Source organism: Apis cerana, linkage group LG8 (genome assembly GCF_029169275.1).
Source record: "Apis cerana isolate GH-2021 linkage group LG8, AcerK_1.0, whole genome shotgun sequence".
Taxonomy (NCBI): Eukaryota; Metazoa; Arthropoda; class Insecta; order Hymenoptera; family Apidae; genus Apis; species Apis cerana.
In genome coordinates this window covers 675,964-1,252,679 of record NC_083859.1, presented here as the reverse complement: position 1 = coordinate 1,252,679, position 576,716 = coordinate 675,964, and the positions used below count along the sequence as shown (strand labels likewise).

The following is a 576,716-nucleotide window of genomic DNA, read 5'->3' as shown; positions in this document are numbered from 1 at the left end:
TGATCGGTCAAAGTTTCTTTTTAATTCGTTTTAACAAATTTCGAGAATTTTTCAATACACGGACAATTCTTTTACCTGTTGGAATTTTAATGGAATTTAATTATTCGATTATTATTTATTTATTTTTGCGTGTACATTTTTAAATTAGTATTAAAAGAGACAAGATTTCACAAGAGTTATAGTTGTAGCATAAATCTTTACGAATATAATAGAGGGGTTGAACATAACTTAAATGGGAAGCTCCTAACCTTTGAATCGAGCCATCCTTTTTATAATAGCCAAGTAACCTTAAGATCCTTCCTCTCGTATTTCTCAAAAAAAAATCAACGTTACAATCAATAATGGAATATTACCCTTAATCTATCTTCCAGACATAAAATCTCCCCTTACATCGTGAAATTGACCAAGAAGAATTTGATAATTTAATTTTCGTATTAATTTATTGATTTGTTAACAAAGGTGGGAAATTTTATATAAGAAAAGAGAAAGAAAAGATCCCCCCTGATGAAATTTTTTCAGTAGGAATAACAATCTCAAAAATAATCTAAAAATAATCGCGGTAGATCGATGAATAACTCTGCGGAGATATTGTATGAATTTTGAATCAGGATGGAATATTCCCAAACAGACATGGTATAGTTGGATGCGTTTGTCCACGAGCAGGGGCATGTTGCGAATGCGTAAAGAGCGATTCGAACTTGCTTCCTAACCGGGTCAAGCAGAAAATGCTGCGACTAACAATAAGTTTCGTTTACCAGCAGACAACAAAGATCCGGTCTTTCGTTTTGAAAAACTTCCTGGATCATCAAGCAGAGCCCCTATACGGTCACGCGACCGACATTTGTCCGGTTTCTTGGCTTGATTTTCGGCAAACTTCTACGCGATTTATTACATCTGTGTATTCTATATAAATATACAACGGAAATTCGATCATCCCGGCTCGATATAAATAGATCTTTTGTTTATAATTGAATTGAAAAAAGAAGAGAAATTATCATGCCTTTAATTTTCCTGATATACGATCCTTCCTCTTTGCGATAAAAACGCGGTTTTCAAGTTGAGATACAATAAATAAATATTATTCGTCGAATTGTTTCTAACCGTTATATTCTAAATTATTGCACACGTGTGTGAAATCAATAATTTCGTATGCAACAACGTAATATTATCTACGTATAAATTAGCCATTTTATCAAACGTTTTCTGTTCAATAATACATAAACGTTAATCGAGGACGAATAAAATATGAATTCTTCGGTCCCCTACGCCGAGAAATTTTTTTTAAAATCTTGTTAATCCCCACAGATTCGTCGCATGTTTTATTAGAAGGAAGCTACATCTCTGGATGATGCAACTTTGATGCCAAAGCTCGTTACTTTCCAACCGGTTTTCTTTTCCATTTTTTCCCCCTTTTTTTTTTTCTTTCTTTCTTTCTTTTTTGTTTGCTTTTTTCCTTTTTCTACACACCACCACTTTTAACTCGAAACGAGAATTAAACAAAGCTCGCGTTCATTTTTTAACTTTAGTCCTTCCGATATAAATAAATTTCATATTTTTTTGTATCGTGTAAACTCGAACTTATGGAAACATACGAGGGGAGGGGGGGGGGGTCAGATGCGTGAAGGATTTTAAACTATTCTTTGTCTCGAGATACTTGGTTGCTCGTTTTTAATGGAAATTTTTCTCTCTCTCTCTCTCTCTCTTTCTCTCTTTTTTCCCTTTTTTATCAAACTTTTTCCTCCAACTTTCGCGAAATAGTTTTCCACGTTCCCTCTTCTCCCGCTGTACTTTTCATTTTTGGCAAATGCCAAGTAAACAATACACGCAGAAGTGAATGAAAAACTCGAACGAAATTTATTTTTTCGCAAATTGAAAGATCCGATATGAAACGTTTTATTTTTCTGTAATTGATGAGTTAATTTCCTCGCCAAATATTTGTCGTCCAAATTTTTTCACTGTCTCGAGGGAGGAAAGGTAACAACTTTTTTTTTTTTTTATCAGTTTTCCTGTTTGTATTTTTGTTTTGTCGAATAAAGAGAGAGAGAGCATTATCTGTAGCTTTTTTTCAGATGAAAAATGTGATTTTTATTTAAATGGATATCTCTGTTTATCACGTTTATCTTGAAGATAAAGAAAAATGATATCAAAATAATTTATTATCATTATCATTATTATTATTATTATTATTTCTTTTGGTCGTGTGTCGTAAATTGGAAAAAAAATTGCATTGATACATGCGAAATAACGTGAAGCTAAGTTTCAATTTTCTAATAACGCATTTTTGATCGTATCGTATTAACATTTCTTAATATTATTTCTAACGATTTTTACTTGTTTTACTTAAACTTATATTATTATAGAGAAACCTTATGAATATTCTAATTATTTTAATATCCTCGTCATAAATCTTGTTAAATTATATACTATGTGTTGCACAATGAAGAGTATAACAAAAAGAGTTGTTTGATTTTATGGAAAAGGAAATTTTATTTTTTTTTTTTTTTTTTGAAAGAAGGAAAAGAGACGCGATCGATTCGGTGTATTAGAAATTAGGATTAATTAAATTTCGAGAAAATTTCATTTGAAAAGTTCGAGTTGAGTACACTCTGTTCCTATTATGCCATTAACGATCAAATATTTACCTTAGAATTTAAATTTAATGTCCCGTCATGTTTGAGATATCTAAAAGTTTGACCTCGTTTTTTATCGCGTTTCGTGCAGTCTGTGAATTGAACTGCTTGAACTTTTATATAAAACCATTTTCTTCGTACTTATTTTAAAGTAGATGAATGTTTTTAATAAGATTTCGTATTTCTAGATTGTATCGTCCTTGTTTCCTTTCTTCCTTTCTTTTTTTTCTTTTCTTTTCTTTTCTTTTTTTTTTTTTTTTTTTTGTTAATTATTCTTAGATTGTACGGAATAATTTGAACTTAACGAACGTTCAATAATTTCATCGATCTCTCTTTAGGGTATAACTAAAATCGCAATTGAAAAACCAATTTGTATTGTAATTCTGTTGCAGCGACAGCTGTTGCACAGGAAATCGTTTCGGGCAATCATAATTCCGTGCATGAAGTAAAACATCATAAATTTAAATTAAAACACGCGACGTTATTCTCGTTTCACATTTGATACAAGCATTTTTTTTTTCTTTCTTTTTTTTTTTTTTTTTTTTTCTCTCTATACTAAAAACTTGTAACCGTGTTTTCCTCGTGTCCCATCGATCTAGAAAATTTCACGAGAAAATTGTGTATCCTTATCGTTAATTATCAGAAAATTGCTACAGTTTGCACGTGATATGATGATTAGATAATTATTAAATTCGAATTATTGAATTTTACGAGGGGGAAAAAAAAAGGGAAGATCGTATCAGAGACGGAGAAGTTTTATTCGTTGCTTTTTAAATGTAATTAAAAAAAAAAAAAAAAAATGGAATACGAAGAATATATTTATTTTGATTTACATATAATAATTAAAACGTAATTATAATCCGTTTTACGATAATAATAAGTTTATTCACTTCTCGAATACATATGTCGAGGAGATTATTTTTAATAAACTGCCTCTATAAATGGCAGATCGCGTGACTCCATAATTGGCAGTTCACTATTTTCACTCGACAAAAAGACAATTGCCTCGGAATCAATTAATCGTGTAATTCAATATTTTTTGTGGGCAGTTTATAAAATAATTTAGAAAAAAATTAAAATTCCTATAATTTTGTTTTTTTTTTTTTTTTTTCTTTAATAAAAATACATCAAATTCGTATAATTTTATCAATAAGAATGGGACCATTTCGTTTCTTCCCATTTTATATTCTTTCGTCATCATCGGGACGAAAGTGTTCGTTAAAACGAAAAATAAATCTTAAAATTATTATAATCGCTTTATTGATTGAAGATAGCAGGTCATTTTTATAAAAATAACAAAAACCGGTCCCGAATTGTTACCACTTATAGAGACATTGCTGTTTTTTTCAATATTTAATCGATATTCTGGATATCGGTAAATACCAATCATTTCCAATATTTACCACCATACATATTGACTTTCACATTCCAATATGTTATCAGATATTCGCAATAATATTTGCAAAATAATAATTGATTAAAATAATAATTCATAATCATCTATATATCTAAGTTTTTTTTTTTTTCTTTTCAAAAAAATTTTATTTCACCATTAAAAGATTCGTCTCTCTCTTATTTCTAAAAAAAGTTGGAAAATATTTCTAAAATTATCTCTTTTCTAAAATAAAAATCCAGAATTTAAATCTCTAAAAATTCCCAATAACGAAGACAGCACGCAACAGCAAAGTGTCAATCGGGCACGCGACAAATCAGCTGCTGTACAGAGCGAAAGATTACGGCCCCGTCGAGTGAATCGAATGCTTTTTCTTCTCTTTCTCTCTCTCCCTCTCTCTCCCACTTCCTCTTTTTTTTCATCACGGTCGGCCCCTCGAGCCCATTATCGATCCCCGAACGAAGGGTTTACAACTATGAGCGGCAATGGGTCCTTTTTTTTTATCGCAGGTCTCTCTATTCCAATCGCCCAGCGGTGGGATCAAACCGAACGTGTACTTATCAATCCGAATCAATTTAATGTTCGTTTATTATTTCTCGAAATCTAGGTGTACTTATAATAATCATAGCGTATCTCGATGGTAAATGGTCTTTCTTTCTTTCTTCCTTTTTTTTTTTATTCTTTTTCATTTCAATAAAAATATCCGCGAAAGTATTTTTTTCGAATAATTTTCTTCTTATTCGTCATATTTCTTTCCTCTTCTTCTTTATTACACTCTGATGTAATATACGTTATACAGGCTGGACTTCGTAATCTGATTATTACGTAGTAGTTTATATTCGTTGTTAGCGAATCGAATAAAATATTTTTTGTTACATAGATGATGCATATCTTTTCATGTATTTTTATAAATTGTTTAATTTTTTTTTTTTTTTTTTTTTTTTTACGCATAATAATGTGTTAATAATTGCATGCGCGTTCGCGTTGGACGAAGCGAGACAGAGAGTGTAGCTCTCTTCGTTGTCACCGTTGCCGCGCTCTGTCTCGCTCCATCCAATATTACGATATTAAATTACTTATAAATAACTTAATAAATAAGCCTCAACCGATATTTTTGTATATCAACTTTCGTATTTATTTCGATCTGTAGAATCGATGATCTAGAATGGATCGATTATCCACGAATATATCGATACTTTGTATATAATATATAAAAAAATATATATATATATATAGAGGCAACTTTTGCCTCCGATGTCGATGTAGTGGAGCTCGAAATCCAGTATAGGAGTGGGGGGAAATGGACGAGATGGTGGGGATTTCAAACCCGATAGAGAGGTCCGACGTAATTACTGCTGGGAATTGGACAAATGGAAAATGCATTCTATTATTGTAGCAACTTCCTGCAAAAGGGGAACAGTTGCCTAGTAGACTTTTAACGTGCACGTGTATGTGTATATATATCGGCATGCAGTGTTTTTTTTATGGTACAGTACCTTGTGCTTTTGCCGCGTTTCGAATATCAACCAACTCCAATAGAGTGAATATAAATTTTCTATTATACTGTACCGTGCGTTCTAAAGGACAGCTTGTTTTTCATTAACCATTCGCGTTTCAAAACTTTTATTATCTTTTTTTCTGTTGAATGTTTACTATGTATTTATATATGATATTGTAATCAATTTTAAGATAATAACCGAAATGGATAATAATAATAATAATTATTATTTTTTATCTCTTAAAAGCAAACGATAAATTTAAATTATGAATTTTAAAAGTCCAAATTTTTTATTATTTTTTTTTTTTTTTTATAATTTCCCCCCTCCCTCCCGTGTTTATTCAGATATTATTTAAAAATATATTTAATATTATATTTAATATTATAAAAGGATCTCGATGAAAGATATGTATATATATATATATATATATAATTTTTATAATCAAATTATTGAAAAGTGCGATTAGCTTGAAATTCATTAAAAATCTTGAAAACATCGTGTTTACGATCTTTGGATTCTTTTTATAAAAGTCCAACAATATTCAATATACAAACGCAATGAAAATTCATGAATATTCATTAGAATAATAAAAACTTACTAATTGGTCATTAAAGAAGAGAAATAAAAAATTCGTGTTTCTCGGATTGCTTATTTATGAATTTCGAAATTCATGACTTCAATTGTTAATACAATTGTACATTTATTACATTTATTTTAAGATTTATTTCATATCGTTTGAAAACCGATAATTGTTTCCTCATTTGTATCCGGTATTCATAGAGCGAATCCATTAGTAAATTGAACAAACGTCCTCGTTCGGAGAAATCCATGAAAATTTGCTAGTGGAATTAATATTAATGAATTGTTAATGATCATCGTTTGTGTCTGTTTTTCTCTTTCTTTTTTTCTCCTCTTTTTTTTTTTTTTTTTTTTTCCATTTGTAACGAAGCTTACTTTCTATCAGATTCACTGTTGCGAGAAAAAATTTTTTTTTTACAATGAGAAAGTTCTAATTAATCCGCATTCTGTTATAATTGTCATTTCTTTACATCTTAATATGCTATCATCGTTTCCTTATATAATAGATTTTCGATGCTCGAAAAATCTTTTCTTTAATTATGCAAAGCTACTCGTGGACACGAATCGAAACAACATCCCTTTGCCTATTTCCATTCCATTAAAATTTAATCAAATCGTATACGATTTTATCGAATATAATTAAATGTATATATATATATTGAGAAGCTCGATATCTCGAATTGAATTAAATATTAAATCAATTGAATTCGAAGAAATGATAATTCATTAAACGATTATTTCCAAAGTGAATCGATTGAAACAAACAAATCTGTGTTCGTTTCTATTTTAACTTCTCTTCTAAATTTTTTACAATTTTTTTTTCTTTTTTATTTTTTACCGTGGGTACAACGTGTGTATCGAGTGTTGTGGTCATTCGTTGTCAAAAAAAAAAGAAAAAAAAAAAATTATCGCCAGATAAATTGCAAAAATAACAATTTGGGTTCTTGCGTTGATAAAATTTAATTTATGCCAGTAAAATTTTATTCCTTTTCCCAGTCAAATGCATTTTTAAATCCAATTTGTCATTGTTCGTCATATTTTCCATCGCGCATCAAGTTTACAATTTTATTACGAGAAAATAATGGAACCGAAAGTTAAGAATTTCAAGACACGGGGCATAATTAACGTGGAGAGATAAAACTATCAATTCGAAACGATCGTATAAGCCTTACGCCTCGAAATAATCACGTAATAAACATGAATTTAAAATCCTAAAATTTTACGCCGTTGAAAAAAAAAAAAATCCAAGAATTTAATACAGTGAAATAAAATAATAACATCTATAATATAATTTCTATCTTTCGTTCGTTAAAGCATTCGTTTATCGGTGAACAGATCGGAGAATTTCTAATTAATCGGACAAACAAGAAAACGTCATGAATAGACGCGTAATAACCATTATTGAAATTTTCTTTTCGGTCGTAGCTTAGCGGAAACCGGTTTCTCGCCAGCCAACGTACACCAACCATATCCAGGTGTCTCGCGATTATGCTAGAGGTCGAGACACACGCTCTATCCAGACACAGACTCTTTAAATAATACTCTTCTCCACATAGTTGATCGTAACGTTGGCCATAGGCAGGTGGATCGTTCCTAATCGATCGCCAACAACGATCAAACCGCGAAGAAAACTTGCGGGTATAAACTCGCCCCGTTAAACCTTGTCCGCGAGATTATTCGAAGATGGGCATATTTATTATTAACGGAACAATAACAGTTCAAAAGTCTTGGATACTCGATGGAACGGTTAATCCGGAATCGGGGACGTGACCGAGTAATTTGCGATTTGTGTGCGATAAACTGAAAATACAATATATATATATATGTATATATAGTCGGCTATTCAATTAACTTTAATCTAGTTTGAATTTAACTTTCGATGGAAAAAAAAAAAAAGAGAAAAAAAGATTTCTCTGGAAATATCCAATTTATATTCAGAACCGCTGTTCGATGTAAAATACTAAAAGTCTTTATTTTTTTTTTTCTTTTACTTGAAAATTAAAATTACTTCAATAGCATTTTTTTTTTTAATTTAATTTTAAAATATTTCACTTATTTCATGATTTTAAATCACGCTTTAAAAACTTAACATTTAAAAGATAATTTGTTTCAGTTTAAAACTCCAAGTTTAAAGTTTTATGAAGTTTTTACTCGTGCGGTATTATAAGTTTAAAATAACAGAAATTGCAGTCGAATCATTTTTCGCGTGTTTTTTTAGAAAAGAAAACGATTATAAATGATGCTATTAAATTATTTATAATTTTTTCCTCAGCGTAGCTCAGCTGAATACAAGATTTAGAATTAATTTGATGATAACACATGGATTTCGAGCTCGTTAAACGTTGTAATTCTTTTTATTTGGTATTGCATTTTATCTTCGATACAAATAAATATTTTGCTTTCTATTTAATCCTTCTATTTCTTGTTTGAATACAAAGATAGGCTATTATTTAAGAACGTAATTTTATTTGATCGTAAATTCTATTTCTACGAGCTCGAGCTTTGGTTCACTTTGGTTCACTGAAATTTTTAGCGTACTACGAAATAACCTATAACTTTTAAATTTAGGTCAACCGCCCCTCTGCAACGGTGTATTCTTGAAAGTTTGAACAAAATGAAAACGAGCACGCCCAAATATTACTTACGTTCAACTTTTAATTACATCTTACCGACCATCGATAATTTATCTTAAGCTGTAACTTTTAGCGCGAAAACTTTCCCAAATCCTATAAGTATAATTTTACGCCCGGATCAATAAAAAGTCACGGTAACTTGTTTTTTAGATTACCAACTTTTTCCAATTTTGAGAGCTGTTGAATATCTCGCTTGTATAATATTCAAGGAAAATTCTTTTTCATCTAAATTTTTGTTGCTTAATAAATGTGGATTATATCACGATCAACTGAAATATCGGTATCAAATCAACTTTTCTAGAAAATATCGCGTAAAATTGTATTAACTATACCACTCTTGATATATTAATATTTTTAGTGAAACATTATTTTTGAGGCTAAAGGTTAAATAACATAATTTATCTTATAATGATGAGTTGTGAATTTCTTATATTTGCAATTAAAATGTTTTTAAATAGAAACTTAATTATATATTTAATTATCTTCATCATATATATTAATTCTAATTATTAGTTATAAAAGATTGCTCAAGTATTATATATATATATATATATACATATATATATATACATATATATATATATATAAGGTCAGAAATTCAATTTCAAATTCAGCTCAATTTAATTATTCATTTAATATAGTTTGCTAAATTTATCGAAAATCATATTAAAGTTATCAAATTTAATGGTGATAAATTATATTATAATTAAATTTCGATCTCTAAAATAATATTATCTTTAAAGGAATTAAATTAAAAATTACGTATTCAAAAATTTTAAACTCGATAAATATATTTTCTAAAAGATAACATCATCCTGTATTTATATTTTACAGAGTTGCGTAACAAAATTACCAGATTACGTAACAAATTACTAGAAACTACTTATTATTATCTTACGAATAATATATCATCGTGCAAATATCAAACGATATTTAATAATAAATTCGAAATTTCTAATTTATATGAATATTTAAAAATATTTAAATATTTTAAATAATTAAATCGATAAATTCTATAAAACAGATTTACGAGACAGATAAATTCTTCAGAAAAATCTGTTGTTTACGCAGCAAAATACTTTTGCTCATCATCCGTATATATATATATATATATATATATATATATATATATATATATCCATAAATCAATATCGAGCTCCAATTTCGAACGAGTTTGTCGTAATAAGTTGTCCGCGCGACTGAAAGCAAAACACGTTTGAGGTTAGGTTTTAGATACATCCGATCAATCTCGATTGAGAGAGTTGTACGGGTTTTTCACATTGGGCAAAAACCCTTCATTGGCGATTCATTTCCACGATAGCGATGATTTACATTCCGCGGGACTGTCGAATTAATTACCGGATCGGAACGAGAATTGCTCGAAACAATCATGCGCATAAACACTATCACATTGCACACCGATGACTTTTCAGTTCGCACGGTCATTCGAATATGCGCGGCCCAACCGAGCAAAATGGGTATTCGTCTCTCTCTCTCTCTCTCTCTCCCCACTCTCCTCGCTCTGCCTCGTCCCCCTCCCTTCTCTTCCCCTCTCCGTTGCGTTTCATTATTTACTTTGCACCGGATCAACTGCTGACACGAGTTATTAGGGACAATCCTGTTCGTTACGTTAGTCAAGTTAGCATAAATTGTATGCTTTGATAGAATCTAGTCGCTTGGAGAAAGTTCAACTCTGCTCGTTGTATTGTCTACCGATGTTGTAAAGATTATCCATTGTGGCGGGATCAAGTTTAATCCGGCTCTATGAGTCTGGATTGTCGTTGAAAAATTTAGAAAACAGATTGGTTAGGAAAAAAATTTCTAATTAAAATATGGAATTCCCAATAATGATATTATATAATATTGTAATATTACGGTCTTACATAATATTTTTTAATTACGATATTAATACGGCAAGGATTTATTAAAAATTACATCTTTACAAATTAAACTTTATGTATTATGCGATAATGTATAAATAACATTTTAAAAGGTAATTTGAGATAGAAGTTTCTTATTTAAATTTTAAATATCCTCTTTCCTTTATGTTAAATATTGATTTTAGAATGTAGGACATACTATTTTTGTAGCGTAAAAATATTTGATACGTAGATAAATTTAAAGATAAATGTTCATTAAATATTCCTCATATATGATATTTCTATTCTCATGTTGCAAATGTCGATTTAATAATTTTATTTATGCTTATGGATTATTAATTATTATTAATGAAACGAGAGAAGAAAAAAATAAATAAAATTAATTTGATTGATGAGAAATCTAAGATCTTAAAAAGTTGGCATTTAACGACTCGATGATTACAGTATTTAATAATTATACTTTTAGAAATATGAGGTATAGAAATTGCAATATCATGTATGACTCACGCTACCTACATATTTTTTTCCTACATAAGAAAAATATTCCACAAATAATACTTTAATTTGAATTATATGTTTTTCTTTTGCACAGTTCATTTAATTACACAATTCTTTCACAATTAAACCAATATTATGAAATATGAATTATTATTGAATTATTCACGAGTTTCGAGTTTATTATTATTCAATTAGCCAAATGTTACAAATTTCATTAATATCGTTGCACAAACACCGTTGTGTATAATAAATTTTACAAGGGAGTAAATGAATTTTTGTAAAAAATTTTACGAATTGAAAAAAACATTAGACTTTCTATTCGTATTTTTTTCCTTTTTCTTTTTCTTTTTTTTTTTTTTTCTTTTTTCATAAAATTATCCTATTTGAAAATTAATATGTCGAGGAAAAATATAAATTCAACGTGTATAAAAAAGTAATAAAATTTAATAATAGAAGTAGTCAGAATTGAATATTATTAAAGAATTAAAACTAAAAATAAAATTTATCGTATACGATTAATATCTGTCCTAGAAAAACTGCCACGCTCAAGTCAATTCACATTCATTTATATATTCTTTTGATTACAATGAATTTAAATGGCTATTAACGCACGAAAAAAAAAAAAAAAAGGAAAGGAAAAAAAAAGGAAAAAAAAAAAGAAACAACGGAACATATTCATTAGAGTTAATCGTTCGTCTATTGACTTTCATTCGATGATTGAAAACATTTCATCGATTCGTCTTTGCTTCCGCAAAAAAAAGGCATATAAAAGCGGATAAATAAGAGGGAATAATAATTTCCAGCCGTAATCATCGTTAAAGATGGAATTCGTTTGTGTGTGTACACATCCGAGTGAATCGAGTTACCAGCGATAACTTATCTCTGCCATATGCTTATGACAGATGTGATTACCTTCGTGCATGTCCACGCTGACACGTATTAAAAGTAATTGCCTTTTTCCAACCGGTGAAATATCGAAATTTATATTGACTGGTTGAAATGGAGGGAAAAAAGAAGGAAAGAGACGCCACAATCTCCATCTCACTTCTTTTTTTTTTGTTTTTTTGTTTCTTTTTTTTTTTTTTTTTTCTTCTTCTTTTTATCTATCCAGCAATTGATTGTGCACCATAGATACGTGGTTGAAGAAGCACGATACAATGGAACGATTGTATATAGGTGAGCGCATACATGAATGCATTTACCTAATCGTTATTTCACTCGTGTTTCAATACATATTCGACGAGATAAATAATTCGATCTGATAAATCGAAGGTAGAGGATTATCTCAGCGAACAGTTTTGATTGATTAATCTTTGCAAGATTTTTTATTAATAAGCCCATTCGTATCGAAAAGATTTAATTAATTTTACGTAGAAGAAAAATTCTTTGAAAGGAGCGAAGAACGAGTATTAACCTTTTTTTCTTTTCTTTTTTTTTTTACAATGGGTCAATTTCAATAGAAAATTTTCCACCTTATACGTGTGCACACGAGGTGGAAACTCGAAGATTAAGATCAGAATTAATTTCAATTTTAATTATTTAATTTCAATTTTTAAATCGTATATCCATTGTTATAAATTAAATTTCGAAATTAAATTTTTTTTTTTTTCTTAATTTTCTTTCTCTTTCTTGGAAAAGTTCCACCGTCGAAGATGCAACATTATTGGATGAAAAATCGTCTCTCTTTGGCAAAATAAGCCGGTGGAAAGAGGGATTCATCCCGAATGCGAGTCGATCGTGTTGTTTCTCCGATTCTTGAGAAAATTAGGTGTGGTACACGTCGCGGCTTTATCGACACTTTTGCCATGAATAAAAGATATCGCGTTATCGGAGGAATTAATAATACTGCATGAAAGATACTGGCTATTTGTTTGGTTTATAGTTTGCTGTCAGGACTATCTATCGACTGCTCGATTGTATTATTTATAGCATATTTCTCTTTTTTTTTTGTTTATAATCTTTTCTTCTTCTATCTAAAATATGTATATATATATATATATATATATATATATATATATCCTCTATTTAAAATGTAAAAATTTTACCAATCACGAATTCTCTGTAAAAAGGAAAAAAATTACATTTGATCTCTCTCTCTCTCTCTCGTAAAAAAAAGTATTCCCATTTGTATAAATATATATCGAATAAATTATACATATATATATATATTATCTGCTCTTCTAATTCACGATCGAGTTAATTGAAAAAAACAACTCTTGAATTTGTTGTTACTCCATCGCGGCGGATGGAATTGAAAGTAAAGCGAACGGCGGGCTCGAATCGATGTCGACGGCAAGCCATAATTTAGCTCTTTTTTTTTTTCTTTCTTTCTTCCTTTTTTTTCTCCCTCGTTCAAATATTTCCTCCCGCTGAGCTTAATACGCATAAATTTCTGTAACGTCAAATTACAGATAACTTTCTGACGAGTACACATAAACAACGATTGTACCACCATTGTGGAGTAAAGTATCGACGCGAAAAATTGCAAGAAGCAAGAGAAAAGAGAGAAGAAGAAGAAGAAGAAGAAAGAAACGGAAGAAAATTCAAACTATCCACAAAAAAAAAAAAATTTCGAAAAACGAGAAAGAAGAATGAAACAAAAAGAGAGAGAATACTAATAAAACGGGAATCTGTGAAAAAGAACAATTTATTCCATTTCAGGCACGGTATCGGTTTTTATTTATCGAAAGAAAAAAAAGAAAGAAAGAAAGAAAAGGGGTAAATAAAAATCTTCGGGGCGCGGAATCGCGATTAATTTCTTGAAACCGCGGTATCTAAAGTTATTACAAAAGCGCTTCGAGGGATTTGTGATTTCGCGCGACTCCCTTCAAACTGTCAGCCGCCCACTTTTTGAGTGTCAGCTTATTTAACAGGCTGTCCCAAGTGTGTACACACGTACACGTGTGCACGCGCATACACGCGCATTCATCTCCGCGTGTATCTCTCTGTTTCACCCACTGTCGCCTCCACGCCCCTCTCCCCTCCACTCCCCCTCCCCACCCTCCCTGTTTTTCCTCCCCCTTTTTCATCCAGTGTTTTCTTGCTCCCGAGGCAGCTTGCTTTTGATGTTTTCGGGGCTGTTGGAAAATCTTTGCCGATGCTTCATCGTCCATAACGTGTACACAACGTGTATTATATTTGTACTATCCGAATACGTAGCACGAATATTCGGTAAATTCGATTTTGTTGCATATTCCGGGGGAATATGCGCGTTCAAAGGGATGATGAATGAAAACTTTTTTCTTTTTTTTCTTTTTTTCCATCGAATTTTCTCCCGCGAGTATTTTATTTTATTTTATTCTTTTTTTTTTTATTTTTTCGATCCACGATCATTCGCTCGTAACGTTGCGCTTGATGGATTTTGCGAACGAAAGTTTAAATCTGTTAATCAATCTATTAATCATTTGTTGAGAATTGTTGTAATAGATTTTGTACATCGCGGATATATATATTGGGAGATATATTGGAAATATATGGATTCTTTTTTAGCAAGAATATTAAAGATTTCTACTTTTCTTTTATGTTAATTTTTCACGTGCTTTTGGAATTTCTCGCATAGATTTCAACCTGTTTATTCGTTTAAGGAACGGGTTGATGCTTCTTTAACGTTAATATCCGTTTTTTCATTGCTAATTATTGCTCGATGAGAGTATTGATTATATTTCTAGTTACACGATTGGATTCGATGAATTATGGTAAAAAAGAAAAATTATTCGCGTTTGGATCAAATACGCCATGACCCGAGAGGTTTTTTTTTTCCTTTGTTATTTTTATTCGTGTTACAATATCTCACTGTATATTTATCAAAAATTTTGAGTCGATTCTCTGCTATTCTCGACAGAATTTTTTTCCATAAATTAATGTCGCGCGAATTCATAGATCGAATTCCAAAGTGCAAGAATTCAAATTATATAAAAAATTAACTGCTTAACTTTGTATAAAGCTTGACAATCTAACTCGATAAAAAGTACAAATTTTAAAAAAAGACACGCAATTAGACACCGCATTCGATCAATCCACGCACGCTTGCAACAAAATCCAGTCGCATTACTTTCACTTGTAAAACTCAGTCTCTCGTCGTGTTTTACGACTGTCCGTTAGCCGTTAATTCGAAAATAGAAAGATCGCGGGCGGAGAGGGCGGGGTTCGAAATTAGGACGAATAATAATAATATTAATAATAATATTAGCGAGCAATACCAGCGGATATAAACGGAATTGTAGCACGCATCTTGCAACGATTACAAATTTAAATACGTCCGATTGCTCTTCGATAAGCATGAAATACGACCAATTAATAATCGGATGCCTGTTTATTTAAGTGCACAAAGAAGTGGATAATTTCGTTAGCCACGAACGTGATTTCAATCAAGTAACGAAGTATAAATGTAATTTTGAGGCGGAACGACTGTGGGAAAATTACTTTGGCCGGCGGAATCGTTGGAGTAGAAAGAGGAGGAGGGAAGTTGTGTGTGTTTCGTCGCGTATAAAACTCGAACGGAAAATCGAACGCGATACGATCTGTTTAAAAATATTCATAGAAATTGATACGTAGTTGATAACAACAACAATTCGTCGGTCGTCCAACGGTCGTTCTGTCTTTTAATAGAAATTTAGTATCGTATTTTCGCGTTGTGTCTTAATGATCTTGATATTTGTGAAACTGAATTGAAATTTTTATTTCAAAATGTGCGTTCAAGCAAACGAATATATTATACATCGGCGGGACGAAAATATATTGCGTGTATTAATAAGTGAAACGCTATATTATATACAATAAGTATTCGTAAAAAAAATCCTTGGCCATGTTATGTACGAGTCCGTCATATAAAATTAGGATTTAATTTGAACCTCGAGGGGGACATTTTCAAGGTTTACGACCGCCTCGAACATTCTCTGGAGCACGAGGAATGAAAAAAAATTCTCAATATCTGAATGCTAGGTAAAAACGCGTTGATTCTTTATTTTTGGATTAGAAGGAATCGAAACGAAGCTTCTGAATTTTTCTCTTCTTCTTCTTCTTCGAAATTAATACATTATCTCTCCGGAGAAGAGAGAACGCGAAGAAAATAGCGTGATTTAAATGAGAAACATACACATTGTAATCCACCGCATTCGACTCGTGCAATTTAAAATGAGCTCACCTGAAGCGCTGTTTAGATAGAAGGTTGGAAATAATGACGAACAGGGTTTTGAAAGAGAGACGAATTGAATGCGATACGTGGGCGGTGGAGAGATGCTGGCCGAGGAGGGGTTGGGGAGGGACGCGAGAGATTAATTTGTGCGTTGTGAGAAAAGAAAGGAAATTAAAAAAAAAGAATAGAAAGAATATATATATATATAATGATAATAGAGAGAGAAAAGAAAAAAAGAAGTAAAGAAAAAGGAAAGGAAAAATATCGTATATGATTGTATAAATTAAGCCCGATAACGGGCGAAAGAGATTGAAATGGTCGGATGAAATCATCGTCGATTGTGAAATAATAGACGACCATTGCCTGCAGGAAGCTGAATTCATGCGATTCGAACAATCTCGCGGGACGGTTCTCGCGTAATTCGTGTACAAAGTAATGCCACGCTATGATTAACGCACCGGTAATCGGTAAATCCGTCGTTTCGGGAGCTGCCTACTTGGAAATATATATTTTTTTTCGAACGAGGAAAAGAATTTTTGCCCGAAAAAGATATTGTTATCGCGGGAGAAAATTTAAAATTAAATCGTGCGTATCTTTATTGAATATACGGCCATGATTAAAAACCTCAATTATCATATTAAAAAATCGTACACGTGGAACGATAAAAATATATATATATATATATATTTTGCGCGCATATATTCGCGGTAAATATGTTGTTAAAGAGAAAAAAGTGAAAAATGAAAAATATGCTTTCAAAGTTGAATTCGTTAAAGCGCCATAAGCAAGTTTTAATTTAGCAATATTAAATTTGCTTCGAGAATTAATTATCAAATGATATTAATGTATGCTTGACGTGGGTAAATGGTTAATTTTGGAGTAATAAACCGTGTTTATACAAAATTTGATCTAGGTGATAAACATTCTCCCATCGATATCGAATTGCATTTCTATATTACACGATTATTGTATTATTACGAAACATGTAAACGCGTATCGAAAGTTTAGTATTTCATAAAGCCAATTAATATAGGTACATATTATTAATTACACAGTATATTTACGTATTGTGCCATATCTTAGAATAAATAAATGTATATTGAAAATATCATGAAATCGTTTAATATACGTGTAATTAATTATAGGATATATATATGTATATATAGAAAAGTTAAGAATGCAATTTATATAAAAAAAAAGAAGAATTGCACGATGTAGAAGAAGTCGTAATTGTCACTGCATATTTTGCAAGTATACATCAAGCTTAAATTCATTTTTTAATTGGAATCACGTATCTTTTAATATCTTTTAATACGTCGATCGATGCAAGGCAGCAACGAAAGCACGAAGAGCTTCGAGTGTCCTTGTATCTTTCGTATAATAATATATCTATAAAAAATTGATCAAATTAATATTTATATTTGAATAAATTAAATTTTTGCTTAATTTTTTTTCTCTCTTTTTTTTAAGAAACGACAATCTGGATTTTTTGACGTACTAAAAAAATATTCCTGACGATCGTGCGTTCATTTATAAAAAGAAAAATTAAAAAATTAACAAAATTATTAAAGATAACACGATGTTCAAATAAACATTCGAATTTCATTCATCGAATTGAAAAAGAAAATAAATTGAAAAAAAAAAAAGAAAGAAAAAGTCAGTATTATACGTGGTTCGAAAAATATTAAAATACTAAAAATAGTTATAAATAAACGAAGCAAATGCATTAAAGTTGCGCGTCACGGAATAACCTAGATTCTTCGAAGCATTCACCGGTTGTATGTATTATATTTCTTTCGTTCGTGATTTAATAATAACTAAATAGAAGGAGAAAGAGAGAGAGAGAGAGAGAGAAAGAATAAGACGATCAGAATTTCAATTTACGTTGGGGAACTGGCCTACGTGGCCTATTGAGAGTTGACAATAATAATGTTACGATTGCAATGTTTCCGATTTGAGAAAAATCGAATCGAATGCGATATTCTTTTTTTTTTTTTTTTACAAAAAAATCACGTAATGAAATTTTTGTTTATTGCTCCTCTTTTTTTCTTTTCTTCTTTTTCTTCTTTTTTTTTTTTTTTGAAGACGTCAAACGTATACAAGAAATATGAGAATATAGGCGGACAGAGAATTCCGATAATTAAGTCCGCACAAAGCTGTAATTAAACGAGTTTAATGACTCGAGTTCTTTGCTTAATCGTAGCCTTTAAATTAACCTTCCGTTTTATAGTTTAACTTTAGTTCTTTATGCGAAATCGATAGTAGAAATAACATATGGAAGAAATACATTGGAATTTTAAATTATCGTCCTTTGTTTTGAGGTATCGTAATTTTTGTTTGCCCATTTCTTTCGAATCGTCGTTGTATATATAAAATTTAACGTAATACAAATATAATCTATTATTTGCGCGTCGTAAATAAACAAGATAAGTTTGTTTACGAAGTTCGATAAAAGGAAGAAAATTATTGACAGATAACGCGTGACGGAATGTGTAATTAAAGGAGAAACGTAATCTGCGCGCTTCCTACGCTCGTTATTTAGCAAAAGTAAATTTAGAAGAATGATCGGTTTAAAAGGAAAGAGGGGAGGGAAGAGAAGAGAGGGAGGGGGGAAGAGAAAAAAGAAAAAAGAAACGGAAAAATATTGCTGATAAGCAAAGTGAATAAATTAAAATCTTACGTTACGAAATAACCTGGATTCTTTCGACCGTTCAGCAATACTATATTTCTTGCGCCAGGATTTAATAATAATGTGATATCGGATCTATAAACGCGAATATACTGTTTGTCGGTGTGTTGGTGCGCATGCGCGGTTGCCTTATTCATATTATATGTATATCCCCCTCCCCCACTCCTCGCAAACCACCGATTGCACGCGATTGAGAAACAGAAACTTGCGTTGCGTTATCTATGCGAAATTGCACGTATAGATATAGAAACAATTTCCACAAAAATTTACGCGTGAATTAATTTTTTCCCCCGCGAAACGAATTTTTTAAATTTAAAATTTAAATTTGGATCGGTGAATTTGAAAAAAAGAAGGAAAAAGGAAGAAAGAAAGAAAAAAAAAGAATCCCTCTCAAACTTTTAATCAACACGAGAACGTGAAAAATTTGAAGATCAAAAAAGTTTTAATTGAATCTTCGATAACATATATTATCTTTACTCTCGATAGTGCAATTGCTTTTATTGAATAACTAGTATGGTATCTCTTATTGTTACACGCACAATGGTAAATGTAATTATCGTTTCATGTTCGTATTTGTAAAGCGTTACGCCGCGGCACGAGTGTTTCTATAGCTCATTATTACTCATACAATTGCATCATTAAGATACTATTTAACCGGCTTCAGCGGTGGAAAGTTTCATTTAAAGAAGGAAAAAAGTGGAACTTGTTCTTGCATTCTTTTACATCGGCACACACCGATTTTCTGCGTTTTGTGCGTTTTGTTGCCCTTTTGAATAATTCATTTCAGAGAGTTTTAAGAGTAACAATAACAGAGAATTACGATTAATTGGAAAAACAGTTTCTAATATCTCGAATCGATACGATCTCGCTAGATCCATCGCTAGATAATCCTTTATCAGGAAATAAGTTGTTATCGAATATATCATTTTCAAAAATAAATTAAATTTTATTCCCGAAGATAAGCCTCGTGACACATATATTATTGCTTTCTTTTATCTCCACCTTTTCGATAAATTATTCGGATGGAATATAAATTGAAATTTTTCGATTACGCTCGATACATACACCCGTACGAATTTTAAAAATTTTAACATTTTGTCCCATTTTTATAAATTGCATTTTCATTTTCTATCCTCGAATTTTTTCGTGTTTTCGCTTCCTCCTCGATCCATTCGTTATCTTCCAATCGCCATTTAATTTCGCCAATTCTTCGCCGGCTATTAATGATAATCGATGATACGACGGGTCGAGAATAGAAATTTATCAAAGTTAGTTTTCAAATTTCTTTCTCTCGAATCTCCTCCTCCTCCTCCCATAACTTCTTGCACAAACGGTTTTTAATAAACAGGCGCAATTTTCTACCCTCGAGCGTCGATTTTCTTTGTTATTTCTATCCACGAGAAGCGAGGGAGGGGGCAAGAAAGAGAGTTTCCATCAACGAATGAAATTTGGATATTAAAACGCCGTGCAACGCCGTGGCGCTAAATGAAAAAATATGAGGCATGAAAAGTCTCTAATTAAAATATAGAACTCTGCTTCCCTCGCAGTTTATAACATTAATAGAAATTACGACAGACATTTTCTACGAGCGAGACATCAAAAAGACTTATTAAAGAGGCGTTTCAATCCGACTGGTAATTTCACGTTTCACAGATTCGAAGTGAAAGAGGAAAATCAAAAAAAAAAGAAAAAAAAGGAAAGAAAGAAAGAAAGAAACGCTCGTTTATTGGATAGAAAAATGAAGCAACGAGTTTTTGTTCGTGTACGAATAATTAACGGAATACAATGAAAGGATAAATGAACAAATAAACGAAGATTAATAGATAAACAATAATAAAAAGTGGAGATAAATTGAATCTCGTAATAAAATCTTTTGACGAGACTTAAATTATTCGAAATTAGTTTTAATCGGTACAGCCGAGATAAACTTTCATAAAGATAGCAACTTACGATCTACAAACTCGCCAGATTATTGTGAGCAGCCTTCTTCGTTACGTTTCCCTCGAAATCTAGTGAAATGTCCTCGTAACTTTGCAAGGAATTAATTATAAATTTGCGTTGTTATAATACTCCGCGAAATTAATAAAAGTATAATAATAATTCCAAAGTTTTGACCGAAGTAGTTTAACAACTTTTTTCGATTCTTTCTTCTTTCCTTCCCCCCTCTCTCTCTAATCTTAAAACTTTTCAAGTTAATAAATTCGAACTGTCTCGAAAAATTTTCCGAAATTTCAATTGATTTTTCGCCCTCGACTCATTGTCGATTCAAATTAAATTCGTCTCCAACTCAAAATTTATTCACGACCATACGAATATCTTTCTAACTCTCTATCCCTAGCTTTATTCACTCGAGACACGCAATTGTATTTAAATATCTCATCTCTCTCCTTTGAATGGATTCCGACGTTTCGATTAATATACCTAATTTGCATATCCGAAAAATTTCTATCCGATAAATATCCACCAAATATTCGGTTTACAATTTCGAAATTGGATTTCGTCCTTCGAAATCTTGATTGGCGAAAAATTAAATATATATGTACCGATATCGATGAAAGGATTAAGCTTAACGAGGGGAAAAACATCGAATGAAATATTCAAACGTTTTATACATCCGCGAGGGATCAATGGAAAAAAATTATTTTTCAATAATTTTATATCACACCGATTCCGATCGAAATAATAAACGCGAGAAAATATTCTCCTCCTCCTGTTTGTACATCACATTATATATACATATATATATAATACGTATTATTCCAATATTTACATATCGGTATTTGTATCGGTATCGTCAAGTAAAATATGCAATGCGAAATATATGTATGAATATATATATCTTTTTACTTGACGATAACGTTGTGTCATCATAGCATCAGCCTTCTCTCTCTCACTTTCTTTCTTCCCTTACCTCAATCTCAGACGTACACAGACATTCATCGTACATCTTGATTGACCATTCATTCCACGTGTTGCGAAATGTCCCCCACAAGCAAAAAAAAAAATTAATAACAAACTGAAATTTTAGATACATCGATCCTTAGATTTAACTCTCTCCTCGGAAAATGGATAGAAATTATTCGGGGGCGAAATTACGCGTGGGGTGTAGCAATTTTTTCGGGGTAAAGAGGTATATAAAAGAAAAGGGAAGAAGAAAAAGTGTTGAATGGGCCAACACCCTGGCCGCGCTAAATGGCGAAATAAACGTTGATTATTCTCAAAGAGGGGCCCAGTCAAAGCGGGACCCAATTATATGAGCCGAGAACCGGTTCCATTTTCGTAGCCATCTCCAAGGTGACTTCTGATCTCTCTCCTCCGTGTGCAGGGAGGTTCTTAGGAGGATCTCGGGCTTTGTCGACAGCTCGAGAATCGGGATGGGCCCGCTCCCGAATATGCACACGTGTATATATCTTTTATTATTTGCACAACTTCCCTCCCTCGCTACGTACGAAATGATAATGAGAACAGGGAAGGGAGAATGATGATAAAACGACCGAACGAAGGAGGGAAGGGTGGTGGGTGAATATTGGAGATGTCACTTTTGCCTCAATGCGGTCGATCCGAACCCAGGATGAAACGTTGAACGTTGGTGTTGTTTCATCGCGTTTATTTCTTTTTTTTTCTTCCTCTCCCGTGAAAACTTTAATCGGTGAAAAATGGCGCGCGACTCCCCTGCTTCTTTCGCAACGATTGATCGATGAAATAATTGGTCAACGAGGTCGATAAAGTTCTTCTGTTTCTTCTGGAAAAAAAAGAAGGAAAAAATTGTTACAAATAAAGAGACGCGTTCGATAAATAGAATGGCAACGAAATGGTTTTCTCTGGGCCGAAAATATTGGGGGTGATAAATTTTTGGAGCAAAAGCTCGACTCGGAAGTCGAAATGGCCGTTATCAAATGTGTGTGAAAATGTTATTAAAAGTAGCGCGCGGCGGCTCGTTCGAAAGGCGATAATTGCCTTCTGTGGAAAAACGCGTTTCATACACGCGTTTCATCGCCCTGTTTATGAATTACTTCCCGGTAACAGTGGATCTCGCGGTGGATCGAGGCAAAAATTTCGTTCCCGCTCGTTTTTTAATTGAAATTGATGACCCTCGAGAAAAATTTAACCCCGCACCTACGCGACGAGAAAACTCGGTAAATAATGCGTACAATTAACAGAGTGATTCGATCGAGAATAACGAGAACTGATTACACTCGTGAACCCATCAAACGGTTATTCCCGTTTAAAAATAAATGACCGCCGCTCAAACGATTTTATATATACGCGAGAGCGTAATTTTTCCTCTTTCGTTTTTGTTTTTTTATTTATTTATTTATTTTTTTTTTTTTCATCAATAAGCGATTTCCTCCTTAAATGCGATACCATAAACTCGATAAACGATTTTGGATTGGAATATTTTTTTAGGCATTGCGCAGAAATGATATTTCATCCCGAAATTCTCGTATTTTTAAACGTTATTTTTGGTATATTTGTATAAATTGTTTGAATACGTTATCCTTGCAAATAATATATCAAATAATACATTGGCATCGGTCAACAAAATATGGCTTTTGAACAAATTGCTGTAACCGTAGAAAATGGTACAACGGTGAATTAAAGTTTAACTTTCAAATTTTATTATAAAATAATATATATATATATATACGCGTAATATACGCGCGTTGTTTGTTCCGCTAACGATATCTTTATTCAAATAATCGACGCGAAATCGAATAATGCAAATATAATCATTAGAAATTAAATACGATTCGATCGACTAAGTACACGCTTAAACGAGTATGCGAAAATATATTATTTTGAGTGCAAATATTTTCTTTTTTTTTTTTTATGGAACAAGTCTGGATATATTTATACAATAATAGATTTTTTTTTTCCTAGCAGTGGGAAAAATCTAGAGAAGTAACTAAATAACTTGAGCAAGGGGATTAGCCCGGATATAAATACCTCGCTTTTACTGAGTAACGGTTCAAAGGGATGTTTAGCTATGAAATATTTCCCCGATAATCAATACAAATTGTTTCGATATGGAATAGGAAAAAAGCAAAGGGGTTAAGTGGTTCCGCAAATGTTGCGTGAAGTGATGCGTTGACGAGTCAAGTGTTCCTAGTTGTTGATTCGTATTACAGAGGAAGGCGTGTGCGTGAAACGTACATACCTGAGTCAAATTCCCCGTATATCGTGAATCGAGCGTGTATACATGTGTCTTTGCCCGTGTGCGTTCCCCTGTGTCGATTCACTCTTGTACACACAGGCGTTACTTTACTGCAGCGTTTGTGAGCCTATGCTAGCGATGGCTTTGAGACGTTTCTAATCAGAGTAAACATCGAGCCGTCAATTTCGCGTTTCACGTTCACCCGCAAAACGTGTCTCTCGTAATATCGAATTCGTGATTTTATTTTTTTATTATTATCGATGTTGATTGTTAAATGTGTGTTAGAAATTAGAAAACATTTCTCGAACCTCGAATCGAAACGTTGTAAACGTTGTTTGAAAGTTTCGAGGAATTTTTTTCTAATTGTTACTGAAAAATACACGATTTGATGAAAATTGTGCGTGGAAACGAAATTGTCGGAAATAATTGAAGCGAAATATGCGTGCCCATCGCTATATCTATATATATACGTGTGCGAGCGTAGTCTAAAGGCTGTCTCACAAACAGCGCTTGACGTGCAATGGGGATCTAAATCCAAGTGAAAATAGGAACATGTGTGTGAACGTTGTGTATCGATTTCAACGTAGGGACGTTGTGAAATAAATTTTGGAGCAGACTGTACGACGAATATATGCGTGTGAGGAATATAAAAGCGAACGATATCTCCTCTGATATCTTTGAGTGTTTCTAATTTAAAGCTTTTATGAGACAAACGTATTTGCTCGAATAAGTTTACAGAGACGAGACGATACAAATTTTCCGTATAATGCATATTTATTAGAATGACTCGACAAGATATTTGAAAAGGTTAAACAATTTTTCGAGTGTTTGGCGCGACTTTATAACAATCGGCGAAATAACATTCTAGATGCACTTTGAGGCCGGTATCGATTGGCTAGGTAGAATAAATCATTCGAGTACCAGGAATATTTACTCGAGAAACTATGTATATCTGTCTATGTAATAAACCTATCAAGAACTTCCGCTAACAGATTGTACTCTACACTCGAAAACGAGGCTAATATTTAAATTTCAACGCGAGTTACAAAGTATATTCGCGATAGATGATTTTTTTTAAAACGTCGCGAACGATTCTCATTTGGAAAAAAAAAAACGTCGACGATCGATTAGAAATTCGTCCCGTCTAATTTTGCGTCAAAAAAGAGAAAACAAAAAAAGAAAAAAAAGAAAACGTTTCTTTAATTAATCGAATGAAATAATATCGATAATATTCGAAAAGGATACACGATTCCCTCTCTATTTACTTTACATCAGTTTCATAACGCCGATTCAATTACCCTCTCTTCCGCTTCCTCTCCTCGCTTGAAAAATAAACGCGGTAAATAACTTTCAAAGGAACAAGAAATATATACATATTCGAATAGAAAGTTTCCCCCTGTCTCGTTATATTCATTCTCGGTATATTTGTTTGTGAATCGCCCCTTAATGTCTTGAGGTGAGTCACTGATTGTGACGGCGGCTTAAAGCGCTTAGTAAAACTCATTCTAGTGGGAGGCCGTTGGTGGGGGAAGCGATGCGCGCGAGAGAGACGGAGCGATGGCTTCTTTTCAAGAGAAGTGTCATTGGGAGGGAGAGAGAGAGAGAAAGGGAAAGAGACGGATAGAGCGTCAGACGGGGATAGGGCGAGCGAGAAGAAGGAAGGGAAAAGAGAGAGAGACGGCACGAGCGAGGTCTGGAGTGCGGGAGGGCTTTTGGACAGCTTGGTATATATGCGATTACACGCGGTGAGTGTATACAATGAGACAAGGGGTAAAGGGAGATGGGGGCATTGCCCTATATATTCTATCTTTTTTTCTTTTTTTTTCCTTCGTTCCCTTCCTTTTTCAATGACAAGCTTGAAACTTGGAAGACTGGTTTCCTAAAAATTTTTCCTCATTACAATTGGAAATTTTCTTATTACAAGGAGTATGTCTAATTGAATCGTAGTACGTTTCATTTTCGAATAATATCGAAATCGAATTCATCGCGTGTCGTTTTCTTTATTAAAATTACCTTTCCTCGATAAAATTGTCCCCTGACATTTTCTCGTATTTCATCCCTCGCTCTTCGATTATTTTAATTCGTCGCAGGGATAATATTAATGTTTCGTAAAAGCAATGTTTCATAAAATTTTTCGATAATAATAATCGAATAAATTGCGAGCGCATTTCCATCTCGTGTTTGTATCGTGAAATCGTCTCGCACACAATTTTATTTTAATATTCAAAGATGTATTAAAATATTGCAAATAATAATTGTAGGATATTACAATACAGTTATAGAGAAATAAATAAATATTGAAATTTCTGGAATAAATATTGAACACACTGTTATGAAATTTTTCATAAAACTAATTTCAACGAAAATAATGGCGACTATCCTCTTGGGAAATTGAGACCCACAGGTTGGAAATTGGATTTAGTGTTTATTTTATAGCTGTGTTATTAAATTGCGAATGGACAGATATCACAATAAGCTAACCTTTTCAATGTTTTTCTCTTCTCCTTTTTTGTCTTTTTCTTTTCCCTCTCTCTCTCTCATTTTTTTTAATATCCAACAATGGAACAAAGATTTACGAAAAATCGAAATCGTTTCGATCTTTAATTAAGAGCACGCTTTCTCTAAGCTCTTGCAGAGTCAAAGGCGAGATTCATTTCGTTTCTTTCTCTCCTCTTGTTTTTAATCTCTTCTCTCTCTCTCTCTCTCTCTGTTTCTTTTTCTCATTCATCGATAAAGAATAAACAAGTTCATTAATTATGTAACAGATCGATTGTTGCAATTAAGTGTTACAGACAATTTCCTTTTCTCTCTGCCTCTCCTATCCCCTCCCCTTTATAGTTGTAAACGAAAATGTTAACATTTTACTTTTTTACGTAAACGAAGTTAAATAAGCATGGAAATTACTTAACGATCTCTCTCTCTTTTTTTATACATTATATATTATATATATATATATTATATTTTATATTATATATATATATATATACGACGAGAAACAAGCTAATTCGTCGTTTTATTGGTGAGCAATTATATAAGCCGTCTCATTGTGTTCATATTAGTAAATGAGAAGCATACCTTTTATTTCTTATAACCGTAGTAATCGTGTAACATTGTAAGAGAGATCCCACTCCGTGTGAGTTATTTATATTAATAGACTTGCTTTCGTTAATATGTATGAGGATGTGAAACTTCCTGTGTTTAGAATCTTCGTTCTCTTTGCTCAATGTATAATCACTGTTTTGTAATATACAATTTTTTTCGGTCGTTATATTTCAAATTCTCGATATAATAAAAATTGTTGCGATGCCACGATTAAAAAAAAAAAAAAAAATAAATAAATATTTATCCTTCTTTCGTTTGCCCGATTTTCTGTCAAAGTGTAGCTATAATTATCTAAGGAAAGGAATTATTTCTATTTTAAACGTTGAGCAATTGAATAGCATTTTTCCCTCTCCGATATAATTAATCGATAAGTAAAGTAAACAATCTATTTTCGCTTATATAGTTTTATCAATCTCCAGTTCAAGGATAATAATCAACCCATATTTTGTCTCATGATTATTAAACGGGTAGAGAAATCAACTTTTTAATTGTGTCTTTTCTCTTTCGTTTCTTAAGTCAATAGCTAAGTTTTATTATTCGCGAGTTATACGGCTTATTAATCATGGAATAAAACAATGCTCGACGCAAGGGGAGTGCAAGAGAGCGCGTGTAACACAGAAAGAGAGAGAGAGAGAGAGATCAGACAAATCGATATCTTCGTCTCTGTGATAGATTAGAATATATATCTGCATTATGATTAACGAAGTTAGAGTATTATATTACAAACATTTATATAAGGAAAGTTATATCAGATTTTTTATTTTTATCCTCCTTCCTCATTTCAACATTTTTCGTCCAATCGTTATATTTTATTTCGTGCTTCCAATTCGAATGCAAAAATTGCCGTGAATTATCGCGATACAACGATAAAACAAACGAGTCTCGGTGTTCGAACGAGATGATTATGATGTTATGATTTCAAATATTTATTCTTTGATATAGTGCAAATTTAACAGTGCATGTTTATTATTCAAAGTTGCAAAGTTGATTTTGTTGAATACGAGATTTTTTTACAATTTCCTTTTTTTCTTTTTTTTTTTTATCTCGTTCGTTAAAACTATAAAAATTATTCCCGTATCAAGGGGATTTTTTTGGGAAAAAAATTTGTATATTCGCAATTTTTATAAATATTTAATTTGTTGTTATTTATCGCTTTGTTGTTTTTATCGTATTTTATCATTGGTTGATAAATTATTCTACAAAGGGGCCCAATGTCTTTCAACAAAGATGACTCACGCAGCAGACCGTCCAATGGTCCCTAATTTCAATTATCTACTTCATTACATAAGTCTCATTCAAACTATTACCACAACGAGAATATCGACTCTATTAATCCATACAAAAAGAAAAAAAAAAAGAAATGGTAAATTTCAATAGATATCTTTTTTAATTATTTATTTATAATGATATTATAAATTATTATTTCTTCGTCGAGATTTTATCGAAAATACACACAGCTTTTCACATTATTACGTGATTTCTCTTAGACGATGCAACAACATATCTTATCTCTTACAAAGATTATCCCTCGAGTCTCAAGATTTGACAAACAGAGGTATGTTTACATTTTGGTTTATCAATTGCGTGGATTACGTTCGATATAATTTATTAAACTCGCGTGAATCATATATTCCAAATCGCACATTTCGTTCCTTTTCGATCCTCCTTTCTTCCCCCAATTTTTTTTTCTTTCTTCTTTTTCTTTTTCTTTTTTTTTCGTCAAGGTCGATGTTTCATTCCACTCGATACAAAGTCCCCGTAAAATGGTAGGTCTATTCCATACCTTCCTTTGTAGTTAATATTTATTCGAAGTGAAAGGAGTTAATTAGCATATGGCTATTTGAAAAGGTCGTTTTCATTATTTTCTATTCTCACGTTGTATCAACCGTGAGTTATAAATTCGTAATTGTCCGCCGGTGAAGGATGAAACACTCGTAATCTTGTATTATGAAAACGTGCTACACATCATATTTCTCTGGCACTGGCCTTAAAACGTTATGCGCAGGACTCTTTTTCGCATTCCTTTTTCGTTCTCGTCTCATCCAGTGTTGCCTCCGGTTTGCCAGAGGAAAACCAGGCAACGGCTATTACATAAAACTCGAAGAGGCACAACAGACTGAACGTTACGGTATTTAGGATAAAAAAAATGAAACCAAAAAAACAAAAAAAAAAAAAAAAACAAAAAAAAGAAAGAAAGAAATGGAAACATGGCCGCTGGCATCATTTATAAAGAAAATGATCGAGCGAAACATTTACCTTTAAAAGACATTAGCGAGATTAATTTTACATTTTTAATTTTTCTTTTTTTCTCACAGTTTACAAAGTCGAATCGGAAATTTCCTCTTCGGTGATTTAATTTTATCGCGAGTTAGAAGAAGAAACTGAAAAAAAAAGGAGGAGAAAATATATAATTACTGTGTACATAGAAAATGTTGTAGAAAAAATTAGAGCGCAAAAGGAACTTTGGACAACGCTTAAATGTTGGAATTAGATCTTACATAAGTGAAATAAGAATTTTCTTTAAAAAAGAAAAAAAAGATAATAATATTTGGTTTCCAAATACGAAGTTTATATATAATTTAGTTTAAAATTCAGTAACTTAAAATTATCAACGTACTTGGAAAAATTGAGATTATGCAATAAAAAAAATAATTTTCATGCAATGCATAATCTTGCTAAAAAACATTTCACATTTTTTTTTCTTTTTCAAAAATCCAAACTCATCACGTGGATTAATTTAATAGTTATTCACAACGTGTCATGGACAACGATATCCAAGTCAATGATATGCATTGCCTACATATCACAATGTTCATTGTATACAATGATGATGCAGTGTAGAAATGGCGACACGCTCTTTTACAATTAGATGTGTTCAACGAGAAAATTAAATTACATTCTCCCCTTCCTCCATCCCCACCCTTCGCCCAAACGATAATTATTCACGGTCAAAGGATTTAACACTTTTCACTTTTACACGAGGTGAAGTAATAGTTGTTCACAGATGCATTCGCTTCTTCGTGCGATTAGCTTTCGTGATGTTGCTCTCTGAAACCAGTTCCCTTTAAGAGCAATTATAGAAATGAGACGATATTCCATTTGTAGTTAGTTACTATTTCTACGCGGAATAATCATTTTGTCTTCCTCGTCGTTCCTTTTCTCCTTCCACCGTCACCACCACCCTCTCTTCCTCCTCCTCCTCCTCCTCTTTCTCCTTCTTCTCGATTCTTTTTCGTACTCGACTTGCGTGACTTCTAAAGATTCTTCTAGCTTTACAGAAGAAGCGGTTCTCAGACTGAAAAGAATGTAGATCGCGGTGTTTCGTTTCCATTTGAAAATACTTGTCAAAGTTTTTGCATTTTCTTCTGGTAGAAATAGAGAAAGAGAGAGAGAGAGAGAGAGAGAGGGATGTTCTTCTGCTCGTTAAGTTCATAAAGTCATTTACTTGACCTATTTTTCGGTCGAAAAACATCGTTACCACCACACCTCGGCGGACAAATCGATTTTTAATCAATTAAGATAAATTATGAACGCTGAAATTTTCAAAGAAAATTTCTCTTTCCCTCTCTCTTTCTCTCTCTTTTTCTCATTATTATCGAATTTAATCTTATATATTAGCTATTCGAATCATCAAGTCACACTGGTATTACAGTTACGTATCGATTAATAATTTATTAACGCCATGTCAGTTTATATTAGATCCAATTAATATTCTGTAATATTCTGGACGAATTAATTAATGGCTAAGAGAAGGTAGAAAGATCCAGGAGAAAATTATTATTTCATGAAAACGGGGATATTATATATCTTTGTGTGGAATCGTGTAAGATGAATAAAAGAAACTTTCATTTGCATCTGGAAAGAAACATAGTAATTTTATATACATATGTGATTCGGAAAATTTGTAGGATTTTATATATATATATTTTTTTCGCAATTAAATAATAATACATTATTGGTAAAATTTTTCAAATTACAAATTAATAATATTAATTTATCTCTATCGAATAAGTTTGGTAAAAATAAATTTGATAATAAACATTTTTATTATTAAATTTTGCAAATTATGATCATCCTGTTTCAAATTATAAGATGTAAAAAGAAAAAGTATATAAACGTATAATTTAATAAATTTCTTACAAATATTTATTCAATCCACTTACAAAAATCTTTACATACAATTTTATCAATATAAAAATAATATCTTATATTTGCAAAAAAGAATTCGACAAAAGCGCATTATCTCTAAATTTCTCCTTAATTTCATTGCAAACTTCCCAAACAGCTCGATAAGAAACATTATCTTTCATTTCAAATATATATATATATATATTTAAAAAAAAAAAAAATTCCCCCTCTCCAAAGTAAATTAAGGAATTGAGCGCCACTGGTCATGACTGACAACGAGCATAAATAATAAACCGATCGTAACGTTCCATGTGTGTACACGGATAAAATGTGCTTGAACGAGGCATCGACAACGTATGCTGAATAATACATGCGCTGTCGTTCTCGATGCCGTGGAGAAATATTTGGTAGGGCCGGTACGCGCGATGGTAATTGGAGTGTGTGTGCGGGTAAATAATGAAGGCAGAAACGCGCCACACGAAAATCCATGCACAGCAACCAAGTGACTACGTGGACACGTCGAAAGGGTGGGGGAGTGGTGATGGTATGAGGGAGAAGTTGGAGGAAGGGGTGGAGGAGAGACAGAGAGAGAGAGAGAAAAAGAGAAAAAGAGAAAAAAAGAGGGAAAAGAGAAAAAAAGAAGGACCGGTAGATGCAATTGCGATATCAATGGCGTTGGGGGTTCGCAGGCGATGCAGCTGTAGCGGAGAAACGAGATTAACGCTATAAATACCATTGGTGGCCGGGCTGTGTCTTGACCGGCGAGAAACTCTTGTCCGCGACTGTACCCTTAAAACATTAGAAATAGTTATGACAGTGGCGCTCATCCAATCGGTACCGTTCTGTGGTTATTGATTCAATTATGTAACTGGCCTTTCATATGTATATCGTATCGAAGCTAAACGTTTTTATTCTCCATAATTGATTAGTTCGAGCAAACTTTTTTTTTTAATTTTCATTCTCTGTTTGCGTTTTTTTTTTTTTTTTTTGTATTTTAATGCAGAGATTAAGGACACAAAAAAAAGATTGTAAATGTATCGTAGATACGAATAAATTGTATCCTTTGTTTCGTTTTTTTTTTATGATGTAAAATTTTTTTTTTTTTTTTTTTTTTTTTTTTTTCTAGCTTTTCATTCAATGAAATTTCAAATTGGTAAAATAGAAATATCATGGAGTGTAAAATACATTTTGTTACGCAAAAAATTGTTTTTTTTTCTTTTTTTTTTTTTTTTTAATGTTTTTCGAGTGTTCAATTTTATTTGCTTGTAATGGTTTTCGAGGTCGCATGTCGATAAATATAGTAAATGGCGTAATGAGCGTCACGATTTTCATACGAGATAATAACTTAATTAATAATGCTATTAATAATTTAATTATTTAACTGGAAATAACATATGAATATATTATTCTTATTCAGTATTCCGTGTGCCCATTATTTGTCATAAGGTATATTTAGTTTGGGAAAATAGTTATATTTCAATTTATCGAAATAAATATTAATTAATAATTATTCGAATAATTATGAATAAATAAATGTTAATAATTAAAATAATCAAATAAAATTAATTTAATTTTTTTTATCATAAATAATGTTATTCGTGTTTAATATTTATTAAAATATAATTATTCGAAAATATAATTATTACATGTTTGACTATATGACTACGTTATATAATATAATCTTTACTTATTATATTATGTAATATATTTGTTATTTTCATTTCAAATGAAAACTGCACGAGTGTGTTTAAGAATAGATTATTATTAGGTTGACTTAGTGAGCAATTAAACCCGATGCAATCGAGGAAGGAAATAGCCATCCTATTTAAGTATTAGAGTTAACGAAGTAATTATGCATTTTTGCACAACAACATGATGCATTCTGAATCGGAATTAAATAACAGAATTAATGTATTATCTATGTTTAGATAATAATTATATATCCTTTTTTTTTTTTTTCATAATATTGAAAAATTTTTCACAAATATATACATTTATACAAACTTCATTAAATATCTCTGCTACAATTTAAATTTTATCAAAATCATTTATTACGAAAGAAAAACTCGAAATAATTTATTTATATTAATAAATTTTGTTTCTAAAAATAAAAAGATTAATATCGAATAATATTTAACGATGGAATCGAAAATTTAACTAAAATATTATATTTACATTCAATTCATTTTATATATGAATTCATATCCTGTATTTTATCTTTATTATTTTAAATATGGAATTCATATTCTCTATATTTTATGAGAAAATAAAATTGTACTTTCCAACAAAACAAAACTCAGATTATTATACACTACAAAACTATGAAATTTTTCTGAATAAAAATTTTTATGAAACTCATCAAAAACAATAGAAATATTTCAGATAATGGAATTTAAACAAAATTTGAAACAAACTTTGTGGAAAGAATGAAAAACAAAAAAAACATACAAGTCTTTGCAAGATTGATTGTGACACGTTAAAACGAAGGAAAAGAAAAACATATTGATATGTGAAAATATGGCTTATTTTTCGAATTACAAGCGGTTTATATTTGCACAAGAAACGCCTGTAAATAGGCAACTGGCCAAGAATCGGTATATAACCTCCAAAGGTATTCCACGTCACATGTTTAGTAACTCTCTAGTATACATAAATCGACAATCCTCCTACACGCACGATGTCGTTTTCACACACCAAAATCCATTCGATTTGAGATCGAGCATGTAAGTAAAGTAAAGGGGAGAAATAGACAAGCTTTTGCTATAAAGTAGACGCGTCTATGGAGTATTCGAGTTAAGCAGAGAGATGGCGCATCGGATTTTTCTTTCTCACTTTTTACCGTATCATTGGGTATTCTGAATCACGATAGCAATCTTTTTCATTGGTGTGAAAGCGGTAGAACATCATATTTGCAATTCGATATACGGCAATATTGAATTCATATTAACAGATCTGTGCAAGGTGGTGTATATTTTTCCTCGTTAAAAGAATTTAACGCGTTTTTAAAAAAGACCTTTTGTTAAATTTTCTCGGCTGATGAGATTATTTATGTTTTTTTAAACAGCTTTTTAAATTATGTCTTAATTTACTTTTTCTTTGCATCCAATGATTCATAATTCATTAAGGAAGGCGAAAACTTTTCATGAACAATTTAATCCCATCTTCATTTTTTATTTAATCCATTCGATTCATTTTTTAACTTTCGAAACTGGAAAAGAAACTTTTACTTGAAGTGGGGGAAAAGACGGGGAAAAATATGTATATACTAGTCAAGAAATATCAAGAAGTTTTCCCAAATTAAATATTTCATTTAGTTTAGTAACGTTTTCTTGCTAGTTATATGGTGCTTCAATTTTCGTAATATCATTTAATTAAATTATGTAGGAATTTAAGCATTTCGTTCACGTATGACGAGAAATAATAGCGCATGAGAGGGAACTTGGTTAATAAAGGTTATAGTTTAAGATGCATTTATAAAATAAGTTTCGAGAAAATTAAATTGCACTTAGCAGTATATCAGATTAGATTAAATATGTTTGCTTTATAATAACTACGATATATATATATATATATATATATATTTCAAAATGTTTCAAGCAAGATATAATATATCCTTTTGCATTAATAATATTTGCATTCTAGATTACATTTGATTGATATCATGATAATATGAAAATTATTTCGATATTGCGAATTTAATCTCATTTCTAGTATTTTAATTAATTTTTTCATGTCTATTTGCGTGTTTTTTTCTTGAACAGAATTCTTGAACGAAGTGAATTAATGTGAGTACATTGTTAAATATGAATATTAGGATATATACATTAATTCTCATTTTTAATATTATGTGCATTAATTTCCATTTTATATTTTTTACATTTATCGAGAATTTTATTAATAAATTTTATTTTAATTTAATATATAACGAGGCATAATTTTATAATTTAATTTTATAGTACTTTGCCTTAGATAATTCAATAAGATTAAAAGGAATTGAAATTAAATTCTATGAGACTGTAAAGAAAATGTAAAAAAAAAAAAAAAATATTAATCTTATTTCATAGAACAGTTAATCGAATATATTCGTACGTTTCATAAAAATTATTATTTCATGTTTTATTAATATTTTACATTTTACATATTTATATCTTAAAGCAGAGACATTTATAACATATATTTATAATAGATAACAGACTATAAATGAAACGATAAACGGGAGATAACACGTATATAATAGATAACAAATTTATAAAATAAAAACATAGAATAAAAATTACAACATCTATTTAGCTTACGAGTTTACTTTACTTTGATATTTCATTTCAAACCTTTTTTATTTCAAACATTTTATTCCAAATATTTTATTGCAAATAACTTCGTTAAATAATTCATCCAACTCGACAAATATATTAACATCCTGTACATTATATAATAACAAAAATTTTTCTTCGTCGAAAGGTATTCAACACAAAGATATCAAACATCTCAAATTCAATGCAAACACACCAGATATCTCATCCACTTATATCTATCTATCCTCTACTGTGTATCTAATAATCTCAGCTTGCAATCTCGTACGTAGGATTATCCAATGTCTACGTATCGGTATCGTTCAAAATCGGCCATCGGACAGATATAACACGTAATCATCGATCAATTTCGGTTCAATTGGTAAGGTAGCGCGAAAAATTCGATTTCGGCTTAATTGATGCGCTTGCTGCGCGCGATGCGCGCGTCTGCATTCGGGGGATTGCGCATGCGCATGTCCCCTCGCGTGCTTCGTTAATCACGCACGTTGACGGTTGAATCTTGGCAAAAAGAAAAGGGGAGAAGGAAACGAAGAAGTGAGCGCATTTGTGAGTGTGAGGGAGGGGAAGGGAAGAGGTAAGGCATAAAAGACATGAATGCGAGTCGTTGCTCGCTTTGCTGTTCGCACAGGAAGCTTCATCGAGAGTTATACGCGGGACTGTACTACGTGCACGCTTCGTTTATCGAATTTCTCTCTCTCTCTCTCTCTTTCTTTCTCCTTTTTCTCATTCTCTCTTCTAGTTACCTTCCATAAAATAATATACGTTACTTTTTCTTTCTTTTTTTTACTTTTGTAATAATAGCGATCTTTTTAAAGGATAAACGAAAATCGTGGATTATTTTGATTTCATTTTTTGTAATCGTGTTTTTTTCAATTGTTTCGAATAATTGGAAAGAAAAAGATTGATAAAAAGATTGATTAATTGATTTTTTTTTTCAGTTGTTTGTAAATTGCAATAATTTTCAAAATATTCATTCGATTCGATAGGAATATTTTGTTTGTAGGTAATATTTATATGTTTATCAGAGAACGTTTGGACGATAATGCTTGAACTTAAAAATAAAATTGTTGTTAAAATTATTGCAAGCAATTTAAAAAAGTTAAGCAGATAAAATTGTAGATATTGCTAATAATAGGTTTGTAATATTTATTTTAAGATATTTCCTAAATCGATAATTTTCCAATATTGTTAATTTCATATTTCTTTGTACGTAAATAAAATAAAATATTAAAAAAGATATGATTTCAGTTTTAAAAATTGAAAAATATTATTATTATTTATAAAATTATATTTTTTAATATTTTACAAATTTTAATCTAAAACTTCATTATTTTTAATTATATATAAACTTTTTCTGATAAACTGTTTGAAATGATATATCTTCTCACAGAAAAAATGAACAATTCCTGATTAAAATCTTGAAAAATATCGTAATCACGTATTCGAGTATTTATAGAAGTGTGAAAAATATATATTTATTGAAATTATTTATTACATTGTAGTTGACCGACATACTTACAATGTTTGCGATTTGTTCGATAAAATAATCTGTTCATTATCTAAGTATGACATTTTTCTTTTAAACGCTCATTTTTAAATGTATAAATAACCGATACGAAGATTGTATCGATAATCTATATTTCTCCAAAACAAAAAACACTAAACTTTATATAAATGTATATAATTAAATTCTTTTTTTTTTCCTTTTTTTTTTTTTTTTTTAGAAAGATTATCTAACAATTTAATTTTACTTCGGAATCGCATATCAATATATATAACACGCATTTTCAACAACCGATATTCACATCACGGATTATACTAGAGACCATTTTCTTCCTTGGAAAATGTATTACTTTACCTTCATTAGTTTGCACGTTATCCAAGTTCAAACACGCTATATAATTTTCCATTTAATCTTATAAATGAGCTCAAGGTTTATTAATGAACGTGCAGCCGATGTGAACTAAAATTTCACAATTATATGAATTATTATTGAAACATTGGAAATTTATTATTAATAAGAAAGATCTTTATCTAAATCTACCGATAATTTATATTATCGAATAGAAATAAATTGGAGTGTTTTATCGAAGAAAAATATTAATTTCTCCATAAATACAATGCTTTATCGGGAAGCAAATGTGTTATTAATTTTAAAAAGCGTTTTTTTAAAGCGATGCAATGATACAAATGAGGGCCACTGGCGTGGGATATGAGTCATCTAACGACTTGTTTTACTTGACGAACATCCATAAAACCGATCTGATGGCTTACAAATAAGCGTACTCGACACAAGCCTATTCCGATATTTCCCTGACTACGAATATTATTTTTACCCATTTGCCTTATCCCTATTTGCCGAGCTTCGTGAAAAAGAAAAATAAATCTATCGATATATCGATTTTTTTTATATTTCAATTTATTTGAATAGCATTTGTTTAACAAGCCTTGTTCCCAAATAAACTTTCGATGAACTAAGAATAAAATACTCGACTAAAGATTAAGAAAAAATTCTGTCTTATATATATATATATTTTTTTACAATATTTAAAAATTAAATAAATAAATTATTTTTTAATGAGTACAATCAACTCTCTTATAACACGGTATTGTAAAAATTTAATAAACTTGACGATTCTCGTACACGAATATTTCCACTGTTTTTGTTGACATACCTCCGATTCCTAGCTTTCGTTTAATACAATTTCCACGAATTAATACGTGTCCTATAGGAGAGTCGACTGTGTGTATACATTTTCGACATTCTGCGCGTGAAAACAAATAACGTTCGCGTGGAGATTACGGAACATTTGTGTTGTATGTAAACAGAAGGACAAGAGTTATAAGAGGAAACGATGTCGATTTCGTTTCAGTTATTGGGCGGTGCTTGCTTCAGCCATGGCCCGTACACGTTCTACAAAGCGGTTAGAATAGGAAATGGTCGTGTACTTCGTCTTGGAAGCTTCTTCCTCACGAAACTGTGGAGTGATGCCGATCTCGTCAGCATCGGGGAGCTTCAGCTGTTGTGGATGGACAGCCGGGGACCGAATCAACCTCTGGCATCGTTGCGGTTGTACTTCTTGCCGGAGAACACCCCGGATGGCCGAAGGGACACGCATGGAGAGGTGAGTGGTTTTTTGCTTTCTTATTCTCTTCCCCTCCCCCCTTTCCTCTTACTTTTCGAGGATGAATTATCGCGTATGTATGTGCGTGTGTATGTAAAGCATCTTTATTAATTTAATTTGACTTGCTCGCTGTCGACAAAATCGCAAGGATTACTCTTTTATAATCGTATTGTTCAATAAATAATTAATAATTAATAATAAACATAATGGAGATTTGCAAAGGTTTATTACGATTTTTTACGATCGTTCGTAGTCTTAAATTAAAATAGAATTATTTTTATAGCGGGAAAAAAATAAATTTAAATTTGATGGATTCGAGATATTTTCGAGCGTTTATCTTCTTTATTGTGAAAGAAATTATCTTATTATAATCTAAGGCTATGAATAAGATATATCGCGTAATGAATATTTGCAATATTTTATTTTTGTAATGGTTATTTATTGATCGAAATAATTATAAATACGTAACGAGCAATTTTGTCCGTCAAATTGTGTACTGAGAAAACTTTAAAAAAACAATCTATTTATATTTCTCATCCTCCGAGATGAATAGATTAGATTTTTTTTTTTAAACTGTTCTTATGGAATCGATATTTTTAGGATCCGTATAATAAGAGTTTCGCGAAAACAAGTTATTTTAGAACATTTCCATAAGATAAATAAAACCATTAGGTATATTAATTTTATTTGACGATATAACATAATATTTATATCGTAATTATATTAGATATAAGATATATCAGTATAATAACAGTTTTGTAGGCAAAAAAAAAAAAAAAAAAAAAATAGATACTTTTTATATACGTACACGTATATTTTTTTTTATTCTTCATACATATCTATTAAATTTCGTTTCTATTCAGTTCGATCGTAGATAGAAAGTAAAGTTTCGAATGTAATGAATCAGACGAATTGCTACATTGCTCTTATTGCGAAAATAATGAATTGGAGAAGCAATCTTGGTTCATAACGACAGCACCGCGTAAATAGCTATATTCTGTAAAATAGAAAGTAATATTTAAACCGGTAAATCAGCTAGGATTGTTTCGTTGTAATCTTATTGTGAAAGTAAGAGAGGAACATTTTCTTATTCCATAAATGAATAAGAATTATCGAGGACTGGGCTAAAGTAATTAAGATTATAAACGTTAGGAGAATCTATGTATCAGATTTTGTTATCTTAAAGATTTTTCATCTTTGAGATGATAAAATAAATAAATGGAATAACGAAAGTGTTGGAGTTTTAAATAAAAATTTTATTCAAAGAATAAAATTACAAAAATTTTTTTTTTTTCAACCACACGCTTCAAAAAGATTTCATTATTGAAATATGCAATAAAATTTGAATAAGAGTCGTTTTATTAAAAACTTTGGACATGGAGATAAAAAAAAGATACGCGTTTTTTTTTTTTTATCTCCAGTCTTGAATTCATCACAAAGTTCAAAGTATAGATCATAAGTGTAGTAAAATAGAAAATCTCGCAGTTAAAAATACGTAGAAAACTTAATCTCGTTTCACGATAGAACGGAGAGAATTACTCGACTGTAATCTTTTATTCGAGTTAATTGCCCCAGATAAGATAATAAGCAATCTTTTTCCTCCAAGTTTCAAATATAAAGTATATTAATTGAACATGTAATCAGAGTGGAGCAATGTTAAAAAAAAACGGTACGGGAAATAATATGGGATTACAATATTTATAATACAAACTAACGGTAAATAATCATAGAAAGTTACGTACACAGTCCTGATTTCGCGTTTTTTTTAAATCGTGATTAATGATTTCGCTTCGAAATTAGAATTAATTATTATTGTTGCGCATAGATTAGAATCGAAATAATATTATGGAAATAATTTAAACGTGGATATATAGTTTTTATTTAAACGAGATCAAAAAATAATCTCGCTAAAAGCATCTCCACCATCGATTTTTATAGGAACTGTAAAAAAAAAAAAAAGGAAAAAAAAGGAAAAAAGAGGGGGAAAAAACAAATTCATAAAATTTCGACGAATTTTGAGAAATAAATTAAAAAATAAATCGATTAATAAAATTTTTATATTAAATACGATAAAAATTTGATTCGAGTGAAATATGAATATACATGGAAGAAACAATTTCTCCATCCATTTATATTTTAATTCTTCAATAGGAATAGAAAATTTTTTCATCATTTTCCCTATTTTTAAAATAACTTATTTTGATTTTTTTTTTTTCATATAAAATCGAATCAATTTAAAAATATATTTGGGGGATATAAAATTTTTTCGAAAAATTGGAAAAATATAAAACGTTCTCGGTATATATATAAATTTCTTAGCTTCAAGAAATTTGGCTTTGGCTCGACTGTCGAAAACTTTCGTTTTTCGAGTAATAAAAATTTTTACGATCCACTAATCACTAATTTCCAATAAAATTTAGTTGCTCTTCCTTTTGAAAATATATAATGGTTATCGATGCGTATCTTCGAGCAACGATTATCTATCCTTTCAGTTGTAATAATTTGAAAGATCGTCGAGCGATTACGAGTGTCGTAATGCCAGAATTTTTCTGAATTCTGTCGGCTAATTTTAGCGATGCAACGCAACCTTGATCTAATTCATTGCTCGACCACGTTACTCGAAACAATTCTACGTTTCATGTCGAACATATATCGTGCGCATATTTTTTTTTTCTTTTTTTTCCTTCAAACGTGATTCTTGCAAGATCATATATTTTTTTTTTTCTATAGTGCGCGAAATAATTGCTTTCCAAAATGGATAAATCATCGAAGCAATCACACATGTGCACACGTGTATAATTACAGTACAGTGTTATTTTGAACGATTAGCCAGCTTTATTATTTACAAAAAATTGTCAGATTTCAAAATTCGACAATTTTTTTTTTTTTTTTAATTACGGTTCCTCCGCTTTCTGCAAATTTAAAAATATCCTGACGGGATCCTGATATTTTTATCATAAATTTTGCGATAAATATTCGTGTATATGATTCAACATTATTAAATATTATTAAATATTTTTATCATGAAATGTAATTTAATAATATCCGTAAAACTTATCATTCTCGTATATTCACTTTATCGATCATCATCATCATCATCATTATCATCATCATCGTCATTATTATCATCATTATCTTTCTTTCTACACAATATTTACATTAATCGAAATAAATAAGTAAAAAAAAAAAAGAACGAGATTGAAATTATAATCAGTCTCAAATTGAAAACAAAACAACGCGCCATCATTCTCCGTCGTCTTATCTAAAATTTGTCCTCCCCCCTCCGCCCCTGAAAAATTGGAAGGCGTATAATTGTAATTTAACCGGTAATCGGTGGCGAACACTCGAACATCTCGTTCCACAACGAGGAAATACTCTTTCGACGTTGTAAACCGGTTTACATTCTGTTTTTTCCACGTTGCTCGAACATTTCATCGGCAAAAATCCTCCCCAAGAGTACGCATTACGCGAAACGATGATTTTTTCCTCCCTCCTCCTCCCCCTCTCCGTCATGACCATTAACCTTTCTCAATTCTGTACTTTCGATATATGCCTGCACAGTCATCCTCGCATCTGTATTATCTCACAAAGAAATTCAATTCGAAATTCTTGGCAAGCATGCGGTGCAGAAACATTTCTCGTTGAATGGAAAATAACTTCGAGTGGGAATTAGTTTTCATTACGAAAATTCGAAGATTTCGAGACAAATTTTTTGTGCGCGATGTATTATTTATTGCGTTGAAAATAAAAGGAGGAAAAATAAATAGGAAAATTGTATATAATAAAAGAAATATCGGTTATTTATTTATAAAGCAATTTAAGTTGGATAGAAAGTAAAATGAAGATAGAATCAATCTTACTCTATCTTTATTTCATCTAACTTAAATTGCTCGTATACAAGTTTCGATCGATATTTTTATATATATATATATTTTATTATTGTTTTGACTTGTGAAATCGATTTTTCAAAGGCGTGCCACGAATATATTAACGCCTTGTATAATTCATTACGTTCAACGCATAACAAACTCGAATAATGTCAATTGAAATCAACAACGTTTATTTATGGAAAAAAAAAAAAGAAAGAAAACGCGTACATTTATATATCCACAAAATTAATCAATAACGATACGCAACGTTTAATTTCTTTGTAACAAAATGTATCGGTATCTCGAGTCGAAAGCCAATTTCCACCCACGCAAGTATCAAAGGTACCAGTTTAACTAAAATTAATCTGTCTTATAATAACGCGATTACCGCGGCCACGATAGTGTTCAGGGCACATTCGTGTACTCGGAATCAAATTCACCTTGTATTATGCTAACGACATGCTAATGGCCCCCTTCTTTAACGACCGTTTCCTTTTGTGAGCTCGCTTTTGATTCCTCGAGTTCTCCTCCTCGACTCGTCCATGGCTTCCCATCTGGCGATATTAATTACGAAAATATTCCTGTCCACCGGGCCGGAGAAACAAAAGGATGGGGGGGAGAAAAGGGGGGGGGGGAAATAAAAATTTAATATTTCGGATATAAATTTTCGCAGCATCGAGCCCCTAAATTGCATTATGCCGTCCCGTGAACTATTCTATAAATATTCAACGAGATATTATCGATCAATTGTGATGTAAATCGACTCGGTCGATAAAATAGTTAATAATCGCAAGTTTATATTTATTAGCGTGAAACGGGGATGCAAACGAAGAGCGATGGGAGGCAAAGAGAAATCAATTGGGTCGAAGAGTAGAATAGAGAGAGAGAGAGAGAGAGAGAGAAAGGAAAAAATGAAACGAATGGCGAAGTTGAAAAATTCATGAAATTCCGAGGCACGATCGCGAAAACACAATATAGATTTATTTCCCTCTGTTAATAGGGGGACGAGAATCGGTGTTATCGAATATTTTTTTTTTTTTCTTTTTCTTTTTTTTAATTTCTTCCCCTACTCGGAGAAATGCAATGAGAGAACTTTATTATTTAATTGAGTTTCGATAATTTAATTTCTTCGAATCTTAATGAAATGATATTCTTTGAGATCACAACCGATTTCTATTTAATATTCGTGGATTTCTGATCGATTGATCGTTCTTGCAACGAGAAGAGACAATTCTTATTTTCGTTTCTTTTTTCTTTCTTTTTTTTTTTTTCTTTCTTATAAAAAAATTCAGTTTGCCAAGTTTTTCGATAAAATTGCACGGGTATAAAATACGATAGCAGGAGAGAAAGAGGGAACGAAATGAAAATATGATTGGAAGCGAGTACGAAAATATTAGAAAAAGATAAATAGTTCTACGAGAAAGACGGAGATAATAAAAAAGATTTATGAGCTCGCTTTATAAAAGATTCCATCGCGGAATTTTTCGAGATTATAGAGAAGTATTACGCTTATATAGTTTACAACGAATGTTTAACGCAATTTTTCATAAGGGAAAAGAAAAGGGAACTGGAGGAAGAAGAAGAAGAAGAAGAAGAAGAGGAGGAGGGGAGGAAAAAAAGGAAGAAGAAGAAAAAAGAAGGCAGTAGATGCAGATCTGTATGTTGTTCTTGCGGCTTTCATATTTTCCGGATTTTATTCAAAACCATATTTGCATTCTCATTATTTTTTTGCCTCCCTTTCGTTGAAGTTTCTCTGAAATTCCGTCGAGCTCCATACTTATATTTTCCATCTTCTCTAAGCATTAAATTCGTTTTCCTTTTTTTTTTCTTTCTCTCTTTTTTCCTTTTCTTCTTCGCTTTGAGGGCGCGAGTGATAAATACATTTATTGTTATTATTATTATTATTTTTTTTTTTTTTTTACGAACGTGGAATAAATGAAACGTCGCAACGTTTAATTTCGAGCAATTTAACAATCGAATCCTGCATTCGATCCTTTTAATTCGATTTTTGTCATTAATTGTTAAATTACAAAAATCGCGTTTACTTTGTTATTATCGATAATCGGTAATGATGATTACAGGTTATAAAGCCTGGTAATGGAAGATTTCTAGGTACTTTTTGTTAATTGTTGGTAATATATATATATATATATATATATACATATATAAAGAATTTAAACGAAATAAATATATACGACCAGTTTGCGAGGCTTGGTCCATGAAAACTCGGTAATGATGTTATTTAAATGCCTAATATTGATTGAGGATGATAGTATAATCGCGTTAATATGCAAATGTATTTATACATTAATTAAATTTATACGCGGATAATGTCGTACGCAAAATATTACCGTAACTGAATGTATGAATTGCGCTTGACGTCATCGATTAATTCATCCGGCAAAAAAAAAAAAAAAGAGAAAAGGAAAATTAAAAAAGAATGTAATGAATACACGTAGTTACACATCGCTAATGATATCGCTCGCGGATATTTACTTGTAGAAAATTGATACATACGAAAATACCGGGAAGATATGGTATAAATTTCATTTAATTTAACTACTTTTACGATAGAGATTTTTCAGAAAAATTGCTCGGAATAAAATAACGATAAATTTCCATCGACTTTATTACACTCTTCTTCCCGCGATCCTTCTTATCTCAAAGATCTACTTTTTAAAAGTCAAGAAATAAAAGTAAAATCTTTTGCCTTCGAGTCTCGATCGAAGGAAAAATGGAGAATTGAAAACAATCACGAGGTTAACACCGCGAAACAAAGTATCAGACCGAAATACAAATCCCTATTTACGTTCCATTCCCTTTTTGCTCGCGCAAATACGTAACCGATTTGCACGAACATCCGCAATCTAATAATGATATCGCGGTGCGGAATTTTCTTTCGAGAGAAAATCTCTCTTCGCCCGGCCTGGCCGAAGTTAGAGAAATTCCAAGTGGAATTAAGCAAGAGATATGCAAAAAAGGGCCAGGATATAAAAGATAGGAGCGGTTAATAGAGGCGAGGGCGTAAAGTGCTGGGTGGCAGATGTAAAAATGGTGCTGAGGGGTTTGCAGGACACGGGGAAAATCCCTCGTCGAATGTTAGGGCGGATTTTGGGGTTGGACTTGGCTCCACTATCGAGACATTGTCAATTAACCGCGCCCCTTCGCTCGTCATTCTCACTGTTTACAGGCTGGCTCGTTTGGAAAGGAGCTCCTGTATACAATAACGTAAATGAGAATTTTGTTTCTCGTTGTGAAATTAAATTTTCATCTTTCGAGATTTTTCAATCTTTGAAATTATATATTTTTCGTTCGGGATGAAGAAATAAGGTAGGAAAAACTTGATATTTTTCGAGTTTGCTCCTCCCCCCAACGCGACAACTTCCATTCGCGTTTACTAATTGGGAGAGCCTGGAACAGTCAAAACTGCATTTAGTTAGTCGAATAATTCAGTTAATTAAATATGCACCGCGCCCGGAAAGTTGTATGACTCGACGCAACTTCTTTCCCTGATAAATAATCCTCCCGTATCGTATTTGCGAATTTTTGGGATGAAAAGGAAAATGGTAATAATTTCTGGGAACATCGTTTCTCCAAACAAGCCCAATGAATTATGCAGATAACCTGGTCGCACGAAGAATAAGGCCTTTGAATAATATATATCGTCCATCATAATTTTAGTTTCTCTAGAAATGTACGTAAAATAGTTTTTATTTTATCGTTTCTATTTCACGTATCGAGCACGTTTCGTCGTTTTAATTTTTTTAAAGTTAAATCCACAATTGTGGCTTCGATCGTCTCCAACGATTATTAATCGTTATTACCAAGTTAGATTATGAATTATCATTTTCTTTGAAATTTGAATTTGATAGATTAATATCGCATGAATCATCGTGAATAATGGTATTCGTGTGATAATCTTATATAAGTTTTAAGTTGAGAAAATTATTGCGATAATTGCTGGAAATAATAAATTTATCATTTAGAGAGAGAGAGAGAGAGAGAGAGAGAGAGAGAGAGAGAGAGAGAGAGAGAGAGAGAGAGAGAGAGAGAGAGAGAGAGAGAGAGAGAGAGAGAGAGAGAATAGATAAATCTTCATTGGATAAATTATTTTAAAGGAAATTTTAAATTAAAAAAAAAAGAGAAAAAGAAAAAAAGGAAATAACAATTCTTATCAATTTGTAACAATGAAACTGTTACATAAAAAAAAAAGAAAAATGGATAAAATGTTATTTTTATCGAATATCTCATATTTCAACAATATACATCGATGATTGGATAATTTTTCAGACAATTATAATATTTGTAGAAAATGATATGAAAAAAAAAAAAAACAAATTACAATTTATTGCATCTTATTAAATATACAGTTGATCGGATAAATATTTTACGTATCTCGTTTTCCAACGTAAAGTCATCGTCAATTAAATGCGTTGCGTTTTATTTTTTTAATTCGAGATATCGGTGAGAAATGAAATAAATAAATATTTATCAAAAGTAGATTTTTTTCTTCCTTTCTCTCTTTCTTTCTATCTTTCTCTAATGACTATATAATTTTATATATAAATATCATCGTCATTTAATTGGATACTATTGTGCATTGTACAAAGATAAGCGGAACGGAATATTCGAGCGAGGAACGAATTACGCATTTGGAAAATTGAGATCCCTATGTATTTTCTATTTCAACAAAATTTCCCTCGCAATATTATAGAAATCGTTTTGTCAGATCTCAAAGCGGTGTTTGTATACACGTGTGTACAAACATAATAGGCGGAGATATAATGGTACACTTTGGTAAATGGAAAAACACATAGCGTTCGTTATTATTTTAAATCGATAAACGTCTGTGCACGCGAGAGAGTGAGAGAGAGAGAGAGAGGGAGGGAGGGAGAGAGAGAGAGAGAAAGAGAGAGAGAGAGAGAGAGCCACTGTTAAATCGAATCACCGTGCTCACAATCACGTCCGTATTATTGCACACGGCATCGAGTAAGAACAATAAATTGGATGCAAAAAAGACCTTGGAAATATTATTTTAAATTACATTTGAAACTGGATATATCTACGGATAAGTACGCTTCGAGCGAAATGATGTTATTTCATATGAATTATTATTCTTAATTTTTCGTTGTTATTACGTGTCAAGGGCCAATTTTCCTCTTTAACGATCATCTAACGAAAGACGCGATGTTTCTCTCCTGCCATGAATTATCTTTTGAGAAAGAATCATTATGTACATATATATATATATGTGTAACAATGATTCGATGAAATTAAAACGAAGATTATTGTTCTATAATCCGTGTCCAAAGTAAGAGCTTTCACGTTTTATTTGTTTTTTTTTTCCCTATGGAAGTGATAAAAGTCACCGTGGCAAGACTCTGGAGAGGAGAAAGAGGATCGCAAAAAATTGGAACTTTTTCTCTTTTTCCCTTCGGAAAACCAGTTTTTACTTGCAATTTATTCGTTCGTTATTTCCGAGTCTGATTGGAAATTCAGGATGTAAGAAATAAAACTGACGAAAAAAGTAAAATACGATCATCGATGAAAGGATCATCATTGTGTTGTTGAGGATCAATTGAAAGTTATTTCCTTTATATTATATTCGAGTTTTTCTTTATTGCATTTATATCGCACGGATAGGTAGTGTGTAGAAATAAGTATCTTCGAGCTCGACAAGGTTACGTTCTAATACTGTCCGCAGAAATGAGGTAATGAATAATGCATTCCCGCGATAAATGTTAGTTTTATGAAACACAACACATATGCATACAATCACATACGGATGAACATTAATTCGTTCTTGATGGTTCCGACGCATATTTTACGCGAATTTATATTTTAACGTGAATTTAATTAATTGAACAAAAAAAAAAATAAATAAAAGAGACAAGTGTAAAAATAATCTAAATCTATTCGTGATATTTTTTTTTTTTATAATCTTTTTACGTTGTAAATTAATTTCTTTTTCTTTTTCTTACATTTCATTCCATTTTTTTCTATCACGTACCAATACAAAAACTTTTTCTGTACTAGGTAAGACACTTAAAATAGATTATGCGAATGTTTGTTTGTTATTAAGACGTTAGAAAGAAAGAAAAAGAAAAGAAATGAAATATATGGAATTGTGAAGGGGAATAATTAATTTGGCGTAAATAGTTTTTTTCTTCTTTTTTCTCCTTCTTTTTTTTTTTTGATATATGAACTTGTCAACTTTGTTTTTTTTGTTAAATGGGACGATATATTCGCGATATATCGCATAGTAGAGCGTTTTAAAAACGCGTACATCGACCTATGGTTCAAGATCAAGGTCACTGAAGGTCAACTGCAAAATAATTTATCAGTAAGGGGCCGAGATATTCAGGTGGCCTGTTTTTCGTGTTTCTGTACACGATAAAAAAAAATTCATTTATAATCATGTACACACATTCCCTCGGTGTTTTTTCTTTTATCGCATTATATATTCATCGCGATAAATCTCTCGATTTCGTTCTTCGATGTTCACTCGTACTTTCCATCGAAAAATTTGAATCGATCTTTACTCTCGAGATGTCGATCAATTGAACGTCAATTGAACTTCGATACGATTAAAAGTGTTCGTTACTCAAATATAATTCTTCCCGTAACGTTTTATCGAGCGTTATTGAAGTTATTATTATTTTCATTTTCCATTATTTTCATTTCCGTGTACTATTAACGTACGAACGAGTCTCTCCCTAATTTTGATTCGAAAAGATGATAAAATTGGAATTGCTATACGTACGCGATTAGCATGAAATTTCGTAAGGAAATATCTAAGAAAGTAAAGTCAAGGCAATAAAATTGTATATTAGCTTTGTCTACACTTTCGAAAGACTATTCGAAAGACAATTCGGAGAACTGGCCAAGAGTCGATTATCTTATAATCCCATCTGTGCTTTGGAATAAATTAGGAGGGGGGAAGTTGGTACAGTTGTCGGGTAAACATTGCTGTTGGATAGTCAAGATGAATGGAGCCTTTTAATTCGATCGTGTTCATCAATCATGTCAATTATATACGTGGCGCAGTCGATTCATGATAAGTCATTGGCATAATATTTTCACACCGTCGAGATTGATCGATTTTAATCGTTTCTGGATTAATTAGAAAAAAAAAAAAAAGAGAGAACGATGGAAAAGGAATGTAATCTTTCTTCGTGGGATAAGGATGAAATACAGGACTTTGTCCTCCTCTTGTTTCAAAATGTTTCCCTCCCTGTTGAGAAGAAAATATCGCGGACAGATGGAATAATAGGAGGAAGATATGATTCGGAGAACGATACTTCGTTACAACCAATCAGAAAACACGTCATCGAAATAGATTTGACGAAATTTCGCACCCTTTCATCCAGCTTTCCACCCTTCCTCTCCCCCTAAATAAATTATTTCATTTCATTTCAGCCATCCAGTTTTGATTCGATTTTCTTACACCAGCCTCTAAATGAGAAAGGCAATTACGAGAATTTCTCCGCTTGTTCGCGTTTAAAGTATTGAAAATGAAGCATGAGGAGAATGGCGTGATAGATGGCGTTGCTTTGTTAGACACACTTTGTCGCATACATTATTTTAATACCAAATATTAAAATGTTTCTTTGCAGCGCGCCATTTCTCATTTTATCCATTTTTTTCTTCTTTTTTTTTTTTTTTTTGTTCGATATATGTTCGGGATGTTATTATTCACTATGCAAAATGTTGGGCGTAGATATTTCCATCAAAACTTCGAAGCTTTTTTTTCTGTTTTTGCAAAAAAAAAAAAAAAATTCTTTCGCCATTTTTTCCTCCCGATTTTATTTTATTTTATTTTATTTTATTTTTTTTTTTTATCTTTCTTCCCTCCTTTTTTTTTTTCTTTTGTTTCTTTTCCATGCGAGTAAATTAAGAGAATATGAACTTTTCTACTCCCATTTCAAAGGTTGGTTTTTATCTTTTTTTCTTCCTTCGTGTAATTCGTAGAAATCCTCGTGAAGTTTTTCCCACTGTAATTCAAGATAAATACGTACATTAATTTTAGTGGCATTATTACATATTTTATTTCATAAATATTATTTTCCCTTTGCATATTTAATTTAATTAAATTCCGTTGACGGTGGATCCGGGACGCGGAACGAACAAATAAATGCGAATATTATTTAAATATATTATAATACGTTATAAAAGTTTATATTATTATTAATATAATACTAATAACACGAGCTGCGCAGATGAATCGATATATATAGAGGTGTGTTCAAGATGGAGCTGCGCTGAATTAATAAGCGTGGGTTTTACTTAATTAACAAAATGTGGACTTTGCGTTATCAGATTTCGTTGTGAAACGAATGTACCTGTTAGAATAGATTACGATCCAACGAGAAATTAATGTTAAATTAAATTGTACAAACGAAATGGGGGAAATGATTGAGATAAAAATACTTGGGAAAGTGATTTCTCGGCTAATTAATCATTTTTCACGATCGAGGGTAAGTTTCAACTTCAATTTCAATTTCATAGAATAGTGGAAGGGTGAGATGTCGTTTGTTTCAAGTTGCAAAAAAATTGTCTCCAATTCCATCCGATTTCGGTCGAATAATAATCCGAAGCGCGCTTTCGAGTCGAACCTTTAATGATGGAGGAACGGATGGGGAGGAAAGGTGTAAAGTAAAGAAGGAGAGACGAAAAAAGGAGGAAGATGGAAACATGGTGGTATTGTTGAACAGCATAAATACGGGCGGGAAAGAGAATAACAAGGGCGAACAAAGTGTTGTTTTGCATGCATTCCATCGCGATCGAACATACACGTTGCGAATATTTCATTGCATTCCGTCAGAAAATATTTTATGCTCGTTTATTTCCTCCTCCTCCTCCTCCTCCTCCTCCTTCTCGTCAGAAAAAGTTTGTTCCGGGAATGATGAAATTTATTTGCACTCGTTCCTTCTTCGTGGTTTAATATTCCTCTCCTTTTTTTTTTTTTTAAATTTTCTTCTTCTTTCTTTTTTAAATTTCCCTCTCTTTTCCACGAGCACACTCTTGGAGAGAAGCTTGACGTCCCATTTCGACGTACCACTCAAAGCCCTTTTTTAAGCAATTCGATTTTAAAATTTCGAGAACGCCGCATCCCCTCGCTTTGAGGAAGAATTTTTGAAATTTATTATTAATTATGCTGATTTACAAACGATCGAGCGCAATTCTCGATTGATTTAATTTCTCACTGAAAATATTCTCCTTTTTCCCCTTTATTTCGAATTATTCGATCTCTCTGATTTCGAAAAAAAAGTTGATATTCCCTCTCGTTTAAGAAAATTATTTTTAAAATTAAAACATCGATCAACGTCCAGTGATTTTCCATAAACTCTTCCAATTTCTCTACAATATATTTCGATCAAACTAAACATTCGAAGATTAAAATTCTCCTGAAGAAATAATTCTTCATTCCTCCGAGTTTTATCGATAAAGTGCAAACGATAGTTGATTCCTTTCCGCTATACTTATTTATGAATTATGCACGATGACTCGTATCTATTTCACACATTTTCCATCATTGTTCCAATCCATCGACTTTGTTAGAATTTTTATTTTTTTCTTTTTTTTCTCGCATGAAATACGTCCCATTAAAATGCATATATATATATATTTCTCTTCTATCTTTGTTATTTTCGTCAAATTCAACTTGCAACGTACATAATGCACACTTCATTTGATACTCGTAGAGAGTCCACTTGGCCTGCATAATTTATTAGAAAATAGCGAACGAGTTTCCTCGTCTCCTCTATCTCCTCTGTCCTCCTTCACCTCCCCCTCCCCTCCCCGCTCCTTTCTATGGATCTTCTCACGCGCATGCATGCAGTCTCTACGTTAGAATAATTCAATGTTCTAAATAAAACTCGTGGAATTCGCGTGCACGCGGTTGTTGTTAGGTCAGTGTTGAGGACGATGGGGGGAATTCACGATCGGGTGAACGTACCCTTAAGCCCTGCGCATACAACGCGATTAACCCGTCTGTATCGTTTTCTTCCATTAGTAAGGGAATCCCGAATCGGGCGGGCGAACTGTTTTTTATTGGCCTTTGTACATTGGAATATTGGTGAACGGGGGCAATAACGAGGCATTGTACGATTCTCGAGAGTGGATACGAGTTTTTAATGAGACTCGTTTAAGTTCGATACATTAACGTTGGCTCCAGTGATTTTTAGTAATAACTCGGGCAAGTTGGTGGCATTCTTTCCACGTAGTTTTCTTAGTCGATCGTCCCGTTACTCTTGTTGTTTTCACTCGGAGAAGCTTTTTTCCGATTGCGAGTTTTAAATTTAAATATCGAGTCAGATTTGTCAATTGCAAATCTGAAAAATTAAGAGGCTCGGTGGAACACGTGTTGCTGAACTACTGAAAGGAAGAAAAGCGAAGGATTTTACGTTTGCGTGTGTTAAGAAAATTAACATTGTATTTTATTGAGATAAAAGTATAATTACATATCTGTTTATTTTCATGATATCACTTTAATTACAATCAATCATTACGTAAAATACGTTATTAATTCATATTAATATTAATTAAAATGTTAATTAACGTTAAATAATATAATTTTATTCAGAAAAACACGATACTATGCTATAATAATAATAATAATAATAATAAACAAACGTAATGGTATGCAAAAATCGGAATTGATGTACGACCGTTTTCTAACTCTAAGATCTTCAATTGCTAGGGATATTTCGATATATTTACTGGAACAGTTGGCGAGACACCGCTATATTCGTCCATTTATCATTCTCCCCCTTTCATCTCACATTTTCCTTCTTCTCCTTAACCTCAAATCATTTTCAATAAAAATAATTCTCCTCGAAATTACGCGTTTTCACATTGATCTCTCTTTTCTTTTTTTTTTTTTTTGTTTAAATTTTTATCCAAAATTTCACGAAAAGAAAAATCTCCGGATTTGTATCGAAGTTCAGTCGTGAATATTGCTCGAAATTAGATTCTTTGCAATAGGAATCGATTAGGGAGGCCAGAACGCCACTTTGGAGAAACATTTTGAAAATAAATCGCGTCCAACACTCGTCGGCTAACTCCGTCCAACGTGACAAATTGTTCCTGATATACTTCGAGTGCCTCCCTTCGGGACTGTTATCGAATTTCGACCGGGATGCCTTGAAAGCGACGGAAGCTGAATCGGGAACTTTGAGAAAAATTTCGGGAACGATATAATTCTGACGAGAAATGGAGAGTGAAGAGCTTCCCGTTTCGAGGAGACTGATCGATCGAGAAAGGAATCACTTGCAAAATCTTCTATTATCGAAATTATATATTCGTGAGATTTTGTTTCAATTTCGAAAAAATTTCTTGCAAAATATAATTACAATTATCACTACGAAATATATTTTGTTAAAAAGAAATACCGTTATAAAGATGCGAAACGTCGTTGAAAAGATAAATGAACGATTTATCTATAGATAAATTTTTTATTTTATCTTTTTGTGAGAAAAACTTGATACTTAGATATTATTTTTAACTATTGTTTTTACGATTAAAATTAGAAAAAATGATTTAACCGAAGTACGTACATATACTTACGTATCAGGTAAATAAAAAATTTATTACATTTTCAAATTAATTCTTCGTTATTTTTATTATATGCATTTTTAACCGTTTGATAAAAAAATTATTTTTCTTTTAGACGGATAAAAATAAATGAAAATTATTTGATATGGAAATTAGAAGTTTCAAATATTTTTTTTATTTTTTTTTTTTTTTCACATTTTAGTTCACTTTAATTTAAAAATGAACAAGAAAACATCTCCAGCTACGTTTCGTTATATTTATAAATGGAAAGAAATATTACTTTCGTAATGGAAATATATGAAATTAACGTTTACCATTTTATAAAAAGGGAATAAAACGGGGAAACGGTCTTCTTCAATTCCTCTCAATTTGAATTTTTTTTATTAAATTAAAAATATTTGCGCGTATAAAACGAGACAATAATTTATATCCGTTAAATCTCAGAAAACAGAGGAAATTTTTTTTCAAAAATTAATAAGATAATAATCAGAATAAAAAAAATATTTAATATTAATAATTCTAATTGACATCATAGAATCTTTAAATTAAATAATAATTAAGTAAGCGATTCCAAACATTTTCATAAAGTATAAAACGTTATACGGAAAAACAAGAAAACGGGCAAAAAATCGCGATTATTTATTTAAATTGGCATTATTTACATACAGAAAACAAGTTTTAAGTTTTTAAATTACTTTAAAAAATCTTTGATCATAAATATATTTATACGTATCTATACGTATATCTATAACGAGAAATAAAAGAAAAATACACGTATATAATTATTGGTTGAATTTAAATACAGATTGATTTATTTTCTTATACATGCCGCGTATCGACGATAAATTATTTCTAAAAAAAAAAAGAAAAAAAAAAAGAAAGAAAGAAAAAAAAGAAAAAAAATAACGAGAAATTGATATACACGAGACGAGTACAACATGGCGGCTACCTAACGCCACTTTGTGTTTCAAGTTGGATATCGCATGTATGTACACGCACAAAATCAATGCAGTGTTTGCAAAGGCTCTTATTCAGAAGCGTGACTTACATAATACATTCCTACAGTGGCAACGTTTCCTACAGAGATATAATTCATAAAATACGGAGACTGACAGAATCGATTTATTTACGTTAATTCATTTCTTTCTTTATCGAATTAATCTTATCTTTTTACATACGTTTTCTTTACATTTCTCATGCATACATACGCTCGTGCAGAGATGCTAATTTTTATATACGTATATTCTAAATTATTTTTCTCTTTTTTCCTTTCCAACCTCGAATCCCTTATTTTGTTATCAAATTTAATTATCGTTACATATATAATAGTAAATTTTATAATATATGCAATTGAATCGTAAATTGAAGTAATTAGCAAAATATTTAATTAAATTGTTACTCTGGCTATTAACCGGAGGAATCGATTAAATGGTCGTATCGCGTTTTATTTGCAATTGTAACGCACGAGCCGTGTATATTAATTAAATTTGATTTTGACCCGTTTCATTGTTACGATTAACAATATGATCCATCTTCTAAATCATCTGTCATCTGATCGATGCGAAACGTTGGAAGAAAAGAAATTGTGATTCTATTAATATAATACGCGGGGATATTCAAGAATAAAAATTCCCAGTCGTTTTTTTTTTTTTCTCTGTATTCAATCAATAGTCGATTTTCCGCAAAATTTCCAACTCGATTTTATGACGAACAAGTACATAGCAATCGTGTATTCCGTGAAACGAATATTCATCGATATTAAATCTATAATAATAATAATTTTTACCATTTATTTAATATTAATTCTTACGAGCATTTAAAGTAAAATTAAAAATTTTGTATCTTTACAATGAATTACATTATTACATAATTTAGTATTTTATGAATTTTCTTTTCGAAGAAAGAAATTCTCATTCCGAAATTTCAATTCAAAAGTTTCTTTCATCGCAACACAATATACAAATTCATTAATTTGATTTTAAGCTGTATTCACATCGATGAAAAAAAATAGACAGAACGGTACATCATCAATCAATCAAGTATCGATCTCGAGTTTTTGACGTGCACGCCATTTCGAAACCAAATCCAAAATTTCCACCTACACGCAGCGACATTATTATTATTATTATTATAGATTTGTCCTAACCCAGACACAGTTAATTAATTAAACTCTCGTGCAACGAGAGACGCTCGGGCGTCTCTTGCCAAGTAAATTCGTCAGATTGTCCAAATAAAACATAAATTCTGCCCGGTCTCAATCGCCATCTACCGAGCATTACGTGTACCACCAGATTTATGCGAATTCGGTCCGGTATGTGCTCTCACCATGGATATATTAGAACGCTGTCACGTAGAAATGGAATCGAGTCGTGGAGTGTTTGTGAACTGGAACTGACCCGAAAGCTTGATTCGATGAATCGAATGTGGACAGAAATGGGACGGGATCGTAATTCTGATCGATTATCGTCGCTCGTACACCCAATCGAAAAATACGATTTTCCGATCGAACATGTGTTTCTCGATGTTTCGTACAGAGGCATAAAAAGAGATTGATTACATTTCGTGCGGGGAAGGAGGGGGGAGGGGGAGGGAAATAATGTTTATTCGTAACATAAATAATTCATCGATGTTTTTTCTCTCTCTCTCTCTCTCTCTCTCTCTCTCCAACATGATTTTTCTACCGATGAAAAAACAGAAGTCGATAAAAGGTTTCGTGATGCTCGTAACGTTTCGAACGTAGCACGTATGGACGCCATTCGAGTCAGGTTTATTCCCATCTCTAGTAATACGGTGTTGGTACGTTGTTGCTGCAGCATGGTTCGCATGGTTGCCGAGGATCTCGGGGTTAGGGAGGAATCGGGGACGACAGGGGTGGACCAGGGGTGCCAAATGGAAGCTATAGCGGAGCATAGAGCTACTCTGTATGGGTAAGTGGAGAGAGCCAGTGTTATTGGTTTTTGTTGCGCATGCCTACTGCCGGCGCCAATCTGGCGAATTATTAGCCAAGTTTAACTGGCCAGAGGTGAGATAGATTATGACAGAAGTTGGTAATTTAATGGCCTCACTCCGCTCTCGCGTATTAATCGATTAATATTTCTCTCTCTCTTTTTTTTTCTCTCCTTTCGATCTAATCAAAATTATTGATTTTAAAAATCAATTCGATTCCTCCTCTTGTGTAATTCATTTCATCTTTTTTTTTTTTTTTGATTTTTAGTCGCCGAAATTTATCGAATATTTTATTAGCACGATCGTTGATCGGTTTTTATTCGAGACACTGGAAAATTATGAGTGTTCTTTTTTCAAAAATAATATGAATAAATGAAATAATATTGAAAATATATGTATTTGAGATCTTTTCAGATAGAATACATTTTATTATAAATTATTGAATTTTTATGAATACGTAATATATAATATAATATATTTGGAAACATAAATTTCTCTGTTTACGTACAGTTTTTTTTTGATTAAATATTTTATTATATTTATTATTTATTATATTTCTCAATGGGAAAATAAATTTTAATATTTACGATACTAATAAATATAATAATATGATATATAGAAAAGAAGTATTTCCTTCGAAGTTTTCAATTACTTTCATTGAATTCTTTTTTTATTTCTCTTCTGAGATATGAGAAAAATTGACGAATAAGTAATCGATCATCGATTCTCCGGGTCTTACATACCATTTTATTGCTTTCTATCTACTCCCTCGATGGCACAAAACGAATTTTGATGTGTAATCACGAGAAACGATTCGAGAGTTCGTAAAAAGGAACATAAGAGATTTATGAACTTAAGATTTCTCTTCTTATTCGGCCGAACTCTTTTATTTAAGAAAAGAAGAAAAACGGAAAAAAAAAAAGAACAATCTTAACAATCTTTTTAACAATCAACACGAAAAAAGAAAAAAAAGAAATTACCTTCCTTGTATTTTTTATCGCGCATGATGTTCCATTCTTTTTTGTTTTCTTTTGAATCGAGCGCCACCCTACTCGAGATCCTGAAAAGCCAATTTCGCCGATAAGCGGACAGCTGCAACTCCCCGCGCGGTGATCCCGCTTAAACGAAATTAGTCCGCGGCCGCGATGTGCATAAGGTTGTAACCGCAACTAAAAAAGTGAACGAACCCATACCTAAAGAATGTGGACGAAAATAAAAGTTTCGATCGTATTTTTTCGCGATACTGAAAGGAATACGAGTGCACGTCTACAGTGTATCGAGCTTGCATTAGTGAAGGGAGATGGCGCTAGTATCGACGGTGATGACGATAATGGCGGGAAAGGAATCGGTCCTTCGAGCGACATTAACCTTTGAATTGCTACAGGTAGTAGTTGAGACGTATGTAACTGTACATGTGGCTAACCGAATGAACTCGACAGGTTGAAATTCGTTTGTATTTGCGCTCATGCCATTTCGTTGGGCGCTTGTATGTGTCCAGCGGCAGATGCTTAAGGCCCGTTCACACGATCGTGATCAATGTATGGGTATTTACCTGCTCACCATCACGACTTTATGGTAGATACGTTCATGTGGGATTTGTGGGTTGTGGGCAGTGCCGCGGCAACGCTTTCGTTCTTAGTTTACTTAGGCGAATACAGAGTGCCCTTATGAACGCTACAATACCAACCGAGTAAAAAGGAGTTACTTTCGTCGAGTTTCCTTTTTATTTCCATCCCGACCAACCTGCCGCGAATCGCTTTTTTCTCGGCCCCTTCTTGTCACGGTTCGTGTGCAATTTGTGCAATTCATGCCACCCTCTTGTTACAAATCAATTAAAATATATATGTATTTTCTTTTTTCTTTTCTTTTCTTTTTTCTTTTTTTTTTTTTTTTTAAGAAAAGGAACAGAATATTTTAAATAAATGAATTAATTGGATGAAATTATTCTTAATAGTGATGAAACTTGTTTGGTAAGAGAACTTAAATAAAACTCATTAGAGGAAAACGTATAAGGTTGAGTTGCATTAAAGAGAATAATTCTTCTTGAAATATTTCTCTTTGGTAAAATGATTTTATATTATGTCAAGTTGCCTATTCAGCTCGTTGGCCAATGTCGAGTAGTTAGAGCCATCTTTCTTCAAGGTTTTCTTCCTTTATGGCCTCGTCCACGTTCATTCGCGTTGCTTTTACATCGCTGGTGCACGGTAATTGAATATTTGACGAGCAGAAAAAAATATCATTTTTGTTTCTGTTCGATATTTTTGTAAATAAAATCAACGCGATTCATTATGTTCAAATAATTATGTATTACTAATAATAATAATAATTATTAATATTTATTATTACAATTATTAATTTATATAATTATTAATTTCATTAGCATTCGTTGTTTATTAAAAATTCTAATTTATAATTCATTCCACAGCCGTATTACGAAATTGATGTATTATACTTATGTGTTATACGAGATTTGTGATTAAAATTTAAATTCATATAAAATTTAAATGTTCGAAAAGAAGAAGATAAAAAGAAGGAAAGATACTGAGGAAAATATAATCCGATAAAAATTACTTTACTTGAAATATTTTTTCAATGTGAAATAGAATAACAAGTTTGATTTCAACTATGATCATTCCTTCTCATTTCTTGGAAAAAAATTGTTTATTTGAATTTTAATTAATTATATTACGAACACGCGAATGGATACGATAGAGGAAAGATAAAGAGGTAAAAGTTTTCACAAGGAAAGTAATTTTGCTCTCTACTGTACATTATGTGTTTTGCTTGTATAGCTTGGATTGGATTGGATAATTCTAAACACAGTCGTACACAGTTGCCTGTATAGTAACCTTTGACCAACTGTGTATGGACTCTCCCTACAGAGAAAGGAAGGGATTCTCCTTTCCCCTATTCTCTTACCTTCTCTGTCTCTTTTTATTTCGTTTACTCTTTCTCCTTCTTCCTCTTACAAAGGCTCTACCCCTCCCCTCTCTCCCTTTCAATCACGGAGACCACGCTCCTCTGCCATCTCTTTTTTAATATCTGTCTTTTTCTCCTCCACTTGTCTGCTTCCTCTCGATTTTTTTTCTTTGTTCATTATTTCACTATTTAAGTCTTTCCTTGTCATTCAATTTCTATTTCGCTATTTTTTACTTGCACACTCTTTCTCTCTCTCTCTCTCTCTTTCTCTCCTCAAATGCTCTGTCCTTATTCATCCTTCACAATTGATCCCATCTTTCTTAATTTCTTTCCTTCTACATCGTCTCTTCTTTTTCTTCCTCCCTTAATAAAATTACTTCTCCTTGCTCACTTTTTTCTTTTCTCTCTCTTTCTTCTCTGTACAAGTTTTAGAGCAATTTAATCATATTGTTTGAACAATTTCCGTTGTTATTTAAAAAACGTAAAAAGAAATTTTCAGATTATTTAGAAAAATTTACAAAATATTTAAAAAGATATTAATTTTATTAAATTTCAAAAAAAAATGGAGAAAAGATAAGAAATAAACATTTTCAGTACAAATTTTGATTTAAAATCCATATCCAGTTCTGAGCAACGATTTCTCCAATTTTAATAGTTTGAGCACCGCTTTTCTATCTCTCCAAACGAAAATATATACGTATATATATTTCTACGAACAGTAGAAAGAGCCTCAGTGAATGGAGAATTCTTAAATTAAATCGTCAATCTTCGCGAGAAGTCGGCCCTTTTCGTCACTCTAACGAGAACCGGGGAAAAATGAACTCCTCTCTGTTCAACACTTGTGAGCTTTCGTTTCGTTTGAGCACCTCCAACTTGTCGAGCCTTTAGAAATTGTTTCACTGACACTCGTCTCGGAAAACGTATTCAATTCTCGTCAGGGGAGTAGCGAGTCTTTTTTTTTCCTTTTTCCAACATTTATATATACCGGTATGTGTTAATATTCCTCTCTCTCTCTCTCTCTGTCTACATATATATATATTTCGTATAATTATATTAGAAATTATTTTGTCTATCTATTTAAAAATATTTATTTTTATGTTTGATACAGTTTCACAATAAAATATCATTTATTTTAATTGAATAATAATTTTTGAAAAATTCATATTTTTTAGATAAATTTTTATGAATGCATATTTATTTATTTAGTTTCTATCTGAAACAGCTTTTAGTTTATTTAAGTTATGAATGGATATGAACCGATTCCATTTGAAATAGGTTTTAGCTGACGGGAAACTCGATTTTATTTACATTTGTATTTCACCTCCGCCAGACGAGATTTCAATTTCCCGAAAACCCGTCATTTTTTGAATTGTGACAGTATTCTTTGCCAATGGATGTTTCAAAAACAGCTACAAATCACTTGCATATTCATGAATTCTCTTTTAATTAAAAATATCTCCATCGTTAAAGACGCAGTGCAGAAAATATTTTTTTTTTATAGTTTTGAATATTTCATCAAAATTCAATGTTTCGATATCAGTAGAGAATTTTGATGATTCTAAAAATAAAAAAAAATAAGAAACAAATATTAAAGATAAAAAAAAAGAAAAATTACATAAAAAGTATGTAAAATAAATAATAAACAATTTTTTCAATTAAGTTATTAAAATTATTAATAATGAAAATGATTTGCATATTCATTTAATATACATATACATAATATTTAGCAGTTTCCGCTTTCCAACGTTGGATTAAATTATTAGGTTAGTGAATATGAAATTTCGTTTCTTCGAATGAAAATTTAATTTCTTGAGAATATGTATATATTTAATCGTAATTTAAATAATATGTAATAATTGAAATAAAAAATTAATTTTCAAAAACTTATTTGAAAATTTTACAATCATTAGAAATCGTCGAATAAAATAAATTATTTTATATTTATTTTATTTTACATAATTTAGCAGATACCTTTAAAATGAGCACAAAAATATTCTGACTGGAATATATAAATAATATCTATTTTGAGAATGTTTAATTTATATCCCCAACGAACTTTCACGATACTTTTTTGAAATTTAAATTCATTAAAAAGTCACATGAATATTTTTATTATTTATAGTGAACAATAAGTAATTTCTAATATTTTTTTTATTACAACTGTTATTTACATAAAAATTTAAATATTTTACGACTAGAAAAAAAAGACACGAAAAAGTAAGCAAGAAACATTATAAATTTATTCTTTCATTATATATTTATATTATTCTTTTTATATTATTCTTATTCAGTGTTTAATTTATATTAAAGTTATATTAAAAATTAAATTCATATACATTAAGAGAGTTAATCTCTCAAAGGTAAGATATTTCTTTTTATCTTTTTAATAATTTCTCTTTCAATTTTCTTTCCAGGAATATAGAAACGAATATAGAAACCATCAGTTATTTTTACTCGATATTCTTACGAATGATATTTTCTTTATGATGAAACGATTGCTTGCAGCGAAGCGTGGGCGATGCGATAACAAAAATTCCAATGTTTTGCGCCGATACAAATGTCGCCCCACTTTTCATCGACATCAAGGCAATTTACTTAACGCATTATCCCTTACTTTACATGCTCATAGACCATTGTAACCATTAGGCTATGAAAAACGTTTACTCACACGCTCCTCGATACAGTTGTATCTCCACTTCATAATAATATATACTTCCAGACATAATACATACAGGCATACCTATGAGGCTTGTGAGCCTTATATAGAGAAGACTTTTAAGAAAGTTGTAGTTGAAACGAATGAATATTAGTGGGATTTATAAAAAACATAATTTATGGATCTCGTATGTTAGGTATAAGGAAAGAATTTACGAGACAGATGGTCGAAAGTCGAATAGATTTGTTGGACTTTTGCTGTTCAAAACACGAATATTCATGGAATTTAATATCAAAGTAGAATAACACAATCGCGAATTAATATTAATATATTTCGCTTATAACGAAATTTATTCGAGCCTCGTTTCCCCATTGAACCGTTCAAACCATATCAAATGTGTTTCAAATTGTGTTTTCGATAATCGTCGAACGAATGAAAAGCACGTTCATTGTATACCTATCTTCCATTCATTTATATCGTATTGTTCGCTAATGAGAAATCCAGCAAATGCAGCGAAATTACAAATGTAAATCGATTGTTTAATGGATCAAGCGAATCGCGGCTCAAAATACTATTTCAACCGTCATTTCTTTTTCCTTTTTTTTTTTTTTTTCAATTCTTTAATATAAATCATTTATCTCTTATTTTAATCATAATTATCTTTTAATCGTAACATGATCAAGAATTGTGGAATATTATAAATTATTTAAAAATTAACCTGGTATATTAAATACCAGAATTTTATTATTTAAATTGAAATTAATAAAGACTATAAAAAAAAGATATTCCTGATATTCATCGATATTCTTTTTGTCAATTTATTTATCTAAAATGGGAGGGGAAAAATGAAATGGGATATTTCTGTCGAAAATTCTATGCGATCGAATAGAATAACACGAATGACAAACGAAATAACATGAATAACATTCGTGTCAAACGCTAAAACGGAGTAGAGAGAATGTATCGATTAATAAACCGCTAAATGTCAGTAACAGAACGTCTCCTCCACCCCTCCCCCACCCTTTCCCCTTCCCTCCATCCTCTCTACTTCCCCCCTCCCTCCCTCTTTCCCTCCTGCTACTCCGCTCGTGCTCCCCCACCCCTCGGCCCTCGTGACTAATAATATTGCCGTTCATACGGCACAACACTATTTTGAAACGCGAAGCAATACAGGAAATACGGTAACGGAGTTCGTGTAATAATGCCATGTTGCATTATTGAATTACATGAGAGAGTTCGACTCGGGAAGATCGATAACAAGCTGAAAGTAACGAACGCCGCCTCCTCAGGCTCATATTTTTATCGTTTACACGGAATGGAACGAGATATATCCGAACGAGCGGTGGGATGGGAGAGGGAGAGGGGGGAGTTTCTGGTGTCACAATTCATGCGGTTCGATGTTAGGTTACCGGGAACAAAGGAATAATCGAACGTCAAGAAAATATATGATGAATTTCATTAAATGAAATAATAGTAATTAAGACGATCTTTTCGTCATCCTTTAAAAATGTATCAAAAACCGGATGTGTATAATTATTGAAACATCATGTTACATTACACGTTTACAACACTGTGTCATGTTATACAATTACGCACCGACTCGAGGACAGGGATCGATAACTCCCTATACGATCCGTGGCACCAGGTTAGAATCCTCGAAATTTTAATTGGAACAATTTTTGAATTAATTATTTTCATAGTTAAATACCGAAATATGACGATATGGTTTTTTATAATATTAAAATACGATAATTTTAAACTTTATAAAACTGTGAGAAATTGAAATATTTTTAAAAAAGTTACAATTTCTTTCTATTAAAAATGTATTTCTCAAATACATTTGTATAATTTTATATAATCAAAATATAAATATCGATTAAACAAATTTAATCTATTTTTATATTTTAATGGAATTTAGATTAAATAAAAAGTATCAAATTACGTTACATTATTTTTTTAATAAATTTTAATAATATTTTATATTGCCATTTTATTTTTCTTTTTTTTTATTTAATTTATATTTGCATGTAACAGACGTATTTCAATTTTGTTCATATATTAGGTTTCCAATAATTGAGATCGAAAGTAACAAAGAGTTTCTTTTATAGTATTCCGGTCGTTGAAGTAGATGGGATATTAGACTCTGAATGGGAGTACAATCGCGGTTTACGCCTATGGGGCTCGCCCTGTCGTCCATTAAAAGTCGTCGGCCCTTGTCTCCCTCCGTGAGGAGCACAAAAACCAGAAAACGTAAAAGGCATGGCACTCGTTCGAAACCAGTTCACGCTCCGGGGGAAGTTCTGCATGCCAAGAAAAATAGATCGTTAACGAATGAAAAAAAAAAAACTTCGCTGAAGGGTGGTTGAGGGTGGAAGCGATCTAATAAAATTAACCTGTCGTGTTAACAATGAACGCGATAATGACGCATGTGTCGCCCTCGGTGGCGAAAATCGCATTACCATGTACCGACACGAATAGATAAATTGGAGAAAATTTTCATTCGAAATCGTAACGAAAAAATCACAGTGTAGGTTCACGCTCCCACATTCGGATCCTAACCTCTGTCTGACGAGTTTTCAATAGAGCATTCTTCGGTTATATTGCTTGTTTTCTTCCCCTGTCGAGTTGCGGGATCGATATATATATATATATATATACATATAGTATATCTACAGTGTACATTCGAATATTATCGAATCCTATAGGTATATTAGCGTGACTGGGAAATGACGAGGAGAGGGACATGTAAATACATATTTGCGGTTGAGTATTGAGGTAACTTCAGTTAACATTATTCACAAAATTATGATTCAATAATTAATTATTTTAGATTTGTTATATTATGTTACATTTTATAAAATAATCTCGATTTTTATTTTAAGAATATTTGAGAAAAAAAAAAAAAGAAAAGTTACCATAAAGTTTCTCGTGAATCTCAACTTCTGTTTTGCGCGATGTTTTCGTTATGAATATAAACGAGTTTCCGCAATAAAAATAAAAAGCAATAGTTTTGCTCGCATAGTCGTGTACTATTCTTTCCAGTTTTTGGTGATTAGTTTTCATGAGTGTTTTAAATTGTATGTTTTTTATAAACTTGTAATTTTTTTTGTTTTTTCTTTTTTTCTTTTTCTTTTTTAATATCAATGTAAATATTCATGCATAATAGATGATCAATAATATATGTTTTTAATTCGCAATGATAATTAAGACATAAAACAGTTTCATAATCTGCTCGAATTACGTAACATAATTATTATTCAAACCCATGCATATATGTATATGTTTCGTAGGAAGACGGGGAGCGAGTTTTCCACGTGATCACTTGGAAACCTGCTTTATTGGAATTCTATTTCTGTTGGCACTACTCTACGCCAATGTGCCCTCCCGGACTCCAGTTCTGTTGAGGAGGGGGGAACATAGTATTTCTAAAGTATCTCTAAGGCCTCATTGACCCATGAATTGTTCATCTTTGCATACTTTGTTCCCGATTTTCGCCTTTGAAATTTAATTAATGTAATCGCTTCTAAATTTATGCGACTAATACGATGAATTATTTTTATTGAATGATTATTATACGTATACATTTATTTATATTTACGATGATGCATACAAGCAATTATCTTGTCTTTTGTTTAGATATACGACAATGTATAGTTTCGTGAAACAATAGTTTTGAAAGTGTTATATCACCTGTCATCATATTTATCGATCGAGGCCAGGATAAAATATGAAATTGAAAATGTTACATTTCTAGATTTTTGTATTTAAATTGTTTTTCAGAATTTATTTTGTTTTAAGGAACAAGATTAAAAGAAATTTTAAAATGATATTTTATAAAATCATATTCCACCGTTATATTATTTTTTGATAATATTTTTTTTAATTTTCAAATTGTTATTACGTTATATGGTCAGTAAATTTAATTTCTCTGGTAACTAAAATGTATTCATTCACATTCTCGTAAATTTCATTTTGAAGCATTACAAAATTGAAATTAATTAAAAACGGAGAATACGTTTTTCATATACGCAAATACCACTAAACTTTTATCAAGCCAGCGAGCATATTTCTAAAGTTATTTCACAAAATATAAAAAAAAATAAAAATAAAAAAAAAATGAAATAAAAGAAAAATAGGATAAGAGGATTGGATATACTATGTATATGTATACACACACACGCATAAAAGACTCGGTATTTTTAACAGAGAATCAATCATTGGAATAGAATATTCTAAAAAAAATCTTCTACTACAGATGAATATATAATCATTAAATATTAATTTTGAAAATTACACAAATTAATTTTTAAAAATACACTGCATTGCGACTAATGCGATTGAAAGAGAGAAATAGAGAGAGAAAGAGATAAAAAGAGGAAATCGACTTACAAATTACGGCTCTTCTCATACGAGTATCTTGTATATGTGCCGTATAATACTATAATGTATGTATCTAATGTAGGTATGTAAACACATATATACCTGTATTCTATCTGAGTTGGTTGGGAGTACGACGCGTTTCCATGGTAACCCATCCCTCCTATCAAATTTTCCCCCACTCTCGCTGCTCTTCTCCGTTCCCCCACTCTGAATTATTCTCTTTCTCTCTCTATCCAGTGCTTCTACTTCCTCTTACCTTCTTGCTCTGTAACTCTGTCACTATCTCACTTGTTTTTCTTTCCTTTTCTTTGTGTTTCTCTTTCGGTTACCCCTTCCATCTATTCGTCGGTCTCTCCATGTGTCTTTATCTCTCTATATTTCTGTTTTCCCCACTACCAAAGTTTCTGTCTCACCCACGTTTACCCATATCCTCTCTCTCTCTTCTTCTCCTTCTCGGTCGAGTATTACGCGCGTCTCTATTCTCCCTTCCTCTTCCTCCTTTCTCGTTCTGTCTTTCTCTTTCCCCTCCCACTGTGCAGTCAGTCTTTTGCTACGGAAGAAAACTATTCATTGTCAATACTCGAGACCCCGACTCTCGACCATGAAACCAACTTTTTTCACAGGGGTGAATTCCCATTACCGGCATATATACGTATCCTTTTTACTTTTTTTTTTCAAGGGACTTCAATAATGACTTCAGGGATGATCTTTTGGGGCTAGAGGCCTTCGTCAGGGGTATATTAATAAAACGATTTGATCTATGCTTGTGATTACATCAGAATACGTTTTGTATTCTAGATAAACAGAAATCGGATTTCTTCTCCCCGATTATAACTGGGCTGTTGGATCTCTTTTTTTTTTCTCGACGATGGAGAAAGGGCGTTCAAAGTGAATTCTTAGTAGCTGTTTAAACGCTTGTGAAATGTGTTTAAGCAATTCAAGATTTTTTCCCACTTGATATAATTGTACCTTCCTTATATTAAGTCAAATATTATCATTATTTTATCAAATATTACCATTTAATCTTTCTCAAAGATAAATTAATATGAATTAATAAAATCTATAAAATTTATCGATATAATTATTAAGTTTGAAAGGATGATCGTGATATTTCAGGTAAAATAAATTATCGTGAACCAATTCATGAAGCGTTATCAATTCTCATAAGAGAATCGAATAAATTGAACACAATTATGGCAACGTGACCGCTGTTAATCGTGATTAATCCGCTCGTGCCGCAATTTCCTGTCGTCGATGAATCATAAATCGTACTGTCAAGAGATTCTACAGATTTTCCAAGTTCATTCGTCTCACATTGCCATGATACGTATACGTATAACTATATTTATATAGTAACAGACTCAATTACAAGTCTCGTATAGTTTAATTTAATATAATATTCATAATATTGAATGTTTTTTTAAAAACATACCAATTCCCCACAATGTGCTTGCTTTTGCAAAATTTTGAAAGATATTCTTGTCAGAATGAAAAAAAAAAAAAATTAAAATAATTATTTAACAAAAAATTTCAAAAAGGAGATTTTTTCCTTTCGTTCCATTTTCTTTTATTCTTATGAAATAGAATAAATTTTAGATTTTACTTGGGAGAAGACTTGACTTATGTTTGAATAACCGAATGTTGAAATTACGTTTTAATACTGCACGGTATAACTAAAGTTTAATTGAATGAATGTTGTAATTTGTGCTGCGAGTTTCTCTTTCGGAAGGAAGTCAGGCAAACAGAATAACTTTGCATGAAATCGATGAAGGAACAGAGTCTAACTTCTCTTCGTATTAAAAATTTCAACGAACTTGTAGAGATGAAATTTACGACGGAATAAGTTTGTGCTCTTAAAAAATACTAGAATGACCTCCAAGAAATACTTGTATATAATAATTTTATCTCAATTTCTTGGCAGAATTTTGAATTTTCTATCCATTACTTGGAAATTAAAAATTGATTACGTATATATAAAATATATAAATATGTAAATATTTCCAGCGGAATAAACAAAGTCAAAATATGGCCAAATATTTATGGATGTTGTATATTTTGCAAAATTTCATTTATTAAACGTTAGAAGAATAAAAAACGAAATTGAAACGCCAGCACGTATATTTAAAAATTGTTTTAATTCATCATCTCGAACCGCAACACAACGCCAATTAAACTACCACTATTTTATATTCGTGTATATCTGATTTTATCGCGGCTGTCAAGTGCACACCGTCATTGTAACGGATTGTGCTGAGACGGAAGAAGGAAGAAAAAGAAAAGTAAGCACTGGGGAGCGCTGAGATATTTATTAACCTTCCAGTTAATTGTAGAAAAACTATTCCGAATAATATAGAAATATACAGATGTTATTTCAACAACAATTTTAATTACAATTTTTAAATTACAATTGTATAATTTTGATTTTCCAATTTTTATAAACAAAATTTATCAACTAGATTTTTAAAAACAATATTTGTAAGTTTTGAAGCAACATTTACATTTATTTATATATTCATTATTCAGTTTTTAATAATTGATAAATAATTTGAATAAATAAAAGAAGGAAATCAAATTATTATTTAGGAAATCATATAGAACGGGTAAATCGTTTAAACAAGATTAGAAATCGCATTAAAAAAAAAAAGAGAGAGAAAAAAGGAGACAAGGGTGTGTACGCGTCCTTGCCACGTCTGGACCACCACAAATTAATTACGAGTCGCGCGAGAGAGTGAGTATCAAGAGAGAACGATAGAGACAGAGATTGGGCCTCAGCGAGGGAGAAAGAAAGAAGCAACGAGAAGGGTGGTGGAGCGATGGAGATAAAGTACGGTCTCGAATTCCATGTACCCACGTAATTCACGTTAATTGGTATTCAGAGGGGTTACCCGTAGCGAGTGTGTCTTTTGAAAACAAGCTGGATCCGTCCAATGGCAAAAGCTCTTAAACCCAGTTCCTTTTCCTTCGGTTACTTGCTACATTTTTCCCTCTTTCATTCTCTCTTTTTCTAACGTAGTCAGAAATCTTTAGACTCGAATTCTCCGACGGACAAGTTTAATTCATCCCGATGATTTAACCTTTTCACTACATAAAGCGAGAAATAATATTGTAATCTTGTGCGAAAGATTTCGAAATGATAATCGATAAACAATTATAAATTGTCCTGGACGAGATGTGGATTGTAAAAAATAACGAAATATAGTTCCAAGTTTTAAGAATATAATATGGTAGATATATGGCGACTATTCAAGACTTATCGTGGCTATATATCTGGAGAGGCATATTTCCATGAATCGGCCGATGTAATTTGACACCTGCTCACTCTAGCGTGCATCCCTCAATGACAAAAATGAGAAACAAAATCTCCATTTTCATAAAAATATCGATAATTCGACTGAAGCATAAAAGAAAAATTTACTTTTTCTGTTTTGATAATTCAATAATAGTTGAATCACGATCGATGCAGATCATAGATAATACTTGCCTCGAGCCAACAGTATTAGGAAATGGTAGGAGTAGTTCATGGCCATTTAAGCGAGTAGATTTGTGGCCATCTATTCGAACAATATCGCACTAATTCTAACCTAGCACGATTTAATATGACGCTTTATGCCGGATGTTATCTTTATATCATTTCTATTCGAATCGATACGCTCGTATTAGAAATTAAATATTTATCGCAATAATATAATGTATTTTATCGAACAAGAAAATTCTATTTGAAATATAATTCTTGTCAGAATATAGACAAAAAAAAAAAAAAAAAAAAGAAAAAGAAAAAATTAATAGAGCAATGAGATTCAACGATTTGTATTACGCAACCAACGAAGGATTACTTTTTGTCGAGGAGAAAAGAACTGGACAACGTTGAGACTCGATGATAGTGACGCCACACATTCTTATTCACGGTACGATTAGTCATAATATTCATCGCTGATTCGGCCCATATTTTTTTTCTTTTTATTACTCCAACAATCTTGATTATCCTTATTTGCCAACGTACTTGTACATTTTATTTCCCTCTTTATTTCTCTTCATCTTGTTCGAAGGTCTTATCGTTCATTCGAAATTTATGCGTTTTTAGTCTACGATTAATTCTCCAAAGTGCGAATTATCTCGGCAATCACTTATGATTTACAAATATGGACGTATTATTGGCTAAGTTTAAAATATCTTTAAAACGTTTCACGATGGTGTTAATTAACAAAGCGTCTTAAAACGTATAACCAACGTATTGACCTAACGGTACAATTAATTTGCGAGCATAGTCGATGATGTTTTTTTTTTTAAAAAGCGCGAGGAATTTTGTTTTCAGGTCAGTCGGCAGTTAACATGTTTAAAAAGTTTAAGGGAATGGATTAAATGATTTGTATTATTGTTATTTTTGTAACCGAGATCATTCGAGTTTCTTTTGATGCATCGTTTTGAAAGGGCTTAAAAGTAAAGGTTGAAAATGGCGGGCAAGGCGGTAGGGTCGGAAGAAGGAGGAGAAAGATGGAAATTCGAGTTAATACGGGGCCCTCGTCGCCGAGGGAAAACAAAAGCAGCGTTATTTGGGAATTCAGCTCCGGGGCCTCGATCGATAATAATCTCGCGCAACCGTACATCCAGCAAAAGTATAACGTAAAGCTTTCTTTCGCTGGTACCTTTTAGAGCGGAAACACTTTTCGAATCGATCCTTCGATTCCTTAAGTTGAAATCCCCCCCCGTATTTGCTGTTTATGAAATAAATTTCGAAAAAAGAAAATTGAGTAGCGAGTTTTAAGAGATATAGAAGGGAAGCAGAGTTGTTCAGAGATGTTAAAAAAAATTAATGGGAGACGTGAAGCGGATATAATGGCGGACTCGTGGATTGGAACAAGCGTGCGTGTTCCATTGACTCCCATGCGGTTTAATGAATGTTAACGTGCCTATTAATAAGAAATTACGTTATTTTTTCCAACTGTCTAGTCAAAAGAATATTCTCGCCGTTCCCACGTTTGTGTTTGTCAGTTTCAATTAATTCACCGTTCGTTAAAATTCGATTCAATTCATTCCTGTTAAATATTTGCATTTCGCCGGAATCACTCGAAATACCATGAGAAATATTCCGGCGAAAATTATTTAATCAAATCCGAATGTGTGCATAATTAATATGTTTCCCAAACATATGAAAATTTGAAATTCATGTATTGTTCGCGACACCCCTCGATGAAATTTTTCACCCCGTCTTTTTTTTCGAAATTACCAAAATTATCCACGGAATAACGAATAATACTTTTCCCTCGAAAATTTACTTATTCTATTATTTTTAATAATCGAATGGAAAGATTCTCTTTTATTTTATTACGTGGATGGAATCTCTTTTCTCGATGGCCTTCGTACTCGCGAAATTCTCAAGGACTTCGATATTATTATAGTAATTTTAAGAAACAAGAAATACTCGAGAAACTAGTTTATCTTTCTTTTTTTTTTTTACACAACACATAACAAGCCAAGGTTTTTTTTTTCTCTCCCTTTCTTTTTCTCTCTCTTTCTCTTCAGAAAATTCATGTTCAAACTGGAGCAGCGTATATTAAATAAAATGCAAAAGATAAAACACGAGAAACGCTTTTTAATTAAATTATATTTCAAACTGTAAAGAAAAAAGGGGGGAGGAGGGGGAGGGAAAAAAAAGGATCAAAGCGTCAGCGTCATAAATTATATTTTGCGTTCAGTAATCACGACTCTTTGATAACTATGAAATTCCATTAAAAGGTTTAATGACTTTAATAAACCTTTTTTTTTTTCTTCTTTTTCGTTTTAAACAACACCAAAGAGACTTGCTTCGAAATCCCTGGGATTAAAGATTTTACGGAGAAACATTTCTCATAGCGAATATAATCTAGTGTTTATTGATCCAATAAAACATGACGTAAGGTGAAAGAATTGCAATTTTTTCCTGCGATAAAATTCTGTTTGCTAAAAGAATTCGATTCTTCTCAGGAAAAAGGAATTGCGGTGGTGGTGGTGGTATAAGAACGTTGTTCGAACGTAATCCTCTCCCATATTTTTTTTTTTTTATCTTTTTATATTTTTATCGAGAAGCTTAATATATTGTAAATGCGGTGAAAAATTACCCTGCAAAAATTCCAATACGCTCTTTTCTATTTCGTATACCCGGCAAACGATCGAGCACTTACGATCGAGATTCAGGTAAAAACAACAGAGCATGTTATTTAACTGAAACATTCATTTAATTTGCTTAATGCCAACTGTTAAAAATTTAATTCTGAAGAAATTAAATTAAAGATACCCCTTGGCGTAATCAGAGAATGCTTTCAGGAGAAAATTTGCCACAATGTTCAGAAGGAAATTAGATAATTATTCGAATAAACGAGAAAAAGTTTTACGTTAATAAGAGATGGAGAACACGAAGAGGCACTAGAGCAAGAGAGAGGGTGGTTCATAAATTTAAATAAAAGTGAGAGGTATGATATTTGTGGGGGGAAAAAATACTTTGGTTTACGGATCGAAATATGAAAATGTCAAGGTAAAATTTTATATCCTGTTTATTCATTTTTTCTTTCAATTTTAAATTATCTTCATAAAAGGGTACAATGTATACATGATTTACCCTTTATAATATGATATAATGTATAAACTCATGTATCCTATATTAGTTTTTTTTTTATATATATATAAAATAAAAAGACAAAATTTGGAATAAAAATTGGAAGAAAATAATAAAATTTTGTCATCTAATAAAATTGGTTAAAATAAAAAAAAATTATTATTACGTAATTAATATTCGTGCTATTAATATCAAATTAACAATAAAATTATATAAAAGAAAATTCGACATATTTATACAAATATAAGAAAAATAATTCGAAATTTTTCACAAGTATTTTAATCTTTACAAAATTATCAAGAGTAAATTAATAATAGAGGAAAAAATTGATTTCATTTCTCGATACGATAAGTTTTTAAAAAACTAGACCATAGATGGCGTTGCGAATTATTGGAAAAGAACCGGGAATAATTCTCGCCAAAGAACCGAATGATGTTATTTAATTTGCGGTCGAAAGGTTGCCGGTCGTGATTCTGGCGCCACTTTCTTCAGATATGAATCTTCCCTCTGGCATTGACTCCATCTCGAAAATCATGGCTAATCACACAGAACCCATTGTCAGAAACTCGTTAACGCGTCATTCGCGAAAGTTTATTTGTCTAGGGCCGATTATTCGTGCTAACTATTAGCTCTCCCTAATTACTTCCTCTCTACGATGGACTTCAAAGAGTATTTCTCGCCCGATAAATTCGTGAAACGTCGTTAACCTTTCGGGTGCATTGTCCTTTTTGAGGCGCTCTTCTCCATTTTTCTCTTATTTCGTTTTTCATCAGACGAGAAAATTAAGTTTGTTGAATTTTTTAAAACCGTAATAACTTTGAACAGGAATTATAAATTCTTGAAGAGTATCTAATTCATCCGATTATCGATTAATTATCAATATTATAATATTAATCTCCATTTGTTTTGTTTCTATGTATGTAAATGTAATAAATTATCTTTCGTTATCGATCGTTGATATTTCGTTGTTCTTACTCAATTAGGTTAAGTTAGATTAGATTATTATTGATTTCAAATTAAATCAAATATTATATTTGAAAATAAATTGTGATTTTTAATTTAAAGCTTTAAAGTATTTCAATTGTTATATTAATATTTTCGAGAAAATTAAAATTTTATTTGTGGATTATGATAATATGATGACGTTGATCATCATAAAATAATCTCATTATTGGACTTTGAAAATCTAATATCTTCCATGGTTAATGTCTTTTAAAAATGTTTCGCAAGATTATTTTTCTTTTGTAAAATTATTTTTTAATAAACATTCTTTTATAACGTCGTAGAAGATATAATTTTTGAATTACGCTTCGTGTTATTATAATAAATAGAAAATAATTAATCACGAAAGAATTTATTATCGGATTTTCAACATGATTGTTAAATTCTTGAATTTTTCCTCGCTCAAAGAAATTTAATAATTCTCGACTTTAATAATTCTAACTCGAGGACAATTTCAGCGACGAATAAAAGTATACCGATAAACGTTTATCAAGCAGCATTAAAATGAGAAACAAAATTTTTTCTCGCATAATACATTAGATTTAAAAAGGGAAAAAGAAGGAGGGGGAGGTAAAAAAAATATATATATAAAAAAGAGAAAGAGAGGGGAAAACGGGGGAATAATGAGAAGAAACGAATAAAATCTCCTTTCAAATAAATTTCTCTTCAAGAGCTCCCGAGAGCTTGATGATCTTCCTTTCTTTGTAAACGAGATTGGAGTCCATAGCGGACGAGAATTTTACGAATAATGAAAGCTGGTCGTTGAAAATAATTCATAAAATAATACTGGCAACTGAATAATAAAAAGATATTTGAAGTTGCTATTTAACGAAGAATTTTAATTAATTCATCTATCTTGAGAAATAAAAGATACACGCATTCGGCCGAATTCGTTTCTTCGAAAATATATTTTTAATGAAATGCACCGTTACTATCGCGCGCTTTGTACTTTTGTTTAAGAAAATATTTATACATTTTTGCAAAACTTACTTGAATAACTTTATCATCGGCGCGTTGAATTAAAACAGGCAACGTCGAGTGTACGAGGCTTTAGTATTCACGTAATATACATAACATATACGTATCGTACATTTCTCTTTATGAGTTCTACATAGTCGTCAACTTAACGATTTTTCTGTGCGAAAAAGATTTCATTTAAAAATTCATATATTTCCATCGACCGAGCTTCTTTTTTTGTATTTTAAATTAAACTACGGCTAACTCTATTATTATATTCACCATTTTTCATTTAAATCTCATTCTTAAATTACAATTTTAAATTTAAAATAACATAACGATCTCTGTCCTATTTCAAAATAGATATAATAATTTTCTTCCATTTATTAACGAAATTAAATATATCAGAATCGTCTATAAATATGATAAAACCCGTGTAATTAAGTTATTCAAACTCGATATTCAATTCAATTTTTTATCAGAATAAATTAAAGGTAAAATAGAATTCCACGATAAGATAAAAATCGTTGAAAATGATTAAATAATCATAATACAGTTACACTTTAATTACATTGTTAACTTATTTCCTATGAAAATCATTCGATCAACCAGATAACGTATTACGTTGACAAACAGAGCGGCGATTAGTGGGACGTTATACGCCAATGGTGATACAGGCGAGCCTGCAGTCTGTTTAAATCCATTGGCGTAGTGAACCGTTGCGTTTCGGTGGCTTTATGTAAATCGTTAAATCGTGTATCCGTACAATTTATGACTTTACGAGTTGACAAATTGCTCCTTGCGACCTATATATGAAATATATCTTGATTTCTTATTTAAATAAAAAACAAAAATATCATTTTCATTGTAAAAAATCTTTTATTGCAATATTTATGCAAACATGTTACGCTCTCAAAATAATTAATTCCTTGATTTTACTCGACTTTGAAGTTTATCAAAAGCGCGAAAACCGAGATCTAAATGAGAACAGTTCCTCTTGAATAATATTATTCTTCAAAGAGAATTATAATTGCTAGAAGATATTTTAGGAAATTTTGTTACAACATTTATTTATATAAGAATAAGTTGAGAATAATGATCGTTAAAAATGATTGAAATTATCGTTGGATAAAATTTATTCCTATGCAATGTTTTCAAATAGGAAATAAAATAAAATATACTTCTTATCTTGTAACCAATAAATCGAGAAACCATTATTCTTTGTTTCAATTGTTCTATTTCCTGTGCATTTTATTGAATTCAGTTATATCATATCGTAAGAGAGAAGAGAAAATATTGTCCCGAAAAATCTTTGGAATTTTTCCAAAGGCTAAGAATTTAAAAAAAGAAATGATCACAGAGGAGGAATTAAATTCAAGATTGTGCAATGTTGCTTTTTCGTCTTTCGATCTTCTTATTCGAAAATCTGTTGCTTTTCTTGTACGATATGGCAGAAACGGAGAAAGGTTTAGAGAATGCAGCCACTGATGCAGCCGCCTATGTACCGTCCTTGGCAGTTTGCCGTACGGTAGAAATATTGTCCCCGAACGTTTGGTCTTGCGCTTCCTTTTGCAGACAATAATTCTCCGGTGTACTCAGAGAGGGTTTCACAATAATAGGAAAAAAGGTGACCCTCGCTATTCAGGCCCAAAGCGGTTATTTCTCACTATAATTTAATAACGGCTTGTATTTTGATAACGTTATTATTTCATGCGATTTCAAAGAGATGAATTTTTTTTTTCAACGAATTTAAAAATATCAAAATAGTATAAACGAAATAATTGTTATAATCATTTCAATATTTTACGCATTAAACGACGATTCATGTGACGATATTCATTTCGAGATACATTTTATTTTTTTTAAATAAAAAAATAATTAAATTTTTAGTCACGACTGAAAAAGGATCAAATTAAAATATTTTATTCGTAATAAATAATTAATAATTTTTTTTTTTAAACAATGCAATCAATTAAATAATTTAATAATGTCAGAGAGAACATAATTAAATAACTTGTTACGCGTATTTTTTTGCGTGTTCGTAAAAAAAGTATAAGTAAATTCATTAAATCAAAGTTAGAAATATGTACACCGGGGAATACGAGCAAAATCATGAACGCGCTGTGTTCATCGTTGCGAGTACGAACTTATTGCACGCTTAATGAATACTTAGTTTGGCCTCCGAGCGTCTTAGTTCGACTACTGCCCATTCGACCTGCACTTTCTCATGAATTTTTGATCGAGCTACTGTGCCTTTCAAGTAATATTAACCTGGAATATTAACAGACTTGGGGAATGACGAATATCGAAACGATATTGTGCCGGGACTGAAATTAGTTAATTTAGTCGAACTTGGTTTATGAGCAATAGAGAAAAACGTTGGAACGTTTTCGACCTTCCAACCATCTCGTCACATGGGTGGTCGTGCGCGCGCGCGCGCTCGTCTTTTCTTGCGACGTGCGTTCGTGTTTACTCGAACGTTATAAATTTAAACTCCAAGCTTGCTGTAAATATTTATGAACCTACAAGTCATAAGCGGTAATAGGATATAAGGTAGAACATGATTAAAGTACAATAATCATTTACAATTATCGTTAACTTAAAATTATATTCTTATATAAGTATTGATAGGTGTTTGATTTTTTTTTTCTTTTTTTTTTTTTTTTAAGTTACATCTATTATAATATATAGGAAGATAATATTTCTTACGATTGATAATTACTTCGCGTAATATAATTTATTATAAAAAATAATGGAAGAAATATTTTTATGCTTAAAAAGTTGTATGATATATTAAAATTGAGAAGAATTTGACTTTTTTAAGCTTAGTAATGGAACTTAAACTTTGACAAAAATATGTATTGAGTTTTATGAAAGAAAGACAGATGACTATTACGTTTTTATGCAGTTGGCATTCCCAATCAATAAATTTTTAGCATTTGTATGAAAATATTTATCAAAGCAGGAAAGGGGCAAAAGTGTTTAGAGGTGGATACACCGGTTTATAACAGACAGCTGTGAAGTGTTCACGCGTTGTTTGCAGATGTAACTGACATTCGCAAATGTTTGATTTTCTACTTTTTGTATTTTTTCTTTTTTTTTTTTTTTTTTTTTTTTTTTTGTTCCTCGTTGAGATAAAATAAGAATATATTATGCAGTAATAATTTTGTCTTATACTCGCTAATATTTATTGCAACCCACTTTTAATTTCAAATCTCATAGATTTATTTTGTTATTAAAAATGAGTAAAGCGAAGGTACGTAAAAAGGAAATTTAAAATAATAAAATTAATTTAAATTATAACGATACTAAAAACAAAATGTGATCGCGAAAGGATTTCAAGATCCTTTAACAATTTTTGAACCTTCAAACTTTATTGAGATGTATATGGAATATTCCATTGTATATTTTATACTATTTGAGTCGCTGTATTCCCATCACTGAGTCATAACATGGTTGGTTGTAAAAAAAATTCAATATTCTGCAGAATGGTGTAGTGGTAAGAAAAAGGAGAACATAAGATTCAAGTTCTAAAATACATTCTGCGTGGGAATAAGAAATGGTGGTTGTATGATACTTCAACGATAATAAATAATTTCGCGATTGCAGCGCAATTTTATTGCGGTTAATATATTTTGAAACTCTTTCGTTATACCATATTGCTCATGCGCTATTATTATCATCATCAGTATTATTAATGTAATTACTCATTAAGTAAATATTATAACGACGGGAGTATTAAATATATTAGTAGATCTAAAAGGCACTATTTTCAACGTAGTTAACATTTGTCGATTATTTATTGAACAATAAATCAATAACGATCTTGTATCATCATCATTGAATCAATATGGTTCCTCCTAATGTCTGATATACAATTTAAAACAATTGAATATTTTATTTCATTAATATTCAGTAATGTCGCAGCCTTCCTTACCTACTAAGTTACTTTTAATACAGACATAATTATATCTAAGAATGACGAAACGACAATGATATGTAGTTGCACGTCATGTAATGTAAGTACTGTATATCATATTTAATATATCCTATTTAATATTCTTTACAAATTCGAGTAAAAAGGGACACGAATAAATGTACGAATAAAGGGGGAAAAAAGATGAGAATTATAAATGAAAGAGAAGTTTTTTAAAAGTGGGAATTATGGGAAAAAATAAAATATGATAATTATTCTTCGTTTATTACGTGGGTGTAGATTCTTTAAATTAATCAGAATTTTATAGATGGCTATTAAAATTTATTTCAACGTGTAACGTACTATAATCTAGGGAGGGGGGAGGGGGGAACGCTTAATTTATAAAGAAACAGGCCAGTAGCCCTTTATTATCCGGAGGAAAATAATTAATTAGCGATGCGCTTTCGTGTCGGTTGTACAGCTGGTGCAATCATTCTTTGGCTGACTCAGCTGCTACGTAGCTGAAAATGTTGCGAAGAAAAACATCAACCGTATTAAAGATAGGAAAAAAAAGACTCCGGGCAAATGGTTATTATTTGAATCTGAAAGAATTTCCTTTTTTAATTTTGTTTCTTATCGCATTTGGAAGTTTCGAGCAGTGTGCCACTTCTTCACAAAATTTTCAAATTTTTTCATTTTCGAAAAGATGTTGTGTGAGTTTTCAAAATTTGAGATTAAATATTCAAGTTTTCAAATCTTTCAATTTTCTGAATTTTCAAATTTTCATATCATCAACTTTGTTAAATTATGATATTTCTACTTTTCAAACGTTTAAATATTTAACGTTAGATAAACGTACTAAGCAAATATGGAACAAGTCACATCGGCATCTCAAGTGTTTAAAGTCATTTAAACTCTAATTCCACTAAACCAATATACGAGAAGCGTTTACTTGAAATTCAGACCGTAGATCTCGAATAATCTCGCGTTGTTTCATACGATATATGACGCATAGAGTTTTAATTAATTAATACATGGCATTCACGCGTGATAAAGTATCATGTGTACACTGATAGATAATCGAAAACGTAAGAAAAAATAAAAGACGAAAGGAAAAATAAGAAAAAATTTAATATATGAAACTATTTTGCATTATATTTACATCTATTTTTTATATTTATATTTACTTAATTCTAATTGGATTTTTCCATCCTTTTACTTAGAATTCTTACATAAATCATGATTCCATATATATTTCGTCCTATGAAATATACGCGAGTAATATACGTAAAATGTGATACTATAATATACGTATAATAATAATATAAGTTTCTCGAACATTGAAAATCATCGTCAACTTTTAGACGATACTGTACTAGAGCTTCTTCGAGTAGAAATATGCGCGCGCGCGCACACCCCACCATATGTGCACGCATACGTATACACTGTCTGTTCCTTAAAGCGGAAAAGATTAACAAGCAAGAACGAGCGGTGAGCGTATTGAATTCAACACATGGAGCTGAGTCCCTGTAAAACTCTACGAACGCATTAATAATCTCAACCAAGCAAACAGGAACAAATAGAGCTATGGATCGAAGAATTTCATTATCTTCCCGAGGTTATCTCGGGTCACCGAATAGCCTATCGTCGTTCATTCAGAGATCCATTTAATTACCAGAATTCCATTCAGCTTATGCTGTCACTTTGCTTGCCGATTTACCGTCGTTGTGTTTCTTATATACATAGTAGTATATATTTGTTTGTGTTCCATGCGCATAAAAACATTGGTGGAAGTAGGGACGGAAGAAGAAGAAGAAAAGAGAAGGATAGAGATAACAGTCGGAGTGGGGAGAAGAGGTGGGGGTTGCCGTGGGATCGGAATTTCTCGAGAACATTATTATCATTTGAAATTACGCGAGTGATTCGATTCGCTGTAATGCAGTCGCATAATTTTCTCTATGTTCGTTGTGTATAATATTTACCCATGACGCGAACTATATTAATAAATAAAGCTACGAAGATTTCTCAAACGAAGTATAACGTAAAGTTTTGAAGGGGGAGCCATATGAATAGACCATGAATAGACAAATCATATAGTACAGGATGTATACGTATCGTATAACGGTAACCAACATTTTTGAACGTCATCAAATAAATCCATTAAACACAATTGAACGCAAACTTTATTAGTTTTTAATTATCTTAATTTTTTTTCATTAAAATATTTCTTATTATATTTCTTTCTTATTTGAAAAAGTCGAGATTTTTTTCCGTTTAATTCGTTTAATTAGAGTCATATGTTTCTTCGAGCATTAATCGATATTTTGAAATACATTTTCAACAAGAGAAACATTTTAAAAATATTATCGCTATAATTTATGCGCTACTAAAAACTAATTAATTTTATATGTCAGCATTTTCTTATAGATTATTTGAAGAGGATACCGTTACGTGATACACTCTGTATATTTTATCAGTATTTATAGTCGGATGTAGATAATCAACTTCAGAAATAATTAATGATCATTTAGATATAATATTGTTAATAGGTAATCATATTTTCACGATAAAAAGAAATTTTTAGAATATATTCAATTATAATAATATATCGTTAGATATTTTTTAAATATTTTATACATTTCATTTATATAATTGATTAAATTGTATAAAATAAAATTGTATTTAAAAATACAGAGCAAATATTTATCAAAAATCATCGCGTTAAATTTTAAATTTGATCAATAATATTTTTTTTAAAGTAAATTTTAAATAATAAATGATAAAAAAAAACATAATTAATATAAAAGTTATAATAATTATATAATAAATGTATAAAGAAACAATCCAAAATTAAAAATATAAATATATTAGAAAAATAAATTAAAATTCTATTGATATCATAAAAATTTATTTTAAAGAAAAATTCATTTTATAAATACGCTTAATCGATAAAATAATTAGAATCAAATCTTTTTTTTTTTTTTTTTTAAATAATTATTTTAATTTTAATTTTTTCATTTCATCCAAATGTACAGATATATTTTCATAAGGAATTCATAATTTGTTGAAGCATGGACTTCATGGACTACGTTGTGTGCAGTTTCAAGTGGATACACATCACGATACTGAAAGTTATTTATAATGCGCGGTTGGTCGTGGCCGAGGCTCAGACGCGAATTGTATATGATGGAATCGTGTGTATGATAGCTACCACTCGGCGAGTACAGTGTCGCACAAAAGTTGCTCGATTGGTTTGTCCTACGATCCTGTATTTCCTTCTTGGCCTCGTTACGCTGCAACTATTATTATTGACGTTACTAATTCCCTCTTCTTTCTCCACTCTTCCTCCGTTCTCTCTTTCTCTCCACTGTCCCCTCTTTCTTACCGACTGTCTATCGTTAACCTCATCGTATTCATCATTTTATTACCATATTCAAGCGCTGTTATTTCATGTCTACTAATTGCACTAATGAGATGTAATCTTGCATTACATCGTTTTTTTTACTTTGACGTTATCGCATTTCATACAATATAAAAGTGCTAGTGTATATCGAATATTTTTTGAAACGTATTTCTTTTTTTTCGAAGGTTTATCAACGTGTCGCGAGAAAATTTTTGATCGATGTGTACGCAGTCGGTAGGTTCGAGTAGCATGTAAAGAAGCATGTAAGCTCCGGTGTAATGTTTTCGAAATCGAGAAGCATGTTAACTGAACAATAACAAAGAGATATATTAAATACCGTGATAAAAAATTTTCATATTTTTTAAATTTAAATATAAAAAAGACACATATTTCATTTTAGCCTTTTATATTTTTCATTAATGGATTTCTCTTTCAATTTTTCCCACTCTTTATGAAATTATAATTCGCGAATGTGCATATATGAAATTTAATCGGACGAAAATATTTTACCTATCGTTATTTCAAATAGTCTCGTAATATTTCATTATCGCTCGTAAAGTATATGTACATATTTCTTCATTTTAAAATACGAATACATATTTAACGTGTAAATAGATTTTATGAGTTCAAGATACACGATAATGCTTCGTTATTCAACATTATATTATATAGTGCTCTTACCTCGAACAATAGTTCGCAACTTATTCATAGATGTCATACTTGTTCGATTAAAATGAAAAATTTCGGACTTTGAAAGCATTGGTGCACACATTCGATAAATAATACGAAATATAATTAATGTTATGCGTAATTAATATTCATATGATATTTCCTACGTGTATAAAATTTTTTTTTAATCAATTTATTCCGATATATTCCAATAATATCAAATTGCTTTTTAAAAGTATTTTATTCACTTTTTCTGAATAACTCGTTAATTTATATAAATTCGAAATTTTAATTTGCGAAAATAAAAACGAGTTACTTGAGCATTTAGTTGATTGTTATATTGATTACGCGTTACTAAGAGCAATGCCAATGAACCAAATGTCGAATCGATGGTCAATTTCTATTATAAAGACTCGAATGTACACATATTATGAATGAGTTGCAACGAATTAAAGGGCAGACGGGTCAAATCGATAAGCCATTTAATCTCTTTCTCCCTTAAAAAAGAGAAGAAAAGAAAAAAAAAAGAGAAGAGAGAAAAAAATATGTATACACATCTGAGCTTTATCTGATAAACCGTACTTAAAATTCCACGGTTCCGTCAGTTACGTTTCGTCTGTTAAATATTTATGGAACTTATAAAGTTTCCTCTTTCCTCTATAAGGAAAGATCGGCATGAGCGCTTTCGACGTGATCTATACAGGGTGTTTCCGAAGTGATGGTATTCAAAGGGAGTGAATTTACATAGAAAAGTAAATCGAAAACGTGGATATTTTTTTTTTTTTTTTTACCATACGAAATTTCATCTTTGAATAAATTAATATTTAATTGAATTATAAATCGAATAAATATTTGGATACATCCGTGATAAAATATAATATTTGAGAAATTAAAATTAAAGGATATATTTTCAGCTGAATAATAAATTTTTTATTTTCATGAAAAATCATATATTAATTTTCAACAAATTGTAAACGCAAAGTTTCGATTTTTACATTTTTGATAATTCAAGTCAGGGAAAGAATTTAATTTACTTGGAAAATATATTTCTCTCTCATTTGTCATCCTTTACTACGTAATGTGATAAATCCAGACAGCAATGCGAATACCGCAGTGATAAAGGCAAGTGATAAAACGTGAGGTTATGTGTATAAGTGTACACGCATTCGAAATTAATTGAAATCTATTTCGAACTCTTTTATACGAAACAATACATTTTTGCATTATTTTTTTCCGTATCGAAGATGTACCTTCGAGATATATGCTATTTTATTTGAAATATACTCCGTAATAACATTTATTTGGAAACAAACTCGATTTAGGAAAGAGAGAGGCAGAGATCGATATAACTAGACAGTTTGATGTTCATATTATTATCTTAATCCTGTATAATGGAACGTTATAGCATCATGATACATTAACATCTTGTGTACATAGGTTTTGGCGAAACGAAAATAACAGACAAGAAAATATGAAAACATTTTATCGTTTATTTAAAAATATTCCCTCCATTTTTGCGATATTTCCTTGATATCGTAAAAGTTACGGTAAGTAAAATGTATTATAAATTTGCAAGGATGGGGGAAAATTTAATATTTTCATCTGTGCGCGGGGAAAGAATAAAACGAGATAAATAAAAGGTAAATTTCAAATATTTCATAAATATAAATTTCATAGATACAAATATATTATGATTTCATAAATACAATATATTTCATAATTATGTATATATATATCCTATATAAATATTTCGTAAATTTCATCGCGTAGCTCGATATTAATTGCAAAAGATGAAATTCTTCGTTTATACAGACGTATATTGATAATTGGAGATGACTTTGAACATCGTGAAGATATTTCGGTATATAAATAAGATCAAAGGTTAATCGTTTAGCTGCATCAGATTAGATTTAACAAAGAAGATTTACGTCCATGCATCTTTATTTGCTCGTCCACCTGCAGGCTTTATTAAATCACTGCATTCTCTTCATCTTTGCTCTCCCTCTCGAACAGAACTGATCGATGAAAGAATAAACGTCTGTAAAGTTTCCAAGCAAACTTTGCTTTATTAAACGCCATAATCTCATTTTGTTATCCGCCACTTATGAAATTGATTCGATGAAAAACCAAAAGAACAATAAATATACGTAGAAACTGAAATGTTATCGAGGAATAAAACTTCAAAAATATAAAATGGGATAAAGGAATTAATTAATGTAATCGAAAATTGAATTATTAAATTACTCCATGATTATTTCGATCAATTATCGAGTCTCTTTTAAATTTAATAAAATTGATTTATACGAAATAACGTCTATTTTAACAATCCCTATCGTATAATTGAATTTCATTCAATTAAATTTGCTGTCTGTCGAGATTAATTTATTCACGAATTTATGAATATATATTTATACAGAGGTACCTTTATAAATTTTTTGTGTATTAAATCCTTTTTTCTTCTCTTTTCTATCCTCTCGATTGGTATAAGCTTTTTTAATAATTATTATTTTTTTTTTATGTTTGTTAACATATTCAATGCAGCATCAAAAATGGAAAGATTTTAGGTGGAGGATATTACAGAAAAATAAATGGAAAAGATACGATATATTTATATAGAAAAGCATATATTCATAGAGAAAGAAATGTAGAATTCTTTTTGATAAATTAGTAAATTGATGTAACAAAATTATACAGATATTTATTCACGTTGAACTAGTTCAGTCGTACACAACGTACACTTGACTTTTGCAAATTACAATCTCATTGGCTTAAAAATACAGCCGAGAGAAGAGTTATTAAACCTTTGATCGATTCATGCAGGTTATATTACGTTGTGCGACAAAAAAAACTGGAAAAAGTATTTAATATCGGGTAAAGCTTACGTTGAGGTTATGTTGGAGAAATTAAATCCGGACTTTGTAATGAATTACCTTGAAGAATTGGATTCTGAATAGGATCGATATACTCCTCGAAACGTTTTTGTGGCGAAGAGCCGCAATAAAATATATTTATTTCCTCGTTTAATGTAATCAAACAAGAATTAGACGAGGAAAGAACGAATAACACTCATAAAGAGACGTAATTGCTGTAGTCGATAAAAAAAAGCGCTTGAAAAGTCCAAGTGGAATAAAATCAAAACGAATTTTTATTTGTTTATTGGTAAATAATAATTTTTTTCTTTTTTTAAAGATTTATTAAGATTTCTAAAATACGATCCCATTGGATGATTTTAAATGTATAGATTTCGAGAAAGGAATTAAAAATCATACGAATTGATGTTTGATTTATTTCTCGTATTTTTATATTTCATTAATAAACAAAATAAACAAAATATACAAAAAGAAAAGTAAAAATTTTATTACAATGTAATAAATATAATGTTAATATATTACAATGCGACAGTACAATATTACAATTTTTATAGTATTATTATTTTACAGAATACTTTTTTCAAAATGTACCGATTTTAAAAAAATTTACCATATTTGAAATTATGTTTAAAATACGGAAAGATCGAAGAAGTATTGAAAATACATTAAAAATTCTTACAAACTTCTCAAATATAAAAATCGAAAATCTATTTATATGGGTGCAAGTTGTTTCGTTCTCTAAAACGGGTTATACGACTTTGCATAAACTTGATAAGTCGAGAAACCTAACTCCCCGTCGCGTAAAATAAAAAAAAAATGAAAAAAAAAAAAGAAAAAAAAAAAGAAAATTTCACTCAACTTTGCGAACAGATAGAATTCACCCTTGGAAATAAGGCCGTGTTCTGGAATAATAATAAATCTGCCTTAATAAAACACTTTCGTGATTCAAGCTGAACTTCGTCGAAAAAGAAACAAAAAGGCGAAATCGAGCTAAAGAACTTGAAAACCTCTTTCTTCTTCGTTCCACCACTTTCATAAAATCTTTTACCCGAGAAATATTAAAGTGAAGAAAGAGGATGTAATTTTATTGCATCCAACAATCTATTAATTAAGTATTATATCGCATTGAGAGACTTCTTCGTAAAGATGACTAGATTTTTAGTCTGTTTTTCATGTAACTTGCGTTCGTTTAACATTAAGGCGTATTCATCGAGCGAATAGTGTTCAGTGGCCAATAACAGCGTTGCTCGTTGTTCACAAAACTATTCATATTGCTTCACCAATATAGTTCACGAAATACTCGCGAACAGCGTTAGTGGAGCCAACCTCACGAGAACAATAACAAGCAATTTGTACCTTCTGTTTATTACCGAACGTTCCACGGAATAATACAATTGAACAAGCGATGAGTCATAAAATTCTGATTCGATTACGCTTTGTGACTTTCTCTTCTGGTAGCTGCTCGCTCGTAACGCTACAATAAAGGATTTATTAAATTGTCATTGGGCTGGATATCGAACGGGCAAAAGGGAGGCGATTTTATGGCTGGCCCCGAAGTTTAACCTTTCAAGAGTATTAAAATCGGATTAGCCTCTCTGGATGATATTCATTGTTCACAGTTGTAACGATATATCTCTCTTCTACCCCTCTAATGTTCACTCGGAAAGTACATACTAGATAAATTTAATGTTTCTCCTCCGTTTCATCATAGACACTCGATATTTTATCCGAAAAATTTTATTTCATCTTTCAATAATTTCATATTTTCGATCGGTTCAATACGTATTTTATCGTTTCGACGTTTCAAAGAGTAATCTTCTTTCGCGAAGATATTCGGGTCGTGGTGAGTAGACTTGTTATTCGCTGCACGTTCAATGGGACACTTAACCCTTTTATATTCAAATTACTTTGCTTGTATGGGTTGAGAATGGTTTTTCTTGTTATACGTTGACATGGTATGTAAAAGAGAATATAAACTTTATTTGTCTTTCACTCTCTGTCTCTCTCTCTTTCTTATATATTTTAATATTTCATTAGAAAAAAGTGTATTTATATCTCTACCATTTCATCAGGTTTTAATTGTGTTTTGTTAAAACCGCGGAGTGGATCGATATAGTTATGAAAATAAGAGACGGTTAATTTTGAGATTATTTTGAATAAAATTTTATATAAAAATGAAGATCTTTTATTATTTTTTGAATCTTCTACAATATTGCGGACATAAATATATCGTATGAAGTTAAAAAACTAAATTTCCTATTACTGAAAATTTTTTAATTTCAGAATAAAAATGTATCATTAATAACTTTACATTCTCAAATACTTTTTGGAATTAATTTTTGTAAAATTTACATATTTATTATTTAATTTATATTTTTTGCATATCTTATATATCTATCGTATTTACTATACATATATTTACTATGTAGCTTTATTAGTTGGAATAACAAAAAACAAGAATAAAAACAAGAAAAAAATATTTCGCATAAAAGTTGAATACTTTCAAAGAGGATATAATATAATGCAATTATTCTTCTCTTTGGAAAACACGTGGAACATATATGAAGATTAACATTGATTTTTTAAATAGAATTTTTTAATGCATAAATAGATGCAATTTTATTATTCTCTACAAAGAATTATTATATATACCACTTATAATGTAAATATTTTCTTAATTAAATAAAGTTAAAATTTTCTAAATTAATAAATGAAAAATCATTAATTTCGTTTATTTATACGTTTCATCATTTATGTCTTTTAATTATTAAGAAAATATTTAACTATTACTATAAATATTTTGTAAATCAATAAACTTTTTAAATTGCATAACAAAATTTTTTTTTATAGAAAATGACGAGATATATCACCATGTACAAAAAACGTGAGAACTCATTTAATTTAAAACAAAATTAACGTGCATAACTTCTTTATATAACTATTTCTAAAAAAGTTATAACATTATAATGGAATCATTTTAAATCAATTCAAGTTACAAAATACATGATACAAATACGAGTTCAGAATTACAATTTTTTCGTTCAATACTGCGAAATGATATCACTTATTAATCTAAGAAGTAAATACATAGAACGTAAGTATATTTAGAATTAAGAAAACTGTTGAAAAAACAAATACAAAAACTAAAAAAATAGTAGCAGCAAAAGGTAAGTAAAAGTAAGTATAAAAGGTAAGTATAAAAGGTAAGTATAAAAGGTAAGTATATAAGATAAGTACATAAAAAATAATAAAAATATATGTTTTAGAAAATATGAAAAACATCTATTGCCAAACCTCTTCATCTATCATATTATCCTATTATCTCTGAAAAGTCGAAATTTTAGCCAGAATTTTAAAATCTTTGAATTTTGCCAAAAATTGCTAGTGCCACCTCTTCAGATATCATGTTCTCCTAATCAAAAGTCGAAATTTTAGCCAGAATTTTAAAATCTTTGAATTTTGCGAAAAATTGCTAATGCCACCTCTTCAGATATCATGTTCTCCTAATGAAAAATCGAAATTTTAGCCAGAATTTTAAAATCTTTGAATTTTGCCAAAAATTGATAGTGCCACCTCTTCGCATATCATGTTCTCCTAATAAAAAGTCGAAATTTTAGCCAGAATTTTAAAATCTTTGAATTTTGCCAAAAATTGCTAGTGCCACCTCTTCAGATATCATGTTCTCCTAATAAAAAGTCGAAATTTTAGCCAGAATTTTAAAATCTTTGAATTTTGCCAAAAATTGCTAGTGCCACCTCTTCGCATATCATGTTCTCCTAATCAAAAGTCGAAATTTTAGCCAGAATTTTAAAATCTTTGAATTTTGCCAAAAATTGCTAGTGCCACCTCTTCAGATATCATGTTCTCCTAATAAAAAGTCGAAATTTTAGCCAGAATTTTAAAATCTTTGAATTTTGCCAAAAATTGCTAGTGCCACCTCTTTGCATATCATGTTCTCCTAATAAAAAGTCGAAATTTTAGCCAGAATTTTAAAATCTTTGAATTTTGCCAAAAATTGCTAGTGCCACCTCTTTGCATATCATGTTCTCCTAATAAAAAGTCGAAATTTTAGCTAGAATTTTAAAATCTTTGAATTTTGCCAAAAATTGATAGTGCCACCTCTTCGCATATCATGTTCTCCTAATAAAAAGTCGAAATTTTAGCCAGAATTTTAAAATCTTTGAATTTTGCCAAAAATTGCTAGTGCCACCTCTTCAGATATCATGTTCTCCTAATCAAAAGTCGAAATTTTAGCCAGAATTTTAAAATCTTTGAATTTTGCCAAAAATTGCTAGTGCCACCTCTTCGCATATCATGTTCTCCTAATGAAAAGTCGAAATTTTAGCCAGAATTTTAAAATCTTTGAATTTTGCCAAAAATTGATAGTGCCACCTCTTCGCATATCATGTTCTCCTAATGAAAAGTCGAAATTTTAGCCAGAATTTTAAAATCTTTGAATTTTGCCAAAAATTGCTAGTGCCACCTCTTTGCATATCATGTTCTCCTAATAAAAAGTCGAAATTTTAGCCAGAATTTTAAAATCTTTGAATTTTGCCAAAAATTGCTAGTGCCACCTCTTTGCATATCATGTTCTCCTAATAAAAAGTCGAAATTTTAGCCAGAATTTTAAAATCTTTGAATTTTGCCGAAAATTGCTAGTGCCACCTCTTCAGATATCATGTTCTCCTAATAAAAAGTCGAAATTTTAGCCAGAATTTTAAAATCTTTGAATTTTGCCAAAAATTGCTAGTGCCACCTCTTCGCATATCATGTTCTCCTAATGAAAAGTCGAAATTTTAGCCAGAATTTTAAAATCTTTGAATTTTGCCAAAAATTGATAGTGCCACCTCTTCGCATATCATGTTCTCCTAATGAAAAGTCGAAATTTTAGCCAGAATTTTAAAATCTTTGAATTTTGCCAAAAATTGCTAGTGCCACCTCTTCGGATATCATGTTCTCCTAATCAAAAGTCGAAATTTTAGCCAGAATTTTAAAATCTTTGAATTTTGCCAAAAATTGCTAGTGCCACCTCTTTGCATATCATGTTCTCCTAATAAAAAGTCGAAATTTTAGCCAGAATTTTAAAATCTTTGAATTTTGCCAAAAATTGCTAGTGCCACCTCTTCGCATATCATGTTCTCCTAATGAAAAGTCGAAATTTTAGCCAGAATTTTAAAATCTTTGAATTTTGCCAAAAATTGCTAGTGCCACCTCTTCAGATATCATGTTCTCCTAATAAAAAGTCGAAATTTTAGCCAGAATTTTAAAATCTTTGAATTTTGCCAAAAATTGCTAGTGCCACCTCTTCAGATATCATGTTCTCCTAATAAAAAGTCGAAATTTTAGCCAGAATTTTAAAATCTTTGAATTTTGCCAAAAATTGATAGTGCCACCTCTTCGCATATCATGTTCTCCTAATAAAAAGTCGAAATTTTAGCCAGAATTTTAAAATCTTTGAATTTTGCCAAAAATTTTTAGTGCCACCTCTTCAGATATCATGTTCTCCTAATAAAAAGTCGAAATTTTAGCCAGAATTTTAAAATTTTTGAATTTTGCCAAAAATTGATAGTGCCACCTCTTCAGATATCATGTTCTCCTAATCAAAAGTCGAAATTTTAGCCAGAATTTTAAAATCTTTGAATTTTGCCAAAAATTGCTAGTGCCACCTCTTCAGATATCATGTTCTCCTAATCAAAAGTCGAAATTTTAGCCAGAATTTTAAAATCTTTGAATTTTGCGAAAAATTGCTAATGCCACCTCTTCAGATATCATGTTCTCCTAATGAAAAATCGAAATTTTAGCCCAATATCTATTCTATTTCAAGTTTTCAGTAAATTTTTGCGTGCTACTTCTCTTAAAATTATATTCTCCTAATACAGTCGCAAAATTGACCAAAAATCATGGCTGGCTATCCGAAAATTTCAAGTCTTTGAATTCTAGAAAAAGTTTCACATACTTTATAATTTTTATATTTAATTTTTTTCTAATACATATATAATCGATTTTTCTAATAATATAATTTTTTCCTTAATACGATTTTGTAATAGGACGATATAATTATGAAAGAAGTAGTATGTGAAATTTTTCCAAGATTTTCATAACTCAAAATTTTGTGCCATTGGCATGTATTTTCGACTGTATTTTACGACTTTATATTAGAAAATTATAATCTAAAGGAATGTAGTAAGCAAAAATTTTATATACTTACCTTTTATACTTACCTGTTTATACTTACCTTTGTTTTGAGGAATTGATGTTCTATTCATTTTTAAACATTTCTCTTAAAACTAATATACTTACTGCATTATATCTCGCCACTATCTCAAACTTCCATTCGCGAACAAAATTAAAATGAATTATTTTTTTTGTAAAGAAAGTCAAAGTATCGAAAAATTTCTGGTGCCACCTCTTCATGTATCATATTTTCCTAATAAAAATTAAAAATAATTTTAAAGATACTGAATTTTTAGAATGTTAATCATCTTTATATATATATATATATATATATATATATATATATATATACTTATTATATACTTACTATACTTACTATATATTGTTTCAATTTTAATAATAGGAATTTTGGAATCAAAGACAAATGTTACAATTATATTTTTTATCTTTTGAAGATAATATTACAATTTTATTTTTTCTTTGCAATTGAAAAAAATATAAGAATTGTTGCAAAATTTTATTACAAAAATTATAAAATAATAAAGTGTATTGAAAATAGTAATGTATTAAGAATTACGAAGTATTTCTTAAAATATAGCCAACAATAAATCTATCATCTTCAATAACATCACGTGTATAAAAATGTTATTGAAGGAACGGTATTAAAGAAGAAATTAATAAATGCATGGTAATAAAATGCCTCGAAAATTTTACGAAAGCCCAACATGAAAGCTTTTTCTGTTGTGTAAAAGTGTTAGTTGTGTTGTTCGCTTCAATTTAATTATCGATCGATACTGCAATAAAACAGGAAATTAACTGTCACGGAAAAGGAGGGTTAGTTGTACACGGGACATAATTTATAGTCGATTGGATTGCATTTTTAGAATTTAAGCGGTTATGAATAATTATAGAAACAATTAACGCATCTGTCTTAGCGCACATTGTTTCATGAACCATTTTACCGTGTAATTTCTTTTTAATATCGGACTATTTTTGTAATAAAAAACATAGTATATTTTATCGTTTAAAATTGGAAAATGTTCGATCTAAAAAAAGAAATTGTAATCATTAAATTTTTCATCAGGAATTTTTTTTATTTTAATTTTAAAAAATTCTTATTTAATTTATCGTCACAAATGGATTCATAACGAAAATAATTCTTATTAATTTTTATTATTTTTCAGAAAAAAATATATCAAAAGAGATATTACATGTTATTGATTATGGAAACAAATATTGGAAAAATATTATTTCCATAATCAGTAACATATCTCTTTTGATATATTTATTTTGTATCGAATTAAATTATATCCGGAACGAATATATTTTACATAAATCTAAAGGAAGATCGAATAAGATAAAAAAAAATGATATAATACACATTTCAATAACTGTTATTTAATTTCGATATTTGATATTATCAAATAATGATTCATAATTAATTTTTTTAATCAACGATTGACAATTAATGATATTTTTAATGATCAGCTTATAAATATCTTTAATTAACGATAAATTTCTTTTAATATCAATCAATAATATTAATCGATAAATCCAATTAAAAATTATAATTAATAAATTTACTAATAATTTCATAAACGTTATTAACGTAAGCAACATTTACAACAATCCATGAAATAATTTGAGCATAATAAAACAGAAATACGATCTCGCGGGATGCATAATAGCATTGATTAGATAATCAAGTATTTATTACAACGATCAAAATAACGCATGATTGGTGATATGCCGGCTTCGATGCAAATGTGCATGTACTATATTTATACATAAGGAAAGATAAATAATTTTAAATTAGAAACGAACAATGATTTATTCGTGCCCACATTTCTGCGATTATCGTCATATGAATAGTATACATTAAGTGTAACACACGCGTGCACCACGTCAACGGCACGTAATGCGTGTTCATTTATACGCACGCGTTCTGAAATGAGGTATAAAGGCAAGCGTAGACAAGATACCTGTTTCCATGACTGTTAATTATGCGAGAGAATTATAGTTTCAGCCAATTTCGAATCGATTAAATCGATGTTGCATAACGGTTGACGAATAGATTCCAAAAATGATGATTCAATATTCGGAGATCAAGTTTTTCTTAAAAGTCATGAAATTGTAATCGATCTAAAAAATTTTTCAATTAAACTCATCTGCAGTAGGTTTTTTCAAATTAACTTGATTTTTTCACTCGAAAATTATTTTAATCAATTATTTCTACTAGTTATTATGAAATTGAATTAGATTGAATACTTCTTCACACATTTGACAAATTTCAAGTGAATCGAGTTGAATGAAAGTTTATTATATCTTTTTTAAACTTTATTTAAACTTGATACCGTGAGATATCCAACTTGCTAATGATCTTTGTTTTATAGCAAATTTATATGCAATCTCGAAATACAATAATGAAAGAAAATGGTTATAACCATTAGTGGATACGTTTGATCTATTTTTTTCCACGATGTCGATCGTTATTTTTATAATTGAATACTTGTCATTGGACTTTGAAATATACATTGTTCCCTGAAAACACCAGTACTCTATGATAGAACTCTATCGAAGAATAGTTCTAGTTAAATAATATGCACTTTGTCACGTATCCTGTGAAATAAAACGAATCGATATCAAATTTGAAGTACATATATGTCGATTCGGTTTTTCGAACAGTAAAATTAGAAAAAAAAATATTTTTAAATGATATCAGTGTCTCGACAGATGAATAAATTACAATTGCGCCACTCCTCGAGAATTTCAGGATTCTTTAATGTCGATCTTCGACGTACACTGAATAAATTTCGATATCAAAATGTCAATATCGAATTCGTTGAGAAAAATTGGTAATTGTTTGCAAAATTAAAAAAGAAAATAAAGAAAAGAAAGAAATTTAGCCTAAATTATTTATAACGAAATGCTAAATTTCATAAAAATATAATACTTTTAAATGTTTTTTAAATTACATTATGAAATATTTGAGCTGTCCGATATTTTCCTCCGTGCATAAAAATATTATAGATGGAATGATTATTTCAATATTTTATAACAAATTAAAAAAAATTTATAGAATGGAAAGACGAGATGATTTATAACAACAAATATGTTACGTATTGATTAAAAATAATTGAAAAGATGAATACTCATTGACGTATAGAATAATATTTAATTATTAAAATAGAATGATGAATTTATTGTACGGTGAAATCGAATTTCGATGTCATGATTTATGATCAATTTAATGGTGTACTATATCCCAGTGATAAAATTTGTGTTGCGATAAGAACGCCACCTGGTAAACTCGTCGAATTCCATTGTTCCTCGATGAATGATGGTAAAGATGATGGAATAAATCTTTTTTCCAGCATCGGGGAAAAAATAGAAAAAAGAGAAAGCGATTAACCGAAACTGCAAAAATCCGCGTTGCATTAATCTGCACGATAGCCGCTTTTATCGCGTGAAAAAAAGATTTACTTCTTTCGTCACCGTTGGACATGGCAAATGAATAAAGAGTGCAAATGTTTCTTGTGAAATTTGTCGAGTAACAAGCGGATCAATCGGTCGGCTTTAGAAATGTGAGTAAATTTCGAATTTTTTAATTTTTTAAATATTCAAAGGATCATTATTGTTGACTAATACAAATTGACTAATTCGACTTGATCATAAACGACAATTTTTTATTTATATTTATTTGAAAATCTCTCTTACCATCAATTATGTGCAATTTCTACTTTTTTTTTCTTTTTTTTTTTTTTACGTATTTATTTATAAAATCTAAAATTAAACTTTGAAATATAATCGAGGATAATATGACCATTCGATAAACGTGATTTAGCGTTAATTCGCATCACACGTCGTATTGTGAAATTATGCGAGGCAAAAAATGAAATGATAACGGCTGAGAAATCTGACATTTGAGAAATGATTACCAACGGGAAAAAAGCATAATGTTTTTTAAATCAACCATCTTATCGCGAAATTGGGAACATTCATTTACTCAGCGAATAAGATCAAGCTAATAAATATCGAGTGAACGTTACACGGAACGGTATAAATACATAATTACTGTTTTATATTATAAGCGATAAAATGAAAATGAATTTTTCTCTGATGCTTAATAACCGTTAAATAAAAAAAATTACAAATAATATGAATAAAAGATGCTGAATATAAATAATTGAGAAATAATTAAAAGAAAGTGAACCAGAGTTACGTATGTACTATGCTATGATAGTTGATCAGTTATACCAACTTAAAACGTATCGCGTAAAATTTAGTAAAATTTGTTACCAACCGCACGCTCGTAATCACACCGATATGAATATGAATATATATGAATTGATCCATTAATTACGAAATAACAATCAATAGGGAATTTATATAAGGGGAAATATTTTTTCGTATTTCATTAAGTAACGAGATATATATATATATCTATCTCTTTCCTGTTATCGACATTCTAATATTAAATTAAAAGTCTTTCTATAGAACAGAGAACGAATAATTACAATGTTGTGTTCGTATAATTGCATTTTAAAGTAAATTTCAATTTGTCACAAATGAATAAATGAACGACTCGGGTCAATTCGTTTGAAACGCGTGTTTTAAATGTAGCTTTTAAATGCATCCACAATATTCGCAATTATACGCAAACACACGTACAGTACGGAGATTAATAATGGCTACGTACCCGTGCGTCCGGCCAATAAAGTTACTCGATAACTATAATCTAACTATTCGAAATAACCGAGCATCCAAACCAAACTATTCCCGCTATTCTAGGTTTGCTGGCGTTCACGTAATTGAAGAAAGAACGTACACGGCAAATAATAACGAGTATTGCGTGTTCCCTTGCGAGGTTGGCCACCATGAAACGACGAATGTTCAAAATAATATCCGACTTTTGGAATTTAATGGTAACGGACAAATCCATAAATTGGACCTCCCATGATGTTGCAAACATGTAATTGTTCATTATTATTAAAAATTGTTTGTTAATTGCAATGTATATATATTTGTGTATATATTATTAAAATATAAAATAAAATGATATGATAATATTATTATTGTGTATGTTATTTATTTTTACCACCTTTACCTAAACTTGCCAAAAAAAAAAGAAAAATGAATTTCACTGACGATTTTAATAAAGTAAAAAAAATTTGTCAGAAATCAATTTTCTAAAATTAAAGTGTTTTCTTGGAAGGAAGGAAAATCTAATTTCTTGCTTTAATTAAATTTTCTTGCTTTCATTAAATTTTCTTGCTTTCGAATAAGGGGAGCGACATAGTTGGTATTCGAGAACTACATCGAATTATAGAATTAATCAAACGGCGTGCATTTTGCGCGTTACACGCAACAATGGAAAAAAAGTTATTTATAAACGGTCCATTAACGGATACAAACCAAACGTTGTTGATCGATCGACGTCCATTTTCTATAAATATATACGCGCATACCGTCGAAATAATAACTGGTAAAATTTTTTATCGTGTCGCTATAATATTATCGTATTTTTTTTTCTTTTTTTTTTTTTTTTTTAAATGAAAAGAAAATAAAATTTCGTACAATCAAGTTGAAGTTTCAAATCGGATAGACCGAGAATTAACAACAAAATATTAGCGATAGCATCTATGCTTTTACGCGCAATGAATAGCACAATTTGCTTGAAAGCGTATATTTTTCAATTACCCTCCTTTTCTTAATGGATTAATTCCTCTGGTTGTTTGAGCCACGCTAATCTCTGCAAGTTACACTTTTTTTTCTCTCCCCCCCTCCCCTTCCCCTCTCGTTTTATTGACGAGTTTTTTAGTTTCACACGCTTCTATACGTTCCCGAGTATTTCACTCGTGCTTCTTTTTTTGCCATCTTTTTTTGACACAGATATATTTCATTGCCGGTAACAGATGGTGTCTTTTTCCCTAGCCATGTTTCCATCTTGCTCGCACAAGCGTTGCTTTTTTTACTTCTCTCTCTCTCTCTCTCTCTCTCTCCTCTCTCTCTGTGCTCCCTTCTCTTTTTATTTTGCCCGCGGTACAACAATACATTCATATATGAATGCATACGCGTACGTCTGGCCCTTTTGTGTCTGCATGCTAATCTTTACGTGTCGTGGATGATACACGAAAATACAGTGTTGGAAAAATACAAAGGATCGCGAATGAAAAAAGAGATTGAGCACCCAAACTGTAGTATTAAAAGCAAGTGTTTAATTACTCTTATAGAATGTTTCAAAATAATATTTTTTTCGACTCGGGCGTATTTTTCGAATGGTCAATTCTTACCATTCGATGAGCGGATCGATTGATTTACCTTTCGATAATTTTCAGTTTTTGACTCGTGTCAAATATTTCAAAAATGAAATTTTTTTTTTCTTTTTTTTCTTTAAACAAAGATTATGAAATTTAATTACGCACTTCTATTCACGTGACATTAAGAAAAAGTACAATTTAAAATTTCCTCTTAAAATAAACACAATGATATTACTTTAGAATACAATACTTGACGTTTACGATGTACGTGAGTGTTTTATAATCCGTTATGCGTATGCCTGCATGCGTATACAGGATGCCTCACATTCCAATGTTATCACTACACTTTCATTAATTTAAGAAAAAGAAGGAAAAAATGTTGAACAAAAGTTAGTCACTTTTTAATTGTCTAATAAAATTTGCAGTCGCGCAAAAATCCCGTGAGAGAAAATATTTTTTCCCGACGAGGAACAATCCACGTATTAAAAATTTATTATCGATCATACGCGGCGGCAAATATTGAAATCAAAAATCAAACGCGTGGATTGGTTTGTCGAACAAATCGTGCCTGATGGGCCGGAATTTGCACCGTCATTAATCAAGCGTAACATAATTTCGCGAGTCATTAGAATTATTCGAGGCTAATTAAAAGATCTCGGTGACTCGCCCATAAACCCCACCCCCGCTCGAATTCACTTTTCGAGGGAGGGGTGGCGGACACGACACGGCCCTCCACGATTTTAATGACCTCTATTCCTCTCCTCCCCCGTCGTATCTCTCGTCGTATTCTCTAAAATCGGGCGATGCAATATGAACGAAAAAATTTGACAAGTCGTGACAAATTGAAGGGGCCTCGAATCCTGTTGCGGGTAGGCACGAATATTGGCGCCAACTTCCCGGCCGAAAGTTTGCCGGCTCCACGGTCCGTTGTAGCACGGTCGTAGAGGGCGCTGCCACCGGGAAATAATTGACCACGGTGATTGGTCAATGTGGAACGATCCGAATTTCACACAACGGGGGCGTGATGAATATAAGCATGTATTGTCGCGGTGAAGTGAAATTAAGCCGGTTTAGCGGTGTCAGTTTGACAAAAATACAGACACGACAAAAGGGTGGACATATGTATGCACGTGTTATTATTACCAGATTTGTTGTTATTTTTTAAATGATCGAATAAAATATGTGAAATATATTGTGCAATGTATATATATATTTATATCGGTTGAGACGAAAAAATCGGGAGGAATTAAAGGGTTGGTTTGAAAACGTGGGATATACACGATCCAGTGTGCTTGGTTGGTTACACCTAAATTAATTACCCATTGGGAACCAATTCAACGTCAAATTCACTCCTCTTTATTTCCCCTTTATCCGCAATTCTAGCATTAGCTTTTATTATTATTTTGCTTTATGTGTTTCAGGTAAGAGCCGTTTATTTCCATTTACCGTTCGCTGTTTCATCTCGCAAATGGGTAAGGTTACTTTATCGTGTTTAAATAGAAAATCGTAAAGCAGATAATTTTAACGCTTGTAAAATCTTTAATTACTTTTGCACGTGCTTTGAGCTTAATAGCATTAACTTTGGATTAAAAGTTGTATCAAACGTTTCAAGCGCGTAAAAACACGTTAAAATATAAGAGTGATAAATAATTGAAAATTATTTTTCCAACCCGGGGAAAAGAATTATCGTAACATTTTCTCTAAACTAATTCAACATCTTAAAAATTTCCCCAAACAAACTTTCCAATTCTCTTATTTACGTTACTCGCGACGATATAACACGTACAATTACACCAATTAAAAGCACGAAATACGTATATAATAGCCGTTATATCCTCCAACACCCGATTCATCCGTCCGCGTTGCGTTACACAATTATAAGTTATTTTTGATTCCCCATAAACCAACTCTATTCACCCGTTGTAAATCTTTGTGCGTGTAAACAACTATCTACAGGCGGCACATCAACGAAATTAGTTTTAACGATTCGTTAGAAGCCCGAGGCCCCCGTATACGTGCACCTTATTGATTGGTTATCGGAATAATGGCCGGCCGGTGTGGGTAATTCGCGTAGCCAGTGTTGGTAATTCGTGGTTGTTGCGTTGGTAATTCGGTGGTATCAACGTATCGGTGCTCCCAGCGACAAGCCGCGCGAGAGAACATGCTCGTGAAAACGTCGTTAATGCCGCATAAATTCCTCGGGACGTTTTTATAACGTCGAAAATCTCAAGCTCGAGGAGCTTCCTGATTTTTCCCCCGCCCCTTCCGCGGGCAAACAAAGATGGGTAAAAAATAACAGCGACAGTAACAAGGACGACAATGTTGTGGGAATGTCGCGAAATAAATTTGTAAATTTTCTCATTTTTACGGCCGGTGTAAATTGAAACGATAGTTTTAAATTTCCGATACTGTTTTCAGACGTATCTCGATCGTGGCACAAATTGAAAAATAATTTATACCAATTATACTCACTGCTTATTTTACGTTAAATTATAGCTTTTCTTTTTTACTTTATATATTTGTAATTGTAAATAATAAACAAAATAAATATTTTGTAATAATAATAATAATCATTTTGATGATATAACGTACGCAGGATCGACAAATATAATAATACGCAATTTACGAATTCCTCGATAAAATCTTGAAAACAGTTGTCAATTATCATTCATCGATCGAGTGAGCGATACATTTAATTGATGGTAAAAGATCTCGTAAATAGAAAGAAACGGGATAATGGAGTTCATAAAGTCGATTTTTTCGTGGGCCTGTACGTGACACATGCACGGGTGTGTAGCATCGATCGTGGATACACACGTGTGGAGAAGTACACGTGCAGGGCCACTAAAATACAAATTTGTTCGCACAGCCGATAAAACAAATAATAATTCGACTCGTGATGCGATATTTCACACCCCGGAAGTGAATAATTATTCTCTTCATATGAATAATTACCATTCACTTACAGGACAGTTAAATCGTATTTCGACTTATAATTTCATCTCTGCCCTTTATTCTCGATTGCGTTCTAACGTTATTTAACAATAATTGTACATATAAGCACGATTATTTTTAAATTATTATCGTCAAATCGTATGGTCAGTTTCATTTTCTCTATTTGTTTGTTGCGTGAATTATACGTTCCTATTTTCGAGCGCAAATGTATGATTACGCGTAATGCAATTTCAAGGTCGCATAATTAAACCCATAAAAATTCGCTTCGTGACGCAAAAGTACCACTGTGAAGGAACAATATGCGAAAAAAGAATCACGAAGAAATATTATTTGACGTCGAATATTAGAAATAATATATATTCATTTATGCAACGAAATATTCTGGTGGTAATTCTAGCTCGGTAATACTACGCTGCCAAAGCTGAGATTTTGATCCGCGTTTCTATGATATGAATTTTAGTTTTTAGATAGATTTAAATATGCTATAGAAGAGAGAATATGTCAAAAAATGTATTTTTTGAATATTATATTTCTTATTTTTATGTAATATTTACATTCATGTTTAAAATTCAATAAATATAGATAGCATTATAATTCTCACGGTGCAAGTAGCAATTTTATTTCAAGAGTATGAACACTCGACGAGGGACTATATCTTTCTTGCTTCCACTCCTTGTGTCTATTCACTGTCTTCGTCAGTAGGTTCGAAACTAAACTCAAGACGCTGACTGGTGAAGCTAGGTCGTTGTAATTTAGATAAAACGGTTCTATAGCGAAGTAACTTGAGTTATATTGCACCTACAACATATGGTATAAATATTAATAAATTAATAAACAATAATTCATAAATAAATATTAGACGTAACAGAATTTCTTTTAATACAATTTATATGTTTATTATTTTTTTCTAAATATGAATCAAAAAAATCAATCTTTATTTGATTAAAGATCGATTGATTAAAGTAACCGGAAGATGTGAAAATTATAAGTTTAAGAAAAATAAATTTTAAATACAATAAATAAATTGTATTGTATTGGTGAAAATTTGAATCAATATGCAAATTATAGGTTTAATGAGAAGAAAATATAAAAGATAGGAAGATCCTTTAATGACAGCTCGAAATCTGGTCGCTCAATGTCCATGAGAGCGACGATAACATTGTCGATATTCCCAATGCTCACAGTAAACTCGATAAACAGGTTTGCGCACGACGATGCAGATCGTTAAGGCACTATTGAAATCTATATCTCATTGTTACTCACCATATACATATCCTTCCTCTGATCTACGTGATCTGAATTCGATCTTGGATGTTATTCAATGAGGTATGTCAACGACGTGCCATAGCACGGAAATTTTTCCTGGAATTATCTTATCTTAAATGAATCGAAATATCCTTCGTTCTTCGATTAAATTACTTACTGTATAAGCAATATTATTTTCTAATCTCTCGATGCGATCTGCATTTGTCTTCAGTTAGAAAATTTTAAATATAATGAGATCGATCCTTAAACGGTCGTCGTAGAAAATGGCTGCCATTATCGTATAATTTATGTTCAATTTTATTTGAAATATTTTACAACACGGTGGATAAATTTTTCATTTTATATACTGGAACTATCGTCGCTTAGTATCTAACTCAATATATTATATATGTAAATGATAATTAACCTTTTATGGAACAAAATTATTAAGGCGATTAAAGATTGAATATTCAAAAAATATTAAACGCGATGGAAAATAGTAAAATAAATTTTAAATTATACGAGAGAATAATTCGTACGTGATTATCGTATTTATACTTGGATTAAAAAACAATAACACGTGTGCGCAATCAATATTATATCCTTCAAAAGATTAAAATAATATAATGAAAATATATCGATGTATAATTACATAATATTGATACAATTGTAATTTTATTTGAATAAAAGTTGACGTTGATTTAAATATTCATATGGATGTATTTAATAATAATTGCAGAAATAAAAAAAAATCTCTGAAAAATTTTCTATCTATTTCGACGATATATCGGGGATTCTAACATTCTAATATCAAAGTTGAAACATTTCGTTGAGTCAAAAGAGATGAGAAATAGAAAACTAAGATTAACTTAAATTTTTGGCTAATTTCTTGACAGGTTGATAAAGTTTCAGAAGTTTGCTATTAGTGTGGAAAATGCAAATAGAGCGCAGCTTGATTCGCGTTTACGATAATTATTTTGCGTTGTATGCATAATAATGACGGTGCGTGCATGCGTACGCTCGAAAAGTTGCCTGAGTGGAACGTACACCAAGTGACATGCTACAACCAAATGCATGATTCATGTGCCAATTATCGTTCACACAGTTAAACGAGTTTAGTACCTCATACACGCGCACCCGCGCTCAATTGCTCCGGATCCCTGTTGCTCTCTCGTTCTTTCATCGTTCATCTTCGTTTTGTCTTCCCTTACTTCTGTTTTCCAACTTCCAATTTCTCCTCTTTGTCAGGATTCGCGTCAATTTCTTTCTCTCTCTTCTTTTTTTCTTTACCGTTTTGATCTCTTTTTAACTCTTTTACTTTTCACGGCATCACTTGCCTTCTCTCTTGTTCCATCATTCGCTCCATCTGTTCCTTTATCCTCTTTTACCTGTTATTTTCTTATCTACTCTTCTCTATTTGCCCACACTGGCTTTCCTCTATTTGTCCTTCTCTGCTCTCTCTCTCTCTCTCTCTCTCTCTCTCTCTCTCTCTCTCTCTATTCTCTTCCGTTAGCCCTTTATTCGTTCGGCGTCTTCTTTTTAATCCCCTTCTCGTTCTATTATCTGTCTCTCTTGCACTTAATGTTTGGCCATGTCCCTCCATTTGTCTATCCGTTTCGCTTACTCTTTAACTCACCGACTCGCGCTATCCCTATCTAGTGCTTACTTTCCGTCCTATTCCATCTAACATAAATGGTATAGCGCGGTCTCTCGCTCGACTAGGATAGCATATGTGTGCAATACACTCGTAACAACAGAACACAAACACTATGATAGCGTATACTCGGTGAACGAGTTGCACAAAAAAAACTGTGTAAACGGCGTTGCGTGCGCAGGAATATTGGAATCTTTTGCTGTCGATGGTATCTCCTTTAAGGTGGCAGCCGCGATGGGGGAAGAGGGTGAATTCGCCAGAGAAAATTACATTGGGATTTCTGTTGATACTCTTGAATTACAGAGGTATGGATTTTATAGGGAGGATAAACTATTATAGAGGATAGCTGGTTTACTGTTTATACAGTAATTGATTCCAGCGATCGTGACTCGTCTTTGTTCATTGTTGCTCACTCTCTATCTTGCGCAAGCGCCAATTTTGTTAATTTCATTTTATCGTCAACATTTAGCTACATGTGTATGTTGAAAATCAATTTTTACGAAATTATGATTGACGTTAAAAATAGTGGTAGCATTTTTATAATTATTAAAAGGAAGATGATGAAAGTATTATTAAATTGAATAATAACTTCGTTTGTTGCGTTTCTTGAAAGTATATTAAATGATGTTATATTACTTTTATATAAAATCCATTTAATTATCAAGGATATTTAAATATTATTTTTTTTAGAAAAAATATTTATTCGTTGATGCTAAAACATTTTTATCACATTCTTTAAAGAGTATACATCACCAAAAATGGACAGACTTATTACTCGATCTACCATTTTGAAGACATTGGAAACGATGTAATTTGAATATCGAAGATCGAAGACGCGACGTTCGATAAATTACGGATGTCCGTGGAACAAGCCGGATTGACAATTTATCGATTTATCGCGCAATAACTTACATGATTCTCATGTTGAAGAAAGAATTATTAAATTATTTATTCAGAGAATATAGATTTTCTTATATAGTAAATTAAAATTAATAAACTTTTAAGAAATGTTTTTTTAAACATATTTTAAAACAAATCATTATGTTAGGTTATTTTTTGCTTCTTTATTCTTATACAATCGATTAATTATCTGCTATCTAATCCTCTGGAAACTTTTGATTTATAGCTGAAATCTATGCGATCGATCGTTCATTTGCTTTCATAAATTATTCACTTCGTTACATGTTCGACGAATGTAATGCATAATTATATATGATATTTAAAAATGTTTTTAAATTTTTTCAATATCTAAATAAAAATATATTCGAATAAAGTTAATTATTATTTTAATATAATATATATGTTTTTTCAAATATTTTTATCGTAATTAAAAAATATTATAAAAATGTAGATTTACCATGATGCAACTTGGAAATATAAAATTAATTATTTATGTATATATATATATATCTATGTCGTGCATATTAGATCAGTTGTGTCATTGAAAAATACAATTCAATAGCAATACAGTCCAATTCAATTGCTTTCATTTCTGTTTATCTCTTTTATATTTAATACTCTGTCGATAACCAATATATCTGACTTACTTTTATACCGACTGTAGATGCAAACTGTAATTTTAGTCGTTGGAAATATAATAACAATAACTAGAAAAATCAATTCTCTGTCTCATACGTTGGTGTATTTAATCCTTTTATTCAAAATATTATTCATATAAATGCAAATAATCGAAAATTAATTTTTCGATTTTGATTTCATTCTTTGCCATTTTATATTCAATAAAATTTATCTATATATTAAAGTTAATTATTGATTTTAATTTGTAATTTCTTTTATTTTTGTGTCGAGAAAAGAAAATGTATTTTCATCGATTGAGAACTGCTGAAACATCTATATAATACAAAATATACATATACATAAGTCGTAAATTTACAAGGAAGCCACACGATCTTAACGGTCTTAAGCTTCTAATTAAAAGCCACGTTACTTGGCTTTAATTTGGCATACTTCCATTTATGGTTTCCTATAAAAATTAACCAAAAATACAATCCATTTATTCCGAAGGCAAGTGTTATTTAATTCAAATGATATTTAAATATCATCGAATGTTGATAATGCATTTTATTTATTGTTGATTTGATTTTAACAAAAAATTCGATTTTATAATTCACAAATTATATTTTTCATCAGATCCTAATTATTAACAAGTTCGAGCTGTTGATTAATTCAAAAATAACTCGAGATATGCGCATTAATTATTGAAATTCCTGCGCTATATGTATTAGTTGGAATAACATTGTGAGTGACATTAAATGCCAGGCAGATCAATATCTGTATTACAGTCTCTACAGAGCGGGTCGTAAAATAAATCTCTGGCTGAAATGTTATTATTACTCACTCGAAGATAGAAATTACACAGTTAATACTAGTAATCCTTGTGCTAACTTTAATCCACCAGCATGTTAATTATAAATAATCATCCTAAATTGAAATACGTTATTAAATCATGAAACACAAATTGTATAGCGTTGTATTCTGAATTTATAATTTATATAATATAATTTATATAATATAAAACTCCATCGATTTGCATTTAGTCACTGTTATTATTTTTACGATACAGTTATCGTTTGTTTTATTTCTGTAAATATATATATATATATATATTGATAAATAATTCAATAAAAATTTCATTGCTACGCCAATGCAGACATTCGAATCAGGACGGCTTTATTTACGAAGGTAACAGCATTACGATATTTTTCAATTCGAATAATATACGAAGTGATTCAGCCTTTGCATGACTAAATTGCTTGAAAACTCGCAACAGAAAGAGAAAACGAGTATCCAACGGTATATACCTATACATATATACTATATAATATATTCTTGTTTCTCCCACAATTGGTCTATCGTTGGCGAGAATGAGAGAGAGGAACGATGGGACGACGACGTGGGGCATCTGTTTTGTATGTGCAGCGTGAATTTGAACACGTGTTTCATTTAAATATTTGTACCTGAAACTCGAACGTTGCCAATTTACACAAAATGTTCTCCACGACAATCACGGTTAAAAATTTCATTTCGTTCAGTTGCTACGTACATAGGAAATGAGATTTTTTTTTTTTAAAGATTTTGTTCTTTTCAAATTTTCAAATATGATTCGTTCATTTTCTCTCTCTTTTTTTTTTATTGTATTAAACGACGTTGTAATAGATATTTAGCGTTTAAAACAATTCTCAAGTCATCTAAAACAGGCCAATATGTTGTATTTGAATTAAAATTTGATATTCGTGAAAATGAGCTAAGAATTGAATGCAAAATTTAATTAAAATTCATAAAAATTCAGCAAGAGAATAGTAGTTGAATCGTAGTCTATTTAATTAAAGTTTTAATTGAGTATGTTAAAAATATCTGACTATTGGGTAATAAAATTTCGAATATAATTTTTACGTTTTGGGAGATCTTTACGCGAGATGAAATAAAAAATAAAATAAAAAAAAAAAAATAAATAAAAATACAAAAAAATTACGCGATGGTAATGGAAAGATTTTAATTTCAAAAATTAATTAGAGAATATTATTTATAATACGTACTTGTGAACGATTTTTTCCGAAACACGGGCTAATGGAAAATTTGTGTATTCAACGCAATATTCTTCATTTAATGTAGTGGTGCATCCGTAATACACTGTAACTTCATTATACAACTCTCTGTTCTCAATTATGCAGCTTTATTATAAATTTACAGATGCTCAGTACATGGACTTGAATTTTAATTGTACATTAAAATCCATTTCCCAGTATCAAAAATAAAATTGTTTCGCCACTAATTGAACTTAATTATATGCGCCGTCATTGTTTATTCAGTTAAATATGGCTTGATTAGAGTATTAAACAGCACTGGTCTTCATTAAACTAGAGACATATTGATTAAAACGCGACGTAGATAAAAACAATCGTGCAATCATACGGAACGGAATAATCTAACCTTTATGTTTAATCAAGTTTAAATTTATAGCGAATCATTGCAATCAATTCATGGATGTTATTTATCTGAAAAGATAACGAAAAAAAAAAAAAATAAATAAATAAAAGAAAAAAAAGAGAAAAATTATTGTGCCATCAATTGTTAAAAGTTTTAAAAACGTACCTAATACCTTGTAACAATCGATTAACCATCTTTCTCTGGAAATGAAACATTGTTACAGATCGTGGCATTTATTTTCAATAAAATTAATTCTACGATGCCTCCCAATATTATTCTGTGACTGATAGATAAGAGTGAATTGGAGTCGCGCCAGCTGCTGAGTTCTGTATTCGTTTCATCGAATAAAATGGGAATGAATGAGTGATGAATTTAAAAAGCGATCAGCCGGTATGAAAAGTGAGAAACTGATAGAAAGAGGGAAATGATTGTGCTTCCACCATTGCTTGCGTATTTGAAACAATTTGCTTGTCATTTCCACGCAGATCAAAGCATGGAAAAACTTATTAATTACTTTTTAGAGAGGAGGAGGAAAAATTATTGAATGTACTTTTTTAATATCGATTCCAAGTTTATACGTTAATTTTATTTTTTATTTTATTTTTCGACATTTAATTTAATAATTTTACGCTTTCTTTTCAATTGCATATGAAAAAGGTTCACTATTTCAATGCGCGCTTTTTAGCTGCTCCTCTTTGAGAAATAGGCCAAGCAAATAACTTTGCATAAAATCGATGAGTAGCGAAACAACCTAACTCCACTTTAGAAGGAAAAATTTCGCGTACCGTTCGTTGCAATTTACAATGGGAAAGAGGTCGTACTTTTAAATAATGGTAGATATTCCTTCCTTTTTGCATATAAAGCGGTGGGCCAGCAATATCGAACGTTGTGAAAATAAACTTTCATTCGAATAATACTTGGACGGTGATTCTTACGGGACGCAGTATATTATTCCATAAATTCAGTATCTGAAACTAATTCACTCTCCGAACAATTTATTCTCCCAATTCGTAATTTGCAGTAAAGTTGGGTTTTATTATTACTTGATTCGCTCTCGTTACTCTTATTATTATAACGGGTCTCGTAAAAAAGTTCGTAAAACGCGATACGAGCTTTCTAGAAATAAGTAATATCACAGAGAACAGTCTGCAAAAAGTGCAATGTACATCGAAAAAATATATAAAAGCGATAATAAACTTGAATCGTGATAAGATAAATTAAAAGTTGTTGAATATGATATCTGTAATACCGTGCAACATTGTTATGTTATGTTAAACCCTAATAGAAATAATCGTATACACGTTATGGATTCGGTACTTTATCAAGTTACACATGACCAACTTCAAGTATCTGGCCAACTCGATCAGACGTTACAAATTCTCTCCCTTCCAACTCGTTATTTTTGTCAATTTATTGTCTCCGTCAGTATGACAACTGCCCCTAAATAATAACTGCCTCGGCTTTTTCGTGTTCGCTGCCCCTCTCATTCGTGCATACTTAGGACTATAAGCATGCAAGCGAGAGAGCACTATCGAGGGGAAGCCAAGAGAAGGACGGATAGATGCGAAAGAGAGGCGGAGCGATAGGTAGATGCGATGGTGCGAGCGAGAGATGGAAAGGAAGAGAGAACGAGATAGAGGACGGTCGAGCGCGCGTATCCGGTCGTTGCCACGTCTAGAGCTCGTTCACTTGTTTTGTCTCTCCCCACTCGCTATACCCACGTGTTAGGATGCATTCACACGGAAAGCCACTAGTCGTAAAACCTGCTTTTCAGTTCTGTTCGCATTTGTCATGGGGTTAATTGATGTTAAGCGTTACGTGCGCGCAGACCTGTGCGTTTCGCAAAATTCACAACGGAACATCGATATTATCGGCGAATCGGAATTGATCGTTCATCAAATTTTGAAATTTTTCGGTGGATATTTTCGAAATATATTTTTTAGTGACGAAACGGCAATCATATTTGTGTGATATATTTGTAACCATTTTGTTTCTATTATATTTTATCGTATTTCGTTGCGTTTATATTATATGCGCATATTGCAAATTAATAATTAATAATTGATCATTAATTATATTATTATTTCATCGCGTATCCATTCGTGCAATCTTATTCAAATAATTGTCACGCCCAATTCACGAGTTTGTTGGAAATTGAATCTACAAAAAAAAAAAAAATATGAATTAATTAAGATAAAGAAAATTTTTATAATCATTCCACTTTATACGATTTTTATTCGTTTTATTTAATATAAAAAATTGTTTTAAAATAATAACGTTCGCATTCAAAGAAAGATATTATCATGGATGTAAGAATTAAGAAAAGAAATGGAAATTATTCCACTGAATATCACGTTGGCGTTTAATATTTTACTCGTCGGTAAGTGGCGAGAATATGCTGTACTCTGCCCGTCATATACTTCCTTTACCAGAGGAGAAACTGAAAATATACATTTCACACGACCTGTGCCTCTTAAAATCAAGATCGTTTCAAATAGGAAGAAAAAGATTTGTCGCCGAACGTGACTAGAATATCCTGCTGTTTGTTCGAACGAAAAATTCTTGTCCCATCAATTTCTAGATGCATGCTTATGTATAGCAAAATGGCCGCTTAGGTTTATGAGATAATGAAACAGATATTAAATGTATGAAAAAAGGCAATATTACACGATGCGGATATGCAATGGAATTCCATTAAAATTTCTTCTCCTTTTTTTTCTTTTTAAATTATTCATTATCAAAATTGGTTTTACATTCTTTCAAAATATATATATTCTCTACTCGTAATTATTTTTTTTTTTTTACTATTTTTATGATATATATATATATATACACATATACATATGTATACAATGGGTATTGATTTAGCTTCCATATACTGTATGTTCGAGAAAAGCTTTTTATACGAAGCGTTAAAATTTTATCTGTGATATTATATATAGTTATTAAAGCAGATTATTAAGATTACGTTAATAAGTTATAATGAAATGATTAAAATATAGAATTTATAATTAACAAAAATATAATTAATCAATTATAAATAATATTTGTGATTTGATAATTTTAATTCCTTAGTTTTAATTTTTAATAAAATTCACTTACTTGTATGTTAGAACTAATTAATATTAATTATTTATTACTGTTCATTATCTTTTAATGAAATGAAATTATACGATAAAACGGAACATACTGTAATTTCTTTTTATAGCATCGTTGAACCATAGATAGTTACATTGCATTTCATAACCTGTAATTATTTCGAAATCGATTTATTTTTGTGAAAAGAAATAACCAGTGGTTTTCATTAAGTTAGAGATTTAATTGTCGTTTTGGTGGTTTGTGATAAACATACAAAACGGTTTAACGTAAAATAACTTGACGAGTCTAATACCGTTGTAAGGCTTAATTTCCGTTTTCAGGATGCCTCGTGTAACGTTGCCTTACGAGTAATTTCACTATTTTCCCTGTGACCCGAGGTTTCCACTTAAATACCTTAGTTTAACGAAACGGTTTAACTATTGTCCGCCGCTCATAGAACGAACGCATTCCGGTCAAGAAATGAATTCACGAAATATGTATTATTAGAGCACATTGTTGTACTTCTATACCGTTTGAATAGATATTAAATTTTCATAAATGAAAATGTAAGTAAGCTTACATAGCATATCGAATATTGAATTCAATTGTAATATTTAAATTTAACGATTGCTATAAATACAAGATAAATTCTATAATTTTTAAAATATAAAAAAAATTGAAAGGAAAAAAATAGAAAATGTACTCACATTTAAATAAATATATTTAAGATTTGTAGTAAGATTTTATACCATTTACGTATTTAGACAAGTTGTATATATTATAACTGTGTAAATATTTCAACTTCTTCTTTCTTCTATTAAACTCTCTGCCTTCCCTCTATTTTTTTTTCTTGCATGTTCTTTTTTACTCTTGTTTCTCACCCTCTTTTTTTACTCACCTCTTGCTTCTCTTCATCCTCCTTCTACTCTTTTCATTCTGTTTTTCTATTTTGCTTCATCCTTCCCTTTTCTTCTCTTCCACCTTTGCTTTTCCCATCTCTTCGTCGCAGTCCCCAGACAATATTTTACCGGCTTCCGCGTTGCTATAGTAACCACTCGCGACTTCCAAGTTCTCGAAAGCCCGTGTGCTTCTCTTTTCATCTACAAACCTATGTATATCCCTTCGCGATTTCTTTTGACCATTATGCAACGATTTGTCCGCTTTCTCCGTTCCTCCTATCTTCGTTCGCTAATTTTGCGGCAAAATTTTTATAACGAAAGCACAAAATTATTGAAATTTTTTTATTTATTTTCTTTTTTCCTTTCTTTTCTCTTATTCGCTTATTCATTTTCTCTTCTTCTTTTTTTTTTTTTTCTAATAAAATATATACATTCGGTCGAGTAACAGAATCGTGATTTTCGTTCTAGATTTCCCCACTAGGAAAAATCAACGATAGATATATGATATATTGAGATATGAATTCTTATATCGTATCTTAAGATATCGGAAATTGAAAGATTTTCTGAAATATGTTTGAAAACGTTGAAGAATCGAAATCGTGACTGGCGTATGTCAGGACATTTTAGTGGCGCTAGTGTTGCAAAAAAAAAGAGGGGGAAAAAAAAAAAAAATATGAGATCAAAATATTATATTCTCCTTTTTTAGCCGAAAGGGAAAAGTCTGTGTCTTGCTTCTTTTTTATTACTTCCTCGAGGTGAATCGGGAATGATGTTTGAATTGAAATATTGTTCTCCAGAAGTTATTCAATACCGTGCAGCCGTCTGTCGGTTTATTCGTGGAATAACTTGTTTGAAAGTCATCGGAAATCAATAAAATTAAAATTCGTACGTTAATGAAATAAATTTTAATTTAGAAGAGAGTAAATTTAAATATCGCGAGTTTTGAATTATTAATTCGATATGTGAAACGTATTTTCCTGAAAGCATTCATTAATTTTAATGTGAAAAATTCTTTGATTTTTAATATCGTTAATTTGATTTCATTACGCATGAAATAACTCGGGTATGCAAAGATTTCGTATTTTCACGAATTTAATACGTCGAGAGACGTATTTGTGGAAAATAGAACGTAAAATAAACTTTAAAGCTGAAAATGTAATCAATGTAAATTACTATCGTTGCTGTATGCCATTTAATTTAGCCAGATTTATTTTCACTTTAACGTCGAGCTTCATGCTTTTTAAATCGCTAACTGATTCATCCTATTTCAAGAGACACGAAATAATCTCATAAATACACACAAATCGCAGAATGCTGAATTCGATGATACCTCAGAGAGGGGCGGGAAAAAGAAAGCAATTTTTAAAATATAAAAAAATTGCGTTCGTAAAGAGAGAATCGTACACTTTTCTATCAAAAATACAAAGCTCCTCTTCTTTTTTTTTTCTTTTCTTTTCGAAATAATTTTTAATTAATGTCGCGACGTTTGAATTTTTTAATTATCTGACTTCATTGAGGAAATCTTTTAATCACGTAATTAAATATACTTTATCGGATTAATAATTACATTTTCAGACGTTCGTTTTCGTTGCTGTGCGAACATAAGCGCTCGAGAAAGAGGATTAATTATCTTAATTAAAATTGCGACAGGGCGGCATTTAATAACCGTTACAGTAAATGTTAATGAATTATCTTAGATGGAACGAATAAAATTAACAAAAGCGTGAATATCTATAATAGGACGACCATCTTCTATTATTGTTCACAGTTTCAGTTTAATTAGATCGAGTAGTAACTCGTTAATGAAGAAATATATCGAAATTAAAATTAGATATGTACGTGTTTACGCATACAGAGGAGGAGGGGATTGTTACAAAATGTGCACTTGTGATTGCGTGTTCGGTGAAATTACTGTGACGGTTATCACGGTGAAAATTTTATAAATTTTATATCGCCCCAAAGCACGTGCCCCATTGCACTTCCTCACAGCCGTGGTTTAATATAAAACTCTTTACGTTAAATATAGTATCGAGTCTAACTTCGCGTGGTCGTTTAAAATGCTGTTACGTAGAAATTTTATTTATAAATTTCTCGAAACGTTTCCCCCACTCCTCGGATAAACGTTTGCAAGTCTCGAACAGATTGAAAATGAACGGATTGATTTATATAATTTATGAATCGAAGAGAAGAAAAATTGCTCGATATCGAATGTCGATAATAATAATAATTTCAAATTAATAATTAATCGTTACTTTATAATGATTGAAATAATTTATTTTTATATTTTGTAGAAAAAGTTCAACGAAAATTTAACAAAAGCTTGTTCGAAGCTATTTCACGTATCGAATTTTTCTCTTTTCTTTTCTGTTTTCTCGTTTATTATGTATAAATATTATTTTTTAAAATAAAAATAAAAAATATCTCCTCTATAAATCTTTTTATTCCATATATATATATGAGATTTTTTCTTTTTTTTTTTTTAAATATTTAATTTCATTCCTTTATTCCGTATTACAGATTGAAACGTAAAAGGACACAGATTAGTCTCGCAGAATGTGATGACCTCTTCTTTTCCCCTTGAGCACGAACGTGCGTGTGACCGCCAACTCCGTTTTACCCTTGATAAATCGGGCCGCGCATGTTTATGCAATAACTGTGCGAGTTCTATTTAGATATACGAAGTAGTATTCTTTAACTTTGTACGCATGAATACACGAAATATTACACGAAAAAATTTTAACGAGCATTAAAAAAAAAAAAAAAAAAAATATGGAAAAAATGTATCAATTGGATATTCGAAGTTTCGTTTTCCATATTCGTTTAATTAATCATTCTCTTAAAAGTTTTATCTTTTATATAATTTGCAAAAATAATTTAAATATTCTTTTTGAATACAACGTTTAAATTTATTTCAAAACGATTCCATTTCGATAGAATTATATTATATTGATATTAAAATCAACGGCTTAAAATTGCATAGATTTTTATCGATTATTGCGAATAAAAGTGACTACGATCGATCTTTGATGTTTTATTTTATTTTTTATTATTGTAGAAAATATATTAAAGGGAGAGGGGAAAAAAAAACAAATTGGAATATTTCGGAAAATATTTTTTACAATTATTACGATATATATATATATATATATTACGGAAAATGTTTGAAAATTTTTGAAACGTTTTAAATATTTGAACGCGACGAATTCAAATCTGCTATTCTGATTTCCCGATAGTGTGTTCCAAGTTGAAATCAATGTTTTCCGTGAATTTTTGTCGCGAAATAAAAAAGGAAAAAAAAAAAAAAAAAGAAAAAAAGATTGCGATTTTCAAAATCAATCAAAGCGAATTGAAAAAGAAAATGGAAATAGAAATAAAAAAAGAAAAAAAGAAAAAAGGATATTAAATCTTCCGTTTTTCTCCCGTGTATATTTGAATTGACTATGACCCGTATAATTCAATTGAAAAAACGATAGAAAATCCCCATGAATCATAGGTGTGGCAGTTACGTCGACGAATAGCGCGCAATTCCCATAATTTTGTCGAATAGTTGAATCGAAGAACATAATAACGGGCAATTGAAATCGAGCGGGTATGGGGGAAAAGAGAAACAGCGTTTCGCATCGATCGATCGAAGCGTTGAGAGGTGGTTAAAATACGTTTGTTCATTGGGCTATTCCGCCTGTCCTCCTCCCTCCCCCTCCTCCTCCATTCAACCGACGGCGAGTGCATTTCGGTATCTTATAGAACAGCGAACAGACGCATTCGGCGAAACCGCAGTGCCCTCTGGCCTTGTTCAACGTTACTTTATACAGCTTGAATCAAATTAAATCAGAGTGTGCTGCCTCGTAACGAGGGACGTTCTGCTAATCCTCTCTCAATCAGATTTGCTATTGTGCGACGAACGGAAAGAACTTTCTCTCTTTTCTTTCTTCATCCATCCTTTTTTCCTTTTTCCCCTTCTTTTCTTGTTCGTCGGTGTCGGGCTAGTAATAAATTTGATTTTCCACAGGGTGATTACCGGTCGATTAATGGCGGCGACGTCTTACTTTTTCGTTCGTGTCAATTTTTTTTCCCCCCCTTCACCTTTCTTTCACCTTTGATTGTTTTTCTTTTTTTTTTCTTTTTCTCCAAACTTTTCCCTCTCTACCCTCTCTCTTTTATTATTGTTGTCGATTAATTAATTCTTCTAAACGACGGAAAGGAAAGCTCGGAAAGCTTTTTCGCTTCAATTTATTTTCGAAAATGAAATATGAATATATATATATATGTATAAAATTTATTATTCAACACGCGAGCGGTATTGATTTTAATATAGGTCTAATAAAATTACGATATAATAACAGATATGGGAGTAATGCACCTGATTCCATACCTGGGTCTGAATTAGAATTGAACAGTTTCGAGTGTATTATGCAAATTGTAATTAACTGATATTTGCTTGTAGTTTGTGGACATTGCGCGGTGTATGCGTCAGGGAACATTTATTACTGCAATTTATGAAATCAAAATTGGACCGTAATCGAATTCAAATATTTAAGTTTTCACTGTTTTTTTTTAAATAAAATTAAAAACATCCTCCTATAAAAACGTCGCTAATTATAATTCAATATTCCGAGAAACGCATGAATCAACGAAGATTATTATCATAATTTTGCGAAAGACCAACCTTACATTTCATTTCAATAAACCGGTTGCAAGAACTTCTTTTCAACCGGTGATTTTATTACGAAAATAAAAATGGAAGGAAATAAATGTTGAAAAAAGTGTCATCGCGATAGAAAAAACATAGTTTCTCTTCAGAATGGAAAAATGAGGAGAGGAAAGAGAGAGAGAGAGGGAAAAAAATAGAAGTTTACAGAAGTATAGTATCCGTGACTCAAAAGCGCTACTCGGAGCGTCAATAAACTTGTATAGGGACGCTCGTAAAATTTTTTTCTGGAAAACGAAGCAACATTCAAGTATGAAAGCCCTTTTGAACTCGTCTTAAGTTTGCCCGTATTTACGAGATTTCAGCTTAGACGTCACGCGGAATGAAAGATTAAGGGGGCAAACAAAGTAAAAGGGAAATACTGGTGGTAAGGGTTAATAGTAATAGTGGGGGAGAAACAGATTCGAGGTGGAATGGGTGGGGAGAATGCGCGCGCACACATACAAATACGCGACAAGAAGGGGGATAGGAGCGTTGAGGGGAAAGAGAGAGAGAGAGGCTCCCTCAAAGTTTTGGTCAATTGATCCTACGTTTAATCGAATTAATGAAGGACGCAAACGAAACTTTGTTGACGAACACCCGATACGATTTGATAAAATGCCTGGTTTCCTGGGAAATATGTTTACTTTGCTTCTCCTAATGTTTAATTCGATTTCCAAAAGAAATCTCACAGCCTCCATATTGGAATTAAATAGAAAATCTTTATATTAGCTTTCTTTGTATTTTCTTTGTGTTTTAACGCACGTTATATAAATATTTTCGCAAATATTTGACGATTTGCTTATTGCCGCAATGTAAATTTTAATTCGCGTATAAAAAATTTAGAAAATAAATATATTCTTTAATTTAAATACGGCCAATATAATTATAAACAGTTGCATAAATGCGAGAAATGGTCAAGGTTTTGATATTCATTTGCTCTCCTCAGTTTTATATATACTCCTTTCTTGTTATTAGGTATAAAAAGTTTGCTCGTGTTATTATTTGAAATTGTGAAACGTGGGACTGGCAGGAGTTAGGTTATAAACGTACAGTTGGTAGCAAAAGTTTTCAGCTAGGATTGGCGAGCACGAAAGTATTCGATTGAAATTTATATCGCGATCAATGCTCCTGTGGATTTTTAGAGGAGTTGAAAACTTGGGGAAAAAGTATAAAAATATATTTGCGAAGAGTTTAATTTAGTTTTGCAATAAAATATACGATTTTATTTTATCCCATAAGGGAATAATATAATATTTAACTGACCTGTATGACGCAAAGCAGTCTGTGAGTCTTGCTTGTGTATTATTTCATTCGATGTAAGAAAAAGTTGGCAATTGAAATAATAAAAACGGGATGGGGGGAGAGGATTCTACTGTGTTACATATATATAAAAAGCCTCCGAGCACCGTTGTTTTTTTGATACAAAGCAGATTAAAATAGAATAAAACGTTCTTTTGCATACATAATATAGGACCGATCAATATTTAAAGACTTTAAAAGTAGGTAAAACCAGCGAATAAAAAGAATAAGAAAAGAGAGAGAGAGAGAGAGAGACAAACAATGATGACTTTTTTTTTAATGTTAATAAATAAATATTGAACGAAATTGTTCCGTTTTTTGCAATATTTATACTTTTGACTTGATACAATTAAATCGTTTTCTGATGTACATTTGATTTAGTATTCGCAGTATTTAATGGGCGAAGGTAAAGGGGAATGATGCATGAATAATTTATTTAGGAAACGGCAAAAACCTTCGACTACACGCAACTTGTTTCAAGATTATTTCATACAAACGGTTAACGAGCGACGTTATATATGTATAAATGTAATATTGCTAGATGTTTTGTATAATCCGTTAATAAATGTTCTTGGTTTATTTGCAACGGATGGAAGAACAGTTTATCCATTATAAAAGTTCGTGACAGAGATAAACATTTCCTTTTATCAAAGAAGAAACGTCTCTTTGAATGTCTCGTTCATGGATTCAGTGCAAGATTATATTGAAAGAGAAGCTGGTAGAAAATTCAAGAAGTTTAACGTTTGTATCTTCAATAATCTTCCACGAATGTATAATTTAATGTTTAACCGCAATATTTAAAATGTTAACGAACTTATTAAGAAATTCTGAAGTGATTGCAAATGAAACTCACTTCAGTGTTCAAACAAATGAAAATTTTAGTTTCAAAGCATAAATCAGTTTAGTTTTTTTAACGTACTTCACTTAAATATTATACTTCGTACACAAAGTACCAAGAGGTTTAAAATATCATCAATCTTTCATAACTGAAAGTAGATAACTGAAAGTAGATAAAAATTTAATGTACCAAATATCTAAAATCTAATCAATATAAATATAAAAAAAATTTTTTTAATTTTAAAAATTTTAATTTAAAGTTGAAATATAAAATGTGAAAAATAAATGAAATGGTACCGTCGTATAAATTTCAGAATTTCAGATTTTCTTTGAAATGTTTAAAAAAAAACGGGACAGAGTTTTTGTTTTTTAAGATCTTTCGTGTTGTTACGGCAGGCACGTGCCAAACGCATTGTTTCTTTTTTACCGAGCGAGAAACAGAAGAGCGGCTTTCCTTCGACGTGTAAACGGGACTTTATGCGCTGGTTATTCATGCCATTCGCGTGTAAGTACGTACGAGCTTTCGCACATTTACGCTGCTCATTCATACAGGGAAAGAGATATAAATACGCGTGCGCGTTGCGAACACGTGCACATACACCCACGATGCGTAACGACCATATAACTTCCCCTACTCTTCTACAATCCCTTCCTCCGTACCATCATTCCCCCACTCTTTCTGCCATTGCTATCTCCTCCTCATCCCCGTTCCCACTCGGAAGCCTTTTATTTATTTATGGAATACATTTCGAGATTCAATTTTGTCTACGTATCCTGCTTGTCCCCCGTTTATTTGTCTATTTGTTTTATATCTTTTCACGTCTTTGCCATTCTCTTCTTTCCTCCTGTTTCTTATTTCTTTGTCTAGTTTTTTATACGTTTGAACGCAAGATACTCCGTCAATGTTCGGATCACGGGGAGCATGTGTACCGTTGGTCGGTAAAAAGTTTTTCTTTTAAACCTGTTGTATAAAGCGGGAACATCATACGCGCGTTCATCTAATTTTAATTATTTGTTTTAATCCCGTTCCCGATACTCTGTTGTTTGATCATGAAGTTGTTTTTCGTATACGTCAGGCAACATTCACGGCATACAACGTTTATTTGCATCCATGGGTATTAAGAGACGAAAGTTTGATTATCTTACTTGGAAACTCGCCACAGAATCGATCACTCGAGTGCTGCGTGTCACTTAAAGTGTTACTAGAGTTCTGGCACTGGGAAGAATGGAATCTTGCGACCACAATTTTCCAAATACAAAGATTAATTTTCAATTTGAAAGGATTGAAGATAACGGTTAATTGTCGATGAAAATAGAAAAACAAAGTATTTTAAAAGATGGAGCGGAAATAATCTTGAACAAAGAAAATGGATTTAAATTATTACGTGAGCATAACAATAATTTACAAATAAATTATTTATAAATAATAATTGCAAAAATCGAGAAATTTACCGAATCTAAATTTTACCTGGAAAAGAGTCTGTCATCGTACACGACGCTGGAAATAGATTCGGTTATTATTAGAAGAAATTGTACACGGATACAACTAATAATGACGTATAATAGTATTTTCGTCTCATGGTGGAAACTAAAGGCTTGGAAATTCGGTGGCAGCATACATAAGCGGTAGCAGCACGATTAAACTTTAAAATGCAATTATCTCAAAATAACTGTGCTCGGCAGTTAGCAAGTCTGTGCTCAGTAGGGCAACGTAACCCTTATAATTGCTCTGAATTAATACATCAAACAGCTATATTATCTAGCATGCACTATGCTATAGTATAGAATAGTACTATCTGTAATTGCGTATTCTGTTTCATTCTTGCAATTACAAAATATATTTATGTTGAATCTCTATTATCTCTAATATTAAATATATATATATATATATATATATATATATATATATATATATATATTATTTTTTTATTTATTTCAACTACTATTGATTAAACAGTTTCCTAATTATTTAATCATATTCCATGTTCGATGTTGCAATATAATTCTGTAATTAATTATTGATCAAAAAGTAAATATTCATGTTAAATTTACAAAATAATTATAAAAACGTTATAGAAAAATATATCTTCGTTGTTAATAATTAATATTGTCAAAAGGATTGGTTTCCAAATAATGGATTATTTTGATCATGTGCCAATAATTGATTACATAATACATGTACATTTATTTCAAAATCTTTTATATCTCGTTTGTAATATTTATCGAAAAGAATTTTAAGTAAAAGCATTCAAAATAATATTACAAATATAGAAGTTTGAAAATTGAAAAAGTATTCATCAGTAAGCGTATATAACGCAGCCGACGTCAAATACAATCTTTTCAACGATGAATTGGATTGGATTAGAAGATTCTTGGTCGAATTTTCATCTTCGTTCCTCTTCCCCTCTCTGTTTCACGTTTCTCTCGCTCGTGGTGCCGTCTATTTCGAGAATTTCGTGTCTTGACACAGCCGCTGAAAAGGTGGAATGAGCAATAGCGAAATGGAAGTCGCTCATCTCGATTTTCGCGACACGACATTCGGATGAGAATAACCATTCTTGATCCACGAACATTTTCTCTTCTTTTCTTCCCTTTCTATCTAAAATTTCTCGACGTTTACAGAATTCAAACGATGTTGCATTGCTTATGAAAATTTAATAATCCTACGATTCTATGAACATATTTTCGTGAATCTGTTATGAAATAATTTCGTTTGTATATTTTATATTTATATTTCTTCCGGAATTATTATGAATGATTAATACCAATTTCCTTCTCTCTATTAAATTTTATCGATCAATATGAATTTAATTTTTTGTCGTGTCATAATTGAGCAATTAAATTTTAACAAGGTGCAAAATTAATCTTTAACTTCCATTCATTTTTATCAATTCTTCCATATTCAAGAGTCATGAAATATATTTCATAACAATTTGTTTGTATTAAATAAGCACTAGAAAAAAAGATTGTCTACGTTATAATGTGTTTTTAATAAAATAATTTACAACACAAAGGAATATATTTTTATACGTTAAAAGTACCGTAGAGATTTTAATAAAAACAGAATCACAGAGACTGGTACAACACAGGACCGCAAAAGGATTAATTCAAGAAAAGAAGAAGAAAAATCGATTCAAGACTCGGTAAGAAGTTCGATGTGAACCAGCAACGTAATTAAAGTCCCTTTTTCCGTGGCTCAAATGTCCTTTAATATGCAAAACGAGTCAATTAGAATATCAAACGTGACCTCGAACGAGAGCACGCACTCCTGTACTAAAATAACGTGGACACACACACACATGCACACACACATGCACACACATACACACCATTTTACTGAGAATTCCACCTTCCGCAATCGTAGCTTCTTTTGCAATCATTTTCGGATTTGTTCGAATTCTCTATCGTGGAACATCGATAAAATTGTTCTTCCTCTGAATAAAGTGTTCAAAGTTACGACTTCGATCGAAATAGTGCAGAAGTTTTACTTGAAAACTGAAAAACAAATTTTTTTTCATTTATCGTTTGCAATTTTATCAACCATTTGGTTATTACATACTCGGCTGTAAAAAAATAAATTTAAATTCAATATTTTTTATTCGAATTTACCTTGTATCGTTATATCCTCTTAATTAATGCAGTTCTTTTATTTTCTGTTTCAGGTATTACTGAACATTTTTTATTTTCTATTTTACGGGGGAACGATAGTAAGGATCTGCCGTTTAGGTAAGATACTTACTTAACGAAATTAGAAAAATAGTTTCAAGTGATATATGCACGAATTGGTAAATAATTATACGAACTTTTGTAATAAATATCTCAATGGATAGGAGTCAAAATACGAAACGAGACGAAGACAGAGTGAAACAGTTCCATCTCTGTCGCATCATCCGCTCTCCTTTCATCTAACGAAAACTTAAATTGCTCATAATTTAATAAACAAGCCTCGATTATCTATATTTTTGTATACCGTTTTTAGCCCCTCCAAAAATATCTCGCGAATATAGATATTAACATTATTATGAACACTGTATTGAGAAGGATATTGCAGAAATAGTTTGTAAAAGTTTGACTAAAATGCGTTCAAAGCGATTCGAAGCTATGGCAGGGCTGATCAAACAAGAATGAGGTTGGTTAAATGCGAAAACGAAGTGCTCTCTGGAAGCTTTACGCCAAGCACGTACACGCGAGCTGCAATTTACATGCTTTTATGCGGTGCGAAGTTTACAACAAGCGCGTACACGTGCCACCGGCGGAAAAGTTTGCTGTTTTTCTTACAAACGCTCGTTCGAGGGGGATATCCGAATGGATAAATTACGTTGTCGCTTGGTTGCCCCGCGACGCGTGCCGCGCGTCTAGGGGAAAAAAAATTCCCCGCTCGAGTGCTCTTTTTTTTTTTTTCTAACCTTGTCATCGATACCAAGTTCGAAGCCAAGTTATCGAATTACTTTCTAGCTAGCGATGAATAAATGAACGAGCAAATAAAGTTTCGTTGAATAAAGTTTCATTCGTGGTCCATAAAGTTTTCTTTGTTTTTGCGATAATTAACGGTAATAATAAAAATTACTAGCCACAATTACTTCGTGAAACTTTCTTCTGATGAGATTCTTGAATGCTTCTATTTATTCCTAAGAATTCCTCGCATACCGACGACTTTGAATGCGAACGTTTGAGAATTTATTTGCGAATAAATAAAAGTAAGCGATAAGTAAGCTTACTTACTCGATGTTAATTTTCTTTCTTTATTTCTTTCTTTTTCAATTACATATTCATACAAATTATTGTATCATACTTTGATCTCTCATATTTCGTGTCAAATGTCGCAAGTCATTATAAATGACTCGTTTGTCTTCGCGTGTTTGATCGAGTTCGCCCGATTGTGCTTTTACTTATACTGTTCGTGCTTGTGAACGGAAATTGTTGAGTTAACCCTTTGAACATGGATATTTTTTGCCCTGGTGAGATTTAAAAAAAGATGTCTGGGATAAAAATCTGTATTATTATTAATATATGTTCACTTTTGTAAGAACGATCTTCAAACTTAAAGGGGAAATAAAAAATATTTTTCATGAATTTGGACATCCAATATTCAAACTATTAACATATATAAACATATAGGCGTATATCACGACTTTAATAAAAATATTATCGATTGATTAACAGCTATCACAATTGATGGTGTTTTATTAATCTCAATTAATAGCAGCCCATTTAAGGGGACAATACAGGGATCCATAACTGTGCTAAATTTGTCCGTGATGAACCTAATTTCTCGTGGCATAAACGTCATTAACGGTATTATGTAATTTTACGTAATTACTCCCTCGTCTCTGGGATGCTAACTTCATAAATCTGCAGATCGTTAATCTCTAAAATTCCAAATCAAATATTTCCCTTTCTTTCGTTCTTTTCTTTTTTCTTTTTTTTTTTTTTAATCAAAAAACCAGACAATGTCCATCATTGGCGGGAACTTTTATTCGGGACGACCTTGTAGAGAATTCCAAGAAGGAATTGGAGAATGAATGAAATGGAAGAACGATCGATCTCAATAGTTTCACAACGTTGACGGAAACAAAAAGGATTCGAAAAGAGGGATTCGAAAAGAAGGGGGCGTGGTTTGTAACAAGCAACGTGGAGGGAGGGGGGGGGGGATGGCGACCGCGTTGGGCGGGGGTGGGCGGAAAAGGGCGACGCAAGGTGGAAAAGAAGTTGCAGCGAAATAAATTATGCAAAATACTTTCCTTCGTTGGAATATGAAATCGTACCGTGGAGTTCTCGTCACACGAGGCGAAAGAATTTACTTTGCGACGGTGAATCGGGATTTGTATAAAAAAAAAATAAATTCGATAGTGTCCCCGTCTGATATTGACAAATCGAGTTATCAACCGGCACGGGAACGTGAAAGATCGGTCGTATATCATGTAGCAGGTACTACTTGTTCGAGGTGTTTTATTTACTTACTACTTCCTGTATATCTTGTATTTTATCCTGTAAATTATATTTAAAAAATTTTATTTCCCGTGTATCGATCGATAAAAGAAATGAGAAATAAAATAAAATCAAGAGGGCAAAAGAGACAAAATGAATAAGAAAATATTAGAGATATTGAAAATTAGAATAAAATTAAAATGTCAGAGAGACGCATTGGTTATTATTCGTTAATTGAATTAGAGAAAGGCTAACTTTCACAAAATATTATATAGTTTGAAACGAGTTCATCGAGGTTTTGTAGTATTCTTTAGCCTGTCAGAACTTTTGAATACCACGGTGTGAGACAGAACTTTTATTTACTTTTGACGGGCGGAGGGTGAAGTTCCAGATTCCATCCCCGCCTCTTTCGATCGGCCGAGAAAATAAAACCTATTCGTCATCATACGTGTCATGATTTCCGTGGAGAGTTTCAATAAATGTTACTAAAGATATATTGTACCTTTTTTTCCTTTTCTTTTCTTTTCTTTTCGTTTCTTTTTTTTTTACGATGCGTGCTTCCATTTAAACTTTATCAGCTTTGTAGAAACTCGGGATTGTAATTAAAACGTAACCTCGTAAAGATGAGAAATGTAACCATTTATAAAGGATAAACCGAGACGTAAAATTATTATCGTTATGATAAATTACTGAAAACAAATAATGAATTATTACAAATTATCGAACGTAAATTAAATCGTTAAAAAATTTAAATGATTCGGATTATTACGATAAAACTTATCTTGTTAAATTCAAATTTGAACAAATTGAAATTATGAATAATACGGACAAAAACTTTCCTATTATTTTCGTCTTGTATGCATATTTCATTCTGTTCTGCAATTAGAAAGGATTGAAATAAAGCAAATACGACATTTATTATTTATGAATAAACTACGTCTAATAAAATGAAAAGAAACGACGTACACAATGGGCGGGAAACATTTCAACGAAGAGTTACGTTCTCGTGTAACAGGGACTGATGGGAGGACGGTCAATCACAGGGAATATAAACGGATTACATGCCTCGAATGCATTTCTTTCACCTATTCTCACACTCCTTTGCCTGGTTCTCTCCACCTGAAATAGGAATAACTGGTCATTTGGGTGGATAATAATTAACACGAAACGATTATTCGCTTTTTGAATAAATCACAATTTTCTCACAATTGTAGAACGAATCTCTGGATATAAAAGATACGATTTACTAATCTTATGTTTCTTTTTTTTTTTACCAAAAATATTGGGAGAAAAACTCTATGTATGTTAATTTTTAAAAGAATAAAAATCTTAAAATAAATTCATCTTTTGATTTTCTAAATTAATAAATTTTGTTTTTTTATATTCTATATTTAAAACGTGAACTAGGGATAATTTTATTCAGAAAATATATCGGAAGCTGTTATTTTTCCGCATTTTTCTTTTTTTAAAAAATTATAAATCTAAGTTACAATAAAAACTTGCTTTATCCATTTGATTATTTTATAATTATAATTTTTTTATTCTTTCTTTTATCTCAATTTTATATATTTTATATAGTTCAATTTCTATCTCTTTATTCGTTCTGACGTGAAACAAATTTTGAAGTCAACCAAACTTTTTTTTTTATCCAGTGAAAAAAACTCTCTCTTTCTATTTCCCAGCATTTTCGTTGATATTTTCCTCTTTCCTTTTATTTTTATTTCCTGCTGATGCAATTTATTTTATTTATTAAAATATTTAAAATACAATCAAATTAATCGCAAAATTCATGGAGAAACAAGCATTTCTACGAGACCGTGGCGTTCTAATATCGATCGTGTCTTTTTATCTAATTCTTGTTTCCGTACTGGCGGTTTCCGTTTCGAAATTCTTTTCAAATTTTCCATCGTTTCGCGAGCAAACAAATTTTCTGACAAAGATGAATTGTTTTACGTGTTTATTACTGCAATTGCAGAAATACAAGCGTGGTCTTCAATCTTGTCCCTCCCCTCCCCATCTTTGTTTCACATTTTACATTATTTCGTTCCATTCGTTTCCGGTTTTATTATTTCTGTATTATACACAGGATGAATAAATGCATCAAAACGCGTTATTGTCATTGCTAATAATTTACGATGCGCTCAATCGAGCGTTACAATAAAATTATTAACGTTACATTAATAATCGTTATCGCGCTCCGCTAGACGTTTCATAAATTTTTTAATTTAATATTTCTATCCATAGCATCGATTATTACTCTTCTATGTTTCTTTTATTCTACATCTCTCCTACATTCTTTTATTTCATGTCATATTTCCGATTCGTGGCATTGATTATTCCTCTTTTTTTATTCCGTCTATAATAATTTTTTAAAAATTGATAAGGGAGAAAAACATCGGGATCGTTAAACGGAGAAGAGAAGAAAAGAAAAGAAAAAAGAAAGAACGAATAAAAAATATCGAATTGATTTATTTCCAAGATTATCGTTGTTAAACAATTAACGGTCCTTCCTCGACTCGGTCGGTACTTTCGTTCGAAAGAAGAAATTGTTCCGAGGATAAAAATACGCTTGACATGGCATCGAGAAAATATTGCGGTATATGAAACGGAGACACTTTATCGCTACGATATATATCATTCTATTCACTTACTCGTGTGTTGCCTTTCAGAATGATAGTAAAGGAGAATATCGTACAGGGAACGAGGAATCCGCACTATGAGATTTTTCGAACGAAATAAAAACCGGCCTGTTTTATAAATGACCGGACACGCGAGCATTCTCAAGGGGCTCGAGCAAAAATGTATAAGCCGAAAAGCATGGGATTTTTACTATACCGATGAAACGGTAGTAATTTTATAGCTTGAAACGTAGCAAGCAATGCGATAAAATGTATATTCTAAAAAACGTTATTCCGTCTTGGAAATTAGACTCTTTGGAAATGCAAATTTAATTTGCGAGCTCGCAATAGAAAGCATTGTGTACAACTTAAACGTTGTTAAACTTTCTCTTTGTACAAAAACTTCTTTGTGTGTGTACGTGTACGCGTAAATTAGTAAAAAGTTGAAAAAGAGTTACGAGGTTGTCGTTTACTCATACTTCTACTCGTTTTTATAAAAATACAACCGGGATTGTAGTAATATTAGCTTTGGAGGTTAATATTACAAGCCATAATTTCAATCTTATCGGTTTCCGATACGCGGCTGGTATGGAAATGTTGAAAAGTACATTGTAGCAAAATCACAGTGCAATATAATGTCCATCGTATCACAAAGTACACAAATACGACCCGGTACACAGGACAAAGTGAAATAATATATGGAATGCAAGTCGGATTACATTTGCATCTGTCATCCGAATATCTCCGTCCTCTCCATATATGTAGATGATGTTGTCACGATTCATCGGAAATTTGCCGTCAATCTGATTACAAATTTCAAACCAGTATTGAATTCCGTTCGATCCTGGTGTCATATTTGTGTGACAGTGCCAAGCAAGCATTGACCATTCGGTCTCTGTAGATTGGTGTATATATACACATGCGGTGTAGCCCTACCCCCACTCCTTGTCATTGCTCTACAGTGTGTTCAACCTCGCCGGAGAAAAATTTCCTCCCTACCTAGTCGGTTGCAACTGAAATTGTTGCTGATGCTTTTTCATGAAGGATAACTCGACGAATGTCTTCACGACGATCGTAAAAATAACTTTATCGCGAATACAAGAGTCTATTTAATGTTGGACGAGTGTAATCCTATTCGTGAAACACCGTCTGTATACGTATCGTTCGTGTGCACATACGAAACTGAATTCTCCGCACGCGCACTTGAATAGTGTATCATATAAATACACGCGCGCGTATAGAAATGGAGTGGGGATAGAAGGGAGGGGACAGAGAGAGAGAGAGAGAGAGAGAGAAGGAGAAAGGAGAGAGAACGTTTACATGAACACGCGTAAACGTATGCACTCGGAGATGCTAGCGTATGCGTGTAGATGTAGCTGCATACGGTACACATTACGAGGAGTATCCATGGAGTGGAGATCGTTCTCCTCGCGTTGCCATTCCCCACTCTTCGGTGTAACCTCTTCCACTGCTTGCTCCCGCCTTATTTATCACAGTAATTCTCAATAAACTACTCGCTTCCCTTGTCTCTTGCTTACTCATGAAGTAATAAAGTGAATTTACTCCAATCTACAACCTCTTTCATCGAATAGTTCTCGTTTTATATCGTTGCATTCGATGTGTTTTTCTCTATTTTTGGTTTCCCTTTTCCTTTGTCAATTTGTTTTTTTTTAAATACTTTTTATCTTTTTTTTTTTTCGTTTTTTTCGTTGTTTATTCGTCGAGCATTGTAAACCGATCGAAATGTTGTTTTGTTTGTAACTTCGATATCCGAAAACTTCAAATTTATTGGAAATTTTACAAGTTTGTTAGTTCCTGAAAAGAATTGTCGAGTTAAATTTTTTTTTTTTTTTTGATATAATTCAGTTTCTTAGATTCGATAATTTATTTCATTATTTCTTTATGAATTTGAAAATTATAAATAGAGAAGAATTGTTAAAGAAAAATTTAACGATTAGTTTTTTTTTTATTTAAACAAAAAAGTTTGAATAATTCATTGCAAAGAATATAAAAAGCAATAAATCGATATTCTAATAATTTTTTTTATTTACTATTATATTATACAGAAATTTATTTTATTTAATTTATTATCTAAATTTATTTTTAAATTATACAATTGTTATTTATGACATTTTCGTGTGCAATAAATATTTTACAAGTAAATTCAAATGACAGAGTTAAATTACTTACCGTGTATAGCTTTCAAAATGTATTATGGGAAATAGGAAAATACATGGTAATTTTTAAGAGACGTATTCAAAGTTTTCAAATAAATCAGAGTTTTTGGAGTATCGAAGTTTCGTTCGAGTATAAGTTTATGAACACTGAATATTGTGAAACTTTTTATATGACTAGGAAGAAGCAAAAATCTTGATTTTTATAAGATAGAAATTGTTTCAGTATTTTCATTTTATTGATATCAATTGTTTCTTTTTTGATATTTTTTCGTTAATAAATATTTCGACAATGAATAATATAAGTTAATTTGATAAGCTGACTTGTTAACGGATATAAACTAATTAGGCAATAAATATAAACTCGGCAATAATGTCAGTCGTAACAGTTTCGCCAAGTAATCTCCGTGAACGTGGTCGTTAATTTTTACGATCGAATATCTCATTGTACAATGTGTACGAACTAATGATATTTATATAAAATTGTTGTGTTTCTTTTATCTTTTGTTTTTATCATAATATGAATAAAACGAATTGAAAATAAAGTTGTATTGAAAAATAGAAAAAAAGAACAAACCTATCCAATAATTCGATGAATTTCGTATTCATTGAAGGAAGAATGAATCATTCACATTGGAAGATTCTTCTGACGTTATTCAGCCTTCGTGACTTTCACTTTTCTAAAAAAAAAAAAAAGAAAGAAAATAAAAATACGAGTGGATATTTTCAATTAGATTAGTTCTAAGTACATCGAATTATAAATGTCAATTATTTGCGTTCGTAGTGTTGTCAGTGGGCTGACATTTCGTTAAGGATTGTCATATACAATCATGTACAAACAGTATGGTTCACGGACGAGGAAATGATCTGTTGCTGGTGAATCATGAATATATCCATAAGGTTAAGTGACGAGGACGAATAAATGACTGAAGTAATAAGAACTTGCACAGGAAACTAAAATCATTACAGGACACTAAAATCAAATAGTTTATTATACATAAGAACAATGAGTTATAGGATAATGAGCTAAGACAAACAAAATTATAATTTAACACAAAATGCACGTACAATATACCAACGCTTCAAGTAGAACGAGTTAAAGAAATTAACCTTCGAGAATGGAATATTGATACATACAATGAGACACAAATAATTATTTTCAATAAAAAAAATTCATTTATGTGGTTAAATACATTTCGAAAATACAATTTTAAACTTAGATTTTAAAACTCTCTTGTATAATGAGTAATCAATAATATTAGTAAATTCACGTATTATGAATTATAGGTTATGAACTTCACTTTTAGAATTTTATGTGGAATAAGATGCTCAGATCACTAGAATTTTATTAATAATATTTCATTTACCTTATTATCAAATACTACACAAGAAAATTTATTAATATCAATCACAATTTAATAATATGCCACAATAATATTCAACATTCATACAAAGCGTCACTGTAAATTTTTTCCGTTACACAGCCTTGTTTTCTTTGAATGGTTTATTCGTTTCTGATTACTTGAAAAATTTGTTCAGATTTTAATTTTAATTTTCATATATCGTAACACACGAATCTATGATATAGAGGGTTAACGATAATCTTCTTCCACGAACGATCTCGGATTATCACAAAGCGATGTGAAGAGGAAAATGAAAGCGTCGAAGGCCCTTTAAATTTTCATTATCGATATTCGATAACGGAGTGTACTGTGATACGTGACTATCCAGATAATTCCATCGTTTAAAATTCTTTCTCTAACGAATAATTAATTACACTATCGGTATTATTATTCGAATTCAAAATAGTAAATAATATTATTTGCGTTTAAATTTGAAATAGCTCGACAAAAATAAATAAAGGTTTTAGCATTTTTATTTGAAAATTATCGAACTTCTGCCATGTTTGAAACGTACAATGTTTTTCTAACTTTTAAAATTATTCTTTCGTGCCGCAACTCTAACATACATATACACATCTGAAGTTTTAAAATTTTTAATATTTTCAACGTATAACAGGTTAAATGGATATCATTTCCGCCCAGTTGAATTTCAATTTAAATCTCTTTGTTATTTTACAGTACCACCTTCTGTTTGTAAAAAACGAAAGTAATATTTCATTACATTTTGTTAATTCAATATTATTTTTCGTGATAAATTTCTATTTGTAAAAAAAAAAAAAAATTAATATTTTATTACATTTTATTAATTCAATATTTTTTTTAATAATAAATGATATAATATAATTTATGGAATTCATCGAATAATTCATCGAATAATGTAAAACATAAAATGTAAATATGACAATGTTAATTTTATGATACTTATGATATTTCGCTTACTATCTAAATTACGTGAACTCTGACAAAGCGTTTTCAGTTAATTGTGATTGTAGAAGTAAGTGGGAAGTTAGAGCAAATTACGTCAGCTAATTCGATAATAATGCATTTTCGTAAATCACAAAGCTAATATGCGTCAGAAGATACATTCATCATTGATGTCGGATGGAATGCGATCATTGGTATTGTTATTAGCTTCACAGATGAACACGTTAACGTGGTTCTAATGCGAAATGAGTCGCGGAGAAACAAATATCGATACGATCTATGATAACACATGACATTTGTAGTTGGATATGCTTGTGCAGTGTGTGCATATTGTAGGCAACTTGGTCGATAACAAACATGCACATCAACCGTCGATAAAGCAGATTTAAATTGTATTTATTTTTTACTGCATTCCTTTTTATCGAATGACTTTTTCAAATAAAATTAAAATAAAGTTGAAATTGCTACAATATTTGAAATTATTCAACGAACGATGGATCTGAAACTCGTAACAATTTAATTAATGTTAATTTATCGTAATGGAAATTATACGAATATAATTTTTATTTTAAATAAAATATTCGATATATGCAGTACTACAAGCAAAGCTACGCGAATTATATGAAAATTATCGTTGCCTCTAACGCGCACAAAGAGAAATGATTTTATGATCGCCAGACGTATTCAGCAGCTCGTTGCTGAAACGTAGCAATAACCGAGAGTGGTGAATTTTCATTTACTCGGTATCGTTACTTCCATTTCTGTATGCAGCGGGAATCATTTTGAATAGAAAGTGAACAAAGCAAGCTCTGTGGTCCGTTTATCGCGTTTTATATGATTTTTAAATTGTTGTCCGAGCACATATGTTTATGTGTAGGATCCAATAACATTTGTATTTTGGGGATAAATATTTCTCTGTGATATATAGAAGTGAAAATATAATGATATTAAATCTCAGCGTGAATTACTTTCTTCGATAAATTGAAACAAATGTCGAATATTTTTCAAGAGCTTAAGGCAAAGCTTAATCGGAACGACCTATAAATAATCGTAGTCGAGTTTTACCATTATTCAGCATATTTTATTAATGTCTCCTTTTCTAAGGCATTTTTAATTAATCACGCGGCGATAAGGCGAACAGTGGCGTTTCGTAATTCAAAGCTAATTTAATTTTGAATCATTATCATTGCTGTACTATGAAAAATATTCATGAACAATTACTATCTTTAATAAAATTTCAATTAATTAAGAAATTATATATGAAGTTAATAATTAATTATATTTTTAATCGAAATGGTATAAAATTTAATTAACGATTTTGATTCTGCTTTAATTTTCGATTATTATCTTTTTGTTATATTGAGAATTTCCATTCATTAACTCGTTCTTTCACTCTATTATTTGAGGAGAAAATATATTCCGGCAATTTATACATTTGTTCTAAAAGATATTCGTTGAAATAATAATTGATACAATAAAGTTATACACGAATATTCCGGATCGGAAACACGATAGTGAGTCAATTTATCAGTCTTCGTTGTTAATTAAATTTTATCATCGTTCGTTATCGGTGCTAATTGAACTCCTCTGTTAGCGTGCAATGGTAATTTTCTAAAATTTAATCTGGTATATGGAATATTCAGGTATTATTTACATAAATCGAGGCTCGCTTCGCGTATTGATTTTTATAAAGTTTGAATGCATTGCTTAATGGAAATCACATTGATAGAACGCCGCCGGTGTAAAAAAATATGATGCAAAAACGTAGCGAGAGGATTTTCGAGAAATTGAACTTCAACTTCGAAATCAAACGGCAATGAAATTAAAGCTTGAAATTAAATCTCGTTGAATTCGAGTATATTTATAAATTAAACGAGTTAAAAAGTATATTCATGGCAAAGTTCATGCGATAAATAAATTAAAATATTATATCAATTATCGAATTAAAATATTATATTCGTTGGCGCAGAGAGCAGGAAGATAATGAAAAGGAGAAAGAAAAAGAAAAATAGATTAAAATCTTCGTTTGCTGGAGTAACAAAGAATTTTATATATTTATATATATATATATATTTTTTCTATTCATCTAACTATCTTAACATTTATTTGCATTCCAATTTCAACGGAGAAATACTTTGTACAAGTTGTAACGTAATGAAGATAATTAAAATACAATGTAAACCCCGACGCGTATCGAATTATGCAAACGTGCAAGAGTGTGCTTATTCAGAAACAAAACACGCCAGCTCGTACAATGCATTATTATTTGGAATTTACGACGGTACTCATGAGAACGATGGAAAAGGATGGAGTCGTATTCCTCTACACTTGTTATCTTATCGTGATCTCTAAAGGGTTCGAGCTCGGATGGTGATCAAACATTGAAACGGGATCGAATTTCATCTAAAAAAATTTATTAAAATTTAATTTTAGTCATATTAGTCATTATCGTTTACTTTTATTTAATATTTTATAATATAATATTTTAAGTATAATTATTAAAAAATAATACTCGTATAAATGAAAAGACAATTTGACAAGATACAGCGATGGAACGAAATGAGAATCACTGACACGAGCAGGTTGACTACCCCCCGCCCACCGCTACTCCTCTTTCCCCCCTGATTTCATGTTGGAGCAAAGCTCATGTTACACGATGCAGACTATCTTCCGGCCAATCGATACGTACTTAATTAATTAACCCTTTCGTATATCACATATTATTACTAATTGTAAATCCAACGAAATATATTTGTTCCAGTTGCTAACGAATCGCGTTAATAAGTATTTTGTAATGGCATCGTTTGCTGAAAATGAGAGAGAAAAAATAGACGCATGTACAGGTGAATATTTTTAATTAAAAGTAATTTACGTTATGAAATTTGTTCCTAGAAGTTGGTAGAATAATATTAAAATTGGCGATGTTGTTAAAAATTACAAAATGTGAATAATGAATAAAATGAAAGAGAGGAATTGTATTAAAATTATTAATGTGAAATATTCAATTTCATTCCTCCCTTTCTATAATAATTTTTTATTCTATTTGATATTAAATAGAATTTATTTGCTTAAAATTAATTCAATTTTTAATTAAATTTTATCTTCTCTATAAATATAATAAATATTTAAAAAAAATATTTCTTTATTTAGAAAGATTTTTTTTTTTCAATTGAAAAACAAATAGATAAGTGCACGAGAGATATTAAATGGAATTCAAGTTAGTGTTCCACATAAGAACGTTCAATTTTTCAAAAGTTCCGATTCACTTTGTTTGAATGAAGCCAACTGAATGCAGGTAAGATTACATTCTTAAAGTAATTTAAAGTTCGTGCCAAGTTTCCGAGGTTCTCGTTGTTAAACAGCATTAACTCGGTATTGGAGTTGATTTTATGTAAAAAAAAAAAAAAAAAAAAAAAAAAAGAAAGAAAGAAAGAAAAAAGATAAAAAAAGAAAAAGAAATACAAAAAAAAAAAGACATGTATCTATAGAATTAAAAGAGCTGAGATTCACTGGTAAATCTTGCTTATGTTTTTTTTTGTTTTTCTGTTTGGGCCAAGAGAACCCCGGTTGGTTGTTTGTTCTCTCTGTTGGAAACCAACCACTTACGAGTCACTTTCTTAATTAACTCTTATCATTACAAATGGTACCTACAACATACATTATATTCTAGAAAACCTATTTCTTATTTATACATATATGTACATATATACATAATGTACATATATATATTATATATATATATATATACATATACTTATTGTACTTGACGTATAATTACGCTAAATTATGACAAAACTATGTTTTCAACAAAACTTCCGATAATAATTTCTATGTAAAATAGTTGGAAGTATTGTAATACGAGTTTATAGAAAGCTTTTATAAAAATGTATGTTATTACCAACTTGCACGCATTAAATTGTCATGAATTATGTGAATTTGTTGAAAGCATTTGAGAAATAAAATTTTTGAAGTATATATACATATATATATATATATATATATATATTATGACATATGAATAATTTACTTGGTTTGTTTCGACCCGACTTCTCTCTATGAATTGAATATAAGAGAAATATCTTGTACTGACATATTTATTTAGGTTATAAAATTTCTAACCTAGAAAGTTGAATTATTTGAAATTATTTGAAAACATGTAGCATGGATTTTAATAAGAAAAAAAAAATCTAATAAAAATGTCTTCTTACTTGATGCATTATCGAGAGAACGAAACTTTTTCCACTGGAGATTGTAATATTTATAATTGGACATTAGACAGATATGGGAATCGTCCGTATACAGTGGCTTGTAAAAGTTCGAATGAGGTCGTGGTTAGTATACATATACTTACTAACGTCCCGTAGAACCTTATTCGGGTCACTTCGTGATGCTTCGTAACCCTTCGTGTGTCACTTGTATTTTGTGGTTATTCGGTGGGTGAGTCGGACTTTCCTAGTAAAATAATAATTAGAATCATATATATTCTTGAAATTTCGTGTATCAAGAATTATCTCGTAAAATTTTGTTTAAATATTTTTTCTTGATTAACTAATTATTTTTCATAAATTATATAATGTTAAAAAAAATAAATACAAAAATAAATACAATGTTATTTACTGTTTTTATAATTCACTTTTCTCAAACAATTTTAAAGTTTATTTCTATTCACTTTTATGTAAATTAATTAAAGTTTTTCTTACTTGATAAATTAAAAAATAATTAAAGGAAAATAATCAATGCTGTAGTTGTCAATTACAGCAAATTACAAAATTCCTTTGTGGTCGTTAAATTATTTTCATAAAATTGGTTACGCAAATGAAATAAGTTGCAACGGAATGAAGAGATTATTAAGTTTAAAATAATTAACGGAACAATGGATGTCAAATTGTTACATAGAGACAAAGTCTGCATTATCTACCATTTTCACTGTTTGCTCTGATGGTAACAAAATAGGAATTGTTTATTCTCCTAGCTTTGAAAATTTAATTAATAATTCATCATCATAGTTTGTTATATTTATTTAAATATAATCAAAATTCGTAAAATTATTTCATTCTTTATAAAAGAAATTTTACTAGAAAAAACTATTAAATTACTTTCAAACAAATGGCACTGTCTTTCGGTGAACTTTTCTTATGTGCATTAAAGACCCTATTTCATTCTGTTGAATTTTAACAAGCTTTGAATAAGTTTTGAGATTATTTAAATGAAATTTCAATGAAGTCGGAGGGGAGGGGAAAATATTGGATTTAAAGATAATTATAAAGAGGAGAACGGAGAGTAAGTTATTGATCCAAGGAGGGAGACGGTGCATTTATGAAATTGCATTTATGAAACAGATAATATTTTATAATTAAGGGCATCAATTTCTAGGCCACACCCACACATAATGCCGTGGCTCAAGTATCATTGTTATTCTCATGAATTTAAATAACTTTTTAATAATTTTATCCGTGATCACGGGAATAAGTGCTGTTCAAACATAAAAGCTTATAACTAGAATTTTCAAAAGTCCTAGAGTCATTGAAAATTATAGGATTGAATCAGAACGAATTTATTTTATTGCTGGAAATTTTGTATCAGCAAAATTGAATTTCAAAGTATTATTGCTTCCATTTAATTTTCTCTCTCTCTCTCTCTATATATATATATATATATATATTTTTTACTTTATTTTATTTTTTAATTCAAAATTTCAAATATGTACATAATTACATCGAATATAATTTTTTTAAATATAATACGGAATAGAATTCGAATAAAAGGCACGAAACTGATTATAGTACGGGCAATATATGTATATTTATCCTGCGATGCTAGAATATTATGAAAGGAGGAGACATCTGGCGGGGAATGAAAGCACACTAATAGAGGGGACGGATACCATTAATAATTACTTTTAATGAATTTAGTTTATGAAACGCGAATGAAAATTTGTATTTTTCAATACGAATAGAATCCAAATAATTATTTAATCGAATCAAAATAAAAATGCAAAATTGAAAAATGATTTAACAACGGGCAAAATTTGAATTTATCATTTGACCAATGCATCCATATTTATATCGGGTACTTTTATCGAGGAACTTACTCGTTCGAGAATACCAGGGAAATTAATTCAATTTAGTTGCCGTACAAAAGAATAATGGACTGCGATTTAAATGGTATTGTAAACCTTGTGCTGGAAAAAAAAATATTGCGCACAAACTTGAATGAGTCATCGTTTTAATAATAGCGAACAATCAGTTCGTATGATGATTTTAAGATAATATTATTTTTTGAACTTATAAATATTTTTTCTTTTTTTTTCGAAAAAAAAATTAAAATCTTCATCGTTTTCGTGTTCATAAATAATTAGACACGAGATAATAAAAATTATGTTTCTTATCAATCGTGTATTACCTATATTTTTACGATAATTATTTTTTCATATCTTTTTAACATGAAAGAAAAAATATTTTTAATGTGTTTTATTTTTAATTTATTATAATCGACAAATATATATTCTCTTATAAAGTTTCTTACGCGTTATTAATTTTTATAAAACGAAATACGATAGATACACGACGATGATGATTTTATAAAACGAATATTATATATTATTGTTAAAAAACGTATTTTCAGAGAAAATTCAATATAGTCCACGAAATATTGCTGGAAATATTTCTCGTCCATTGAAAAGGTATTACTTGTATATCGTGTTAGTTCTTTTTCCACCGTACGAATTACGAGTTCTTGATTTTTCGAGAGAAGTTTTCCTGCAGTATTATTAAGTACTAAAGTGCGGCTTCTATATCGATAAAAGACTTAACTTCACGATACCCATACATAAAACACGGTAGTTTCGCGAAAGATTTCGAAAAAACGAGAAAAGGATGAAAGACTCGCGTTTTGAATATAATCGAGAGGCAAACAAATCTATTGCTATTCTTATTACCTTTTAAATTTGAAATTCGAAAATAAAAAAAAAAAAAAAAAAAGGACGAGAAATATTACGAGAAATATATTTTTTCGAATAAAATCAATCATAGCAATGATAAAACAAACATTGAATTTTTGCTTGTATTCAATACTTAGTAGTAAAAAAAATATGACTTTATCATGAAAATATATAGGGAAACCAATAACGACAGTAATAATTGCGATGTTTAAAAATAAATAACAATAAATAGAAAAAAAAAAAATAACACGTCACTTTTTAAATTGAACGACTCGATTGATTATGGTTATTATACTTTGTATAATAAAACACAATGTTACCGAGCGAGCAAACTGACGTATCAGTTATTAAAAGTTTAATCATTTCTATTTCAAGGTACAGGCCGAGCGACAAGTTGGTAGATATGGAGGAGAGAGTACAGTCAATGGGAAAAGTTTCGCGTTTCGCATACTGGATCAATGCAGTTTCGCCCGAGCTCGTTGGTTTACGTAATATTAAAACTATTTCGGAATTTCGTTTCGCGTAATAACACAGTAACGTTGAGAATAGAATGTACCGATCGGATACTGTTTTCAAATTTACTGTACTTTATTGCGGTTACACGAGAATAAAAGCATTTTTAAAAATATATATCGCAAGAGAAAAGCTCGCGGCTAGATTTTCGTGCGACGATATTTTTGTTTTTTTTTTTTTTTTTTTTGTTTTTTTTTTTGGTTTTTTTCCCCCCATCGCGCTCAGCCTTTCTTTTGTCCTCGGTCGATATTTTAATTAAACAAAATGGAATTAAATAACGTTTCGTATTAAGGAAAATTCTACATCGTTGGATATTTTTATGCGCGACGTAATTAAATTAAATGGAAGGAAATAAATAACGGTAAATAATATGAAATAATAAATGGTAAATGCAATTCCCTTTAATTTGATTAATTCTTTTCGTTTTTCATCAGATCACGCTATTTTTCGAAATATGAAAACAATTTTTAATCCTTTTTTTTGCGCGATATAACCGTAGAAGGGGATATACAAATAGTGAAAGAGGACAATTATATTGTTTTCTCGGATGATTAAAAATGGAAACCGTTGCGATGAAACGATAATTGACCAATTAAGATCAGTTACAACGCACTCGTTTTTACGCATTTTATTTACAGACCGGCGCGATGTATTAACTCTCTATGGTGGTCATAAATCATGAACTATCCACGAGCAACACGGTTCACCTGGTCGCATCATGTTAATTTTAGTGGCTATCGATCAGAAAGCTTACAAGCGTATCAGACTTTTACCTCTATACACGGACTATGTGATTTCTAATTATTACTTACATGCATTCATAATACCGATACGAATTCCACGAAGGTAAAATACATTTCACCGAAATTGATACCGTTAATTAAATTATCGACGTAGCATAAATCGACAACCTTTTAGAAAATTAATTAAATTTAATTTGAAACAAGATTAATTTGCTATAGCTGGATTTGAGTTTCTTAGTACTAGCAGTGTCTTTTTTTAGCATCTTGAAAGCATCTCCAAGTATTTGACTTTTATTGGTCGAAGAAGAAACGTAATCGATAATTAAAAGGATATTTCCAAATCGAAGTAAAACTGAAATGAAAGAAATTTATATAATCACGAATTCTATTTTTCATTGCAACATATAATATATTATACTTACCGTAAAATGAATGCTCCTTCGATTCGATTATTACGTATTATTTCGTTTAGAAAATTTCTAAAAAAAGATAGTGATTAAGAATATGATGAAATCACACAATTTCAATTTCGCGTTGGTTAATATTAACGTTTCCAAGCGCGTGTCGATCCATTCGTCAACGTTTACACGGCCACAATGAGAAGCAATACTTGTTACAAGGCCATCGCTACAAACAGTGGTGTCTCGATTGTTGCAAAAACAAAAATACACAAAATCCCGAGATTAGTCAGCAGGTATATTTGTGTACATTCATTTGCCATATTCGAATCCTTCGACTTCTACGAACGAATAATACGTCGTGTTTGCTATTCCATATTTGTTTTTCTTTCTAATTTATAACGCGCGTGCGTCCTACAATTTTTGTAATTGATAAGATTTATTCACATTTCTAATCGTACAATATCGGTTTATCTTTTCGTCACTAATGATAATTAAAACTCCGTGGAAAGAATAAATGATGATTTAATAAAATTATTCGTTTGAAAATTAAATAATTATTTGTTTAATTCTTACGAATTCTTTTTCGTTGAATTATATATTCAAATCATAAAAAATCAAAAATTATATATCGATTCGTTAAATATAAAAATAAATTTATCCAAGTAATTTTACCACTACTTAAACAACTCAATTAACTCATAATAAATTTACATCGAGTGCAACGAAATCAATATTTCCAACATAATTAACTTATTTTTTTTATTTTATATATAATCAAGTGATCTGATTATCAGATTATAACAGACGTGCACAATGAAAATATTGTACAACTATCATCATTAGCAAACAAGATCCGTTCAATGGTATCGAGCAAGAGTGGTGAAAACAATTATAGTTATTAATAATAATCGCGAACGTAATTATCCCTTTCGAGAGTATAACGTAATAACGTTATTTGTATATATATATATATATATACGAAAATTAATAACGTTCCCATTAAATTTCCTTTATTTGTCTATTTAATTATATAACGAAGTTATATTCGAAGAGAAAATTGAAAGGAAGATTTTATCATTATATCCCCTATATTGTTCCGTCAAAAAGAGATAAATTTTATTCTCTCTTGTCGAAGAATCGTGTTTTTCTCGTACGCCCGTTTAATCAATATATTTGTTTATTCGAGTTGCGCGTACGCAAATGCACAGCATGTTGGTACACACGTTGTATCGATCGTATTAATATAATGCTTTAATTATTAATATTAGATAATAACATGCAAATTCTGGATACGTGTACATACGTATCTGGGTACATGGGTAAACAAATCATTTAAGCTCTGTATCGGTCATGCGCTGTTAAAAAGTTGTTTGATATGCAAACGTGTATTGCTTGTATAACAAATATTCGAAAAAACTGACTGTTCCAGCTTTTTCCATGAGTTTTGACGTGTCGCGCAAAACGCAACTACCTTGGAATTCATATTCATGTTTCAATTCTTTGTCTTCTCGTCTGTTTGATCGTCGAAATGATTTCATTCTTTTTTCTTTCTTTCTTTTTTTTTTTGTGGTCAGCCATTTCACCGTGTTCCACAAATAACGCGTTTATATCAAAATGGTGGATAAAATTATTTCTAACAATATTGAATCGAGGTTAAATTATTACTTCGATAATTAACAATAATATTAATACTACATATACGTTCTAAGGTACCTAAAGTAATTACGGTATCATAATAATTATTAATATTAATAATATCGTTTATTAATATATAATTAATATGTAATAATAATAACTAATTCTAACGAACCTATCGATTCCCCCTCCCTCCTCGTTGATTTTAATGAGGCTGAAATACGTTCATAAAGGACATTTTCAGCAATTTTATCCTTTATTGTAACCGACTGAGTTTTTTCCCTCCTTTTTTTTTAAATTATTAAAATATTTTATGAATCTAACTGCGCGTCTCTTTTAATTGTAAGAAATCCTCCAAGTCCAATTTGTGTATTTCGACCGATGTTAGAAGAGAGGTAAAGGAAATAAAACATTTTATCGAATAATCTCGTAATGACGCAGGAACAACGTGTTTCACAACCGCATGAAGTAGTTGCATGGGTGGCCGGCACAAAAGGCAGAGAAAATAAGCTTGCCGGGTTTACGATCACGGTGTGGGGATTAGGATGGCAACAGATGTCTAGCAAACGTACATCTCGTTTAAACGATAACTTAATTGTCTATTATTTAACGAAAGGAGGGGAGAGAGAGAAAGAGAGAGGGGGGAAAAAAAGCAATCGATAACGTTGATATTGAACGTGTACATTTGGTTAAAGGTAAATGAAACTTTTGTCCAAATCGAACGTGACATTTAATTTTATCTCGTTCCGGAGACAAATAAAATAACTACAACGTGCGCTCATTTGTGCCCGCTCATTTTTCAATGTTTCCAAGATTTAACTTGTTTATTTGCGAGATTTTTTTTTTACCCCATTTGTTCGAATTTAACGAACTTGTATTCTGTCTTCCGCGATGGATAAAGTTAGTATATCGGAAGAAATAAACATGGAAATTGAATTAATTAAATAATTACGATTACGTGTCAACTCGAACGTGTTCAGAGATTCGAACGTCAATCAATTGTATTATACATATAATTCAATATATTCTCTTGAATAAATTTTACGACGATATTCCAGGTTACGTTTCGCTCTCCTGTCGTTAAATTTCAAGTGGAATAATTGAATAAAGGACATGTCAAGTGACAAAACTCGTTTCATTGTGTTAACTGGAGAATCAAACAAGTTTTATGGAAGCGAGGCAAGTCAGTGCAATCAAGTGCCGCTTTGTAAATGGATGTTTAAATGCACGGATAAAAATTGTGATTTTTCCCTCGCTGTTATTAATATAAAAAAAAAAATCTTGTTATTTTATTGGACACTCTTTATAATTTATTCTTAATACAGTTTTTTAACACGGTTCGAAATTAAAATAATTTACATGGAATTTAAATTTCATGGATTTTTAGTTTTTCAGGAGAAATTGAAAGACTCGAGGGAATAAAATATTAATATTAAATTTTAATATAAACGATAAATTTTTTTTAATTTTTGTAAAATGATTATTAAATGATTACGTACCAATTTTCGATCATATTTAATAAATCTAATAAATAATCCAAGACTTTTCAACACAATTTCATGGAAATAGCATTAATCATAATAGACACGTGAAAAATAAAATTTAAGATGAGAATTTACGAGCAAGAAGACGGAAGATTTATAGAAATGTATTATAATAGAGAATATGAGATTATAATTATAATAGAAGATGTCATAAAGAATACATGACAGATGTATCCACTCGTATATACTTTTCATATATATATATATATATATATATATATAGTCCCGTTGTATGAACTGTTTACGAACATTTTGTTCGTGATTTCCACGGAGAGTTACCGTACTATATATAAGTACTTGGAGTATTATTGAAGTTTCTATTCTATAACGAAGTAACACCGTTCCAGAAACTTGTACCTGGGACGAACTTAACTTTTTCGAAGGAGATTAGCAGAAATTTCTCCATTGTATCAATGACAACGAATTCACAGTCCGCTTTTAAAAATAATCGCGATGTATGATATTTATCCATGCATACGGGTTAATAAGAAGTTGGTAATTCATAGGAGCATCGATGATTCATGATGAAGTTGATAGCATTCAATCCCCATAAAGTATACCAACGTGATATTCGAAGTAAATTCATTATCCAACTACTTTGATCGTTAATCAATTACTCGGCAAGCTATTGGGAGACACGTATACGAAGCGAATTTATTGTACTCGAGTATCTCGATGTAATTATCCCCGTGCCATTAGCGCCATCGAATAATCACTATGCATTAACAAGTCTCACAATTATGACACGAATACTTAAGCTCTAAGGACAAATAATTCTGACGCATGATATCGCACAGTTTACGTACGTTTCCCCCTCCCCTTGCGAATACCGGGGGGAACGCCTCGAAGAGAAAGTAATATAAGAGAAGAATTTTATTTTTACGCTGGATATGAAAGAGCTGAAATTATTCCACTCGAACTTTAACGAGTAGAACTCGGCGCGGAAATAATTTCGTTTCATTGTTTCCTGCGAGAATGTGAGCCTCTCCCGTTTATGCAATATCTGACGTATAAAATTTCTATATAGTTAACCTCTCCCTCCCCTCCTTCTCTTCTTCCTTCTCCTCCTCCTTCCCACGTTGCGACCTTTAATTTAACTTCTTCCTCCCCCCTCCTCCTCCTCCTCCTCCTCCACCTCCTTCTCCTCCTCCTCCTCCCCCCTCCTCGTCTCTCTGTTCGTTTTAATATTTTTACAACCTTCGAAGAATCGTGTTTACGGCAATAAAAACATTAGCAACTTATGGGGCGTCGAAGAGTCTTTAAAACCCCTTCTTTTCATTACTAGAACCTCGTGGAAGCTTTTATGCGTCTGCATTTCTGTCATCAATCAACGTCGGGAAAGAATAAACCTGAAAGCGTTTGAAAAATGACGAGAGTGAGAGGGAGGGGGGCAGATATCTGTTTTACCGGCAGATCCTTTCACCGAAGAACACAGGGTTCGAGTGATAATAGGATAGACTTAACGATCAACCGTGTTTTACATAATACAATGTGGGACATTCGTGATCCGTCTAATCGGTATATAGAAACATATCGATCACAGGACTTTACTCTCTAAACCAATTTCAACTTTTCAGCGTTTTATATTTTTAATAACTTGTAAGCCTCTGTGTTGTAAGGTTTTAATAATTACATCGATTTGAAGCCAATAAATTACAAATACTATAGAGAATGTTTGAGAAAAATTCCATTTCGTTGCGATATTTCAGCCTAGTTTGTCAAATATCGTTTGACAAATTACTCGTGGGCGAATATATTCGAACAAATATAATCATACAAGTATATTTGAAGTTTTTCATGCGTGGATTTGAATCAATTTTATTATTATGAATATTATATATATATATATGAGTTCTTTCGTAATATAGCTTTCTATTCGATGAAAAATTCTCAGATATCGGTATAAAATATTTCAAGAATGACAAAATGGAAAATCAATATCTCGACATTTCTAGGTTAACTGGTGAACTAATAATTTTTTAATATTTTTCCCGATAGATGCAAAGTTATTATTGATCAATATATTATACAATGATAATAAAACTGTCGATGCAATGATAATGGCAAAAATAAAAGAAAAATTTATCACGATAAATATTAATATCGTTACACGTTTATATTTTCAACGAAAGAAAATAAATTAATCTAAATTCAAATTAACGTGATCAAAGATATTCCTTTTTATATATTAAAAAAAAAAAAAAAGTTGACTACAACTATAATTTTTATAATGAATTCATTAAATATAGTTATTATCTATAGGATAACCTAGTATGTAAATTTGCATTTGATGGAATTCTGACGAGGAAAACAAAACCGTTCGGTTTTATAGCGTTATATACCACAACGAATGAGAACCCCTGGCAAGCAAGTCATACCGCAGGAATAGCTTCTACGCTAAAGTTGCATGACTCTGTTATGTATGTGGTCTATTATGTTTGCGACTTATAGAATAGCTTTCAGCTTGAGGAACGTAAAGGTTCTGTCACAACTACAGTTCACTTTATCATAAAACTTTCCCCTTTAACATGCACGTTCACTCACTTATCAATCAAATCAAATATTCGTTACCACGAACGTCCAAACTTAATTGGATCAAGTTTTTATTAGAGGGGAAAAAAAAAAAAAAAATATGTAAAGTGAAAATCACGATTCGATAACGAAACGCGATTTACATTTAAACATTATTTATATTTTAATACGAATCGTCGATATCCATTTTAATCTTCCAAATGCAATTCCATTCACTTGAATAATCGTAATCTTTTTTTTTCATCGATTAATTTACTCTTCAGTTTTTTTATTATTCGACTGAAAAAAAAAAAATTAATAAAAATATACATTCACGAAATATGACCACGAAGAATTAATTTTCACCACTTTCGAAATATCTTCCAAGATTATCCGAAATGATTCGAGCGATACGTATTATAACAATATTAACAATATTCCCATGCGCACGGCGGAATTCCTTTCAGTATTCTGATTTTAATTATGTATAAAAAAGAAAAAAAAAAATGAAGATAGACGATTACATCCTGTCCGTTGATCGCAACATCGCGAGTACAATGAACGAGGACTGCACGCGGTCAAGAACAGCGTAACGAACGATCGCAGTAATAATAATGCGCTCTGCCGCGGGGAAGCGCAATGTCAGATTTTGCTTTTGTACCCAAATTGATACGTTGATTTATGCACGTCGCGCTAATTTTACCCAATAACTCGAGCGTTAATCGATCCGTACGAGATTTATTAACGGGAATCGTACGCATTTTGCCAACAGTTGGAATAACATTGGAAACAAAAGGGGGGAAAAAAAGAAGGCATATAATAACGCGTGTTCCCAAACGACTGAATGGACGCGGCGCGCACGTGCACGCACGTTGGAACGGGACGCGTTTTTGAAAACCGAATCAATTAAAATTTATTTGCCAATATCTTCGCGCGGGGATGATAAAATTCACGATGGTATTTGCCGATATAATAGTCGCGGTAAAATTACACGGTATAAATTCAAATTCATTTTCAACGGCTTACGATGAAACGATTTTCGCGGCACGTACTTCAACGGGAATAAACATTTTATCACTGTCATCATTTATCTCTCTCCCCGGGCTGACGGAGTTCCATCATTCTCTCCGCGTTTCTTTCTTATGTGTATCGGCCTGTCCTATAGAATTCCGGACCTTCGTACACCTCTGTGCCTTTATACATACGAGACAGAAAGTTATCGGAAAACTATTCGGGGCGGGAGGAGGGGGCCTGAATATTATGGAATAAAGAGAGGAGGTAAACCCCTCCCGTCGATACTGCTTTTAAAGATGTTCGAGGATAAAAAAAAACTCGCAAGATTTAACGTTACGAGCAAGTACTCGTTGTTCAATTTGGCCAATTTACCGTGAAACGAAGCCCCCCCAACTGTTTGTCCACCGTTATCTATATATTTTATCGAGATATCTGGCCCACGTGAAATGACATATTTAACGGGTCCATCGATGGCCGATCTCGCGACAAACGGGGGAAGGGGAGGGGGGAAGGGAGGTTATCAATTTGTAGTCGGTGGCACGGTTAATAGAACCGTGTTCGGTGATTCGTCAATCGTTTTACGCCGGTTCGCTTGGTTTTGAGCAACCCTTTAGGATGGTTGGCTGGCTGGCTGGCTGACTGGCTGGCTGACTGGCTGGCCGGGATTTGCGCGCCGTCTATTAAAATGCCCTCTCTGTTTCCCGGTAAAAAATGAAACAGCTACTCGGGGACCCGATGAAACCAGTTCTCGATGGCCTCACACAATGTAAGGGATCGTAGAGCAAGATGAATTCCACGCTCGACGAAACTCCTCGCCGACTTTTCTCGTGTATACGTGTATTATTATGCGCGTGCATCGGCGTGTATGTAATACCGGTTTTAACGTGTACGCGTTAGAAGGTTTATCGCGTTGCAGTTTTCGTTGGGAATACATACATTCGTTCCATCCTCTTCCTTTTTTTCTTCTCTCTTCGTCTTTTTTTTTTTTACTTTTTCTCTTTTCTTCCTCTTTCTTTTTTTTGTCCCTCAATGAGGCAGGAATCCCTTTCTTTTGCTTGTTTGCTCGCGTCGCTTTGCTTCTCAGGTGAACGATATTGGAATAATGTTGAACGTTGAGCCTTTGCGGCCATCCTCGGTCAACGATCGTTTTCCTCTCTTTCGATCCTTCCCTATTCGCTCGAATTTCATCCCTTTATTATTCCTTAATCGCAGGGGGAGGGTAATTGTTGAATTGTTTTTTTCTTTTCTTTCTTTCTTTTTTCTCTTGAGACGCTCAGATAATCATTTATATTTGTTGTTTGGACGTACAGATGTTGGAGTCAGATTGCGTTCAATTACTTTCAATAATCGGGTAATTATTCGAGATTCAGACACGGTAATTTAGATTAGTGGAGCTTAATTAACAGAGGCTTTTTCCTGTGGCTATATACGAATGCCAAAGAAGGAACGTAACGGTACGCTAGTTGAGAGTGTACAATTATTATTGGCAGAAATGAAACTCGTTGAACTCGTTGTTGGACGATACGTATTAGAAATTTGAATTATTTTCAGGACACATTGACAATTTTTGCGTACATCCACCGATAATAAATCTATCAACACATAAGATACTTGTAAACTTTTATAAAAATATATATATATATATATATATTTCTGCAATCATTTTCATATTTTCAGCTACTAATAAAATTAATATGATTTTATTTATCACGAACGGGGCAAATTTACGCTCAAGTTTAAGCGATCCGAAGTATCTTGAAGCCATCGCTAAATGCGCCAAGCGCGCAATTCTCTCCTTTCAACCGGCGCATATTGTGCACGAGGACTCTGCATTTATCGTTCCACTCTCGAGAATCGCGATAATAATGTTCTGCGGCAATTGAGCAATGATCGAATGATGCGAAGAGACATTACCAACGTTCGGATAACGAACGTATTTGGTGTACACAAATCCTTGTTGATCCGTGAATGATCTCGATTACTCGACTCCAAGACCGGTTTGGGGGATAATATGGAATTTCTTATGAATATATTATTCACATCTTTTTTACTTTAATTACGTTTGGAACGAAATGGAAACAAGATTCGATCGAACTTTAAATCTTTTTCAATTTTACACGTGATTTTTTTTTTCAATATCCAAAATTGTTTAATAATTACGAAAGATTATTGTTGAATTTGCAATCGTATAATTAAAAGTTTACGCTAAATTCCATCATCAATCATTTTAAAGATCGCACGGGTATCGTTGAAATCGTATCACTGTCGCTCAAGGCTATCGAGGAAGATATTATTATTGATTTAGATTACTTGAATATTACGGGCTATTATCGAAGTCGCGTTATTTGCATAATAATGCATATCGCGAAATATGTAATTCAAAGATAACTATTACATTCGACGCGATGTAACGTTTTGCCAAATATACATACGTTGAGTGACTCGATGTCGTTATAGTTTGAATATTATTAGATGTATTATCTAATCGATAATACCGTGGAAAAATGTATATTCGATATCCTTAGTTTTCTGATAAGAATCTGAGAAAATATATTCCATGACAAACGGTTGTTATCCACTCGCGAAGGAATGCAAACACGAGTGTGTAATAACTTCACTTTTCACCCTATGTTATCTCTACGCTATTTGCATTTACAACATTGCATCCGGGTTTTATTTACGTTATGAATGCATTGCGAATCAACGTTCAATCTTCTCATGTAATTTACTCTTAATGCGTAAGCTCGTTTTTATAATATGCTTTTTTTTTTCTTTTTTTACTAAACATTTTTACGTTATCATATTCATTTCTATATCGTTCCTCTAGAAATAAAATTCACTATTCTACCGGTCTATTGATTAACCTTATCGCTCGAAATAAAATTTTAATCGAATAATCAATACCATCTTTTCTCGTGCTATTTGTTTTGTGCATGCACGGGTATATTTCGTCCCGTTCCGTCTAAAATAATACGAAACAATGAAGTCAATACATTCTCGATGTAACTCAGATTCAACACGAATATCGTTATAACGTTTAATTTGAGATTAAAAATATTTTTCGGGATCGAGAATGAAATTATCACCGGGATCGTTTAATTTATTTATCATAAATTCTATTTCACTCGCTCGTGATAATTATCGATCGACGATAACAAAAATTTCCATTTTATTTGCACTCGTTATTTATCAACCGAACTTTCCAATATTTATTGGGGCCAATGAGAAAAAAAAGATATTTCAATCATTTATACTTCTTCTTTAACATTTTCCCCCGCAACAGTTACGATCTCGCTCGCTCGATACTTTTCTTCTATCTCGTTCCTTATGCGAAATGTAAACGTCACTTTATTATTATTATTATGCTCGTGCCGAGAATGTATGCCGTTATGGGCGTGTATTATATAATATAATGCACCGACGGCCGCAAGGGGCGTACGAAGTGGGGGCGGTTCGGGGTGGTGGAGTGGGGTGAAACTTTTCGGTAAGTCGGTGGTAACGTTCTAGCCTCTCCTCCCTTCCCCGTTCTCCACCCTCGTTGTTTCATTGAATTGCAGAGAAACTGTTCGAGTTTCGGCGCTGTACAAAATAAAATTATTCGCCGACACTTTAATTAGAAATTTACGCTGCCCGTTCCCATACGTTGGTCCAAGACTTTATCAAGGAATTAAGTAAATTAGATTATCAACGAGAGTAAAGTGAAAATTATTATCTACCTCGTATTATCTCGTGTCTTGGATATTTCGGTCTAATGCATAAGTAAACGTGGCGGATACCGTACGTTTGGATGAAATTGTTGACAAAAATTTTACACAGCCGAAAATCACTCTAAACGAACGATCTTTCTCAATTGCTATAAAATTTGTAAACACGAAATAACGCAAATTTTATATTCTTCTTGTTTTTTATTTCGTATATTTTTATATTTTCAAACAGAAACTATTCCGTATACTTTTCTCATTTTCTGAATGAACTCAAAAAAAATTCGTCACGCATGGAATTAATTATATATATTTTCTTTAAAATAAGGGGCTACGTGGAAAAATATTTCTACGTAATGTAACGCGATTCAATTCGATTTATTAATCGCAAAATAATTTCGATGCCGCATTCACGACCCATCCATATGAAATTCGTAAAAGGGAGTCTCGCAATGCTTTTCAACTATTTAACAGAGGCATTCCATGAAAATGAACTCTGCGATTTATTTACCCAATATAGTGACGTATTTTGTTTATCCAATAAATTTATCGTTGCGCAATATAGATACGTTTCCAGAGTTTGAAACATACAAAGAGCGTTGAATTTCATGGAAATGGATTTGATCGATAAAAACCCGCTCTCTGTTTCTTTCTTTTTTCCCCTTTCTCTCTCTCTCTCTCTCTCTCTCTCTACCTCATTCCCTTTATCCTCATTGTTTGTTTCTTTCGTTTACGGAGGGAAAAAAAGGGCTAATAACGGAGCGCACTTTCACACTGGACAAAGTAAAAGTTTTTCTTCTCTCCCGTCCATATTGTTGCGCTATATATCTGCCGCAAGAAGAACGAATATTTAATCACTTTTCTCGATCTTAGCCATACATCAAAGATGAACGCGAGACACACATCTGCTCAAAGAGATATAGATATCCGTGGAGAGGAAGGGAGAGCAGACAATGCGAAATCTGTAATATTCGAGCGCAAGCAGCCACTTTTATTATACGCCATCTTTCCATTCTCGAGTGACGAGACATAATAGAAACGTACAGTTGAAATTTGACGGTTCGTAATCTCGTTTGGGATCCGGGTTGGGAGAATTATTAATCGATCTGCGCGATGGATTAAACGAATCGTTGGCAGATCTTCCGGTTTGAGCAATATTTAATCTTAATGAAATGCGTTTGCCGGCCACTTCAGTTATCCTTTATCGCTCAACTGTTTAGAAACGTCCCGGTGGAAAGACGGTGGCCGCGTTAAAAAGATAAAATTTGCATCGGCGCGTTCAAGAAGCATTGGAATAATGAATAGAAATGAAACATAAAACGTGGCAGGGCGGAAGTTGGCCGAAACTTTTTCTTTGCATGGAATTATAAGTTTTAAGCACGATGTTTAAGTTTCATAAAACTGTTCAAAGATTTCCAGCTAAAAAACTAAAATATTGGAACTCGACGCTACGAAGGGAGGGATGGGAGAGGGGGGAGAAGAGCTACAACTGTGGATAATTCGATGGTTTGCGGTTATTTCGGATCGGGTAAATCTACTTCGAAAAAAACTTTCCCCCTTTCACTCCGTATTTTTATTTATCATCGTAGATTTTTCTTTTTTTTTTTCGACCAAATGAAACGGAACTAAAGCGGACAGAAGTTAATTTATCGAGCTATAATCGAAAAAAACGAATGGTATCAGAGTTTTCTATCATCGGGATCGAACTGATATTATTGTATAAAAATTTATACACCACGTTATAAACGCTCTTGCGCGTAATGAATTTGGCAATAAAACAATTCTTTTGATTAATACGTAATTGAAAGAATTATAAGAGACGCGTATAACCTATAATTTGTCATCTCAATGATATTATTAGTCGGTAAAATGATCGTGTAGAGGGTTATGATACATGTCTACATGAAATTCTATTAAAATTACGTATTCGTATGTAATAACGAAATAATGACACCATTATGACAAGTAGATCGTAATGTTACGACTAACGATATATATATATTAGAAAGAAATCCTTGATTGCTTTTCGTTGATGCAGATGCATTATTTATTATTATCTTCTTACTTTCTTCAATGAAGTTAGTAATGATGTACCATCTTGATTGCATATTTCCGTGCATGGCAAAAAATACAGCTAAAAATACAATCTGAAATATTGAAAAAAAGAAAATATATATTATCGATTCAAGTGGAAAATTTTATGATTCTAAACGTGGAATAAGAGACGAAGAAAATTGTTAAAAAAATATCTAACATTTGAATTTGTACAAATATAATCAAACCGAGAACACGATTCCATTTTATTCCTTTTTAAAAAGTAATTCCCATTCCTCACACATGACCCTTGACGAAACCAGTATGAAGACGTGGAAACATGAACGCACAAAGAGAGAGAAAGAGAAAAAGGAAAGACAGAGAGAGAGTGTGTGTACTAGACAGATAAAGAGCAAAAGGGACTAGGAAGAGAGGAGGAAGCCAAGAGAGGGATAATAGGGGTGGGAGAGAGTGAGAGAAAGACAGTACGAAAGGTAGGGAGAGACAGCGGGTGGCTCGATCGATCCAGAAACACCGTGTGTAAACTACCAAGCATAATCAAATTCCTTTTAGCTTCAATCCTCGCATACCAGTTCAAAGTGGCACTGTTTTCATTCAGACCGACTGAATCGAGCAAAACGTATTTTCTTACATTAAAGGAAATGACTTTAGCCGCCAAGTGGCCTTCAAATTGCGCGCGCTAATTAGCAACCTCGATAATTGCAGTTATTTGCTATTAATTTTTGATTTTCAGAATACGTACGACTTTTGCCAGATATATAATAAAAATCCGTTTGACGATAAGCTTTCGAGCATCGTTAGAGATTTGATCGTTATCACTGGAATTATGAAATTCTAAATTGAATTTTTGCAAATTGCACGAAATTTCGATATTATTACAGTATAGATAAACATATCACGAAGATGTTTATTCGATAGAAATGAAATTTTTTTTGAAAATCAGATGTTTTTGAAAAATTTTTAAAGAAAAATTATATAAAAGCCAATGGCCATAAAAAGTTATCGAAAGGGAGATGAAAATACTCGATCAATTAGCCTAGTTTCATATTGCATTGTTCATGTCGATCTGTATATGACTCAATGAAATATAGATCGGAACTTTTGGGTCACCCTATATTTCCTGAAAGCGCGCCATTGCCCCATCTACTACCGCGTGCTCCAGGGTTTAATCTAACAATGATTTATGCTTCGCAGTGGCTCTCATACTTATTGATTTAAACCTGTCACAAGCGCTAAAATTAATCCTATTCGTATTTCCCTCTCCGACAAGTGTTACGTATTTTTCCCCTTCTTTTTTATTAATATTTTCTCTCATACATATTTTCTCTTATCTTTATTTTTTTTCCTTTTTTTTTTATCTACTACGTACACCAGGAATTCACATTTGTCTATCTTTTGTCGATGTAAATCTTCCCTAACCATAAAACTCGAATGACGTCCCTTTGTTGAATTCTCGGTAGCCGGTTCAAAGCGAAAGAAAAACGAAGAAACAATTCGAGCCGGGCGGAGGTGGAAAGAATTTGATTTGGAAGCACGCTCGAAATCTAAACTTTTCACAGTGAGATTCGTGGTCGGATAACAACGTGACTTCCAAAGTAATGGCCTCCCAGTGCGGTTTACAAGCAAAGATTGAGCGTCACTAAAACCAACACGCTACATATTCCACTCTACGATTGTATTCCTCCCCACCTTCCTGCTCTTTCTCCCTACCACTCTCGTTCATGAATGTATTATGTACGCTCGGCGAATATGTCAACTGCAGCATTGCATATTTATACGGTGGCTCCCAGATTTTTTCTCCCCGTATATAATATTTCGTCTTTAACGTTATTTCATGATTATCGATTCGGTCAAACAACAATTTCACACGTTTCATCTCGTCGTTTCGAGCGATCGATTTTATCGATATACGTGATAATTGTACAAGTTTCGCGTCTTAACGATACACGCCATGTCTGGACACACGGCCATTGTTCGGGACTATTCGGAATCATTCGGGGCCGATCGTTTCCAATGGGTGGGGATGGCCAATGACCATATAAATGGACAAATTCGTGGTCATTTATATGTATATTACTGTACTTCCTTCATCTGATGGCTGGTTTGCTATCATCCGAGGAATATTTTCTGACGTCTATTTTAATTCAACTTACAAAAGACTACTTAAGAAGTTGAGTGAAAGACAAGAGATAAAGGAGGTGGCGGGCAGAAGATGAGATTACCTAGATAGATAGAAAGTTTCGCAGCTACGATAATAATATCGCTAGCATGCTTGGATGCTATACAAGTCGTTTATTACGTTTAATGTAATAAATTTCGTCGGTAAATGGACGTGGGTATGAGTCGCATTACACGACGGAAAAGTATTAAGGGCCTTGTTCGTGTCGTACTGATATCGTTATTAAAACGATGCGCGCGTTTCGATGTGCTCTCGAAATAAACAAATCGAACAACATACATTATTGATCGCGCGCCCGGTTAAAATTAATACGCGCGGTAAAACAATTTCGAGAGTTATTTATTATTTTTTGCCGGTCAAATTAATCAAAACGGGTGGACAATTTCTGCCCCGGCACGGGATGACTTTTGCTGTAAAATTTAATTGAATTCAGAGTTACAAATAATTTATGAATAGTAATGCGAAATTTATGTCGAATCTCGGTGCAATAATTGGACGATGGAGCGATATAAAAATAATTTAACGCTCGCCACGTATAAAATAGATTTCGATAAAAAAGTATAGATATCGGATATAAATTTTGAAACTCGCCTAACACGATTATCTTTGCCCGTAAATGTAAATTACGTAAAAGTAAAACGAAAAAAAAAATATAAAATCGATGGTTATCGATTAAATAACTCGTAAAAGGAGCAATAGGAAGAAAGGAGTTATACCAATTTCAAATAACATTTTCCGATACTAGAAATTCATTAACAATTCCTTGTCGAGCTACAAACATCATTTGGATCTTTGCCATAAAACATTCTTCTCGAATCGTCTACCCTATCTTTTCGCTGATTTAGCAGTTAATTGTGAACCCTTTTCATCCCGTCCCCTATTAGTTGTTAATCCCAGTCAAGAATTGAATTAATCCATCCAGTCTTTTAATAATCGTTCGAAGACACGAAATCGCGAAACAAGACAAAAATCTGTCCGTTTGACGAATATTGCCAAAATATCGTTATAACATGTTTTTAACATCGGCCAATAATAGACGAATTTTTCAGCGTGCCAATTGAAATAGCTCCCAATAAAAACAAAACTTTTGTCAATTCTCATCCTTTCACCAGCAAAGAAGAACAATATTCTACGATCAATTTTCTCTTCAATTTTCCTTTTTATCGTTTCGTAAATCGATAAATGCACGATAAAACAGAAGAATTGGCGCAATAAAAATTTTAATCGAATACATTCATATAACAATTATTCTGTCTGTGAGCATGATATTTGAACTACGATAATATCGGACTATTATTCACGATACGATAAAATTGGAGAAGAAGAATGGATTAATACGATAGAAACATGATCGGATATTACAGTTTGCCAGGTCGTCCGATTTCGCTGAAATTGATGGGTTATCGGTGTGTTTAGGGTGGCAGCGAAATCCCCATAGCAACGTTTGAATACATTTCCACGTGATTCCATGCACACTGTCCGTGTCACGAGTTTAGGGTTAAATCTGTGCCTGTATCTGTGCCAACTATTGCACTATCTTCTGGCACATTGTTGTCCCTGCACATGTGCATCGCTCTCTGTTTCCTTCACCCCATACACTCTCCGTCTCTTTCTCCCCTTTGACCTCTTTAATCCCACCACCGCCTTGTCTCTCCCTAACTCTCACCCTCCAGTAATGGTCGACTCTTCCTGGTTCTCCCTCTTCCAGATACACATCTCGGATGTGTGCAGTCAAGGGGAATGCTTCTAGCTATGGAGTCTCGCCTCATCTTTTAAATGCAAAATGTTAATCAGATTTTAAAGGTGTAAATGTCTTTTAATTATTCCCTTGTCCACAAGCGAAATGGCGTTACTTGTTTTGATCGGTTACTTACCATTCTCTAATATTTTTTTTTAATTTTCCTTCGGTACATAATCTTATTTCGACGACGAATAAACATGAAGGTGTAATAAAGAGTTGTAGGAGGAAAGTCATGGACCCACGGCTGTTTCTCACCAGAAGATATTTTAATATTTCAAGATACTATAAACTCCTCCCAAGGTGTAATTTCCTAGGTATACTCCTTCTTTCGAGGTAAAAGTTTACGCCTCAAACAGTACGGTTCGCTTTGTTAAATTGAATTTTGCAAGTGTGCATATCTCGAGATTAATTTAAAATACACGTACTTGAACATTTCGAAACCAGCCATTGACCTATTAATAATACGTAACTTAATCCTTTTGTCCAGAAATCATTTTGTCCTGCCGCATTTATTTCCATTAAACATTTCAACGGATCATAGGCGAAATTTATAATATTTGTACATGTGAGCTCGAACGGCTATATTTTAACCATTACGCCGGTATCTGAAATTTTTGATAATAAAATTTTAATAAATTGGCTCGAAATAAATATATATATACATAAAACGATCAATAGTATATGAAAATTAAAAAAAAATCTTCCGAATTGAATTGAATTGAATTTTATATTTTAAATCAATTTTCCATCTTGTACCGTTTCGACGGCAGAGAAGAATCGATCAATCGTAATCATTTCATCATCGATTAGCCATCTCGACCATCTCGAAAATCTTTGATCGAGGCTCCCCCTCGTTATCCAAAATTTACACTCGGCTAATTGCATTTCGCGTAAGTGCTCGGTCGGGAAGACGATTGAAAAGTAAGAGATTACCAATTTGGCGAAACTTCGTTTGGGCGGGACAAGTTTAAAACTACATTTAAATATTTAAATAGAATCGAGTTGCGAGTTGAACTCCTGCCATCAGTTTCACTACCAGGTTTAACGTGATTACAAAGTTGCCACGGTTTACTCCGCTCTCCGGGAACAACGAACCACCGAATATAATACGCGAATAATCAGGCGTAATTCCTCGTGTCTTGTAACAAACGATTATAAGCCGGCCCGAAGGAATTGCGGCAAAAACTAAGGAGGGAGGGGGTGGGGAGAATTTAATTAAAACGATATCTCCGTGTTAACGAAATCAATAGGGGGTGAAGAGCAATAAGGGGCAAGTGGGAGTCCGAAAAGTCAATAGAACGTGGAGGGAACCCTGTGGAGGAAATCACGGCAATAAATACATGGAAGAGACGAGTGGGACAAAGGAGGGGGATGGGAAACGTTCATGTCGGAAGATTTTTCTTTGTGCTACGCGTGCTACCTCTCGGTTACACAATTCTTCTTCATCGTTTTTCGCGTGTCCCTGCGATTAAGACGGAAGGTTTGTTTTCAGAGTCGTGCTCGAGGGGTGGAAAACAGGAGAGAGAGAGAGAGAGAGAGAGAGAGAGAGCAATGGGGGAGTATGACGAAAAGAAAAGAGAAAGATTTTCCCTGAAACTGAAAATGGGAGAGCACGTACGTGACTGATAGAGCACAGAGGGAAAGAAAATCCACGGGAAAACGTATTAACAGTGATGGGAACGATATACCTTCTAACTAGGTTTATGGAATTATTGCAAAGACTAAAAAATTCATTTTTACATTCATGAATTTAATGATCAAATATTTGAAACGTTTTTTTTTTGTATTATATGAAAATATTAAGCGACTATTAACGGACTATCAACGCCATCTACATTTGGTCAAATCTTTCGATTGGTAAATTAATTTTGTGTAACGGAGCGAGAAGAGGGAACGAGCTGGTAAGTAAAGTAGCGAAGGAAAGATTGTACAAACAGGGGAGCAAATAAGTGATTAAAGGTGAGGAGTAAAAAAAGAGAAGAGGCAATGAAAGCCAAAAGAAGAAGAGATATAAAGATGGGAAAAGAAAAGATCGAGAATGGGATGTAAACGAGGGACGAGAAAGACGAGCAATAGCAAGAGGGGGGAGGGAAAAAAAAGGGAAAGAAGAGTAAAGGAAGAAGTGAAGTGGCGGGATTGAAGGAGGGCATGGATGAGCACGGAGTTAAAAGATGAAAGTATAACCGGAGCTATAGGATTCCCAAACTAAATAGAATGTTATATCGTGGCATAGATAGATAAATGAATTTTAAATTTTGTTTTCAATCATGATTATTAAATAAAATGAAAAGATTATTTATACAAATAAATAAATTGTAAAATCTATTTCTCCGTATTTAGATAAAAAAGAAAAATATTATCAAATTTAGTTTCATTGAAACGTTCAACATTTTATAGCTAACTCGACTGGCAGTTGAAGTGCAAGGGGTTAAAACCCGGCCATTTTACTTGGCTCAAGGCTCTTTTCGCCGCGGGTTAACGGATTTACTCGCAGAGCCACCGGTTCAAGTGCATCTCACAATTGCCCCTCGTTGAATCTCAATTCTTTCCGGACGATTCGATTTGCCGCTAACGAATCTTGCAGTTATATAAGCTAATTGCGGAGAAACATCGTGGACAAGCGGTTGATGTTAATTAAATAAATATAACAATATATTTCGTATTATATAAATAAATTACGTTTATATTCTGACTGTTTTATATCTCAAATTATTTATACTCGTATTTATTAAATGATCAAGTTTTTATTCGTGTTCCCTCTTTTTTATTGCTCGAGCTTACCTCGTTGTTCAAAGGTCGAGAACCGATGAAAAGAGTGCTAATACTTAGCATACCGTATGTTTACATTTCTTAGTTGATTTATGCACGTTCAACGTCCCAGTAATAAATTTCACATCAATGTTTGGTATGACTCATTACGAGCATTTATTCGATCTTCAAGATAAACGAAATGCGCAAATTGCATTTATTACTGTCCATCGTGTAAAATTGTAATTATGTTTGTATTTCGTTCTATTTCGAATTTGAGAAGTTTTTATTTTTTTTAAATTCATTCTTCTACATTTTAAATTTTAATGGAAAGCAATAACTTACAGTTGAATTAAATTCCACAAATCACCAGGTCCAAAAGTTAGGTCAAACTTTGTGAAAATGACGTCGCCGCTGGCATCAACGGACAATTAAATTATCGCTGAAGCGGAGTAGGTAACGATGCACTCGAGGTACAACATAAACCACGAGTTACGTTGGCTGGATTATGTGTATACATAACGAGCACATAGGTATTTTAGCTTTATACACGACAAGTAGATCTATGTACGTAGAGGATGGGTCAGATTACGAGTTTAAGTAGCGCTGAGACTTGACCGTGTCTCCACCTGTCGATGAAAGGTCGGTAAAATAATATCGAAAATGGAACAGACTGGTAAGAAAGATACCTACTTCCTCCCGAGTCAATAGAAAATCTTCAAAGTTCCATTGAAATTAATTATCTTATCGTTTATTTTTGCTCTTCTCAATATCTTATTTTCAATTTAACCTGTAATTTAATTAACGATGTAAAAATATTATTTTAACATGGCTGGAAATTTTAAAGAAAAATAAAGAATAATTGCATTTTGAGAAAGATAAATCATAATAAAACACGTCGACAACTTTTTATTCTACTTTTAAAAATATAATACACGTACAAAAGTTTTGCGAAGAGATAGATATATACGTATAAAATGTGTAAAATTTTAAAGAAAAGATTTAGTTGTAAGAAAGAAGATTGCTTAAATGATAAGTTAGTGACATAACGCGGATAACAATTCATATTCGATAAAAATTATGTGATTATTTTTATCCATGATAAAAAAAATCATTTCAATTCGAAAAGTCATTTTTTTTATAATTTATCTATTTTAAAAATTATTCTTCGTATTCTTCTTTAAAAAAATTTTTTCGCTTTATTTTTTTATCGGATATGTAAAAAATACGATATATTTGTAAAAAAAAAAAAAACATCGACATAAAAAATAAAACGAAAAATACTTATCTGATTGCAGGACGAAGTGCTGACAATATCTGAAAAGGTTGTGGTGCGTGTTCATGATCTCGTTACGTGGTTATCGCCTGCATTGGAATGGTCATGGGGTCGGGAAGTATCTTACCCACCGACCCCAACGTCGTCTCCGGAGAATAGCCCGTTAAGGTATGAGATACCTCAACCGCAGGTGCTCACCGATCCTGGCATTGATTTTTCGGACGTCGATAAGCAACAGAAGGAGTACGAAAGCAATCACAACACGCGAAAATCGGACTATAGTTCTCAAACGAAAGTGGTGGTGCTCTCGTATCCCAGGTATTGCCGATATCGAGCACTCTTACGTAGGCTCGAAGGCGCCGAACCGTCCTGGCTTTGCTCATCCATAGCAGCCGCACTGGGTGGATTCACCGCCACACCGGGTACAAGGATACTCTTCTGTAGAGATACCTTTGACTATCCGGATCTTGAAACTCACGAGCTCCTCTGCAATCATTTAGGTAGGTTAGGTTACCAACTGAAATTTATTTTCCTTTTTACATCGATGACGAAATAGAAGTAGAAAAATTGACTTGATAAAACAGATTTAATCAAAATATTATCTATTTATGAAAATACTTTTTTTCATCTGTTGCGTAAAATATTTGGTTAATTAATATTATAATAATTAAATTATAAGTATCTTATACGATGTATTAATAATCATTAATTAATTAATTATTAGATATTTTATTATTTACCGACCGAGATTAGCATGTGGTCGCAACAGACAATTACATTGCATAGTCTAGAGAGCCATTTAAAAAACAATAGAACGTATCGGGTAAGGCTAGCGGGAAGAACGTTAGTGTAAGGTTGTGTTTCTTCATTGGAAAAATATTTTGTAACTATAACGATGACAAAGCATATTAACACTTCTATTAGCATATATACATCCGTCTTCAAATATGTACATAATTCGATGTGTCAGGATTTATAAAAATTTTAATAGTGAATGTGATAATAGTGTAATGTGACGTATGAATCGTTTATCGATTCATTTGCTAGTAGATCATTATTTTGATACAAAACACAATGTCCATAATAATGAAAATACAAGAAAATAAAATTGTGTATTTTAAACTAGTTGGTAGGTATTTTTGTGCTTCGTACAAAGGAAAAATTGTTGGTTAACTTTTCGGGCGGGATTTATATTGAAATGTGACACGTGCACGTGGAATAGATTTGGAAACTAAAGTAGAAATGATATATAATTCTATATTAACCTACATTGTACGATAAATATTATGTGATAAGTGTCGAGTAAATTTAAAAAAAATTGTGATGTAAAATCCTAGTGATTAAAAAACAAAAATGTTTTAACTTTTATTATTAGATCGTTAGAGTGTTTGGTATGGTAATTACGACTATAATTTAACTAATTGCTTAATAATAATGTAAAGAACATAAATGTAAATGTATAAATTGTAATTTACGAATAACAATTTTTATATTTCGAAATTAATTTTTATCGTTTAATTATTAAATCATTACATTAATACATGTTATGATTTAAATTATTAATCAATAGAATATAAAATATATATATGTGTACAATTTATCATATTGATTTATTCATTTGAATTTTTTAAAATTTAATATCAGACAATGAAAATGATGATATTTAATGAAAAGTGTTATTTTTTTCGATCGTTACGTAAATTTTCAAAATCCAAATGATTATTATTTACGCCGTAAAAAAACGAATAATAAGATTTTTTTATCCGATTAATGAAAATATCGTTCTATTATATTTATATCGAACAAACATTTCTCGTTTATAGAAATTTAAAGATATATATATATATGTGTGTATTTTTTTTTTATGTTTTATTTTCACTTCAAGATTGAAAGCAAAGCGAAATATTTTTCAGCACCAAAATTGAAAGGAAGGCCGAGGAGGAAACGCAAAAAGCGCAGCGCATCGCCCGGTGAATCGAGTAATGAAAGTGAAGCTTCCGTTGCATCCACGTCGAAAAGTGCCCCAGCGAGTTCGAACGTTATGGTACCGAGCGTTGGTAGGCCACCTTCGTCGGTAGTACGGCGAAGCGAGCGGAAGACCAGCGCGGAGGAAAAGAAATTCATAACGGACGTGCAGAATTTCATGAACTCGCGGGGTACGCCTGTCGGAAAGATGCCACTGCTGGGCTACAGGCAGAGTCAGTATCTGTGTGACGTCTTTTTTTTTTTTTAACAATTGGCGGAAATTTGTAATAATACATCTTTAATTATATTTCGTATTTTCGCATATGTAAATGTCGATCCATATGTAATTAAATCAAAACAGTGATTGGTACTGTTCGAAGCTGATCTACAGCAGTGTTTCCTTTTGACAAATCTTACGATACGTATACGATAAATATTTATCAACAAACAAACAAAATCTATCCAACTAACGAGGTTCCTTTGCTTACAGTCGATCTCTTCCTGTTTTATACGAAAGTGCAAATGCTTGGTGGTTATGATTCCGTCAGCGCTGGCCGACTGTGGAAGAATATCTACGACGATATAGGTGGTAATACAGGATCTACCAGCGCCGCGACTATCACTCGACGGCATTACGAAAGGTAAAGTAATACGGATGAAAAGTCTGTCGTGTCTGTGATTAACGACAAAGTCGGACAATCGTCTATAGAGTCTGTCGTACGAACAGGTTATTGTTACCATATGAGAGGTATCAAAGAGGCGAGGAAGAAAAAATTAGACTGACACACGGAAGACGAAGTAAAAGTAGCAGCGTATCCGAAGAATCCGAGGACATTAAGCAAGAAACGAACGATTCATATCCATCGGATACGCCTCCCCCCGTAGAAACGAGTCTTACCACCACGAGCCCTCCCTTACAATCAATCGTATCGACAGCGGTAAGTATCGTTGAGATCGCTCGATACTTATTCCATGTTTATCGTATCATGTTATTCGTACAACGTAATTGTTACTTGTAGCCGTTCCTGTCGAATGAAAAACCCAAAACAGAGACTGGAAAGACGTCGTCTCTACGTAGCGTAAGAGTGAAGCCGGAACGTCTGAAATCATTAAATACCATGATTGCCAATAGTACACCATCACCCAGCCAGCAAACCAGCCAACTGCCAAGTCCACCACCTTCTTCTAATACATCAATTTCAACGCCGAGTAGTACACCTTCTACCACACCCACGAATGGTACTGGAAGTCAGAGCGTGTTAGAGAGGCAGCTGAACAGCCCTCTCATATCGCAACAAGTTCCACCGTCGTGTTCGCCACCGGGTCTTCCGGTAACCACAGTGGTGACGAATGCCTCTACAGTTGTTACGTTAACGCCTCCGCCCGAGAAGGACATGAAAGAGATCAAATTGGACCCGAAGCAAACAAGCTTGCTGGCGCAGGGCAAGGAGAACATCCCGTTGTTCGGCGAAAAGTCAATTTTTGCGGAGAAGGCTATAGTGCCTCCTAGATCGCCGGAGGTGATCGATCTTGAAACGGAAAGCGACACGAGTAGGGATAAGATAATCATTCCCAGCTTCAAGAAGCGCAAACTTGAAATACTCCGCGAAGGTGGGCTCGAGGTCACTGCCGTCGACTTGGATACGCGACCGAGCGTTATTCAAAACAATTCTCCCGCGCCAGCAACGATGAAATCGGAGGAAAAGCCACCGATATCGTATCCTCTTCCAGTCACGCCCAATTCCATTCCCAAGTTGATTTCCGTCACCGTGACGCCCGACATAGGGCACATGTTGTCGTCCCCCCAAGAACATCAGCAACATCATCATCATCAAGCACGGTTACCAACGCCGACGAAACAACATCCCGCCCATTACAATAACAACAACAACATCGCAATGAACAACAACAATATGGTGAACAGTCGTGTGATAAATCTTGGCACTTCTAATAACGCCGCGTTGCTACAATTGTACGCGAACGCCAACGTCCCACCACCGGCATCGTCGGGGTTGCATCAAGCAAATCATCGTTTCGTGCCGCCAACTGTTCCTAACGGTAGGATATTTCCGCCCAAGGTGACACAGTCGAGGTCGATATTCGCACACAACGAAAAGACGGTTTACGGAGATCCAAAAGAAATTCCTATCCCTCCAAAATATCGTCCCTCGCTGCATCGTTTGCAGCCGCATCCGATGTATAGTAATAACGATCCCGTTTACGGCGGGGTTCTCGACTTGACGCAAAAATCTAACAAGCCGACGTACCCGAGGCCGAGCTTAGAAATAGTGAAAGTACCTGTAGTGCCGAGGCCTAATCCATTGAACTTGGAGATGAGGAACTCGTCCACGCATAAAGAAAAACCAACAGATTGTTCGAAACGAAGTACCTTCCCTGGTTATCAGAGTGTACTCGACAGTCGAACCATGGCTTCGAATAATTTAGAAATTACAATCGTAAATCCTAAGCAAAAGAGTAATCACCTATGTACACCGGCTCCTGTCCGCGTACCGAGTCCATCTAGAAATAATGCAATACCTATGCAAAGAAGACAGCAATTGAACGGCAAGTATATGACAAGGAGTGAACCAATTTCACCTTATACACCTAGGAAACCGAGTCATCCTGTTATACCGAATGTACCTAATCTAAATCATCTAAATAGTGGAAATTATACCAGGATGGCTACGATCCAACAACAAAACACGATCGATAGGAGAAAAAACGTAGAGATAGGCGGTAAGGAGCAGCATCACCATCATCATCAGCATCATCAACACCAGCAGCATCACCTTCATCAACAGCAACATTTGCATCCGCATCCTCATCAACATCAACAGCATCAACAACAACCGCATCAACAACATCAGCACCAACATCACCAACATCAGCAGCAACAGCGTCGGATCAGCGAGGGCGATAAATCGTTAATCGCTCAACAACACCAGCAGCAGCAGCAGCAGCAACAACAACAGCAGCAGCAGCAGCAACAGCAACAACAACAACAACAACAGGAACCAAGGCAAACCGAAGCTGGAAGAAGACACAGTGTTCCGAGTATACCTTCTGGTTTCGTACCTGCAGTGCCGCAAAACAATCCAGCTTACCTTCCGCAACTGCCAAATACGCCCGGCAAGTTCCTACCGATTTTAGACCCCATGTACTATTCCGCATTCTATAATGGTTTATTCCCCCCGCCGATTCCGCCCACGGCTGCAACGTCGTTTTTACCGCCGGAATTTAGTGCATACTATAAAGAATTACTTGCTTCCTCGCAACCAAGACTGGGGATGGCGGGGCAGCACCAGCCGGCTGCTCCAACGTCTAAGTAGGCAAATGGGATCTCATATAGGGTTTCCGATGTGTAGCGAACGTCGGTTTCATTTCTAAGGACAAAGATCCGTCGGATTCCTCGCTTCGAATTCTATTTTCATTGAAATTACTCGGGAGGACTTCCTCGTATGTGTCAATAAATAAAGACATTCAAGCGGAAAAAAAAAAAAAGGAAAATTAATCACTGATAATAGGGGGAAAAAAAAAATGTGTATTTAAGTTATCGTTTTAAGGATTTTTCGATGATCATTTAAATATACTGTATTTGAATACCATTCTAAATATTCTAATGAGGGTAGGTAGGAATGAAGACGGAAGTTTTTTCGTTCGAATTATATAATAAAACGAGAAGAAGTGACTATCAACGTTCGAACGTGGACGAGTAAAAATATATGGATACAGTAAACTAGGTGTGTACTACATGCATATATCATGCAATAAATTAGGTAATAATTTTTATATGTAACAATAATAACGAGATAACTTCATTGTAAATGGAAATCGATGAAACGATGTTTCGGTCTTATTTTAATTTTTATATATATAATAATCGAGAGAATATTCGATATTAATTAAGGGGGAAAAAAAAAACGAGCGTACTAAAACACTGTGATAACGATTAAAAAAAAAAAAAGGAAAAAAAAGAGAAATGCTGAAACTCATATTAGGAACGAATGAATGCAGTTGACTCTTTTTCATACGATAATACGATTTTTTTTCTACGTTTATTCTTCGCAAAGTTTAAGTGTATAACCACTACTACAAGTGTCGAGTGTTAGGAGTAATCTAATAAATCAAGAAGTTCGAGTACTAGTTTTATTTTCTTTTTTCATTATTTTATATATTGTTTTTGTAAAATGTACATTTTTCGAGAGATTAATAATTTGATTGTTCATCATAAGTCCGAATTCCTTTATTTCGAACGTGCGATGTGATAACTAAATAAATATATAAATAATTATAAAGAAATATATATATAAAATATATATATATATATACATATACATATATATATAAATATATATACGTATACACGTACATACGTGTATATGCGAGATCTTTAAACCGACGGATCGTCAAGAATGTATAATTGTTTATTGTATAACGACAAATCTTACGTAGTAACGATCGCGAGAACCCTATTCTACTGTGTAAGTTTAGACAATTTTCATTGTATTGACACATACATACCAATCACCATACACATACACGCAACACTGATCTGTAGTCAACTCTAACAAATAAGTGCACGTAAGCGATGATTATAGCAACGAGATAATGTACATAATGTATATAATCACGTATTCGTTAAGCTAGATAAATTCCCTGCATTATATCTTTCAACATTACGTAAGAGCGTTAAGATTTAGTAAATGTACAGGCTGTCTTATTTGTGTGGCCAACGATAGTCGTATCGCTACATATATACATATGTATGTATATTCTTATTAGGGTGCAACGCAATATTTTACAGAATAATTCTAGAAAATTTCTTGTACATTGAACACATATACGGAAGAAAAAGAAAAAAGAAAGAAATGAATGAAAATAAGCGCGGATAATAAAAAAATCTTTTCATTTTCGTGTACGACGTATATACGTATATACATATATATGCTCGTAAATAACAAACAGAAAGAAATAGAAAAGAGAAAGAATGCGAATCGTACATTGGTTTCAATTAAAATAGCACCATCGTAATAATTGACTGATTAAATAAACGCGATCGCTGCCGAGGAACGATCGAACATCGCGGGCCACCAACGTTTTGAGGAACGGAAGAATAAAAAGAAGTACCGATGGTATATCCATGTTAAATGTAGACATATTGATAGAATTTGTTCGTTTTAGGATACTCTGATAAAGGAAAAAAAAAATAACAAAAAATAAACAATATCAGATTAACGTTAAAAAACATTCGTAACCCTAAAACGTACAATAATGTAAATGGTCCTCACCATGGACTATTCTAGCAAAAAAAAAAAAAAAAATCAGATTTCTATATCGATGTCTTTCAACAATAAGTTGTTCATGTTTGGAAGTTCTTTTACGAAACAAGAGCGAAATGATGAACGTCGTTGCAACTTAGGATCGCGGTTTTTCGAAAGGTCTTCGAGTTAAGCCCGACGTATTGAAAATCATATAAAGCTTTTATTTCTTTTTGTTTCAATCGATAATCATAATAATGCAGAAAGGAGCATGAATTATTTCTTTTTTTTTTTTTTCTCACGATGAATAATTTTGTTTTTATGAGATATGCCTCGAGATGCTTCTCTTGTTCCAATGGTGCTATGTTGCGAAGTATTTCTAAAAAAAAGTCTTAGTTTTTTTTTTTTTTCTTTTTTGAAAATTTATTAAGGAAAAAATATCGTCGGGAACCAACGAGATCGTTGACGTATTGTGAAAGAAATACGATCTAAGACAGACCTTCTTCACGTCCAAGTCTGATAAACCGTATTCGAAGGTAAAAAAGACTTCTGATTTCAATGTGTGAGTGTATATCAAAAATAGATACGTTATTGTTGCGATTCAATATAAATTCCGCGAAATTAATTAAACAATAACTGAAAACAAAGAATGGAAGAAATAAAATATGACGAAGAGGAAAATTTTCTTTTTCTCGTAATGAAGATTAAAATAATAATAAAAAAAAAAAAAAAAAAGAAAAGAGGAAGGGCTTGTACGAGAATACGTGCCATAAAACTGCTTAGATAGTGACTTTCAAAATCGAACGATAACGACGATCGTTTGTATGTGCTTTTAACGAGCCCTTTATCAATTAGAGAGACTATAAGATTGTAGAAGAAAGTTTAAAGGAAAGAGAGGAAGTGCAAAAATTCCATATGGAAGATTTTATGTAATTAATTTCTGTTTTGTTACCGTGGTTGTTTTAATCTCGAATTATAGTGAGCGTGAGCGTTCAAGAAGAAATTGAAAGAATGTGCGTATGTATGTGAAACAAAGAAAAAAAGAAGATAAAGAATGAGAGATATCAAATCCGCGCGATCAGATGTGAATGTATGAATGAGAATACAGAGAGAAAATTAGAGAATGATTAATATTCAGAAAAAAAAAAAAGAAAGTCTATGTTCGTTTTTTTGTTTTTCTTTTTGCGAGTTTTTTTCTTCATTTTGTATACTTAGCAGTGACTTTTTAGCGTAACCCTCGTTTCCCAATTTAATAATAATTATTATTACGATACAAATATTTTTTATTATATGGGCATTTCAGTTCCTAAATTGGAAATAAAATATCTACTACGAATGATTTCAGTTATTGATAAGGCTCAAGTAAGTGAATACGATTCCCTTCAAAAATTATATAACATTTGAAAATTTTAATTTAAAACTTCAAAATTTTTATTTGAATTTATAAAATAAAAGAATTTTAACCTTGAATATTATTATTGAAAGATGCCTGCTTTGATTCAATGCATAAAAAAGCATTGCTCCATTATTTCAACCATAATATCTATAAGTGATAAAAGAAAAAAAAGGTAAGTATTATTAAAAATATCACATTAATTATGTATATTTTAAACGTATGAATTACGTATCTAGAATACATAGAAGGATAAAAAAAAATGTATTAAAAATGTTTCAAAAGTAAAAATACCTTCGATTTATGAACCTCGAACGCATCCTATACATAGTGCTATGAACTCCACGAAACAATCGAAATAAGAAGAAAAAGACACGCGGAATGTACGAGCATGTGCCGCGAAATTTAAAATCTCTTTACGGTGGCTATAAACTGATAACCTGTTTAACCAGTTCGGTAATAGTAAACGTAGAACGTTTCGTCTCACAAAATCTCGCTTCTACTTTATTTTTCCTATTGATTATTTTTACTTGGTATATCTTCTTTCCATCTTCTTATATTTCGCGATAAATTTCAAAGAAATAATCTTTTTCTTTCGATTATATCTTTTTTACTAAAAATAAAATATCACATCTTTTCATTAATGAGATTAAATTTATGCAAAAAAAATTAGAAGAAAGAATTAACGTACATACCTCTTTCAAAAAATATAACGGCAATAGAAACTTTTTCGTTGTGAAACATAAATTTATCGATCATTTTGCTTATTTAATCTGAATATTAATTATCGCACGTCGGCATAAAGGTTAGTCTCACGATCGAAACTCGCAGTAACGCTGCTGGCAACCTTGTTACAAACATACCTAGACGAACACAGATACGTATAGATTGTACACGTAGCGGATAGAACAAGGTATGTAGTAGGATGGAATTGTGTTTACCTCTCCAACCCCCGACGACAATCGGCAAATACACTTCGATGTAGGATTGTCGTGCACCACCGCATACCAAACTATCTTTGTGTACGTAATGTACTAGCATAAATCTGCATTCAGAGACGAAATTCTCGAAAATTCGTATTTGGGCTTCACGAAAATTTAGTATTGTACAACCTAATTCCACTTCGATTCGTTACTCGTTCGCGATGAATTTTATCCTACGATTATCGCAATTTCTTCGATACTCCCGCCAAATGATTCGATTGTAGATGGCGTTGTTGCAACAGTACTTATTGAGTGTTCATAAATTAAGAAAGATCTAATCTAATGACGCTTTTACAATGCAACGGATAGAAAAATTTTTTTAAATTTTATCAAGAGCAATTTATATGTAGATTCTTAATTTAATATATCGTTTAACAATCTTTAAAAAATAAAAGAAGTAAATTTTAATAGATTAAAACAGTAAATTAAATTGAAATACGAATGTTCAATAATGTTCAAATTAATTACGAATCCTGAAATGAAAATATCTCGCGCGTTACTTACTTTTCAGTAAGTAAGTAAATGTCAAATCCTCCTTGAAAACGTATCTTTGATGTCATCCTGAAAGATAATTTTATTTAAATTATATAAATTATATATTTTAATTTTAGAAAATAATTTTCACTATTTTTATTATTGACGAAACGGTATCGATTTTTACAAAATTTCATAAAAAAATACTGTCGATATTGTTTATATAAAAATGAAATATACCATAAAAACGAAATACCCTGGAAAAAATAGAATTATAGAATAAATTGTAGCAGTAATGAACGAATGATGATTATTGCACCTCTCGGTCGGTAATAATGCATAAAGAGATTCGTCGTGTGCACTGGTATCGATCGAGAGAACAGGCGCAAAAGATTATATAGACGTAGATGGAGGTGCGGAGGTTTCTTGGACGCGGTTGAACATCGTTGCGGTGATGAGCATGTCACATCTTCACGTTTCGTGCGAAACAGAGAATGCACGTAACCGGTGCAAAGCTTTCTTCCGCCCGGTTCTCGTGAACACTTCACCTACCAGACAATAGTTTACCGTATCGACCTATTCTCCCTCCTTTTTCCTCGTACGTGGCTTCTCCCTCCGTGACTCGTTCTCATCTACCTCCTCATGCCACCCCGCCCTAACCAACCACGAACTTGCTCTTCTGGCCTTCCCTCCGTGCCTTTCCGTAGATTCAACTTGTTTCTGTGTGCCATGAACTCCAAAGCTTCCGAGTCCACTTAGGAACAGCTGCGAACAATCCACGAGAAGAGTTGCTACCTTTCTAACTTTCCTTTCATATTTTCAAAAGTTTCGCTCGATGTTCCACGTATTTTATCCGATAATTTATCGTTATACATAGAATTAATTTTGTCTCTATTATTGATTTAACTTCACTTAGTAATTTCAATCGAGAAATACGAAGAAGAAGAATTAGAACGAGCCTTAAACTCTTATAACTGTTCGTAAAAAAAATAATAATTTTTATATTTCCTACGTCACACGATGAAACAAAAGAACTAAATTTTCTTTTGACGTACCAATTACTATTAATATTAGTTGCATTAAAAAAAAAAAAAAGGAAAAGAATTTTCTCGCTCATACATTCGCCGTTATGGATAATGACTCGCGAAACTACTTTAATTTGCTCGAGCTCGAGCGCGACTCATAGACTTCCCTTCGCCGAGGTTTCCGAAGGTCGAGATTTGTTCCAAAGTTTGTATGAATGAAACTTATCCTAATATCTCCGTGAACAGCGTGCGGCTTTCTTCGGACAGTTCTCGGCCGAGGAAGGAGTGTCGACCAAAAGTGCAGAAAGTCCACGGGAGAGAGAGCACGTGCGAGCAAGGGTTGGGTTTGTGTTTCAACTCGTCCGAATCGTTTCAGCTAGGGTCAGTGGAACGTGCTTGTGTACGAACTGTCCGCAACTGTCATTCACCTCGTGGCTCGCCACGCGTTCGCGGCAGATATTTCCGCACGGTTTGCGGGAAAAAGTTATCACCGAGACGGGAAAAAAATCGAAATGCCACGTCGGATGAGTTTTCGCGGCTCGAGAGCTTCTCTTTCATTAGTCACACTAGGGGGAGGGATATTGGAATGAAAAAAAGAAGTGTTACATTTATGCGCGCAACCTCTGTACGGATTTTTAAATTTCCTTTTTTTTTTTGTGCGTTTCTAATGAACCAAAGTGTACGAATAAAACCTGAAAGATCGCCCGAAAGAAAGACCGCTACTTATCCTCCCGTTTCACGTTTCAAACTTTCTCGGCGTATCATTCGCAATTTGCATTTGAAAACTTTCGTGCATTTTATCCTAAACACTCGACGAGCGATATATATATATATGGATGTACAACCAACCTACTATATACGAATATCCGTTTTCACGTTATTTCGTTATCGCATAACGATGCGGCCAACATTTATCTCGAAAAGCTCTCTGCATTTGACGCGAGGAGGGAAGAAAGAAAGGAAAGAGGAAAATAAAAAAGAGAAATTGACACTTGTTCGAATAGATCTGCCTCTCTATTCGCGGTCATTCAAGACGCACATTACACGTGTATCGCTCATTGAGCTTTCGCGTGAAAAGATATAGCCTCGTTAACGAAGCGCCGCTGTTCAAAGCTGTTTCCCGTACAGCCGCGTGGTTCTTCGTTCGGCGACACGTCAACTGTTACTGAAGGCGACTTTTCATCGTCCTCGGGATATAAAAGGCGGCCATACTGACCCCGAATCCGCGGGTTATCGAATCGTGCCTTCACCAACAGATAGGCATCGAGATGCGTACTGACGTACAGTGTGCGAGCGTTGTTCGCGTGACAACGAGTCAAGCGTACTCTTACTCCCGTGGTTTTCTCGCCTGACAACCGCGACCTTCGAACGTTTATCGGTCGAAAAACTTTCTTCGTGATTTCGCCTCGCTTTCGAGTGAGAAGTCTCTCTCTAGTCACGCACAGTGAGTGATTTTATTCCTCGAGGAGGTCTCGATGGATCGTGGCAAGAGCCGAGTGGAAATAATGGGCGATGATGGAAGATGGAAAGAATGGAACTGAGCGGTATATTTTTGTCAGGTATGCTTCAAGTTACATAAATAGCGAGATTTCCAATTTTTCCATTCCGATATTACTTTGCGAGTACGTTTAACGCTCGACGCGGTGGTTTTTAAGCGAGTTAACTTCGCAATGATTGCCGATTCGTTTCAACTGTTGGAACGAGGAGGCGAGAAAGAGAAAAAGTGTCAAGGAATGAAAGTATCGGGAGAATTATCCGCCGATAATTATTACAGAGTCGAGACTTCTGCTTTCTCCAAATTCGTACCATTCGATCGTGTTTCCCGTTCGAAGCGAATTCATGTCAGTTGATAATGGCAACAAATAGCTCGAGCCGCGATTCAGCCTCGTAAAATTTTAGAAAGTGCTCCGGTCCGCATAACTTCCGGCCTCGTGAGCTAATCTTCTCCGTTTTCTGGTAGTTGGACGTGGTGGTGAGGTAGGTCGGCATAGTTTCCCGTTGATGCCGCCTTTCTATTCGAACGACTCGCCGGGGAACAAGGAAGCATAACGCGCGCCGGCTGCCGCGACGCCAGACGCGGCTGCATTCACGAAAAGGATGGAAAAATGAACGCGCGTTGCTTAGAGACGTAAATGCAGTTAAGTTCTGCCTGGATGCGCCCGACAGTTCTCAATATTCTCGATGCGAAACACGAGGCTACTTTATACCGCTAACGATACCTTTTATGGAAGACGAGAAGACTTTTTAACTGACTTTTATTTATAGGGAGAGAGAGAGAGAGAGAGAAAATCGAAGAATTTAAAAAAGAAACGAAACGAATTTCGAATCGAAGTATCCTCGTAGCTCGTGTAAAAAAGAAAAAGAAAATTAATAGATAAAGAACGATGAATACGTGAAATCGAGTCGAAAAAGAAAGCCATCTTAAACGTAAACCGCATGAAAGTGGCGGTTTGAAGGTTAGCAGGCCTCCTGGCGTCGCATCACCGCCTAATAGAATGACTGGTCGTCTGACCACCATAACCTCGCCGACCCATCGACCCCAGCTATACGTTCCTGGGATAAACGCAGAGAGTAAGAGGCAGTGGTGGAGGAGGAGGAGGAGGAGGAGGTGGAGAAAGGTGCAGAAGGAGGAAGAGGGTGGGCAGGGTCGAGGGTGAACCCCTTATTGATTTTTAGGGTGACACTGTCAACCGGCGAGTGTTGAGTCCCCCCTCGACGGGAGGGACTTTGAAACGACCGAGGAGCGAGAAAAAAATGTGGCGGCCGCTGCGCCATTGCACGCGCGAAAAACATCCCTCCTCCGATCTTTTCTCCTCCTCCAATTATAACGCGTAAACGATCGCACGATCGACCGAGATTTCGTTGAAACCGCGATTCGTATTATCGTATCCTGATCGTGTATGCTTCCGCTATGTATAGTCGCGGAAACATTTTTTCCCGTGTCGTGTAAAAGTGGCGAGTGCGACGTCGGCGGCGGCGGCGGTGACAGAAAAGAGTAACTGTGGCGAGGCGCAGTCCCGTTGCGGTCGGGGGTTCGCCTCTCGGCGCAGGGCCGTACGCATCCGTGGGCGACACTCCACGTGGAACAGCTGCCTCCTTGCGTCGTCTTGCATGTTTTACACCGTCTCGGCCGACACTCGGATCGCGGTTTAGTTAGTTCCCGTGAAACGATCGACGCGACGGTGGACAAAATCGCGGCCGTTCCACGCACTCTTTTCCTCCCCCCTCCTCTTCGTCAACAATCCGCTCAATTTTATTTATTTCGTTTATTTATCTTTCTCTTCCTTCCCCTCGCCTCCCCTCCCCCCCGCCCCCTCCCCCCTCAATTCGGTATCGGGAGTTAGAGTGAGCCGTCGTCCATGAATGGGAAACGAGTGAAACGCGTGATGTGTTTTCCCGTGATCGTTTTTTCGTGCCCGGCCGTTCCTCGGTATCCGCGTGTGTTCTTTGTGCGCCACGTTTTTCTTGGTTGCCTGTGCCGCCGCGTGTAGAGAAAGTAACGAGTCGTAACTTTCGAGTGTTCGTGAAACGGTGCGCTAATAGGAGGATCACGGCGGAAACACGGCGATGCGTTTCTTTGTCGCGCCTCAGTTTCCAGTTTGCCGCATAAGGGGGAGAGGATTGGATTCGAAAATCGAAGGGAGGAAGTGTGAGAAATAATCGAGAGCGGGAGAGAGAAAGACGGAGAAAGAGAGAGGGAGAGGGAGGGAGAGAGAGGGAGAGGGGGAGAGAGAGAGAGAGAGAGTTGACGCGCGTTGGCCTATGCTCCCGCTTCTGTGTGCGATTCTTTTTTCCCACCTACGTATCTTGTCCGGTTTGCTTCTTCGATGCGAAACAAGCCCGGCTCGTCTCATGCCGTTTACAAATCAACGCGATTGTTGCAACGTAAAACGTAACGTGTACACGGAGCGTTACTCGCATGCAACAGGCGACACCGCGTTGCCAAAGTTTCCTCTTGATTAATCGATCGGAAATTACAACCGATCCGAGTATTTACAAGGATTCGAATTAATCGCGGCCGCGGTAGACGCGGCACGGATATCAAGAGAATCGAAGAAACGAAGCGTAGAGGAGCGTGACGCATTGGCGTAGAGCCGGCAAGGACAGTCGCGTCTAGGGAAAAATCGGGTGAAAAGTTTCGGGTGCACGCGCAAGGAATATCACAGCGGTGTAATTACGCGAAGGTAGCGCGCGGCTTAGAATCAATACGAACGGATTACTTTACGACGACTTCGTTTAACCGAGAGGATCGAGAGAAAGCGTGAAATAGCGTGGAATACACGGAAACGCACGCGTGTTGACCGGCCGAGATATTTTTCGACTGGTACGGTAAACGTACGGGGCAAACGGCGGAGAAAAGAGGAGCACGGAGCTACGTGTGCCTTCATGGGGTGTGCTTTCAGTGTGTTTGGGCGGGGTGTGAGGCAGTCGTTGCTGCCGCGTCGACTCATGCAGCCGGTCTGTTAAAAATGGCAGCGTCGTCCGATTTTCACGTATGGAATAACAATTGTTGGCTACGGCCGAGGAAGAAATCCAGTTGACATCCGGGCGCGGGCAGTTAGGAGTGGATAGTGAGTACCGAACACGTGGTCCGTGAGGGAGCAGCTAATCTAGTTCACTACTAGGTGCGTGTGTCGACTAGCTACACTCCTGGCGCACGTGCGTACGTGTGTTTCTTCGAGTCGTCGCGTACGGTGCACGTGTGAGTGACAAATGCGAGTGAAAGTGTCGGAGACTAGTGACTTTTTTTCTTATCGTCACGCGTTCCTCACAGACTTCTTGTATTTTCATTCGCGAAAGCTGTCTTGACACTTGAAACTTGACGTTTCGAAGCGTCTGTGTCGATACTGTCGCGTTCCTCGAGTGTTTACCATGTAAGCCCGTCGTTTCATTTTCATTGGTAAAAATCGATGGAGTGCTCGTATCTCGTCGGACGAAAGACCGATCCTTTTCTATAATTCGATTCGAAATTATTACGATTCGTTCGATGTGAATTAACGGATGAATTAAAAGCTGGATAAATACAAATTCGAATGCTGTGGCGCCACCTGCGCGCTACGTCCCTGACGAGGGTCGTCTGTTGACTCTAGTGGTGTTTATTCGCGCTTGCCTCTTCTCTCTCTCTTACACTGAGTCATTTGTGTTTGGACGGTCGCGAATTTTTCTGCAATGTGACGGCAAAATGAATGAAGATTAGCGTGATGTCGGACCTGTGCACGCGCCTAAAAGTGGGTGCGCGCCTGGATCTCGACTGGAAAGCTGGTGGAACATCTTGAAACACGTCGAAAATCAGCGTGAAAATGCCGGCAACGCGACCGTACAGGTGCCCATTGTTATCCCTTGCTTTCACGTTTTTCGATAAGACGATGTGTCGACAGACTGCGAATTCAGATTCATGAAAAGTATTGTAATTCGTGCTTTGTGTACTTCAAGTGGCCTCTTCGCGGTGAGATTCGTGAAACGCGTTCTAACGACGACATAGGTTAGGTTACCGGCACATAACCTTAAACATATTCCAATTAATATTGGAATTATTGTATACGTAGGAATTGAAACGTAACGTTCTTGTGACCTCTTTTAATTGAGTATAAAGTGTGTCCACGTGGATTGACAATTTTCACCAAGTGCTGATTCCTACATAGTGGGTGATCGGTGCAATGGAATGAGCTGGGTGATCATAAGACAATGAAGGCCAATGGGACAAACAATGGTGATTTTCTTTTGTTACTTAGTTTCTTTAGAACTTTTTGAACATGATATATCCTATATCACTTTGTATATGAGCATCGATATGCATAGCATTCCATTAAAGTTGTTTACATTATGTTGACACGTTATTTATATATTCATAATCAGTCGTATAGTGTCATTTGAAAGAATTATTATATCAAATGTAGTTAAAATATGAAAGGAATAACGATATTAGTTACTTAGATTATACAGAAATAAGCTTAAAAGTTAAAAAATTGTTGAAAGCTTCGCGCGCTACATAACAAGTAAAGTATTACAAAGATATTAGTCGTGTGAACGTGCACAATATTTGAAATAGAAACTCGAGCATCTGAATAGACTCTAAAATAGCACGAGCTCCCTTGTCACATCACAGTAAATACCGTATCAACATTAATTCCTGTTCCTCTTGGAATCGGAGTACCTTGTTACTCTAAAAACTAATATCTACCGATACGTACATCATTGTCCATCCAATATATAGCGTAGATTCCTCTATTTCCCTAAGATTACATCAACCAATTCAATAAGGAGGACGGATAGCATAAGAGAAAATGTTTACATTTCCAGGCTGTAGCCGCCTAAACACGCCATTGGCAGCCACTACCACACTGGAGGATCCGGGAACACCAGCCTCTTGGAAGGGCCCGCCACCCGGCTCGGAGGCATCGCCCTTTACACCCAACTCCGTTGGCCAGGGTGGTGGCCCTGGCTCCGGTCCTTACAACAATACAGGTGGTCCACCGAGTAATGCGGCCTTCCAAGGCCCAAGCCCTTTCCCCGGTGGTGCTGGTAGTCCAGCGGGGGCGCCTCCTTATCAAGGACCACCCCCTGGTTCCGCGACTCCTCAGTATACTGCCTCACCAGCGCCCAGCGGCTCCTCGACACCCGGCCCTGGACCACCGCCCAACTCCTCGGGCTTCCCACCGCCACCCAATAATTCCGGGCCCCCGTACAATGGGCCCGGGCCGAGTCCATTCGGCTCGCCATCTGGCGGGCCACCGCAATTCGTCGGTCGACCCGGTTCCTCGGGGCCTCCTTTCGTACCTCCGGGAGCGGGGAATCCTCACTTCCCTTCGCACGGTCAACCGTTTGGCGGACCCCAATACGGTATGCCACCAGGAAGCCCGTTTGGACCTGGTCACCCGATGACAGGGCCTATCGGTCCTGGACATCCAGCCATGATGGGACCCGGTGGACCCGTCGACAGGATGGACCAAGGGTGAGTCTCGTCGATCTTCTCTCTCGTCGACGCGTTGCTTATCGATCGAGGCGTAGATAAAATCAAGATGGTTGGTTCGATAACGATGTGATACGGTTTAAAGTAACACGGTTTCTTTGATCGATAAGTAACGTAAGATTTATCATTGAATTTAACGTAAGTGAGTAGTAACGTGCTTCTTATTGAATGTTTGATAATGCATGCTGATCGTTTGTTTGGTAAATGGAACTTTGTTTCCTGGTAAGGAAGAACGTTTTTGTATCGAACAGTTATATATGGGGAGGGTATTGAAAGAAATAGTCTCGAATTTAAAATGCAATTGCTCGAACGCGATAGCATCGATGGACTTTCCAAGGGCTTAGAGTCGTTTCGTTCGTCGAAAAGTCGTCACCCTTAACGTGTAAAACATAAGTCGGGCTTGCTAACATTCCTAGATAACGCGGCCCGCAGGTAGCCGCTATTATTTATCACTCGTCTCCCGGTTAGTCCGCATTCTTCCCGATTCAATCCAGCCTCGGCTGGGCTACGTTCTTACGCCCTTAAAAATTTCCCCGATCGTTCGTTGATCGACGGTCGTTAATCATTGGTCCTTTCGAACTCGTTCTCGAAATCGATGCAAGCCACCGATATTCGATACACACGGCACACGGGGATCGTCCACGTTACGTATCGGCGGTAAAGTTATAAATAGGGAGTAAAAGTAGCAATTATTTTTACGGAGAACAGTTTCATTATTTTTCAATAGAACGCAGGAAACGCTAATCATCGTACGGTTTTCCGTATGAAATTTATAATTAATTTTATAATGCGTGCAAATTTATTATTTTCATCCTTGTTACCATAATAATATTATAAACGAAGTTGAGATTTCATCAACTTCGTGTCATCAAATTCTTCTTATTTGATACACAGATCGAACGATTATATTTATTCTCCATGAATCTCCGTGAATCTCGAAGGAAAAAGAAAAGCTGTCGCGTTTCTGTCGGGCTGAGAAGCACTGAGCTTTCTTAAAAACTCGATTTTATCGAAATGAAATCGGGGATAAATATTTTCCCTGGCGCCGATTGCCAAAATTTTTTCCCGATCGTTGCCAAAAACACTGCGGGAACATATTGTTGTTAAGTATCCTTTTTGCAAAGAGAGTTAAGCCGGATCGTTTCTGCAGACGAAACCTGTAATGAACGGCGCCAGCATCGAGTCCGTTCGGTGCTAAACTTGGCAGCGGTGTCAGTGATTCGCTATCTATGATCTAGATTATCGATACGATGAGAAAAAATACTCTCGTTATCGATACACGCACACGCGCACGCACACTCTCTCTCTTTCTTTCTCGAAAAGAACATTTCTCTCGTTCGTGGAGAGTACGCGCTGGAAAATTACCTCGATAGCATACGCGGTTACTATAATTTATACAAGGGTGATGCGGAGAACGTGCGTAAACCAGTTTTTCGAATAGTTTTCTAACAGACATCTCCAGGGGCGTGACTCGATCGGTCACTAAAATCGAGCGAGGGCGACTGCGAAACGCATTATTCGAATTGCCTTGCACCTTGGATAACTTTGAAACTGGAAAGGAAAAAAAAAAAGAAACGTAAAAACTAGCGTAGTAATAAGTTGTACGACACGAGATATCGAGATGAGTAGTTGGAGGAAATTTTTAACGCGAATCGTCTCACGTCTCTCTCTCTGTGTGTGCTCGAACGTAGCGTGCGTGGGCACGCGTGAATTCCTCACGCGTGTATTTACACGTTCGAGTTTACAAGCGCCTTAAATCTTCGTAAACGTGTCGGACCGCGTAAATGGAGAAAGAGGAGTGAATTACGATATAATCGTTCAAGATTCGAATTCGAAATTGATTCGTTTGGAATATTTTAGAAGGCGGAAGGTTAAATTGTAAACGCATCGATCGAAATCGGTAGCCTCTCACAAAGTTAGAAGAGGCGGTTGATAATTGATATCATTTATTAAGACGTAATAAGGAAGTTCGTTCCAGGTTCTCATCCCAGGACACGCGTGCGTATAAACAACCGGTTTCGCTTAATCGAGGATTTGTAAAACGGGGCAATGATAAGATCGCGGATCGGGATCTCCTAATATGAATTTTAATTTCTGTCAAGGTTTAATTAACCCTCCCCGGCTAGCCCTATAATTTCCTCGACGTTGAATAATTGTCTACCTGTCGCAACTTGTGCTTCGCACTTCTTCTTCTCCCTCTGTTTCAACCCTTCTTTCGCGATCTATAGCAGCGACGAAATTGCAGCAAGATAAATTAACGAGAATGAAGTGGACTTCGCCTCGATCCCTATCCTCCTCGTCTTTTTTCCTCTCTCCCTCTTTTCCTTTTTATTATTGTTCCCGCCTGTCTGGTAACCAGGGGATATGTTGTATCGTGTTCGAGAGATAGAATAGACGTTCTTGGTTGGGATTGTACCGCGGGAGGTGACGCTATACTTTTGTAGGAGGTAGTACGCGACCCACCTCCCCTGTTCTCCCTAAACCCTCCTAGCCACCCCGTGTTACGGAGGGCGGGTGAACCAACGAGTGGAGGTAGTGTGGGGGGAGAGGGGGACATCAGGGTGGTACGAAGGTTCTCATATTTCCTGTATATTAATTTTTCACGATATCTCACCCTAGGCCTCCTGTCTGCAAATTATTTGTTATTTCTCCTTTTTTTTCTCTTTCTTTCTTTCGTTTCCCTATTACATCCACATTGCATTCCTTGCAACGTACCTCGAAAAGATAAAGTCTTTCTCTCTCTCTCTCTCTCCCTCGTTCTCTCTCGAGACTAGAGTCAACGATAAAGTTCGATGCAACTGTTGGATCGATAGAACGTGCGTCTGAGAATCAAGATATCGCAGATTCACGACAATTCGATCGAGTCGAATTAACTCCAGAGAAAAGAAAGAAAAATATTTCACCGATGATTTGAATATTAATTTCGAAAAAAATTTGATCGAAGGAGGGAAAGGAAGAATCAATTTTCCATTTTTTTCTCTCTCTTCGAAAAACTTTGTTTGAGAACCACTCGAGCTCCCTTCCCTCTCCTGCTCTTCCTTGCTCCTCGAGTTTGGGTTGGAAGAGGGATGGGGCTGAGAGGTGCAGGGGGGGAGGGGCAGGGCAGGGGCAGGGGCAGGGGCAGAGTAACGGCGGTCGGGGAGGGGCGGGGAGGGGGTCTATAGGTAGTGTAGGTAGAAAAGCGAGGAGATGGGGTGGCGATCCGACGTGGTCCGGGGCCCGGCAAGCTCCGCTCCTCGCGCGTCCGCGCCGCCACCACCACCACCACCACCACCACCACCACCACCACCACCACCGCCGCCGCCGTTTACACTTTCGCGTGTAAAAGGAATCTTGGGATCGGGATCTCTGGCGTGCGTTTTCGTCTCACCCGTTTGTCTCAGGTCGTGGTCGAATCGCGGTTCCACGCGATGTTCTGCTCCGTGCCGAGCCATTTGTGAAAACGAGCAACGAGAAATTCGTATCGCTTTATACCGGCCGCAACGAGGGTTTGTTTATACCGCCACGAGGCGCATAATTGATCGGCAAAGGGACTTTCTTACGTTTCTTTTGCCATTACCTCCTTTTTCCCCTCCGTGGATACAGAGTGGTGGGACGTGTTTGCATTCTGGAGATTAGGAGGGGAGGAAAAGTTAGTTGTAAAGAAATTATGGAAATGTCGAGGGTTATTCATTGAATCGTAAGGAGTTGTGAAGTCTGGTTTCTAATTTATCCGAGGCAAATTTTAATTTTAATTGGTTGTAATGTAAGGCTCGATTTTCTCTTTTGGTTTCTTGTTTTAGTTTGATACGAATTTGAGTATTTTGCGAATATTTTCAAAGGTATATATCTATCGTTGTGTTACTTGGATCGGAATTTTATATCTCATTTTCGCCTGGATTTGAAAAATAGATGCTAACCGATGTTGTGGTTCACTCGTTGATACATTGGCTACCGGCCATTATCGATGTGTTTATATAAATAATATATATATATATAAATAAATAATAGATCGTCATTTAAATAAAATAATGCGTCGTGATCGAGGAGAGAGCAAGATTTCATCGGATGTTTATTTTGAATGATTAAAACAATGGAATTATCCCGTAACAATATTTCGATGGTTGATTAGTCGGATTTTTCAATGATTCGCGTATCACGTATCATTATAATAACGATATAATAACGATCGTTACACAAGTATGCCGTATGAGTCACGTAGGAGTTAAATCGATCGAGATAACTCGTTCGGTTTCTTAAAAGTTGACCACTAATTATACAGTTTAGATCCTCTTGCGTCGATCCGATACCGGTAACGTTACACGCGAGTAAGATACAAGATATAAATATGTTGTCGTTATTAATAACGTACTATAATAAGCTAATGAAAATGAATTCGACGTGACGAAAAATTCCACTTTTTTTTTTTTCCCCCTCACTTTATATCGATAAATTTACAATTTGTCAATTCAACTAATGTCACGTTAGTCGAATGTGACAAATTATTTTATAATAGAATTTTAATACTTTGTACAGAATTATATTTTTCGATTATCGATACGGATGATTTATTATATTCGGAGTTTGAAATTTGCCAAGAAGGGATTTTCGCGTGATTCTGATATTTTCGAAGTTTTTCAGGGAAATAATATAATAATAATAATAATATTTGTGCGTAATGTTTATCGACGAATTTTAAGGAAATTATCAAGAATTGGCGAAGACTTCGAAATGAACGCAATTAACGCTCGAATTTACGTAGAAGCTACGTCATATTTACGACTAGCTGCATACACAATGCTCATCGAATTCACCACCTGTCGGTTAGAAAATATTATTATTAATTAATTCTCGATCAATTTGCTAATAACAATTGCACGATATTTAATATCGCTGGAAACGAGAGAGAAAGAGAGAAGGAATATAATTAATGAAACGGAAGAACAAATAATAATTTTAAGATCCGAACATTTTTATCTATTTGACGTAACGCAACGTATTTTGATATATTTTCGTATGATATATCCTCCAGATGAAACAAAATTTATATTAATAATTCTCTTTTTGATTCGATATATAATTGAATTAATATATACATATATATATAGAAATTTTTAATTTCAATTAGAAATCGGATAGTTATTAACGATTGATAAGCGTTCTGTGAAATTAATGGGGGCGACACACCACTCTTTTCAAAGATTCATATTCTTTTCGTGCATTATTAGCTACGATGGCGGTGCACCGAGGAAAGAGATAGTATTGATTTTTACCGATATTTAGCCGTGGAATTATCCCCTCTCTCTCTCTCTCTCTCTCTCTCTCTCCATGTCGCTTTTTCTTTCTTTTCCCAGCTCTTTCTCTCCTTACACCCGTCTGCTTCCTTTTGCCTCCACGATCTCCTCCCTTTTTCGTCTCAGCCCTCTCTAACTACCCCTCCTTTCATCTAGTCGCTTCACCCTTGTCCCCCTCAGGGCCACCCTCCCTGTGCGGCACCCTTCGCGAATCCTGGAAGGAAACTAGGTGCCTGGAACAGAAAATCTGAATACCTATGACCCAGAAGAGCGTTTCTATGCTAAATAGATGTTGAATAACCGAATAAGGAGAGACAGAGAGAAATTACCCCTCGATGAAACCAAATCCCCCCGTTATAAATATCATATTCGCAACACCGGGTCGAATTTTCCAATTAGAGTAGCCAGGGGGTGCGATTTCTTCTTCTTTTGTCCTTCGAAACCAAATCCTCGAAACCATATTTTTACCGAGAACTGAAAGTAGCAAAGTATTCTCCTTTAACCTGGACATCAACAAGTTTCTCTCGGAGCGTTATCGACTCTTTCTTCCCTGTTCTTTTAGTCAGGAAGCAAACCTCGTCCTTTTTTCGATACTCCTGGCGACCTCTGTCCGGCCTAAGTCGGAGGCGCGTGTAGCGGCGCGGTATCTTCCGGTACGGCAGCTCGGTACGCGCCACCAGGATTCCCCCTGATCGGCGCTTCGCTCGGTGAGGAAACAGCTCCTCGTGAAGGGAGCCTCGTGTGGCTTGGAGAGGGGGGAGTCTCTAATTTATAAGGGGCAGGGACAGGAGGGGAGGGAGAGGAGATAGAGAGAAAGAGCGGCTCTTACTAAAATTCAAAAGTTTCTCGACCCAAGTTTACGATGCCGTCTAGCCGGCGCGTCGCTGAGATTCTCTCTGTCTCCTCGCCGTGTCGCCCCTCTCTCCTTTCTCCGCTTCTCCTCTCCTGGCATTCGCCTCTTTTCCTTGTTTGTCCGACGTTAACTTGGAATCGGTTTTTCGAAAGCGCCTTCCGATCGTTTTGTCTCGGGGAGAAGAACGTGTTTCGGAGATAACGGGTCTCCCCCGATTCTGAATACTCTTCCGTGTATTTCATTTTTACTCGAAAGAGAATTAATTTGAAACGGAAAGTAAAAAAATGACTCCCCTAATATTCGAGGATAATCCACTCCTCATTTCTCCTATTCTTCTATTATTCCATTGTACTCGAAAGCGCGAAAGATGGGCAGGAATCGTGGAAGAAGAGGCATAATGGCGTCGCGGCCGTGTTACCTGAACACGAGGGCCCGGAATACACCGAGTGTCATAAACTGCCTTGTCCCAGAGGGTGGGCAGGGTGCCTTAACGAGTTTTAATCCGGATAAGAAACGATTGGCACCCCGCAGACCGCGCGTAACGGTACACCGGCGTTAAATGTTGGGTATGGTCAGCGACCCACGGAGCAATCTACCCGGTGTGTTGTTGCTCGTTACATTAGAACGCGTCCAGCCTGCTATTCTTTATCCATCGACCGTGTAGTGTGACGACGATGCGTTTCTTCGTTTTGAATAGGTACGTACATGATCGAATCGCGACTTTTTTGGTTTTTTTCTCTTTTTCTGCCGTTGTTAATTGTGATATCAGTTCCAACTCGATTCAGGGTAGTCGGCAAGTAGCCCTTCGATCTATGGAAATCGAGTGGATCGGTCATGCGTGAATAATATATTGAGATTCGCGTCTCGTTGTATCGAGCTATGTAATTCCAAAGCAACGTTGCTGTATGAATATTTAACGTTGACATTTATTTTCCTGGACGCCCACGATGATCCTGGCGTTTTTTTCTCATCCTGCTCCTCGATTCAATTTATCAGCGCACCTAGGAACCTCTCTTTCTCTCTCGTAGAACAATTCTTAATTCTTCTTATCGTTTGACGGTTTATTCCAAGATTGTATCCTTAGGGTTCGGAAGGGAAACGATTTTTCTTTCTTTCTTTTCTTTTTTTTTTCCCAAGAGAAAATTTCAATTTCACGCTGTTTGGAAAGTATCGCGAAATAAGGGAGAAGTATAATTAGAATTCGAGGTCCCTGGAAAAATATGTAATTAATTAGCGAATAATTCGAAGAGCCAAGTATAAAAATAGAAAAAATAAAATTTGAATTTACCTTTCGTACAATAACGTTGCTCTTAAAATTATAAAATTATATGGAATCCTCTCTTCTGAAATATTCTGCCGACGAAGATTTCGAAAAAGGCGAAATTTTGAAACGATAAGCCAGGACGCAGCACATTCGCGGTGGTGCATCTGCATCGGTCTTCGAACGGTTTCTGCCCCTTACGTACCGGAGAATGAGTCACTCTCGATTCTTGGCACAATCGCACATCTGGTCATAGATTGTCCTCGTTCCTGGGGCTCACGGATGCTGTCGTTTCCGATTGGAATAAACGCGCAGGCGACCAAACTATAGGGGGAAAAAAGGAGAAAAAAAATATTGGTACACAAAGCATATCGCAGTGGATGCTAATGAGATCGTGACGCTAAGAGCTGAATGGTTCGTGTTGGAAAATATCCTTTTATGGCGTACATGGTATATACGGAGCGGAAATTTGATTTACGCGCGTATAAGAATTGCCCGAGCAAAGGTTGAGTGGTAGATGATTCTTTAATGGGGAATATAATATGCGGAATAACGGAGGAGGGTTTCATTCGAAAAGGTTAAATTTAAAGATCTTTAATCAAGTTTCGTCTGTTCTCTTCGATGGTACATTTCGTGCATAAAACACGAAACGGATCCCTTTAAATCGCCACTTGTTAAAGAATTGATAAAAGAATTGGAAATTGTGTGTGTTATTTCGAAACACGGTAGAAATTTTAGCATCAACAATATCGATCCTCTAAAGGGGGAATTCTAAATTTATATCGAAATTTCTTCCAAAAAGTTGCGTGAAATGATACCCTTCTTTCAAATGAAACAATTAATAAAGGAAAACGAGCCGCCCTTCCGCGACAGGAAGTTTCGAGTTTCTCCGGGAAATCATTACTTCGTCCGGGTTTGCACGTTTCCCGCCGTTCTCCATTTCTTCGGCAATTTCCGCTTCTTTCTCGTGCGCCGCGAGCTACTCGATCCTTCTCATCGAAACCCGCCACCCCTTCCCCCAACCGACGAATGCGACGTGAGTCATTAGCGCAGGTCACGCTGTTATTAAAGACAATGAAGCAAACTTTATACGAGCGGGGGTACGGGGCCAATTACTTGGCAATTAGTCGACCGAGCAACAAGTGAGCATCGCCACCTCTCTCTCTCTCGCTTCCACCCACCCTTTCTTCGTCTTCTGTTCGGACCACCTTCTCGTTCGCGTCTTTCCTTCCATTCAGTCAGACCTTGCTCGCCGAGAGATCGAGGTGTTCGATTCTCTGTGAAAGTTTTTCTGCCGAATTTTACCCTTTCTAGAAAAATTTTCACTTACGAAGCGCTCGAAAGGAATCCTCCCTTCCGATTCCCGATCGAAATCGATCCGCTCATTAACGCGTCCGTAATTGGATGTACCGTTTGTACAACTGCCGGATGTTTTAAAAACGTTTTCTGACCCGTTATTAAACTAGAACGTTTTCCAAAATGGATTTCACATTTTCTACTTTCGATCGGTGGTACGCTTTTCCGCGCCTGTAATTAATATTCCATCGATATTCGCATTAAAATATTAATTACACGCGTCTTTGCGAAAAAATATCGTAGCTTGGCTCCCGTATTTTTACGTATTATTTCCGTACAACGAATAATCCCGCCGAATGCAATTTTAAACAAACAACCCCTCCTCCCCATCGCCCCTCCCCTCTCATTATTTATGACCACTAGACGGCTACATTAAAAATAATGATGTTGCGCCACGGACGGACGGACGGAAGCCACGGGACGAAAATCAATGAAGCAATTAAATTGATAAGTTTGCCTTGTTACACATTTCCATCCTTTTGTCGCAGCAATCAAACTATAAAATTATCTCGCTGTCGTGGACACGCGTAAACACGCAGCTCCAACCCCCTCCCCCTTATTCGGCCCGCGCGAAAAACTTGGAATTTTAATTGACATTGTTACTCGTCCAGTTAAAAATACACCCCCGACTCTAATTACGTAGCACTCGCGAATCTCCGATTTTCCAGAAATTTCCCGTGTACGTTCGCTCGTTTAAAATTTTCCTTATTACGCGTTTCCTTGCTTTTTCTTTCCCCCCTCCGTTCGAGCGGGAAGAGACGCGTGCACTTTCGTCCAGGGGCAAAGTTCGTTCTTCTTTCCATTATTCCTCGTTTACAAATTTTTATTCCTAACGAAGGGAAAATATTCGATCCGATCCTCCCTTTGTAAAATTCGAAATGGAAAGCGGAACATCGATTATTGTTCGGACGATCAAGATCATCTCGGCTTAATCGATCCTGAGTATCGATAATCGTTTCCCGAGGACACTTTATACGCGCTATTAGCGGTTGGCAATCTCGTGGCACGCGTTACGAATTCATTAAACTCGGCCGCAAGATATATTATTATCTCGCGCCTACCAGTTTTATCGGATGACGATACGCGCGAGGCTGCAAACCCGCGACAACCACTTAAAATCTTGTTCTTTAATTGCCGGCATTTTAATCGGTGTACGTCATTCCGTTATTGCGGAACAAATTGCCGCGTGATTGGCCGCCATTCCCCTCAAGAGAAATCTAACTAAGTCTAGAATATTCCGGGAATAATGTTTGTAAAAATGTCCGCCGTTTCGCATTTCTCAAGATCGCCCAAGATCTCGTTCAAAGATTTTAAATGGAGCGGGAGGGAGAATAGGCTTTCCCTTTTTTCGTGGCGTAATTGTTCGTTTGGACGAGAAAAGAATATACAGGACTCTTGGAAAGAAATAAATAAATTATTCCAGGGCGGAGTGATGAAAAGAACGGCGCGATGCGATGATATCTTCGATTGGCCGTGACGCGAAAGACTGCGGCTACTTTTGCATCGTCCTGTACCAGCAACCCCCGAAGGGGGGGTGGTGGCGGCGGGGCGAGGGGGATGGGGCTGCGGCGGGCGTTTTTCAAATAATTACATCGAGCTGCGGTGGTGGTGGGTTGCCATGGTAACCGCAGTGCCTTCAGTATCCTACGACTGAAAGCAACCGGGCAACCGTGCGATGCAACCCGGTTCTCTCTCCCTTGGTTCGTACTTTGTGTCGGTTCTGAACGTCGGTTCCCTGGACCATTCGTGTTTCAACGTCCCGATGGAAGGAAGGAACCGGGGGAGCCACGGATTAGGAAGGAATATCCGTGGATAATTTCCACGAGATGTTTTCTTTCTTTCTTTCGCCTGTAAATGATAATTCTCGTGGCTCTCTCGCGTTGTTTAATTACGAAGAATCGAATTACAATAACGAGTTTCCAACTTTTTCCCTTTCTTTCTCTCCGTTCTTAGACGTTGCGCGAATTCGAGCTTGTGCTACTATATCCACTAATGAAAATATCGTCTGATAAAAACTCGAGTGGAACGAAGGGTGGCGTAAATTTCGCTCGACAAGGGAATTATTAATAAGGGAAGATCGGTTAACATCGAGATCAATGTTCCGTGCTCTTCTTATTTCGGTTACATCCGATTCAATAGGTGACGTAGCTTCATTTGAATATGAGTAACCACGAACTCCTCTCCAATTACACTTGTGTCGTTGAGTCGTCCATTTCGAATTGCGTCACTCTAATTTCGACTGATTAGGATAATCCTCGCGGCGGGGGACCGTCGTTACGGGTAATAACGAGCCTATAAAACGATCTACGCATCTCTCCTCCTATCTCGGGGCAAACTGCACAATCCCTTTCTCTCTTCTCGTTTCTTTTTTCCTCTTTTTCCTCACCGAGGGTGTAGAGAACTTCCACTTCGTAAAGTTCCACCTACCGTGACCTTGACTTCCTGTTAAACTTCCAACCAGAGCTTATTTCGCTTAGTTACGTGGCCACTCAGGAAATCTTACGACCGCGCCACGATCGTAAATTCAACGAGTGGAGACGAGGTGTGCAAATGTTACGAGGTGTAACATTGCCCGATACCAGGGCGGCCGAGGTCAATCTCCTCCCAACCCGGATTGATTCTCCACGAATCGTTTATCACTCCTTATTCCCTTTCGAAATTTTAAATTTTCTCTCTCTCTTTCCTTTTATTTCTCTTCCTCAAAGAAGAAAGTCGACTCGTTCGAAAGGTTGATCAATGAGACGAGAAATCGAGGAAGAAATTATTTCGAAGATATTTGAAAATCCGCGGGAACGAGTTCCATCACGCGCGGAAGTAAAAGGTGGGAAAAAGAAGAGAAGATATCGAGGGAGGGGTGACTACCCCGACGGCGCCAAGAAGTGGCTAAAACGTCGGGGTTTACGGCGTGTCTGCGTTGCGAATCGACGTGGCCCCTCGCGAGCCACCCTCCCTCCCTCTTCCACCTCTCGTGCCGACCTACTAGCGACCTACACACCTAACCTGACGTGCAACGGGTCAAGCAAGACCGCGGAGAGCGACAGACAGACAGAGGGAGAGGAGGAGAGAGCGAGAGAGTGGAAAGGAAGTGCACGGTGGAGCGAGAGAGGGAAGCAAGGGGTTGGAGTGGGGTCAGTTCGTGACCCGACCACCTGTGGAAGCAGCCGGTAGCTACTTCTTGTTTGCTGTTTGCGCATATCTACCTACCACTTATACGTACTACTACGTATCACGTAGGCGAACCGCCGCCCGATGACCGCGGTCACGGTTAGAACCGAAATTACGTTGCTCCCGTTCCTCTCTTTTCCTTTTCCTTTTGCACGTCTAAGATTTTCCTCGCGATACGAGATTGCAAAGGGTCGGTTAAATTTAATTATCGTCGTTGCTATTATTATCAAGCGATTTTTCGACGAATGCCCAATTGCGTTATGGCTGGCATTAATAGGACGGTGCGTTCGATTAAGGAATTTATGTTAACGGGGAGATTTTTGAATGTAGAAGAGGGCGTGTATGGGATGTGATAAGAGGAAACAATTCGAGAGAAAGAAAATGAAATGCGATTAAATCGCGGAAAAGCACGGAGGAGTGCCAATTACTTGGCGCCTAAACGATGACGTGGAATGACTGATGACGCGATTAACCGCGGAGGTTAATGTTCCCGATGTTTTTCCTGCTGGATAACATCGCGATTGAATGCACTTTTTCCCCCCTCCCCTTTTTCTTTCCTTCCTCTTTTTCTTTTTCTTTTTTTTTCCATCGTCTTTTCATACCGTTGAGGTAGTTTGCCAGGAACTGTTAGTTCGTTGATGATGATTACGGTGATGCAAAATGATTTCTCGCCAACTCGAGATTGAAAATGCTTTTTCGTGTGCTTCGTATTTCCTACCCAAGATACGATTTGTTTATACCGTTTATTTAATTTTTTTTCTGGGTATCAAAGAAAGTTTTATAGAAATTATAGCATTTAAACGGTTTAGAATCACGACAAACGTTCGTATGTTGGCATCGCTGCCAATAAAACGGCAACAATTTACAGCGGCATTTAGACATAATTATAACTTAATGCGCCCTCCGTCTGTTTACGATTGTAATTGCAGTGGAAACAACATTTAGGTTCGGTCACAATGCTGCCGAATTATTCATCGTGCGTCACGTTTTATAACGTAAATTACTTCCATTGATCGAATTTCCCTTGATCCCAATGTTAAACGACAAGATCGCAATTTGCAGGGATTTTCTTTTAAAAAACGACATCGAAATTTCATCACGTTTGCTCCAAGATCAATCACGTATTATCGATCAAAACTAACTACAATTCTTCGCTATAGCAACAAAGCGACGATATATATGTATACGTTTCGTTGTTGGGGGTTAGATTTTAAAGGGGCGGAGATAGGCTGTTTCATTCACTAATCCGGACGAGGAGAAAGATGCAAAAGAGACGAATAATTTGAAAGAACAAAGTACAAACACGACGTCTCTGTCCTCCGGGTGTGATGTAATAACACGAAATTACACCGTATCGCCTTAGGTATGATATAGAGGCCGTTTAATAGTACTACGGCCATTCACGCCGCGAGTCACCGCCAGCTTAGCGCTCTATTAATCACAGATTATTATTCATGCACCTCCACAGCTAGTCCATGTGGCGCTTTTAGCACCGTTGACTTTTGTCGCCCCATTGCCTTTAAGCTCTTCCTCCTCCTCCTCCTCCTCTCCCTCCTTCTCTCACTGGCGCACGCTTTCGTCGCATCCTCTTCCTCTTCCCCGCCTCGAGCGCCTTCTCTCCACCTGGATTCTTTCCGCTTCCTTTTCGGCCCCGCTTCATTAACCAGCACGTGGTGGAAATGGAATCGGGAAGTTGGGGGCGCCTCGAGAGAGAGAGAGGGAGGGGAGGGTTCTCGTGTATCGTGGCTGCACGGTTAATTGATTTCCGTGGGAATCTTTGTCCAATCGTGTCTCGTTTCGTTTCGTTGGAAGGGAGCCACTCGATCAAGGATTCGGATTTCGTCGTTGTGCGTGATTTTTGAGTCCGTTAAATGGAGCATCTTTTTATCGGCGTGATAGATGGTGTCCTTGACCCATTTCGCGTCTTAGATTTTACTTTGTGAAATTTTTTAATTTCATCCGACCACTCGTTCCGTACACTTTCGTTAACGATGATGTATCGGTCGAAATAAAGTTTGTATTTTTGAAAAACAAAAAGCAAAACGTTCCGCGCAATTAATTTTTCGCCCGATATCGACCGAGATTATAATTGAAACGCAACGAAGCGAAATACAATCTCCCGGATTGACAATCCGACCGATTGCCTCTCGCGCGTAAACTTATTTCATCGTTCTACTGTTATGTAGAACGTCTACTAGTCCTAGGTGTAGAATTTCCTTTCGGAAGGACACGTCGCGAGTCAACGAGAGATGAGGCAAAAAAGAAAGGAAAGAAAGAAAAAAAAGAGGAAGAAGCCTCCTCCATCGCGGTTCAAGCCAGCGGGAAAGGAGGAGAGAGAAAAAAAACGTGTAGCAAGGGAAAAAAAAGTAGTTGTTCTCGAGCTTTTTTTGTCCTCTTATCCATCGAGCACGAGCGAAAAAAGCGGACGCACGATCCGAGTCACGGCTACGTCGGTAATACTTTTTTTTTTCTTCTTCTTCTTCTTCTCACTTCACACGTGCACGTTCTCCATATCCTCCATCTCTCTCCCTCTCGCGCTACCGCTCCTCGCTCCGTCCCTTTTTCCTTTCGCGGTGGCGCTCGCTCCGTGTATCTGGAATACGGGCTACTATTCTTAGGAACGGTTCTTACTTTCTTACCGCGTGTCAATGTTTTCGTTCACGTTCCCGATGTTGGTATTCGCAGCCCGTCCACGTCACGGTTGTCGGTTTTTTGCCGCTGCTTCGGAGACGAATGATTAATTATTGCGGCCGACCTCTCATCCCGTGAGTGTCAGTGATCTCGCCGGTCCGTGCGTAAAAAGGAAGTGGTTGTGCGACAACTTATGCGATCCTTACGAGAACGACTTCATTTGCCGCGAAATTTTTTTCGAATTTCCTTCCCTTTTTTTCTCCCCCTTCTCACCTCCAAATTCAAAATTCTTCGCCTCCTCCGTTTATTTTCCATCCGAAGATAAGATTCGTCAACTTTTTAATCAATTATTCATCACCTCTCGACTCCTTTTAAATTTCGGAATCGAATTCGGCCCGCCCAACGTCTACCTGTCTCCCGATGGGCTCCGATAAAAATTCTGAACGGCGGATCGTACGGCGAATCGTGATTAATTCCGTACGCTCGACCGGTAACGGAAGAAATATTGGCAAGTTGGGAACGCTCGATCGGTAAAGCCTTCTTTCGCTCGCGCGAGATTTCGCGAAAATTAAACCGCGATGTTTGTTAATTTATCTCAAGCGTTCCCCCGTCCAAAGGTCGAGATACCAGCCGTGTTCCTGCGTCGTTACTTTGACAGACGACCGTGCGCCACCGTACGGTGGACGTCCGCCGTTCTACGTGCGCGCTGTGCTACGAGCCGACCGTGCTACTCGGTTAATTGACGCTTAATTGGCCGTAATTAAGTTAACTTTGCGAGCACGTGGCCCCGCTCCACAGAGATATCGGCCACGCGCAAACGACGCGGTTCGAGCAATCGGGCGGAGGAGAGCGATGTGCGAGGCCTCGATTCGCTCGACTTTCTATTTTTTCCCTTTATCGTTACTATTATTATTATTACTTTTTCTTTTCCTCTTTTTTTTTTTTTCTATCCAGATCACCGTGTCGCGTACGCGATTCTATCCGTGGAAAGAGAGATTAATAACGAACCAGCATCGACTCGTTGGCTTGGTAACAGCGTTGCTGATTGAAATGCAAAGGTTGAGACCGGGAGCATAATGGACTTCTTTTTTCTCACGTTCTCCTTGAACACTCTTTCGACATTCCTATAAACATTGTAGATATTCCCTCGTTCTCGAATCTCTTTTTTTTTTTCTTTTCCTCGCCGAGGAGCGCCTTTGTCCAAATATAGTGGCTGATTATATACTCCATTTCCATCTTCTTCTTCTCACCTCACCTGGCATCGAATCTTAGTCGGCGCGCTCGATCGAACCGATCGATAATTTCCACGAGGCGAGAAAAATTCTCGAATACGCGCATCATCGATCAAGGATACACGAAGAAGGATATACGGAGCCGCCAGGGTCGTCCAGGGGAGGTGGCGAGCTAACCTCAAATCCTTAGCCAGGTAATTCACCTCCACCTTGAATTCCGGCGTCTCGTGCGTATATGTAATCACCTGTCGCTGATGGAGGCTGACCTTCTGCACACTTTCGCCCGTTGACTTTACCGTGAAGCGAATACATTTGCATCTCGTTTCCTTCCAATATATTCCTCTCCTTTTCTTCCAATCCACTCGCCGCCTTTTTTCCTTTCCTTCTCTCCCCGGCCGTTCGACAAAAGACGAGATGTTCGACTTCGTCCTTGGAAGCCTCCTCCTCTCTCGCGGCACATAGCAGCATGGAATAATCCCTTGTCCTTGCTCGCTGTGCACGAGTCCGTTTTTAGATCGACTCGTTCGATCGCGCGTTTGCATATTTTTGGAGCCTCAACGGGGCGAGCCGATCGAGATGACCCGCGAAACCGTGGATCGAGAATTTAATCGGCGCATCCCCGAGCTGTCCACTCATGCACGGCTTCTTACTAGGCCCCCCGACAAACAGCAAACCTCCTGGCGACGCGTACGATCGAGATATCTTGCGCAGAATTCTGGATTCCTGGTTATTAGCTCCTCCTCCTCCGCATCTCCGCTCTGATGCTTTCATTATGCGATCACCAACGGCGACGAACTCGAAACACGCGTCCAACCCGGAACAGATTCTCTCTCTCCTCTCTCTTCCGAACTTTTCGAGATCGGATTCCAAACTCGACGCATAAAATTCGAAGGCACTTGCGCGGACACCCATCGATCCGTATCATCCGATTTCCGATGTTACAAATCGACCCCCCGTGCACGTATTTAAACAACGACTCACAACGCGGCGGAACAGGGTTATCGGCGACTCGACTCGACTCCCTGGACCCCGCTCCCCTCTCGATCCTCCCCGTAATTGGCAGGAAAGATGGGTCGTTTTTTCTCCCTTTTCCTTTTTTTCGTTTGTTTTCAGGCCCGCGCCGTCTAGAAGTATAAAAATTCGGCCGGTTTCTCGAGATGTAGATGCGTTCTCGGAAGCGGGTTGGGCCTTGCCCGTACGACCAGGTGAACGTGGGGGGATACCGCATCGGCGGAGGGTGAGAGAGACGAGGGGGAGGGCGAGAGCGATCCCGATGCGAACCCCGGCTCAAGTTTTGTCCGCGCTCGCGGCGATAGCATTGTCCCACGGCGCAAAAGTTCACGTCGCTCCTCGCAGGATAACAATTGTCCTTTGTTGCGCCTCTCCCCTTCTTTTCCCTCTGCTACTGCCGCCGCCGCCGCCGTCGTCGTCGTCGCTTCCAACTCTTCTTTCTCCTCTTCTCCTTCCCTGTATCTTCCTTTTATATTTTTCACTCTCTTTTTCCTTTCCACTCCTCCGCGCCCCGTTCCACCGTGCGTGTGTTCAAGTGTGTATCCTCCTGCGGCGTCTGCTCACGCTTGTTTGTTTCCACGCGCTTTAACGAATTCCGACCTTCGGCCACGTACGTGAAACGTACACGTAACGGCGCGAAACGTTACGTCGAGCGATTATCCGTCGCTATTTCTCGATCGATGGGGGGGTTTCTTCTTCTCCTTTCTGCGCTCCTCGTGGAAAAGTAGGGAGGAGGACTTCCGCGATGCGGGTGATAAGATGAAAGGGAATGACCGTTCGATTCGGCGGAGCCTGCTTTGCCATTCTGATTCCTCCGCCGCGAAAATTATTCCGAATTTTTCGAAACGGCGATCGACTCGATACGAGCTCGTTGTATTTTTAAGCGGCGAATAGATTTTGGGTGGAATTTTGAGTTTAATCTCGGAAGGGAATCGAGAGAAATTTCTCTTCTGGAGCGGTAGATGTGTTCAGGTGATCTCGCGGAGCGGGACGGGATGGAAAAAATTTGGGAAAAGATGGAAGAAACGGCGGGGTTATCGCTTAATTTCGTCCCATTAGACATCGGCGAGAACGAATTCCCCTCCATCGTTTATTAATTCGATCCTAGCCGTTCACGAATCTCATGAAAGATATGATCGTGTGGGTGGAAAATTCGGAGACAACCGTTCTGTGTCGCGGCTGAAAATATGGAAAATCGTTAGAAGGAGGAAGCAAGTTTTCGGGAGAGGCAGCGATGAATTCGTCCGCATTCCCGGGGACCTGTTCTGCCCGGCACAACTATTGTCCTCCTTTCCGGTTTTTCTCTCGTTCGCCGAATATTTTACCGATGGCGCTTTCCCCATTTTCGACGACTGGAAAAAAGGAGAAAAAGGAAATATCAATGTATCCATTGCCATTTTAGATGTCGAGATTTCGAACGATGAGATGGAATATTTATCGTTATTATTCTTATACGAGGATGCCATTTTCTGATCGAATTTCACTAATCAATTCGCGATTGGCTCGATATCGGGAAGAGTCTTACTTCAGTTACTCGATCGACTCGAAAACTTCCTTCACGCGTGATTCGTTGCACCTTTTGAAAGAGGTACGACGATGCCTTGGAAACCCGCCTTTTTTCGCCCGGCTTTTTCCAAAGCTCGGACCGATTCCGGCGTCAATAGGATCGCTGCTCGTTAATACGTCGTCGGACAATAATTTCTCCGCGGCTTTTCGCCGTGCACCACCTCCTCCGCCCCCCTCGTCGGCCACCACCTTCTTCGTTTCCCACCTCTCCCTTTCTCTTGCCTCCTCACCCACACGCGCGCACCGTCCGCGTACGTACGACAGGTACGTGTGTTATATCACATTATGTACGGCCGCGTGTTGGTCCACGTATCTATGGCCTATGTATACATGCGTTATTCCTGGTACGTATACAGGGTGAGTCACGGCGAACAGTGGAACTGAAATATTTTCTGAACCATCGATACCTCCTTGTTTCTCAGCCGTGAAAAACTTTTCCCCTCTCCTTTTCGAAAGAACCGCGATTCGAGTACTTTTCCCGCCCTGTGTATAACCCGCGTACGTGTGGATGATGGCGAAGAACCTATAACGCCCCGTGGTGCCACGAAGAGTTTTCCGTTTTCGATGAAATTTAATTGCACGCTCCGGTCGACGCGTACAATTTGCTTTTCGGGGGAAAAATGAATAGTACGCGCATGTATCATTCTCTCTCTCTCTCTCTCTCCGTCCTTGGAGCGCACCCCCGATGTGCTCCACCTTTCGAGACGAGTGCAGCAGCGTTTTACGACGGCATACATTAATGTTTTACAGGGGAAGAAGGGGAAGTCAGTGCAGCTAAGGCACTTCATTAGCGGAAATATACGTTATTTGTGCAAAATGGAGTTGTTGATGCACGTTCGGAGAATTTATCGATCGCGCGCAATTATATTCCTTCTCTTTCGAAGGCGACTCTTTGCTGGGCGCGTAGGCGTTACTCGGTGGGTACGAGGAGAGAGAGAGAACCCTTACGAACCCTCTCTTTTATTTTCTTTTTAGGCCATCCTGTTTGTATTTACTCCACCACCCCTCGACTTTCCGTGTAATACGTTCGTATACCGTCTCCGAGTTACTGTTATACGGCTATCTAGATGTACAGGCTGTTTCCAATTTCGAACACTCCGTATAATGTATACGCGCTCGATGTAAAGTGATATATCGATGATATATCTAATCCAGCTTTCTCACGATTCGTTTACCTCGTTATTTCATCGGCTCGGTCGGTATCGTTGAAGTAGCCTTCGATACTCGAACTTGACACACATTACTGCGTCTCCCTCTCTCTCTCCGACGTTTCAAAATTCGAGCCAATTATTTTTGAAACACCCTGTACAGAATGGAAGGACGAGCAGCACGAGTGTCGGTGACTCTACGCTCACACGGACGCGGCCCGTGCACGTACAGAGGAGAACACACGTATAGAGGAACGCGCGTGTGGTAAACGTGGCACTCACACACGATCGGCGATGCACTTGTCGTGCAGCGCGACCGCCAGCGGTTCTCATTTGTTCGATATTTATCCGCGTGGAAAGCTCTCTTATCGATCGTGCGAGGGGGGAAAGAAAAGTTGGGGCGAAAATTCTTAATTTCGACCTTCCAACAGATTTTCGCCCCGAGAATCGAAACGTTTGTTGCGCCATCTCGACGTCCAGTGCAGGCCGCCGTAGTAGTAATTACTGTTTGCAAATTGGCGAACTCGCATTTGATACATTTATCGGAGGTGCTTGTACAGCGGCGCGATTTATGAGAAAACGTTCATTGCCAGTGTTATCGGAATGCTTCCCGATAGCGGGCCGAATGGCGAATCGGGCAAGAATGCAACATGGACGTTCTTTGATGTTAAACTCCATCCGGTATATATTTGGCCCTAATAACTTTGCAATCAGTCGAGACAGGGAACGGTTTTGTGCAACACGATTTTTCCTTCGCTATTTCTCCACCTTTCTCTCGCGTTAATAACGCAAGGCGGTCTTTTCCATAAACGCGAATCAAGATTTAAGCGATGTATGCTAATACGAGACTTAGTATGCGCCGCGGTGGCCCCGCATTATGAAGATTTTCAATTTTACGCGGCATCAACGCGAATAAATATTTACACCGGCAATGAGCGGGCCCGTTACAGCTCTATCTCACCGCTGACAGTTTCGCTAATGTCGTTAGCGCCCCTTGGCACGGGCCTCGTTAGCCATTTCCAGGCGCGCCACGGTTTAGGTTCGTCGGCGATTATCGAGAATTCCACGGATCCGAGACGAAAGATCTGTTTTGTTGAGAAAGGGAGAAAGGAATCGGAGAAAGATCTGAATAATAATGATTTTTCTCCGTTTTAATTCCCTTGTTCGAAATCGATGATCAAAGTAATCGAGACGATTAATCGGGCAAAGCATGTGGGTATTTTTAACAAGATCGTAGGAAAGAAGAAAAAAAGAGGGGCTCCCTCGTCACCGACGAAAATTTCCTGTTCTCCTTTCTCCGCTCGTGCAACGTAGTCGCTGACGTGCACTGCTGACACAGTGGATAGTCACGTCAGCAATTGGCAACGTGCCCGAAAAAATATTTCGCCCCTTTGGATCCGTGCTTTGACAGGGATAGAGCGTTCGTTTGGGTCAATATCGCCGCGTAAAATATCTGGGTGACTTGGTTATCGTTTATCTCGGCAAATTACGAATCAAGCTCGGAGAGTTTCCAAGAAAAAAAGGAAAATAAAGAAAGATGTATCGTAACCCATCGCGAAATCACCATAAATACACCGGATTCGGTGTAAAGACAGGTTGCTCCTCTTCCTTTTTTATTTGCTAATCGAACGCCACGCCCACGCGCGGCTTGCATAATTTCAGCGTAAATTATCGCACGGTTATGACAGACTCGATAAATAATCCCGGACTTTCGGGGATTGTCTTTCAAACCTGTTCGTTCCGATATTAATTTTGCCTCCATTCTTTCTCCCCCACCGAGTTCGACTTTCCTTCGTTAAAAATAAAACAAGCAAATATTCTAGCTATTGCGATTCCTTTCGATTCCTTCGCTTTTGCCAAGATTTTCGAAAAGGCCGGGATGCGAGTACCGATCGGTTCTTTATTAGGGGTTGCCAAGTTCACATTATCGCGACCACGAACCGCTAACACGGTTAGTCTTCGCAATTACGCGTGCCATGGGTGAAAAGGACATTGTCGGTGATGTCACTCCTCTTTCGCTCTACGAAATGTATTCGACGTTATTGGGTTAAGTCCGTCTTTGCAAAGTAAATTACGCCCGGCATTTATGATAAACTTGAATGGTTCCTCTTTGTCTCTCTCTCTCTATATATATATATATGTATATGTATACATAGATAGATACTTATTAACATGGAAAATTGATAGGACGAAAATTTTATTACTCGCTACGTGTAATTTGCCGTCTCCACACTTTGTCACTGCGAGAGGCGTATCTTATCAAAGAGACGAGAGAAAAGTGTTTCTCGGTATTTTATGAAAGAATTTTGAGGCTGTCGATAATCGAATCCTTCGAAAAGAAAGGGAGGAAAAGGGATTTTCTCGTAAAGAGAAAAAAAGATAATAGAAAATAGGAAGGAACACAAAGAAAAACGAGGTAGCACCGGCTGAAAAGTTTTCTCACTTATCGTTACGCTCGGTAGCAAGACCAGTTTTAATTAAGAAACGAGGCACGATAATTGACTTCCGCGATGCTCGCTTGATGAATGGGAGCGTTTTTATCCTGTACGAAAGGACTGTTTAAGGAGCGAGCATAAATACCGTGGTAAGTGCTTTGATCCGAACAGTCTTTCTACACGGGCTTCTCTTTCTACGAAGCTAGTGGCCTGTTGCATGCCACCGCCTCGCCGTCCCTCGGGCTATGCACCGAGCAGCGCGTTTCTTAAGGCCGCTGATCGATTTAAGCCGCGTCCACACGTTCCCTCGGACGGCGAAATGTCCACCGCGGTCAACTTTGAAAGCTGTCGGCGCTCGTGTAATAACTAGAATCGGGTGTCCAACAATTTTTCTCTCTCTTTTCTTCTTAGGAGATTGATTCGATCGATTTGAAATTTGGCGCGAAGGAAAAGAGTGCACGTTCGAACGATTGATTTGAATTCTTGAATCGTAGTTGCTTTTCGTTGGATTTATTTTCTCCTAGTTAATTCTCTTTTATTTCGAATCGCGGAATATCGTTTTATCTATTCACGAGGAAGAATTAAAATGTACAAAATGGAAAAAGGAAACGAATCCACTTTTTACACGTTATATTTAGTTTTTTCTTTCTTTTAAATATGATCTTGAAAATAAGAAAGATCCGTGAAAATGTTGATTGATACGAAAGGAAAAAACGAAATGGAATTCTTACTAAGATTTGTGATATTTATAGCATTTATCGAAAATTGTGATAAATGCGAGCTTGCTTTTCAATAGAGGGATACGCGTATCGAATTTCGTTTTATTGATATCCTCTTTATTTATTTATTATATTATATTTATATTTGCCAATTTAAATTTTTTATATTAATTGCAGAATGTTTGCTCTTTTAATGTAAACTTTGTAAAAGCTCCGTTAATGTTCTCGGCAATTTTTCATGCGTTTTTCAAACTTTCAATAAGAAAATCCGACTCGATGTTGGAACAATGCAGTAACGATTTTTTTATCATTTTTTACCAATCGATGAAGCATTATTCGAATTGCTCGCTCAGCTAACCTCGAGCTTTTAAATTAAACATCCGTATATCCATATTCAGTCGCTAAATTTCGATTGATTTTCGCACAATTCGTAATTTCACGCGTAAAATCTCAAATCTCTTCTTAGAGAAACCTATAATTTTTGCGAGGTTATTTTATCTCCTCCGATTCCGATATCCATAACGCGAAAACGATCGAATGTTACACGTGTTTGTCTCCTCCCTTCTTCTCCCTTTTAACTATTCCGATTCAAGAATAAGAGAATAACAGAAAAATTCCATTTCGAAAAGCGTGAAGGCGTAGTTGACAACTGATCGATCTCAATTATCCGAAACGTCTCATAAAATATGCATGCCGCCCGTTCATACTTCTTCCCCTCCCCCAGGAAATATCCTTCCGCAAACTATTCTTCTCCTCGTGGAATGGCTCTAGTTTTGTTAACGATTCGAACGGCGATAGTTTCATGGCGTCATCTCCTCCTTTCCTCCTCGTCTCGTGCACCCCGAGTCGCGTCTGCGGACGAGAGGTGGAATCATGGGGTGGTTCGGATCTCGTTGCGGGAGTAAAAGAGAGCCAGAGAGAGAGAGAAAGGGAGAGGGAGTTCCAGGGGTGGCGGAGGACAATACTATCCCCGCTGACTCAGTTTATGGCTGATCATTCGACCCTGGCTCTCTCTCTCTCTCTCTCTTCTTCGCGTCTTCCCTACATACCTCCTCTCTTTCTATATAGACACGTGCACACGTATAAACGCAACGTATATACAAGTGCAGCGTGTGTGCAGAAATATATAGACATCCTTGGCGCACATATAGCGCGGGTATGTAAGATCGTCTACAGGGTGAAGCGTTTGAAAGCTTCCACGACTGTGGCGATCTTCGATATTTTAATAGGAGATGGAATGAGAAATTAGGATAAACGAGTGGCAGCTTGTGGTTGGATTCTTCTAAAAATTATCATCTCGCCGACTTCTGCTAAGATTATTATTCGATTTGGGAGAGAAAGGATAATCGAGGAGGTTCGTTGGTAGCGCAAACTCTCTGCGCAGTGGGTAGCAATTCCGGTGTTGCACGCACACGTGGCCCGTTGCGCTCGTTGCACAGGTTCTCTGGGCGTTCCATATCAAATCGACGACGCGTCTCCCTTTTGTCGCGATCCGATAGAACTCCCTGTAATCTGCTCGTTAAGCTCTTTACGCGAAATGGATATGGAAGAAGCCTCTCTCTCTATATATATATATATATATACGTATAATCATTTGCGGATGAAATTAAGGAGTTACCCCGCGGGCCCCGCTGTTTAATCAGTTTCTAGCCTCCCTCTCGGCTGTTAATCTTTTCGACGAGACTAGACACACGTTATTACGTGCGAATTAAATCTCTTAAAAATATTGGAAAATAATTTCCACGATCACAATAAACGATAAAATTCTTCTGATCCTCGAGTCTTATACGAGAGAGAGAGAATATGAATCAATTATTCGATCCTCGCGCCGCTAATTAACCAGCGACACGACCGGCTGGAAGGGGTGAATCGGCCTCGATCCCTTTTCATCCGTCTTCTCCTCGACGCGTGCTCGACCGTGAGCCGCCGTGTCAAAATATTCCGGTGGATTAGGAGGGGGGCGCCGATCGAATTATACACAGATTCTCCTTCTTCTCCCTTATGGGTCAGCCTCTTCTTTTATAGCAACCCGTGGCGCTTCGCGAAGCGCTGCTTCGTTACGGCCGGACGCACACGATCCGCCGCTAATCCTCTTGGTCGTTCGGGCGACACCCGTTCGGGGAGTCCCCGTCAATGCGCCGACTCACGTCGGCTACCTTTTCGAGATCTCTTTCATTTTATCTGATCTCTATATTCTCGTTTTTCTTTCTTTCTTTTTTTTCTTTTATATCTCTCTTTTAAGGAGGAACAGCCTTAAAGCGACACCTCGTTTTCGTTTCCCTGAAAATATTCCAAGTCGGTTTCCAGTACGTTTTGATTATTAGTTCGTTCGTTGAAATACCTTGCTCGATTATCCTGCATCGATACGAAATTTCCGCTCGTATGCCAAATGATTTCTGCTTCGAAGGCGGTCACCGAGGAAAAAAAGAAAAGAAAACATTGGCCAAAGTAGCGCCGATTCTTAATCGCAACCCCTGCAGGGCCCTTTCTTCTCTTATACAGCCCGGAGGATTAAACGCGGCCACCCCCGGTGTCGAAGATACGCGAAATTCCCAACCAACCCACACCCCATCCCCCGTTACTTTGCGCCCCCGTTTCCCTCTCCCCGCCTTCGCCGTCTCTCTATTTTTTTCTCCCGCTTGTCCCCCTCCGCCTCCACCCTCCTTGCTCTTGCATTTTTTGCTTCCTACAACCACGTACAACCAGCGCGCACACGGAGAGAGAGAGAGAGAGGGAGGGAGAGAGGGAGGGGGTGCAGAGGTAGATAGGTGGGCAGGGGTGTGGGGCGAGAGAGAGACAATTTCATCGCGCTCGTCTCGTCAGCTCGTCTCCGCCGTGGTGAAGAGTTGCCACGGGCAACCCTCCGCGACCACTGGAGAATTATTGTCCGTGGGGGGAGGAGGGGGATGGGCCACCCTCTCTCCCTCACCCCTCCCTCCTTTTTCTCTTTCTCTGTTAGGAAACAGGGATGAGTGGGCGAGAGTTGGGGTGGGTTCAGGCCGGCGGAGTCGTGCGCACCCTGTGCCAGGAGCTCCACGTCGGGGAAAAATTCAATCCCCCGGTTAAAGGGGATGACGCGCTCTTCAGGGCCGTATAGTGGTAGTCGGCCCGGTAATTTTCACGAGAACCAAAGCTCCCCCTTCTCTCTCTCTCTCTCTCTCTCTTCGAGTTCGACCGCACGTGCCTCCTGACACCACGGACCAAAAACCAGCCCCCTCCGATCTTTCCTCCCGTACGCACCGGTTTAAAAGTCACGGGCGAGCAACTACCTCCCCCTTTATCGAACCCCGATCCAGGTCTCCCTTTAAAGTTTCCTTGTTGTCGGTAGGACGATCTTTGCTCATTTCCAAACTTATTTCCAAACTCTTGTCGGACGCGTCCAGGGGGTTGGTTCATTTGGTTGTTTTGGATGTTCCTTTTTTCAAATTCCTGCGTAAGACGGGTAAGCTGACGTTGATTTCGAAGTTGAGAAATTCGGGAGTGGAGTATGGGAAATCGTAGGTGTCTGTGTTCGGTGGTTTTCTTCCTTTTTCTCTTTTTTATCGGGTTTGATAGGTGTAGCAAAACAAATACGAGGTGAAAAGCATGGTGGGTAAACTTGGTCGATAAATATACAGGGCCTCGTTCTTTCCCTCTTCGAGTTATTCGTTCTCCAGAGCAACGATGATTGTTTGCCAAAGTCTCTTTCGGCTAATTTTATGCCGTGGGAGAGTTGCAAGCTGCTAACACCGGTTGTTTGCACCGAGATCTGCGGAGTCACTATTTTTTCGCACGTTCGGTCTTCGCTGATCCCATCTTTCTTTCTCGCCCCGATATCCAGATTAATTCCAACTTAATAATCGCAATCAAAAATGATGAAATTACGAATGTCGGGGATGGTGGTGATTCGATGGAGATCGCAACAAGAAGGATGGTCTGATTATATAGAGTTTCGAAAAAAGGACGGCTCCGATCGATCAATTGGAGAGTGAGAGAAAGAAAAGACGCTCTTCCTCGAATCGCATGATCCTAATGACGGCCCGAGAGGAAGAATCGGAGAAGCGCGAAGAATCCTAAGAAGGTAGCCTGTTAATGTTTAATCACGATTCTTGGTGTTCGAATGCCGCACGGGATTCCAGGGGCCGGTCCTCTTACGACAGTAAAACGAACGAGCGAGCGAGTTTACGATGCTCGACGGTTTCAGGGTCGGACACTGACGAGCACCTGGGGTAAATCTAGAGGGTGGCTTAAGGGGGTTAATTTCCAACCTCGCTTAATTCACGTGCTTGCCCCGCTGACATCGTTCCGCCGTTGTTCCAACGATCTTCACCGCCCCGACCTTGCTTCTTTGTAAACCGTTTGTATCCGTTTCTTTGAGTTTCACTCCTCTCCTGCGATCATTTCGTAAATTATTTCGTCGTTTTTTCGAATTCTTCCTTTTCGTTTCTTTCTTTCGTTTCTCTCAAAATTTGGGAATCTTTTTTTTCCATCGTGGACGGAACATTCGACTTCTCCTCCGTCGTTTGTTATTAATATTAAACTAAATATTGAGTTTCTAATTTTAACGCAACCTTCTTACGTATCATTAGTATAGTATAGTAAGTCAAGGATTTTCGGAAACGACGATGCGTAATTGATATTTCTTCGTTTTTACCCAACAAATTTTTTCTCGTATTCAACCATTTATTATTCACTGTCACATAACGATACAAAATAATGGCGATTTAATCGTCGCGATGTCTCTCGTGATATTGGATGATATTAGAAAGATCGATAAAAATTCTGTAGAAATTACTTTAAATAAGGATCGACATTTTTATCAAGGATAACGAAAATGATCGAATCAAAGGATCCTTTAACTTTTTTCTTTTTAACCTTATTGTTGGATCGGATACGCTCGATTGATTTGTGCAATTCTTTTTTTTTTTTTTTTTGGCGTCAGTGAGAATGACCACGTGCAACCGTCAAACCGGGGATATCTTATCGCCGATAATTAAGTGTACATTCACCTCCCTCCTCCGCCCACGCGTACGCCTTTTTTTTTTTCTTTTCTCTCCATGTCCCCTCATCAAGGTTATTTTGATAACACTACCTCGATTCGATCAAGCAGCACGCTCAATTCGTTTCACGCTCGCTCGCAACGTTTCTCGAGCGAACCTCGCGCTAATATTCGATTTTCGCAAAGCAATATTTCCTTCTTCCGTCTCGAGATAGATAGATCTTTCTTTTTCATTTCCCCGTTAAAAATCGCAAGTCCATTCTCAGTTTAAATGTTTATCGATTTTCGATAAAAGAAAAAAAAACGAATCGTTGCGAGAAGAAACGAAATTCAAAACGAAACGTGCGCGCACTGACGACATCTTGGAAAAATCCGTGACGTTGCGGTGCGCGTCAACCGTCGTCTGGAATGGGAAATTTCCATGACGCATCCGTCGATCGTTAAGTGTAACGTAGAAATAGGAGAACAGAGACGAGAGACTCGTTTGGATTAGCTGTGGAAATACTATCATCGATTGATTAACAATTTCTCGGCAGTATAGCTACAGTGATCCTCGCCCCGTTAGAATGTTGGCCACCCCCTCGTTTCGATTGTATTCTTCCACTTTTGACAAAAGTTGCATTCCCGAGGGGAACGCCGTCCACGAGTTTCCAATTCCTTCGATATCTGTGGTCGAGCATTACCAGGGAATTCCGTTCGCCAGAAAGCGATCTCTGTTCAATTGAACTTATGCCTGTGCACACGTTTACCCGTCCGCGTTACATCGATCCATCGATCTATTTGCACTCGTTATGCGTACTGCAACTGCCTCGCTACGTGTGTAGAAATTATAATTTCCCCGTGGCGAGCGCGAAATACTCACGGTGCTTCGATATTGACGAGCACAATTTTCTCCCTTTTTTACTCCCTGATTAAAATTAAATCTCGAAAGTTTAACGGAATTCAAAGGCGTAATTTTTCGAAAAAAAAGGAAATGATTCTAATGGCGCTTCCATTAAGTGAAAAATTTTCATCCGACACGTAACCTCGTGCTCGACTACTTTCATCTCCGGTTCATCCTAACCCCCTGTACACAGGCAATTTCGCGTGCGCGAGTTTACATATTAATCGTGTTGTTACACTAACAAGTGTTGACTCGTTCCTTTAACGGGGGCTCTCGACGAATGACGCAACGTTGCTGAGGGAAGAAGAGAGAGAGAGAGAGAGAGAGAGAGGGTGGCAATGATAGGAGGAGAGGAATGAGACGTACAAGAAGTGGGAAAAGGATTCCGCGGTATATAGGCCTACCACCACTTTCCTTCTCTCCCCATTTTCCACGACGTTTCTCCTTTTTCTCCTGCGCGTCTTTCTTTCCACCTTCGTCTTTGTTTTTTCTTCTCTCTCTCTCGAACTCAACCCCGCGGCCCTCTAGCACGCTCCGCTCCCTTCTAGCGCGCCACCTCTCAAACGCACGAGGAATAGAAGAGGGATGGACGGAGAGAGAGGGAGAGAGCGAGTTGTTCCTCCACCTCTTCTGCGTTCTCCGCGCCCATTGGCGCCCAACAAGCGCACCCGCTTAAGAGATACGCGACAAGCTTATCGACACGGTAAACAAGAACACTTTACTACGACAATATTGGCCGAATGTAAAACCTGTTTGAAAGGCGACATAAAAAACGAATATGTCCGAGTGTCTTCGGTCGCTTCGTCCATATGCTTCCCTCTCCCTCTCTCTTTCCTTCCTCCTCTCCGTCCTTCTTCCTTTTTTTTAATTTCTCCGCTCGCTTCCCTCTACTCTCGCCTTTCCGATTCCTCTCTTTTTTCTCTCTCTCTCTTTTTCTTTTTCGTTCCGTTGGATGCGCAAAAAGGTCTTGTCTTAGAAAAGAAGAGAGGCCTTCTTCTCTACCGTGCGCGGGGAACGGAACTGGCGTGGAAACTGGTTTAGAAGTCGTACGCTCGAGAGATTCACGTTTCTCCTTCCCGAGCAAGGAGAAGGAAGCGAGGGATTTGTTTTCTCGCTGATATTTTCGTCGTTTTGTCTCTCTGTCGATGCTACCATCGAACAGGGATATACTATCGAGATTGTCTTTGGAGAGAGAGAGAGAGAGAGAGAGAGATATTAATACATAACGATACCGCGCAAAGGAACGTTCGAATCTCCCGCCGAAAAGCGTCGGAACAAATGCGCGGGAACACGGTCGTCGCGGGGATCATCGTCCTGGTAACGTCTCCTCCTCTCCCTTCGAAACCAACGAACAGAGATGGAGGATAAACAAGGGAGGCGGAGGGGAAAGAAGGAGGAGGAAGAGAGGAATGAGAGAGGAGACACGTTTGCTCGAAGAGACAAAAAGCGCAGCGTCTGAAAGGAAAGGTCGAGGAGATTTCCTCTCTCTCTCTCTCTTTCATTATAGGCAGGATCATCGGCCCAGTTACGTCCTTCTTGCCGGTAACCTTGCATCCTTCGTCGACTTTTCCACCGACTCCTCCTTCGGTGTCATTCCACCTTCTCTCTCTCTCTCTCTCTCGTCCTCTTTTCTTTTCTTTTTTTTTTTTTTCTCCTCTCTCTCTTCCTTTTTCACTCCCGTACTTCGCGAGAACCTACTACTACTGGCTCGCGCTCCCTGCCCCGATAGGCAAAAATTGTAGCAACCTGAAAAAGGAGGGAGGAGAGGAGGAGCGGGGAGAGAAAAGGGGGGGAGGGAGGGGAAAAAGAGAAGTAGGACCTGCAGCGGCGGAGCCCACGCGAGGGGGAACAAGAGCAGGAGGGGAGAGGCAGAAAAAGAAAAAGGGAAAAAAAGGAAGAAAAAAAAACAAGAAAGAAAGAAAGAAAGAAAGAAAGAAAGAAAGAAAAGTCCAACAGACGTGGAACAGAAAAAGCAGAAAGAACGAGCGAAGCTGCGGCGCGGAGCGCAGAGAGCGGGGAAGTAAGAGAGAGAGAGAGAGAGAGGAAACGGTAGAGAGACACACGCTGCAAACAATGGCAGCGCGTGCAGCCAGCAGTTTCTTTCTCTTTTGCCCGCTTCCATCCTCCTCTCTTTCTTCCTCTTCGATCCTCCTCCCTCCCCCCTCGCTCCTTCTCTCTTACGCACACGCACGTGTGCACCGCTCTTCTCTCTCTCTCTCTCTCTCTCTCCCTTCACGTTTCCTCTCCCCTCGTACCATCCTTTCCTCCATCTCTCGCTCCGTCTATTTATCCATCTGTCTTTCTCTCCGCTCGCCTCGTTCCTTCTCCCTTTCTCCCGCGCTCTCTTCGTTCCACGAGCAACAGTAATATCTACAGTTGTAGAGACGTGCGGCAGCAGCCCGACGCTAGAACGGAGAGGACGAGAGAGAGTGAGGGAGAGGGAGGAGGCGAGAGCGAGAGGGAAGGATGTGTTGCGGAGAAGGAAAGAAGGGAGAAAGAGAAGGACGGAGGAAGACAACGACAAGAGAGAGGAAGGGCGGAACAGGTTCCTGCCGTGTTGGGTTGGGTTGCCGGAGGGTGCGGGGATCCGAGCTGGAACGAACGGGGGCCGAGGGGAGGGCGGAGGAGAACTGGAATCCTGAGTAGCAACGGCGTAGCCGCGAACCAACGAACCTGGGCTCAACCTTAAAGCGATGGATCACTTTTGGTCACCGATCTCCGCACCACTTGGTCACCACTCACTCGCTACCCGGAGAACAACGCTATTTTCCTCGTGGAAACGGGCCAATATATATACGCATATGTATAACTTTTAATCGAATAACAACGAATTTAAATAATTCTATAATATATATATATATATATATATATTCGACTCGACATTCTAATGTATTAATTAATTTTCAAATTGGGCAACTTGCTTCCCCAAGCGCGAGTAAGACGCATCGATATTTGAAACGTAAGTCGAGATGACCGAAGACGTTGTATGAATAATGTATACGTACGAGCATAAGGATGCCATAGGGATCGGATCTTTCTCTCGCAATTAGGGCGGACGAAGAACGCGTCCTCCTCCTCTTTCTATTCGATCGAAGCAGGATGATCGCGAGGATGCTTTCGACGATACCTTCGATGACGTAGCTGTTTATAGAAATGGGTGTTTCCTGGGTGAAACGATACCGCGTGAAACTTGGCGATTAGCGTGGAAAGGGGGAAGGACGCGAGGAACAGATTCCAAGGCGTGTCTCGGATTAATCGATCAAAACGTGGCAAGTTCGATTGAAATCCGGTAATTCCTTTCTTGCGCGCCGCTACTTGGGATAAACGGGGAGAGGGGGATCCGAGGGCCGACGAGGATGGTCCGTCAGGGGGAAACCTGTTTGCTAATCTGCAACTAACAACAAACGATCGGTTTTGAAGTTTCTTGAGTTTCTCGATCTATCGGGGCCTCCTTCTCCTCCCCTCCCCCTCCTTCTCTGCTTCATCGATTTTTCGATAGTTGCCCGCTCTTGTTCGCGCTCGTCTAACCGAATTATTCGTCCCGGTATAAACCCCCTTGGATCGCGAATACTTGCGCAAGGTAAGTACGTAACAAGTATTTCAATAACGGAGTGGCGAAGGCGAATCTGCGGGAGACGGTTAGAGATCGTCGACGAGCGATCGACGACGACGACGACGATGCCTGTGAAACCGATGCGGTTGCGAATTCGCGAACAATTCCCTGTGTGGAAGAGGGTAACGAAAGTCCCGCGAAACCAGCTTTTTCTTCGTCGTTTGTTACCGAGAGGATGTTAAAGAGGATCGAAAAAGTTGCGCGGCGACGATAAAATCGTAGAAAATCACGTGTGTAGCACCTATCTGGTGATATACCCCCCAAAGTCCCCAGAAAGAGCGGCATAATCGTTCCACTAGGCGAAACTGTTGATTGACCCCCTCCCTCACCCGCACCGACAAGGAAAAGTTTTACGCGCGATAAAGTCCGGCGGTGATCCGATTAATACGTAATTGGTTAAGTTTCGACACCGTGAGTTTCCATCAGAAATTAGTAATAGCAACTTTTCGGGTCCCATCAAAATTCTGTGCGCGCAAAGCGTCACTCTGTCCCCATATGATCCGATTAAAATCTCTCTCTCTCTCTCTCTTTTTGTCGAAAAGAAAAGAAAAAGAGAGAAACGTCGATAATGAACGCGTGGAATATTCCATCGTTCTCGCGCGCTTTTCACGTGTAATTTCGTGTATTGTTGTTGGTCTCTGTTCGTCGTCGTCGTCGTCGTGTACGATCACCGATAAGGACAGCATAGCATTGAAAAGACGTGACAGATGGCGCGGCGGTCGCAAAATGTCCTCTAATGGCGCGATACTCGGGGCACTGATTAGACGGTTAACTGCGGAGCATTAGTTACGAAGATGATAATAAACGGTGTTATCATTTAACGCACGACCGTGCGGATAACGAAAAGGCCCGCGTATCGCCAAGTGGCGACATCGACGTCACATGGAAAATGAGACGACGTGACTCGATAGTGTAAAGCGTTTAACGTGACATACAGTGAAAAAATATGTCGTCGTTAGGATAATTAACATTACTGGAAATCATGCCTGCTGATTAAAAGTCTAATATTTAACATTCATTATTTATGTGGCTCGGCCATTGTTATGTGTATCACCGACCATGCCATTACGCAGATAGATAATTCTTTCGAGTGTTTTACAAAAGAAAAGAAAAGAAAGAAAACGCGTATCACAAGTTCTTTTTCTTTTCTAAATTATCAATCAATTTTTTCGTAATCCCGAATGGAGGAAGAGAAAAGAGAGAGAGAGAGAGAGGACGTTTAGATATATTTTTCCTTTCTTCCCTTCTTCTTCCCTTTTACCAGTGCAAAAGATAACGCATATACACCGGGGAAACTCGGCGGCGGTGACTTTGAACAAAGGGGTTGACATCAATGGAGTCGTCGGAGATCAAATTTCAAGAAATGCTCAAGGGTGTCTCGACCGTTTCATCCCCCTTTTAATACGTTTCTTAAAGAAACTGGAGGAGCGATGTTCCTCCATCAGGATGAACATCGTCCCCAGGAGGATCCCTTTCATTCCTGACAACCCTATAGCTTACAACTAAATTAGCGCCTAATAGGAAACCACCGAGGATGATCCCTCGCGCGTCTAGCCCTGATTATTCTCCAAATGCCGAACCGACTACCGGACCTTCTCTCCTCCTTCTCTCCTCCAAACAAAACGAGTTTCGCTTCTTCCCCAACCCTCCTCTAAATAACAAACCCATCTCCGCGACGACACCTCAACTCCTCTTCCTTAACGACGCTCACCTTGGTGCCATCCAAATGGTGCCACTCGGATCACCTCCCTTTTTCTTTCCCCTCCCCCCATCCCCGGCTGGCCAACGCGTAGAAAACGTGCGAAACGCGTTCTCGCGATCGCGGTGGTGTCGCAAAACGGTCCCCGGAGGGACATTGTCCTTGCGCGCACGTTTGCACGGGGCAAAGTCCCGTGGGAAAACGCGAGAGATCGGAATGCGGAGGAAAAGGGGGTTCCCTCTCGTAGCGCGCGCACACCCACGTACGTGTGCACCCACCACACCCTGGCGTCGCTCCACGGCCACCCCTTTCGGTTCGGTGGTGCGGCAAATCAGTCGTTCTTACGGGAACACGATGGTCGACGACGTTGAAAGCGGTGGTAGCTGTTAAAGAGGAGGGTCGTAGGGCCGGGGCGCGGGTTCAGGGGGAGGCTGGATCACGGTGGAGAGAGGAGGAGGAGGAGGAGGAGGAGGAGGTGGGGAGGGAGGGCGAAAAGGGCGAGGAGGGTGGCGGCGGCCGTCGTAGCAGCAGCGCGGCGAAGGCGGTGGACTCGTGGGGGTGGGTTTGGTTTGAGGGTGGTTTGATCGTATGGTACCACGATGTATTTAATCTGCAGGCCGCTATATGGTCTTAGTTATTCATGGTGGTCGGGTGATGGGGTTCTGGTGGGGGCATGGTGTACCGTCACGAAGGGTGGTGGTGTGGGGTGGGGGCGAGATATTGATCAAAACCTACCCTGGCACCAACCTCTGCCCCCCTCTTACCCCATCCGACCCCCCGCAGCACCCTTCTCTCTATTTCTCGCTCTCTCCATCCCTCTCCCTCCATCCCCCGCTCGCCTTCTCGCTCTTCCTCTCTCCCAATCCCTTCTCCCCTTTTCTCTTTCTCTTGCTCTCTTGCTCTACCCTCCCTTACCCACACCTTCCTTCCTTCCTCACCCCCTCGCTACACTCGACCGAGCGTAGCGCCAGTGGTTCTCAATCCCGGATTTCGAATGGAAAAAGGGTTCTCTGCTGTGCCATCGTTTGGATGTTGCTCGCAAGGCGTCGAGGGACGCGTCGCAGGGAGGATACGTTCTTTGTGTCGAGATTATGTAACCGATGGCGTACTTTTTAAATTGCGCGTGTATATAAAGGGGGGAAAAAAAAAAAAAAAAAGAAAGAAAGGAAGAAACAGGAAAGAAGAAAAAGTAGGCGCACGCTCAGATACGTGATTTACGTGGTTAATTTATCGATACTTTATCGCTTTTCCGTAGAAATGGCCGTAGATGTATCGGGGTGAAAAAAATCGGGAGTAACTCGAGAGTTACTAATTTCGAATCTTGGTTATTTAATCAACTTATGCGTAATCGAAATATATTGTTTTTAAAAATGGCGGATATCTTATTTTCCAGAAAAATAACGGCCATCTCGTCTTTTCTCGTTTGTCGCTTAATTTACGATTTCTCTTAAAATCGTATACCAGGGGAGAAATACATACATATATATATATATATACGTATACGTATTCATAGATAGACGTTGAATCTATAAATGGTAATTAACTATCGCAAGCATTTAATTTCCAATCTGTTGCGTTTATATTACGATTGAATTTGAGAAGACAATCCTTTTTATATATATAAATAAGCATGGAGATTACTATGCGCTACTCCGATCCGTGTACATCGTAAATAAGATTCGTAACACGGTTGGTCCCTATTACTTTTTACGATTCTCTCTCTCTCTCTCTCTCTTGGAATAATCTCTCAAGAGAGAGAAAGAGAGAGAGAGAGAGAGAGAGGAAAAAAAAAATAACGAAAGTAGGAAACACGAAGATCGAAGATTCTATCGCTGAAAGTTTCTCCTTTGCTTTTCGTTCCACTTATGGTCCCAGAGATTATTCTCGGCCGACTTCGAAAGTGGCTAGAAGTTTTTTTACGAGCCAACCGAGTCATTCACTCCGCGACATTTCTCTCCTTCCCTTATTCCCGTCATTTATGTCGGATGTTTTCTAATTCTACCGGTTGTAAATTGCATTTTGTTGTAATTGATCGATCGAACGACGGTGAAATATCATCGCGATGTTTCGGGATCGTTTCCCCGCCCGTTTCGTCCGCCCGAATCATTTGATTTGTTACGGGGTTATGCGGTGATAAAAAGATGGAGGGATATCGCGTTTTAATGATATCGGGCGAGATTTATGCCCGATGATCGAGCAACAATGTAAACGGCGGCCTCTCTCGTGCCGCGGAATAATTCAAGATACTATCTGCGAAATTTATTTTCATTTTCTGCGTCGCAAAGGAACACAGGGTGGAGTATCGTTAAAACTGAGAGGGGAGGGGATATGTACGTGTATATATATAAGTAACAGTCGAATCAAAATACGATCAATTTTTTGAATTTCGCGTTCGACGAGGTAGTTGGATATTTTTTTTTTTTTTTTTTTATTATTATTTCGAAATCCGCTTATCACGAAGCAATGTTGAATAGCCTATGGTTTTTATAGAGGAGATAAAATTTGTCGAGTGACTTTTACGAGTGAAATTACCGGTAAATTTGCAATTTTATCACGTTTAATTTTCTTCTTCGATGCGAAAGATCCTTCTCGAATTTGATATTTGACGAGCTAATGCCGTCGATGACTCAATTTTATGCTATTGTTAAGTGCGTTAAAGATTAATGGGGATATTAGAATAGTTGGGATATTTGCCGAGATTTTTTTCCCCGTACTTGCGAAAAGGTGTAATAAAATTTGATGGAAGCATTAATTTTGGAAGAAAGGGAAAAATTACATTCGAAATCTCTTTAATCCACGACGGAAATGCGCGTAATGGTCGATGATCGGAGAAATTATTTCGATTAAATGTGTTGTGCTAGAAGGAATCGATTGGAAGGATGCAGAAGAGGAAGAAAAAAAGTGCAATTATCGTTGCATAACCACGCCAAGGTAAGGTAATGGTGGAAAAATATAATTTCACTTCGAACTGCAGTTGGATCGATTCGTTCGACGACTTGCATGATGTTGCGAGATGAGAAGAATTATATTTATATATATATTTTTCGCGATAATTTCCTCTATTCCCCCAATTGCTTCCACCCCGTCCGTCGTTTGCACTCTTTTCTTTCTTTCTTTCTTTCTTTCTTTCTTTCTTTCTTTCAATTCTTTCGAACGAGATAGCGGCACGACGGATTTCCGGTATATTTATGATAAAAAATTCCTCACCTGTGCTCCGTTGAGTGGTCTTCGTCAAGCCCGTCCTTTTAATGATTTCCGAGAAGAAGAGCGCTTCAGAGTATCGTCTCGAGGACCCGACGGTGGCTCGACGGTGTAACATCATCGCGGCATTTAATTATTTCGATTTTTCGCATTCCTCCCCATTTCCCCTCCCCCTTTTGTCATCGTGCAGTTCGTCTCATCGTCGAAGATTCACTTTCGTCGGGAATTCGTCGAACGAGCTCGATAAAAATCAATTATCCCGCGCACACCCCTCCAATGATCTCCGCGTATCTTTGCAATTTATCGCGAGATCACCCGACCGAAGGAAGAAATCATCGCTAAACTAGCACCAGGCAAGGACAAGATCTCCTCTGATTTATATCGATTTCTGTGTCGAGATTAAATTGCCCGTGACGCGAATACGAACGAGCGATATTAATAATTTAATAGGATGTTAACAAGAATTAATTAACTAATTAATTTTATCTAAGTAAACTTTCGATCGGACAACTCGAGAGAGAGAGAGAGAGGGAGGGAGAGAGGAGCCGGACTTCCGTTGTTATTACGCGCGTAACGTAACACGAGCCGGAAGCGACGCGGCACCGTGTTTTCTTTCGGTTACGCGCATCCTCGATGTATCTTTGTTTTTGCCCGAGATCAATCCCGATTTCCAATCTCCCTTATCCGGATTTTCGAGACTCTCCCCTTCCTTCCCCTCCTCCCTCGGAAGGAATAACGTCGTCGAAAGGGAAAGGAGGAGAGGAGACACTCGACTCGAAAAAGCGCCGATCGTCTCTCTTTTTAATTTTTCCTCTCCTCTCTTTCTCTTTCGCGCGAGAAGAGTCTACTCGTCGCGGGGTAGCGCCTGCTAAACCGATATCTTTCGCCGTCACGAATTCTTTGAAGTGTATCGACTCGACGAACCACGGTGTGTCGCTGCGGCTTTTAATTACGCGCCAATTAATTAACACACCGTTCCCGCCGTTTCTCTTTTCATCCACCCCCCTCTCTCTTTCCCTACTTACTCCCTCTCTCTCTCTCTCCGTTTCCCACTTTGCTCCTTTTTTTTCCCTTATTTTGCCGGACGTAGCCACGCGGAGCCATTAGAGGCGACCGCTTGCGCGCCACCCTTTCCCTCGCCACCGAATTATCTCGTTAAGAAATTAACCGCGAATTAACGCCGTTTTACCGCATAATTAGATGACCTTTAAAGATTGTCCCTTAATCCTCCCCCTCGGTGTTTGCTTGTAAACAATCCTCCAACCGTCGATCATCCAACCTCTTGCCGGGCAAAGAGGAGAGGAGGAGGGTCATTCGTGTTAAAGCTTTGTTGGGAGGAAAAAAAAAAAAGAGAGAAAAAGTGTCTGGCGGGAATTGGAAGAATTCGAGGGGCGAGTATCTGGGAGCGAGGCGAGAAAGTTTGATATCCGTTAGATCTTGTCTGTCGCCAAGGAGTTAGCAGATAGCTAGGTGGCGGGTTAGATTGAGGTTGATTGGGTAACCGCTAAGTATATCGAGCTTAGAGCACTTCAGCAACCTTCGATGCTTGTTTGCTCGATGACGGTGGGCTACTAAGGCGTTCAAACGCGGATCCTACAGGTGACCGGCTTCCTCGCTCGTCCCCTTCGTTCCGATCAAATCGAGGGAACGATGATAACGATCGATGACGTCGAGGCGAAGGTGTCGAGGATGAAGGAGAAAAGTATGGGATCGATTATTAGTATGGGAGCAGTCGTAGTCGAGACTCGTCCTCGTTACCAGATACTATCGCTACCACCAAGGGCCAAGGACTGGTTTTCCTGCGCCGGAATCTTACGCCGTGTCGCATTGTGCGAGAGCGGCTTTAGTCGACGCGTGACAAATCCCGGTGAGCACGCGTAATACGCATGTCGAATACACATGAACCGCTCTTAAAGGGCTCGTATCCACGCCTCCAGTGTTCCGGTACAAGATTACTTATCGGCCGCGACAGGATACTCTACTTTAAAGAAGCCACCTCCTCCCTTGCTCAACCCTCGCTCCTATTCCCGATCCGACCGAATAAACCGACTTGGTGTTCGTTCATTTCTTCCCTCGGATTTCGCGCATCTGAAATTCTGTCTGTATCTGTCCTCGCTTTCGAAGAAAAGGGATGTCTCTTTAGACGCGGAACATCTGCGAGAGGACGGTAGTTTTTAATAGTGCGAACATCGTCCAACGTCGATCGAGCGAGTGCGATTAACTCGCGATGAACCTGCGTGTACCTCGGTTGCAGGTCTCCGGGAGTGAGTTCTCAGCCTCCTGAACGTTCCTCGAGCTACCTCTGTCTTCCTATCGTTCCTTCGCGACGACGTCTCTGTTGCTTGCACACGGTCGTATTCCCTCCCTCCCCGTGCTCCTGTGTCTCCGTGTCTCTCTCCCTCCCCGTGGTGGCAACGAAGCGAGTTCGAACCGAGGCGAGTCGAGGAACCCTCTCCGTGGAAGAGGAAGAAGGAGAACGGAGGAGAACGGTGAGCAAACGCTCTCTCCTCCTCGTTCGCCTCCCCCCATTCACCTCTCCAGCCTCCCCTCCCCGGCTCGCTCGGTCTTTTTCCCTCCCTTTTTCAGCTGTCTGCCCCTGCGTTTCTTCGTTTTTTCCGTTCTCTCTCCTCTCTCTCTCTCTCTCTCTCTCTCCCCCCTCCTTCCTGCCTGTCTCCGTCTCTGTCTCTCTCCTCTCTTTCTCGAGGGGTCAACGTACAGGCGCGCGGCGTGACCGAAATCACACACACGCTCGTTGCGAACCCGCTCGACTGTGACTCGCTTCTTCGTCTTTATTTGGCCTCTAATTGTTCCTTCTTGCGCGACGCCCGTCGGTCTCTGCTCGCCTGCCTGCTCGCCTGCCTGCCCGCCTGCCTGCCTGTCGACCCTCTCCGACGAACTTTCGACGAGTCACCTGAGGATTCCTCCTTGGAACCCGCTACCACTTACCTGCCCCATGAAAACTCGCCTTCCTCGCTCGCGCGGCTCACCTTGCCACCTTCACATTGTGAACGAGGAATTTTTCTAGGCTACTGGGTGACTCGAGTACCGCAATTTTTCTCTAATCCGCCGAATTTCTCCTACATTTCGATCGATTTTAAATTTTACCGATTTTTCTTACCTCAAATTCTTCTTGCGATATGTATCCGCTGCGAATTTTTCCACGCTATTGGACGATCACATCTTCGCGTAGAGCTATGAATTTTTCACAATTTTTCGGATATCGAGCGACGTCCAATCCCACGAAGCCTAATTCGATCTCTATCAATTCCCTCTAACTCCCTCGCAATGAATAGAACAAATTCGTTTCTTAAATTGAAATTAGAGAGAGCGAGAGAGAGAACGTCTTGTTCAATGAAACGCGTGCCTTCGAGAATCCACCTCGCTAATAACCCGTTCTTCCTCGCGACAATCGGTGCAGCCCCTCCCCCGGGGGCAATTAGCCCCTCTTAGCGGAGGATCGCGGCCGCTTCCGGTCGTGATAGTGGTTTCTGATCGGTGCAACAACCTGGCTCGTTTCACCCAACGTCTCGGACAATAGGCTGAATGGGTCTGTCCGTGGGCCCGGCTTTACCTGGTCGGAGGGAGGGAGGGAGAGTATGGTTGACGAAAAAAGGAAGGGAGGGAAACGGGGCCTGTGGTGTCGCAGCGAGCAGATTAATGGTCCCGGGGAATTCTTGGTAGTCTGTACGAGAGAGAGACTATCTTCCTCCTCGTTCCCTGTGTGCGTGCGTGCACCCAGTGCCAGAAGGTCGTGCGTAAACCAGAAATAAGCCACCCACGATAGGAAATTTCATTGGAAGGCCGAGCGAAGAATGTCGACCGAGTATACGTGTCCGTAACACGTTCCAAGTTTGGATGGTGGTTTCGTTTCTGGCAGCGGTGGAAAATATATTGTTGGAAATTGATTTGGAGATGCACGGAAATATCGATTGGAAATGTGGAGTCGTTTTCTGATTTGTTTTGCCCTTTATTTTGCCGCGGATACGCGTTGTATCGTTAATGAACGTGTTTGGGAGTATGGAAAGTCGATAGATATTCGAGGATCGTCGTTACCTTTTTTTAAACTTGTAACCTCGCGTAGAGAGGGGATTTTCGAGGAATGTTTCTTTAAATCTTTTTGAAAAAATGGAAACTATCTAATAAGAAGAGGCACGATTGTTAAAAATTCGCGTATCCTCTCCTCTCTCGAATCGTAAAATTTTCTATTTTTCTATCTCCTTCTTTATTTTCCCGCGAGAAGTTAGCGAGAAATCTTCGTCCTTGAAAATTTATGCGTTTCGCTCGTAGCCGAGCTAAACTGTGTACGAACAATGAAATGAAACGGAGACAAAGAGGAGATTCGTCGTTACTCGTTTCTCCCGAAAAATTTTACTATTCGTGAAGGGGAGAGTGGCAGAGTTCAGGTAATATTCTCGATAATGGGTGAAAAGAAACGAAGGGAAACTTTGTTATTTTCCGTTAGATGTGGAGGATACCTGGAATTTCCACCGCTTTGTAAACGGTCGCCTTCGGCGACCTGCCACTCGGACAATGATACCTCTTGTCTCAAACTCTACCTGCGTGGCAAGTACCGAGTTACCTGAGTCTCTGTCCTACTCTCCTTAGGCCGCGGTTAGGGCCTCGTTATTAGCTTAGTACCGTTTTCAGACCTGTTTTCACGCCGACGATATACATCGAGTACAGGCCCCTTCGAAAGAAATTTCCACGTGTTTTAAACACGTGTGTCCAAGGGTGGGTTTGCTTGGCCGAAGAAGAATTTTTTCGTGTCCCTAATTTTGAACGAGTGTTATTCTTCCAGTTTTCATCTATATATGTATACATGAGAGTTGCATTCCAATATAGAATAATATTTTTAGAAAAGTTTTTAGAAATGGTGTTAAATACGATAAAGTTACAAGGAAACAGGAAAGTTAAGAAGAAATTAATATTATCTCATCGTCGAAAGTTTTGCAACTTCTCTTGAAACGAAGAAGAAGAAGAAGAAGAAGCATATACATAGTTTTAGTTAATTAATCAATTTTTAATAATCAGTTTTACGTGTAATAATATTTAAAACGTAAAGTTTAACAATATCCTTGTCGTCGTTTTATTATTAGTATTGTAAGAGAATTGGAAATTATAACATCGTATAATTTTCTTTGCAAAATTCTGATTCTGTAATTTGGGTCATTTTTACCCTCTCCTCGAAACGGTGAAACGAAACTGATGGTGTCCAAGAGAAGATCGAGGGCAACGAAGTCAGGTTTTTTTTCTTGGCCAATATCTTTGCAGAGAGTTGTATATATTTTTTCGTCGAGTTCATCTTCTTCGTCCATTTCGCATCTCGAGAGCATGAAATTTCTTTACTAGTTAAATATCCATTCGATTACTTTTTAATCTTAAATTACTTTCACAGTTTATTACATCGTTACGGTCATTTCGAAATTAGAATTTTTCCCGAACAGGAGAACGATCGTGGAAAGTCGGCGATTCCTTTTCTCCTAGATTTTGGATTCACGATCGAAACAGAGTCCATATAGTAATCCAAATAAGAGAGATCGGAAAATATAACCTGTAAAAGGGAGGTGTGAAAAGGGGGAGGGAAGAAAATAAGGTTCGAACTACAATGCAGTGCACGAGATGTGGTCGTTTTCGCACGCGCCACGCGTCAGGATAGACCATCCTTCTTCATCACGTCGTACAAATGTGTTCAACTTGACCCTGAACACGATAAATTGGACTTTTGGTCTTCTCCGATCTTAGTAGAATAAATCCTGGACTGGTTCCTTGGATCCACTGGTGATTTAGAAGGTTGAACTGCTCTTCAACGGACGATGTTCACCGAGTTGTCCCCAATCATGCCATGAATATTTGCTGGATCGATCGACGTGACTTCGTCTTCGATGTTATCGCTTATTAGAGGATATTATTTCAGAAAACGTAGTTCAATGTATCGTAGTCGAAACGGAATATCGGGAATTTTTTTTTGAAAACAATTTTGAAAATTTGAACATTTCCTCGGGAGAAAAGTTTGACAAATGTTTCGAAAAAATCGGTATGAATTTTTTTTTCCAATCATAAAACATTCTCAAAATCATTGATCCTTTTTTTGTATTTTATATTTTCGCATGAAATTGTTGATATCGATACATCATAAAATTACACATCTTAAAACTTCCGACATTTTATTAAGATTATCATTGTAATAATAATAATAATAATGATTACTCTTCGAACACTTTTCGTTGACCCGTAATACCTTCTGATCTAATTCTTGTTTTATCCTGGAAACGATTCAAACGTTTAACACACGTCGTAAATTCTTGAGAATCTACGATACACACATGCGATCTGTATACTTCCAATTTCCCAATCGAATCCCAAAATCGTGAAAACGCGGCAACAACGGTACATTGGCAAAGAAACGTGAAAGTTGTGGAAAACGTAAAAAGAAGAGGAAGAAGAAGAAGAAGAAGAAGAAAGGGAAGGGGGGACGAAAAAAACAAAAGGGTTCTCGAGAGCGGCAGGGGTGGCAATACGATGCGAGCGAGGCTCGGGCATGGGAAGGCAAGGTAACGCAAGGTAAGGCGAGTCCCACGTCGTGTTGCGTGGACACCGGGCATCGGGCGCTCACGTGGCTCCCCACCTTTCGATTCGTGTGCGTGAGCCTGCTCCCTTCCGACGCTCCTTTCGCCGTGGCTTCGGTTCAGCTTCCCCCACCCGAGATCCTCGCGTGGCTCTCCCCCTCCATCGGTGCCGCTCTGTCCTCGAAAGCTCGAGTGCGATTGCAGCGCCGCCACGCCTGCCGCTCCGCAGTAACGCGATTGCTCTCGTCGAGTGTAAAACCCGTTCGCGGAGAGTGCTTCGCTCGTTACTTCGTGACACGCAACGCGCGTTGTCCCGCGTTCGTGTCTCCTCCCTCTCTCTGTTCCTTCGTTTCCCTCTCTCCTGTGTCTGTTTCTTTCTCCGTCTGTTTCTTTGGTGTCGATCGGCGCGCACTGCGACTTGGAGAGTGTTCAGTGGTCGGTCTCGCGATAGTTCGGTGCTCGGTCGAACCACGTTTTTTCTCTCTCTCTCTCTCTTTCTCTCTCTCTTTCTCTCTCTTTCTCTGTCTGTCCGTCTCTGTCTCTCTCCCTCTCTGTCTCTGTCTCTCTCTCTCGCTCTCTCTCGCTCGCTCGCTCTTTCTTCTTCACCACGATTGAATCAGAATCAGACGAGAGGAGCAATCGCATTCGGTTGAAAAGTTAGGAATCGAGTTTAGTCTTTTTTTTTTTCGGAGTTGTTGTGTGCGAAAGGAGCCGCGCGTCCCTTGTCCGTGACTGTGGGAGCGACACAGCGGTGGACTCGGAGAGTCGAAAGCGTCGTCGTGACACGGACTATGCCGAAACGCGGCCATCCAATTGGGAAGCAGCGTGGTCGCGCTGGCCTGGTGTTTGGGTCGCCTAGCGGCGACTGAGTCCTGTTACGGGATGCTAAAAGTTCCCGCGGGAGTCGGTGGCGAGCGTTGGCTGAAAGAGGAGAAGAGGAAGAAGAAGAAGGCAGGCAGGATGGGCGGGAGACGAGGTGTGCTGGTCCGCGACGTAGGTGCGCATCGCGACGCCGACGACGTGACGGCCACGTGCCCCCGCGGATATCTCGTTGGCTGTTGCCACTAACTGCTCTATGCAACGTACGTAGTCGAGCGAAACGGTGACCGTGTACAGCCGTGTCGTTTTCAACGGCGTGTCGTTATAAAAAAAAAAAAAAAAAAAACAAGATAGTGTGTGATTCTTAGATAGATGGAATATAGAGTGTGACGGTGATATTGGAATATATATATATATATATAATTTTCGCTTCGTATCAAGTGCACAAGTGACTTCGAGAAGGATCTTTCTCTCTTTCTTTCTCTCTTGGTGTTCATCGATATTATTCGCAGGCTCGTGAAAGGAGAATCGTCAAGTTGTTGGATATTTTAGTGGGTGCGAGAACGGGTGTTCTTCCCTGATACAAATAATTCGTCGATAAATAGATAGATAGATAATAGAATCGAATTTGCCGCCGGTGAGGGGAGAAGAGAGGACGAGTTGTCATCACGGGATGTTGATGATTCGTAGTCCCGCGCGAAAAAAAAATATCGTATTGTGGAATATCGACTTGAAACTCGAAACGCTCGAGGTACCTACCGTGTTCCTTCCGTCCGAACCGAAGCTACGTGGTTGCTCCAAGAATTTACACACCGGCACACAAGTCGAGAAGTTACCGTGAAGTGTTGTGATTCTTTGGCCACGGTGAATTCCATTCGCAGTGATTAAACGAGGTTTCGAGTGGGAACCAGTTCGTTGCTACTACTATTACTACTACTATTACTACTACTACTACTACTACTGCTACTACGTTAAACGCGAGGAGGGACTATTTGCCGGTAATCGGAGGCGAAAAATACGACGGAGTCGATAAACTCGACTCGGTGGTGGTGGTGGTGGTGGTGGTTGGTGGTGTTGGTGGTGGTGATCGAAGAAGAAACCGGAGAACAGTGCAACTAAACTAGGCGCCGCGAGGCTGAGGAAGAAGGGAGAGGAAAAAGGAGAACCGAAAAGAAGAAAAAAGAGCAACGCTGGAGAGCAGCATTTCGAATTGAAATCTTTCAAAGAAGAGGAGCGATAGATCGTCGGTTATCGTGGTCGAGAAGGAGGGAACGACGGAAGGAAAGTCTCGGCTCGAGAAATTCCCGCGCTTGTACCCCGATCATCAGGCCGACGGGAGTTCGAGGAGAGGGTGAAGGGCGTCGTGGAGGGGGGAGTGATGCCGGTGAGGGTGGCACAGCGCCCCCCAGGTGGAATACCACTGCACGCCGGCGTGCCGGTAGCGCCCAGCAGCGTAACCGCCTCCGGTCCGTCGGGCCGGTGCCTCGGGGGCCCGGCAGCGCCCCCCGCCGGCTCGCCACCGCTGCCGCCCTCCTTGCAATCGCTCGGCGGCGGTGTGAGCAACGCGAACAGCGCCGCTGGCGCGGCCAGCAACGGGTCCAGCAACGGTAACACCGGGAACACCGGCAGCATAGTTGGGAACAACACTGGTCAGGGGGGGATCGCGACCCAAGCCCTCGGCGGCGTCACAACGACGAGCGGCGTCACCACGAATCCCTTGCAGGCGATGGCGTCGGCGGCGGCCTCGCTAACCCAGCTCAACAACATGGCGAATGGCCCGCTGCCGCCGCTCGCGGCCACTGGGCCCACCGGCCCCCCTAGCTTGCCGCCTCCTCAGCCAGCCACCACGCCGACCCACGGGGGTCCGCCGACACCGCACGCCGGTGTCACAGGTGGGCCCCATCTCAATGGAGCGTCTCCAAGCCCTCACCCCATGCCGCCCCACGGGATGATGAGCGGCTCGCCTCACGCCCCTCACCCGCACATGGGCGGAGGCGGGCCCTCGCCCCATCCTCACCACCCCGGCCCCCACATGGTCGGCTCGCCTCATCACCCCGGTCCGCATCCCATGGGCCCAGCCGCCGGCATGATGGGCCCGGCCGGTATGCAGCCCCAGGCCGCGCCCGGGATGTGCGGACCAGGACCAACCGGCCCGATGGGGCCCCACGCTCATCCTCAGGGACCTGGAGTGCCCGGACAACCGCACATGCACAACGACCCCTTTTACTGCTCTCCCTTTGGATCGCATTACTTCAGGTAAATCACGCAAACACGATCACAAGGTTTACGAATCGGTTCGCGCGCGAGGGTGCAAAGGTCTCTCTTTCTCTCTCTCTGTATCTATCTCCCTCTCTATGTCTTCCGCGCTATCGTTCGTTGCGAATGGATGGAATGTTTGATAAGTCGTCAGGAAGTTTTCTCTCTCTCTCTCTCTCTTGCCGCGATCTTTGATTTTTCTCGTTGATTTGAACTTTGATTGTTTGCGTATACGCGAGGAGTTACACACGTGCAGCCTCTCTTATCTCCGCGCGAATTTCCTATTACCATGCCGCGATTTCCGATAACTCTCGATACGTTTTTTTCTCCACTCTTTTTTTCCTTCCTTTCTTTTTTTAAATCGTCGACCCAAGGAAAACGCACTCGTGAATGAAACGTACGATTCCCCGTTTACACCGAGAAAACGCGATTAGGGAAGGAGAATTGATCTCGCCTCGATTATGGTGTATCGGGTGCGCGATATAAATAAATAATCCGGGGTTGGATCGGCTGTACAACAATTTTTCGTCACGCGAAGCACCGCTCACCTGATCGACTAACAGGTTACTACCGCGGTGCGTTCGCTGCTTTCTTTCGAAAGACGGTCACGCGAACTTCCTGAAAAAGGATGTTGTATCGCGTGGCCCCGAGAAACTTCCTATTCGAAACGATTCGAACGAGCGAGTAAGGCTGCGATCTCGAACCAGCCTATCCCCTTTCAAATCTTTCTTCTCGACTCGAAACTTTCCGACTCGTATCGAGAAAGAAGGAAAGAAAATAAGTTTTTGATCCGAAATAATTAAAGTATCCATCCAGTGTCTGCATTCAAACTTTACGGCTCGATACTTCGTTTCGTGCCAATCGTTCGTTCGCCGGTCTCTCGCTGGCATACGATCTCTCTCTCTCTCTCTCTCTCTCTCGAGCGTAGTAACAGTATACTCGAAGAATCCGTTATCACGGCTAGGCTAGGATCTTCCTGGTGACCGTTGCGCGGTCGAACGTATCACGAAATGTAGCCGCGTGTATAAATAGTCTTTGAGATTGGATAGGTGGTGGTTCGTTGATCGATAACGTTAATGATCGAATGACGAAAATTAACGTTCTGTTTGTTGATAAACGCCTTCTTTCGTCATCATCTTGTTGCGAGAATTTCGTACGATTCGAAATTGTGACACTTTTTACAGATCGGGTCTATAAACTAAACTCTAGTTTCGCCAGAGTCGAAATTTGACTTTATCGATGCCCTTCTTCCACCCAACGTTGCGTCGTTTGCACGTCGTTTCGAAGGCAATGCCCGAATCGATCGGCCAATTATCTTGGACAAACGTCCGCGAGTCAGGTGGGCCTGGAAGTGTCTGGGACGCTGTTCTATCCGTAATTTCAGGTGGCTCGCAGGTGGGAGGTACCCTTTTGCGCAGGTGTACGCGTAGAGGAACGCGACTTCCTTTCTCGTCCGTGGAGAGGGCCAGATAGGTGGAGGGCCTGCCAGGAACCGATAGCCGGTTGCATAGCTTCCACGGTGACGATTATCCGCCTCTTCTCCTTCGACCTTCCTTGTATCCGGTCTGGACGTCTCTATCGGCTCGACATCATCTCCCTGCTCGCTGGCCCTGTCTGGTAATCGCGAGGGTTCATTATCATACGCGTTCCACGCTGCTACATTCGCACTGCTTCGTTCAACAACCTTTTTTTTCTTTCTTTCTCTTTTTCCTTCTTCTTTTTTTATTGCTTCAAGATCGTCTACGTCGATTTCCTTTGTGAATAAATGCGCGTGCATCGTGGGGTTTTCGATCGTCTCGAGCGCCGTATTTGTAACACGATGATATCGATGATCACGATTCGAATGCGTTTGCCGTATTTTCTCCTTTATATATAAAGGATATAAAGTTTCGATCTCGAGGAGAGCTGGAAAATCAACAAGTTACAAAAAGAGATCTTAATGACGACTCGCTTCGTTCGAGAAATTAAATTTTCTTTTTATCTATATTTCGTCCATTATACTTTAATAATTTCGTTTTCGGGCATGGATATTACAAGTGATTAGAAATTCCGTATTCGTACAATTTAACGATGATAATAATTTTTTAAAAGTTTCGAATCGATCGACAGGATCGAAACGTCTCCTTCGTATTGACGTGGTCGTGACAACAATTTTTACACGGATTCCAACGTTAGATCCTTCTTGTGCATCGTTCAAACACTTGGAGTTTACCATTGGACTCCAAAGATTCTCTTGACCGTGTAGTAAAAGTTCGAAATAAAGGAATAGAAATTTACGAAGGATTTCCTCGGGTCATTTTATTCAAGTATGAAATTCTCGGCCCCTCGTGGGTACTAAAGACACAGGTCTACAGTGTTTAAGGTTTTTACGATGTCGTTTACAACGCATCTGGGAGCCGGGATTATTGCAAGAGATTATATTTAATTTTTCTTCTCCTTAATTTTTTCTCCCCCTCTCTCCCCTCATTAAAATAAATCGCGCCAAGGGAGGAGGAGGAGGAGGAAGCATTGAAACGAGGAGAAGGAGGCTTCGAACGAGCGAGGAGAGAAGTTCGAGCTTGATCGGAAGTCGAACGTCGTCGGTGGGCTTATCTTATCGCGGCCTCTCGGTAGGATAAGAAGGACCTTGATCGCTTCGCGACAAACTGAATCAGCACCTTGGTTGGCTAAGAGCCCCTGGTAATTTTGCAAATTTCCAAACGTTATTTCCTCTCCCCTCGTTCGAGAAAGAAAAATTTCATTTCTTGCTCGCTCGGTGAAAAATTTCAAACGATCCAGCGTTACAAAGTTGAGCACAAAAGTTTTTTCTCTCTCTTTAAAATGTATAACTCTCTTCGTTACGATATTACGACGAAATCGATGAAGAGAGACACGGTTTCATTAGAACTAAGCAATTCATACTACGTTCCAACTCTCGGCATTTCCTCCAAGAGTTGAAGAGCCGGTTAAAAGACGGTTTCTCGCCAACGATGAAACCGTGGTCGAGGTTTTCGCGGGCGGATTCGATAAATCGGCGGATGACAAAGAGGAGCAGAGGCGTGGAAAGAGGGAAGGCTCGTTCCACGAGGCGAGGCCGAGTGCATAAAGCCGTGCGCAGGTAGCGTATCAAGGTTCCAGTTTCGCGTGAAACTGTTCGGTTCAAGGCGAGCTTGAAAAGAACGCACATCGTAATCCTTGTTATAATCGCCTCGAAGATTATAGAATCTTTATCTTTCCAAAGTCGATCCAACGTAACAACAGTATAGAGGAATTACACCCGATTATCAAATCCCTCGTTTAAACCGTGGAGAGTTTATCAATTGGAGGAAGGGCCTGAATCCGATTCACGCAGGTGGTGCAGGCAGGTCGGCTATCGAATGCATCAAGCTTTTCCACGCACTCGATTAACCCCGCCGCGCTCAATCATTCACGCGGTAGCGTCTTCCGTCCCTTCCAATTACTTTCAAAGCCGAGGAGCCGGCCCCAGGAAGCAGATAAACCTAATCCCGGTTCAGGTATATACGTGTACACGTATACACGCGCGTCGAGTGTGCGCGTGTGTAAAGAGAATGGAGGAGGAGGTACCGCGAGGAAGGTGGTGGAACAGGAACGTAAGAAGCTGACGAGGTGACAATGAGCAACGGGAAGAGGCCTTCCTGAGTCATGGCTTGGAGCTAGGAATACAGCTAGGATACAGGTGTGTCGAGGGACAGGTGAAATTTGGCAAAATTTTCGCCATTTCTTCTAGCTCAGTGTCTCTCATTCCTTGCTTCTTCGAGCCTTTCGAGTTTTTCGAAGCATTTCGCCCTTCCAATGATCGATTTGAAAGATAATATTATTTCGAATTTTTTCATTTCTCGAAAAATTCTTTTCATCGTCAGTCTCTTCACAAGAATGGAAACTCCTTGGTTTAAGTACGTGTTGTTGACTCTTTGTTGCACATTGTATGTGCAAAATGTGCGTAAATTGATCGTTGTTTCTGACAAAATAAATAAATGTATCGACGTTTCCTCTAACCTTTAACAATCTTCGTGTACGTTAACGAAAGTTGTAAGTATATAAAAACGTTTTTGACGCAACAAATCGACGCGCAACTTCTTATCTCCTCTAGAAAAATACGAGATAATCTAGAATGGAAAGATCGTTGGTTTAGAAAGAAATATTTGCTCTTTCGCGCGATAAATCTTCGCGAATTTAACCACGAATTTATTCCCGAATCGAGTCGATCGAAACGCAGAGAGTGGAGAAAGACGATTTTTCGAGTAATAACGGTCGAAAGTATCTCGTCGACGGGCTGAAATCGATTATCGTGTTCGTGGATCCGAGCGATAACAATTCCATAGCTCGATAAACGGGCAGTGTTATCGCCGCTTGCGCCTCCAAACTGGCTCAGATTCGAAGATAATTGCCCCCCTCCGCTCCGCCCCGTTTCTTCATCCCAAATCATCCGAATTTACCATCGTCACTCGAACGAAACCGTTGTCGCTTATCCACTCGAGAAGCCGCGCGGAACACCTAGGCGTGTTCTTTCGAGGTGTTAACAGCTGGTTTCGCCGATAAGAATCTTCTCTCGTCCGATAAATGACGAGCGATCCGCTCGCTTTATGCCATTCGATATCTCGGCCGATTCGAGTTGGGCTCAATGGAAATTTCAAACAATCGATCATGAAACGCGATAATTCAACGTGTGGGCCGGGAGGGAGGGAGGGACAAACACCGCCAACTCTAAAAACTAAGGAAACGTAATGCCGGCGTTTAGCTCTCGAGCACCTGGTGCTCTTGAAAACAACGATAAAGAGAAACTTAAGCGATTCTCAAATGAAATATCACCTGGTCGCTCGCTACCGCCGATTTGGAGCACCTCCTCTTTTTTGCGGTTGATCCTTGCGTTTCGATACTCGGATTTATTTCACGGATGGAGTTTCTCCACTCGAGTCTGTTTGAGAATAAATTATGAAAAGTTATTAAAGTCGGGTACACGTCTTGGCGGGTATCGTATCGACAGTGATTGTTTAATAGTAAACTTTCCAGAGCAATATTTTTAAGAATGTAAAACTCCATTTGAGATTAGGATTAACCTCTCGAGAATTGCTCTTGAAAATATTTCTCCTCGAGTCGTCGATGATAATTTGAATAACTTTCTAGAGAAAATGGAATTTCATTTTCGACGGTAAACCTGTCGAGCCATCTTTTCCTTCTTTTTTTTTTTTTTTAAACAGGAATATATATTTCCGTGATTACAAATCGAACACTTACGCTCCTCGCAAAGTGTACTCTCCTTGGAAAGTTACCTGCTCTCGTTTCCTACAAAAAAAAAAAATAGGAAATACTTTTCGAAAGAAAATCTCGAAAGTTTGGTCGTTTTATCACGAACGAATTCTCACCTCTGCTCCAGTTGGTCGGGCAAAGCTCTGGCGAGAAACGTTACGGAGGAAAATTTTCGATTTCCACGACCGGACGCGAGGAAAGAGGAATCGAAAGTTTACGATTATTTTAACGCGAGCTGTTGCTTCCTTGTGGATTCGGTGATTTTATTTTTACCACGGCCCGTCTATTTCAGCCGATGCGCCTCGTATCGGAGGAAGATGGAAACGGAGAAGCCACGGATCTAGGATCTTCTCTCTTCCACACCGAGACGAGCCGCTACCGATGCCGTTCACGCGGGGAATAATGGCCGATCGGCAAATCGAAAGCTTCGGCTATAAATAATGAAATTAGCGCTGCCTGTCCAAATGCAGCACGTGACCTCGCGAATCTTGCCAAGTGTCTGTGTATTCCGTAGAGAGTCGTGGGTTCAACCGACCTACCTGCGCCGCGCACACTCACGAGCCAGTGGCTCTCAATCTCTCCCGTCCCTTCCCCGACCTCCGACGAGCCTCGTCTTTTCACCTTTTCTTTCGAGGAATTTTAACATCGAATAGCTGAATATCAATAGGACAGCCTTCTATCCCCTCTTTGCCTCGCGGCATTCATTATATATATATATATCCACTTCATTTTGATCGGTAACTCGCGTTTCCTAATAATTATCCTTGCTCCTTCGATGTAATTCCGAGGTAGCTCGTGTGCACGATGCGTTTGATTGCCAGTTTTGGTAATTGTCCGAGAAAATAATGGTACATTAGGAGCGTAATCGCGAGGGAGGGATATGTGCAAAAATATCTCCTATTCCTATAATGTTATAGTTATGTAAAAAACCGATTTCCAGCCGGTCACGCAACGGTGACTGTATAACAACGTTTCTTTAATTTTGTTTTAATCGAACGTGTAATAAAATGAGCGAGCAAACCGCGCGATCCAAATGTCGGAATCTCTTTTCCTCGCGTGATCGTTCAATTGTCATTGGATTATTCCGGAAATCTCGACGAGTTTCCAAGGTTGTATTCTAAGCACACTCCCCCGCCCCGAATCCAATCGTTGAAATCATCTTGCGAGATTAGGAAAAAAAAAAAGAAAAGAAAAATATTAACGCGGTTCGGTTATCCATTGGATCTTGGAAGGAAGGAAGGAAGGAAGACAAAGACGTTTGTCTCTGGATCTTCATCTTTTGCGTCGTGTTTCTTACGTCACCGTAGTTGCATAATGACTCGCATCTCGAGCGCGTGGTGCGCCGTGCACAACGTCAAATCCTCCCATCCGTGTCCATGGTATCGATCGAAAATAGAAATTTTCGTCACGATCGATCGATCTTCGACTCTCGATCCAACGTACACTGTATATATATATATGTGTGTGTGTGTGTGTATTCCATCGATAGTGCGCTGCGCCTCCAGAGAGCGGCGCTCCTACGTTCGTTTCCTTGCTTCATTAATTCACGGATGAAGAATCGAAGGTTGGAATGAGAACCGCGAGTGATTTGCCAGTGAAGCAGTTCGTTGGCGTTGGAGTTGGCTCGGCTGATCTCTCTTCTCCTTCTCACCTTGCCTACGTTCGTCTTTTTCTCTCTCTCTTCTTCTTTTCCTTCGTCGTCGTCGACGTCGTCGTCGTCGTCGTCGTCGTCATCGTCGTCGTCGCAGTCGTCCTCTTCTTCCTCTTCTTCCTCCTCCTCCTCCTCCTCTTCTTAGCTCACTCTGCTCTCTCCGCGTTCTCAAGGCCGCCTCCTCCAAACCTCTCTCTCTCTCTTTCCTCCTCTTCCTTCTTCTCCTCCCCCCTCCATGCCTTCCTCGCGTCTCTCCTCCCCCACCGCCTCCAACTTTGCTGCCTCTTTCCTGCCACCCTCCTCTCTGCCAGGCCGGCCAAGGCATCTTTACCTCAAGCTCCGACTCCTTCCTCTCTTCTACTCTCCGTGAAACCCCTCCCCCCCTTTCTCCATGATCCCTCCGCCGAGCCAGCGCGCGTCCTCGTCCGCGAGGGGACTCGACGCGCGCGCGCCGCGGATACGCGTCCAACTTTCGAAAGGCGACGCGCGTGCGAGAAGCGTTGATCGAAGTTGCGCCGCGCCAGGAGGAAAGCGGAATCCTGGAGAAATTGGCGGCACCTTGCGAGACGCGGGAAATGTCGCTCGACCAGTTCCACGCGCGCCTCGACCCTCGAACCTGCGCGCGCCTAGCGTTAGAGGTCCGGTTTACGATCCCTTCGACGAATTTTTTCCCTTTCTTTTTTCTCTCTCTCTCTCTCTCTCTCTCCTGTTTTTTGCACCAGGCATTTAGACTTCCTCGGCTTGCGTTCTTTTCTTTTACTCGATCTTGAACCGCGATGGGAAAGGTTATGGTCACCGAGTTGGTTAGCTGTAGGGAAGGGGATCGTTTCTTGCGAAACATTTTCGTTTTTGATCCAGGCTTCGAAAGGGATATCGATGGATTCGATTCCTTTGAAAAATAAAAATTAGGGTTAATTTATCGGAGTGATTTAAATTTAGATGAAACTTAAATTGTTTAAAAATTCAATAAACGGGCGTTCGATCGACGTCTCGTACCTCTTAAGAATACATTAAACGTTTCTTGTGTATACGTCGTAAAGGAAATCTTAAAAAAATGTCTGGTTCGAATCCATAAGGAAGTAGATTTTCGAGAAGGTTACCCGTACACGCTCGCTCGCTCGTGTATTTATATAAACAGTTGATAAGTGGGGTCGCATACTGACGCATTGCATCGTCATGGACGCATACGTTATAGGTAGAATTTAAGGAATAGGAAAGAATAATAATGTGGAACCAGTTTGTTTTTTTTTTTTGGAAAGGGAAATTTCATCTCTGCTATAATATTTAGCGAATACAGTATTATTATTATTGTTGTTGTTATTTTTATTACTGTCAGTATATATCTTCACGGTAAAACGTTAATAATAATAATATATAATTATATACTTGGGGACATGTCTCAATATATATATATATATGTATCTAACAAATAATCTAAGAAATAAAAAAAAAACATATTTATTCAACTAAATATATAAGTTAGAAACCGGTTTCCCTATTGCTCTCGAGTATGTGTAATAAGATTCCGCATTGATAGTAAATTAATGTTATCAATTTTGATTGATAAATGTTAAAAAAAATTCTTACTGCAATAAATAAAAATACCGAATTAAAATCGTCGCGACGATTGTTTACGACGATTAAAGGAATGGAAGGATATAAGAAAAAACGCTACTAATAATACAACAGATCTCGACAAGTTTCCCCCATTTTCTTTTCCGCAGAAACTAAATTATATTTAAAAGAAAAAGCTCGTGATCAAAATAATATCCATATATATATATATATTCCAAGATCATTAAAATCTGGCGAGAAGGATCGATAATAAAGCAAAAATCTTGGAATCGAGATATAGTTACAGTCCTTGTTCTCGTTTAATTCGAGGATGACGAGTTTCCCGTTTTCTTGTTCAAAGTTTCCCGCGTAACGATGATGCGATACAAGCGCGCCAACTAGCTTTGGAATATGCACGAGGAAGAGCGGGAAAGGGAGAGGAGGAAAGAGCACCTCCACTTTATTCCCCGAGGTTTTTTTTTCGAAAGACGAATCCCGCTCACCTTGAAAGGTACGTCGCGTGGCTCGTCGTCAAGCAGTTCTCGAATAAGCCCTTCGAGCCGTATGAAACTTCGAAATGCCATCTTGGAAAGTCTACCGTTCGAAATTTTAATCCTATCCGTGGAAATTGTTTTGCATAGACAGATTTTTCCTTTTTCTCTCTCTCTCTCTCTCGTTCCAAAGTTCTTGCCTCCTTCTTTGGCGTCTCTTCAGAGCTGGAGATATCAGTGTTTTTGTCTTTCCAAGTTCTTTTTTTTTAAATACGAAAGTATGGCAGGGACATGCTTATTTCTGATATCCCAGTGCATTTCAGATCCTTCTTGTTAAGATCTTTCCCTTTTGATCGCATTCTGAAATTCCGAACACGTTCTAATTAATAAATTTGGGAAAATCGCGTGATCCTTTGCTAGGTAAAGAACCTAAGTTTTATCGTCTCATTTCTCGATCTTGGCAAAGACACGAATTTATCAATGGAAGAATATTAATTTCCCGTATTAAATGTTTAATTCTCAAAATTTGATATATAAAATGTTCCATTAATGTCTCATTCCGTTTCGTTGTAAGATACGATAATCTCTTCGGAATATGACATTTATTAATGTTCGTTACATTTATTAGAATAATTTTACATAATGTAATCTTTAATTAGAATAATTTTGCATAATATTAAAAAAAAAAAAAAGATAAAAATATAATTTATCATTTTTGTGTATTACATATTACACCCAAATATTATTATTCAACGTGTAGAATTTCATGCGCGTAATACGCGTAATGGAAAAGTTAAAAATCAATCCATCCATCCATCGAGGCACACCTCGAATCTTTAAAATTGATAAAAAAGATATAAAAGAAAGGCACGAAACATATTAAAAATGATATATTCGTAACTCGAGTCACGAAGATTTGATATTAAAAAAAATAAAAAAAGATACATACAAAGTCCACGATCTTCAACAAATATTAAATTTTCATATAATTTTATTATATTCTAATTCTAACTATCGAGCATAATGTAATGTCGTCGTTGTACACATCTCCCGATAAGAAACGTACGAATGAATACGTAATAACGAACGTGTTAATGATATAACATAATAAGAAAGATTAATGATGGTTGAAAATCGAACGAAAAAAATAAAAAGAAAGAAAGAAATAAAGAGTTGGTTGGATATTATTCGAGCATCGAAATGTTAGCTTCTTGTCAGGATGCGTGGTGGTTCGGTTAATCCGGATTTATTCGGTCTCTTTTATCCGTGGAATGATCGCGAGCAGCGTAGACACGCTACTGTAACCCAGTCACGTGGTATCGAATCAGGGTGGGGACAGTCGGATGCCCTTCCACGGGACTCTGTCTTCGACTGTACGGTTTCGCGCATGGAACACATTTTAAGAACCAGTTTCGAGTGGTCCACGCGGCATGATTCGCTTCGTGATCGCTGGCTTTCCTCGGATTCCTTATTTTCCTGGATGGCAATTAATAATGGAATTTTAAGAAAATGAATCGTTTCGCTCGTTAGATGTCCAATTGGTTCGGTGTTTTAGATGTATATACATTTGCAACGAACATCGAAAGAACGAACGTAATATTTGTTTTCTACGAAGCTTTTTTGAAATTGCTTTCATTCCGTGGCATGCCTCCCGATATAGGAACAAAGTAGTGAGAACAAGAACTTTCACTAGTCTGTAAAAGTCTGTAGCCGATTTCACAAGACAAATATCGCTGTTGGAATCTTTTTAAAATTCTGTTCTTGTTTGTGAATATCCTTTTTCTCTCTTTTTTCATAGATTTCTTTAAACAGATAAAATTAAATTAAATTCTAGGATTAAATTTCTCGTAAAGTTCTTTAAATTGCATATCTATTTTAATAAAACCAAGCTTCGGAAGATAACGTGATGCAAGACACACACGATAGAACGTTGTAGAAAACTTTTTCCATAATTATCGTCGATACATCTATAAAGTGTATCTTTTCAAAAATATCCTGTTTACGAAGAATTCGACGATTTCGCAGTCTTAATTTAAAACACTGAATCCGCAAAAATATATAAATATATATATCCTTTTTGTAAATGCACGACTATCGCGTAAAGAAAAATTTGAACGGATATTTAAGTCCAGCGAGCGAACAACGCGGGAACGGAAAAAGAGTCTAGAATTGAGTGGCTTTCTAAATCGAGCGGCACTTCTGTCTACGCCATATGTCGAGTACCGGGGCTAAGATTTCTCCAATTCCTTGTAGAATCAGGAACAGCGTGGGCTGGGGTGGAAAAACACGGAAGGGATTCATAGGGCAACGTTGCGCGGGCGGAGGAGGATCGTCTTTGTGTCGCACTTGGTGTGGTCGGGTATGGATTCTCACGGGACGTTGCGCACACAACGTCGTCTCACGGCCAACCTCTGTAGCGATGGGTATAACACGCATCGCGTACGATCAAACTTTTTTCTATTTTCTATTTTCCAATTAAAAATTGCCCGATCCGTGAGCTCTCATTCTTTACCTTTTATTCCTCCTTTCGATTGGATTTCTTTCCGTCCAAGGATAAAGGCCTCTATACGTTGTATTCTTTGCAAAAATTTTCAACGAAAATTCATCATTCGTTCACGAGTTTTCTTATATTACTCTTTCACCATTTCGTCGTACGCACTTCTCGCGCAACCTTCAAACTAATTTGTTCCAAAATTAGTCTCGGGACGAGCCATCGCTACCGCTCGCTCTCACACTAGGAAGGCCACGAACACGCCGATACATTGGGACGGGAAGAGGCACCTCTCCCGCAGGTTCCCACGTGTTTCCGACCGCAAGCCGCAGTTATAACGGCGCAGCCGCGACTCGTCGACGAAGGACGAAGCGGTAGCAACGCCACTGTTTTCCATTGCCGTCCCATGGACGAGTTCGTCGTCCTGCGGTACGGTGCCAATACCTCCGTACCAGAAACGCGACTTCCTGCTCGCCCTTCCCTCCTGCCCACGTGGGGCAAAGATGGACTTAAGAATAAACTTGGACGAGTCGCTTCGACAATTCAACCAACAATTCTACCGACAACTATATTAACAAACGCGATGAAATAGCTGGAAATAGAAGATTTCCGATTTCCATGATTTTATGCACGCTCGCGACGTACATTTTTCGAGATATTTTCGATAAAAGAGAAACAAATATGAAGCGTTAAAGCAAGCCTCGAAATCTTGCGGGAAAGATGTTGCGTTGTCCTCTGAAACGCCTTCCATCTTTCCTTCCACTCGTCTTTCTTCTCTCTCTTTCCGCTCCTCTTATTCTCTTCCCTTTTTGTCTCCGTTTTATTGATTGCTCGTTCCATCTCGTAGCACTCTTTTTCCACTCCGATAAACTCGAAACAGCTGCTTTTTGCTCGATCGTGTCGCATTTTTTCCCTTTGTCCCGCTCTCGTGTTCCTCCACACGTTTCCCGCGTGCGTCCCTTCGCTCGCACCTTGTCGCCGCGGATCGCGTTTTTTCGTCTCTCTCTCTCTCTAGTCGAGCCGTTCTAACGCCTTGGAAATGAATCACGCGGGCTCGGATGGGCGAGTTCGCATGTACCGCGTGCCGGGCAAGGCCGCGTTTTTACGCCGCCTTGAGAAAGAGAAGGAACGCTCTGCCTCGTGCTAGAACGCTCGTTTGCTCGTTCAGGTCGTAACCTGCACAGTCGAAATCGGATGGAAGGATCGATCCTGCTTTTCGTAGCTGTCGTTGTCGTGAGAGAAATTCGAGGTTTTCTCACGAGAATCGTAGTTTGGAATTTGTAAAAATATTTATGCTCCGCGTGTTAAATTTCGTATTATGCTTTACATATCGCGTACTAGCGGCAACGATAGTAATTGGAGAGATGGATACTTCGGGTGGCCGGGGGAAGCAAGAATGGCGAGACACTCGGCTAACCCAGTTCCGTATTTGGTTTCGCGATCAGGCCACCATTTCCTGTAGCGCATTTTCTGTAGCGAAAAACAAGCGGTTATGTTTATCCGACAGCAATTGAGTTCTCAATCCCGAGATACGTGTCTCGCGTGGATATATACGCTGTACACGTTATTTTTTTAGAGACAATTCTTCTTCGCAATTCTTTTCTCTCTTTTCTTAAACAGTGCATCGATGTATCTGTTTCTTTTTGTTTGTGCCAAGCTTTCGATCAAATTTTTAAAATATTCTGCATTATTACCAGGTCACGTTGTACGCGCATTAAAAAATTTAAGAATCGAAGATTATTTTTATTTCCTCGAGGATATTTTTGTTTTTTTAAATCCTCGTTTATCGGCCGCAAAATAGTCGGATAAGCAACGGCGATACAATATCATTTATCGAGACATTATAGAAACGCGTATTCTTAAAATAGCCCTCCCCGTTCGATAATTTTTCATTTTCTGATTCAAAAACTTGGCAAATTCGGAGAGTAGAAATTTGAGCATCGTCGACTTTTACTTTTGAAAGTTCCTCGCCCATCAACGCGATCGAAAGTCAAGATACTTTCAACGCTAGGCGATCGTTTCTCTCCTTTTCAGCCACACGCCAGATTTCTATCCGATTCTCTTCAATGATCCCAAATAAAAATCGCGTCGTTCCATTCATCTCATTTCCCCCGTGTGTGCGTATAAAAAAATTTAATTTTCTTTGCATTTTCGTTCCAAAATTTATCCCTCTTCCGCCGCACATTTCTCAGTTGAATAAAAATTCCAGCAACTTTTCAACAGCAACCTGTGGATCCCCTCCGTCATATCCTCGGCATCGATCCTCCCTTCGTTTCCCCCGTAATTCCTGATATATTTGGAAAAGCGGACGTGTTCGTACCGATCGGATTTCACGGTAAGATCGCAACGTAACGATCGGAAACTCGATCGAGCGACAAGTCGAGCGAAAGCAAGCGTGTAACCAGGAAGTCACGCGTGTACCTGCGTGCGTGCAGCCAACGTGAAATGACATAACCTTTTGTCAACCGATTAACCTGCCCTCCCCGCGACACGATAGCGTTCATTACACGGAAAACCACGTGGCCCGCGCCACGAGGAGAGAAAGCTGCGTGCGCGCTCTTTCCTCGCGTTTTCTATCGCGTTTAAATTCTCTGCAGGATCGATATTTGCGATCCTTCTTTTGAGTAATTCTTTTGAGAGGTTATAGGAGGAGGAAGTTTTCGGTCGATTTCAATTGATTTGAAGTACTCTTTACCGGTTGATGATCGTCGTCTTCTTTTGGATGTTTTTTTTTTTTTTTTTTTGATTTTTTAAAAGACTCGCAAGAATACACGTTCGATTGATCGATGTCGCTTTTTTCATTTTCCCTTATAAAGCTGTAGTCGAGATATATATACACGTTACGTTCAATCAAATCGATAAGATATGATAGATATTTCGGATAACTAAAAAAAAAAAAATTCACGAAAGTCGAGTATGTTCCACGACTTATATATATATATATATCTTTAATTCTATTTTCTGTTCTCTACGTCCTCGAGTTAATGAAACACATTCACCGATCGTAGCTTGCCGAGTGAACGAGTGTTTGGGGAAAAAAAAAAAAAAAAAGAAAGAAGATTAAATTAAAATAGGAAAAAAAAAAGTGCACGTGGAACACCTTGCTATCAATCATCGGCGGAAGTGGACGCGGTGTCGATCAGTTTTTATCGTTGACACTCGTGTCAATATCTCTGCGAACCGGTTGAAAAATAAAATATCTGCGGGAACGAATGCGAAACGAAAAAAAAAAAAAAAAAGAAAAAAGAAAAAAAAAGGAAAAAAAACATCGCTCTGTATAGCAAAAAATTAAAAAAAAAAAAAAACAAACAAACAAACAAAAAAAGAAGGAGAGAATGAGGAAGAGGAGAAGAGAGAAACTGTAGCGTGTAGTATCAACGATTGCGTGGCGCCACGTGGATACGTGTCGCTCGAATCGGGGCTCGAATTACATGTCCACCCTTTGTGGAGGCTCTTTTGCGGTCGCGGGACACCACCCTATGGTGGCGCGATTACACTGTATGGCCCGTTTACGGTCACCTCTATCTCGTTTCCAAAAATCGCGACCACGGGGGTGAAACGCGAACGACAAGAACGAGAACAATCGGCGTTCGAGGGTGGGCGGTTAATGCGCTGCAAATGACGTCCTCACCCGTACGCCGCGGCACCGCCTCTTTTTATTAATTGTTCGACGCCTTTTTGTCAGCTGAGACAACTGCTTTTCGGCTTTTCACTTTCCACGCGCCGCTGTTTGATCGTTGCGACACGAATGTCTTTGCTAACACGAGTCTTCGACAGCGGTTCTCAGTTATTTATTTATTTATTCTTTTTTTCCCCTCGATCGATTCTCGATCTTTTATATTTTCGCTTACATCGAATCGATTATTTTGACTTCTCGTGGCGATTTTTTTATTTCTTTTATTCTTGATCGTCCTGTTGTAATCCGTTTATCAACCGGATTCGACGCTTCTCGATATTTCTCGGATCATTTGCCACGAGCGTCCAACGATTTTTATCGATGAATCTCCACGACTGATTATAAGAAAGATTTTCTAGCTTTCTCGTTTTAAATTATTTCGAAAATATTCGGATTGATTCTTCGCGAAGTTTATATACCTCACGGTGGAAAATATTGTTCTAAAACGTGGTTTCCATGTCACGAACCGAATATAGTATATTAGAGATTATAATTGCCCGTCCAAGTTTCGTATCAGCTCTCAAACTTTCCGCTTTGGTACACATAATATGCTAATATTCGCACGATCGTAATATTCCTTCTACTTATTCCCCTTCAATTTTGTTTTTAAACGCTCTTTTTAACCATTTCTAACCATTTGAAAGCAATCCCAATATATGTATAATCCGAGTCATCAAGATAAAAAAAGAAGAAGAAGTAAAATAATAACGAGATGAGGGGAATTATCACGAGTAATGCATCCTTGTTTCTTCAACTTATCGAGATGGCGAAAGAGGAGGGGTGTTGCGGAGAAATCGGATGAAAGGACGGTGGCCGGGATTCACGTCACCGGGCGCGTGTCCCTCGATTAAAAATTGATCAAGCCCCGGGAGCGGTCAGGTTCTTTTTTTCGCGGAAGCTCTTTTGCGGTCGCGGGACACCCCGGGGTACGTGGTTAACGAGTAGTTACGGGGCCGACCCTCTCTGTGGTTCCTCCGCGCAGCTATGGCGTTCCGTATAGGAGGTTTACCTATATTTAGCCCGATAAAAATACCATCGCGCCTCCCGCATGACGGCCTCCTGGCCCGCCATTCCCGATTTAAACTTCTGCCCAACTCTTGAATCCCAACTCAGGCCTGCAGAACACGAAGCAACGCGAATCGAGCGAAGCATCCTCCGTTTGTCAGCCCCCTCTTGCAGATTATCGTCGTCCCTCGCCTCGCTCCGACACTTTCTCTCTCGAGAGAGAAAGAGGCAAGCCTCGTTCTTCTCGTTTTCGGGGGTCGATTTTTCTTCGTACACACGAAATGTTGAAACGAAACGCGTTTTATATACCGTGTCTGCATTTTTCTTGAGTTTTTATTTTTTTGCTTTATCTAACAGATAAAAACGCTTTGATATGTCAAGGTTACAAATATGAAAAAGTAGACAGGTTAAGATATAACAATTTTAATTATAGGTGTTTAAAGAATTAATTAACTTTTTCGCACATAATATTATTGCATTCATATCAGAAGTTTACCAAGGTCTTGTCTTATAATTAGCAAATTGTTATTATATATACGTTTACCGTCTTATTGCGTCTTCGTTGTTATGTGGTATTATATATATATATATATAAATGTTATATCGGAATTTTTAATCTCGTTTCTTTCTTTCTTTCTTTCTTTTTTTTTGGAATATTTTTACCCGACGTTAGGTTCGTAATCGTATTATTGTATTCATCAATGCATTCCTGTCCGTTGGTCGTCCGTAATCGTCTTACGTAATGTGTCTTATTTCGATTAATTAATACAGAAGCACTTCTTAATCCGTTTTCGTGAATAATTGAAATAAGTGGGTAAAATTATGAATTAAATAACTGTAAAACTGGTGTAAAAAATGAGTAATATACGTCAAGTTTTTCTCTTGCAGTCTTTACGCGTCAAAAATGAAAGAATCGAATGGAATAGTATGTCGACTCTGCCAGACATACGCTCAAAAGTGAGTATACGCTTTACAAAAACGAATTTATTTATATTTTAATGTAAAGAATCTCGAGTGTTAGAAACGCTTGCGTATTATTAGTTTCATGTTCCATATTATGATCGATATATTCGCGCGATATCTTCGAACGAATCGAGAAGATCGCGGAGAAGGCGTGTAAAAATATCGATCGAGGCTTTATTCCACGTCGATTTTTTAACCCCATCTTACCCTTCGCGCCCTTCCAAAGATACGCACGAATATATATATATATATATCAACCCCATAAGCAACGTGTATACAAGATTCATCGAGCAAATTCTTTCACGTATACTACTTTTGACGTTCAACCCGTCGCTTTTATTCGAAATCTCGCCTTTGGGTGCAAAGATACGGAGAAAAGTAGCTATTTTTGGACCGATAATAATTACGAGACCGCGATCGAGCAGCTTGGATTTCGGATATTCGACTTTTCCCCGAGTCGGAGGCTCGGTCTCGCCCTCGTCTCATTCTGAATTTATACAGAGACGCTGGTGGTGGCTGGTAATATCAGTGGTAGTAAGCAAGTAGAGTAGTAGAGTAGGAGGAGCCATCGTCTCGGGATGCAAATCGGTGGCAAAAGATTCCTCGAAAATCAAGGATTCGCAGGTATCCTCCGTCTATTTTATAATCGAGCTGGAACGTAATGCGATAATTTTCCTCTTCTGTTTCTTATTTCCAAACGTAACGTATATCGCAATCGTTATCTCGCGGATGACGCGATCCTCGCGCGTTGAAGTGGAATCTTATCGAGAATCGTCGTTTCTTCCGAACGATTCGCGGACTCTTTGTACAATGCCGACGATTATCGTCGCCACGATTACGTCTCGTGGCTGTTTCGATATTTCACAGCGATGTGGGACGATTTCCCCTCCCTCCTTTCCTTCCTTCTTTTCCCCTTTTTTCCTTTTTTCCCTTTTCCTCCTCTCCTTCTTCCTCGATCGAGCGCTGGAACAATGACCGGTATTATTCGCGTCTCATCGCGGTGTTATCAATTAAGACCGAGCTCTGATGTAACACTACGAATATCGAAGCGCTTCGTTTCCTGATAACTCAATGTCGCTTGGTGCCTGTTTTATTATTTCCACTCTGATATCTCGAGAATTAATGCGGTTGTTCGATCTCCCTCGAAATTATATCTGTCGATCCTCTATGGATATTTCGAGTTTCCTTCGAGATAGGTTAACGAGAATTTATGTAAGTAATGCAAGATTGATTTCGAACATTCGTTAAAATTTTTCTTGCTATCGCGGGAAAATCCTCTTCTCCACCTCCGTTCCAAACAATTTGTACGTTATTTCGAGGGAGAAAGAGAGAAAGAGAGAGAGGGGAAAAAAAGACGGTTATATCGAAAAAGTATTTAAAAAGAAAGCTGCTCTATGGAAGCTACACATTTAAATTTAAATTTAAAATTGTATTTGATAAAACGACGATTTCATATGCATCAACGTGATATTTTCCTTAATTTGCATAATACCCAGCATATTCTACGATGCTTAAATTTTAAGCCTGCAATTTACCACGGAAGAAAATTTATCTCTCGACCATTCCTTCTTCTCCATCGATCGCCCCGTTCTCTGAATAAAAAGAAAAAATAAATAAATAAATAAAAAATCAAAGATCCACCATCATTCCGAATATCTCTCGATCGTAAAATTCTAAATCGTATCTTATCTTCATAGACTCGGTCGATCCTCCATTTTTTCCCCCCCTCCTTCCCCAGAAAATTCCCCAGATAACAATCCCAATCGACGAAACGTACGGATTTATTGATCGGTCTCTCGTTACCGGCAAAGTGTTGAGCGCCACGAGTGCGATAAACCGTTTGTTAAACTAGCGCACGTGTCCACCGTTAAGACACCGTCGTGTCGCTGTCAAAATCACTGTCAAACCTGTTCGTGTCAAACACCGTCGCTTCGTCAACGTCAACGACCACCACCGAACACCACCGCCGCCATTCTCTCCGCCCGTCCTCTTCCTTTTTATTTTTATTTTTATTTTTTATTTATTTTCTTTTCTCTCTCTCTCTCGCGCGCGACCACAACCCAGTCGAGAATCGCATCGCGTGCGCTTTTTCGATGGATCGGATGTGTATATACAACGGGGCAGAGATCGCGTATCGCGTATTGCGTATTCATGGAAACAGGGATTCTAACCGTTCGACACGGAGTGGTGGACGGTTTCCTCCAGTGTCTGACGGTGGGATTATGTGTGTATTCGTTCTCGGTAGCCTTCGTTGCGCAATGATAACGATGACAAAGAGACTCGGACGACAACTACTGCGCGATAATGACGAGAGCGATGGTTTTTCGTGGAACGCGCGGTACCCGTGATTTTCGCGCTCGATTCGACTTCGATTCGATCCCTTTGACTTATTTTTTTTCTAGTCCTTTTCCTTCCCTCGTCGCGGAGAGACTGGACTGTTGTTGAATCGTTGTTGAATCGACGACTGTTTGGCAATTTCGAGTAGAAACGATCGCATCCCGCCGATCAAAAGTTTCGCCATTAAACACGACGGAGATAAGACGTTCGTTCTTCGAATGTATTCGCGAGACAAGTTTTTCGAAGAGGAGGCCAAAACAAACTTCAGTTGTCGATCGACTTCGAAGTGAAACAAATTTCGACCGATACGATGGATTGTTTGTTTTTACGCGAAAATATACACGACGCGCGTGAAAAAGGAAAAAAGAAGTAGAAAATATTCGTATCGATTCTGTTGTAGAAAAAATAAATCTCCATTTAAGCCCCATTTCTTTCGATTCGCGAAAAATTTAATTTTACGCAAACATTCGCTTCTAATCGATTTAAGTTTGCGTTAGACGAAGCGAGATACAGATACAGCTTATCTCTATCCGTCTTGCTCTATCTCTCTTCCTCCCTCCCTCTCCCTCTCTCTCTCTCTCTCTCTCGTCTAACGCAAACTTCGATACGCTCGCGACTTGATAAATAAGCCTCGACCGACATTTTTACGTACCAACTTTTGCGTTCTCGCTATTATTGTATTAACAATCTCCAACGATCGATCCTTCGAAAGCTTGTCTCACGAATATATCAACGACTCTCTTTCGATCGTCGAAGAGGAGGAGGAGGAGGAGGAGGAGGAGGAGGAGGAAAGACAAAAAAAAAAAGAAAAAAGATTAGCTGTGACAGGTAGTGCAGGTGAACAGTTGCGTAATTAGTCGAGGTTGAGTTAGGTGTCGCTCACTGGTGGGAGAGATGCCGAGTTACGCTTCTCGCACGTATACGTGTTACTTTCGTGGCGAGGAGAGACCGTAATCTCGCCTCTCTTGAACACCGAGATTCGAGATTAGTCAGTTATTTTTCAATTCCTCCTCCTCCTCCTCTCCAACGCCTTGTTTTGTAATAGTTGGAGAGGCGCGCTATTCGTTTCAAACTCGCGATTCGAACGTTTTGATTTATACCGATTTCCCACGGCGCTGGAAAAGAGCGTCGATCGAGATTTCTTGGCACGCGAAATTCTCTCTGGGTGGATGGATTCTCTGGAAACGAGCGAGAGTGCGTGGTGATGCGAGCAGGCGGAGAATGATTCTGAAACGAGACGAATAAAATTTGTCAGTTGGAGGAGGGAGGGGGTTTCGTTTCTGAGGGATAATTGGAGCAATCGAAAACTTACCAAATGAACGTTTAAATGAATTTTGGTTAATTTTCTAGCGGAATTTTATTATATATCGAGGAGTCGTAATAAGCGAGCGAATAAAATTTTATTTTTTTTTTTCTTTGTAAAATTCGATTTACCTCGAGCTACTACTTACTTCTTGAATGAAAAAGAATCGTCATACGTTTTTTTAAACTCGATTATTTAAGCCTTCGAATCGCTCTCGAAATGTATCTACATCCGCGTTTTAATTTGGAAAAGAAGCAATTTTCCAGTAACTTTGCGAAACTTTTCTCGAAAATGATCCATCGGTATTCAATATTCGTACACAGTAGCGAGGTCACGTCACAAGAGATGAAATCGTTTTAAAATACGGATGAGAACGAAGGAAGGAAGAATTTTTTCCTAATACGTCCAATAATAAAGGGGGCGAATGGACGGGGCCGATGGGCGTTTTTCCAGACTTCGTTATGCAGTTTCTAATAAATTTATGTGGCCGTGATAAATATTCAGGCGTCACGGCGATTTTAATTGATATAACGAAGGAATATTCATGAGGAAAATTAGAGGGACGCTCAATTTATGCGTCTCGTACGTTCTCGAATTTCTGCTCGCCCCGTACGAGACGCGCGAATTCGTCTCTGTGTGTAGAGATCAGCTGGAACACGCGGCGACGCAACTTTGTTTCGGATTCGACTCGGAGTGGGTCTTGCGCCAACGACAAACCGGCGACGATTTTTCCTTTTTTTCCCTCTCCTCCCCCGTGGAACTTCGATAATTCGCGCGCCTGAGGTGCGTGCCTGGTTGCACGAGCATCAATGCACGGAGAGGGACACGGAAGAACGGATATTACGGAGGTATTGATTACCGATAACCGATGCGCTCTTGTGTCGCGGATGTAAGATTCCCCCCTCCGACTTTATCCTTATCCAAACAGATTCTTATCGATGTTTAATCTAATTGGTATTCTATTTACACGTACTATAAATTTTTATCAAGAGCCTTCCAACCAAAGAATCTTCGAGCAACTTCTCGTTTCGCCGACTATTTACTCTCCGCGTGTACGAATCTTCGTTTCGGGGACTGTCGTTGCGGGAAAAAGGAAGGAAGGGAAATGTTTCACTCGCAACTTGTCTCCGCGATTACTGCAAAAGCATTTGGCCGTGATTTATCGCGTTACACGTTCGGGACAAGCGTGCAGTAACTTAATAAGACCTTCCCACGTGCGTTACGCCTCTAAGAAATTCAATCCTTTCAATAGGCTGTCGGAAGCGGCGGTGGCCCGTTAAGCGGCGGTTTGAAATATAGCTGGATATTTTATTGACTGGTCAGCGAGCGGTGAAAACCGAGCGATGAGAGGCCGTGATTCCGTAATCGTGACTCCACGCGCCAGTTTCCTTTGTGAAATGAACTGTGAACCGCTCGCCGCGTACAGGTGCGCAATTACAATCGTACCACTAACGCGCCACGCGATTTCCGACCGCGTTTATTACGCAACCTATTTATCGATCGGTGTCTTGCGTCAATGTCGTACCACGGCCTGTGCACCGTCCGAGGAAGAAGAGGCAGGCAGGCGCATGTTCGGCCGCGCGCGTTTCAGGGTGAGTGTGTTATTATTGGTTCGTTTTCTTTCTTCGCGGCGTATCACAGCCGCGTATCAGTGTCAAGGTGGCTCCACTCGCTTCTCCGTGTGTGTGTGTATCGTTGCCGAGCTCGCGTCGGAATACGAATCGTGTATGAAAATGCGACGCCGATGATGCACGCGATCGATGCGATCGATCGCCCGTTCTTCCCATTTCTCGAGGTCGTCTCGAGCGTAAAATCGAGGAGAATTTTTTCGAAACCCTTTATCCTTATCGTTACGAGAATTTTTGTTTTGAAAAATAAATGCTCCTCTAGGAGGAGACGAACGGTCCAAGCGAGAGTGGAGTAAGAGAAGGGAGGGAGACGAAGCCGAGACAGTTGGGAGGGCGCAGAATTTCTATACATTCATCACAGTCGGGCTGGCAGAGCCGCGAAACGATAGGACTCGTAGCCTATCTTGGCATCGCTCGCAACCCAGCCCCGTGTAGATCAAACCGCGCGAGGATTATTTTTAGATCCGCTCGACTGGCCGAGCGATTATTCCTCGCTAAATCATAACTTTCCTCCCTTGGACCGCCTCCGCGCGTTGGAAATAAATTAATCGAAGGCCACTGCCCTTTGCCACGCTCCGAATTAGACGAGTCTCGATTCTCCCGAATCCCGACGTTTTCATCGCGAGCAATTCATCGAAGGACGAGAAAAAGAGAGAGCTCGAGGCGCGCGTGGCTGCGATGCACCAGCCACGCGCCACGCGATATTGTAACGCTAGAGACGAGTCCGTCTCGGCTTGCCGAGTGAGACGACACCTCGTCTCACCTTAACGGATCGCGGTTCTTCACGCTTGTCATGCCTTGCCACGGCACGCTTACCCGCGGATAATGTAAACCAGGCCTTACGGATGATCTCACGTTTTTCAAGACGTGGCTGGATTTACTTCTGTCACGACTGCCGGGGAATCGATTCGATCGGACGGATATTCGCCGGGATAAAACCTGTTCCCGAACGCGTAGTCTCGAGTCCATCGTTTTCGATCGGGGGGAATCTGGAATATTTGATTCGGACAGTTGTTTAATGGATTTATGCGAGGCGCGGAATATTTAATCGAGAGGGCATAGGAATTTTTGAAAACGGAAGAGAATACGCGCGACAATGATCTATACCTTTGCGCGCGCACAAAGAGAAGAAGAAATAAATCTTTTTTTTTTCCTCGCCTATCTCTTCCGTCCTCTTCTCTTCTATCCTTAGGCCGACAACTGCCTCGAGTCACAAATTTATTATTCCGTTGGTATTCGATTCTCACGAACAAGTCCGGGATAATTAAGATACATATTGCGATTAATTGAAGCGCGATCAGGCAGCGATAAGACGAAACGGAGAACAACTCTCGAGCGTCGACGAGAAGAAACATGAGACGAAGAATGGAGTACGATACGGTGAGAGGCACGTGCCTTTTATGAACACGTGTAGCAGGTGCATGGGCTTTGGTGTCTTCCTGACGATCCGTGTACGAGTATTAGATGGAATTTCAATTATTTCGTAAGGATCAATTTATTTATTAACCCGTTGAATATAATGCGCTTCTTCTTCTTCTTTTTACAAAATTCATTATTTCAAAAAGTGGCGAGGAAAGAACGAAGGTCGCGCGATATATGCATCATCTTTGTCACAAACAGTGAGTCATAAAATTATTGGCACAGCCTTACTTTCAGCAACTCCAATTCAACGTCACGAGTTTCGAATGTTTCTGTTTTGTAATAAAAATATACTCCTCGGCGTATCTTCGACCAATTTTATAATTCACCGCGCTTGCAATGCTCGATTATCACCCCCTAGAAATTTCCAAAGTGCAAAAATCGGATCGCTTTCTAAAATTGTCCGGTGCAACGTGTGCCACGTTTCTCGACGTGAAAAGTAGTGGTCGGATTTGGAGGAGAAAGTGCGAAAGGGTTTGGACAACCGCGGAGGAAGGCTCGGTCAGGAGGACAACGGACGAACCTTCGTCGTCGGTACACAACGAGGTCTTGGCTAATTCCGTCGTCGCACGTGCGTGTAAACGCCTGCGGCGGTGTTCTCGTGCTTACGCAACGCATAACCGCGCGTGCGATCCAAAAATTCACGCATTGTGCCTTGAACACGAATCCGATTTCGAAATTTCCAATCCTCCTCCATCTTCGCTGAAAAAATTATTCAATGTTAATTTCTTTTTTCCCTCCTCGCTTTCCACCAAATTCCTCTTTTAATAATCGTTGCATTCGAGCCAGAAATTTCACCGAGTAAAAATTTTGATCGAATTACAAATCTCTCATCGTTCTTCATTGTTTATTCTTCCTTTAATCTTTTTGAAAATTTTATAAACGACCAGGATTTTGTTCTCTCTAATATCGATTTCGATCATCGACGACTCAGAAATAATTGCAAGAAATTTCAATCAAACAACATCTCTCTAAATTTGAGATACCTTCGCGACACGTTTAATTTGTTACGAAACACTGGTTGGAACACTGCCTTCTTCGTGAGAAAATACGTCGTACGACTGGATCAGAATTCGTTATTTAAAAAAAAGAAGAAGAAGAAGAAAAAGAAGTAAAAACAAATTTAGCTAGAACGTTATATAAAGAAGAAATTTTCTCGAAACGTGGCGAATGTTGTGATTGACAGCCAATTTTAGGGTTAACAGACGAAGAATCAAGAAGAAGAAGAAGAAGAAGAAGTAAAGGTTGGCAATCATTTGGACGAGGATCAGAGGGGAAATCGAAGAGCGATGGTTTCAAATTCGCTATTGTTTCTTTCTAGCTAGGGAAGACTTGGCACAGAGACGAATGAACGTTCCCTCTTTGGTTGCACGTCAGGTTGGACGGATGTGTGTTTTATAACGTTCGAAGTTTATTTAGAGGCTGGACACGCTATATCGCGTATACCGAAAGGTATTTCAGAGTGTCAGGAATCTGCTTACGACACGTATACGGTCCGTTAAAGGCTAAAATTATAAAAATACATCTCGTTACGTCGTTATTCTTATGTGAAAACGCAAACGAAACATTGTTGCGGATCCCGGAACAGTCCAATCGTAGGATCGTTATGTATAAATACGAAATATAAAAGCGCGTTATGTTACGTGTTAATAATATAACTCGATCTTCTACTTATTCCAATGGATTTTTAAAGTTACGTAACGCATTTTCTTATACGGTTCTTTGATAATCCTAAACTCTTGGCGATCTTTAATGGAATTTCACGGAACAGATTCCACGATTTCTAACTTAATCGATCGATTATTAATATAAACGTAATAATATGTTTTAAAAAATTCAAAGAGCCCTTTTTTTTTCGTTTTTTTTTTACGACGAAAAACGTTGGCCGAGAATCGAACGACGACAACGCGGACCCCTCGAAAAAACGATTCACGAGTTGCATTGAACGCGACGAGGGGAGGGGGCAAAGTTTCGAGGCAGCCCATAAAAACGGGCATACGGTGCCAAAAAGGGGATGAAGGGGAGAAACAGGCTGTCGAGAAGGGGGTAAAAGCAACAGGAAGAAATCACGCTGTATAACCAACGTTCCAAAACTTTGTCGCTTTCCTTTGCGTTGATCGAACGAGCATTTCGAAAACGTGCCCCGATTTTCTTTTCAACCGAACGAGTTGTTCAACTATCGCAATGAGTCACGTTAGATCTTTCCTCCCAGAAGATGATTTATTATTATTTTTAAACGTACGAAACAATTTGCGATTTCAACGCGGTTTGATCATCCGACTTATTCAATTCGACCAATGGCTGTAATTTGAAGCGCAACTCCGAATAATCGAGATTCTGCTGCGTTATGCATATTCAATTCGAAACTTTGTGCGAGAAATCGGTAGCAAGCGGGATACAATATTCAGGCGAAAAGTTTCGTGGATATTTTTTCGAAATGAAACGTTCGAAGATACAGATAATTCATTCAGAATTAATCAATTCTACACAGAAACAGGAAGGTTGCATTCCTTTTTGCTTCTCCCCCCACTAAATCTGTTATTAATAAAATCGTGGAACGACGACCGATCGATCCAGCACGCGAGACGATGCTGGCAGTCGAATCTTTTTCTTCTGTTCGATCGGCAGGGAGCTGTTCTCTCGAAAGGAAAAGCGAGGAAGAGCGAAAAGGCGGGAAACCGGGCGTGCAAGGAAGAAGCACAGAGGGGGTGGGAACGAAGTTATGGAAACGCCCGGGGCCAGGTTCGGGGAACAGGGGATGAGGAGTGCTTCCTTTCTCATAATGCATGGAACGAAGAGACTCGGTGTGCATAGTGCACGCCGCCTCTCCGTGTTGCATTTTCGGTGCGATCGTGCAACGACGCCCTTTCGTTCCTCATAGCCAGTATCCAGACTCATCCTCGACGAGGGCTGTCACCCTCGTGGTGTTTCTGACGAATCGCCTGGAATTTCGTAGACTTCGCTCCTTGATTCGACGAATATGGTGGGCAATGATAAATTGGATTCTTGGTGATGCACTTGCGGAAATATTTAGTATCGATCCACGTTATCATTTTCCCGTGGAAATCGTTCTTTTAAGTGGAACCACTCGCGATCGCCACTCCTTGAAAAATCGAAAACAAGCAAGTCCCCGTTTACGTTAATGGCAAGATTCCGAGAAAAATTTCACGGACCGAAAATGTTCCAATCTCTTAAAAGCCTGATCCCTCGAGCTAAACGGTACCGTTTTCGATCATCTCCATCAAGGCTCGCGATAAGATTGACGAGACCAATCACCTCCGACTTTGGACGCGAGAAAAGACACTCTCGAGCTTTTTAGAATGATTCATTCCCAACCCGTTTTATGGGGTTATTAAATGGCGATGCATTAAGGGCCGGAGGAGAGGAAATGGTCGGTTGAAATATCCAAGACGGTTGTTGTAAAAGTGGAAGGAAATGCATCCTTCTTCATAATGCACGAGAGAGGAGATAGGCGTTCTCGCCATCGCTTCTTCCTTTTGCAAAGACGGCGTTCCCCGTCTTCTTCCCCTGCATTGTCATTCGTTCCAGCAAAGTATGCACGTAGATAGTACGCTCGTGGATAACTAGAATTTGATGAACAAGCCGTAATTGCGCCCCTTGTCATACTCGCTCTAATCATTTTACTACTTTGATATCGTCGGCGATCGAACAGCTTATTTTCTGCTTGGGTTCCTCTTCTTCTTTTTATTCTTTGTGATTTTTATCGTAAGCTTCGTTCTTCCAGCTTTCTCCAAATGTAAATAATTTCATTTCTGAACATTGATTAAAATTCGTCGGCAACAATGTGAGAAAAAGGAAGAAAGGAATCGAGCTTCGAATATTCCTCGGAGATATCTTGCTTATCTTATTTATTTAAAAAAAAAACAGCTTCTCGAACGACCAAACACGGACGAAATGGAGAGAGGAGAGGCAGAGAATTCTAATGAACGCTCGAGGAGGAAATTCGTCCGGTTTCTTGAATGAAATCCGCTCTCGCGGCTTTGCATTTGAGGCAGCGTAGACAAGGCCTTGCCCTCTTTAAGGCAATTAATGACTCAATCGGGATCAGGCTGATTGAGCCTTTATAAGGGCCTGGGGTATACGCGTGGCCGGACTTCGCAATGCGCAGAATGCACTTGCCTGGCCGCATTTATTAACACAGTGGCACGAACCCAATTAAGGACGAGCGAGCGAGAGAGGATTCCTCGTCGCGTGTTGTTGCGCGCCCGTTCGTTTTCAAAATTCGTTCGCCAATCCCCCTCCCCTCTCGATATATACCTGCAATTATCGCGATTCCTCGTTAAGGCGGGATTAAACGTTAACTTTTGAAACCGCGCTTCGACGTGGTTCTCTATCAGGGGAAATGAAAATCGCTTTCTATGTATTTCGTCGACACCGAAATATGGCGAAAAACATATTTTTTACCAATTGTCACTGCAGTTTTATCCATTATTTCGTTATATATTATTGATATATCAACTTGCCGAATCTCGAACAGTTCTAGGGAGAAGTCGGCAAAGTAAAAAAGGCGAAAAAGTGAAGCAATTGAAATTTGCATTAAGACTTGAGAGAGAAATGGAAGAGTCTCGCTTCGTTCAACTCGAATCGATCGCAACCGAATGAACGAGCCTCGCGATATTTTTCCATCTCTCAGAATCAAACACGAAACGAATATGTATCAACGTCTAGATTTAACATCGATGAAAAAAAAAAAGAAAAAGGGATAATAAGGATCGTTTAAACTATTTCCTTAATTTCTCACGCTCGAGCTCGCGTTTTGGGAAAACTTGTCTGCGTCTTCCGAGAGTCGAGAGATGGAAAGTTGAGCGATGACACGACGGTGCGCGACAATACGAGTTGGATCAGCACGAGCTGTCTTGTGCGTGGTTAGATATAAGTGACGTTAATGCGCAATAAATTAGCGACCTCCCACGCGGTGTACGAACAACGCGCTTCGCGTCTACGCGTACGCGCATTTGCTCGACATCTTTTTCCTTCTTCTTCCTCTTTTTTTCCCCTCTTCGAGAATAAATCGCAGGGATATCGACGAGATATTTCATCGATACGCATTATCGATAGAAGATGGTCATTTTTCTTCGACTCGCTTACTTTCGTTTCGTTACCGGAAATAATCATTGCGAACTACGCTCGTCTTTTCCTTCTCTCGATCCACAGGTGAGAATTCAAAAAGCCCCGTTCACACGATTTTCAATTATTCACAATTATTCTTCGGGGTATTGGTCGAATAATATTCACCTCGCCAGTCGTGATCCAGGAAAGCAGAAATTGGGGAACGGCAGAATTTTCGAGCGGATGGATCGATCCCTCTAAATCACGGAGAGAAGCCGAATAAACCCCGTCGAGGGAGGGTGGTATAAAGCGTTCCACGGACAATGATAGACCGTGACACTACGGATTTATCGTGTCGTCATTTCCGTGTAAACCGCCTCAACACGCCGCATAATCATATCCCACTTCCGCCCCGAGTTTCCTTCTTCCCGAATTTTTACGCGTTCCTTACTGTACGAAATTCCGTGAATAAATCTCGATCAGTTCAATAATTATCACGCGAATCCTGTTGCGAGCAAGAGTTCCGAAATAAATCTCTATCTTCGTTGGAAATTATTCTCCTCTGTTACAATCGTAACAGCGTTGTTTTACGAGATTTTTATGGCTCTCGCATTTTTCAAATTCTCATTTTTTTCTTCGCGAAAGAGAAAAAGAAGCTAGATATCAGTCACGACGGGAAAGATAATGGAGGGGGAGGAATCTTGCATAGATCAAAAACAAACGAGGTTCGGTATAATGCTCGAACGAGTGTAACTATTAAAGTTTGGCGTCATTCCAGTTGCAAAAGATCGCACGAGTGACGAGATAACTCATCTCTCTCGACTCAACAGATAGCTGTTTAGCTTGGAACGTCCGTCACCATCTCGGGATCATCCCGCGCAGCGTGCAAGTTCTTTGCCTCCTTTCCTCTTCAGAAACAAAAGTAATAATAAAGAGGGGGGGGAAAGGTGGAAGAAGCAAACTAGTGTCTACAAATTGTAGGAAAAAACACGTGTCGACGAGACGGAAATTCTCGATGCGTCAAGGATGTAACGAGCATTTGAAAGCGCGTAGAACGGAGGTCCAGGTAATAGAGGAAACGGTAAAGAATCAGAAAACGTGGAGTTGGATGACACGAAGGAGGGTAAATGATCGACTCTGGACCCACGAGTTTTCTTCCTCTTTTTCTTCCCTTCATTTTTTCTTCTCTCCCTCTCTCTCTCTCTCTCTTTCTCTCTTTTTTTTCGGTCCTTAGTACGCTTTGAAACCGGTTCTTCAGGTTCGTGTAACATCTTCGAGTCCAGTAATCCCACGGCAATTTGGCTGGAACAGATGTGTCATCGTTTTGTAATGTTCCGTTCTTTAGGTTGGACGATCTTTTGATGGAGATTGAAACGGCTATCCGTATCCACGGATATAACGTCGAGTTTGTTAGAAAAATTGATAATTTCGACCCGGTGTGCAGTTTTCGACCGCCAGTTCCGTCTTTTCGTTGTCGGCCTGGTGTTAATTATCAGTTTTGTGGCGCGCCTTTTGGACTCTCATTAACACATGCATCGTTAATTGATATCCGTAATCATTAAGGGGTCAGAGGCCGGGCGGAACAAATCAGTTGACCAAACTTGGCAGTTTGATCCATTTTTAGTGTCGTGTAAATATAATTTTCCGTATCTTTGCATCTGTTTCTTTTCTCGATCGATTCGAAACAATTCTGTTCAAGGGAATCCTTTTCATTCGATTCCAAAGGATTATATTATAACGAAATATATATAATTTCTATTATTTTTTCCTTTTTTTGTTACATTATGTCGCGTCACTTTTGCGACATCGAAGAAAATTTTCGTCGTAACTTTTTTTAATACATTCAACGACGAACGAATATAAATATACAAGTGTCAGAGATGTTAAGGGATGTATAAGTTTGTCGAAAGATCCCAAGCTATCTTGTATCTTTATATTTTTAATATCAATCATTTTTTTCGATACCTTTTATTTTACGTCGTAAGGTATCGAATTCATAGTTATGGTTTCGATATATTTTGATGGGAGGATCCATGTAAAAAAAAAAAAAAAAAAAAAAAATGATGGAAATAACGAAAGGTATATATCCCCTTATAAAATCTCAATATAGATAATGCTATTTATATCAATACTATTAATCACGTTATAATAATAAAATTAATTATTTTCTTTATTTTATTTATATCCGTTACTTGAGCACTTTTTTTTTGTACCAATTTTACGATTAACGATTACACGAGTTCAGATTCAGACTTTGCGCGGCCGTATTGGAGATGGATCTTATGCAACATGTCGCAATTTTTTAATATTGGTTTATCTCTAATTGTTGTTGTTTATTATTGTTTATTGTTGTTTATCATGATAATACTATCGTTTCAAACGGAGAACAATAATTTCTATTCCTTTCGATAATTTTGTAATTTTTTTTTCCTTTTTAATCCTGTTATTTCTGCGTTATTTCTTCTTCTGGTCCTTTTCTGGGAAGAAATCGAAATTATTATCTGCATCGTATGCGTATTTTTTGTTATTTGAATTTCGTTAAAATTAGATTCGCTCGGTTCGCTCGTTTCATTTTATTTTGAAACACATCTTAGAAAATGCGAATGAATTTTTTATCACATCTATTGAAATGATACGTAATTACACGCGTTGATGCGGATTATTAATTTAAAAAACACAATGGAATATTAATTTTTTTTATCTTTTTCTTATTTTCCGTTTTTTTAAGTCCGTTCTTCGGAATATTCTGTAATTGCTATTATTGAGATATTTCTTTTTTTTTTTTTTCCCCGCCCCCTCCAAGATTTTTTCTCGAAGAATCTTTAGAATACAATTTTGCCTGGGAATTTATTTTTTACAACGGAACGAGTAATAAATTTCGAACATTTCTTTAATTTAAAATTTTCCTCCATTAACAAAGTTATATTTAAAAAAAAAAAAAAAAAGAATAAATAATTCCGCATTGATTTTTCATGTATCAACCTATTATTTTCTACACATTCGCAAAATTTTATGAAAAATAAAAATCAAATACCTTCGCGACCCATTGTATATATCGATAATCATCGTTTCATGAAATATCATCGATATAAAAAAAAAATTTTTCCCCGTGTAATCCATTATACTCCTCACACTCACAAATCAAAAATTGTTCATTGACGTTTCATCAAAAATGAAAAAAAAAAAAAAAAAGAAAGAAAAAAAATTCAAATATTTTCGCAGGCCGCCGTTATACGTCCACAATCGTCGTGTTTCATGAAATATCCTTCGTATTAAAAAATAAAAAAAAAAATTCATCCAATGATCAATTTTCACCGATTCTTTAAACGAGGGGGGGAAAAAAAAAAGAAAAAAAGAAAACAATCTCCGGATGATAAAATATTCGATTCGACGTATCGTCTCCGTGGTCTCCCGTATCCGAGCATCGTCCTTGCGTCACAGTGACGAAACGCCTAATAATAAATCTCGCCACGGCGAAAAAGAAAGGCGAGGAACAAGCGCCCTTTATTCCATCGGCCTGTTGTTCCTCGTTCGCCGATTTCGAGCCGCGTGAAAGCAGCGGCGCTCGCTTACGATTCTGAGTTGCAAAGCGGGCAACGTTTGTTCGTTAACCGTCGATAGAGAAATGAGAATCTTTTTCTTTCTATTCTCGACGCCCGGTTTCGCCTGGCCTGGCGGCGATTTCGTCATAGAGAACGGTGAAACGCCACATGCCGGCTCCACGATACCGGCGCGCACACTCCTCCGCGTATTCTGCGAGTAAATAAATCTGCTTCCCCTCTTCTTGGATCTCGACCGTGTTTCCGACCGAATTTTGGAAATTTTATTTCTCGATAACGAACCATATTTTCGCCTCCATATGTTCTTTTCTCTCTTTCATCGTTGAATTCCCAACAAGTTTGTTTTGTATCTATCCAACTTTTCATTCGACCGCGACTTCTTTTTTCCACTCCGATCCGGAAAGCACAACTTAAAATCGTAATTTCACTTCTTCTCGTATTTATTTTTCTTAACGTAACGCCGAATTATAAAATTGATATAGAAATCAAAAAGAAGAAAAGAGATCCTCTTATCCGACTGTTTCCACATATCTTCCTCGTTAATTAATCGTAAAAAAAAAAAAGAAGAAGCTCGATATTACAACCTAAGTGTATTATGAAGATTAATAATTTTCTCGGAGAAAAAGGGAGAAAGAATGATCCAACTTGGAACGGTATTTCGTCACAGAGAGGCGCACACCACCGTTCACTTTTCCAGCAATGGCCACTGGCCGAGTTCGACCTGAACCGGCGTGGCTCGCTGATTATTGCTCTTTTATGGTTGGCACACATCGGCCAACGCGCTCCGCTTGACACAAGCTGGGTCGCTTTCCGTTCCCACGATTGAACTTCGTCAACGTGCCACCAACTTCTTCGGCCGCGAGAATCTTGATCAAGGTCCACCACGGGGGGATATTCAATCGTATCGAGGGGGCGGTGTGTGTTGCTTGCGAGGAGAAAGGGAAGCCAGGAAGGGAACGATATTCGACGATAATAAAGTATATTGTGGTCGAAGGCAGCGATAAATCGATGGTGAGCCGCGTGATGGATGGATGGCGAGTACGACTTGAGCCGCTGCTTCATTTCGATACGAGTTTCTAATTGAGGGAAAGTGCGAGAAGAGAAATGAGATATTTGTTAATTCTGGCTATCTTTCTGCTTGTTTTCGTTTCCTTGATTTATAACCGCCAAGCCAAGATTCTCGCGTACTTTGCTTTGGGTCTCTTCCGATTTTTAAGAGATTTATTAATATCGAACTCTCCTCCCCTCTTTGACGTATGATATTTGTTCATCCTCGAACAACTGCAACTTCGAGACTCGCTCCGAGAGGAAATTCATTCATCGTATTCGAAGCTAAGACTGATTTTAAAGAATTTCTCGTCGCGATCCTTAACGGATCGATGATAAATCCATTCTATAAATTTTAAGATGGGGTGGGAAATTAGAAAATTTCGTATTTTTCTAAAGGTATATATACGTATTACTAAAACTAACGCGTAACGTTTCTAAAACTCGCAGATATAAAATTTTATCTATAATTTGTTCTGCAATTTGCTCAGTTATCTTTCCACCTAGCGACACAGGTTCCCAAGGCTGCTCGTATTTCCCAACATATTTCGTAGAAACAAATATTCGAGAAATGTCGGATTTCGAACCACGCGAACGTCTCACAGTTCACAACGCGAAGACAGATATATCCAAGCAGGATCGAGAAAGTCGATTATCCGTACGGGATCTACAATACGCGCACACCTTTCCTTTTGTTCAGATCGTTCAATGAAATTGTAGTTTCAATTATCGGTATTACTCGGCTCGCATCTGGGCTCGATAAATACCTGTATCAACCTCCTTATCAGGCTTAGACGTTACGTAACTATGTACCTTTGATAAGCCGTGCCTTGCTTTTTCCTCCGTTCCAATTCCGTGGAAAATATGTGTAATACGTCTATTTATGCCCGAAGAATCAAGTTCGTGCGATCAAATTGTTCCCAGGAGTTTGTCCAATTCTCTTCTTTTTTCTTCTTTTCCGCGTATATAATTTTTTTGAAAGAGAATAGAATGTTGGCGTTTTTATTCTATTTCCTCTTCTTCTTCTTCTTTTTTATTATTATAGTTTTATTCGAAACTTCTGATCAATTTTCAATTTTTCTGCGCGCCGCTCTTCTTCCACGCTGTTTACCATACATCTTCTGCGCACTTGCTCTCTACTCGTTTCCTCGATAGAATACTATCTATTTGTTTGGACGGTGGAATAATATTCGCACGTGTTATAAATTGGAAGGTAATTTTAGAAAAATTAAGCTCGCCCGTTAGTTTAAATAATCAGCTCGTCTAGATAGAGTTTAATCGAGGTCTTAAAATAATTTCTTATTGTCGTCCGATCGAGTTTGTCCGGTATTCTTTTTACGAGCAAAGTGTCGAGCAAGTAGAAAAAAGGTTAGGTGGGCATTGACAGTTTTTGTATGCATGGAATCAATTTGGACAAATTGACGGTTCAATTTGCCACGATTAAGCGCGAGGCACGCGATATTTCGCGACTTTGAAAACCACGATTTCCACCCTTTCTTGCGCGCGTGGCGCCCTTCCCGCGCCTTCAATAAAAGCTACGAGCCAATAAATTCCAAAGTAACGATCTTTCTTCCGCTTTTTATAGAGACATTTCTTGCTTCTCGTGCTTTGGTCAATCTATTCGAAACGATCGGTGTTTCGAAGCGGGGACAAAAGCCCGTAAAAGTCAGCAATTTTAACGCTCGCTTTCCTCGATCGAGATACACCTGTCGCGATAATTAATTGTAATTATTCGGGGGGATAATTTTCGTCGTAATTTCTTTTGCACGCGAACCAACAATATTCCGATGCGAATCTCAAGTTGATCGTGATCGATCGACCCTCGCGATTTGCTGGCCGAAAGGTTAACACGTCGAGGAATTGTATAATATCCGAATAATATCGGCACGAAATTTTTATCAGCACGAGTTCTGTATATATATAGAAATACAGCGGGCGATGAGCGTTCTATTAATTATTTAGTTTTCGAAATAAAGTTAAAAACTGATTATAAATTTTGACTTTTGAGTGGTTTGTGCAATTAACCGAGATAATTGAAATGTCAGTGAGAAAATTTGGAAAATTACTAGCTCATTATTTATCCCGTATTTTGACGTATTAAAATTGTAACATCGAAGAACGATCGCTTCTTTACTTTCTTTCACTCGATAAAATCGATATTTCCTCTCTTGTTTTAACCAGGAATAAAAATAGCAAATGTTTCAACGAATAAAAAAATATTCCTACGTTTCCGCCTTGACATTTAAAACTTATTAATTTCAAACATGCGGATAATGTAACGCACGAGCAATTTGAAAAATTGAAACGCGAAAGGAAGAGGAAGCCAGCGTTCCTCTGAATAAAATATCCGGAGCATTATCGACGAAGATCGATGATGTGGCGCGAAAAATCTCAATCTAGGCCATGAAGTTTTATATTCGTAAATGTAACACGTGCTCTTCAGATGTGGCCTCCCATAAGAAAATCTCTCGCCTCAAAATTTCCAAAATTTTCTCCGCCCCCTCATATTTTACTTTCATAATTATCATTACGCAAATTTATTTGCATTGTAATAATGTCGCATTTATACGTATTTATTAAATAATAAACTCAAGTGTATCGAATTTCGGTACAATTTAGCAGTGGTATCGTATGACTACAGAAATTCGATATTATATGGAAATGGAAACGTACGATAAACGAATGCTTCGTCGAGAAATATAATGTAAATAATTATAATAAAAATTCGACTTAACCAAATATGCGATGTATCTTGGAAATGAAACAATTAACATCAAAGAGAAAAAAGAAATAATATAATCACATACGCAATATACGAGCTCCTTCTCCACAATTCGAACAATATTCCAACTCGTGGCAACCTGTCTCCCGATAAATCGGTTGGAAACTCGCGAGACAGGAATATTTGGATGTCCATCGGTGGTAAGAGACATGTGCGTGTACACGTATACATTCGTGTATACATATATACGCGCGTCATTCTTCTATATATAGAAGTTCGAAAGGGGGGCTAGCATGACTCCCCAGCATTGATCGCAGTGCCACCCCATGAGCAGCCCCTAATAACACCCTCTTCCTCCCTCCGTGGCAGACTCACCCTCGGCAGCCACCCTCCGCTCTCAACTGCGCCCTTTGCTAACCCAATCTGAGAGCCGTGCAGCAAACGGCTCTCAACCTGGACGGTTCCAGTCGGGGCCAGCTGGCCGGTCAGCTGATTCCTGCCGGCGTGCCGGGACGCCCATTAGCCGCCCCAACTAAACCTATTAACTCCCACGACCCGATAACGAGCGCAACTCCCTCGAAAATCCCGCGACGACCATCTCGCGGACCATCTATCTCGCAACTTTTCCCTCCATTTCGTACGATCGAATGCGTGGATGCTGGGGACGTTTCTTCGATCGGAATGTTCAAGATGGATCGGAAGCAGATTTTCCTCTCTTTTCGGATGCAAGCTGAAAATTGTACATTTTCTGAGCGACGGAATATATTTTTTCGAAACAAATTCTTCGAAGAATTTTCGTTCTCTGGAGCATCGTTATCGATTTTTCTTCAAAAATCTGCGAAACGAAATTCGCATCGCGCAGTGGGAGAAGAAACAAAAGGAAGAAAGAGAGAAAGAGGGATACCCTTTCGAATGTTTCGCACGAGCTCAAAGTTTTTCGTCGAGCGGATCGGGGGGAGGGGAAGGATCTGTGACGATCGAGGAAGAGGAAAAAATTGCGGAACGAGGTGGCTCGTGTGCGCCGTGCGACGAATTAATTAGTTCGAACGTGGCCGGCACGTCTTGAATGAGAGAGAACTGGTGCGCGAGCCGGTTTCGGATTATTGCACGCCGGTACACCGCGCGCGTACGTGCCTCACGTGAAATTACGTTGTCGGCTAAATTACCGCGTTTCGATTCTGTTTTATGCGAGCTTCATCCGTCAACGAGTTTCTCGGTTTGTCCGTTTGCTTGCAGCCAACCGTGTTGCAAGAAATCGTTGTCCCTATGAAATCCTCGTGTTAACTCCTTTGCCTGGAAATGTTCCACTCCTGAAGAAAGAATTCGTTATCTCGAAATGTTTATTAATATCTCTTCTCCGATCGGTACGATGCAGTGACGCGTGTTTATTTATTTTCTTCGAATCGAGGCACAACTCGGACGAAATAAAAATATAATTTTGAATGGATTACGACGACGATGCCTCGTTTTATTACACAGTTTTGTAAACAATTGCGTAAATTGTGTAAATTGAGAATGATTTATGGGAAACGCGTCGTCTTCTTTCCTTCTTTCTCGCTGTACTTTTAACGATATTTGTTTATACGATACGTCCTCTCTCCAATCGTCGGATTTTATAATTCTCGGTATCTTTATTAAAGAAACATCATCGACACTATCGTTTCCCTTGGATAAAATTAAAAAAAAGTATCACGATGACTATAAATTGAGCTTCGACCTATCGCCAATGATACGTCTTTTATTATTAAACCTTCGCTCGCCTTATTTATAAATAAAGCACTCGTAACTTGACAATTTTTAATACACGGTCCACGATCGATATATATCCACGGCACGAATTAAAAAAAGCTCGTTAATTATAGAGCGTGTGTTAACCTTTACAACACTCTAGTTCCCGATCTACCTCTTACCGCAATTGAACGATATACATTCGTGACACACCTTTCCAGATCATTTTCGAACATCAAATCGAAAGATATTAACCAGAATTTCCACGAATAAAAATCCACGAGAAACGCGTATCGACACTGTGCTACATTTGTTGCGCGATTCGAAACAACAAGGAGAGGAATAATACGCGTATCGCCCGCGATCTAGATGAATCAGAACTCGAATGGGACGAGAAATTTGTCGAGCGCGTCCCTGGTGAACCGTGCACGACAGTAGGTTACCCTTGCAACCCTTGAGCCTCGACCCCTCTCTGCTAAATTCACCCCGCTGTGTGTGTGCGCACACATGCGCGCGCGAGGGGTTGTGACGTGGCGTCAAGTCCCACGGCGGCGATTCTCTGGAGACTGGAAAGGCCAAGTTCTTTCTGGCACGATCGATCTTCGCATCCAACGTGCTCGTGTCTCTTCGATCTATACACTGCGCGCGCTCGATTTTCCACGACGATCGAGAATAAAAATTAATTCGTTTGATGTGTCTACGTAATATGAAAAGATTTGTCGACGATTTATTGTAAAATTTGTAAAAGAATCTGTTAGCGATGATTCGCTCGATTAAACTCGATGATTAATATTAGTTTGATTCTGACAAAATGAACATGTTTATTTTTTTTCCTACGCGGAACTTGATGTCAAGTTTCTTTCTCTTTATTGATCATCCTCTACGCGTTGTTCACAGTGCACGGAAAGGAATAGAATAATATGTATGTGTTAAAAAGCAAGGTCGCCGTTCCGACTCCTCTTGCACTGGTTTACCAGTTAATAATACCATTAACGAATCGACAAGTTAGAATCTCGATTCGTACAATTTTCCCCCTCCCTCTTATTATTTTCCACGAAACTGCATATTGTATAAATAAAAACACTTTATTACGAAGCAAATATTGAACGCGGTTTAAATATACGACAAGAGATTTGATATTAGAAAATACGAGAGGTCGATTATTTTTAATTTATTTGTAAAAGTATTCGAAGAAAAAATCCATACGCCGCGATGACAATTTTTTTTAATTCAAAAAAGTAATCGCGTAAAGCTTTTTAGAAAATTAACCCACGTTACGAACAATGCAAATTAACTACGATAATTTTCTATTTAATTGTCTTTTAATACGCTATTATATAAACAGAATTATAATAAATTAAACAATATTACGTAATAAACTAAACGTATCACAGCGTAACAAGTACCCTTAAATACCGTAAATGATATTTTCTGACGATCGATTAAAATGTTTTAATTCCCATTTCGAAACGAGATGTTTATGTTTAATCTCTAATACAAAATATCCAGTTACGAGCATTTTCAGCCTATGTTCGTTATAATAACCCCCCCCTCGATAAATTTATAACAAAGCGCTTTTAACTTTGTGTAACATTTCGTTCTTATTTTCATACATATATATGTGTATATATATATATGGTAAATTATTCTTGCAATTTCAAAGTGGAAAGCACTCTACCGTTATTGATAATATTGGCTTTTGGATAGATGTCGCGTTTCCCATCACCAATGTACAACGATGCTTTGCAAAACTTTGCATCTTCACAGTTGCGCGAGAGCTTCGATATTGAAAGTTCTTTTCCGACTTCGAGTCGTCTTCTTTAAATACGTCCTTCATCCGTCTCAATTCTAGAGATTTCTAGATTAACTCGATCAATGAAAGAAACGTGGAAATTATTTTTTGGTAGAAAAAAAATTTAAAAACCATCTCTCTTAAAATTGTACTTTTTTCGTATCATCCATCGTTGATATTATGAACCAGAAGGCAGAATTTGGTCAAAAATCAAGGCAAAGGTTGCTCCAGCGAAAGTCGAATACGTACAACTTGGAACGTGGAACAGCTCTAATGGAGCCGATATTAAAATCGATAACAATTCCGGGGAACCGATTGGCACCGATTGTCACCGGTGCCCACCATCAGTCAACGTTAATATTTCCATGCCGCCGATCAATTTTCCGCGCGTTCATTACAAAATTCAATTATTAATTCAAGAATTAACCTCCCCGTTTCTCCTCCGCTTTGCCAGCCCAACATCTCGTACGGTGGAGGAAAAGTGAAGTTCGGGATAATTTTGGGAAAAATGGCGAATGATGAATTCAAGGAAGGCGATGCGTATCTTCGACGCGCGCCGACGATTGTTGTCGATCGGATCGTTGACGATTTTATTGGATTTCATTGGGACATGATTCATACGCCATGCGCACTTGGACTATTACGAGTATTAGAAAAAAATATGCGAGACGATTTTTCACTCGCGAAGACGGATGAAACGTGCATTGAATGCGCGAGTTAATGTTTTTTTTTTCTTTCTTTCTTTTTTCTTCTTTTTCGCAGGCAACACAACGTGTGTTTCATAACAATGAGCTTCTTCAATACACTTGAAACACTTCGTCGAGTGATTTAAAACTTCTCGCCGCGTGGTTGTAAGAATTTGTTTTGCTCATGTGTGTCTTTATGGCAGACGGGAGTAATTATTTTTTGAAATAGGATACACGTTTCTTCTATTCTTCTATTTCTAACGAATCTCCACGAATCATAAATCATCACTAGAAAAAAAAAATTCCTTTACTCTTCTTAAAAAAAAAAAAAAAAGAAAAAATACCCGGTTGTAAGAAATTAATACGTGCACTAGATCCAATAGTGAATTCCAATCTTATCGGATTTGTCTAAAAGGAAAAAGCTTGGGTAAATCCATTCATAACTGTAGAGTTTCCGATAATGGTACGGGCAATAAGCGTCCAAGAAAGGATCTTCGAGTTTCCATTCAAGGAAGGAATGCAAACAGCTATGATCAGCGTGTGTAGCAGCCTTCCCGAGAATATATTTTCCAGTCGCGAAGTTACGACGAAGTTTAGACGATCGAAACGGGAGAAACAAGACGCAACACCGACACAAGGGTGATCGATATCGAGTCGATTCGTGACCCTCGAAACACGCTGTTATCGTTGCCACAGTGCAACGGTCTTTCCTTTGTACAATCAACTCTTATATTCAATTAGAACTTTGCGTTCGATACGAGCGTGCACACATGTACGGAATGATAATACGTTGGAACACCTTTGGAGAATCGATTTCGAAGGGTGAAATATGAATTTAGATTTTCCTTTTTTCTTTTTCTCTCTTACTTTGGAGAAGAAGAGATTTGAGTAGTAACAAATTCTTGGTATTTTATTAACCGTTAATCGATTTTTATATCGAGGAAATTTTTGAAATTTTCAATTTTCGCGAAAAAAATGGCGATATCCGTAACGCAAAAGCATACGTGTGCGTAAAATTCCCAGTTTCAAAGAATCGAGGAATCTTCTTCGACGAAAATTTCCATAATTAATTCGTTCATCCTCCGTCCCTTATTTAGAAACCAACAAGCCTGGTCGATTATCGTATCGAGCAAATTCCTCTCTTCGAGAAGAAACTTTTTCTCGTGTACAATCTCTGGCGGCGAGATTTTTTTTTTTAATTTCGGCGGAATCGTGGCACTAACAGGTGTTCGACGTGCGTGTAGATCCGAGCAACCAAGAAAAGACATGCACGAGGGAGCTTATTAAACCTGATTTACGTCTCTCGTTCGGTCACGATAGCACGACTGAGGTAGGCGCGATTCCGTTGTTCCGACCGTTTTTCAAATATTAACCGAATGATCGAATATTCACAGAATGCAAATTTTCTATGCTCGCGTCACGTTCAAAGTTCCATCGAGCTAATTAACGATTCGTTACGACAGAATTTTCCAATATTCCGCCGATGTGTAAAACTTTTGTCGAAAAGAAAAATAATCGTGCGCAAATAAAAGAGGCTTGCACGCGATCAACAATGTCTCGGTTCAATTTCTTCTTCCGAAATCGATTCTGATTATATTTCTTTCAAAAAACGTACAACACGAATAAAGATTGATTCTTCGGACGATCTTCGATTTCGAAATAATTAATCCAAAGAGTCAACCTCTCCGTATATCTATACAATTGCTACAACGCAGCGTCCATTTGCGGGAACGATTCGTTCTTCGAAACGTATATACAGGGTGTCGTGTGACTCTACGTGTACTAAAAAGAAAGAAAAATCCCTAGCTACGCGACATCCTGTATAATTCGCACCCCCCAAACGTTTCTCCCTTCTCCGAACCCTTTCGTGATCGAATAGCCAAGAAAATAGATTATGCATGCACGTTTCGCGGTCGTTTTCTCGGTGAAAGTCGTAAGTTTCGTCGGGCCACGAAATCTGTGCCACCACCGTTCGACGTATTTCGTCGTTTCATTGGCTCGCTCGAGGCGGCTTACGAAAGTCCGACGATGCATGTTAAACTTCCCCCACCCCGGTCCACATGCATGCGACACGCGACCCACACCAGAGAACACACTGTACACAGCACACCTAACATGACCGATCGGTCTGATCTGACAGATCGTTGCCTGTCCCCAGGAGGCATACTCCGTACTTTGGCCAACCGGACTACAGGCTCTACGAGTTGAACAAGAGGTTACAACAGCGTACAGAGGTGAGTCCATTTTTTTTTTCTTTTCACCCCACTTATTTCTAATTTATTTAACCTTGCAGCGATAGATCTTAAGATTAACTAATCCTCCTGGATTCTTTATTTCTCGACCGGTGCAAATTTGGACTCGTGAAATTCAATTATCGCGATATTTTCTTTCTTTTCTTTTTTCTTCTTTTAAGGGAGATAGGAGGAGGAGGTGAAGTTCTCTCGAGAATATCGCGGTGAAAAATCGTTGGCTAGAAAGTGAGCACGAGGCACGTTCGGCTCGGAAAGACGGAGGAGTATCGGCGATAAATTAAACGCGACTCGCGATCGAGCGTTGGTCGGTTATTATTTCTCGGTCGCATGCTTATTTTACGCTGCAAAGAGTTGGCGTAAGGCGAAGGAAGTTCGTTAGTAGATAGGGTAACGGATTAGAGACAGATGACTAGGTATTAACGTACGGGGAAATATGTGCCGATGATTAATCGCTTTCCGTTTGTGCAACCTTGTTTCTGATCAGATTGAATTACGGGCCGAGAGCAGTAGAATACGCGCGTTCTTTCTTTTTCTAGAAGCTGACACAATGATAGATCTATCTCAGTTGGATCGATTTTCTTCTTTAATTTTATTTCCCGTGTAAACGATAAAAGATAACGAGGAGCTTTATTTTCCACCACCAAAAGTGACGAATCCTTGGATCCCGGTTATACATTTTTCCTAACTCGTTAATATTGTTTTTCCTAATTATTTTATAGACACTCTAATAATCCTATTTGAATCATCTTTATCTTCCGGAGCTTAGAACTTGTTGACTGTGATCTCTGAAATGATGATAATTAAACGCAGAAGCCGATTAATTCTCGAATTCTTGTGAGTTTTCGTGAAAGTCTTGAAAAAATAACAATCTTTCGGATCTCGATATTAATTCTTAAACGCGATTTATATAACCGAAATTCATCCGTTTCCACGCAATTTTATTAGATAGTTTTTAAACTTAACCATTTGCATAAATTATTTATTCAAATTTCTCAGTCAGAACATCATTCGACTTTTTAAACCGACGAAAGTGATTCCTCGAGATCGTATATTAATCTAGCGTTCGAAGTGGCTCCCTGTGTAACCTATAAAACATCCATCCGTTCCGTTTCATGCGTTATAAAATTCTCTACACCGTATAAACTTATTCTCCTTTCAGAGATTCCCGATAATAGCGATAAGATACAATCCTCGGGAACGGATTATTGTCGTCTCGTTTCTGGACTATCGAGTTTTCCGTCGATTTCAGACAGGTCGGATTAATAGATCCTTCTTTGTGGGGGGATTGCTCGACTTCGTGCGTCTTACGCGCGAAATATTTGAAAGGAAAAGAAAACACAATCGGGACATTTTTAAAGATTCTCTCGGTTTCCAAAATTGTGATAATTTTCAATTCCTTTCTATCTAATCCAAGTTTAACACCTCGAGGTTGAAACAGTACGAAAACCACTTCGAATCGATTAACGAGCCAGGTCGAATTGATCGTGGCGCATTTGTCGCGCCAACAGGGGCACGCGAATGTTTCTCCTGCTCGCCTTTTTGCGGCGAATCTCCAGGAGCCCGTTTTTCTTTTGGGCCAACAGTGATCAATGCGCCATTAGGACAAAGCAGCGTGAAAAAAAGGGCGAAGGAAGACGGGCAGAGAGAGAAAGAGAGAGGCCGGGGTTAATGTGTCTTAATGAGCCTCTGATACTTGAGAGGCGCGTTCATTAATCTCCAGGAGGAGGACCGAATGGACAACCGGTATTCACTTCAGAGATCTCGATATTATCGGTCCGTCACGCCAGTTTACGTTTGTCGCGTGGCGATCATCGGCGTAAAAACCTGGCTGCAATTAACCCTTTCGCTAGATCGAGCTATCCCATCCTCTTCCTTTTCCCCCTTTCTCTCTTAATACGTCGCAAGGACCGCTTGATCGAAAATAAATCCTGCTCGGTGCAACGACCTTGATCCGTAATATAAACGTAACAACAATTTAATGGCATATAGGAATAAAATATCTTTTGTTCCACTGATGGCGAAGAGCGTCGGTTGGTAAATGATGATCGAGTCGAGCAGAGTCATTAATCACCCGGTGCCCCGATCGTTATTAGCTCGCCGCGCCATGCTCAAATGTTTATTTATCATTTATTAAACTCTTGTTATTATTTCTCTCGACCTGCATACGCTTTGTCTTATTTCCTTTTATCCCCTTCTTTCTTTAACCTCCTCTCGAATCCTCCTCGATCCGCCGCTACCGTTCGCGCACCACCTGATCATTGATAACGTGGTTAGATACTTGACGAATAGTTGGAGTACGATGTGATGGTACAACATTCCACACGGCTCTTACCTGAATTAGCGTGTCTGAACATTCACCGAACAATTCTCTGATCGAAGCGAAATGTTATCTATCGATGTTAAAGTTGCTTCTTCTAATTCCTTAGCCTTCGAACCGATCGCAACGTTGGTCACTTCATCCTGCGGTGGGCTAGAGCAAACGACTTGGCGTGTCCCTCGTTCATAAATCATCTCTTCTCGCGTTATCGCCAGATCTCGAGCGTTTGTCAGCGTGCGTGTGCACGGTTCACCGCTGCTGTTCCTTCGCCGGCCGGCTTCCGTCAGGCCCGTGCGAACTCGGCGCCCTTTTATTTTCTTGCAACGCAATCCGTCACTCCGATCCTCTTTTGCTCCATCTATCGTAATAGGCGTCCGATTAATCCGATCTATTTGTCTCGGCGATCCTGATTAATCCAAAGATTGATACGACGCTTGGCAAAATTCGAAGAGTCTTGCTTCTAGACCAATTCCACGGGACGGAAGTGAGATTAAAATGGGAATTTCATTTGCGGAGGAGGAAAATGTAAAATGTGAAAAGACGAGAGGGGGGAAATTTGGGGAAAAATAAAAGTAAAAAGCGTGTCTATAAATGTAACGATCGATGAGAAATGTGAGTGTTTGATAGTGAACTTTAAGAGGTCGAGAGAGACAGTCGAGTGTCTGTACGTATACGTCACTGTAAAGTTTGCCGTAGTTCCGCCTACATTGGGGTTGCGTTCGTGTCAAGGGGGTGTTAGGGGGTGTTGGTTGAGGCACGGTGCAAGAAGAAACGAGCTTGGTCGGAGCCGGGGGAGAAAGGGTAAAGGACGTGGGACGAATTAAAATCAGGGGCCACGCTGACTCGGATATTTTATCCGTTTTGTTTCAATTTTCTTCGTTTTACGTACAACCCTGTTTTATAGATAGAAGTAAAAACATTCGAGTTTTTATTTTCGCAAAAATCATCCGCTTTTACCGTTAATTCGAAAAACGATTCTCTATTCTCGTAAACTTTTAAGATAAAAATGGGATATTTAAGTTTATGTGTTTATGTGTCTATATATTTATATATATATATATTTTTTTTTTGGAAGGAAATTCGCTTCGTTTATCAAGTCTAACCGCGTTTGACTTGATATCGTGCATTTACTATCGACTCTAATTCGAACATTAAGCTTATCATTGCATCGTGTTCTATCCGATAAGCTTCTCTCAGTTTACGTTCTCTCGAGTTTACGTTCCCACCGATCCGAAATAGAAGATTCTCCATCTCCTATTTGTCTAATATCTTCGATATTAGGCCGATCACTCGTCGTCTTCAATTTCGTCGTTCTCGTTGAAACGTTTAGAAAATTATAAACGGTGATTAATTAAAGAAATTGAAATACGCAGAATCGAGCGGGTATCGTAGTGGCTTGTGCAAGCTTTGAGTTTGAGTACGAAGAGTTTAATTTAGAGGGATCTTATTTAGAGAGAGAAAGAGAGGGAGAGAGAGTAGTGTAACGAAATTAGTTCTGGATATGAAGGACTTAGTTTGCCTAGGTAATGCGAAAAAGTATGCTTACCTATGAACGGGGGCTTAAGTAAGAGGTAACCTGGATAAGACACGGTACACAGATATTAATCCTGTAATGGCACATTCAGGTCTTTTATTACTCCAATAAGACACTCGTTTCCTACTGTAATCGTGCATTGTAAAACCGTGGCAAATATGAAACTCGTGTAACTTTCTCCCCAACATTTAATCACGCGGTCTGAAAATAGAAGAAGGTACGTCTTTGACGAATCTTTTCCCAATTTTCTTTTTTTTTATATATATAAAATAATTATATCGAGGAAAATTTGTCGAGAAGAAATAAATGTAAAAACTGTGAGAAGCCGATAACACGATCCTTGTTATTCGATTATCCAAATCTGATTCGTTCCAAAGGTTTTTTTTTTTTTTTTTAATTATCGAAACGTTTCAAATAGACGAGGAAGCAAGCTCGGTTGCAATATCTGCCGAATTCCGCCTCTATCCGGTAGCGCGCCATATTATTCATTTATAATTACTCGTTTGCGCGTTTTGCATTCCCGGTTGCAAGGTAACCTTATTTCCAGTATCGCAAAATAAATTTCACCGCCCCTCGTGCCGTATTTCTAATTAGCGGCCGGCCCGAAAATTTCCACCAAATTTCGGGGCCGAAATTGACGATCGCGAAATAATTGCGAGAGCTGAAAGCCGGGCAAAATCCAGGTTTAGGCTCGCCTTTTTTATCCAAGAGCCAGCTCATAGACGCTCTAATCTCAACGTATAGAGAAATATTGCACGTGTTCCGCTTCACCGGGCCGAAACTGCACGGCAGCGTTTCTTTCCGATCGAGCTTCGTCACGATATGAAATATGCCCAAGTGTTTCTCCTCTTCGTTAGTGACGTCGAAGATATTTCTTTTTAAAATTATATTTCGTCGTTTAATCCATCCCTGAAGAATGGACGAAGAACGTAGAATCCCGTTCAACAGGGATGATCGGAGTTTCTCTCAGAACCGCGAAATGGAAGTAAGGAATTTTTTTTTTTTTTCTCTCTTATTCAACTTCATTTTATTTTGGATTCTTGCACGTGAAGTCACCGTTTCGAAATATACGCGAAGAGACATTTAGTCATTCGATGACTAAACGCGATATTTGCATCCAACTGGTGGATGCGAAGGAATAATTTTTTCGTTTGATCCTCCGAGCGATTATGTTGTACGTACGTATACATGTATTTAATGACCAAAGTGCGTTGCACTGCGGGAATGATGCATTATGTAAAATTTGTATCTATTTTATTCGATGTACATATCACGGTAATGCGATGATAAAGATGAAAGCTTAATGCAATAACGTTTCAGTATATAATAATAATAATAATAATAACAATAACAGTAACAATAATAATAATAATAATAATATAATAATAGCGACAAAAAATTCGTACTACTACGGAATGCATCCTGAGTGACGAACTGCTAATGCTCGAAGGATAAAATCCAGTTTATCTGAACACTGATGTTTCAATTTTATTGGAATTGGATTTTCTTGAAAACGAAGCGACAAATGAATTATTTATTCTTTCGCTTTCGACATATTTTTCTAAATTGATCTTATTCATAGTTACAACTATATTATTATCAACGTAATCATACCGTAACGGAATTTTCGAATTTTGATTTCGTTCTTATAAAAATTCGAAATTCCATCTCGTCGATTTGTTTATTTTAATTAAAAAAAAAAAAAATCGAAATTCCACGTTATTATTTTATATATTTTTTTCATTACGAAAGTCGAAATTCCGCATCATTGATATTTATCGATTTCTTTGAACAATAAACGCGCAAAACTCCGCGCATCATCAATATTTTTACCAATTATTTCATTTCAAAAACGCAAATATTTTTGTCGAAATAAAATAAAATAAAATAAAATAAAATAAAAAAAAAGTTAACTTCGCTAAATTTATTGAAAAAAAAAAAACATTAAAATCACTATACTCAAAATTACTTAAATAACGCGTAATCGTCGATGTATCGTAGAAAGAATATAACGGAGGCAATCGTATTTGTCATCGATCCACTGCGGTACGAAACTCGGGAAGCAAAACATCATCGATCGAAAGGAAAAGATTTCCAACTAGCTGTTCGAAGCTACCGGAAGTTACGCACGTGCTTTCTCCATTCGATACTTTCTCGTCATTACCTTTTCCATCCAGGACTGTGCCCGACATTGTTAAAACGTTAATCTCAATCTTAATTGCGCCCCAAATTTCCTCTCTCTCTCTCTCTCTCTCTCTCTTTCTCTCTTTTAAATTTGTATCGAAAAACATTTGGAATGCTTCCTTGGCTATTTATTTTCCTCGATGATACGCGTCGAGCGTAAAAAAGTTTTAATCACCGGTAAAAGCATCGGTTATTTGGAAATTTTTAATAGAAAATTGCGCGTGCGCGTGTTGAGGAAGAACTTTTGAACTTTTTCCATTGTACCGAATGCCGAAGGAAATGAAACAAAATTCAATAAACGCCTGGTCCGGTGAACGAATAGCGAATTGAAACTGTAATTAAATAGAATCTCCCTCCCCTCCCCCCATCCCCCTCCCCCTCCGCGTTCTCGTGTATTTTTTGAAAATCCATATGCTACTCCTAGAGCGTCGATTGATTGTTTAATTGTCTGCGGACAAAATTTATTTGCTCGATTTGTAACGATAGATTATGCACTCGTGTTACGCACTTGTTCATCCTGCCGCAATTACTTCGACTGTAATTGTACCGCCCTTTTTTTCCCTTTCTTTCTTTTTTTTTTTTTCTCAACGATTTCTCGTCAACGATCTTGCGTTGATCGTTCGATCATGTGAATGAAACGATCTCGATTATATTTGTTTATACAATTTATAAGCGTAGAAATTTTTCCCACGCAGAGAGAATTTAATTTTCCGAAATCGTGCGCGAATATCCTGATCGTGTCCTACCACAAACATTCATGATATTGTAAACCGTGTATAAACATCACGATGGATTTACTTATCCAGAGGATACATCTTCTCTAATTTAGTTGAATTGGCGACAAGACAAAATTTTATAATCATCCTATCAATTTCCAATTTCAATTTCCGAATATGAAATTCCACGCGTAATTTAATATTATTGCGCGCTGTTCGTACTGTATCGTACTGAATTAATTTCGTTACACGTGGCCGATGATATGGTACCAAGATTTAGAGGAGAGAGAGAAAAAAAAGAATTACGAAGATCAATGTGACAGGGATCGAAGGAATTATTTTTCTTTTTTTTACCCGGGGATATAAATAATCGAACGTCGTAATCGAATCGGGTATAATGGCAGAAATACTCGAATTTGCAATTTTCGTGACTTATCGCCCCGATCCGGCGCATCTATTTCCATCGGTGCATTTTGACGAATACGAGACGCACTATCCGACACGGGATACGACGGTTTTTCATCGGTGACGGATGACGTCTACGTTCACCTTGCCGTGTTTCATACGCGGAAGTCGTCCCACTTCCCCATATCTTTCTCTCCCCGCCAAAATAATCGCATTCGCTCGGGTTAGGGCCGATCCCTCCTCAAGAAGACACTGTGAAGTTCTCTGAAAGAAAAATTGTTATTATTATTATTATCCTTTTTGTTCCGTCTCTCCTCACAATTATACCAGGAAATTCTTGTTTCATTCAATTCCGACGTTGCACGGTCGAGTGAAAAGTGTATGGATCCGTTGCATTTTTCCTTGATCTAATGTTAAGTGTCAATATGTTATCTGTCCGAGATTAAAGGGTAATATGTTTGTTTATTTTCTGCGTGAAAAAAACCTATTAAATTGTTTAGAAAATAACGATTGAAAATTTATAATATGTGTTAATGTTCCGGCCTTTAATCCGAATCTTGCGGCGGAAAATATTATTACTCGACTCGAAAGAGCGATGAAGTTATTTGTAAAATAATTCCGAGAGAGAGATGGATTTAAACATCTCGAAGAAAAACTAAATATTGCATGTACGACTTTGGTTCGCCTATTAGAAATCACGAATAGAAAGATTTTGTCCTTACTTAATATACTACCAAGTTTCTCTCGAATTTATCTTATATATACAAACCCCTCTGTAATCCTGTATAGAAATACCGATCAACGCAAAATATATTATACATCATCGATTAACATTCCAAATAATCCGTTCCTACAAACTAATAAACTGAATTATATTCGAAATAAAAAATTCCACGATGGAGGAAGAGAGAAGAAATACATCTGGCAACGATATACACTTTCATATCCATCCTTAAGATAAGAACGTATCCACAAACGATTACCATGCATAATATTTTCCGCGATATTTCCTCGTCTTGCAATTTCCCTTCCCAAGGAAAGCAAGGAAGAGAAGAGAAATAAAAATAAATACGCGTTGTAATATCGAGGACGAAATTTTTAATAACGTCCAAGTGGTGGCTCGAAATTTCTAATTTGAAAAACAAGCTCGGCCGCGAGCGCATTCGTACCGGCGACTAAACATCACGGGCGGCCGTATTCATCGCGAAAATCTATATTGCACGGGGCTGCAATTTTTCTACCTTTGCCGCGCCCGCGCGCTCGTATTCGTTCTCCCCAACGTCGCATCGAAACAATCGAAATCGTGTAAATCCCCGATAATAAAGCGCTGATGAGAAATTTCACGCTCGTGGACCCATTTTGCAAAATCCACCCACCCCCCCGGCCACCTCGATTCCAACTTCCTGTCGGGCTTCGAAATTGGGAGGCGCGCGCGTTGGAAAATTTTGGAAGAAAAACGCGTACGGTATTTCCAAGTTTCTGCAAGAGAATTTTATAACTTTCGTTACGAAATCTTTTTTTAAAAATGTATATAGCGAAGTTGGCCATGCGACAATTTCTGATTTTTGTAAATATTTTATCGAAACGTTGCGAGACGCACCTCGGGAAGAAACTATCGATCATGATAACGTGGGGTGTGCACGACGAATGGGAATCATTAAAGGGACGAAAAGTGTTGGAGAAGTTGCTAGAATCTTTGAAATATAGATGAGATATTAGTCCGTTGCGCACGAATTTTCTAGATCCTTCTTTTTAATGATTAAATGTTATTTAATATTTGCTTCGATTTAAAATTCAAATTTACTTGGATAGCTTAAGTAGTGTTTTATCGTTTTATTATAGAAAAAATAAATTGCGCGCTATAATGAAGTATAGTATTCGACGTGGAATTCGAGTGCTTTTCTCTTGAATTAATTAAAACGAAAAATTGCGTAAAAATTAAGAGTGCCTTCGAAATAGTTAAATTAAAAGAACGAAGCATCGATCATCGCTGTGAAAAATAAATTTCACAGGATTATTTTTCTCCTAAAATGAAAAATGAACAATTTCTTAGAAACATATGTATATATGTTCACTTGGATCATCGGTGAATGTCGGGAAATTATTTTTTTTTTTAAAATAATTAGCGTGAATCTTTGCGACGACTTGTGAAAATTGTTCAAAAAATTTCTCGACGAGTCTTTGAAACCGGCGAATTTTTTTTAAAATAATTGGCCACGATTTTCACCAACCTCGATGAATTTTTATAAAAATTCATCTTCGAAACGAGCTGCGAAAATCGTGAAATTGTTCCTTTTCTTTTCTTTTTTCTTTCTTTCTTTCTTTCTTTTTTTTTTTTTTTTTTTAAATTTCCCCCCACCGAAGATCGAAAGAAAATAGCGAGGGAATAATTGAAATATTAATTCTAGTCGATAAAGTTTCCAGAAAATGGAAAGCTTATGGAGACTTCATTCATCCGTGAATCCGTTTCGTTATTTATTTTCGCCGACTAATTGGTGTTCACGAATCGAATACACGCACGCTTGTTCAAATTTTTTTTTCCTCCCTCCCCCTCCGTTTTTTCGCTAAAAAATCATGCGTGACATTCGATAACATTTCGAACTCACGGTTCATCGGGGCGTATGAACGATGAACGAAATGAAAGCTCGCTTTGGAATAGTAAAAGATCAATCGACATAGAATACGTTCGATATCGTTGTTTCGACGCAAGAAAAAAAAAGAAAAGAAAAGAAAAGAAAAGGAAAGGGATATTTATCCTTCCCCATTCGATGAATTTCGAATATTCTCACAGCGAAAAACAACAGTGGAATTGGAAACGAAGAAGATAATAATTATTCCAGTTGTTTTTCCTGGATATCGTGTCCTTTGAATGAATGCCTCTTCTTCTTCTTCTTCTTCTTCCTCTTCCTCTTCCTCTTCCTCTTCCTCTTCCTCTTCCTCTTCTTCTCTTTAAGATAAGTCAGGTACGCGTAAGTAAAGGATGATCCTGATGTTTACGCGAAACTTTTCCCAGTATGGTGGTGGGATAGGGAGAAGAAAGAAAGAGGGTGGAAAAAACGGTGGAATAAGACAAGGGGTGGATTGGGTCAGGCTTGTAAAATGCTTTGCAAATTTCTTCCCCCTTTTGGATGGAAAATTACTTGGCAACCTTGTTTCAAAGATATATCGCGGATGTTTCGCGAAATTAGACAGAATCGGGACATTTATGCGAAATGATTGATCCGGCTTTTATCGATGGAAGAATTTCACGCGTGTTCCATTAGATAATTAGACTTTTGAGATTTTATCGTTATCACCGCATGGATTCCCTTAAACTTTCACCAATCACGAGCTAATTTTAGATCGTTTATAATTATTCTGCCCCACGTAAAAAAAAAAACATAGAAACGATCTTCTCGTTCGCGATGTACAACGCTGGTGACAATTCTGAAATAAATATAACAGAAGGAATGTTTAATTAAAGAAAATTCAAGCGTATCGAGTAAAAATTAAACAACGTTGGAACAACGTTTCTTTCCCCGAGAAAATACAGAATTTAAGAAGAATTTCTTATTAACTCTCCTTTTAGGGTGGCGAGGAGAAATAGATGGCCAAACTTCGGTACCCTATTATATTTTTCCTAAGATTGAAAAAGGGACGCATAAATATAAATTTAAAAACTCTTATCTTTTCAAAAGTAAGAGTGTTTACACGACGCTTTTTCATCCTTGGAAATATTAAAATATCAAAGTTCGACTACCGATTTCCTCGACGCCCCCATTATAAAAGATGCTTGCGTGATACAATTTCAAACAAAAACACGCACATTCCATTCTTTCGTTCCAAAATAACTTCTTTCCAAGATGGCTCGGAACGAAATGAAACGCGAGAGAGAGAGATTCGAAAAAAATTCGTTCCCCACATTATTTCCTACAAAGACAAAACTTGCAACCGCGGAATATCCATCCGGATGGTTCCATCCCCGGCGAATCGGTTCGCGAAAATAACGCGGGGGTGAAATTCTCATGCAATTATTCATCAACGCATTCGCTCGGTGTCCCGTGCGCGCAACGTTCGTTCCATCGAGAAAAGAGAGCGAGGGCGAGCGAGAAAGAGAGAGGCAGAGGGAGAGAGGGATGAAGAAAAAAGAAGGAGGGAAAAAAAGAGAAAGGAATATCGCATCTCGTAGAAAATATTCTCATCGATCAGCCAAGTACGAAAGCGAAAAGACAAGAGCGGCGAGCGAGGAGGAGAAGGAAGAGAAGAAGAACTGGTCGGTCGGTCGGTCGGTCGGTCGGTCGGTCGATCGGTCGTCGTCGTCGTCGTCGTCGTCGTCTCTTCGACGACGAGTACAAGCGCGGAGGGAAGAAGGTTGAGAACCTCTATGGGAGCCTGGGTAATAAAATGAGGGCCCCTGCTCTCCCCCGGGGGTGGGGCCCCCTCGATAACCCATATTGTACCCCCCATCCCCTGCCTCTCCCTCCCAGCCTCGCCCCTCTCGCCGCCGCCCCGGGCCGTATATACTCCGATCGGCCGGAACAGTTTTGTCCCGGCCCGACTACCCAGAGAGAAATCTCCCTCCGTCTATCCCCCGCCTATTCCCTACCTTGAAATTTATGAAAAATGGTGGCCATATTAAACGTAATTTTCCCGAATTTTCGATATACCTATCGATACCCCCGCCCCACGTTTTCACCTTCGAAACGATTTTCGTAAGAATATCGTGAGGTGGAGCGCGCCGACAATACTTTCCCGCCGGCGTATATACACGATCATATACCACCCCTAGTCTCCCCACACCCCCCTAACAACAGTAGGGTGGTACAGTCCGGGTGAAAAGCCAACGGCAACCCCGCCGCGGTACAGGCTGCACAAAGAGCGACGCCCTGCCAGGGCGAAAAATGGAAGGGAAAAAAAATGCAGCCGGGGAGAGAGAGAGAGAGAGAGAGAGATAGAGATAGAGAGAGAGAAGGGAGAGGGAGAGGAGGAAGATGGGGAGGGGAGGGAGAAGGGTGGAGAAGAGGCAGAAATTATTGGCGGTGAATCGTTTCTAGGACGAGGATCGGGAACGTTTCGGATAATACAAGGTGTGGGCTCTATTTTTCGTCTTATTTCTTCTCTGTTTCTCCTCCCTCCCCTTTCTTTCTTTCTTTTTTTTTTTTTTCATTTTTTTTTTACTCCTACTTTCTTTCTTATTATTTTCGTTATTTCGATCTTGATTAGTTCTCGTCTCGGGATATTTTTTTCAAGATTGAAGAAGAGATAGTATTCGAAAAATTTTATTTTGTGATATTCGCGAAAAAAATATGTTTTATTATCCGTATGCTTCCCTCGCGATTCTTTTCTCTCGGATAAAGGTAAATTGCACTCGACCCCTACGAATCCCTACGAAAGGAATTTAATATAATTAATTTCGAAATATTTATTCATTTCTCAAATGACAGCTTTATAATGAACTACCGATAGACGAACGCTGTGAACGTTTGGAATTATTTTCTTTGGTTTTCTCGTAGAATTCTTATACGAGGTAGAAGGAGAGACCGTCTACCTTTTGGAAAAAAGGTGTCTCGTTCCATTTCTTTTCCTCCTCGTTCTCTTTTTATAATTCTCTCTCTCTCTCTTTCTCTCTCTCTCTCTCCTCCTTTCATTCCCACCTCGATAATTCCGAATTTCTTTGAAAGTTTGCCGATCTCTAAAAAGAGACACGGTATAAATATCGAAACGCACGTTTTTTATTTTTTTTTTTACTTTTTTTTTTTTTTTTTTTCATAAAGTTTCATATGTAAAAACGGTCGTCCTCTACTTGTTAACGATACGTTATTTTCGTCGGACTGACTAATATGCGAGTTTCGAAGCGAACAAACCGTATACCGCTATCGATCAGTCTTTACATAGATTTCAACGAGACTTGAGACGAGTTACAATCGTTTAATATTTTTTTTTTCTTTCTTTTTTTTAAGTTCTCGTTAGATCGATGCGCGCGGAATGTTTGTGGAAATAAAATTGTAACGTTGTAGCGTGATTTCTTTTCGAAGCAAGTTTCAAGCAAACGATTTTTAACAAGAATTATCCATTTTTCAAATTCGATAAATTCTCGAGTATCTTGGAAAATTTCTTGCAAAACGATTTGTAAGATTTAAAAAATTATTTAAACTCGGATATTTGATGTTCGCCGACTTCAAAGTTGTACGAAGAAAAACCTTGAAATTATCCAAATATTTCCATTGCAATTCTTGTTAAATATATCTTTTGTATATTATTCATCGTATATGATCATATTTCTCCAATTTCCACTTTTTTATTTCAATATCCGAAATCGAGATAAAACTTGCAATTCCTCATCTCTAGATCTTCAAATCCACTTAGATCCGTATTAATTTATTCTCATTTACCGTATTAATTTATTCTTCGATTTATAATTTTCCCTTCTCGAGAGGATCGAAAATTCAAGACCGTTAAATATATCCAGAGACACCTTTCCCTCCTTAAAGATAAAACTTGAAACTGGTGGGAAAATTTTTGAAAAGCGGCCGATCCGTCGAATATTTTTCATCGATTACTTTTAATCCCCGACTTGGCAAAATTATCGAAATCGGGTGTCGAACGGCGTCCACAATTTTATCTATCAAACATAAACCTTCGATATAATTCCGATAGAAACCAATTCCGATAGAACAAAGATCGAACGAAGTGAAATTAATCCGTCAAATTCAAACTCCGGAACGAAACTTCATTTCATTTGTTCATTATTTAAATATAAAAGTAATATTATATCTACGGTGGCACCGTCATCGAGATATAAACAGAGAGAGACAGGCAGAGAGAGAGAGAGAGAGAGAGAGAGAAGCAGCCGCGATTTCACCGTGATGGCGAGTAACGAATATTTCGACGAGCGAAATATAAATGCGAGGATGTAAACGAACGAAGTTGAAGAAAAAAAGAAATGAAGTAAAAAAAAAAAAAAAAGAAAAAACAATTACACAAAAAGATCTAACTTAATTTCTATTTTATCCGAATTTTCGGGTCGCCAGGGTTCGTTCTCCTCTGTCGACACGGTTATTGCGATGCAACGACGTCCCGGATTTTCGCGTTTTTTTCCTCCTGCTTCCCTTTTCCACCTCCCTTTCCCCCTCTCCTCCTCCCTCCCTGCTACCCTCTCTTTTTCTCTCTTTCACGCCGAGCCAGGATTACTTCGGGCTGGACAAATTGAATTTAACTCCGGCTAATACGCCGGCCAAAAGAGCGCGTATTACGCTGCTTTGTCCCGGCACATCGTGGAAATCAGCGATGATTTGTGTGTCTCCGGCGCCGCGACGCATTTTCCTACTTTTTCATTCGTCGACAGAGGATCGAGATTGAATTTCTTGCCCGTTGTCGCGCTTTTCTCCGACCGTAGTCGCCATTTTTTGCCACACGTTCCAGCTAGCACGGAACATACGGGGGTGTATCGAGAGTCGAACCTTAACGTTCGCTCCAGAAAAAAAAAAAAGGAAACGAAAATTTCTTTTGAAATTATTTTAATTTGTAATTTATTTTAATCTTAATTTTCCCTTCTCGCGATAAAAATTATTCTAATGCAGTAGATGCTTATATTATCGCGATATTAAATTTCTTTTCGTTTTTCCTTCGCTCGAGACAAAGTTGCACGAGTTTCGTTATATTGGCGACTAACTAAAACGAGCACATCCCGTTATCTGGGTGACGAGGAAGCCGGTCTTGTATCGTTGCAGGGTCAATAATCGATGCAAAATTTCCTTCTTGATCCGACTGATCAAGATCCGACTAAAAAAAGAAAAAGAATTTACCACCAACTTTTTCTCTACGGATTTCCTTTTTCGATGGCGTGCAAATCGAAAATCGCCCTGCATACGTATCAATCGGAAGATTTACGAGCGCAGAAATTGTACGTATCTTCTTGTGTGAGCGCGTGAGAGAGAGAGAGAGAGAAGTTCAAGTTCTCTCCTTTCCAAGTTTCGGATCGGTCAAGTTTTCACGAATTCCTTGGTCGTTTGTGGTTCACCGATACCAAAAGATTCGAGAATTCGAAACTTACCACCGAATGTTTTACTTACGTTGTTCTTTACCGGTTGTTGTTTTTGGTGATTTGCGCGGGCAAAGAGTTGGCGTTACGTATCGATCTAACTTCTATGTAGAGTATGCTCCCGAGGTACGCTACTTTTGATTAAAAGTTTCGAAAGTTTAAAATGTTGCCGAGTCGTGAGCCTGTTCTTTTCATTTTCTTTTACTTTTTTTTCCTCAACAACGAAATACCTTACGAAGATGGGCCCCAAAAATGGTACACACGTAACTGGAATTGTTCTCGTTGAATTTTTCTTATTTTCGCGCGAGAATGTTAATTTTTAAATTTTCGAAAATGACAGAAACGAGTCGAAGGCAGATAAGCCTTCGAATCAAAACTACTCTTTGTTGATGCGTAATTGGATAATTTATTCGCAACGCCGACACTTTTCCCCCCACCCGAGAGAGAATCAATGAGAATTTATCAAAAGAGATAACCACTGTTTCAACATTCTCGAGATATTACTTAACGTTTGGCGTTCGTGTTTCGTTCTCAGCGGGTTCCTTCCTCCCGTTTCGATCGGTGTCGATCCTTCGTCTATTTTGATCAACTCGACATTCCTCCCCGATTTCAACTCGCTATGGAGCTTTACGCTTGCCAGAAATATCAATTTGCGCGAGAGAGTGGCAACAGTTTGCTTGATTTGGCACGGCACCGCTTCCACTCCGAAATAAATCTCCCCATCTCGCACGTGGACCTCCCCGAAAACCGATTGTCTCGCGCTTCTATCCGCCCCCTTCTACGCGTTAACGTCTTCACTCCACGCTCGGCCGATATCGATCGCCTTAACGAATCTCCCCGCCGCCGTCGTATTTTAATCAAACATTTTTGTAAAACGCTCTGCCCACGAGGTCGGTGGATTTAACGAAATCGCCTCGTCTTCCGGCGATCCTCCTTGCTGCATCGAGAGTATCTCTTCTTCTTCGTTTTCAACGAAACGTCGAAACTTTGTGGAATCGATGGGACGAAAATCAAAACGTTGGGAAATTATTTCTGGCGCTGATTTCGAGCGTACGGTCGAGAGGCGTATCCAAGAGCTGGAGGATCAGGAGAATGAAAAGGAGGAGAAAACAGAAAGGAAAACAGTGGGGGAAGGAAAGGACGAGGCAAAGACAGAGAGCGACCTATACTCGTCGCTGAATAACGCATGACTGTCTGGCTTGAAATTATAGCATTTCGCCCCCTCTCGCTCGCACCACCGACTACCCCCTGCCTTGTTCGCTGCGCTTTCATTCAATTATGCATCCAGCCTCACCCACGTCTCATCCCCCCCTCCGCTCTTATTATTATTTTTCCTCCGCGCGTGACCTCGCTCCGACGACGTCTTTTCTTGCGAAACCCGTCGACGGACGACAACGAGAGACGAAACAAGGAGAGCCGGAAACTCGATCGTCCCGCCTCGATATCCCCCCCTCCTCCTCTGCCCCTCGTCGCCAAATCTGGACTGACGCGTTTGTTTCTTCGAAAAATTCGCCCGCAGGGGCGGGGGAGGGGGAAACGTGATCGTTGACCTCCCTTTGTGTTGGTCGAAGTGGAAGCCACGGTGAACGAAAAGCGGAGAATTTGCATCGATCCGATCCAAGAGTTTACGTTTTCTCTCTTCTTCGTATCGGACGGGAGATGATCGTTCTCTGTTCGAGATTCAAAGTGTTGGTCAAGACGATAGAGAATTTATGAATGAGCCCGTGACCCAGTGATCCACATATTTTCTCGAAATCGCGTTTGTCGCTCGCCTGAAGTTTTGGCATAGCTCGGCGAACGCAAAGTGTGCGCGAGCGAAAGGTCCAAGGATAACGATGTAATCGAACAAGCGACGAAATTACTCTTCGCTTTGTACGAGGAATAATCTCTCCGATACCGAAAGAGGAGAGAAGCAACGGAAAAATTTAGAGACATTTTTTTTCGAAGCCAACTCCCTTACAAAATATTTATAACGCGATAGTAATTTTATCTCTGTCTCTAAATATCCCCCCTCCCCCGTTATAAATAAATCCTGTGAATGTTTGACGCACGATTCCGAGGCTCTTTTATATAAAGAGTCTCCCCTCCCCCCTCCTTTTCTTTTCACGCGTGTCTTCTCGAAAACGCTACGCTTTTCGCGGAAAGGAAGAAGAAAGAAGCCTTCCACTCCGCTGTGACGTATACCCCCACCGTACACGACACGTGTGGCGTTTATTAGCGTAGGTGTAATAATTCGGAATCAAGCGTGCTCGCGCGCGCGCAACAGGGGCGGCGGCGCTGCGTTCCACAGCCGATCGGTTTTTCACGAGGTGACGAGTTACGGTTACGACGTAAAAATTTCAAACGTTCCGTATATCGCCGCTATAAATATTCATGCCGCGACGAAACGCCAATATATATGTAGAGTAACACGAATATGTTTGAAAACGACACGGTTTACAAGTAGCGGCCGGGTACGAGTCGCGCCTTCACGAGGAACAACGCGATCCGTGTGTACACGGGATATTCCTACCCTTTCTCTCTCCCTCTCCCCCTCCCTTGGGTTAGCTTACCTTGTCTTTCTCGCGGCGAGAAGACAGATTGAAAGTGTTGTCGCGGATTACAGAGAAGGGGAGGGAATGGGCTGTGTAATTTCGGGCTGGTGGAAGGAAGGCAGGTGCAAACAACACCGCGAAAACACGGTGCTTTCGTTACGCGATCCCGATCGTGACGAAAAAAATTGTAAACGAGCGAGTTGGAAGCGAGCCTCGGGGGCGGAAGTTGGCCGAGGTAGCGTCGGGTAAGCCGAGAATGACGTACTCGCGTTACATTATATATACTCTGGTTCGCGATTCCGCTCGCCGACGGCAACAATGATGTTATCGAAGCATCTCGTGTTCGAGCCACGACTTTTCTCATCGAGAGAGGCCGGCCGACGATTGCTCGCCCGGAAGTGGAGAATATTACATCCTTGCATCCGTCCATTATGTTACAGGAGAGCGACAATCTTTGGTGGGACGCATTCGCGACTGAATTCTTCGAGGATGACGCAACCTTAACCCTCACGTTCTGCTTGGAGGACGGACCCAAGAGATACAGTGAGTATCCACCACTTCGTCGGATCGTTTCCGCGCTTTTCTTCTTCTTTTTCCAAAAAAGCCAGGGATCGTTAGTCCCTATTCCGTCGTTTTAGCAAACGCGGGAAACGCATTTGCGAAGAAGCTCGGCGGGGACGGGGAGGAGACACCTCTCCGGTTGCTCGTTTTTCTTTCGGGACGACACGGCTCTTCTCCACGGTCCATTGTCCCCGCCAGTGGCCCGTACGCACGCGTTTGCACACACATTCTAAATAATTACGCGCCACCGTGTGCAGCAATTTTGCAACCGGTGGATTTAATGTCCTCCTCGCCCCTCCGTTTCGCCCCTGAATACACGGTAACAACGTGATTACACGTCGCATCGCGTCGTCATCGAGCGTAAAACGACGACGGGTTCCGGCATTATTGCGACAGTAAGATATTGCGGAGGACACGGCTCCTTCGATTTCCAATTTTTCTCAAATTATCCTACGCCCGCGTTTAACATCCCCCCCTCTATGTTTTGCGTAACGATTCCGATGAAAAAATTCGAGAAACTTTCTTTAGCGTTGAACTGAAAGAAACGGAGATGATGAGTATCGAGGGAGGGAATTTTCTATATAATATTTTCGAGTATACTTTTCGTATAGGTCGATCGCGATTCTGATCACGATTTGTTCAATTATGTTTACAGCGATAGGAAGGACGTTAATACCTAGGTACTTCCGTTCAATATTCGAGGGCGGCGTGACGGAACTTTACTACAATTTGAAACACCCGAAGGAGTCATTTCACAATACCAGCATAACCCTCGACTGTGATAACTGCGTTATGGTTACGCATCACGGGAAACCGATGTTCACGAAGGTAAGGGAGAAAGCTTGTTCGCATGATCGGATCTCCGATTCAACCCTTTGTGCACGAGGGTGACGAGTGATCTCGATGATCGAATCCGTTCTTCGATCTTTGCATCTGTAAGTAATATTTTTCGAGAAAAGGAAGAAACGGGAGGGAGGCCTCTCTTCCTCCTTTCTCTTGATATTCTCAAACTCGCGTTCTCCCTCCCCCGCGACTCGTAATTGCATTTCGTAAATTTTATTCGAGACGCGGGTAGTATCCTCTGTTGCGTGACGTAAAATGAAATTTCTCACCTACGAGATTGGACGGGAGGGCATTGAGGCCGTGTTTATACGGAGTAATTTGAACGCGTATTTGTTCTGCAGGTATGCACGGAGGGTAGATTAATATTGGAATTCACGTTTGACGACCTTATGAGGATAAAGTCGTGGCACATGTCGGTGAGGACGCACAAGGAGCTCGTGCCTAGAACTGTGGTCGGTATGCAACAGGACCCGACGATGCTCGAACAGCTTAGCAAGAACATCACGAGGCAGGGCATCACCAATTCCACCCTCAACTATCTTAGGGTACGTATTATTGTCATTGCATTTGCGAAATTTTTATTTAGTGGATACCTTCTTCCAACGGTATTTGGAAAATAAATGGGTGAAAAACTATTCTAGATGGTTGGAATTCATCGAGATTCTCGTTTCAATCGTTGAATATGTAATCAAAAATCATTCTCTAATTCTATGTAATTTCGAACCGTGGTATTTAACAACTTTTTACTTTTTCAAAGAGATATAAACGCGCAGAAAACGTATTTCAACGAAATTTAAATAATACACAAGTAAATAATACAGAAGTATCCAGAAATTACGTATATTCGAAGAAAATTTGCTCGTCGAGATACGAGATATTAAATATATTCGAGAGGCTGCATCGTTGATATTTACTTGTTTACGATAAAGGGTTAAAAATGGACGAGGAATCGAAGAGATCGGCTCGCGAAAGTTGCGAGTATCCGGGTTACGATCCACCTTCTTTCGCGCGCTCGGAAGCGCTTTCACTCGCGCCTGTCTCTCTTCTGGAACCGATTGTGCCGTTGATCGAAAGCCGACGAGAAAATATCCTTCTCTCTTCCTCTCTCTCGTGGAAACTTCTTATATCTTATTCAACTTCGGGCGGCGAATTACGAATCGAATCGACGATTTTAAAGAAATTGTAAATAGGACGTAGAAAGAGAAAAAAGTAGCGACACACGTTTGGAGAATCGATCGGAAATCTCGCCAATGGCGACGCGCCTACGTACCCGACGCGAATATTAATTAAAATGAAATTAAAGTTTTGGAAAATTTCGGCCTCCGGCGGCACTTCGCCACTCTGTCCAACCCGGCCACCGCCGCGCTATCGATTACTTTAATTGTCATCATTATAATATAAAGGCTGCCGTGAAATTACGTGCTTACGATAATAATGTAAAATGGATTCCAGTTTTATTACGGCAAACATAAACCAAATTTAATTTCCCTTGGACAGTGTTCGACGATGCAAGCCGCTCTGCTACCGTTGCGCACCACACACCGTTGTGCGAATATATTTTAGGAAGTTTATTTTCAACCGGTACACACACACACCGTATACGATAATTTTCATATTAATAGCGTGCATAAGTTCCCTGTCGAACCCGCGTCGGATTAAATAACAGTCGCATTTATCTTGTTTCTGTATAAGCCTGTCTATTTTTACTCGAACGAAAATTATCGAAATATATATATATATAAATGGATCAACAAATGAATAGGATCAACACTCTCTTTCGAGAAAAATTTTTCTCTTCGAGAAAGCACGTTTTTTTCTAGAATTTAACGAAATTCTATTCGTACGGAGGAGAAGTTTTCTTTCGTAGATTTCTTTCTTTTTTTTTTTCAATGGCTCTTTACGAGAATTATTTATCGAATTTTCATCCTGTTTCCAGTTATGCGTGATCTTGGAACCGATGCAAGAGTTGATGTCGAGGCACAAGGCGTACGCGTTGTCACCGCGGGACTGCTTGAAGACGACCTTGTTCCAGAAATGGCAGAGGATGGTTGCCCCGCCGGGTAAGAGAGGTAGACGAACAGTTGCTTTACATGAGAAGCACCAGCCAGTGGAGCCAAACGGTCGACCAGTCTACCGCAGGATTCGTTTTTCGATCGCTCGACGACTTGGAATATTCCTCGTCGACTTGTTGCCGCGTTCACGGGCCTCGGTTCCAATCGGTTTCCACGGCCAGAACTTTTATTTCCCCTCCCTCGAGGCCCTCCCTATTATCTCATCCTTTATCTCTTCCGTGCCCACAACCCGTTGGGAAATCGTATTTCGTCGCAATATTTGGGGATAGATTCGTCTCGTCAAATATTTAATCGTCTCTCCTTCTCTCTCCGTGTCACGTTCGATGGTAAAATTCATACGCGGATGCGTTTGTCATCTCAAAATTTGCTCGTCGATCGAAGGGACCGACTCGAAATTAAAAGGGAAAACGAGATTTAAAAAAAAAAAATGGTGTCTTCGAAGCGATTTTTCTTTTTCTTTAAAGGAAACGGTAACGAAACGAGACGATCTTTCGTTCGATCGTTCTCGACGGATAACACTGATTCTTTTTATTTCTTTCTCTTCTCCCCCGATCGATGGTTGCGTGCATCTTTTTCTTATCGGCCGTTTTTATCATGCGTATGCGCCGCAACCGCGTTTCCTGTTTCGACCAACAACCGGCTCCCTCTCGATTACGCCCCCGTGGTTCAAGGTTGGCGAAATCATGGAACCGAGCGCGTATTAAGAGATCGTAAGAATCGAGAGAACATCGGATTTTATTTCGATGCGATGCGTGTTTCTCTGTGTAAAGATACGTGATTCGACGTGAGTGCAGAGTACTTTTTTTTTTCCAAGTAGCTTATCTGATTTTCTCTGATGGGGAAAATAGAGACGTATACATATATATATATATATACACATACATACGTACGTACGTACATACATATATATATATACATATATACACACAGTTGATCTGCCGATCATCCTCTATCTGTCTGTCCACCGATGCATGCATGCTTCTGTGTGTCAGAGACCTTTGATATGGAGAGAAAGGTCCAAAGCTGGGTAGCGGTCTGAAGTTTCTTAGCGCGCTGCTACATGGCTAGCGTAACTCCACGATGATCCTACACCTCTCTCCCTCATCGTTGGATCCGTTTCTTTCAGAATCGCAGAGGCCGGCCAGCAAGCGGAGAAAGCGGAAGGGTAGTACGTCGGGTCCCGGGAACAACGCACCACCCGCCCCCAGCAAAAAGAGATCACCGGGGCCTAATTTTTCTCTGGCGTCGCAGGTGAGCGATTCGAATAGCCCCGTTTCTCGAGCAAATCGGTTGGAGCAAGCTCTGATCCCCTTTTCGATCCAGGACGTGATGGTTGTCGGTGAACCGTCGCTGATGGGAGGGGACTTCGGCGAGGAGGACGAGCGGGTAATCACGAGGTTGGAGAACACGCAGTACGACGCCACCAACAGCCTGGACCCGCACAGTCACGACACGCCGGGCGGGCCGCCCCCGCATCCCCATCAGTTCCACTCGGAACCGACCCCGGGTAACTCTTGGCCCCCGGACCGCGGTCCCGGCCCGCCACAAGGAGGGCCCGGCAGCCAGGTAATTGTCCACCACTCGAAACAGATCGTTCTCGAGGAAACGTACGAGAGGCAAGGGAACGTGGGTCGATGGGTGACGTGCAATGGGGATTACAGGGAGTTCAAGGTGGGCAGGGTGGCGCAGCAGCGGGTGTACAGGGGACGCAGGACGCCAGTCAACAGCAACAAGACAAGAAGAGTCCCGCGGTGAGCCAGTGAGGCCAGGAGTCCCCGCGCCCCCCCACCAGGGGGCGACGGGGGCGCAGGCCCAAGAACATGGCTCCCTAGCGGGGCGAGAACCCTAACCTCCCCGGCGCCTACTTAGCCTCGACCGGGTGCTCGGCCGGCAGGCTGCCACACGTTGGCCTGTCCCATCCACTGGCTTGCCATCAGCCTGGCCTGTCCGGGCATCACACGGAGCAGCAGGTGCAATTGGGCCACGCCGCGGCGGCGGCTGCAGCCGCAGCCTCCATGGGAATGGAGTCCTCGGAGCTGGTCGCGGTCGCCCATTACCAGGCGCAACAGCTTCAGCGGCAATTGTTGGCCGAGCAGTCGGGTCCGGGCGGCATGTTGCCGCCGGCTGCTCAGCCTACTGGTGGAGGCTTGACGCAGTCGCTACAGCAGCCGCAGCAAGCTCAGTCTCAGGGCCAAGATCCGCTGCAAAGCCTGATGCAACAGCTCATCTGTTTGCAACAGATCGAATACTTTTTCGCACAGCGTGGTCACAAGTGAAAACTCGATTCGTCGCCGAGCGAGAGGGGATTGATCGCGCGAGGAGGAGCGTGTGATCGGTTGTTTCCTCTTTTTTCCTCTTCCTTTTTGGGGGGAGGGGAGCTGGGAGTGACCAACAATTTCTCCCCGAACTCTCGCTTCGGGAACACCAACGGACTCTCCGTGAAAACGAAGAAAAGTGGACAAGTGCGCGCCGCTCGCGTTTACATCGACCCGTTTAGACGACGACTTCGTTCACGAGCATGACGATACTTTCTTAACGCGTGTTTTTTGTGATCCACTCTGTTCGAGATACCGAGCTGTTACTGATTCGAGGCTGAGAATGGACGCGCAGTTTTCCGTTCGAGGTTTCCCCCGATACGCGGGCTACATAAACAGGTATATATGCACGCAAAAGAATATACGTATATATGTATGTACATACATGTATATGTACAACCACAGACGCGCAAAGAAAAACTTATTGGTTGGTCGATCCTCGAATGGAGAAAGGGGAGGTGCGCGGTGTCTCCGAATTCGTCGAGCTGCAAAGGAGGCAGCCGATCAAATCAAAACGCATCCGCGTGGCATTTCGATGTCAGAACGATCCGAAATACCATTAGCGAGAATCGTGAAACCCGGCCCCCCTTGGTCGAGATTATGCAAAGGGGGGGCCGGTCGTTTAGCGTGTGATAAAACATTAATGTCAAATGAAACAAAGTATATAAGAAAATAAAGGGAATAGGAAAGGGGAGGATGATTGGACTGTCGGTGGTGAAACGAAATGGAAGAGGCAGAAGAAGAAGTAGAAGAGGAAGAAGAAGAAGACGAAGAAGAAGAAGAAGAAGAGGAGAAACACATGATAAAATAATGGGGGATGATGATAAAAGTTGAACGTAATACGGTACGCCGCGCACGGCAGGGACGATCGTTCGCTCTGGTGCGAGCTGTGAATGAATCTCTATCCGTCAACAGTATTGATATAATTAATAGAATAAATGAATATAAAATATTGTAAGAGGTATATCGTAAGTACGTATTGTGCAAGCGTATGATGCGAGATATAGGAGAGAGCGAAAGAATGTATGTGTATGTGTGTGTGTATGCGTGCGTACGTGTGAGAGAGAGAGAGCAAGAGTGATGTGATACATCGAATTGGATGACGAGAGGGTGTGGGTGTGTAAGAGACCGGATTATCTCTTTTTAGATTCGAAATGAATTTTTAAGCGCGGAGCCCGATCGAACGCCAACGCACAGGCCCTGATTGCCCCTGCGGACAACAACAATCTTTCGAACATTTTATCCTTTTTATTGTTGCTATTCTTTACCTCGATGACGAGAAAGATGACGAGACGAGTCCGAGAAAGATGGCCAATGTTTTAATTTTCCAATGTGAACGTTCGACACACGTCTATATATTGTTTCTTTCTTTCTTTGAAAAAAGAAAAAAAAGAAGAAGAGAAAAGAAAGGAAAGAAAAAGGAGAAGTATAGAGCGAGAGGGATGCTCTAAAAAAAAAAAAATCAATTCTCGTTTTCTTCTTCGAGCGCGCATACTCTCTCTCGCTGTTTATCGTTTCACGATATTCGTCGGTTTGTCACACGCGCGATACACCCAGCATAGCGCGTATCCACGTCCAATCATTGTGTGACCCTCGTGAAGTATAATTTTCACGAGTTTTTCTATACGGTGTGCATGTGCTTTTTTTTTTCGTCGAATGTAATTGTATAAAGAGCAACGTTTTTTCGAGGACAAAATTTCGCGAGACAATTATCGTCGTCGACGATAATCTTTAAATTTTGACTTTTCACGAGATCGAACGAGAATATGACCGTGTATATGAAACCTCCTTTCGAAAATGGGCGGCGAGGAAAAAGAAAGAAAGAAAGAAAGAAAAAAAAGAAGAAGAAGCGAAACATTTTATACACGGCACGATTGCGTACACTGTGAATCATTCTAGCATTAAAGTTCCTTGCGCGTTACGTTTGTACACGATGTTCCTCATTGTATGCTTATATGTTTGTTCCTATTTTTGTATTAATCTTCGTGATTCGTTGTGTTCTCTTCCTTCGCTGTTAAGCTCGCGCCAAGTATAACGGGGCATTATATCTACCTTTTTCACTGGCGTTTTTTTTTTTTACTCGAATCCTCGTCGCCATATTGAATTCCTTTTCGATTAATAAACGCGAATCTTCGAATCTACCTTTCACGTCCTATCTTCTGTTCTTTTTCTCTCTTTCTCTTTTTCTTTCCTCGCTATTCATTTTATTCGTCAATTCGTTCGAATTTTCCTTCTTCTGCTTTTCGCGCGGACCACGAACGTTCACATGAATTTCCTGTATTCCATTTTTTACAACGTTTTATCGCGCTCGATCATGGAAATTTAGAATGATAGATGAAAATTAGCGTGTCCAAATAAAGAGGAAATTTTCGAACATGTTCGCGTCATGTATAATGTATAATCGTCGCTCACAATACGCTACGCTTAATTGTAAGAAGAGAACATTGCTTTAGTTTTATCGAGACGTATATATTTATTAATTTTCTTTCTTTTTTCTTCGATTGGTGTCACCACGAGGACATGGTACGAGCTTTGCTTGCGATTCCGATTTTCGAAACTGTCGTCGATTCCAAACTGATTCGAATGATTATGCGTATTTCTTTTTTTTTTTTATCATTAGTCGACGTTCTTTCGTGGCTCGATTCCTCTTGCGAAATCATTGCGATATTTTGCCTATCCGCTTCGTTGTTATCGTTCGATTTGAAGATTATTCCAGCATCAAATTGAGTAATATCGATGAACGGAGTTAAACCAGACCACTCTCGTAAACCGCGCAATGATACAATTCGTTTCAAAATTGAAAAGATATCCTCAAAAAAAAAAATTCAGAGAAATTCGAGCCACTAAGCGTCGTCGACACGTTTCAACACTTTAAGATACGCGGGGTCCCTAGGTTCGGAGTGACTCGGAAAAATTCGGGCGGGCTCGGGCGAGATCGCGATATCTCATTGCTCCTCCGATCTCGCCCGAATTTTCCCGACTCGCTTCCATTTTCGCGAACTCTCCCGACGTTGCCCGAAATCTTCCGACCCGCCGCGAAATTCAAACGATCATCTCACCATCCGGGATAATAAACCGTAAGATTTGGCCAACGAGGTGGTAAAAAAAAATGTTACGATTAAAATTAAACAAAGAAAAAAATAAATAAATAAAATAAAATAAAAATTTCGCGGAATCTCATCTCATCTCGGATCCCGTGAAAGAGGGTCGGAACATCGACGAACGTGTGCTCGTCAGCTTCGAAACAAAGGGATCCACGAAGAATAATATAGAGATAGGGGAGAGGGCACGAACGTCGGCGTTTCATCACGTCCATGAACTCTGCGCTTTCACTGATGGTTTCACTCGAGATGAACGGATTTTTGCCGGATTCGATTTTTGGTGGACGGTAGAAACTTTTTTTCCCTCCCCCGAGAATATGTACAAAGTCATCGTATTACACGCATTGTCACACACACACACACGCACACGCACATATATATACACATACACACATTCAAATTTACCACAGGAGAGTCAGTCCGTGTACACACAGTCGTTCTCCTTCCCGGTACGTTTTGTTTCAAACAAGGTGGGGGAATGAAAAAAGGAGAAAAAAACGGTGCTTTGCGAAATTTCCAAAAAAACCAAAATGGCGGAGTGACGAGTTCAATGTTTGTACTACTCTTTCGGCTATGCGCGGGGACGATTGCTCGAAGGAAAGAGAAGCGCGAGTCGTCCAATTAGGCGCAATACCATGTAACACGTACACAGAGACCACACATTTAACGACTACGAATCATTGAATTAGATAGATAAGTTACGCGTGATGCCAGTACAGTCCCACGGCGTGAGAGTGTGCGAAGAGAGAGAGAAAGGAAGGAAGGGGGGAAAAAAAAAAGAAGAGAAAAGAGAAACGAAAAGAGAGTGCGGTGTTTCTTCTAAAAAAATATATATATATATATATATAAAAAAGTAAAAAAAAAAAAATCGGAAAATTCGAGCGGTATGCCTGACTTCCACTGCGACTTTTCACTGTTCTATTATTCGGGAGGAGAAACATTGTGGGAAGGAAACATTGTGCGAGCGATTTGATTTGCGTGTGGCTGCGTCGCGAACGAGAGACAGAATGAAATAATAAATCGCGCATGCGAGTGTGAGAGGGAGAGGTGTTCTTTCTTTTTTTTTCTGGGGGCGAGAAAGTAGGATTAAATGCAACCGATTAATTTCGACACGAGCATGCGGTGGGTTTTAGGATAAATGATCTATTGACAAATGTTGTATATTATTACGAATTATAATGACACTATTATAATTAATTAATTAACTAATTAATTAATTATTATACCCTAATAACGTGAATTGAATTAAAAGAAAATGAAAAAAAAAAAATATACAAAGCGACAGAAGACAGAAAGCGGAAAGAATGAAATATATACGCGAGAGTACGCGAGAGATGGGTAAATAGGAAGATGAAAAGGGGGAAAAAAAATAAAATAAATAAATAAATGAATAAAAAAAAATAAAACAAATTTTAAATTGTTTGCAAAGCACACACCGGAGGAGAGCCGGAGGGGATAACGAGCCGAGATTTTCAAGGTTTCGAGATGAAACGCGGGCCGATCGGATTAGCCTCGTTATCGTGTTGTCGGATGAAAAAAAAAAAGGAGAAACGAGAATAAAGGAAGTCGAAACGAGGAAGTGTTCTGGCGCTGGCGAGACCGAGGAAAAGGACTGCTTATGCTTTGCCAACGAGAAGTGCATCGACCAACTTTCCAACGAAAATAAAATCATTTTCTTCTGTCGAGTTTCTCTCGCTTTCGTACCGCGACCATTACACGCGAACCCTGTACATTCTTCGACTTTGTAAATTTTTCTGCTAGTAAACGAATTCGGATTTTATCCACGTGTGTACTGTTCATTGATCGTCCGTTCGCTCTTCTTGATTCGTGAATAATTATCACACACACACATATACACGCACACAAACACACACACATTATACACATACACATCCGCGTTCGAATCTTGGCGATGCATTTTTAGGATATACGAAAAACAAAAAAAGAAAAAAAAAAGAAAAAAAGAAAAACAGAAAAAAAAGATTTATGAGCCAAGATGTGGCGAGGATCGAAACGATTCATCACCATTTCCCAATTTGTTCTTCCTCTCCTTTTCTTTTCCTCCTTTCGTAAAAGATAATATTCGTCAAGATCCAAAGAAAGATCTTTCGCCATCTCGTGATCGAATATAAAGTAGAAAGGGATAGACACGATTAAATTTAACGGTTTCAGCGAAGGTAAATCGATGGTAAACGTAGAGATCTCGCATTAATTTGCAAGGAATCGGTGTTCCTTCGTTGATTTGTTTCATTGTTCTTTGAAATATATATATATATATATTTATTTTATCGCAAGAAGAAAAACAACGAAAAAGTTTGTTTTTCCTTAATTACATTGTTTCGTTCTAATTCTTTATTCCCGATTTTTAAAAATTCGACAATTGGGATATTACATCGTCTCATTTCGATCGAAATGATTAAGATTAATATGATTATCAACTGTAATAACGAAGACGTCTTCCTTACGATACGTTCAAATTCTGCCAAAATTTGTCATCCCTCTTACCCTTAGTCCTGAAAATGCTCTTGAAAATCAATTGCGATTCATAATTCTAAGAAAAAAAAAGATATCTCTTTCCGTCCACGGTAGATCCATATGGAAGAGTATGAAAGAGGAAATATCTCGAGTCGAATATCGGCTCGCAAACAAAGATATCTTGCTCGAAAACATTATTTTGGATCGATCACGCGAATTTTAGAAAATAAAAGTAAAACCTTTCTTCCTCTTGTTGAGCAATTAAAAATTCGAAAGGTAATCAAGGTACGTGAAACGGCTGATTAGTCTCAATTCCTCCGATTCTGATGTACGATCGAGGATATTCCAAGTAATTATTTAGCAACGATCAATAATCCCCGTAAAATGCGGAAATGCCGTTAATATTGCAAATTGTTTCGATTTATCATCACATTCGGAGGAGGCAAATTAACCTTCCAAATTCTGGAAATCCTTTACTTGGAAATCGAGTCGAGCTTCTCTATTCTTTCTCGCGTGAACCGCAGTGTACCCAATACTGAAGTTTTCTTTCGTAATTTATTTCATCGCGAGATCGTCGCACGTTCGATTCTCGCCACTGATGGCAATAATTTGAAATGCGCTACAACCCCCTCGTGTCTTGCTTCCTGTCATTTTCGCGCGATAATAGTCAGGGATGGAAGGATGTTGTCGTTATTAGTAGATTTTCTTCGAGAGATTATTATTCTTGATATTTTGATTTCATCGAAGAAAGTATCCGTACTTAGATATTTATTGGATCAGGACACGAGGGGTGGAGGGTGCGAACGAAAGGTGTAAGAATGTTAGAGAAGATACGAAGGAGAAGTGCACCGAACGTGTATATAAAATATAACGTCCACAAGCGACGCTATACTTGGGCGAATCGTTTGTTCATCTGTAAATATATTCTGTCCTTTGAATTTGGCGCTAATCCGTGCCTATATGGTCGGTGTGAACAATATTCGAGATTCTTGATCAACGCATCGGTCAATCGGTAATTACTGGACCAGTCTTGAGCGACAGGTGTACTCCGATAATAGTGTATAAAAGGAAGAGAGAAATGAAGTAGCGAATTAGAGACGATTTAAAAGAGATATCGTAAGAAAAAAAAAAAAAGAAAATGATAAATGCGATCAAGAAGTAATTAACACTTTACCCTCAGTGGACATGGGCCAGCTCGGTATATTATATTAATATACATTCAAAGTTGACCCATCGCCATGACCAATAGGGTAGTTAAGGGAAAACACAAGAAAGAAAGAAAAAAAAATTATTGTCATCTAATTACATTTTTACGCACTCCAAATTTTTATCCTCGTCATTTGTATCATAGCGACATGTGTTTAAAGAAGAATTCACATTATATGTATGTAATCAAAATTGTAACTGACAAAACGTTAATAAAAAAATGATATTCGAATCGTCGTTTAGGATCTCCTCTTCATATTTCGAAAAGATAGTATACATTTTGTACGTATAAACATATATAAATTATTGAATAAGAAAAAAAAAAAAAGAAAAATATTTCTAGTTTTCAAACTTTTGATTTGCATATAATTTAATTTCATATTCAAATTTAAGTTTCAATTACAATCATTACAAAAATTTCGCAATTTAAAGCGAATTATCCTGCACAAAAGATTACAAAACATAATTTTAAAAGAAAAACGATGAGAAAGTGTATTCAATAATCATATCCTTTACCTCGAACCTTAAAACCAAATATAGACAAATAGCCAATACAGAGGGAGAAAGACAAAGGTAAAGAAAAAAATTGGAACATCAGTGCCATCTGTAGAGTGTCGTTCAAAACACATACAGACAAATACCAAGAGAAAGATAGAAATAGAATAAGAATTGACTATCAGCACCATCTTCTGAGTGTTAAAGATATATCGTGGATAAAACAGACTTATAATCGAAACTCAATCCATAAAGAAGATACGAAATATACATAATATCTCATGAGATTAACATCTCACTCTCGAAAAAAAATGTTTCGAATTAATAACAATAAAATGCTCATTGCAAACAAATTATAACATCATAACTTTTTAAAAAAATTAAGATGTTATAAATAATTCAATAAAACTTAATAATTAAAAAAATAATCGCGTTCGCAGCCAATTAGCTCATATTATTTGCTATAAAATTCATAATTCTATCATATGATATAACTATGAATTGTATAGTAAATAATAATGATTTCCCAGGTCTCACCGGTTTGGAGGTTGCAGCGAATTGGAGACCCAACCCTAGCCACGACGTCCCATCCACCCTCCTTTTGCGCAAAAATTTATTTTAAATCAATGACAAATTTTCCTTTTGGTGTAATTTTCCTTTGGTTTCCAAAACACTTCAAATTTTGATCGTTTTGCAATACAAACAACAAAAGGAATTCTAAGGAAAACCGACATGATAAGCTACACCTGAAAGTAAAATTGAAATATTTTAATGTAACGTATATAATTTTATATGAGACATATATACATATGACACATATAAAGATACATATGCAACACATATATTTCATATCAATATTTTATACGTTCATTGCCATGAGAATATAAAATATTGATAATTTAAAATAAACCAAAAAAGAGAATAAAAAATAAATATATTTCATATAGACTTATACTTATATTATTGACCACTACCAGTCTTAATATCACCACTAAATACCATTAATTACCATTAACATTACCATTAATTATGCATGCAGTTACAAATTCTACTTTAAGCAACTTTTTTACAGCAATTCTACAAGCCAACTACTAATATTATAACAATTTCATAAACTCTTCATTAATTAAATATCCTTAGAAATATGTTAATTCTAAATGTAATTAATCATACTTTCTAAGGTTTCAAAATACTTAACATAAGTTTGCAATTATTTTCTTATACATAAATACAAAGACTTATTTACAGATAGACGAATTTATTTACAAAAAATTTTCAATAAAACCAAAAGAATTATATCAAATATATGTATTTCTCATTTAATTCTATACTCACTTCACATTCATTCCACACTCATTAAATTAATCTTCGATACAAAGAATTAGTAAAAATTCTTTATAAAATATAAGTTACTACAATAATTTTTTATATATTTCATTTCATATATCGTGTAGAAACTCATATTTGTTAAAATTTTTATTAATCTTTTGTGATCTTATATTTATCACTATTTACATCTTAATCTTATTTTTCTAATATTATACAAAAACAACAAATATACAAATAAATTTTTCGATCATACTTTAATCCCAACATAGATAGAATCTAAATGTTTTCTTACTGCCTTTCTTAATGCTCGAAATACCTATGAGCTATCTATCTACCTATATAAAAATCTAAGATTTGTTTAGGCGTCTCTCCTATAGATAGATATCGATACCATTAAGGAAAGGAAAAGGAAAAGGGAAAGGAATATTATACGAAATATGCACCTTCTTTGACCCCAATAGTCTCTGAAACAAATTAAACTATACAAATAATTAATAAAATTCCATAAGATATTAATTAGTGATAAATAGAAATAATACATTTTTTTGAAATATGTAATTGGTGTTTTTTAGCGTACCTGAAACAAACTGATTTAAAGAATTAGTATAATAATTAAAAAAAAAAGAACAAAAAGATAATTAATTGATCTGTAAATTTTACATATGAACATTCACCACCATTGATTGCAAAAAATATAGTAAAAAGAAATTAAAGAAAAAAAAAGAAAAGAATTTAGTAGCCAGAAGGGCTACTATAATAAAAATATCTTCCACTCGATATGAACCCGAACAAAAACCGCGAGTGGAATGTTCATTTTATATCGCAACGTTAACAAACTAATCTCTTTTTTAAAAATCAAACGCGATGAGTGCTTTAATGTATTTACGATATTATTAAATTTACAAATGATAAAAAAAATATAAAAAAAACTAAATATTCGTGAAACTCAATTATTTACGCAACACTACTCTATGCACTCGAATTTAAATAATGACGCAACTAATGACGCAAAATCCAGTGCAGTCTCCTTAATGACTGCTGTCGTACAACCACCCTTGTAGCTTTTTTAGCCACTTAAGGTGATTCAGGAACAGGAATATTTCCACAATCTTAGTGGAAGAAATTTGGGCATTCGATATTCGCAACACTACTTGAAAAAACGCGATTATTTGTCAACGCAACATTACTATTTAAAACAAATTTAATTTAATCAAATTAAATCGTTATTTCTGCATAATTAAAAAGCTATTATCAATTAAAAATAAAGAATTTAATAACAAGTGATATAAAATATAATATTATTTTATAAGGAACTGTAACAATTAATAATAAAAAAAAAATCGCGATATATCATGTTATATAATTCGCAACACTAATATAAACGCGATTCTCATTTTACGCAACACTAATGCAAACGCGAAATTTAAAACGCAACTCTAATTCAACCCGTTATTAATCAATCGCAACACTAATAAGAAATCGCGATGCCCATAACCGGATCTGGACGATGGGCCGGCATGCAAATCGGCCAGACAACACAAACAATTACTACATATACTAAAACGAGCACAATGACAAAATAGTAACAATGACTTCCCATTCTTTGGACCAAAAACAAACAGATCCAAAAAATGAGAAGCCATTCGTTGCAGCCCTCTTCGCGACAGTTTGTCGAGGCCTCTTCGGTCTTCCTCCTTCGAGCGCAATGCTCGCTGAAACTTAAATCTAGGCTCGAGATTTACTGATCGCAAATCAAAGAAAAAAAGAAAAAAAAAGGCTAAGTCGCGGAAGCTAAATGCACATGGACGAGTAACGATCATAATGATCGTCGATCGTACACATGCAGAATCTCGAGCGCAACGTTCGTTTCGAATTTATCTCGCGACCACGACCGCGGGAATTCGAAAAATCGGTGAATAAAGCTATATACGAATGGCACGCTCCATTCGTATTTTCAGCTTCATTCTCGATTTTTCAAATTATATTTCCTGAAACAAGTTGTCACACGAAAACGCGCCTACCCGACCAGAGACTGTGACAACTTGTCCGGCCCTACCTACTTATAATTAACAGACATACCAGAAGTATACTACCTATCCTACCTAGCCCTATATTTACAAAATGGCAAAACAGGCACACCAACACATTCATTCCACGATTTTCACACATAATACTCGGGCGCAAAAGCCTACACTAGGGAAAGCGTCCCGGGACGCCTCCGACACCCGAGCTTGGCATACTACTTGCACGCTCTAACTTTACGTACCATTTTCCTGAAATCGATTGACGATGGCTAGCGATCATTGCGTAAAACGCGGTAAAAACACATGTACATGTCAATTTTAATTATATTTATTAATGAAATGCTCTTTTTAAGGAAATTAAATCGTCATTATCGTAATTTAAAAATAAGAATTATAACACTGCGTATAAATTATTATTGGAAATTACCGAGATTAATCGTGAATATTTCAAATTATAATATTCAAATTATAATATATCTACATGGAATGATAAACGGAACGACGCAATTCCACAGCCTAACCACATACACACATAATGTGGAAACTACATCGTGCACGATACACTAACGCATCGTCAATCGCGAAAAATTTTTTATTAGCTTATAAACTAAAATCATCATGTCCATTGCCTCTCTCTCACACAAGTAGCACTTGGGCACGTGAATGAGATCCTGGCAACAGACATGGAAAGGGTTAAACCTGAAAATCCTGAACTAAAAAAAAATATTAGTGCAAATCTAACGGGCTAAAATTATATTATTTTATTTCAATTTTTACTAAATCATTTATTCTTATTTAAATTTAATGAATTATTGAATTGTTAATTTTATTAAAAAATAAAAATATAAATTTATATGTCATAATTAATAATAAAAAATAATTGACTCTAAATGGAATATTAATGAAAACAACCTCAAGCGATCTCTTCATCAGAGCATATGTTCGAAAATGAAAAACAATATACAAAACTTTTTGCTCTGATTCAGAAATCTACTTGTCGCGAAATATCTTCTTGCACATAACATTTCATATATAAATATATATATATTTTTTTTATATAAAAAATAAAATATATCAAATCATATTTAAATTCATAGCAATAAAATTAATATAAGCAAATAATAAAATATCACGATGAAAAATTGAAAACTATTATCGCACTAATGATAATATGAATTTTATTACTGTATAATTGAAATTTTTACCCATTATATAACGAAATCGGAGGACATCCGATTTCTTCACTATAAGGGATTTAATTAAAATCAATTCAACACTTTTTATTTATTCGAATATTTATTTTTATTCATAAATGTTCGATTCATATAGTTTATTTAACTTTCATTTTACAAATGATTATCGAAACATTTTTCAACTCAAAAAACGATCAAACTAATTATTTCTATCATTCATATTAATAATACTAAAATAACTAGACATATTATATCATATTAACTATCAATATCATCTTAAACGCGACGTGCAAGAAGATCTATCCTGCTCTAATAAATAAAACACAAAGAAAGAAATGTTACTATTCACGGATATGATGAATACCCGTGGTCATTGTGCTCGTGCAAAAATCTACGTATATAACCAATCACCCGTGTCGATTAGGACCTTTCGTCCTACGACATGATTGAGTGACCAGAGGAACATAAATGCATGCGACTTACCAATAGATGCGAAGTATTTACACTGTCGTGGCCCAAAATGTCATCATTACGAAGAAGTGGAAACTGCACTAACAAAACATGAAAAATTATAATTAAAACACAATAATGATTATTTGCAACTATTTGAAAAAGTTGAACTGGAAAATATATAATAATTACCTCTTCGCGTGGTGGATGATTGCCTCATTCCTTCGAGAAACACTGACTCTACCCTCTACGAAAACGAATATTTAAAAAAATAAAATAAAAAATACAAAACTACCATCGCGTCCATTTAAAACATAGGCGACGAACAAACACTGACTCTAATTTCGCGAATAATTATGATGATTTAATTGAAGTTATTGCGCACTAAAATACTTAAAAAACTATTACGGAGCAAACACTGATTCTACAGATCGCATTGCACGCGATCAAAAATATTTTTTAAAATTGAAATCCGATAGAAATTATTCCTTCGAGAAGCACTGACTCTACCCTGTACCGCAAACGAATATTAAAAATAAAAAAACAATAAAAATAAAATATTATTAACATGTCCGTTTAATTTCGACGAATAAACACTGACTCTAATTTCTCGATTGTAATAACTGTTACGAAACAAACACTGAATCTATCGATCGCATTGCGCGCGATCACAAAAATTGTCTGAAAATAAAGATGTATTATTATGGGGAAAAGGAGGAGATGAAATTATATGGAAAAAGCAAAAATTTTTCCATATTCCATCTTTCTTCTTTTTTTCTATTAAATATTTATTTCAGAAAAAATTACTATTTTTACTATGGATTGTCAATTTTTTATAAATAAAATTTTATAAATTTATAAATAAAAAAAGAATATATATTATTAATTTAAAACTATTAATAATTGTGGTGAATGTTCATTATAAATATACATTATAATATACTCTGAAATTAGTATAAAGTATATAAAAATATATAAAAAACGATCGAATAAAAATAGAATAAGTACATACGATACGCAAGTGAAATATCAAACTTCTTCAAAAACTATGATGGCGTCCATATTGGAATTTTTCCCGCCTTTCAAGTTAGACCAGTAATCGAGTAATAATCTGTGTAAAAAAAAAATAAGAATTTTAAAATATATATATGAAATTAAATAAAATAAAATTAATCGATCACACATTAAAAATAAAACAAGATTCGAACACAAATTCCATCTTAGAAATGCATACGTATGAATTAATCATAATTCTAACCCTCAAATGAATGAATAAAGAATAACGAACTATTCAACTATCGAAAGATTGCAATTATAGAAATAAATTATCATATTCGATAAAGAATACGTTTTTTTTATCGAATAATAATGCACGAATTATAAATAATATACACTTATAAAAGAAATTATGCACGTTCTACGTAACGAAAAAATCACACACCTCAAGGAGTAATAAAGTTTCTAATAACTACCGAATATCGATAGTACAATGCACGCAATGTCACTATTTCGATTATCGAATTAATCAAGCGATCCAAGATGCGCGCGCAGGAATTCGGCAGGTCGAAACGTGTCGAAACCTGTCGAAACATATGACAAAAAACGCAAATCCTCAAATACTTGGAAGAACGATATTATGAAAACAAATAATGTGCCTGGAGCATTGAACGAAAAGGAAAAAAATACATAAACATTGGAAAGAGACGTGTTTAGATACGAAATACGATATAAAATACGTATTATCGATATGATACGTATTACGTATATAATAAAATAAAATTGATTTTATATATTCGTTTCAATATGAATAAAAAGATTATAAAAAATTATTCTGAATAAATTAATTTTAATTTATTTTATTAAATTTATTCATTAATAGATATAACTAATATATCATCAATGATATATCGACATAATGTGTCCATACTATAAGCCATTTTTCAAACTTCCAAATTATCGGGAAAATTGAACAAATGAATTTCTCAAAATCGTAAAAAAATAAATAAAACGAATATATGAAAAAATTATATTAAGATGACGCAATAAGTGAATTCGAATCGCGATTGAACGAAGACCGGTAATCTCGACGGAAAGGATTGACGGAAAAAACCAAAGCAATTGAAAATAATAATTAATTTCGATATTCCAGTAATAAATAAATTGTTAAATGAACGAAAATGATAATAATTTATGAATTCGATGATAAAATATGATCAAAATTACTTACTGCGTAGTAGAATTTTCGAAGCCGGTTTCAATCACGCGTCCGCACTCGGTGACTTTCCACGGTAGACTGATGTCGCGCGCCAAAATATTCTTACCGGCTTTGTGATTGGCTGGTGTCCTTCATTAATTCGATAATCGAAATCGCACAGAAAATTGTATAATATATTTTATTTATTCTAATTAATAATATTAATAGTGAAATATTAATATATTTACGTATTATTAAATTTTAATTTATTATTTATTTATTTCATTTATATATTTATACATTTTTTTATTAATTAATTTATTTGTTACTATATTTATCGATTATCGATTTATCGAATTTATTTATTGAATTATTTATTTTTTTAATGATTTATTTCTAAACTTTTTTTATCAATTTCATTAAATTATTCATTTGTGTAAAACATAAAATATATTAATATATATAAATAAATAACATGAAATTTATTTTTTATTAATTTATCATTTTGTATATAATTATTTATAAATTTATTTCTGCATAATATAATTGTTATATATTTATTTGTCCATTTGTCATATAAATATATGATGTATTCATATATATTTTATAGATTTTTTGTTCTATTCGTTCAATTTATATATAAATTTATTTAGTTATTTATTTATTTGATTATTTTTATATTTATTTACTCATTTAATAAACAATGTATTTATAGATTTCATTGTTATATTTAATTTATATTTAAATATCTATGTAGATATTTCATTTATTTATTTATTTACTCCCTCATATAATTTGTTTTATATATTTGCATGTTCTTTATTTTTTCATTTATTTAAATATTTATATTTATTCATTTATTTGATTATTGAATAATTTATAAACAATTTTTGTATTTTTCATTTATGAATGCTTCTTCTATTTATTTATTAACATTTTTATTTATTTATTTATTTATTATATATTTAATAACCTATTTCTAAATCTACAAATTTATTTTTAATCTTCTTTAATTTATTTATTAATATATCTATCAAATTTTTCTTTATTTATTTCCTTCTTTATTTATTTATTTCTTTAATTATTTTAATTTCTTTACTTATTTCTTTAATTCTGTTAACTATTCATTGATATATTTATTTTAATAATTTTTTGGAAAAAAAAACTAAGAAAAATATAACAAATTTTTGTTTTGTTTTGTTCATGTTTTGTTTATGTTTTTATTGAATTATAGATTTATTTATCTATTTTTTTTATATATTTATTCATTTTTGTATTTATTCATTTGTCTATTGATTTATTTGTATATATTTTTATTTATTTTGCCATGTTTATATTAAAATATCTATTTATTCTTGTATTAATTTATTTACTTATCTGTCAAATAACTTATTTGGATTTTTTTGTAAGTTTTTTTATTTTATTTATTTATGTATGCATTGATATATTTATTTACTTATTTCTTCATTTATTTAAATATTTATCTATAATATTTATATATTTATTCATTTATTTGATTACAGAATAATTTATAAACAGTTTTTTGCATTTTTCATTTATAAATACTTCTTTTATTTATTTTTATATATTTATTTATTTATTACATTTAATAATCTATTTCTAAATCTACAAACTTATTTGCAATCTTCTTTAATTTGTTTATCAATATATCTATCAAATTTTTCTTTATTTATTTCCTTTATTTACTTATTTCTTTAATTCTGTTAACTATTCATTGATATATTTATTTTAATAATTTTTTGGAAAAAAAAACTAAGAAAAATATAACAAATTTTTGTTTTGTTTTGTTCATGTTTTGTTTATGTTTTTATTGAATTATAAATTCATTTATCTATTTTTTTTATATATTTATTCATTTCTCTATTATATTATTTATTGATTTATTTGTACACTTTTTATTTTGTCCATGTTTATATGAATTAAAATATTTACTCCTGTATTAATTTATTTATTTGTTTATCTAATAAGTTATTTGGATTTTTTTATAAGTTTTTTTACTTTGTTCATTTATGTATGCATTGATATACTTTTTTATCTATTCTTTCATTTATTTAAGTATTTATATATTTATTTAAATATAGAATAAATTATAAACAGTTTTTTGCATTTTTCATTTATGAATACATATTTATTTATTTATTAACATTTTTATGTATTTATTTACTTATGATATATTCAACCTATTTCTAAATCTACAGATTTATTTGTAATCTTTTTTAATTTGTTTATCAATCTATCAAATTTTTCTTTACTTATTTCCTTGTTTACTTACTTATTTCTTTAATTATTTTAATTTCTTTATTTATTTCTTTAATTCTGTTAACTATTCATTGATATGTTCATTTTAACAATTTTGTGAAAATTAAAAAAACTAAGAAAAAACTAAGAAAATATAACAAATTTTTGTTTTGTTTTGTTCATGTTTTGTTTATGTTTTTATTGAATTATAAATTCATTTATCTATTTTTTTTATATATTTATTCATTCTTATATTTATTCATTTCTCTATTATATTATTTATTAATTTATTTGTACACTTTTTATTTTGTCCATGTTTATATGAATTAAAATATTTACTCCTGTATTAATTTATTTATTTGTTTGTCTAATAAGTTATTTGGATTTTTTTATAAAATTTTTTACTTTGTTCATTTATATATGCATTGATATACTTTTTTATTTATTCTTTCATTTATTTAAGTATTTATATATTTATTTGAATATAGAATAAATTATAAACATTATTTTTTGCATTTTTTATTTATTAATACATATTTATTTATTTATTAACATTTTTATGTATTTATTTATTTATCATATATTCAGTAACTTATTTCTAAGTCTACAAATTTATTTGTAATCTTCTTTAATTTGTTTATCAATGTATCAATCAAATTTTTCTTTATTTATTTTCTTATTTACTTATTTCTTTAATTATTTTAATTTCTTTACTTATTTTTTTAATTCTATTAACTATTCATTAATATATTTATTCTAATAATTTTTTGTTTTGTTTTGTTCATTTATGTTTTTACTGAATTAGAGATTTCTTTGTTTACGTATTTTTTTATATATTTATTCATTTGTCTATTGATTTATTTGTACATTTTTTTATTTATTTTTTATGTTTAATATTATATTAAAATATTTATTTATTCCTATATTAATTTATTCATTTGTTTATCAAATAACTTATTTGGATTTTTTTGTAGATTTTTTTATTTTATTTATTTATGTATGCATTGATATATTTTTTTATTTATTCTTTCAGTTATTTAAGTATTTATATATTTATTCATTTATTTGGAAATATAGAATAATTTATAAAGTTTTTTGCATTTTTCATTTATAAATACATATTTATTTATTTATTAGCATTTTTATGTATTTATTTACTTATATTATTTACTTATATATATTCAGTAACTTCATATTCTATATTCAGTATTCTAAGTCTACAAATTTATTTGTAATCTTCTTTAATTTGTTTATCAATGTATCTATCAAATTTTTCTTTATTTATTTTCTTATTTACTTATTTCTTTAATTATTTTAATTTCTTTATTTATTTTTTTAATTCTATTAACTATTCATTGATATATTTATTTTAATAACTTTTTAGAAACTAAAAAATCTGAGAAAAATATAGTAAACTCTTTTGTTTCATTCATTTATGTTTATACTGAATTATTTATTTCTTTATATATTTCTTCTATTGTCTTCTATTGAATAAATACAAGAATGAATATAGATGATAACATATATAATAATATATATATAAGATATATATATATTGTCATATATTGTCATATATATATATCTTATATTTATTATATATGTTATCATCTATATTCATTCTTGTATTTATTCATTTGTTTATTAATTTATTTGTACAATTTTGTTCATTTTTATATGGATTAAAATATTAATTTATTCTTGTATTAATTTATTCTATTATCTATACAGTTATTTACTTATTTGATTAATGACTTATTTGTACATTTCTCTGTAAAGTTTCTTGTTTTGTTGATTTATATATTTATTTCTTTACTTTTTCATTTAGTAGATATCTTTATAATCTTTTTTATGCATTTATATCACTAAAAAGTGTCTATATTTATGTAATTAACTATGTAAATAAATAAACTAAATTAGTATGATAAGTATTTATAAAAAAAGTGTATAATTAATTCAAATGATTAAATAACAGAATATTAAATTAATAAATATATAATTAACAATATAAAGACAGAAATAAATAAATAATTCAGTGCATACATATAAACAAACAAAACACAAAAATATACAAGTAAATCATTATAAAATGAAGGAATGAATATATCTTAATTAAAATCGTTTGAATGCAGGAATGAATAAATAAGTTAATAAATAAATAAATTGAATACATTTAAATGAACAGAAAAAAGAAATCTATAAATATATCATTAAACAAATATATAAATAAATAAATAAATCAAATAAATAAATGAAAGAACAAATAAATAAATATATTATTATACAAATAAAAATAGAAATGATTACAAATAAGTCAATAAATAAATAAAGTAAAAAATAAAATAAAAAATAAAAATATATAAATAATTAAATACATAAAGCTGTTATTAAATAGATAAATTGATAAATTCATTAATAAATAAAAATAATTTACAAATAATTCAGTAATCAAATAAATGAATAAATGTATAAAGAATTAAATAAAATATGAAAATAATTAATAAATAATGAGATGTGTACATAAATAAACAAAATAAAAAAATGAGCAAATATATAAAACAAAATATATGAAAAAAAATATAAATAAATTAAATAAATAAATAAATGAAATGTCTAAATGGATATTTTAATATAAATTTAATATAACAATGAAATCTACGTATATGTTATTGACTAAATGAATAAATAAATATAGAAATAATCAAATAAATGAATAAATTCATATATAAATTGAACGAATAGAACAAAAAATCTATAAAATATATATGAATACATCATTGGACAAATGGATAAATAAGTAATATAAACAATTATATCATGCAGAAATAAATTTATAAATAATTATATACAAAATGATAAATTAATAAAAAATTAATTTTATATATACATAAATGAATAATTTAATGAAATTGATAAAAAAAGTTTAGAAATAAATCATTAAAAAAATAAATAATTCAATAAATAAATTCGATAAATCGATAATCGATAAATATAGTAACAAATAAATTAATTAATAAAAAAATGTATAAATATATAAATGAAATAAATAAATAATAAATTAAAATTTAATAATACATAAATATATTAATATTTCACTATTAATATTATTAATTAGAATAAATAAAATATATTATACAATTTTCTGTGCGATTTCGATTATCGAATTAACGTTAGAATGTCAGCCAATCAGAAAGTTGGTAAGAAAATTTTGGCGGGTGGCGTCAGTCTATCGTGGAAAGTCAGCGTGTGAGGATGTGTCGTCTCAATCAGCTTCAAAAATTCTACTACGCAGTAAGTAATTTTGATCATATTTTATCATCGAATTCATAAATTATTATCATTTTCGTTCATTTAACAATTTATTTATTACTGAAATATCGAAATTAATTATTATTTTCAATTATTTTGGTTTTTTTCCGTCAATCTTTTCCGTCGAGATTACCGGTATTTCGTGTCTTCGTTGAATCGCGATTCGAATTCACTTACTGCGTCATCTTAATATAGTTTTTTCATATATTCGTTTTACTTATTTTTTTATGATTTTGAAATTTTGAAATTCATTCGTTCAATTTTCGCGATAGTTTGAAAATTTGAAAAATGGTTTATAATATGGACACATGTCGATTTATCATTGATAATATAATAGTTAATATATCTATTAATGAATAAATTTATCAAAATAAATTAAAATTAATTTATTTAGAATAATTTTTTATAATCTTTTTATTCATATTGAAACGAATATATAAAATCAATTTTATTTTATTATATACGTAATACGTATCATATCGATAATACGTATTTTATATCGTATTTCGTATCTAAACACGTCTCTTTCCAATGTTTATGTATTTTTTTCCTTTTCGTTCAATGCTCCAGGCACATTATTTGTTTTCATAATATCGTTCTTCCAAGTATTTGAGGATTTGCGTTTTTTGTCAGCCACGACATGTTTCGACAAGTTTCGACAGGTTTCGACACGTTTCGACCTGCCGAATTCCTGCGCGCGCATCTTGGATCGCTTGATTAATTCGATAATCGAAATAGTGACATTGCGTGCATTCTACTATCGATATTCAGTAGTTATTAGAAACTTTATTACTCCTTGAGGTGTGTGATTTTTTCGTTACATAGAACGTGCATAATTTCTTTTATAAGTGTATATTATTTATAATTCGTGCATTATTATTCGATAAAAAAAACGTATTCTTTATCGAATATGATAATTTATTTCTATAATTGCAATCTTTCGATAGTTGAATAGTTCGTTATTCTTTATTCATTCATTTGAGGGTTAGAATTATGATTAATTCATACGTATGCATTTCTAAGATGGAATTTGTGTTCGAATCTTGTTTTATTTTTAATGTGTGATCGATTAATTTTATTTTATTTAATTTCATATATATATTTTAAAATTCTTATTTTTTTTTTACACAGATTATTACTCGATTACTGGTCTAACTTGAAAGGCGGGAAAAATTCCAATATGGACGCCATCATTTTTGAAGAAGTTTGATATTTCACTTGCGTATCGTATGTACTTATTCTATTTTTATTCGATCGTTTTTTATATATTTTTATACTTTTTATACTAATTTCAGAGTATATTATAATGTATATTTATAATGAACATTCACCACAATTATTAATAGTTTTAAATTAATAATAATATATATTCTACGTTTTTGTATACGAAGTTTTTTATTTATAAAATTTTATTTATAAAAAATTGACAATCCATAGTAAAAATAGTAATTTTTTCTGAAATAAATATTTAATAGAAAAAAAAAAGAAGAAATATGGAAAAAATATTTTACTTCTTTTTCCATATAATTTCATCTCCTCCTTTTCCCCATAATAATACATCTTTATTTTCAGACAATTTTTGTGATCGCGCGCAATGCGATCGATAGATTCAGTGTTTGTTTCGTAATAGTTATTACAATCGAGAAATTAGAGTCAGTGTTTATTCGTCGAAATTAAACGGACATGTTAATAATATTTTATTTTTATTGTTTTTTTATTTTTAATATTCGTTTGCGGTACAGGGTAGAGTCAGTGCTTCTCGAAGGAATAATTTCTATCGGATTTCAATTTAAAAAATATTTTTGATTGCGTGCAATGCGATCTGTAGAATCAGTGTTTGCTCCGTAATAGTTTTTTAAGTATTTTAGTGCGCAATAACTTCAATTAAATCATCATAATTATTCGCGAAATTAGAGTCAGTGTTTGTTCGTCGCCTATGTTTTAAATCGACGCGATGGTAGTTTTGTATTTTTTATTTTATTTTTTTAAATATTCGTTTTCGTACAGGGTAGAGTCAGTGTTTCTCGAAGGAATGAGGCAATCATCCACCACGCGAAGAGGTAATTATTATATATTTTCCAGTTCAACTTTTTCAAATAGTTGCAAATAATCATTATTGTGTTTTAATTATAATTTTTCATGTTTTGTTAGTGCAGTTTCCACTTCTTCGTAATGATGACATTTTGGGCCATGACAGTGTAAATGCTTCGCATCTATTGGTAAGTCGCATGCATTTATGTTCCTCTGGTCACTCAATCATGTCGTAGGACGAAAGGTCCTAATCGACACGGGTGATTGGTTGTATACATAGATTTTTGCACGAGCACAATGACCACGGGTATTCATCATATCCGTGAATAGTAACATTTCTTTCTTTGTGTTTTATTTATTAGAGCAGGATAGATCTTCTTGCACGTCGCGTTTAAGATGATATTGATAGTTAATATGATATAATATGTCTAGTTATTTTAGTATTATTAATATGAATGATAGAAATAATTAGTTTGATCGTTTTTTGAGTTGAAAAATGTTTCGATAATCATTTGTAAAATGAAAGTTAAATAAACTATATGAATCGAACATTTATGAATAAAAATAAATATTCGAATAAATAAAAAGTGTTGAATTGATTTTAATTAAATCCCTTATAGTGAAGAAATCGGATGTCCTCCGATTTCGTTATATAATGGGTAAAAATTTCGATTATACAGTAATAAAATTCATATTATCATTAATGCGATAATAGTTTTCAATTTTTCATCGTGATATTTTATTATTTGCTTATATTAATTTTATTGCTATGAATTTAAATATGATTTGATATATTTTATTTTTTATATAAAAAAAATATATATATTTATATATATGAAATGTTATGTGCAAGAAGATATTTCGCGACAAGTAGATTTCTGAATCAGAGCAAAAAGTTTTGTATATTGTTTTTTCATTTTCGAACATATGCTCTGATGAAGAGATCGCTTGAGGTTGTTTTCATTAATATTCCATTTAGAGTCAATTATTTTTTATTATTAATTATGACATATAAATTTATATTTTTATTTTTTAATAAAATTAACAATTCAATAATTCATTAAATTTAAATAAGAATAAATGATTTAGTAAAAATTGAAATAAAGTAATATAATTTTAGCCCGTTAGATTTGCACTAATATTTTTTTTTAGTTCAGGATTTTCAGGTTTAACCCTTTCCATGTCTGTTGCCAGGATCTCATTCACGTGCCCAAGTGCTACTTGTGTGAGAGAGAGGCAATGGACATGATGATTTTAGTTTATAAGCTAATAAAAAATTTTTCGCGATTGACGATGCGTTAGTGTATCGTGCACGATGTAGTTTCCACATTATGTGTGTATGTGGTTAGGCTGTGGAATTGCGTCGTTCCGTTTATCATTCCATGTAGATATATTATAATTTGAATATTATAATTTGAAATATTCACGATTAATCTCGGTATTTTCCAATAATAATTTATACGCAGTATTATAATTCTTATTTTTAAATTACGATAATGACGATTTAATTTCCTTAAAAAGAGCATTTCATTAATAAATATAATTAAAATTGACATGTACATGTGTTTTTACCGCGTTTTACGCAATGATCGCTAGCCATCGTCAATCGATTTCAGGAAAATGGTACGTAAAGTTAGAGCGTGCAAGTAGTATGCCAAGCTCGGGTGTCGGAGGCGTCCCGGGACGCTTTCCCTAGTGTAGGCTTTTGCGCCCGAGTATTATGTGTGAAAATCGTGGAATGAATGTGTTGGTGTGCCTGTTTTGCCATTTTGTAAATATAGGGCTAGGTAGGATAGGTAGTATACTTCTGGTATGTCTGTTAATTATAAGTAGGTAGGGCCGGACAAGTTGTCACAGTCTCTGGTCGGGTAGGTGCGTTTTCGCGTGACAACTTGTTTCAGGAAATATAATTTGAAAAATCGAGAATGAAGCTGCAAATACGAATGGAGCATGCCATTCGTATTTAGCTTTATTCACCGATTTTTCGAATTCCCGCGGTCGTGGTCGCGAGATAAATTCGAAACGAACGTTGCGCTCGAGATTCTGCATGTGTACGACGGACGATCATTATGATCGTTAGTCGTCCATGTGCATTTAGCTTCCGCGACTTAGCCTTTTTTTTTCTTTTTTTCTTTGATTTGCGATCAGTAAATCTCGAGCCTAGATTTAAGTTTCAGCGAGCATTGCGCTCGAAGGAGGAAGACCGAAGAGGCCTCGACAAACTGTCGCGAAGAGGGCTGCAACGAATGGCTTCTCATTTTTTGGATCTGTTTCGGGTCCAAAGAATGGGAAGTCATTGTTACTATTTTGTCATTGTGCTCGTTTTAGTATATGTAGTAATTGTTTGTGTTGTCTGGCCGATTTGCATGCCGGCCCATCGTCCAGATTCAGTTATGGGCATCGCGATTTCTTATTAGTGTTGCGATTGATTAATAACGGGTTGAATTAGAGTTGCGTTTTAAATTTCGCGTTTGCATTAGTGTTGCGTAAAATGAGAATCGCGTTTATATTAATGTTGCGAATTATATAACATGATATATCGCGATTTTTTTTTATTATAAATTGTTACAGTTCCTTATAAAATAATATTATATTTTATATCACTTGTTATTAAATTCTTTATTTTTAATTGATAATAGCTTTTTAATTATGCAGAAATAACGATTTAATTTGATTAAATTAAATTTGTTTTAAATAGTAATGTTGCGTTGACAAATAATCGCGTTTTTTCAAGTAGTGTTGCGAATATCGAATGCCCAAATTTCTTCCACTAAGATTGTGGAAATATTCCTGTTCCTGAATCACCTTAAGTGGCTAAAAAAGCTACAAGGGTGGTTGTACGACAGCAGTCATTAAGGAGACTGCACTGGATTTTGCGTCATTAGTTGCGTCATTATTTAAATTCGAGTGCATAGAGTAGTGTTGCGTAAATAATTGAGTTTCACGAATATTTTGTTTTTTTTATATTTTTTTTATCATTTGTAAATTTAATAATATCGTAAATACATTAAAGCACTCATCGCGTTTGATTTTTAAAAAAGAGATTAGTTTGTTAACGTTGCGATATAAAATGAACATTCCACTCGCGGTTTTTGTTCGGGTTCATATCGAGTGGAAGATATTTTTATTATAGTAGCCCTTCTGGCTACTAGATTCTTTTCTTTTTTTTTCTTTAATTTCTTTTTACTATATTTTTTGCAATCAATGGTGGTGAATGTTCATATGTAAAATTTACAGATCAATTAATTGTCTTTTTGTTCTTTTTTTTTTAATTATTATACTAATTCTTTAAATCAGTTTGTTTCAGGTACGCTAAAAAACACCAATTACATATTTCAAGAAAATGTATTATTTCTATTTATCACTAATTAATATCTTATGGAATTTTATTAATTATTTGCATAGTTTAATTTGTTTCAGAAACTATCGGGGTCAAAGAAGATGCATATTTCGTATAATATTCTTTTCCCTTTTCCTTTTCCTTTCCTTAATAGTATCGATATCTATCTATAGGAGAGGCGGCTAAACAAATCTTAGATTTTTATATAGGTAGATAGATAGCTCATAGGTATTTCGAGTATTAAGAAAGGCAGTAAGAAAACATTTAGATTCTATCTATGTTGGGATTAAAGTATGATCGAAAAATTTATTTGTATATTTGTTGTTTTTGTATAATATTAGAAAGATAAGATTAAGATGTAAATAGTGATAAATATAAGATCACAAAAGATTAATAAAAATTTTAACAAATATGAGTTTCTACGCGATATATGAAATGAAATATATAAAAAATTATTGTAGTAACTTATATTTTATAAAGAATTTTTACTAATTCTTTGTATCGAAGATTAATTTAATGAGTGTGGAATGAATGTGAATTGAGTGTAGAATTAAATGAGAAATACATATATTTGATAATTATTAATTACTAACTATTAAAAACTAATAATTAATAATTCTTTTGGTTTTATTGAAAATTTTTTGTAAATAAATTCGTCTATCTGTAAATAAGTCTTTGTATTATTGTATAAGAAAATAATTGCAGACTTATGTTTGTATTTTGAATCCTTAGGAAGTATGATTAATTACATTTAGAATTAACATATTTCTAAGGATATTTAATTAATGAAGAGTTTATGAAATTGTTATAATATTAGTAGTTGGCTTGTAGAATTGCTGTAAAAAAGTTGCTTAAAATAGAATTTGTAACTGCATGCATAATTAATGGTAATGTTAATGGTAATTAATGGTATTTAGTGGCGATATTAAGACTGATAGTGGTCAATAAAATAAGTATAAGTCTATATGAAATATATTTATTTTTTGTTCTCTTTTTTGGTTTATTTTAAATTATCAATATTTTATATTCTCATGGCAATGAACGTATAAAATATTGATATGAAATATATGTGTTTGCATATGTATTTTTATATGTGTCATATGTATATATGTCTCATTTAAAATTATATACGTTACATTAAAATATTTCAATCTTACTTTCAGATGTAGCTTATCGTGTCGGTTTTCCTTAGAATCCCTTTTGTTGTTTGTATTGCAAAATGAAAATTTGAAATGTTTTGGAAACGTACACCAAAAGGAAGATTTATCATTGATTTGAAATAAATTTTTGCGCAAGAGGAGGGTGAATGGTTAAGGTCTCTAATTCGCAGCAATTTCTAAGCCAATGAGATTTGTAAAATTATTATTATGTACTCTACAATTCATAATTATATCATATAATACAATTATGAATTTTATAGCAAATAATATGAGCTAATTGACTGCGAACGCGATTATTTTTTAATTATTATTAAGTTTTATTGAATTATTTATAACATCCTAATTTTTTTAAGAAGTTATGATGTTATAATTTGTTTGCAATGAGCATTTTATTGTTATTAATTCGAAACATTTTTTTTCGAGAGTGAGATGTTAATCTCATTAGATATCATGCATATTCCGTATCTTGTTTATGGATTATGTTTCGATTATATAAGTCTGTTTTATCCACGATATATCTTTAACATTCAGAAGATGATGCTGGTAGTCAATTCTGGTTCTTTTTCTATCCTTCTCTTGTTATTTGCTCTTCTTGTCGATATGTGTTTTAAACGACATTCTATAGATGGCATTGATGTTTCAGTTTTTATCACTTCTCGCATTATTTGCATTGTTTGTTTATACTTTGTTTAATAATAAAATTAATTGACTTACCCCGTATAGTTGACAAATGATAGGTACAATAGATGAGTTGACGCGGGTTAATAATGAATGATAACATACGATTTATTATACAATAACAATCGGTCACTTGTATATACACGAGTCTACGAAGTTCAGCGTTGGATAATTTTCCATCTATCTTTGGTCCGCTTCTATCTTTGAAGAGCTGTTTAAAATGAATTACAAGAATTCATTCGATTTCGCAAACCTTGCCGCATATCTTATTCTAAAATGTAGTCTACAATGACAGCGGTATAAGATTCTGTACAATATTTACATACCAAAAGTTTCACAAAAATGTTATTTTTCGCAGTTTTATAGATATCTTTGATTAATCGTAAAAGTATTGTCTTTTTGAAACAAAATTACATAGTCCACTCGATGAATGTTTTGCGTGGGAATGTTAAACACGTAACATCATTCGAAATTGAAATGAATATTACAAGAAGACAGAGATATATTTGCATGAGTTTGAAAAATTATTTTTCATATGATTATGAAATTTGTTATCGAACGAATGATATATATTTATAATAGATGAATTAACGGAAAAATATAAAATATTAAATAACAATACATAAATTAACGAAATGAAATATTAAATATAAACTAATATTTGACGTAATTAATATTTAACGCAATTAAATATTTAACATCGTTGTTTGGACAAATAATAAATGAATAATATATGGCTCCATCAAAATTTAATTAATACATTGAATTTGAATCTCAAATAAAAGATTCAAAAGAAACAATATTATCACGAGAGAGAGAGAGAGACGTCGCATCGAAGATGGGAAATATTCAAATATTAAATTTTATTTGCAATAAAAATTCGTGTAATTAAACGAATCCATTGCTTCCATATCCTCTTAATTTTAAAACGAGTATCGAGCAACGATCAACGAAAACAATTAACGAACAATCATCGAATAATCGATCGAAAGCTGTAAACGAGCGACGAATAAAATTTCGTTTGTCATCATGTTCGAACCCAAACACCGAATCCTATCGAACGATATTTTTTCCCAAGCAAAAATATAACGAAGGAACTTGCGAGTATTCACAGAACGCGATCTTTCTCTTGGAAACTAACTATCGGAGAGCAATACGGTCAAATCCGACGTTTGACATCTCATCTCTGACACCTCGCAAGGAGTATCCGGAGTGTCTGGTATCACCAGAGGTTCGGTTTGGCATCTGTCACTTCTCCTACAAGATTTCACGATCACCTTAGAACCTGTGCACAGCCTCTCCACTTGAACGCTCCTCCTCCAACCGGGGCCGCGCGCCGATTCACTGTTGTTGCTCGATTTTCTCCTCGCAGGAGAGGAATGCGCGCCCCGATTCCCAACGAGCAGCGAGCAAACTCGCCTCCAAACGTTCACTTCCTCCTCCCCCACTGCCCTTTTCTCCCTTCGCTTCTGCACGCTCTCCTTTTCACCTTTCACCCTCCCCACTCTCGTTTTGTCACCGCCATTCTTGCACAACTTCTCCACCTCGTTCGAGCATTGCTCCTCCTCGGACGACGCGCTGCTCGCCGAATCTCTGGCCACCAGTCGAGAAATCCTTGCGAGGAACGTGCCACCCCCCGAGGGGGCATCCCTCTTCCAGAGACGAGGAGACGCGATGCTCTTCATAGCCTCGACGATCCTCCTTTTCACCCACCAAATGTCCATAGATCGTATCTTCCGCACGGACGAGCGCCCCCTCGTCGTCGCCTCCTCGCCTCCCGTGTTTCTCGCCTCGCCTCCAGTTTTCCTTGCACGGTCGTCCCGTCGTTTGGCCAGGAAATACGCCAGGAACGCCTGTGGCATGAAAATAAAGCGGTTTTTCAGCGAAGAAATCCCGTGGTCGTTCGCGATTTAATTGGATCCCGCGAGCCGGGAAAATACACGAGGTGTTGATATATATATATTCGTGGGATATTTTTGGAAGATGAATATAACACGAATAAAATAATTATCTTTAATAGAATCAATTTTCTGAAGATTATTCACGAGTGTGTACAGAAATAGCTCCCTAAATGGCAAAGACCTTCGAGATCAAGCTTCACATCAATTATCGAATCAATTTTATTTAACCTCACATTTTCAAGTCTCGCAAACGCTTTTGTATGAGAGAAACGGAAGCGATATTTAATTGAAAAAGGAAAATCACAGGAAATAAACCTTATGGAAATTTAATTCATCTCGAATATAATTACGTTTAAAGATTGTATTAGTAAGATTGATTTCGAAGCGAACTGTCTATTTATATATAGAGATATCTCAAGATGCGCCACTGTATTAATTTACGACGATAAAGTTGACAAACGATATCCGAGACAGATGGAAAGACGAGGGAAGAGACAGAGGTTGACAGATTATATTCGTTACATTGGCGGGGAAAAAGTTTGCGGTTGGATTATACGGAAGTTCCCACGGGATATGGTTTATAATATAATTCGTGGCGGTTTCGTGCTTTACCGCCGCTACTTTAAACCTATCTCCGGATGAATTTCCGCCTGCTTTGGCGGCCGTCGTGGCCCGGAAGTTGGCCAACTTGCGTAGAATTGAATTTACAATATATATATATTTCACTCGATACCTTCGTTAATCACCTCATTCTTCTCTTTTCTTCTTTTCTTATTTTCCCAGAGTTGCGATACGTTTCATTTCTATTTATAGAATAATGGTAGGGTATAAAATTAGAAAAACGGGGGAAGAAAAACTCGGATCCATTACATAGTGTTCATCAGGTCGATGTATTTTAAGTGCAGAAACGACTATAAATATTCATGTGGTCGATCTTCGAATTCAATCATCGTGGAAACGATCTTTCTCCCTCATCGAATCCTTTGCGGGGTATAATATAATAATCCAATTTTAATCTAATCCAATCTCGGATAAGCAGTGGTGGTACTAATTAGAATACTAAATATGTAAAACTTTTAATCAGCTGGAGTATATTTCATGTTTATTCAATCGAAAGATATTAAAAAAAGAGAGAGAGAGAGAGAGAAAGTATAGAAAATCGATATTCTTTAATATTTCCGCGATATTTGAGCAAGATTCGAGGAACTGAAAATCTTTTTAATATACCGTCGTACGTTTCTTTAGATTGATCGGTAATTTTGTTGATTTCATTTTTGGATTATATAAAGAAGTATATAAAATTAATATTTTTAATCTCTTTCATCTTAGGATCTTAATCTTTGCTAGCTTCGTTTCATGGTGGATGATTTTAAAAATGGGATGACGAAGAAATACTCGTGAAAAATGCGTTTTGTATAAATCCTTTTGTCGGCAAGTAATAGAAAGTTTGAGATCAACTTAAGCTGGGATTATTCTCTACCTGCAAGTACAACTTTCTCCATTTAACGTACGTTTATTTATATTACATATACGTCGCATAATACGCGATTTGAAAAAGAAATTGTTCCGACATCTTGTTAATAAGAGACCAATACGGATATAAATATTTTCAATTTACGTTCAATTCGATCAAACGAAATGGAATTTTTTCTTTCTTCCAATAGTCTCCCTTTTTTCGGGGAGAAACGGTGTTATTTTCAATCATCCCTGCGAAAAATATACATATATCTATATATTATATTCGTTTTTTTATGTGTTCACATGAAATTCGAATAGAAATTAAACTTTTTTTTTTTAAATAAACCGAGGGGGAAAGAAAATGAACAAATTGAGAATTCGTATCTCTCGATCGAGCGTACTCGTTAATAATATATTTCAGTAAATTTTAATGTTTACCGTGCAATTTTTTTTTCTTTCTTCCTTTCTTTTTTTTTTTTTTTTTTTTCAATAATGAACACTCGTGCGTGCATCCGGATCGAAATTAAACGAACTGATTATTATTTGCCATAGAAATATCTGTGCGCTTTTACGGGTTTACAGAACAAAAACATCGATGTAATTGAATCGTATTTCCCCGCGTGATGCTCGCAACATATTTTCCATTGGAACGGGAACGCGCAACTGTTGCCGTGTTTTTTTTATGCATATGTACAAATTTTAATTGACAGGACGAGTAATTGGATTTGCGTCGGTATTCGATACGTCAACGGTACTTTTGCAGTACTGAACATATCGCTACATTCCGTGCCCCGTCGAGATACGTATATTTTTAACTAGTTAAAAATACGAGCTGTTAAGAAATACCTTTGGAGAATTTATTCAAATTTATAAATTTATAAATCGAAAGAGATAAAAATTGATCGAGAAAAACGGTGGATTATTTTTAAAAATTCCCCCTTTTTTCGATTGGTTCAAATTTTTATAATCGAAGATCATTCGTTTAAGTTTATTATTACAGTTTCCCCGATCAAAATTAACGGACCGACTGAGGACCGGTTACCTACATTTCGTAGTTTAAAAATTGATATTGCAATCAAATTTACAAATTTAGTTTTTGTTTCATTATTACCAAAAAAAGATTCGCAAACGCTTCTAATGATAAAAATTAAAACGTCAGTTTTATAACTCTGTTCGACATTTTTGTCTTGATTATCCGAAACCGATACTCTTGAAATATCATCCCCGCCCCGAGTATTGTTTCCTAACCTCTTCAATATTAATGATTAAAAAAAAAGAACTCTCCTCGTTGTTCGAAATAAAAAAAAAAAAATTGAACTGGAAACATTGGAAATGAAAACTTACCAAGATCAAAAGTAAGAGGAGGATAATTGCTGCAACGATGTACCAGCGATCGATCATCCATCGTTGGAAGCTTGCTAGGCTGGCGTCCGACAAGAGTAGCCTTCTCAGAGTTGCCAACGGTCCGCTGGGATCCACCTTGACGAATTAAAATTTGACGAGTTAAACGTTGCGTAATTAAGATCGATAACGGGATAAGGTATAAATGGAAAACTGTTCCCTGTTTCATCCAACAGAGGTGACACGAGATGAGAAACGCGGAGAAAAGAGGGATCGGTTGTATTACCTCTCGACATCTTTGGAAGACGTCGCAATAGCCATTGTAATCGTTGCATGGCGTGCCTGGTTTCGACAGCATGTCAGGAATATCGTAAGGCGCTGAATTCCATGCGAACGATGATCTGCAAAGAGAGGACTTCTCAATGCCCGTTTGCTCGACGAGCTTCGCTAACAATCCCGTTTCCCCTCGAGTTTTTTTTCGTTGCGCGGATGAGGGAATAGAAGATGAGAAACGAAATATGGATTCACGCGGATGAAGATTCGGCAAGTTAAAAATCCAAGGCGAAAGAATTTATCGTATTAACCCTTTGAGCGTTTATCGGTATAAAAGCGAGGAGGAAACTTTTTATCCAAGAGGATCGTTGAGACAAAGTCAAACAAATCAAAAAATGATCTTTTCGATATTTCAAATTTATAAAATAATAATATAAATGCGATGATAGTTTTTCCAAGTATCAGAATACATCATTAGATACACAAATTCGTATTGTTTGAACTTTTGGCTTGAAATCAATAGTTAATTTATTCCATTCGAGGAAAATAGACAAGTTGCTTTTCGTTTCGCGCTCCTCTTACGGACTCCTCTTAATGAATTTGGAAAATTTTGAAGAGATGATTTGAGTATGGAACGCTCGAAGGGTTGACCGATCGATGTCGTCGAATCTCCTCGAATTATTTATTTCCCTAGTAAAAGTTTCTCCCTAGCAAAAGAGGATAATTGAAACGAGAGGAACATTGGCGCGTATCGTAGAGGCGATCGTCTCTCACAGGCATGGTTGATCCTCTCCTGCCAATTTACAGCAGAGTTCGCAGCTTTTGGTCGGGGGATCGTCGGGTCCCGCGATGCACTGACAGGATTCCAATCCGTAAGCCAGGCAAATGCTCCCGGTACATTCCTGCAAGCAATGCGACAGACCGATAAAGTGTCAGCCTACTACTGGAATAAACCTCTAAATACGAGGTAATTTCCCAGTGGAGGGGATCTTTGAAGAAGGATAAACAATTGGGGATATCCGGTTTCCTCCTTTCGTCGTTTCTCTGTGTAAACGAGACGTAATTACGTTAGAAATTGTGTTTATCAGAACAGCGACCAATAAGGAAAATGCAAAATGTATTTCTTCGTCATAATACATGTATAACTTCAACCCCTTGTGAGACATGCCACTCATAATTCTCATTTGAACATCTCGTACAATCTTGAACGACAAGCAAGGATTACTAAATCATAGACCAGAGAATCGAAGAATTATTGGATATCGAAACGCGAATAAATCTTTGGAAGGGGAACGTGTTTCAGAAGGCACGTATAAAAATATTCTCGCAAAGTATCGTGGGAATTAAATCTTTTGTTATTTCTTGGAAAACGTGCATCATTACGTAGCACGTGGTAAGAACGAGCGTCGTTCGAAAACGCAACGGCAAAGCAAATTGCAAACGGCAGCTGACTCGTCCCATCTCGGCTCGTTATTGTACTTGCAGATTAGAAAGCCAGTATTTCGGGAGTATCGATTCGTAGCTGCCGATGCGTACTGTCGAATTGTTGCACGTGTGCGGCCTGAAACGCGTTTTCAGCTTGGCTGGCTGTAATCCAATGTTTCTACTCGAACTGGAACTAGAGGAAATAACCTTGCGCCGTTATCACCGTTGCCCGCTGTTCGATGTTCGTTTCGTAAACCAAGAAGGTAAACTTGGCTCGAAGTCGATCTATCTGTTAATTTCTCGGTTGGCGATTTTATCAAAATTCAGGTTCAGGATAAATTGGATGAATTGGTACGAGCATTATTTCTCAAATTTTACGATCATTGGAATTTCTATTCGAATAGTGATTTAACGTCAAAATAACGACGTTGAGATACGTTATACCTCGTAGATAGGAATAATGGTTAGAAATTTAACCACTATCCGTACGATAACCGAAAGAAAATTAAATCGAAATTGGCCATTATACAAAAATTTCCGATCAAAATTGACCGATCCCTTTAATTTCATTCCCTCGAATTTCGAAAACCATCCGTTCCACATCTCCTCCATATATTCTTCTTCCCCGTGGAATTAATTTGGAAAGTTGAAATTTAGTGAAAAAGCTAATTCGTAATTCTCGGCACACGGGGATTCATCCGATCGAAGATGCGAGCAAGGAATGCCTCTCGAGATTTCGAACGACAAATGAATGCACTATCGCACTCGATCCGAAGGATATTTCATTCCTCGATGTGCGTGTGCACGCCAGCCTTCAAAGCCTTAAATCCCCACGCTTCAAAGCGCGTAGGAAAATACCACGCGCACATTTCGAGATCGTTTCTCCGCTGGATTTTTCTCCCCAAGAACGAGAACCAATCTAGCCAACCATACTTGAGGAGAGCATTTGGTCGTTTCGTTTTTCGATTCTCTCTATGGATTTATTCCCAAAGTCGTCCACGAAATGGAAATTTAAATGCAAATATCTTGTCAAAAGGGAAAAAGAAGGTTTATTATTATCGGGGATTTGTTGGTAAATTATTCGGTTATTGATTTCGAATGAATGTTTCTTTTTTCTTCTCGTTGTCGAGCGCCGTCGAATGATACGTGATTGTAGCGTAATTGATTCGCGTTAATCGCGGGAAATGGCTGGCCTTCGATGAATAAGTAACTAGACGAGCGGCTAGTTTCGCAACAGGAAATTGTAAGTTGATGTAATCATTCTAGTTTGCGAATTTTTTTATTAGATTTCAGATAGGAGAGAGAAATTTCATTAAAAATTTTCGATCAAAGTTAATCTCTCGTCAATTCAAGAGGAGGATTCTACGATTCAAAATTTATTTCTTCCCTCGTTAAATTTATAAAGATCCAAACGATTCGACGAAACGAATCGATTCAATCGAATATTGTAAACACATCGCAACCAATTCATCTGATCATTTGCGTAAAAATCGGCAATTTCATTATGGCCAAGATCTAAATCGCGGGGAAAAATTTCCACGATAATTCTCAGAGTTAATTCGACGGAGAAATCGACCGTTTCCCGTGAACTTTGCATCACCACCCACCCCGTTGTTGTTGCGAAGGTGTCCCGAGGAGGCGGAAATTCACAGGATGGGAAAGGAATGACGTGTAACAAGAGAACGGTACAGGAAGCATGTACACTCACCCCCATGTAGCAGACGTATTCCTCGTTGCATATGGTCTTGTTGGGCTTGTTGATGGATGGCGGACACTGGGGGCTACGTCCGTCGCAAAAGCTCGCGTCTCTGCAACCGTTGTCGTCCCTGCACTTATCGCCGTTGCGCAGGGTGCAACCGGATGTGCAGCAAGGACCCTGGGAAACATGGCGAGAATGAACGACGCCGCACCGCTGCTCGTGTACACACAAGATATGGAACAGACGCGAAAGAAACGCGTGTCCAGTTGTGCGGAACGTGTGTACGTAACCCTCGATCGTTTATTTTCTTCTTTTTTTTTCCAGCTCGTCGAGAAATACGAGTGTGTTCGCGCGCGATGGATGTGCACCGCTTTGAAAAGGGGGCAGTCTCATTGTGAGAACGCTTTTATATCGGCTTTCAACGTCTATATTGTCCACGATATAGGTTTCGGATCTTTGGAAATCTTCTCCGGAATGTAACCGCGAAACACTCCGATAGATAGATCGTAAAATAGGGAAGTTGCTTTAATCGCTTTAAGATTATTTTTACGTTACGATCTGGCAAAGGGTTGTTGTTGATCGATTGCAAGATCTTTCTTCGATTTTCCATTGGTTAATTTTTTGAGGGTAAGTGAACGCCTCTTCTCGGCGTTTTGCTGTTCGAAAAGTAAAATGGGACGAAAAGAAGCAGTCTTCCTGCAATTTTCCATTAATTGCCATTTTATAATTGGTGTTGATCGCGCGTGGCTTTGTCCGATCGAAAATTCATGATTTACCAACCCGTCTGGCGCAACGCACGGTTGTTTTTTTTTTTAAACTCGGCCGCTTTGTAGCGCTCGTTAATTTATTTTCGCCACTCGTGTCGATGATAATGCGCGATCCAGTTGGAACGCGTTCCACACTGTATTGTGCGAGGCCGGGAACAATATCTCGATTTTTCGACCGATTTTCTGGACAGAACAATGGGCAACATTGTTGTGCGCGCCCGAGAATTTGGGGCAATGCGATATCAAGACCCTCCCTCTCGTTTTATTTTTGTTTCTCCTTCTTTCTTTCTCTTTTTAATTCTTAATTTTCCTATTTCGCTGTAGCTCTCTCTCTCTCTCTCTTTGTTTCTTCTTCGAGAAGATTCGTTCAAACTATTTTTCACGTATTTTTATTTCTAATTCATTTGCGCGGTTATTGGGGTTCACTGTTGTTTATCCCTTTTTCCGGAAATTTCTTTTTCAATTTTTTTAATTGCTCTGTTGTGCTCGCCACGCTTTCAATCGAAAATTCGCGGAAAAAGCGAAATTTGTATTGGATCCCATACATATTGGAACACGAATCCCTGGGACAACGGCACTTTAGTAATCGATCATCCTATCTAGTATATAACGCGATAAAATTTACGATAGTTGTACAAAAAAAAAAAGGTTCGCTCGATGTCGCACGTTGATTGGTGCACGCATGACTTCTTGATATTTCCCGTTGTATCACGCAAACATTGCCGATACATCGATCTGTACGTACGTTCATCTCGTATCATATCGAAACTCGAAATATAATATTCGTATTAATAAGTTAATGTATCTTTGCAGAAATCCACAAATCGTTACGTTTGAATGCTCGATCAAGCTTGTAATTATTATATATGCATACAGTCAATGACACGTGGTAGCGTACAGTAAACAAATAAATCGAAATTAACCGGCAAATAATGAACGATTAATAGGTACATTAGGCACATATTTGAATTGATTATAGTGCCGTCGATATTGAACGATATTATGTCACGGAATACATATACGTTTACTTTCGTATATAATTATGCGACAAGAATTTGTATATATTATAAAAATTTCTTCATCGAAGTTCTTTGTATCAAAAATCTAAACGTTTCAAATTTCATTCAAAGTCTAATGGGATTGAATCTAATCCGAATCCAATCTTTCATCAGTTATCAATTTTTCATTAAGATTCTGTGTTTCAGATTTACGCGTATAAAATATATAATTATCAATTTATATCGTTATACACGGAAATCTATTTGTGGCAGAACGTACATGCAATAATGAATATTTATGGAATTCAAAGAGCACGCAAAGCGGAAGTTTCAGACTTTGTCGAGATGATACGCGCAGAAGTAGTTTTGGGAAGGGGAAGGGCGCAAACTGTTTGCCAAACCGTGATTTCACGCTTGGAAAACTTTCACCCCGATTTTCTTTACAACTTTGGAACCGTTTCGATAAATATTCGAAGAAATCGAGTATCGTTTGACGTGGAGGATCGAAAAATCTTTCCGGGGAGTCGTTGTTGAGGTTTTTCAAACGTTTCACGATATTACGAAAGCGTTTCAGCGATTAAACCGTACATTAAAGACGTTGTGCTCGCTCGAGAAATCGTGATTCCTCCTCCCACCAACTTCTCGCCACCAACTTTACGAGATCCCCGGCTTTCCATCTGGGAAATTGCTGTATCTGCAATTACACGTGAAACACTCAGGCGGATGCGAGGAAAATTTAAAAGTACCGCCGTAGTTTCTAAGAAATTCGCAGTCCGGTTGGACTATTTCGAAAAGAGAATCTTTGCCCTTCGATTTTCACGAAATTCAAATGGACGAACTGATTTAATATATGATGATATTTAATATTCCAAGACAAGTACAAAACTGTATACAAAGAGATCGAAGCTTATTTATTAACGCTTGTAAACAATTTAAACTTGCTTTATAAGTTGAAATAAATAATTTGAGTTACGTGTAAATTACTTATCAAGAAATTTAAATTAGAGTTAAAATCTTCGTTCCGTTTCCATCTCACTTGATCTAAAATTTAAATTGCTCGCATAACTCGATAAATAAGTCTCGATATTATCACGTGTCAACTTTCCTTTCCTTTCCTTTCCTTTTTGCCTCTAAAATCGATTCTTCAAAAACTGATTCTTTCACAAACGCTCTATCTTCCAATAGTATCGCACGATATTGTTGCTCCATTATTTAACAGATTAAAACTAAATTCAAACGATCGATCGATCATCGTGCCGTTCGTTTCATCCAAAAATTTCCCTCTTAAAATATCCGACAACCATGCGAATCGATGAGGATTCATCAGGAGGAAAAAAACACCACCTCCCCCCGTGTCTCCCCCGATATCTCCTCGTATCGAGAAACTTGGTTGCACCGGGGAAACAGCAGGGGCATTGGGGATCTCGTCGCTCGACAATTTTCGATTTAATTAAATCGAGGGAGGGGGCGGGAAACGTTTAAGCGAATCGAATGATTTTCGCTTAACGTCCAGATAAGAACGATCCACGGTTTGAATATCTGATAGAGGGATACCCCCATGGGATCGGCAGCCGATGCTTGGAAAATAAGATTCCCCGGTCTGATACGTTTTCCGGTTCAACGAATTGGCACGGAGAGAGAGAGAGAGAGAGCGGGGGAAGAAATTCGATGCTGATGCAAGTGGATGTTATTCTCGGTGTGCGTGCATATATCAGGAAATAAATAACCCGATGGAAAAGTGCATTCGGCCCGAATGAGAGAATATTACACCGGGCAGAAAAATCCTGGCACGGTTTCCCCGGGATTCCTCTCGCCACGTAATTTACTAAATAAAGGTGTGAAAAAAAAGGGAAGAAGAGGAATAAAGGAAAAGGAAAGAATGATGTCGGAAAGATGAAGAGAAAAGAGGTTCGCCAATTACAGATTCGAAAAGATTTTCAATTTCCTTTCTAAGAGTCCGACGGCGCCCCTTTATACCTGGCCTCTTCCTATAGAGAATAGAAATGCCTCGTTCCAACTTGGCGATTAACGTTTTCAATCAGAGGGGGATAAGACTTATCTCTAAACGGCTGCGAAGCTGCAATTCCCAACGAGATTTAGGACTTGCCTTAATGCCTCGACCGTGCCGGCAATGTCAAGAGTCTCGCCCCTTTTATTTAGGCCCGCGCCTATCTCTGGATATATTCTTAATTAGAAACGATAAGGGGTATCGTTTCGACGTCGAGTTCATCTTCGAGGGTTACAATCTCTTCGAGGGGAGGGGGGGTTGAAATTTAAATTGTTGTTGTCGAGAAATATATCTTCCCTGGGATCGCTTCATCACACCACGCTCCACCCTGTGTTTACGTAATCGTACATCCTGTTAATTCGAGGGGATGATAAGTCTTATCTGGTGTATCATAATTTGAGCAGAGAGTTTCGCCATTGTTAATTTGGCTCGTAGTTTAAGGGGTACAAGATTTCTTGCGACGGGAAGATTAGAGTTTTCATCAGTTTATTTTTATTATTCGTTAAAATTAAACGTTCTTTAAACATATTCTACAATAATTTTTCGTTTATTCGTTCGAGTATATAATAGAAAAAAATTGAATTCCTGGTATTATCACTTATTGACGATTTCTCAAAGATCCGAGAACAATAGCGGAAGTGATTATTGCCGGCGTGTAATACACGAATCTATTCGGCACTCACACTTGGATCGACGTTTACTTGTACGGCGAACACGTAATAATGAAATTTGAGAAGCTCTCTTGCCAGCAATCTTACGCTCGCGCTGAATCTCGGCCCTCGAAACGTAATAACACGGTGTGAAACGGATCAATTTATCGAATTTCAATACTTTCAATGGGGAGAATCTTGCCGCTCGAAGGGGACGGATGGCACGACAATAGAAGGAAATCGTGAAACTCCGTCTTGAAGTAATTGCCGTTACAGGTGTAACGAAATGTCGCGGTTAACGAAGCAAGGATATTATACGAATCATCTTTGATGAAATTCATCCGGTTTGCCGGAGCTTGAACTATTTTCCCTGGTCGACAGAGATTTCATTCCCTTTGATATCCGCCACGTATAAATAATTGCCTCGCCATCTTTCTATTTTCTATTTTTCTATTTTCGGAACGATCGTTTCCAATTGTTTGGTCGAAAGGAAAATTTCGTCAAAGAGATTTAATACTTTTCGACGATTTATTAAATTTTTAAATGTCGTATCGTACTTAAATATCGAATACGGTTTCATTTTATATTTTTTATAAGTTCACTCTGGATAATAAAGTCTCGCTTTAGTAATAGTTTCTCGATTAACCAGATTATCGGGTACGATTAACAAAATTTAAAAAAATTTAAAAACAACTTTGAGCTATTATTGAGCATGCATTCAAAATTCTTTTGGAACAAAAGGTATAAATTTTCATATTTTTCATCGATATTCGATATATCCGTATAAATATTTCAAGCAATTAATCCTATTTTAATACGAGGTAAGCCGAATAAACGAACGACGCGGATATTCATCATCGATATTATTCAGAGTGTCGCGTTTTTTTCCACGTGACGTGATAATAAGAATAAGAGATGATGATCCCGTGAGATTTTCCACAGGAAAATGAACCACGTGTATAGGTGTCACGATTGAAACGCAAATGTGTGCCTGTCCATGTGCTTTGGAAATAGAACGCAAGAGATGGATTCATTTTACCGAAGGAAGTCGCGTTATCGCTTTGAAGGAGAATTGAATCTCTCGAGATGTATCTCTCGATCATATTCATCATCAAATGTTTTCGAGGATCGCGTCGATAATTTCTCCTTCCCTGTGGGCCAAAACAAGATGACGATAATCAGCTTTTGCTGCGACGCGTTAACAGGAAATATTATTTCAAAGCAAGATCGTTAACTTCATTAAAGATTGATTGTTCGATACAGATATTCTCCCCGATGCGATAGATTGTGTCGAAGCTCTTATCAAGTCATCATCATTATCGAAACTATTCGGAATAATTCCAACTTGTACGATATATGACGATCCTAAATCAAAGTATTAATCAAAATTTTCAAATGAATTTTTTTTTATATACATATTGTGAGAGATTTATTATTATGAGTTTATATTGGAAATGTTCGGTAATATTTCTTTTCGAGTTGTATCACTTGTATATATTTTCTACTTTTAATTTAAAACAGTTTTCTTATTCAATGTTTGTTATTTAATCTTCCAAGTTATATCGAATACAGCGTTGATCTTTCCTGATTTCTGACAAATTCCTACACGAATAATTCAGTGGAACCTTTTTCTTTAATCAATCTTTTATTTTTCGAATTCTCTCGCAAAAAGAAAAAAAAAAAGAAAATATTATTATCGAATTTATATGATCGTGTCTCAAGTGTTATCATTTCCCAATTATCGCTCTAACGCGATTAATAAAACATATATTTTAATAACCTAAGGACGAAAAATGCGAGGATGCATCGCCTATTAATAATCTCGAGACCTCGAATCCTGTTTGAAAATAATGCACCCTTCCCCTTATACCGCAGCTACGTGTTTCCATCCCCGCAAACATGCTCTTTCCGCTTTATCTTTCTAGTACCCGGTTGTTTTCCTTTCCTCCGACTATTTATCTTTCTTCTTGCACCGTCCCCCTGTTTTCTTTCCTCACTAGCAGCTCGTTTCCCCTCCTCCACCCCCCTCCATCCCACTCTTTTCCTCATCAGTCTCGACCCCGCACCTCCTTCGTTATCTTTCTCAATTTTTTCCTCCTCCTATTCTTATTCCACCCTTCCTCTTACGAGCTTAATGTCCACAGTTTACTTCCACCACCTTGCTTCCTCCCTCTCTCTTCTCCCTCCCCCTGCCTGCCCCGCCCCTTGTTTATTGTCCTCCACGTTCAACTTTACTCGAGGAAAGAGGAGAGAGAGGAGGAAGAGGGGGAAAAAACGTCGTCCATTCGTCTACGTCCTCCAAGTTTCACGAATCTACGTGTTTTGCATCTGGTACTTCTCTCCGTGTGCACCTAATGCATCCGAGAGAACGATGCCATTTTGGTATTTTCGTTTTTCACTTGCTTCCCTCCCCCTTCGACTCACGCCAGATCTCGATTCGTGATCCTTCTCATTTTTTCGTCCGCCCCTTTCCGCTTATCGGAAGCCATGCACGCTAGCAATCCACGCGTGCAATGATAAAATTTAACGAGCTCTACCCGAGATACGATGATTTTCACGTGAAATAATTTTTTAGCGTTTTAAGTATGAAATTTAAAAATTCAACAATACTGTAATTTAAATATTTTGACGCTACTCGGTGATACGCTTGGTTGATATTCGAATATTATTGATTTTGAGAATTTTTATGCATCATTACTTCGAGATTATCCGATTGCTTAAAGACAATCTCGATCTGGAAATGATTATTCGTAAAAAAAAAAAAAGAACTAATTGCATTCGATTGTTTGGTGGAAAATCTTGGGATCCGAATTCGAATTCGATTCTTCGAACATAATGAATCCCGAGCTCGCGAAACAAAAGCTGAATACGTCGAAACGAAGTATTTTAAATTACAGTCTATTCACGATTTCCACGCGTAATAATTAGTAGCCGTGCGCGAAAAGGAGACGAACAAAAAAAAAAAAAAAAAACGTAGCAATTACCAAGTCGGTTGAACAATACCCGTGTAATTTTTCTCCACGATTGGAAATCTCGTTACAGCAATAAAAATTTCCAAAGTTTAGCGCATTAATTAAAAGTGGCAATAGTGTATTATGAAGCAGGAAGAAGAAAAAAGAAATCTAAAGTCGAATTACTTTCCTCGTAGATCTCTCCAAGATCTTTCATAGATTTGTCGCATAGTTTGAAAGCTATTCGTGTACAAATTTCGTAAATAGTTTTAATTATCTTTTTATAATTTCCTCTTGCCTCGTGAAATTAAATTCACTAATTCCTAACTTCTCTCGATTAAATGCAAAGAGTCAAACGTCTCCAACTCGCCGAAGTTTCCCGGAAGGAACGAAGAAACCAATAACGTGTTGATTTCAATTCGATCGCGTTTCTTGAAACAATAGTATTAGAATTGATCGATAGTGGAGGACGATACGCTCGAAAATTAAATCGATCCTGTGTTTGCACCTTGTCGATAATAACACGGAATATATCCGGGAACTGGAAGAGGCTGGAAACTAATTCACAACCCTCAAGTTCACTCATGGCGGTTCGTGATGGAGTAAATTTGTTGGAGCGCGAAGAATCGTACATGTACGAGATTGCAGTTTCCAACACGAAGCACACCGTCATCGAGAAAAGTGCTTTGGTGAATGGCCTTGTATTCAGAGAGCCATTATTGTGTTGTGTTTTCAGCCGGTGGGTGTAAGCTCAATATTTAACTAATGCTTTCTCCTACCCGTTTTCCTTTTTCTTTCCATTCTCGCGTTGTTGTTATTTCATTCCTCGTTGAATCGTTGGAATCTCGTGAAATATATATTTTTCTTTGTAGTTTCATTCCCTTCCTTCCTTTTTCTTACTTTGAATTATTCAAATATGTATTATTTAATCCCTGCTACTTCTTTTCACATTTTTCTTTATATCTATTAAAACTGTTCATTCCGTCCGCTTGATTTTTTAGAGAAGAGATTGGCAATTTTTTGCAAATATATTTCCTCGTCGTATTCACTCGATCGCTCGTTTGAATTTAATCACGTTAATTGTCGATGTCTCGAACTTCCTCCGAACGATCCTCCGCGCGAAATCAATGCCGATGGAACAGTATCCTCCCTCGAGTTACGCCCGCATTCGATTTCGATGTACGCGCTCGAGGGATCGAAGGAGCATCGAAGTACGTGCTTGCATAAATTATGAGAACGTCTCGATTTCGTGCACTCGTTATCCGCCGTTTAATCATCGCGACGCTCGCGATATACATAGGGGGGAGGGGGTCCAAGAGTTCGATGGAACAAACGACGCGCTCTGGTTGGATTAACGCGGAGTTGGAGATTCATGCGCGGCGACGAGCCACGTGTAACGACACGTTCCGCGTTTAATTACGTTAATAAACATAGAAACTGCCTTGTTATCAATTAGCAATGCTACGAGTAGGAGGAATGGATGTGTTCGTTTCGGCTTTTATCTCGAGACGATTGGTTTAACAAAACGATATGGAAGATACTTGGAGAATAATAAGGTTGGCTGGCGAGATGATAATTAAGAAAAATAGGAATGTTCGTGAACGATATATACGTTTTATAGATTGTAAATGGAGGAATTTAATTTACGTTGATGTTATTTTTTAAATAAAATCATAGATAAGTGGAATAAAACACTTATAGCTGAACAATGAAATAGTAAATAGTTAGGTGCACAAGTAGAGAGAAAATTTTGGAGATGAAACTTTTTTCTTTTCACAATAAATATATCGAATAATAATGAATAAGAAAAAAAAACGTAACGTGCTTTAATTCGATAAAACAATCAATAATATTAATCCTTAAAGCATCGATAATTGGAATTTCGTTCCGCTTTGTTAATTTATCAGAATCCAATTAACGATGTCCAATTAGCGAGTTAACGTCAATTTTAGGAATTACGAGCGATTGTTAAATTTGGGAAGTATTTCGAAATCGAATTTTTTTTTTATCATTAAAAACGTTAGTGAAAATTTTCGGTAAATGCGACGTAAACGTAAACGAAAACGAATCAATGAGGAAATGCGACGTTTCGAGGAGGTGGGTTCGCGTCTGACAGAAAAGTTGGCATTGCACGCTCGCATTCCGTTTCCTACATTACGCTTTCAAGATATTCAATAGGAATTCATAACATATTCAACGTGTAGCTTTCGTAGAAAATGAAAATGAGTCTCTGTCGAAATTTCAAAGGAACTCACTGCTAAAGGGGTGTATTTGCAACGACTGTAAAAATATCTCTCTCCACGGAGATCTTGAAAACTTGGAGCATCCGACGTTACCGTTCCTTTAATATTTCAACGTAAATATAACCAAGAATTTGACATCCTTTCACTGAAAAATGCAATTTTAACTTTCAGTTTGCTACATATCTTCGCACATATTCCTTCAATTTCACTCGTCCCATCCCCCCCCGAATCAATCCCATCAATTTTTAAACAAAACTTTATCCCTATGAATAACTTTACTCATTCCGTATTTTCGAACGTCTCAATTTTTGTCTCTTCAATCCTGTGATCATAGAATACATGGATTCGCACATTCCAAAATTATTTTTTTACAAGTTACGTCTTCGTTATTAAACAAACATAAGATAAGAATACGGATCAATACGAACAGTCTATTTTTTATTCATACTCGATAATTATCGAGTTTGAGGAAAATTCCAAGAATTTGTTGAAATTCACGAAGAAAGAAGAGAGAAATAACCGTTCCAAGTTTCTCGAGATCTTTCGAGACCTTTCGATCGGTGAATCGACGCCGTTTATCTGTCCACTCTCGTAGAACGATCGAATGGTGGAAAAAAAAACAAAGAAAAAAGAAGCAACTGGAGGGCAAATGAGGGGACATTAGACTTAATCACAGTTCACGAGGGAGGCTACACTATCCGGACACGTAGAAAACGAAGGAAAAGTGCCACTTACTTGACTGGGGCTGCACACTGCACCATCGGCAAGACGACAAGGTAGCTCGTGAAGGGCGTGATGGAGCCGTTGGGGATGGCAACAAGGGTCGTTGCAGTCCTCCTCCCATCCGCAATCGCATTCCTCGCCATCTTCCACCACGCCGTTCCCGCAGATGGCGTTTTGGGGCTCTGGAAAATCATCGATTCTCCATTAACTCGACTTGCCATTTCACCGACCATAAACTCCCTTCTTCCTCATTTTTATTTTTAATCGGTATTGCGAAGAAAGCAACGGACTCGAAGTCGTTCGCCTCGATACTACTCCATTACTTTGATCGGCTCGAAACGAGCGAGGAACGAGCCACGAGTGGAGGCAAAGTGGATGGAATAAATGTTAGCTTGATTTGCAGCTTAATGAAAACCTGGATTTAAATGAAGCTCAACAAGTCGACTGTGGCTATGCGTAATGTAATCAATCCGCGTCAAGTGGTTCTCGAACAGCTCTGTGATCGAGGCCCTCAAATTTTTCGCCGCAAGGGAATTAGGCAAATATGAAACTTTTAAATCGCGAAATTGTCGAATTCTTCGTGAAACATGATCTATTTATAGCCTCGTATTAGCAAGATTTTTTTTAATCAACGATTGGAATGTTCATGTTATTTTATGAAAAACAGTTTTGACATGGAACGATTTGTCCCATTCTTCTTGATTTTTTTTGTCTTGATTCTTTTTATCTAGTAGTTCGAAAAGTGTGCTGTCAAGATGTCCTTATATTATTTTTCAATCCAAAGTTATCAATTTCCATCCGATTCAAACGAGAATAATTTCTGCTAATAATTTCCCTGAAATGGAGCAACTTGCGTTATTACCATTCGTCGTGGCAACATTTCATTTCGTTCTCTTTTTACCCCTCTTCGTTTTCAACTACCTCGTATAACGTGCATCGTATCCATGTTCGATATTCGAACAAACTTTTTCCTGTTCTAGCTTCCACCAACGGTCACAGATATCTTTTTGTTATTAACAATTAACGAGTCGTGTCTGTTTCTTGTTTGCTCGAGTTGTCGCTCGTTTGCCCGTGCGTTCAATGTTCGTTTCCAGAAACGAGTTTTCTACGGATCGTGTAGAGAGTCCGCTATTAAAATTGCAATTGAGTTGCAATTAGACTCTGCCTCGGTCGATATATCGAGTCACCGTTCTATCTTTCTTTCGTTCTCCATTTTTCCGCTCTTCTACGGGATAGTATTCTTGCAATCCTTTTTTTAAAGATATAATTTATTAATAGGAATGGTATACCCAATTTTTTTTTTTTGGAATGGAAGTGTTTATCGTCTTCGATGAAAATCATTGTAAAGCACTTTTTGACGATAAAATGAAAAGTTTTAAATCATCCCACTTTTTGGATTTTCATATTTTTTTGATTCGTGTAATAATCGTCTAAAGAATTGGATCGATAATTATTATGTTAGATCTTATTTATTTCAAATGTCTGATTTTAATAAGAATTTAACAACATCTATGGTTACTTTTAATCTAAAATGTATCTCTTCTCAAGCAAATTTTTAATCTCGTTTTCAGAAAATATCTTGTCTCTTTAATTAAAATATTTCTCTCAAATGTTAATTAATACGGTCCCCATTTTTTTTTAAAAAAGTGCTGTTTGAAAAGTTTCGTAATAATAACGCCAGAGGAATATAGTAATAAATTTCATATACCGCCACCAATTAAACTGTTCATATTTTTTGTTCGCATTGTCTTTGCTGTATAATTAGACATTGTTATAAAATGGAAAACTTTTTTCAACCGTTTCCTATCGGCGATCATTTATTTTCCAAAACTTTATTTTGTACCGAATAATTCTCCTAATTAAAATTCAACCTTTAAAATTTTAGATATATCATTAACGAGATGCCCTTAATACATTCGTTTCGAAAGACCAAACATTTTTCCTCGAGTAATCCAACAGAAAAATGGCGAAAAATAGATCGTTTCCAAGATCTTTCGTGTAACGAAAAACTAACATTAATATTGAAAATATTACTACGATCGTCACGTCGTTTTTTCTTCTTTGAAATTTACTCGAGAGATGATAATAAACATTTCTCAATACTACATCAATGAAGAGATGAAAAAATAAATTATCAGATAATCGGATAAAATATTTTTTGCAGCCAAATATCGTAATAATCGTACGTATAAACCATTCAGGTGAACGACTGAAAAGCTCGGTCCAGAAAAATTCTAAGAACTTGAGAATTAAAATTTGAAAAGCCTCTTTATTTACCGGCAAAACATCCCTTGGACGAGCGGGCTTTGGCATTTAGAACTGGATTTATGGAGACCAGGCTGCAAGGGCTGAATCGATTGTTGTTTCGTTTATCCCCGCTGGTGGCTCTTGCGAACATTATAAAATTCCCGTCCTCCCCGCCTGGTGAACACTCGTCTGGATCGTGCTGTGCTCGACAGAAAGATGCGATAAAATAACGATTACTTAAAAGATTTGCATGCAACGTCTGTAAATAATTTGATAGATTTTTTAATACAAAGTTTCAAATTGTCACGCTTTTTTTAACTTTTCCAAAAAAATAAAGATCCGCTCTGCACAGAAATTACAAGCACAGAGAAGTATAGACAAAGATGATCTCAAACATTCTTGGAAATAGTTGAACGTGAAACTTCTTCTCTCGTAACATTGCAGCACCAACTTTTCGAACAATCCAGCGCTTAATTGCCTAGGACATTATTCGCATTCCTTCCTTGAACACCTTTCTTGCACGGTGCTGACTCGTTGATTTTTCCAAGAAAGAAATGCAATTTTCTGTTTTTTCGTTTACACGAATATGTGCAGAAAGTGTTGAAATTAGAACAAGTTTGAACAAGTAGAATGCAATTGCAACAATTTATAATATAAACGATCCTTGTCAATTTTCGTTTTTTCTTCTTTTCTCGTTTGTTCTTCTTTTTTAAAACTTGGAATACAAATTGTTACTATTTGTAATTATTTTGTATCGGAAGAAACTCTTCGTATTTGGAAATTTTATTACAATTATTGACATATTTTTACTATATAAAAAAGAAAGAATTTAATTGTTGGAAATATTTTTCGTTAAAAATGAGTATAAGGTATTAATTTTCACGGCAAAAAAAAATGATAATACGTTTCATTTCATATCAAATCGTATGCTTTTCTTCGTGGAGAAAAATGAAACATAATATTTTATTTTTTAAAAATCAATAAAACCCGGTAACTCGCGTCGATATTTATTAAAAAAAATTATATTAAAAAATATGAAGGAACAAAATTTAACTATCAAATTTAGAAAGAACTCGCATTATAATGAACATCAAACGTCGAATTTGACGGAACAGAAACCTATTGTATATTTAATCACATATTTAAGCCACATTAACGAATCGTGAATCAATTTATATCACGAACCCGTCTCGATTGTTCGAATCACGATATCGAGAAGCATTATTCAATGCGCGAAAAACATTTTATGATCAACATGAAACGCGTGGATTATTCGAACAAAGAATTTCAAACGATCGCATATCTAACGAAAGGGAATCACGAGCCCTCCGTCGATCGAAATTGGACAAGGATCGTTTACGTTATGATATCCGTCAATTGCTTCGATTCGCGGCGCTTGCTCGCTGAAACCAAAAGCCCCTCGAAACTTTTCGAATGCGCTACCACTACTCGCCGACAACATGCAAACCCGACGCAAACCCGCGTTCAACTTACAGGGGATCCGAAGTTGTGACCGATCTCGTGAGCAAGGGTGACGTGAGAAACCGTCGGTGGTACGTGTTTGCCGTAGTTGAGGAGGGTGATTATACCTGTGTTCAGCGATTTCATGCTACCTCTGTAGTGCTGCAAGACGAAATAGCGTTAGTTCCCGGGCTAATTGTCTGAGTATCGTGAATGCGGACCCCGAAACCATGTTATATTCCAGACGGCGCGCCATCGAATTAGTTTCGTTGCTGGATCGAGGCGGGGGAAACTTACCCCGTTTTTCTCGCAAACTCCGCCCGCGTTTTTCAGATCGCCGGTCCACGCCAGGCCCAAAGTTCCCTTCTCGAAGTCACGATACGTGAACATGTACGACAAACAAAACGCGTCGTAGTCCTCCTCTGGAAAAAGTTTTTCTTAGCTTTAGCAAGTTTTAATGGAGGGACGATTCCTTGTTTGAAATTTATTACTATTTTTCGGTGTGATGTATATATATATATATATATATAGGTAGAATAAAGGTGCAAAGACTGTATAAAATAATTATTTAGAGAGGATAAAATTCATTTGTAAAATTTGCATAAACTGTAAATGGAAAAAGATTTTGAGTTTGAACGATTCTTCGTAATAATTCTGTACGTTATTCTTAAAATGTTTTTCAACGATGAGATAAAATTCATTACGTTCTTATTTTGAAATATTCTATTAAAACAAATAACTTATTCTAGTTCCAGTCCAATATTACGATTCAATAATTACTTTTTATTTTACATCTTTCTTATTCACCGTTGCCATCGTATTTTATGCATAAAGATATTTTCATCCGTGCAAAGTGGCTAGACACAGTCGACCTTGAAAAAACGTGGAGTATGCGATGAACACGCGGTCGTAAACAACTCTATTCATTAAAATTCATGCATGACGTTCATAGAGTATTCATTGCTCGTTTTATCCCTCCATTCTTACCCTTCCCTCCTCCTCTGTCCTTTCTTCCATTTTTTTTTCTTTCCAAATGTCCTCGAAAAAAATATCCCACGAAGAGAAGAGGGACTTCTCTCTCTCTTTTTTTCCCCCCTTTTCTTTTCTTTTCTCCTTTTTTTCCCCATCTCGTTTCATATACCCGAACAACGATTCCCCAACGGAGGAAAGTTGCCACGGAATAAAAAAGTTGGTCAGAAATTAAATTACCGGACATTCTGGACGCCTGATTTATTATTTTTCCCGGATAACATCTCTCGGCTGATGATTGGGCAACTCGGCTGGGGATTCAACGCCGCCTGAATTTCTCGCGGCCCATCAGATAGATCAACCGGTAGTCGAGATAGTGGTAGTCGAATTAAAAACGAGACGAACTAAGAGGCGACTATTTGCCCGTTAAGGAAATATCGGGTTCTCTCGATTCGATGCAATTGCGATGCTAGTTTGAATACCACGGATGCGGAATTAGACCCGTAATTGCTTCATGACGGATTAAATGACGAACGAAATTAGTTCGGAATTGAAATTTGATCGTCGTACGCGTTGCGATCGGTAAATGGGATCGGTTGAAGAAAAAATATTTCAAGGTATATTTCTTTCAATTTTTATCAACGTAAGATAGATTCGGTGCTCGTTTATTATAATTGGAAGATTATCTGGAAAGAATGAGACTTCGAAAATTTGTAAATTATCCGTAAACTTGATTCGATAAATTTCGCATGTACATGTTCGAATGATAGAGTCTCGCAACAAGTTCGAGAATGAAATAACATTTTATTAATACGTTTCATTTTCTTTTCCAGTTGGAACGATTGATCATATATCTAGCTTGATGAATTTTTAAAATTAATTTTCTCAAAAATTTAAACGATAAAATTACATTCTACGATTTCTTTTTATTATCACATCAGAATCAGATTTATTATACGCTTCTTTTTTCTTCCTATTCATACCACGAATTACGTCTAATCGAACCAAAAATGCCTTAGATCGGTGACGGAAAAGAAAAAAAAACCCTAGAATCAATATCGAGAGCACGAAACGGTGACCAGACGTGGAAAATAAAAGCGGAGCGAATCATCGGAAAAACAACGTTTCTTTGCACAATGCTTTTTGCAATCTGAATTCACGGTGAGCAGGTTTTTGCGGCGGAAGAGAATGGAACACGGGATACGTGTTTGCGGTGTGGCGTATCTCAGGAGGCATATTTGGTTACTAGATGCCCGCGGCAAATACGTCATGGTCGGTTGCTGCTTCGGTTGTGTTTCTCGATTCCTAGCTATATCAGGTGCATAGTACTATTGCGAGTTATTCGCCAAGAAATGCTCGTGCGTTTCTATCCCTCGATTTCAATTCATTTTCCACTCGCTTGGATGAGAAGAAACTCCCTCCTCACCCTTTGTTACGATGAATACTATTCAATTAACGTGAAAATCGATTTTTTTTTATTTTATATAATGGAAAATATATTTTCTCTTTTGTGCAATATAAAAATTCAGCTCAAGTTTTCTTTTCTATTTATTTCAAAAAATTAAGGATACGACAATTGCGATCATTGCAATAAAACTTTCTAGCTTCGAGCTAAAATTTATCCTAAGATATTAAATGTGAAGAATTTTGATACATGGGACTCTGTGCGGGCATTACCAATGAGATTGTCTTCGCTGTATTTGTCATCAATGAATATTCAGCGTATTGACGCACACCGAATTCACTGTACATGTCAACATCATGCATACGTCGTCGGTGTGTAGTAGATGCTGTCAATTGTCGAATAGCCGATGACGTAATAGCGATATCGGCTTCAATATCTATACGGTGTTCCATCTAGCTAGCATCTATCTGTTTATATAAACACGTCACGGTGGTCACCAGCCAGAACGTATAACTACGGATGAACCAATATTTACCACATTTAATAACTATTCGTAATGAGTTTGGACGTTTCCACGCGATCGAAATAAGAGGGATAAGATAATGATAGATAGAGAGACGCTGCGGATAATAACAATAGAACAGCTGACCGATCGTTGTTCCTGATCCTTCATCGATATTACATAATCATAAAATGTTGTTAAGAAAAATTTAAATTAAAACAATTTTACAGTAGAGACATCCTGTTGTGCGATATATTCATAGTCACACAAATAGAGAATTAACTTTATCGAAGAAGAAATATGAATTTCGAGGATGAAGTGACGCCAGAATCGCGACTGTCCAATCGTACTTACTAATTATCGCGCTAACTGCAAACATTTCAGCCAAAATTGCGTAATTACGCCAAACAATGTAAATTCAAACGCATTGGATAACGCGTGCACGTATATACCACTAGACGTAACTTATATTAGCGTTTTAATATAATCGATAACGTGCGACGTCGATGCTATATTATTATATGTATAATACCTATAAATCACCCCTTTAGATTATTAACCCAATATTATCCCAACGCTGCATCCGACCAATATTCAAATGTGCGAATAAATTCTGAATAAATACTTTTTTCCTTTTTATAAAACTTGATTGCACGCAGCTTATTCTCTTATTCAACACTTCAAAATGGCGTGTTACAAATAATATTATTCGGATGAACAAATATTGCGAAAGAACGATTTCGAAAACTGTATATATATAAATGTCGATTATTTATCGACTTGTAAGCAATTTAAGTTTTGGAGAAGAAATAGAGAACGAGATTTGCACCACCGTTGCAATGATAAGCACAAATCGATTTTCAATTTATTATTGCAAATATTCACATCCCTCGAGTAAGTAAATAACAGCAAAATAAATGGAAATAAACTTTGAGAAACTTTCTGCAATAGAGAGTTAATAGGATTCCACACAATTATCATCAAAACGAAATTAATTGGTCGATGACTATGCGGATGATTTTTTTTCATTATCTATATATATATATATATATGTACATATATAGCATTATTCAATGGATATGACGGTCTTAAACAAAAACTAATTCCACTTGAAAATTACTTGGAGAACAAACTTATCGCAGACAGAGAAATATTCATTCTCGATTCTATAGACGAGATAGAGAGGTGGCTTAAGTCGATCCAAAGGCTCGTCGAAATAGTATATCACAGTTTCAATGGTCCTAACTTGGGAAATTTCAACCACCATCGATCTGCGACTCGTTACCGCCGTAGATGTGACTTGATAATAATTAATCCCGACTGTTCCCGGGAAACTTTAACTCGGTGTGGAAACTTTAATACGATACAGTTTCTCTGGCTCTGTCAATCGATGCCGCACGTCGGCCGAACAAGAATTAATTGGCTGGAAAGGGAATCCTTCGAAAAAAGCTCGTTCGAGTGTACATCGAATAATCAAAAATGCTCGATAAAACGAATCTCGTGTTCGAGTATTAATCAAATCTTGGGATAGAAACTTTTCTTGCCACGCTTTTAAAAAACTTGAAGAGGTGGGAAAACGTAGATCGTAGATATCGATGAAAAACTGTTGGCTCGGTTCATCATATTTGAAGAGAGCGTAATTGATCAATGGGAAAGCAAGGAATGAGAAAATTGTAAATCAACTAACCTTAATAAATATATTAAAAGGAATATCCACACGAGTTAGAAATTTTTAATAAATTACATTTATGTTATTTTTTAATAAAAGATAGATCTCCGCAAAATGAAGTTAATTTTCCAAGGCGCTCCATACATTTATGAATCACTTTTTCACGTATTCACGTATTTCACGTCATATAATTGTAAATATATGAATAATTTATTATAAGTCTCGGCACCTCGTGTGATTTAATAATTGGATTGGATAATTGTATAATTCCGGTAGAAAAGAATCGAGGTTGCTTCTCTTCCATCCATGTAATTTAATCTTCATTGCGTGTTTATTAATTATGATATTAAGTAACGAATCACCGATGGAACACGCGTCGGCGGGATGCTTTAGTGGCAGAGGAGAGTAGTTTGCGATGTTTAATGAAGAGCTTTGAATCTGACGGACGAGTGAAGATGAACGACACGAAACATTTCATTAAAATTGGAAAATATTTCAACGATGTACAACACGACTCATCTGTTATCGATTTCATCGTAAATTTGTCGCAAACAAGCCACTTTAATTAAAGAAGAAATAGCGAAAATAGGGTCGAGAATATCAACGAAGAAAGTCAAAGATATATAGAATATGATGAGGGGTAGTTGATTTTTTTTTGTTTTTGTTTCATTCGGTTGAAGAATACTTTTCTTTGATTAACTTCGTTCCTGGATTTACATATTTCGTTCCGTGTTAACGAGATGAAATACGAGATGCAGTTTTAAAAATTCACGCGAATATGATTTTTCATTGGAAATCAGAATTAAGAGTTTGAGATGCACACACACACGCAGAATATTTCTACGAAATACGTAAAAAATATAAGCAGTGATTCCACTAAAAATTACAATACATGATGATTATTGTGTCAGAAATATCGATTAATATTTATTTATTATGTTACAAGCTATATAACTTTGCTGGGTGGAGCGATAAAAAAGTATGACACGATAAATCCCAAATTCATAAAGCTTCTTCCATCAATTAACATAATTAAACTTCAATCAGATCGATTACGAATAAAAATTCCAACTCGCTTCGGACAGAAAATAAAATAATTTTTGAAATTAATTTAAAATTTCCAATATACCGATAGTAACGATAATATAAATTTATATTTTTCAAGGAAAAAAGAAACAACAAAATTTGAACCGCTGTAACTCTGAGGATAATTACTTCCGGTCAACGAGTGAACGATTGTCAGACGCGTGAAACTTTGCCCTTTAAAACGCTTTTCCATTTATCTCGATACGTCTTGCGGTTCTCGAGATATCGTCGCGTGAAGAAAAGAATAATTTTTGATTATTTTCCATCTCCATCCTTATCGCTTACTCGGACCTCTCGCTCGCATCTCGTCTCATTAACATATCCCAAACAGCAGACAAACGACAGACGCGATTTCTGGAAGGATATTGACGCATTTCCAAGAAAAAATGGATCGCTGAAACTTCGAACGCTTATAGCACGGTTCTTTCTATACCCTGAGTGGGTTTTAAAATTTTTATTTTTATTTATTTTTAAGTAAATTTTGATACGAAGAATCGTTCTTTTAATTTTTGAATCACGACTAGAAAAGAAATTTTAAAATTTCTTTGGTTAAAAAATGGATGAAATTGTTCGCTTACCGGAGAATAACTCGAGGAATTCTTCTACCCCATAAGTACCGGTGAACCTGTAGCTTGGATCATTTAAGGCATCTTCGCCATGAACTTTCACCCTTTTTATCATGAAGCTAATATTGTCCGGTTGACCATCCTGATTGAAATCTGAAGAGAACAAGAAAAAAAAAAACAAGGAATGCGTTAAAAGTCGATTTAATGGAAAATTGGGAATTCGAATTCCATTCGAATTTCTCGAAATTAAAGTCGGTATCGTGACAGATAGATGATAATATTACTAGGAAATTCGTAGAAATTCGAGAGGAACTACTCATAGGGGTAACCGATAGCTGATAACGAAAATCACAGGGGCTCCAGACAAGTAATTTTCCCTCGGTGATCGGTGTATTCCGGCTCGGTCGTCGCGTGGTGGAGGCCATTTAATCAAACACCAACCTCCGCGGGAATACCAATCGAAACTGGAAAAACGATCACGTGACACGCGATCACGATTCCTTTCCGCCGTTGAATCCTATGATTTTTCGACTGTAAAACGATCTTACTCTGTCCAGCGACAGATGGAGTCTCTTTTGACTGCGCGTTATTTACGAATTAATTGGAACGTTGTTAAAAGTTGGCAAAGGTGACGAGGGACGAGAGTAATTTTATCCGTTGAAAAATTAATTCTTCGCTCAGATGAATTTAATCTTTAATCGATGGTATTACGAAAGGGCAGAATAATCCGACCTTGGCATTACGTATTAAAAGCGGTGACATTTAGAAATAGCCGCAGGAGATTTTCCTGCGTACAAGGAGGCTGCATAAACATTCTCGACAAATAATTCGCGTATAACGTCCACGTGCCGTTGGTAATCAACGTAAAATCCATTCTATCCGAGTTTGATGTTGCATTAATTCGCTTCTATATCGTCCATAATGGCTCTGATTCAATTACAAGTAAAAGCTTCTTGAAAGTAAATAATGCAAATACGTGGGTGAGAGAGGTATTCGAGATAAAACATTTACTTCTTACGTTATTTACTTTACGTTTTTGAACCAAGTTATAATATATGGAGAGACGGATTAATCTTGACAAAACTTGCAGCAAAACAGCAAGAATGTGAGATCGAAGAAGACGCGTGTTCTTGATTTTATTGTTTATTATTTGTCATCTCGCTCCTGATAAGATTCAGCGATTCGGAATACGAAATACGAAGATCATGCGTTCAAAAACACGCTTTCACGAACGGTACATTTTTTTATTCATCGTAAAATAACGCATCTCAACTATTTTCCATCCGTATTTATTATTTCTAACACTCATAAAGTTCGCAAAGCGAATTTACCTTATCACACGTTTCTTATATTAAACCCAATTGCAGCGAATTTTTCAGCGAATCGGTGAAATAATCGCTACTCGGGTGTACCGGAGATGAATATTCCGCACGCGTAAGATTAAAAAGAAAAAGAAGGAGGAGGAGGAGGAGGAGCAGGAAAACGTCTGTGCTTATTATTGAATAGGTAAAAGGGCATCGTCACGTGAGACTCGTGTTACAAAGTTCGCGTTCCGATGTCGTAAAAAATTACTTGGCAAACAAATAAAGGGGTAACGCGTCGCGTGACAGCTGTCTCGGATATCCCGCTCGGAAATAAAGTTTTTTTTACGTGAGTCCGTGGATAAGGATCGTAAACGCGCGTTCTGGCCAACGTTCTCAAACGTTCCACGTGTAATGACTGACATTGGAACACTTCCACCTTTGCCCGATATCACCGTCACGATACCGCTTATCGCTTTACTTTTTCTCAATCGCGATAAGAGAGAGGGGGGTTCACGTTTACACGGCGAGTTCATTGGTCGCGACAAAATCGACGAATATCGATATGGAAATAAGAAATATCGAATCTATATCCAATTACTATTCGTAGAATTTTAATTCAGATCTTGGAAATATTAGGACGATAGTGTAAGACTTTTAATCCTTTGCACTCCTAACTAACAACTTTCTCAGCTAATTAAAATGATTTCACGCAAAAATTGAAATATAAAACTTTAATATTCTAATATTCTAATATTTCACGTAAAGAAAGAAAATTTGTCGAATATTAAAATCTATATTGTTTTCTACGATTTTTTAAAAAACTTTGAAAATAATATTTCCATTAGTTCGATCGATAATTTGAGATAAAAGAATCTATATTCGATAATACGTTATTCCAAGCTTTATAAGATTACAGGTAAACAGCTTAGGAACCCTGAAGCGATATTTTCAAAAAAGCGAGAGCCACCATTGGAGCGCAAAGGGTTAAATTCTTCCCTCCTAAAAACAATTACCTAAACTTACGTAATTCCATCCCCGTCATCTCCGTGTATCTCGACGACGAGTCGCGCGCAAACTCGTGTAAAATCAGCGGTAAACGGGGACTGGCGCACAGATGATGCGAGGGTAGATAAAGGGCGCGATCCTTAATCGGCGCAATTCCGCAATTCTCTCGTCGGACAAGAGCGTTTAGCTGGCCGGCCGAGTTGTACGTATCGCGATGGGAAGAGAGTTAATGCCGTCTAATCCGGAGACAAAGGGACGCCACGTTTCGGGCTGGCGTTTCCAAGAGGGGTGGTCGATCGGTCATCCGAAATGCTCGCGTGTAGAGATGGCCGATAATCGGGGCGACCATCGTTCCGGAAGATCGACGCATCCTAGCTTTCTCCTCCCTCCTCCCTCTTTATATACACACATATATTCCGACAAGAGGGAATAAGAGGTAAGGGAACGTTGTGTGCGGAGAGGAAGAGGGAACATGAGCGAGTGGATCGCGGGACGGAAGAGATAGGGAATTCTAAGTAATGCGGTGGGCCGGTTGCCGCGTGTAGGCGCGGTCACGCTACGTTAAACAGGGCTCAGTCACGAGACACAAATATTTGCTCGTTGTTACGGCAGGTGGTGCAACGTTTAAAACCTTTCTGCATGCGCCCTCCTCCCTCTTGCTTAATATTCGCGAGCTTCACCACGGCCAAACGAGATTTTCAGGAAATCGCTTTCCTCTGATTTGCGCCCATTCACCCCCCCCCTCATACCTGTTCAACGTTCGCTCGTCGTTCAAACTGATTGTTTCTCGGTTGGATTTGTAGCTGATGACGTAATTCTATTAAACGGTATAATTTCGGGGGATGGCTTTGGACAAACGGTTCCAAAGGGATCCCGGGGGGGATTATAATCAAAGGGAAATCGAATCGCGCGCAATTGTTCGAGATAAACGAACCAAGGAGATGATATTCTTTTCTTTTCCTTCCTCTTGTTCTTGCGAGCACTTTATTTTCTTTTTTCCTTTTTAGATCGAAAAGAAAGGTCTCTTGGAAAGGGGGTGCTTTATCTCTCGATCGGAAGAGTACAATGGAGGCAATTTTTTGTAGTCGGATTCCGCTCTGGATATCCTTTCCCCATCGTTGATAACCATCGTTTAAAGTTTACGCATTAGGTGTGTGTAGAGGCGCGATAAAGTTGCAGTGAATCAATCGGTCAACGTCAGACACAGAAACTGACATTAATCGGTCGTAGCGCAGAAAGGAACCGCAGTAAGGCTAAGGAACATTCATTTCCTCCGATCGCCGCTGGCAGAAAGTTAGTTTAACTGGGAAGGTCCGGGAAAGTTTTAATTGGTTTGCGAAGTTATTACAGCGGAATGAGACAGAAGACGCGCACTTGTTAGTTGAGGAGGAAAACGTTGCCGATTTCTGGGCCGGCAAAGAATTTTCATTGCTGTTCCAACGCTTGCCATCGATATACACAGTTATATACACAGTTCGTCGATTACCGTGATACAGTGTGAAAAAACTATTGATTTTTGGATTATATTCGTTCTTCAACGGGGGTAATTTCGATTCGATAGGCGCCACGATTGACAATTGCAATCGTCGTGATGGCGAATGTTCGATTATCGTATTTACCATATTATTGGCATTTTTTTTTTATAAATAATTTCGATGGTAATGCTCAATAACGCAATATTGAGGTAATAGATAATCTGAATTATAACGTGACGCTTATAATTGAATTAATATCATTGGAAATTGCGCACAAATCTCAAGTAACGTGTCATCACAATTGTGCAGCTGTTTAATTGGAAACTATAATGGAACGGATCAATGATCGTTTTTGGCGTAAAATTATACGCCAAGTCATCATTTGCTTTCCATTTTCTGTTCGTTTAAACTCATGTCTCTCTCTTTTTTTTTACTACCAGTAAATTTCATTGTCAATTGGAGTTGCTTTACTTGATATCTTGAAATTCAATGGAGATTTACGTAACATCTAAGAAGACAGTTGAAAGATATATTTAAAAATTACATCGTATTTTTGTAATTAATATAATGCGATAACAGCAAAGAAAAAAATAGAGTGCTCGATAATTTTTAACAAAAAATTCCATGCAATTAAACTTCACGATTTACGTAAAATGTAAGCTGTAAAAAAAATAAATTTTAAGTTTTTTGATCGATATCGACAAAAATGTCACATCGTACGGCATCGCGTGTCGGCGAACGATTGAATCGCCTTTCCAATTGCCTGTGACTTATCAGCCACGAGATATAATTCCATTTCCATGGAATATACCGATTTCCAGATACGACGAATCCGCGAATTCATGCAAACAGGAAACATTTATCTAAAAATATTGTTACTACGTATTTTCCAACACACCTGTATACCTATATATAGAGTTGACACGTTGCACGTGGCGAGTCATCACCTCGATGCTGGCCTCTTCCGACTTGTAATGATTGAAGAACGTGTGATCCGCTTGTAGATATAACATACAAGTGGTCTTCTTTGGATCCACCGAGGTTCGTTTGCGGAGCACTCTCGAATATCGCTCCCTGTACAATCTGATTACAAACGAGTAAAAAAAGAAAAAAAATTTCAGTACGAGTATTTATACCTCTTGATATTCTGTATAGTTGACAATACGAGTTTCAATAAGTTCGATTTTACGCGGATTCTTTTGACACATTTTTTTTTTTTTTTTTAATTATATTCCGGTCGATGGAACCGGCGAGCTATCCCCAGAAATTGTTGTATTTCTACGGATAAAAAATTATAGGATCCCTTTCAATTTTACTGTGGTATCCAATCGCCTTTTTTTTTCAAAAAAAAAAAAAATAATACGGTTACTCTGTTATTATTTCGCAATTTTTGCGTACAGTGTTTTAAATACAATTTTAAAACATTTGAAAAAAAGGTCAATAACAGTATCGTCGATTCAAAACCAGTTACCATCCGTAAAAAAAAAAAGAAAAAAAATGGTTTAAATGCGTAGAAAGCGATAGTTTGTATTTCGTTTTTTTTTTATTTTTACAAAGGAACATCTACGAGAAGAAAAAAATTAAATTCGTAATATATATATCTCTTTGTCCAAATCTGTTGTCCAAAGGTGAAATTTCCAGATTCTGCTAGGGTGGTAGATATTCGAACGCTTCGGCGGCCTGCGAAAAAGAGCACGAGATTTTGACGCGGCGACAGTCGATTTGCCCGATACGTGATCCGCACTCGAACAACAAATCAAACGCCGCGCCGCCCTATGAAAAGAGCCGATCCCGGAAACGTTCGGATAAGGATAACTCGGTCGCGACAACGTTAAATTGGATCGGTCGATAATGCTGTTTGCTCTCGATTTTTTGACATTTTCATCGTGGTACGCGCCACGATTCCCCTCCCTCCTACTAGGAGGAGTTCTTTAAATGGAAGCGCAAGCATTCTTGGTAAACACCAAGAATCGATAAGGCGATAAGTTGCGCTTCTCTTCTTCTCTTCCGGCCGGCCGAGAAAGTCTCTTGACTTGGTCTTTCCTCCTCCTCCTCCTCCTCCTCCTTCTCCACCACCACCACCTGCTAGAATATTTCATCGACGCGCGGTTCACTTAGGGGATTGGTCAAATGGAAGCGTCGAAAAGAAAGAAAGAAGAAAAAAAAATAGATAGATGGATAGATATAGAGGGATGGTACCGGTGATCGAGAACGAACGACCGTGTAAAACTTTTACACGGTCTGTATAACTTTTTATTTTTTTCGAGGTCCCAGCAGCTTTTCGTGTAAAATGGGAAAAGGGTGGAGGGGAGGGGAGGAGGGGAGGAGGAAGGGGGATTTCAATTAGTTGCACGAAGACATTTCACCCCTCCCTCCCCTCTCTTCCCTCCCTGCGCGCCTTCTCTCTCTTTTTTTTTTCGTAACTTTTCGCGTTGACGTGAGCGAAACGAGGCAGCTCGTGGTCGGACAGGTGAAACGACGTCACCGCGAAAGTGTTTCGAAATTGGTGTTCGAATTTCGGGATATGAAATATTATATTTCGTCTTGGAAAAATATGATAAATACGCGAGAATAAGTGGAATTATTCAGGATCGATTCTTTAATTTCCTTTTTCTTTTCTCTTCGTTAAATTAAATATAAAAATATTGTCAAAGAGGTAAATGCATTCACTAAGTATTTCTTGTTGAAGAATTTCTTTATTGGAATTAATACGCTCTTCTTCGATTAATAAATCTTATTACTTTCTACGTACTCGCGTATTATATTTATTTATTCCATTTAAACGATATCATCCCACGGCAACTAAACAATACCCAAAATACCAGAAATTAATCGCTCGAATAAATTCTCTCGCAAATGACATATATATTACATAGCACAACGACCGAGATATACAAGCGGACACCTCGTTTGTAGAAATTAAAAGGGATGGGAACAGGAAGATATATATTATATAAGACGGATCTCTCGTGCGAAGAGATCGAATAGAAAAAGATTACCTGTCGAGCACCTCTAAATTATGCGAGCTCGCCATCGGGTCCTTCTTCCTAACGTCTTTCGGATACAAGCCGGGCTTGGCACGGGACTTGCCCTCGTATTGATAAAGCGGGCGCGCCGTGCCCCCGAGATATCCACTCCACGTCCCGTTCGTCCTGCAAACGATTTTTCGCCGGTAAGCGTTCGGAAAACTACAGAGAGCGGCGGGCGAATCCCTCATGGTGAACTGATCAACTCCGTTGGCCCGGGATAAACGAGAGAAATCGTCGGGGATGCGGCGAGGAGATAAGGGTGACATATGTCGAGTAATACGTAACAGGGTTGAAGCCAATTTACTTGGAGGATCGTTTCCAGCGGGACTCCTTCCCGAATCTCGCGCCAGCTCCAAGACAAGCGGGCGGGGAGGGGGTTGGGTCTTGGAGAATCGTGATGGAATTCCTTGGATTCCCTTTAAACGCTCGTTTCTTTCTTTCCCGAAATTTTTTCCAGTTTTGCCAATCATCTCTGCGACATGCATACGTTGATGCAAAATTCGAGTCGTTGCATTATTATTTCTTCTTAACGTTTTCTTTTTAATCGTTTTTTTTTTGCGTTATGTCATCGTAACCGTGCGATACGTTTTATACGTTTCGTTTTTATACGACTATTTTATGTACTGGCGCAGTTTTCCCGTTTCATAGCTTTCTTTTTCCTTTTTTTCTTTCTTTTTCCGCTGTACACGTTTAATTCCTCGCGTAGCACGTGATGCGATTCCGAAAACTGAACGCGGACTAAACGAGCGTTTAAAGTATTTTAAAGCTTGCGTTCTAACGTGGTGGTTATACAATACAAAGATTTCTATTCTTGATTGGAATAACGAACGAGAGTCGATACTCGATCGTACACAACTTATTCCGTCGATAAGCTCGAGAACTAAACTAAGGAGATCCTTGGAAATTCACGTGAAAATTTTATTAAACCGTTTCAAAAATTAAGGAAGCTATTATATAGAGAATGAATAATTAAAATAATTAAAATAACCTTACATTATACATTATATTACATTATTGACGGTGTACGTTATAATTAATCGAGGCTCAGTTCAAAATCCTTCCGCTCATCCTGCTCAGAATGCATTTTCTTTGCATGAGTATGATATCAGATACCGGAATATTGAAACATGTTCAGGATGGTATATTCAAATTGATCAATCTATCGATGATTTTTCCAATGTATTTCTCTTGCATAAGAGATAATTTTTTAATCTTCACGAAGTCAATGAGGTGGTCGATTATTTAAAGATTTGCTTTCAAACCCAAACGGATTTGGAATTCAAGAATTCGGATCATCTGATGAAAGCGTTATTTTATTTTATTTTGACGTTGCCAATTGTGAAAATCGGATCTTTCCTATAGTTTCCCGTCTTCAAAGTGGCACCTGAAATTCTATTAAATCGGCCGGTGGATATCGATCAATATTAAATTTGTATCTGGAATATTGAACGTGTTAGATCATACGGGAAGATATTATACATCCAAATTGCATGCTAAGCTGTCTCGAACGTGATACGAGGTTAAATTTGACCGGGAAGATTGAATTCGATTTATTTTTTATCTCCTCTTTCATTCCAAGGAGTACAATCAAATAACGAAGTTACATAAATACATCCACCTTTGCTCACCGTAAAAAATCTTCAGTAAGCCACTCTAAACGCTAATTCTCTACCTTCTATTTACACTCAATATCGTTAACATAACGTGTTTTAATAAGTTTACAGCACGCATATTCGAGGACGCAACGCGATGTAAACTTGCGTCTCAAGCGTATAATGCCCTCGTAAAGAAACGCGACCGGTTTTATCACCTCGGCCTAACGTACTTTGTTCATAATTAACGCGCCGTTTTACTCGTCCTCGTGAGAGAAAATTATACTTTACGCGTTGTAACATCGCGTGAAACGTATTTAGTTCACGGGAAGTTGAAGACGTGTTTACCTTAATTCATTTAACGTGTTCTCTCGCAACAGCTCGCTCGCGCACGGATATCCGTTGCGGCGGGGAATGTTCACGTCCACGGAACGGTACGCGATCGTATGGTGATGCATGGCGTCTGTCGTGTCATTATCCTTGCCGTCTTGCCGATGGCACACGGGGGGAGCGTATCTGCTGGTTGGCTCGATGTAGATCTCGCCCGATGCCGTCGAGATCGTTCCGTCGAAGAGACCTTCCTCCGTCACCATCCCGTGCACCGACGAGTTCTCGTCGTCTGGAGGATAGAACGTAACGAGTTTAGTTTAATTCTGTCGTTTATATGGGAAGAAAAAGTTGAGATGGAGATAATAACCGGCGATAATCGGTGAAAATTTGGATTTATGGTAGAGCAAGTGGTAGAAATTGTTCGGATTAATTGGGACCGATTGGAAGGTGGTTGTAATGGGGGATAATGAGGCATATAATTGTGTGCGCTTGCACAATTACTTATTAAATACAAGAGTACCACTGCTGTAATTTGAAATGTAACGTGTACTAAATTATATGTGTATATATATACTTTATGTAATTGACTCTTTGAGAATCTTAGGTCGATACGGAAATATTATTTCAACGAAAAATTCGTTTTTCGATTTTCAAAGTATCCTATTGGAACGTATCAAAATCGAGGCATTTTTTTAATCTCAAAGAGTTAAATTATATCGATCGATATCGTTGCACTGGCTCCAGAGAGATGACGGGGAATAACGACGATGCGATACCGGTTTCGATAATCGACGCCCTGTCGTATATTTACCATATACCATTCCACTCCACTATTTTTTCCTCTCTCTCTTTTTTTTAGAATTTTTCTATATTCTTTCTATCTCTCAGCTGGAACGCAGAGAGGAAAAGGAAATCTAATTTTTCGATTCTGAAATTCACAGAGAAAAGCAAAAATATGATCAGCGTCGATATCTCGGCGTGAATGCGCGCCAGAATGCTCCCACGCTCACTTTGACCATCTTTTTCTCCCACCAAACGTATCTACTATTGCTCGTAAATCGTGAGATTTACGCGTGCAAGAACCGCGCACCGAGGAATCGGCGTTTATATCGCGTTTGCCCGTTCGGACGGCAAGCGTGAATTTATATTCGCTTGATTCGTCGCATCATCATGGTGCATCGAATCTGTGATGCATCGATGTGGCCACGCGTGATTCTCTCCTTTCCTTTTTGCATACGGCATCTCCATTTCCCTCCTTTGTCTCTTCCTTCTTTTCTCTCCCGTTTTATGGAAAAATTTACGTAGAAGAAGATTCTTGTTCGACGAAACTAGACAAAGAAATGGAAAAAATTGTTTGGTTGTTCAGAAACGAATTATTAAAGAAGTGTTGATCCTCGTGTATTGCGATGTTTCAAACTTGTTTCAAAATCTCTTGTTATTCGGGATTGATGGATAATTTTTAAAAGAAAAAGATGATTTCTTACTTTTTTCTAATTGATGAGTATGATCTTGATGAATATAAAAATTCTTTCTTTAATAAGTTGATTATAGCTGTTGTGTAAATATTGATTTTTGCAACTATTCGCGATATTTCGTGTCTATTTAACTGTTTGCATAGTTGCACACGTTCTCTCTCCCAGAGAGAATCTGTGCATCGCGTCGATGAAATTGTTGGCCGATTTTCCGTAACATATCTCGCGAGTGTTGCGTATTTATTCAAGCAGATGATTGAATTTTTAATGCACGAACACTGAAGATTCTTCAGGGACGAACAATTAATTAATTCGATATAAAATCGACTTTTATTGTTAATTTTCTATTGTTAATTAATTTTGTTTCGTATCCACGTAACAATTTCGGCCGAATATTCGCCACTTTCCATCGATCGATTCCAAGTTAATTAATGATCGTTCTAACAAGGTTAATAACAATATCGTTTGCAATAATTGATACGATTTCATTGCATAATACGTTTAACAAGCTGTTTTATTGTAATTTTGATATTTGTTATGCAACAAGAGAAATTGCACGATTATTACCAAGACTCTATGGATTAAATATTTGTTTTCGCGCGAAAATGATGAAGTTCTGAAAATCATTTTATCGTACTAATATTTATATATAATGGTTTGATCCAAACGAATGAGTTGTTTTTCTTTCGGAGAATTTTTATTTTTGAAAATATAATATTTTATACGATTATTTATAAGTTTCAATGGGAATATTGTTGAAATATTTGAAAGTCATATTTTTGCAAATAGTAAATAATTATCAAAGTAACTTACAATAAATATTTATTTACAAAATTCGATCTATTTAATATTTTTATACAATTTTAATAACATATAAATTCAATGTTTTAATTCAATATTTTATTATTCAGCGATCTTTGGTTGCAACGGATGGTGGTTTTATTTGGAATTTCTTACTGCTCCCAAACTCTTGAACGTACGTAAACGAAAAATTCTTTTCTTCTGATATGAGATTTTTCTATTTTGTCGTTTTTGCTGTGAGAATTACACACGGACATACCAAGAGACGAGAAAAGAATTGTGTGAAATCAGAGTGGATCGCAAAATAATAGTTTTACGTAATAAAATATAAGTAAGAAAAATATATAAAAGTCCTTCTTTTATGTCCAATTTCCAATTAGTCTAAAAATTAAATCCATTTTTCTGAAACAATTAATGAATTAATGAAAATCCGAATTTTTTCTCTCTCTCATCTGTTGAAATATTATTCTTATCCACGTCTTCTATACTCTTTCGTTTTAATAAGTGATAATTTCTCATTTCGAAACAGCATTTCATCCTTTTTCTTTCCCTTTTATCTCAATAATATTTTTAACTCGGGTAAGCTTTATAATAATCAATTTATAACGAATACACAAATTAATCACAAACTGAACGCAACGTTTCAAGTACAATTAATTCGTTTTCCTAATTTCGTCTAATCTTATTACTTAAAAAAAAAAAAAAAACTATTACAATATCATACATTATTCGAAACATTAATTATTTCCACTTAAAAATTTTCAAAGCTGGGAAATAATTTAATTGAATTTCACGTCGCGGTCGCGTCAAAAGAGACAATGTTATTAAATATCGATCCAATTATAAATATTTTAATAATGACGGGCTATATTCTCAGGAATTTAATTTGATACCGTATTGGCTTCCCGAAAAGACATTCGCTCGTGACGCGTTTCACGATATTAGCGTCTGTTAGTTACATCGCGACTAATCCATGAATTTCCAAAGGATTCTCCATTCAAGTTTTCGCCCCAAGCTACCTAAATCGTACGTTTTCTCCGTCGTTCATTTTGCTTCAATATTTGTTCCAATAGAAAATTCGATGAAAAAATAACTCTTTTTTTTACATATAGAACGTGCTTTTGAATACTCGATGCTATTTACACGAAACCTTCCGTATAAAATGAATTTTTAAAAATTCTTCTCCAAACACAGGTATATTTTAATTTTTCTTCTCGCAGAAAATTTCCTTCCCGCAACGAAACTTATCGTAAAACTATCGCTATTCCCAAATTTTCACAATTATATTTAATAATTAAAATCCAAACGATCGATTCAATCTTTCCTCCGCAGAGCTCAATTATCGCCACGCAACACGCGATATCCTATTACATACATCCTATTAAATACACGGCGAATAGGTGTGATTAAACGCGGAAATTCTGCCGTTCGCGATCCCCCCTTCCGCCGAGTCTTTCTCACATTTCGAAGCGCGAAAATGAGGCGAGGTTGGGGGCGGGTTCGAATCGATATAAATTTTTCACGGGTGCCGGACCGCGGGCGGACGGATTTGCGAGCCGCAGGATCCCCCCGGAAAAGTCGATCGCGTTAGTTATCGAAGTGGAAAATAATGTCATGAATAATGGAGGGACGTGGCGCGGTGTGTACTCGGCGGACGGGTGCAGTCGCATTGAGGGGTAGCGAGCGTGCAAAAGGCGGAAGGGAGCAAAGGGAATGGGGAAGTAACTGCGCGCACAAAGTGCTCGGGCTGCTAGCTAATTCGCAGACGTACACGCTCGGTTCCATCCCCTCCCCCCAATGTCGACTCCTTTTTTCTTTTCGACACGCGACGGATCTTTGTTTGATCAACAAAAATCAGGTATATCGAAGCTGATCTTTTCTTTATTCGATTTTTCTTTGCTCCTGTTCCGAGTCTGTGCGTCGATTCTTTTTTTTTAATAGATTGCCGATGGGATTTGGAATTTTGTATCGGTTCTAAGTAATGTTTTATGGAAAATTTCATTCCATTGGGTGTTTAAAGTTGGCGAATTACACGTAAGGGTTGTAAGAAATACTCGGGAGGTGACTGGTTTCCCTGGAGTTTTCGAATCAATTGTATGTAACGTTGTATCCCGATCATGTAAATTGGATCGGAACGATTAACGAATCCCTTCTTCTTCCGCTGGAATAGTTTTGGAATTAGAATATTCGACGAAATGTAGAATTCATAAGAAGAAAAAAGAAAGATAAGAATCTCGCTAAGAAGTCGAAATTGGATTCGAATTTAATTGCTTGCAATATATCTCATTTGATTAACTTATTCTAGGATATCGGCAATTGCGCGGCAATACATAATAATCGTTCAATATGGGACTATTAATTGGTGAATAACCGGAGGTAACAATAACTAAACACGAAATTCTGAAATACAGAACGCATTGATATTTGATATTTGATCGACTAACTCGTTGGAAAAGTATAACGTTTCCTCATCTACTTACGATTATCTCGTATAATATACTTATTATATCCCCTCCCTGACAATATAGAATACCTTTTCACTTATACACAGCAAGAATCTCTGCGAAACGAGAATGAATCGATTCTAATCCCGAAGAAAATCATATTAAAAATTTGCAGTACGAGTGATTTAATAAGAAACCGGGCGAGAAGGTGCAATAATTGTCGTCCCAATGAAACTTGCGCGTCCGGTTTGACAGTTCGTCGCGCGTATCGGCGGGCAATTTGTCCGTTTAAGGGTCGATTGTCGGGGTGGATTCGGCCGGTTACGTGTAAACGGTGGTACGTTGCCGGTGTTTTAAATGCAAAATTGCCCTCTCTCTCTCTCTCTTTCTATTATTCTCTCCCTTCTCCTCCCTCTCCATGATGGAATTTAATTACAACGATCTGTCGTCGGGGGAGCGCGGCCACCGTTCGAAAAGCCAATCGTATTTCGACGGGTTCGAGTGACCAACGTGTTGATGGAAAGTCGATAACGGGTGGCGGCCTGTTCCCGCTCGCGACATGCAAACGACGCGATTCCCTCCCTCCCCAATCATTTCTCTTGCTATATACGGGGGAATACACTTTGGGATACGAGCCGTGATTCTGTGCAAGTGTACACAGCCGTCGAGACAGACGTAGATCCTCTCCTCCCCGACCGATTTATGATTCTGCTCGATCGTGTGAATCGCTCGGAGCTGCTTTCCCTTTCGACCAAAGATCTCGCTCGATCGATATTGCATTGGTTCTTCTCTTTTACGAGAGAATATGTAAGAACACTTTTCCTTCTTTTTTTTTTTATAGTTTAAACTAAGCTATTATTACATGATAAATCGATAAAGTATCTTTTTAAAGTATTATCGATCGATAAGGCGGTTCGAGAGAATTTTGCCGGAGAGAGAACGAAAAAAAAAAGGAAAAGAAAGAAAAAGGAGAGTCGAAAGTTTGAAAAAACGAGTTGTTGCTCGTTCGATCTCGACTACTAACTAGAGAAATTGGCTGGTAGCGAAACATTATCGGGGGAACTCGTTACATTAAATATCTCTTTGAGATAGAAATAGAGCGAAAAAAGTCGGTAATTTTCGGCGCTGAATCTTTTATTCCGCAGACTCGGTAACTCGAAACCCCGGGAGGATGCGCCATTTTCTTGCAGCTAAAAGATTATCCCGGGAGGAAAATAAAATTCAATCCCTCGGAGGTTCCCTTTCCTCGTGTGTCGGCTTTCATCCCCTCTCCCTCCCCCGCTTTTCTCCACCGATCTGATGTAAAATGCTGGATACGTAAGATGGAGAACGCAGACGTCTCCCTCCCTCTTTCTCCCCCCTCCCCCTCTACGTTTTCTGAAAGGTTTCGCGTGCAAGTCCTTCGTGGTAAATCACTCGCTCTCGATCGAATCCCTCTCCTCGGTTTATCCATTTTCGGGATCGCAGACGAAGGGATTCGACTGGAGCCGTGACACTGCCGCCTCGATATGTTCTCCGTGCATCGACGTCGATCCCCCTCGAAATTTATGTGGCCGACGAATGGGAAAATTTGGAGAAAATTCCGAACGAAAAGACCAATCCATATCTCAAGCCCTTCGCCAATTTCGCGTTTAATTTGCCAACGCATTTTATTTACTTTTCTTTACTCCCTCTTCTTCCCATCCTGTCCGTTTCTACCAGAATAATATCGTCCCGATGTCGTTTCGCCTTATTAATGTTATACTACTGCCTCGTCGCGAGAAGCAAGTCATCTGCGGCGCGGATGATTCTCCGATTCTCCTATGCTCGATTTCAACGTATATATATATAAAGCAATTAACGGAATTATTCGGAGAAATATCAGAAAACTCGAGTAGACTTCAAACAAACGCGCGGAACTTTAAATGCAATTTCGCCGGCGGCACCGTGTATAAACTCAATTTCGTTAGCGGTGCATTAGAGTCCTCGACCCGGCAGCGTCTCCCAATTATTCAAAACTTAATGCAGACCGTATCCACCCTCTCAAAGTCTATATATCCGAGGCCGAAAAGTGGATCTGGCTTGCAAAGTGACACAGCTCCCCCACTCGCGATCTCCGTTTCAACTCGGCCTTTTCACCATTTCACCGCCCTTTTCTCTCTCCTCTCCCCCATTTCTTTCCTGCATCCCTTAATTCCCTCTGTCTCCCGTGTTTTATACCCCCTTCTCTCTCCGCCGCGTGGGAATCGAAATCTCAGAATTCATGGAAAATCGGGATGGAGGTGTATCCTGTATATATATGCGTATGGGCGTAGCGTTGCCTATTCACGTTAATCGCGAAATTCCACTCTTCTCTAATGACTTTGAGAATGGAATTCCTTCCATCCGTGATTTCAATTCATTCACTCCTCGAGGATGATCTCCTCCTTTTCGACTCTGTCACTCCATCCGCTTTCGCGGAATTATTATTAATCGGTGTTTTGGTTGCTAGGATTTAATCGAAATAATATAAATTAAATGGCTCTCTTCACGGTTTCCCCTTTGATCGCGAGTTTAGTTTAGTTTCGTTGAATGCAAGTTTCTAATTACGGGGGAAGTTGTTTGAATGACGAGTTGAATCGAAAATAATTTAAACGAAGAAGAAAGGGATCTGTATTCGTGGAATAATTGTTACGATATTAATATCGTAATATTTACAATTATTTCTTAGTATAAAGTATAAACAGTTTTAACTTTGAATTTTTAACAAAGACGTGTTAAAATTTGCACATCCATTGCAAAAATTTAAATCAAACTTTTATCAACAATGGGATGGAGGTTAAATTTAAAATTTCTCTTCCCCCCTCCCCTAGTCTTCGATCATCGTAATTCACGCGCTTTGAATACTTTATACCTTTCTGCGTATTACGCACGTAGATTGTGTAGCCCAATTCGAATTTCGCGCAAATGCACAAAGACCCGATTATAACGTGTAAAATGATGAACATCGTTTGAAAAGTCGGGCTCATTACGCATCCCGTGTCGCATCGTTATCCTTTGAATATTTTCGCGATATTCGCGGAATGAAATCCGTGGGAAAGATAAATAAAGGACGATGGGATGAATCATGAATACACGTGACGTGGCTGGTTAGATAACAAAGTGCTTACTGATCGGGTGCTCGATTCGAAAATCGACGTCATTAATTCCCAGCACACGTCGCCATTTAACCCGATTCGATAAATCGACGCAGAACGTTGCTAATTACCCGACAATAATACCCGAGCGGGGCTTGCTAATTTGTGTCGTTTCGAATTTTAAAAGGTTTCGCGCTCCTTTTCATTTTTTCCCCTTTTCATCGTCTCGTTTTTTGCCTCCCCGCGTCTAACGCGTGCAACGAATATTCGATTCGTTTCGATCGCGGGACGGGAAAATCGAGAGCTCCAAGAATTTTGATCCTCGCTGGTTTCGATTGGGAGGAGTTATTTCCGAGAAAATAATGTTAAAGCGACGAAACTCGGAGAACATTGGATACTTTTTATTCTTCGAGAACCTTTTAAAAAATTGACTCCGTTCCGATCGTCGGACGAAAGTCGCCCCTCCAAGAATTAAATCTTTCCTCCTCTATCGGAGGAAAGTTTCTCGGGACTACACCATCCTTTACACCACTTTCGATCGCTTGACAAACTTTCGATAGATACTGGTTTCATGACGCAAGGATCTCGTTGCAACGTATGAATTTCACGTTTCTATTTTTCTTTAAACAACGTTAACTTCATTTCATTTTCTTCTTTATAAATTTTAAGCGAATAAGATAACGTAAAAGTATAAAATTATGTATCAAGATTTTATTAAGATTATTTATCTTTAAAAAATAATCGTACAGTTTTGATTTTGATATTCATCCTGTTCCATTTAATATTTTATACCGATTCCTTCAATCAAGTTTAATTGACCGATCTATCGCAGAGTACGCAATGGAAATATTTATTAGGATTCCTTTCATCGATAGTATATTTATTTCCCGGATCCGGACACGTATTGTAGCTCGCCCTCGTTGAATTCTATCAGGATCAGTGGTTACGAAAATTAATTCTGATACCAGCTGCCTGGTTATTTGACGCTGGTTTAAGTGGTAAAATCTCACCGGTGATTGATGCGTCCATCATCGATATCCTTTGTGTTCTATTCGCGCAATTCGGGGGGAGTTTAACAATAGTTTTCGACACTGGTCCGTCATAATTTGTCGATAGCAGCAATGAACGTTCTAACCGAATCTCGATGTCACCACTTCGCTTCCATCCACCTCATTTGATTCTCCAATTTCCATTCGATGAAATATTCTACGTTTAATTACCGCGTTTGTAATTGTAAATAATTTGTAAACATTCCGTAAATAAACGTCCCGTGATTAATTTTTCTCTCGAATTGTCAGCCCACGTTTCTTCCCATTTCAAAAACATTCCTTGAATCAAATGAATTTTCTCTCTGTACTCGTGAAATATTGTTGGAGGATCGATTCCAAACGATAAAGGTCTATCTACAAAAGTGCCGATTGAAGTTTATTCATGAAAAATTAGAAGAAACGAAGATGGAAAGCTTCTCTGACTCTAGAAATTAAATTTCGCGCAAACTTTACGATATCTATTAGAAAATCCCTTCGCGTATTCTTTCCGACGAGGCAACAAATAAATCTTCTTTCGTTAATTTCCCCTCGATCGATCTTCTTCAATCAAACTTTCCTCTCGTATTTACCTTTGGCGTGACTCGATTCTCGTTCCAAATCACTTCGAATAAAACTAGATAAAACTAGATCTGTTCCGTGTCGTTGGCAGTCGTAGGCTCGTTGTTACACGAAAAGGAAAATATATCGCGTGATTGAAAAGGCTCGCTCCAAAAGGAGAGGAGGCTATCAATTTCCCCCTCGGTTGCAACGAAATCGATTTAGGGACACGATAAACGAGGGGGAGGCGGCGTCAAATCATGAAATTCCGTAGACGGCTTAATTGCTCGAGTTTCGGATTCTATCAATCAGCCCGCTAATTAGGCCAGTCACGGTCTTGTTATGCAGCAAATTAGTGGTCACTCTGCCGGCAAGATGGTAAATCGAAACGCGAAGATAGCTATTTCGTTACCGTTACCACCGATCCACCTTGTCATTAGTCCGTGAATCCAATTTCCATGTGTGTGCGATTGAAATTTAATCGTTCGCGCCAACAAACCGAGAATTATGGGGCGAGATCTTTACAATCAGATCTTGTGATATTTTCAATTTCGAGGAGGATGCGAGGATTTTAACCGGGGTCTGATTAACCCAATTTTGGCCAAGCTTGCCTGGGACAATCGTTATTCCGATCGTACGAATATCTTTATGAAATGATGTACAAAATGGAAATGTAATACGAAATTATGCGTATCGCGTTCATCGTCCAATTTGTCTCTCCTATCTCTTTTTGATAAATTACTAATTATTGCACTTTCTAAGGCTTTTGTTTGTCAGGCGTGTATTTATTTATCGTATATGATTATGTTTGCCGTATTCGTGAGGGGATTGCGGATTTTCATGCAAATGTGTCGCGGTTATCGTATTAAGTGTTTTGCATATTTTACGACGGACGATATAAACGAGCAGTTTCTTCTCGCGTTAGTTTTATTTACACCGATAATTGGATATCGTTATAGAGGGAATTTGATATTGAAAAATTTGAAAAAGGTGCGTAGACAGAAAGACGAGAATAGATCGAAACGAAATATGATATTTCGATATGTGTTGTATCAAGTTTCGCGATGTAGAACGGTCTTTTTCGGTTTACAAATTAATTTTTCGAAATAACAAAATATATAATTCGTGGTAACGGAAAATCAAAAAATTTAAAACGAATCGATCGATGATTTGAATAATCATCAATCTTTCGATGTACGTTGGATGATTCGAATACTTAAAAAAAGGCATAGCATACATATTTAAATATTTAAAAATTTCGAACTCTATGAGTAAATGTTTGATTGAATCTATTTTAAACGTATTAAACGTGAATCTCTGTTAATTACTACAAAAAATGCTACCAAATGAATTAGAAGCATTAGAACAAAATGTGCAGATATTTTTCATATAGTAGTAATTTTTTAATATGTTTTTCATTTAAATCATAGTGATTTATTGAAATGATGCACAAATGTGCAAATTTTTCAATCTTTAATTTCGACACATTATTTCATCCTTCGAACAGAAATATTAACAGCAAGAAATATGTTTCCTACATTCTCGGATTTTCTTGGAATTTTATTGGACCGAACATACAAAATCGATGCACCACAGAATAATGTCCTCTGTATATGAAATTGCTCTCCTGAAAAATCATTTTTTCCCCTATTGCGCTATTATTGTAGCATAACGTTATTACACGATTTTTATTTTCCATTAAACTCGTCTAAATGGAGTTCTATTGTGATCTTGCTAAAATAAATTCGCAATGAAAAATAACGTTCGAATTGCGACGGAATGCGATTCCCTTAATTTAATAAAATTCGATACGAACGTGTCACGTGACTTTATAACGATTGGCGTATATTGTATCTATTAACTTTTTCAAAAAATTTTTTCCTCGCGTATAACCCGTATTCATTGCAAATCTTATCGTATCTGTTCCGTCGAATTTTTCGCAACTGTCTTTCTTCCACTTAACGAAAATGTAACACCGCCAATATCGAAGAATCCATTTCGATTTTCGGTTACTTATTTGAATCAAACCGTGATAAATCACTCGTTGAGGAGATTGGGATTGATAAGTGGTTGACGCGGGCTATAATTTTCCTCGTGGAAACCACTTAAAAGACTATCGAACTGCATAGAGAACGGATCCTAACGAGATCCCCGAGGAAATCTCGGTGGAGAAATAACGATGTTGTCACTAGTTCGTGTTTCTGGCCCCTGATCCTGCTTCACCGGCAGGAATCCCCAGAGGATCCTTCATTTCCTGCGAGCTCTCTTGTTTTATCGGCTCTCGTTCGTTTTTGACCCAGCCGATTTTCGTGGCAACCTGGCCAAACTCTCGACACGCTCGATCGTGATCTCCTCTCTGGAAACTTTGCCCATCGGAATGTTGGCATTATAGCCACAGGCTGTCTGCCACGATCCAAACATGCCGGCTCCAACTTCTAACCAAAACGACGCGCGCTTCTCCGAATAGCGTGTACGTAAACTTACAACTATGATCGAAAAGTCGTGCTAATAGTAGATCCAATAAATGGGATATTTTTATCGATCACTCGAGTACGAGTACAAATTCTGTTTAATAGTAATACTTCTTTTTCTGAGTATTCAAAAAACTTTGCGGAATTTATTTAACGTGACACTCTTCCGGATTTTAGTGATCCTTCGATTACTCTTTCGATATATATATTCATCCAAACACTGGACACTGAGAAATTAATCCCAAAGATTATCGATAAATATCTTGATTCGAGATCATTTTTGCCTCTCCCCGAAAAAATCTCTTACAAATACGAGCTTCGATCGCTCGTAACAATTATTCCCGCTTAAAAATCTGTTATTTCCATCCGGTTACCGGTAAGAAAATTTGTCTCGTTACTTTCATTTCACGCAGAAACGGTTGAATAACAAGTTCTCGCCGCCAGAGCGAGTGCTTTCATTTCCAGCCCCGTAATATCATTCACCAGACCACGGTATATGACGTTTCATTCTGAACGTCAACGCGATATATTGGGGCCCTGTACAATCGGTCAATCGATCGGTGAAGGAAAGTCATAAATGGAGCGAGGCTTTTATTCCTGGTGTATGTATATATATATATATACTTGAAATTCCATCTCGTAGCTCGAATGGTAGTCTTGCAAGGTACATTCGTGGGAAATGTACTTTATGCGTGTAAGGGCGTGGGAGGGAGAATCCATTTGAAAAGCAAACTTCATTTGAATGCGTTCAGTGTGTGTAGCAGGTGCGTACAGTGGAAACGATCGACCACTGTAAAACCGTGTCGAGTATCATTCGATATTTTTCCTTTTTCCTTTTTTCGTTACGAACGATTGTCGTTTGTTCGATACTTGATCAGACAATGATCGATCAATGCTTACCGATCACTCGAGAGATTCGATACTGTTGCTCGTTCTTCCTGGGTTTAAACTTATCAATGCATCGAGGATCGGCGCGACGCGATTCGATCGAAACAACGAATCGAAAGTGTGGCGTTTGTTTCTCATTGATCGTTTCATCGATGTAGTTTGGATTTTGTGAATCGTTGATATATGGATACGGATAATCATGCATCCAAATATCTATCCAAATCTATCTAAATCTAACTTTCATCGTCCTCGCAAATTGGATTAAAATTTCACTACGTCAATCTACGTTTCAATATTCCAAACTATTGTACTTTCAAAAAATCTTCAAAAGAGAAATTCCCCGTCCTTTCTTCGTTCAAAGAATGTTTTATTTAAGGGCAAATGTGGCGAAGAAGTTGGTTGAAAACACGCTCTCTTGGAGGGCTCTCTCTATAAGGAGAGATATAAAAACACGAAAGCAAGGTTTCCACGTTGTGCATACACATTTCTTGTTTGCGCATCTTCTCTGACCGACTCGCATGCATTACGATGAATTTTGAACTTAATATAAATATTCGAATAGAATAACTTCGATTCCCATCTATCTCGTATGAAAACACAGTGGAGGAACGTGATATAAAATTTCTCGAGTTATCTTCCCATGTTGTTATTATCCTTTTCTCTTCTCCCCTCCTTTTTTTTTTCATTCTATCAATTTCAGATAAAATTGGAGACCCGAACTCATCCCCTCGTATTCCTCCTTCTATGCATGTATCGCGAAAAGACAAAAAAAAAAAAAGAAACTAAAAAACGTATTAAAAAACTGTCACTCATGCGCACATCTAGCTTCGTCCCCTTTTAGCCTCGTCATGCATCGATTATCGATGATATTAAAGTTCTCTTGCATTCCAAATCTTCGGCCAGTGATGGCTACGATACCTGGTCTTTCTCCGTTACTTTCTCTCTGTATCATCTTATGATTCCCGAGATTTTTATTCACCAAACATCGTGATACATCGTACAGCGGTACAAGTTTCCCGACGAAAGAAAAAGTCGAGTAAAAATCTTTATTTTCTTCATAATCAATTGCACGATCAATTGCAGCCTCAAAGTTTTACAATTCCTGTCTACTCTTTCGAAACTGGGTCGAAACTTGTGAGAAAAATTGATATCGTCTCGATTCCCTCGACCATGCGTCGCAAGAATAATCGTAACAAACAGATACGTAAACACGTCAACGGAATTTGTTCCATCTTGCTCGATGGAAAGCTCGAGACCGTGGTGCATGCATGCAGGGGAAAAGTGTCAGCCGATTACGTCTATGGACGGCTATGCTCCCTCCGTAATACCCTCCCCGGGTGGGGAAGGCAGTAAGTCGTGAACGTGATCCGCGGGAAAGCGGCCCACCCCTTTTACGTGATACCACCAACTTTTCGCTCCTCGGCGACCCGGTTTTTCGTATGTATTACATCGTCCACGATGTAAACTACTTTAATCCTGGGGTCCGGGGATGCTGCGCGAATTTTTCTCAACCTCGCTCGGTATCGCGACAACCCCCTCCCGGGAACGGATATCACGTTAAAACCGCCCCTCCTCCTTGTAATCTGACGAGACTTCGGAAATTGCCCTCGCCCCGATACATCCAACATTCTTATCTGTTTCTTACATCGATCAGTGGTATCGATTCTCTCGAATAATATTGTACTCCAAGATCGAATCCAAGTCGAAAATTATTTTGGACGAGGAGGGGATGAATTGGTTCGATTCGTTGTGATTCAGGTAAGATTGTTCTGTCTCGTTGAATTCTGGAAATGGATTCATTACGAGCAATGATTTTTTCGTATAGCTCATAGTGTTTTAATGCAGCTGACTACACAGGCGTGGAGCACACGCTCTGATACGCTTTGATAATAAAATGCGCTGAAAATGTTTAGTATTGATTATAATAATACGCTAAAAATATAATAATTGATTGAATTTCGGCAACGTGTAATAAATGCATCCACATCTGTATCCAGTCGTGTTCCTGTTTCATTGCAGAAAATTTTCTTATACGATAATCAAACAGGACCTATTAAACAAAGATTCAATTCAGCGTATCAAGCAAAATATTAAAGGTACAACTTAGGATCTAAATTAAAATTACTTCCTGTCAACAAGTGAACGATCGTCAACTTCGAAACGCTTTTTCATTATTCCGATTTTTTTCCGATACGTCTTCCGTTTGCCGAGATATCGTGTAAAGAAAAGGTCTCACCGACCTATCCCAAATTCCAGACAAGTGGGAATTCCTGGAAAAACGTGGTACGAGATTGTTGGAAGAAAAAATGCAGGTCACCCATTCATAATTTCCCCACTTCTTAAGCGCTGTGGAAACATTGAATGTTTGTATCTCCGATTTTTAACTTGTTCTTTCGTATGAAAAATTAAAGTTTCGTTCGTGAATTGATCACTGCTACAAAGTGGATATAAAATTTATTTATTATTTATTTTACGTTTTGACTTTCAAACTTTTCCGCTTCGTTGCACTGATGAATACACATATCACGATACATGTTTCGTTAACGCGTTATTGTTTGGACTGTTAAATATTCGCCAATTTCCAATCGAGTAAAAATTAAATTCAATCACCATTTTCAAAAAATATACAACTTCACCGAGTAATAACCGAGTGGTAAGCAGAAAGCCTAGTATTTCCTAGCAGTTCGCTGAATAAATACTCAACGTAGCGGAAAATGAAGTTTCCCCGTGAAAGTTCAACGTCCGAAGAAAGTGACCCGTCCAGCGTTGGAGATTGCGGAGAATATAAAGCAAAGGTGACAGAAAGATCGAAGATAAGACGGATCCTCGTGGACGATCATCCCTCGGGCACTTCTGCCAACCCCGACGAAAGAATTACAAGGGAGCATCGCGAGGGAATAAATCGAAATGCTCGAGGGTTCTTGTATAATTTGTAAAGGCGACACGCTCTCGTCGATCGAGACGCGTACCTACAAATTAGCGTGCCACCACCTAATACTCGCCGTGATACTTGGCCGGGTATCTCGCTGCCCTCAAAGCCGACGAAATCCCTTTAGGGCCCGCGAGGACTTTGAGCCAAGTGAACTTTGATGAGAGATTCTGCCGAGCTCCCTCCATTCTTCCAACCGTTTCCTTTGAATCTTTTCGAAACGTCGCTCCATTTCCACCACCCTTCTCATCTCCTACATTTCCTCCCGAATAGATTTCGAAATTTCAGACAAGAGGAATAATAACAGCCGTATCCCGACGCCACTTTCGACGAATGATCGACTCGGGATTTTTGATGAAAGGAAGAGAGATTACGGTAGAGTTTCTAACTACAGCGATTCGATCAACGATACTGCTTCGCATACCGTGCTCTTTAGATACGAAGAGGATGTTGCAAAAGTTGGCGCCTTATGGGCTATACTATTCTCGGTTACGGTTTAAAGTTTCCACATCGACAAAGTATCTAGGTCTTGATAGAACTTGTACTCTGATATTACCGCTTCTACCACCACCTCTTATTGTCGAACATTCTCGTTTCCTTTTTCTTTTTTTCGCACTCTATGGCATACGCGTAGAACATCGTCTGAAACGCGATTTTCTCGCACGAAACAATGGAGACTTTGAACTGTTTCCACTTCGTATTATCCGTCCGCTCGAAATCGTTCCATATTTATTTTCCATCGCCGAATCGGCAGGATGGATTTCTGTTTAATAAAACGCGCGCTCCGTTGGTAGATTCGGGCCCTCCTCATCCCCTCAGTGTTCTCAGTCGGTCGAGGACTGGTCGAAAGATCAAGACAGAAATTCAACTCCGTGCGGAATAATGGGGTAAAACGTTGGCCGGCCAGTGTACTTGGACCGATTCGCTTGTACACCATCTCTTGGGAAAGTAAACACTTGCCGACGATTCCTAACGAGACTCGACAAGCTCTGATGAGATCTCGCCTTCCAGCGGACACACAAATGCCCTCTTCTCCCCGTGAGGCTTTTCCCTCCATCACGGTTCTTCGCGTTTTTCCTCCTCCTCCTTTCCGTTTCTCCTTCTCTTTTTCTCTCACGATCCTTCTCCTTAATTGTTCTCCGATACTTTCACGTTGCTCGTTCAAGAACGCCGTTCAACCTGGCTTTTATCGTTCGCCACGTGTGCAGGAGAGGATCTCTGATCGATCGTCTCCGGTAATTAATCCGATTCTCCGGCCAAGGAATTTTTTTTATCGAATATTTGAAGAGAGGATTAGTCGAAGGTAATTTTTTAAAATATAAATGATTTTCTTTCTTTCTGTTTCTTCCACGATTGAGTTTCGAGCAGAGGTGTATTTCGAAAGAAAAATATAATTTGAATAATTGTAAATAATGTGCAAATGTATTCGCTTCTATATCTCAAGAACAAGAGTCCAAAAAACATTTTGCCAGAGATCGTGTTTTCAATCATCTTCCGTTTGATCACAATCGAGTTCTTCGATTTCTCACGACGTAATTCACCATGGATTTAAATTAACCATAGTCATAAAAAAAAGAAAAAGAAGACGATTCTATCCTTATCCGTGAAAGAACATTCGAGTCGATTATTAGCCGGAAGTGATCGGAAGCTTCGAAAGCTCTTCAAACTTTCCTCGACAAGGAGCAACATATTTTATTACCGGTCTGATCCATTTGCCCCCTCTTCTCTTTCTCCCCCCTTAAAAGCGTACCACCATTTAAACGATCCTCACAGTTTCGTCTCGCTTGCTCCCTCTCTGCCAACTGTTCCCCATCAAACTTTCCACGCCGTGGAATTCTATCAAGGAACGCCCCGGGTCATAATCGACCTTGCTCGCCGTCGTGGTGAGGATTCAATTTTAACGTGCTTCGGTTACAAATTATGGGCAGGATGATCGTCCCGTATCCCGGCCAGGAAACATTAAACCGATCTAAACCGCAAAAGTATTGGAAGGATTCATGGGGAGAGAAGGAAAATTTACTTTTTCAATGCGACAATAATGTAACATCTCGTAATATATCCTCCATATTTTCTATTGATAGTAATACGTAATGGTGTAACAAATACAGTTTATTGAATACTATTCTTTTATACGTTCTTCATTTTATTCATTTTTCATTTTCAATCATCTGTTCACAAGCAAAAATTAAATTGCAATGCGTTAAAACAAATCGTTCGTTGTTTGAAACAAATATCTGTTCATCTTTTATATCATTTCTGCGTATGCCAATTTTTATATTCGTTTCGATCTCTAAAATTGATCCTCCATAAATGTCTCTACGAATACGTAATAACTTTATGTGGATAGAAAAAATAGCAACCTGGGATGAGTAGAAATATAATTCATCTTTTACTTCGAATCTCGACTCGACTCTTTCCATCTCCACCGGAGAGTCTCCATCTCTTTTTCTTCCTTTCCTGTTTCAGAGAGGCTCGCGGAGAAAGAGTTGGAAAGTTTCCGTAGTTACTCGGATCCGATAAGTAGCCGAACACTCTAAAACCGCGGAAAAAGGAGGATATCGAGGGATGAATCTCGGATGGGCGTGAAAAAAAATAACCCGGCAACTTTTTGCTATTTTCGCCAATGTTCATCATCACGTTGGCTCTCGAGAAATATTTTATGCTTCACAAACTGGTTGTAATTCCAAATGGATAGATTAACGATCGAGTTTGGAATTCTACGTACGGATAATGCAATGGCGATACATTTGGAGATTGGTCGAGAGTTTTTATTTATCGAATAATTAATAAGCGAAGAGGAAAAAGTGACAAAAGTTGTTAAAGAATTTTTTATAGAAAAGATTTAAAGGTTTTGTATTCATTAAATCGTTTCCATTCATTTCTAATCGTATCTACCAATTTATCGAGTCCAGTTGTATTAAATTTCATATTATGTTTCGTTGTATCGCCATAGGAGCTTGATATTACGAATGAAATGTGGCGAGTGTATGTTGTAGCCATGTATTCTCTCCTTAACAAATTTCGTACAAATTTCAATTCGAGATTACGTATTTTTACTTTCACTGCGGATAATTATCGACTTAACCACTGCGGTAATATTCTTTGCTACGATAGATTTTTAATTAAGGAGTTTTGCCAGGCAACGAAATTTTAATCAGATTTTAGCCCCGGATCCCTGAGCGATCCCAAACTTTTGTAAATACAGTGTACGCGATTCATCGATGAAAAAGAAAGAAGAAGAAGAGAAAAGAAGATTAGTGGAAATAATTTTTCAATAGACCTCTCCTCGACTCCGATATTCATTACCCGGATATATTTCATCCCCGAAATTTCACAAAGTAATATTTAATCAATAACGTTTAATCGCCGTTGCCCTTTACTTTCGCGTACGAACTTAATGCTTCCACAAAGCCGCAAAACACCTGGTACCGTTATCGAAATCCGATCTTTATTTACCTTGTGCATCGTAACTAGTTCATGGAGTATTTGTCGCAAAGGGATACGCCAAGTTATATGGCAAACTTAAACAAGAATGAATTCGATTTAAACAATAAGGAACTACTACAACAACTTGATCATTCTAAATGTATCTCGCTTCCCCGATACTCTAATGCTTGTTTACGCTGTAATGATCCGAGTTTCGCCTAATAAGATTCCCTTTGTACCCTGTAATTAATCAAATTCCCCTCCAGTTGAAATTTAATACCTCTTTCAACGACTACTCCCGACATATTATATCTCAAATTCAAAATAATCAAGCAAAAACAAGATTTCAATCGCGACGGAATGGAAAAACGCATCTTCACCCTCATTCCCAATGAACTCTAAAACGGAAGTCTTAAATAATAGATAAAGATAATTTGAATTACAGAAGCTGGAAATCACGAGAATTTGCGCATATTTATTTAAAGGAATTTCAAAATTAATCAATTCCCAGAAACGATCTCGAGTTTCTTACCTGTTGAACCTTTAATACCTTCAAGGTTCCGGCTTTGATTCAATATCTATCGGTGTCCACATCCGATAACCTGCTATCACGTATATACGTTTGAAATGTCATTAAAATGCAAAGCAGTATCGCTTTACAGACACCCTCCTTCTCTCTCCCTCTCTGTGTGTGTGTCTCTCTCTCGTCTTTACACGGACACTAGAGGAAGTTTTAATTTAATCGAGTAATTTAATCGAGTTCCCCGGGGAACGTCACCGGCCAGACACAGACACAGAGTGCTTAAATCCTCTTGAAAACGCTGACCCACGAACTGTCAGAGATTCCCATCAGCCTCATGGTCGCGATTCAGATCTACCCATCAAAATTGCAAACCCTTGTCTCGTCTACCCTCGCTTTTCCCCTCTTCCCCCACGCTTCGTTTCCATCGTTGTCTCCCCTATTTTGTGCCACGAAATCTCTGCAGAATCCGCAGAAACGCGAGCGTGGGCGAGCATGGAATTTCGAAAGAATTGGCGCAACGCGAGAAACGAAATGCCGCAAATTACCTCTCGATCCAATTCTCTCCTCTCTCTCTCTCTCTATCGCTCGTATCGATCGTTTCTTTCAAATCGCACGCACGTATGAGGAAAGGGGGAGGAAATAGCATCAGCGAGATCGGATCGACGATTTACGCGGGTGATTAACCGATCGAGTTATATAGCGCACTCGAAAAATTTGGGCGAAACGCGATCAAACATTTCACGATTCACGCTTATTTCTGTCCGTTTTTTTTTTTTTCTTTTTTTTTTGATCTCTTGTCGCCGTGATACACCGTGGGACAATCTGGATAAAAATTTCGAAAACAGACGGCGCGTTTAAACGCGACGATTTTTATTATTTTTACGAGGGGAGGGAAGAGGATTTATCATCGAAACAGTTTTAACGCGGTATAAGCGATTGGAAATGTGATCGATCATCGTGGTATCGATAAAAAATCTCACGTTCATGGATTTATGTATTGATTTTAAATCCTCGAATTTAACGAATCTTACGAACACTCGAGATTTGTAATACTTATACTTTGTAAAAAGATCGTTCATTCCTTTCCTAAGGATCTCGTGATATATTTATTTAACTTCGTTCTAACTTATCTTTTTAATTTAAAAAAATATTTTACATTTGGATCGGTTTCGATGATTCAACAAAAGATAATAATTTTTCATTTTTCCTGTTCACGATGAGTTCCATTTATTTCGAATCATCGCCTATTAAGAAACGTTATTTGTATCTAAAAGAAAAATTAATAATCGATAGAAGATCGATATAAATCACCAGCTTTGCAGGAAACATTTTTGTAGAACATTTCTGCCCCTGAACGTTGATTAAAATCACTTAAATGTACCGAGGCGACGATCGAGGCGATAATCAGAACCGTAAACCGTGGTGGAGATCGAGCAAACGGATAAATTAACAATTAAGATCGCGAGAGATATTTATAATATCCGATAGGTACGTGGCAGCATGCGCGCTAAAAGCTCGAAGATAAATGGATGAACAGAGGTCGAGGAACGAGGACGTAGAGATGGAGACAGTTTCCAGCTAACGCGAGAGTGAGAGAGAGAAAGAGAGAGAGAAAAAAGATGGCAGCTCCAGACCACGAGCTTTATTAATTAAGCTAAGTACACGACTTTCGACCCCAATCCGTCTACCTTGCTTCGGGCCGTGTCGGCGCGTGATCCAACCAACTTTGGATGGCGATTACTGTATAAATAGACATGTGTTGAACGCACAACATACCCAAATCTTCCATCTCGACGCCGATGATTACTGTTTCGTTCGATCTCCAACTTTACCCCTCGTTTCCACCATCCCTTTGTTCTTAGATGTTTACCCAAGTTGAAACGAAATGAGATAAATCGATTCGTTCATGGATCACGAGAGTGGCTTATTTAGAGTGGATGGGTTGATTGGAAATCGTCGTTTTAGGAGATTAATGGGCGGGATAAGAGATGATTGATAAATAGTTTTTGATTCAAATTCAGAGATTCTTTTATTTATCGTAGAGGAGGAATTAAGGCGAGACACGAGGTTTTTAATTTGTTGATTTTTTGAAAAAAGCAGCGTAAATGTATTTTATGATATAATCATAGATAATATAATCAAGTATTAAAATTCAAAGAAAAATACTAAGAACAAATTTAAAGAGAGAAAAAAAATAATGGAAATGTTTTAAATTATTTAAAAACTTTTTATATTACAAATAAGCAATATTTGTAAGATCTTTTTAGAGGAAGATTATTTGGATAATAACTGCGAGTATATGGATATTCGTTTCATGCTTTTCATGCGTCCGTGCCGTTAAATGGACGTTGGCCTTAACAGCTCCCGCACTCGAACTTTGTGAGTTTTTCCACGTCGTTGACCAAACTGCCATCCACCCCATAAGAGAATAATTTCGTTATTCTTCCAGAAAAATGCACGGATCTCGTAGGATGTAATGAAAGAGAGGACATGGATCATTAAATACTCTTGACAGAAACGAAACAAACAGATTTTTTTTAAAAAGATATCTTAAAGTATAATCAAAATATCCTCGCGGTATATGTAGATTTTGCTTGTACAGAAAATCAAAGTTTTATACATAAAATAATTTTTATACATAAAAACAGAAATACTATTAATTAATAATGCAGACGACCGTGGCTGACGACCCCGGACCGGGGTCTACATATCTTTGGCCAAGGAGTTTCTTCGATTTCCTTGATATTATTCCTTCTTTTCCCATAAATGCACTCAATTAATCATCATTTCATGCTAAATCCATCGCCAACTCGAGCGACTTTTTGCACGCATAAAAGAAGTATGCATCATCACGATGCAACGTTCAAGAACGATAATTTTTAGAGACACATAGCTGTCTCTGAAACTGCCAGGTGCACGAAATTTCTTTCGAGGTTAAGAATTTTCCTCCCTCGCTCCGCGTCCATCCATTTTTCTGTTTTGCTCTGCGTCGAGCAACCTTTGCACCTTGTTTCTTCGCGTCCAGAGCGAGATCTAAATTTATCTAGATGGCGCCTGTATCGCCGATATACCAAGGTGTTTTTACCAAACGGTGAAGTAGCTCCAGGGAGGATTGCATTATGTTCGACTCGAGATAACGCCTCGGCGCAGTCGAGTGTCTCGGCATGGAATGAAACTTGCACGTTCTTCTATACTTCTTCTTCGCCCTTCTTTTTCCTACTTGTTCAAACACTCGAGAAATTAGATGTTCACGGAAATTCAATGGAAATTTCGTGGAACTGTTTTATAATTGTTGAAAGGTCTGCATAACGTTATAAAGGTGAAGATTCAAGTTATGAAAAGGATCGCGAGATTATTCGCTCTGTTTCGAGCCTTGCTGATTTCCAAGCTCAACAATTTCTCTTTCCGCAGCGCCGACCCTCAATGAAACGATATTCCTTTGAAATCGAGCCACGAAACCGTTAACAAAGCGTTGGCCACCTTTTGTCTGCTTGATATATCGCGAATTCGTTTCTTATTTTAATTCATTTCCCATCCTTTCTTAAAACTTAATTATATCTGTATCTACAATCTTTGATTAATGTAGCGAATTTGATTTTTATCTTGTTTTATGATTATACAAATTTTAATACGACAACTTTTTCAACAGTATAATTAAATCGCAAATTGGAAACAAAAAGGAAAAGAGTGCATTTCAAAAGGTTTTGCAATTATAATAAAAAAGTAGGGAAGGATTTTTAAAATCAACAAATCTTTTGAAAACGACGTTCGAATGAAAGAAAAATCGCGTATGTACGTATCGATGAGAGATCTCTCAAATTGGATTAAAGCTATCGAGGTTATAAATTCATTTCAGTGGCAAAGGGCCAAGCTTTATCCAAAAGCTGTACACATTATTCTTGTCCTTATCGCGAGTAAAGTTTCATTTTTGCGTTTGAAGCTAAATTCTCTTCTACCAGATACCAGGAATGAAGAGAAAGAAGATGATAACGATAACGGCCAAGATAATCGTATTATTATCCGAATATAGATGCAGACGCCCTTCCGTAACCGTACGAAAGAATAAAGAACCTTTTTACGAGTCTCCTAGTTTTCTCTTTCGATTTTTACTCGAAAATTTCCATCGAAAATCGCGTATATGCAATAAACGATACAGAATCATTGGGGAAGAAAATTAAAGCATGTAGATTTTTGCCATCTGGAAACATTATATAAATTTTTCTATTTAAAATGCGTGTTTTTATTCTTCTATCTCCAGTATCAATTTCGATTAAAACGCAAAAATGTTGGCATATTTATAAGAAATTGCAGAAATGAATCGAGCAATGTTCCAATCCAAATCAATTAAAGTTTAAAAAGTAAAGTTTTGGAGCCATGGACAACATTCAAAGGATTATAATCGATTAACTAAAAATTTCAAGAAAAAACTTTCAACTATAACCAATAAACTGGCGTATAGTTTCTCAAGAGAATTATTTCGAATGATATAATACATGTTATGATACTTTTTACAATACTATGTAATAATTTATAAATTACAGCTTGTCAATTAAATATAATCGCGAGAGAATGAAATAGTGTGACGAATTCTTTGAATAATCTATCTGAGCTAAAATAGAGAAAAATTCCTTACAAAATCATATTCGATAACAGAAGAGTTTAATATAATTTTTTTGACCATAATAGTAGATATATATATATATATGTTTTGTGAATTTTTTAAGTAATATATTCAAGAACGTCGAGCTAAACAACTCGTCTTAGTACTTAAACTTGCTTTCTATTTCTGATTCAACGGGGTGAACAGTAAAAATTTGTTCGAGACGAGGAGCGAAGCGGGTCACTCCGAACAAATGAAACTTAAAAATGTTGATATCGTAATTTATCCTGTAATTTATTACTTCACTCTCTCAGCTAGTTGTGAAAAGTGGGGCTGTATAACGGCTGTGATATATGATATAAACGTCGAGGGTATACATTTAACCCATTAAATTATTTGCAACTAGGAAAGAAAGCTACAGTTTACATATTTTTGCATATAAACTTTTTACGAAATTCATCGTCCTCTAAATCGTTCCCTATAATCCTATTTCTATACACACGCATACACGTATACACTTGAACATTTTATAACCGTCATCGATTCTCGCGAAGAGCAAAAATACTGCCAAGCGTTGCGTGTTCCAGATTTTCAATTTAACTATTAACGAAGAATCCGTGTCAGAATCGGCGCGATTATCTCGACCGTTCGGGATGAAAATTTCACGATACACCGAGTTGTACATAAAATAATCGTAGGAGCGAAAGAAAAGGAAGCGGTACTGGTCGATGGGCGTGAAAATTGGTTGGCCAAAGTATTCTCGCCCGAAGAACATTTTCTATCCTCGAGATGGAATGCATGTTCACGCGCGTGTTCGCGAATTCGTATGAATATTCATATTCGCGGAGGCGATGGAGGCAAACGAAAGGAAAAAAGAGAGAAGGTTTGTTAAAAAAGTGCCGGCTTAGAAAATACTTTGGAAGTTAGCACGACCGCCGTATTTTCACATCCTCGCCCACTTACTCCCCCCTCCCCTCGTTTTTCGTTTTTCCACCCATTTCTGCGAACTATCCCTGCGAGACCTTTTCAATTTGCGCCACGGCCGCGTGCACAACTACCTCGCATTTTAATGACGGCGATTATTAACCGCCACAATACGGTCGTGCAACGTATTTCTTTTCTTCTTTGAAACGCGCTCGTGAATTTTTCAACCCCTCCCTGTCTTCCATACTTTTCGTCCATTCATTTTTTCTCCACGGTTTTTCTTTTTCTCTTTCTCTTTCTCTTTTCTTTTTTTTCTTCCGTCTCCTCGCTCGAGAAACTTGATAAATCCAATAAACTGTGCCAACTCGAGTCGCCGGGCACGACCTCCAGATTTTTTGTCACGTAGTATCCTCGATACTTGTGCAGGATGATGAGAAAGAGGTTGAAATAATTTTTCGTAAACGGATAGTGGATTCGATGAAGGGAAAAGTCCTCTAATAAATCGATAAATTTGGTATTTTTTAAACGATTTTTTTGGGACCATTGAAGCGAGTTTGCTTACTTCGGGAGTCACGTGTTGGAGGATATGGAAAAAGAAAAAAGGATAAAGCAATTTTCTTTTTGCCCTCGATGCTATTCGTTCCAAAAATTATGAATCGTTTTTTTTGTCATTCGAATGTACGATCGAAAATACAAATAAATCGATCAAAAAATCAAATACTCGATTGTTTCTATCCCCTCTGTTATTTCTTAATTCTTCGCGAGAAATATTTCGACATCCTCCATTCTCTTTATCCTTTTCTTTTCATCTCAATCGGACGTCGTCCTCCCTTTTCCTTTTGTTTGTCCAACCTCTCGCCTCGTTACTCCGTTCCTTCTTGTTAGCTATCAGACGTTCAAGCTTCAAGTACGGCCGAGTTGTATGAAATCTATTCATAAGGTTACAACGTGCTTCGCCGGCACAATTATCCGGGTCAATCGCGGCCCGCAAACGGAGTGTTCTGTTCTCGGGGCAAAGAGGATGTCTACGTTCCGCTTACCTAAAAGAAAGTCTTTTCCCGACTGTTCTCCCCGCCTTTGAGAGAGCCGCAAAGTTCACGTTTCCGTTTCCTTTCCGGATAGAAAAATATAATCAACGGTCAGATCGAACGATTTGTTTTCACAAGATGATTATTACGAACAACAGGGAGAATTTTTGTTTCTTTGATAATCCGGATTTTTATCGATCGATCGATAATTTATTCAATTCCTCCCTATTTGTATAATCGTAAATTAAAAAGCAATATCCGTCATACGTATGTATACGTTATTGTTATTATTATTCCCGGAGAGAAGAAACTGGAGTATCGTATCGTACGTGATTCGCAGCGGCATTAAGATTTCATGCTTACTTCGGAGGACACGTTTCTATATGTAAAAAAGGAAAAAAGAAAAAGTATAAAATGTAAATTCTCTGTCTTTTTTTCTTTTCTTCTTTAAAAATAACAAATATTCGAACGCGTCGAACATCCTATTATTATTATTCCCTCTGTCGGTGTACATTTTCATAAATTGTTCCTTTTTTTCGCAAAGGTATCGCTTTTGAAAAATAAATAAACGATGATCGATGAACGTTGTGTTTCTACTCGTACGATATTTTACATTAAAGTACAAAACGTCGATATATTATGTTTGCGTTTATTTACCTGTGTTATTTAAAAACTGCGCGCTTGATAAATCGCCCGTGGGTATAAATAAATAAATAAATAAATAAATAACCACGGGTATAAATAAATTCTTACGAGGATAAATAAATATTCTCACGAGTATAAATAAATCCCCTTTACTTTCGCCCTGCCTATGTGTGATGTAATGATCTCGTTAAAAAGGAAAGAGAGGGAAAGAGAGAGAGGAAAGGAAAAGAAAAAATCCATCCCCAACTCTGTAATCACACTTTTCCCCCGCATTCAAATTCGCATTAACGCGAAGAATAGCCCGCGACAAGGTTTGAAGAGCTCGCGAAAGAAATTGGGATCCGCAACAAGTTGCACTCGAGAAAGCAAACAACCGTCCAAGCCGGCCGTGTTTGCATGCTGAACGAGATCCTGTTGCAAGGAATAGCAAACTCTCGCCCCTTCTTTAAGGATGTTTCCTTTATCTGCGACCGGTCAATTCTTCGCCGAGGGAAGGGAAGGCTTCCAGTGATTAATCGCAAAATAACTGCCCGATATCCCCCGCCCCCGTGCGTTTAACTCGGGGAATTGGGATAATTAGATTCGTTTATTTATGGTGAAATCCTTATTTCTGCAGAATCGTCGGCAAAGAGAGATGAGAGATACAATTCTTCGCTTTTTCTACGATATTTCCTTATTAAAATTACTATGATATTTTAAAATCACAAGGCGCTTATAGGTTGAAAGTAAGGACACGCTTTCTTTTTTAATAATTGATCGAAAATATACGAGAAATCGAATTTCCAAATTATACGATATTTCACAACAGGGAACTAGAATAGAAAAATACACACGCAGTTGAAAATTTGCGACACGGTATAATTTCTCGACGGATAATTACGTACGGGGAATTCTGCTCGGCTAGAAATTGCAAAGGATAATAAGAGGAGGTTTGGGGGACGAATCAAAGCTCGGCTATCGAGCGGAAATTCCACGACGCGGAAAGGTGAAGACTGGGGCTGTAACGAGAGCGGCGAGAGGTAAATCCCCTTTTTCGGTTAAAATTCACGGTACGAAGCGGCCAAACTCCCACTCCTCGGGTCGAGCGTTCGGTGTGCATGCTTGGCTGACCACACTGTCGTTGCCAGTAATCCGTAGGATCGGCGTGCTTTCGCGTGCCCGGAAATTATAATTCGTACACAGGAAGAGGAGTATTCGAGGAGTATTGTCGGTTTCCGTTTTATCCAATATATACACTATAGACTGGTTCTTTTTTTATTTTTAGGAAACTGCTTCTTCGTCCTTTAAACGAGTTTTCTTAAATTTAACTCGATTTTCATGTATCCAGATTCTAAAAATGGAATCGTCATCCAATTGGATAAGACAAAAAAAGATGAAATTGTCATAATTTTTTTATATATCTACTTTTCACATCCGGTATCAGTATAAATTCAATGTGCGTATAGTAATAATCAGGAGCAAAAACTTTGACAAACATTTTCTTTATAAATTAAAGTGAAAAATGATCGTTCAAAATCTCTACGCGTTTTCTATACGTAGAGTCATTTGGATCATTTTGGAATTTATTTTTTAAAACGCATTTATTTGGAACAGAGCGCAATTTTTCCCATGTCCAACTTTTCATCTCTTTGCCCCGAGGATAAATGTTTGCCCCTGTCAGGTTTAGGCGCGACTCTGTTCCCTTTATCGAAGCAACGTGTCATAGGTAGCAGCGGCGACACTTTACAAACGAACATCTGGGGCAACGAATTGGCCAAATCGTGTACAAAGTTTCTGGCGTCGTGTAACCCATCGATTCCGCGTCAACGCCGATTCTTAAGTGCTTCTTGACACGAGACGAAAAGAGTAGAGTTCGGTGTTCCATCTGGTTCATTGAATCCATTTATCGATTGCCAAAGATTTACGGTCTGCTACACGAGAGGCAATATTCTCTGAGAAAATTAATTTTCTTTTTTTTCTTCTTTTTGTGAGAACCTTGAAGCGAGTATATAAATGTTCCGTTTGAAATTTTTAATGTCCAGATGTACTTTTTAGATTTTATATAAATATGTTTTTAATAAGAAATCAAAATGAACTTTGTTCCTTGTTCGAGAATCGTCCTTCTATTAAAATTAATTTTTTAAAAGTTAATACCGAATACCTGATTTTTATAAAAATATATTTTGGAATACGATGAAAAAAAATTACAAAATATAATAATAATTCTCTTTATGAAAAAAATTTGACAACGAGGATCAAAGGAAATATCAGAGCGTGAATTTAAAATGAATCTAGAGATCAGTTCGCATTGTGAAGTCTCGATTGTCCCGTATTATTCGATCTACTTGATGTTCCTTGATGTACGACAAATACCATGAAATAATAAAGTTTATTCTCCGATGTCATTTCATCGTGAGAATATTAATCAAAATATATATAGAATTCTAACAATATATAACAAAAAAACTTATGAATAAAGTTTCTATCAAAAATTTCATACGTTTACGCACTATATTATTCCATTTAGAAATGTAATATATAATATATAGGATCAGTATAATTTAATTCACAAATATCAAAAACCACTTAAATTTGCTTATGAAATAGAGAACTCTTTTCTTAAATTTCTTCTTAAACGATTAGAATTAATATTAGAAAGTTTTCGTACCAGTGTCTCTGTGAATCATTCGAAGAGATCACAATTTCTCAGTGAAAAAAAAAAAAAAGGAGAAAGAAAGTATACGCTTTTAAAAGGCGAACGAGAGGATGCATTTTAATTTGTTCGTCATCTGGCAGCGAAAACAATCATAAAGACGGTTTCGTTTCTTTCCTTTTTTTCGATCCTCAGTGCGAGACAAGCCTCTGGATAGGATTTTCTGATGTAACTGACCCGGCAAAGGGGATTTCTCTTTCTTTCTCTCCGTCGAAGCGAGAGAAAGGAGGCGAGGGCATTAAAGAAGATGAAGTTAAAACGGAGGAAAAGTAGCGGCGGAAGCGGAATTGTTAGTAAAAAAAAGAAAGAAAGAAAGAAAGAAAGAAAGAGAACGTGGCGGAAGTCGAAAGCGAAAAAGAATTCATCCAGGCTGTCAGTCAGGGAATCGCTTTGTTGTCGATTTTCCAGATATTTAACCGCTTTTCCGCTCGCCAAACTGTTCGTTCAAACATTATTCGAGTTTTAAAGACATTTGCGCTCACGTAAAGTTAAGGCGAAGAACTATAAGATGCTGGCCAGTTTGAAAAGAGTCGTACATCGGTCGAATACTCGAGAGCTTTAAGAATACGAGTGAACGAGAATCATAATATAAATATTTCTCCTTTTAAGACGTCTTTTTAATGAGATTACCCGGTGCTTATCGATAAGTGACGTTTGTATAAACGAATAACCACTGTTTTTCCTATTCCTTTGAAGAATCTATCCCGAAAACGAAAACAAAAATACGACGTAAACTATAATTTAATTTTATCATCGAAGTGTATCGACTCATCGAGACATTTAGAGATTTAGATATAAAAAAGAACAAAAGTTACTAGGATTAGTTACTAGGATTCATTTTTCTTCCCCATGTGGTTTCAGATTAAGTCTGCGTCCTCGTAAAAGAAAGAGAAAAATAAAAAAAAACTATACATATATATATATATATATCCAAAGAAGAAAGAAATTTCGCTATATCGGACGAAACGACGACGAGCTTTTAGCTTTTTACGGTGATTCGGTCGTTCCGTCCGGTTGAGCCAAGCTTTTCTCACGCTCCTCCCAGGAATAACAACGATAAAAGAGGCGAAGGACGAACACGCGTGGTTAACTAACGTTTGATGGCCCTAAATTATTTTTGACGTTTTGCGGCTGACAACACGAATCGTTGATGCGGAGGATCGGGAAAATGGGTTATTCGCGCGATTGGCGCCAAAACAACGCGCGTGTAATTTATCTTCCGGCCGTCAGGATATAGATACAAGCGAATACTGGATTAAGGCAATTAACACGTTCGTGGCTGAGCGATACGTATGTGTGTGTCGCAGAACGGTGCTACCTCCTATTCATCAATGTCGAGCCCATGCATTACGTTATAGATTAATTCCGAGCTTTCTTGAATCCCATATTTAATTGAATTCCAATTTGATCGACAAATATCGCGAACGTTGACCAATTGGCGTAGATAACGGTTGTGGTCGTCTGGCTGACGTGATATTTTACACGAGAAATTTATTGTTTGAGGTGATAAAAGAAACAAACTCGAACCACGAAAACTCGAAATATATTATCTCGAAGAACGAGATATTTAGAGCGATAGAGATTAAGTGGGACGCTCTGTACATATATATCTCAAAGAATAACGCGCTTTCACGCGCGCATATCTTAAACTTGCCAAGAAATTTATTCTTGTCATTTCCTTATTCATTTCTCGTATTTCCTCGACGAGGAAACGCCACGAAACCTTCGAATAGAAGCCTATTAAGGAAAACGCGCGAACGTCGTGCACTGGATTTAATCCGTAAATCGAAACAGCGTCGCGGCTCCATCCATGAGAGATGGAATTTACGAAGGGGGAGGGGGTCGATAATCGCATTCAGAGAGATACGGCAGGAGAATAGATGGAGGGAGAGCGCGAGCGAGGCAGAGTGCAGTTCTTCTCTCTTCCTTTTATTTTTCTCTTTTCTTCCCTGAAAAATGGAGGGCAACCTCCGTCGTAGGTGGGCAGAAATTTACTCTCCCTCGGGGAGTCGGAGGCTCGAAAGGAAAGGGAACTGCGAAGAAATAAATTGGTTTGTTACGTAAACAAACTGTCCGCATCCCTCGCGCCTCTTCCTCCCTCCATCGATGCGCCGCAAAAATAAATATATTCGCATTAGTCCTCCCTCTCCTTTCAACGTGTCCTACACGCCGCGTTTTGAATAAGACGCGGAATAAATGTGCCAGCCCCCGCGTTCTTCGAGAGGGAGCGTGTATCTCCCTCCCCCTTCTCCATCACGTGGAAACGAGATTGGGAGGAGGCAGGTTTTATACCACGTTCAGCCCGACTTTCTCAGACGATTTCTTTCTTCCATCTCGAACGAGTATTTATTCTCCCCCTTTCCCGCCCGTTTTACTCGTTTCCACAGCCCCTTCGAGGGACAATGAGATGCTGCTCGCGCGGTTGTTTTACCGGGAACGACATCGGTCCAGAGAGGGAGGAAACCGATCTTTGAAGAAATATTCAAATTTATTCTAACGCGAATCGATGGTAAATAGGGGGTGGCACGAAGGTGGAGAGAATTACAGGAGACGTATAGATCATAAGTTCAATAGTGGCGGGGAATGGGGTGGAACGAGGGTTGTAACTTCGAATCAATCTGAATCCTTGATATCGGACGAAGGCAATAACAGGATTGTGCGGCCTCGTTTTTCGCTTAACGGCGAATCCAAGGGTGGTCGTTACGGCTCGTGCCGTACGCGGTTATCCCTACGTTACGTTACGGTTTCTGTATCGACGTATTTTTTTTCTTCCCCTCTCAAACCCAACCTGCACGGGTGGTATAAGATATGGGCTTGACCACGTCGTATAAAAATGTCGTAAGGGTCCCCTTCTTTTACGATACCGAAAAAACCACTCTTTCGTATCGAGCCAAGAACAATGCGATCCAGAGGGATAGAGTCGGCCTCTGGATTTATGCCGGAAAGTCGAAGGTAAAGTTTCTACCTTCCCTTGATTATCTGTATTCGTTACTCCGAATCGATATCGCGTGTAACGTCTCGGAATTTATTGTCCTTTTACCAACCTTTTCCTAGCGATAGTATCGTTTTAATTACGAGGGAAATTGATTTTTTCGATAATTCAGAAATAACGTGCATTTTGTTTCGTTGGATCGAATCGAGGTAGTCGAGTGACACTTACGAGATTGCAGAAACAGTTTGTATAAACTTGTGATATAACTGTGATGAACAATTATCAATTATTATTTACACCTCCTCGAGAAAAGTAAAAGAAGATCCTATTGATTTTTAAATGCTCTGATTAACGCAGGGTCGTATTCAAGCTCTTTTTTTCCCTCTTCGAATTTCATGATTCAGTTGTAAGGAACGGTATTAGAAGTTTCCAAGATGAAGTTAAAGGTATTATGGAGGAGGGGGGGAGGATCGTAAGGCCGGAACGATGTCATAACTTGGGTAACGTAACTATTTATCCTTCTCTTTCCCACCTTGATCGACTCATCGATTATTCCAAAGCGACTCGAAAGTGTTCCACGATAAAAATCGAGAGGAGGAAAGAACTCGTGTTCGGTTTAACGGAACGCAAACGAACAGCTCACGCTTGATGAACAGCCCGTAAATTTAAATCAAATTGTCAGCCGGCACTTCCTTCTCCTCGGGAAAGATCCACTGATTGGTTCCACTCTTCGGGAAAAATTATGAGAGAAAGAAATATGGAAATTTGATCAGGAAATTTTTCTTCCTCGCGTTAATTAAAAAAAACGGGAAGATGAAGATATTACGACAACAATATCGAGTAAATCGGTTTTTGAGTTTAAATTAAAAAAGAAAAAAATGGTTTACGAAATTAAATCATCGAAATAACGCATTATAATTGTTCGATATTGTTTGCACGATATTATCACTATCGAGTTTCCGAATGACCGAGTTTATTTTTCGTTAAAAATTATTTTTCTATCGATAATGTTTGATCGGTTGTTACACTCAAAATTAAAGGATTATTAAATTTTGAATATTTCGATGGAATTTTTATAATCGAAGAAGAAAATATACAGTCGATCCAATTTTTTCAAAGATCCTTTTATAATGGAAACAACTAAAATATTTCACAAATTCGAGTGACTCTACGAATCTCGATAAATTTTTTCCCCACTTTGTAAAGCTTTTGTTGTCGTTTCATCGAATTTTAAGTAAGAAAAATGTTGTAATTAATTAGAGCAATATGTGTTTAACGTACAACGTGTGTATTTAACTCGTCTTATCATTTTTGGCATGGTTCTTAATCTATTCATGTATTAAAAAAATACACAATACACAAATAAAGAATCTTACAATGACCTTGTAATCTTTCAGTAATACATCTTGCATTATTCTGATTTTGCTAATTTATAATTCGATAGAACGACAAAAAATAAACAAATTGCGTGAAAATTAAAATCATATAAATTTGTACAATATTTAAAAAGAAAGAATTCAATCCATACTCGCGTAAAAAGACTCCATGCTTTAAAACGAGCTCGACTCTCGATATTTTTTCTCCCCTCGAGAGTTCGAAATTCCACGATCGGCACCTTAATTTTTGTCGTGGAACGTATTTTTCAACGCCTCGAGCGTTTCAAGTCCCATTTCCCGCCCCCTCTGTAAACGTCCCCTAAAACAATTCAAAATTTATACTCGGTAACTTATGGCAAGATTGCGCTCTGCGGAGAAACTTCCAACTCGCGGAAGACGTATCTCCCAACTCGGACAATGTGTCTTCTGACTCCGAACAAATATGTCTCAACTTCGGAAGATACATAGCCGTCAACTTAATGCGACGTAAATTTGATACTGATGTTACCCTCACTTTTAATGTCTCCTCCATTTCCGGCTAAACTTCCGGAACAACTTGCCGATAAGAATTTTCGCCACAACCTTTTATGACCAACTTCGAGATGTATCTTCATTCTCCTATTGTAGAAGAACATTCATCGACGAACCGTTATCGTATGCTCTCTGGAATTGTTAATATACTTTTAATTTATTCAAAATATCGTAACGTAGTATCGCGATTTCTAAACGAGCTTCTCGATCGAAGAATGCTCGATAATTGAATTATTACGAATGGTGGAATTCGATTTGAAGAAAGATGGAAAGGAGCGATACGACGAAAGTCGATTCGTTGCGTGGATCGTAAACGTCGCTACCCAGACGTCTAATTTCCCGGCAAACAAGCTTCGATATTCTAGTAATGTTTGGATATTGTGCTGGCAGCAATTACACTAATGGACCAACCGGGTAATTAGTTGGATCGGGATACCGATATTACTTCGGCGGTCGATCGAAGCTGGTAGAGGCAACCAGCAATTAGTGCATTGGCCAGCCGCCGGTCTTTTATGCGTCAATATCCCTGCAAGAAGATTCATTTACCCATTAGTATAAAAGGCGATCTATCTCTTGGCCAAGATCCGATTACTTTTGATCAAACTACTTTTTTTCCGGCTCGGTTTTCTCAATAGAATAGAAGAGGATTGGAATAATCCTTGTTGCCAAGAATAAGCGTCGATCGCAACGTTTAATTATTTTTTAGTTAGATTTAAAATAACACTTTTTCGTAATTTTACGTTGCGCTCGTAATTCAACGAACGCAACAAGTCGCGGGTTAAAATTGCGACGACCAATCATTTCCCCAAATTTGTTCCAACATTTCACCCGATGGAAATTAGAAACGCGGACCTGTTCGATGTATCGATCCCTCAAATTTTCAAACAGCCGAGCTTCCTTCGGCAAAAATAATTCTCTCCTCTTTTGTCTCGCTCCTCTTTTGTATCCCCTAGACGCAATCATTTCCTCCTTTTCGTTCTTCTCTCGTTCGTTCCTGCCCCATCTTTAACACCGAAGCAAACACGAAGATATAAACACGAAAGAATATTCGTTAAAAATAGAAGGGGAGGAAAAAATGAAAAGGAGAGGAAGAGAGGATAAAAATAGCGATCTCCTACCAGAGGTTCTCGAAAACACGGGAAAATAACGAGAGTTTGGGCGTGAAAGCGGTTAGAAAGGATCACCAGGCATCCAATCGATTCGATCCTGCCGATGAACAACGAAATTTCCCTATGAAAAACAGCTTTTCCCGGGCGTGTTGCGAAATTCCATGCTGCAACCTCCATAAATCCCGCCCATCCACGAAAACTAACGATAGTTTCAGAAGCTTGTAGCGGGAGAGCTTTTCGCAAATTCCCACCGATGTGGACCGACGGTTCGAACTTGAGAGGGATAAAAAGACAGGTAAAAAAGGGAAAAAAAAGCGGATAGCTCGATGCTCTTCTTTTTTTTTTTCCTTTTTTTTTTCTTTCTCTTCAACCACGCCGGCAACTAGCCATAACTCAATCGGATCTGGCTCTCCTCGAAATGTTTCCCAACGAGATTTCTCCGTCTCGAAGCATTCTCGTAACGAGCACCAATTCGTTCGTTGGAAGCAAAATGAAAGCTTATTGAATCCTTCTTTTACTTTTTTCCGTCTTCTCTTTATCTCCATCTTTTTTTTGATCGTTTACTTCGTCCTCGCGAGTTGATTTTTATGGATTATTCCGGGATAAATGAGATTATTCGCGACGTGTGGAATTCGTGAATCGATCCTTATACGTATATTTTCCTGATATCGATCGTTAAATTGTTAAATTGCATAGGATCGAGGAAAATGTAAAAATAGCGCAATCGTTCGTTCAATTTTCGGAAATCGGTCGATTTGGATTAATATAATTTTAATTGAAATTGCTTAATGCACATATACTGTCGGTGCCAGAGTTGAACGTATTTCAAATTATTCGAAATAATTTTACGAGATAAATATTTCTGATAATTTAAAATAACATTTCAAAAAATAATGTTATTTATATTATGTCATCCTTTCATTTATATATGGATTATTGATTTTAAATTTAAATTTAAGATAAAAAAACAACGAAATGATTCATTGTTTGAAATCGTTATTATTATAAATAGATATCATCGATAATTGAAAACAACGGTTTTAAATAAAATCAAAAACTATTTGAAATAAATATTTTTATTATTTGAATTTCAAATAAAATTCACCCAGATCTGTATTCTCATAGTTATCGACTCGTCGAGGATACAATTACACGAATTGGGCGACATCCATATGTTTAATTGATCACGAAATAGATTGAAACCGACGTAAATTAATTTATTTCCAATCGAAGCACGTCAGGTCGTAACTTGTAACAGGTGATTCAACGAAGATTTAGTTATGAAATCAATTCGTCTTAATGTATCATCAAAATTGACAAGTTGATATGTATAACTACAAGCTTCCAAGTTTTGCAATCATTTCTAATGAGACTGAGAAAATTTTCTTTTCTTTTAATATAACAACGTTTGGACAACCAGAGAGTAAAAGTCTTTCGTTTCCGATAAAATCTAAAATTCGGTAATTTTTCCAATATTTTCTTGATCAAACATGTTCGAAACATGTTGAAAGCTCTTTACAAAGCATCCTAGAATTTTTTCACTTTGTATCCGTTTCTCTTTTGCAAAACTGCATATCGCAAAAATTATGAATATTTAGATTATTCGTAATTTCAAATTTCGATCATCATCGATCATTATTATAAATAATTATCCATCGCTATAATTTAATTAGTACTATTATTCGTCATCATTTATAAAACTCATTTTTATATAATAAAAACAATCGGTTTCGTTATTCCCCTCTCCTCCTCCTTTTCTTCCTTTCCCAAAATTTTTGCTCGGATCAATGTTTTCCTATCCGTCTAATTTATCTTCTAACTGTGTTTAATCTATATTTTCATACAAAAAGAAATCCTTTGAAATTCCATCGCCAGAATGGCGTCTCTCGTTAGGTAACAACGATAGAGAAGTATGATTCGTATTTGCGGGAAATTAAGCCGAGCTGTATCGATTTTTCCTTTGAACGAGTTAATAAATTGAACGCGAGAAATATCGAGTTTTTCATCAACTTGTAAATCAACGTGTTGTTACGTTCCGCGGACAGCGAAGGGATGCGAGAGGCAATGATGAATTAGTAAAAAAATTTCAATCTCCAGATCGGACGTGTCTGCTCGTTCTAGTGCTCGATCCATACCTAACGACGCGATAAAACAACAATTAATTGATGGTGAGTTACGAAGAGATGCACAGAGATATTTAAGGGACAGAGTTGTAATTTCAATAAATAATTTGAAAATACCTAATTTAATTATATATAATTGATTATATCCTGAGAATCGCGCAATCATTGTCCTTAAAAAACAGATAAAACGGAGAAAATTATATTCTCCACGAAATATAGAATAATTTATCTATATCTACGAAAAATCCGTCTTCCATTATGTAAAGATTCTATTATATTCGAATTGTATGTCATACATGTATATTATCGTATCGCCTGTTTGTTTTCGTTCGTAATGGATATATTCCACTGTAATTAGAACAACATTGAACCCTGGACTTCAGATAACAAATTCAGGCTTCGTTCAATCGAATCATTAAAAGTTTCATTCCGATAAATACAGTGAAAAACGAATGGAATTCCATGATATTCGGAAGTGAAAGCGGAACAGAGACGATCCTGCGTTTCCTCCGCGGCTGTAGACAGTTAAAACACAGGAAATAGAATTTTCCCTTCCCCGAGATCGGGCATCAGATCCTGTTATTCGACTTAGCAAGTAATTTGCAAGATGCAGATCTATCTCTCTAGGAGGGAGGGGGAGGAGGGGGCACTCTTTGCCTTTTTCTTCGGCCGCCGGGTGAAAATAAATTGCATTTGGCCCGAGGTGACCCGAGTAAATGTCACGAGAGACGCGACGACGAGCTGGAAAGTATTTGTCAAAGACGCCCTCGGCATCGTGTACACTCCAATCCCTTGGTATTCCCTCTGTCCACCCTTCCTTTTGTGCGCTATATTTAAATTTCAAAAGCGGCGAAGCGCGCCACACCGCCACCCACGAGAAACTCTCTCTCTCTCTCTCTCTCTCTCTCTCTCTCTCTCTCTCTACGAAGTAATTAACCGACCATTCACATTGTCCTGTTTTTCTGTCGTCCGATTGAGAACGAATTTCAGCCGATTTTTCTTTCTTTTTTTTTGAACACTATGAAAAGTAAAGATGAATAAGGATTGGATTATAAAATGGTTAAGATAGATAGAATACTTATATTTATATCTTTGGCTATGGTCTTTTTGCATTTTGCATCTTGTCTCTCTATGATAAGGTGATTCTGCGAACAAGGGACGCCTGTTCTTTGTCGGATCTTGGAAAATTCTAAAAAAAGAAAAAAAAAGGTATAGAATAAGAATATTATCTTTCGAAACTGGTGAAAAGGCTCTTACGAATAGAAATCTCTTCTTAGGAATACCACTCTTGGCTGAGATTTCTGGATTTCCTTTTGCATATATAAAACGAGTCTATTTTCGTAATTAAGAAACCTCTGAGTTATAAATTATTTAGCATTATATATTAGCAATTATATTGTTCAAGTTCGAGCCATGTTCGAGTTAAAAAATTATTTATTAATCATCGAATTGAATTGTTCGAAATCACTCGTGTAAACGAAATTTCAATCGGGGAGAAGTTCGAAGAACTTGATTCGAAAGTTGCTTAATATAAACACAATTTACTTATTCTTTATTTAAAGAAAAAAAAAAATTAAAATACGATTGAAAGAAATATCGCATCGCGATAGATCAATCATGTTCATTGCTGACATATATTTAAAAAAGAAGAAGAAAAAACAATAGATTTCAAGCTTCCTCTCGTATTCATACATTCATTATTTCCCACAAGATCATCCTTGTCCTTTATTTGTCAAGATATGACTACATGATAATAAAAAAAAAAAGTAGATTACGTGTCCCTTCCTTTGATACCACGCAGCAAACACTATTTCTCTATAAAAGATCGTTCTCGCGTCGAGATACGCGTGTAATAATAATAAAAAAAAAAGATATATCCTGGTAACGTAGATATCAAAGAAAAACTCGAACCGATCGTACCGAATAATTGTTTTGTCGTCGATTTTATTTAGCGTGCACGCATCCGACCGAGGATATATTTAAAAAGGAAAAAGAAACACGAGCACGATATTCAATATGGTATTGAAGATCAAAGCGGTCGGAATTACAGAAGAAACTCCCATCTTGGTTTTTCAATTTCCCTTTGAGCTCTATCCTGTTTCCATCCTGTACAACTCGTCATCCACCCTGTGCGCCTCTATGCGCTCCACGAGAGCGCGTCACACTCAATCTTTGTTCCTCATTGAGGCTGCAATCGGCAAGATGATAGGGGAGAAGACAGAAATCGGGACTGAAAGGGAGCCAAGTATCTCTCTTTCGACGAGACGAGACGAGAGAGTTTTGCAAGAGTTAGCGGATTCGTAGAGCGGATTCAAATGAGAATTATTCGTCGTAAATTACGTTTGCGTTTATTAGAGTAACGAGAATAAAAAAATAATAGGGAAATTATTCGAAAAAGAATAAAATAATAATGTTAACGTTACTTGAGAAAGCAACCAGCCTTTTCGTTTTTTCTATACAACTGGAGCGCTGGAAAATTTTATCCGCCAGCCGAGATTACAATACAAGAATGCTCGGTCTCGCGAGTCACGTGCTAACATTGTCCCCGAGATGAATTAAAATTCAAAATTTCATCAAGAGAGCGAGTAAATCCCAGGACACCGGTAAAAGGAAAGAGAAAAAAACGATGGGAAGTGCTTAAGTAAATAAAAAAATTATTCGAAAAATCATTCTCCCATTCACGCTTCATTTTTATTTCTGCTTACTATCTCCGCTGTTACAACACTGCGAGTCGGCATAAATTAAAATTCAAAATTTAATCGAAGGAGCGAGTAGACCCCGCGTCGGATAGATTAACCGATAGATCAATTTAATCCGGTAAGCTGATCGTCAAAGAACACGCGATACGATGGGAAGGACGCCGCGACAGATCGAAGAATCGATCGTTCCCGAGGAAGGGAATTCGTAAAGTTGCGAAATCGACAATATGCTCGGCGACATCTCCATTATTCTCCCGCGGCCCTTCTTCGAAGGAGAACGGGTCGGGTGGTGAAACTCCAAATTGCAGATTGGAAATTCTCCGGATACGATCATCCCGCTTTCCACCGACTCCTCAGGAAGGCGCAGTTCCCACCCCCCAGCCTGGCCGATAACACCAGCCACGAGGCTGGTGGTGGCCTACCACCCACCTGGTGCGCGCTTATACGTACAATCGCAACTTTCCCAATAAATCCTTGTCACCTCGAGTAACTTCCGCGATCGAACCCTTCAAATCTACTTCTTGGTTATTTATCAGCGTGATTCCATACACGTCTTTTTTTCTTCTTTTTTTTCGTCGCGCGTGACGTCTCGATAATTAATCCTCCTCTTTCGATTCGAACGATTTTTTCTTAAAATTGAGAAAGTAGGTGCGAAAAGTTTGGATTATTAACGGATATATATATATATAGATGAACGATGCTTGGGACACTGTACAAGGAATGAAGGAAGGAAAAAATTAATTGATAAACGCAAAGATCGTGAACAGGAATTTCCCAAACATTGATGGATTACGGAGCGTTAAAAAGAATGGAATCCGCGAGGAAAATAAAAAGGGCGGGCAACTTTTCAACTAGTCGATTCCCCGTGCACGCTGGCTGACGGAGAAAAACGTGATTAGATTCCCTAAACAAGCAAGGATCGTTTGGCGAACGGGTAATTTGCTCCATGAATGATTTATCCGGTTGCACGAATTGGCCTCCGTTTTAAACCGTGGCCGGGCCAGCCGTAATGAAAAAGCTAATCCAAGTAACTAACGTTGCTCCGATGGCCGCCGTGCTGCCAACCGTTCGGTAAATTCGACGAAACTTTTTCCACGGCGAGACGTTACGTGCCACGTTGGAAACGGGCAACGTTTCACTTAAGAATTCATGTCCGTCCTGGAAACACCATCTTCGCACACCATTTCCCAAATTTTAAATCGCCACCGAAATTAACTAACGGCGCGAGATAAAATTCGAACGGGTGTTTGAACTTTTCGTCTTGGATGACGAGTTGCAACGAACGATAAAAGTATCGAGTTACATCGTATAACGAGATATAAGTAAGTAAGTTTCTTGGTGTTTACTCTCGAATCGGTTAGGGATCCCTAGATCCTGTAAGGACTGACGCGCATGCGTGTACCGGCAAAGCAACACGTATATTGAATACGGATGTTACGCATTATCGCGCGTACGTGTCTGGAAAAATGGGGCGCTGTGTTTTTGATCAGATATGGCATTATTAATGCGAAAGAACATTTTAACGGGAACGGTTTATTTAACGGAGTGAACGGCTCTCGAGCAATAAATTTCCTGTAAAAAAGAGGCGTTGGCAGCCGTCGCTATGAGGTAGCGGCAGCTTGGCGTGAGTGCTCAATTAATCAACACGTAATTACAGGCATCACGCGATTTTGATTCCCGGATCTACTTCGGACAATAACATCCGCGTTACAAATCTGACTGACGATAAATCTATATCGCGTATAATTCTTTGTTTAAAAATCTCCTATTCTTCGAATTCTTTGTCGTTTCATTTTTTTTTCTTTTTTTTTTTTTGTAATAGAAACTGCCATTAGTCGATAAGCACGCACGCAATCAATGCACGATAAATTAGATTCAAATTATTCTTGTCGATTACACATATTTTCTCTTTGTAGGGAATTTTAAAAATTCTTGATAAAATAATTCTAGTTTCGTGTTGGTAATTTTATTAATATTTACGACTTCCGTTTAAGAAACCCATTAAAATAAATTTATCCTCATGATATTATACTTTTTGATCGTTGATCGAAAAGTAATTTTCTAAATATTGAATATTTGCAATTGCGTTTCTCGATATCAGATTAAAAAAATGTTGAAATGTAAGTATTAAACATTTAATAAATTATTTTCCGTGGTGTTAAACAAAATATTATTCCTTAACCACGTCTTTTACACGACTATTCGATTAAAAATAAGTCAAAGTATAAACACTTTAAAAAAATATTTTATCTTATTATCATAATTACACGATTTATATAGATACTCTTGCTCCTATTCAAAATTTTTCACCGATTTTTCTTATCGTAAAAAATATAACAAAGATCCCTTCGTTATAATCGGAAATTTTTTCCCCGGGAATTATAACTGAAATAATCCCGATAAGAAGATTCGCTTAAAATTCAAATCGATCAATATTCCTGACCACCGCTCTTCCATCGCCGTTTCTCCAACCTTGGAAAAAGAAAGAGCAGCGAATGGAAAATGGTAGGAGGCAGATAATGAAAAAGAGTGGCTCAGCTTTAAAGGAATGCGCCGTCAAGCATGCTCTCAGCCACACTCCAGCTTTGCGTAAGAATTCTTCCGGCAAAAGGGATACCGACAAGGGGATGGGAAGAAATTCACTTATTTCGAGTTTTCCGGACGACCGGATCGCACGTAAACCGGAAAGGAACCGAAATTTCACTCGTGACCGTTCTCGGTCGTTTAACTTGCCAGAAACATTTTTTCTTTCTTTCTTCTCTCTTTCTTTCTTTATGCGAATTACTCATCGTTCTCGAATTGATATCTTCTTGAAAACTCTTTGGAAATTCTCCGCCTCATCTGTTTGCATCCTTTAGTTACGAACGTTTCGTAAACTCTGCGATTCACGATTTTTCGGCCCGGAACGAAAATCATTCGACGAGGTATTCGATTATTCGGATTATTCGAGGAAAAAAGAAATTTTTCTTCAATTTCATGCTCGATGTATCTCGAGCGAATAAACAAAGGAATTCTCGTCCGAAACGAAAGTAAATAAATTGTGCAACGAAATTTCCTCCGTGTATATAAATAAGATTTCTTCTATGCGGCGGAGGGGGGAGATTAACGACTAACTCTCTGGAGTAGGTGGATAAATAAAGGTTGAATTAGAGTGCGAATTCAAAGAAGCGGAACAATGGGATAAACTGTAAATTAAAATAGCAAAGTCTGGTCTTGAGCAGAGGCACCAAGTATCTCGTGATTCAGATATACGAAAAGAGTGACGTTCTCGTGAAATATTTTACATGAAAATCCACTTACGTGAGCGGTATATACGTACGTACGCCTCGTTTCACCGCACGGTTAATATTCCTTTTCCACCGTCTGCCTGAAAAACCACCGGCATCTTTCTTTCTTTCTTTCTTTCTTCCTTTCTTTTTCCCCCCTCGTAATAAGAGCGTCTGTAGTTAACTGTGATAATTGCATATTTCGCACAAACATTAGTCTTTCTTTAATTTTTATCACCGATGATCGTTTTCTTTAACGACCATACGTTTGATTAAATTTGAATAATTCGTTCCTCTTCGTATCTTTTATTTCTATTATTATATATTAACGATAATGTTTGTATCGAATATTCAGATAACTTTATTACTCGAACAATATTACTTCTTGTTGCAAATATTGGAAGATTTCAATAAGTAGAAAAAAATTACGCGTGTTTTAATTTCTATCGATATTGTGATACGTTATTTCCATTCACTCTCTGTTCTTACTCGTTGCGAATTTAAGAAAAAGCTACTTTGCTTTATTATCAATCATCTTCGTCTTAATTCCACTGTACCAATTCCATAATCAATTTCTTCCTTTTCTCAGCCAGTAGATTTTTCTTTCGCGTTCCAGCGCACGACTGATTTATCAGTGGTTCAATTATAATCGTAAATCCTCTTTCCGGGCCAACGAATCGCTCTCTGGGATGGGAAAGGAAAAAACTAACCCGGTCTTTCTCACCTACTACCGCTAGAGCGTCTGTCTGTTCCGACGTCGGAGGAATCGTCTCGTGAATAAGTGGTAAATTTTTCTCTTTTACTCTCAATCTTTCTACATGTTTCTCGGAGAATATTCGGATTTTTATTAGAGCTCGAGAGAGTTATCGGCTCTCTCTGAAATTCTTTCAACGAGGAGCCATTAAACAACGTTTACAACATGTTTGTTCGAAATTTGTAAAATTTATAATTACTTGAAATTATTCTTGAAAAATACGAGTCCAAAATCGATATTTTGAAACTCTAACGTATAATATAAAGCTTTGAAACCAATGCGTAATGCGATGATAAAAAATTTCCAGGAGGAAAAGTTTTCGCGTAATCAACGTAAGCGTAAAATCGGAAAATTTCACGGTGCAACGAGTGCAATCACGCGAGAGACTCGTTCGATTTTTCGAAAATATTTAATATACAACCGAACAAGCAAAGCACTCGAAAGGGGTATTTTCAATTTTCTATTTACAGCGCCTGTGTTATCCCTTCGATGCAAAAATCCTTCAATCGAATATATGTCTGGAATAAACATAATTATCACGATTGATTCAAGGGCGCAATTCCGATTTACATCGATTTATATCGATTCAACGTTGTTTCGCGCGCACAACGTGTGACATTAATACGTATTAGTTATTCCCTGTTTATGGTCAGACGCGACCGCCCCATTGTCGAGCTACTTCGCTCCCTCATTGTGTTACATTTATCGCGTTAATTTGTCTTCGAAAATAACAAGCCATTAGTATTCTCGATGCATTAAACGTTGCAGTACGTAGCATGCGTACAATGTTAATTTCTGGTTTCCTTTTAACGGGACACGCCTTCATCGATCATTCATACAACACTATCGGCAAAAAGTTCGAGAACAAGGGTTATTTAAATGAATAATTCAACGGGGATTTTTCTCGACGGAAAAATAAAATTTTAACGCACTTGTCCACGAGTCCAGAAACATGTGGTAGTAGAATAGATTCTGGAAGATTATTTAGAGAAATGATTAAATAGAAAATCTGGAAAACATTTCATAAAATAAATATTATTTTTGTTTCTCTCGCTCTTTGATAAGAATACATTTTTAATTATTTAAAAAAATCCAAACTTTTTGACGGTAGTGTAGCGGATCGAAATTATGACGAACGCAACGAATTTCTTTCCAGATTAAAGAAACACAAACGCACGATTTACGAGCATTTTCATCATCCGCTTTACGGTTACGGCACATTTATTTCGTTCCATGATGAATATACGTTTCTCAGAAGTTTCAGAGCGTAAAATTTGATTTCTCGAAAAACCAATTCTCCCGTTATTTCTTACAGAAAGGGCGTTCGTTCGCGTGGATTCGTTTAATCGGTGCTTTCGGGCGGGAAGGGAAGGGGAGATAAAGTAAACTCGAAAATTTTCGAGCTTGATGAGCGAAGTCTTTTTCTTCTCGCCTTCCAAAGCACTTATTTTCCAGCTCTATCCATTCTATCAACAATACGATTTACAAAAAAAAAAAAAAATTAAAATTCTCCTAGATAAGACTATTCCAATTCCGCTTCTTCCAAATTCACTCACGAACACGTTTATTCGTTTTCCATTCTATCCCACGCTGGACACGTTTTCATTGCCGTTCCATTGAATATTTTATCGCGGATGCACGCGATATATATCGGCCAGGCCAAATTAAAGCTCGCGGAAACGGATATGAATTATTACCACGGTATCGACTGTTGGTACAGACTTTGATAGTCGCCGGCCACCGTATCGCATCCACCTGTGTGCCGGCCAATGATTGACGCGATCACGTTACATTTACCATCAACAATACCCCTACGAATATGTTGTAATTGCTCGATTTCCATGTTGACGGGCACGGAGAGATCGATTCGAATTTCTGTTTAATCAACCTTCTTTTTCGCTCGTCACATTTAACGCAGGGGATCGGAAAATTTACTTTATCCCTACTTTCCAATAATCGTTCCAAGAATTTGCAAGACAAACGGTCTCACGTAATTCATCGCGAGTGAACAAGCAGTGAATTTGAAAGCGGGTAATCCAGTTTCAAAGTTTCGTTGAAAAATATCGACGCAAATTTTGCGACACGTGGCAGCCGATTAACGTTGTTGCAGTCACGGTCTAGTTATATCGGTGACACGCGAGGAGGTCCGCACGGCGTACCAGCCGTCTCTGTCAAAGAGATAATTGCGAGTAAATAATGCCAGGCTGCGGTGTACGTTCCCCCGTTCGGTGGATGGTTCAAATTGCCGTAATAATAGTTGAACACACCGCCACCACGTGGCGGAAAACGCGCCCTAAAAGACGCGCGGGGGTGGAGGGAAGTGGAGGGAGAGGCAACGTTGCCAGGCGTAATAATAAAATTCGACGGTAATTGCGGGACGCGAAACGCACGGAAACGGCACGGAACAGGCAGCGCGCGTGTGTAATTCCCGAAGATATTTCGTCACGCTCCAAGTGGAGATTAAACCGCTCCGCCATTTTCGATCGAAAATGAAATAATTCTCGGGAAAATTCGAAACGATCGATGTTATTATTATTGGTATTATCATCATCGTGTATTTCCTACGAGCAACATTCCTCCCGATTCGGGATTGTTTTATTTCCGAGCTCTAATCTCGTCGGAATTGCATGCAAAATTCATCGCGGTATTCATCGGGCGGCCTGCACACTCCAAAACGCGTACCACGCCACCGTGGTTAGATGTTACACGCTCGTATACAAGAGATGACTTTGATCGAACGACCAAGCCAATCAGGAACTCAATTTGTCGAGGCTAATCCAGTTACGGGAGATATGAGCCGGCCTTTTCTCTCTGCGGCCCGTTATTATTGTAAATAATAACGCGATGCAGGGCACAATGGTACAACGCTGGCGCAACATCAATCGGGCTAATCGCTTTGTGCTCCAAGTTGACGTGCGCCAAGTACGAAACAGACAATTTTGATGCCGTTCCTAGAATTTTCTAGCTTCTTTTTGCCCTCGATGAGAGTCCCTTTCCGTGATAATTGGATGAATCATGAATCATGAAAAAAGATATCACTCAGTTTTCAAGCTCTCATTCTAGAGGATAGACACTCGATTGGCAATAAATAACTACTGTCTCGCCTCGTCTGAACAGAAATGTAAAAAGGACAGATCAAGTTAGATTTTCAGAGATTCAAGTGGAAGAGATTGTACGCACTCTGTCGCAATTACCAACTTTTCAAAGAGTGTAAGAGCGGCCTCCTGTCGCCTTTTCATTACAATTTATTATTCTCCCCGCTAACTAAGCGGCGACGTTTAATTTATATTTCGCGCAAGCCGCGGGGGAAACCGCTTCCATCCGCTTCCTCCTCCGACAATCTTGCCGCGATTGCGCGGACTCGCGCGCGCGGCAAAGTGAAAAATTAAGGGGAAGATAACGAAACGCCGTTGATAATTGCGGAAAGGTTCTGATAAAAAGTAACAAACGACCCGATGTTCCGGGGTGAGGCCTGTCCGTGGTTCTATCCCATAAATAAAACCCGCCCTTGTGTGGCTGGTCTATTTTACGGGGGGTTAAAAGTAAGAAAAATCGTGAAGCGAGTTTTAAACGGGGAAAGGGGAGAACATTTCTCTTCTCCGAGGGGTTTAATCTTTTAAATTATTCTTCTGGCTTTTCAATATTTAGTTTCTTTCCTCCCCCCTTCTTCCTCGAATGGAATGCGAAATTGAGTAAATAAAACGCGTTGATTAACGAGCTTGAAATAATCTTTTGAAGGACGTTAGTTTGAATAATTTCTTCTTTTGACAGGCAGTTTTTTTACCTTTAAAAATGATACACCAATACGTTGGAAATAATGATAACAGTCTCCTTGTTCCCTCGTCTCGAATTTGATAAAAGTAAAATCTTCTCTGAACTTGCTTACTTTTTCTGCAACTTGTTCCTTTGCACGCAACATACGTGCGAAGCTGACGGATTTTGTTTTTTAAGATCGGATAATAAAGAAATTAATCTTGCTCCTGCCAATTTCGGTGAACTTGAGATACATTATTAAGATCTGAACTAAAAATTGTCATTCCAATTCCAATCCGTTCTATTATTAAAGATAATATTAATTATTTCGTGTATTGCAATAACACACGAGCACCAACAAATTCCTCCCCTGATGTTGACCCGTTTTAAATGAGATGGACGTTTAACTAATTGGAATGACAATTGGAGGAAAATCGACAGACGTTGGACAGAGTTGTCGAGACCACAAATTTGCATAAATTAAATAATCCTTCTCCCGAGTGGCCGGCGCAACCTCACTGCGACCTTTCTCTTCCCCATTTGTTCGCACGTGGAATTATATCGAATGCATCCACCACTTAACCGTACAATGGATCCGAATCTCGGCTTCCAAAATCTCGTACAATCGCGCGGGACACGTGTGTTTGCATTGTGCGCTGCAAACGAACCGTGAATAGTTGTTCTTTCCTTCCAAACCCCGACCCATCCCCGTATCGTGTTTCCGTGGGCCACGATTCCTATCGATTTCGTTTCTCTCTCTCTTCCTCTCTCTCGTCGACACAGAATTCGAGATTGAACGCCCCCTTTTCCCCGCCCGCCAAGACGTTCGACACTTGTCGCCCAGAATTCTACCTTAACTTTTGCGCCAACTTTTCCGAGTGAATCTTTCGTTCGGGATTGAAAAATACGTATTTTCGAATCGAATACGTGTGGAACACGCCCCCTTAAATTCAAGAGGAGGCGCAAAGAATTTTTTTTTTTGGAGATCCATCCGTTCTTTTCATTTTTATCTTTCCAAGTTTGAAATTATATCGGTTTAGTCTGCTTTTTTTTTTTTTGTAAGTCTAGTTGAAGGAGAATTCGTTTCTTTCTTATCTATCTGTCGGTGCTTTGTTCGAACAAATATTTTGTATTATTGTTATATTTTCAAACTTTGGTATCTCGAGTAACATGTCGAAAAGAAGAGATGGTAAAAATCTTCCAATTACAAAGGTTTCGATTCGAAGAAATTTTTGCGCGATGGCTGTACAAACAGATTGCCATTTTCAAATGTTTAGAACGAGATATATATGTAGAGAGAAAGAGAGATAGAATGAAAGAAAACGAACACGTAAGGATGTATGGAATTTTCAAAAATTTTGTAAAAAAATTGTATGTCGTAACAATTGAAACATCATTTTAAAGAGGAAATCAACGCTTAAAATTTCAATATTTTCCATTATTTTTTTTAATTTTATATAAATTGTAATAAGAGATACGAGAAAAAGTAAAAATTGAAATTATAAAATTTTCAGATTTTAGCGTTCTATTATTCTACTGCAAAGAATATTAAAAAAAAAAAATTGAAATTCATATTTCAAAAGAGAAAAAAAATTGTTTCACATGTAATTGCGTGAGCAAATCAATTTACCAAAATATATGTGTGCATATTCAATTTTTCAACCATTTTGTAAAACCAATAAGTATCGAAAAACTAATGGGTTTTGTATTTTTCGAAACATTTCCTAAGAATCTTGGAAACGTAAGTTCAATCAAATTTCAAAACTTCGTGACAAAAAGAAATATATTGTCCTCACTCGAAAAAGAGAAAGAAAAAAAAAATGTCATCGTAGATAATTCAATTCAACGCAGTTACTTACAATTTTTAATTTTCCATTTTGTTGCATTTTCAACTCAGATCGATTATTTCAATGTTCCAACAATTCCTCCCCGAATGAACAAACGTTCTTCCACCAAGATAACGCGTAACCCAGTTAAAAAACAGTGCTGCGAAGCCGCAATTAAGCTATCTAACGTACGGCGGAAAAATGTTTCCACCTCGCGGCGAGGTGGATTCCTTCACGCGACCATTATGTTACGCCCCTTAAGACAAACTGGTCGACGAGAGGTGACAACATCTGGCCATTAGTTTGAAATACTGGTCAACCGGTGACCGTATCTCGCTCTCACCCTCTTTCCAGCAATGTCATTTTTATACCTTTATGTCCCATTAAATCCGCTCGATTTTTGCGCTTCGTTTCCCCTCCCCTCCCCAACGAGGGTGGAAAACGTTCCGTGAATATAGGGCACGGAGAGAAAAGTAACGAGACCGGTGCAAAAAATACAAGATAACTATATAAAAATTGTAAATTCGTAATTTTTTTTTTTATTATTATTATTCTTCTTCTTCGCCTCGATGCAACGTTCGAAGAGCGTTTTCCATCGCTACGCTTTTACGTTGATGATTTAATACGGATGGAAAAGTTTAAAAATCGTTCCGCTTGAATCGCGTTTAATTGCCTTGTCACGTATTGTTCGATATCAAGATTGGAATCGATTATCTTTCAATTTCAATTTTAATTATGGGACTTTTACCGCTCTCGCTTCACCATGCATCCTCGCCGTTTTATTATGGATTCGGATTTTTTTCTTTTTTATCATCTCAAGTCTCGAAGGAAGCTTGTTTATTCGATTCCACTTTGTTCATCCATAATTCACACCCTATTCTAGACTTTGTCATCGATAGATCATTTAAAACTATTCGTGGACATCGCATCGGTGTGTAAGGCAAAGTGAAATGGGTAGGTCAGACGCGACCCACTGTAAATCGTTCGATATCTCTGCGATCGATCGGCTTATATTTAACGGTGTAACAGCCTCGAACCATTCTATATAATTACGGACGAAAAACAGTGCTGCATTCTATCTTTTTCGAATAAATTTCAATCCACCGTTCGAATATCGATCTCCGTCGAAACACACGCGCTCAACGCATCTCACATCAAACATGTCGAAACGAGATTTACCAAAAAGCAATCACCCGTTAAAATCAAATGTTATTACAAGCGGCTAACTTTAAAACGTTAAAAATAAACAATAAAACAACGCGCGCCCGTTTATTATCTGGAATATATCCTCGGTAAATATAGAACTTGCTGTTCCATCCCTGTTAATACATTTTCATACGGAATATCCAGCGTTATTAAAGTCGCGCGCGGAAAGGGTAAGATAGAAAGGGTGCGGAGGTTGATACGCGTTTAAAGTTCATCACCGCGAAAGTTACGGCCGACAGTTTCGGTATACCCGGGTAATATATTCCCCGTGGCCATAAATTTCCAATTAAGCGGCAAATGAATATGAACCGCTTCGTACGTTTTTATCGTTCTACCGCTCTAAGCCACGTCGTAAGGGTCACGTTCTGTTTCGACACCCCTTATTAACCCTTTTTACCCTCCAATCTGCTCGCTCTCGCGCGTTTTTCCCGACCGATCATTTTACCACGGCGTCTAATAACTATACGTTTTAATCAATGGAAGAACGGAATGGTTTCGTAGTTTCCTCTTCCTTTACCTTTGTTAAAATCGAGGGAGGATTCGCGTATCGCGATAATAAACGAGCTTAATCAGTTGCTGTTTAATGGGTTTAAGTAGATCGTCCTTAAATATTATTCTCGATTAATTTAGAAATATTACGACATACTACGACGATGTATAATTTGTCGTACGGGTAAAAGTAAACCGAGGATCCAAGGAAATGGATCCCAAATACGCCACACTCGTACTCACTTAGTAAAATACAGCTCAATTGGGAGAAGAGTTAATTAACGAAAAGAAAACTGGTTGAATTTGCGTCATCTAATGATATGCAATTAACGTGGAACAATGGGCCATAGAATTAGAAGCACTTCGTTGATTGCGTTTAAAGAATTAATCACCGGCAATCAAAGCGCCTTCGTAAATCTTCGACCCCGGCGTGTTCCCATGGAGAAGCTATCGATTATTAGAATGGTGAATCGAGCGTGTTTGAGCTCCAAGGTAAAACGGTTTGCAAAGTGCGTGTATCCTCGAGTTACCATTTCAATTAACCTCGTGGTTCGCTTAATAGCATCTCTTTTTTTTTTTTTTAAGAACTTGTTAGAATCTTCGTGTTGCAAAATAAAAGATTATATACAAGTCCATTTCTTCCATTGATTCATCGTTAAATGGATGGAAATTTTTTTCATGATGGAAAATTCGAGTAAGAATTATTTTTTATAAAGTAATGATTTCATCGCACTAGCTATATTTACATTCCTCTGGATTTATATTCCTATATAATTCCTTTTAATATAATTTTGCCACAAAACAGACGTAATAAAAGGATCGATTTTATTTCATTGCGGCAATTATTTTCTATCTAGAAATTTTCGATGCGTAAATAGGTTAATATTCTTTTGTACATTGATTAAAAAATTATATAATTCCATTTAAAAAAAAATACCATAACCAAATAAGCCAATTAAATCAAGTTACATTCTCTTGAAAACGAACAATTTCTATTTCAAACATATTTTTTTTTTTTGCACGACAAACAACTCTAGAGATAATTAATCCAATATGCATGTATATTAAAACACGCCATCTTGTATAAATACTGTTCATTAGCGAACGTAAAAATAAAACTCGTTAACGAAATATTTGTATAATAACTCCATTGAATTTCTCAACAAAAATTCATTTTCCACGTTTTATAAAGGGCGAAATCATTGTTGCGTGATTTTGTTAATCAATGTACAACCGTATCCGAGGCTGGGAAACGTGTTTCCTCGCGCAGAAAAATGACGAATCGTCGGACGATAATCACCGAACCGTGGTGGTGGATAAGCGGGGCAAGAAGAAGAAGAAGAGGAGGAGAAGTTTTTCACGAGCCAGGAATCACGAGTTCTTGAAAACGGGCAAGGAGCTTTCCAGCACGGGTGCATAATGTGCCTGAGATTCGGCCAGCCGTGAAATGCTAAGAAGTAATTATCCTGTTACCACCAGCTGTTACATCCTCCTCCTTCGAGGAGACGAAGAAATTCCACGACCTTTGCCTCTCTCCTCTGCATCTCCTCTCCTTTTTTTTCTTTTTTTATACTTCCCTTCCCCGAATATTTCTTCGGAAACAATTATCGCGTGTATCAAGAGTCCGTAAATTATTTTTCATCGTTTTTTACAATCACGAAAGACGTTGAGTTTTAATCATCGAACGATGTCGATGAAACGCGGATTTATATAATTTCTAATTTTTACGTAGAATCCATAATCCCCGTGTGTTTATCTTTTTTTTTATTACGTAGAATGCACGCTATCCATCATTTTGAAAGTTCTTTTTTATCGATAGTTTGACAAGTATCACGAGCTTCGTCAATTTTTCATCCATTATTCGAAATATTCAAATTTTCTTAAAAATTTGAGATCAATAAGAGTTAACCAATCTGGTATAATCGAGGAAAGAATTGAAAAATATCATATCCTATCGATAAATGTGTTACAGATCATTACGTTTCGATTATTTTTCCAAGCATTCATAAACTATTGATTCCTCGCTCTTATCGAAGCAAACGAACATGGTTCTGCAATAATAGTTGTTGCAATTTTTCCATTTTTGACGGAATTCGAATTCAAATATGATACATTGACATAACAATTTGACGAAGCGATGGTTTTGATCAACTGTATCGTATCGATTCCCGATAGAGAAATTGCTTTTGCTCAATCAAATACATAATTTACTGCGACAACAGGTGATTTGGAATGGAATCACTAGCAGGATACAAAAAGATTAATAGGTTCGCTCGAATTTATTTATCTCGAAACTTTTATTAGATCAAAGACAATGTTTAATATTCAAGGAAAATTTAATATCCACTTGGTATTCCTTAAATTGCGGTCCGGATCGAGTTTGGAAAGGGACAGGCGAAATCCCTGGATTATCTTGGAAATTCATCGCGTCAGAAGTCGAGGCACGCTGTTCGGCCAACATCAAAGACTGATGGAGTCGAAATGTGGAACGAAATTCCGAGGTGGTTGTAATTCAGCGTGCCGTGGACGCGAGGAAAATACGCATTAACTTGATTAGAGCGTTCAGTCTTCGATTCCGTCCACGCTCGTGATCTCGTCACGCTCCGCCATTGTAAAATGCCGGCAGCGTTGCATTAAACGCTTGTCCCACATTTTGACAGATTTTATTTGAAATTGGATAAAACGCACCGCTTTTTCGCAATGAGAGCGAACGATTTCGATCAGATAATAATTTAACGGTGCTTTCTCAAGATTATCAAATGAGATCGATGAGAACTCGTAACGATTTTCTTATGTTGGTATGTTGAAAATTGTGGTATAAAAAAGTTATCTCAAATCCTCGTCCTTTGCGAAGTAAATAACCAAAAGGATCTTCTCCTCCGTTGTTTATTCAGCCGTAGTTACGTTCGTTAATCTTTAAATTCTGTTGATGATGGATGCAAAGGTACAAGAAGAATATTTTAAGAATTATGAAAGAGAGGTTGGCAGGAAGAGAAAGAGGATAGAATATTAAAAGAATATTAAGAAGAGAAGGAAAGAAAAAGAAATGGGGAATTTCAAAATATGAAACCCTTCTAATAATCATCCCGACAAGACCTCGTAAGCTCCGCCTGTAATTAATCAAACTCGAATAATTTCGATCATCCCCATCCTCATCTTCGAGGAGAATCGATAAGAATATCTCTTTTACCCGTGACAAACCGTAAGAGGTGTTTTCTCCAAGGGGACGACTTGACCTCTCTCCACAATGGCAAGCGAAGTTGGCCAGAAGAGAGATTGGCGAACAAGATGATGAGGGAGAGAGAGAGAGGTGGCGGTCGGTGGAGCGTAAAATATGAAGAAGTAATCACCCTGGTAGCAGCTGGCAGGACTTACTTGGAGGAGCGAAGGTTAGGAACGATGGTTCCAAGGAGAGGCTTGTGTGGGCTGGAACAGCGGAAGGGAGGGGTTGTCACGGTGGTTGCCGTGGTTCGTGAGGGGCGAAAGTCGTCTTCCACGGGGTGGTGCAAGTAGGAGGACAGTAAATTCAGTGAAGCATAGATTGCAGCCGAGGGTTTCAGCTCGAGGTCGAGCTTAATTTCGCGGCCACCTGGAAATCCTTTGGCACCGTGCCAACTCATTGCCGGATTCATTCATAACGAAAGAGATGTACAACCCTCAAAGGTATCGTGCGCCCCTCATTCTCTCTCTCTCTCTCTCTTCAATGTCTTTGTCTCTCTGATAATTATAAATGGACGATTTCGACTAGACCAGATGATTAAATCGTCGAGAGATATAGCCGGATAGTTTCTGCTCCACCCCTTCGCCGATAACGATGCAATTATTCCCGATTCGACTCTTTGACCGGTCACAGGTGTATCTTTTCATCACGCATAATTATTTCGATCCTAACGAGTCGGTCGATAATACGGTAATATCACAGTAGAAAAAGTGTAAAACGATGAAATTAAGATTGTCTCTCGCGATAGAAATTTATTTATTTTCTTTGCTCGAAGTATATTTCGATATAACATAATTCGATGTGATAATAATAATTTCGTGCAATATGCATCTATACATCGCATTCTGCAACTTGGAGTTTGCGGAAGAATCTTGGAAGGTTCAGAATGATTTGGAACGTTTAATCCCGGAGAACTCGAAATGGCTCCTGCGATTCACGACTCCAGAATTCCGCGTGAAAACCTAATCCAGCATCCTGGTGGCTTGTACGACGTAATTAAGAAGCGTCGTTTCTAAGAGAGTGTCTCCCGGCGTGTAAACCGATACCTCATCACGAGGAAGACAGGGAACAGGAAAGTATCGGAATTATCACCATAACGTTTGCTTTCTCCAAATGTCTTTTTCACGATGAGATTTGTCTCGAGACTTGTCTCACCGTTAATCATGATAAATACGTGATCCAAATTGATTGGTATATTATTCATACAAGATGAGACGAACGCTGAACTCTTGCTGTTAAATTTAAATTTGCACGTCTCTTGCTTATTTTAAATAGTTTGTTGCTCGAGCCGATCACAATTTCGCAATTTTTTCCATGGAGCGGTGGGCGACAGAGGATGAGAGAAAAGAAAGTTGCCAGGCCCGCGAGCGGAAGTCTTTCAAGAGGGTTTGGGGTCGAGAGTCGGGTGGCAGTCGATGAAAACCATTCGTAGATGGAAATTGCTTTCGACGGATGGGTGGGTGGAGATGTGCACAACGGCGGTAGAATTCGGCCGACACCGGTGCCACCTGGTGGCCGGGACGGAAGGAGGGGGAGAGGCCCGTTCTTTCCAAGTCTTTAAAGAAAATTGCAATTCCTCGTAAGTGACGTCCTCGCTCCTCTCCGGCCCCTTCTCTCTCCAACATCGCGTTTCTTTCCCTTTCTTCTTCCACGACTCTTAGATGATTAAAATTCTCCCCGCCCCCTCTCTCGAGGACTGTGGAAAGCAGCGAACGAGATTGCAAAATAGCTTGTTTAACGCTCCAACGCCGACCAACCGATATAGTTGTTCCGTTTTGAGATACTCGATTTCATCCATTCTTTCGATCTTCTTCTCCTTTGATTACGATTTTTTAGAAAAGAAAGATAACCTTTGTCTTCTATCAAAGAATTATACTAGAATTATACATATTTGGATATGTAACAGGATTTATTAAGATAATTTGTCAAATTGATAATTACGAATCCCTATTTTATAATAATCGATGGAGACGATAAAAAGAATGAAGAAATTTTTAAGCGAAATGATTTTGAGCTTCAAAAATTATTTCTTTGGAAATTCTTTGGATTTACTTTGTATGAAGTATGTGCTGCTTATGAGACGAGTCTGATCATGCAGATTTAAAGAAATCTGTAATTTTGTGTGAATTTTGATAATTCCTCGATCGTTTGACGTTTAATATATATCGTCGCGTAGTGACAAGACGTGGCGTTACGCGTTAAATGAACCGTGTAATTCAAGTTTGTTTGTATGCAGTCAGCGCGAAATTAATATAGCCTCGATGATTTCGAAATTTGAAAAACACGTTTTAGCGTAATTAATATAATTAAACGCGCATTAAATATGTTGATCTTGTAATTCGGTGATTGATTGGCAAATGCGTGCAACATGGTTAATTAGTGGCAGGTAATCGATATGTGCACAGGTTAAAGGAAACACAGCTTATGTTTCTATTCGTTAATGTAACGTAAATATAAATTTCGAATTATATACATGTGGATATACAGAGTCAAAGCGATATATTGTTACGAAAAATAAATAAAGTTTTCTTTCGTTCGCTTCAACGATAATTTGGCGAAAATTTACGAAACGCAGAGGGGCGTTTTCCACGTTTTAATGCTTCTCGGCGTGAAAAGAGCGAGCTTCCATTTGAGGATTTTCTTGATTTTGGAGGAGAAATATTTTCATCTCCACTTTAAATATAGGCGCGTTAATATCCTTAAAATGGCAAAGAAGAGGTAAACCCGTGAAAATTTCTTTCGAACGTGATTATTTCAAATATTGGGATAAAATCCAGCAGAAATTACTGCCTACTTTGAAGTTTTAATTATAAAAATGTATCGCCCAATTTTTTCTTTTTTTTTCTTTTGCCGCTGCAATGTACTTTTAATCATGGCATCCATGTTCCTAGTTGAGAAGATAAATTTATTTCGCCGGATCATGAATATTTATATCCTTTACACGAGTCAATTTTATCTCCTATGAAATTCCCGAATAATAAGCTATCGTTAACTCTAACGTGGAAATTCCGACTTGTGACGAAATCTTCAATCGATCGAAAGAATTTTGTATTTTATTCTCGTAAATCGATGGAAATAGATATATCGCGGAGAATTAATTGCAAAATAATCTTCTTCTTCGTTCTACTTTCTCATAAAGAAAAGAAAATATTTTGAGAAAAATTTAAATCTTCGTGCTTTCAAAAATACGATATTACGTGGATATCGAATTATACGTACAGTAAAATTTTTAAAGTTTTATTTTTATCGAAAATCAAAGAAAAAAGAAACGTAAAGAACGGATGTTCCTTATGTTCCAATTCGATATTCAATATTTTACTTAACACGTTAACGAATTAAATCGATTCGTGGAAAAGAGAATCAACTGGTTGCGACTTCTTTTATAATATTAATAATAATCGATATAACGAATGAATTTTTAAAACAAACACATTAATATAATTGAATTAAATATACCTTCAAATAATGAGAATTAATAACTAATTAAAAATATAGAAAGAGAACGTAAGTTGATTAAAAATACATTTAAATACGGTGCAATGAATGTATAAAAAAAAAATTAATGAACTCAAAGTGTGCACAATGACCGACCACGTGTTAAATATCAAGTTAAATAAGATATTAAAATATCAAAGATAAATACACATATATAAAAAGAAATATCTACCACCAGATCTACAGAAAGGGAAGAGTTTTGAGGAAAGGACTTGGACAAAGTTTCGGATTTTCAACTCGATTTACTCCTTCGCCGTGTGTACTTGCTTTTATGCTAGAGTCTGTTAAAGCACGATGCTTCGTTTACTCAGGTTTACACTGTTACATTGAATTTTGAGCACTCATATTAGCCGTTCGTAGTCGCTGTTTGACTTCCATACACGTGTTTACACGCCACTGCGGGAATCTAAATCGAATCAACTGGCTTCCACTTTATTTATTTTTACACCTTATATTTTGATTTATATTTGAGATCGGTTTACAATTTTTTTTTATTCCACATATATATATTATTAAATTTTTATTTGTATTTATTTGTTTGTTTTTGCATTCCTATTTCTGCTCGTTATTCTGTAAATTATCGATGATCATTTTCTCTTTTCTTTTTAAATATGTTTTTTTTTTTGCACACGACACTTTTCATTTCATTACGATATTGTCTATCGCGATGGATTAGTTATTTTGTTTAAAGATAACGAAAAATATCAAAATAATTTCTTTCCGTGCACGAGAAAATTTTTGGTTCGATGCTTTACAACGAACGCGATATGCGTAAAATTCGTGAAAAACGAGAATACACATCTCTCGAGAATCGAACGCGGATCAATTTATTCAAAGACAAGTACTCTACACCACCTATGTCGTTGCTTCTTCTATTTTTATATTTCCAATATCTGTGCGATCCGTTAAATAAAATGCTAATTTCGCGTTATTTCATTATAAATTACCAATTATTATGACCTAGCTGATTCTTAAATAAATAATCTAGTTTCTGAAAAGAAGAAAAACAATAAAATACATAAAATATCCAATAGTTTTAATCCAGAGAATTCTAGAAAGATCTCTGGAAAGTTTCTTTTATAAACAATTTTTAATTAACGTCACATAATATATACTGTAACTGGTATTTCCGTTACAATTGTTACTCTAATTGTTATCTCTATTTTTCATTACGTTTAAAATATATTTTGAAAAATCTCACATATTTTCTTTCCAATAAAGATCTTCAATCACAAAAGTTCGCGAGATTCCTTCTCCACGTACATTCTTCAACTATCATTCCCTATTATATTTATATTAAATAAATAAAACTTTCACCCGAATAAAATCCCGCACGCTCGAATTAACCATCATCGGATGCTTTTCGAAGATTCCTTAAACATTATCATAATCTTGTCGACGAACCACTCTCGTCGGGGACGAGATGTCACCTCGTAAAAAAAAAAAAGAAAGAAAAAAAGCGTGGAAATGATACGGGGGCGCATAAAGTACCGCAGTGGTCGAGCGAGCCGGCATATTGGAAACCATCCAATAACCCACTTGGCTTGGTGTATCGTTGCCACACGAGAGAGGTAACAAACGCAAAAGGAAGGGGATGACGTTACCGACCAGCGGGGGTGGGTGGGTGGGGGAGAAAGAGCACGGAATGGAAGCAAACAAAGAGAGATACGGCGAAATAAAAAAGGAGGGAACAGAGAAAAGGGGGGAGGGGAGGGGGAAAGATACGAGGAGAATGGAATAAACAAAGAACGATGCGAGAGAAAAGAGTGCCCGAGGCGCGAAACGAGAAATTGCAAGGGTGGAGGAGGGCGAACGATAGGCTGTGAAAAAAAAGAAAGGAAAAAAAGAAAGAAAGGAGGGAAGAAAGGAAGAAAAAGAAAGAAGAAAAGGATAAATCGTCGCGTGCTAGATGAAATTCATTGGCCGCGAATTTATCAAAGAATTTATCGTGGTTTCGATTCAGGTTTTTCGTGGAGAGAAGTTGTGCGCGCATTTTCGAGCAACGATTTCTATATTCGAATACGAGTAATGCGTTAATGTAATTATATTTACGCGTTATTGAAATTTTCGTTATGCGTCGCAATGGGAGGGTGGGGATAGGGAAAGGGAGAGGTTTTAAAATTCATGTAATCGAATAAAACGCGCGAGAAACGTCCACGTGACTTGAATCTCGATGCTACGTGCCATCTGTTCGCGACAACTGACGCTTCGTTGTATGAAAAAAATATCGTTGATTATGATCGAAGATTTAATGTTAATCGAAAATGAGAAGTACGATAGCGAGAGAGAGAAAATAGATCTAAATTTTGATCGATTTTAACATTTACGTGTAAATAATGATGTAAATGATATTGTAAATATAAATAAAATTTTATACAAATTAGAGCGTTCGCGACGAACGGTTATATAGCTTATGAATATACGAAATTTATTTCAGAAATCGTCGCTCCATTATTTTAACGAATTATTAAAATTTCGAATTCTAGAGTGAATAATTTTTTGATTAAATTTGCATCGGCTTATTTAAAAAAATATTTAAAAAGATATACAATCAAAAAAATGAGAAGATATTTTTAATCCACTCTCCGCATATGCAACGTTCTTTAACGCGATTTTTAACTCCGAGACTCGATATCCATAATTAAAATAAACTTTCGTAAAATTTGGATTTGGCCATTTTTAAATTAAATTTTCTATTTGTTTATCTTTAAGAAAATTTTTGCGGTCGAGGGAACACAGAAAATTACTTTTCAACCTTCCCGTCCTAAATTTACAATACGATATATTTTTCATCTCGGATGGACGAAATTTCAAGCTCGATCCAATTTTCGACCGGTAATTTTAATACACTTTCGACCATATATATTCCATCACTTCCATCACAATCGAATCCTTTACACGCAATACACCTACACATATACACAGTTCTTAATATCATGAGGATATTTCACAACCGGACAAGAATCCGAACCAGACTATGGCGAATCGATTCCCGTCTGCATTTTAATTTCACTGGCGGGATCTTGGCCAAGAAAGAAATGGAATCGTCTAGTGGCTCTTTCACCACCGACCAACCGGAATTCGCCCCTTTTTTCCTCTATCCTGCCGACGAAGATTCAGAAATAAGCGCAAAGTGCTTTCATTAGAGCTAGCGCGTGAATTTCTCGTTGGATGCGTCCTGCTCGAACCCTCTGTATCTTTCAAATATGTTTTTTTTCTACGTTTAAACGTATGAAAACTGGAAGAAGGGGGGAAGCACGAATGCGTTTTGAGATTAGATCGAAATACGTTAAGTAAAATGAATAATTAAATTACTGCAACGAATTGCTTTGTAATGAAAATTATTAAATTGAAAGATAGATTCTTACTTTCCGCTTTGAATATATCAATTTTGCTTTTATAAAAGTAAAAAAAGCTTCTGTTATTTTTCTTTTTTTTTCTTCCTTTCCTTCCAAGTTGATTCGTGATATCGAATCCGCTTGTATTTCATAATTAATTGAACATTAGATATGCTAATAAAAAATTGTAACGATTGCTCACTCACCCTCCAAGGTTCCGCTGTAGGCATGCATCGGGTCGAAAGCGATTTGTCGGCCGTTCGATCCCTCGAAGACGACATTTTCGTGGAATAAGCTCGTATCTCTGATAAGCCTCATCTTGAACACCCTGAAATAAAAACAAAAATTAGAAAAGATCATTAAAACGAAAAATATTCCGGATTCGAAACTATTTAAAAAAACATATATATATAGAAAACGATTCTTTCTATCGCATTAACGCCTTGCATCGATAACCAAGTTATACTCGTCGAAAAATTTACAAACACTTAATAAATAAAACATGACGTTTTCCGTGAAAATTGGATAAACCGCCGCTTACAGGACACATACGTACACACATGTATCTCGGTCTACCGGTAAACGTTTCGATTGAAAATAAACGGGATAAAAATAATTTAAACGGATAGATAGGTATTCTCGCGATATATCTCGTTCAGCAGCAAACGTTTGTCGATGCATGATGCTTTCACGAAATCGCGTTATTGTAAATGTAATTCAAACCGATTTATTACATTTGAAACAATGAATTACGAACACTGCACCACCGGTGAGCCACCGGCGGTAATATCGGTTTCGAAGAACAAAATATATCGAATCTAATATAACACACAAAAATAAAAAATTGCACGAATACGTTTAATTACTAAATTCTAACGATTCTTATAAATTCCAATATAATACAAAAACTACTGTTTTATTGTGTATATTTGTTTGAAAATCGTCTTCTTGTTTATCGCTTTCGAAAGTATTTGCGCAATTAACATTGAAGATCACGAGAAAAGAAAAAGGAGAACGTGCCATCGTTTAATCGTATCTACGACATTAACTCATAAAGATGGCGAACAGATTGAAGAGTAACGTTGCTATTAACTAAACTTCACGTGTGTCGCATAATAATCGCGGTGTGTAACGCCACATATTGTAACCGGTCCCTTACGTGTTCCAGATAGTCGCGCGCACGATTTACGCGCGACCGTGCACAATCGATAATCCGGGAGGGGTGTGTGCGTGTTTGCACGTGGATGTTTTCACCTAATTATCGTCTCTGAGCACAACGATACCCCGTCGATGGCGATGGTCGCCTCTCTTTTCATGGTTAATACCTATCCCCCCTTCTTCCCCTGATTTCAATCATTCATCACGGAGAAAGCTGTCCCAGCGTTTGCGCATCGCGATAATGTAACTAATGAGACATTGAAAGCAACGCGTGCACGATTAATTCGCCGCTGATGAAGTGGTTATCGAACTGCTTTACCGAACTGATGCTTCCAACGTCAGGATTTTGTGCCTGGAAGGAAAGAGGATCGATCATCGAATGTATATATATATATCTTGGTAATAATTTCCTTGGTAATATTTATCCTCCCTCCGCTTATTTCTCGTCGACTTCCGGTTTCGACAACCTCGAAATGGAAAACTCGTCTCCGCGAGAGAATGAGAAGAGTGTCGTTTCGGTTAACGAAGGGAAGGGGTGGGGCGACTTTTAACCAAGGGTGTGTAATTTCTGATCCCTCTTCCACTCGATCCATTTTCCAGAGAAGTTTACAGAGAAGTTGTTCCGAAAAGTTCGGCCTCGATGTATCGATATCGCGTATACATATATGTGTGTGTGTGAAGATAAACTTCGATTTCGCTTCCCCTTCAAGGAGAAGGGGAGGTGATGTAATATTATACTCGTGTAAAATCGAAAAGAGGGGGATCGTTGCATGCGAACGATTCGAGAGTTCATCTTTCATCGTTCGCGCGCATTATGTCAATTGTCGGTGTTTTGTATGCAAAATAATAACTGGTACGAGCGGCCATCGCACTTTTAACAATTAATTTCGCCAATATCAGGGAGAGAGAGAGAGAGAGAGAGAGGAAGTAATGCATCGAAATTGGTAATGTTCTCCCCCTCTACAGGTATACTACGGGGAGCATTAATTAAATTACAGCTGCGCGTGAATTACCATATCGTTATACCAATAATCATTTTACACCGTGTAAACGCGTGATTTAGATGCAACATCTTGTTTGGCTGAATATATATATATATATATGTGTATAGATACAGGCGGAAAAGAGTATCTCAAAAACGTGAATATTCTTTTTCTTTTTTCCTGATCGAAAACGAGAGATCGATCTATGTAACGCAAACGATGATAATTCGCGCGTGTTCAAAGTATGCGAAAAAGAATCATACATATTTATACGGTTGAGCGGGAAACATTTAACGGCCGTGGAAACGCGCGCAATACATATAAATGCGCATTATGCGAAAGTAATTACGGAATTGGTAGGTTGAAAATTTACATTTCAGGGATACCGACGAATTCGAACGGCCGGGATTTAATGAATTTCCATAATGGACCGGGCAGGGATTCGTGGAGGAGCTTTAACGCGATGGAAAAACTGTTTAAAACACCTACACCTCGCTGTTTCTTCAAGAAATACCGCTTATCTTTTAGCAAGCTTTCCTCCCTACGTTAACAAAATATTTCTCTCGCGAATAATACCAATTTATCCGATAATTCGTGTTGCGTTCAATTAAAACGGCTTATTTTTTCGATCGAAGATTATAAAAATATGTGTACACGCCATTGTAAAAAAGTTTTGTGCGAGAATCTAAGGGTTTAAAAAAGTTACAATTGTAATTAGTTTATGATATTAAACGAGTCAAAATGGATGCAAGATTTGATAGTTTGCGGAATAATACAAGCACAATCAGAAAAGATAGCCAGAATCTACGTATGTTATATAGAAGAAGGATGTAGAAAAATATGCAGAAGCCATTCTCGGATAAGTAGAATAAGACGATCGCATTCAGATATGTAAAGCGAGCATATCTGGTTATAAGTAGAATAAGACAGTCGTTGCCAGCTGCAACAAGTAAAAAAGATGGCTATAATCAAATAGGGTCTAGATATATAGGCAAGTGGAATAATAATTGGAATAATAATTTTAACAATTGAAAGTTTTAAATTTTATTTAATTATGAAAAACGAAGGAATAATACGTCTCTTTTTATTTCCACCATCGTACATATCCCGACCATCGTATTAACGGAACTCATTAGCTAACAATTTTAGTTGAAACGAGTTGAATAGTTGGCTACATTCGTACAAGTGTCGAGCATGAAACAAATATCGTTAAAGTAATTAGAGGCAGTCGTTAATCAAATACCAGCCAAATACCTTTATACCACGATAGAAAGTTTTATCATTCTCGACTTTTGTCAAGAATTAAGGGAAACGGAAGGAAAAATAAATTCGATCGATTTTAAACTTTTATTTTATTAAGAAAAACTACAACTTGCGAGTGAATCCATTTCGACATTTCCTGACAATTGACGAGGTTCTCGGTAAAAAAGGATGTAATAAAATTCCCGTTCTAATGTAACAAGAATCGTGGAAGGAAAAAACGAGAGAAATGAATAACAATGATGTTCTACGACTCGTGTGAACAATTCAGGTATCTCTTACGCAAGTTACTCAACGATAACATGTTAGAAGAGACACGGTGTTTCGATCGATCTGCATTTTTCAGCTTCCTTAGAATTACACTTTCTGAAGGATCCTAAACCTCGAAATTTTCCAACTCGCTCAAACTACAATAATTCACCCAAAAAACAATTCCAATCCTTTGGAAAAATTTAGAAAACTTCTGCAACGACCGTTCCACGGAAATAAGTTTTCTGTCCTCCCTCCCTTCCAGAGATATAAACCGTAAGGAGGACAGGAAGACTTAAAAATAGCTGACGAAACGATTGATCAGATACGAGAAAATAAATCATTCGTCGTTCGATCGATCTCCTCTTGGCGCGATAATTAAATCGATAATCGAACGACAAGAGTTTGAAATTTATCTCGGAAACGTTTTTGGACAAATGTTAATACAAGTTGGAGGAAGCGTGACGCGTATCGGAAAGAAAGGAGAAATTGAAGCGAAACCCAATGTGTCTCCCAATCGATCCTCGACATCTTGCGTCGGACCAATTCGAGATAGAACGAGGAAAGTCTGGATACGTTCGATCGCCGACTTTGTGTATTCTTGAAACTCGCGCGAGTTTTGAAGAGCGGGAAAGCGTGGGAATCGAGATTGCAAATCTTCGAGAAACTTTAAAATGATTCTATCCGGCGAGCTGTGATGAAATGACGCGCTCCGATAAAGGGCAAGTAATTACTTCGGATAAAATATAGGAACGAATCTGCTCGTGAAACGGAAGTATTTGCAAATAAATTATCTATCTCGGATACGTCGTTGTTGTTCCAACAATGAAAGCGAATAATCAATATTTATTTCGACAATGTCTGAATCTTGATCCTACTGATATAAAAATACTAAACAATATTCTTTATTTAGTTAATGTTTTTCAGGTGGAGGAGAAGAAATTAAGAAAAGTTAAATCACGAGATGGTATTTGATAAAGCTGATTTATCATCGGATTATGCAAGTTCTTACATCGTGTAAATCTAAAAGGAAGCCGTATATAAATAAGTTCGTTTTCTCGAAACCACAAGAGAACGTTTGCTCGTTTGCGACTCGCAACTGAACGAACAACGACAGTTGATATATCGAATGCATAAATCCGCGACTTCTTACATTTCGCGTGGCGAGCTCTATACTCTTTTATAAACTCGTGAAATTGATATACGGAAACACGGAGTTGAAAGTTTGTGATATGGAAAGATACGGATTCGAATCCTTCCTTCATACCTCAATCCCCCTCTACCTTCGTAATTTGATCTCATTCTCCTTCATTCACTTACCTTATTCGCTTTAATTTCTGCGTATATATATATCCGTTAAAAAATCCTTTCTACTTGTTGCTTAATATCCCCTCAAAACAAGAATAAAACCGATCTGTTTGGAGGCAACTGTCGATCACCTTAAATCGCCCTCGTGTATTTGAATAGCCGGGCAAAAGAGCCTTTTCGGTGTACCTTATCGAGTGGAATAGAATAGAATTTCCATGGCAAAGACCGTCCAGGTGGGCAGCCCTCGTTCAATGGCTCGTGGTACGGTAATAGCGACGCTCGATGCGCATTATTCACATGTGTCGAATACAATGCACGGGGGCGGTCCGCGAAGAAGGCTGGCGGGACATCGGTCGAGTATGCAAACGACATTCGCGTTATAGACGGGAGGGGGGACAACTATTCCAAAGTTTGGATACGGGGCGCGTATCTGCGCGACATTACTCGCCAGATAGCAATATCGCGTGCAGATTTGCATCGGACGTGCCGTGACGTTGCCAGCTCCAACGAGATGCACACAGGTACGTGTGTGTGTGTGTGCGCGCGCGTGTTTTCGAGGAGACCGAATATCCTGGAGATGAGACGTTTCTAATTATGACACGGCGAGTTCCAGACTTGGAATGGTTTGTGGCATTTCTTGATAATCTCTTGATAAATTGTATTAATAATTAGATAGTTAATGGGGAAAAATTTGAGGAAAGATCGTTTTCGATCTTTAATATTCTTTTCCCTTTGAATCGTTTAAATCTGTACAAGTAAATTTCAGACTCCGTTCGGGGTTTGATTTACGTCGGGAGAAGATTGGCTGGTTAAAAGATAATAGAAATTATCAACACGTGCGAATACTTTGCAATACGATTGGGAGTGGCTGTAACTTTTCGGCCAAGATCCGACGAATGTGCAAAGGAACATCGATTGATATGACCGATATCGAGGAATTGATGTTTAGTCGAATCGATCAGGGTTACTTGAATTTTGAGGGCCCTGTGGCGTACATACCAAATTGTCTAATAATTCCATCGGCTATTGATTATCAATTAATTTAACTTTAAATGCTGACCGGGTAATTAATCCCCCGTCGTTCGATATTTATGCAAAATTGAATTAGAACGGGCGAACGTTATGAGAATATTAATCGATTTATTCCGCCATCGGATCTGTAATGAAATTTTCCAATCCATTTCGATTAGTATAGGACATTGATTATCCCAAGTAATTAGGAGACAAATCCTTTTTGATAATCAGAAGGACAAATTTGCGAAACGTTCGTTAAAAGGATGCCTCGTCCAGAAATTTTAGAAAATTTTCGGATAACCTGTCATTGGATTAATTCGTTTTAATCGATGTTTCGTTATATTCGATAGTAATAATTGGGTGTTAACGCTAATTCAATCGAGCGATAATATCACTTTAGATATTTAGATAAGTCTTTTGTTCGATGGATAAGATTACAATCAAAATCTTAATTGGGTAATCCTTATATAAAATTAATATCTCTATTTCTATACCGAGACCCCTATAATAATTTGATATTTAAAGCTGAGCATAAAATTCGCTTTATACTTGATAGGAAATTGCGATAATGTGCTCTCAACTATAGAGATCCCCATTTCACGTGTATTTAAACTACACGTGTAATTAACAGTGCTTTTAGAGTAATAACTTTGTATAATAAAGGCTTCTAAATGGTTATTTAAATACATACACTCGTTATACATATTTCATATATTTCTTCACGCGATTAATAAAATGCAACGAATTTGTCACACGCTTAACGAGTAATAACAATACAAATTTCGTTAAACGCTTTCCCCTACAGAAATTTTGTATTATCAGCACCTTAACGTATCTGAAACTTCGATCCCTGAAACGCAATATGACGTCTTACTTGTTTCAACCTCGTTCTCAAAACATATTCCACGCGTTTTACCAGCTTTCAACGCCAATTTATCCCACGATTGTACGTCGAATCAAAACGGTTGCTTCGTTGCCTGCACGTCTCCATTGTCCAAGCGTTAACCGTTTCGAAACAAGTGGAATATTTATGGAAATTCACGGTTACAGCCGGCTGAATCGAAAATTATCGTCGGGGCCCGCGTTATTGCTCAATTTACGATGCGAGGGAGAGGCTCGCCTCCTCGAAAGGACGATTAGTCAGGAGCGGTGAGTGATGCGTGTACCATTGAGAAATGGGATTAGTTGCAAGGGTAGTGCGCGCTCCACCCACGACAACCTCGTTTACCTCGTAATATACATTCACGTACACGTGTGCGTGTAGTGCCATGCAGGGGAAACGCGAGAAGTGAAAGCTATTTCTTGCCTCCTCGCTGCTATCGTCCTTAGAACGGCCTTTCCTCGCTGATTAATACTCTTGGACGTATCCGCAGCGGTTTCTCAAATTGTAAAGGGTAGTCTCGTAATCAAAGTTAATTATTTTCGCGTTTATCGTGTCTCTTTTCGAACGAATCGTCCATAACACAATTATAAAATTTGTTGAAATAATGTATTATTTTTCGACGTGCAAGCTTTTTCGTATATCTTTGGACAAAAATATTTTTGGCCGATATGCGTAAAATCGATGTGTGCCATGTTTTTACGATTAATTCATAAATTTATTAATGTAATTTCCACTCGCATATTACGTTGAAAATATTTCCATAGATTTCAGCTTCTGAAATATCTTCTACCCCCCCAAAAAAATTGAATAAACGTAGCTCTTCTTTGACGTAAACTTGAAATAAGCATGTTTAATTTTAAATCAATGTAATGTAAAAAAAAAGGAAAAGTCATTTCATATCATACAGATATGATCATTCTTATATACACTTTACATTTTCGATTAAAATGTATCTTTCATAATTTATATGGCCGTCGATAAATTTTGCTGTAAACGTTGCGTTTATTTTAAAATCAGACGTTTATTTCATCCGATCAACGACACTTTGTTTTTTCCTTACGAACGAAGATGCAAATTTTTCCTCCCAGGAAGGGTAATAACAATGAAATGTAAATTTATTTACTTAGGAATATTAAGAGAAGCTTGATAAAACGCAAAGGGAACAAACACGGGGAACTTAATGGAATATCTTATCGGTGGTAAAAGGTAGTTCGATAAACACGGGGTTTAATAAGCAAGAAATTGTTTCTCCACGAGGATGGAAACACACACACCCCCTCCCCAGTGGTTGCGGGCTGAACAGCCACCCTGTTCGCCTCAACGGAATCGATTTCGAATTGATTCCGGGTATATCCGCTCTCCGGGGCGCCCTTCCACCGTTCGGCACGTCCGAAATTTCTACAATTAGACGACGCGATTGGCCCGCACGCGATAAGTATCCGGTATTAAGGTTAATTGGAACCGTATCGCCGGTTTACTGGCAACAGTATGTACGATTATCACTCATTAACGAACACTCCAATTAAGCAAGTGGGGACAAAAGAAACGAAATTTCGACGAGGCTACGTGGCTGATTTTAATTGCATCCCTTTATCTCTAGTTCGAGGAGGAGAGGCAGAGTTGAGATTCTGCGACGGAGGGGGGTTTAATTCGAAAATAACGCTTACCATCCTTGTCGCCGATACCCATTGTCCGAACGATAACAATCGCCGTTAACTACCCCTTTGTGCGGAGGGTTAACCGTGAAAGAGTGTTTCGAATAACTCGACAATCGCGCATCTTTGTGTCCTTACGCTTAATTATACTTAATTACGGACGGAACATCTTAGAAACTTTTGACGATATCAGGACGTCTCGTCGACAAACTAGAAATTTGAGAGTAAAATTCTACAAGGGGATAATATTTTTCGCGAGTGGACACTGTTAACGAGAGTGTCTTTTCAACGCAGTGTCCATTAGCGAAAAATAATTTTCTCGAGAGTTCTCCCACTTTCAAATGGATCTCGTCATTAAGGAATGTTTCTCTGAAAAGATCTTTCTAAAAATCAGCCCAAATTGAACGAAATAAGAGATAATAAGCGTGCATGCTTACGTAAGTTCGATGTTCCCCTTGCTTGATTGGAAAACGATCCATGTTTGACTATCCCTGAAATATATTACCATCGGTACGACAGGTAAGGGAGATACGAAGCTCGTACCATCCTCGAATTTATCCTCTACTTAGCTTTATCGAAACGCCGGAAGAATTCCAGTTGTTTTCTCTCGAGTTTGATACTCTCCCCTCGTAAAACCGCTCCGCCGCTCGGCCTCCATAACCGAATCAAGCAATAAAAACCAAGTTTTATAGAGCGAAACCGGAAAGAAACTTTCGATTTTGCCTTCTACCACGTCCATCCATTCCCCGCCTCTCTCCAATCTCTCCGATCTCTATTCGAAAAAAAGGAACGAAACTTCTTATGAAATATCATCCTCATCGTGTTCGTATCCTCCTCGGACGATCCTTAAATCATGAACCATCAAACGGTACAAATCTTAAACGATCACTTTTGCCAACTTTCGAATCTCTTCGAAATCGAATCTAAGGAATCCCCTTTCTTCCGCCCCCGCGTTATCCCTGACCGAAACACGCATTTATAAATTTCACCGCCATTTCCCGCCACTATTTTTCCCTCGGCGTCCCGCCATCCGTAAATTTCGGGGAAAATTTAATGCCACGGAAACGGGCGAGTCCTCGGGAGAGAGGGATGGAACTGCTCCGGATGGGGAATTTAACGCACGCGAGACCCCTCGGTTTTTCACGAATATCTCCTCCCTCTTCTTAAAGGAGGTGATTGAAGATGGAAAGAGAGAGACCGGTGCCTGTTCCTCGTTAATCTCGGCGATTCGTTGAACTTTGAACTAGCTAACGTGAACTGTGCCACAGGATTATTCCATTCGAGAATGAAGATGTGTGATATTCGAAGGATTTTGATATATGTTTTTCTAGATTTTTTTTTCTAAATCTCCTTTTCCTATTCTTATGAAATTGGTAAAAAGTCAAAGGCCCGAGGGAATTAGGAGGGATAGAGGCCGACGACGGCTTGGCAACGAATTTCTCGCCGAATCAGATCCAGACGGAATTGCGTAATAATATTTCCCTTCCCGCAAATAAAATTTATTCGTATTTAGACGAGAAACGAGCAATAAATAAAATTCACTTCCAAATGAAAAATTATTTGGAAACGTTTAAATGATTTTTATATAAATAAAAAATTAGTTATTTTATTCAAAATTTGTTATTTCCCAGTTATTTTCGATTAACTGGGTTTTCCAAACCAGAAGTTAACGCCGAGCAATTCCAGTTGTTCCAGTTCGAGGGACGGATTCGTTGCCAAGACAGGGTGGAAAAAATCGATACGGCGGATGAGGAATGGAAAATCGAATAAACAGGAACGAACGGTGGTGGAGAAGCTGGGAGGGAAAAAGGGTTGAGAACAAGAGAAGAGATGAAAATGAATTCGCCACTCCCAGAAGAAATTGGTGGAGAAGGAATCGTTTCGGTGACGGGGAGACAGAGAGTCGTTGAAGTCTCTCTCGAGCATAAAGCGGAGATTTAGAGGAGTACGTGTCGATGGCATCCGACGTCGTTGTGTTCGATGCCCGACGAAGCATATGGCCACCGTGTCGAGCCAACGTCGCATAAGGCTGACGATCGTATATACGTGTATGCGGATAATGCGCAAGGGGATAATCGTGCATCCATTACTACGATACGTACAACTCGTTCCAGGGATTATCTCGTCATAATGTATCTCGTATCGATTTTCCACCTTCCTATCCGCCTCTTGATGTTATAATTCCCTTAATTGGTGAATCATGTAAATTTATTCGAGTTTTTTCTTTTTCTTTTTCTTTTTATACGGCTATTTATATTTCCCTGATCAATTACAGTATCTCGAATACCCTTGTTACACGTAAAGGGGATTTAGACGGATAAATCGAATATATTATTATACTTGGTGTTAATTTATCGATATAATTTAAATTTGCATTCGCCCCGTACAATTTGTCCTTATATAGCAATTTATTTAATCACGATTCGCGTCGATGTAAAACAACGTTGGTCGAAGCTGTTAAAATAAAATTTCAAATTTCTTTTATACGTTACAAAGGCAAATGTAATTATACATAAATAATAACGCGAACAATCATTTTTTCCTTTCTTCTTTTTTTTTTCCTCGTTAAATATCTCCACTGCATTCCTCCTTTTTTGAATATTTCAGTATCTCGCTCGATATTTCATTTAGCCGAGAGACTTCTCCTAGAATGTTCATTTCTACTGCTGACGCGTTGAATTACGCGTAAATTTGCACGGTCGAAATATAATGAAACAGGCTGGCTGGTAAGAAAATTCGACTTCTTTGGTTGAAGTATACTACGGAAAGTTGTGTTCACTCTCGAGAAGGTTTCACGTGCATAATATAATTACCTCTTTGCATCGTGACGGGCTGAGCCAACGTTCTCCTTTGTATTATTTCGAAGGTACGAGGAGAAAATCATCGTGAGTACAGTGTATTGAAAATTGCGAAACTTTTCAATTCGTTTTCAACAAAGGTAAACGAATTCGAGTAAATTGTTTCGCGAGGATGATTGTATTAAAATAGGTAAAATCATATTTTCTTATTTCCTTTCTTTTTTTTTTCATTTTTAAGAAAATGTACCAACAATGTATTCCGAAATCGGGAAATTTAGAAATTTGTAAATTAAAGAAAAATTTTACGTTTTATAACATTTTAAATTGTGTGATAAATCTTTTGATTGGATTTAATAATTTTTGGAAAAAATAATTTTTAATTAAAATTTCTGTTCTCTTTCGTGATTGCGAGTTATAAAGTAATATCGAAAAATAACTATAAAAAAAAAGATTAAGTTAGACAGTGAAGAAAAAAAAATATCTATGCTCCACGTACAATTTTCGAATAATTTTCTGAATTTCTGGGACCAGAGACTTGTCAATCGATAATAAATTAGATATATTTACGCGTAATTAACGAATTTTGAAAAAGAAAAAAGTTTTCAAATGGAAAAATTTTTGTTACATTTTCCAAAATGAAATAACTTTCTGCTGATTGCGCACTCGTATCGAATTGGAAATTAACAAATTTTACGAGTAATTTGTCGAGTTTTCAAATATAATTTTCTCGAAAATGAAGCCTCAAAAAAATAAAAAAATTCTGTCCCACATTCGGCATGCAAATTCACCGACACACACCAAATCATATTTTTCTTCGTAAATCTAACGTAAACATAAAAAAATAAAATTAAAGATCGTTCAAACGACGAATAATATCTGTGACATTAATTTACCCATCTGCGATAATTCTTCGATGATTCGAAAGAGGAAGTATTTCCGGTTATTTCCAGTTCGCATCTCGACGTTCGAAAAATTTACCAAAACATCCTTTGGATTTTTTTTTCTTTTTTTTAGTGAAAATCCCGATCATGGTTCGAGCTCATCGCGCGCCATGATCATTTATACATCACGGCCAATGTTTGTATGTCGACGTCGGGCCGAAATGAAAATTTATATTCCCCCCCGTGTTACCCGGCCCCGTTAAAATGGCCGCTCATCCATAGATTATTCCGCCTTTGACAGCCGCGAGAAACTAGAATTTTCCTCCGATAAAGCTCTCACCCCTATTTCCACCCCTCCCTCCCCTCCCCACCCCACTGTTGACCGCGTTACCGCCTCGATTTCTTTTTCTCCACGCTTGGAGCGAAAGCGGATCGTAGGTGGGGGGAGTTTTTACGAACCTGTCGAGAGCGTGAAGACGTAGATTCAGCGTCGCGTCTGCCGGATAGCCGGAAGTTGAAGCGTCACGACGACTTCTGCTCCGATGTTCCTTTAGAGCCGCGGTGTCGTACCAGACGGCTGTATAGTATCTGATGTACGATCCCTGAGTGATCGCTGAAACCAACCACGAAACAAAGCGTTTTAAATTTCGTGAAACTCGTTTAATTCGTGTAAGCGTTACCTCGTAATGATTATTAGAAGGAAATTTAACGGTTCGGCGAAAATGGTCGAAATTCCCTTAACGAAGATTTTGTTATAATCGATAATCCCTGTCTTTTATTTCACTTTTAATTAATCCGCATACGTCTCGAATACGTCACCGAATTAAAAATATGAAATTACTTTACATGTAGTATTATACGCGTAGTAACGAATTTCCCAGCTATTATCAAAATTAATTCTCGAAAATTTATTAATTCTCGTGATTAATAATTTTGCTCTGACAAAATTTCACGTTCTTTTTTTCTATATATACGACTTACAGCTGTTACTTTACCAATTACATTTTGTCACTGAGAAGCCAAGCAATCGGAGAAGAAAAAATTCTACTACGTTAATTCCGAATCGTCGTCGCTCACGATAGCGTCTGCGACGAGATAGCGGAAGGGAGGAAATTTTCAAGAAGAGTTGCGAAAACGCCATCTCCATTCGTTTGAAATATCGAGGGATCTAAATGCAAATTATTTCCGTGGTAATACATTTTCCCGATTCGCCTCGCCCTATCTTCGCCGTGCCGTTTCATGCACTTCGAGTCAAGTGCATTTATCTATTTACCGCACGCAACGACTCTCCCTCGAGATATTATCAATTCCAGCCTCGTAATAACCACGTTGCAGGGAAGAGGGGGAGGAGAGAGGAAGAGGGAGGGAGTGGTGTGTCCGAGACGAAAGTCTCTCAGACTTATTTCTCACCGATACGATGACGAGTTCGTCGCGAGAATCCACAAAAGTTCTGGTCCCTTTTCTTCTCGGGGAAAGTTCGCATGATCGATCGAAGCCACGACCGCCTCCACGAATATTCCAGCGGAATTCTTGCGCCTGTGTTTCCGTACGGGCGCCCTGTTAATTCAATATCGGCCCTACCAGCTGTTGCTCCCCCCGCATACATCGATAGGTGGCAATTATTAATTCTCGAAAATAGCGGTGAATCGATATTAGGCCACCGGCTTATATAATTTCCCGTTTGTCTCAAGTTCGCCCTTGTTAGTTAAGCGACTATCGCGTCCACGGAAGTATGCCCCGCATACTCGAGATTTTCCATTATTTCAGTTCTATCGTAATAAAATCGCGAACGATTTTTCCATTACATCTTTTCCTCTTTCGACCTATTAATTAATTTTTAATTCCATTTAAAATCGGATATCGGATATATCAATTCGTACTTTTGTTACGATGATCTCTCCAATCTTTAAATATTTAAATGACGCTTCTTCGAGCGATTTCAAATTGTACGCAGCCAACTTGCGCGTTTCTTTCTCCCAAGCTTCTTAGAAACGAGTTCGAAATTTCCTCCTCGATTGCAGGTGGATCAACCTCGATTGGCTGTTCTCCGCCGAGCACCACTTCGAAGAGTTGAGCTTTCGCTGCCAATTTGTACCAAGTAACTTGTTCGTTAAACGTCTCGCGTTTATCATCTTGAGATACATGGAAACGAAGTGATTAAGAATTATTCTCGATAATTTATCATAAACGAAACCGAATAAGACGTAATTATATATGAAAAAAAAAATAAATAAATAACCTCGACAAATCATTTTTTTCTCGCCACTCCACCCCGATTCCTACCACGGAAAGAACCGTTGTCCGGATAACCGCGTCACTCGATGGCGCGCGTGATATCCGACACGGGAATTCCGGATAAATCTGTCGGCAACCGAGTGGCCGACCGATCGTGGACACGCGATACGGTTCGCACGCGGCAAATTCACCGTATCTGCGCCCGCCAAAGTGCCTATCGAGCCGATTTTTCTCTCTCTCTCTCCCCCCGCGCGCAATACCGGCCACCTGTCATAATTGCGTCGCGCCGATTGACGCGACGGGTCGAAATCGTATCGTTTTCGAGGACGCGATGGTCACGAACCGTTCGAATCATTAATGGGATTGGTTCGCCCGATTTCGGTACAATAACGGTTACAGTTACGATAATGGGAGGAGGGGAGGGCGATAACGACGGCGGAAATAGCGACAGCTCTATTTTTGTCGAGCTCGCGACGCAATATCGGTCTGATACTTAGGGCGGATGGGCGAGAAGAGGTCGACGCGATTGGGAACGACTCGATCGTTGGAAATCTCTGCCGCCTGATTAAATCGAATTTTCAGAGTTTTGAGAGACATTAATTATTATCGCTTGCTTCCTCTCCAAATTCCTCCTATTCACGCTATGAATCGGACGAATCACTAAAAGATCGTAGGGTTAGACCATTTTATAAAATTCAGTGAGAAAAAGAAAAATAAGGAAATCATTCTCGATGTAACTCGATGTGACCAATTACGTGTGCCGTCCCTTTATCCTTTTGTCAAGTTGGTGAAAATTTAACGGTTTATCGCTCAAAGGGGAAAGGGAGATCTTGGGAAAGGGAGGTTGAGACCAGGCTATTTAACAGGTCGGCCTGCGTGTAAACTGCTTTCAGCAGAAGCTTTAAACTTGCCTCTTTGTCTTACAAGCCGAAACTGTCTCAAAGTTCCATCCTCTTTCCTTTCAAACCCAATTACATCGCTCCCGAGAGTTGGGCCTCGCCCTGCCAACGAAACTCCGATAAAAGAGGGCGGGGGGAGGAGTTTGATAAAACAACCAACCGTGACAACCGTGTCCCCTGTCGTGACAACAAGAAAGAAGAGAAACAAAAAAAAAATAATAAAAAGAAAAAGAAGAAGCAAGAAAATCGTGGAGGGAGGGGAAACCGAGTAACCTTTATCTCGTTTTATGAATCGTTTCGATTTCGAAGACCACGATCGCGGATGAAATCCGAACGACACCGTAAATTACTTTTCTGACGGGGTAATATCGAATCTCGCCACCATTCCATTCCGCCCAACAATCAAACGTTCCGCAGAGACGTTTGCCCTCTCCTCCCATCACCTTTGATCAGATCTTCCCGCGTTAAGGCGAGTTTAAAACTTTTCGCCCCGGACCTGTATACGTGTACATCCCGGATAGATCGTTGGCGCAAAGATTGCTCTCGCGCGAAATGAACGTCATAAGCGAGCAAAGGGACGAAGAATATCCAACAACGAGTGAAGTATCTTACATCACGTGGAAATATTTTTAGAAATTACACGAATCTGATAATTCATCGCGAAAGAAATATCGTCGATTAGAAGAATAAACGATGAAGAATGGATTCAATGGTCGAGTCATTCGCGATGAAAGGGTATAAGGAATAAAAAAAAAAGGAAATGTAAATTTCGTCATTGCGGATGAGAGAGTACACATACTCGATGACTAATGCCTCGTCGAAACGAGCTGACCTTTCGAGAAATCGATCATTCCGGGAACGGTAGTTTTGGTGGTGGAGCGCGTTCGTTCCATGATTACTATGCGGAGAGACGTGTACAAATAAGTAGCCTCGATACAAGCATGACAAATAGGGGTGGAAATTCGTGTATGGAAACTAAGACGAATTTGGGGTGCAATTTTGTGGGAGAGGGGGAACGACGAGGATAACTGCAATCGAAACTTGAGCATTGCGACGATATATTTGGAGCATGGCCGACGATTCTCTCTCTCTCTCTCTGGTGGAAACAGTTTTCCAACTATCCGCCACGATTGTCAACGCGCTCGAAATTCTTCGAGTTTGATTTCATCCGCGGCTCTCCTTTATTCGAGAGCATATAAAATATGCTAATTTCGGAGGAACAGCGTGATTTCGAAAAGAATTCGTTGTTACAAATCTATTCCTCTTTACGTATTTTAATATTTTAAAATATCAAGTGAAAAATGTTGGAACAAACTTCCGCAAATTTTTTTCTCCAATTCTTCGTTGGATTTATCCAGAGACAGGATCGTATCACACCAATCGAGCTGACAGTTTGGAAGAGGATAAGCTGGTAACAACGGCTAAAAGGGAGCCAAAGGGCAATGGGATCCTGATCTGGCATCGCTGTGTTTTATAGACTTTGGATTAACACCGAACTAAATGGATAAAAAGCATTCCAGTTTATCCTTTTTCTTCCTTTTTCCTCTCTCTCTCTCGCGCGCGTACGCGTGCGCGCGCTTTCTCTCTCTTTCTTTCTCTCCGCACCTCGACAACCAGATCGAGCACGAGAATTTCACACGTGTGAAACTGTTGATCGGATCTTCGGTGACCGATAAAATATTTAACGAGGATTCGAGTTTATATATTTATAGGCGGAGTGGAACAAGTCTGAAATAGATTGATCATTTATTAGCGAGTGAGATAATACACGTTCGAAATGGAATAAATCGAAGCTATTATTCATAATACGATTCGTAACGCATCCTTCTCGCATTCATCATCGATTAATTTTGTTGGAATTAAATTGTTCGTTTAAATTTCTTCGCGTTGATTTGATCATTTATAATATAAATGGCTAATGTTCCGTAAATGTGATTATTATGATGTTGTACGATTTGAATTGGAAAGGTTGAAAATTGTTACGAAATAGTGGAGGCGTATTTTTTTTAAATTTAAAGGAATGTTCTTGGTAATATTTTATACCGTCTCTTTATCTTTTAATTCACATTTTTATTCTACCGGAGATATTATAACCGAATGTTTTGCACGACACTCGTTTATAACGTGATGTGTTAATTTAAAATATTTTTCAGTATCGTGAAACTTTATTATATACCAAGCAAATTGACAACTTTATAATTTCACTGATAAAAATTATTACAAATCCCGTTTCCTCGATCTCGTTTTGAACGTTTCTTTAAATAATATCTATCGTTTTAAAAAACTTGAATAATTGAATAATTAAAGAAACGAGCATTCGCAAAAACTAATTTTAAATGTTTCGACCAGCATCAATATTTGACGAGCAAGTTTTGCGGCGAATGGTAAGAAAGGCCGGGGTTAAAAGATGGCGCCACAAAAGTCGGTCTGGTGATGAATTAAATAATCATGAGAACTGGTCTATTCAACTGGTCTTTTAATCCCTCTTCCAAGATGGATTTACAATCCGTGCCTTTCCTTTCATCTCCAACAACAGTCCCGCCGTTTTTCTCGATATTTCCTACACCCAGAGAAGCCGAGCTTGATATTTTCGACAAACAATACACGCGAAATATACCTTGAAAAATATGGCAACAAATTCAATGTGGCAAATCAAATTCAAAAGATGAAAATCGCAAGAGGTTTCGAGAACGAGTACAAACACGTAATTAACTTGCTGATGTTAACGTCTCGGAGCAGTTTCTAGTAATTAATTTTCATTTTGGACCAGCGTGAAAGACGTCAGACGTCTTCCTTTGGAACTAACAAGTTCATGCACGATATTTCATTTGATACGACTGGAAACGACTGAATACGTCGTTCTTTGTTATTTTATCATCGATATTTTCTTGTGATCTTGCAAATTAAATATATATATATATATAAAAATAATAAATAAAGTTACGATAGAGTATATAAACGCATTTTTAATTTGCGAGAATATTCACGTATTGTCATGAAATTATGAATTCGGTATAATGATGGTCCTTTCTACGCAATAAATAAAAATTAAAACGTATTTCCAAGAAAGAATCAATTTAATAAAATTGTAAAAAACGGATATACACATATAGAGCGATAATCGTGATGTACAAATATTAAATCAAATCTTTAAACTATTTCCAATCAAATTTCAAGAGGAATTATTATTCTGTTGCTAAACTTGGAATCTTCTTTTTAATTAATATTGAAAGAACGTTCATCTTTGAAACGAGGATAGGATAAAAATTCGATTCTAAAGAATTAATTCGAGAGAATTATCGCGTCCCACTGGAAATTGATTTTATCTTGCGATAGATTAATTTAATTTATTTGCAAATTGATTCTTCCTTTTTTTTTCTTCATTAGATACAATTTTACACACTAACGCTTATTCATACATCCAGTTATTTCCAGTTTATTGAAGCAATTAAGACGAGTTTACGCTTTCCGACCTTTTCACAACGTTGCGTGCATTGTATTTCATTTAGCGGCGCAATTACTTTTCTCCGATACGCGATATCTTTCGGTTTACGACGTATTAAAGTACGCAACAAATTCTTGGCCGAGATATGCAAGCAAGTTCTCTCACGAAATACTCTCGCCAACCACTTTATAAGATCTACCTCCGTATATTAATCCCCGTTTAATTCTTGGGGAATAACGTATCAATTCAATTATCCTTAAATTTGATAAGCCCGATGTTTCCATGATCACTGGAGAAACACGAGAATCTCGAATTTCAATTTTTTATGGAGAAGGAAAGGGACGTTTTATTATTTAAATTAATTTGTGAGCACACTTTACTTTAAAGAAAATGTTAAAATGATTTTGAAACAGCGTTGTAATTATTTTAAATTATTTAAATTATGAGTTAAACGTATCTTGATTGTTGCGTGATAAAATTATTCACCGATGCATTGGTACATTGCAATAAAAGTAAATTTTATACTCATATACGTGTATTTTCTACTTATACAATTATACGAATGAACAATTATGAATAATAATATTAAGAGAGAGAATATTTATATACGAATCATCATTATTTGTTTCATTGTTTTTCAACAAATAATTTCCAAAAAGGTTCTTCATCTCCTTAAATATCCGTTCGAAACTGTGCATTAATCGATACAACGTTATCGAGATAACAGATTTTCCACTATCAGGCGAAAGGAATGAAGGGAGAAATTGATAAATTGCGAATGGAACGAAACTCGTTTACACGATACCGTCAGCACTGCATCTTTCTATTCGACAAAACCGAAGAGCAATCTCGCGGCACCGATAAATTGATTGTTTCAATTTTATAATTTCGACCGTCGGACTGTAATTGTAGCCGGTGGTGTTTCGCGATGGTGGACGCGACTTGAATCGGGCGCAGTAGAATAACTCGTTAAAGGTCAGCCACAACGGAGTTTAACCGTGTGTACATTGGAAGTGTGCCCGGCACATGAAAACGAACATCCGCGTTTCGACGTTCTACCTATTTTTACATGCTTTACACGCACTCGTTACTCCAATTTCGCGCAAAATTTCGACTACATAATTAAAACTCTCGCTTGTCCCCTTTAAGCTGATGAGCGCGATTCAATTGTCGAATTGGATTCAATTTCGAAAACGATATAAAATATGCCTGGAAATGTTGTGAGCACGTTTATAACAAATTAAATACGCGAAAATGATAAAATTTCGCGAGATCCGTGCAATGTTATCGATCTCTTTGAAAAATTTATCGCAAGATTTGTGAAATTTGTTGCGTAATTCAAAGCAGAAAGTGTATTTTAAAAAATATCGTCCGAGAAGAATCTTTTATTTCGTTCCATATCGAAATTAATTTTGGAGAAAATTAAATTTGAAAATCTGTACAATTTCTTGATCGTAAATGTTCAACCTCTCAAAAGCAAGAACTCGAACGATAAAATTTAATTCTACCATAATTCGCTCGTATCCAATCGGAAACTAGCCAATTTCATTTATATTTGAAAAATATTCAAACTTGATTCGCTCGAAAATGAAGTTTTAAATGGAAAAAAATTGTATTTTTTCTTTTCTTGTATACTTACTTTATCATCGAAAAATCGCCCCCCTGTCCTGTCGTGCGCACGAAAAATTGAACATTCTATGATATACCTTTATTCGTTCGAAACTTTACAGTTTATGAATTAAATCGTTTTAATCACAACGAGTTACTACGAGTTCGAAACGTTCCATCAATGTATGTATACACGTACATTTTTTTATATCAGCGACAGAAACGAAAACGACTTTTTACGTAACATTAAATGAAACGAGCGCGAAAACGAAGTGAGAGACTATAAAAGTACTATTTATCACGGCGAAACAAAAGTGATACGGTGAAAATGTCATTTTCAACGCGGCTCGCTTCCGGTGATGCGAAGCAATTAAACTTTAATCGAAGTTCCGAATCGTCCGAGTTGAAATATCGGAAACGTTAAATAAATTTCACATCGGTTAATATCGGGTTTACTTGCGGTTTGGATTTTCATCGATGATCGAACATTTTCTAATCGAAGAAACTCGATCAGAAAAGTAGAAAATTCCTTGTAACGATAGTTGCGATAAACGTTCGAATTCTTTGGACATACTACTTAAAACTTGCCTTTCAATCAGATTCTAATCTAAATTTTCGTTTGAAAAATTGTATAAATTGTTTGATTAGAGTTTGAATCGATGATTAAATATTTTCTACTAAATGGAAATACAAATATGCTCGATTCGAAACGAGAACGGTGCGACAACTCTCGTGCATGTATAGATGGAGAATGAATAACGAATACATTTAACATGCTAAATGCCATGGAGTCACTGTTAACCGGCACTCGACGTGATTAGTAACAGCAATTCAATTAGGTAATGTTTCGTTTCATCATCACAGAGCGATGATACATAGAAATCACGGCGGTAAAATTAATAAGAGTATTTTATTAAAGTAATGTCTGCAAAATTTTTAATATCTTTCTTAAAACGATACGAAGGATTTCTTTAAAACAAGATATTTTATGATATACGATATCGAGATAATTAAAAGCATATAGGTAAAACCAGATAAAACATACAAAACCTTTGATAAGAAAATTTTTAATGAAAAATTCGAAAAAACTTCATTCGCGAGTATTTTATGTTCGAATCGTTGATATTTTATAATATGTTTAATGAATTTTGTGAATCGCGTAAATTTGTTTGTAACAGGACAAATTGGCGATTAATATTGAAAGACATTCTACGAGCTTTTTCATCAAATTTATAAACTGTCTGTTGACAAATAATGCGATAATTCTTTCCTAAATACCAATTCCTTAAAAGAAAACTGCTTCCCTTTTATCTCCACTTTAAGCAAAGTATATGCATTATTAAACGCAATTTTTAAGAGTACCTTCCTTTGAGCAAACACCGAGAGGAGAACAACTCGCAAGATTTATTCCCCTGTTGGGAAATCCTTAGTGTCTCCTAATGGAAAAGTTAGTACCTTCAGTTTGTCAATAAAATATACGGATTCACTTCGATCAAAGAGCAGTAACTTTCCATAATTACCCGGCTCGCACGAAACTCTCCCATCTTCCCTTCTCTTCGGAGGCTCGGCCTGAATAATCCGTGCACAACGAGTCTCCCAGGTAAATGTTTCCTCATCGACTGGAACTCGCCGGGATTATCGACTCTTTTCTTTTTCCTCCTCGCAGGAACATTAACCGATTGCGGGAGAATTTCCACAATTATCACGAAATTTTGCGTCTCGTGACTTTCATCGATCGAGATTCAATAGAAGAAGAAAAAAAATGAAAGAGCGATTCAATTTTTTCGCGCGTTTCGTTCCGTGAATCGAGAAAAGAAAGGAGAAAGAGAAATTATCAATTTCCCCACGGTTGTTCGTAACCGTGTCGCTGGTGAAATGTACGATATCACGCGAGATATTTGGAGAAAAAATAATACCACGCCGCGTCAGCAACAATGATATACATTAACAGAGGCGTTTTTCCTCCAACGCGATCACCTCTCCCTCCATTCCTAGCTTATCCTCAGGCGCACATACACACACGTACGTCGTTGGCAACCGCCCACAACGCCCCCTTCCCTCTTCGTGCCTCCACGAAAGCCAAGGCCGGTTGTTACCGCCAATTCGCATTATCCAATTTTTCGTGTGTCACGTACCGTGTCCCCGATTCCGCTAGGTCACTTTCTCGTTGCAATTACACGTGGTCCAGAACAAGCGCTGTTTTCAACGTCGATGTTTGCAGGACGACGCGTCGATTTTCTCCTATTCTCCCCATCTATTATCCCCTCACGCTGCCTGTCTCTTTTCATTATTCTCGTCCATCCTACGTATTTTTCCTTTTCTCTTCGTTCCTTCCTTCGAAACCTCCTCGTCGCACTCTATTCGTCCTTATTCCGACTTGGTGCTCGAGCTCTTTTTGTTTTTTCTCCTCCTCTTCTTTTTTCTCGCTTTGCACTCCCTAATTTTCTCCTCCAACGGTCCCGACTGATCTTTTCTTTTTCTCTCCCTTGTTTTAATCCTTTGCCTTTTCAGGGCTTCTTTTTCGTCTTTTTTCTTTTTTCCCTCTCTATACCGACTTTATCTCTAACGGTTGAAAAATTGTCACTAATTTACAACACGAGTAGTAGTTTCGTCCCGCCTCTCGAAACTTTTAATAATCCCACCGACCGAGTTTCCTCCCAACGCAATATCTTCTTGCCTCGTTTCTCTCATCGATACTCTAATTTCCATCACTTTTCACGGCCAGATCTATTCCCTTTGTGCGCTCTCCTCGGCGAATTTTACCAACGATGGATGGAAAGGGATGATGATGAGGAGACGAGAGAGCCCTCGACAAAGCGAAAAAAACGCGAGATAACGATTGCGTTACGCCACAATCGTTCTGTCTATCGAGCTTACCTCTTTCCCTCTATTCTTCCACCGTTCGCTGGTCACGTATTTACCCGTTGGAAACGGTGAAAAATCATTTTATTTCTTCGAACGTGTATCGATCTTCCATCGAAAGTGAAAAATGTCATTTAAGGGAAACGTTCCCACTCTCCTTTGGAGTTTGTCCAGAAACTCGCTGCACGCTCGATCTTTGTTATCTTGTTATCTGATCCAAAGATCTTGACTTTGTCGTACGTAAAATTTCTGTGCGTACATATACAGAACGCGGTAATAATTTCTTTTTCGCTTCGATTACGCGAAATTAACTTTTAAATTATTATCGTGTTTCTAATCCTTCGTATAATATAATAATCAAGTTATGATAATTTAGCTGAAATATTCTCTACGACTGGATAATACTCCGTTAAAACTTGAATATTTCGTAATGTAAATTTGTGGCGTATCTTGTGCCATTATAAAATTAAAGTAAAAAAAAAAAAATGTTGAAACTTCAATGTCTCTCTTTATTAGCGAAATGTTACTCCGGAGAGAGAATATGCTGTGCCCTACATATGCTTTACAAAAAACAGAATAATTACTAGTTTTGACGATGCAACATATTAGTGGAATTCGAGGTGAAATAATTACGAAGATTTTTATTACTGGCTCTTTAGGAAAAATTTTTTCAAGAAGAATACGTTGTATTTTTAATTCCAGAACCACGTATCTCTGAGAAATATTAGATTTTACGTTAATTCTCCCTCAAATATTTAACCAAAATTTCGCGTCATTTCAGCTTACATTTCTATTTGCAATCAACAATGGTTTGTCTTGCGTGGTCGCTAAATTAAATAAATCTGAAATAATCCATCCTCAGACCACACACTTTGTCTAAGTATATTCTAATGATATAGATTATCATTAAAATTCGGAACATGCAGAAGATAAGGAATCAATCCTGAAATCAAAGAACTAATTCGTTCAAAACAAAAGTCTCTAAAAATTTTAATCGTATTAAAGATTTTATCAATAGACAATTGTATAATTTTAAGATTATACGAATTCCTTCCATCCGAAAATTCGAAAGAAAAATATAAGCAGAAAAATTTAACGATTCTTTTTTTTTAATCACTTTTTTCCCTCCCCTCCCTAATACTTAAAAACGGGGAGTGGATATACATCACGTTCCACGGAATATCCATCCATTTTCCCCGCGGAAGTAAATCGAATAGCATTAGCCCGCCAGACTTTGAACTCCATAATATAATTCCGAGTGGGGGGGGGCTTCGATAAAAACTTCGATCTCCGCGTGAACCGTCCACCGTGAATCGCGGCCGGGCACTCGGCGACGACGACAACGACGACGAGGTTGAAAATTCGCCGCAGTGGCGTATCGACTTTTTGCCGGTCCAGCCGAGGGAAGCAAAGAATAACCTCGACGCCGTGCCCCGAACTCCCGTGACCAAACGAGGACGAGGAGGAATCTTCTTTCCAGACTTTTTCCATTTCCGTAAAGTTTCCCACCCCGACATTTGAAAATCCGTACGGTCAACGCGTGCAACCCAACGCTACTGGCGCAAGAAGAAGAAGAAGAAGAAGAAGAAGGAAAAAAGAAAGAGCAGCGGGATTAGTTAGATTAGATTCATTTCGAAGCGAGTATCCATTCCCCCGAACCGAATTAGCGGATTCGGATTAGAGGAGGGAAAGAGAGAGAGAGAAAGAGGGGGGGAGGGAGTGGATTAAAACGACCGATTACTACTGCTTTCGAAGAAATTCTCCGCCGTGTAAATATCTTTCAGTCCGTGTAGTTTCCTGGTTGTATGGAATTGTACGATGGTAAATCGTGGGAAGGCTGACACGTGGCCGACTTATTCTACTCGCGACGTTGTCGTGACTTTTTTTTTGTTATCGTGACATCTTTTTTCGTTTCTTTTTTTTTTTTTAGTTCCGTTGTGAGTGTAAAGGATATATATTTGACAGGCGACCTTCAAATGTTACTACGTGCTACTTTCCACGATTTATCGACCGATGGTGAATGGTGGGAATTCTTCAATGGGTGACATATTATTGACTCGAGTCACTCGGCGAACGAGAGACGAAACGATTTTACGACGAAATAATTTTTAAAATCGCGCGATAAATATTTTGCCAAAAATATTTGCGATACACGAAACTTTAAATAATAGCTTTATTTAATCCGATATTAATTGACGATTCAAGAGAATCCGAGGATTTGTCGTATCTTGTTAATACCGTAATGTATCGTGTACAACAAAATAATACACGGCGAGGAAAAAAAATAGTTTTATTTTATAAAACTAGCACGAGATAATTTTATTCAATTTGTTGGCCGTGTCGATGGTTTCCCATTTGTACGGTTTATCGATAAGTGAAAAATGATGTAGCGAAAATCAGGTTAATATGTATTTATGACAAGAGAGCACGAGTTTGGTGAATTTTGCGTTTGACAGAAATACGGGACACCATCAATCTTGTGCCAATTTTCCTACCGTTGTACCGCGTAATAAAATAAAGCGGCAATGAATTTGCAAGGTAGCTCACGTCCAATTCCTGCGGCCCATCAAACGTGCGCTTTCCTGCGCTCCCTCGGTTAACGATCAACCACGCGACAAACCGATAACAACGTACAAATTTTAATTAGCATTCGCTACCGCCAACCTATTTAATTGCCGGCCCAAATTACCGCAGTCCGTGACTTCGCGATTCGTTCCACGCAAGATCGATCGATTTCTAATTCTAATTCTCTCGTTCGTGTTTCTCCTGTCTTTGTTTATTTTTCGAAATTACCTTGATTTTGAATCCGTTTTCCTTTTTCATGCTCTATTCGCTTCTACTACAAATAATAACAACAGTGTATCGAAATAGGTGTCAGCGACAATTTTAACGTTGAACTTCAAATTGCTCCACGAACTAGTCTCAAACTAGTTCTCAGATCTTAGACCTGCTAAATAATACATAATTATTAATCACATAAATTGCCAATTGAGATAAAAATACGACCGAATCATTCCCAGTCCAAACGTTCATCGAATCGCTACTGCGTCGGGCAATTAAACACGAGCGAGGGGGAGGGGGACTGAATAATATTCCGTCTCCTGTCGGTGATCGAACGTGACGGACACTCGGCGTGTCGTAAAAATTCATGGTCGAAATTTACGAGTGGGAGGCCTCGAAATTCCCGGCTAACGATCCGTTTCGAGGGGTTTCACCGGTTTCGAATGTGTGCGGACAGAGTGTAGAGGGGACGGGTGGGGCGGAGCGGAGAGGGAGGGAGCGAGAGAGCACGGCAGTTTTATTGGAGGCTCCTTTATGAGCCGTTTGCCGGCCGAGCTCTTTTACGAGCTATCGATAAATAAGCTGGCCCGCTCATGCGATAAAAACGGCCAGTCCAGTCTATGTCGTCGCGTCGAGAGGAATTAGAGAAACGTAATTGCAAATTCTCGCCGTGCTTCGAGTCATCCGCGTTGCGTCCGATTAAATCTGGTTGGAAAAATGTTCAACGTCTTCTCCATTGGATTTTCAACGCTCGCTGCGTAATTGGCTTAAGCGTCCGTATGTGGTTCGCCAAGATAATTGATCGGACCAAAGAGAAGGAAATGGTCGGATTCTGGTACAGGTTTTGTAGGTGGATATTTGACTACGAGCGTTTGAACCTTGCGCACCGATTAATTATTAATTGAACAAGTGGTCAAGATTGGAATGGAGAACCTTTTGAATCAATGTCTCGTGTGAATTTTAAAAAGATTTTTTTCTAAAATGTGTTTTCAATTCGAAGATCCGTCCATTTAACACCGATGGAAGAAACGAAAACGAAAAATCTCTCGTTGCGGAAAATGTATATTCCTTTACAAGGGATAACGATAACAGCGGCGATAAACAGTGTCGGTCTATCTATCGCAGACAGGACAGGACAGACGATGCATCTTCCAATTATCATATAATTTTGATCGAGCGTTTCTCATTAACCCGGCATCTGTAATCAGTGTGCTTAATCAACAACGCGATTCATCGCCGCTCCTACGATTTTTCCACCGGTTTTATGCAAAACGGAACCCATTTCCCCGCACTTAAGAGAGTTAACTATAGCAGCAGGCTCGATCCCCGCACAGCATCAAGATCTGTCATGATAATCCGCAATCTCTTTTGCTTTTCAACGGGCAAACCTTTTACCATTTCCATTCCGTAAACTGCAGTCATTTTCACAAAGAGTCGATTTCTTTTTTTTTCTTCTTTTTTTTTTTTTTCGTCGACTTCAACGGGATCGCCTCTTGCATCGTTTTCATAATGCTTTCATCCAGGGGAAGGTGGGAAGGTAATTAAAGGGTTGAAGGTTCGTTTAAACGAATTCGATTCGAAAAAAGCTTCGCTTTAAGTGAAATTATCTCGTCTCGTTTTTCTACGTGACAACGAGAACGTCTTTCGATGTTTTTTTTTTGACGCCTTGGGCATTGCGATTTATCATTAGTACACCATGTTCAACGATGGCATGAATTTTTTATCGTTGCGTTATCACGTTATGTTATTTTTATATTCTCACATTATTAATCTTTCGTCCTCGCTATATTACTTCCGGCAAAAACTTTTTCGTCGAAAAATTGCAAGATTATGAACATCGAGCGCGTAGGATTGAAAATAAATAATAATTTAAACCTTTTCTTTTTATCAAAAAGAAAATAAGGAAAAAATGAAATGAGTTCAATCAGTTCGATTAATCATTGGATCCCACTCGGAAGAAAGTTCTTGGAAACGATTTGATTGGTAAAATGACTTGAAATAACACGATACTCCTCGAGTTTTACTTTAATAACTTTGTAATAATACGAAGACGGAATAATAATATATTGTACGAATATCCTTCACTTTTTGAGGAAATGTGAAAATATATTAAAATTTCTATTTGGAATTGGATTTAATTAATATAATAACACAAAAGATATATTTCCAGCGACACGGGTGATTAGTGATCCGAAAGCTTGGTACGAAAAAGAGATATGGAGAATATAATAAGAATAAACCAGCCTTTCTTCCCCTTTAATTAAAATATACTATTTCCTTTTGAATCAACCTCTCAAGTTTTGGATGAGAGCTCGCGTCTCGCTAAGATTCGTTTTTAAATCAGTTTTTATTTCATACCGCGCGATAATGGCGGCATTAATTAAATCCCAAGAAAGAGCTCGAGGAAAGCCTCCTAGGATAATCCCGGTGCACTCCGTTAAAAGGCTTGCTCCCGGTGAAAAAAAAAAAGCAAATTACGCAGGCGTTACCTTGACAAACATATTTTAGAAACGCGAAAACGAAGATAATATCGCGCCAAATTCCGCGATTTATCAGAGAATCGAGGCGGAAACGAGTTTTATCGCTAAAGACAATGATAAGTCGAAATCTTAGTCAAATGATTTCTAACAAGAAATTTATAAATCGAAATTCAAATTAATTTAATTATACGTGTGATCCATTTTCCACGTTATTATGGTATTATATCCTTGTTTCCGTTTGTAACGAATAAGTATATAATCAGAAAATTTTATAAATAATTCGGATAAATAGAGTTCTACCGTGTATTCGTAAAAAGGGAAATATTGTTGCCAAAAGAGAAGAAAAAAAAACTAGGGAATTAATCGCAAAGCAGCTTATTTCGAACAATCGAATATTCAGTCGCGTCGAAATTTTCGAAATTTTCATTCGGCCAACAATTGGACGCACTTTGTCTGATCCCTATCTCTACTTATCAAAATACAAAGCGAGACTAAGTTGGCAAGATCGAATATAGCCCCTGTCATTAGTCCCGACCCCGAGGGTTTTCGAAACGTCTTCGCCCTTCCACCGAACGAAACCATTTCCCAAGATCTCCCATCTCCTCTCTCCGTGTCTAGGCGCTAATTAAATTAAATCACGCTCATAGCTCGACGTGCCTCCACCGGGCATCCTTTAATCGAATCTGGGGGCGTTAATACCTAGTCGAAACTTCTTAACGAATTAAGAAACTGCCCTTGATCCTTGTCTCTAATAGTCTGCCTCCTCATACGTTATCGGCGTTTCACACCCACCCAGCCAAGTCTCGAACTGTAATTTTAATTAGACCTGTAACCGAGTTAATTATTCATTTACCCCTCCCCATCTCGAAAACTTACTTACCTGATCCGCCAAATGCAGTGGAATAACGTCGTTATTGTTTCAATAATCTGTGCTCCTCGGAACGCAACCGCGTTCGTTTATTAATCTCGCTCGCTATTAGTCGCGCTCTCTTGCTGTGGCGCGCAAAAACCGAGATGGGGAAGGAAGGAAGACGGGTAATAATAAAACGGGTGAAAAAGCGTGAGGAGGAACGAGAGGAAACGAATGACTCGAAACAAAATGCACCCTGAAAAATGGATCGCGGTGAACGAACTTTTTCGATGGATGGCATCTAATAACAGTTTTGGACGCAACAATTTACGATTCTTTCCTCTTGATAATTTTTTTTTTTCTTTCAATTCTTGGAAAAGAAAGGAGATTTCGACGAAATCTCCCCTGAAATTCTAGCTGCTCGTTACGATCGCCGGAATATTCGAGCTACTCCAAAGAGTCTGAGAAGACGAACGACTTCCATTCGAACCTCGTTAAGATCCTCTCCAAAGATTCTTAGAACGAACTCCTCGATCCCGCCTAAAAGAAGGAACGACTTTGTCTTCTTTTTTTTTCCTCTCCTCCTCGATGGCCGTCTTCACCCTCTTTTACACGCTCGCCTCGCTTTACATACCGGTTAACGCGCCGATAAATTATTTATCCTTCGCGCGAGGGGAAAAAGCGTATTGAATTCGAAAGGTTGGTTTCGAAGAATCTCGAGTGTAGAAGGGGGAGGAGCTTACTAATTTTCCACGTTATTTTCTCGTGAGACGAGATCTCGCTCGTTCCGCTTGTAAACTTTTCGAAATGAGAGAACAAACAGGAGTGTGTTTTCGGTCTCCCCCTCCCTGCGCCCTCTTCCCCCTTACCCCAGTTCATTTTTCACCGGTGTCGGTTTTCACCAAACGTGGACGTGCAAACAGGAAAATTAGAGTTTACGACAGGCGAGTAATCGCGGCACAGTCTTTTCGCGTTTCCGATGGCTCTTATGCGCTTGCAGCTGCTACCCCGCGATAAGAGGATTTCACAATATCGAGTTACGAGCGTGTGCAAAGTCGTTACATCGGGGTCGAGTACCCTTCGAGGATCCTTTATTCCACACGAGCACTGCCAGGGGCAGCCACCTTTCGAGACGTTCCGCCTCTTTCTCTTTCTCCCACTCATCCATCCTCTTCTCTGGCCCTCCTCGCGCGACTCGGTTCCTCGAAAAACCGAGGGCTCTCCATCCGGCTCGACCGATAACGGTTGCCCGTTTTGCTTCTCCTTCTTTTTCCTCTTCTTCTTCTCCTCGATCCTCGAGTGCACACGGGATCCGACGATCGTACAGCAAAACAAAATCTTCTCGATACGGGATTTATCGCGCAAACGATCGATCGTTCGCTTATATTCGCTTTTTGATTTTCGATACGATACACCCTTTCTCGGCTTTGTTTCCCCAAACAACGTTTTTTTCGTAAAATTCATTTTCCCGCGATATCTTTTTATTAAATATTTAAACAACAGTTTGCGAGGTAAAAGGTGGAGTCGAAAGAGTTTTTTTTATTTTCCAGCAGCATCCGTGTAAATACCGTATCTCGACACAGTGGAAAACATTTTTGTTGACACACGTATCCTATTTGTTCTGGATATAGGGCATGAAAATTAAAGCTAGATCAATCCGTACGTATTTTCCGTACATATTATTAATCAAAATTTCCTTACTCCGTGTGCTTTCGTACACGGATTCTAAAAAGATATTTAGAAACGTAAATGAACTCTCTAGATTCTTGAATTTCTTTTTTCTTTTTTAAAAATCGATCGCGTTGCACGCGAAAGAAACGTGCGTTCGGAAGAATTTATTTACATTTTTTAGAATTACTTATTCTCGTTGATTCATCTTATCTCGACAATTCGTTGGGAAACGAATAAATATATATCGCGGGGGAGGAAATCTTCTTCGTTCGGGAGAACCGTGGGTTTGTATCACCGTCTTTACAGCCACGGACAGTTCTATTCAAGACCGTAGCAGGAATAATAGCGAACAGTAATTCAACGTTTATTTGTAGGACTGGCCTTAACTACTTGGCCTGTGTTTCAACCAGATTTAACCATGCTACCCTTCCATGGGACACGTGTTCTTCAAATAGGAAATAAGTTAGTGTTTGATCGCGATTGATACTTTCAAACGAGCGTTTCGCGCGTGTCCATCCCCTTTAATTCCTTGAAATTTTTATCTTTATTCATTAATTCTTCATCCCGGATGTTTGCCCGCCAACGTAATCCGTATCTATTTTTTTCCATTTTGAATATATCTCGATATATTTTCTCACCGGTACACAGGTTGTTAATATATTCATGGAATGCATTTGGAGGGTGGATTACAGAGATTGAAATCAAAAGTTGGTACACAAAAATATCGATTTATTAAGCAATAAATAATTTCAATCCGCTAGATCCGTTCTATTCCTGTTATTGCGCTTTACTTCTCCCTTTATCCATTGCGAACTTCAATTGCTTATAATTCGATAAATAAGTTTCCGAGCCAATATTTTTTACCGATTCTCACGTTTGTATCGATCTTTAAAATATAAGTTACGGAAGAAAAGGAGAGGGAGAAGAAAACTTTAATCCACTTTGGCCTACCGATATAAGAAGACAAATAAGCAGGAACGCGCAATTTTATATTCAAAAAGTCCTCGCCCTTGTTTTCTTTCCGCGATACCTTCTCACGATCTGCCCTCTCTCGAATACGAATTACCGTGTTCTTATTCGGCCGGCTTTTAAATCTCAAAGCGCAGGATGCGCCGCCTCGTCTCTCCATCGTCTCCCAAATTTCTCCTCGCGTATCTTCAGCTTTTAACGATTTCGCAGCTGTTATTCGAGCTGCTTTCGAGAGACAATCGCTTCGAAGGGAGGGAGGAAGAGGGAGATCGCTTTCCCAATTTTGGTCACGTAGGGAGTTGGACCCGGTCCAAATGCAATCCTTAATCTTCCGAGTTCTATCCATTAAACAAGTTAATTAACAAATTCGAACCTGCTCCTCCACGGATATCGCTGCGAATTTAGGAAAATCGGCTTGTCAAAAGGCGACGCGTTTCGAGTAATTGTCGAGCCGTTAATGGAGAGGATTGTAATTTTAAACGAAGAAAAAAGTTGTGACAAACATGGAATTAATATTTTCAGAGTCATAAATAATTAGTTGTTTCTATCGAAGCGAGTGGCCCGTCACACGCGAATGATGGATTATCTGTTTTTCGCTCTACACGTAGTTCGGAATTATTTTCTTGCGTGGATCGATATCACCGGAGAAATGTTAGAAGTCGGTCTGCCAGAGCTGCTAGAACTTATTCCAATCCTTTTTTCACTTAATATTTTCAAATTAAAACGTTTCGAATTATATTCCGAGTTGATTTCGAGTAATATTCGTAAATAAATAACACCAACGACCAATAATTCTTTCAAGCTCTCCCTTCTCGCGCAAGTTCCTAAAAATATGTCGAATAACCGCGATAAAAAATTTACGAAACAAGATTAAAATTCGCGAGTCAAAATTTGAAAAAAAAAAAGTTAGAGACTCGAGGATGAGGACGGGAAAATTATCACCTTTCCCCAAGCACAAGAAGAAGAAGAAGAAAAAAACACCCGCGATGAAACGAGGCTCCCGTATCGATCCACCTATCCCTCCAGTCCAACAAACATTCGTCGGTCATCGTCACAAATTTATAAAACATTCGCGTCGTCGCAGCCGACTGGCATGCGTAACGAACGGCCGCGAGTGCATTAGTCGGCGCAAAAATATGCAATTATACGGTGCCCAGTTTCGCCACGGTGTTATTCATCGTCGGCGCGCAGCCGCGTTTGATCCGTAACGCAGAGTAGTTAGTAGTAGCGCGCGCAGAGCAGTGGACGAGCAAGACGCGTATATACCGATGCAATTAGCCGGGATAATTTATCGGTGTGTAACGATCGTGTAACGTCACGCTCGGGCGAGCCGATAAAAGTTAACTCGAAAAGTTTCGAATTTCCTTTTATATTCGCGCGCCGCCCATCCTTCTTCCCGTTTCGACGCGTGTACGGGAAAATTTCGGGGGGAGGGGGAGGGGCAAAATTGCGTTAACCGTCGCGATAAAATTTACGATTCGTTGCATTTATCGCCACTCTTCGCGCGGAATTCTTTCCTTTCTCGAAATCGAAAAAAAATTCGCGATCTTTCGCGACTCGTGATTCCCCGCTTAATTCGAATTCGTATTCGATGATCGAGATAATGGGAGGAAAAAAGGGAGGGGGGAGGAAGAGGGGCGGCAGGAAAATGGAAAAGAACGAACGAACGGGGGATGGAATGTTTCGAATGACAAACGTCGCGATATGATACGAGCAGCGTGACTCTCTCGAATTTAAAAAAAAAAAAAAAAAAAAAAAAAAATACAGATACAGAAATTCGTGAAAGCGATGACAAAGGTTCGATTGAAAGAGATATTCGGTTCTATTTTTTTTCTTTTTTTTCTTTTTTTTTTTCTACTTTTGGGATCGTTCCACGTCGATGCGGTGAATATTCGCGCTCTACCCATTTTTCGTCCGCCTAATGCTACCTCTATTCTCCTTTCAACCATCCACTATGGCCTAATTATTTTCTATTCTCACGTGGAACTCAAACGAGCTTGACTTTCTCATTATTTACGTATCGCACGACCGAAAATGAATAACTTGTATCTCTTCCTCTCTCTCTCTCTCTCTTGTCGTTTTTGAATAATAATGGGACTTGTTGTTGCTGATAATTGTTGACTCGTAATTCCTCGGTAATAAACGGTAAAATCGGATAATAAACGGAATGATGAACGAGAACGGTAATAACATTAGAATTGAATTTACTTAACAAAGAAGAATCTCATTTTATCAAATGGTTCGGTATTTTTATGCTTCCAAGAATTTAAAAAATGGGAAAAAATAGAAATGCTTAATCTCCTCCATCTTTCCATTATCGCAAGAATCGTGTTTCGAAAACTACTTAAGAATGACCCTACGATTCGTATTCGTTTCAAGTTTAACGAAATTTCTCCAAATTTCTCGTTCCAATTTCCCTGCACAGAGGATAACAGACAGGTATTAAATTCTTTTCTCTTCGTATCTATGGTTAAATATTTATCGTTATATTCGATTTCTCATTTTTCTCCTTTTTCACCAACGAAACGAATATCGAAATCTTCGATCGAAGATCGGCTCCGTTGAAATCCACCGAGTCGCTCGCGAAAACCGAGAGGTGTTGATTAAAAGAGTCCCGTCCCAAATTAGATATTCTAAACTTGGCAATTCCTCCATTCTTTTAATTTCACTTTGTTACGCTCTCTTTCCGTTATTATTACTTTAAGTTGAGCGAGAAGGTGGAGAAAGTTTCTTAGGAGCGGAAACTTATTAATCGATACAGAGCGCGGTGAATAAAAAGAAACAATGGTTAACTTTCACGAGACGTTTTAACGAATTAATTTAATCGAGAAGGACAAAAGAAAAATGAACGACAGGTGGAATTTTCCACGCCATACGATACTTATTAATTTATTTTAACATTTTATCTGTCGCAACGAGTAATTTTATCTTACGTTTAACGATTAAAATTTTTACGTAAATACAAAAATATCGAGTAATTCTTCGAGTCAAAATAAGACGAATGCTTCCAAGCGATAAATATGACAATCTTTCATTCACATCTGTCTCGTTCAAACATCCTCCATATAAAAGACGAGTAAATCACCGACGAAAATTTTACCTTTAATTTCTCTTTAACGACGAAAATAAATCCTAAATAATATCCGTTCAATTTATCAGGGTTAGATTATTCATACCCTCGCGGATGGAGATTAAATTCGCATCGACGAACAGAAAATTCGTTAAAACATTTTCCAAGAATAGAGAAAGTGCATAAAACCGGTGTCGATTGATCTCGCACGCGACGTTGAATCTTGATGGACTAATTCCTAAAATTGCGGCGCGATTACGCGCGAGCAAAGCCGCGGAGTAATAGACGGAAGCGCGCATTTGCGAAATCGAGCGTGCGTTTCCGAGTCGCTCGATTTACCGCCGTGTCTTCATTTCCATCCGCGTTCAATGAAAGTAGCGGCACAAAGGAGGGTTGATATCGATACAAAGAGCACGAAAAAAACCTCGTCTGCTTCTCTTTGTGCCCGCGCGATGATTCGGAATCATTCGATTCCCCTCCCGATCGTTAATATTAATCCCTGTCGTTCTTGCGACGATATTTCCATCCCTCTCTCTTTCTAACTAATATCGTTGTCGAGCAGAGTTCAGTTTGGAACAAAACTCGGAGAGATATCCGCGAAACGAAATTTGAAAGATGAAGAATCAACAATTCTAGGAACGCTCGACAACAAGTGGCGTTATCGTGTTTCATAATTTATACCGTCCCTCCAATTAGTAAGAGCGCTATTATCATTTCCTTACAAACGTAATACAATATTATGGATGGGTGAGAGGGTTAGTGGAGAACCGGTTTCTGGAAAAGTGGCGGAGCGAACCGCTCTAAATTCGATAACGACGCAAAGGTGGCCGACCTGCTCGCGAAACCAGCCGACACAAATCTAAAAGATGATGTTACGTCCAAGTTTCGCGCTTAACGACATCATGTTTATGTATAATCCAACAAACGTATTTTTAATGAGGAAAGTCTCGAAGTTTGGATCGACGAAGGGAAGTACGTGGTAGTACGAAAGAAAAGCCAACGGTTTTCTCTAACAGCCGCGCGTGTGCTCCCTATCATCGTTAGTCACGGCGAACCTGAGACCGTTTAACACAACGTTAAGTAGACTGTAGAGGGGATGGAAAACGTCCGACAACTTTTCTACATCGGATTATCAACGCTGCGAGATGGAATACCCTTTTTCTTTTCTTTCCTTTCCTTTTTTCCTCTGCTCTCGTTACGTTAAGCCGTTATCGTTCGTCTCTTTTATCGCGGGAGTATTTTAAATTACGGTCTTCGTGTCAGCCGTAAAACTACAGTCTGCCAACAACGGTTTAGGAACGGAGGGAGTGGGTGGGTGCAGCCAGCTCTTTCCCTCGTCGGGTGCCTCGTGTAATTTCGATGGAAAGAGGAGGAAGGGGAGGGGATGCGAAAAAAAGTTGCAACAAACTGTTCTACGGTGAAGCAACCGCGTCATAAAGGAGGAGCAGCGTATATCGAAGAGAGAGATGCGGATAAACAGGTCTCCTCTATCCTCTGATAATCTTTCGGCCACCTGTCCACGATAACCCTCCGCGATGATCGGGTTTTTATCTTCCCCGCGGAAGAAGGGAAGGATAAAAAATTACCGATCGAACACACGTACCTTTGTGCGGTATTAGCGGCCAGGGATGTAACGGGGAGCCGGCAACCAGCCAGACACATGCCAGCAACACTCCGAACATTTTCACCCCCATCCACTTTGGACAGACGGAAACTTCCCTGCTTGTCCTTTCTCCTCCCCTCCTCCGCTTCTTCAACTTCCACGTTGCAGTAGTCCGTTGTTCTTCTCTTCTTCACCCTCTTCCTCTTCTCGTCCCGCACTCTCTCTTGTCTTCTCTGTGTTCTCTGCTATGTATATATATATTACTCTCTCGCGTGGATCCAACCCTTGCCAGAAACGATGAACCGAACGGCATGAGTTATCAAACCGGTATCATAGTCTCCGTTAATCCGAATTTTTTAAACGCAGTCGCCGGATTAGAATTGCATCGTTCTTTGAAAAGGGAGAGACGTTTCTTTCGCCTTCGCGTTGTTGGATACGAAGAAGAGAGGATTTGAAAATTATCTTACTCCTTATTACGGAGGCGAGGCTGTCAATCCCTTGTCCAGGTTCTATTTCGTTGAACGGGTCGTGCACGTGTATTCGGCATACCATGGTCCCGTTCGTCTCGGATTGGAAGTAAATTCCTCCTCGAGATGAGGGGCAGGAAAGAGTAATAGGAGATTGCACGAGATTTCGAGGAGGCGCCCCCTCGCCACTGACTCGATTCGCCCTCGGACATCGCGGCCGGCAACGCGTTGGATGTACCGTTAAAAGTCACTGTCACAACGACGAAAGGACTGTCGTCATTCCACATTTGCATCACCACTTTCCAATCACGAGAAAAAAAAGTTGGACACACCCGTGATCGCACGATCTCTCCGAACTGACGCGTCTGAACCCCATATTATCCTCCCTGCGCTCTTTCTATCTCATTTAACCCCACCCCTATCGAGTTTTAAACACTCTACGTGTATCGCATTTTTCACCCCCCTCTTCGTTCCATTGTAATTGCGAATTCTCGTCCCGAGAACGAAACGTCTCTCGACCGACGCATCCCTCGGATTCCTCTCTCTCCTCCTTTATCCCCAAGGGGATAACGATCGTTGTCTCGAGATCGATAGCGACTCCGGTACATGTGTGGCGAGTACTTGGTCACACAGCGAGGGTACGCTTATTAAACTTGCGGCGGACACTTGCTGCTACATCCTTTGCCTCCTTTCCCGCCGGATAACGGCGTCAAAGGCGAGCCTTCCCCCTAAACTCGGTGGATCCGTATCACGCGACGCGACCACCTTCGGCCATCCTTCCTCGCCCCCCTCCGACGGGATCCCTCCGCCCGTCTAATGAAATAGTTCGCGTGGTTGACTGGTTATTAAAGCGGCCCCCGCCGCTCAAAGGAGACGCCGGTGATCAACGTCCATGCCGACGTTGATTCGCGCTTGTTCCCGCCGATGCGTGCCTGGAAAACGATCGAAACCACTCGTTTTTATATTGTTCCGCAATTGCAAGATTATCGCGCATAAATGTAAATTTTAGTTAATACAATCTTTGTTCTATCTTCGTTTCTATTAATATAAATTTCAGGCGATTCTTAATACCATTCGAAATAGTGATTCTTCCGTTATTCCACGCAATACTTTGTCACGTGGTTAATAATTTTATAATATTAAATTTAAATATCGAAACCACTCGTTTTTATATTGTTCCGCAATTGCAAGATTATCGCGCATAAATGTAAAATTAATTATTAATATTATTTTCGAATTTTTTGTAAGATCGAAAAATTTGTAAATACTCGAATTTGTAAATATCTTTGTTCTATCTTCGTTTCTATTAATATAAATTTCAGGCGGTTCTTAATACCATCGATTCGAAATAGTGATTCTTCCGTTATTCCACGCAATACTTTGTCACGTGGTTAATAATTTTATAATATTAAATTTAAATATCGAAACCACTCGTTTTTATATTGTTCCGCAATTGCAAGATTATCGCGCATAAATGTAAATTTTAGTTAATACAATCTTTGTTCTATCTTCGTTTCTATTAATGTAAATTTCAGGCGATTCTTAATACCATTCGAAATAGTGATTCTTCCGTTATTCCACGCAATACTTTGTCACGTGGTTAATAATTTTATGATATTAAATTTAAATGTTGAAAAGTCTAGAGAATGAACATGGAAAATATCCGCAATGTAAATATTACATTCTTCCCTTATTTTTTGTAATCTATTTTTTACGGTAAATTACTCCGTTCCGTGTATATTCACGTTGTAACCCGTGAAATAAAAATAAATAAAATATTTTTTCTCTCTCTATCTCTCTCTCTCTCTATTCATTTATTTTTCTCTTCCCTCGCAATCGGCGTACACGCGCGTCTCCGCGAAGTTTAATTTCACGACCGCAAAACATTTGCAAGTTTATCGAGCGAGGTCACGATCGCGCGAGTATTGGAAGTATTTAGCAAAGTTGCATTTTAATTGGATGCAAATAAAATTCGCACCGCTAACGAGCGAGGCTTCGCATCTGAAAATGTTTTGCGGGGCGACACGTTCTTCCCTCCTGCTTTTCTTCTCCTCTTTCTCTCCCCGAATCGTAGCTTTTTCCTTCGTTTTGTTACCGATTTCGGAAAAAGAGGAGACTCTGCAATGAGATAATGATCTTTGTATTTTTTAAAACGTCGATCGTTCCATCATTTGGTGGCAAAAAGATGATATACTTTTTTAACGAACAATTTTTCAATTCTTTTTAAAAAGATGAAGCAAACGTTTGAAATATCGTCGCGTAATAATTTTATCGAGTGATCGTACAATTCTATATTTTAGTTTCCCCATTGTCGATGTTTCGTTCAAACCCATTTTTTTAAAAATGAAAATTCTCCAACAAAAGAATAATTAACGGCACGACGACACGTTTATATTATATATTATATATTCGAGGAAAGAATTAAACTATCGGTGCATTAAATTCGTACAATTATTTTTATAGAGTTTATTATGTCGTAATCTCATTTTATTAATTAGTCGTATAGCTCGCGTTAAATATTTCATAGCTTACACTTCCTTGCATTTCTGCATTGTTACGGAAATCCAATTAAACGAACGATTTATCTTTGTCCTGCAGGATAACAGCTACCTTGGCTGTATTAATTAATTTATTTGCGAAATATTATTACCTTACTTCACAACGACTGTCTTTAAGTTATAATGTTTCATCAGTCTCGTTACTCTTAATTAATATAAACAGCCTAGACAGTCGTCTCTATCGTCGTTCGCTTTCGAGACTTTGGAAAATCTTTACGGAACGTTTAATGAACGTTTCGTTTTTTTTGAAAAACAAAAATTTATATATAAACACAATGCGATCTACGATGAAAACGAATCTGCGTTGTTGCTGATAATGTAACCAAGTATTTTACTACCCTTACTGCCAAAAATTTATCACATACGTAATTCGTTAAAAATACCATAATTTTTAATGCGTTACGGTAATAAACACAAAAAACGTGGAAATATTAAATCAGTTCAGATATGAAGCAAACAACGAAGAATAATTTAAATTTTTGTACATCATGAAGGAAAAAAATAACTATATATAGTCATGTTTATTTATTTTACACAATAATGCATATAATAATCTTATCCTATATTTCGTGAATTGAAACACGCTATCGATTTCCCGAAATCTTTCTCTTAAACCGCAATCCTTCATCATCCTCTCGTACAAGCAATTGAAAACCCTCTGACTAGAGGGTGATTTGTACCTACGATGTAAAACGATGCCGGGCTTTATCGTATTAAATGGTACAACTACAATCGAGACGTGCACTCCGAGTAACCGAGTTACTGAATTTTAATTGCAAAGCTTCCACCTTGTTTTCGTAGCCCCTTATCGTGTTTTCGCTATTTATCACCTGCCGCACGGAAACCCCCGGTTTCATCCGCGTCTTCCTTAGTCACGCGGACCCTTTGTACACCGATTTAACCGACGAAACACAATTAACATGTTAATTACCTGTTTCCGATACCCATGCTGTTTGTTTTCCCGTTTTTAATTGTCGCTAACTGCCGAGTTACTGAATTTCACTCTCGAGAAAAGTAACTAACGAAACGCATTTCCAAATGTTTTGTGCAAGTGTAACGATCCTTTTTTTTAATTCGTGACAAAGGGAGTTTGGAAATATATAATATTTTTTCTCGATGATTCTTGCTATCTATCTCGATATAATGTATAATGGTACGTTCAAATAATATTTTTTTCGTCCGTATCCCTTCGATAACTCGTGAGTTTCTTTAGATATCTATGATTTCGAATCGAATCTTGAGAATTTTTTTCAACAGTAATGATTCTTATTCCCTCTCGAAAAGAAAATATGGATATATAGAAGGAGGAAGAGTCATTAAGAACAATTTGAACAACAGGGAAAATTCAGTAACGATGATCTAAGAAGTTTAAGATCGAATCAACGTACGCTCACGGTCTGCGAAAAAGAGAAAGATTCACGAGTAGAATCGAAAACGCTATTCACGACAACAAGATAATTGAACTTTGTTTCGTCGATTCGATCAGAACGTATTCCAATCCTTACATGGAAAAGTTAGAAATCGACGAGCGATCGATTCTTTTTATTTCCACGTCGATATTATTCAACTCGAATCCATAGAATGTTTCACATCCGCCATGGAATATATTTCAATCCGCGAAGTGGTAAAAGCATCGATTCTCTTTTCACGTAACGTCCAGCGTCTCGACGATGAAAGGCCGGTCTTTGTCGTGGCGTCGATCGTGATAGGAAGCGCTCATTGAAGAGCAGAAAGCCAAAAGCGAGCAAACGCGACAATAAGGCGCCTTTTCACGCGGTCCACTTTACCGGACGCCACTTGCCGGTTCACGGTCTTCCGCCTTCTTTTATACAGACACCATTTCCCCGCCATCGTTCAATGCGGCCCGTTCGCCCGTAAAACTTGCACGCCCAACAAATAGCGTTGATTTTATTGCTACACATCCGGTGGAAACGCGTGCAAACGCGCCATCCTCGAGTTTGAACATATTTGACCGAAGATATGGTTGCAATAATTCAATCGCTTAAATAATTCAACTTTCTCGAAGTAATTTTTTTCTCGTTCTTTTTCTCATACAAATATGCACGTGAATTTTAATTAACGTCGATCTTGGTGCTTTCAAAAATCATCAAAGTTAAGTATTCTTAACGTTCGTGTTTATATTTGTGAATTTAATCTCGGAAAGAAAGTTTGTTCAATCGAGATGCAACCATTTATTTTCCAACTATAATATACTTCTAATGATATACTTTGAACAAGTTATACCGATAGGAATTAGATATAGATTGAATTATTTTAAATTCATCGCGAATCCGTAAAAGTAGATCATGTAATTGTATTTCAACTAATTGAATTTTCCTTACATTCTTAATTACGCGTAAATTTAAATCGGTCGTTACGATCTCCGTTTCATTCTTCGTTCCTTCGTCGAGAATTTATTTTATTTTATTTTATTTTAAATAAACATACCTGATAACAATTTGAAACAATTAATTACTTAGAGAGAAATAATTTTATATTAAATAGAAACGTAATTTGTAATTTTACATCGTTAAGTCCTTCAAAATAACGTATTTTATAGATTTTAGTTTTATGATTATCGAGATAGAAATAAAATTATACTTTTATTACTTATCTTCACCATTTTAATTACAATAATTTAAAATAGATATTAACAGATGGTATCTATACTTTTAAATAGATTTAATATCACGATCAATGTTGTATTCGTACAAAATAAAAAATAATTACACTGCGATCTTTCGTGAGAGACTACTACAACGAACAATATTGACGAATAATTGAAAAATTATGTATAAATTATATATAGGGATAATTAATTACGAAAATACGAAAGAAATAAGCAAAAAAGATTCAAAGAAATATCGTTTACTTATTCAAATAAACATACAATTATTTCAATATATCCAGCTAAATGAAACTAGAATATTCGTTTCAATACCCATTGTTCAAACGTTTTACTTAAACAACTCCGTGAATTGCTGCGATTAAAAAAAAATCGAAATATTTAAATCGTTCCATGCAGATTGATATAATTAACGTCGTACACAAAAGTCGTGCAAATCTGCTGTTTTCATTATGCGTATGTATAGTATAATAAAGGACAAAGATGGTCGTTTCGTTATGAGAACTAATTTGTTTCGATGAAAAGAGCGAGATAAAATTAATGATATATTTTTTAAGGATCCCCAATCCTTTTCAAAGACACACACACACACACACACACACACACACATATTGTAATTAGAGCATGTTCCTTCACGTGGCACAAATACCTTTTCTCGTTATAACCGATAGAGCATTTTATAAATTGTGCGTGTAATGAGACTTGCTTATCCTTGATATTATCCTCCGTGGAAAATTAGGATACACGTATTTGAGAATGATGTTGCGCGATAATAAATTTAATGAGGCTCTCTTACAAAGCGGTAGACAGTCGAGAAATAAAAGCAACGAGATTCTCTCGACTTACCAGCCGCCATTCTTTTCAAAGAAACCGCAGGAGACAGTGTGCGCGTGATTTTGCTCCTCGTTATACAATGGAAATGGTTTTTCTTAAACATATTCCTCTTTTCTTTTTCCTAACATAATTTCACAATTATTTTGTGTTGATCGATAATTGAAATTGAATCGATCCCAGATTATTTCCCCATTTATTTTTACCTTACGAAATATAAGAAGAGAGATATTTCGATTGAAATATCGAATAACAATTCAACTTTCAGCCAACGTTTGGCTTCTAAATATTTCGTACGATTATCCTAAGTTTATCACCTCTGACTATGATAGAAAAATTCGATTCGATATCAAAGCACTTATAAATCAATTCTCAAAATTCATGAACATTCATTCTAAATTTCGAGTACAGTGAACAAACCGTTGTATCTTATAATAGTACTCTATGAAATGAAACTGGGCTATCGGATTTGTCTTAGGTTTACGAGTATATATATATATATATATTGAACTTGGTGCCATCACTAATAGCAAGATCGTAAATTGGAGCGTTATGTAAGAGCACCAATTAATCTAGCCACCCTCAAGACCGTATAAATCCTAGGCGCATGCGAGCAATCACTCGAAACACGTTACAATAGATTCTAAAATAGAACCTTAATTTTCAATTTGCAAATTTCATGATTAAATTGATCCTTTGATATTTTCGTTTATTCAGTTTCGAATCACTTAATGATATTAAGTGACGCGTGACGTTATTGGTTCCCAAAGTAAAATTAGAAAAAGATTTAAATTTCGTAAAATTATTTCCTCAAATTGCTCGATTTCTTAAATGTAACTATGAAATAGGACTAAACATTTATTCGACAATTTTGAATTGACAGAATGAATAAGACTCAAGCTCCTTATCTCCTCATAAATGTCCCGAATTACTCGTTTCGCTCCACGGAATATGTAAACTTTAATTGCTGCCCGATTTTACGATCCCAACATAGCTCCTCCATCAACCACGCGTAACAACACAGTTAATCGAGGTCCTGATCCGCAAGTTTATGTCCAAGGAAATTCGATTAACTAAAAACACACGATCGAGCAAACGCTTTATACTCGAAATAGCCAAGTGAAGCATGGACAAGTTATCAATCTTGAACTTTGAAACAATCGAAATGGCGGGAGAAGAACTTTTCGAAAAAAGAAAAGTACTCCTAACGCAAATTTGCGATTCAACGTGAAAGTGAGTCGCTTTGAAATTATTACGTCGTGGAAAAAAGTTTATGGATGAAAATTGGAGCGATCTTTGATCAATTTTTTGAATAGATTGGTTAGGTATCGTTTCCGGTAATACTTTTTAATTGGTTGGAGTCGAGAGCAAAGTTGCGAGGCTTTCTTGCTTATCATTTTCTTGCTCGCTTTTCCTTAACGAACCGGTGTTTCGTTGAATTTCCCAACAGACCGAGGCCAAGAAAGGCCAAACACGGCTTAATTTCATCTTGTACACCTGCATCGGATTAACTGTTGGCCACGTGATTTCTTGCGAGACGATTATTGCTCGCGATATATTGACAAGGATGGCGAGGATTAATCGGGAGCCTTCATCTCGAGAGTGATATTTTGTTAATAATTTTAGAGGATTCGTGGAAAATGAAAAAAAAAAGTGAGTTGAATGAATCGCGTTTAGTTTTATCGTGTCTTTTGAAAAAGAAAAAATATGGAGGACAAGAAAAAAGTTTTCCAGACATCTTAAAAATTATCACATCGAACGTACATTTTTCCCAATTTAATGAACGAACACGGAGTTATTCATTAATTATTCGATTTTCAAAAGAATGAAATCGATCAACCGAAATTGGAAGGAAGACTTTCCAGTTGTTTACAATGAAAAGAAACGAAAATCTTATAGAAGAATGCACAAGTAGAGAATAGAACGCGAATATCTTATTAAAAGCCTGATTAGATCGAATTCAACGATAAATGAGAAGCGTGATTTCGTATCAATGCAAGTTCGCGTTGTTTAAACACGAGTGAAACAACGATGCGAAATATCGGTTAATCACGCGAATATTTTCAGTAACAGGAACCACAATGGAAGGAACACGGGTAAATGATTATTTATTCCTCTATCGATTTCAATGGAATTATAACTACCCGCGGCGCGTGGGAAATATTTAATTTGATGGAAACACCAAGTGAGAATTAAATTTTATTTATCCCGCATAATATTCGTACGTTCTAAATCGTAAATCATTCGCCATCGCTATCACAATCGAATTTTTCTAGATTATAAAACGCAGGAATTTTTGGGACACGTTTTCTCGTAAATACGAGAATTCTGTACTGGAAATAAATTCGAGTAAAAACTGGTAGAAAGATACCAGATATCCCACAATACGTACCATTGGAAAATGATTAACGCCGGTTGTTATTTAATGAAATCGTCGAATCTTCTCGCGACGAGGGGAAAATTTATTTCCAGAAAATGGGAGGAAGGTAAAATATCTGGGATGGGGGGAAAAAAAAGGACGATATTTTGATCGAAAACTATGAAGCAACGGCAATAACATAGTGAAACGAGTCTCGATGTCGAGTTTATCGCGCTTACGCTCGCGTGTTTTATTTATTGCAATCGCGTTGCGCGAACCCGGACTAATTAATATCTCCGATATGCAGATTACCGAAGCTATAGGTTTTAGTTTAAACGAACCACCACTCGTATTTTCCATTAAACAGTTTTATCTTATTTATTTATTTATTTTTCCTAATCTTCCTCAACCTTCTGTTCGTTTTTTTATGTTCGAAAAATGGAAAAATTTTCAGAAACGGATCCTATAATAAACGAAAGATTAAACTGAATTAATCGATTAAATTGTATCTTTTGGGGAACAAATTGTAATTTTAATTTTTTAAATTAAATTTTTTTATAGCAAAAACTATAATATAAGTTGTAATTAAAAATCGATCGATCAAAAATAGATTTATTAATTCATTAGAGTTTTTTAGAGTTCAATGGAGCAAGATCTAAAGGGTTATTAATGAAACTGAAATTTTTTATGGGGTTTCGGCCAAAATAGGATATTTAGAAAGAGAGAATGCTCTAAAAGCGTTTCTTCCTTTAGAACACCGTCTAAACTTATTTTAAAAAAATCTTTACACTGAATTGTAATCCCTTTCAAAGGGGAAATAAAAAATTCCTAATTGAAGTTTATCTCTAGAAAGTTCAACTATCCGTCTAATTCTCTAGAAAAGCCTCAACACAAATAGAGTCCCGTGAAAAGAGTTCGATAGGAACTTCTCTAGAAAGCAAAACCAAGATCCTTTTAAGGAAGGTTCAAATCGAACCAAAATCTCGTAGAAAATTTTCGCTCTAACGTACATCCCCTTCTTCGAAAAATCTCTTTCGACAGAAAGCTTTTGAAAACTAAAACTATTTTCAATACCATTCTATAGACAGACTAATCTATACGCTCTTCTTTCAAAAGAAGACAAAAAAGAAGCCGAGAAAGTACCTTAATTAAAAAGTTACAAGAAGGGAATAGCGCGAAGAACGAAGGTCTGACACTAGTCGAGGATAAAGGAAAACTCGTGTCTCCCATGTTTCCGCTATTTCTGATTCGCTAGATGGTACGCGAAACACGATTGTACGTGTAACGCGTACATAACGAGAGAGAAACTTCCGCGGGCTATAACGGAATCGGGGGAATCAAGGGTTGAAGCAGGAGTGGCCGTGAATGAGAGATACGTATATTCGGCCACCTGTAGCAAGATATTGCTTCTGTCTTATCGTAAAGCAAGATGGATGGAAAATAAACTGCAAGGCCGAGTGTGTGTTCCGGTTCGTTCGACTGAATGGAACATGGGATAGGGGAAGGAGAAGAGAGAGATGAGAAAGGCGGAGGAAAAGGCGGAGAGAACAGGCCGGCCGCACACTGGGATTCAATTACCTCGGAGGAAGACCAGAATTTTGTATCATGCTCGGGCCACGGCTTCAGATTTTCAATGAATCTCGTCTGATTGTACGTGATCGGTAGGCCGAGTTAGTTACACGAACGGGAGTCGAGAGACCAATTGCCTCTCGTTTCTACCCTTTCACCCTTGTTTCTTCATTCTTCCTATCCTTTCTTCCCCGATATTATCTTTCGTGATTTTTTCTTTTCTTTTTTCTTTTTTCTTTTTTTGCAGTTTCAATGGTTTTATTTATAGATTTATAGATGTTAGTGGAACTGTTAATAGGTGATAGTTAAAAATAATTAAATAATAAAGTTAAAGCGAATAATTTTTTTTTTCTATTTCTTCTATCCAATTCACACCGAGCTCGATATATGAAAAGATACTGAACGTCGCTCTTCGCTCCAATTATAATTATAATCGTTTGACATTTGGGTTGCATCAAAGATGCACGAGATTCGATCATTTTACCAGGCGAGATAATCAGCCGAGAAAGAAAGAAACGCGAAAATAAGAAAAATTAAAATTGCAAGAAAATTAAGGTTGCATCAACCGCTACTTCAAAATTAAGAACGTTTAATCTAAACGGGCAGATGTATATATCATTGTAATCGCGGTGATACAAAATTAGGTTAATTTGGTGGGGCAACGATTTATTATAGCGGCAATGTTGAAATTAAGAAGCCGCATTTCACTTGATTACACTTACAATTTTTCATTCTCTGTGAAATTAACGTTTCCCAGACGCGTATACTGGGAGAAGGGGGGGGGGGGATATTCTTGGCTGGACGCGCACTTTTATCGTTCCAGGTTTTAGCGCAGCTTCACTCGCGAGTAAAATAAAGATAGAAATAAAGATAAAAAAGGATTTGCAACATATAATGCATATATCCCTCATTAAGAATATCCAGCGATACGTTTAAATAAAACCTAAGCATTCGCCTGGTCTGGAAACGTTACGTTGAAGAATTTTTATTCGTCGAGTACAGTAATAAAGTAGCGTAGATACGCGGGTATTGTTTACCAGAAAGAAAAAAAAAAAAAAAAAAGAAAACGAATCGTCGAACAGGAAAATTTAATGGAACAATATCATTGGAATATCCACACGAGCATTGCTTTAATTTTTCCAATTTCGTCACGCGCCGTCTGAACGGTTAACAGTTCGACCGAAATCGAACGTTTTCGCTTGATTCCCGGGACGACATAAATTTCGAAATCACATTGACCCAGAAAGAAACTCGTTTGATCGACTTCGCCTATTCCGCCTCGCTCCTCGCTATGTAGAAAAAAAGAAGAGGAAAAAAAAAAATTGAAGGAAGGGAGGGAAATGAAAAAAGAAACGTATTTTTTTTTCCTCGACACCGTTTTCCACTGGCCAACTCGAATTACGATTGCCAAACGACCTAAATATTAATGTTCGACTTTATTAAACACTGTTCTCGTCACGTATGTTTGCCGACTACTCGTTAAACAGCACGAAACGCGTCTTTCAAAGCCTTTTTGTCCTCGATTTCATATTCAGAGCTCGATATTCTATTCCTTTTGCCTTTGTGTTTTTCCAACACACACACGCATACACATACATATACACGTTCTTAGGGGTTAGTTATCATTTCTAGCCTGGTTGTTTCGCGTTCTTACGAGCCGACATTCGTGGGAACGTCGCCAGCTGACTGGCAATTTAAAAAACGCCGCGTGTCTTTGCGCAAATTGCAAAGAGCAGGGATAAGTTATCGACGAGAAAACGGTGATGGGTACAAAACTGGCGGCCGATCCGAGCGGATCCCGGTGACGATTTGAAAAATTTCGGGACGAACGAGAGAGATTGAAACGATAAAAATCGAGAATGGTTTTCGAAACCGAAGTTCGCGTAGGCCGCGATGATTGGGGCATGTTCCAGAGTTGATAATTGATCTATTATTCCGGATCAGGTGAAATTAATTATCTGCGCCCCGACTTAATTTCACGTGGAAAAATGTGGTCCGATAATCCTGATAATTGAACTGTCTTAAACGTTAAATTCCCGGTTGTTGCCAGGAATAAATTTCGCTGTTGAAATTAAAGTGGAAATATATGCATCGGTTGTTTCCTATCGTCGAGGCCGATTCTATTAAATTACGTGTGAGTACGAAACAATGATATGAACGTATAAAAATTGTATTTTCCACGAAAAAAAACGTTTTTTCCTGATGAAAATTTCCCCCCATTCTTCCAGATTTTAAGCTTTATATATTTTTGCTTGTTTTCGAGAAGTGAATTTTTTTGAACGTTTCACGAAGCCTTTGAAGTTTTAATTTTTCCTGAAAATAGTTTTAATTATCTGCGTATTATTACGATAAAAATATAAATACAAATATTCGCTGTTAGAATTTTCGGCCGTGATTCAACACCTCGACCGAATCGATTTAACTGAATCGCAATCGTTCTTTTTTACCTTTCGTTACGAATTATTATCATTTTTCACGACTCGCGAGATTTCGAAAAATACCATTTCGAATAATACCGGTCAATTATGCGACGCAAAAATACGCAATACGAAAAAAAAGAACCCCTATTCAATCCTTTATTATATCCAGATAATGGAAACTGATTATGAAATGAAAAATAACTTGCACTCGAGCCATTCAAGAGTGCGGCGATGTTAAACGAAGCTAAAAATCATAAAATACCGTGGCAAAACGTTAACGGTCATTTTAAAGCTACATTTCTCGCTGACAAGGCCAGACAAGCCACTTTTTTTGTTACGTTACAAGACAGTGTTTGATATAAATGTACACACCGGTGAAAGAGCGCGGAATTTTGTTTTAAAGCGTGCGTGCTTCTATACCCGGTGAAATTAAATTAAATTGCAGCGTCCTCGTTTTGGGGGGAGGGGGAGGGAAGGGAGACAGATAAAGGAATTTCCCTTCGCAAAAGCGGAATACACGTTTCGCTTGGAAATAAAAATTCATACCGCGGCGTAAAGTAAACCACGTACTTCCAACTTGAATTCTAAATAAAAAACAGGATATTCTTAGGTACGATAAAACTTTTTTATCCTGGTTCAACGTCAGCCTCTCGTCTAGATATTATTCGAGTTGAATAGGATCGCTCGAATGTTGATAACGTTAATCTTTCAACCGGTACTATCTTTTCAAACGTTTGAATCGCGTATCGACCATTCGAGTTTCGTATGATTTTTAATCCCTTAATGGTTAAATCTTTTTTTAAATTAAATCTCTGTTTCAAAGAGCTCGAGATCGCGAGTTGATGAACAACTATTTGTTCGTCAACTATTTGCTCGCAGTCCGTAGAAACGTTGCAAATTTATCATAAAAATTATAACAGGCAGCGTCGTCGATACGAAATACATTGGCATTAAGTGACTGATAATTTATAAAATCGAGAAAGATTTCGTTGTAAATATACATTTTTTTTTTATTAACGTATTTTACGTATTGCTTTTATGCTAATTTGGAATTTTTAGTAAATAAAGTTGGAAAGTAAAGATTAAAACTGTATGTCTCTTATAATTTTCACATTTTTTTACTAATTTAAATAATCTTTACCATTGAACGATTGAGAGAACGATTTAAAGAAAGAAACACTTTTTCCTACATATCCACGTCACGATGCATTTAATTCGGTAATTTAGAAACTAGAGCGTTGATCGGCGCACCGTTACATCGTCATTCCTCCACCTGTTTTAATGGCCTTCCACCTGTTGGCGGGAAAGCCATTCCCAAAGTCGCGTTATTCACTTTTTCTCTCTAATTGCATTCTCAATGCAATCTGTAATGTAATCCATCGAATCTGACGTAACTAAAAATTAATTTTCCGAAAGAAACGTTAAAACTTGACACTTTTCCATTTTTTTCCTCTTTCTCATATGAAAAATAATAATAATAATAATAATAATAATACCAAAATCAGTCTTTAAAAATTTTACAAATACGCAAATATCCGTACTCCTAATCTGACAGGCACGTATCATTTTACCCTTCGATTTGTAATTTGTAATTTTGCCTCGGATCTCTCTCGAGAAATAAATAAATAAAAAAATCCTCCATCGCCAGAAGAAGATGTAACGATTTTGGTTTCGCTATTTTTGCTTTTTTCCTTCGTTACGAAAACACCTTAGCCCCCCTTGGCTAAGGGTTGATGGAATTTAAGGATGATCGACGAGAAAGCGGAAAATTAGCGACAACGTAGGCTTTCTTGGAATGAGACGTTAAGCCGGCTTTGGATCGCGTGTGAAGCCCGCTTGAAGATCCCCCGTGAATTATTTTGCGGTTCAGTGATCAATAAGCTTGATTATGATGGAGGAGCTTCGCTCGATTTGACGAATTGAAAAGGTTGCGTTACAATTTGATGAAACTCACAACGCGTCTTCGAACGATATTATCCAACGGCATGAAATTAATGAAATAAAATTAAATTAAATTGAGAAATAATTCGCGCGGAGCGTAATCATTCGTGAATTCGTGAATTTTCAACGAAATGTAACGTCACGGATAACATTTCTCAAAAGCTACATATTTCGGTACAAAATACCTTCTCCTCCAAAACTCGAAACAATCCTTCTTACCAATAACATCGCGTGATAACATGGTCTGTCAACAATCTCGAAGGCCAATCTTTCGTCAAAACCGCACGATTCGTTCGCACACGGTGATCACGTGTTCACGGCACATCGAAAGAAAAAAAAAATACTCACCGACGATCACCGCGTTTACCACCCCCCACGTAGCCGTAACGTAGCTCGTGAACACGGTACAGCCCAGGAACCTCCGAGAAGCCAGCCTCTGATCCAGCTCTCTCCGCTCGGCATGGAACGCTCACTTGCGACGGAAACCTCGAGGAAGAGAATTTTCCAAGCTTTCTCGCGAGCACGATGGTTATACGCGATGGATGGGGTGGTCACGTGTAACGAGAGGGAACGAGAGGTCGGATGGAAACGTGGAGCACGCGTGTACGTGCTCGTGGAACGCTCGTGGTACACTGGTGCGCCGAAACCACCCCGAACGACTGCCGGGTCGGCGACGCCGCTCGCTGCTTGTCGTCGAATCCCCACCACGGCGCCCCGTCCCCACCACGGTTCTCGATTCGAGTCGAGGGAAAAATGGGTGGAAAAGTTGTACGGTGTATGATCGGCCGATTATTGGACTGGTACCGGTCGAAAGGATGTTTCTGATTCTATTTACACTGCGTGGATACCTTGCGGACGACGGGGGATTTTTTAATGGGGCAGAACAATCGATGGAGGCGAGAATCGATGATTATTTGGAAATTTATTTTTTTTTTTTTTATTATCGCGTTCTTTATTTGTCGTGTCTCGTGTTATGAAATTTTTGTACTTGTACAACGGCCACTTTTTTTTGTAATTTTAATTAATTGTAGTTTGGTGATTTTAAGTTCGTTTAAATTGGAGGTTTTTCGTTCGAATTTTTAAAGTTGTAATATGAATTAAGGGGCGAGGTTATTTACACGTGTTTGTAAATATTAGGGCAGACACGAGAAATAATGAAGATACGAAAGGTTATTAGAAAATTGTTTTCTCGTTCGAATTCTCGAATTAATGAGAAATTTATGTCCGATATTATAATAAGATTTTTCGTTCGTATATTGGCAATATTGTTTAATTATAATTTTAATTAATTTTTTACCTAAATTATTTATTATTTTATTTTGTCTATCGTTATATGATATGATCATAGATAATCGATACAGGGAGAAAAATTATTAAGCAAGTTTTTAAACAAAAGTTTCTCGTCTTAAAATTCACTGAAATTTAGATAGCAGAATAATGAAAGCAAGCGTATAATTACAACTACGTACGTGTAATTTTTATTTTGCATTTTTAAATGGAAAACATACTTTCATTAAAATCAAGATCAGGCGAATTTCTCTGTAATTTTCGAATACACATTCATGAGTCGATTATAGTTTCAGCATTCTTGACACGAAGGACAAAAATTCTTTCTCTTTAAATAAACTTAAATGCAACACCATCCAACACCTTTGTAATAGTTCTTATATTCACTCGTGGAAATATAAAATTTTATCGAATTAAAACCAACTAAAACCTCCATTGATTTACCGATTTGAATCCCAATTGACATCCACGTTATTATTTGACCTATCACTGAACGTCATTCCATCTATACCATTACATTTATCACATAACTGATTCAGTATTCATCGAATCTTGGCATTACGACGACTTTGAAGAATCTAATAGGGGACGAGATCAAAAAGTAATTCATTTCCAACGTAAAAATTTCCACGATGCAAAAGGAAGATGAATACTTCGCTAAAATGAGAAATTTATCTCGAAAATTGATACCCTTGGAATAAGAAACACGCGTATTCGTTCGCCGAAATAAAATTGATCCGAATTGATTAAGAGAACGATCGAGTGTACATAAAAAAAAAAAAAAAAATGCTTCTAGAACCAACCGTCAATTTGAAATAGAATTTTTTCCCCCATTTTTTCCTTTTTTTTTTTTTTATTTCAACACAAAGGGTCAATGCGAAACAGTTGAACAGTTACAAAGGTATTCCCGCGAATGGATCCTCGCAGCTATAGGGGTAAAATTGAAAGAGGTAAAAAGCGAGCTGCAATCAGTAAAACGGCAAGGACAACAATTCCGCCGGAAAATGTACTCACCAAAGCAGCAACGATTCGTGGAAAAACAAACGCGAGCGCGGAAAACGCCCGCGAAAATAAAAGTACGTACGCCATTTTCACAACGTTTTTCCGAGTAACTTCCCCGGTAAGCGGTTCTCTTCAATAATTTACACCGGTCGGCCGTTGTTTGCCGCAATCTTTCCGCGCAACAATAGTGTAAAACCGAGCTTCATCCCTCCCCCCTTCATCTTCCTCTCTCAGCCGCGCGAGAAATTTAAGTCTCGGGATTCTCTCCTTCTCTCCGCTACTACTTACGCGATGCAAGAACAACGAGAGGAGCGGCCAAGTCTCTGATATATCCTTCAGTTTTATGGATGCTCACTCTCACGTTTACACCCGGAGGGGCGAAACGATTTCGACTTAAAAATGGCGAAATGGCAAACATTTCGTATTCACTGGTATTTTTAATCGAGACGCGATTTTTGATTGGATAGGATTGGGTGATAGTGGGTGTATGTGTGTAGTGTGACTATTATTATATGGAATTAATAGAGAGTGAGTTTTGTTTAAATGTGAAACGAAGGGTTTACTTGCAAGATGGAGGATTTTTAGCTGTCAAATTGTATAAATTTTTTAATTAAAGGTACGTGCATTTTATGAATAATTGTTTATATCATGCTTCTATTCCCTTAAATTTTATTTCAATAATTACTTCAATAATATTAAATACATTGGTTTGCATTGTTGATCTTGTTGCATACATTTTGGTATAGAAAATAAATCGTTTTAACCAGGATTTCTCAGAAAAAATATTTAAATATAAATTAAGTACTTATCCAAGATATGTTTCTAATCCTGATATCTCTGTTGAAATTAGTTAATGGATACAATCTTGTTTACGTTATATTAATTTATATGTAGTTTCTCTAAAGCTAATGAAAAGACCTCCTATTTTAAATGCAAAACCTTCTATTTACGTCCCTTTACTTTGTAACACATAAGTTGATTAACATTTCTCTTTCCAAGTTTTCTCCCAGCAAGTTAATTGCAAAAAATCCTTTGTTATTGTTATACCTTTGTTGCACCTTTCTTACTCAATACAATAGATAACTACTCGAAAACTTGTTATCAGTATGAAATTTATAAAATATCCGTTATAAATATTAAAGATAAAAGAGAAACCACGTTATCCTAAACTCATCCTAACAATTAAATATCGTTATTCATTAATAAATAATCTAACTTGAAAATTGTTCGTGGGAAAAGGATATAAAGGACCCGGCTATTATCGTCGAACGAAGGAAAAAGAAAGAAGGAGAAAAAAAGGGGAAAAAATCGCGCACCCCCTTATTTCCATACCGTAAAAAAGTGAGGGCGGTATGGTCTAATTATTTTTCATGAAATTCATGCGGAGTCATGAAATTCAGCGTACGATAGCGGAGTCGGGACGTCAACGACATATATCTTATGAATCACGGGAGGAATTATATCCGGATTTACATAGAGATGGTTATTCTCGATTTGCACCCCGCCACGCTCGATTTCCCTAGCCAATAATTCACTGACGCGCTTAAGGCTCTAAGCCTCCGTAAACGTATTTTCCTAGCCGATATGTCGCTGAATAATTTTCTTGTCGTATCAACCAGGTGGTTGAATAGTCGGCCTCGCCTCCCCCCTTATCATAGTTTTTAACGAGAGGGCTCGTGGCCGACACACCTTGTTACCCTAACGGGAAAAATAATGAAGCCTCGCTTATCACTGTACGCGATCGTCTGGAAAATTGCCTTCGGATGAAACCGCTTATTATTCCACGAAATTCGACGATACTTTGGGAACACGGTGGCCAAATCGTTGGAACAATCGTGATTCCATTAACTGGACGAACTCTTTTTGAACGAACGAACATCGCGATTATTAAAACACCAGCTGATCCCTCTCGTGGAAATAAGAGAATTTGGGAGAAGATAATGGATCGATAATTATTTCAAATATCTATAAATTATTAATAAGTTGACTTATTGATTATACTTTTTACGATTATATCTATCTGCGATACGTGGAAAAATAAATAGCGAGGAAATATATAAAAAAATTCTAATATTAACATTCCTAAAAAACTTTTCGAAAAAGGATTTATCATATCTGTTAATATTGATCGTGGAATACCGGGGGAAAAATAGAAATAGGAACGAGTAGATGTTAATCCGATATTTTTTTCGCGTGTCTTAATAACACTAATATTGAAATTACCCGAATTATTGTAAAATTCTTTCATTCTAATTGGCCATATCGAGCGGGTATCGCAAAATCCTTTTAATGACACGATGCAATTAAAATGCCAGGTAACGCTTCTGATTTCCACCCGAGTTATTTAACTCTTTTACGGCCACGTTCCTACGTAGAAAATTCCACGAATACTTCAAACATTTTCCCAACATTTCCTTGACTTCGTGCAACCAGAGGGCCTGCGCCTCCCTCCCTCCCTTCTTTCTCAACCGTTTGGTAGTCTAACCGGAAAAGCACATACTCGTCGTTTGCTCTTCAAATCCTACTAATGGTTCAAACAACCACATTCTTTCTATTACTTGGCGTCGTCTCGAAAATATTTCGCGCATGTGTGCGTGTCCCGAAGAAAATTAAAAAAAAAAAAGAAAAAGAAGAGACCAGGGGAAAATAACGTTAAACCCCGTGTACGGTATATTTTCACCCCATTCTCAAACGCATTGATCGGCCGCCTGTTTCATTTCAGTACAAACACCGCACGCTTCAAGTATTTCATGGATAAATATTTGAGAACGATAGTAAACCGAGCCACTGAACCGATAATATTCGCGATATCGAGATTTCGTGCGATTTCAATTCAAGATAAAAGAGGGATCGAAAAAAAAGAAAGAAAGAAAAAGAAGGAAAAAAATTGTAAACTTTCAATTTTTCAAAGAGGGATAAATGAATCTCGAATCCATACCCATCGTCGAAATTATTCGTGAAAAAAAAAAAAGTTCCATCATCGTAATTTTTTTCTCGAATCGAAAGAAGAAGAAAAAAAGCGGGAAATCGAGAGGCTTTAAAGCGAAAAGAAAGAAAAAAGGGTGGATCGTTGGCCTCCAGAGAGGCGTCTACGCGAACTTGAGAATATTCCGTGACCCTCGAACGACCGTGTCTGGATTGAATAATTCAAGCGGATGTCCGGCATTGATTAAAAAAAGCAGCTTCTCGAGCCTCGATTTTCGTCAAAAGCGTGGAAAATGTCAACTCACTGGTTGATTAAGGAGCATGTGGCTCGTTCCGAGTTATTAAAAATCGATTTTCAGTGATTCTCGTTTCCTTCGCGTCAAAGATATCTTGCTCCACTCCGTTATCTGCGAAAACTACGATGTACGTGAAGCGGCAATTAATTAATATTAGAAACGTGACCGATAAATTATAAGAAAGTTTATTTTATTTTTGGAAGAACTTGTTGGACGTTGGATTGAATCGTGTTGGATGTTAGAGAGACGATTTTCAAGAGGAGGGGGTTGTTTGTCAAGCAAGGTGCACGCTTGCAGGTGAATGGAAATTTTACGAAGCGTAGAAGGTTTGTTTGCCAGGGACATGATCGATTGTTAACAATCCCCTTTGGCTCGTTTCGTATTTGGACTTGAGGCAATCATTCCGCAACGCGGAAATCATGGTTTTCCGTAACCATTTAAAAATGCAATTTTTTTTTCAACGTCGTCAACGCTTTTCGAGAAATATTATCGAATAATCGGCAATTGTAAATTCGATTATCGCGACAAGTTCAAGCGATTGATTAAACAATTTTATTATTTTAATTTAAATTAAACGGAATATCAAATCCCTCTTGTGGAACAATTTATCGAATAATGATATTTTCTCTTTTTAAAAATCGATAATAATACGCGTTAATCTAAAGAAAACGCGTATTAATTTAAAAAATAAACGAAACACGTCCCAACAATTTTTTCAGGTCATCCACGATCAATAAGATGAAACCGAAATGATAATATTTCGACTGATATAATTCGATTTGAATCTGGAAACTCGGTAAAATCTCACGATAATATTAAATTAATCGTGTAATTCGGTTGTAAAACTTCCTTTGCTTATTGTACCATTGAATCACCAAAGAATATCAACTTGTAAACTTTATGAAATTTCACTAATAATGAAATTTAATTTATTCGTACAAACGAATCTTCGTTACACCTCGTTCGACAGATTCGATTGTGAAAGTTTTAAACCGTAATTGAAACGTAAGAAGAAATGAAATAATCGTTTATTCCTATTTTCATTCGAAACACGAAAGTTTATTTATTTTACCGGCCATACGTGCGAAGAAGAATTTTCCAAACGAATAAGATCGGTCCGTTTAATTCGATCCTCTATTCGAATCGTGTATGTTACAGGGGGAATACGATCCTGTGAAGAAAAATCAAGGCGAAAGAACATACCGCTCCCTGAGATTTATCCTGAAACCTCGTAAAGCTCGATTTCGTTCTACATTACGAAACGATTGCCCCAAATGGGGATAAGCGAAAAAAGGAGACGTAAGGTATGTACGACTTAAACGAGGTCTCAATCGGCGTTTAAAGTCGAACTTGGCCGATTGTTCTCTTCGAGAAGATGCATGAGACTGCTTTTAAACGAGCATCGAAGCATCGAATATATAAAGATGAAAATTCCATATACGAGTATTTCTCTATTCCTTTTCTTCTTCTTCTTTCTCCCCCCCTCTTTTTCTCTTTTCTTCGTTTCGATATTTTCAAATTTATGATAGAGAATATCGATAACGAACAGTCGAGAAATTCACAGAATTGATTGATCTTTCCACTTTCCCTTTGGAAATTTGTTCATTCTGTAAATTGTGCATTCGTTTAAAAATTGTTCCTCGAAATTATTATCAACGTTTTCTTATTAGCATATAAAGCAAATTACGAGAGAAATGACACATTTTTGTATATCAATTTTTTTTTAATAATCAATCATGTTCCGCGAATATATTAACTTTAAACATCCACAATTTAGTAAAATAAATTCATTTTCTTCATTCCATTCCAATTCGAAAAATATTCTCGATGATTTTAAAGTTATAATTCGTTCGAAAAGAGACTCTGTTTTATTTTGATCATCGATACTATACATTCTGGAAGAGGATATCGTATTAATATCATACATTTTAAGAAACGAATCAAGCTCCCTTGGTCGTAAAAACTTTCTTCTTATGAACATCTCTGTCTAAATGCAATTGGGGTCGAGAGAGCAGGCTAGACAATATCGACGCTGCGACTTGAACAGTGAAAAAAATTCATGGAATAAAAAGATTGGAGAAGCGAGTAAGTGAAGTGGTCACGAGAGGTAAGAACATAAGAACTTTCCCGGAAATTGAAAAGAAGCCCTGCACGTCGATGTAAAACTGTTTCAAAAGTAATTTATATTCCATCGTTTAATATCATAGGCACTTCGCGGTTTTCAAAATACGTTACGTTTAAATACTTGTACAAATTGACCCTTTTCGTAATAAATTACGACAACGCGATCAAATGGAAAATGATACAATTTATTTTTCTTAATTAAAACTCCAAGACTATTCGTTACTTTTAATTTTTTAAATAATATATATAATCCCCGATTTGATCTTCTCTTGTCAAAAGAAGCTTAATAAACGCCTCAACAAACGGAAATAAAATGTTTCTGAAACCAAATAAATACAATGGTAATCATTTTCAACAATCACTATACCCTAAATGTGTACAAACTTTTTCCTAATCTTTATTCCGGAGAAACGCGGAATTATATTTCGAGGTTAGATAGACAGAAACGTTTATTTGAAGAAAAACTATGAAAGTGATGTTGAGAATCGCGGTGAAAATAACGTACAGGCCCGTAAACGCATCACTCTTCGAAGATTGTTATTAAACGGGAAATAAATTCCTTTCATTTTGATACCAACCCCCTCTTAGCCGATTACCGAAAGTTGGCCAATTAATCGTGAAGGAATTTAATATCGCTCGGCCGAGGAAGGATTCATTGATGGCCTCGTTAGGTCGGACAGTTTTAATAACTGGGCATAAACATTCGGCACGTACGGTATGCATTAATGACCGTGGAGGGGCGTTTATGGTGATCTTGAATTACACCTCGCGTCTTAATTGAACCGAACTTTAATCACGATTTACGCTCCGAAGGAAAGTTTCACTCCCGGGCGGGTACTGAGTCGACGAATAAAGTCGTAAGCAAATTATACCGCGATTTACTGCTCGACCTTTCTCAACCACGCATCTTGCCGATCGAATTTTTCCCAATTCCTCTTTCGTTCCAACTTGATTTAAAACCTTTAAGATAACGAAAGAGAAGAATACTCGTGTAAGAAGACGATAATAAATACAAGTATTAACACCAATCCCAATAAATATATTCAAAAAAGCATACAGTCCCGACAATTTTTGATTCGATAACGAATGATCCGAGTGGCGGAGAAAAGACTTTAAAATTTCATCCCCGTTCGGACGATTATTCGAAAAAAAAGGAAAGGAAAAGGAAAAAAGAAAGAAAGGAAAAAAAAAGATGGGGGGATGTAATCGAGGGAGTAACGATCAAATTTAATCCCGGCGTGAATGAGAGCAAGGCTATTCTTGGAGGAATTAAAGTGCACGGTGTTCCCTCCACATTTTTCCGTGCAGTCGATTGAAACCGAGTCGAGCAAATACGGACCATTACCGTGGCGGAGAAAAGGCAGGCCGCATACTCGTTCCACGACCTCCATTTCCATCCCCGACGTTGTATCGTGCTACACGTAAAACTCGTTTCGCATCGGCGTAACATCGTTCGCGAAAAAACATCGGCCGTTCATCCAACGGAAAAGAAAATCAAAAGGAAATCGTCGTCGTCATCGTCGTCGTAATCGTCGAATCGAACTGGGCCGACCTGAAAATTGATTCTCGGTTAACCTCAACGGCTCCACCTTAGAAAAGGAATCGATTAATCAGTTGCCCGGAGAATATTTTGATGTTAAAGCGTGATTAATCTTAAGGATCTGTATTTTTGTTGATTGATTGTAAGAATATAATTTCATCTCTTATGTTAAAGACTGACTGATTACAATCGAATAAAAATATTTGGAAATTAATTTAACGTGCTTAATGATCTATATCTGATCAGAACAATTCAAACTTCTCGCCTAGTTAATTTAAATCTGGATTTTCTTTGAATAGAGAGATTGATTAATGAAAATAAACAATCTGTATCTTTGTTAATTATAGCAGAACTTGTTTTTTTCGGATTTATTGTACTGTAAATGTGTGCAACTCGTTTAATTAACCTCGTATAATAAATGTTAAACGAAATCGCGTCAAAGAAATATTTCATACCGGCAACAGCAATTTTTTTTTTTTATAAAAGTTAAGAATCGATTTTAATTTAAGTGGATACAATTTAATTTTCTTTCGCGCGTCAATACAGATATTTTAAATTTTTACTATTTTCATTTCTATCTCTATGACCAGCTCGTCGTTTTATATCCCAATATTAAATTACCATGACTCAAATCAGACTCGTCATTTGAAGCACTTAATTGAAGGAAATGCACCGTTAAAAAGACGATGGAAAATGCATATTCTTGGAATTTTCTTTTATAATTACGATTTTAAAAAATGTGAAATCAAATTTAATTCAAAGGAATAAGAGAGGAGATGATGATAAAAGAACATTGAATGAAATGTTTAAATTTCTTTTCACAATTATTCTTTTCGAAAATTTAAAAATATGATACAATTATGTACATTGACTGGGAAAAAAAAAAGTTATAAACGAAACATCGAAGCAACGTTGCCTCTTTTAACGAATTAAAATAAATTGAGAAACGTTATGTGTCATGTGTTTTTTTTAATTATTCCTGATTTCGATTCTCTTTTTTTCCCTCTTTTTTTTTTTTTTTTTTTTAAACTAAGTCACAAAACGAAGCATGCAAAGGTACTTTGATGCATCTCATTGAGAACGTGCTTCATCGACGTCGACGGCAACATATAAGAAGAGGAAGTTGAAGAGGGTTCGAGAATACCGGAGAATTCTCGGATCGAAAGAATGCTTGAAAGTACAAAGGGATCTCGTATAAAGCGAGCAACGACAAAAATTAGAACTCGGTGAATGACTTTAATCGGACCACTTAGTCGAGCTAAATAATGCTTCTGCTCGGTACTTTCTTTGATTAACTCCTTTTTATACCGTACATAACATTATCTCGATAAAATATTTTATTTGTGCATTAGATCGATGGAATAGTTACGTAAGTTCTGGAATTTCAATAAAAGATTCCATTCATGTCACTGTTTATAATAAATTTCCAATAAAATTTCCATCCCATGTCATTGTTTACGATAAATTTATTTTACGATTAAATGATAATACGATATTTTACATTTATAAAATAATTTGTATCGTGCAACAGTTGTAGATAATGCGACAAGATATTTTTAACATTTTATAAATACGTTATTTAAAGGAAAAGAAACAATTATAAAATGGAAAATATTTATATCTTCTTTCGATTTTGTTGTCGAGATAAAATTTTGGAAATGATCAAAATTTATGATATATGTATCATTTTACGATATCGAATTTTCTTCTGAACATTCTCAAACTTTAAAGAAAATTCATCGAATTTCTTGAAATTACAAATATATATGTATATATGGAATTTTTATATACGTTTCGATATTAAAAATATATCCTGTCTTGTGGATTCTCCATTTTATTTGCTCTTTTTATAACTTTCTTATCGTGCAATAGATAAATAATTAATCCGTTCTAATTTCTTGGAAACCACAAAATGACATCTTGTTAATATTTTCAAATCCAGATCTAATTTAATTTTGACCATTTTATAGAAACTGACAGACAAGTATAATTTAATTCTTCGCGATTCACATTCAGATATTCGTGTAATGAGTATTTAATAAGAAATTAATAAACATCCAACGTGGAAATGAATGTTGGTTCTTTTGGAAAACAAACTTTTTTATAAACATCTTATTCTATATTGAGAAACGTTTCGATCGCTCGTCTCAACTCAAAGAACACGCATTTATGAATAATAAATCGAGATTCAAATATTGTTCGACATTTTACGTATTTCCTTCCCTATAATTCCTTCGATTCTTCATATGCATTGTATACGGACAAAACACACACACACGTGGAGAGAGTGAGCAAGAATGGAGGCAAAGTTACACGTATCTACGATCGACCGTGTCGCTAAAGCGTCCCCGGTTATGAAAGGAAAGGAAGATCAAAAAGCTGACAAATGAAAGCGCAAGAAAATATTTCGAGGGGAGGGGAGAGGAACTATTTTCAGCTTCGAGGAGAAATTCATTTTCCAAAGAATTATTGGCGCCTTATATTGTCTAAATCGCCGAATTACTTCCTCTTTTTCCTCTTTTCTTTTTTCAATTTCCCCGCCATTCGTCAAGCAATGTTCTTTATTAACGGCAGATTCGAAAGGCTTACTTTAAGAGAAGTGTTTATTATATAGGGAATAACTGGGATAATAATGGATATTAAGCTTAATAGTATGGGATAAAATTAATTCTAGACGCGCCATTAAAACGAGATTATCACGTATATACCCTCGAACAGAGAGGTTGAACGTCATTGATCCATCAAGCGAAATTGGACCGTCATTAGGCAAATGAGCACCGCTTGTGTGGTGGAAAAAGAGAAGTTGGACAGTTTGTGATCGGACGAGAAAAAAGGCCTGCTGACTTTAATACTAGTGGGACGGTAAAAATGAATCCCGAGCGAATCTTTAGTTCTCGCTAAAAACATCTGGATGCCAAAATTTAAATATAATTAATCTATATATATAACGATTGTAAGAAATATTTGTGTGTATGTAATTCGTTTGATAATATTTCATTTCAATATAAAAAACTTGAAATTAAAATTAAAATTAAAATTTTCTTCTTAAGATAATTAATAAAATTTTTAAATCGAGCGAACCGCGTTCGTATAATACTCGAAACCGTTTAATTTTATCTCGTAAAATTTTATTCTATCTTTCACCGCTTAAGACCAATGGCTTGCCTCGGAGGAAACATTCTCTATAAGAGTTTTCGTTATTAAATTATGTATTTTTAAGTAGATTTAAGGTAATTCTTTCCCTCCTTTCGAGGAGGAAGTTAGAAAAGACAGGGAAGACAGTTTCAGAAAGACAAATCTTTGAGACCCAGAGTGAATAAAGTAAATTCTTACTTCTGTTTGTCCGACTGGAGGCCGACTTATTCCACTTGTCCAATGCGTATACAGTTTTTAGACTCGAAGTTGGCGAAAATAGATTTTTAAAACGGATAAGCAGAAATGAATATTCTTTTCGCCCTCTCCCTATCTCTTTATACGAATACACAGTTAAAAATTAAAATATCTTTTAAATTTTCGACACGCAAGTACATCTAATTCTATTCTTTTATAAGAGAGAAAAAAAAAAGAAAGAAAGAAAGCAAAAGCGAAATCTTGAAATCTTTTGAAATTAAAAATACGCAAGAAACTATGGCGCATCACACGAAACTTATTTAATTTTTCTCCATGAAATTTCACTCTATCCTACACTATTTTAGAACTAGTGGCATAAAACACCCTGTATATTATAATGAATAGGTATTCGCGCAACGGCGTACCCAGTTATCCTACCTCCCATTCAAATATATTTCCCTCTGTCTGGGCCGAGAAATTCTCTGAAAATATATTTGAAACACGCATCAGAGAAGCATTCACTCTTTCAATTTTCCACGTTCTCGGCAGGATAGAGAATACACAGAAAGCCGTTGTGCATCGTTGGAAATCAAAACTAGATGCAGGTGTACGAGAAAAATAAAATAACAACGGAAAATTCACTTCTTTCGAAGGAATCATCCTTCCCGACAGATTCTATTATCATCCCCAGAAATTCCATCCCCCTTTCTCGCCTTTCAATTTACTATGGGCGGAAAAGGGACAAATCGAAACCGAATAAATCGAGCCTTGCCCCTTTCCTCCCAACGATGAAACTTTGAACAACCTCGCGAGCGAGATTAAAAAATTAGGTAAACAGTTCTCTCGTTGAACGGTTGCGTTACAAAACACGAGATAAGCAGTTTCGGAATTTAGAACGGCGGCGGAAAAGCCAGGGGCAAACAAAAGAGTGTCAGGGAGCATAATCCGCAAACTTGCTGCGTCGAGGGAGCCAGCCACTTTCGGTTTTAGCATTAATACCGCGCGATATCGAGTAACCGGCGCGTTATAAGGGAGATATTAAAAAAAATTCCGCGCTCGAACCGACCGCCGCGTTTAATCCTCGATAAACGCGAGCTTGGCCGCCAAGATACCGGGGAATAACGGGTGGAGGGGGAACGGGAGGTGGTGTTCGCCTCGAACGAGAAAGAAATCCGGGGGAGACGAGTGTTTGCATAAGTTGATTTCCCTCGTAAGGAAACTTGTCCGGTTCGAAGAGTGGGCCTTCACGATATTCCGAAGTAACAGCTATCTCTGAACTCGTACCCTCATTTGCATTCCGTGCGGATCGTCTTACATAGTAAACGCCGGTTGACAGTTTCACGAATTAGCCTACCAGCAGGGGGACGTGACTAGGGGCCCTGCCGCCTCTCTATGGCCTTTGATTGGCGCGCAACGAAACACGTAATGGCAATTTGCAAGGTCCTTGGCTCAAGGGTTCGTTGGCCCAAGCAAAAAATTTAATCAACCATTTGGAATATGTATATCGATCATTAATTTTCTTTAATTCCTTAACAGCGATGTAATCTGGGGAAAGATCGATTCGAAGAGACATTTCTCGTTGCGTCCAATTTATACGAGTTGTTTCACTTACTACGTCGAGACTACTGTACTGTATCAATCAAAGATATGAACTCAAAATTTTGAAGAAAAAAGAAAAAGAAAAAAAAGACACTCGATGGACGGAGAATCTTGTTTATAAAAATGTCACACAGTCAAATCTATAAATCATAAACTGATTCGAGAAATATAAATATTTAAAATGCGTTTTCTCGCCATTCATTTATCATGGGATATTTCACGTGCGATGTCCACGAGATATTTGAAAGTAAAATACACGCGGAATTAAAACAATCGCGTAAACAACACAATCGACCAACTTCCCTCTCCCCTCCCCGATTCTTTTTTCTCTTTAACACCGTTGCTTCTGGTGAGAACTGGCGAGAAGACAGATGAGACAGATAAGGAAAATATAAAGAATAAGCCTCGCACAGATGTACGCATATCGAGGGTTAAGAGGGATATCGGAGGTGTGCGCGCTCCTCACGGAATATATGCATGAGCTCGAGCTCGACAGCTTAGAAAGTAAGAATACCAATTAGGCGTGCAAACAACGGCACCCGGAGGGTTGGGCGTGTCGCGATAAGGATTGCGGCCACGTCGTTTCGGAGTTTGTACGCGAGGAAAATTTGGTCGAAGGTCGTATAGGATGCGATAAAAAGGTTAAAGCTCGAAGATCGAAGATCCTCGGCTTTTGTCGAGATCTCGGGGTTCAAAATTCAATCTTCGAAGGGGGTGCGATTAGATTAGCAAGGTTTTTAAGAGGTGCTTGTCACACTACGGCTTCTCCCTTCGATTCTCGACTTCGTTCGAAGGGGTGGGATGAAATACGGCGTGAATTGATCTTGGGGGGTCGGAATTAATTGAACGCGTTGTTTGGGTAATCGATGGTATCTGGCCGATCGAGTCGTTCGCTATTTCAACCGAGAATATTAATTGTCAATCGAGCCGGTGATTCCAGACGAAAGGTGATTGCAGCTGTTTGCGTTCTGGGAAATTGGAAAAGCGGATTCGCCGCTGGTTGATAGTAATTTCTATTTCATTCGTGTTAGCCTTCCTTCTCGTTTTTTTTCTTCCTTCGAACCGCGCAATCGAAACATATTCGTTAAAATTCGTGGAAAATTGATAGAGGAAAGAGTGACAATAGCCAGCACCAGTTATACATTCTTTTCTCAAAGTGATGATTAGTAATTTAAACGTGCAAATGTGACAAAAAGTGGAATTGAGTAAGCGAGAAAAAAGTCTAAATACTTTTTAAATTAAGATTTTTAAATTTTCTTTCTCTAAATTTCGAAATTGTTTTATTTCATTTTTCGTCAATCCTCGGTTTAATAATTTCGTATACGTGTACGAAATTCGAATACGTGTTTCTTGTACGGATCGAGCGAATCATTCCAATACGCTTACATTTTACAGAGAATATCTCCAAGAGTTAAAAGATAAATAACACGAAATTTTTCTTAAGCAAGAAATATTGCGTGTTCGTTACGATTAGCATATTAAAAGTATATCGATACTTTTACCGTATCAACCAAGCCCCACGTTTCACGATACAAAGGAACGATATCGTTACACGTAGGCTCGTTAAGCTGAATTATCTAAATGGCCCGCGATGATTTTAATTCACCTCGATATACACCTTGAGCGAGACATTAGGATTCGTTCGAATTTTTAACTCGCGGAAAGGCGAAAGGATTTATTTTATTCAAAGATTAAACGCACGATTAAAAAGAATGGCGAAAACTCGAATGACGAAGATTTCTCGTAGATCTGCCTTCGCGAAAGTGCGAGAAAATGGATACCCTAATTGCAGGGAAGCAAATAAACCAATTTACTCCGAATGAAGTGATTCTACGTCGAGAACGTAATAAGGGGGTTGATTAGCGAAGTTTTGCAGTTCTGAATAGGCGACGATGACGTTGCACGTTGCCAGTCCGTTCTTATCAGCAGGGATGAGATTGAATGGGACGAGATAAATCGATATTAACATTCATACCCGTTTTATAATATGCATGGAAACGATGTTATGTGGTTCTAAAAATTCTTTCTTTCTTGTAAAACAATATTTGAAACTTGTTTAAAAAAATTATTGAAAATATTTTTTTTTCAATTTTCATGTGTAACCTTTACACAGCAACTTAAATTCGTTTTTCTTAAAATCGTAATATTTTAATTCGCGTCATTGTATCGTTGAATGTATTGCTATCTGTATTACGTATAAAGACCAAATTATCCCAGGAATAAGTGGTGAACTTTAGATAAGATCTAGACAAAAAGGCTGGTTATCAACGATTGATAGATTCGTCGCAACGTATCGTTTTACGAATATTAATAAAAAAAGAAAGTACAACGAAACGATTGGGTGGGAACCGATAGCGGAAGTCGTCAGCCGCCATCGATCTTAGTTACGTGTCGGAATAATATATAATAGCCAATAATGTCGAGGCAATGTATCAAACTATTGGGGATATCCTATCGACAACCTGTCACTGCTATTATACCTTACATCCAGCATAAATATATTATGAATGACTGACGATACATGCATACGTACATACATAGAAGGGAGGACAAAGGAAAAAGGACACGTGGACCAGATGAATCCATCACTCTTCATATTTACCACGAACTCATCTTCCTTTATGGCCAGTCAATAGTGGAAAACCCGGAAGCGGCAAAAGTGTGGAATTTATACTCCCGTTGGCCGTAAAGTCTGGACATTTATTATCGCACAAATCACAATCTGTTACACGGGAACGTTCTTACTCCGAATGTTATTATTACGTAACGCGGGCAAACGTTTGGATCGATGGCATATATTTCAGATTCGTGTTTGCATTTGCACGTTCGTTGCCTTTTTTCTTCTTCTTTTTCTTCTTATTCTTCAAATATTCTTCAAAAATAAGCGTTACGTTTGAGAAGTGCCAAGTAAATGTCAGTTCGATGCAGTTATATCAAAAGGAATTCGAGTCTTTTGCATTCTATATTTGCATTATATCGTTGAATTCGCCATTTTCCATAAATTTTGTTGATAAATTACCTTCGAAAAATTAATTACCGACGATATTGTTTAAATTAATTTAAGATTTACAAAAATTGAAATAAGAATAAGTTAATTGCCTTTAACAATTTTTCCATCAAGATTTATTCAAAGCTTAGTTCCGTTTCTATCACAAGTCAAAGTGGATTAATCGTCTATAATAATAATATCGTCGATAATTTTTCTGAAATTATTCCCAACATATGGATTAATATCATGAAAATCGGCCTCGTGTCTCGTAAGAAAGAAATTCCATCGTGAAATGGGGTCGCTTATAATCGAATGAATAGATCATTCGCCATTGACTAATCGATGAGAAACGATAGGATGGAGAAAGATGACGAGAAAAGTTATTACCACGGTTAGATTCGATTTATAAAATGAAATTAAATAATGTACGAATGGGCAGCAGCGCGCTGTTATCGAGGCATATATAGTTGCGATCCGTGAATGATAATGTGTACATGAAATAATCATGATTGTGCTAATGGTAAGTTTATAGTCAAAGGAGAGAGGGAACAATGCGATTACCACTAATCGTGCGATTGAGCTAAAATAATTCCTAGATTAGTACACGAATAGGGGCACGTTTAAATTATGCATATGATTTATCGAAGGAATCTCGTATCTCTAGTATTTTGAGAAGAAAATTTCTAAAATAATCTTCAATGATCTCTCTACGATTAGCCCAAAATATTTCAATTACCGATTCCTCGAAATGCTTAACGCAATAATTCTAATTTCACAGACAACTAGATTTGCGTGCGTTTACGTCACTCTTATGTAAAATTTGAATACATAAACGATCCAAGAATGGAGAAAAGGGTACAAAACATCCAAAATCCAGATATTTAACCGCAATATTTAACCTATATAATTTCAGATCCTGTCATCGAAAAAAAATCTTATTCAAAAAACCGAAAGGGGAGAATCCATCGAACGAAAGGAGGCGCGCACACAGGTGTGAATCGATACTTAACCCATTTAAAAGGGCCCCAAACGGGCGAGTGTCTGTCTCCGCAAACTTTGCCAGATGTTGCATTAACGGCACACGACCGTCGAGGTGTGACTGCAATGTATTATTTTCGAGGAGAGGGGGAGGCTGCGAAATGCAGCCGACTAACACACAGCCGAGGGAAAACTCGCGCAGCCGGAAGTGTTTGAACGCCGTCTGCAGCTGCGATTAAGGTGACTGCACAATGAACGACGACGCATAGGGATACTTCTGGGTCGTCTGTTAACAGCGAATGTGAAATTATAGCAGCGGTTCATGGACCATTTTGCCAACCCTCCTCTCCTCTCTCTCTCTCTCTATCTATCTATCTTTCCTGCGCTCGTTTCAACCCTCTTCAACCGTTTACCGCCCCCTTGTCAACCATCATTTATCCGCAACTTTACGGTGTAGATTTTTTGAGGAATCCTGGCGTAAAAACGTTCGGCGTGCGGGGAAAATTATTGCACCCCCGAGACGGCGGCGCACCTGGTTACGCGGATATAACGAAATTTAGAGGATCGCCGGAGGCCGCCCTCTGGGAATAACGGGGAATCGTTTCGAAAAGTATCTGACGTCCTCGAAGAAGGGGGTGGCAACTTGTGTTCCAGCAGGGTAAAATATATTGCCGGATCCGAGCTGAGAGCAATGTTGAGGGAATTGCTCTAGTTCTTGCGAAACAAACCTTTTGTCGATGACAGGGATTGTGACAGGGATGGTATCCCGAAATGGATCGTGATCATCGATGATATCCCATCTTTTCTTCAAAGAATATTCGTCCTTGTATATAACAGGTATATATATATGTATGAGTTGGAAAATAGAATTTAATATTCTGATGTGGATGGAACTCTGTGATATTTCGTGCTTTTAATTTTTAAGAAGTAAGCCGAGTCTGTTCGTTGAACAATGTTTCATCGGTGTAATTAGTTTGCTGTGGATAAAGGTATGCAAAAAGAGGATATTCGACGTATTACAATATGCTGTAATTGAATTTCAAAGAGAATTTCAGAAGAAAAATAGGAAGTGGAATATCGATGTTTTTCTCCAGCAAATGAAAATACGCAACGTAGGTATACAAATAATCAATCTTTAATTTTCCTTTAAATCTCATTTTCTTAAATTTCCATCTTTCCTATCTTCCATTTTTTATTATTTGCAGTAGAAAATTAAAAGGTTCGTTTTATTCCATTCCAAAGATATGACTCGTTTAAATTCGTTTTGGAAAATATTTTAATTCTTGACTGATTTTGTATTTCCCTTTCATCGTTTCGATTCCTTTGACATTAAATTATCACTCCTTCGAAATCCTCTCACAGGCTTGTTCCTCTTATTTCTGGCTTTTAACTTAATGCATAATTCTCGATGGTATATATTCAGTTCAAACTTGTAATGCATACTAGTTAATCTAGATCCTTGAATCTTTCAAAATTCATCTACACTCTGGCTTTATATCGTAATTGAATAAGAAACGTTGCTCGTTTTTTATTGGATGGACTTTCAGAAAAAAAGTTTCATAAAAGAAGGAAGAAAATGAATGTTTGTATCTGGAAACGTATCATATAAAACGAAAAAGAAGAAATGAAGATACATATATTGAGTTAGTAAAATCGTAAAAAAATTACGATTTTCTAGGGAATTTTATAGCATTCTATAGCTATTTATATTTTTATGCTTTTATATTATAAAAAACGATGAAACTTTTAATTTTGAGTTGTATTAAAAAGAAAGAGAAAACACTTATTGGTCGATCCAGCATTTCTATTCACCGATTCAATTAAATATATATTTCTCCTTAAAATTCTTATTTAAAATATTCCAGCTTAAATAAAATAGCTTTGATATTCGATCGAGTTATTATAAATATAGATATTTTTTTCTGCAATATAATTCCGCAGAAAATATTCACAACCATTGCATTGTAATATACAATGGATGAAATTTTAATTTATTTTAAATAAAAAATTTTGCAATATTTTTTCATCTCTTTTTCAGAAAAGCATAAGAATCGATGAATCATTTCCTTCGTTCATTTTAACTTATAATCGAAATAATAACAAATCCCAATTTTTAATTTTAATTTTTGAAAATGGAAATCTGTAATTTATATTTTTTTAAAACTAATAATTCGGTCCCACTCGGTCTCTTCGAGAAATAATTCACGACAATTCCCGCAATATCAAATAATATCGATTGACCTGAATTAAACAAAGAAAAAACGATATTACATATTTCAAAGTAATATTTTTTTCTTAAGCAATAACATATGTGTGCGTGTGTGTGTGTGAGAGCACGTGTGTGTAAGTAGCCATGAAGTATCAGCCAACCAGTCAGCCGTGACTGATCCCTGAACCAATAAGGGTAGCCATTCGAGTGTCATTGCACCATCGGTTAACCGATGACCCTTCGATTTAGGATTGGTCCATAGGAACGATCGAGATCGTTGAACTCGAGACTTAGACCACAATGAAGCAAATACCTTAATTAATTATATCGACCCATTTCCGCGTTTAATTGCTTCTACATCGATCAATAAAATAACATCTTAGCGAATAATATAATATCGTAAATTTGAAGATTTAAATTTGAATATAAATTTTTGAGAAAATTAAGATTATTTGTGCGTGTGTACGGACGAAACAAAACAATAATTTGATAAATCTTTATTTCCAGAAAAATTTCTATTCTAAAATTCGAAAATTTGATCAAGTTTTATTTAAGACGATTTGACGAGTTCCAATTTATTTCTATATTTAATACTTTATCGAAAAATTGTTTTCGAAAGTTTAAGAGTTTTCGTACAATTTCGATGGAAAAAATAAATTGGAATATCTTGAAAATATCAGAATTTAAATATTAGAATTAAAATTTGCGTTTACTATTAGACGAATAGTACGAATAGGATTTAATCAATCGACAATTTCCGATTCCTTGAGTTCAATAAAGCACAAATATCGAATATTCTTCCATTTTGAAATGAAATGAAATTTCAGATTTTCTCAGATTCGATGTTGCAGAATATTCGTCAAATTTAAATTTCACCGACTATTCGGTGGGAAAGTAAGAAAAGATGAAAGTTAAAATTCGTGTCTACTGTTGACATCGAATTCGAAATCTCGATTCGCAGAAGAAGGAGAAATTGTAGAATCGCCGTCCTAGGAGATTTGTAGGTGAAAATCTACCGCATCGGATGCAACGACGTGCAACAAAGTGGTCGTTCGCCGTTTCTCTGCTGGCACATGGAGAGCGCGTTGAAGCTGGAACTCGCGGTTGCATAATGTACGAGTTTATCCTCGTAGAGTGAGCAAAAATTCGAGACAAAGTGCTCCGTCATTCCAGCCGGATAAACACGAATAAAGACAAATTTCTTCTTCGGAGAAATCGATCGTTCCTCCTCGAAACGAGCGAACGAATATCGTGGCAGTCCATTCGAACCGTTTTAATCGAAATTTTCCTCTCCTTTCGTCCATTGCAAGATGATACATATTCTTATTCCATATTTTCGCGCAGAAACTTCGAGTTAAGTTATGAACGAAAACGATATTTAAAGATTAAAATATTTTTATAAAACAAATTAAAAATTAGTCTTCTAAATCTGAACTCGCAAACTTACAATTTAACATATTGAACGTTCTAGTAAATACCTTGTTCATAAAAATCAGCTTGTACATAATGAAATGTATGAGAATTTTTCAAAAGCGAATCATAATCTTTGGATTAAATATTTTATGAAAGAAGCGACGAGCAGGATGGTTCTTCGATTCCATGACGATGAACAATGTGAACATTACCGATTTCTATCGGTCGTCGTTGAAAAGTTTGATTATTTTCACGGTAAATTTGTCAAAGTGTATTTATTTTCCGTTATATCGAAAAGCCTTGTACTTTCTCCACGACCCGTTCGAATTTGCCGAGATCCGTTCATCAATCGTCCTCCCGACTCACAATCCGCGTAATATCATAATATTTGAACGATAAATTTCTGCCAATCGAATGTTTTAACTCGTGGGGAAAATTATTACATCGTCCTATCCTTAAATCATGGAATTCAATGGTGAAATATCGCTGGGAAGAAAAACTTTTGAGCACAATACGAAATTCATTAATAATAAATGGATTTTTTAAATGTGAAATATGATAACGAAGAGATATACAAGAGTAATATATTTTATGAAGGGGAGTACAGAATGAGAGGGCGTTCATTTCACGAAGAAATAAACATCGATTTTTAATTAATTAATATTTCTAATATTCTATTATCTATATGTATTATTTTTCAACGAGTTTCGTATATAATATATACAGCCAAAAACTTTTTGCCAAGAATAGTAGAGAGAAAGAAGAGAAGAAAAACTTCGTTAACAGAGTTGAAAACTTTCTCTGTTCGATATTAGGCAGAACAATGGATCGAGGTTCAACTTTCGTTCCAAAGATGGAGTAATTTTTTTTATATCTCGTTTCATCGAATTAAGCACGGTAAACAAATATTATGAAACTCGGGCAAATCAATACGATATCCGAGGGAAAACGTTGTTTAGCAACTAGCTTAAAGCGATAACGCGTCGCACGATAATGTTAGACATCGCTACGAGGCAACAAAAGGCACATCCGACTTTCTCGTTTATGTTGCAACTATTCAACTCATGCAGAGAATTCCTAGTCCTTTGAAATCCTCAACTAGCCGGGAGAAGCCTTTATCGGTCTGTGGTCCGAAACCATCCCCTTCAAGCTATGAACGTATCCTGATTGTACATTGTACTCGCCATTGACATACGAAAGTTTGCAAATTATTCCAAGTTAGGCACGTGTTGCACGAAACACGCGCGAGACGGAACTCGAAAAATTTATAACTTTATTAAAATCTTACTTAAATGTTGTTAAACGTTGAAATAATCATCGCTTATCGCAAAAATATAGCAATCGAATCGAATCGAACGAATTCGTAAAATTAGTAAATGAAATTGCAAAATTCTCTCTTCTTGTTCTTTCGAATAATCTCTGTATTACATATATCTTTTTCCATTTTCTTTTTTTTTTCTTTTTGTAACTCGCTCCAATTGAAATCACAAAAGGATAAATTTAATCTTTCTTTTTTATCCGATTACAAAAGCGGTTTAAAGCCGGCGCACTGTATTGAAATAAAATTCGCTTTCTTTTTTTTTTTTTTTTTTTTTTGAATGATTACGAGAAGAACAAGTCACGAGATTCGATATTCGAAGAGTAATCAAAGGGACCGTTCCTTTCTCTCCAACCCTTTATTTCAAAAAATCCCTTCGACCGAAAATATCGAACTCTCTGTAAAAATATTCGATAATTCGTTTCGAAAATAATACAGAAGCGGAAAGAGATTTTACAAAAGGTTTTACGTGCAAAGAAAACGAAAAAAATATTCTAAAAAACAACGAATTTTTCACGATATTCCGAAATTAAAAATATATATATATATAATTTCCCTCGATCTCCTCGCAGTGTAAAGAAAAATACAAAACACGGGAACGGGAAATACGAACACCAAATTTACCAGAGCATTAAACTTGGTATCGTAGAGGGTGAAATTCGCGGGCAGTATGAATTTTTACGGGGGCGTCGTTTGAACCGTGCACGGCTTAATGGACAATCGAATGACAAGTGTATAAGTTACGCAACAATGAGCCCGGCCGATTCCAGAAAAATAGAAAATAAATCGTGCGGGGATTTACATAGCCGGATGCGCCAGGCACACGGGACGCAATAACGTTTTGGGTGGGTGCATACGGTCGTGTCATTGCGCCGGCAGTAAATTTTTAGTCGAACGATCATCGGGAGTGAGGGGGGGGGAGGGCGAGAACGATATTTAATCGAGTAATCGGCATATTTCCACGCCCGTGCAACCCATAGGATCCCATCCTCGCTCGTGAATCTTCGACTGCTGATAATCCTGCTTTCCTCCCGCACTGCAAGGATCAAATTCCAACTAATTGACAGAGAGTTTCAATAAAACGGAGATTTACCATGTTGCATATCGTATTTGTGTAGCGCTGAACACGATACGTTAATTATAGGTAACCATGCATTGCTTCTGTATTGCTGATATTTCTACGCGATTCTTTATCTCTATTATATTCTCTTTGTCAAAAAATCATGTTTAACGCTCACTCTTCATCTCACGATACATTCGGAATGGGAATTATTCCCATTCGAATTCTATATACGCTTTGTAAATTTTTATCGAAATCTTTCGATGAAGATGGAAAAGTATTGTAAAATGTTCGAATCGATATTCAAAGGAAGATGTGTAAGAAGATAATGGATAATGATTAAAGGGAATGGATGAAAAATTAACACGGAGCGATAAATAAATCAGATTGTTTAAATTTCATTTGAAATATTCAATTTTAAGTAATGCTATTCTATGTTCTTTTATAACACGGTTTGTTTCATTAAAAGTTGATCGGCTTTCAAGCTGAATGTATCGTGCAATAAACATGATTTTTCGGCGAATGGACGAATAGATAAATTCTATAGAATCATAGAAATTTCTACTATCAAAATCATGATTTTTTTAGTTGCATCATCATGCGACAAGTGTGTACACATTCGAAACGATTTTCACAGCTCTGATGAAAAAAACGATTCTATCAAAATTTCACTTTATGTTTATTGACGTAATTTCGTATCTTTTTGGCAATATTTTATGATTATTTCTTTTGCCAAATACAAAATCAAAAGACAACGAAACAATTCATCACTCGACATTGTTGTTATTTCCAACGGTCGATATTATTATTTATATTTTTATAAACAACAGTTCTCGAAAATAAATCGTTTCAAATAGTTATCTTCTTGTTTAAATTTCAACTAAAATTCAGCCAGATATATCTGTAATATAATCGCACGGTGTAATAAATCCTATTATGCAAATTGAAAATAATTCAATATCATTATTCGAACCAACCTCCGACGCTTTTCGATTCAAAAACGATCGCTTTTATAAAATAAATATTTGATTCTTTTTTTTTTCAAACAAATCCTGTTGGACGCGGGACGAAATGAAAATTCATTCGCACTTTGAATTACACGCATACACCACGATTATTAATTACCATTCGGCGTAACGCAAAGTTCAAATTCGATATAATCTATTAAAGCTTATTATATAAGCCAGGCCCGGATGCTCGTGAAACTTTCCAGAGATTTCGATATAATGTTTGACACGTATTCGTTTGTAATTTCAACTCTAAATCGTGGACATTAATTACCCAGTTAAACAAATTATACATCGGGCACCATTATTGTAGCTGCGAAATAGGTGCTTGCCGGCCAGCTGCACGTCGAGACGGTGCTTTTAATCACGGTGAATTAATCAATTTCACTTGACGTTTCACCTTTTAACGTATGTACAAAAATCAACGTGGAAAATTCGTGGGAAAAATTTGCACGAGTCCAAGTGGTGAAAAAAAACGAAGACAAAAAAAATTATAAATTTAATTTAAAAAATCCCTCTCCTCTCTCTCTCTCTCTCTCTCTCTCTGTGGGGATAAAAATCTGTTTCCAACTCGATAGCGACGTTCACGATCGCGCAAACTTTCTAGCAGTTAAGCTCATAAGGAGAGATAGCATGCAAAAGTGTGTTCACCATTCGAGTAAACAAATTTTTTTTAAGGACGCGCTAAATAAACACGTTAAACCAAAAAGGGGTAGTTTGCATGGAAATTGGAATTGGCGAAATTTTCGTTTTCGCGCACGCAACGGGGAAACGTTGACTCGGGGACTCTTGTAACTTTAGGAATTTGGGAAGAAAACTCGTTTTCCTTCCCAACGCGTTCTCATTCACAAAACTTCCCGTATTATCGATCAACGAATGCAAAACGCGGAAATTCCGTATGGGAGAATTATATTCCCTCGTTTGCATTACGATATCACGACAATTACGTGGAAAAGGGCGTGGAATGGGAAAAAAAAAAAAAAAAGAAAAATTGGAACTTGGCCGCGATAAATGCGCGTCCAAGTGATAAAAGTAAATCGAAAGTCGGGCAAGAATTGTATCGAGCCGATAATCGTAGGGTGGTATAATCGGCGACAATAAAAGTATCCGACTATCCCTGCCTATTATCGGAACGCGATCATAGAAATGTGCGCACTCGTTATCGCGTGCACGATCGTTCCATGTTCGAGCAATTATCTTTAATCCTATCGGATAAATCTTGGAGATCGTTTAAAGTGGAGATGATACCTGCAATCGTTATGAAGAGATAGCGCATATTTTCATTTATCGGGTAAACGTACGATTGAAATTGTGATCAAATACAATCGAAAATTTTACGCAAAGTTACACGATATTCTCGCACAAGTGTTCAAGTAGATATTTAATGAATTTCACATACAATGAATTTTATATATACATGGTTTCAAACCGTGCGGTGTTCGAATCGAAAATAATCCCGGTTCCATATTTATTAAAATTACAAATGTCCTTTTCATTATATATTATATCGATATATGTAAAATTTTGTTAGAAAACATTGAATATTATTTTCATAAATATGTACCATATGGAAAAATGTGATCCGTACGGTACAGAAAATATTTCATGAAAAATATTGATACAAATCTCACTCGGATCTCGTTTCCAATCGTGAAAATCTTATCGTAAAATATTTCCTGTCTAATCTCGATCTATCGTTCACACAATATTGATTACAAAAAAGTTTTTATCGATTGAAACTTTTCTTCAAACAAGAATTTATTTACAAAAATAAGAATATATCGATCCTAAAAGATTAAGTATAAAAATAAATGTTTTAAATAAAAAATTGTATAGTATCGAGAAAAGCATATCACATAGTTGAAGATTCCTATAAAATCACTATTAAATTTTTAATTCTTGCTTAATTAATAACGAGATACATTCAAAACACTGCTTATACGTATGTATTTTTCACAAGCTGAATTATTAATTTTCGAATATTACCACCGATGCACGTATTTTATTTTTTTTTTTTTTGCCTTCGAATCGATTACACGCACGCGTGTTTTAAAACAACGTAATCTAATTGTAACCGTAACTATTCTTCGACGTATCCTGCATTATTAAAAAAGAATAATGATGAATAAAAAGGGGGGAGAGATTTTTGAGGTACCTTTAATTAATCTAAAAAAAAAAAGGAGAAAACTCCAAGATTTCCGCCGCCGATACCCCCTTGGAAACATGAACGAAGAATATTTACAGCCAAACTCGCCACCCTCCCGGGAGGTAATAACGATCGCTCAGAGCGATGGCGGTCGTTAGGGAACAATGAATCTCTCATCCCTTCGTTCAAGATGGAAGGTGGGATGAGGACATTAGAGAGCGGTTATCGACGTCACGGCGCAGCCAAAACTTATCCATGGCCCAACCCCATTCAACGCTCGCGATCAGATAGCCCCCTACCTACTTTTCGAAAGGTCTTCGACTTTCGCGACTGTCGGCCGCGATAAGCGCGAGGACGAAGACAAGTCAAGAACAAGATTCCTAATTGAACGATGGTGGGGCTCGCGCGGCTGGATTTTCACGGTTAATTAATCGAGCATAATATCGGCGCACGGTCGAGGAGGCCACGAGAGTTGTGCTGACGCGTCCCAATGAGGGAACCTTGTTCCCTTAAACCGCGCCAGATTATCCTTGCCGCTCCCCGAAATTCGAGTTTTTCGCGGTCGAGCGGCGGACCGCATCTCTGCTCGAGCTTGAAATCGTGGAATTAATTGACACTGGAGGTGAATCGATGAATGAGCGTGAATGGCGTGTACACGACAGGTAATCGAGCGTGTGAAACGATTTACAAGACGGAGAATTCCTCGATCGCTCTTCCCAGTTTCTCTATCTCGTGCGTCTGGTATTGTAAGATCTGGATTAAAAGCGACACGCTCAGCTGTAAACGCGGCTTTCGATTTAAATAAAACTTGATCGACTGCTGCTTTCTTCTTAAGAACTTTTTAATAAAATCCCATTGATACCTGAAACGATTAGAATTATTTCTTTCGATTCCCTGTTTTATTTTCCTCGACGTCAAAAATTCTAATCCTGTGTTCCCTTTAAGGTAGCGCATAAACGCATTGCTGAAAATTCGAGCCAGAATCAATTCCGACGTGTATATACACATAGGGAGAGAAAAAGAGAGAGAAAACGAGAGAGAGAGATTGAGGCAACAGCGATGGTAAGAGGGGGCGGGGTGGTGGTAGCGTGATTTATTTGTCCGTTTCGCTGCGAGCGTAAAATGTGACGTACGTCCGCGATACGTGGCGAGCACTGTACGTCGAGTATTTATAAAGTGTGCAGTAGAAGCTAAAAATAAACTCGTCCGGTTGAAACGTGGGGTGGCGCGATCCACGGTTTTGTTTATCTACAAATAAAAGCGGCCGCATGAAGCCCATTCTGAAATATGAAGGGCCATAATACGGACACGACCCACCCTTCACCCTGGCCGGTCGTGTCATCAAGATTAATCGTGCGGTTTACCGATTTCACGGAGGGTCGAATAACAATGCCATTGAAATCGAGCAAGCGGTGTATCGAGTGTATCGCGACGGAACAGGTTGGACCGAACGCGGTTCAATTTCTTATAAGGTTGGGGAAAGTAAATAGAAGATATTCGAGATTTTAGTAGGTAGTTCCGATGTGTGAATAGCTCTGAATAGCATGCGGTTTAAATGTACGAATGAGATATGCATCGTACACGAAGATTATTTTGTTCTATTATATCGAGAAATTAAATTATGATTTTATCATTAATACAATGGAAAAGAATTTACTATGATATCGGGACACGACTTTTAGGATTTTCTCATATTCGAAATATAATTTCTTCTTTTAACAATACGGGGATAAAAAAAACTCTGGATCTTTAACATTTTACGGGATACAAGAAAATGCTATCTTACTGAAAGTTTTTTATATATATAAATTTTTTTGTATTACGCTGCATTCACTCGCAAAATTTCATTAAAAATAGAAAATTTTTCATTAACATTTTATTAAAGAATAAAAGTAATCGAATACTTTAACTAAATTACTGTGTATTTAATATACCGTTGCATCTCGCACTACTGCAAAGTATATTTAAAAAATGGGAAAAATATTGAAACTTTAAAAGTTGATTCCATCATCTTAAAAAAAAATTCCTTCGAACGATACATGGAAAACTTGAAGTATCTATATAAAAAATGAATTAACAAACTCCAAATTCTAATCTCGCGGCTCTAACCTATCGCAGCTTGGGAGAAGAAATTTCATCGAGAATCTCGAATAACCCTTTATTATTTATCCGACAGATGCCGAGTAAATAAACTTCTATCTCTACGCCACCATTAAATCCCTCTCGTCGCGGCTCATTATCTCGCCACGATAAACCTTACGTCGAAAAAAAAAAAGAACAAGCTTCGTAGCTGTGCTCTGCTCAACAGGAAGCGTCTCATCCCGCTCGAGAAAAAAAAAACACCCCCACTTTAACTCGTAGATTTCCACTACTACACGGTCTGGCAACGAGGATGAGGACGTGGACCGACCAACGAACGGAAGGAAAAGTCGCAGAGGCCACGTGGATAGGCTACGTTCGTTGCATCGCAACGCACACACAGTCCCGACCGAGGTTTATTAATTATTAAAACAGGCCATAAAATTATTTGATACGACGACGTTGGCGGACAGAAGTGCGCGAGCGCGGCACGTATGAATTTCGCGCGCTGCATTATTCAACGGCCAGTTTGCATAACAATTATGACGGAGATTTTAGCATAGCCGAGGGGGAGTTGAGGGGGAGGGGAGGAGGGAGGGAAGCACGAACAAAAGTACACGCGGCCGACGATACCGGAAAGACGAGAGGATCTCGAAGCCTGCTCCTTCGTTTGCAATTCCATTTTTCAGCCAGATCTGGACTCTTCTCCACCCCCCTCCTTCCTTCCCTTACAAAGAGATCGTAGTTAAAGGATGACGGAACTGGAAGGTCGCTGCAAAAGCTGCCGCGACGAGAAACGGAATTTTCCTCTCTCTCTCTCCGTTTCAGATGCAACGCGATGCGAGGGAAGGATGATAAATCGGCGTCAGAAATTGCTGCAACTTTGATGCTGTAACTGGATTCAGGAGAATCAAATGGAGTTAAATTTTACGTCCGAATTGGCTCGTTAATGCCTCTTTTAACACGTGACGCGTCTCGCCGCCCTTTCGAGGATCGTTCGAAAACGATCGCGCGAAAGTGGGAACGGGTCGGCGCGAAAGCAAGCATCGACGAGACGAGAAGAAAACACTCGTGGTCGAGTTTCCTACCGTAATGGAACTAATTAATTTTCTAGCCGGTTACGAAGGGACACGAGGCATGATCCCACGGCCAACGTTCGAAAACTTGCCGAGAGCTATGAGTTTTAATTGCAACCGGTCAAAGGGCACCAAGCCGTGTCAGAGGATTTAATTAACTGTCGGCGAAACGCGTCACCGGGATTCCGTCTTTATCCACGATTTTCTATCAGGAACGGAGAGAGGGAGGGGAGGAAAGAGAGGAGAGAGAGAGAGAGAGAGGAGGGAGAACGGATAGCGGAGGACGAATACGCGTCGCCACAATAGCGACCAACTGGCTGGCTGCGGTCGCGTTGCGTCAGATTTAACCGGTTTTATGGAAAACAATTATCTCAGTGGCGCATTGTTGCACTCGAATTCCGCTCGAGGTATTCGGCGAAATTTTAATAGGGGGGACAGATTTTAACGCGTGGCGCGAAATTAACGAGCTCGTTAAACGGTTTCCGGCAAAACGCGACGCGATACGCGTGAACCGAGCACCATCTCCTCTTTTCAATGAAAAACAAAGGGATGCTTGTTTAGCGCGCTTGGTAGCTAAACTGGAAACCAAAGTTTCGCCTGAATTTTGAAGCTTTTTTTGAGTTTGGATTTTTCGAAATACGGAATTTCAAGTACGATAATAAAAATTTCATTCGACAATTCTTTTTTTTTCCTTTTCTTCTTGAATTTTTGAACGTCTTTAAGACAGAATTATTTTTGGATTGATTTAACAAGCTGAAGAATTAATTACTTCGAATATCGAATAAAGTTACATTAATTAATAAAACTTTAATTAAAATAATAATACCAAGTTTTTATTTGGAAATGAATTTTATTCGTTACTTTTTCGTTCGAATAAAAAAGTAGCGTTTTATTTGCAAGAAAGAAATTATTTATAATTACAGTATTACTTTCGTTCGTTATTTATCAATTATCCAAACTTTTATAAACTTTCGTCGAAGATACCGATAATTAACATTTATACATAATTACTATCCACGTCTACTTCCGATATAACAGCTCGACTGTTCGATTGTTTCAATAACGAATTATTAATTGAAATAATTTTATTCTTAACTTCGATCGTTCAAATTTCATCGTTCATGATAGGAGGAAAATTTATTCGATAAAAATTCCATCGGAGGTAAAGACTGATTTAGAACAACGATGGGAAACAACGATCAATACGATTTCATCTTTCGAGTTTATTATTTCAAAAAGTCTACTACGTTATACGCAGTAAGGCGATCTCGGCGGATCGTAAGAATATGCCACGGATATGTTACGCGATACAGGCAAAGACTTTTTGAAAATCCACTATGCCGTGGATCGAGGACTGTTTGAGAAAGGATATGAGAGGATATGATGCTTTCAGCGAGATCATATCCAAAGAGGTCTTATCTCGGACTAACGAAAAATATTTGCAAGGTCCGGCAGCGATGGACGTCCCCGATCCATTTTCCTATGGTATGTCGATAGATTCTTGGAGTGGCCTCTCCTGTTTTCAATATCCCTCCGAAAAACAAACACGATCACGTTGGGTGTTCGAGTCTCGGGCGAAATTGCTCTTGTTAAAATAAAGGAGATCGGATCTGGCTTGCATAAATAAGTCACGTAGAAGACATGCGAAGTGACACAACACTGTGATTATATAAGGGGAGGAAAAAGGGAGGAAAAAAGGAAAAAGTAGGAAAGAGAGATATTTAAAAGATAAGGGAAGGTTGATTTATCGTAGACTTTTGCTACTGAATATTTCCCTACCTGGCAGATGTCGTGATTATCAACAATCTGTGATTATTCGAGAGAAGAGTATTTTAAAATTTTATCGATGAGTTCGAAAAGTGATTACGTGAAATGAGATATCAACATAAAAAACAACAAAACTGATAACTGGATAACTGAGAAATAATAATTCCGAACGATAACGATTATTTAAATAAAGCTAAAAAAATTTTGCATGTAATTATAGATAACGCGAGGGTCGTAATATGCTCCACTATACAAACTAATTCACGCGATTTTGCCTTTGCAATCTGGCCGGTAGCGGAAATCGTTCTACTTGCATCTATAATCAACAGTATTATCTTCTTTATCCATCCAAAAGAGAATTCTACGAGGTACATAGAAGCTGACCGGAATTGCAAATTTCGTTATCATCTGAAGGTAACGGTCGGTATTCGAAATTCACGCGACATCGGGTCGCTATAGATCGATCGTACAGCTTCTAAATCTTTGACGAGCAAGAGGAAGCTGTGACGGATTGCTGGAATGAACTATCTCATTTTCTTTATTCCCCGAATAAACTGGGCTCAACGTTCACCAATCTCGTGACACCTTGCGCGCGTGAAATTCGTTTTATTTCCCATATCTCTAGAGAAATCGCAACGTCCAATTCTGTACGCGCGAAATTTAATCCGAGAATAGAAAATTTCAAAGAAATAACGAAGCTTAGGCGAGAAAAAGAAAGTAAAAAATCTTGTCCAATGAAGAAAACGGTGAAAGATTGTTCCGAAACGCGTTGCATCGCTCGAGGGAAAAAGAGGAGAGAGGGCGAAATCCCTCTATATTACAGATAGAAAATCCATTTCCATCAGAGTGAGCGAGCTTCAGACACACGTATAAAACAATCTCCCCGATGGGGGATCGGAACAACGGTGACGATCGGGAAGAAGTATCGACCTAATACTTCCTTGTTTTCTCACTGCTTAAATTTTCAACCGCGCGTCGACACCCTCCTCCTACCCTCCCTCCATTTATCCATCCCCTTTATCCCTCTTCTTTCGACCATCCTTCCTCCTCCATTCCCCCCCCTCTCCCTTTTCTCGTCTCTTTTCTCGCAACACACGTCGGAAAATCGTTGATCGGGCGGGAAATAGAGACGAACGAGAAGAGAGACGCGACCCGATGAAACAGGGAACTCTGATAGCTCGTCCGCACGTAATTTTACAGAGCGAAAGACTTGGCCACCGGGAGAGACTTCTTCCAGATCCCTCCAGAGGTGGACCCCTCTGTCCGCTCCATTTCGTGCTACTCGCAGCTGGCTTCATATTGCGAACGTGCAGGTTATGAGTCACCGAATAACTCCTATCCCCTGCTACTCGACTAATCCCCTCCCTCCCCGCCTCTATCCGGCTAAAGTCGCGCGTTGCATCTACTCGCTGGAGATTTACTTTACCCCCGCTACCCTCCGCGCCGGTTGCTGACGTATTAAAAGAGGGCTGGGTTGAGCGTGGATGGTGAAACGGATTTCGTACGTGCACGTCGATCTTTGCCGGGAAGAGGAAAAGGGGGAGGGGGATATTTAACTCGAGACGGGGTGAAATGAAATGCCGCAACTTTTTAAGCGGCCAAAACCTAGGAAGATTAAGGCGATGCTCCCTTGTCGAGATCCCCTACTACCCTGTTTCAACGGCAGGTGGGGAGGGGTATCCAGTTTCAAAGTTCATCCGGTGTCTCGTGAGTTGGGAAAGAGGGGTGGAAGGGCGAGTCGGGGGAAAGTTTGGCAGATAGACGCGGTTTGGCCGCGGGCGAGGACGGAAACGAGGATGCCACGGAAAGGACAGTGGGGCTCCGCGTTGTTTGAGGGATTCTAAAGCCCTTTTCCTGGGCTGAGAGGCGACGCGTGTCTGAGGGATAAGAAAACGGGGCGAGGAAGAGAGAGAGAGAGAGAGAGTTGGATGAAAAGTGCATGTAATTGCACCAGAACGCGACCAGTTCACGGGTATTGACGCGTTCCTGGATATCTGGCGGCAACGACTTTTGCACGCGAATGACTTGAGTTGGATGGAATGGAACGATGGTGAATGGATGGAAAAAGGTATGAAAGGATCGACAGGCGTAGAGACGAGATAAGAGATCAAAAGATCGGCGTATGTAATGTAGAAATAATAGGATGAGGGGAGGAGGGGGTGGCAGCGGGAAAGGCAGATGCAATCTTGTCGAAGGATGGAATTCGAGCTGCTGCTTTTCATATTTTCTGCGGCTAGAAATGGAATTCTAGCGATGGAAAATTTGTGTAACGTTCCTATTCGCGTGATTGAGACCCGATCTTCTTTTTTTCCCCCCCTCTATTCCATTGAAATATTACTATTATTTGAAACCGTGCCAACCAAGATGGATGAAATAAATCTCCGCGTGATAAGGTACATTTCTTTATCGAAATGTGCTTCTTAATTCTTTTACCAGTTAATTCGACACCGAGGAATAAGTGAGAAATGAGGCGTTCGAGAGCAAGTTGCTCGAAACTCTATCGTTTCTTCGTCGGGGGATTGGAGGAGAAGGGACGAAGAGTCGTTGCGGTGATGATTCTCTTATCATCTACCTCTGAGGGAACACTGAGATTTTCTAGGTGGAAAGTCGTCACCCTAGTGGAACAGAGATCCCGTGTATCGCGCCAGTTTCTCATCCCGCACCGAAGATAGAAACTTTGCATCAGCGTTTCACACATCTCCTCCTCCCCCCTCTGTTCGCATAGAAAATTCAATGGAACGTGCGAAAAGGAGGAAAAGGAGGAAAGTCTAAAGGACAAGAACGTTTGAGGTGTGCTGTCGATATATTCGAGGGAAACGATTTGTTCCCGCGTAAATTGGTCGGGAAACGAGGGGAATGGTCAATGAACACGGCAGGACAAACATTAAAACCGCAGTTTCAAACTAATCAGACAGCGTGCAACTATTTTCGTGCAACGTTCCCTCCGCGTAGTATCGTGTTCCCAGTTTGGCAAATGGAAAATTACTTCAAACGGTAGAGTAACACGCGTGCTGATGGTTAATCGAAAGTGATGTTTATTCAATCGGTTCAAAGCGTTAAGTTCATTCCGATAACGATATTCCACTACTTGTAATTGTAATAGCGTATTTATATTATTTCGCGGCGGTATCAACAATTGAAATATTATCTATTCGTGTTATCCGCGAAAGTTTAATAGCTTATTATAAAAATATACGACACTGATAAATATACTTCTGCCTCGAGAGTGATTCCTTCCTCCCTCTCTAAAATTTCTTTCCGTTTTACTTTTATTTTTACGCTCATCTTGTCGGTTGAAGAATTAAACGTTTCTTTGTTTTGCCAATATCGTAAATTACCGCAAATTTTATCTCGAGTCTCAATATTTATATTGTATATACATTTTTATGAAAGAGATATATTTTGTGATTAGAGATGTGCTTTGCATATTTATATTTAAGAATATATGTATACAAGAAATGTTATGTCGGTAGTGCACAATAAACGAAAATAAACAGTAATGAAAAAGTAAGAGGGAATTTCAAAATTAAAAAGACCAATTTTCTCCGTGTAAGCGAGAATTCTGAGCAGCCTTAAACACGCGTACACTGTCAAACTTCCGCGGTAGGAAAGTAACGATAAAGCTCAAGAAGACAAACGAGGGAGACGTCAAACAACGAGGGAAAATCCAGTCCCGCCCCCTCCCCCAGGGGACACGAGTATGTTTCTGTAATCGTGCTACATCGACGCTGCTCGTGTCGGCCATTATCAGACAACGCAACCCCTTTGTTCAACGGGACACGAGTGAAATTTCATTTTGCGCGACATATCCACGACCGACCAACCGACCACGTCACAAAACGACGGGGGTTTCTTATTGCCGTGCCATCACATTCTCAAGTGTTATGCGATGAAGGATCTAAAAGGAATGTGTGTGTGTGTGTGTAAAAGAGAGTTATATCGAGGAGTTTACCCTTTTCAATGAGGGAGGAAAACAAGTCTGTCGAAAAATAAAGCTGACTCCTTGGAATAAAAATGACCGTTCCACGTGACCGAGTTACATAAATATAAAAAAAAGAAAAGAGAAAAAGAAAAAAGGAATGAGAAGATATGGAGAGAAGGGTAGCCTGAAATGTCATTGATTTTTGATCCCATGGCAATGCTGAGTTTGCAAGAAGGAAACGCTTGTTCAAATTGTCCTTCGTTGTGCACGGAGATTGTCACCTACTCTTTCTCTCTCTCTTTCTGTCGTGTTCATTGATTTCTCTCTTTTTTCTTAAAGGAATTTTCTCGATCCCTTTCGAAATTCTATTTTCCTTGGTGCATGTGAAGTCAAGAAAACGAAGTAAGGTTTAAAGTAAAAGGAAAATTAAGGATAAGAAGAAAAAGAGACCATGATCGTGAGAAAATTCAATTTGAGAACTTGAATCGATAATCGACACGAAATTATTTTTCGTTTCGCGTTACAATTATCAACAAAGAGATGTAACGTAACAACTATTTTTGAAAAATATTAAGATATTTATTGCAATCCGTTTTTCTGGCAAGCAATAACAATTGCAAAAAATATCACTAATCTTCTTTTGCCAACATCTTTTATTTCCAATACTGAAAAACTAAAAATCCATATATATATACATATATTTAACTGGTTTAGAAAGACGCATAATTTTGAAATTATATCTCTCAAATAATGAATATCTTTCGACTAATGAATTTCAAGATTTTTTTTGTGGGAAATTACGTCTTTTAATACCGCGAATTACACCCAACCAGTCTACGTCAGACGTATTGCCCGTGTTTATTTCCATTATCAATCTCACGTATCAAAGAGAATCCGTAACGATACGATCGTCGAACACTCTTAAAAATCCGTCAATTTGGCCGAATGGACGTAGGGGCTGACGATTTTCGGTTCCCAATATTTCACTTGGCTTGACTGACGCTTGAATCGGACAGGGCAAGAAGCGGAGGAAATTTATCGGCAAATGCAGGGAGGGGGAAAAAAAGAGGCCAACCCGAAAAGAATCGAGCGTTTGCAAGTCTGAATTGAAACGAGCGGCGATTCATCCCCTCGAATGGACCTCGTATACGCATTGCGTAAGAAAAAGAAGAGAGAAAAAAACTGAGTCGATGAATCGTTGCCACGATACTGCAATTCAATCGGAATATAAAGCTTGTTCGAAGCGGAAGAGCGCAACAGCAGGAATCAAAAAGGGTGTCTTTTTTGTTCCTCCGCCACGAACGATGAGGAATACGCTTCGTCGGGTGGAAAATAATTTAACTCGCAGTCTCGCAGGCCTGCATTGTTGTTCTCGCGGCTCTGTGACGTCTTTGCATGAAAATTGATCGGACGTGATCGGCTCTAACACGTGGGATAAAAACCTGGGAATCGGAAAATTTCACGGATTATTACTTGCATCGTAAGCGTTTTTTTTTTTCGAAAGGTGAAGGAATAATTTTCATCATTTTTGTTATTATTTTTAAAGACGTGGAAAAATATGGACTTTCTCTAGATTTCGAAACAACTCTCGATTTCGTTTTCATTTATTATAAGATAATATAGAGAGTAGAAGGGATGAAATGATTTCTATTCTATTATTAATATTCAAAATTAAATTTTCATTTTCTCGGTATGATATTGTATTCGTTTGCAAAATTAAAATATGGAATGTAAAATTTGGATTACATCTATTTTGATTCATCGCAGCTTTACTGCACAACGTAGATTCTTTTCTACTATCCCTATTCCGTTATAACAAGAAAATTAAACTTTTAAATATGCAGAACATTTTTATCCTGAGCGCCCTTTCCGCACAATCAAATTAAAGAACAAAGTAGCAAAGGTCGAATGGATTATTGTATAATAGGGGATGTTTGGGTGATTTTTTTCCTTTTATCTAACACGAATTACTTTTCTTCACAGATATCAAAGATATTCTCCACCACAATTACGTAATAACATTTTCTTTAACACAACCGCTTCTTTCGATTGTATAGCGGAGCTAATGCTATGCAAGCGAGAAATTGATCGTGTTTAAAGATCGAGGAGATAGCTGTGTATCGATGGCGAAGGATTAGGAATTAACAGTCGGGGGTGGAAAACGCTTAGCTCCTCCCCCGGTATCGAGGGCGCATGAATTATGAAAGTTTGAAACGCGGCGCCCGGCTTGTTCGTGGATGCAAACGAAGATGCGAAGTTCAGAAAGTAACCGATATCGAAAAGACTCTATTAAGAGGCAGTTGCGCCGCTTTGACCTACGAGTTTGCTTAAAGTTTAAACGTGGTTTGCCAGGCCCCGGCTACGGGTGATCGGTGGATTAAAGCATCTTTCGAAACGCGATTACATGATGGGAGGATTCTCGCGCCGAACGAAAGATAGACATAATAAAACCGAACTCCTCGATCTTCTACTGATCCATGCTGATCAAAGATTTGCTTGAACCTTCATTCTTGGAAATTACATTTTATAACAAGATCCGTCGACTTAACTTCCTTCGTTAACGAACCTCGTTCGCTCTCTCGCTCGTAGGATCACGAACTTATTTTCCGTATCTTTTTTTTCTTGTTTCTTTTATTTTTTTCTCTTTTTCTCTTTCTCTCTTTTTCGCGAAAACTTTACGAATGTTTTATATATCGGCACGGAGGAACTCGGGTGGATTCAAAGTTGCTTACGACTGGAGCAAGCAAATTGGCCATTATGAGAAAAAAAAGTTGATCTTAATTCGTGGTGAATTTTCTTCGAATTAAATATTTGGCGAAATTCGTCTTTACAAAAATCTATCGAAAGATCTTATCGAAGGGTCTCGCATTAATTTGATATTTATATTTTTCTAGTAAAAGATGGTATTATTCTATCATTTGTGGAATAAATTAATTTGAAGCTCTCCGACGCGATTGTACGATCTCTTCAAGTCGCAAAGGTAGACACGTAGCTTTGAAACGTCGATATTTAGCGTGAATTCGAAGAAGAGAAAAGAAGCATCGAAACAAAATTAGGAAGAAAAACAACGAAGCTGAATAAATCTAACATTTATTTCTTTTTAATTTCCACGAAGTAACTGGCCAAATTAATCATTCATCTTTTCATTCTCATCGATACCATCGTGTCAATTCGACGACACGACACATTGAATTGCGAAAATGAAATAACGAATACTCGTGACAAATTTTCCTAATGTTCACCGATCGAAGAAATCTTCCTCGACTTTTTAAAAATGCGATAGAGACACAACCTCCACTCTTTCCTCCCGGGAAACCGCTCGCGGCAGCGCAATAATCTCATCGATACCCATAAATTCCGAGCGCGGCGAGCACTTGCCGAGCCGACTATTATCTGATCACGGTCCTGAAAAATGTGATACGTGAGTAAAAATTAATACAGCAGCGAACCGCTGCCAGATAACGGGCCGCGGCAATTTGTTTCACCCGCTATCATATTACTCTATTGAGAAATAAGAACACGTATGACGATATAATTCTCTTTCTATCCCCGTAGAATTATATTTTCACCGACTGTGTAACTCGACATCTGCCATAACTTTCCATTCTCGATTGATATTTTTAACAGGAACGTGAGATACTCTAGAGACTCTGGATAAGGTTAAAGGTGTTTAAATATACAGAGTCCAGAAGTCCATTATCTTAAGAAGAAATATGCACCGATTCAATTGTCGCATCATAGAAAATTATCGTAATTTAATGGAAAAAGTGAGACAAACGCGAGGATTATAGCCGAGAATTGTAACAAATTGCGTGAAAATTAATCCAATCTCTATCGATTGGATACGTTGTTACGATTCTGAAGAATACGAAAGTCTTTAGGCTACATTTTCAAATGAATAAATAAAAACTTTAACACTGCAGCTCACTTTTCGACCCTCCCTTTGATATTTCCGTTTTGTAAAACCTCATTTAGAAATTTACGAGATCAAATCCACATTTGCTTAAAAAATGAGGGAGACGAGAGCTGTAAGGAATGTCTACAGCTCAATCTCATTACCGGTGAACAAGAGTACACATTGGGCGCGCACCAACGCGCGGTCCTTGACCGTGTAACACGTGTGTCAGGAAAAGGGGGCGCGAAATGAATAGTTTGGGAAGTCTGAATCTAGGTTACGCTTAGATTCCACGGCGAAATCGTACAACCTACGCGTTTAAAGGGCGTTTAAAGGGCGCGAAAAAGCGTGGAAAGAAAGGCGAAAAAATGCAGGATTCTCGCGTTGACCCGATTTCGGGGGGGAAGGGGGGGTTCTTCTTCCGGTCGCACTTACTAATTAAGCCGCGTTCGCCCTCTCAAAGAGACCACGGCGCTGCGCGGTGGGAACCGGTTTAAATGTAAAATCGTGCACGCGCATTGTCCCGATGAATGCTTATTGTAACCAAAAACGTTCCTCGAGAGTTCGCGCATAATTTCCCCGGGCGCACAAAGGCGGCCGCGAATCTGCGTAACAATGAAACCAGTCGCGTTTACAAAGGGGGCGGAAAATGCCGTTTCGGGTTGTCGAAAAAAGAAAAAAAAAAGGAAACGGTTCCTGTCTGCGTGGCCGAGTATGCGCCGTAGACTTTTTCGGTCTGCCTTCGTCAACAACAAACGGACACTTAGCTTCCGCAGGTATTCTTTACGTCGAGGCATGAAGCTGAAAATATTTTTTTTTACCTTTTTCGAGTCGCAACGTTTTTAAAAGAGATTGTGGATCCTTTCGAGGAATTTAGGGGGGATTGGTTAAATCTTAAATCTGTCTGTGCGTTAGAAGTATGATCAATTATAGTTCGTTATTGTTTTATTGATCGTTGATGTTTTACTCTGTTTCTGGATTTGTGAATTTTTAAGGTTGAATAAATATTTTGACAGTGCGCTTGAATCCTTTGAAAAATATTATAATTGTAAATCTATTTGTAATAGAATATGACGATAGGAGGATTGATTTAATGGAATAATTTATAATTATCTTCTTATCGATAATGTATCGTTTCACTTTTCTTGTATTAGTCGATAGAAGATAAATCGAGACTTTTCATCTTTTTTGAACAGTTTATTACATTGAACGAAAATGTTATATAAACGCTTCTAAAGTATTTTAGAAAACTTATTACATTTAAAGCAATTGAAGTCGCGTAAAAGCTATAAGATAAATTCATTTCAAATGAAACTTTATAAAGTTCAAACTTCGTACATTAAAAACCGCAATTAATTTCAAGCAACTTAGTAAAAAGGAAATAAATATGATAAAAGAAAATGATAAAAGTAATACATCGCGAATGAATAAATGTAATCTCGGTGTTGATGAAATAGAATAAAAAGTGAATGGAAAGTATCGTCGACGATTTTAAATGAATATTGGAATTTGATATGAAACAAAATAATACTGTAATAAAAACATAATAAAAACAAACTTTTTGACGAACAAAAACGAAACAGAAAAAAAAACAAACGTCGAAATTCGAATCTCCGATCTCCGATTCTCTTTTTATTTATAATTAACGATGCCTTATAATTTGTTCAAATAAATAACAATCTTGTCCTTTTTCCACTATCACGATATACGACGTGTAATTTTTTAAATTTTTATCATAAAACAATCGATTTGAAAAAGCTGAAGAATGCTTTTAATCCACGACTCTATCCAAAGCATTTTTTTGCCTATTTGTATTGCCCTATATTGCTTCTATATTGCCTACACTTATAACGCGAAGTAATGACGTTATTGATGGCACAGTGCCACTTATAGTGACATTACTGATATTACTGATAAATCCTTTATCGGATCTAGGGCACAAAACGCTCTCTCCTTTCCTCTTTCTCTCTTTACCACAATAGATAGATAAAAACTTTAACGAAACTATCGTCAATGATCTCAAAATAAATCACACGCGATTTTTCTCCTTTAATCCCTCGTCTCGGAAATTAATCCGAATATAAAAACGAGAAAGAATACGCTTATTAAATAACGCATAAAAACTTTACTTGTTTCAATTTCATTTAAAAGTCAAAAAAAAAAGAAAGGAAAAGAAAAGAATGGTTTCGAAAATACCAAAAAAACGCATTTACTAAATTCCCTCATCTCTTTGGAGACGGAATGGAAACAGGCCGACTACGGCGTCGAGCTCGAAATCCGAGAACTGTAAAAACAACGATGCGCGAATCCGCGCGGAGCACGTACCGACAGACGAGACAGTTGTTGGTTCAAACGACGCCGAAATAATGACGTGGCTCCTCCCCAAATAGAGGCAACGTAGCTAACGGGCAATAAGAGCGGGCCAGGGACCGAAATGAAGCCTCCCCTCCTCCCACCTTTACGCGAATATGAATAAGAAACGAGTCGGCACATACTATTCTCATTTTCATCCTACAGGAACTTGCCGCACCGCGAATTCGAGCCTGTTATACGAAGTTTATACGCGGCGGTGTCTCTGCAGAAGCTCCGGTTACATCCACGGCCCCTTAACCGTCTGCCTTTACAGCCACCGCCCATACCCTTCCCCCTTCCACTTTGTCTATCTCCTTGTGTAACGCGATATCGACTCTCTCGCTTATTATTTTCCTCCTTCGAAAGCCTCTTTCCAAACGAACCTTCTCTCTCATCTTTAAAGATGCGTGCAGTAATATTGGTGTGATAATTAATATAAAGAATAATGATACTTTGCTCGATAAATGTCAGATGAACACGTCTGCGTATATATTCATACCGGTAAGAAGGAATCGATAAGTTTATAATCTTGCGTTATTTTTGTCGAACAAAATGTCAGCTCGACGGAATTGAACACCTGCTGAACGTTGGAGTGGAGAGGAATCATTTGAAAAGAAAAAAGAAATCGAATCCCTGTTGCAAAAAATATTTCAAGCGAGTTACGTACGAGCAAACGTTGGAGCGTGCGCTTCTTTGACATCGATAAAATTCCCACGTTACACTGTTTCGCACGTACATTCGCATTTGTGCCGTGTCTTGTGTATATATCAAGGATATTTCTTCGCGAGAAACGATCGGTTAATATTTAAACTGTCTCGTAAAGTTTAGGTAGAGTGGTTGCAGAAGATTGAACTGCAGTCACCGGGTAACAAACGAGCGGGTTCACGCGAATCGGAGTGTCATTCGCGTGACACGCACTATCATCCAAGAAGGCGCATTGGAACGAGCGCCCATAAATTTTCGCGACACGTAGCTTGGAAAATATGCGTCATAATCACGGATACTACGAGTCGATAACGTGGGAAGTTATCGTGGCGAGCGTTGAAGGGAGAGGAGAGGAGAGGAGAACATTTCGATGTGTGTTCACTGAAATTCGCCAACCTCGAATGCGGATTTCCGTGAATTTTTCATTTCTCGCATCGCCTTCGTGTTACGTTCTCACGGTCGCTACGCTTCTGCCTTTTACTTGTACCGTAATATTTCAACGATAAGCGTTTATTATTTGCTCATCGAACGATCATTCCTATAGCGATCTCAGAATAAATATATCGAAAATTTGAAGAGTGATTCTTCCAAAATGAGACTGAATTCGAGAATATAAAAGAGAAAAATGGGGTTTCAATAATTGAAAATCTAGCAAAGAATATCTTTCTTAATGAAAAATGAAACATATTTAAATTTGACGACGTGCAATAGGTTATTTTATATAATTCATAAATGAGAAGTTTGAAGATTTTTTTACGAAATCTATGAATCAATAATTAACATTATTGTTGAAGAACGATTATACGATCCGACTTACTTTGACGAAAAAAAAGATTTGAGATAACTTTTGTATCAATTTGTAATCCTTTTAAAGTGTCATTTTTAAAATATCGTTATAAAGGAAATTTTTAAACGGACGTAAAGATTATTTATCGCGTAATTCATCTTGAAATTGGATTAAAACTTCGAGAAAAGGAAAATTTTTAATTATTTGTCATCTCCATTCTCACTAATCAAATTATAGACACGATTTCTGAAAAGATAGAAAAATTTAACAATGAAATCAATTCGAATTACGATAACAAAACGTTATCAACAATTAATGGAAATATATTAAACTCATTTACAAAAAAAAAAACAAACAATTAACGTTCCGATTTCAAATCTCCGAGATCTCCAAATATTTTTATTCATATTTTGAAACGCGGCAATTTTGCAACAATATTAGTTTAAAATGTTGGACGAAAATATACTTCTTTCGACTCACAATTTTACTCTTCTACGCATAACTCGAAAAAACATTGCAATTCCATCTCGTGGTTGGAAATTTCACGAGAAGAAAATCTATTCTTCTGCCCGGGAAATTCCGCGTTGCTCCGTATCCCTTTGCTTGCCTAAAATCTAAATCGCAAAGATATCGGTTGCGGAAAATCCTTTTCGGTCTGGATGTTTCGAGGGAAGATGTTCCCAGAGGCGCGGTTCAATAACGGGCAAGAAAAGGCGAAACAGAGAAACGTCTTCCGCGTGGCGTGATACAAAGAGACGTCGTTTAACCGTAAAGGATCCAATAAAAAAAAAAAAAAGCAGACGGCGGCTACGGTAATCGGGGCGATAAAGCGATTCTCAGTGGCGACGAGAGAGCTGCCAGTTTGCGGCTCATTGCTCGCTTCGATACTCTCTCTTTCTATCTCCTCCCTTTCCCATCTTGGAATTTCCCTGTATCTGATTACAAGTTACAGGCGTTAAGCGCGATGAACGGTGTCCAGGAAAAGAGGAAAACGAGGGGAGAAAAAAAATAGAATAACGTGTGCGCAACTCCAAATACCGACGAATACTTTTTTTCCCTTGTCTCTCATTAAGACTAGGTACGACGCGATGATGAACAAGTGTATGCAGAAAAGAGAAAAACGAAGAAAAGAGGGGAAATATGTTGCGCGAGAGTGCATGTCCAAGGTAATTACTCTTCCTTTGCTTTTTATATACCGATCTATCTACGTGTAAGAGATAATAACGATCAGAAACGATGTTAACTACTTCTCCGTCTCTTTAGAAGATCTTTAGATCGTCACAAAAAAAATGGTAAAATATAAATTCGAAAATAATCGTTGTATTTTTATTATAAATCTTGTTTGTCGGTTAATATTCTGAAAACAATTTCGTCCCTTTTATAACGCGAGAAACGTGTTAAAAGGAGGTCAGGATTGAAGTGAAATGCCAGTCGAATCGAGACCGGCAAGAAAGTCGAAGTCTCTCGAGCGGTTGCTTATTAGTCGTCAAAATCATGCCGCACTTAATGAACCAATGAATGTTTGCGTTGAGGAATATTCGCTAAACTTCCCTCTCGAGATAAATTAAACGCTTTCTGTTTTCGATCGTTCTCAACAGTTCTCTCTCGATTCCTCGCTCGAGAAGAAAGAAATCCTGTGATGTGTTTATCGAGAAACGAACCGTGAAGAACCGATAAATCACACAGGATTTCATTCACGTGAATTTGTTAAGAGGGAAAATTTTTCTCGAATCGAAAGAACTCTCCAATTTAAGAGGGATAAAAGTCCGATACTTGAAAAAAATAAATATCGGAAATTATAATATCTTATCTTCTAACAACAGAAATAATTGTCATCTGTTCAGAAAATTCACAATGAAAATATAAATATTTATTCTTTTTCTTTTTCTTTTTAACTCTTCGTCAGAATCGAGGTTTTTTCTATTCCAATTATTTTAGTTAACGTTCAAAAAACTTGAAAGGTAAAAATATACGATTTTTATACACTTTATGGTTATCACCATAATGAATCATATCTTTTACGCCATTATTTCTAATCAATAACTTTTCCAAATAATTATTTCAATTATTAAGTGGTCCCATTAACTGCTAAATCATTATACGAGCTACTATAATTTCCAATAATCATATATCCACTAATTAATCCGAATCGTAAAATATACAACACATGTTCGAGTGTATCATCAAATATGTAAGAAATATGGAAAACATGAAAGCGTCGAGTAATGAATTTAAACAAGACAGGAGAAAACTCGATCCAACGCCATTTTTCGAAGCGACCTCTTTAACTTTTCTCAAATTGAATAAACTCCCTTCGAGTTTTCCCAAGATCGCGCTTTTCTTGATCTTATCAAATCATTACGGACCTTTTCGACGACGCACACAAACTAGTTTTACGTATCGCATCCGAGTCTGTGCAAAGCGGGTCTCGTTTTCTACATCCCGAAATATTTTGTTTAACCGGTTCACCCCTCGAATCTAAAACGAAAAATCAACTGGGCGCGATAAACTAAAACGGAAACGTTTGAGAAGCTTTATCGAGTCGTCGATTTTCTCTGACGATTTTTTACCCGAGAGAGGGTAAAAGAGTTCGTCGATGTTTAAACGTTTACTACTAAACTATCCACGAAATATAAAAATTTTCTGGAAGCGGAGGAGGAAATTCAATGAAATACGGCAAACGGGGGTGAAATAAAGAGTAATTCTCAAACGTCTGTGTGTGCTTGTGTTTTTCGCAAATATTTTTCCAATCCTTTGCCCTCGCTTCAATTTCTTTTCTATTTCCCTTTCCCCCCCTTCTCTCTGTTTCTTTGGAATCTCGTTTTAATCGGTCAAATGTTAACGCGAATTAAGATCGGAGAGAATTAATAACCGCGTAATTAATATCCTTTTTTACGTGGTTTTATGCGTTAAAACTTGGGATGATCGCGTTGATGTCGAAGAGATGATACGAATAAACAGAAAGATTGGAGAAAGCGAGTGTTTTGCGTTTCTCTGGAACGAACGGTAATTAATTTTTGCCTCTAGACAACGATCGATCGTTCGTAATTTATCGAGGACCGACGTTTAACGATTGATAAAGTAACTGAGGTGGTAAAAAGAGGAGAGGAGGAAATTCGGAAATTTCTCAGAAGTCTGGATCGTAAACCATGATCTTGATTAAATATTTAAGTAAATTATATCTCTGCTTGTGTCTCATCTGTCTAACGTATAAAAGGATAAATTTATTAATTTTATAAAATTTATGTATTTACGAAAGAATCATGCGAGATGGTATTTTTCTTATCTTTTATTAAATTTTATAAAATTCAAGATGAAATATCTTTTAAATCGAAATATTTATAGGAAATAATTTGCACATCGAATATCGAAAATTATACATACAACTTGTTAAAACATCTTTTTTCCAATTTTAATCCCTGTAAAAATATTCCATTCTTCCTCGCTTAAACGAAACATCCTCTGTGACAAAACCAATCAACCAGCTCGTTACCAACTTAAACCGTACACTGAGAATATCGACAATACGAAAATTCTTCAGTTTCCTCAAACAGGGGAAAAGAAGAAAAATTGGAATATCAACGATAAACGATATATACGTAATTTCACTTTCGAAATTGAATTCTGTTCGAGTAAAAGATAACGTAAAGCATCCAAGTGATTAACATCAGAGGAATGGAATTGGGAGGTAAACGGGAGTTTACCGCAAATTTAGTGTCCGATGACATATTGTTAGTACGCGTTCTTGGCAGCTAATACCGAGATTGTTAATTACCCTATTAGCATTCGGAACGGGGAAACCAGAGTTCCGGGCGCGTCACTACGTATACCTCGCTGATCCGTCGATAGGGTAGGGTTACCTAGTTACCTATCTATCCTCTAACCGCTCTCGTCCCTCTCTATCGCGTCGCCGCGCCGAGCATCCTTTTCTAGGAAACCTCTAATGTACTCGTGGCCACGGATTGGTGCTCTTGTTGACGGTACGAGTAGCATCCTTAATTGAACTGGGATTCGTAGCGATTCAATAAGCCAATTCTTACCAAGATATCAGCGTTGTACGAGGACTTATTCGATCTTTCCTTTCGCAAATCCTTTACGTAAACGGTGAATCGAGAGGATCTTTTACGACGAATAAGTCCAATTTACCGAAAATCGCGTATACCGAAAATTAATTAGATTCAGTTTTAATTATTAATCGCTCGTGTGATGCATCGCTGTGAGAATCGAATTTTTCTTAACGTTGCAGAAATGTGTATCGTATCTAGTAAATATGAAGAAGAATAGACTCTTAGAATAGACTCTCCAATGGATAATACTCTGTATATTTATATTAAAGGTATCTGAAGGAACGCTAAAAATTAATTTCTCTTTTCACGTTTGAACTTTTCAAATTGAATGATAAGAAAAGATCGTAATACGAATATTTCGAGGAATTGAAGTCTTTTCTTAATTTGTTTGAGCGGAAAACTAGAAAATTTATTTTCTTATTTCCTTCGAATATATTAATTCTACGTTTCAACTCGAATATTTTGTTTTTAATTTATATCATATCGGTAAATATCTTCATATTCTATATCCTTATATTTTATTACGATAACAAAGAGTAAATTTTTATTTTTCGAATAGACTATCGAACAAATTTATATCTTTGACGTATTCCTTTGTAAAAACTCTGAAAGTTTTTATCAGTATCGCGCCTGTATGACAGAAATATTATCCAATGAACACGTAATACGGCTGAATATTCATATCTTTGAGTAAAGTTTCCTATCGACATCAAACAATTAGAAACTTTACCGAAGTTTTAGATAATTATAGCGTTGAATAATAATTACGCTTGAAAATATTTCGATGTAATGTCATAAGAGCAGATATTAAACGTTCTTCACTTGCTGTTGAAACGTTTATGAAATTCTCGCAAATACTCGTTTAATTACTTATTATTTTTCCTAGAAAATCTTCCGACTATCTATTATTTCTACCATATAAATGGCGCTAACTGCCGTTTCCGACGAGTCTCTCTTCCAGATTCCTTTAATTGAGAAAAACACGGTAATAGAAGTTCAATCGAAATCTACCATATAAACTTTTTTTCTAAAAGAATACAATAGAACTAAACGAACAAGTACGAGACTAATATATAAATATAGTCTAATGAAAACGTGTAATTGTAATCCTCTTTTCTCACAAGAGAAACCAAAATGCAAGTCACTGGACACGAATTCCGTGTTCAAAAAAAAACATATCGCGCGTCCAACAATCGGATCAAACTATAACAACTAGCAAACTGTAATATGCTGTTTGAAACGTCACAGCACAAACAATGCTCAGAGGCACGTGAAAATTATTCTGTCTGGTTGGAGGAATCGGAGCTGGTAATGCGGTTGCCAGAGATGGGAGGAGAAAAGACGTTGGTATATATATATATATATATATCCTGCGGTCGATACGAGAGGAAAGTACTCGAAGACGTCGTTTCCTTACACCCTGGCCCATTGTTGCACGGGTATATGCAGTAGAGAACCGAATCGTGAGGAGGTAGAGTGGCTGGATAAGTGGGAGTAGCTCGGGCGGTGAGGAACGATGAAGGGACAGGAGAAGAGGAAGATACGTCATATTCCTTAAACGAGGGTGGAACGTCAAGACAAGCTGGCGCCACTCATACCTACCACCCAGAGAATAACAATATCCAAGTCTCTATCTATATGTCGTTTCGTAGACAGGCCGACTCAGCCTGCTGGCATCGTTCAAGATGCTTGTAAAGCGATGAAAATTCTGAAGAGTTTGCACGAAAACTTTGACGCCCGGATATTGTTGTTTGAACCAGTAACAAACTTGATAATTAATAACCGAAATTATCAATTGGAATTCATCTTTCGCGCACTTGATCTTATATTCGACAGCTTCCCTCGTTCGCTATTTCCAATGTTTCGCAACGTTCGAAATTTGACTGGAGAAAAAAAAAAGTAACAAAGGTTCGATCCTTTGCAACTCCTACCGTTATAAATCTAATTCTCTTATCGGCGATCTCGATGCGGAAACGGGTTGGCTTCCGGCCGCGCCATCAGTATTTCATAAAGCAGTTAGCCTAGCAGTCGTTGGTTTCCGGGCCCGCGTGCCGGATCCCAACGCGGAAACGGGCGTTCAACTATACATAGGTATATATCGACGGTTAAAACTACGATCGCGGTTCCGCTGTTAATCCGATGGAATCCATATTCGAGCGTTCACGCGTGTTTCGCACGGCCCATTCGAGGAAAATTGATCGTAACCGGAAACGCGCATTATCCATTCCAACGGAGGGGTATAGACGAGATTCAACTTCGAATAGAGCGGATAGAGAGATCGATGCAATTCTCTGCCTCCTAAGACGCAGAGAGAGAGAGAGAGTGGATGATGGTTTTCGTCCATTCGAGTCGATGAGAATCTCTCTCTGTTGTTTTTGGTTATTTACCGTAAAACGGCTGATCGACCGAGTGAAGTCGAGCCGAATAATACCGGTTGATTCGAGTGGAATAACGGCAGTCTCGGGTATATTCTTGCGCGGAGGAGGGGGGCGTATCTTCTGTATCTTCGAAAAAGTTAGTAAACGCGTAAGCAGTGCGTTTTTCCGGCACGTCTACGCCCCCGGAAAAGTCATTATTCACAGGCTTCCTCTCCTCCCGTGTAATTCCAGCACGATGGAAAGTTCGTTCACTTGACACTTTTGCCTTTCTTGAAACTTTCTTATAATTCGCTTCAAACTTTTCCCTCGTAACAAACTCTTTCCTTGGAGATGTCGGGCGATAAGCAGCAGATGTTAAACCGTCTATTAACTCGTCTTTTTTTTCCCCACCCTCTGTATTTAAGAAATTGAATTTTACACAACATTTTGTGTTAATCACTCCTCTCTTTAGTCGATAAATTGGCAATTAATTCCTTCGCGGGATCGCCAAAAATTATTTCCTCGATAAAAACTGTGAGTAAATTCTAGTAGAAAGAATGATTAATTTTTAAAGTGTGTGCTATAAGGTAAACATATAATTAAAAAACTAACTACTTATAGCATTCCAAGGAAATGTATTTGGAGTAATTAATTAATTTATGATTCAGAGTTGTATGCAGGAAAATTCCACGTGATTTCTAATGTAGATTAATTCGAATTTGAATAAATAGATAGTCGCGTGTCTCTATGTTTCCATTTAAATTAAATAATTTTAAATCAACCGTCTATACAATCTAGAATTAATCCTCGTTAATAATTCAATAATGTTAAAAATATATTCAAATATATGCAAATTCGGGATAAAATTCATCTCGCAGATTCAGCACACGCCACGATATCGATCGAGATATCCTCTAGAGATAAATGTTTCACGCCTTGCAAATAAAGGCCTAGATCAGCCGACATAATTTTGCATCTTGGAAGCGAGAACAAAGAGGTGGAGTAGCCGTTTTACGAAAACCGTTGAAACTATGTCAATAGCTTCTTCTCCCATTCACTTACTAAGAAAGATATTTTTCTATTGAATTGGATTATCGGATACGATAAGATTGGATCGAGAAATTTGCCTTTTCATTGATGGCAATTGCAATTCTGTCCTACATAGAACCTACATAAAAATAGAATTCAACGTGTGATATCGAATGAGGCTGTTTATTAATATCACAGCTACTAATAAAGCTTGTTCATTAAATTATAATTCAAATTTATGATAGATGAGATAAGATGCAATAAAGATGAAGTCACTTCGTTCTATTTTCGTAAAACTTTTTGTACATCAAAATCTTCAATCATTTTTCCGTCTTCTAAATTCAATCTTTTTCAATCAACAATTTTTATGCTAATATCTGGGAAAGATTTGAGATTTTGGATCCACTTTTAATCGTTCTTTTGGTTTTTTTCGAGAAGAATATTCCAATTCTCCTTTGCATCTACATTTACTACATTTCTTGAAGGATAAATGACAGAAATGTTTGATGAAAGAACTTACGATTTCCAATTCGAATTGGACAAGGAGAATAAGATTTATAAAAATAAACTCTAGACATTTCTCATCGGGATATACAAATAACTGAAGATAAAACCAACCAAAATGCATATGATCCAATCCGATAAACGACATTCCGATCACGTACCATTTGAAATAAGTTCGTATTCAGACAATAATAAGGTTAAATTTTATCTCTGAGAAATACACCAATCTTCCCCCATCGCGTCGTAAAATTTTTAATAACCAATTGTAACCAACGGATCCTGACAGACTCCAGGCGAAATCCAACTCCTCCCAAGACGTATATAACTTTATTTCCCTCTAAAAACCTATTCATCGTTTCGTTCCGCCGCGACTTTAAGTCGCGGATTGGATTTTTAGAAAACGCGTAAAAATTCTTTGGGAAAAAGGCGAGGATGGATCGCACAGCAGCACGCGCGCTCCTCCCATTTTAAGGGGATGAGGGCGCAATTCCGTCCCTCATTCAACCTTCTCGATTGCTGGCACGAATACTCGATCCTGGCCGGGCAATCCAGCCGTAAAATCGAGTCACGTTCTAATCGCGTTTATTTTAATTTCAGCGAGCATACGGGACGAAGAAAGACGCCGTTTTAACACCGGCAAATGAACACACTGTTTCTATTCCCAATCTCTTATTTCCCTTTTCTTTTTTTTCCTTTTCTCTCTCTCTCTCTCTTTTTTTTTCCAGTAATGAACTCGTGGCAATCAAGGCATAAGGTTTAAGTCGTTCCGAGAGGGACGAGAAGATATCATTAAGCGGCGCGGCGAGCTGGCACGTTCAAGCGTAATTGGAGGAGAAAAAAGAAATAATTGATGATATCCTGACGGGACGAAATCCTACACGATTAATCTTACAATTTGTCAAACGCTGCTAGCGTGCCCCCTCCCGCTCGGTCTGCTCCACGTGTCGACTAATCGATCGGAGCCGACGTTGAAAAAAAAAAGAAAAAAAAGAAAAAAAAACGTGGAAACAAACCGTAAGACAATTTCGACGAGGGAAGCTTTTTGTTTCATCAGTTGGAATTGATACGGATAGGGAAACCGCGTCGAATTGACGTTGACCGTTTTCGATGATAAAGCGAAAAAAAAAAGAGAGGAAAAAAACATTAAATCGGAGAAAGTGAAGGATATTGACGATTAAACGATTGAATCGAATTATTGGATGACAGCTTTTTTTTTTGTTTATGTGTATGTGTGTTTCGTTAGCTGTCAACTTAATCCAACTGACGTTTCATCGCAATGTTTTAATGAATCGAATTCAATTTACTTGGGAATCGAATCTTGTCTATCAATGTCCGAGATGATTAAGAGCTAATTACAGAAACTCGAGTTGTCGAGGTAAAATAATAATAATAATCATTCTGAACGAAAGTATATCGCGAGTATTATTCGTTAATATTCATTGTCGAATCGTTTTGCGATCGACAACGAGAAAATCGGTTAATCACAATCGTTGTATAATTGTAGATAATTATTATTATCAACTCTTGAATTGAAAAATTCAAAAAATAATCATCCAAATATAATGCAAGTTCGTTAAACAAGTGGCAAAGAAATTTTCTCGTTGCTGAAATTCGACAATGATGAATTCTTTCCTTTCTGAAATTTCATTATGAAAAATTCTCCCTTTATTATAAACTTTAGGAAATTTTGTTGAAATTTCGCTTTGAAATTTGAGAAAATCCTTGTGTTGCTGAAATTTCCTATTTCGAGAACTTTCTCGTTAATGAAATTCCTCCAAAGTTCTTTTATTATTAAATTTTCACACCAAGAAATAATCTCGGTGCTGAATTTGCATTAAGAATCTCTCACCGTTGAAACATTATGTTAAAAAAATTCTTCCGATATTGAATTGCTCTTTCAACGAAACTCTAGAGAATTATTGACAATTATAAATATTGGCGAAACAAGTTGAAATAAATTTTCTATTAAACATAGCTTATATCCAAAAAAAGTTTCGAGCGACGGGAAACATGCATAAATCGTGAATTTTTGATTGGCCATGTTTTGGAATAATAAACATGTTTTCGTGAAACTTTATCTATCAAGTTAAGAATAAAGGAATGGAAAGAAACTTCTTCCTCCTCATTCTGACGAAGTTTCGCTCGTTAAATATTTGCCAAGTATATATCGTCGAAAGAACTTCGAGTCAACGTTATCGCAAGAAAATGACAACTCGAGTTTGACTCGCCCACATCGCGAGAATCTATATCATAGAAGAACGCGACATTATACCGACATTAGAAAACGTTTTACCAAAGTGGCTAACGATTTTGTCTTAAAGTTTTGCCAAGTGAAACGCGTATCTTCGCAAAGATTCTCGTTGGATTCCATCGTAAATGTATTTTCTCGCGCGAGTATTCATCTCGAGACCGTAGGGAAGGTACGGATCCATTTCGAATGAGGAAAGTTCGACGACGTCTCCGGCCGTATAGCGGCTTGTTCGTGAGATTTACGGGGACATTATGCCTGACGGGAACATGTGTTCGCTAAAATTCGATCGTTTCTTTCTGTGTCGAGCCCGACAACGATAACATTATCTGCGATTTTAACGCTCGAATGGCAATTCTGCGGTTCGCACTTCACTGGCCCGTAAACTCACCGATTGCAAAACCGTTTCCGTATCCAGCTAGCTGGCTGCCTGTTGGTGGACACATTTCACCGACTCTTTCAACACCTTCGTATAATTGATGATCGCGATACGTGTTGAATAATTGAGGTTAAATAACATTGAATTTCAATATCGATTACACCGGGAATAAATTCGCTTCCATTTCAAGAATAGTTGATGGATGGAATTATATCGAGCGCAAGTACAGTATATGGAAAAAATATTCCTTCGTGTACTCTTATTTTCCGATCAAACATTCTTTCGTTTCGTTTAATATTTTATCAAAATATATTTATATTATTAAAGATTTATTATACAAGATTTTTCGTTCATGCTAATATCAAAAATTACACATCACGATCATTAATCGAACTTGAACAAACCGATTTCGAGTTTACAAGTGAATTATTTATCTATTTCTGCGACTATCCCAGATGGAATCGTTAAAAAAGGAAAGAGAATTTTCGGTCGAAATGTTATAAGAGGCAGACGAGGCATAGTCTGGAAAGTTTCCGAACATCTTCTGGTTCGCCTTTCTAAAGAGATTCTCTGGAAAAATGGCAGGTTCTACCCTCGAGCCGATACAATCCAGCGATCTCAATAAGAAATATTTACGACTGGAGCACACGCGGCTCGTTATTACAACTCAGACTTTCATGCTGCTGCGTTCGACATTTTCTACGGGCGTTCCTGTTTTATTTCTCCGTGGCCTATGCCTCGATTTCCCTTCGAATACTGTTCAGCCTACAGTCCGATTTCCACACGGAAATTACGAACTGTCTGAAGATTCGATTCGCCAGGGAAATGGTGGATCGTGATGGAAATCGAAAGCGAGACCGACAAGATGTTACGATCATATTGATCGATAGGATTAATCTTTACAGAATTTGATATTACTTCTACATATGACGACATGAATAAAAAACGAACGACGAAAGATAGGGTGCCATATCCAACATATGGATCACGTATTATTGAAGAAATAAATAAGAGATGAAATAACCAAATCCTATCATGATTTTCCTTTTTTGATGAATCGCACAACCACAGAGATATTGGATAAACATTATACCTTATGGAATTTGAAAAATCGATTTTGCAGAAAAAAACGAACGTACTTTACGATTTACAATAGCTAAAATAGAAACAATATTCGAAAATATGTATATATTAGGAAAAGATTTCTAAATGAATATTAGAAATGAAATTAAAGAAGTAATTCCTCAAAATTAAAGTGATAAAATATGTTACGATTTAATGATGAAAATTTATTACGAAACCAACAGGCAAAGATATTATCAATAACATAGTAAAACTTAACAATGAGATTACTATAGAAGAATAATCGTTTTAATCGCAGCTAATTAGCTCATATTATTTGCTATAAAATTTATAATTGCATCATACGATATAATTATGAATTGTATAGTAAATAATAATGATTTCCCAGGTCTCACCGGCTTGCAGGTTGTGAATTGGAGACACAACGCTGGCCACGATGCATCCACCGATCCTTTACGCAAAAATTTATTTCCAATCAATGATAAATCTTCCTTTTGGTGTACGTACGAAAACGTTACAAATTATGATCGTTTTCCAATACGAACAACAAAAGGAATTTTAAAGAAAACTGACACGATAAAAGCTGAAAGTAAAATTGAAATTACATCTTAATCTAACAATATAACTCGTAAATAACTCTATACGAGATACAGACACGTGAATTTCGTATATCAATGTTTTGTATATTCGTTGAAATGAAAATACAAAATATTGATAATTACGAGGTTTAAAAGAAAGAGAATAAAAAGTAAATACATTTCACACAGAGTCATATTTATTTTATTAATCACCACCAGTTTTAAGACACAACTACTAGCCATTACCATTAATTATGCATGCAGTTACAAATTCTACTTTAAGCAGTTTTCTAAAGCAGCAATTCTACAAGCCATCTTTTTATATTTTAAAAATTTCACAAGAAAAATTTCACGAACCCTTGATTAATTAAATATTCTTATAGATTCACCTATATACATAGATAGATTCATCTAGATAGATTCATCTATCTACAAAAAAATTTTAATAAAATCAAAACAATTATATAAAATACAAGTATCTTTCATTGATTCCAAACTCATTCCACATTCATTCCATATATATTTCAGTCCAAATATATCTCTGATACAAAGAATTAGTAAAAATTGTACAAAATATAAGTTACTACAATTACTTTTATATATTTTATTCTATATATTACGTAGAAACTTATATTTCTTAAAATTTTTATTAATCTTTTATGATCTCATACCACTTATTACTATTTATACTTTATAATCTTATCATTTTAATACTTATACAAATAAATTTATTTCCTACCTACATAAAATCTAAATGCATTTTTTAATGGCTTTTTTAATGCTCAAGGTACTTATAACCTATCTATCTACCTAAATAAAAATTTAAGATTTGTTTAGGGGCCCCTTCTATAGAAAGATATCGATATCATTAAAGAAAGGGAAAAACGGGGAAAGAGGAAGGAGTAGGGAAAAGGATATAATATGAATTCTTTGATTGATAGTCCAAATAGTCACTGAAATAAATTAAACGATGCAAATAATTAATAAAATTCCACAAGCATGCACATATATTAATTGGCGATGAACCGAAATAAGACATTTCCTTGAAATACATAATTGCTTCTTGAATCTGAAACAAACTCATTTAGAGAATTAGTGCATAATTAAAGAAAAAAGGACAAAGATAGGCAGTTGATCTGCATATAAATTTAATTTCATACATGAACATTCACCATCATTGATTGCAAAAAATTTAATAAAAAGAAATTAAACTTTAAAAGTATTCCTTACCAACGATAAAGACAATACATATCATGACAGTATTTTCTGTAACAAACTGTAGGAAGTGATAAGGGGTGCTGAAAAAAAAGCATCTAGTAGCCAGAAGGACTACTAAAATAAAAATATCTTCCGCTGGATATTAACTCGAACAAAAAACCGTTAGTAGAATGTTGTATCGGCAACAGTAATGAACTAATATTTTTTTTAAAATCAAACGCGATGAGTGTTTATTTGCAATATTGTTTAATTTATAAATGACAAAGAAAACATTTCCACAATCTTAATGGAAGAACTTTGGGCACTCAATATTCGCAACACTACTTGAAAAAACACGAATATTTATTAACGCAAATTTTTAAAACAAATTTAATCTTTTTAAAATAAAATTTAATTTAATTAAATCGTTATTTCCATATAATTAAAAACCTATTATAAATTAAAAATAAAGAATTTAATGACAAGTGATATAAAATATAATACTATTTATATAATAAGGAATTATAATTTGTAATTTACAATAGAAAAGAATCGCGATATATTGTAATTCGCAACATTAATCTAAACGCGATTCTCATTTATCGCAACTCTGAAATGCAAACGCGAAATTTAAAACGCAACTCTAATTCAACCCGTTATTAATCAATCGCAACACTAATAAAAAATCGCGATGCCCATAACTGGATCTGGACCATAACTGGATGGGCCGGCATGCAAATCGGCCAAACAACACAAACAATTACTACATCTACTAAAACGAGCACAATGACAAAATAGTAACAATGACTTCCCATTCTTTGGACCCGAAACAGATCCAAAAAATGAGAAGCCATTCGTTGCAGCCCTCTTCGCGACAGTTTGTCGAGGCCTCTTCCTCCTTCGAGTGCAATGCTCGCTGAAACTTAAATCTAGGCTCGAGATTCACTGATCGCAAATCAAAGAAAAAAAGAAAAAAAAAGGCTAAGTCGCGGAAGCTAAATGCACATGGACGAGTAACGATCATAATGATCGTCGATCGTACACATGCAGAATCTCGAGCGCAACGTTCGTTTCGAATTTATCTCGCGACCACGACCACGGGAATTCGAAAAATCGGTGAATAAAGCTATATACGAATGGCACGCTCCATTCGTATTTTCAGCTTCATTCTCGATTTTTCAAATTATATTTCCTGAAACAAGTTGTCACGCGAAAACGCGCCTACCCGACCAGAGACTGTGACAACTTGTCACAGGCCCTACCTACTTATAATTAATACAGGCATACAGAAGTATACTACCTATCCTACCTAGCCCTATATTTAAAAAATGGCAAAACAGACACACCAACACATTCATTCCACGATTCTCACACATGATACTCGGGCGCAAAAACCTACACTAGGGAAAGCGTCCCGGGACACCTCCGACACCCGAGCTTGGCATACTACTCGCACGCTCTAACTTTACGTACCATTTTCCTGAAATCGATTGACGATGGTTAGCGATCATTGCGTAAAATGTGATAAAAACACGTGTATATATTTCAATTTTAATTATATTTGTTAATAAAATTTCCTCTTTTTAAGGAAATTAAATTATCATTATCATAATTTGAAAATAAGAATTATGATATTGCGTATAAATTATTGTTGGAAATTATTGAGATCAATCGTGATTAACATTTTAAACTATATCTAAGTTATATATCTGTAACTATCTATAAAAATCTATAATTATATATCTATAAGGAATGATAAACGGAACGACGCAATTCCACAGTCTAACCACACACACACACAATGCGAAAAATACGTCGTGCACGACACACTAACGCATCGTCAATCGCTAAAAATTTTTTATTATATAGTTTACAAACTAAAATCATCATGCTTATTGCCTCTTTCTCACCCAAGTAGCACTTGGACACGTAAGTGAGATCCTGGCAATAAACATGGAAAGGGTTAAACCTGAAAATCCTGAGCTAAAAAAAGTATTAGTGCCAATCTAACGGGCTAAAATTATATTTCAATTTTTAATAAATCATTTACTCTTAATTAACATTTAAATTTAATGAATTATTGAATTATTAATTTTATTAAAAAATAAAAATACAAACAATGAAAAAGATTTGTGATAATTAATAATAAAAATAATCGACTCTAAATGAAAATAATATTAATGAAAACAACTTCAAGTGATCTCTTCATCAAAGCATATGTTCGAAAATGAAAAATCAATGTACAAAACTTCTTGCCCTGATTCAGAAATCTAACTTTCGCGAAATATCTTCTTGCACATAATATTTCGAGTACATAAATATATATATATATTTTTTTTTTACGAAAGAAATAAAATATTTTTATATTTCGAATCATACTTAAGTTTATAACATATCAAATAATTATAAATATCACAATGGAAAATAAAACTGAAAATTATTTATTATTATATTAATGATAATATGAATTTTATTATTGTATAATCGATATTTTTATCCGACTTTTTCACTACAAGAGATTTAATTAAAATCGATTCAACATTTCTTATTTATTCGAATATTCGTTTTTATTCATAAATATTCGATTCATATAGTTATTTAACTTCCATTCTGATTACGAATGAAATGAAACATTTTCAATTATAAACGATTATTTTTTAACTAATTATTATTATCATTCATATTAATAATATTAAAATAATTAAATATATTGTTTCATGTTAACTATTAATATTATATAAATATATAAAAACACGACGTGCAAGAAGATCTATCCTGATCTAATAAATAAAACACAAAGAAAGAGATGTTACTATTCACGGGTATGATAAATACCCGCGATCATTGTGCTCGTGCAAAAATCTACGTATACAACCAATCACCCGTGTCGATCAGAACCTTTCGTCCTACGACATGATTGAGTGACCGGAGGAACATAAATGCATGCGACTCACCAATAGATGCGAAGAATTTATATTGTCGTGGATGCCGTCATTACGAAGAAGTGGAAACTGCATATGAAATATTATAATTAAAACACAATAATGAGTATTTGGAAAAGTTTAACTGGAAAATAAATAATAATTACTTCTTCTTGATGGATGACTGCTTTATTCCTTCGAGAAGCATTGACTTTATCCCATACCGAAAACGAATATTTAAAAAAATAAAATAAAAAATAAAAAATTATTAACGCGTCCGTTCAATTTACAATCGGCGAACAAACACTGACTCTAATTTCCCAATTGTAATAACTACTTAGGAAGCAAACACTGAATCTATCGATCGCATTGCGCGCGATCACAAAAATTGTCTAAAAATAAAGATGTATTAGTAATGGGGCGGATTATATAGAAAAAGAAACAAAATATTTGTTCCATATTTTTTCTTCTTTCTATCGAATATTTGTTTCAGAAAAATTTACTGTTTTTACTATGGAATGATTATTGTCAATATCATAAATAAAATTTTATGAATAAAAGAATTTTGTATACAAGAACGTAGAATATATATCATTAATTTAAAACTATTAATATTTATGGTGAATGTTCATTATAAATATATACGTTATAATATATTTTGAAATTATAAAGCGTAAAGGTATATAAAAAACGATCGAATAAAAATAAAATAAATATACATACAGTATGCAAGTGGAATATCAAACTTCTTCAAAAACAACAATGGCATCCATATTGGAATTTTTCCCGCCTTTTAGGTCGGGTAATCGGGTAATAATCCGTATAAAAGAAAATAAAAATTTTCAAATATATGTATCAAATAAAATAAAATAAAAATTACATTGAAATAAAACAATAATCGAGCACAAATTCCATCTTAGAAATGCATAATATGAATTAATCAAAATTCTAACCGTCAAATAAATGGATAAAGAATAACGAATAATTCAGCCCTTGAAAAATTGCAATTATAGAAATAAATTATTACATTCGAGAAAGAATACGTTTTTTTATCGAATAATAATGGACGAATTATAAATAATATACACTCATAGAAAAAATTATACACGTATTATGTAACGAAAAAATCACACACCTCAAGGAGCAATGAAGTTTCTAATGATTAACGGATATCGATAGTACAATGACGCGCACGTCACTATTTCGATTATCGAATTAGAAAAGGGGGAGGGGGTATGTGCGCGCGCGGCAAGTCGAAACCTGTCGAAACATGTCGAGCGTGACAAAAAACGCGACTCTCAAATTCTTGGAAAAGCGATATTATGAAAACAAATAATGAACCTCAAGCATTGAACAAAAAAGAAAAAAATATATAAACATTACAGAGAGACAATATTCAGAAACGAAATACGATATGAAATACGTATCATAGACGTAATACGTATTATACGAATATAATAAAATAAAATTGACTTTACATGTTCGTTTCAATATGGATAAAAAGATTATAGAAACTTATTATAAATAAATTTATTTTAACAAATTTACTCGTTAAAAGATACATTAACATCAATTATAAATCGTCGTGATATATCCATATTACGAGCATTTTTTCTTCCAAAAAATAAAATTATTCGCTATCGCGACAATCGAACGAATGAATTTCCCAAAATCGTAAAGATAATAAATAAAACTAATGTATAAAAAAACCATATTAAGACGAAGCAACAAGTGAATCTCGATTCAACGAAAGCACGAAATACCGGTATTCTCGACGAAAACGATCGACGGAAAAAAAGGCAAAGAAATTCGAAATACTAATTAATTTCGATATTTCAATAATAAATAAATTATTAAATAGACAAAAATGATAATAATTTATAGATTCGGTGATAGAATATGATCAAAATTACTTATTGCGTAATAAATTTTTCGAAGCCGATTGCGACGACGCGTTCTCTTACAATCGAACGAATAAATTTCTTAAAATCGTAAAAAAACATGTAAAACGAATATATAAAAAAATTATATTTAGATAGACGCAACAAGTGAACTCGAATCGAAATACAGGTGTACGAAATCTCAATGGAAACGATCGACGAAACGATCGAAAAAATGCAAAAAATTCGAAATATTAATTAATTTCGACATTTCAATAATTAATAAATTATTAAGTAAACAAAAATAATAATAATTTATAAATTTCATAATAAAATATGATGAAAATTACTCACTACGTAGTAGAATATTCGAAGCCGGCGACGACGCGTCCTCTCACTATGACTTTCCACAGAAGACTGATGTCGCGCGCCAAAATTTTCTTACCGGCTTTCTGATTGGTTGGCGTTCTACATCAATTCGATAATCGAAATCGCACAGAAAATTAAAATATTGCATAATATATTTTATTTATCCTAATTAATAATAATAAAAATGAATTATTAATTTATTTTAAATTATTATTAAATTTTATTTTATTATTTATTTATTTCACTCTTAAATTTACACATATTTTTTATTAATTTATTTATTTATTAATTTATTTATTGATTATCGATTTATCGAATTTATTTATTGAATTATTCATTTTTTTAATGATTTATTTTTAGATTTTTTTATAAATTTCTTTAATTTGCTTATTTATGTATGTATGAAATCATTTATTTATTAATTTGCCACACAATTATTTATAAATTTATTTACATAATATATTTGTTTATATACTTATTTGTCCATTTGTCCAATGATTTATTCACAGACATTTTATAAATTTTCTTATCCTTTTATCCTTGTGTTTATTCAATTCATCCATGAATTTATTTAGTTACTTAAATATTTACTCATTTACTCCTTTATTTTTATATTTATTTATTCATTTATCCAATAACTTATTTGTAAACTTCATTGTTGTGTCCATTTATGTACGTAGACATTTCATTTATTTATTTATGTATTTAATTCTTCATTTATTCTTTTTTATATATTTAGATTCATTCTATTTATTTATTAATTTGTCTATTGACTCTTTTATAATCTCTTTTATATTATATATATAATATATGTATAATAAATATAAAATATATTTACTTACTCATTTGTTTAATAATTTATTTTTGAACTTTTTTATTTTGTTCACATACATTCACATTGTATTATTTATTAATTAATTTCTATGTTTATTTAATTATTTGTATATTTATTCATTCATTTGATTATTGAATTATTTTTAATTTTATTTTATTTTATATTGTTCATTTATATGTGATGTGTATTAATACATTTATTTACTCTTTCATTTATTCAAATATTTATATATTTATTTACCCATTTTATTACTGAATAATATATAAACATATTTTTGTATTTTTTATTTATGAATGAATTATTTTCTTTATTTATTTTATTATATTAACATCTTTATATATTTCTTTACTTATTATATATTTAATAACCTATTTGTCAATAATCGACTTATTTGTAATCTTTTTCAATTTGTTTCTTCAATATGTGTCAATATAATAAATTATTTCTCTGTTTATTCCTTTGTTTATTTACTTATCTATTTCTTTAATTCTGTTAATTATTGATTGATGTATTTATTCTAATAACTTTTTGGAAACTAAAAAAATCTGACAAAAATATAACAAACTGATTTGTTTTATTCATTTATGTTTGTATCAAATTATTTATTTCTTTATTTATCTGTTTTTCTATGTAATTATTCATTTTTTTTATTTATTCATTAATGTATTTTTTATATTTATATTTTATATTTTTTATTTTGCCCATTTTTATATGGAGTTAAATATTTTTTTATTTCTTTATTTATATTTATTTTTTCCTTTTTTTGTATTTTATTATTAATTTATTGCATTGTTTATATATATCTATTCATTCAATAATGATTTATTTGGATTTTTTTATAGTTTTTTACTTTATTCATTTATGTGTACATTAATATATTTATTTATTTACTTAATATCTTGTATACTTATTTTTATTTGTTTAATGATTTGAAGATATCTTTATAAATTTTGTTATTTTATTCTTTTGTATGTTGTACTATCATTTATTTTATATATTATTTAGTTTATACATTTCTTTATTCACTTATTTATTTAATTATTTATTATTATTACGTTATTATAATTATTACATTCCTTTTTTATTTAATAATTTATTTGTGAATTTTTTTACATTATTTATTTTATACATAAATATATATTAATTTATTTAAATATATTTATTTAGTTCTATATCTATATAATTGTTTATTATTATTTATTATATTTCTTGAATTATTTATATATAAATTTATAAATATATCACTAGACAAATGTGTGAATAAATATAAATGATTAAAAATGATTAAAAATTATATAAATATGTAAATATTTATTGATATAAATTGTTAAAGAAATAAATAAAGAAACAACTTCATATATATGCATAAACAAACAAAATAAAAGTGATTATAGAAATAAATAATTTAAAATTACAAATAAATAATTAATCTAATTAATAAATAGCATAATTAAAATACTTAATAAGTAGCTAAAAAAAGAAATAAATAACACATAAATCATAAAATAAAAAACTTTTTTGGATGCACAAATAAATTACTAAAAAAATGAGTAAATAAATCTATAAATATATATCTATATATATCTATCAATATATATCTATAAATATATTATGCACATATACATAAACAAAACACATAAATCTAAAAAGTTATAATATAACTTATATATAAGTCTATATAAGTCTATATAACTGTATATAAGTCTATAAGTTACTAATAAATTAATGTAGATTTTTCTACAATATATAATTGAACCAATTAGATAAATAATTCAATAAATATAATAAATAATTAAATAAATGTAGTACTATGAATGTAATAAAATGAACAAAGTAAAAAAGCCTACTAAAGAAATCCAAATAATTCATTGAACAAATAAATGAATTAACTCATTAAATACAACAATAATAAAATATTTAATTCCATATAAAAATGGGCAAAATAAAAAATATAAAATATAAATATAAAAAATACATTAATGAATAAATAAAAAAAATTAATAATTACATACAAACATAAATGAATAAAACAAATCAGTTTGTTATATTTTTGTCAGATTTTTTTAGTTTCCAAAAAGTTATTAGAATAAATACATCAATCAATAATTAACAGAATTAAAGAAATAGATAAGTAAATAAACAAAGGAATAAACAGAGAAATAATTTATTATATTGACACATATTGAAGAAACAAATTGAAAAAGATTACAAATAAGTCGATTATTGACAAATAGGTTATTAAATATATAATAAGTAAAGAAATATATAAAGATGTTAATATAATAAAATAAATAAAGAAAATAATTCATTCATAAATAAAAAATACAAAAATATGTTTATATATTATTCAGTAATAAAATGGGTAAATAAATATATAAATATTTGAATAAATGAAAGAGTAAATAAATGTATTAATACACATCACATATAAATGAACAATATAAAATAAAATAAAATTAAAAATAATTCAATAATCAAATGAATGAATAAATATACAAATAATTAAATAAACGTAGAAATTAATTAATAAATAATACAATGTGAATGTATGTGAACAAAATAAAAAAGTTCAAAAATAAATTATTAAACAAATGAGTAAGTAAATATATTTTATATTTATTATACATATATTATACATATAATATAAAAGAGTTTATAAAAGAGTCAATAGACAAATTAATAAATAAATAGAATGAATCTAAATATATAAAAAAGAATAAATGAAGAATTAAATACATAAATAAATAAATGAAATGTCTACGTACATAAATGGACACAACAATGAAGTTTACAAATAAGTTATTGGATAAATGAATAAATAAATATAAAAATAATCAAATAAAGGAGTAAATGAGTAAATATTTAAGTAACTAAATAAATTCATGTATGAATTGAATAAACATAAGGATAAGAAAATTTATAAAATGTCTGTGAATAAATCATTGGACAAATGGACAAATAAATATACAAACAAATATATTACGTAAATAAATTTATAAATAATTGTGTGGCAAATTAATAAATAAATGATTTCATATATACATAAATAAGCAAATTAAAGAAATTTATAAAAAAATCTAAAAATAAATCATTAAAAAAATGAATAATTCAATAAATAAATTCGATAAATCGATAATCGATAAATAAATTAATAAATAAATAAATTAATAAAAAATATGTATAAATTTAAGAGTGAAATAAATAAATAATAAAATAAAATTTAATAATAATTTAAAATAAATTAATAATTCATTTTTATTATTATTAATTAGGATAAATAAAATAAATTATGCAATATTTTAATTTTCTGTGCGATTTCGATTATCGAATTGATGTAGAACGCCAACCAATCGGAAAGCCGGTAAGAAAATTTTGGCGCGCGACATCAGTCTTCTGTGGAAAGTCATAGTGAGAGGACGCGTCGTCGCCGGCTTCGAATATTCTACTACGTAGTGAGTAATTTTCATCATATTTTATTATGAAATTTATAAATTATTATTATTTTTGTTTACTTAATAATTTATTAATTATTGAAATGTCGAAATTAATTAATATTTCGAATTTTTTGCGTTTTTTCGCTCGTTTCGTCGATCGTTTCCATCGAGATTTCGTACATCTGTATTTCGATTCGAGTTCACTTGTTGCGTCTATCTAAATATAATTTTTTTATATATTCGTTTTACATGTTTTTTTACGATTTTAAGAAATTTATTCGTTCGATTGTGAGAGAACGCGTCGTCGCAATCGGCTTCGAAAATTTTATTACGCAATAAGTAATTTTGATCATATTCTATCATCGAATCTATAAATTATTATCATTTTTGTTTATTTAATAATTTATTTATTATTGAAATATCGAAATTAATTAGTATTTCGAATTTCTTTGCGTTTTTTTCCGTCGATCGTTTTCGTCGAGAATTTCGGTATTTCGTGCTTTCGTTGAATCGAGATTCACTTGTTGCTTCGTCTTAATATGGTTTTTTTATACATTAGTTTTATTTATTATCTTTACGATTTTGGGAAATTCATTCGTTCGATTGTCGCGATAGCGAATAATTTTATTTTTTGGAAGAAAAAATGCTCGTAATATGGATATATCACGACGATTTATAATTGATGATTTTGATGTTAATGTATCTTTTAACGAGTAAATTTGTTAAAATAAATTTATTTATAATAAGTTTCTATAATCTTTTTATCCATATTGAAACGAACATGTAAAGTCAATTTTATTTTATTATATTCGTATAATACGTATTACGTCTATGATACGTATTTCATATCGTATTTCGTTTCTGAATATTGTCTCTCTGTAATGTTTATATATTTTTTTCTTTTTTGTTCAATGCTTGAGGTTCATTATTTGTTTTCATAATATCGCTTTTCCAAGAATTTGAGAGTCGCGTTTTTTGTCACGCTCGACATGTTTCGACAGGTTTCGACTTGCCGCGCGCGCACATACCCCCTCCCCCTTTTCTAATTCGATAATCGAAATAGTGACGTGCGCGTCATTGTACTATCGATATCCGTTAATCATTAGAAACTTCATTGCTCCTTGAGGTGTGTGATTTTTTCGTTACATAATACGTGTATAATTTTTTCTATGAGTGTATATTATTTATAATTCGTCCATTATTATTCGATAAAAAAACGTATTCTTTCTCGAATGTAATAATTTATTTCTATAATTGCAATTTTTCAAGGGCTGAATTATTCGTTATTCTTTATCCATTTATTTGACGGTTAGAATTTTGATTAATTCATATTATGCATTTCTAAGATGGAATTTGTGCTCGATTATTGTTTTATTTCAATGTAATTTTTATTTTATTTTATTTGATACATATATTTGAAAATTTTTATTTTCTTTTATACGGATTATTACCCGATTACCCGACCTGGTCTAACTTGAAAGGCGGGAAAAATTCCAATATGGATGCCGTTTTTGAAGAAGTTTGATATTCCACTTGCATACTGTATGTATATTTATTTTATTTTTATTCGATCGTTTTTTATATACCTTTACGCTTTATAATTTCAAAATATATTATAACATATATATTTATAATGAACATTCATCATAAATATTAATAGTTTTAAATTAATGATATATATTCTACGTTCTTGTATACAAAATTCTTTTATTCATAAAATTTTATTTATAATATTGACAATAATCATCATAGTAAAAACAGTAAATTTTTCTGAAACAAATATTCGATAGAAGGAAAAAGAAAAAATATGGAAAAAATATTTTGTTTCTTTTTCTATATAATCCGCTCCATTACTAATACATCTTTATTTTTAGACAATTTTTGTGATCGCGCGCAATGCGATCGATAGATTCAGTGTTTGCTTCCTAAGTAGTTATGACAATCGGGAAATTAGAGTCAGTGTTTGTTCGCCGATTGTAAATTGAACGGACGTGTTAATAATTTTTTATTTTTTATTTTACTTTTTTAAATATTCGTTTTCGGTACAGGATAGAGTCAATGCTTCTCGAAGGAATAAAACAATCATCCATCAAGAAGAGGTAATTATTATTTATTTTCCAGTTAAACTTTTTCAAATACTCATTATTGTGTTTTAATTATAATATTTCATATGCAGTTTCGTAATGACGGCATCCACGACAATATAAATTCTTCGCATCTATTGGTGAGTCGCATGCATTTATGTTCCTCCGGTCACTCAATCATGTCGTAGGACGAAAGGTTCTGATCGATACGGGTGATTGGTTGTATACGTAGATTTTTGCACGAGCACAATGACCGCGGGTATTTATCATACCCGTGAATAGTAACATTTCTTTCTTTGTGTTTTATTTATTAGATCAGGATAGATCTTCTTGCACGTCGTGTTTTTATATATTGATAGTTTTTATATATTTATATAATATTGATAGTTAACATGATACAATATATTTAATTATTTTAATATTATTAATATGAATGATAATAATAATTAGTTAAAAAATAATCGTTTATAATTGAAAATGTTTCATTTCATTCGTAATCAGAATGGAAGTTAAATAACTATATGAATCGAATATTTATGAATAAAAACGAATATTCGAATAAATAAGAAATGTTGAATCGATTTTAATTAAATCTCTTGTAGTGAAAAAGTCGGATAAAAATATCGATTATACAATAATAAAATTCATATTATCATTAATATAATAATAAATAATTTTCAGTTTTACTTTTCATTGTGATATTTATAATTATTTGATATGTTATAAACTTAAGTATGATTCGAAATATAAAAATATTTTATTTCTTTCGTAAAAAAAAAATATATATATATATTTATGTACTCGAAATATTATGTGCAAGAAGATATTTCGCGAAAGTTAGATTTCTGAATCAGGGCAAGAAGTTTTGTACATTGATTTTTCATTTTCGAACATATGCTTTGATGAAGAGATCACTTGAAGTTGTTTTCATTAATATTATTTTCATTTAGAGTCGATTATTTTTATTATTAATTATCACAAATCTTTTCATTGTTTGTATTTTTATTTTTTAATAAAATTAATAATTCAATAATTCATTAAATTTAAATGTTAATTAAGAGTAAATGATTTATTAAAAATTGAAATATAATTTTAGCCCGTTAGATTGGCACTAATACTTTTTTTAGCTCAGGATTTTCAGGTTTAACCCTTTCCATGTTTATTGCCAGGATCTCACTTACGTGCCCAAGTGCTACTTGGGTGAGAAAGAGGCAATAAGCATGATGATTTTAGTTTGTAAACTATATAATAAAAAATTTTTAGCGATTGACGATGCGTTAGTGTGTCGTGCACGACGTATTTTTCGCATTGTGTGTGTGTGTGGTTAGACTGTGGAATTGCGTCGTTCCGTTTATCATTCCTTATAGATATATAATTATAGATTTTTATAGATAGTTAGAGATATATAACCTAGATATAGCTTAAAATGTTAATCACGATTGATCTCAATAATTTCCAACAATAATTTATACGCAATATCATAATTCTTATTTTCAAATTATGATAATGATAATTTAATTTCCTTAAAAAGAGGAAATTTTATTAACAAATATAATTAAAATTGAAATATATACACGTGTTTTTATCACATTTTACGCAATGATCGCTAACCATCGTCAATCGATTTCAGGAAAATGGTACGTAAAGTTAGAGCGTGCGAGTAGTATGCCAAGCTCGGGTGTCGGAGGTGTCCCGGGACGCTTTCCCTAGTGTAGGTTTTTGCGCCCGAGTATCATGTGTGAGAATCGTGGAATGAATGTGTTGGTGTGTCTGTTTTGCCATTTTTTAAATATAGGGCTAGGTAGGATAGGTAGTATACTTCTGTATGCCTGTATTAATTATAAGTAGGTAGGGCCTGTGACAAGTTGTCACAGTCTCTGGTCGGGTAGGCGCGTTTTCGCGTGACAACTTGTTTCAGGAAATATAATTTGAAAAATCGAGAATGAAGCTGAAAATACGAATGGAGCGTGCCATTCGTATATAGCTTTATTCACCGATTTTTCGAATTCCCGTGGTCGTGGTCGCGAGATAAATTCGAAACGAACGTTGCGCTCGAGATTCTGCATGTGTACGACCGACGATCATTATGATCGTTACTCGTCCATGTGCATTTAGCTTCCGCGACTTAGCCTTTTTTTTTCTTTTTTTCTTTGATTTGCGATCAGTGAATCTCGAGCCTAGATTTAAGTTTCAGCGAGCATTGCGCTCGAAGGAGGAAGACCGAAGAGGCCTCGACAAACTGTCGCGAAGAGGGCTGCAACAAATGGCTTCTCATTTTTTGGATCTGTTTCGGGTCCAAAGAATGGGAAGTCATTGTTACTATTTTGTCATTGTGCTCGTTTTAGTACATGTAGTAATTGTTTGTGTTATCTGGCCGATTTGCATGCCGGCCCATCCAGTTATGGGCATCGCGATTTTTTATTAGTGTTGCGATTGATTAATAACGGGTTGAATTAGAGTTGCGATAAATGAGAATCGCGTTTAGATTAATGTTGTGAATTACAATATATCGCGATTCTTTTCTATTGTAAATTACAAATTACAATTCCTTATAACATAAATAGTATTATATTTTATATAACTTGTCATTGAATTCTTTATTTTTAATTTATAATAGGTTTTTAATTATATGGAAATAACGATTTAATCAAATTAAATTTTATTTTAAAAAGATTAAATTTGTTTTAAAAAGTAGCGTTGCGTTAATAAATGTTCGTGTTTTTTCAAGCAGTGTTGCGAATATTGAATGCCCAAAGTTCTTCCATTAAGATTGTGGAAATGTTTTCTTTGTCATTTATAAATTAAACAATATTGCAAATATATTAAAACACTCATCGCGTTTGATTTTTAAAAAAAATATTAGTTCATTACTGTTGCCGATACAACATTCTACTAACGGTTTTTTGTTCGAGTTAATATCCAGCGGAAGATATTTTTATTTTAGTAGTCCTTCTGGCTACTAGATACTTTTTTTTCAGCACCCCTTATCACTTCCTACAGTTTGTTACAGAAAATACTGTCATGATATGTACTGTTTTTATTGTTGGTAAGGAATACTTTTGAAGTTTAATTTCTTTTTATTAAATTTTTTGCAATCAATGATGGTGAATGTTCATGTATGAAATTTATATTATTGCAGATCAACTGCCTTTTTGTCTTTTTTTCTTTAATTATGCACTAATTCTCTAAATGAGTTTGTTTCAGATTCAAGAAGCAATTACGTATTTCAAGGAAATGTCTTATTTCGGTTCATCGCCAATTAATATATGTGCATGCTTGTGGAATTTTATTAATTATTTGCATCGTTTAATTTATTTCAGTGACTATCAATCAAAGAATTCATGTTATATCCTTTTCCCTACTGCTTCCCCTTCCCCCTTTTTTTCCCTTTCTTTAATGATATCGATCTTTCTATAGAAGGGGCATCTAAACAAATGTTAAATTTTTATATAGATAGATAGATAAGTTATAAGTATCTTGAGCATTAAGAAAGCCATTAAAAAGATGCATTTAGATTTTATGTAGGTAGGGACGATATGATTGAAAAATAAATTTATTTGTATAAGTATTAAAATGATAAGATTATAAAGTATAAATAGTAATAAGTGGTATGAGATCATAAAAGATTAATAAAAATTTTAAGAAATATAAGTTTCTACGTAATATATAGAATAAAATATATAAAAGTAATTGTAGTAACTTATATTTTGTACAATTTTTACTAATCTTTTGCATCAGAGATATATTTGGAATGAGATATATATGGAATGAATATGAATGTGGAATGAGTTTGGAATCAATGAAAGATACTTGTATTTCATATAATTGTTTTGATTTTATTAAAATTTTTTTGTAGATAGATGAATCTATCTAGATGAATCTATCTATATATATAGGTGAATCTATAAGAATATTTAATTAATCAAGGGTTCGTGAAATTTTTCGTGTGAAATTTTTAAAATATAAAAAGATGGCTTGTAGAACTGCTGCTTTAGAAAACTGCTTAAAGTAGAATTTGTAATTGCATGCATAATTAATGGTTAGTAGTTGTGTCTTAAAACTGGTGGTGATTAATAAAATAAATATGACTCTGTGTGAAATGTATTTACTTTTTATTTTCTTTTTTTTAAACCTCGTAATTATCAATATTTTGTATTTTCATTTCAACGAATATACAAAACATTGATATACGAAATACACGTGTCTGTATCTCGTATAGAGTTATTTACGAGTTATATTGTTAGATTAAGATGTAATTTCAATTTTACTTTCAGCTTTAACTTTTATCGTGTCAGTTTTCTTTAACATTCCTTTTGTTGTTCGTATTGGAAAACGATCATAATTTGTAACGTTTTAGTACATACACCAAAAGGAAGATTTATCATTGATTTGAAATAAATTTTTGCGCAAAAGGAGGGTGTATGATTAGGGTTGGGTCTCCAATTCGCAGCAACCTCCAAGCTGGTGAGACCTGGGAAATCATTATTATTTACTATACAATTCATAATTATATCGTATGATGCAATTATAAATTTTATAGCGAATAATATGAGCTAATTGGCTGCGATTAAAATGATTACTTTCTTCTATAGTAATCTCGTTGTTGTTTTATTTAATAATTGATTACATTTTCATTTTTATTTTTAAAAATTATCATTTATTAGCTGTATAGTAATAAGCTTATATTCTTAAATCATAATATAAATAATATCCATAGTAATAATTTCTGTTTCTGAATCATATATATTTCCATAGGATCTTAAAGAGCGAGTTTCTTTACAATTATATTATTTCCATTATATCTATAATATGTTCACTATAAATGAATGGATCATTTAATTTCTATTCTTCGTTTCAAGAGAAACATTTGCAATCTATTTATTAACACTGAGTTTACGTTTCTTATATAAAGATATATATGTCAATTTCGTGTTTGTTGGTAAAGATAGATATTTTCGAGAATAAAATGTTTCGAAGTAAGTGAATGCGAACATATATTTATTTCCTGAATAAAAATCAGTGTAAGTGATAGATGAGAAATATATACGATTTTTGTAATTTTCCTTGTGAAATTTGAAATACATTAAAATGACACGTTCCGTAAACTTAGTATTTAATAAAAAAAGAATGGTCAAACTTTGCATATTAACAATGCTATCATTTTTATAAATTATTTCAAACAAAATTTTGAATATTACAATTATCTAATCCAAATTAAATTAAATTAATTTCAATTAATCTAATTTTTTAGTATATATATATTTATTTTTGTATTCAACAATGACGAGAAATCGATAAATCGAGATAGGTTTCAATTACAATGTTGCACACTATCTTCATCGTCGAATTCATCACGAGAATCATGACCATACTGGTGATCGATGTCTAATCCAAACCAGCACCATTTATCGAATCGACGATCGAACTGTTGTAATTCATGTCGTGGCGGACGATATTCTTGTCAACGATAGGATCGTGAACGTTTGCGGCTAACACCGAGTCACTTCTGATCGTATAGCGTTAATTACTTGAATCCATGGAAGATCGATATTTCGAATATCTCAACAAAATGAAAAATTAATTTTCATTGTTAAATTATTTCTTGAAAATAAAAAATAAAAATCGTAATATTTTAATTCGATAAATAATATAGAAGATAGAAAATTATTATTCGATAATTATCCGGTTTTATAACTTTCTTCTTTGTAGCGATGATATTCATATCGTTTATTCGATTATGTTCCTTTATCGTCTTCTTAATCGTCTTCTGTACGCGTTCCTTTAAGTAAATTTATTTTACATATTAGGCATAGTAGGTTTTGTTTAATGCGAGATTGTCAAAGGATAATGTATGGATTCAATAATGCATAGTAAAGGCATCAAATATCGATAGATATCCCAAATGGGCACGAATCGATCTCCTTAACGTCACCTGGTATGATGCTTTGAGGTTGAAATTACTCCAAGTTTCACGCATTGAAGTGGTAGCATTTGACGTTGCTCCTGGCAAACGATAACTTGCCTTTTGACGATCAATCGATATAGAAGCTCTTTATGTCAAATGTTTCGAAGAGAACAGATAGTCTATACCTAATAGGTCATATTAATAAATAAAATGGATCATCGAATTTCGAATATAATTTGTTCTAGGAGACAATTAAATTTTCAAGTTTTTTCCTCATTAGTTTTTCGTGTAATGTAAATTAAATATACAAATTAATCTGTTCGATATTTTTAACATTTACAGAATATAGAATATTTCAAATACCTATTTGAAAAAATTATATTGGTAAATAATTAACTAGTGATATTTATTCCCAATTCCGTAATTGATTAATAATTGATAGTTAAGATTCATTATTCATTCATTATTAAGTTATTATCAATTTATTTCTCTTTGGAGATATATCTTTTCAAAATTATTCGAGTTCTATTTCACTTAATTCTTTGTTCGATTTTGTTCCAGTTTTTGTTCTAGCTTTCAAAAGAGAGAATTTTCTCGAATTTTTGCTTTTTTAAGTTTCAAATTATTTCGAGGGAGCGGATATTTTTCATTGTTTTTGATAATAAAAGTTGATCGATTCGTTGCCTCGAAACAATTATTGATAACGAATTCTTTCAAATTTTTTAAAACTTACGTAATCGTTCAATCGATAATGTAAGCCAAGATACTTGTAATACTCGAGTGAAACACAAGTGGTTTATAAATATACATAAATAAACCTTGTTCTCGCGAAAAATGTTCGCATTCATTCCAAAATGTTGGAAACATTCCACGACGTTTGTCAGATGAAAACTCTTTACTCGCGATTCAGTTTAGATACTAATGTTCCATAAGTAATTCCTTGAGTTTGTTAAATGTTACGCTATTATTTGAAGCCGACCATGAAAATAACGTTACGTGGCTTGTTATGCATCGTAAGCGCATATAAATCAACATTATAATGCACCGCTACCTTCAGGTCTCCCTCTAACTTTTGTTCTCATTTGCGTCCATAACAAGCGCGTCTACGCGTCTATGGAAATCAGAATACACCGTACTTATGTATATGCGATTACGATCTCGGATGTCTGAAGTGCATACGTAGAATTACGTGTGTATAGTCGATTCAAAATTGATGAAATACTTTGTGTTATGCTGATTGTATCAAGTTAAAATGGAATTTCTAAAAAAATATATCAGAGAAAGCTATTATGAAACATGGATATAAGGATTCTTTTTCGGGTAAATATTAATTAATAGGGAATATTATTAATTTTAAGTTCCATTTAAATTCTTCCATTATAGAATTGGAAAATTTCATGGAATATTCCTTTGTTGTTAAAATTCCAATCCAAATTTCATTTTGAATTCTTTCGTAATTAAAATTTTGTTTTGAAAAATTCCTTTGAAGTGGTGTTATTGGAAAATTGTCTTATTGCTAAATTCTTCGAAGAATTCTTTCTTTCGTGAAACTCCATATTGGGAAATTTTCTTCTTGTTAAAATCTCATTTTAAAGAATTCTATCATTATTGAAATTCCGTTTTCTGTTGTTGAAAATTTTGTTGTTTCTGAAATTCGATTATGGAAAATTCTCTTATTAAATTGCGCCAAAATTTTCTCGATGTTAAATTTTTCCTTTCGAAAATTCTTTCATGATAAACTTTCATCTTGGGAAATTTTCTTGTCTTGTTAAAATTTTCATTTTAGATTTTCTCATTACTAAATTTTCGCTTTTAGAGAATTTTTTTTGATGAAATTTCGCCTTAAAAATATTGCTTCGTTGAAATTCTACTTTGATAGAATTATCTTGTTATTAGAATTTTCCTCAAAATTATAATCCCTGTGGAGCAAGTATTTCCATGTTGAAATATTCCTAAATTCTGAAATCGTTACACGGAGAAGAATATGAACTGAAGAATCAACGAGTCTAAAAAAATTTTAAAGCATTTCTACTAATTGATTCATTACATAATTCATTGAAACAATTAAAGTCTGAAAAGTCAAAGAGTTATATAAATTTATAATTAGCATTTATATTAGGTGTCAAAAAATAAATTTGCACGAAAATGCGTGAATTTGTAAAATGGTATAAAAGAACAATACACGTTCCTCGTATATTTCTTTTTACCGTTAATTCTTTCAAGACAAACAATTTTCTAGATATCCTCTGTTACGATACTTCTTTCATTTATTTATGCCATGTTTTATCTATTTTCTTCTGTTGGATAAATCTATAGAAAAAATTTGCATGTATAGTTAGCTTCTTGCATAAAAAAGACAGTTTCTTTTATTTTCGTAACATTTTTCATCGGTCAGAGATACAATAAATCCACGAAAAGGGATTACCTCGTTCAACCGAATGCGAATTAATAAATGTTTCAACCTACCATTTTATTGAACGAACGACCTGAATCGCGATTGCCTATCGAAATATTGCTTTTCAACGGGAAACAAACCAGTATTAGAAAAATCGACTGTCATTCAAAGAGTCTAGTAGAATACTCTATTGAAGAGCGCGTATGACTTTTCCCTTTTTTTTCAACTTTTCCATTCATTTCTCTCTCTCTCTCTTTTTCATTTCGATTAGACAAAGGCAAAGAATTACTCACGGATTCGAATCGCGACCGAAATCCGGTATTACGAACTTTGACAAAACTAAAATTATAATTGACTCGGAAAATCCGATTCATACGCGCGATTAACCGAGAAAAAGCGGATCGAACAAAATCGGATGAAGCGAGGCGCACTGGCAGGCGCGTTGACTGGCAAACAGAGAGGACAGGTAACAGAGGAAGTTGGGCCAGCAGTGGTCGGCTGCGTTTGAGGTTATCAGCCGGCATTATGCTCGTGTGGCGGATGCATGCCACTTTCGCAGTGGGCGGACTACCACGTAGTATCAGCCCGTACGTATAAACCGGTGCAGCCCGTGGACGCGCTGGTTTCATCGTGTTCGTGGGCCGCGTGTTGTAGCTCGAAGCGTTGGAGGCGCGCCGCGCGATTTACTGGCGACATAATTATCTCTGGTGGCCTCGTGCTTTTAATTATTCCCCACGGTCAGGGAATTACAAGAGTGGCGCTAATGCGCAATCAGGGACCACGCGCTACTTCCTGCACAGTTTTCATTCGTTCGACGCTCTTCGAAATATCTTCCCTCTCTGTCTCTCTCTCCATCGAGGAGGAAAGAAATTTTTCGAGACGAGATTTTTTTTTTTTTTTTAAGAACGTGAACGTAATTTATATCTTGAGATGTTTCATGCTGTTAAAAGAAGTTATACGTGTCGAAATACGAAGTTGGTGAGAAGGAATAGGAAGCGATGTGAAATTGTTCAAATTTAAATGATAGACGAGGTTTGAGACGTATAACAGCGTTCGAAAGGATTTTTATTCTGAAAGTGATTCTTCCTTAGGTATTAATTTCATTTATTACGAATTTAAAGAAAGTTTAACATTTGAAATGAAAAAATCGAATTATTCAAATTGTTGACAAGTATACAAAGAACAGTGTTCAATGAAATTTTATTTTTAAAAATTAACGATACCTTCGAAATTTCTCTTCAAGACAATCTTGAAAGATTTTAAATCCTTCGTGAAATATAAGATTGTCGAATCTTGTAATCTATAATTTCTACAGTTTAAACTCGGAAAAAGCGTGGATTCCAAGTCGCGACGATTTTTTTGATATAAGAGGAATGGACCACACATTTATTATTTCAAAACGTTAAGCAAAAGCAGACGCTTTTCTTCTCGAGACTAGTGTGGATCGATATGGATGTGTTCCCTCGATTCGACAATGCTTCTAGCTTAATACAGATAATAGGATTATATACAATAATTCGGAGAACTTCAATTTCAGACTGAGTTATCCATAAGTTCTTAGTCGAATGGCTTCAGTTGGCTTAATTCCTAGTTCTGCTTATAGGAGACGGTTTATATATATGTATATACGACTTGCTTGCACTCGATTATATCTATAATTTACATTTGATTGTAAAGACGATCATGGATTATTGATTTAATCGTATAAAATATCCGAGATAATTATATTATTTGTATTACGAATTTGGATAACGGAGTCTTATTTTGAAATTTCATTTCTTAGAGAGCATGAATAACAAACAGCTTAATTATAATAATAGTAACTGGCATGAACGAATTCGAGACAGAATATTACGTACAATTGAGTAATAATATGAGAGAATCATCCTCGATTTTTCTTCATCTTTTATGCCAAAATACTACATCAAAAAATCTTCATTCCCTTCTGAAAGATAATTCATGCCACGAACGAAACAGCAGAAGCAGAATCATAGCGGAGTTAATCGTTCCAAAAGCTGTACAAAATAAAGATATCACGATCGAGGTATTAACTCTTTCCTATTTCTCTCCCTGTGCCTCCCCCCTCCCCTCTCCCGTATCGACGAAAATAAATTCCACGGAAGAACGGACCAACCACTTGAATAGACACTTTCAACTACAAATCGACACGTAACATTTCTCCCCCGATATCCATGGGACAGCGATTTATATCCAAGTGCATCGCGGCACGAGTTTGTTTCGAGGAAGCGATAACATCGGGCGGAAGCGCCATAAATAGAGGCTACAGCCTGCCGGATAGCTGCACCGTTCCGTTGTCAAATGCGATCGACAAGAAATTCCATGGGCGGCGACCAGCGAAGAGAGCGAAGATGGTGGACTCGCCGAGAACAGATATAAGATGACGATTTATGTTCCATGCCCCGTTATTTACCACCTCGAGACACGGCAGGAGTCAGAAATTTTCAGCTTCGGGAACAAATAAAAACTCCATCTCATCCGTGACTCTGACTCGGAGCATCCACCTGCGACCTGCTCGCCTCTTTCTCTCTCTCTCTCTCTTTCTGCGAAATTGAACTGGAACGATTTCGCAGGGGGGGACGTCAGTATGGCGCTCCCTTACCGGGTGGAAAAGCAATTCGTGGGGATATCGGTGGGATTAATCGAGTATATTTTAGGAAAGCGTGCGTCACACCGGATCACGGAACGATATTTTATCCCCGAGTTAACGAACCTGCGCGGAAAACTGAAAACACTGTTATTACCATTGGATTGTTGCGGATGAAGTGATCGAATTCTTTAATAGGATTATATCGGTGTTTGTAGATTTGTTGTTGGGAAATAATTAGTAATGCAGGGGTGGATGATATTGCGAATAAGAAAATTGAAAAGTTATTGAGATTCGTCGAAACGAAGTTAACGTGTTGTTAAAAGACTTAAAAAATTACATCTTTCAACGAGAGTTTAAAACAATAATATTTCACAGTAACTTCGTTTTAAACAATTTCCAATATCAAAAAATTCAAGTGGATGTAATTCGAAAAATTTTAATAGAAAATATTAAATTCCAAATAAACGAGTCTCCCACCGCTTGAATCTGAAAGAAACAAATTCTCAAAATATAAAACTCCATGAAGCTCCATTGAAAAACTAAACTAAATACATCGAATAGATTTTGAGGGATGGGTCGTCACACGTATCCAAAGTATGAATCGGCCTCTCCGAGTGACGGTGCATGGCAGATCCCGTGTAAATTGTTCATAGAACCTAAAAGGGGTGACAGATATCAGAGCGGGGTAAGGAGCGGTTGGACGGCAACGTTTAGACGTGGGCTTAATTAATTGGCGAGCACGGCAAACACCGGTCGCGTGTCATCCCCCGTATAACCATGGGCGCACGTAAGTGCAAATGCATCTACGATTGCAATCTAGCCGGGCCAGGTGGCCGGGCGTGTGTCCCCCGTTCCTGGGACGTAACTTCTGCCGGCCGACCACCGGACAGCATGCATAAATTCACACATGCCCGGAAACACGCGCATTTGCATACGCAAACGCACGCGTCCGCGAGCCGCGCGGCGTAATCGTATACGTGACGCAGTGCAGACATTTAGACGCGAGGATGATACGCTCCCTGTGGATGGTGGACTTGATCAATCGCGTTGCGGGGATAAACAATCGTGGAAGCATCCTCGCCCGGTTACTGATGAATTTGTTCGTTTCGTAATGTATGGGCTGAGCGGAGATAATGAGTTTGACACACCGTTGTACGGAATTTTGATGGCTGATCGGTTATTCGGAATTATACTCGCGAGAGGATAGCGATTGGTATATGTCGATTTTGGTTGGAACTTTACGCCAAATTTGATCGGGTCCAATTTTTTTTTAAAGCTATATCTAAATAAAAAAATTTTTTGGGTTAACTTAGGGAATAGATCGGTTTTGGGATTGAGATTGGTTTCTTGTTGGAATGTTGGAAATTGAAATTGAAAATTATTTGGTGCGAAATGTTAGAAATTTTAAGGGAGTTTTAGGAAAAGGAAGTTTTGGATAATTGTGATAGGCATGCAAAATAGATTGCTTCAGGTTTTATGGATTATCGTCGTGGCTAAGGATGTTTATAAAAAATATTTATTTTTGAAATTACACAATGCACCACATATATCACTCAATAAAATGGCGAATATATTCACAAATTAATTTTTAATTTTATTAATTTTATATCAAAAATAATGCTTTCTTCGTATATATATATTTCTGTTATTAAAACGATAAAATATTTTTTTTATATAAATAGAGAATATGAAATAAAGTTACATTTATTTTTCTTTAATACTTATCTCGATCTATATCTACATAAATGTATGTACAAAATAAATGTACATTTCCACGAAAAAAGTAAAGAAACAAAAAATTCACGGAAAATACGAAAGAGTTTTACAGAGTTTTATTTTGTAAGCTACAAAGTCGATGCTTGGATATAGCCGAGAGGAGCTTATCGCAACTACTTGCCACATGCAATGCGAAACACTCGTTGGAATGGACTAATCATCCGAAAGTTCTTTCGTTACCAATTCTTGAGGAGGAGAGATGGCTTAACGAAGAACGGATCAGACTCGAAGAAAAAGAACCACGATGAGGATAGAATACAAACTACGTGAAATCTATCCAAACCGACATAGTGAATAATTGTTCGTACGAATAAAATGGCGCGGGCAAACAAAATTTGACATCGATGCTTTATCTCACTCGTCTTGTTTTCTTTTTTGTTCAATTAAATTTACAAAAGTTATTCTCATGGATAAATTCGATTCCATTTGCGGAAAACTGTGAATGTGATAGCAAAGCTTGTTAAAGTCTCTGGATCATCGTTGCCTTAATTTTAAAATTTTCTCAACGTTGTGTTGTACGATGTGCAAAATGGCAAATTGGATTCAACAGTTGTTCATACAAATGAACAATATACGGGAATAGGCAACGTTAATAAATAGCCATAGGCAACGAGCAATGTCCGTATATCGTAAAGCAATGCTGTTCACTCTGTTGTTTCGTGGACACGAGTATCTGCGATTGCTCGCATACTAATAAGTAATAAAGCTACATATAGAAATATTAATGAAACAAAGATTTGAGATCTTGAGAAAGCCACAGATTATAAAATAATATCGTTTGCTCTATCTGCTTTTTGCTTGAGATTACAATATGAATAAAGCGAGAAGTGAGATTAATTATCGAATGCTGTTCAACGGTTGCTCAGAGCAGCTGACGATGAGCGCGACTAGAAGATCGTAGATCATAAAGCAGTGCTTCGCCCTATCTTTTTATGGGCATTGCTCGAGGTAAAAATTGAGGGCAGAGACGATACTAATGATGCGAAAGTTTAAGATTTTAGGTCAATGTTGCACAATCGGAGCAACCGCAGATACCCAAATAGAGCCTAAAATCTCGAGTTCACGCTTCATTAGTTTCTCAAGTTTTAGCTCTTTGCTCCGCGGGCAACCATGCCAGCTCGTGTCCGTAAAACAGCAAAGTGAGAACAACACTGGCCTAAACTATGAAGTCGTATTAGCCCCTTGTTCTTTGGCGGCCGCCGAGATATTGGAAAAGTCATTAGGGCTTCGCCGTTTTATTGCGGTGGAGTATTTTAAACGGCAGCGCCACATCCACCAAACGTTTCTTCGTTTCTCCGCTCTGCCTAAATGACCTCCCTAACAACCGGAGATAAGTGCCACGAATCTCGTATACCCCGTTTTTCCCTTCGAAACGATGTTGTTTCGGATCGTTTCGCCGTATGATTCCTCGGTCTCTAACCTGTCACTCGTAACATATTACGCTATTTTTCACGATGATTAATCGATAGAATTTTTCACGCTTATTTAAAAAAGAAAAAACTAGACCAGCGTCAAGTTGTTGACCGATTGGATATGCAGAACAGTTTTAAATAGACGTTTAAACGTTTAGAAAACGGTGTAGATAGATATTTTCGGTGTTATATCTGTAATATCTGTACTCGTAAAATTTAGCGCGAAATTTGTTGAGAGTAAAATTAACTACGACGTTTAATTATGGGTAAAAATTAATAAAAAATTGGACGTAATTAAAAAATACAGTAAAAATTGATTACAAAACTTTTAGCGGATAGTTTATAGAGCGAACGATAAAAATGTAACAGCGCGTAACTGAAATTTGAATGAAAAAAAAAAAAAAAGAAGCACGGATACGTGCCCACTAATTTTCGATATGACTGTAACACGCTTCCAAAATTACCAACGCAAACTAACCACCGTTATCTCCATGGTAATGGCCGATATTTTATCCGGCTGCCTCTGTCACTCGAGATTAACCCGTAAAAATTCATTTGTATCCAAGAGCACTTAGCTTAATCACGGGTATTCGTCTTAAACGGGTTCATATTTATTCATGGACCCGTTTGAAAAATGCCGTGCTCAAACCCCGCTCTGTCAAATCCTCCACCCTCCAACCTCGTTCCACCCTCCGTGAACGGATCTTTCAACGGATCGAACACGATTTTTCTTTCTCTCTGCGTAATCATCGGTGTAGTATTCCATCGAACAGAACTAGATTTAGAAGAGGAAGAGTTTTAGAAAAGTTGTCTCATCGCCGAAAAAAGACGCATAGTTGTGCGCTAGTTGCGGTCGCTTCCCCGATTGTTGCTTTTGCGATCAACCCAGGGGGTTGAGAGAGAAAAGACAAATAAGGAAAGGGGGAAGAGAGGGAAGGGAAGAAGGTGGTTTAAAGCTGAACGAAGACGCATTAAATCGCGAGCTTCCTTGGAAGCTCGCAACAATGCCAACGTGGGGGATTAAAAACAAACTCTTGTCCCCGGAGGAACATCCCCCGAGGTGTGTTTCGAATTTGAGAGAGAGATGCTCGAGCTAAGAAAACAACGTTGCTCCGGGCGACAGCCTTTTTACAAATGGATCCGGGTTTTGTTTCAGCAACAGGATTTTCATGATCCAAGTTAATTGGATTGTAAAACTTATTATTTTATAGAAGATCATATATATTTTCTTTAATCGGCTTAATTGGATGTGGATAATCGAGGGGAGAAATTATTTTTAAGTAAATATTTTCTATAAAACGCGAGCTATTAATGTGATGAAGATTTCTTTTTATAATTTTACCGAAACTCTCGTATAAGAAATATATTATACGTATGTGGATGATTAAAATTGAAACGGTATTATGAAGATAGATACAATTCTGTTTCTGTCTGTGGAAAATTAATCTCTCTAAAAGGAAGAAAAAAACTTGTTTATTTATGTCAATATTTCGTGTAATTATAAATAATTATAAAATTACCACTAATTTGAAACTATTTAAATCTAAAAGAATGTAAAAAAGAAACTAAAGATGTATTAAATTGGGATGTGTCACCATTTTTTAGCCAATCGAAGATAAAAGGGTGATCCACGTATCGTCGATAATTAGATGGAATGGAAAAGGCGTGAAAATAACGTGAAATTTCGTGCAATAATGAAGCGGAAATAAGTCTCTTTGTTCCGGCGACAAACGAATGGCTGGCGGACGTGTAACGAATGTGAAAACATAACCACCTACAAAGAGTTGAGAGCGTAACGTTAAGCCTCGAAGCTTAAACCACACACCCGCACCCTTTCTTCGCCCCCTTTTATAAATTTCAACCCATTATTACCCGTGGAGTATCGCGTTTAAGAAAAATTCTTACCTTTTTTCTTGGGGGCGAATACAAAGCCCGGTCCCCGCACAAAGGGTTAAAATACGAAATTAAACCTTGACGATTTAACCGTGCGTTTATTCGCCGCATTACTCGCTCTCCCTCCCTTTACAGTCCACCCTTTGAAATATGATGGTCAAGGAAACTTTTCACCGATCTTATGTCTTCCGAAAGAAGGTATGTTCTATGGATCATTGTCGCGGAAAATGATAAAGCGAAATGGATATTTCTCGTGGAATTTCGTATCTCTGCAGTTGAGAAACATTCGTCTCGGACGTTGAATCGCGTTAAAAGCAAGTAAAGAAGTAATATTACTGATATTGTTTCTGGCGAAATAATTTTCGGCCGAACGTTGTGCAAAATTCATCTAAAATACTGTAATTTTAAAAATGTAAAATGTTATGATATAAAACACACGGAATGTGCGGTATAAAGGACAAAAACAAAAAATAATTCAAATTTTTAAATATTACAAAGGCACAACGAAAAAATAGAATAGAAGAAGATATTTGACCCACGAAAAAAAAATTCGTCAAAGAAATAAATGTAATTTTGTTTAAATATTCTCTATTTAATATCTTCTGATGTTTCTATTTCCATGTATAACTGCTTTTATATATATATTATCGTTAAAATTATTAACTATATATCCAACTAAAATTTTTTTTCTCTTTTTTTTTATTTATTTTATACGAGACCGATTCCCATCTATTTTTAATTTTCGTATTTTGTTGCGTTCGAGAACTTTTTGTTAGGTACCAAAATCTAGACACAAAATAGATTAAAAAATGAATAACCTGAATAAGTCGATATAAACTTTTCAGCTTTAGCCTTTCAGATTTTTCAGAGAAATATGAATTTTATTGAATTATCACGAAATAAGAAAAAGCAAAAAGAATATTTTTCAGAGAAATTTCATTTTTCCGACTGAAAAGCATTCACGTCCGATGTTAAACGCTCTTAATGCCTGAAGAAACAATATTGCCATTGAATCTCGTTAAACGAAGCTTCGACAAACAGTTAATTTATTTGGTGGTGGTTATTGAAATGGTGAATGATCATCTTTGAGTGGGCGACAAAAAAAGAATTTCTCCCTTAAACCCCGAAACACGACGATACAGAATTTTTCGACACGGAGCCAGGTTTAAGTGAAAAGAGTTCATTCGGAGTCTGCCAGAAGGTTCAAAGATTAAAGCAGCTCTTCAGAACATCAAAGGCCGGCCTTAGAATGAAATCCGAAAAGAGAATGTGCGAACTCACTCTCTTATTAAATTCACCGGCCGCTTCTTGCCTGTAAAAGAGAACAGCGAATTTAATTTTTCAACTGCGCGCAGGAATCCAATTTTCTACACAACCACATCATTTCACGAGGGCGAGATATTTTCGCCCGAGTCGTTCGACAGTCGTGAAAAAATTTCCCAACCCCCGTGGAAAAAGTCGTGCTCCTCGAAATCATGGAAACGATAATCAAATATTCCTCCATTTCGGATCGTCCACCTCCTCCTCTCGCGTACCTTTTAATTTCCAACCCGGCAATTTCTCGCTCGGATCAGGAACGTAATCTTTTAGCATTTAGTCGAACTTCACTAATAACCGTTAAAATGGCCACTTAATAGGGGAGATAATTACAAGCAGTTTGGAAAATGAAATTCTCGGTCGAAAGTACGGTCTTTTAATTTCCTTTCGGGAAGGGACAGGATATTCAACTGGAGAAAATAATTAGGAACAAAGTGGAGTTACGAAATCGTAATCTCTGATTACTTCCTGGATTCTTTTCACCAAACTTCGAATCAAAGTTCTTCAAATAACTCACAAATTGTAAATGTATCCGTAACTTGATAATATTATTCGTTTCGTAAATTGTTCACGGAGCACAACAATCTCGAGTGTAAATCAAAATCTTGACAACAATTTTCCTTTTAAATTTTCAAATATTATCCATAGAATTTACAAACGTTACCGATATACTTCAAACTTATACAAACATATTCGTAATCGAAACACTGTTATCATTAAAAAAACGAAAAGAAAAAATCATCTTACCCTAACACCTCTGCTCGAGAAGGCAGAAAATCGAGATTCGAAAGGTTGAAGAAGAGTATCACGATCCATCGCGATACTTCCCCCCTTCCGTCCGTCCCCCAGTCGGAGAAGAGAAGAACTCGATGGAGCGGCGAAGAAGCGGAACATCGGAAGCGGAAAGTTTGCTGTTTGGAGAGAGGGTGAAAAGTTAATCCCCCTATCGGAGGGGCCGTCAAAGGGAGTGGGTGGCGGAAGTTTACGGAATGATTCAAACGGGCCGACACCGGAATCGTAAAGTTGCGCGGCCCTCGAAGAACCATTGACCCCGTGCTTATCGTTTCTCCAGAAGGCAGTAGCGAGAACCCCTCCGGGCGAGTTATAAAATCGAATGGTTCCCGCTCGTCCCGATGCAAGAAGATGGTATCGTGGCGCGTTATATCTGGGGAGGGGGGGAGGGGGAGGGGCGAGTATGGGAAATGGAAATTAAAGTTTAAGCTTGGTGTAGATAGCCGCGGTGCGCTTTCGATAACACCTAGCCGCAAGCTTCGAAAACGAAAGATAATTTGGAGCGAGAGCCATGGATCTTCTAACGACGGGTACGCGAATTCCAGCTTTTAACCGGATCGAGGAGAGAGCGATTCGATTAAACGACCAGCAAAGGTTGCGCTGTTTAACCCTTTCCGCTCGAAAGAACGGTTTTCGACGTTTAATTCTATCAATTTGAAGGATTCGAAAGGAATTGAAAGTTTTGCATGATTGCGTGTTTGTAATGTTATGAATGAGATTTTTCATCGGTGTGTATCTATTTCGTTTCGTTCGTTGGAATTTTATAAAACAAAATTTTTTTCCTTTTTCCAAACTTATTAAAGTTTGGTACCGTCGCTTCGATATTTGGAAAATTCATACGATTGAATAACAAAAAAGCGCCGTTAATTTATTCATCACGTTACTGTATTGTTCATTCATTGTCATTGTTAAATATTAGTTGTTAGATTTTGACCGATTGCGCCAACAATTTTTAACGAAATATTTTATTGATATTTTATATTTTTTTTTTTTATACATCGTTTTCTCCACTTCAATTAAAATTAATTTATATAACATACGGTGGTATAATTAATATTTCGAGTTCAAAAGGTCAAGATCGTTTCTTCTTGCGAATAATAAATTGGGGGAAAAAATAATAAAAGAAACAGGTAGGAAAATAGGTACGTATTATATATAAGGAGAACGAAGGGATGATGAATCGAATGGATAAGGATAAAGATTTGACACGAGAATGGAATAAATTTAATTGCAATTGTTGTATAATTGGATAAAATATGCGTATAATTGAAGTAACATGGAAATGTTATGTAGAAAAAAAAAAGAAAAAAAAATTAAATATAAAATTTGTAAAAGCGAAGAGAAACGTTTAAAGTTTTTTAATTATACCGTGCGTAACTTTTCTGGGAAAAAAGGGTGCAAGGGAGGGGATGAAAAGAGAGAAAGGGGGGAAAAAAATATAGAAGTTTAATTTCGAGAACAGCTTTTACCCATATTTCGAAGGAAAACAAAAAGCTGATGGACGTAATTACACTCTCGTGTTCGGGATTAAAAAATTCCAACTTAATAACAACGCCTGCCGGTCATTCTTCTCCTTCTCTCCCTCTGTCTACCTGTCAGTTTACCCTTACTAGAGCCAGCACTGTTGGTGGATCACCGTGACTTTGATTTATTACAAAAATGACCTGGCTCATCGACGAACGTGCTCCTTTAGACTTACATGAAGACGTTTTAAACGGAAGAATGGATGGAACTTGTTACCAGGAGTGACAATCAATCTTGAACACAATCTTACATCCATACTAATGCCGTGGTGAATAGATCTCGCGATATTCCCGAAAATTAGATTCGACGTCAGATTTTCTTCGTATCGAAAAGAAGATTTCTTACAACATTTCAACAATTTGAAAAATTTCTTAAACTTTCCGCATTCTAGCTTAAATTTAACAACGATATATTGCAAATACTAAATGATATACTGACCGCGGATATGTAATGTGAAATATGAAAGTAATAAAACGAAATAAAGAGCAATCGTGTAATATTTTATACATTACGGAATTATTAATGTATGAATTGTATCATAGGTAATAAATATTTCTTAGCAAGCTTTATGATTTGAATCTCATGAATAGTTAAAAATCGAATACATTTAATACATTTAATACGGAAAATATCCTGGCAATGTGCAATATACAGCATAAAATATAATACATTTCTTTGAAACTGTCAAATTAGGAGACAAAATACATCGATGATTTTATAAATCTTTTTAGATAATCTATCGAACAATTAATACGTGCTTATAAAAAGTAACGCGTAACACATATTTTCATCACATATGGCCAAATTTCCATGTAACATTACGACATATATTCTTCGAATCAATTTTTCGTTATAAATAGTCTGACGCAAACATTGCATAGTGTTCACTATCATTCCGTAAATCTTTCGCGCGAATCTATAGCTTCGATTCACTCTTCACTCCGAAAAATTACGATATTACAAATATCGAACACGATCGATTTCATTGATTCGAATCAAATGATGATCGAGATGGTTATAATTTTTGTATTCCGATTGCATCGCGATTGAAGCAGAATTTACGCCAAAACAAGATCGTATTCATAAATCGTGATCCGTGATAATCTCCCGGAACTCTCTCTCTCTCGGCTGCATTACGACCAATAAAATACTAATGTAACATAAATCAGGTTATATGCAAATATAAACCTGTGTAATTCTTTCCACGAAAAAGAAACTTTAAAATTTTTATGCCTAATGTCGTTATCGGTGAAAAAGATCGGCGATAAGATGTCGATGAAATTTTTTTTCAGACCTGAAACGATAAAAAAAAAGAAAGAAAGAAAATAACGATGAAAAATTTCATTTTTTTCTGTATATCTCGTCAAAATCGACAGTTATTTTTCAAATTCGAGATAAACGTTTGCCGACACTCTAATTGGAAATTTTCGGAATTCAAGAATGAAATAGTAACCGAGAAAGAATATCGTGTTTCAGAGTGTCCGATATCGTGATTGGGAAAGTCGAAAAAAAAAAAAAAATTCAAAGCAGGTCAGGCAACAATGGCTGACGAAACAAGAGCGTCGCGGAACGATTGTCCGGGGCATATAGTGGAATTTTGGCATTGCAGTGATGCGACGATCAACAAACGAAAAAAAAAAAAAAAAAAAAAGACAAAAGCTTTCTCATAAATTGCAATTTGGTTGTCGAGCCCAGGGATGGATGTTCTATGTCAGCAATGGAGAAGGGGCTGGACAGGACATAGGAGGGGTTAGCTGTAACGCAAAAAGGGGTAAAACTCCGTAATACCTCTGGGTGTAGACGGCATTCGACCGTAGCTGGTGAAAAAATCCAACAAAAGAATCCAACTGGCCATCCGAATACGGCCCGTTTGTTGATAAACAATAGGCCGATGATTTATCGTTGGTTTATCAGTAAATCGAATCCATTCGTCATTTGTCCGCGGCCTGGTCAGCGTGCATTCTTTTCCTGTATGACGGCCGACAACGACCGAGCCGAAAACTGCTGACTTTTCGATCGAGCATGCTCGATGTTACGATACATTTAAGAAACGTGGATGTGCGCGAGGCACATAAAAGTGCACGAATGCGAATCTCTAAGATACGGGCATTAAGATACGGTGGATAATTATGACAGGGAGAATTGTATAAAACACGGGGCCAACACTCGACGTTACGTGCACGAGACACTTGACAGTGCTCAAAGCGCATAGTACACGTCACGAGATAATACAAAGTGAGTAGTGCAACGCAATGTTACGCGTTGCATAGTGTATGAGACATCAACCACTATTCAGAATATAACGTGCAATATGCAACGTACAGGGTAACAAACAAAGCTTTGTGCATTATGTAGCTATAAGGCGTGAGATAGACTTATCCAATTATCGATTAAATCGTTCAACATTGTTATTATAGTATATCGTTGCTATAACAAAAGCATGCGTTGATATTTTAGAAGGAAGAAAAAAATTTAAGAAATAATCGAGACATTTGAATTTAAAATGGATTTCATTAGATTAGAAAGTTAAAAGTTAGATAAAAGTGTAAACCAATCCTTTGATTAATGATTATATAGCGTTTAGAGCGTGGTGATTTTATAAGCTTCTGTTAATATTTAGATTTCCATCGATATTTACCGTGCATTTCATCAGATGTGTCCAGTAAATATCGTTCGAATCTCTATGGATAATTTCGAATCTATTTTAACAGGACAACTCACTTGACACAGTGAACCGATTACGTGAAAAATAATCGTTTGAACAGAGTAGCCCTTCAACCGAATTGTTCCAGTGAATCAAAAATAGAATCCATCAAAGTTAAATATAAAACATAATTTGATGTAATGAAATATTAATACAAAACGATAGATATTTATCGCTAAATTATCACGTTACAAACACGTTGCTCGATTTCACGCGCATTCATAGGACGAAGATAAATATCTTCTTATCCAAATAATTTATCTAAATTTTCCAATGAGAAAAAAAAAAGAAGAAGAAAAAAAAAAAACATTTTCGATCTCCTTCGGGTGTACAATTCTTGCGATCAAGGCCAACGATCCTCTCGCCGTGGAAAAATATCGAGAAAACTAGGAGCTCGATATACGTACGTGAGCCGCGGTTAGAATAAACGAACTTTTTTGTCCGGGACGGCATGCGCTCCGCGACTTCATCGCCTGGCAAAATATTACTTCGGAAATTACGGTGTTCCCTCTCGGCCGCTCGCATGCTCGCCTACGCCCTCTGGTCGCTCGAGTCGCACGGTTGCGGCTGCTTTTACGGTGCGAAAAAGTACGACGATGAAAAGGAGTAGGAGTAGGAGAAGAAAAAAACGAGAGGGGGGGGAAAGAGAGAGAGAGAGAATAACGACACTGGTGCGTTAGCCGCAGATGAAACGCGACGCGAGGGAAGAAACGAGCGAGGTGGAGAAATTTCAGTGCGAATCGCGGCCTGAAGTTATAACGGCGCGATCGTAAAAATGGGAACGGTCACCGTTCCTTATTCGTCGCCCTCGTATCGCGTCGATATAGAAATACACAAGTTGAATTAACGATCCCAACGCTTGTCAGATTTAACGCGCGTTTTCTCTGTTTCACTCCCGCGTTTTATGCGTTCCTTCGCAACGACATTTTTCTCGTCGTTTCCACTTTGATCGCGCTCTGTTTCTCTTTATCGATGATTACTGATAGGATCGTAGATAAATCTAACGTCGGGACTAGATTGGAATTTTTTTGAAGTGTAATAGGATGAAAAGGTAGAAGGCGAATTGCATTAGGTGCTGCAAGTAAAATTCAGGTACGTTCTGTTAATTGGAGAGTTGAAATGTTTAAACGGATTAATTATGTCTAGAAGGAAATTGTTTATTTCTAATTAAATATTTATTAAGATTTATTTTTGTACGCGAATCAGAATTCAATATGAATTATAAAAGAATTATATTGAATTATAAAAGAAGAGAAAAAAAAGTTAACGTCTAGGATAAAATTTATTACTGCGTTTACGCAACATTATTATTCCGTGTTTAGTTCATTGCGATACTTATAATGAATACTTTGGAAGGTAAACTTTAATATTCCAAATGAAATACATTCATGAATCCGGGTAAAATGAACCTGCAACTATTTTCCTGGTTCATCGAGTGCTTAATCTAAACAAACGAGGCGCATCCACGCGTCATTGCTGAAAACCTGTTAGCCCAGGATCGTTAAGGATCAGACGAAAGTTTGCCCACAGGGCGTGCATAATAAGTTGGAGAGGCAAACAAGCGTGCGAGTTACACGTGAGAGATTTCAAAAATACAAAAATATCGTGAGTGTCTTTGATGCAAATTTTGTTTGAACCCTGGAGGGGGGGAGGGAGAGAGGAGAAAAAATCGAGAACGTTTTTGAAATGTGATATTCATAAAAACAAACCGCAAACAGCGCGGCGCTAACAGCGCAAATATCAAACTAATAAAATGTGCTGGTGCTGCATCCTCCTTCACCGACACTCGTGTAACTGCAAACTGCAAAAATCCTCTCTGCACTTTTTTTCCGATGCTTGCATCTGGGACAGAAATAAGCATCGAGCCAGGGAGGGAAAAAAACATTTCGCGTGTAACTATGCGAGAAAAAAAAATATCCTATGGACTCTTTTAATTAGATGAGACCACATCTAGAGAAAAAAAGGGGGGAAGAAAGAAAGGGAAAAAAGAAGATAACCAACAAGGGAAATATTTCTGATCTTCTAAAAAATTTATGCGCCGCGTTGCACAAATTAAACTCGACCGTCACTCCAGAGATCCGCACTCGTTTTTAATTAACCATCGTGTTCGTGTTTCGAAGCAATCGTCGAATAGAAAATTATATAATCTCGAATGAAAAAATGAAAAAAAAAAAGAGTTTCTCTCGCGATGAAATTGATAAATTTTCGAAATTGCGAAAGATAATTGAAAATGAAATATGCGAACCCGATAATACGTGCATATACGTATATATTTCTTTATATAAGCTATAAACATTTTGCAAAATAATCGAGGTTTCGATAAACAACGTTAACCTGGGAAAACGAGGCGGGTATTTTAATTCGAAATCGTCCTACCTTCATATCACGTTCGTTCTCAACAATTAATGCTTAATCGATGTTTAAGAACGGGTCGATAAATTTTTCCTACAACATGCTAGAAAATGAACGTAATTGCTACCGCAAAAGCGTACAAAAATTCTGTTCGGATCCAATCGAGATATTGTGGTGCGATCGCGAACGCGATTGCAATTTAAGAAATCAAAACAAAAACCTATCTATGGAAAAACCAATTCAACCGGGGATACTACGAAACTCAAAATTAACCTTTGAACTTTTGGTAAAATTCGATCGGATCGTCTCGTGAAAAATTTCGAACATACGTATGGGCGAAAACACGATCATCCTTCGGGTATAGTCGGATGAAATATCGCGGTTATCTTTAGAATTTTCATGCAAAACACTGAGAGAGGAGGAATTCGGGTTGTTGGAATTCGAAAAGAAGCCAACTCATATTTTTAACGGGAGTGGTGTCTCGATTATACGAAGTACAAGAGGATCGTTCGGCCGGAACGAGAAAAGGGAGAGAGGGGAAAAAAAGAAAAAAGTAAAGGAAGAAATTCGAAGGAAGTTTTCCCGCGAAACTTTCACATCGGCAACTCTTATTTTAACGGCGGGTGAATTTTTCACGGGAAAACTGGCCCGTAAGGGATAGAAAGAATTCCGCGTGTACGCGCATCGGAGTAACTTGATTCGCCTCGTAAATTCGTCGAAGTAATCCGATAAACCTGCTACGAGTCTATATCTCTGTTCAACGAATCCTGCGAGATTCCAATCCATCTTAATAATTGAAAATAAAATTTATAATGAGAGGCGTGTTCGTAATAATCCAAAATACAATATGTATTCCTTTCTTGCGTTTTAACCCTTTGCGGATTAATCGACTTTCGGTTCTCAAATAGAGGATACTTTTTACGTGAAATGAGATTATAAATTAAAAAAAAAAATTTTTTAAGGACAAATATTCTGAAAATTTTATTAAACTAGAAATCGAACGAATTTAATTAAATTAAATTTAATTAAATTTTAATGATCTCACTCTCGTATTTTGTGTCACGTATTTTAATTGTACTAAAAATGATTAAGTTCGTAATACGAAGGGGAGAGAAAAATAAAAAACGAAACCGATGCGTTGATCAAATTTCTTTTTATACGAGAAACAACGCTGGCGTTTCTCGTAAATTTTGTATCACATTTTCCAAAGGTCCGAAATGGCGGTGTTCGGCCTTTCAAAGATACGATCCACGGTCCAAAGATTTATGAAGGACGAGGGAAGTTATAACAGAGGTCAGAAAGTGGCTTTCTTCCGTGGCCAGGGTGGATCAGGTACGAGTATATAAAGCTAACTGCTCGTTCCTGCGTTAGAGTTATTATGATTAAAAAATATTTCATACGAGGTTGGCGCCCGTTAAAAATGTTGTAATCCGAATAGTGACAATTTTATACAGAGATTCCGCGTATTACAATTTTACTTGAAAGGTTTGCTCGATGACAATCTCCTATATAATTTCGTTCTATCACGGTTTATGAACTCAATTCGCGCGAAATATTAAACATTATTTCTTTATACGCGAAATTTGGTCCATTTCATTTGTAATGTAACGTGTGGAATATACAAGATCGTCGAATATGTAAAATAAAAATAATTCGTTTTTTTTATTATTTTTTTAATTGTTGACAATATTATTGACAATATTAGGTGCGAAAAGAATTGAAACGAATAGAAAATATTTTAATAAAATTATATTGTGAATTAGTATTAAAAATATTATTATTATTATTATTTAAACGTAAATCATAGTTAGATCTTTAATTTAGTGATTCGTAACTTAATCGACTATATTGCAAAGTATTTTCTATGGATGTGTTATTATTTTAACGTAATTATAATATTTTTAACGTGTGATAATCCTTTCGTTAATTAACTTAGAAATAATTCTGTTAATCATTTCATGGCGATAAAACTGTAATAGTTTTTTAAATTTTCTTTACTTTATATAGAGAAAAGGAAATCACAAGTTGTTGGAATATTACATGAAGAGATCACAATTTAAAAGAGGAAATATTTTAGTCTTTTTTTCCATATATTTCTTTCTTTTTGCATATTTCTTCCAAATTCCATTTCCTTCTTCAATTAATTCCAATTTTTAATTCTCTCTTCAATTGGAACTTATTATATATGTATTTCCATTGCAAAAATTAAAATCAACCAAAGGGAATATTTAAAGCTTCATAATATTGTAAAACGCGTAAAACATTTCAACATCGTGCGTTAAACATATTCTAAAATTGAAAGCACTCTTATAGATTTACATGTTCAACCACCAATTTGTTTACTATTATATTTACATACAGTGCACAAAGCACTCTCATGCCATTAGTTTGTCATGAGTGAAATTCGAAAACACGCAAAACAGATCGATACAAAACATCATGGCGGATATGACATGATTTCCTTTATATTTTTAACAATAAAACATTTATTTTATTTTATTTACTTTTAACGTAAACACTGTTCGTTACTGTTCGTTAAAAACACGAAAATATTTACGTGGAAAATTGAGGACAACTTAATACTTTTACAAAATAATTTCGCCTCCAACTTTTCCTCCGTCCTAATAAAAATTAAAATTCCTAATTTTTCCTTCGATTCGATCTCCGAAGAAGAGGATGATTCGAGATAGTCGGAGACAGAGAATCGAATAAAATTGCGATCCCGCGTTTCAATCGGTCAAATCTCTATTCCAACAGCATTAGATCTTGACCAATATTTGCCAGCGAATTCTCGATGTCACGGAAGGAAGTGAATAGAGGGAATACAAGGCTAGGGAGAGTATCGTCGACAGGGTGCATAATATCGATTGCACGATACTCCGGTAAACAGGTCAGGGATCATGCCACAAGAGGAGAGGGATCTCTGGCTGAATTTCCAAATCCCAAAGGATACTGATAACCTTAGGATAATTATGGCGGCGGTTCGATAACTTGAATCTGGAAACATCGTCGAACTCGTGTTTGTATATCGCAATCCTGTTCCTCCTATTTCTCTTCTCCTTCGCAACTTTTATTTCCCTCGGTTAAAGATCGTTGTCGCGTCGGCACGATCGTTAACTTTAATTAAATTGTTTATTTCTACGGGCGAAAGATTTCGTTGGCGCGAATGCGAACAACTGGCGGGGTAAAGTCGGCGATAATGAAAACACATCTGAAGTGGCGCATTTAAAAAACCAGTTTTCGACTTGATTTTTCCGAGCCATCGGCGAAAACGAGGGGGAACGTGCTAGGAAAGGGGGATTGGCGCCTCCATAAACGTAGGATGCTTCAATTTAATCTCTGCCTTACTTGCCTTTTACGGTGTAATTCTTTTCTTCTTTTTCCCTCCCCCTCCCGTCCCCTTCTTCCCTCGCCGATACAACGCGCACCGCCTGTACACCGTCTCTTCTTTTTGCATATTTTTGAATATTGCCAATTTGTTACTCCGAAAAACTACGAACCACCGACGGATTTCGTATTTTTCATTTCAATTGCAGTCGATATGAATTCCCAGAATTTGCACCAGCGGCCGATAGAATCTAATTAATGCGTCCTGCGAATTCGAAACATCAAATTCTCCGGCTCGGTGGAGAAAAAGAATAAAAAAAAAAAGAGAGGGGGAAAAAGAGGAAAGAAAAAAACGAAACGCGCACGAGCTGTTCAATTTATTGTGCCGCAAACCCTGCTGCTCGCCGGAGCGTAAACCGTTTTTCGTACCGAAAGTTTTATACAATTTATTACGAAATTATTAGCCGTACGCTTGACAGAGTGAAACACATGCAACGCGCATCGTGTGACACGTTCCTTTTCCCGAAAATATCGTAGAGAACAGGCGAAATTATTTTTCATGGATTTTCCCGCGCTACGGGAATTTGAGAGCGCGCGAGAAAATTCTGCGAAGGACGAAACGAGAAGCTATATAATCGAAATAATGCATATATATATATATATATAATGAATTCGGGTAAAATATCGCAAGACGGAAGGAATAACCTGTATGAAAATTTCATTTTTCGTTACGTTTATTTTCTTTTTCTTTCTTTTTTTTTTTTTAATCTTTTACCACGCTGTTGTGCCTACAACGTGACGTATTTTTCATAATTCCATAAAAAATATAAACTCGATAAAAACAACAAGGGAACAACGAACGAAAGAGAAGGGGAGGAAGAGAGGAAGGGAGGGGAGGGGGAGAGGCTGCACACACGCGTGCAAAACATTCTGTTTGCAATGCGCATTCTTCAACGTTTTATTTGCGAACACCTCGACCACCACTATGAAAACATTCGTCGAAAAATAACGGGGAAATATTATTACACGGCTGGAATATTGCATTCGAAGCGTTCCTCGTTTTTTCCTTATCTATATCGCTGTCTCCTCTCGCGCAACCACGAAAACAAATAATTTTTATCAGCTAGCAAAATGCACGCGTTGCGATTCCGTCGCACTTTTTCCTTCCGTGGATTATACGTTGGAAGGGAAGCGCAGTGTCCTCGAAATTGTAAATCTGCCGCGTTTCGGAGTGGAACTTTCGGAGAAAATGGGGAGGGGAGGGAAGATTGCGAGTTCAAACGTTTCGAAACGTGTAATAATCCCGTACAACGTAATTTGATCTCTCGTTTAAAGATACGATATTTACATTTTAATCGATCGCGCCCAATATTTAAAATTCCGAATATCGATCGGTTTCGATAATTTTCGAGTGAGGAAATTTTAAACTTGTAATAATACCATTATTGATAATGGTAAAAGTAAAAAATAACTTAATTAAGACGGGTTTGAAAATCTTTCAACACAAAGATAACGTAATTTCAAGTAGTAGTAAATGCGAGTAGAAAAGACAGCTGATATGATAACGTGAGAATTAGAGATGATGGTAAATAAGTTTACTGTAACGTGAATCTTCTTTTCATTTTACTATTATGTTTATTACACGACCACGCGTTACCCGCGAAGGTATCAAGTCTGTCTAGCTGAATGACTAGTGTGAAACTGCTCGGAAAGACTCATCTCCCTTGGAACATTTTCCATTTTGTGGAAACTCATTTAAAGCCACGTTATAATCTGCACTCCATACGTGACATACATTTTTGAAATAATACAAATAAGAAGTGCCTGCGGCTGCGCTTTTTAATACGCTCTGGCATTACATAGAAAATATTACACGAAACGAAAAATATATTTTTTCAACTTTTTATGACTTTTATATATATATATATACATATTTAAATTAATTAATGCGTTGTAAAAATATTATGGAACAACAACAACAACAACAACAACAAAGTAATCCGAAGAATTTCGAAAATTATAATTAATTCTAGCTAATTCTCAAGGAATACAAGGAAAATTTCTCGAAAGTAACTCTTAAATATCAATTGCACGTCTATTCTCATAGCTGTTTCGGCTCGACCTCATCGGCACGGAAACCATTTGGTGAAATTCGCCGAGTTAACAACACCCATTATTACACATGCTAAGACGACATTGTTAGAGAATAATCGTAGATCCTTTGTTACCGTTGAGAATGACGATTCTCTTTACTCTTCGAAAATAATACGAATCCCCATAGCCTGAGATACGAAGATCGTGAAAACGACACGATGATGGTAAATGATCAACCAGATCACCCCCATGGGTGCAACGAGCCGAACGACGTGCTTTGCTCTGACGTGCGAATGAATTTCACGAAGCTTGCACGTCGACATATCGGCGCCATTATCGCGACGATTGTTCACACGATTACGCCACTTAAATATTACAAAGTATCGTTCTATTCAGATGAAAACTTCCAAGCGAAGTTTAAAACAAACGAAGAAGAAGTAAGGTAATACACTTTTTTTACAAATGAGAATCAAACGGGAGTCGAATAGGGAAAAAATTCGATCTCGAACGAAAGAGATCCGAAAAATTGAAAGTAACGTATGACCGATAAGAGATCCGGTTCAAATTTCTTTTCTCGAATTTTTGGTGGAACATGCTCTCTTCCAGGGATTCTGATATTTGCGGAATTGAAAAAGTTCGTAGCGACGCGACATCCCGTGAGACCCTTAAGAGCTATCGTATCAACTTCTTATCTCGTGCGATTAATCTCGAAGAATACCCTGCTCGTGGAGCGTCCACGTGGCAACGACACTATGTGCGTTCGAATCCTAAGGCCTCTTTCACACAGCAATGTTTGTAACATACTAAATATTCTGGACCAATGGTAGGAAATAATCACTTGGCCCGACAAACGATTTATTTCCTACTGAGAAAAATTTATCGTGAGATATCAAATCGAGAGATGGATAATTTTCTAAGTTTTAACGAAGTGCGAGCGAAGTGAAACGTTATACGTTCGCGCGTACTTTTCCAATTCGACTCTTGTTCGCCGGTGATCACCGGATGATGGAGAAAAAGTCAACAATCGTGACGTTTTAATCCAAAGGGTCGAGTCGAGAGAGAAAAAAGGAGAGAGGCTGGAGGGAAAAAACGGGGACGTGGCGCGTGGAAATTCAAGATCTCTCACGTAATCCTCGAAGTCGTACACCGTTTTCGGAAGCTGCACAAAAGGACAAGTCGGGGGCCGACTTCTCCCGGCAAACGGGCCAACAAAAGAGGAGAAACGAAAAGAAAACAAAAAAAAAAAGAAGGAGGACGGGGAAACAAATAGGAGGGCGGGGGGAGGAGGAAAAGGAAGTGGAACGAGCAGCGAGCCGTGGTAATTGGGCGAACAGTCGGTAAGTAATTTCAGGAACGTGACCAGGCGATGGAAAGGCGGTCGCCGGAATGGAAATCGATGCCAACACCGGGAACACCGGATAGTTTACCATGGAAGCCTAATTTCCTGGAGACGATCCACGGTTGCCTCGCTCTATCAACCATGCACCGCTATTTCTTCCGTCTTGAAACCATTCAATGAATTTCGTATTATGTTACGTAGCAGGTTCTTTGAATGATGATTTTCACGATAGATCTTAGTAGAAGTAAATACAAATGGATCTTTACGTTTGATTTTGATTCGGTATCATCCTTAAAGAACGAGACGCAAAGTCACAAGTGAATCTTCGAGTTTAACTTTTCGTGTGAAAAAACGCGTGAAAAACCACAAATTATATCGTCAGAATCGCAGGGAATAGAGGAAACCGTAAAACCATTAAAATTACTTTTTATTTTATCCCGATATCTCAATTGCCGAGATATAAGGATACAAGGATTTCTCCACGGTACTTACAGAAATTAGAGATGAGCCAATGACCTATATTCTTTCTAGAAATACGTATTACGGCTTCTAAGAATCGAGGTGCGAACGAGAGATCCGAGAGAAACGAGGATAAGGATAATGAATAACTAAAAAATTACTCTTTTCTTTACGCGACGATATCTAAAAATCGTATCGGGATAATTGAAAAAGCTTTTTCAAAGATTAAGATTTAGCGCTAAGCAATCGTTAAAAATAATAATTATCTTATGACGGTTTAAAGTTTTTCAAATTTTCATTAAATTAATCGGATTTAAAATGTGAATGATTAAAAAAAAATCATCTTTTTTTTCTTTATACGACGATATCTTAAGAATTAAAAGTAATATCGAAATAAATGAAAAAGCGTTTTTTTTAAAAAGTTTCTAATAGCCTTTCATCCATCGATCGAAAATCACCATCTTCGGAGTTATATTTAAATTTTCCCTTCTTTTAATCGAGTTTTAAATAAAAAAAGAAACCTCTTTCAATATAAAATTTGGAATATAATTTCCGAAAAATTGTCTCGAGACGTTTCTGTACGAATTCGCGATAGATTTCGATTCGTCGACATTTACGTAATCGGGTTAAAAAATGCAGTGCGAGATGCATGAACGATATAAATAAGAGTATAGTCATTGATAAGCGTCTTCTTGTCATGCGATTGACTGTTATCGATTCGCCATCGAGAAAATCCAAGTTCAATTTTCCCGAGCACTCAACCACGCTAAAAGAGGAATTTCAACAATCTGCAGCCGATCGATGTTAGCTATATATACGCCATTTTATCAATCTTGCGCTAAGAAATCCATCGATAAAGTACGTGTAAATACCGAAGCTAAAAATTCGGCAAGTGGAACAAGTCGAGCTATATGCAGCCCACTAAGAACGTCGACAATTTTTTTGATAAAAATTTTTAAATTTTTTGAACGTACAAGAATTAACGAATACAACGATTGTATAACAATTAGAACAAACTTAACTTAACGTATCAAATGTCAAATTGGCAAAGGCAACGATATTTTCGTACGATCTAATAATAAGAGGCCAATAATTGGAGCGTTGCTTTCGTTAAAGAGTTTCGATTTCACGGATTCGCCGCAAAAATTCGTCTTCAATTTTCGAAATTGTTCGGAGGACGGCGTATTCCGCAAAGCTATATCGGAGCAAAGCGTAGAAATGGTGAACGGAAACACTTTGAGGTCAAAGAGAATCGGTATAGGGAGAGAAAGAGAGGGAAGGAGGAAGGGAGAGGACATTCAGGTGGCGAATAGATGAACGCGATCGCTCCAGCCGTCCTGACGCGGCCGGTACACACTGTGCCGCTATTTCGAGAATTCCAATTTTGATACGGAAAACCGGACGTGGATTGTACACGCGTTGATTGAACGAATGCCGCTTAGACAGCCGCGACGATGACAAACTTGTTCCACCGAACTCGATTCCCCCTCCACTTTTACCTCTCTCTCTCTCTCTGTCTCTCTCTCTTGTATTTCCACCGAATCTGTTTCGCTGCAATAATTCGCGCTACGTCGTGCAATTTGGCTAGATTTTCTCGAGAGCTGATTTCAAGCTATTACCCCTTTCGAAGGATTAAGCTGAAGCGAAATAAAGGTTTAATTTAAAATGGATTAACGTGGAAAGGAACATCGCCACGAACAAATTGGAAAGGACGGAATTTTTTTGACAACACTTGTCATTGTCTTCTCGATTGTTAATTGTTAAAAGTTTAAAATTATTACAAATTTACGAAAAAATATTATACACGTTATTAATATTGCTAATGTTATATTTACAGAGAATTCAGATTGTTTGTCACGATTGTAAGACTTTTTTGCGTCACTTCGCTCTAATCGAATCTAAAAGAAAAAAAAGAAAAAAAAAAGAAAAAGTGGATTAGAAATAGTTTTTGATCGAATTTCAAGAAATCGAATCGAATCAGATTCTCAATTTTATCGAAAAGGGCTTTTAAATTATTTCCTGTGGTCCTTACTTCTATGAAAGAGCAATCAACGATCCCTAAAATAATATTGCCACTCGTCCATACCATACCATTTTACGAATGCTTGCAAGTCTCGTGAAAATTCGAAACGAGCCTATAAAAATTTATCACTCGTGCTCTTCAATATCCCGACGAATATAGAACAGTTTGTTGAATATAGAACAATTTAATAAAGAATCTAACAATCTCGAGCGAACAAAACGGAACAAAGATTGAACCGTGAAAAGAGATCGCCAAAAGCGTCAACACTTATCATAAGAAGTTAATGCTATCTCTTCTACCATTATTAATTCGCGCTAATTTAACCACGCAACAACGAAGAAACGAATATTTTCCATATTTATGATCGCGTTGTGTCCAATAATCTATCCCATTTGGAATTGTCTCGTAAATTACGCGAATTCCGTAATTCCACAATTAAACCAAATGAAAAAAACGAAATCCGGCACAGAATCTGTCCGATCCAGCATTCGTACGAACATTGTTTTCGGATTATTGGATATCGCGAGATGGAAGAGGTCGGAGGATAAAAATCTGCTGGCCCGTTCAACCTTGTATTCGGATCCAGAGAGTTATAGTCCTTTCGATCAATCTATTCGAGACATCCCCTTTATGCGGATTCTGGATAGTCGACAGATCCCAGATTAATGTCGTTGGGGCTGTACTGGACATACTGAAGGCAGTTAGATAGCGGAATGGTAGTACAGAGGGGGTCAGAGGAAGGGGATGCGGATTGTTATGGAGCAGAGATGGAAAGAGAGTGGCGTGGGTGAGAAACAGCAGCCTTTGTGTTCCGATCGCTCGAAAGATTAGGAAGAAATGAAAGCGGCTCAAGTGTTCAGGACAGCTTAATGTTGCTACAAACGATACGGTTTACTTATTTGTACCCGAAGATCGATCAACGCCCTCGAACGCTTTTTACGACCGTCCTCCCGGAAAATGCTTCTTTCCTTCTCTTTTCGTGAATGTGTGATGCTTTCAATGAAAAGGAACCTGCGGCAACTCTCGACGCTTGTGCACGTTCAATCGATATCCCATTAGGAAAAAAGGTTGAAGTATCGCGTGGAAACGTGATTCACAAACAGATTTGCTTTTCCTCTTGTTCTCTTTTTTTCAAATTATTATTCAATTACAAAGTCGGGGACACTTTTATCGTCCGACGTTTATTATTCGTGTAAATATTTCACGTTATTAAACGTCATTAAATACCGTGTGCCGATGTGCGATGGAAGTTTAATTCAATCCCCAAAGACACGTGCGCGAACTAAGAAGCGACAGTTCTCCACCTCGATACGGGCAACTTCGTACAAAACTTTGGCCAACTTTGCGTTTAAAGATCTAAACCAGTTTTGAAGCGAGAGATCCAGTTTTCAACCGAGCGAGAGATCATCTTATATCCATCCCGACGTTTTTATTTTCGATTTAGTCAGGGAGAGAAAAGGGGCGCGAAGTTGAGATCGTTCTCATCGGTACACGATCTCCCAAAGGCAATATCGCAATGAAATCTGGTTTAGCCTCTTAGCCTCTGTTCCAAACGGGGACTAGTATGCCCCCGTGGTTTATCCTTCAACCCATCGTAATTCCCCTTCCAACCACTCGAAACCACGATATACACGTTGTGCGTAACGCAAATTCATGTCGTCGGGATATTCTCCGTCAAATTAGGATGGACCATAATGCATACATTATGGAAAGCAACCTGGCTCCCACTTGGATCATCTTGTCTTCCGACGATACGCCCGGATGAAATTGCGCAAAATTCACCCCAGACTTTTCTTCATTCCAGCCATCTCCTTGCAAAGAGTCTCGTTGTCTTTTAAACGTTCTATTTGTATTTACTCGTTCGATTCGAAACAAACGTGTATATTTATATTTAGAATCGTAGATAGAATTTTTATCGTTTGAATATTCCGATTTTCTTACTACAAGAAGAAAGAATGAAGATGGAGATGCAAAGCGTCGAAAGATTGTTTAAAATACATGAATATTAATGATTCGCGAACACCTCTTGCTGAATGTTTCCTGCTACAAAGAAACGTAAGAAAGATGCTCGAGGAATTTGTAGCGTTCATCTTGTTAAAAAGAAAAAAAAAGAAAAATACATCGTTGGTACGATTATTTAAATAACATAGTTGAACTAATGGGTTGATATTTTTGATATTGTTCGAGGAATAGTTGCAAATACGTGAGATTATATTAAATATAATCGATAAGGAATAAGAATTGCTCAAGATTTTTCGTGATACCAAGAAATACTTATTCGACAAGTATTTTTAAAATAAAGAAAATTCGAAACAATACAGCATTGATCTTTCACACATATGTGAAACAACAATGAAATTTAAAGAAACAGGAGAACATACGTAGAAGAAACTAGGAAACGTTATACGCTCTACGTACTAATTTCAACTCATCTCCTCCTCCGTGCGTTGTAAATCTCGTTAGACTTCAATTATGGCCAAAGTTTCGAGATATGAAACAGGCATTAGGAGAAGTAGCTTGCTAATTGCATCTAGATACTGTCTACTTCATATACGAACTGTTTTCAGAAGATTGATGAATGATCCTTGGTGATAACTGCACACGTACGACTCAGAAGTTATATTAAATTCAACTTGTACCGTAATTACGTGTCATTTTAGATTGATCAATTGATAGATTTAAAAAAATTCTCTCACATATGTCGTCGAATCAATGTGCCAAAATCTAAACGTAAATAAAATAATTCAAATCTCTCCAACTTAACTAATCTCTCAATTCGAAAGATGGTTCGGATTCAAGGATAGTTTTTAGCTTTGTTATCCAACTTTTAACTTTATATCAAGATACATCCCTTCGGAAAAAACATTATTATTCGTGATACATTGCATTTAAATTATTCACCCTCTTCGTACAGATAAGGAAACAATGGCAAGTTAAACTAAGACGGAACCAAAAGTTCAATTCGCCATATAGCGGCGAACCGCGCACGAATCTCGTATAATCTTTCAACATACCTCCACAGAGATATCGGCTGGTGACACATTTCCTCTTCAGAAGTGGATCGACAAGTCAAAAGCCACGGCGAATATTAATCCCGTTTTCTTGGTCGACATATCCCGGTCACCTTCCCTCGATATACTCTGCAAATATTCCCGATCCCTTCGCAGAACCTTCGCGTGTTATTGCAGTCACGTTAGGGAGGGAAGGTTACCAATAAAAAGGCGACGTTTCACGCCCTGGGCAGCGGATATAAAATCCGCCGACTTTTGTGGACTAAGGGAACGCGAGTTTGACCATCTCCTTTCTGAACGGTTTTCCGCGTTATCGCCGTCGATATTAAATTTTTAGAAGGAAATGCTTGCCTCCGTGTAAGACTATGTTTGCAATAATGGAACGATATATTTTCATTCTCCGTCGAGAATCGTACGTGTATCGTGCAAGGAAGCATAAGTTAGATACGTTAATTTGCTTTGATTAAATTGTAATTTAACCGTGAAACTTTGCCCTCCTCCCTCCTCGACGTACTTTGTAACCGTGTTCCCGAAACCGAATTAAGCGAGTCGATATCAATTATCCGATTCATCTCTAAAACGGAAAAGGAAGGGAGGTTGTTCGTATATAATATAAAGAGAGAATCGCGGTGAAGCGAAACATTGGCTGCGAGATAAAAGATGAATATTTTAAGATTCGTTGAAAGAAGGAACGGAATGACAGGTGAAGATAGAAAGGGAGATATCGGGGTTGGGAAGTTGGTCGCGGTTGGTCCGCGGAAAATGGTATTAATCAAATGAAGCGGTTTCTGTTACAAGCGAGGCGAAGATGGGTCTGAGCTGTCTGGCCATACCCGGGGGATAATCAATCTGCAGAATTAGATCAGATAGCTGGTACGTGAGCCAACTCCGTCTCCTTAGATTTATCCAGTCGCCAAGAAGCCTGATAAAGTACGCTGCGCAACTTCGATATCGAATAAATTCTATGCTTTTCTGGATATCTGACGAGCGCAATCGTCCACAGTTTTCTATAAATTTATCGACATTATATTTGATGGAATTGATAAAATGATTATTCTGTCAATACGTTTTGAGATTATTTTATATGCCATTTATTTAGTTTTCTATCTTTAGTAATTCTATCTTAGTAAGTAAAATTTTGATTTGGATACTACTTTTTGTTTAATAAGATTTAAAATATAAAAATAAA

General features: G+C 36.5%; 5 protein-coding genes and 7 long non-coding RNA genes across 40 annotated transcripts in view; 5 read left to right on the top strand and 7 right to left on the bottom strand.

Annotated features, from left to right (window-relative positions):
* LOC108000925 (AT-rich interactive domain-containing protein 5B) overlaps nt 1-170,270 on the top strand; it is a 184,071-nt gene extending 13,801 nt beyond the window's left edge. Inside the window, exons 2-8 of one of the 3 annotated variants that reach the window (XM_062077804.1) lie at nt 38,504-38,755; nt 161,597-162,074; nt 163,488-163,772; nt 164,030-164,180; nt 164,267-164,477; nt 164,559-166,104; nt 166,205-170,270. In XM_062077804.1, coding sequence (XP_061933788.1) covers nt 38,504-38,755; nt 161,597-162,074; nt 163,488-163,772; nt 164,030-164,180; nt 164,267-164,477; nt 164,559-166,104; nt 166,205-166,269 — 2,988 coding nt within the window. In that variant the 3' untranslated portion in view covers nt 166,270-170,270. Of the gene's footprint in view, nt 1-38,503; nt 38,756-161,596; nt 162,075-163,487; nt 163,773-164,029; nt 164,181-164,266; nt 164,478-164,558 lie in introns of all 3 variants that reach the window. The other 2 variants (XM_062077801.1, XM_062077802.1) reach the window with 2 other exon arrangements.
* Nucleotides 64,507-67,193, bottom strand: LOC133666520 (uncharacterized). Its single transcript, XR_009830747.1, has 2 exons — nt 67,091-67,193; nt 64,507-65,001 (listed from the first exon to the last, which is right to left on the bottom strand). It is a non-coding gene; the product is annotated as an uncharacterized LOC133666520 (long non-coding RNA).
* LOC107993558 (uncharacterized) lies at nt 102,298-110,152 on the bottom strand. Of its 4 annotated transcripts, XR_009830736.1 has the most exons (5): nt 108,889-110,152; nt 108,333-108,791; nt 106,133-107,984; nt 103,300-106,023; nt 102,796-103,238 (listed from the first exon to the last, which is right to left on the bottom strand). It is a non-coding gene; the product is annotated as an uncharacterized LOC107993558 (long non-coding RNA). The 4 variants fall into 4 exon arrangements; XR_009830734.1 differs by adding an exon at nt 102,298-102,674 and having other exon boundaries at nt 103,140-107,984; XR_009830735.1 differs by having other exon boundaries at nt 102,796-103,253; nt 103,300-107,984.
* On the bottom strand, nt 121,688-141,505 carry LOC107997691 (uncharacterized). 7 transcript variants are annotated; one of them, XR_009830738.1, is made up of 12 exons: nt 141,192-141,505; nt 140,839-141,121; nt 136,925-137,025; nt 130,824-130,926; nt 129,072-129,887; nt 126,421-126,573; nt 125,957-126,330; nt 125,818-125,886; nt 123,136-125,514; nt 122,856-123,021; nt 122,568-122,731; nt 121,688-122,479 (listed from the first exon to the last, which is right to left on the bottom strand). It is a non-coding gene; the product is annotated as an uncharacterized LOC107997691 (long non-coding RNA). The 7 variants fall into 7 exon arrangements; XR_009830740.1 differs by having other exon boundaries at nt 123,136-125,886; nt 125,957-126,143; nt 126,224-126,330; XR_009830737.1 differs by having other exon boundaries at nt 123,136-125,886.
* LOC108000932 (uncharacterized) lies at nt 169,197-172,903 on the bottom strand. Its single transcript, XR_001766620.3, has 4 exons — nt 171,135-172,903; nt 170,889-171,056; nt 170,488-170,806; nt 169,197-170,343 (listed from the first exon to the last, which is right to left on the bottom strand). It is a non-coding gene; the product is annotated as an uncharacterized LOC108000932 (long non-coding RNA).
* A 1,195-nt stretch (nt 172,904-174,098) lies between these two features.
* LOC108000926 (proline-rich protein 2) lies at nt 174,099-195,413 on the top strand. The gene is made up of 3 exons (XM_062077819.1): nt 174,099-174,234; nt 178,976-179,627; nt 195,139-195,413. The coding sequence occupies exons 1-3, from the start codon at nt 174,198-174,200 to the stop codon at nt 195,182-195,184; spliced, it is 735 nt and encodes a 244-aa protein (XP_061933803.1). The 5' UTR covers nt 174,099-174,197; the 3' UTR covers nt 195,185-195,413.
* Nucleotides 183,664-195,149, bottom strand: LOC133666519 (uncharacterized). Its single transcript, XR_009830746.1, has 3 exons — nt 193,014-195,149; nt 187,060-187,356; nt 183,664-186,981 (listed from the first exon to the last, which is right to left on the bottom strand). It is a non-coding gene; the product is annotated as an uncharacterized LOC133666519 (long non-coding RNA).
* A 26,250-nt stretch (nt 195,414-221,663) lies between the features above and the next one.
* Nucleotides 221,664-223,542, bottom strand: LOC133666518 (uncharacterized). The gene is made up of 2 exons (XR_009830745.1): nt 222,993-223,542; nt 221,664-222,932 (listed from the first exon to the last, which is right to left on the bottom strand). It is a non-coding gene; the product is annotated as an uncharacterized LOC133666518 (long non-coding RNA).
* Nucleotides 222,926-297,314, top strand: LOC108000936 (LIM domain-binding protein 2). Of its 11 annotated transcripts, none has more exons than XM_062077813.1 (10): nt 222,926-226,310; nt 243,314-243,382; nt 268,821-268,914; nt 287,083-287,185; nt 287,859-288,031; nt 288,388-288,591; nt 289,983-290,106; nt 291,245-291,369; nt 291,442-291,684; nt 291,780-297,314. In XM_062077813.1, exons 1-10 carry the CDS (start codon nt 225,433-225,435, stop codon nt 291,879-291,881), a joined length of 2,115 nt encoding a protein of 704 aa, XP_061933797.1. In that variant the 5' UTR covers nt 222,926-225,432; the 3' UTR covers nt 291,882-297,314. The 11 variants fall into 11 exon arrangements, with proteins under 11 accessions (XP_061933797.1, XP_061933796.1, XP_061933800.1 ...); XM_062077812.1 differs by having other exon boundaries at nt 289,983-290,115; XM_062077816.1 differs by lacking the exon at nt 243,314-243,382.
* On the top strand, nt 291,951-297,314 carry LOC133666620 (uncharacterized; the record flags this gene model as incomplete). The annotated part of the gene is made up of 1 exon (XM_062078886.1): nt 291,951-297,314. A coding segment is annotated over one exon (444 nt), but the record flags the coding sequence as incomplete, so codon positions are not given.
* A 15,072-nt stretch (nt 297,315-312,386) lies between these two features.
* On the top strand, nt 312,387-315,054 carry LOC133666516 (uncharacterized). Its single transcript, XR_009830732.1, has 3 exons — nt 312,387-312,447; nt 313,597-314,525; nt 314,617-315,054. It is a non-coding gene; the product is annotated as an uncharacterized LOC133666516 (long non-coding RNA).
* A 4,703-nt stretch (nt 315,055-319,757) lies between these two features.
* Nucleotides 319,758-532,283, bottom strand: LOC108000950 (disintegrin and metalloproteinase domain-containing protein 10-like). 8 transcript variants are annotated; one of them, XM_062077793.1, is made up of 17 exons: nt 532,229-532,283; nt 455,055-456,453; nt 431,041-431,194; nt 418,599-418,720; nt 356,770-357,040; nt 354,800-354,952; nt 352,699-352,883; nt 348,029-348,169; nt 342,117-342,241; nt 341,853-341,981; nt 340,389-340,557; nt 338,124-338,293; nt 327,781-327,948; nt 325,422-325,549; nt 324,661-324,775; nt 324,378-324,512; nt 319,758-321,527 (listed from the first exon to the last, which is right to left on the bottom strand). In XM_062077793.1, the coding sequence occupies exons 2-17, from the start codon at nt 455,143-455,145 to the stop codon at nt 320,811-320,813; spliced, it is 2,973 nt and encodes a 990-aa protein (XP_061933777.1). In that variant the 5' UTR covers nt 455,146-456,453; nt 532,229-532,283; the 3' UTR covers nt 319,758-320,810. The 8 variants fall into 8 exon arrangements, with proteins under 8 accessions (XP_061933777.1, XP_061933778.1, XP_061933779.1 ...); XM_062077794.1 differs by lacking the exon at nt 532,229-532,283 and adding an exon at nt 530,718-531,221; XM_062077795.1 differs by lacking the exon at nt 532,229-532,283 and adding an exon at nt 470,174-470,562.
* Between the last annotated feature and the right edge of the window lie 44,433 nt (nt 532,284-576,716).

What these genes read in the sequence shown, in the direction of transcription:
- LOC108000950 (XM_062077793.1), bottom strand. Translation starts at nt 455,145, where the DNA reads ATGGGGGTGAAAATGTTCGGAGTGTTGCTGGCATGTGTCTGGCTGGTT. An exon ending in GCCGCTAATACCGCACAAAG is followed by an intron (nt 431,195 to 455,054) that starts GTACGTGTGTTC and finishes GGTTGGTTTCAG; the next exon opens with CGATCACTCAGGGATCGTAC. An exon ending in TCTTCCAAAGATGTCGAGAG is followed by an intron (nt 324,513 to 324,660) that starts GTAATACAACCG and finishes TAATTCGTCAAG; the next exon opens with GTGGATCCCAGCGGACCGTT.
- LOC108000926 (XM_062077819.1), top strand. Translation starts at nt 174,198, where the DNA reads ATGGAAAGAATGGAACTGAGCGGTATATTTTTGTCAG. An exon ending in GAGCGGTATATTTTTGTCAG is followed by an intron (nt 174,235 to 178,975) that starts GTATGCTTCAAG and finishes TTACATTTCCAG; the next exon opens with GCTGTAGCCGCCTAAACACG. An exon ending in GTCGACAGGATGGACCAAGG is followed by an intron (nt 179,628 to 195,138) that starts GTGAGTCTCGTC and finishes TTTTCTATCCAG; the next exon opens with ATCACCGTGTCGCGTACGCG.
- LOC108000936 (XM_062077805.1), top strand. Translation starts at nt 225,433, where the DNA reads ATGCCGGTGAGGGTGGCACAGCGCCCCCCAGGTGGAATACCACTGCAC. An exon ending in TGCCAGACATACGCTCAAAA is followed by an intron (nt 243,383 to 268,820) that starts GTGAGTATACGC and finishes CTGATCTGACAG; the next exon opens with ATCGTTGCCTGTCCCCAGGA. An exon ending in CCACCCTCAACTATCTTAGG is followed by an intron (nt 288,592 to 289,982) that starts GTACGTATTATT and finishes TCCTGTTTCCAG; the next exon opens with TTATGCGTGATCTTGGAACC.